General features: G+C 42.5%; 6 protein-coding genes, 1 long non-coding RNA gene and 1 other non-coding gene across 16 annotated transcripts; 3 read left to right on the top strand and 5 right to left on the bottom strand.

Annotated features, from left to right (window-relative positions):
• The first annotated feature begins 3,435 nt into the window (after positions 1-3,435).
• On the top strand, positions 3,436-17,240 carry LOC118631887 (early nodulin-75-like). The gene is made up of 2 exons (XM_036264480.1): positions 3,436-3,484; positions 16,426-17,240. The coding sequence occupies exons 1-2, from the start codon at positions 3,436-3,438 to the stop codon at positions 17,238-17,240; spliced, it is 864 nt and encodes a 287-aa protein (XP_036120373.1).
• Positions 17,241-54,037: 36,797 nt separating this feature from the next.
• On the bottom strand, positions 54,038-64,420 carry CUNH8orf89 (chromosome unknown C8orf89 homolog). Its single transcript, XM_036263633.1, has 4 exons — positions 64,258-64,420; positions 62,548-62,701; positions 59,396-59,451; positions 54,038-54,189 (listed from the first exon to the last, which is right to left on the bottom strand). Exons 1-4 carry the CDS (start codon positions 64,418-64,420, stop codon positions 54,038-54,040), a joined length of 525 nt encoding a protein of 174 aa, XP_036119526.1.
• A 19,888-nt stretch (positions 64,421-84,308) lies between these two features.
• On the bottom strand, positions 84,309-87,322 carry RPL7 (ribosomal protein L7). Its single transcript, XM_036264288.1, has 7 exons — positions 87,287-87,322; positions 86,423-86,573; positions 85,967-86,133; positions 85,300-85,437; positions 85,067-85,176; positions 84,662-84,871; positions 84,309-84,372 (listed from the first exon to the last, which is right to left on the bottom strand). Exons 1-6 carry the CDS (start codon positions 87,298-87,300, stop codon positions 84,663-84,665), a joined length of 789 nt encoding a protein of 262 aa, XP_036120181.1. The 5' UTR covers positions 87,301-87,322; the 3' UTR covers positions 84,309-84,372; position 84,662.
• Positions 87,323-88,725: 1,403 nt separating this feature from the next.
• On the top strand, positions 88,726-114,141 carry RDH10 (retinol dehydrogenase 10). The gene is made up of 6 exons (XM_036264366.1): positions 88,726-89,251; positions 90,871-91,106; positions 110,642-110,740; positions 112,085-112,230; positions 113,637-113,768; positions 113,862-114,141. The coding sequence occupies exons 1-6, from the start codon at positions 88,963-88,965 to the stop codon at positions 113,983-113,985; spliced, it is 1,026 nt and encodes a 341-aa protein (XP_036120259.1). The 5' UTR covers positions 88,726-88,962; the 3' UTR covers positions 113,986-114,141.
• Positions 114,142-200,508: 86,367 nt separating this feature from the next.
• On the bottom strand, positions 200,509-482,099 carry STAU2 (staufen double-stranded RNA binding protein 2). Of its 9 annotated transcripts, XM_036263709.1 has the most exons (14): positions 473,674-473,740; positions 470,912-471,064; positions 453,340-453,470; positions 443,521-443,680; positions 436,285-436,420; positions 387,341-387,500; positions 386,108-386,215; positions 383,193-383,405; positions 376,863-377,000; positions 368,269-368,400; positions 361,108-361,168; positions 330,219-330,526; positions 202,708-202,796; positions 200,509-201,614 (listed from the first exon to the last, which is right to left on the bottom strand). In XM_036263709.1, the coding sequence occupies exons 3-14, from the start codon at positions 453,451-453,453 to the stop codon at positions 201,521-201,523; spliced, it is 1,713 nt and encodes a 570-aa protein (XP_036119602.1). In that variant the 5' UTR covers positions 453,454-453,470; positions 470,912-471,064; positions 473,674-473,740; the 3' UTR covers positions 200,509-201,520. The 9 variants fall into 9 exon arrangements, with proteins under 9 accessions (XP_036119602.1, XP_036119605.1, XP_036119604.1 ...); XM_036263712.1 differs by lacking the exons at positions 453,340-453,470; positions 470,912-471,064 and adding an exon at positions 482,076-482,099 and having other exon boundaries at positions 473,674-473,738; XM_036263711.1 differs by lacking the exons at positions 453,340-453,470; positions 470,912-471,064 and adding an exon at positions 481,310-481,410 and having other exon boundaries at positions 473,674-473,738.
• Positions 418,243-421,196, bottom strand: LOC118631393. The gene is made up of 3 exons (XR_004959831.1): positions 421,180-421,196; positions 419,329-419,415; positions 418,243-418,560 (listed from the first exon to the last, which is right to left on the bottom strand). It is a non-coding gene; the product is annotated as an uncharacterized LOC118631393 (long non-coding RNA).
• A 30,720-nt stretch (positions 482,100-512,819) lies between the features above and the next one.
• On the bottom strand, positions 512,820-568,155 carry UBE2W (ubiquitin conjugating enzyme E2 W). The gene is made up of 6 exons (XM_036263809.1): positions 568,053-568,155; positions 547,169-547,260; positions 540,087-540,189; positions 529,066-529,221; positions 524,551-524,626; positions 512,820-513,978 (listed from the first exon to the last, which is right to left on the bottom strand). Exons 1-6 carry the CDS (start codon positions 568,152-568,154, stop codon positions 513,965-513,967), a joined length of 543 nt encoding a protein of 180 aa, XP_036119702.1. The 5' UTR covers position 568,155; the 3' UTR covers positions 512,820-513,964.
• LOC118631922 lies at positions 551,082-551,223 on the top strand. The gene has a single exon (XR_004959919.1). It is a non-coding gene; the product is annotated as a small nucleolar RNA SNORA48 (small nucleolar RNA).
• Positions 568,156-572,313: the final 4,158 nt, after the last annotated feature.

Consider the following 572,313-nt stretch of genomic DNA (forward strand, 5'->3'; position numbering starts at 1 on the left):
ATCGTAGCTGATGATAATAGTAGCTGCCAATCTGAGCACCCCGTGCTGGGCGCTGATCCCCATCCGCCTCTCCCTCATCTCTGCAGCAGTCCTGAGGGTAGGTCTCCCCAGCTCAGCCCCACACAGGGAGAAACTGACAGTTAGGAAACTACCGGGGCACATGGCCAGCCCCTCAGGAGGCCCCGCCAGGGTTCAGACCCCAGTTTCCACAGACCCTGCAACTATGCCTGTTATGATGAGACCGTTTCAAAGTGCACGGTGACACCAGAGCCACTCTGATCGGGAACACTTTGCCATGGAGAGAAAAGCATTAAGCTCTCAGCTGTGCTGTTTCACGCTATTTTTGTCTCTTCCAGAGGCTCAGAAATACCGTTGTTTTAGGTTTTATGAGGTGACACACACAAAGTGGTGGGAAGTCAGCCTGACCTCGGCTCTTGCTCTGACGTTGCTTCCCTCCCAGGTCACCCTTTCTTCTTCTGCATATCTAGCCAGGCGCCCTACCTTCCCAACTGCTCCTGGCTATTCTCTCTGCCCTCCTGGCACCTTGGACATGATTAGCCGGGTGCCGTGCCCTCGGCAAGCCTCTCATACATGTGAGCCGTGATTCCTGTTCCTCCTTTATTCCAGCCCATGTTGCTGTGTGAGGCTGTGCTGGTCACTTCTCTGTCTCCTCTGGGGACAAGGACCTCGTGTAGGCAGGGACTGTGTCTTCCTCATCTTTAAATCCAGCTCCCAGCACCTGGCTGACACTTGCTCACTAAATGTTTGTGGACAGACGACTCTGTTGGAAACTGGGCCCCGAGCACAAGGACTTGACGCAGGAGGCCTGGCTGGTGCTGTCATGTAGCACTTTTGCTTCTCTAGAGGGTTGGCACAGATCCTTCGAGGCCATAACTATAGAAACATCGGGGTTTGGCTACTTTGAGCATGGCGCTTTGCCACTGGTGCCAACAGAGACAGCGAGTCATGGTAGTTGTCAGAAGAGAAATGGACGGGCATACAGTTTTCTTTGCATTTTGACAAGCTTTTATTTTGTTAATTCTTAAAATTCAAAATAATAACCTGACAACAACTTAAAATGTTTACTGTTTCTGTATGTGCATGATAGGTATTATAATTTTATTATAACGTTTGTGCATGCTTATGTGTTATAATTTTGAAATAAAAGTGAATCTAAATAAAGAAGAGGAAAGGGAGAAGAGAAGAGAAAGAAGCAAGGTGTCATTCTAACCATAAGACACCTCATTGTTTCTAATGGAAGCGTATGGTTAGAACATTGAACCTGGAGGTAAAAAATAAACAAGTATGTCCTTGAGTCTGTAAGTAGGGTCTCTCTCTCTCTCCCCTTCTCTTTCTCTTTCTCTCTCTCCCTGGATTGATTCATACAGTGGAAAGTACAGAAAATGGTTTTTGTAATTCTTGGCTTGATAATCACCCTGGAAAATGATTTTGGAATGTTAGTGATTGTGAGAGATTGCTTATTCCAGGACTTTCACCCTGACCAAGCCCACGTCTATTTCTAAAGCATGTCTTATTTTTGGAGTTTATAAATCAAATGTATTGTAGGGATGGAATGCCTGATGAAATGCACCCACAACAAAAAGTCAGCCTTATCCAGCAGTCCCTACACAGCAGAAACCAAAGTGTAGCCACCAAGACTTTTCTGTACTCTGGACCCTTATAAATATATTTAACATGTGTTATTATTTTTATCAACTAGAAATCTACCTATAAAGAAAATTTGGTTATGTGAACAAATATACAGCAGGAGAGACAAAAACCAACACTTAATTGTTATTCCTTCCAACATTTGAGATCACAGGTTTTAAATATGTAAAGCCCACTGGAAATACACAAACGTTTAAAATGAGCATGCACGTGAGAATAAGCAGAAGAAAGCAGTTCATTAGCGTAGGATCGCCTGCATATCTACAAAGAGAGTGTGTGTGTGCCCTCGGTGAATTGCCTACCCTCTCTGTAACTCTGCAACAGCACAGCTGAGAGGCCCCTTCCTGCTCTCACATGTACACTTTCTTTTTCCCACTTCCAGGTCTGCTAACCGCCTCTTAAGTTGTCCGTATTTTACATACCGCTGACCCTGTAGCCATCTGGAGGGGTTTTGTTTTAGACATGAGCCCAGTGGGGATCTTTCTTTTATTGTTGTATTTTTCAATTACAGTTCGCATTCAACACTATTTTGTATTAGTTTCAGGTGTACAGCACAGTGGATAGATAGTCATATAGTTACACAGTGTTTCCCCCCAATAATTTCAGTACCCACCTGGCACCATACACAGTTATTACACCATTACTGACTATATTCCCTGTACATCCCCAGGACTATTCTGTAACCACCAATTTGTACTTCTTAATTCCTCCACCCTTTTCATCCAGTCCCCAACATCCCTCCCGCCTGGCCTCGGTCAGTTTGTTCTCTGTATCTATAAGTCGGTTTCAGTTTTGTTTGCTCATGCATTTTGTTCTTTAGATTCAAGCGATATCATGGTGGGGACCTTTAAGTTGGCGGCATAATGAAACCAGCTCCCGGGGAAGCCTCGCTGTTCAGAAGGGACCAGCTTGATCACCGATGATTGGACACCAGAAACATGATGGAAGGTCTTTCCCAGGTCTTTGCTGATGACATTCGAGGCCGAAAGATCCTTTGATCCTTGTCCCCCTCCCAGGGACCCCATCCACGGGAGACCTTCCACTGCCCATGGCCTTCCCACGTCCTCACCTTGACCCTTCGGCTGCTCACCACAGCAGATTTAGTCCCCTGCCCTGGTCACATCTCATTCAAATACCTTTAAACACATCGTGTGGCCTTCATGGGGGCCCTTGTGACTTTATTTCTTGGAAAGTTTTTAGGTCTGTTAGTTGACTGGTTGTTTGGAAATGACAGTGTCCAACAATAATCTCAGAACATCTGGTTTCTAAACATAGTCTTATTATTATGGGAAAAAACCCCAACAATTATGTGTTTCAGTTTGCCTTAATTTACTCATCTGGAAAAATGGGACATAGTCATAACTTTTGCTTCCTCACTCAGATATTCTAGGGTAGAATAAGATCAATGTGTAAGAGGTCTGAAAAGTTCTTGCTAGGTATGATATCAATGTAAAGTAAAATCCCACAATGGAATGAATGTTCGAACGATCTCCAAGAAATATATATTTCTTTTTATCTTCACCCGAGGACATTTTTTTCATTTTTTGTTCTGATAGAGTGGGAGGGAGAGAGAGAGAGAGAGAGTGAAACATCGATGCGAAAGGGACACATCGAGTGGTTGTCACCCGCACGACCAACCAGGGCCGGGGACAAACTGCAACCGAGGTACGTGCCCTTAACGGGAACCGAACCCGGGTCTCTCTGGTCCGCAGGCCGACGCTGAGCCAAACCGGCCAGGGCTCCAAGAAATATTTTTAAATGTGCGCGATGCCTCTTTGTGTCGAGTGCCGGATAACGCTGAGCTTTCAGATCGGAGGTGAACGGTGGGAAAGAACCCGTCCTCTCCTGCCTTTCCACCCCGGTCTCTCCTCGACCAAAACATCTGGCGACACTTTGTAGTTCTGGCTGACCTGATTTGGAATTCATTAGTAATAATTGACGTGCTCTCTGGAATTTGTTTAAACAGTTAATCGTGAGGTGAGCAGTTAGGCCGGAAAGGATTGTTCAATGGAACCTGCCACCCTGGTGGAGCTGAGGTTGGCGGGGACCCGTGCTTGGTGCCTGAGGCTTCCAAAGGCCCCCTCCAGCCCTGCCCCTCACCCCACGGGGGTGCCAGGGAGCCTGTCTGCCAGGGGGCAGCTTTGTTTCCTTGTCATGTTTGTTTTAAGAGCTCCCTTTTGGCAGAGTGGTGAGAACAACCAAAAATACTTGTGCTTAAATGACTACAGGTGATGGGGCCACATGACTACAGAGAGCTGGGAATTAGCATTTAAGAAATTTAAAATCTAGAAATCTGGTGGGGAAAGTTTCCACACAGGCAACTCTGAGCAAAGTGGTGAGGATTACTCTGAGGCAGCTCTGGACCGGGGCTCTTCACCGTTTTGGGGGACGTCTCCAAGACCCTGATGAAAGCCGTTGACAGATGTGACAGATGCATGCAACACATGTATGATATGTGTATGAATGTGTTCACGCGTGTCTGTATACCTGTGCACTTCCACTTGGCACACCATGCCAGGGGTCCACGGACCTCCTGAGATGCATCCAAGAACCCAGGTTAGGAAGCCCTGGCAACAGTGATGGTGAAATATTAAATTTCATGTCGCTTATGAATCTTGTTAAAAATAACAGAAACTCGTCTTTTTCATAAGCTTCATTTAAACTATTTGATTCCATGGTGCATAAAATTACTGTGTCAAATCATTATGAAAGTTTCGAAATGTGTATACTCTCAGCTTCTGGGCTCAACCTGTTAGGGATCCAGAAGGAACGCTCTGTGGGCTGGGTGGGGCCGTGGGTCACGGAGCAGTTAGCCCTGATTAGACCACGGCTCTTGCTGCCTGTTCAGGGACAGCACACCCACAATTTCCTTTCTCTCTCCTCAACCATCAGTTTTCCCCTCTCCACCAGGCGAGTATCATCAGTATTCAAACACACCACTAAGGAAGCTCAGTTCAGCCCTGGCCTGTGTGGCTCAGTGGTTAGACCCATGCACTGAAGGGTCTTGGGTTTGATTCCTGGTCAAGGGCATGTACCTGGGTTGCAAGTTTGATCCGGGCCCAGGTTGAGTGGGTGCAGGAGGCAACCAATCAAGGTATCTCTCTCACATTGATGTCTCCCCCCACTTTCACTCTCTCTAAGAAAAAATGTCCTCTGATGAGGATGAACAAAAAAACAAACAAACAAAAAAAGCTCAATCCAAACTGAATTCATCGCAAAGGGAATTAATTGATACTATGTCCACATAAAAACCTGTTCAAGCATTGAAAAGGCTATGTAGCCCTAAATAGTTTGACAACATAGATTACTTTAATGCAGCATTGCTCAATACTAGATAATTCGTATTCTGAACACCGCGTATACCTTTCTAAAAATTAAGCTCAGTCTTTTACATAACAACTATGTGAATGTCACACTTAGGAAAATGTAACGGTAATTCCTTAATATTGTCTAATATTCTCATTCCCCCAACCATCTCCTTGATGTTTCTTTACTGTTGGTTTTTTAATTTAGGATCCAAAACAGGTTCACACATTGCATTTGTGTGCTCTGGATTCTTACTTAGTCTCAGTGGTTTCCTCCCCATCAACACACACACACAGACACACACACACACACACACACCATTTTTACCCCATGCCATTGACTTGTTGAAAAGATGGGTCAGGTACACTGTAGAAGGTCCTACATTCTGGATTTCTCCACTGGCTTCCTCGTGGTCTATCTCTTGTATTTCCTATAAACTGGAAGTTAGGTCTAAGGGCTCGATTCAATTTGGGTTCATACTTTTTGGTAAGAACACTTGATCATGATGCAATGCGTTCAGAGCACATGATATCCAAGGCACCATGTGACGCAAAATGATGAATGGGTTCAGTTAGTGACAACTTCATCCCTCCCAGTAAAGATACACTTCCCCATGTATGACCAGCAAATCCTTCGTGGGTTGATACAAAGTGCCATCAACTATCAAACAAGGGCTCCCCCTGCTATGACTAATGTTTGACTTGATGTAACTTCTCATGTGGAATGTTATTTCTTTTTTTTTAATCTTCATCTGAGGATATTTTTCCATTGATTTTTAGATAGAGTGAGGGAGGGAGAGAGAGAAACATTGATGTGAGAGAGATATATCAATTGTTTGCCTTCCGCACAACCCTGACAGGGGCCGGGGATCAAACCTGCAACTGAGGTATGTGCTCTTGACCGGGAATAGAACCCGAGACTCTTTGGTCCATGGTGACACTCTAACCACTAATGAGCCAAACCGACCAGGGTGGAATGCCATTTCTTTTAACTTCCCTTGCCAAGCACATGCGATATTTCTGAATTGATTGGAGCCTCCAGCCCCTCCCCGCTCCCAGAAATATGATGGAGAGAAATTCCTGGAGGAGCCGGGCCAGCTTTCGCTTTGGTGAGAACCAGGTCTCCGCAGTGTGCAGCACAGGTTCCTAGAACTCCCCGTCCAGACCACAGAACCGGCCCTGGCTGGTTTGGCTCAGCGGTTAGAGTGTCGGCCTGCGGTCCACAGAGAGCCGGGTTCGGTTCCCGCTAAGGGCGTGTACCTTGGCTGCAGTTTGTCCCCGGCCCTGGTTGGGTCGTGTGGGTGGCGGCCACTCGATGTGTCCCTTTCACGTCGATGTTTCTCTCTCTTCCTCTCTCTCCTTCCTGCTCTGTCTGAGTAAAAAGTGGAAAAATGTCCTCGGGTGAGGGGAAAAAAAAGACCACAGAACTAGGAAAACCTTGCAGAGATTGGCAAGACTGGAGGTTTGCTTTTCGTTTTCCACAAAGCAATGTTCATTGTCAGAAGTCCAATAGTTTTCCTTTTTTCGTTGTATTTCATAGTTGTATTAGCTCTTTTTCATCTCTTTCTCTTTTCCTTGCTTGTGGAACTCCGGACCACTTCCTTTTCCTTTGGGCAACCAAGCATCATCACCAGGGAACCACGTGTTCTGGGGCTTACAGATTCATAACGGATACTGTGGAAAGATCTGAGAGGCCCGAGTGTAGATTATTTTAGGACACACCTTGGGTGGAGGCAGTTTCTATGTTGCTGGTATTTTAAGTAGTTAACTTCCTTTTGGAATTCCAAAAATGTACCCTTTTGATTTTGTGAAATAAGTTATGACAATGGTAAGAGTAATCAGAAATTATGATTTTCAACTGTGTTATTGAAAAAGAATTTAAGTAACTAAGAAAATTTAAAATAAAAATAACAGTGTTATTTATAAGCCTCTGACAAACAAATTTACTGTAAATCTAATCATCTCTGAAGCTTTCCAAATACAAAAGAATCGCGGAATAGCAGTTTCGAGGCATCTTCAAGTCATGGAGTCTAACCATCATCTTTCTTTCTCAGTTACAGTTGACACTCAGCATGATTCTGTAGTCGTGTCAGCTGTACAGCACGTGGTGAGACGCCTACTCTAACCATCCATCTTATCCACGGCTCCCACGTTCCACCGATAAAGGCTCCAGCAGTCCCCGCTCAGCCCTTCCAGGGCCGGAGCCTCCCTGTCTCAGGCTGTCCCTGCGCCCACACTGAGCGCCTGCAGTGTGCCAGCTGCTGTGCCAGGGGCCCGATGACTCTGAGAGACACCTTTATGGGTACAGAGAATAGGGGGACTGCAGAGATCCTTGAACAGCCCTGGCCGGTTTGGCTCAGCAGTTAGAGCATCGGCCTGTGGTCCAGAGAGATGTGGGTTCGGTTCCGGCTAAGGGCATGTACCTCGGTTGCAGTTTGTCCCCGGCCCTGGTTGGGTGATGCAGGTGGCAACCACTCGATGTGTCCCTTTCACGTCGATGTTTCTCTCTCTCTCTCTCTCTCTCTCTCTCTCTCTCTCTCCTTCACACTCTATCTGAACAAAAAATGGAAAAATGTCCTCGGGTGAGGATAAAAAACAAAAAGAGAGATTCATGAACAAAGCGAGATGATTCTTGATGCGAACAGTAGAAACAAAACACGCACCAACAGTTGTTACAGCATACTTACATGATCGGTCTCATTCTACGTTCTGAGAAACAGCATTTCACCATTCGGGTCATGTTACATCGACCCACATTCCCTGCGGAAAGGTGTCATGATCTAAATCTTATAGTGGTTAAGGTGACCCTGAAAAATATGGTCGTTTTCCCAGTTTCTGTTCTCTCGGCTCTCCATCTGGTCTTATAAACAATGATTCTGAGGACTTTGTGGGACTCCTGAGAGCCCGGTGATGGTCAGTGTGTCTGTGTCCTTTCCTGGCCCGAGTATAACCCTGAGCATGGGCCGTGGACGCCACAAGGCAACCTGCGGGCGTGGCTGTCTCAGATCCCGTCAGCCCGGGAGACAAGAGGGGGAGGGAGAGACGCCGGCTTGTCACTCAGGGCAGAGGAAGGACAAGGCAAGTGCTCCCCCGTGCTGACCATCTGGGGCAGCCCCCATTTCTCTCAGGATCAGGAAGATGTTGTCCCGGGAACGAGACTGCTGATCTTGTTCATTGACACGGAAGTTATGGCTCCCCTTGTCCTTCGGGGGCTAATTCCTTTCTGCCTTCTCTCTCCGTTCTTCCTTTCCTTACCCTCCCCTGCTTTCTGCTTCCTCCCCTCCTCTCTCTGTGTCTCTCCTGCTCTCTCTCTCATCCCTTCCCCACTTCCCCTGTGGATAGAAGAGCACCCTGGAATTGATCTGGGGGCCGAGATAAAAGTCTGCAGCAGCATGAGGAGGACAGAACTCGGGGCAAAGGCTCCGGACCCTGCACTGTCTTCCCAGCGTGGCCGTTAACCCCTGTGACAGACAGGATGAGAGGAACGCTGTGACTGCATTGAAATCGCCGAGTGCCACCGTCCACTCCTCCCCGCGGCCGCTCGAGGATGCCCACCACCGGTCACCGTGGTCATGCCTGGCGCTGGGTCAGACTCCGTTCAGCACATAGAACTATTCTGAGTTTTCGAAGTTCCACGTAGAGGAAGAAACCAGGAAGACTTTGTGTCATAACAGACATGCACACCAAGCTGGGTTTAAAATCAAGGTCAATGTTGTCATTCGAAATCCCTGTTCCATTGAGCTTCCTGCCAGGGGTCACTGCCACGCTGAGTGAGGGACCACTGAGCCAGCCCAGCCCACGGAAAGCATAACCAGCCCGGTGTCATATGTCTAATTACATTCTCGTATGCGCCACTACTGATCTTTCTGATACGGGCCCATCCCAGATACATGCGGCAGGGAGCAAAAGTGACTTTTACAAACCGCTGAGTGCGTGCTTGGGGTGCTCAGCGCTTCGCTAGGCCCATACGACCACGTCCTCTTTCCCTTCCAGAATTCTTCAGCTAACGATGCAAAGGACAGGCGAACACACAGAACAGGGCCCCCGCAGACGCCGAACCACCTGCTGGGTTCTGGGCTTCGAGGAGAGAAGCACAGGTTGTCCCCCTGTGACGCCCAGTCCAGTCGCATCAGCATCGCCTGGGAACTTGGTAGAAATGCCCCTTCTCAAGCCCACCCAAGACCTCCTGAGTCAGAAACCACTTAAACCCATCCTAGTCCCCATTCTGAGAAGCCAACTTTTCTCAGTTGGATTTTAGTGCCAACTCGGAGCTAGAGAGGGTAAATCAGCGCACAGGGTGTCAGGGTGTCAGAAACCTGGGACTTCTGATCCCTACTCCAGCTGGTGGGGTCCGGGTAAGTTATGGGAGTACAGCCAGACCAGGTGTTTGAAAAGAAGGGGGGGAATGTGAAACCAGCTAAGGGGTCGGGAGGAGGGGCAGTGATTTCATAAACGTTCTAAGCCACTGACAGAACGCACGTCCATGTGGAAAGTCCTTTTTGGGAAAAGTCGTATTTCTGCTTCTATAATGATGGGAACAAGGCTTTTTCATCCAGCCATTGGTAAGGTGTTTCATACAAAAAGGTGAGAGCCACCCCCCAGGGCCACCCAGAAAACACTGCAATGGGTTCAAAGGATGAGTCCCTCGGTGTCCGCCCGGGTCTGAAGCAGGCGGAGGCTGCGCGGGGCAACCCAGCGCTGGGCCAGTTTGGACCCGACAAACCCTTTGCCAACGCGAGTCCAGATCGGAGATGCCGGCTGGGAGCCCAGAGAGAACAGGGGACTTAGAGATCAGTGAAGGAGAAAAGGGACATTAGGAAAGGCAAACGGAAATGCTGATTCTCTCCTTAAAGCGGATTTTGTTATGTTTCTATTTAATTTAGGATCCAAACAGTGTTCTTTGCCGGGGAGCAGATGTTCAGTGGGAACTGGGAATTGTAAGTTCAAGCCAGGGGCCACTGGCTCTGCGTGGAGCAGAGAGGAACACACACAAAAGGCCTCGGAGAGCCCTCCCTGTGGCCACTCTCCAGGTGACAGAGGGAGCAGTCTCACACGCCCCGAGCGCGGGGTGGGCCTGGCGGGGCCCCAGGGCACTGAGCGATGCTGGGCTGGGAGCACCCACACGGCGGGGGGACACGGACACACTTCACTGGACCGTCACAGGCTGCTTTCACAAAATTGCGAGGCCTCTTTATAGGAAGCCTTTTATCAATAAACTAAATTCAAATGGGGATCCAACAGGCTCCAAAACTTATTTTTAAAAAGCATCCTACAGCCCTGGCCAGTTTGGCTCAGCGGTTAGAGCATCCGCCTGCAGTCCGGAGAGACCCGGGTTCGGTTCCCGCTAAGGGCATGTACCTCGGTTGGAGTTTGTCCCCGGCCCTGGTTGGTCGTGCGGGTGGCAGCCACTCGATGTGTCCCTTTCACGTCGATGTTTCCCTCTCTCTCTCTGTTCCTCTCTCTCCCTCCCACTCTGTCTGTACAAAAAATGGAAAAAATGTCCTCGGGTGAGGATTTAAAAAAAAAAAAAAGCATCCTACAACAAACAAGTCTATTTACCTCGTTTTTCCCGGGAACTCCAGGCAGCACACCTGGAGCATTCAGAGGAGAAACCGAGAGTGGCCCCCACCGTGTCTTCTGAGAAGCACCAAAAAGTGCCGAAAAGCACTCTCCTGTTGAAGTCAAAACGGGAGCCCGGGGCAGGCTCACCTAGAGCAAATCACCGCAACCCTCTGATGCTAGTCTCCTTATCATAAAATCTTTTGAAAATCAAATTGGATTAGGTCACTGATAAATCAGGAACAGTGAAGGGTCTGAGATTTTCCCTTACTTCATGGATTGTTGTTTTTTGTTTTTTTCTGGGATGGTTCTATAAGATAAATGCAAATTTTCTGGAATGTAAACTTTAATCTCAAAGCATGTAAAACAGTGAATTGTGTATTTAACCTATAGAATACATTTGCTTTAGGGACTGGAATTAGCTCACTTAAATTGTAAATTAACCATTAATCTGATTCATCAATATATAAATTGTGCAAAATTATTTGTTCATTACAGAAAATTATTCAGGTGCCTGGGTCTAGTTTTCCTCTTTGCCGATTTGGCAATGCATGATAAAAATAGGACAGGTCCGTAGCCACCTCAAACCAAACACAATGAGAAGCCCACCCCAAGAGCATATTACCCCTTCTTCAACTACACACTATTGTCATGGATTCAGGGTTCTCAAACATGCTGCCCAAGCTCTAGTCTTTATGGTCTCTGGACAGAAATTTCTTTCAAAATCTTACAGACTTCACTTATTTTTAAACATTTTTAATGTAAAAAATAATACAAATACCCTGAACTTTGCCATGCTTTGGATTTCCCAAACACTGGGAACAATTTGAAGCTGTTCCTCTATTATTTTTTCCATTTCACTGATATTTTCCCCTTTCCTCTTTAGGAAGAGATTAAGGTTATTTTCCATTTCGTGACTGGGCTGCTAGCAACAGGGCATTTAAGAACAGACACCAGCCCTGGCCTGTTTGGCTCAGCGGTTAGAGCATCAGCCTGCGGTCCAGAGAGACCCGGGTTCGGTTCCCGCTAAGGGCATGTACCTCGGTTGCAGTTTGTCCCTGGTCCTGGTTGGGTCGTGTGGGAGGCAGCCTCTCGATATGTCCCTTTCACGTCGATGTGTGTGTGTGTCTCTCTCTCTCTCTCTCTCTCTCTCTCTCTCTGTCTCTCCCTCCCACTCTATCTGAACAAAAAATGGAAAAATGTTCTCAGGTGAGGATTAAAAAAAAAAAGAACAGACACCAGAGAAAGGTTACGTACGGGGGGGGGAGGGGTGGTGGTGGTGGTAGAAAACACCCCAGAGCAAGTCCACATTCACTGTCTAATTACATCATTGTGTATCCAAAATGAAATCACCTTCTCTCCAAGAAGCAGGGGCCAGGTAAGAGCCCAGTTACTATGGGAACAGGTTAAAGGAGACACCTGAGTGCTAGTCTCGGAAACCTGTGCAAAGCAGGACTCTGATTCTTCCGGAGGTTCGAGAGGTGTGTGGCCCTGCTTGTCTGAGCCTTAGCGACCACCTGCAGCACCAGCAGGCCCAGGGCGTTGGGCAGGCTTCTTACTGTGTGTCTATAACCACTGGATGAGGCCAGTTACACAATGATGGGCTATTCAGTTGGAAGTGGCCTTAGGAAAAATAAACAAAGGCCAGCTGCCTCTCTGACATCTCAGCTCTTTTGTAGAAAGGAAGGGCTTCTCTCATCATTCTCCTCTCACATTAGTACACTTTAAAGATGTCTTTGATATATTTCTTGACTTCAGGCAGAAGAATAATGATACTATTAGCTGCAATTTCAGGGCACTTACTCTACGCTACACCCTCTACGTTTATTTTCTCAGTGAGTGTTACTGGTCCTCTTTAGCAGGAGGTAAGGTTACATGGCTAATAAATGGCAGACCCAGGACCTGAAGTCCCAATCCATCTGACTCCAAAGCCCTAGCCCTGACCACAGCTGGTGGCACTCGCCAGATGTTAAGCCAAGTAGAACATCTGCAGAAGGAGGAGGTGCATCGGCCTGGCCGGCCTTGGCACTAAGCCATCGCCACTGCACATTAAGGCTCCCGAATGCTGGCCACCAAGCCTGCAGCTCCACTCGCTGATGTTCACTTACTCAGTTGACACCTGCTTGCTCAAGGAAATTGCTTTATTTTTTATTTTTTTGGTATGTGCCCCTAGCGGGAACCGAACCCGAGACTCTCTGGTCCACAGGCTGACGCTCCAACCGCTGAGCCAAATAGGCCAGGGCTAGGAAATCGCTGTAAAAACAGAGGCGTACCATCTGTGTCCTCTGAGAAGCAGGAGGCCTGATGGGAGGAGAAGTGCAGAGACTTAGGGGGACACAGTCAGACCACAATGCCAGGATCTCCAGTGCGGCCGATGGGTCAGTGGGTGCCTTCAGCGCTCCCCAAACTCCTGCCAAAGCCTTTCCGACATGGTATCTGTTTGCTTACCTGGGTCTCTCTCCCAGAGGTCATGAGATCTTGTTTGTCTCTGTTTTCCCAGAACCTGAAATATGTCCCCTGACGGGCAACTGAGGGCAGTTTCAGTGAAGTGGCGGGGGGTGGGCCCCTGGATGAAATCCGTTGGGAAATGAATGGATGGGGAGGAATGTAAAATGGAGTTGAATCTCCATCATCCAAGCTGAGGGACCAGAACAGAAAGGTGGGTGTAACAGACAAAAAGAGGTAAGCCCAGAAAAGTTATATTTGACTTGGAATATACACGCCATAGAAAACCTGTATTCTATAATAGATCCAGGGGGCCCCTCCCCAGCCCTGGCCTTCTTCTGATGTGGCCTTACTGTCTACAGTCGAAACTCCCAGGAAAAGAAAAGACACAGTAAACACCCAAAGGGGATGAGTCCCTGCTCTGTGATTAAGTGAGAACTAATACGGAAGGAGCCTCGTAGAACGAAGCTTCGTGTAAGTAAAATTCTGCAGATAACAGATAATCATAAGGTGTATCACCCTTATTCTCGTGGTAAACAGAAGGTCTGAACATTTGCAAGCCAATAAAACATTTTCAAGCCTTGAAGATTAGTGTACTTGAAGATTTTGGATGAATGCCATTCGGAAAGTGTTCCCTTTATGAAGGTGTCATTATAATAATGAATGTTTTGCATTTGGGGGAGCGGTGTAATATTTGGAATGTTCTGCCAAAGGGAGAAAGATTAGTAGCTGGTTTTAATGACTTATGGAGAATATGAGAATTTTAGGTTTTTGAGTCTTCTTTTTTTTCACCCCAAAGTTAAATGAAGGGTTGAGTCAGGAAAATTGAAAACAGAACAAGTGAGCCGGCTTGACCATAATAATTACAAAAGTATTTCATGTACATATCAGTTTGTTTTTTAAAGTATGTCAACACACATGATCCAATTCGATGTATATTTATAAACAAAATAAATCATAATGAACTCAGGAAAGCTGTAATAATCCCCACGAGAGAGAGGAAGCTAAGAGTCAGGTAGAGCTTGATGCACAGCAGCAGCAACATCCTTCAGAGAAAACGCCCAAACAGTACTCCCTCCAGGCGTGCCATGACCCTCCCTCCCTCCCAGCGTGCCATGACCCTCCCTCCCTCCTGCTGTGCAATGACCCTTCCTCCCTCCTGGTGTGCAATGACCCTCCCTCCCTCCTGCTGTGCAATGACCCTCCCTCCCTCCTGGTGTGCAATGACCCTCCCTCCCTCCTGCTGTGCAATGACCCTCCCTCCCTCCTGCTGTGCAATGACCCTCCCTCCCTCCTGGTGTGCAATGACCCTCCCTCCCTCCCTCCTGTTGTGCAATGACCCTCCCTCCCTCCTGCTGTGCAGTGACCCTTCCTCCCTCCTGGTGTGCAATGACCCTCCCTCCCTCCTGCTGTGCCATGACCCTCCCTCCCTCCTGCTGTGCAGTGACCCTCCCTCCCTCCTGGTGTGCAATGACCCTCCCTCCCTCCTGCTGTGCAGTGACCCTCCCTCCCTCCTATTGTGCAATGACCCTCCCTCCCTCCTGCTGTGCCATGACCCTCCCTCCCTCCTGCTGTGCAGTGACCCTCCCTCCCTCCTGCTGTGCAGTGACCCTCCCTCCCTCCTGCTGTGCAATGACCCTCCCTCCCTCCTGGTGTGCAATGATCTTCCCTCCCTCCTGGTGTGCAATGACCCTCCCTCCCTTCTACTTTTTCTTCCTCCTTTCCTTCCTCTCTCCCTTCTTTCCTTCCTCCCTCCCTTCCCTTCTGCTTTTTCTTCTTCCTTCCCTTCTTTCTTCCTCCCTCTGTCTTTTCTTCCTTTCCTTATGATCAGAGGTTAGAACTTCCAGGGCCCCCTCCCCACCTCTAGGGTCTGAGTTAATCATGAGTGACCAGTGATTGACTCGATCATGCATGTGTATCGAAGCCTCCATAAAAGACCCTGACTGAAGGGGATGGGAGCGCTTTGGAGATGGTGACCCCATGGAGGAGCTGGGAGGGTGCTGCGCCTGGGGGCAGGGAAGCTCTGAGCTCCCTCGTGTCTTGCCCTGTAGTTGGTGTAGGAGTAACCCCATGTTAGGCATCAGAAGTAGTAGTGTTTTCTTGTCAGTGATGTACTATACAAGGCACTGAGTGAAATACATCTTATTATAACCTGTACTCTTCAAATAGACCTTCTTCCTGAGCCTCTGGATTCAGGAAGATGAGAGCATGCTCAGAGGCTTGGGGCATGGGCCCTGGGTTCACTTACAAGCTCACTACACCTATGTGCCTCGGTTTCCCCACTGGAAACCAATGCCTCCTTCAGAGGGTTAAGAGCATTGAGTGAGTTTGTATTTGTAAAGTCCCTACATGGCATGCAAGAAACATCATTTAAGTGTGTGTTTCATAAATACACGAGCTGGGTGAGCACAACATTTTTTGTGAGAGAAAAATTATTCTTGACTCCTGATTGCCCAGCACAATTACAACCGGTCTCCGAATCCATCCGGGGACACATGCGCCTTACTGCCTCTCTTCTTTGCACCGCCCAGGAGAAGTCCCAGAAACGAACGGGGAGCCTCTGAGAACCAAATCCATGTCAGCAGACAGCGCTCAGAGGGCTGGCTCCAGGCCTGCTTAAGGAAGAAAGGCCGCCTCCTTCCGAGGGGCACCCTTCATTCCGCCGGGGGCGTTCCGTGTCTGCATCTCAGAGGTTAATGATTTCCAGAGACCACTTCTGAAACGGCTGGACTGGTTTCATCAGTGTGTGCGCTCGGGGGTGGGTGGGAAGACTTCACAGCCTGCTACCAGCTCTTTGCAACTGCTCCAGACGAGGACTGTTCACTCAGGGTTGCCTCCACTGAGGTCGTGGGGTCGAGACATGATTTTTTTCTCCTGTCCTTACAAGGAAATCTTTAAAACTTTCTTGAGACAGGGAACCAAAAATAGTGACAAGGAGAAAGGGTTGCCAAAGATGTGTCCTTTCTCTCTCCCTTTATTTCATTTATAGTAAAATCTGAAGTCTGGGAGCGCGGCTTGGCGCTCATCTCGCCAGACGCTGTTTATTCCAAGCGAATCCGTCCTGCGTTCACCCGGCACTCAGCACGGTGTGCGTGTAAACCCCCCGCGACTGCGCTCCTCTCCATCCCTTTACACTCTTGAGCGTGTAAACCCCCCGCGACTGCGCTCCTCTCCATCCCTTTACACTCTTGAGCGTGTAAACCCCCCGCGACTGCGCTCCTCTCCATCCCTTTACACTCTTGAGCGTGTAAACCCCCCGCGACTGCGCTCCTCTCCATCCCTTTACACTCCTGAGCGTGTAAACCCCCGCGACTGCGCTCCTCTCCATCCCGTTACACTCCTGAGCGTGTAAACCCCCCGCGACTGCGCTCCTCTCCATCCCGTTACACTCCTGAGCGTGTAAATCCCCCCGCGACTGCGCTCCTCTCCATCCCGTTACACTCCTGAGCGTGTAAATCCCCGCGACTGCGCTCCTCTCCATCCCGTTACACTCCTGAGCGTGTGAACCCCCCGCGACTGCGCTCCTCTCCATCCCGTTATACTCCTGAGCGTGTGAACCCCCCGCGACTGCGCTCCTCTCCCTCCCGTTACACTCCTGAGCGTGTAAACCCCCCGCGACTGCGCTCCTCTCCATCCCTTTACACTCCTGAGCGTGTAAACCCCCCGCGACTGCGCTCCTCTCCCTCCCGTTACACTCCTGAGCGTGTAAACCCCCCGCGACTGCGCTCCTCTCCCTCCCGTTACACTCCTGAGCGTGTAAACCCCCCGCGACTGCGCTCCTCTCCCTCCCGTTACACTCCTGAGCGTGTAAACCCCCCGCGACTGCGCTCCTCTCCCTCCCGTTACACTCCTGAGCGTGTAAACCCCCCGCGACTGCGCTCCTCTCCATCCCGTTACACTCCTGAGCGTGTAAACCCCCCGCGATTGCGCTCCTCTCCATCCCGTTACACTCCTGAGCGTGTAAACCCCCCGCGACTGCGCTCCTCTCCATCCCGTTACACTCCTGAGCGTGTGAACCCCCCGCGACTGCGCTCCTCTCCATCCCGTTACACTCCTGAGCGTGTAAACCCCCCGCGACTGCGCTCCTCTCCATCCCTTTACACTCCTGAGCGTGTGAACCCCCCGCGACTGCGCTCCTCTCCATCCCGTTACACTCCTGAGCGTGTGAACCCCCCGCGACTGCGCTCCTCTCCATCCCGTTACACTCCTGAGCGTGTAAATCCCCCCGCGACTGCGCTCCTCTCCATCCCGTTACACTCCTGAGCGTGTGAACCCCCCGCGACTGCGCTCCTCTCCATCCCTTTACACTCCTGAGCGTGTGAACCCCCCGCGACTGCGCTCCTCTCCATCCCGTTACACTCCTGAGCGTATGAACCCCCCGCGACTGCGCTCCTCTCCATCCCGTTACACTCCTGAGCGTGTAAGCCCCCGCGACTGCGCTCCTCTCCATCCCGTTACACTCCTGAGCGTGTAAACCCCCCGCGACTGCGCTCCTCTCCATCCCGTTACACTCCTGAGCGTGTAAACCCCCCGCGACTGCGCTCCTCTCCATCCCTTTACACTCCTGAGCGTGTGAACCCCCCGCGACTGCGCTCCTCTCCATCCCGTTACACTCCTGAGCGTGTGAACCCCCCGCGACTGCGCTCCTCTCCATCCCGTTACACTCCTGAGCGTGTAAGCCCCCGCGACTGCGCTCCTCTCCATCCCGTTACACTCCTGAGCGTGTAAACCCCCCGCGACTGCGCTCCTCTCCATCCCGTTACACTCCTGAGCGTGTAAACCCCCCGCGACTGCGCTCCTCTCCATCCCTTTACACTCCTGAGCATGTGAACCCCCCGCGACTGCGCTCCTCTCCATCCCGTTACACTCCTGAGCGTGTGAACCCCCCGCGACTGCGCTCCTCTCCATCCCGTTACACTCCTGAGCGTGTAAGCCCCCGCGACTGCGCTCCTCTCCATCCCGTTACACTCCTGAGCGTGTAAGCCCCCGCGACTGCGTTCCTCTCCATCCCGTTACACTCCTGAGCGTGTAAATCCCCCCGCGACTGCGCTCCTCTCCATCCCGTTACACTCCTGAGCGTGTAAACCCCCCGCGACTGCGCTCCTCTCCATCCCGTTACACTCCTGAGCGTGTAAATCCCCCCGCGACTGCGCTCCTCTCCATCCCGTTACACTCCTGAGCGTGTAAATCCCCCCGCGACTGCGCTCCTCTCCATCCCGTTACACTCCTGAGCGTGTAAATCCCCCCGCGACTGCGCTGCTCTCCATCCCGTTACACTCGCCAGCAGCTTCTCGCCTCTCTGCTCAGCCGAACGTCACGGGATCTCTGTCGTCGTCGCTGAGAGGTAGCCGTCGGTACAGCACATGGGCTCTGGGGCTGGGAGGCCCGGGTTCAAGTTCTGACCCACCACGAGCCGTGAGCCTTGGGAAAGTCGTCCGCCCTATTTCCTCCCGTCTGAAATGTGGGTGACGGGACGGAAGGCCCCTTTTCCTTCCTCTGAGAGCTCTGGACGAGATTGGGTTACATTATTAAAAGTCAGTCACATGGATGCCTTCTGCATTTTTCCACCGTGTATATTTCACAATACATCAGGTTACAATCATCGAATCTGTCATTATCAACCATGACAGTGAAAAATAATTGTTACATTCGCAAAACAAAAGGTGCCTATTCAGATGTTAGTCAATACCCTATTTAAAACAATAAATAAACACAAGTATTTTATATTTTGTGTGTACAGTTTAGAGTACTTACACATCAGTCCTCTCATGAGGGCTCCAAGCTCCTGATCCAGCGTCTTGGAAGTAGTAGAGCCTCAGATTCAGGGCACAGACTGTGTTTTTCCCTCCAGGGTGACATTGTTGCACATTTCTTCCATTCATTTGGGTCACTGCTTTGCTTCTGAAGTGAATCGAAATAATGACGGGTGCAATCAAGTTTGTGCAGAGATTCTTAGGGGCCCATCGACAAAGCATCTCCTTCTTCCCTTTGGACTGACCTGAGCCCTGGCTTTGAGCAGGGCACCGAGACCCAGCCACAGGACGACACGGCCCAGATTTCCTTCCCGTTAGGGGGGGCCAGCTGACTAAGTTCTGGCCAATGAGATGTAAGCAGAAGTGCGGTGTGGGATTTCTAGAAAGTTCTGTAGGGGGGAGAAGTTGCACCCTCTCCCTTGCCTTCTTCCGTCTTGCCGTTTGGCAGGTGGCTGAGACAGCTGACATCAAAGCAGGCATCTTGGACACGAAGCTGCCACATCCAAGGGAGGGCGAAGGTGAGACGAGGGCTTTGTATCTCTGGTGCCAACGGAGCCGACCTACAATCTCTGGGCGGCATCGCTCTGGACTTCTCGTGTGTGCGAAAGGACTGACCACTATCTCATTTAAATGCCCCCTGAGTTCACAGCTGAATCTAATTGTAACTGAAAAATGTCACGACCCATCAATGTCAAAGGTGAGTTTCAATCTCTTACCTAAAGTAAGATACTGAGAGGCAAAATATATGGTCTGTCGGGATTACTTGGCAATTTAGTGATGGCTTTGGAATAAACCCTTCAACTCCCGATTCTCAGTCTCTGGCAAACAATGTGACTTCTACACAGATGGCAGCCAGATCAGGATGGATAGAGTGGCTTTTTGATAGTCTGAGGGAACAGTGAATTACACAGCAGGACACCTCAGAGTTGTGTGTCACTCACTCGCTCGTGGAAGCTGATCCGACAGAGCAGAGGCACATCCCGGCCACCGGTCTGCTGACGGTCAGGCGTCACGGGGAGGGAGGCGGTTGCAGTGCCTGCCTGTGACGTGCCCAGTACCAAGGAGAGCCAGCCAAACCGTGCTCACACTGTATTTGCAAAATGAGGAGCTGATTAGACACTCCATTAATATTTACTGGGCAACGCGGTATTTTTGCTCTGACAAAGTCGACAGTCCCTGTGGGAAGGCATCCGCAGCCACCCTGTCCTCAGTCACTCACTCAGTAAGTGTCCCTACCAAATGCCAGACCACACAGTCACACACCGGGCTATCTCTGCTGCCTCAGTTCCCCTTTCTGGAATAACATCTTTCTTCTCTCCTGGTCTAAGGCCAATGTTTCTCAGAGGCCCAGCTCCGGAAGGGTCCCCGACCACCACAGCCCTCAGCCTGGCTCCCTGCTCTGCTCTAAGCTCCCACCATGCTTTGCGTCTGCAAAACAAACCAGAGCCTTAGCCAGGGCTGCCTTGAACCTTTGTAATATCCGTTTGACTGCAGTGTGAGCGCCTTAGTTCAGAGACACACCATTGGTGCTTAATAAATGCTCCTGGAAGGTATCATGTTCGTTTAGCACTTTCCAGTTTCACCAGTCAGCATTAATTGAGCACCTCCTGCGTGCCTCACACTCTCTTAAGCACCAGTGGAGAGAAAAGATGAGTGAGACTCACAGGCCAGCTGGAGAGAGCAGAAGTGCAGACAAACATTCCAGTTCAGCATGATACACCCAGAAAGGAGCGTGCAGAGGGTGTGAGTGGGAGCTGCTGATTTGTCCTGGCAGGTTAACGGGGACCTCACAGGAGAGGAGCAGGCCCAGCCCCCAGGGGAGGAGGAAGGCCAGGTCGGGGAGGGGACCAGTCGCACACAAGCCATCCCCGGCTCTTCAAGACCTCTTGGGAGTTAAGCAGGGCACTTACTGACTTTCCACTTTACAGAAAGAAGTGGGAGCGAACCACGTTAGGGCCTTACCCAGGAGTCCTGGCTGCAAAGAGAAACGAAGTAGGCTCAGCCCCAGGCTCTGGCTCCGAATCCAGGGCTCCTTCTGCCGGCCTCTCGGCCTCCCTCGGTAAGCCGATGACCACGAGGTCGGCCCTGGAGGAGGTCAGGTGTTTCTTATTTTCTCAGTTAAAATGAGTCAAGCAACCCAATTCATTTAATTTATTGCGTTTTCCCCTTCCATTTTTCATAATTCTCTCGTTTATGAGGCCGGAGTTCTCCGTAATTCCCCTTCCAGGAATCTTCCCTAAGGAAATAATCAGAGGCAGACATAGATTTATGTACAAAAACTTTCCTTGTAGAGCTATTTATAATAACAGAAAATAGGAAATAACCTAAATTTCCAACAAAAACAGACCAGTGGTCAGGCCCTAAACTTCTCTCCATATATTTTAATGACATTTTTTAAATGCTTACAATCAATGTGTTTTTTTAAAAAAATAAAATAAAATAAAAAGCAGGATAAAGACTCATGATTCCAGTTTTGTTGGGTATACATGCCAATATGTGCATAGAAAAAAAACATAGAACTTTCAGCACATGCTTACAGTGGCCATCTTGGTACTATTTCTTTATTTTTTCTGTTTTCCACAGTGTAGATTTTATCATCAGGAAAAATAATCGTTTATTGAAATGCCAAAGTCATCAAGAGGGCAATAGAATAGAGACTGGATTTTTGTATTAGTTAGGGTTCTCCAGAGAAACAGAAGTGTGTGTGTGTGTGTGTGTGTGTGTGTGTGTGTGTGTGTGTAGGGGGGAGAGAGAGAGGGAGAATGAGAAATTGTTTTAAGGAATTGACCTGGGCAAATGTGCCAACTGAGGCTGGAACTCTGCAGGGTAAGCCAGCAAGTTGGAGACCCAGGACAGCACTGATATTGCAGTTCAAGCCCAATGGCAGTCTACTGGAAGAATTCTGCCTCATTTAGAGATCAGTCCTTTATCTATGAAGGCTGTCAACTGATTGGATGTGGCCCACCCCCATTCTGGATAGGAATCTGCTCTACTCAAAGTCTACCAATCTAAATGTTACTCTTATCTAAAAAATACCTTCACAGAAACATCTGAAATAACGTTTGACCCGATACCTGGATACTGTAGCCTAGCCAGTTGACAAAACTAATCATCTCAATTCCCCAAACACTTAGGATTTCTCACCAGTAGACTGAACACAGAGGCTCTGTCTCCTTCTCCTCATCTGTGTTGCAGAGCACAGGCCTGGCTCATGGTAGATGGTCATCAAGTGTCTGAATGAGTGTGCAGGTGAGGGAAGGAGTAAGGGAGTGGACTGCTAAGAGGCACGCAACAATGCTACCAAAGGTCACAGATTTACAGTCAAGGTCCCTTAGTCTGGGACCTAGCTAGTCACCTCAGAGGACATCATAATATAAGGGTCAGCTCTAGTCACCATTACCTCAAACCCTACACCACCCACCTGTCTAGACCTACTGAGCACTTGTCCTGAGCCCAGAGACCAGTGAGTACCTGCCGTCCACCCTGCCAAGAGCAACGGTCAGTGGGAGGCTAGAGTTCTTTAGGACCAGGGATGTGGACCCCGAGAAATTGCCTGAGCGTAGGGTCCCCACTGGCTGCCCCCATTGCCTCAGCCCAGGCAGGTGGCCGAGGGAGCAGCTCCTCGCTGTGAACACACCTGGACAGTGCCCTGCTGCCCAGCTCCTGACGAGAGGGCGCAGCTTCTCCACCGCCAGGCTCGCTCCTACCTTTCCACTGGGCTTCTGTCCCCGCTGGGGCTTTGTTTACTCAGAGCTCAGTCTTGCCTTGGGCTAGAATCTTCCCTGAAGCCCCAGAGCCCCAGATCCTCTGAGGTTCTACCTCCCTGGAGCCTCAGAGGGGCCAGGCGCTGGGTCCCCGTCAGTTCAGAACAGCCTGGATCACAAAAGACATTTCACCGGCTACACTCGCCAAAGTGCGAGCATCAGGAAGTGCGGGGAGCCTGTGAGGTCATTGGAATGAAGACATGAGGGGTAAGGTTGGTTTCCTTATACTGCAGATGACAAAACTTTCTATTCAATGTGGTGATCTTGTTCTACTAAGGGAAAAAGTATTGTTTGTTTTCAAAAACTTTGCCATGAGGAATTCGTTCTAAGATATACATATTTCACGGGGAAATTCGGACACAAGAGCCCTTATTGAGAGAAAGAGACTGTTTTCATTTAGGGATGGGGCTGGCAGCTGTGGTGGGTGGTTATCTGAGCAAGCCGTGCCCTGCCAGAGGCAGGTTTGAAGAGGGAGTGAGGGGTCTGGACAACCCCCCCCCCCCCCCCAGAGGAGCAGGCCTGTTGGGTGAGCTTGTCCCTTTCTCAGCACAATAGCCTTGGCAGGTGATCTGGATGGGAGGGTGTTAGCTCTGTGCACAGCAGGCGAGAAACAGGAGGGCAGAGTCCCAGAAAATCGACAGCCCGGGTCGTAGACGTTGTCTAATGAGATAACAGCACCGTGAATGCAGCACTGATCAACAGCCAGGCGCTGGTCCAAGGGCTCTGCGTAGATAACCGCATCGAATCCTCACAACGACCCTCTGAAGTTACCACGAAAATTCTCCCTCTTCATAACTGAGGATCTGAGACCTAGAGATGTGATGCGACGTGATTTGCCCACAGTGCACATCTGCTCAGGGGTGAAGCTGGGACCTGAGCCCTGCAGCACAAGCCCATCCCGGTGACTCAGATGGTATGCCACACACACACACACACACACACACACACACACGCCGATTTCTTGGAATGCTCAAGTCAGATGCCTTTTCTTTTCTTTTCTTTTCTTTTCTTTTCTTTTCTTTTCTTTTCTTACACAAGAATGGCTTACAAACTCACTTTTTTACCTTCCCAATCCTGGCCTGAAGCAATTTGCTGACCCCTTATCTCTGTTTCCCCTGACCCTGCCATTCTAGCTGCAAATCTAAACAGTCTTGTCCTTTTCTTCTTGTGTTCCCTGCTCTGACAGCTCTGGCCCCAGAAGTCACCACACACTGGGATGCACGGGCACCGCAAGCCCATCAGATGGCTGCTCCCGGACGCCTGTGTCTTTGGTCCGGGCAGAGGTAGAGCGGAGTGGAGGAGAAGCAGGGAGCCCTGGATCGGGTCGCAGGAGACCCCAGCTCTCCCTCCAGCCAACATGGCAGCCTCCGGGCACAGGCTTCTTATCTCTAAACTGGAAGGCTTGGTCTCAGCAACCCGGAAAACACCACCACGTGATGTCCAGGGATGCAAGACTGGTCATTCTTGTTGGAGCCCCCACGCTTCCCAGGGGGCTTGCTGGTCTGTCTTTGGGCAGGAATAAGGAGATTTATTCTAGGAAACTGGCCATTCACACACACATGCCCATGGTATTCTTTGGGGCATAAAGAAGAAGACCTGTATACTGACAGCAAATGTATTTCTGCCTAGTCTCGAAGAGGAGCTCTCTCAGTGATGGTTCAAATTCATGGCTCACTTTGGAAAAACTTCTTCCTCTCAATCTGGGATATTTGCAGAGGAGAATTCTAGGACTACTGGCAGTCATTCAATGGGCACAAAAAAGTTATGAGACTAAATCACTAATCTTTTTAAACCAGTAAGATTTTCCTGGGACCTAGCTTTGAGAAAGGTAAATATTTGCAGTCGTATCCATTCTGTGAAATAAACAGAGCGTTGGGAAAGCACCAAAGAACAAAAATAGCTTCTGGGAGGCAGGCAGGTGCCCAGAGGCGGAGAGAGCTGAGTTGGAGCCAAGGGGCATGCATAGTTAGGGGAGCCACCCTTCACAGGGCTGGGGACAGCTGGTCTTACTTTGATGAACCACCCTGGCCTTTTGAATCCTCTGAGCTTCCTTAGAACCACGGGATTCATGCATCTCATCTTCTTTCAGACTCTGCTGGGCCCACCCAAACCAAGAGAGAAAAGAACTATGGTCAGTGGCTTGGCAGCCAGTGAGGTGGGTGGGGTGCTGATATCCTGTCATTCCTGACCGGCAGGTTTCTCTCATTATGCAGCCCTTCTTCCCAGGGTAGAATTCCCCAAAACCACATTTCCCAGCTTCCTTTTCACCTAAAGTATAGGCATCAGCCAGGACCAGCTACATAATTTGTGGGACCTAATGAAAATTCGAAGTGTGGGGTCCCTAATTCAGAAAGCAGGGTGGAAATTGCAAGTTCAAGGTACTAAAATAGAATGCATTTTGCTTTTTACTTATTTTATTACTCATCAAATGTACTACGGGGTAATAGTGATATATTAATAACAACATAAATTTACACATTGCAAAAAAATTGGGGCCATAATTTTTTAAATCTTTATTATTGTATTAGGTCATAATTTTAAATAATAAATGAAATTGTGCCACAGTCCACTTTGGAGGACTAATATGTATGCTTAGAAAGTGTCTCTCCTGAGATTGTAATCATCATGTAAACTACTAAGGGTCATTTGAGTAAGAAACTCAGATAAAAAATGCAGAGCTGAGACACACTCCTCATAATGTTATTTGAGCCCCTGGATCTAGCCACTCCTGAAGCCTCATAAGTGAGCCAATAAATTCTTCTTTTTACCTATACTTCTTCAAGTTGCTTTTCTGTCTCTAAACTTTAAAGAAAAACACCTACAAAGATACTTCATATACAGAAGGGGCGGCAGACTTGAGTCACACTTCTTGCCTCTGTAACTGCTGGTGAAGACTTCTCCTCTGACCCAGCTAGCTCCTCCCAGGGATCCCCTCTCTCCCATGGCTTGTTTTCCATTTCTGTTCACAGTGGAGGCCGCGCTGAGCAGGAATTACCGTTACCGCCATCTACTGCACGCATCACGCTTGCATCCTCCTTTTCCATCACCCTCTCTCCCTGGCCGTGCTTGACTCTCAAGTAAGAGGCATTACCAACCCCTGTCAGACCGCGAGCGGTAGGAAGGAAGGGCTTCTCTGTCGTTTCTAGGCGCTCTCTGCAATTGCACCAGCGACAACATGAAATACTGCAGACGATGTGACCCATTAGAGATCATGTGGTTTGGTTAATACCGGTGTCTGGATTTCCTCAGAACTAAAAACTACAAGGTGCTAAAAGGAACTGGGGAGATAATCTCTTTCCCTGTCAGTCAAGTGTGGGTGGCCGTCACTGTTACACAAGAGACGATTTCGTAGGAACATGGATGTGGCAATAAATAACACCGAGTCAGAATGACATCAGTCTTTTCAGAATCTGCTCTACATACCAGAAATGGAAGGTTGGGCTATACAGTAACTGGCCAGAATTCTTCAAAAAATTCCAAAGTCATGAAATACAAAGAAAAGTTGAGAAATGTTCCAGATTAAATAAAACTAGAGGCATGTCCACTAAAGAGAGTACATCATCTGAACTGATTCTTGTATTGGGGGGAGGGGTGGATGCTATAAATGACACTGTCAGGTCAACTAACAAAGTTGAATTATAGCCTACAGATAAAGTACTGCATCACTGTCAAATTTCCTGACTATGACCATTATGCTATGGTTATAAAAGAGACTCTCCTTATTCTTAGGTGAGATATTCTGGGTTATTAAGGGCATGGGGTAAGCAACCTATTCAATGGTTCAGAAAAAAAAAATTGTAAATCTATATATAGAAAGAACAAATGATAAAGTAAATGAAACTAGTGACTCTGGATAAAAAGATAACTGAAGTTCTTTTGAACTGTTTTTACACATTCTCTGTAAGTTTGAAATTATATTTCCAAATAAAAACTTGTCTTACAAAAGAGTAAGCCAGTCTTTCAAGTTTCTTTCACTTTCATGATTAAAAGAGAAAGTATCGGTTTGGGGCTAATATATCTCGAACATTTTCCTAACACTTGCTAATCTCCCTTTTTAATAAAGAGAGAGCAAGCCTCAGGCGGGCGTTAGTGGGCAGCGGTTACTCGCTAGATTTTAATAACATTTTGTTTTCATTGTCCTTACTTTTGCTTTTCCTTTCTATTTATGGCAAGTAGGGCAGCTCTCCCTGTACGGTAAGATATAAAAGCAGCTTTTAAAGACATTTATGTAATTAAAACGGAGTTAATGTAAAGAAAAATATTACTATAAAAGTACACATGGGGTAGAGATGGGACGTTTAATCCCAAATCGCCTGACATTTAAAAAGCACTGGTCTATTCTAAGGCCTCGTTTTACAGAAAGGAGATTGGAACTCCGAACGCTGGGTGGCCTGTCTGAGATCATGGGTCCCTAGTGACGAGGACGGAGAGGAACACAGACAAGGGACCCATTGTCGTGTGACTCATGCCACAGGAGTGCCAAGAGCAAACGCTGCAGTAAGAAACACAGCTCAGAGTGGCACCCTCTATTACTTCCACACGCAGACCAGTTACCCATTTTGCAAACCAAGCAACTCTGGCAGAAGCCGCCCTCACTGCTGGCCGAGACCGTGGACGCTGAGTCAGCCTCGGTCCTTGTTTCCTTTCGCAAGTGGCCAATTGAGCCCAGCACGTGGTTCCTGCGCGGTGTATACACAAACTCGAACTATTCTTTTTAAAGGGTACTGATGTGAGCCTAGAGTCCTGGAAGCTTGGAAGAGCAACTAGCTCAATCCTGTACATCGTTTCAGAAATACTTGAGGAGCAGAGCCGGGCCTGCCCATGTCGAAGGCACCGGCCCTGGGTCCCAGCTCCCCCGCTGAAGTCCTGGAGATGACAGCCCAAACATGTTCCCTTTCTCTGGCGCTCTTATTCGGGCTCAACTGTTCGCTGGAAACCCGTGGGCGGTTTCACTCGGCCTCCAGGGAAGGACAGTTGCCAGTGAGCGCGCATGTGTAGGTCTGATGTGGTCTCTGCACTCGCATCGGGAAATTCAACAAACCGTCCGTTTGCTGACAAGGCACCAGAGCCTCAGCAGCGGCTCCTCGGACCCAGGCCTGGCTCTCGCCCTCGGCCGGCAGGACGGCCTACCCCAGCCACTGGAATCCACGTGACAACCAGTGAGTGCCTGCGTCCCTCCGTCCTTCCTCCGTGGAGAGCAAATGGCCTCCAGTCCCCAGAAATAATGTTTAATATTTTTTTTGTTTTTGTACCATGATTTAATAGTGCAAATACCTTCAGTAATAATACAGTCTGCATATCCCTCACTAGAGCCTTAGCTGACTTAGTGAAGTATTTAAACGTTGTGATGTGCCACATCCACACGAGTCCCCTCCCCACAGGGGGGTCCACGTCCTCGTGAAGCCATTGGTTGACTTGGTGTGAAGCCTCAGACTGGCTGAGAGCGTGGGACACCTTGCACTCACTGCCCTACACACGTGCTCTTTGAGGACTGGCGGCTTGGAGGGCATCGAGGGACCTCTATGCCGGGTGAAGGCATCCGTGTCCACATGTGGGCAGTGGCCGTGGGATGGTGGTACGGTTTCACTGCCTTCAAACGTGGCTGCAACCAACAGGGAAGCTGTTGCAAGCTCACAGGAGGGTGCTGGGAGTGAGGCCCTCTGGATCCCTCCAATGCCCTCTGTGAATAAGCAGATGAGATCCCAAAGTTGCTACAGATCCTGTGTTTAGAGGGAGTTGAAAGAACGAGGTGCTCTCTGACCCACAAAGACTTGTACTGCCTGGAAAACGAAATTTCCTGCCACTACAAATGAGTTTGAGCCTCCCACACCAACGCTCAGAAAGACAGTCTGGACCCCTCCCTTCTTCTCCCCTTTCTTATCAGCCTCCCCTTCCTGTCGTCCTGGCCTCTCCTCTCCTCTGGGCTAGCCACACGGCTCTTCCCTGGTGCTGAAAGTCAATGATCCTCATGTGTTCGAAGATGACTGCCAACCTCCCCCTCGCCGCCTCTCGCCAGAGTGAGCTCGCCCAGTTTCCCATCATCATGCGTAAACATCACTGCCCACATAGCCATCATCTCCGCGGCTCCCCCCGAGCCTTGGTGGTGTTTTTTCCTATCACTCTAGAGCTGTTGAGTCTACAACAGAGTACAGAGTACAGTATTTTGAGGGTGTGTGCAGTATGTGCAAAATGCCCAACAACCTTGGCTGGTATGGCCAGGTGGTCAGAGTGTCAGGCCCGTGCACCAAAGGGTCACGGGTTTGATTCCCAACCAAGGGCACGTACCTGGGTTGTAGGTTCAATGCCTGGCCCTGGTCGGGGTGCATACAGTAAGCAACCAATCAACCAATCGATGGCTCTCTCTCACATTGATCTCTCTCTCTCTCCCCCCATCCCTCACTCCCTTCCACTCTCTTTTAAAAATCAATGGAAAAAATATCCTCTCTCAGCTGGGGCAGATCTACTGCGGGGTCCTTGGAGTCCTAGACTTGCCTTTGGCTGTTCAGGTTCCATCCACACAACATTTAGGGATGAGGTGATGTAAGAAGGACCTCAGAGACACACCCTACAACTTTGTAAGTAAAAATCCAGTTTAGGGCTAGGTCATTCGGTGATCCTGAGGACCACAAAAGGGTGACCATGTCCTCAAGCTCCCCGGGAACCAAATTAGCTGTTATGGGAAATCAGGCATATCGGTCATTTGGGGACTTGTCCAACTCCTACCAGAGTAACCTGTTTATCTGAGGCTGCTACGTGGAATGATCGTAGGGTCACTGAAACCAGAGAGATGCCTCCTTCTCCGGCACTAGGAGAGAGATCCCACCCTTGCCCGACAATGTCAGTTGGTAATACGCGTGAGCTTTGTTTAGCAGCTCTGGGCAAGACTCTTGCTCTGCCCACTTCGAGGTAGTGGGAGAGTTCAATAACGGGGGGTGCTCGGAAATCTAGAAAAGCTGGAAGAGGACAGAGGGAGAGAGAGGGCAGAGGGTCCTAAGAGCAAGTTTTTATACAGTCCTGTGTCTGAGGCAGTCTCAGAACCGCCCCAACCCCTGATTGTCTCGGAACCGCCCCAACCCCTGACCGGCTGTCTCGGAACCGCCCCAACCCCTGGCTGTCTTGGAACCGCCCCAACCCCTGAGGCCAGTTCAGGGCGTGCACATCCCACCTGGCAGGTTTCAGGAGTCAGCCCCAAAGTTCCCCGATTCCCTCGGGGCTGGTGTGGGGGTGCTCATAAGATTGCATCTTGGACAATCTACCCAAACGGTGGGGAAATTATTCTCTAAACAGAGTTTTATGCTGATCGTTGGAAGCCAGTAAGTCTAGACTTCGTACTTTACACATAGGGAAACTGAGGCCCAGAGAGGGCACTGGTCTAAGATCAAGCAACAAGTAGTGGCAGAACCAGGACTAAAACTGACTTCTCTTTCTCACTCTTTGAAAATACTAGAGCATCAAACCAGTAAATGGGTAGTGGAGGAATTCCTCCGCCTCTCTCTGGAGCTTCTTGACAGATGGGGGCACGTCAACTGCATTTTCTGGTTCAGCTCAGACGGCAAGTGCCGGGTGGGGAAGTGGGAGGCCAGGTTGAACAGTGAGCATGTGTACATTTCAACTTCTTTCTTTGCATTTTGGTTCCATTTAACAATGTGTTACCTCTTCACAGAGTAGTTTATATCATTGCAGGATGCCAAGAATGACATCAACATCTATTAAAACCTAATGTTTCACATTCTCAACTGTAAACATTAACATTGCTTAGTTTCCAGATATAAACTCAAAGTCATTCTGAAGTTGAATGGTTTCTTTCCAAGAAAGTTGGTGTTACTGTAATGAAATTTACCTAATTAATCTCCTTAAGGACGGTTAATAAAGATCTCAACGTTCTTCTTGTAATCAGAGCAAGGCAATCTGTGGATTCATTTTGGGAGAGACCATAACTTTTCAAATAAATCTTAGTAAAGTTTTGCAGACAGGGCACTTGAGCTATTTCCCCACTTGGCTGGCTTGCTTTCAGATTTAACTAGCCCCGTGTAAACTTCTCTAGGGACTCGGGGTATATTTATATTCACCTGTGACCTTGGACCCCAATGCCCAAGGTCACTGTTCTTGATGTCAAGAACTTGTATAAAAGGTAGATTTGAACAAGACATTGATGGAAACTTGTGGTCTGCTGTATTTCAAAGCCGCTCCCTCCCCCGAGTATCCGCTGCACTCTGTGTACCCGGATCATCCTTAGGTAGTTGCACAACATTTTGGTTGCACCCAGCAGTGAGTACGAAGAAAAGAAGCAGACATCAGCTACCAGGGCTTCCCTGGCCTCTCAAAGGAGCACAGGGCTCACACCAGAGTAAAGGAAGCCACGCTGGGGAATTAGAGAAACATCCACCTGTTTCCAGCTCTGAGTTCGAGAGGGATGGAGAAGTGGCTCCCACAGGGAGTCTTCTGAGAGAGCGCCTTCTGTGGAGAAGTTGAGGAAGTGGTAGAGTTTGTTAACCCTCGAGCAGGGGATCCAACAGGTGTAAAGGGAGTCACTGGTTGGGAATCTTGAGACTGGGTCAGAGCAGTCTGGACGTGAGGGGTGGAAGACTTTGGAAGGTTAGAGAGAAAACTTCAGAATGTGGCAGGAATCCGTTTTCAAAACTGGGACAGTGGGTCATGGAAAGACAAAAAGCCAAGGTAACTTGAGCCTCAGCCTCTGAGTACAGAGCTGGATCTGATTAAGTCTTTACTGATTCAGGGCATCGTCGGACGGGGAAGCCAGGTAGGGCTGGGTTTGTAGGTGGCAGACGGGACAAAGAAAGTCAAGACAGGTAACATGCAAGGCCTAACACCATCTCAGCAAAGAAGGCCCTAGAATCCCAGGAGGCTGGTGACCTGGGCAGGATTTTCAAGAACAGAATCTCTCCACCACTCCCCACCCCATCCATGGAACATTTTTGTTTAGGCCTTGATGTGTAACATTCTAGATGAATTCATCCCTAATAGTTCAAGGTGGCCATCCTCCACTCGGGCAGCCTTCATTCCCCTTGGTGGGGGGCGGGGGATTAAATCTGGGGCTGGGCTCCACCTTTATTGTCATTGCTGGTTCATTATTTGTGTCCCACACTGGATTGTGAGCCCATGAGAGCAAAGAACAGGTCTATATCTATAGATCAGTGTCCAACACAATGCTGGCACTCAATAGATGTGTGATGAATGAATGAATAACTGTGGCAGAAAGTATGACTCTGCTCAAGTATTCGCTTCCTCCTTCCCTATAACACATTCCCCTGAGCTTAGCCAGGTGGCCTTTGTGGCCAGTGGAATACAAGCCGGCATGACATAGCCGTCGCTGGGTGGCAGGGAAATGGGACTGCACAGTGTGGCTCAGCCTCCTGTGATTCCGCTGCGTCCGCCACGCGGCTGCACGTTGCAGGTGGGGACAGCACCTGAGGCCTGAGGCCCAGAACGAGAGGATGGGAGGGGCTGACCCAGAGTCAGCCCACGGCCTGGAGAGAGCCATGGCCAATCCACACTCTCAGGTAGTGTTATGGAGAAATGAATGGTCGCTGGTGCAAGTCACTCAACTGGGAGTCCTTTGTTATCATGGCAAAGGCCGCAAGAGGGATGAGGTATCTCCTACTGCGTTTCACGCACGCGCCGGCCCAGCTGCCTCCTCTTCCTCCATCTCACTGAAGCCGGAGCAGACGGAACCGTTTGCCTTCCCCGCGCCATGGAGCAGACGGCCGCTCCCAGGGCCGCTCAGAAAAACACTCAGCGCTTCCTCCAGCCCAGAGCAGCCTACTGGTTAACTCTCAAGGGTGCTTCCAGGGAAGCGCAAGTTTACATATCATATTTTAAACATTTGCACTGTTTTAAAATAAACGCAAGCCTGAAGCTGGCTCCAGTCCCCTCCCTCTTCACCTGCCAGGGAAGCTCTCTTCAGTTCCTCAAAGAGCCAGACTGGGACTTGGGCGCTGGAGGGGCGGCGGCGAGAGCCTGCAGCCGGTCTGATGGGCTCCGGGTCGCCACCCTCCGCACGGGTGTCCGCTGATCTCGGGAATAGCCTGGACGGTGAGTGTGTGCACGGACCTCGGGCACAAGCCAAGGCAGACATAACAAACCTGGAGACTCAGTATTCTCTGCTCGTTCCGTCCTGACTCCCGAAAGCCGTCTGTCTATATGATATTTCAACTTTCGATGAAACGTGAAAAAAAATGCAGACGCATCCATGAGACACTTAAAGAGCCAAACATTTGGAAACAATGAATAGTTCATATTTTTATCAGAGTCTGTAATGACATCCGCCCTCAAGGTCTCGGCCTCTCTCCATGGACGGCTGATTCCAAATTCTGCATTTGCCGCCTTGACTTTGCTCACAAGGGCAGATCCTTGCAGCCACTTGATTGTCCGCAACACTTCAAACATCACATGTTTAAAATTAAACACTGCCTAATCCCTAGAGCACGGGCTCCTTTCCCTCCGTGCCCCTTACTGATCAATGGCACCCCGTCCACCGGGAGTGTCGCTGGATGCCCTCCTGTCCCTCAGCCTCTGCATTCATCTGACTAGCAAGCCCGCAGGGCAACCCCAGGCCCTTGGTGGAAGAGAGCTGGCTGTGAGTCACTGACGCCTCTGTACAGAAATCAAGGTTTCACTTGTGTATCTCAGACATCTTCCCAACACTCCTTGCCCCATCCCACCCAGCAGCCCCCCCTCATTGTCTCAGTTCCCCTCCACCCTGCAAGGACCTCCTAACCAGCCCTGTACCTTCTGCAGCTGCTGCCCACCGACCCCCAGGGGGTCCTTCAGACCCGAGTTGTCTTCCTAGAACACAGATCTGATGCCACCACTCCCTGTGGCTTTCCATCGACTGTAGAATAAAGCTCTGATTTTGACTGGCTCATGAGAACCTGGTGCGTGGCCTCCGGGAATTTTCCAGGCTCATCTCCCACAGGGTCCAAATTGAGTATTTTCGAACACTCTGTGTTCTTTTTCCCTGGGGACACAGTGCTTGGCGAGGGGATCCCTGCTCATCATTTCCTGACTCAGCCCCAGGATCCTGTCCTCTGTGGAGGCTGCCCTGACGCCCCGCCCTTCGTGGCCCAAAGTTCTGTTCTAGCCCCAACAGTTTTGCTTTTCATGGTGTGTTTACCTGTCTGTCTCCTCTATCAAATGGTGGGCAGTGTGAAGGCAGCAGCCCTGCCCAAGTTCTCTCTCTAACTACAGGACCGGACATGCTGCATATACTGTCAACGTCATTGAGTAAATGGAGGAATGAATATCCGAATGGGTTCTCTAGCCATAGCCTAAGGGTCCTTAAGTGGACAAATGACATATCATATTAATTTTCCTACCTGTAAGTGAAAACCAGAATGAGAATCCACGGGCATTCAAAGTGATGTTCTTCTGAACAGAAGGACAAAAAACTATGCTATCCCTGCATTGTTTCTGTAAGGCCAAGACATCGGCTATGAACTGGAGCGTGAGAATGCAGTATGCTGAGCTGTGGCAGGGACATTCCAATGCAGCGGTGTTAACGCGGGAGGTTAGGGAGGAAGGTGTTTGGAACCTCAGCTTTTCCCTTTGCAACGAGAAAGCATAAAAGCTTTTTTGCAGAGCTCCCTAGACTTCTTTTTGTCGACAGCATAGGCACGAGGAGCATGAACTTTGGAGCCAAAACTCAAGGTTCGAGTCTCAGCTCTAGCACTTACTAGCTCTGTGACTGTAGGCAAGTAACTTAACCTCTCTGTGCCTCAATTTCCCTGTCTGAAAAATTAGTATGTTAAGAGCACCTACCTCATAAATTATCATAAGGATTAACTGAATCAATGCAGATAAAGCACTTAAGACAATACCTGGCATAATGTAAGAGCTCCTTAAGTCTTATATGTCCCCCAAACTATTAGGATACATTTTCTACATATCCAAGATGGTTAGATCCACCTTAAGTGGCATTTCTCCTATACAATCAAGCATTCGTGTATTTCTGTTCCCTCTTCATTAATTATTGTCCAAAGTTTTACAAAAGCCACATCGTTTCCACAATGTGTACAATAAAGATTCAGAGAAGTGGATCCAAGATCTAGAGCTTTAGGAAGTGTGTTTCAAGCTTCCTGCCTTAACAGTCCTCCAGCTTTTGTTCGGGGACCACCCAGCCCAGAAGGGTGAGTGAGGAGACCCAGGCCCACGGAGTGTGTGCCCAATGTCACTGTGCCATCTAGTGGACACAGGGCTCAGCCACCCTCTGAAGCCTCTCAGGAGCTGGATTCCAGGGAAGGGTTGAGGGTAACTGTCCTGGTCCATCTGGCCGGCTCCCGGGCCATGTCATAAACACGCCCTTGCTGTGCGCACCAGCGGCTCTGACCACCTGGGTGCCGGGACTCCCTCTCACAAGCTGACAACCCTAGCGGTGAACTCAGCTCACCCAGCCTCCGTCCCGGTCACCTCTGCAGAAGCAGGCAGAGAGGAAAGGGGTGAAAGTGGGCGCGACAGTCTTTATAGAAGCGGGAGAGAAGCTAGCCAACATGCACCTGTGTTGTAATAAGAACACAGCAAACAAGCCAGCCAGCAAGACGTGCCAACGCTTCATAGCTTTCTGACCTCCGCTTCTGGCTGCAGCGCATCCTGGCCCGGGAGCCTGCGGCTGGCAGGGGCTGGGCCGACTGAGGGCCGAATCCCCTTCACTGCAGTGTTTTTAGGGGAGGCCAACCGCTCTTTGTAGGTGATTAAAAGCTTATCCCCAGAAGGCGAGTAAACACTTCCTCGCCAATAACTCAGTTCTGGCAAGCAGGGCGAGGGGTACCGAACACCATAACGGGGAGAATATCCACGTAAAACCCAATCAAAGGCAAGGTTTGCCTTGGAGGCCAATAATCCTCCTTGTCTTTATTTTCTATTCAAAGTTCTTGGCCACAGTGACCAGGCGGATCGATATTAAACTTGAAAGACAGTGGTTTGGAATCAACAACTAACTGAAATCACTTGCTTGGGCCTCAGTCCAACACAGTCTGGTAACAGACATTCAGCCATAAGATGGCAACGTGTCTAGCCACATCTTGTCCAAAATTTAGGTTCTTCAGGTGATCCATTTATTTCCTGGACCTTCAAAAATTTCATGCTGTTATCAGAAGGAGCAAAGTCCCTGGGACACTGTTTATCCCAGAACACTTAATTTTTGATGAAAAAAAGAATTCCAAATCAAAAAGTTTCAAGCCCTGGCCAGTTTTTCTCAGTGGTTAGAGTGTCAGCTGGCAGACCACTGAGTTGAGGGTTCGATTCCGATCAAGGGCACACACCTCTGTTGCAGTTTGTCCCCAGCCCTGGTTGGGGTCGTGCAGGAGGCAGCCACTCGATGTGGTCCTCTCACATCAATGTTTCTCTCTCTCTTTCTTTCTCTCCCTACCTCCCACTGTATCTGATGATAAATAAAAAAAATATCCTCAGGTGAGGATTAAAAAAAGAAGAAGAAGAAGAGGGTAAAGTAGAAAAGGCCTAAAAATGTTTTAAAATAAAAGTTAAAAAAGAAAAGGAGTAGGAGACTCACAGTTCGGGGAGAAAGTCTAGACATGCAGGCAGAATCACATTTATTTCTCTTTTGCTAGTCCCTAAATCAGTTCAAGGCTTATACTTTCTAAAGGTTGGTTAGAAAAAATACACTGAGTACTATTTCATTTAAAAGAAAAACCACTAAGGGAGAATCAGCTACAGAACCGTCCTGTTTATACCGCAGATGTTTGCAGGGGGGGACATCTCGTCCCATCTCTTCGGCCACCAGCTGTCCCGAGCCAGGAGCTCCGTTTACAACCATTGATGACCCTACACGGACACAGGTCCTGGAGAGTCTAGCGCTTGGAGAGCAGGCCTGCAGGCCACACATCTCCAACCTCTAATCCTTCACCCCGACCAACAACAATGAGGCCCCAGGGAGGTCATGGTCACTGGGCCAGTGAGGTGGACCTGGGGCTCAAGATTCTAAAGCTCATGTTCTTCATTTCATTGCTTCTGCAACTGGAACCCATTTTGGAGGAAATTTATTTATTCATTCACTTATTCTTTCACTTTATTAAAAAAATAACTGTTGAGCTCCCACAAAATGTGAAGATACCACAGTGAATAAAGTATAGCCCTGCCCCCACAAGTCTGTCATTCAGTGGAAAGAATAAACAAATACACCTGCGGTCACAAAGCCGCGCGATGAGTTCTCCAGGTGTGGTCAGATCCTACAGGTGCCTGGCAGAGGGCATCCAATCAGCGCTGGAGGGTAGAGGAAGCGTTCACTAAGAGATTTGACACTGAAGCCCAAAGGATCAGTAGGGATTCATAGAAGACAGAGACAGAGGGAAAGGTGTTCAAGAGAGGCCTCCAGACAGGAGAGAATGTGATCATTCACAGGGCTGCAAAACTTTGGTATGGTTAGAGCAAAGTGGTCCATATGCCCGTGTGTGTGTGTGTGTGTGTGTGTGTGTGTGTGTGTGTAGGGGAGGAGGGTGGAATGGAAGAGGTGAGACAGGTGCAGCCACTGGTCTTGAAAGCCATGCTGAGGAGTCACGATTTCAGACAGAAGGTGATGGGAAGCCTGAAAGATTTGATGTGGTGAGGGGGAAGGGGGTAAAATTCAGGATGGTTTAAAAAAGAAATAGCTTTTTTCCCCAACTAAAATCATTTCTGTGAACAGTGACTATTATTAGATGTCTGTTATGGGAAGAGGGAGAAACAATGTGAATGGAGCCAGCAAACCTTCCTGAGACCACGCACCCTCGGTGGTTCCAGAGGGTCATGCCATGGGCACCTGTTGGTGCCTGTGACCACAACTTAGGACCAGGGTGGCTCTGATCTGAGCCACCTATCCAGGACCTACAGTGTCACCTAGCATGTGGTTTGCAGCAAAACGCCCATCAGGAATGACATGGTAGATTAATCAAATCCTACTCGGAGGGATGTGAACAGGAGATGTAGAAAGAGGGATGAGCAGTGGCTGAGGAGCAGAAGTTGAAAAAATTGTTGATACAAAGAAAGAGGCTGTCCGGACGTGGTAACCGGGTGCTCGTGCCGCTGAGGGAGCACCCGGATAATCGAGACACTTTCCATCCCGAAGCTCACCCACCTGCGTGAGCCCCGTTCTTCACCGCTGCTCACAAACTGGGCCCTGTGGCAGGATGTCTTCCTCTGTCCTTGTGTCTGTGGTGGCCTGACAACACTACCCTGTAGATCAGGTTGGTGCCCTTCTGCCCCTGGTAACCAAGAAGGGTGACAAACACTGGTATCTAGGAAGCCAACCAAAGGTTGAGAGTAGCTGATGCAAACTCAGACTCGTCAGCATTTACTGACTGTTATTTAATCTCCCACCATGCATTTTCCTAGTCCCATCTCGGTGAAGAGAGTTACAGGGTCCATTAGCCTTCATCCTGGGGTGACAAGTCAGTGGAAGGTATCAGAGAAGTACCCCGAGCAGAGTCAGGAAAACTTGGAGCCCATTATAAGCATCATGGCGGCAAATTGTAGGTGCCAGAAATAATAGGCTCCCCCCCTGAGGCCGTGATGAGCCAAGCACACGGGCAGTGACCTCCTCCGAGGCCACTGGGCTGGGCCTGCATCTCCTCGGTGACAGTCTCCCCATCTTCCAGTTTCCCTGCACAAACCTCACTGGGAGTGTAGTGGGCGTAGATAGTACAGAGACGTCAAGGGGATGTTCTAACAGAGCTCGGGCCCCTTGGGGAGATGCTGCAGGCTCAGGAACCCCTGCCAACGCGCAGGTACGGACAGCACGTGTCGGGCACCCACGCTTTGCCAGGCCCCGCTCCAAGCACTGTGGACACCACCTCTAGCCCTAATCAAGCCCTATGGGGCTGGCATTATTGTACCATTTTACAACAAAGTACAGGATTCCGAGGCGTAAACAAATTTTTCCAGGGTCAGAAGCCAATGGGGAGCCATAGCAGATCCCCAGGAGAAGAGTAATGTAACAGCTGTGGCATTTGGGGGAGATTAGGAGATGGTATTCAGGGTGTTCTAAGTAGATGAAAGTACATGTTTTATACTAATCTATGCAGAATAGGAGGCAGGACTGTTTCGGGGATGAGAGGAGAAGGTTTGGAAAGAGATGAACAAGATTACCAGGAGCCAGAGAAAATTTCCAGTAAGAGCTGACCCAGTCTCGGGGCAGAAGAACGTTCATAATGACTGACTGCAGATACACAAGCACACATACATACACCCTATGCAAAGTCCCACGTCTTCTATCAGGTTGGGAAAAATAATTAAAAGAAAATACGCAAAGTTAACAAATTCCTGGTGACGGGTGGAGTGGCAGGTTTAACTGTTGGCCCCGCCCAGCCCTTACTCCTGCCCCCAACACCCGGAGCCTCTGCTGAAGACATAATTTGTACACGACCCTGTCTCCAACGTACACCTATTAGACAGGAATGGATCTGGTCCACTGGCCAGCAACCCGTCAACTCTCCCTCAAGACTCTCAAGTATTTCTGTTTCACTCATTCATTTTGCTTTTTCTAGTGGGAGCCGGGGCAGCTGGGCAGAGGTGAGCCTGTGGCCAGCACTTGGAAGGTTACAGTGAAGGTGAGCCGAGAAAGCAGAAATCCGGCCGCCCCGGGGCAAGATAAACGTGGGATGGTCGTGACTGGCCAGCGGAGGGAAGTGCCAAGGTCACAGCTCAGAGGCGACTTAGGAACACCTGGCCCGGCTGGAGGGAAAGCAGGAGTTAATTGTACTGTGACCAGTCTGAAGAGAGCAAGTGGCCACAGGCAGGCTGGGCAGGCCCGCCGAGCCCTGAAGGGGAGGAGAGTGGGAGTCGCAGGCGGTCTCAGCCCCCTCGTCCCATAGAGGGCACGGTCCTGACCTGACTGCTGGACATCAAGTGTGCCGACAGTCACACGCTTCGTGCTGGGCTCTGAGCTGCATCGGCCTCCACGACCTCATCACCCGTAAGGAGCACCACGATTTCATGTACTGCAAAGAACACGGCGATGTCACCCACACTGTAACACAAGGCTTTCTTACCGCTTCAACTTTCCATCTTTTAGATGATTGTCTACGTACTTACATATAGATTTTATTGTACATCAAGGCTGTGCACGCAGGAGAAGAAAACAGTAAGAGAAATAAATAACAAAAGTGATACCTAAAGGACGTCTTTGCATTTGGTGTCTTCACATCTGCTGAATCGCTTTCGACTTCGAGTCTTTGATGTTTGTGCTTTTTCCTGCACGTGTGTCATCCTCAACCTTCAATGCTGTTGTGATGCAGCATTTCTTTTTTTTTTTTTTTTTTATCCTCACCCGAGGACATTTTTCCATTTTTTGTTCAGATAGAGCGGGAGGGAGAGAGAGGAAGAGAGAGAGAGAGAAACATCGACGTGAAGGGACACATCGAGTGGCTGCCACCCGCACAACCGACCAGGGCCGGGGACAAACTGCAACCGAGGTACATGCCCTTAGCGGGAACCGAACCTGGGTCTCTCAGGACCACAGGCCAACGCTCTAACCGCTGAACCAAACTGGCCAGGGCTTTGCAGCATTTCTTAAAAAAAGAATAAAACTGATATATATACATATGAAATTTGAATATGGGCTGTGTATCAGACAATATTAGGATATCAATGTTAATTTCTTGAGTGTGATAATGTAGGTGATTTTATAGAAAAATGTCTTTGTTCTTAAAAAGTACATACCGATAGAGAATGAAGTCAATGATATTGCAATGAGTATGTATGGAACCAAATGAGTACTTGAATTATGGGAGGGTTGCTTTGTAAGTTATATAATTGTCTAATCAATATGTCGCACATCTGAAACTAACAAAATAATACCGACTGTCAATTGTAATTGAAAAATAAAATTAAAAAAATAAATAAATACAGCCCTGGCAAGTTTGACTCAACGGTTAGAGAGTCGGCCTGCGGTCCGGAGAGACCCGGGTTCGGTTCCCGCTAAGGGCACGTACTTCGGTTGCAGTTTGTCCCCGGCCCTGGTTGGTCGTGCGGGTGGCAGCCACTCGATGTGTCCCTTCACATCGATGTTTCTCTCTCTCCCTCCCACTCTATCTGTACAAAAAATGGAAAAATATCCTTGGGAGAGGATAACAAATAAATAAATAAATAAATACAAACTAATAAGGTACACTTTCTCTAGCTGAACTATGAAGGTATACTATTTTCTCCTAGAAGAGAATGCTATCAAAGCAAAACTAGTGAAAATTGTAATGCTAGATATATCAACATAATAAATGTCATTACTTAAAATCACACCTGAAATCTGTGGTGAGTCAGACAATGTTCTAACTGGAAAACAACACACTAAAGGGCCGGTGACCTGGACACCTGAGAGCCATGTCCTGGAGAGATTTTCATCTTTAGGCAATCACGTGTGTGGATTTTAAATCCATGTTGGTCTTTTCTTTACATTTGGAAACTAATTTTGTTATAAAGTAATTAGTCTTTGCTCTCCAGATCGCTGCACTTCTATGCTTTTTTAAAAGCATAGATTTTCTGTTTTGTCCTTGGTTGTAAAACTGTCAGGAGTCCCTCCTCCCTGGGATCACGTCTCTCCCAGGGACCTCTATTTTAACTTGCTACTTCTAAAGGGCTGTGGAATTAGACACCAGGTTGCCACATTAAATTCATTAGTGAGGCAAACAAACAAACAAAAGATACATGCTGAAATATTTAGAAGTGAAGTGTGATGCTATTCTCATATCACTTTCAAAATGATCCAGCAAAAAAATTAACAAACAAACAAAAACACCCACAAAAACATAAAGCGGGTGGTGAGGCAAATGTCTCAGAATGAAGCAAACAGAAAAATCTAGCTGAAGCATGTCTGAGTACTCACCAAACTATGTTTTTTAGTATAACTTTTTTTAAAATTATGTTTTTATTGATTTTTAGAGAGAGGAAGGGAGAGGGTGAGAGAGAGAGAAATATTGATGAGAGAGAAACATCAACATTGATCAGCTGCCTCCTGCACGCCCCCTACTGGGGATCAAGCCCGCAAACTGGGCATGTGCCCTGCGGGGAATTGAACCAGGGACCTTTCAGTCCATGGGACGCTGCTCAATCCACAGAGCCACACCATCCGGGCATGAACTATTTTGTTAAACAATTTTTAAGTAGAAAGGTATGAGGAAAATAAAGAGTGCTCTAATTAGAAATCCACTCAGATTTTCTTCCAACTGTTTCCCAAGCTGCCAACACCAACTCCCAGAGTTTAGATTCCAGTGTTTTCCTGATCTTACCAGGTGGAGGTCAACGAAGGTTTTCAGACAAGGATCATGATTCAGATTCCGTACCTCAAGGTCAGCTTTCCAGGCCCATCACAAGAAATAACCACAGGCAACGGCAGCCACGTCAGAGCTGCCGTGGGCTGACGTTAGCTGCAAAAGGAATCCCTGCGTCAGGCGTGTGCAAAGGTGAGGGGCAGGGCGTGCTGACGTCGGACAGTTGACACACACTTGCCACGCGGCAGTTACAGGTCTCACTGTGGACCAACAAGATGCAAACAGGTTTCTGTGCCAGTCTCTGAGCTCCGTGAGCAGCGGGTACTCCCTTGGCCTGGGCAGTTTCGGGAGTGGCCCCGTGAGCCTTGCTAAGGCGTCACCAGCGCGTGGGACCCTCCCGTCGGCATCTCGGTCTGTTGTCTCTGAGGGTGGTTGCCCTACGAGGACACCTGAGCTTCTCTGGCACCCAAGCATGACAGTGTCCGCGTTGCCTTCTCTCGTCTTCGCTGCATATTCAATTGCTGCTACACCTCGAGGGGTTATTGTGAACCACCCAAAAAAGTATGAAATACTATTATCATAAAAACAAAGGCCTTTGAAAGGACAGAGAGGAATGATGATCCCAAAACACCGAAGGAGAAAGGTTGAATTGCAACTGTCTTTCTCTTGTTCCGGAAACTTCTTCTTTGTCTGCGGACCCAGGACTGGACAGAAGTCATCCTCCCGGAGAGGCTCAGAGAACCAAACCTGAAATTAAAGCTCCGACTTGCTCACACTCCGTGAGGAGGTGCCGGGGTTCCAGGGCCTGCACTGTTTTTCTCCCCAGGAGTTTTCGGCCGCGTTAGCATTACCCCAGACTACGCCCACCATCAGTCTTTCTCACTGTAGTTCCTAACATGCCTAGTTGTCACCATTAATTGGGTGTCACCTATGAGTTATGAAATGTATGAAGTTCTTTCGGACATTTGAAGTTCATTATTATTATTTTTTTTTTTTTTAAGTAGCAGAGTAGTTTTTTTTTAATTCTTTTCTTTATTGATTTTTTAGAGAGAAAGAAAGAGAGATAGAAACATTGATGAGAGAGAACATCAACTGGCCGCCTCCTGCATGCCCCTCACTGGGGATCAGGCCCACAACCTGGGCATGTGTCCTGACTGGGAATTGAACCAGCGACCTCTTGGTGCGTGGGTCGATGCTCAACCACTGAGCCACACCAGCCTGACTGAAGTTATTATTAATGTCCATTTGAAGGCTTCCAATTATGAAATAGAGCAGCCTTGTCAATAGCTACAAATAATTTCCCAGGGGAGTCACTGCCCAGCACACACTTACCCATGGAAGTTACTTGGATGAAGAAATAAAAACTTCTGTGGATTTACTCTTTGTCCTATTTTACCTTGAAGTGTTTCTTTAACATTTCTTCCCCTGTAAGATCAAGAAAATATTCAAAATTCCCGTCGCCGTCTGCCAGAGCTCCCTCCTGGCCTCAGGAAGTGACCGCCGGTTTTGTCCCCTCTCATGAAGGACTCTCTCTGGAGTTCTACTCTATGGGAACTCACTGGCCCCAAATTAACCATGAGTCGAAGGAGTTATTTTGCTCTTGAATATTTGGAAACGTGAACCTTTCTCTAAAAGGAAAAATTATACTGCAATGCTTTCTTTCCACCTTTATTGTTAAAACACAGGCAGAGTTTGCTGCATGGCTTTGTCACAACCCTATTTCTGGGGCCCGACCGTCCCATCTCTCCACATACGACATCTCACGCTCCACTCAGAGTCCTCCCTTCTCGGCAGTAATGACACACACTCTCATACCTCCAAGCCATACTGTTCTCTGGACTTGAAATGACCTATTTTCTGTCTTCTGCGCATAGCAAACCTCCTCCAGATGCGGAGAATCGCCCAGAGGTCTCACGAGCAGCATCAGCCCTCTGACCTCTGTGCTCACACAGGACCTTCCCCCACTCCCATTTCTCACTGGGACCTCAGAATTAAGATGGTCTGCCTGTGGGTTTGGCTTCTCCTAAATAAAGAGCCAAAGGGATGCCCTGGCCAGTTTTTCAGTGGTTAGAGCATCAGTCCAAGGACCAATGAGTCTCAGGTTTGATTCCGGCCAAGAGCATGGACCTCGGTTGTGGTTTGTCCCCAGCCCTGGTCGGGTCATGCAGGAGGCAACCAGTCGATGAGTCTCTCTCATATCAATGTTTCTCTCTCTCACTCTCCCTCCCTCCCATTTTATCTGATGATAAGTGGAAAAATATTCTCAGGTGAGGATTTTTTTTTTTTTTGGTACGTGCCCCTAGCAGGAACCAAACCCTGGACTCTCTGGTCTGCAGGCCAACACTCCAACCTCTGAGCCAAACCAGCCAGGGCTCAGGTGAGGATTAAAAAAAAAAAAAAAAAAAGCCAAAGGGGCAAATCTCTAGGTTCTGTTTGTATCCCAGGTTCTGTCCTGTTATCTTCCTTTGCACAGCTCGTGCTAAATAATTCCTTGATGGGGATAAATTGGCAATAATTGGGGGACCCATCCTCCATCACACCCTGGGCCCGTGACTCTGCTGCCCCTGCAGAAAACTACTCTTCATTCGTTAAAAATATTGGGATTTGTTTGCAACATCTCACAAGCCAAACCAGTCCCTCATGCCCAGCGCGCCGTCCCAGGTCTCCTCCTCGCCTGGTGGTACTGCACGGGTTTCTCCTTTGGCTTACAGAGTAGATAACCGCAGCCCCACAGGATTACCTTCGCGGAGGGAAGCTAAGCCACATACTGGGATGCGAATCCTTCAGTGTGACTCTCCCTCACAGACAAAAGCAGATGCTACATATGATCTCTTCGGTAAAGAGACAGTGGAGCTACATTAAGGCGCAGCACTGAGATACAGTTACATACACTCCAGTTCATTCTGCACTGGAGGCTGCCCGGGAAGAGCAGCCTGCCCTCTATCACCCGCCGAGGGTCCCAGCTCAGAGGGAGTGCAGCTCAGAGGTTACGAGCGAGCATGGGCGTCAACGTGAGACAAACATGGGTTCAAATCTCATTTCTGCCATTATTGATGGGACCTCAACAAAGTTACCTGATTCCTCTGAGCCTCGTCAAAAAATGGGGATAATCAGGACAATACCTGACTCATTGGGCTGCTGCGAGGAATACATGCAACGGTGTTAGTGGAACACGCAGTACCTGGTGTGAATCAGGCAGCCGACAATGGCAGGGACTCATCTGTGCATCCTCTAAATGTCACCTGCTTTGAACCTGTCGGCATCTCACAGGTCTCCATGGAAACGTCACAATCAGTCCTGGCCACTAACAACCGTCAGGGCTTACTGGTCGCGGACTCCTGGTACTGCTTCGTCGACGACAGAAGTTGCCGTTCTCCTGGGGCTTTGAATAAAGGAATAAAACACTCAAAGGAAGCAGGAAACCACTGCGGGGCTGGCAGAGGGGGTGTGGGAGAGAGTCCTGGACTCTGTGCTGCTTTTCCCAACCCACACAATCAGTGCACGAGTTGGCTATTGATGTCCTTTGCTCGGAAAGTGCAGGGGAAGAAAAGGGCTTTAAGCTTATTTAAAGTTTATTTAGGAGAATAGCGATATTTAAACGCTGGTATGAGCATTTACTTATTATCTTTCAAAAGTGGAGCTAAGGACGTACTCGATTTTCCGAGTCAGAACTGTAAACTGCCACCAGTCTGATTTAAGACCCAGACCCGCCTCCCTGGTGGGACAGAGCTCGGAGGTGCTCAGAAAAGTCCTTCTGAACACACTCACACCGCCACCCCACCTGCACACCAGCAGTCAGGAAAGACTCCGCTGTGTCCCCGCGTCCCCGAGGGTACGCCTGTCTGTGGAGTGCCCCCGTGTGGCCCCTTCCCTGCAGGGTCTTCGGACGACCCAGAGGTGGTGCAGACACACAGCCGTGCCTCTGATGTCGCCAGGAGCTGGCAAGTCACCTTTCATCTTATTAAAATTAGGCCCTTTCTGCCAAGATCGAAAAGAAATGGAGGAACTGGTCCTGGTGTCCACTAACCTCTTCCACCCGGGGGGACAGCGGCCGATCGGCCCTTCTCGGGTGCAGTGCTGTCCGTGCAGGGCTCCTGCCTCCCACACCACCCGTTTTCCAAGGCCCATCCTGAAGGGTTCAGATAACAGAGTTCAGCGGCTTGTGGCAGGCACTTTCTCTTGCTTACCTCTCCTAACACCCCCAAGAAGCAGGTGTCATTATTTCTTTGGTTTTTGACATCTCCATTTTCCAGATGACACACGGAGAGGCACAGCGTGACTACGGTTACACAGCTGCGAGTTTCAGAGTGGGGGTTTGCCCCAGCAGCCTGGCGTCAGCGCGCAGGCGGTGAACCTGTCTTCTAACACGAACGCCATCCAGCCGGGTAGGACACTCCCACGGCGCTGGAAGGTCCCTGACACTCCACACCATCGACTGCTCTGAAAGTGGCAGATGTGGGGCTCAGAAACCAGCCAACCCTGTGGGCTCCATTCTGGACCCCAAGGTCACCTTCCGGACCCCTGGACTGGGCCTCGGGCCATACCCATCGGTCTTCCCAAGTTTATCACAGTCCAGCATGAACAAGCTGGATTTGTCCATGGATAAACTTGCCAAGAAATAGGATGGAGCAGATGAGTTCAGCTGTAGGGTTGGTGAATGTTCTCAGGAGACTTAGAAGACTGCAGGTGTGTGTGTTGAGTCTCCATGTCTGCATACGCCTAGGACTTTATCTGCTTTGAGCCTGTCCAGTCTATATGAACAATAAAAGAATCCCTACGTTTCCCCAAGAGCCTGCAATTCCTCCTCTAAGGCCAATTTGCATCAGTGGTGAAGTCACAGATCTACTCTTTTCCTGAACTGTGGGGTTGAGAAGGATGGATCTTTTGGTCCAACCACTCTTTCTAGCCACGTGGTGGGCACCAGTGTCCACCAGCCCCAAACGCCTGGGGTCCTAGGCCGACTCTCAGACTGGTATCAAGTGGGAGCTCGAGCCTCTGATCCTCGGGGTGCAGAGACCCTCTTTTGCTCCCCTCCCACCTGCTTGGATCAGAGTCCTCCGACACAGAAGAGCTTGTTCCTCAGCGCTTCTGCCACCGTAGAGTCTGAGGGCCCAACAGCTAGAGTCGGGTCATAGAAGGCTCCCAGTGCATAAAAAGATCTGTTTGGTCTCCCTAGTGTTAAGGATGAACTGACCTTTGAAACAAAGAAATTTTTCACTTCTTCCTGGGAAGTTAATACCTTCCCTCCTCCCCACTGCCCAGCCCTCCACCCCCACCCCAGCCCAGATGAGGGGCCCGTGCCATAGCAGTAGGACCAAACAGGAAGGCCTCAGCCTCTCTCCACTGAGGTTCCTGATAGATCTCCTACCCCGGGTGCCATGGGGATCACTCTTTTTTTTTTGTACAAAACTTCAGAATCTTTGCCTTTGTGTTGGGAGGGTAGAAGTCAAGCCAAGAACAGTGAAGTGGGAGACAAGGAAGCAACTCAGTCTGAAACAGAACAAGAGAACTCAAGATTGTTGACGAGAACGTACTTAATGCCGCAGAATTGTACAATTAAAAATGGTGAAGATAGTAAATTTTTTGTTATGTGTATGTTACCACACACACACACACAAAGATTGTACAAACAAGACCCTTGGTTGGGGGAAGGGACAGTTATCAGAAATTGTTTATTTCTTTTTTTTTTAAATACTAGGTTCTATCTATATCTATCTATCTATCTATCTATCTATCTATCTATCTATCTATCTATCTGGTACGTGCCCCTATCGGGAATTAAACCCAGGACTCTCTGGTCCACAGACCGACGCTTCAACCACTGAGCCAAACCGGCCAGGGTTCAGAAATTGTTTCAAGTGTATGTGCCAAAAATCCTCACATGTAAATCAACTTGTGACTATTTTTAATTTGCTAAAATACCTTTACATTAACTGAAATTGGCTTGTCATGAACCAGAACTGTCTTTTTTCTTTCTTATGGCCAAAACAACACTCTATAAACATAGATGTTCAGTGTGTCAGCGCCTTCAGAAATCGTCAGTTTTAGGACAAGGTCCCTGGTGGCATTATTTCACCAGATCCAATTTTTGGAAGATAGGTTTTTGGTCTCTCTTCATGTTCACATATCTCAGATTATGCTCATATTTGTAGAGTTGCAGAAAATTAGACTGATATCTCTTTAGTTTCAGATAAAAACATGGCATAAGCTAAACCCTCTGGCTGAATAAAAAGCATCCCTCTCTTCACATGTCCATTTTGTGTAGGTATCAGCTTGCATTCCAAGGTCAACTGTGCCCACAACTGTGAACTCACACATTTTCTGTGTTTAGCTGAATGCGTTGGTGGGATCACGAGGCCCTGGTGGCCGTTTCTACACTTCTTTAAACATGAGCATCAATCAGGCTACAGGCCGTGAGCATTTTGCAAAAGCCAGACATTAAGAGGCAAGAACTGCTCGAGGAATCACAAATATTTATTCTAAAGCAGGTCTTAGTTCAGCTTTCTTCTGATTCGGGCCTGGCTGCTGACATCAGTCATTTATTCAACACCCCAACCCTGTTCAAATAGGAGCCAGCTCTTCACAATTCCCGTGGCCAGTCCTCCCTTATTTTCAAGGGAGAAAAATCCAGATAGAAAAACCAAGTGTTGAGCCCTTGAAACCATATGGGTCTACAATGGACTTTGAGGAGGGATGGGGTGCTGTCTCTCAGTAACCATATGGCACCGCGGGGCCCTCTTGACGTGGGAACCCTCTGTTGTTTTCATCCATGAAATAAATCATCCATATGTGACATCTCTGTGTAACCGCATGTTCCAAGGCTCAAATGAAATCGTGTAAGGGGAAGAGCCTGGTAATCCGTCAATCACTTTATAAGATGTCAGTTACTATGAAAAATTTAAACTATTACTTAGGGTTCCATAATATTTCTATTTATTTCCTGAGGTGGTTACGCTAGACTTTTCCTCCCCTGAAGCTTCAGGCCCTAAGTGGGGTGAAATAGGAACTAATGGCAGTTGACTTTGTAGCCACAGCCCTGATCTACAGCCAACACAATGGTCCATCCATTAAATGCGGCTGATGGACCGGCCCGAGTGGGGCAAGCCAGGACCTGCTCACCCGCCAGAAACACAGAGGGCACTTCTCAAACAAGGAGGCCGTTAGCAATGGCACTGCACTGTGATGGAGAGCACAGGACCTGGGATTCAGGCAAGCCCAGGTTCGAATCGCAATTTCTTAGTCCATAAAGTGGGAAAATACCATGTGCGCTTTGCTGGTCATGGTGCGCGTTAGACATGCTGCCTGCAGAGCATTTGTTTGGATTCCCAGGGCCGCTGAAAGAATGACCACAGCAGGGTGGTTAAAACAACAGGGATGTATATTTTCACAGTTCCGGAGGCCAGAAGACAATGGAGGTGTCTGCCCAGCCGCCTTCCCTCCAAGGCCTCCAGGACAGCATCACTCCTGGCCTCCCCTGGCTTCTGGTGGCTTGTGGCTGCATCACTCCAGTCCCTGCTCCCATCTTCTTTCTCTTCACTATCTTCTCTGCTCTGTGTCACTCTGTGTGTCTGTTATAAGGACACCTGTCACTGGATTTAGGGCCGGCCTGGGGATAATCGAGGATGATCTCAACGTGAGATCCTTACATTAATGGCACCTACGAAGCACTTTTTTTCCAAATAAGGTCACCTTCACAGTTCCCAGGATTAGGGCCTGGCTATACCTTTGGGGACGGGGGACCGCCATCAGTATAGCATCTAATACGTACCTGGCATAGAGCAGCCACTCCGTATGAGCTACTGGAATAATCGTTTTTATTACTATTTCCAGCACGGAACGACAGGGTCGTCCATCTCCTGCCCCTTCCTTCCCGGCCTGGCTCCTGGTGCGAGGGGGCTCTGCCTGAAGGACGCAGCAGAGGGCGCTGCAGGGGGGGGGGGGTTACCCAGAGGGCTGTGCGCTTTGCAGGCGCTTTCTGTGCAGAACCCGCCAGACCCAGTCCGCCTCCACAAAGGACGGTTTACAAGCCGCCGTCTTCTCAACGAAAAATTCTCTGCCCCTTCACCTCCCACTCCCGGGAGAGAGCCTAGACAGGGATGGGGTGGAGTAGCCACAGGATGAAACACAGTGATCAAGGGAGGAGACAGGCATGCACGGATACCCTGTTCCCGCTGACGGGATGGGGAAAGGAACAAATATTTGCCACCAGCACTTGGACTCTGTGCGTGTTCATTATCAGATGCTGGTGACTTTAGGTGCTGAGTGGTGACTCACAGCCTTGCACCCTCCCCATCCAGTCCAGCTCCCTCCATTCCCCTTCCTACATCTCGCAGGTTTTTCCAGGCTGCACGGCACATTCAAGCTGCCCTCAAGTTTCAATGCGGCTGGAAGGCTATCTGGTCCTCCTTCTGACCCGGGGTTGGAGAGCTCATCGGCTTGGTGGGCTGGAGGCAAGTCAAACGGCCTGTGAATTCTGTGGGGTTTGGTGGATTTCTTGCTTTCTTGGGCTTCACATCACCCTCCAGTCCTTCCACCTGGGACCATTTGGCACCACCCTTGTTCAACGTGGCCCCTGTACCTTAGGTCTAAGCCTCACATCAGCGACCCACCCAAAACTCAGTCCCTCCCAGTAGAACAGTCTGGAAGGCAGGGCAGAGCAGCATCTCACTCTCTGCCCCAAGTTCTAACCCCTGGATGGGTTTTAACGTGTGCCCTTTGCTGGTGTCTCCATTAGCTTACACCAGATCCACCTGTTCCTCCTGCTCTGAGCCGAGAGGCCGGCCCCTGTGCAAGGCCCCCGCCAGGACCAGTTAGGAACCGACTTTGAACGAGGCCTGGCCGGCGCGGGGCACTGCGGGGAGGTGGACAATGGTGGTAAAAAGAGGTTGGACTACCCGTGCGGCTGTCGCACAGTGGTTAGAGCACCGTGCCCTGTGCTAGTGAGCATATAAAACATGTCGTTATTATTGTCATCCAGAGGAGGCATTTGCTTTTTGGTGACTATATTTACTCAGGAGTCTAAGTTACATGTCAAAAGGTTCCTTGCTTGATGCGCTCAGAATTAGAGAAAAGATTCTTAGGAAATTTCTTTGAAACTGTCACTGACTAATGACTTATCTGTCACTAAATTAACTATTCTGTGTAAAGAACTGTTTTCTCATTCTGAAATCAGGACTCAGTCTTGCCATCCTAAATATTTATCATATGGCACAGTTTCTCGAGATTATGATGGATATGGCTTACACAGGTGGAATTCCTCAATTACAGACACAAAAAGATCGTTTCTGGCAAGACTGTCTTCAACCCCAAACGTAAATTTAACATCCATGCAACATCAGAACTTGGCATTTCGTCCACATCTCTTAATCATGGGTTTATCTTCCTGGGGGGTGATTTGAGCCTTCTGTGTACTAAATACATGCTGGTTTTTTTTCTAAAAAGTTCGTGAGGAACAAAAAGAGTAAATGCTTTGTAAGGAAGTGGAGCCTGTGGGTTTAAAAAAAAAAGATTTAATGAAAAACATAAGTTAAATTCAACCCAAGGCTAAAAAGGTGATTAATTATCGTCAGCATATCCCATTTATTAAAAAGAAATAAACATTCCACTGCTTTCTCCAACTGACTTGGGTTGAACTGTTTCATGGGGGAAATGGGGGCAGGGGGCCCTTCAATTCTACTGGGTATAAATGCTCCAAGATGTGTTGGCGTCGTAAGTCAGGAACTCAACATTATATTTTCCTCTGTGCAAGAACTATCTTCCCACAAGTTTTAAGTCACTAAACCATGATGTTCCATCTAAGTTAGAGTTTTTAAAAAATTGTTATTCCATTGAGTTTATGTATATGGATTTTGGAGCTTAGTAGGTGAACATGTCGTTCTATTTTCTAACTTGAGAGCCAGCATAAAACAAAGACCCTTTGTTTACTTCATTTATAGACCAGGAATAACCTCACCTACCTACTTTTTAGGGTGTTCGTAAGGTTTACAAATAATATTAAATGTTTAGAGTGCATAGTAGGAGCTCACTAGATGAAACCCATTGAGCAATCAAAGGTATGGAGAACTACTCATCCAAAAGAGAAGTCATCAAATTTTTTGTTTGAGAGGAACTTTTCTCCTGTTTCCCATTTCTTAAATCATTGACCACACTTGGAATGGGTGACTAGAAGATAAAAAAGGTACAGTTAATATCTAAATCATTCTCAATCAAAATTCAGATGTCCACACAAAAATCTCCATGTGAGTTTGTGTAGTTATTCCGCAAGGACATAAAGCATTGTGATAATGCCTGCAAGCACGTACATATAGATAAATAGTGTATCTTATACATTAATATAAAGCATGCAAGAACATTAAATATGTTCATTCTCCTATATCTGTGATGCTTGCTTTTTTCCTTCTGTTTTTTGTCTTCTTCCTATTTCCTCCCAGCCCTTATGGATCTGGGCTCTCTTCTCTCTCTGCATTTTTAGCAAGAACACTCGGCCTTTGCGATGCATATGTTTTTCCAAGTTCTAACTCTACTCAAGGATCTTTTTCTGGAACTACACACCTGCTCTCTTCTACCTGCCTGGCATCTCTGGATGGATGTCCTGGTGGCACCTTAAACCGAATATACTCAAAGTTGCATTCATCCTGTTAGTCTTCAAAACTAGCCTCTCCTCCTGAGACTCTTATGTCTAAAATTAGAAATGAGCTGATTTTGATTCTTTGTTTTGATACCCTGAGTCCAACCAGTTGATCTTGGGTACATTGCCTTGATGTCCTGTTTCTCCCTTTCTACTAAGAGAATTTTCATAAACACCTGGTTTCCCTACCCCATCTCCTTCCATTGCAGTCTAGTCTAGTAATTATACCTGGATGAATCTTCTTAAATCACAAAAGCAATAATCTACTTTCATTCTCAAAATCTCCCACTGAGAAAGCGAGGAATGAACTCATGCTTGGAGCTGAGGCTCCCTACCAGGTATCCTCCGTTCTTCGACCCTCTAGTCCTTCGACCCCGAGGTTGCAGAAATGAATAGTCCCTCAAAGCCAGCCCTGGCTTGCACATGTAACTTCCTTTGGCCCACACAATGGCTTTATACATTTCTAATTAGTTGCTAACATTTATGTATTAGAAGGCTTCGCATGAAAGTCTGGAGTCTGGCTTCTCATGAAAAGTTGGACTATCTGACAACTTTGGGCTACATTCCCAGGTGACAAAGGGCAGACGCTGGGTGGTAAGTGCCCCAGTTCACCACAGCCTTCATCTCATCGGTGTCACTGAACGTGGCACTGGCCCTGGTGCCTGTAGGCATGTGAGTGCTGCCGCTTGCCCTGCGCTAGCCAGCGTTCCGCCGGCGTGCGTCGCTCCCACGTGTGGGTGTGCCTCTGCGATGTACTCCGTCGTCTAGAGACGCCCTCTCCCTCCATCTTTCCTGCCTGCAAGGCCCACTGCGAACTCTGCATCTCCCATCAGCGCTCCACTGGACGCTATCGCCCTGTTCTTGACCCTCTGACACCCTGTGGTTCTGCAGTGGCCTGTATCCCCTGTCACTGGACCTCACATACTGGTGTCCTGGACTTCTCTTGGTTCCTCAGGGAGGTGAACCGACGAGCACTTCTCCCTGCCCCCCAGGCTTTCTAGAGGAGTGGTCCTCCTGGTCTGTACCTTCCCCTCCTCCCTCAGAGGAGGAGCGAGTCTTCCACCGCCTCCCCTTCGGGGACCTGCCTGTCTCCACAGTGGAGAAGCCCTGTTCTACCCGCCACAAAGGCCCTGCCTCGGCAGGTGGCCCAAGCTGGTGGGCACCCCCCGGGTTTGTGCCCTGGCCCGATTCTGAAGTCCATTGTCAGGATTCAAGTCAGGATTTCCTTCCAGGTCTTATCAGCAAACAGAGCTAATGATTTGATCTTCATCTGCTTGAATGCTTATCTCACTGTTTCACACTCAGGCAGGGACAAAGAGGGTTTAATCCAGAGCTTTCGAACCCCAATAAGAGGAGCTCACTTTGTCGCAAATCTTCCACAGCTCCCGGCGAAGGTCATTGTACAGAGAGGCACTCAAAACATTTCTCAGGTTGCGTCAGAAACGTAATCAAAGTGCATAAAACTCATGCAATACAATTTTTTCTTATTGCTTCTGTCTGCATAAACCATAACTTCAATGTCTCTTTGCAAAGTTAACAAAACACAAACTATTCTCAATGTAACATAAAATATTTATTTCCTATTTACATTTCCATTGTTACATATATCATTGCATATCATATCACATATCAAAAAGGAAGGGAAAGAGAAAGAGAGGAAGAAGGTAGAAGCCTTAACCGGCGCGAAGGAAGTGTCGCGCGTGCGTCACCAGCAGTCTCGCAGCTCTTGCTTCTTACCCTTCCTGGACTTCCTGGCCGTCTCCTGACGCATGGTGTCGCACTCCAGCATGGCCATTTTGGAAAGTCTCTGTAAGTACTGAGATGGGGCTCCAGCGAGGGGATCGCTGAAGCCAGAACCTGTCAGGAAAAGAGATCAGCTGCGAACATTCGAATCATCCCACGTCAACAATAATCTCTAAAATACAGTGCAAGTAAAATGTCTGTTTCCCAAAGGCCCATCAGGCCTACGAGTTCTTTGAAGTAGAAACGTCACTACTTACTGTCTAAAGTGACTGTGATGTCATCTCAAAATACATTTCACTAAAGAAGCCTGTGATGCTTGCATTTCATTATATAAAACTAAATCTGTGTCTGTCACATGGGGTGGCTGTGGAATTTACTTTCTCTAAACAATTAGAAAAATGTATTCTCTAGAAAAATGTATATAAATAATTAGCTCATTTAATACTTTAGATGCTTCTCAAGTTATTTTCTCCAAACAAAACCATTCTTCATGAATACTAAATGAAGTAACATAATAAAGTGAAATGAGTCCTCCTCTCGCTGAACAGCATTGGCCAAGCCTGTTACTGCTGGTGGTATAATAGTAGGTTAACGCTTACTGAGTGATCTCGATCTGTCAATTACTCTTCGCCTATTTCATCCACAAAACACTGAAATAGGTGACTAGTACTGTCTTGGATTACAGATTTTAAAAAGATTTACTGAGACTTAAATTCTTGCCCAATGGCAAATACCTAGCAACTGTTAGTGGCAGGATTGGAACCTAGATCCATCAAATTTAAAGTTTCCATATAATCATGACATAATGCCCTAAATATGTAAATATGTATAAATACTTCTACTTAGAAACACACACGTGTTTGAAAATAATATATGAATCCATCTTGCTTGAAAATACTATTGTTTGACTTCAGTTTCAAGAGTCACAAAAGCTGTCTGCAGGTCTCCAAGGTGGCTGGTTTTTTGTCTGCTCTGTTTTCATGTGTGTGCAACACGAGTGAGAAGCTCAGAGGGCAGAGGCCAAGAACGTGACCAGCAGGCCTGTTCTCAGCACTGCAGGGGGCCTGATCGCGGACAGACCCTCTGGCTACACATTAACTAGACTCTAGGTATTAAGCAATGTTAAAAAAAAAAAAAAAAAAAGCCCTGGCCAGTTTGGCTCAGCGGTTAGAGCGTCGGCCTGCGGTCCTGAGAGACCCGGGTTCGGTTCCCGCTAAGGGCACGTACCTCGGTTGCAGTTTGTCCCCGGCCCTGGTTGGTCATGCAGGTGGCAGCCACTCGATGTGTCCCTTCATGTCAATGTTTCTCTCTCTCTCTCCCTTCCTCTCTCTCCCTCCCACTCTGTCTGTACAAAAAATGGAAAAATATCCTCGGGTGAGGATAAAAAAAAAAACTTCAAGGAGCCCTGGCCGATTTTGCTCGGTGGTTAGAGCATCAGCCTTCGGACCAAAGAATCGGGTTCGATTCTGGTCAAGGGCACATACCTGGGTTGCGAGTTTAATTCTTGGTCCCTGTCAGGGTCATGCAGGAGGCAACCAATCAGTCTCTCTCTCACATCGATGTTTCTCTCGCTCTCTTTTGCCCGCCCTCCCTTCTACTCTTCATAAAAATCAATGGAAAAATATCCTCAGGTGAGGATTAACAAAACAAAACAAAAACAGAAAACACTTCAAATAATTGTTATCTTACAGACCAATAAAATTAAGTTAAAGTTGTTAACAATAAATGTAAAAATTCTCAAATATTTAAAAATTTATATACACATTCTAAATTATGTATCAATCAAAAAAGAAATCATAATAAACATTTAAGTAGATAGTAAAAGACATTATAAAATGTATATGGTGAAGCAAAAGAGAAATATTAGGGCATAATCCTCTATAATTCAGGGTATAATTTTTTAAAATTCCTGTTAGAAAAGAAGACTGAAAATTCATAAGCTAGGTACAAAATATATATTAGGAAAAGAATAAACCCAAAGAACATGGGAGAAAAAAACCTAATACAGTAAAGAGGAGAAATCGGTGAAGTAGAAAACAAACTTACAATAAGAAATCTTTTTAAAAGACCGTTCTCCACTGAACAGACTATGACAAAGGAAAGCTTCGGGTGAGCTCAGCCAAGAAGGCCCGGCAGGAGGGACAAGGACCATTAGGAGCAGAGGAACAGAAATACAGATGGCGCACAGACTAAACTTTAGGCCAATAAATTTGAAAACTTAGACAAAATGGAAAAAATTTTAAAATATATAACTTACCAAGACTGATCGAAGAATTAGAATGCTTTAAGAGTCCTAAAATTAAAATGATTGAATCAACATTAAAAGACTCCTCCAAAGAAAACAAGTGACCCAAATAATTTACCTGCAAGGCTCTGGGTCACCTTAGGAGTGGTCAGAGAGATTTCAGTTTCTTCTGGCTGCAGTCATTTTAATCCGGCCACGGCTGGGTGGTGGCCAAGGCCTGAGGTGCCTTTGTAGTGTGTGGCCCTTCAGGAGTTTTAACCGAGAGCCTGGTGTTCACTAAGGGCTCTCCTGGGTAGGCCTGAACCTCCCGACTCTGTCTCCCCAGCAAATGCTAAGATTCTGAAACTTTTGCTCAGTTCTTTTACCTTCAAGAAGCTGTTTCCTGCTTGGGGTCCTGAAATGTGACCCCGACAAATATCTGGGGAAAAACTGCTCACAGAATTTGGGGCTCACTTCTCTGCCATTATTTCTCCAGTACCTCAAGTTCTCAAGTCCTGTTGGAAATGAGTGCTCTTGACACCGTAAAGCAGTTGCTTTTTAATATTTTTATAAAAATAACAAATATATTATATATTACCATTATTTACTTATTATAAAGTATATTTTATTGTATTTGTTATCATGAGCTCTTATGCTAACTCTTGGTGGTAATGTCGGCAGAGCCAGAGGTGTGAGTTCTACAGGCCCCTTGTTTATGAGGAGTAACTACTAAAGTAGATGACAGTTGCCAAATGGTCCTTTAAAAACCTAAATCGGATCACAGTGAGATCATGCTTTTGTTAAAATTGCTCAGTGGCACCTCATGTCAATCAGCGTTAGATACGGGGTCCGTTCCAGGGCCCTGCCGGGTCAGATGCCACCTCTCCTACCTGATCCCCACACTCTGAGATGAGCCACACTCCACTCCTGATTTCTTCCAACAGGTCGGCACCAGCCCAAGAGAAGAGCTCCAAGAGAAGAGCTGTTTCCCAGGGGTTTCACTCCCTCCCCTCTGTCAGGTCTTGGCTCAGACGTTACCCGCTCTGTCAACCCTGTTCTGACGCCAGATCTCCGGTCTCCCTTCCCTGTTCGACTTTGTTTCTGCTTTCACCTTCCGACATGCTAGGGAATGGTCTTCTTCATTATACTGAATGTTGGTCGGCGTATTCTCTCACTGCAGTGTAAGCTCACAAGGGCAGGGACCTTCCTTCTGTCGAGGGATGTGGCGGAGCCCGAGCACCTAGAACAAGGCCTGGCACACAGTAGATACTCAATGCCCATTCGGTGAATGAGCGAAGGAACTGCCCTCTTGCATGGCTGAAGGAAAATCAACAAATATTTACTGAGCACTCAACATGGTGCAGAAACTGGTGTAGCCCCTGCAGGCATCTGGCCCAAAAGAACCATAAACGTGGCCTGTTGGAAAATAGGCCGGCAAATGTTCATTCGGGCCAAGATGCAAAACAAATGCCTTTTGCTTAAATTAACATTTATGTTTTTATTTTATGCTGCCTGTTGAACACAGAAGTTGTTTATAATATATGGAAATTCAGAGAAAGGACATATTCATGGAGAAGTTCATGAACATTTAACCTCATGAACGTCCAGAGACTGAACTTGCAAAGCTCCTGACAAGCCAGTTCTAAGTGCTACCAACAATGTCGATAAAGGTCTCACTGAGTAATTTTGTGGGCTCTTTGGAGGTGCTCTATTAACTCTATTAGTTCATAAGTGCAAAATCGTGGAAGTGATGAACGTAACTCTGATTATCATAAAAATAAGTAAGGTTTAAGAAATCTTAAACTGGTAAAGAAATACTCGTTATACACAGGGAAAGGAGGACACACTAATAGTCTGAAGGACAAGTAGTAAATAACATGTAACTAATGTTGTACCTAATCCTGTGGCTCTCAGCTGGGAGTGAGTGTGTCGTCCTAATGACCTTTGGCAATATATGGACACCTTTCTGATGACCACACTCGGGGGTGCTAGTGGCACCTAGTGAGTAAAGGCCAGGGATGCTGCTAAACACCCTTCAGTGCACAGGACAGAGCCCCACAACAAAGAAATATCTGGTCCAAAATGTTAATACTGTCACTGTGGAAAAACCCTAGCTTACATAGTAATCGACCAAAGACAAGAAAGTGGAAAACTTTTGACTACATGGGTCAAGGATTTTCACCATTAACTTTGGGTAAAATTGCTTCAGGAAATGAGTAAGAATGTATTGGAGAACTTAAACATTAAATATATGCATGTCGCATGCCATATACGGTTCCCTTGATATAGGGCCCCAGGAATCGGTTAGACATGAAAGTTAGGGATGAGAGAGGAAGTCTAGATACCAGGGCTGCCAAGAAATTCTCTATAATGTTGTGGACATCATTAAAAGGGTAATTATCTGGCTCAACAGATTTTTTTAGTGTCTGTTTTTGAAAAACAAAATTCTGATTAAACAAATCAGAAATGTGGAGGTCAGAACACCTGATTTTTTTAGCTTCAAAGAACAAATTCATCTCCAAAATACACCCTGGTGCCATAAACCCTTAGTCACCAAGGACTTAGAAATAAGTCAATTTTAAGAGTAGTGGTTTGGAACCCAAACTGTTGGCACATAGGTAAGTTTTTGTAGTTGGATATTGTAGATAGACAGGATTCCAGAAAAAAAAAAGTAATTAGAAGACCCTAAAGTCAAGTTAGGGGAAGATGGTGAAGGGTTCACTGCCAAGCTAAGGAGTTCATGCTTTAGTCTGTGCGTAACGGGGAGGCATTGTTTTTGAAGGAGGGAGTGATATGATCATAGGCCAAGGCTTTAGGCTTTGGTGAAGTGTTGAAGGATTTCCAAGCCAGGCTTCTTTGCATGCAACTGCAAGGCCCACATGGAGATGAGGAGGGGGGACCCCAGGGTCCTGAGATAACAAAGGTACATTCTACCTTGAATGCAATATCTACTACATTTATAAAAGAAAGCTTCAAAGAAGCATTAACAAAACAAAGACAATTAAATCGGTGGAAAGAAAGGAAGTTTAAAAAGGAAGGTAAGTATTCAGCTGCCCAATGAGACCTGTGGGCGGAGACAAAGACGAACCCCCTTACCTTTTGCTCTCTCCTGAAGCGGTACCACAGTGCAGGGCTCCTTAGTCTTCTTTATCCTAAAATTATACATTATCATAAAATCACTTCTCTATAAATCCAGGGTACAATAATTTTTCAAAATGCAATAAGAGACTAGGAGCATGCTTTGGTGAAACTCACTTGTTGAAGGACAGCACATGGAAATTAAATAAACATTAAAGACGCAAAACTCCTTCTATCATAGCTAATGTAATCAGAAGCAGATATGAACCAACTTAATATCTTGCTTTTTGCTAATAAATTTTACCAGTGGATGAGTGGTATGTCTAACTTTTCCCATCTTCATCTCAATTTATTTTTACCTTAACTCCCACTAATCACGGTTCAAGGAATGCTGAGAGGTAGGGAATCAAGATTAGATTAATGGGGTACCTGGCTATGCAGCTAACCAATTCACTAATTTGTACACTTTTTACCTATTCATCACTACAATCTGAATTCTGACATAATTAACTTTTGTTCCTTCTGGAATACACCTAAATAATAAGTAGGTTACTAGAGGAAACACATGATTGAATCTGCTGTGGATGAAATGGTCTATAAGAATTCAAAATTTCTTGTATCTACATTAAACTTTAGCAGTCAGCCAGAACTTTTAAATATTCTTCACCTCCAAGATTACTATTATCAGCTATATTACCAGAGTGTGCCTTGAGTCACTGGAAATTTTTGATTAGCATTAAAGAAATTTTTTAAAAAATTAGTTTTATTGGCATTTTAAAATCAAATATTTACATATTGAGGAAGGAAGAAAGAAGGTAAAAGATGAATACTTCCCCGCTTTGCCAAGACTGTTCTTTCCCAGGGCGCTGGGCAATGCGCAGAGGAGAATAAAACACTTGGAGACAACTCGACATGTCCTCACCAGAATGGCTAAAATAAAGACACTCATTTCAAAGACAGGCAGGAGAGCTAACATATATGCTGGCCACTCACTTATCAGCGCTGTGGCATTGGCCCCACCTTTTCACTTTGTAGATGGAGAACACTTGTTGTAAAACAATTATAATGGATTCAGATTACCCTTCATTGACCTAAGTAAATTCACACTCAAGGTGATGTGAAATGTTGATGAATCATCTCAAAAACAGCCAAATTTCAAATAAAAATAAAGAAATAAACGGAAATAGAGTGAAAACGGGAGGAAGCAACATAAGACTGAAAATTTGGAGGCAGACCAGGCTAACCCAGGGGGTGCTCTCTGGGCCTCCAGTCTTTAAGGGGATCCCGCGCTCTGAACGAAGGGTAAGAAGGCTGGTCTGGAGAGTCCATGGCCACAGCAGCCCTCCGCACGACTGCCCTGCTCCCCACCAAGGGCTGTGACCCGGGACGTGAAGGAGCAAGCCGAGTCCCAGCAGGACAGCTATCTTGGTGATGGAAACACACCGTCCTTGGGTAGGTTTGAGGTTCAGGTTTCCAGTGGGCCCTCTTCTTCCTACAACCTGGCCATCCTGTCTCTGATTCTCACCATAGACTCTACTAGCAACTCACTCTCCTCCACCACCTCTGATTCTGCCTTATTGCACTGTAATCTCACTTCAGAAAAAGCAATTTTGCTTGGTATATTTTTAGAGCTTGGCAATCCACCCTCCGCTAAGATTTAAAATGAAGGGGAAAACTTTATGTGAGCTATTGCTCACTGCAGTGTTATTTACAAAAGTGAAAAAGTCAAGGTAACCTAGTGCAATGATAGGAAGTTTTAAATAAACTATGTTACTAAACACAATTAAACCATGGACCCATCAATAAAATATAATGTGGACAGTAACTGAAGATTATGTAGTGAGATAACTACGTGTGTGTGTGTGTGTGTGTGTGTGTGTGTGTAAAAGGCAGAATAAAACATTGTAAATACACTAAAATCACAACTAAAATTAAAATACATGAAAATGGCCCTGGCTGGTTTGGCTCAGCGGTTAGAGCATTGGCCCGTGGACCAGAGAGTTCTGGGTTTGGTTCCCGCTAAGGGCATGTACCTCGGTTGCAGTTTGTCCCCGGCCCTGGTTGGAGTCATGTGGGTGGCAACCAGTCCATGTGTCTCTCTCACATAGATGTTTCTCTCTGTCTCTTCCCCCCTCTCTATCTGAAGATAAATGCAAAAATGTCCTCAGGTGAGGATAAATTAAACAAACAAACAAACAAACAACATGAAAATGAAGAAGGCTAGAAGAGAACACCCAACAATAAAAATGGATATGTTAGGGTGGGTAAATTTTTTTTCCAAATTTTCTGCAGAGCTCTTGTTTATTTTCACAATTTAGCTATAGACTAACCATAACTTTTCATTTTTAGTATGTTCTGGTTTTCTATTTATATTACCAGGATTTATTTCAAGTACTTAGCAAGAATGATACTAGTAGAAAACTCAAGAAGTAGACTCTGAAATTCGAACACTTGTGCGCTATGGACAACTGGATGCCTTCAAAGCTCATTACATGAAAATATAAATTCTTCTCTAAAGAGAGCTACAGATCAGACTGCTATCAGTGCTTAGTCTTTTTTGTTTTTTGTTTTTTTAGGCTGGCCATTCAATAAATAAATAAACCAAAGCAGAAACCAAATAGAATAGAAGATTGCCTTACTCACTAATATACACATCCCTTTGAAGAAAGGGGTTTTCTTTTCATGGTATGTCAGTCTGATTTACAGTTGGAAAGATATTTATAATAATGTTTTTAAGTGCCAGGATTCTGGCAGACAGACTCCTTTCTGACAGTCCATGCAGGGTCTTCGCAGGCTGACGTCTCATTCAGACCCTCCCTTCTCACCACTTCCAACCAGAAGTGAAGCCCCAGGCTCTGCACGCAGGCTAAAGAAAACTGCTAATATTGCAGACTTCATTTATTCTTATTGCTAAAAATTCCGATATTCTCATGAGCAATCTACACGAGGGCAATAAAAGTTTTTAAAAGAAAGTCCTTATATCCTTTCTGGCAATGTCACTTGTCAAGCTGAATAAAATCACTCACTCAGACTTACAAAATTAAGTCCTTTATGGAAAAAACTTAGTAAGCAAGAAAGAATTGGATTTACGGGCCAGAAAGACCTCTGCAAGCACAAGTATTACTACAAATGAATATTCAACACCAGAGAGCGAAGTAGACGGGATCTACCTGACCGGAGGCATCTGGGCGTCAGCGCACCGCCGCCTGCTAGGAACCTGTGGTGGAGATGAACTCACACTCTTTGGGCAACTTTGCAGTCCTGGCAAATACGGCATTTTGACATGTTCTCTGAGCTCTTCTAGACCAAATGCTCTGGTGTATTCTAATTAAAAATAATATTGTAACCATTTTCATTATTTCTTCATTAAATGCATATAACTTTTCTTACACATTAAAACGCATAATAAAATACACTAAATCAGTCATTAAGTAAAGAAAATTAAGCTAGTATAGTTTACTTAGCATCTTTTCCAAGAGCAGAGCAGACCTGGAATTCCTAGTACAGGGACTGCAGGGAAGGGTGACTAGGGGCTGCTGAAGATTGGACAAGGAAGGGGGCAGCTTCACAGATCCCCAGTCTCCACTGTCCTCTGCCTTCAGGAGTTTCTGTAACTACAATTCTCAGAACATTAGGTACATTCACATTGAAAAGACTTGAAAAGCACCTTTGGGTCTTTTGTTACCTGCCAGTTTACATCTTTCGACTTTCCTTCCTGCTTTTATGTAAAAAATCAAGATGCGTAAATCTATGATCATCTGAGCTAGCAATGAGATAAACTAATTCTCTTTTCAGGCATTGATTTTAATTATCTCTCTGCAAAATTCCAAATCTATAAACAACAACATTGAAGCACCAAGATTTCTTCTTCTACTGACCTCACATATCATTGGACAAAGAGATTATTAAGTTATTGAAAAAATTTTTTTTCAAAATGAAAGCCATAAAAGGAAAAAACATTAAAAGATTAAAGGTCTGGGTGATCATTAAACTAAACATAGAGTTGTTTTTAAAGCTTTCTCGAATTAAGCAAGTCTAGCCCAGCAACAAAAAAAAGATATTTAATGGGACTGGAATTATATTAAATACTCAAAATGCTATTCTGTAACCTTTAATATTATTTCTTTCTTTCTTACAAAAAAAAAAAGTTTCTCTTAATCAAAAAAATATAGATTCTCTTTTCAGCAATTAAATTTGGGGGTATGGGTCAGATGAACTGGTTTCTGAGTACCTTTAGTGGGAATCTGATGGAAACGCTGAAAACTATAGCAACACCTTCAAAAGCAGGTGTGATGAAATGGTGAGGGAGTTCGGATTTGGCTATTTCAAGAATTACAATTCTGTCAATAAAGCTAACAACAGAATTCAGAATAAATAAAAAAATATGATTATACTTTGAAATTAAGGAGGGAAAGCTATGAATATACTCATTTCCGTGTCGAAAGTTTTCAAACTAATCTTTATTGAGCTACTATAGGATATAAAATACTTCCTACGGGAAAGGGAGACACATTCTGGTTAGAATTATTTATACAAAAAGGTGTTGTAATTTGGATTGCTTAAAATACAATAACCAACTTGAGGTATTTAAAAACAAACACTATTTATGAAAAGCAGTATGATCTAACAGAGAGAGCACTCTGCACTGATACTGAGAAGTGCTTCTTTACATTTGTTTCTACCATGAGTTACAGAATTACATTAAGTAAATTAATTTTATTTTGCTTCCATTTTTCTTTTCTGTAAGCTTAAGATGACATTCCTACTTAAATGTTACTAAAATTATAAAATGTCTCTTATTGCTTTAAAAATATACATGTAAATTCAAATTCAATATTTCTATATTTTCTTGAGTAAAAGAAGAGTAAAATTGAAGTTACCGTTCCTCAATTTTTCTGTTTCTAAAACTGCTTTCCTCCAACTATTCTCAAAAAGAAAATAACTGTCAAAGGAATTTCTGGTGACATTCGAAGTCTCACATTTGATCTCAGGAGATAGCGTCGGCATTTTTACTTCTTTCAACAATTCTGGTGACAGTGACATGCTGATCCAGATTCAGGACACACACACACACACAAAGAAGATATTTCAGAAATAAACATTTGTTTCCATTTTTTTCCATTATACAGATTAAATACTAACATAAACTTAAATAAAAAGTTTACTTATATTATGTATGTAAATACATATTTTTGGTATTTTAAAGCAAGAAGCCTTTAAGAATATAGCTAAAATATATAGTCAGATTTTTGTTTCTTTTATGTATTTAATGAATTCTTTTAAGTTCCAGGTTATAGATATTTGACAATATAAAAACAATTTAAGTCCCACAGCAAGTTATCATGTACAAGACAAGAAAATGCTTAGGATTTTCTCAAAAATATTACCATTATACACCATGACCAAGAGGGATTTATCTCTGGGATGCAAGGATGGCTCAACATTAAAAAATCAGTTAATGTGATATATCACATACAGAATGAAGGATAAAAATAACCACATGACCATCTCAACCTCTACAGAAAAAAACATTCGATAAAATTCAGTACCCTTTTCATGATAAAAAAAAAAAAAAATACTTTCAACAAAATAGAGAGAAATTATCTCAACATCATAAAAGCTATATAGGCCCAGTCCGAGTAGCTCAGTTGGTTGAGCATCATCCCATGAACCAAAAGGTCACAGGTTCAATTCCTGGTCAGGGCACATGGAACTGCCATTGATCCCCAATAGGGAGTGTGCAGGAGGCAGCCAATCAATGTTTCCCTCTCACATTGATGTTTCTCTCTCTCTCTCAAATCAATAAAAACACGATGATGATGATGATAATAATAATAATAATAAATAAAAGCTATATATGAAAAGCCCACAGCTAGCATCATACTCAATGGTAAAACATTAAAGCTCCTCCTCTAGAATCAAGAACAAGGCAGTGATGCCCACTCTTGCCTCTTCTATTCAACATGGTACCGCAAGTCCTAGATAGAGAAATCAGGAAAGAAAATGGAATAAAATGCATCCAGATTGGATAGGAAGAAATTTAAAAGTGTTCCTGTTTATAGAGGACATGATCTTATATACATAGAATGCCCTAAGACTCCACCAAAAAAAAAGAAAAGAAAATGCTAATCCTGGCCAGTGTGACTCAGTTGGTTGAGCACTGTCCTGTGCACAGAAAGATCATGAGTTCGATTCCCGGTCAGGGCATGTACCCAGGTTTCGAGTCTGATCCCCAGTTAGGATGCATAGGGGAAGCAACCAATCGATGTTTCTCTTTCACATCAATGTTTCTTTCTCTCTCTCTCTCCTTCTCCTTTCCTCTCTTTAAAATCAATAAAAACATTTTTAAAAAATAACAAAAACAGAAGTTGCTGAATCACCACCATGTTAAAAAGAAAAATGTTAGAAATAATAAAGGAATTCAGTAAAGATGCAGGATGCAAAATTAACAAACAAAAATCACTTGTATCTCTATACATTAACATACTATCTGAAAAGGAAGTTAGGAAAACAATCCAACTTACAATAGCATCATTTTAATAAAATACTTAGGAATAAACTTAACTAAGGGCGTAAAAGACTTGTACACTGAAAAACTACAAAACACTGATGAAATTAAAGAAGAAACAAACAAATGGAAAGACATTCCATGTCCATGGATTGAAAAACTTAATATTGTCAAAATATCCATACTACTCAAAATGATCTACAGATTCACTGTGATCTTTACCAAAATACCTGTGCTATATTTTAAAGAAATAGTAAAAACAATTTAAAAATTCATATGGAACCACAAAGGACCCCAGACATCCAAAGCAATCTTGAGAAAGAAGATAAGATCAAAGCTGGAGACAATGCAACAGTACTCAGGCCGGAAACAAATCCACACATATACAGTCAACTGATCTTTGACAAGGGTGCCAAGAATACACAACAGGGAGAGGATAGTCTTTTCAACAAACCGTGTTAGGAGAACTGGATCTGCACATGCAAAAGAATGAAACTGAACCCTTTTCTTACACCATACACAAAAATAAACTCAAAGTGTATTAAAGACTTAAACCGGAGACCTGAAACTATAAAACTCCTAGAAGTAAACATAGGGGAAAAGCTTCATGACATTGGTCTTGACAGTGATTTTATGACTATGACACCAAAAGCACAGAAAAGAGAAGCAAAAACAGACAAGTGGACTACATCAAACTAAAGGCTTTGCACTGCAAAGGAAACAAAGTAAAAAGGTGACCTACAGAATGGGAGAAAATGTTTGCAAATCATATATCTGGTAATATCCAAAATATATAAGGAGTTCCTACAACTCCCTATTAAAAAAACAAACAGACAAAAAAAAAAAAAAAGCTTAATAGCCCTATATTAAAAGTGGGCTAATGATTTGAAGAGAGATTTCTCCAAAGAATACATACAAATGGCCAAAGGGCATATGAAAAGATGTTCAATGTCACTAACAATCAAAGAAATGCAAATCAAAACCACAATATAGTATCACTTCACACCTTTTAAAATGGCCACTATAAAACAATTTTTTTAAAAGACAATAATGTTGCCCTGGCCGGTTTGGCTCAGCGGTTAGAGCGTCGGCCTGCGGTCCGGAGAGACCCGGGTTCGGTTCCCGGGTTCGGTTCCCACTAAGGGCACGTACTTCGGTTGCAGTTTGTCCCCGGCCCTGGTTGGTTGTGCGGTGGCAGCCACTCGATGTGTCCCTTTCACATCGATGTTTCTCTCTCTCTATCTCTTCCTCTCTCTCCCTCCCACTCTATCTGTACAAAAAATGGAAAAATGTCCTCGGGTGAGGATAAAAAAATAAAAGACAATAATGTTGGCGAGGCTGTAGAGAAATTGGAACCCTTGGGCACCATTGGTGGGAATGCAATATGGTGCAGCCTCTATGGAAAACAGTATGCAGGTTCTTCAAAAAATTAAAAGTAGAACTGCCATACCATCCAGCAATCCCACTTCTGGGTATTTATCCCAAAGAATTGAAATCAGTATCTCAAAGAGATGTTAGTACTTCCATGTTCATGCAGCACTGTTCACAATAGTCAAGATGTAGAGAAAACCTAAATCTTCATCAACAGTAGAAGGGATAAATAAAATGAGGTATAGCCTGGTTGGTGTGGCTCAGTGGCTGAGCGTCGACCTATGCACCAAGACGCCGCTGGTTTGATTCCAGGTCAGGGCACATGTCCAGGTTCTGGTCCCGATCCCCAGTGGGGGGCATGCAGGAGGCAGCCGATTGATGTTCTCTCTCATCGATGTTTCTCTCTCTCTTTCCCTCTTCCTTCCTCTCCCTCTAAAATCAATAAATAAAAAAGATTTTAAAAAATAAAATGAAATGAGATGTAGATATAAAATGAAATATTATTTAACCATAAAAAGAAGGAAATCCTGAAATATACAACACAAATGGACCTGAAGGACATCATGCTAAGTGAAATAAGATGGACACAGAAGAACAAATACTGCATGATTCCACTTAGACGAAGTATCTAAAATTGTCAAACTCATAAAAGCATAGACTGATGGTTGCCAGGGACTGGGGAGCTGGGGAGTTGCTAACTGGAGGGTATAAAGTTGCAGTGAAGCAAGATGAATAAGTTCTAGATGTCTGCCACTGTAAAATGCATTTGTGTCTGAACAAAATATCATTTCTCTGTGCCATGGAAAATGAACGTGTCCTCAAGACAGCCATTACCTTTATTCTGGACACAGAAGGATAACTAATCATGCATCCAGCTTATTTACTATATATTCAATGCAATCATAGATGCCAAGTGTCTGTTTTGTGCAAGGCGTTACTAAACTCTGAAGAGGGTACAACCATAAGCAAGGCACAACCCCTACTCAGGACAATGGCCACAAGCACCGCAGTTACAATTCATTGGATACCGTATCCTTCCAAGCTCCCTGCCCGGCATTTTATATTCATTATCTCCAGTCTTCACAACAAAAGGATGACAGGTATCCAGGTTCAGCTGTGCTCATTCATTTATACAAAATATTTACTGAGAGTTGTTTCTGTGCCAGGAATTACTCAAGACCTTGGAGAAACATGACAAACAGCACAAGCCCTGCCCTTGAGGAGCTCAGAGTCCAGTAAGCACAAGGGCACAGGTGGCACAGTGCAGAAAGTGCTGTGAGGGAAAACCGTACAGGGTCCTGGAAGAGGAAACACGTGAACAATTTGAAATGAGAAGTGTGACGTGTGTGCAACCCCAGACATGGGTGCACAGCAAGAAGCAAGGCAAAGAGGAGAATGTGGGAGGAGAGAGGGAAGGTGAGAGAAGAGGGAGGAGAAGGAGGAGGGAGAAGAGGAGAGAGGAGAGAAGGGGGGGACGCAAAGGTTGCCTTGGAGATGGGGGAGCGGTGAGAGGTTAGCATTTCCTGGGAAGGCCACACCTTGTTGAGCAGCTGTGTCAAATCCGGAGAGGTTACTTACTGGGACGTGAAAAATGGGATGAGAATAAAGGGGTAAAGGTCTGGACTTGGTGGTGAGATCTTGGGCTTCTTGGAAATGGCAGTGCTGGGGATACAGGTGAGGGTGGGAACCAGACCGTTATGGGCCACAGGAGGGGGTGAAGAGCATTAGGAAATGCAGAGACAGCAGAGGGAGAGGAGAGGCGCCTCGGCAGGGCACCTCCCACGGACCCGCCCAGTCTTCTCCATCAAGCCCCGCCCTCCCCGCAGCGCTCAGAGCCCCACACTGCTTCCCGGACTCTCCCGCGCCCTCCGCTCCTGGGGTTGTCCTCCCTCCCAGCTGCAGTGGAAGCAGAGGGGCTCATTCTCTGATGCTCTTGAACTCTCTCACGTTCACAGGCTTGAGGAAACAAGACAACCAGGGAAACACGATGATGAAAATGACAACAAATCTGAACTAAAATAGGGGGTGAATTAAATGTCCAATATCTTAAAAGACTACTAGAATCACAATCCAGACTCCATTCGAAGAGCTTGTTTTCCCTTTTCCTTGGAAAGGTGAAGGTGACCCGACCGCTTTGTTTCGGTTCCAAGGCAGACTCCCTTCTCCCTCTTAGACGCCTCCCTCCCAGGGCAGAAGAAACACTCGGAAACTAGCAATAAATGCCTCTTGGGGCATCGTATCCAACCAGGTCAAGAGAAAATTCTCTTAAAGTAACCTCTCAGGATTTGACACAGCTGCTCAATAAGGTGTGGCCTTCCTCGGAAATGGTAACCTCTCACCCTCCCCCATCTCCAAGGCAACCTTTGTGTCCCCCTCTCCTCTCCTCTCCCCTCTTCTCTCACCTTCCCTCTCTTCTCCCACATTTGCCTTGCTTCTTGCTGTGCACCCATGTCAGGGGTTGCACACACGTCACACTTCTCATTTCGAAGTTCTGAAAAGTTTACACAATAAATACATACATGAGGGGTCATTATCTCTACATTTTTGTGTATGTTTGAAATTTATCACAATAAAAAGTTGGAAGGTGGGGCCCACAGCTGCAAGAATGTACAAATTAAAGAATGTGCTAAAATAATAATAATAAAAACAATGTTTTTGGTCTGATGTTTTCTGAAAACATGGCCACCACCTTATTCTGGTGGAAAAAGAAAAATTAAGGATATTTTTATAGGATCTAAAAGGAGATTTTTTATTTTTTTAATGTTTTTATTGATTTTTCTAGAGAGAGAGGGAAAGATAGAAACATAGGTCGGCTGCCTCCTACACACCCCCTACTGGGGATCAAGTCCAAAATCCAGGCACGTGCCCTGATCTGGAATCGAACCGGGACCTCTCAGTCCATGGGACGAGGCTCAATCCACTGAGCCACACTAGCCAGGCAAGGAGACTGTTTTTAAAAAACACTTGCAGAAAGAGATAATAAAAAGAACAAAGTACCTATGCTATATTCTAGGGCAGGCCATGAGAAAAGTCACTGAAAACAAGTGCTTTCTCCAATTAACAATAAAGAGACTCTGGATTGAGATAAACTAATTGTTTAAAAGAAAGAGCTGTGAAATAAATACTACATTTTCAAAGACACCCCAAAATATGGGTGCATTTAAACATTTTTTGTATTAAAAATGTTCCAAATATTTCAAAATTAATATTATCTTTTTCCACCTAGTTTAGAACTAGAAAATGTTAATTAAATGTTCTCTATTCATCATTTACCCATCCATTCATTTATTCATTTAACAAAAATGTGTTGAATGACAATCATATGTCACACAATAAGGATGTAAGAATGAACCAAACTAGATGGGGTCCCTGTTCTCCCGAAACTTAGGTGAGAGAGACAGACATTAAGTAAACAAATAAATGACAGTTTATTTCAGATAAAATACGATGAAAGTAAAATCGATTCTCATTATTCTTGATAGTCACATTCCCTAAAGTTGATGTTAACAGTGAATTAGTGCCCTGGCCGGTTTGGCTCAGCGGTTAGAGCGTCGGCCTGCGGTCCCGAGAGACCCGGGTTTGGTTCCCGCTAAGGGCGTGTACCTCGGTTGCAGTTTGTCCCCGGCTCTGATCAGTCGTGCGGGTGGCAGCCACTCGATGTGTCCCTTCACATCGATGTTTCTCTCTCTCTCTGTTCCTCTCTCCCCCTCCTACTCTACCTGAACAAAAAATGGAAAAATGTCCTCGGGTGAGGATAAAATAAATAAATAAACTTGAGCCCTGGCCAGTTTGACTCAGCAGTTAGAGCGTCGACCTGTGGTCCAGAGAGACCCGGGTTCGGTCCTCGCTAAGGGCACGTACCTCGGTTGCAGTTTGTACCCGGCCCTGGTTGTGTCGTGCGGGAGGCAGCCACTCGATGTGTCCCTTTCATGTGGATGTTTCTCTCTCTCTCTCTCTCTCTCTCTCCCCCCTCTCTCTCCCTCCCAATCTATCTGAACAAAAAAATGGAAAAGTGTCCTCAAGTGAGGATAAAAAAAAAAAAAATCAACTTGATTTGAAACCTACTACATATAAGAATAAAATAATTTATCAAAATGAATGACAGGAAAGTTTTTCTTCATAGAGTATCCCAGATAATAAATGAAGAAATGATAGTATTAAAATATCACCATTTTGCAAACTTTAATTAAGGGGTCTTGGCAATTGTGATGGTTAATTTTACATGTCAACTTGGTTAGGCTCTTCAATTAGACACTAATCTGTGTTGCTGTGAAGGTGTTTTGTAGATGTAAAAAACATCTACTGTCAGCTGACTTTAAATAAAGGAGATTACCCTAAAAAATATGGTTGGGCCATATCTAATCAGTCAAATGGCCTTAAGAACAAAACTAAGTTTTCCCTGAGGAAGGAAATTCTACCTCAAAACTCTGGCACCAATTCCTTCCTAAAAGTTTCCAGCATGCTGGCCTGCCCTTCAAATTTGGATTTATGAGCCAGGCCCACAAAGGCATAACCCAATTCCTTGAAATAAATATATATACATATACTGGTTCTATTTCTCTGGAGAACTCTGATACAGCAATGATCATCAATGGCAGCTCAGATCAATGACACAATGTACCTCCTGATGGAGCAATGCCAATTTAGTACTCTTGCAAAAAAAATAAAACAGTCAAACCTGACTTTGATCAAGCATTTAGATCTAATTTCCGCTTTAGCAGACATTTGGGGACAAAGGAACATACTATATATCACAGGGATGTGATCAGCAAAATCAGACTGTGCAGCCCGAGCTGCCCTGTTCTTGACTTATGGTTTCTACACCTTCATCTCCTTGAATATTATAAATTTAATGTTTTTCCCATCATGTTCTATTATTTTTTAGTTTTGGGATACAAATCTCCCATTTGCTAAATCAGCCAAGTCTCCTTCCTTGTGGTTCATTTTCTTATATAATTTTTAATCTTTGACTGTGAGCTCACCTTTTGAGAGATTGCTAGCTACAGGAGTCCAGTGTTCCCTGAGCCACAGAAGCTTTGCTATACAGAGAGGTTTTCCATTCGCCTGGGCCTGGGTTTCAAAATTTCAGAGGTGCCAGACCAGACAATATGTCAATTTCTTAGCTTGTGGTTCCTTAACCAAAAAGTAATCTGAATTCAGACCTCAGACTTGAGCTGTGCAGGGTATGATGCGCTGTCTAGTAGCTGACTCTTCTTATTTCAAGTGGATGGCAAGCTTCCTTGCAGCCTCCTCAGACCAATGGAGGGTATTTTCCTAGTTATCATCTTTGTCAAGTTTCTTGTGGTGGTGGGTTGTATTCTCCAAGGAAGAATGCACTAATACATATCCATTCCCACATGTTCTTCCTTCGATGCAATGTCTGTCGACACTCCTCCTCTATGTGGTGAAGTCTGTGTTTCCCTCCCTGAAACTAACTTCCTCAGTCAATACAATCAGTAGAAGTACCTGTGTGATTTCCAAGGCGAGGTCATAAAACATGATACTTCCTCTGGCTCTCTCTCTCGGGATACTCACCTTTGAAACGCAACCACCATTTTGTGAGGAAGCCAGGTGGCAGGAAGAGGCCACTGTGTAAAGGTTCCACTGACAGCCACAGCCAGCATCCCCCCGACTTGGGAGTGAACGAGCCTGCAGGTGATTCCAGCCCCCAGACATGGTGAGGCCCGGCCAAGCTGTCCCTGCTGTGCATGATCCGAATTCCTGACCCACAGCATCCATGAGCACAATCAATGGTTGTCTTCCACCACTACGTTTTGGAGAAACTTGTGATGCAGTCATAGCAACAGGACAGTGCTCCTTTGTGACTCCCAGCTTTCGGCAGATGTTCAACAGTGGCTTCCTATGTGAACGTTCCTTCATCTCTGGCACCTGGGCAGTGCCTTCTCTTGGTACCTAGCTCAGCCACATATCCATAAATTACCTACTATATTCTGCCCACATTGGAAATATAATGAAGCAGTATGGAGTCCCTTTCACATCAGCTCACTCTGCCCAGAAGTTCCCAGAATAACTTTTCAAATGAAGACATAAAGAACTGATGAATTCAATTTCTTTTATGTACAGAGATACTTAAAAAATAAAAATAAACCCTATAAAGTATATTTATTAAAGAACATATAACTGCCCTGGCCGGTTTGGCTCAGCGGTTGGAGCATCAGCCTGTGGTCCAGAGAGACCCGGGTTCGGTTCCCGCTAGGGGCGCGTACCTCGGTTGCAGTTTGTCCCCGGCCCTGGTCGGTTGTGCGGGTGGCAGCCACTAGATGTGTTCCTTTCACATTGATGTTTCTCTCTCTCTCTCTGTTCCTCTCTCTCCCTCCCACTCTACCTGAACAAAAAATGGAAAAATATCCGGGTGAGGATAAAAAAAAAAAAAAAAAGAACAGATAACTTGTTACAGAAAAAAAACAAATGGTCAATAAATTTCATCCTCACTACTACAATAAAAGCAATATAATGAGCTGTGACTTTTGCCAAATAAATGGCAAGAATTTTTTCTTTACTACTGGTGTAAGACGGGGTTCAAGGAATTAAGCACTCTCATAGGGTTCCAGGAGTTTATCCTAAAGGAATAATCATTGATACATATACATATTTATCTTCAAGAATGTCAAATCCTGTATTTTTTTAATAAGAAAAAAAAAAAAGGCTGAAAATAACCCAAACATCAAACAGCAGGTGGTAAAATTATCTTGACTTTTAGCTTTGTTTAAAACAAAATAATTGAAACAAGAAAGACAAATATCACATGATCTCACTTATTGCTGGGATATAATGAACTCAACAAACTGATGAACAAAATAGACCCAGAGTCATAGAAGTAGGACACAGACTGACAATCCTCAGAAGAGGGGCAGGAGGGAATGAAAGGGATAAACCACAGAACTTATATGCATGTATCCACAAATGATGGACATAGACAACAAAGCTGGGGACAGGGTTGGGGGGGGGATGGGGAGGAGGGTGTCAATGGGGGAAAAACAAAAATGAATTAAAAAAAATGCATGAAACTGATTTTTTTAAAACTGATTTCTTTAAAAAAATAATTGTCAGGTGAACATCAAGAAAGACAAGTTGTAGACTCACTGAGAAAGCTAGTTATTTATTCGTCTGTCCACAATGCTGGTCATTGTGCTAGAAGCTGATATACAAAAATGATGAAGATGCAAAAGCCTACAGTGTATTGGGGGGAGCAAAGTAAATGACTCCAGTTCATTATGATAAATATTGATGACAAAGATGTGGTACAGCAGAACCTTTGCTAACCTAACCAAGTGGGCAAGCAGGCGAGTTTTGCTTTTGTTTCTGAACAAGGATGTGCACGCTCAGTCCTACGGGTTTTGATAAGTAGAAATGAACTGTGCACAGCAGAGCAAGCTGCATGTCCACCATAATTCCTGCTCCTCCAGAGAACAGAGCTAACCCTGGAAAGTGGCTGCCTCCCTGTAATTGGAATGCAAGGTAAACACTTTGTGTAGGAAGCTTTTACAAAGCTGGTCGGCTTTCTCCACAACTTCTCCTTCCCCTTCTGAGGACTGCAACTAGACAAGAGCAAAGTGCTAATAATAAATGGCAGGCTCTGGATCCTACTACCAATCAGAAGAAAGCTGCCTACTGACCAGGAATATCAGGTCCTCGAATGACGTCATTTTGTTTAAAGTCCTATTGCTATAACACAGATGAGTAAAATAAGAACCTCAATTCTGGCCAGGGCCACTGTCTGTGTGGGATTTGCATGTTCTCCCCGTCTGCGTGGGTTTCCTTCAGGTCCTCTAGGCTCCTCCCACATCCCAAAGATGTGCACGAGATGAATGAGGACACACTCTATATGTTAAATCACTAAAATGTTGAGGTCTGTCATTATAGCTAACAATATACTAATACATGCAATTTTTTATTCCCAAGTGAATGTATTAGCTCACCTACTCAAATATATTCATTAAGCATGTACTATGTGCACATCAATGTGTCATGTGCTTAACAAATACAAAGATGAACTAGAGATCCTGCCTTCACAGAATTTCTTGTCCCAAAGTAAAAACGGTAGCCACTCCTACAGCTACAACATAAAGCAAAGTGTGAAATCATATTAGAGGAGTTAAAAGAAGGAAGATAATACTTTCACAGGGAGGTTTAAGAAAGACTTGAGAGACACTAGAAAATGACATTTATATAAAATTCAAACAGGCAGAAATGTGGGTAGAGGCATTCCAGGACAGATACAGATGTGAGAAGATACCATGGAGAAAGAAGACAGTGGTTCAGGTAAGGGCATTGTGAGAAACAATGAAATGATAGACCAGGCGAGATCAAAGACACATCTGAATGCTGGCCAAAGCGGTTTGTGTTTTCTTCTTTGAGCAAGGGCAGGGCACTGAAGGGTTCTGCACAGAGGTACAGCAGAGGCTGGAGATAGGTCAATACAACCATCCAGGGTGCTTAAATTGGAGTAGAGCAGTGAAAATGCACAATTAACAACTGATTGAATTTAGGAGGTTCAGCAAAGAAAAAGGAGTCAAAGATGATGGAGGCTATGAACTCAGTTGACTAAGAGAATTATGGAACCATGAATTAAATTCAAAGAGAAAGAGCTGGCCTGTGAGGTGGACAACAAGGAGCTCAGTTTTAGATACCATGAGTCTAGAACATCCAGGTGGAGACATAACTTTGATCTAAGCTGTAGGAGTTGAAAACTATAGGTTTAGTTGGGAGATGAAATTTTTAAGAGTTATCTATTTACTGGTGAGAATTGAGGCCAGAGACTGGATTAAAGTTGCCAAAGGAGATTTAGGGGAGAGAGAAAACCAGATTCCCTTAAAATATACAAGACAGGAAGATAAAGAAAAGGCTGAGAAGTGACCAGAGAGGCAGAGGATCCAGAGAAGCCACAGTTGGACCATGTCCAATTCAACAGAAGTAGAGAAAAGAACTACCAGTAATTCTATAACACCAAATACACAATCCCATTTAATCCTCAAACAACCCAATGAAACAATTCCCAGTTACTGACCAGGAATTGAGGCCCAAAAAAGAACACAGGCATTGGAATAAAATGAACTTGATTTTTATTTCTAATCTTGACTCTGCCCTTCAATAGCTGCATAACCATAGGGTCATGAAGAAAACAGTGCCTGTGATTCTCCCTGGGTTAGTGAGGATTAATTTAAAATGCATGTGAAGTGCAGTGCTGGACTTGCACTAAACACTCAGTAAGTGGAAGCTACTGTTTGTTTTAATTGTTTTTTTTTATTGTTTTACTCCTCACCCGAGGACATTTTTTGCATTTATCTTCAGATAGAGCGGGAGGGATAGAGGGGGGAAGAAAATAGGGGGAAGGGAGAAAGAGAAACATGGATGTGAGAGAGACACATTGACTGGTTGCCACCCACACAACCCCAACTGGGGCCAGAGACAAACTGCAACCAAGGTACATGCCCTTAGCGGGAACCGAACACAGGACTCTCCCATCGCAGGCCGATGCTCTAACCGTTGAGCCAAACTGGCCAGGGCTGTTTTAATTGTTTTTAAATAATGATAAACACAGGCTTTTCTAAACACAGCCTGTTGATGGAAATGTCAACCAGTAAATATTTTTTGAAAGGCAAGATTCCACCAAAATTTTTTAATGTACATACACCTGACCCAGAGATTCTGCTTCAAGGAATTCATTTTGTAGAATTATTTGCATGTGTAAGAATGTTCATTGTTGCATTGTCTGTAATTAGGAAAGGTCAGAACCAATATTAATGCAAGATGGTTACATAAATTATGATACATCTATCCCATACGATCGCACACCTGTATGATATACGTCTATGAAATATTCAATGTAGATCTACTTAAACTGAAATGCTAGGTATTTGCCATAGTGAAAACGGCAATTTCTGAAATCCATACATGATTCCATTGATGATCAAAAAAACAAAACAAAAACAAAACCCACAAAATTTAAAAGGAATAGAAGGATAAACACTAAATTAACTCTTAAGAAGTGTTAGAAAGTAAATAATGGAAAGTAGCCCTGGTCGGTTTTGCTCAGCGGTTAATGCATCGTCTGTGGACCAAAGAGTTGCGGGTTTGATTCAGGTCAAGGGCAGGGACCTTGGATGTGGTTCGGTCATCGGCCCTGGTGGGGGTTGTGTGGGAGGCAGCCAATTGGTGTGTCTCTCTCACATCGGTGTCTCCCCCCCAATCTAAAGATAAATGAGAAAATATCCTGGGTGAGGATTATATATAAAAAAAAAAAAAGTAGAAAATAGAGAGGGCTGTCACCTCAAACTCGATATACTTTTGTGCTCTTTGAATGAGAAATTGATGTATTATAGTATAATTCCAAAAATGTGAGAACTGAAAATAGGAAATGTCAGAAGTATCTCCATTGTAACTGGAGATTTAACTCACCATTAGCAATGTGGATAAAAAGGCAGTACGATGAAGAGCAGGGATTTCCGTCCCTCAGAGGACAAGCAGAAAATGGTTGCAAAATTGCGTTTGTCTAGAGAGGCTCCAGTTTTCATATCTATGACCCCAAAAAGGTTGTAGGGGAAATGACCGGCACAGAACAGACGACGTGCATCACACAAATCTTTTCTAGTATTTTTAACCTCTCGTGAAAACAGTAATAAACACACAAATTACAGGTAAATCAGAAACGGTACAAAGCAAAATTGGCAATGAAAACGGGGCCAGAGCTATCCAATCAACACTCAGGGTCCCAAGCCTGCCCCATCCACAGGGCTGGGGCGGGGGAGGGCGCGAAGGGGACTAGACACTCTCCCTTGCGGGCTGTGTCCCCTGGAGGGCGGCTGGGGGTGCTGGCCTGCATCAGAAGGGGGAGTGCGCCAAGGTAGATCCGGGGGTGATCCTGCCCCGGTTTCACTCCCATCTCTGCTTCCCCTGACCCAGCCTGGTCGTGTCCTCAACCCCAGCCTCCCTGGTCTCCCTGCCAGTTAGCCTGGAAGAGAACACTTGGAAGTGACCCAGGTGTCTCTGCAGGCTAGTTTTCCCTTCCAAGGGAGGGGCCCCAACTTCCCTACAAGCCCTGCCCGGGCAAGGTCCCTGGGCCGGGCCCCTGGGGAGCTGTCCGCACTCACTGTCCCTGCAGCTCCGCCGTGGAGAGGGGCCTCCTCGGGTGCGGGGCCCCAGGCGGTGGCGCCCAGGTCTGAGCCCTAGGCAAACGATCAGCGGGGGCAGAGGGCTGCGCGGGAGCCAGCGTCGGCAGGGCACAGAGCCGAGGCCCAGGCCCAGGCTGGCTGCAGAACGGGGCCAGACGGGCCGCCGCGCGCTTGCTCTGGCGCCGCTCTGGTGAACATGCTCGAAGGCCGGCAGCCCGGTGACGCTCAGGAGCGCGGAGCACCTGGCCGGCTAGCCCGCCAGATGCCCCGATGCGCACCCGTTGCCAGGCGCCCGGCGCTTCCGGCTGCCTTCTGTGCTGCCCCGGTCTAGGGAAAAGGCGGAGTTAGGGAACCAAGGTTGGGCAGCTAGGAGGCAACTACCCATCTCTCCCCACCCTATCACAGCTACAGGTGTTGGAGGGCGGTGCCAAAACAAGGCTGGTGAACTGGAGTCAGTAATGACACAAGATCAGGGGGGCAGAAAAGGTGCGCCAAGCGACAGGGTGGATGGTGGGCAGCTGGACAAGGCTGGTGATGTGCAGTTCTGAAACTAACCAGGGTCTCCAGAGCACTGAGGAAGTCTGGACCTTTCAAATAGCTCAGTAATACCTGACTAGTCCAGTCTTAGGTGACAGAATCACCTCCGAATTCCCTCCCATGTCCACCGGAATTCCATGTTCCATGCTTCCTTTGTCTGGGTTCCTTGGTGAAGGCTTAGGTGCGTGTCATCTCCCTAGCTAGGAAGCCTAGCACTCTGGCTTGCACAGCAGGATCTTAGCCAAATGGTTCTAAACCCGCTGCCTTCATTTTAACTCTACAATAGGGCTGCAAGTTTAGACCTGGTAACATCGGGATTCCTGAAACTGCTCTCACGCCTTTTTCTGTTTCATTAAGCTTGATACTAACTTTTCCTAGTTCCTTTGGTTAAGAAAACCAACTCAAATTAGACCTGGAGCCTAATACTAGCCCCACCACTCAGTTGTGTGACCCTTGGGGAGGCAAGTTAACTCGTCTAGAAAATAGGGGTGATGGTATATTTACCTAGATAAATGGGTTGCACACTAAAATCACATGGAGAACTCAAAGGAAAAAAAGTCTGGGACCCATCCCAAAACCAATTAGGAATCCAGTTCTGGGGCTGCATTCAATAGTGGACAACCACAGACCTAGGATGTGGATTAAGTATACACTACACTCAATATGTGATCAAATGTTTATTAGCTGGTCTGCTTTTGAGTCTTGTTTCACACCCCCCACTGACAGCTCTGTCCCAACTCTATGCCTGGCTCCTGTTGTGTTATAACCAGGTAATCCAAAGCAGCAACTAGCATGCAATGAAATGAACCAGGTGTTGTTCTAAATACTATAACAGAGAATGCGATGACTCAAAGACAAGTGAATATAAAGTTATCAGATAGGAAGAGATGCTACCAAAAAAATAAAGGTTATATGAAGAGATGTATCAGAGACCTTTTTCCAGAATGAAAAAGCTGCCCAGCTGGTGTGGCTCAGTGGTGAGCATCCACCTCATGCACCAAGAGGTCACAGGTTCAATTCCCAGCCAGGGCACATGCCCCAGTTGTGGGCCAAATCCCCAGTGGGGGGCATGCAGGAGGCAGCCAATCAATGTTCTCGCTCATTGATTTTTCTATCTCTCCCTCTTTCTCTAAAAACAATAAAGAAAAAAAAAAAAAAAAAAAAAAAAAAGCCAATGCCCTGGCTGGTTTGACTCAGTGGTTATAGAGCCTGCCTGCAGAGTGAAAGGTCGTGGGTTCAATTCCCAACCAATCTGTCTCTCACATCAATGCTTCTCTCCCTCCCTCCCTCTCTATCTAAAAAAAAAATCAATCGAAAAATATCCTCAGGTGAGGATTAACAACAAAAAGCCAAGTACATAGACCTGAGGGCTGAGTGTTCCAGACACAATATTACAAGTACCAAGACCCTACATTAGAAGCTTCTAATTTTTGAGGAAGGAAAAAATATATAGCTGTGAGTCATATATTAAGGTTTGAAAAATGAATGACCTTCTAAATATTTCTCTGTCCTAATTCCTGGGACCTGAGAATATGCCACTTTATGTAGGGATTTGCAGATGTACCAAAATGAAGTAATTTGAGATGGGGAGATTACTGGGGTGGACCAATGTAATAACCAGGGTCCTTGCAGGAGGTTCATAGCCAGGGATGATGGAAGATAGGAGCAGAAATTGCACTTTGAAGATGAAGGGGTGAGTCAAGAAATGCAAGCAGCTTCTACAACAGGGAAAGCAATGGATTCTCCCCCCAGAGCCTTCAAAAGGCAGGCAGACAGGCCTACTGCTACCTTGATTTGGCCCAGTGAACCAGATTTTGGACTTCTGACTTTCAAAACTGTTAAGACAATTTAAGTCACTTAAGTTTGTGGTGATTTATTACCGCAGTAGTAGGAAACACTTAGTACCAATATGCATACCTCTACACTTGCGGGTTCGGTTCCAGACCACCGCAATCAGTTGTACACTTTTTGCTGGTGGGGAGTCTTGCCTTCAATTTGTAAACAAACAAGAACAAAAATGAAGCAAAATCCGACGTCTGTAAAGCATAATAAAATGAGGTATGCTGTGTATGTTACATGTCAGGTACTGGGTACGAAAAGGCTGGCAAGTTTTACTACCAAAGAGAAGGGAGGCATGTGTATCAGAACAATGTTTTGGCCAGTTTGATACCAAATCTGTGAAGGAAAATAGCAGGGGCAGAGAGTTGTTAATCTTCCCTTGGGGGTAGGTCCCTAAAGACCCTCAAGAACCTCTGTCACATCCTAGACGTCTTTCTATCACTTACCTCGGTATCTGTTCCATCCATCTTGCCCTTTACACTCACACATGAAAGCAGAAGCTTACATTCACTTGTACGCCCCTGGTTAAGTGCTCAAGTTTTACATTATAGTAAATAGTGTTTACTTAGCACCTTGAGCCAAGCACTGCTGTAAGCATTTTACTTGACCTGACACATTTAATCCTCATTAAAATCATATGAAATCAGGTAGGATTTTCCCCCCATTTTGCTGATAAGGAAACAGAGTAACTAACTTATTAGGCTATTAAAAACCCAAGCAGTTTGGCTCCAGAGCCAGCACTCTTGATCCAGCCTACCAGAGGAAGCTTCTAAGCAACCCAAGGTAGCATCAGTTGAAGGTCAGGGAGTCAAGATGACCCTTTCTGAAGACAGGGACAACTAGGGGGGACCCAATAAAGCTGGCACTTTGAAGGGCACAAATACACATTCATAAGGTGTTTGTCGAAGCAGCACCTACCGAGTGGCCCACTTTCAGAAAGGCTGGTTAGCCTTCTAGAGATTGTCCCTTGTAGAAGGGACTTTAAGGAGAGGTGGATTTTCTAAGTAAAATAAGGTATTAACCTGCATATAGATTTTAAAATATTTTCATATCCATTACTTTTAGTCTTCACAATCATGTGATGAAGGTAGACCCACGATTCCACTTTCTCACCAGGAAAACTGACAGCTGAAATTGCCACCTGGCAGCATGTTTTCTCTATCCCTCCTTCTGAAACTGCCTCAGTTCCTTACTTGTGAAGCAAGTACCTTCGAGATCTCCATGGTAATCCTAGTCTAGATGTCTGCAACTCCTCCCCACTCCCAAACTCTCATGTCCCCATTGTCTGGTCCGACTTGGGAAGTAATTTACATGAACAGAGTTGAGTTTCCAGGATCAAAAACAGGAAATGTGTTGCCCGGCCGGTGTGGCTCAGTGGTTGAGCATCAACCCATGCACCAAGAGGTCGCTGGTTCAATTCCTAGTCAGGGCACACGCCCAGGTAGCGGGCCCAATCCCCAGTTAGGGGCATGCGGGAGGTGGCTAACTGATGTTCTCTCTCATCAATGTTTCTATTTCTCTCTCCCTCTACAAATCAATAAAGAAACAAAAAACCAGGAATGTGTCTGCAAAGGTCAGATACAGCCCACAGTCCATTTCTTTATTCTAGATATTCCTGCAATTTCCCATCCCTCACTAGCTTCAAAAGCTATGCTAAATTTTGGGGGGATGCATCAACGTTCAAGGATCCTAACAAACTTACTGCTGACTATTGATTGTGGGAGAAATTGGGGATAGAGGCATATGAGAAGTCTTATACGGCAATACCCCCTTATCCACGGTTTTGCTTTCTGATTTCAGTTAACCAGGTCAACCATGGTCCAAAAATATATGAAAATCCCATAAACAAACATGTTTTAAATTGCACATAATTCTGAGTAGTGGTGAAATCCCATGTCCAGCCCGGTGGTGACAACCTCTTTGACAAGCATCTCCATGGTGTTCCCACTCCTGGCCCATTAGTCATTTAATAACTCTCAGTGATCAGACTGACTGTCCTGGTATTGCAGTCTTGTGTTCAAGTCACTCATATTTTACTGAATGCCACATTCATACAACTTACTACACTATACTGTTATAATCATTCTATTTTATTATTGCTGTTAACCTCTCATTGTGCCTAATTTGTAAATTAAAACTATCATAGACATGCACGTGTAAGAAAAAACAGTATATACAGGATTTGGTACTATCCCGTTCTAGACATTCACTGGGAGTCTTGGAACATACCACCCACGGATAAGGGGGACTACTTATCTCTAACCTCAAGTTTACTAAGAACCTGAAACTGTTCTAAAAAAATTGTAAAAAAAAAAACAAAAAACAAGCTGTTAAATGCCAACACCCATATACAGAGTACCACTTCTATTTATTACTATCCCAATTCCTACAACATTTAGTTTTCGCCACCTACCAATGCCTAGGCAGTTAGCAATAATGCCCCATCTGTACTTATTTCTTGAGTCACTTCTACCTTCCAGGATATTATGAGCAAAGGCTGGGGGGCTGGACTCTACCTACCTTAAAACAAAATAGCTAACCTCAAAATGCACTCTTACGCTCCACCTAAAGATTAATGAACATTAATTTTTTTGTACACTGACCCAGCTGTTTACTAAGACACTAAATTTCTTGCAAAACACTGGTACACTCAGACATGTAATACTGATTTTATAAATGAAAGGACTTTAATTTCTCTCTCTAAAATTCACTGACCCTAAACTCACTAGTCCAGAGAAAAGAGCTTCCAAGACCAAAGAATTTAAAGGAATTCTTAAGTGTATTGTTTAACAGCTTTCAAACACTAAAAATTATTCTGATGCACAAGCATCAAAAGAATGAACAGGGCATTTACATCATATCCTTGGTACATCAATGAGGACTACAAAAACTGCTACACTCTGCTTAAAACTTTCAGTTCACTAACGAAGGAAGATGATACATAAAACAGAGAGGAATGTTACTTATAAAATACCAAAACTTAACATTTAAAGTTTTTCTTCACTATTTTCATATAGGAATGCTGTAGGTACTCCAAAAGAAGTTGCATCAACAGGCACTAATTTCATTTTTTACTTCATTATATATAACATGTAATGGAAAACTTACTAAAATATGGACAGAAGATACAAAACAAGAAAAACATAAAGGAAAACACATTTACAAGGTACTTTATAGGAAAGCCAAAGCCAGAGAAAATGGAATTTCAGAAATAACTTATTTTTACATGTAAACTGCTTTTATTTTCTTACCTGTAAATCATGCACAAAGGTCTGTGAAATAGGCTTTCTTAGGACAGACCCATTTTGGCTAATTCAATGGCACAATTCAAAAGTAAAAAAAAATAAAGATTTCTCTTTTGTACAGAAAAGTCTTTACTAAACCTAAGAAACATTTTTCACAAGATACAAACTAAACCCTAGTTTTGGATGCAATGGCTACTGATTTGGCTTAACTTTATCACATACCAAGATTTGTCATAATAGTCAAGGGACACCAGAGGCCAGGTGGGCTAACAAAAAAAAGTCACCAAAACAACAATACATTTCAATTTAAAGCACTCACTGTTTATTAACTGACCAGATTATAAAAATAACCATGGTAGAAACCTGAAAGGGAAAAAAAACAACATATAAACCATTAGAGAAAATAATAACTAAGAACTAACAAATCAGCAGTTATAAGGAACTCAGTTTCCATTTTTAAGTAGGAAAAAAAACCAGGCCTTTTCTTCCCTCCACAAATGTCCTCAAAAGAAGTAACCACATTTACTGTAACCCCCACTAAATATATTGATTAGAACCCAACCAAACCCTTATCAATATTTAACGAAAAAAAACACTTCCAATTACACTTTTACTCTAGTATTAAATAAACTTCTTTCAAGCAGTTGCTCACCTTAATTCATTCTCCTAATAAGCCTGTTGATCTGGTCTTCCCTGTTACCAGCATCTCCACCTTCTACAAAATGGGTGGTCTTTTTCTTCATTCCACCTCGTGGAGAAGATAATTTGAAGGGCCACAGGAAGTTGTTAGCTTCTTTGAAGCGTTTTCCAACAGTATAAATCTCATGAATCAGATCCTCCATGCAGATGATGCCGTATTTACCTGAGTATTTTAAGGTTATTAGGAACGGTTAATTTTTTAAAGACTACTAAACTTTAATTCAACAAACACAATTATAGGCTGTAACATACAGTTAAAAGTAAATCAAGAGTAAAGAGAAAAATGCAGGGCCACAAGATGCTAGAAAATACCAATTTTGTTTAGTATCAAACCTTTTCCAAAATAGGCAGAACCTACCAAGAGAGCGAGCAATCAATGTGTTATCTGTTAGGGCAATTCGTTTTTTGTTGATTTTGCCATAACCACGCTTGTAGATCAATTCATTTACTGACTTCAGATTTGGGTACCTGAAATATGAAAACAGACATAAATGACCAAAGAATAAGGTTATTGTTGTCAAAAAACCTGAAAGTCCCCTTGCTAACATACCCAATTTACTAAACAGAACTCAAAGGAAAAGACAGGCTCACCCCCATGCAATATACGGTTCCACAATCCTCAGCATGTTAATCGAAGCCTTGTTGAGCTTAACAAAGGTGCCGTTGAAGATCTGGCGAAGGCGAAGAAGCTGCAGCACCTTTCGGACCTTTGGGCTCACACCATTGATACTGCGGCGATAAAAGACCAAAAATTTCACTTGGCTTTTTATCAGAATCTTTATTAATAAAGGAGAGGAAACCATTATAATTTTGGACAACACAAGTCCCACCTAAATAGACAGGAATCCTCTCATGTTATAAAGACCACCGGTGTTTTTTCTTTAGATACATTTTCCATCACCTCTCCCAATTTGCCTCCTCCCCAGATAAACTATCTTTGGACCATACCTATGACATTTAAACTGCCCCTGACCTGTCTACCACTTCCTAGTTTTGCACACACCTCTGTTCCAACGCTTAGGCTACATTTTAACTGTTTTTGAAGTTCATCACCAGGACACTGAAGTCCAGTGCTCAATTAGAGAATGGATAGGGGCTTTGGGCACAGATCTTACAACGAAACCATTAAATCACTCCCCTTGTTCAATCTACCCCCAAAATACTGTTATTCCAAAACCAAGGCCTCCAGAAGTAATGTTCAGTTTTGTTGGATTGCCGTTTTCCCTTCAAACCAGATTACAGTAAAATATAAACTTACCCTCTGATCCTGATGACAAATGCCAATTTGGGTTCTGCAGGTACATAGAAGTTGCCAGCTTTTCTTGCCATCCTAGCCATTCGAATCTCAGTTCTGTACATCTGCCTATATTCCTTGTGATAGTGCTTAGCTTTTTCATAGATGAGCTTCCTCCTCGCCTTTCGAAGCTGAAAAACAATGATCAGTTATTCATCTGATTTTTTAGCTCCCAGACACAATTAGCAATACCAGTACTTGAGAAGAAAACTAATCTTCCCTTGAAACTTATTTCTTGCCAGTTTGCATCAACACTCCTAAAAGCAGATGCCACCTTCACTTGAGATGCCACTTTGAGGAGCTAACCAAGCTCCCCGGTACAGCAGGTAAAGTAAACAAGTCTCGCTAAGGTACATGCCTCCTCTTTCAATCTCAAAGCCTCTTCTTACATGGTAAATGCCTCAAGGAAAGTTTACTTGCCATCTTTTCGGCAAACTTCTTTCTCAGGCGCTTGATCTTCAGCTCTGCGAAATTCCTTCGCTTCTTCTTAAGGGTTTCTGGCACAGCAGGAACCTTCTTCTGCTTTTTCTTAAGGGTTTCTGGCACCGCAGGAACCTTCTTCTTCTTCTCTCTGGCATCAGCAAACAAGGTTAATATACGGTTAAAGCTCACAGCCCCACACTACTCCCATTCTGTACTGAACACATAGCATTTAACAAAACTGTCACTGGCTATAACACTTGTACCTTTAGTTGCTTTAGCCTGCTATGGCACAAGAAACAGACTGTAGGGAATTTTTACGGTAAAAATCACCTTTAGCTCGGAAATTCACGTCTAATCCAAGTCCAGTCCCCGCACAATAAAAATATCCACAGCAAAGTTAACACAATGAGAAACTGCTGCAAGATACTGATCCCTAGACTCTCAACGAGGGATTAGGCTTCTCAACAAATAACTCAAGAAAACAAACGAATCCAACTACCACCCTGGTTGAGGCCTCAACCTCCACATGCTGAAAGCAAAGGCTTGACGGGACGCCTTCGCCAAGTACCAGACAAGGACAAACCCAATTCACAGGTTCTGTGCCTCCTTCAAGACAACCGGTCGATTCCGCATATATTCAGCTCTCACACCTCACCTCGTTCCAATAACTATAAAACCTCCGCCCCAAGGCCGCCTGCATCCCATGTTAGCCTGCGGCCACCGTCAATGTCACAAAACGTCATAAACAAAAAGATGAGTGGGCAAAGGTACAGGCTACAGCCTGACCAGAAGAAAGCGAGACAAAAGGTCTCTGGATTCGGGGATGGAAGAGGATTCTCGAGGGGACGAAAAGCAACTTACTCGGCACCCTCCATGGTTCCAGTTGGAAAAGAGGAAGCTGGCGCATGCGCACTGTTCACTTAAAGACGGCGCGTGAAGCCCCATGATTCATAGGTGCCCCAAGAAAAGCCAGAAAAGAACTCAGAATTGAGAACTCGACTTGCAGACGCAAAATTAAGAAATGCCTGATTCAGTCTCTTAGGATCAAGGGTTAGGATAAAATTTGTATGGCGGAAAACCATGTATTGATGAAATTCTTTTATCACTGTAAGAGCAAAGAGTGCTGACACCCTGAGTACTCGGGGTCCTAGTCCTTAGGCTGCGTTAACCCGGTACAGCTCGAATTCCACCCAGTAATGTATGCAAATGACACGCCGCAGAGTGCGAACTACAAATCCCAGCATGCATCAGTTTTATTGCCCACCCAGCGGGAGAGCACCGCTTGGCCGGGACTGCAGGCGGCCACCGTGGTGGTGATTCCAGCCAGGGAAGATGAGACTCTTTTGGCCCACGAGGCAAAGGGCTAGCTGAGATTCTAAGTCGCTCCCGAGATCCGGCTTAATTAAACCGCCTTTTCAGCTCTCTGTTAACCCCAGTCGCAGTCTCCGGCACCCCCTGTTGCCGCGCTGCCGAGGTCCTTTCGTTCCCCTAGCCTGAAGGGCTGTCTTCCGCAGCGCCTGATTGCAGGCAGAGCCGTCCAGAGTCCTCTGGTTAACCAAAGTGACGCGACAGGCACAGCGAGGATCGGACGTTCGGAGGAGGATGGCGGGGGCACTACCGACAGCCGAGCCTGGCAGGCGGAGGCCCGGACACCCCACGGCAGGGGGCGTGAGCCGCAAAGGGAGGTGCGATGAGGGCTGGAGGCTGCGGCCACGGCCATGTGAGAGGGGCTGCTCCACCGCGGTTCGGCGGACGGCGGGCGGGCGGGCGGGGGGCTGGGCCGGGGGCGGGGTGCGCCCGGGGGCGGGGTGGGCCGAGCGGAGGGAGGGCCGATGCCGCCTCTGGCTCTTCCCGGTTGCGGGTTATATAGCGCGGAGCGTGGATCCCGCTCAGAGGCGGCCGGGAGCGCTTCGACTTGCGAGTGGCGCTTCGCTGCGGACCCCGGTGGCCGAGTGACAGCCTCGGGGAGTGTAGGGCAGGGGGACACGAGACTGCGGGAGCAGCTGCAAGCGTCTGGGCAGCGTTCGCTTGCGCCGAGCGAGTCGCCCCTTTTCGGCGCTCCCGCTGCCCCGCACCCCACTCTCCCACCTTCTCGCAACTTGGGTCAAGTTGACAACTCCCGCGGCTGCCAGCCGGCCAGAGTAGTCTCTGCCGCGCGCCCCTTCCCCGGGGTGAGAGGGAGCCGCCGCGCCGGCGCTTGGCCATGAGGGCAGCGCGCGCCGCCTAACTCGCGGCTGTCACCGCCGCTGCAGCGGGACCGGCCGACCAGGCGGGCGCTCCGGGGCGAGCGGGCAGCGCCGGCAGGAGGCGCCGAGCCGGGCAGCCGCCGCAGCAGGCACAGCCCGGGGCCACCGCGTCGAGCCCGGGCAGGAGTGGCCCCGCGCGCTCCAGCAGGGCAGGCACCTCGGGGGCGGGCGCGGAGCGCAGCCTTCTAGTCCCGGCCGCTCTGACAAACGCCCCGGGGCGGGGAGCCGGACTGCCGGCGCGGGGCGGGCGCGGGCGCGGGCGCTGGGCTCGTGCGGCCCCCGGGCGTCGCGATGAACATCGTGGTGGAGTTCTTCGTGGTCACTTTCAAAGTGCTCTGGGCGTTCGTGCTGGCCGCGGCGCGCTGGCTGGTGCGGCCCAAGGAGAAGAGCGTGGCGGGCCAGGTGTGCCTGATCACCGGCGCCGGCAGCGGCCTGGGCCGCCTCTTCGCGCTTGAGTTTGCCCGGCGCCGCGCGCTGCTGGTGCTCTGGGACATCAACACCCAGAGCAACGAGGAGACGGCGGGCATGGTGCGCCACATCTACCGCGACCTGGAGGCGGCGGACGCCGCGGCGCTGCAAGGTAACTCGGACCTGCGCGCGAGCATTGTTGAGTCAAGCCCCTCCCCGCCCCCGCTCCCACCTGGGAGGGCCCCACAACCCCACTGTCATGGTCAGCCAGTCTCTCGAGGAAGAGAATCCACATACACACACACCCCGCCACAGCCTGTGAGTGTACCCCCCCATAAAGGAGCACGATCACCTCTGTTTTAGAAGGGGGAAGTGTGCCAAACCCTTGTCTTAACGGAGGTCCTGTCTCTTTGAGGACGACTGGGGGGTGGGGGGGTGGTTTAAAATCCTCTGAGGACAGGGAAGGTGGAGGGAACTCGTTCCACAAGTTTGAATCCTAAAGAAATGCCTCCATCGCCTTTGCGATGGGAAACTTGTCTGGGAAGTTGTACTCAGAGTAGACGGATGCATGCATGTACGTAGGTTGATGTGGTCTGAACCTCTTAGACGAGGGCAGCACTGATTTCACTATACTTGAATCACGAGAAAATAAGTACATTGTTTCACCAGAGAGAAGTAAGTACTTTAGTTACATACTTAGCCTGATTGAAAGATGCACTGCCTCTTAAGACAAAGTGCGTGAAGGATTTAAGCTTTTTTGTAAATTTATTTCATGTTTTTTGGTAATGTCAGGAAATATGCATTTTTGTTTATTTATCAACTGACCTGAATCTGAAACTTAAAAAAAAAAATCAAAGTGGAGATCATAACCAACCATAAGTATTGGTCCAGGAAATTTAATAATCATTCTTGCTTTTTGAGAAAAATTTTCATTTCCAGGGAAAACAGTGAACTATACAGAGATTAATTTGGGCACCACCCCTCCCCTATATTGATCATTTGTCACCAAAATTATTGGCACCTGCCAGTTAGGTCAGAAAATCAAAGGTTTAAAACGTCGTATTTTCAACCCTGGTGCGGAGGGCAGCAAATACAAATTTTTGTGCTCCCTGCCAAAACCTAAGAGATAAAGGTACTCATTTTCCAAGAAAGAGATTTCAGTTCTTAAATTGAATTCTTGTGTGATGAAATGGCACTTTTACGTGTGAACTTGATTTATGTAAGGGTGCAATGCCAGTTAGAACACACCAGTGCGACCTCCAATTTTCATGAGAAACTCTACATACATTTCCTGGCTTTGGATGAATTCAGATTATTAATTACAGTTTTGATTTGTGAGGCTTGAAGTGAGTTTCCATTTTGAGGATGCTCATACTGAAGAGTAAAAACCACTTCTAGCCACTGTTCCCTGAAAAAGAGGAGTGTATAGTTTGTGTATTTGGGGGGAGGAATGTTACTCTCTGGGCTGAGATCAGTGCTTTCCAGGTGTCTTTAGCCCCAGGAAGCTGATCCCATGAGGTCTGACTTGCATTGGGCTTGTCACAGTTACATGATTTTCCCCTCAGCAAAGTTTTCCAGCAAATTGCTGTAATTCCCCAAGACTTGTAGGAGAGGAAGGCAGCTGTAAGTTTGGTCACTGGCAAAGTCTCACAGTGTTAGAAATTTGAAGCTCACTGTAGTATTTTTGTTTTGTGTGATCTTTGTCCTACTGATTGCCATGTGACTCACGTTTTGCATCACCCTCCCTTCTCTGTTCCATTTTTTCCCCCTCATCTGGACTTCTGAGAACAGCTGGGAATGGTGAAGAAGAAATTCTACCCCACTGTAATCTGCAGGTTTTCACCTACACCTGTGATGTGGGGAAGAGGGAGAATGTCTACCTGACGGCCGAAAGGGTCCGCAAGGAGGTTGGCGAGGTCTCAGTCCTGGTCAATAATGCCGGCGTGGTCTCTGGGCATCACCTCCTGGAATGTCCTGATGAGCTCATTGAGAGAACCATGATGGTCAATTGCCACGCACACTTCTGGGTAAATATAAACATCCTTATTTTCATTTCTGGGCCCTCCTCAAGGAGAAGCTTGGGAAGGAGAGAAGCTTCAGTACCAGCCTGAACGCCACCTGTGCACTCTCACGACAAAGCTTCCTTCTAACTCACTATTCCCCATGGTGAATTACATCGTACACTATTAAATAGCTGTTTGCTTTTCCCCCAATTCAGTATTTCTTGAGAGGGTAAAGGACTGAACATTTTGAACTAGTTTGAAAGACTGCCATAAAAATAACAAGAGGAAGCATAAAATTCTGGATTTGTTTATTTTACTTTCTGTTGAGTTTGTAAAACATCGGTTGTTCTTATGAATTCCTAAAGTCAGAGTTTAGGCTTCCAAATCACTGCTCAGCCACATTTTGGGAAGTGCCAGAGATTCTGAGATCAGCATTTGTGGTCCATTGGGAGTGGTCAGGCCACCCTGGCAGCACTTAACATCCATGGACCATCGCAGGGTCTATGGCATTGTCCTTTTGAAGTAGTCTGAGCTTGAGGATGCCTTTCTGAGAACAGAAGTCACCATGATAGCACCACAGAGTCGCTATGGAGGGGCAGGAAGATTATGAGATCTGGTGGACCAGGGACCTAAGCCATAGCTTCTGGATGATGGTTAGAACATCATCTAAGGATGAGAGGGAGGGCTTTCTACTGCTCTGGGGGCAAAACGAACCCACTGTTTCAGCTTAACTGATTCAATAATGCTAGGTGTGAAGCCCTCCCTTATAACTGTTCATGACCCACTTTCTGCTTTTCCTCCTCCATAGTATTTCCCCTTTACTTTTGTAGACAGATGGGATCCAATAATGAAAGGATAAGGAGAAAGGGTGGTGTGTGTGTTTCCCATAGGCGGATTAGCCTTCTAATCGAACACAACAAAGAACTGTTTCTCCTAAATAGGTCACATTAAACCTCATTACTTTTTTAGCAACTGCTTAAAAACTTAATCTAGCTTTAGAAGTACTTATTTAAATGTTGCTTGAATAATGTTCCTTGAACATCAAACCATTTCTCTGATCCTAGAGGAAGCCTATGTTTCATTTTCAAACATGAGCTTTATTCACTTCATTTCCAAACCCTTAGAAATGAACGTATAAACGACACGCGTTAACTCCTGTCATGTTTTAAAGGAGGGAGGTGATTACCAGATACCGTTCGGGGGACTCAGGTGTGCTTGTGTGTGTGTGTAGGTGTGTGAGTGTGTGTTGTGTGCAGTGGGGGTGGGGAATAGGTGAAAGTCCTTGCTGCCACGGGGTCCACGAGAACAGGTGGCAAATGACATGAGTGGGTCAGACAAGTGAAGGCCAGTACAACCGAACAAAGTGGTCATTACAGGTTATCCAGAATTTTGTGTGTTTATAATTCTGAGTAAAGTAATCACAATTTGAAATAAAAGACATACATAAATTACAAGTAGACTATAGTTTTCAGACTTGAAGAATGGTAAGTGTGAAGCTGCCGTAGAAACTTGAGTTGATTTCAAGTAGCTTTCATCTTTAAACAGATACTCAGCCATCAGTAGGCTAGTTATGAACCACAGATATCAAAACTGGTTTTTTCCGATAACCTTTGACTGAGATGATGCTCAGCGTCCGAACTATAGACATTTACCTACACAAGATACTCTAAAGTTTAACCACCTTGCCTACTTTCTCTGCATGATTGTTTTGCTGAATTGTAAAAGTTCAAATGCAGTCAGGTTTTTAAAGAAATCCATATGATCTGCAGTTAAAAATACCTATAAGAGGAAAACAGCTCCTCTTCTGTAAATATCTTGTGAAATGAGAGCTAATTTAGTGTGTTAAGCACAGAAAATCCATAGCTTCAGCTTTGAAAATGCACATCAATTAATATTCTGTACCTTAAACATTAGGCTATTTTCTATCCTAAGGACAAAATTCAGTCAGATCTCCAATAGCAAAATTATTGTAGAGCTGAATCTAGACAGCAAGAAGAAACAAACCACCTTCCCAGAGGCCTTTGAGATGTTGCTTAAGTACACAATTTAGGGAGTTCTTGGAAGCCTTGACGGTAATGACGTCACTTCATATTAAAATATGGGAGGCTCCTGAATTCTCCAGCTGTTTTTCCCCAAGCATCTAAACTCAAGAATTATTTTCAATATTGAGTCAGAAAATTCATTTTTGAGTTGGAATTTTTAACCTCTTGCCGAGACTTCGAAACCTTTTTAAGAAGTTGAGATTTAGTAACTAAAATGTAAAAGAAGACTTGCTATAATTTTTATAGTGATTTGGGGAGGGGGGTGTTTATATGGCCTAAGGGCCACATGAATTCAGCTTCCCTGCCATAGTCATCTTCGGGGAAAAGGTTCATGGTAACTGTTCAGAGATGTCCAGTGTTGGCCTGTGCTGTTCCCCTTCCAGAAAATAACCAGTGTGTCCTTTGACTGTATCCGGGTCGGGAAAAGAAGTTGCCCCAGCTTGGCGGGTGTGGCTTAGTGGTTGAGCACCGACCCATGCACCAAGAGGTCGCTGGTTTGATTCCTGGTCAGGGCACATGCCCAGGTTGTGGGCCCAGTGAGGGGCATTCAGGGGCAGCCAGTTGATGTTCTCTCTCATTGATGTTTCTCTCTCCCTCTCCCTTCCTCTCTCTCTAAAATCAATAAAGAAAAAAAAATTAAAAAAAGAAGTTGCCCCAAACGTTTTAGAAAGTAGATCAGCTGAGCAAAGACTTGTTCAGTCATTTGAACAGATCATCTTGAGCCAGACTCATAAAATAATCAGTAGTATGCAGTCCTGACCCAGAGTTAAAGTCATATGCAGGCAAATAGAAAACCACGTGGGTCATGGGGGCGTCCACCAAAAAGCTGTGGATGCTGCTACTTCCAAACCATTCCTAACCCTGCCTGGAGGGCCCTCCCCAACTCCATCTACCTCTGAAGGCCTAGCTCAAGTTCTTTCTATAACCTTCCCTCCCTACTCCAGCCCTTTCCTGGAATTTTTGCATATTAGAGCTGCAAGGGTCCTTAGAGATTATCTTGTCCATTACAAAACCTCTTGTTTTGTAATAAAGCTGCAGTGAAATGACTTGACGAAGCCTTTTCACTTCTTGCCGCAGCCTGTCAACATTCCCATCCTTTGGTGCACAGTATGTGTTCCTTGGTGTAACATTTTATACTTTGCTCTGAAATCCCAAAATAGATGGCAAGCTGTCTGAAGGCAGTTTATTATATGCGTCTATTTATTTTTCCCCGCCTGGCACAGAACTCTACTCATAAGGCACTCAATAAATGTTTGATAATAAAGGCGAGGCTTCTGCTTAAATATTTAGAAGATCACCTATTCAGAGAACGCTCACATGGGTCTGTCTTCTGAAGTTTCAAAAGGTAAGCATTATGCTGGACTAATTCAAGCTGGGGAAGATTGATGAGATTTCCCAGTGGAGCTGGCTCACATTCGTTATTGTTTGTGTCTCCTTTTGTTTTCCGACACAATTTTTCCATTCTCCCTGCCCCACCTGTATGCTCATTTTTACTATAATGCATTAAGTCTGCTCAGTGGTGCGAGGCTAGCAACTTTGAGAAGGCTGGTGTGGATATACCAATGAGTCGAGCTTAAGTTGAATATCCGGCCACCATTCCTATTTCCCAATGACCAGGCCTGAAGGAGAGGACTTCTCTAACTTTCCTGCTTCTTACTATTTCCATGCACATTGGTGGTTTTCACAGTCCTTGGCACTATTCTGCCCAGCCCTCCAGTCTGCTGTGATCCTTCATCCTCCAGTATTCTTCCATCACCAGTCTCCTAGGGACCTTCTCTTGGTCACCAGTCAAGAAGCGATAGATTTGGGGCAGGTTCTAGTCAGCATGCTCCGTTGCGCACCATCCACAGTGAAGACAAGCCCATGGAGAATGTATGCAGTACAATACAATGCGTTTTGTCTGCCATAATCGCAGGTACCATCTTAGTTAGGCTTTATTTTGGTGAGAAGCAAAAGCTTGAAAATGCCTCCCTAGTCTACTTTGAAATATGGAAAGTTGGCCTCCATACAGGAACTGCAAACTCATGTTTTCCCCAAAACATTAACATGGCTTCGCTTGTTATTTTTTACGAGGAGTAGAAGAACCTCAGCTTACCATCTCTCAAAGGTAGTTTATCTGTAGGTCCTTCTGGACCAAAGACCTGCATCTGGCCTTTCTGCGTGAGCAGCACATTGATCCCTGATTAACCAAAAGGGGGAAGCAAAAGCATTTAACTGTAGGCCTTTTATGTTCTGGAGAAATTTTGCATCGCAAAGGACTCAATCTGTCAAATAGCTAGTCGGTAATTTACTTCTATTGATATGGTAGTCAGACAAGATAATTGGTAGTTAATTAATAGACCACTTAACTTAAAAGGTTTCACAGTTTTAAAATACTAATTACTGAATTAGGCATTTATCTATATCCAAATGTCTAAAGTCTATTTAGTTAAAATCCATCCAGGAAAAGTAAAAGCCCACCAGTAGATCTGAGTAATGTAGCACTTAAAGACATTAGTACCTAATATCTCATGAATGGTGCCTAATCATTAATGTTCAAGTTTTTTGTGATTTATTAGTTTTTAATCTCCAATACTGTAATCCTCTGTTCTCTGGTTGGAGAAACCTAGTTTTGTCCAGGCCTCTTAGATTTAGAGTTTTTAAAAATTATTTCTAAAGTATGTATATAAAACTATATAACCAATGTCTCCTACTCCAATCCATAATATTAAGAATTGTTAGACTATATATTTTATAGAGCATCGTTGTTTTCCTGTCTTAGGATAACTAAAAACTTACAAATCAAGGCCTCTTTTAAAGTCTGTACTAGTACTACTAACTGCCTTCTGTTAATAAATAAATATATGCATAAAAATAAAATATTTGAGCTTTAGAGATAAAAAGACTTTGTGTCTTGAACTGAACTATAAATTGACATGGAGTAAGCATATTTTTCTTATTAATTCTTGTGGTCACAGTTTAAAAACTGAGTGAAACACCTCTTTAAAATGTTTTTATTGATTTTTTTTTTTTTTTTTAGAGACAGAAAAAGAGAGAGAGGGAGAGAGAGAGAAACGTCGATGTGAGAGAAACATCCATCGGCTTCCACACGCCTCCATTGGCAATCAGGCCTCAACCCGGGTATGTGCCCTGACCAGGAATCAAACCAGGACCTCTCAGTCCATGGGATGGTGATGCTCAATCCACTGAGTCACACCAGCCAGGCTAAAACATCTCTTTGGATAGCAACTATTTGGGTACCTGGGACTGTGTACCTAACAAAGGCATTTCATAGCCTTCTTTCCTAACACAAAATAAGATCATATGCTCATTGAACTTTAAGTCTCTATATTTGATATATTACATGCTGAACCCATGCCTTTTGCTACTAGAAATCAACATCTATGACATCATAAAAGGTCGCTTTACATAACTGGTGTGAGAAGGGAACCATCCTATAAAAATCTTTCCTGCATCTTTGATACATGTTCTCATCTGTGTCTGGTTATCTCAGTTGGTTAGAAGATATTACCAAGAAAACCAGTGTCATAGGGAAAATAGCAGTGCCCCCCCTTAATTGCCAAATCCAATGTGTAGCTTGATCTTTCTGTAGAATGTGACCCTGTTGACCATCTCTTTGAAACTTCATACTTTAGCTTCCATGATAAGCCCTGTTTCTCCTGCTTCTCTTGTTGTCAATCCTCTTATCCTCCCTGCCTCTGAAATGTAATGACTCTTCAGTACTGCATGCTCAGACCTCTTGCTGTGCACTTCTAACTGGGTGATCTGTTCAGCAGCTTCAACTCTGATTTCTGTAGCAGTTTTCAAGTTCACACAACTGTCTTGTCTGTTCAACACATTTTCTAACATCCGCAAGTCTCAACATTGAACTACCTCCTTTTTGCCCCTTCTTGAATTCCCAGGCATGTCCAGTACCAGACGTGGAGACGCCAGCAGTATCTTTAATTGGCCGTGCCGCACACATGCACAGGTCACCCAGTCCTGACTGCTCTGTTGCTTCCATATGCTTTGATCTCTCCTTTCCACCTCTGTCTCTACCTTAGTGCTTCCATCGCCTCTTGCATTGGGAATAGTCTCCCAATGTCTTTTTCTGTTTCCAGCCATTGCTCTCCAACCTAGGGTTATCTAAGCCCACTTGAATTTGTGATATGCCTGCTTGAAGGTTATGCTGACTGGAACCTACCCCAAACCCTTGCGTGACCATTTTGTTCACAGCATGAAGGCCAGGTTCATTAGCACCACTGCTTAGACCTCCCCAAGCTGCCTTCTAGCTCATCCCTTATATATCCCCGGGTTTGCCCTAAACAGGTCCAGCGGGGCTGTTCCCCGAAAGAACCCTGGCCACTCAGCTGTTCTGCCATTTGAGTCCTGTCTTACTGGGAGACAAAGTTAAATAGTTCAGACAAAATGTATCCACTACTCCTGGGAAAGAAAAAACACAATCAAAACATTTTCATGTTGTCTAACTAGTATCTATATATTAAGGGGCAGTCCTTGTAGAATCATCTCAAATTTCTGGTTCAGGGAATGGCCCTCTCTTATTGGATTATGTGCTATTTATCTCATTTCTGAAAGCAAAGTTGGTATTTGTTTTTTCTCCCTGGTTATTTGTACATCCATGGCTTTAGTCATCATCTAACAAGGTAGAAAATTAATCTATGGAACGTGTCAAGTGGAAGCATTATTTGACCTGTGCTAATGTTAATAGTAATTGAATATCTTTTCCCAAAAGACTGAATGGACATTGCCCAGTGGAATCCTCGCCCACTCCCCGCAGGACCGGGTCCCTGGAGCCTGGAGAAGAGCTACAAACCCAACGGCTAAATGCTTAACTGCCCACATTCTCTCAGTTTATTCTCTTTTAATTTGTTTTAACCTTAATCGTTCTTCAGATTTGAATTGACTTTAGTAACTTGGCTGTTCTCTTAAGATGTGGCAATCAGAAAATTCCTGTCAAGGGATCTTAACCTCACTTGGGAGTTAGGGTGCATTTTTTAAATAGGAAACCCCTTTTTATTTAAGTTTGCCTTGAATTAAGAGAGATTAATAGCAGACTCATCTAAAATGTCTATCTTTCGGAAACTGCAATGTCACAAGTACCCAGTTTGCCTCTGACTAATCCAGGTAGCTGCCTATGTGGGCGGGTGTGCAGATGGTCTCGTGTGTTTGCTCGGCTTGGAATGCCCAGTGGGTAGTAAATGCAGGCACTCGTGACTAGGGTGCAGTTACCCCCCTGGACTTGGAAGAGCCTTTTCCAACCTGTGTTAAGTTCTCAATACCCAGGATGTTTGGGGACCCCCAAATTATACTATGCTGAAATTCCACTAGGGGGCGTACTGGCAGGGGGGATTTGTATCTTATTTCCTTCTACACACAACCAGTCATTTTCCCAATTAAAGGGGCCTTTTGTAGCTAATCTTTGAAGTATGACAAACTCTTATAGTCCTTAAGAAACGGGAAACTATTCTCTGCCTCCACTGAATGGGTTAAACCCAATGTTTTGAGCCTGTTACCCCAGGGATCAGATAAAAATGTGTTAAATCTCTCTTGGTTTAACTAGTGATTTCTATCTCAAGTTACTATCATAGTTAGCTAGTCAAAAAACAAACCCCTCTTATAGTTTCATTTCCATTAGCTGACCTGAAACTCCTTCCAGGCCCAGACACCTTGTGAGCATGACTGGAATAACTCAGAGGATGGGATCTTTTCATTCTTTCTTTGAGAATATCTATAGACAGTTGAAGCATAGGAGGGCAGCCTGAAGGGTCCTCCCTGTGTTGTGACCTGCGCTCTGCTAAGAGACCTCTGTTCAGAGTGGAGGTTGTCGTAACACAGCCTTAGCGTCCACCCTGACCGCCGGCAGCTCCGGTTGCCTGGATCTCGGGTTTACAAGGCTTGAGCTGTCTCGCCCTGGAGGAGATGCTTTCAACGCGGAATGCTAACACCTTTCACTTGATCTTACTCAGCACGGCCCATTCCTGAATTCCTTTTTCTTTTTCACTTTATTTGTCAATTCTCTTAAAACTCAAGTTCACACCTGTCAGAGACCATTTTCCTAAATGCTCTGAAAGTAAAATTAAGTGAACCAAGGGGAAAAATTCAGTACCCTCTCATAATGATCATAAAACTTTCAACACTTCAGCAAATGCTGCTAGAACATTTAACAAGTAAGGGCAATTACGGCGGCAACCTTGAGTGCTGTCAAATTAGCCCAACTGACAAGCCACTTACAACGACTTCACGTTTGGAGACAAAACATGACTTGGTCTGTGAGACTTTCAAAGATCACACAAAACTGCGACAGGCGGCACGGGTGTTAACACTGTGAACGTTGGCGATTTGGGGTTTGGGGACACCACAGTGCTTCTCATCTGCTGCTTGCATAAAATTTGAATTTCTTGCTTTTCCTTCAAATAGCTACACTGGAATTTTTAAATATTAACATGGTTCAGCTTCGTAGTGGTGGTGTAAACGGTGGAGCTCAAAGTACACTTCCCAAATCAGTGTAACTCGGAAAATATTTGTGGTATAATTTGTGTAAGCACATGGGTATTTTGAGAACAAATGAAACTCAAAATTCAAAGCCTGAATTTTCCCACCTGCAAATTGTAATTCACGTACTGCCCCCTACTGATTTTGCACGGATTTTTTTAAAGCAAGGTAGTTCTACAGTCTCTTGGGAAAGAGCAAACAGCAGGTATAAAAAGTAGTTCTGTACTAACTGTTAGTATTTTTACATTTGCTGGACACCTCTCTGTCAGGCGTTGTAATTTATATTTTAAAACAGTTGTTTTCTGGTTCTAGTAAAACAGGACTAAAGCAAAGGGCGTTATGGGAACATGCTTGGGTGTTTCCCAGCACCATCTAGGGTTCTGGAGCAAAAGGTGTCTAAACAAGGGCTCAGCCATGTGTTTTGAGGTTGCTTCTAGTGGTCAGGATGGGTTTTTGCCGGAAGTGTGGTCTGGCGCTGCCTGGACGGCAGGGAGGCCTGGAGCCATACATAGTAAGAACCAGGAGTTGTAGGAACTTGAAAAAACAACATAACCAAAAATAGATAGCACTTATAACCAAAATAGCCTATAAATAGATGCTTAATGAGCCTTGTGCGCACTTACTGTACTTTTATGTGGCACTTAAATTTTACAAAGCCTTTTCATGCACACTCTTCTGAATTAAGTAGAGCTTATCCCCATTTTTATGGAGGAGGAAACAAACCAAGACAGGTTATGGGACTTGCCTCAGGTCACCCCGGGGGAAAGAAGAAGCAAGGACCCAGACCCTAACCCTAGGGCTTTAGTTTGGGACCTGTACAAAGTGTAGCGAGTCCTTACCAATGTCAGTAGGGTCTGTGACTTTTAGCAAAACGACCTGTAATGAAACCAACTTTGCTACAGGCTAATAGATATAAACAAGAGTTAAGTTCCTAGGGCATCTCATCAATGTTAAGGAATCAACATTGAATGAATCAGCGTTATTCCAGGACCTGCGGTACTTACCTGGGCTACATGTTCAAAGCAACTGGATTTGCCTGTGAGTCACTCATGCTTTTGTCCCGTGGTATAATCTAAGAATCCACCTTCAAATGTTGATTTTCTTTTATTAGCATGGTGAGTTTAGCAATGGCTAATTAACTCCAGCTTAATGTCCCCAGAAAAAATTGCTCCATAAATTATAAAAGCATGCAAAAATTGTAGGCTAAAGAACAAATACCACACTCGAATTTTATTACCAAAGCCCAGTGTTTTTCTGTGCCTCTTCTGTACTTTTCATCAAGAGCAGGCTAGTGCATCTTCGCTCACCCAGCTTCCTTTTTCTTCCCCCACACGCGCGTCAGCGTTGACAAACTGAACACACAGAGCAGTAAATGAGCAGGCCCTTCTACAGGACTGGCTGAACCAAGTCCTATAAATACCTGGTACTGAAATGTCATTAACAGCCTGGTTTTAGCTTCATTTTACTTTTAAGCTTATTATCTCCTGAAAAATGTAAAACTTTTATGCTGTTACATAATAATCTTGTGGAATCAGAATTCCCGGTAACTCTAAGCTTTGCCTTTGAAATGCTAATTATGGTTTTCCAAAATTGTGCTGTTTTGGCCTACTGATGGTGTCCAAACTCACTGCATCTGATTGTTAATGGGGTCATTTCTTCTTAGGTAGGGTTTTCTCCCAGGCGTGCCCAAGCGTAACAGCTTCGGAAAGGTAAATGTGAACAATGACACAGAGAAACGCTGAGGCCAGAATGTTCTGGATTTCCCTTCTGGAAGGTTGGGCCTTGGAAGCCTCTGGATGACAGGAATGATGTTGAGAGAAGGTGGTGGGTAGTGGAGAAGGGGCTTTCCCCACCCCTGAAGCCCTGGTTCGAAGAACACAGGCGGGATAGAGAGCAGAGAAATCAGTCTGCCTGTTTGGCTAAATTTGTAGAAGTTGCTCTGAAGCCACGTGAGGTTTGGCGCAGACAGATTGTCTGGTTCACACTAGAACTCGGTGCTCAGATGGCCGCACGTTAGACCAGCAGACTCGGGCCCCTCCCTGACCTGGGCTAGAGTCTGTGATTGACTCAGGTGATCAGTGCACATCAGAGTTTGAGGAGGAACTGTTCTTGAATACTTATTCTCCTTCCCACTTTCTCAGTATTCTCCTCGCCCCTTTCCCCGAGTTAGTCGGCCCTTTAGGAATCTTGGTCCTAGGAAGATGGCAGGCTGTGCACTCTGGGGCCCCCCTCGTGGAGGTTCAATCCTTTGATTTGGGTTCGAGTCCAGCATCTAAAAGGAAAGAGTCCAGGAGCTTCCTTGTCGGTGCTCCCCTTGGTTGTGGTGCCCAGGATGGAGCTTCCAAAGCCAGAAGCATCATGGCACCAGCATGGCACAGAGCCAGGCCGTGCACTGGAGAGCTCCTGTCTCCCCCAGGACCAAGTGGCTGTCCGGAATAAGTTAATGGGGCGGCGGGGGGGAGGGACCTCACCATTGTGCACCCCTTCTCCACTCCTGGACCCTGACGTGTTGCTGGCACTATTGTCCTTCGAAGATATTTATTAATTTAGCAGCGGAGTGGTGGTTTGAAGATATTGACATAAAAATGAAAAGTGATGGGCTTTTGAGCCCAATTTTAAGTTGTGATATTTTTTAAGCCCAGACTGTCTTTCAAACCTAGAAAAATGTCGTAACAATGTGAGAATTAGAGCTGAGAAAAAGCACTGCTGGGCCATAAGGGACTGGACCTGCTACTGTGTGTGTTCCTCTTAGAGACGGGTCGGGGCTCTTCCCCCTTGGGCATTTGGCAACATCTAAAGACGTTTCTGCTGGTCAGCCCTGGTGGGGTGTCACTGATCCAGTGGGGGGAAGCCAGGGATGCTGCTCACATCCTGCAAGGCACAGGGCAGCTCCTCCATGACAGAGTCACCAGCCCAAGTGTCGGCGGTGCTGGGATTGAGATCCTCTTCTAGAAACACTGGTTCTCAGACTTGGCTCCCCCTTGGAATCACCCGGGACTCATGCCTGAGTCTCTCCCTGGTCTAAACAGCCTGGGCTGCAGCCCAGCCTCAGAAGTAAGACCTCCCTGACGTGATCCCATGTGTAGCAAAGTTTGAGAACTACTGATCTATAGAAAAGCTGGTTCCTACAATCCTTATATTTATTTAACATGTCTAGTACAATATAGGTACTTGATAGACCCTCATACATAGTGAGTATTTTCTGAGTTGTGATAATGCATGCTTGAGAATAAAATAAATTTTCAGGTGTAACCTTTTGATTATATTTTTTTTATTTAGGTTAAGATTTTAATTGTTTTAAAAGGACTTCACAGTAAGCAAACTAGAAAGCAGAGAAGAATTTGAGCTATGTCCACATATGAAACACAAGGGGGTGATGGAAGGTGATCATGGGGACATGATGGGCTGGCTGTTGGAGGGGGGGGGGTCCTGCACCTCGGCCGGCCTGAGCGGTGGCCGAGCCTGCTGACATGTCCATGCCTCATGGAAGTGGTTACAGTCATCAGAGCAGAACGGAGCCTCTGCCCTTTGGAAGATCTGTCTTTATTACAGTGTCTGAGATGTGATTCGAGTTTGGGCAAAGCAAGGGATTAATGACAACCTGTTGTTCAGCCAACGATTTGGCTGCAATTTTGTGGGTTATTCTCATTATTCTATAAAGAGTTATTAAATGGGGGTGAGGGCTGAGCTTGAGGGAGATCCTGGAACATTCCTTTGATCATCTAGGACTCAGTCAGGGGGAGGGTCAGGGAAAACAGCCTTTCAGAAACAGTGCTCAGCATTCATAGTTTCTCTTAACACACTGAGCGTCCATGGGCTGAAGGAAAATGCAGGAAAGTGGTTATTTTACAGATAATTTGTAATTTTTTAAATGCAGAAGAGGCATGAATTCGGGTTAGGTTATTTTAAGGCACAGGCGTGACCACATTGACATGTTTGATGAACAGATATTTTTCCTGCTCGCCAGATGCTGGAGCTAATGGAGGAGACCTCACTGAGTCATTTACAAGAGTCTACGCAAGTCATACCTCAGTGTTACAACTTGTATTTTAGAAGTGTGGTTGGATTCGAAGAAAGAATTATTGGATATAAGTCATCGTAACATATTTGAGCTAAGAAACTTGGAGATCTCCTTTGCATGTTACAAATGAGTTAAGTTGAGAGAGGTCGAGGTTAAGCAATAGGCAGTCGGGACCTCCTCTCTGGTTCTGCGGAGAAGCTCTAAAATGCCGGGGATGCTGCTGTCTGAGCCTCCGCCTCAGGCTAGGTGAGTTCCATGCCTCAACAGTGGGAAGGCGAGTTAATGAAGCACTTATTTTTGCTGAATGACTCGTGGTGTCATCGTCGAGGTGTTCATTTGAAAGGCCTCGCTCCTTTATTGGCTTCTTGGTTGCAGGGCAGCTGTAGGAGTGGGCTTGCGTGTGTGTGTTCAGGGTTAACTGCTGATGCCTGCCAATGGGGAGCTAACCCTGCAGCCTCGATTCAGTCATAAAAAGGACAGGAGATGGTATGAGTCGATGATTACAACATCTTGTTTCTCCTCTGTTGCTAAAGACAGGACATTTTGTGTCCATCTGAGATTGTGATGAACATTTTGTTGGGACATGGTAGTTCATGCTTCGGTCATACAGCCCTGTCAGCCCAGTCTTGGGGCTCTGTCGCACAGTTTGACCCTTTCTGTTTACAAACACACCGAAGTAGGAAAGAAAAGAAAAAAAAAGCCGGGCTCCAAATGCATGAACTTCAGAATGTGTGCTGTCGACTGCATCTAGGATTCTTCAAGTCAGGCCCTGGCCAGTTTGGCTCAGCTGGTAGAGCCTTGACCCGAGGACCGAAGAGTGTCAGGTTCGATTCCTGGTCAATGGCATGACCTTCGGTTGCAGGATTCCCCAGCCCTGGTTGGGGTCATGTGAGAGGGAACTAATCGATGTCTGTCTCTCACATTGATGTCTCTCTCTCTCTCTCTCTCTCTCTCTCTCTCCCCCCTTTCCTCCCTCCCACTCTATCTAAAAATCCTCGGGTGAGGATTAAAATAATAATAATAATTAAAATACTTCAGGTCAGTATATTAGTAGCAAACATAGATTAGGGTTTGACTTCCTAATTGAAGATAATTATGTAATGAAAATTTCCAAGTAGCATTTTTTGTGTCAAAGTGAAATGTCTAAAGTTTGTGGTCAGTATATTCATTAAGCAGATATCTGCAAGTCTACAGCACGAAGAGTATTTATTTAGCCAAATGCTCCTTTCCCAGGTTAGGTGGGAGGTCGGTCATCATTTTTTAGTCTCTGAGCACACTAATGACTTATTCTATTATCCTTTGTAACACAGTCCACTGTATTTTCAGCACCTTCAATAGTTTGTGCTGTTGAACCATAGTTTTCCAGGAGCAGGGCCTGAGTTTTCAGAGAAGAATGCCACCAGAGGTCATTTGAACCTTGTAAATAGCCGTGTGGTCCCTTGTGATCCTGACAAAGATCAGTTACTCCAGTAGCGACATAGACAGGAGAAGGAAGACCCCAGGGAGCGCTGTGGGACCCCTTGGAGGGGTGGACACCCTAAGGATGTCCCGTTAGATGGTCTGTGTTCAGTGGAGTCTTGATCGTATTATTTCTAGTTGTATATATTGCTGTTATTTGGAGATTCTGAAAACCCTTCAATGTACTTCAGAAAATATAAGTGCTGATGGTGTTAATCTTCCATCGTAATATGATTCATGGTCTCCGAAGTAAATGTACTCTGTTTCTTGGATATTCAAATGAGAGATAAACACTGCAAAACGATTCTTTTAAAACATGCCTTTTCTTGAACTGACCACAGAGTAGTTGTAAAAATGCACAGAAACCCAGAGTATGGCCTTTTCCTGCTGAGAGAAACTGACTGGTTCCCCCTTGCGCCCCTTAACTCGAATTCCTTACAAACAAGGAGAGCACACTCTGAGCGTTTCTCTGCACCTTTAAAACGTCATCGGTCTCGAAGTTCCAGAAGCCAGACTGCCGGATGCCACATTTCTTCACGTGCTCTTTGGTTTCACTTTGGGCGGATCTGTCCTGACAGTGCCGCCGCAGGCTTGGGCTGCAGTCTGTCATTAAAGGCACCAGGAATGGTCCCGGCGGCTGGAACTCTTGGAGGTTAATTTGGCGTAAACCTAACATTCAAAGATTTCTCGAGATATGACATGTCATGTCCATGTCCAGTCACACTTCTGTTCAAGAAGTTCTTGTTTACTTTATAAATATGGCCTTTACGGTTATCTTTCAAAGCGCCTGGTGCTTTGAAGAGGACCCCTGAGGAGCTGTAGAGATACTAGACTTGCTAAGTAGGTTCCGTAGGAATGTCAGTATCCATGTGAATGTCCCTTTTCCTTCTGTTTTCTTTTAAGTCGCATAGCAGCCCTGTCAGCTGGTGGCAGACTGTGGTTTTGGAGTCTTGTGGTGCATGTTAATCATGGGTAATCAGAGGTATATCTCCACACTTTTTAGCCAGGGGCCATTATTAGTTTTCTTTTTTGCAGGTAAGATAATCCCTAGGTCCATTCCACCTCTATATTCTCTCACTGAACAGACCAATTAGCGTACTTTGGTTGCTGACTTCGAGCCCCTCGAGATCAAGAGTAAACCCTGTTTTCCTGATGAGAAGCTGGGTATCCTTCTCTTTCTTAGACATTTGAGTGAGTAAGAAGACATAACGCTGGAGTGTACTTCTCTGACTTAGGTTAAGCGTCTAGCCAACCTTGCCAACCACCACTGGCACCAGCCAACTCTGTACTTCCTTTCGAGATCTCTTTACCTGGTGCTAGCTCCCAATGCAGGTAATTGTCCTCACAGTGGTGCTGAGTGAGCTGTCCAGGCCACCCCACTCAGATTCACCGATGGTGGCACAGCCGTGAATTTATACCTAAGCCATCTGGGTGTGCGCTTCAGATTTGTCCTTTCTGTTCTGCTAACGACTCTTTGAGACAAAGTGAAAGATCATGAACCTGAGCTTGAACTGACTGGTGTCATGGCAACTAGCACTTCACCTTTCACTGGTCCCCATCTCATACATGCTACAGTATTTGTGCACATTAATAATTCATTGCAAGTGCCAGATTTCTGTGTGCTGTCAGACAGTGTCAGGGACAGAACATGCTGTGCTATCTCAGATGTCATCTACCAGGCTGTTGAGGGCAAGAGTCATTAGAAAAGAAAGCTAGTCAGAGGGCTTGGGGAAATTCCTGAAAGTGGGGTGCATTCTAGCCACTGATTTATAGCATTTTTCTTGTAAAGTCAGGGATAGAATCCGTGCTGATCAAAGTTTATTTGGTAATGTGCTCCAGACGTAAGGCAGGAGCTTGGTTGTGGAAATAGCCCACGAGCAGTAATTGCTCGTCTCCATTCAAGGCAGCAAAGAAAATGATTAACAGCCTTGGTGCTCGGTCACGTGGGTCAGGCTCCCGCGTGAGCCCTGCAAACTCTGGGTTAGAAGAAACCCGAGTGGTCCCTCTGTGAAGGCTCTCGTCCCAGGCTGGCCTTGCCTGGCGCACAGTAGGAGCTGAGCGCTTGACACCAGCTCTGGAAGACGAGCAGTCTGGGCTCCGAGGCCCCACTTCCCTCAGTGCCTTGCTTTCCCCACGCTGTTTGTAGTCGTCGTGGTAATGATAGTATCAGACCTATAATTGGTAAGCCTTTCTAAATAAAAATACAGGCTCTTGTCTTAGAATGAGAAGTGCAAATAGCACATTGGGATTTCATTCATAAAGAAGCCAGCTCTGTCCCCGATTAGGCAAGAAAGCACACGTTTTAAACAAAACACTGATCTTACACTACTTTTTAAACTACCTTTCTCTCTCAAAAGAAAGTTTCAGATTAAAACACACCTGTGTCACACTTTACTAGCTACTTAAAGTGAAGGATATTTCCCTGAAAACTAGGTTTGTAATGCACAATTAATTGCAAAAAGAAATTGCCACTTAGCCATGTTTGGACACTTTTGTTTCTCTTTTTCTCTGTCCCTTTTTCCTTTAAATACAGCTTCAGTGTCTCTCCAATCTACTCTGCAGAGGGTATAGGGGAAGAAGCCGAAATGACGTGTGTGTGTGTGTGTGTGTGTGTGTGTGACTATGCAGCCATAAGACCCTGCTTTCTAGGTGGTGATCTGATTTTACACAGCTGGGTTCTGGTGAGTGTAAGTTCTGCACGGAGAACAGAAAGAGACCCACTGCCATTCATCCATCACTGAGCAGCTCAGAACACAGACCCCGCATGCAGTAGACATTCAAGAAACACTTGTTGAATCAGTCAGTGCCTCCAGACTAATTTCTGAGGAGGGGACATTCATCAGTTTCAGAAACTTGCAACAAATTAAACTTTAAAACTCACTAGGAATTTGTTAATCTTCTATCACCTACTTTTATGTGGTGCTGGGACCTGGATTAGTCATTTAACACCTGCAGGCAACAGTGGGGCACATGAACACGGGAAGTTGTTAGAGCCACCCCGCTCGGTGTCTGTGTGTTTCTAGTGGGGGCCAGCCACCAGCTAGAGTTAGAGGGGACCCTGGCCACTGATCACAGTCAGCGCTCCGACTTGTTGGGTCACCAAGTAGCATATTCTTACTGGGATTTTATACTGTGTAATTTCTTGGGATTTAACATTGAATTCTTATGCTTAAGAACTTAAAATAGCCCTGGCCAGTTTGGCTCGGCAGTTAAGAGCATCAGCCCGCAGACCAGAGAGTCCCGGGTTCGGTTCCCACTAGGGGCACGTACCTCGGTTGAGGTTTGTCCCCGGCCCTGGTAGGGTCGTGTGGGCGGCAGCCACTCGATGTGTCTCTCTCACATCGCTGTCTCTCTCTCTTCATCCCTCTCTCTCTCCCACTTTATCTGAAGATAAATGCAAAAAGTGTCCTCAGGTGAGGATAAAAAAAAAAAAAGAACTTAAAAATAGGGCCCCACATACTAAATCTATCCTTGTCTTTCAAGACTAAGCAAGTACTTAATACTTAAAAATGATTCCTGGATAACATCAAGAATAAATTTTATACTTTTAAACTAATCTGGAGACAGTTAATCATAACCAGATACTTAAAAGAACACTTATAAACTTGCTTATTTAAGGATAGGTTTTCTAGTTTAGATTGGCATACAGAAGCCTCTTTGTGATGTTACTTTACTGCAGTTCTGTGATATGATGGCTCTGTGTCAGCGACAGAGCCTCAAGGTGAGCCTGTAATGACCTTAAGTACCACAGCTTGCCTTTTTTGGCTATCAAGCAGACCATAATCATAATCACTATCATAATTATTCCCGCTCACTGCTACAAAGAAATAAAATCAAGCTGAGGTGTGTGTCTGCCCTACACCCAGCATTGCGGCAGGTCTGTGAGGTGTGAGAGGGTCCTGATCCCTTTCTCCCTCGATGCCTGTCGCGGCGTAGAAATCCTCCTCCACGGCTCAGGGCATCTTATCTTCCCGCTTAGTCTGGGGCAGGCGGACAGCTTAAAACAATCGAAATAGCATGAAACACATATATGTTATGGTGAATGGTACCAACTGTATGTCTTAGAGAAATATGGACAAGTGAGACAAATAATAATTAGATAAAGGCTTAACATTAACACCCTGACTGCTTCCGATGGAGCAGTATCGGGAAACTCCAGTGACACGGACACTCTGGAAGCATAAGGGTCTGTGTAAATCTGATGGATTTTACACTGAAGTACACTGGAGGGCCTTGGGGGTAGATTGTCGGAGAAGAGGTCATGGGTGAGACCTGACAGGTGAGAATAAGCGTGACGTAGGTGACAACAGTGAGGAGGCCCGGACAAATGGGGTCTGAGTTGGGGGGTGAGGGTGTCACATGCTGGTTTGGAGTCAGACCAGGGAAGACCTTCGGACATGTCACCAAGAGTCATCTATCTGGCAGTTGTAGGTATCATGGTTTGGAACATGGAAAAACTTCAAAATTGATGGAATGACTGCTTTTGATCTTGTACATGCAAAAGTTATCATAACAAATTATTTATGCAGAAATTCAGTGACCACTTAGCCAGGAAATCCTCTGAGAAGGGAATGTAGCTCTTCTTAAAGTCCATTGTGTGGCATTTGGGTTTTTTAACTTTATAAATCTTGGGAAGCTGTGTTGGCAGTGGGCTATAACTCACCAGCAGACAGATTGCTCTTTGCTGCTTTCTTTTAAGAAGCAGGTTATAAAACTGTTGGGAGCCTAGTAGAGTAGTTCATAGATCATCTTAAGCAATTTGAAGTAATTTTTAAAAAACACAGCCTTGCATCTTGAAGGCAATCAAGCTAGAGGGAGAAGGGGATTTAGTGAGTAAGAAATCAGTGCCGCCTGAGTCCACGGTCCTGGAATCTGCCACGTGTCCTGCTGCACCGGGTAGCCACTCACCTCCCCACACGGAAAAGTCACTTCCCAGCACACCCCACAGTGCAGTGCAGCCATTGAGAAGTTTTTGTCATTGCAGTTAGCATTGTGACCCAGTTTTCATTAAAATAATTCTGTGCTTTTACCTAGGTCTTGATACTTACTAAAGTACTTTCCCTCCTATTAGTACATGTTGGCAATAAAGGTTTGCATGCTGGAAGAAGATGCAGGGGCATCCCCTTCATTCATGAGTTTATCACTGTTGAGATGTATCTATTAGGTAAACATTAACACCAGGCATCTGTGTGTGAGAGGCTGGAGGCCCCTCACAGACCATGAGAGCTGCACTCAAGTGTCACGAGCAGACAGAGATCTGTGACCTGGGAGTCGTTTAGATTAGCAGATAACTATCACTTGAAAGGTGATAGAGAGCCTTATACTGATGGCTTTCTTTTCATCTGGACATTGTCCCCAAAGGTCTTGTGTTACAATCTTGTTGGCGATGGGTCATAGGCCCGCCACGCCAGCGACACAGTGCGAAGTGAACCAGACTCTGAGGATCCTCTTCGGTGAATGTAAAGCTTTGTTCTGTGATGCTGGGTTGAGTTTTAGATGCAACACCGTGTGTCGGTTCTGAAGGCTGCATCTCACCTTTCTTTCAGACCACAAAGGCTTTTCTTCCTACGATGCTGGAGATTAATCATGGCCATATTGTGACGGTTGCGAGTTCCTTGGGCTTGTTCAGTACTGCTGGAGTTGAGGTTTGTCAAATGTGCAGCATTTCCTGCATTTGAGTAATTGTTTTCTCTCGTGACAAGTACCCCCAAATCCTAAGCAGCATCCCTGCTGCCCGGACACTCCTGCAAGCCCTCCACCTGGGTGTCCCAGGCCCCCTCTTAAGATGGGACAGCAGCAGGAGAGAAGGCGCTGGGCCGGTCCTCAGTGGCCCTGTGCCCACCAGCAGTCTTATTTGATGGTGGGAGACACGGGGTCAGAATGAAGCGTGGAAGGCAGGGGCAGTGTTACAGGGAGCAGATAAATGAGGCCAAAGGTTGACCTTCTGCTTGGGTCAACTTGCCCAAAGTGAGCTGTCTAGTGTCAGCTCATCAGACGATGGTTATGGCAGATGTGGAACTGGCCTTAATCAAACGCTATTCTTCACCTGCTCAAATGTCACAGTCTGTGTGTGTCTGTTCTGCTGTCCCACGGGTGCCTGTGGCTTCACTGAATGCAGCACCCCGTGCAGATACGCGAAAGGACACAGGACAGGTGGCTTCCACACTTCACGTGGCCATTCCTAAATCTAAAGTTGGGTGATGGAGAACTTTTTTATTTTAATCCTCACCCAAGGACATTTTTGCATTTATCTTCAGATAGAGCAGGAGCGAGAAAGGGAGGAAGAGAGAGAGAGAAACATCGACGTGAGAGACACTTTGAGTGGCTGCCACCCACACAACCCCAATGGGGGCTGGGGACAAACTGCAACCGAGGTGCGTGCCCTTAGTGGGAACTGAACCCAGGACTCTCCGGTCTGCCAGCCGACGCTCTTAACCGCTGAGCCAAACCGGCCAGGGTAGAACTTTCTTTTTATACCATGTTTCCTTAGTTTACGTTCACAAGTTATAGTTATCATTTTTATTTGTATTTCACTCTAAAAAGAAAATCAGATCATAACAACTTAGAACCTAAGCTAGACGCACCTTTTTCTCCTAGCATTGATGTGCACTAACCGTTTTTTAGTTTCCTTTGTGGAAAAAGAGACCATTTGTAAACTTTCCAGACACTTCAGCGTGAACCTCTCTCCATGTTTAACTCCATCTCGCTGGCTTTCACAGTCCTTTGTGGTCACTTCCCCAAGTAAAATGATACTTCGTTGATGTGGCAAAAAGTGTTCATGTGTTTTTGCTGTTGCTTTGAAAGTGTTATTTCTGCACTGAACCACATCAGATATGTCTTTTAAAATGCTTTCCTTTTCTCTGCTTAGTCACCTGTAGCCTTTTGTAGCAAACATGTAACTAGAGTAACAGGCCAGGGAGAAGCCAGGGTTTGGTCCGGGATCTGTGCGTGTACTTAACACTGTTGTCCTCCTGTCTCCCTCCAACCAGGATTACTGTGCCAGCAAGTTTGGAGCCGTGGGTTTCCATGAATCCCTGAGCCACGAGTTAAAGGCTGCTGAAAAGGATGGAATTAAAACAACGCTGGTTTGCCCGTACCTGGTAGACACTGGCATGTTCAGAGGCTGCCGGATCAGGTCTGTGAAAACCTATCTTATTGCTGATAAAAAGCTGTTTTAGAAATCAATTTTGCATATCGGGAGAATACATGAAATTGGATCCTCAAACAGAGCTTTGCACTTGGACTGTCATTTGACAGTTAACCTGTAGTTTCCACTGGTCCAAGGCTTTGTAAAATTGAGGTAAGATTCAGGCAAGGATCTGGTAAGATCCACACTGGTGTCACCTTGCAGAAGTCAGTCTAGAAGCATCTGGCAGAATATGGCTTCCCCACACCTTCAAGGAGAAAACAAAGATCCCAGGATTTCCCTTGGAGGCCCCCTCTTTCGGAGGTGCTTTGTTCCTTACTACCAGGGGTGGAATATCAGTGTCAGAGGAGACACACTCCAGACTGGGGAGCTTCTTTTCTGCAGAGAGTGTATGTAGCTAGATTCACTACAGAAGGAGAAAAAATGACTCGGTTTACTAGAAGTGAAATGAAATACCCACCCACTTTGAAAGGAGGCCTATGGGAATATGAATGTCAAGTCACATCTGACTTGAGCTTAGCAGAATAAACACCTTCATGAGTCATTAAGAGGGTGCTGATGAAGACACGCTTACTCTGAGATCTTTGCTACGATAAGTTTGGGGGCAAAGGGAGATAACCTGAACCCGGCCAAGCAGTGAAGTAGGTGGAAGGTGCTGAGTCCCTGCAGTCTCTTTTTGCCGTGTGTGTGTGTGTGTGTGTGTGTGTGTGTGTGTGTGTGGTTTTCCCTCATACATGTTAGGAATCAGTTGCTTAGGGTCTGAGGAGATGTTTCCTATTTAGCATCACAGTAGGTGTCCAAAGCTGTGGTGAGACAAAAGTGAAAGGAATAAATTATATCATTAGGCGATTTCAACCTGTAACTTATTGAATTCAGCTGAAAGTAGATGTCTCAATGCACAGCAGGACAGGCAGGTCAGAGAGCCCAATGGAGATGCCCCAGCCCCCCTGCTCAGCCCCGGGGAAGTATGGAGCCCACGTACCTCCCTCCGGTGCTGTGCAGTGTTTACACCCCGCACTGTGAACTGCACTGAATACCAGAAGTTTGGCATTTTGTTTGGGGTTAGTGTTTGTTATGTCAAACACCCTTTCCTTTTTATGTTAAAAGAAAAAAATAGAAAAATAATTTGAAATACCTTTTAAGGCATTTTTAAAACTTGACTCACTTTTCAGAAAAGCAGACCAATTCTGCTTTAAAAAAAAAAACGAAGCTTGTTTTCCAGGCTATGCCTGTTTGTAATAGGAAAATTTAGAAAATATTTAAAAGTACAACGAAGTAAACAAAACGGACCCACAATCTTGCCACTCAAATAACAGCACTGTTAATGTTGTGATACATATGTTCGGCCTATTGTGTGTTCATTCTTAATTGCATTTTAATGATACAACTTTCAGGAAGGAGATCGAGCCTTTTCTGCCCCCTCTGAAGCCCGATTACTGCGTGCAGCAGGCCATGAGGGCCATCCTCACTGACCAGCCCATGATCTGCACCCCCCGCCTCATGTACATCGTGACTTTCATGAAGAGGTAACTGAGGGGTCCCTCCGGGCGCCGTCCTTCCAGCGCCCCCCTGACTTGGTGCTGGGTCCCGTTTGCTAACAGCTGTGCTTTCCCTCCCAGCATCCTCCCTTTCGAAGCCGTCGTGTGCATGTACCGGTTCCTCGGGGCGGACAAGTGTATGTACCCCTTTATTGCTCAAAGAAAACAAGCCACAAACAATAATGAAGCGAAAAACGGCATCTAAGAGTCTTTTGGTATGGAATGCCATTGCTCTCGGAAGACGATCGAGATGGTCCGGTTCATCCACATCAGCATTACTAACATCCTCGGGATTCTAGATTCGTGTGGACTTTTTTTTTTATTAATCAACTTTTTAAAAAATAATAAAATGTAAATTAACTGACTAGAGTACTTGGAAAACGCGATCAGCAAAAGTGAGGTCAAGTTGTCACCAGTGGGGGTAAGGGGGTCCTTTTTAGGCAGAACCCTAAAACCAATGAATTATTTCAGACAAGCACTGTGTGACGTCTCCAGGCTACCGGTATTTTTTTAATGAGCAGAAAGTCTAGAGATGATAACTACAGTGTGTTTCACGTGTGTGGTGTTTCTTCATTCCGGGGTTTTTAATTCTTGCCATTAAACTCTAGCCAGGTGACACCCTTGCACCTCAAGGACCAACAGCGCCACGTTTTCTTGCGTTTGCTGTTTCCGTTTTGCAAAGCCTGTGCAGCTCTGGTGTGATGTTTGTGTAGCTCTTTTTAAAGGAAATTCTGAAATCTCTGTCCGTTTGAAGTAAATGATGTTTGATTGTTACAGTAAGATAATCAGCTCTCTTTTTTTAAAGTCCCAACAACTCAAGTGTTAGCCAAATTTTTTAACTTTATCTCAGATCTCTCCTTAAGTATCTGTCACTCTGGGGACCTAGTTATCCAAGAGAGATCATGCGTTTCCTACCTGTGAATTCTGCCACACGCAGAGAGTGCCCTTTCCTCAGGAAGTTGCTGTGTTTTATTACTTTGGGTGGACTTTTATCTAGAAGACATAGCAGCTTGGCAAAGAAAGCGTTTCTAAAAATGGGAACTTCTAAATTTTAAAAAAATCTCCATTTTTGTGCCAACTAAGTAAGATGTGGGGGGGGGGATCTTATACTATGGAATACATATGGAAGGGTGTAAAGATTCTTTTGAAAGTTTTATTCACCTTGTACAACAGCAGATGACATTTTTACAGTATTTTTTTGTAAAGCAAACTATTTTGTGCCTTGAATTTGGTAAATGTGTATTAGTGAAACGTTGTAAAAGTGGACTTCTACCTCTATCTAAATGTATACCATCCACTTGTAAATGACTATAAACTATTATGTGATTGCTTTTTTTTTTTTTTTTAGAATGTCTTGTTTAAATAGCGACCAATGTTGAAGGCTATTAAAATAAGCCATCTTTTACTAATTAACTGGGAAGTTTTATAAAGGACTGATTAAATTTAAAGAATTAACTTACAACCGAGTGTGTGATTTATTAGTTACCAGCCACGTTGTAGGGGAAATCATCATGTTCCTTTTTTCTCTGCCATATCACGCCTGACAGAAAAGTGTTTGAATGGGGTAATGTTTGGGAACAGATGTAAACAGCTTAGGGTGCCATATACTCAAATTTCCACTGTTACCGTTTGCTTAGATTAGACTCTTTATCTGGGGCTTCTCGACACGAAAAGTGGGAAAATAGAAACCCATTACCGATGTGTCTGACTACGGCACAGATCAGACCTGCAGTCACACAGGGATGTCCTGGCCCGGGCTCCTGTCCCCGTTGCTGGTCTGTATAAGGAACAGCTTCATGTTCTGTTGGAAGTTGTCTTTCTCAGTGATAACCAAGGCCAAGGCAATTAAAACAATAGAGGCACTGGCTGCCTCTTCATTTTCCATTTTGAGTTTGAAGAAGTACTTTTGAGTAGTCTTATAACAGTGTGGGCGGAGACGTGTCAGAGGTGACTCAGGTCTGCCTGCGTCAGCCCTGAGCACACGCCAACCACCCTGGAGAAATCCGTGCTACTCGAACGGCCCATTTCTCCATCTCAAGACGAAGGAAACTTTCCCCTACATTTAAACTTATTCTCCTGTGTTGTAATTTAAACCTATTGCTATTTTTGTTTGTTGCTGCCTTTGTAAGGTTGTCCATCTCTGAGTTCAATAAACCTAATTCATTTAACTTTTTGTAGAAGTCTTCAATCCCCACGTCCCAGCCTAGTTTAATTACACCTGTGGCTCTCCTTTGAACGGCGTCCAAATTCTCTCGATGTGGAGTTGGAAGGAGATGCAGTGAATGCAAGGTTAGGACTGTAAGCCTCTGCCTCGTGGTTTCTGCCTCAGCATCACAGTGTCAGTCTAACGTTGCATCCGTGGTCATTGTTCTCCCAGGCCCGAGCTCTCCCGGTCAGGCCTGTGTACTGTGTGGCTCACTTAGGTAATCTCCAAGATTGCTGTTCCCGCTCATTATTCACCTATACCCCCACCCCCACCCCGCCTTGAACATCAGTGCTGACTTTGAATACGGTCTCTCTGCTGTCATCTGGCCCAGTTAGGCAAATGTTCAGGGCCACTGGGCTCAAGGCTGACCCCCTAGGAAGACCACCTCTCTCTCTCTCACCTTTCAACTGGTTTAATGATAATCACACTGAGTGGGACCCAGGAATCATGAAGCCGGCAAAAGATAAATTCCAACCATTGTTTCCCCCCTGATCTGCCAGGTCTTCTGGTCTGTCACAGGAGATTAGGTTAGCTTGACAGGATTCAACTGTGTGAAACCAGGCTGGGTTTTTTTTTTTTCTTTTCTTTCTTTTTTCCTTTCTTTTTTTTAAGTATCCTATTTCCTTGAAAGGCTATACCTTTCAAATTTTTCCCAAGTTGAAAAGAAAAAAAAAGTCAAATGTCTTTTTCAAAGTTTTCTTTTCCAACTGGCAGAAATACTTCCAAATTGGTGTTGACCTGAACCTTGGATATTTGCTTTTGCCTCCAATAAAATACAAAATCAGTGGGGGTTGGGGAAACAGGGTAGTTCTTTCTGTGCCAAACCTGCTGCCTGGGTCTGATTTAAAGAGAGGAGGAAAGCAGCAAGGCTGGCCAGGGAGCAGACCGCCAGCATTGGCCACAGGCAGCTCGCGAAGCCCACCAGGCATCTCCTAGGCCCCAGGGCCTACGGTGAACTCACAAGGTCACAAATGAAGCCTCAGAGTGGGCTGAGGTCTCAGCGAGGCGGGGAGGCAGGAGGTGAGGATGAGGACTAGAGCTGGGCCATGCCCAGGGGCGGTTACCTGGAAAGGCCCGGAGACTGAACAGGCTAGAGCACACAGTCTGTACCGCAAACAGGACGTGGGTAGAGCGTGCACTGTGTTCCCTGAGGAAGCCCCACCTGGAAAACAGCCTTCGTTCCCGGAGGAGGAGTGGGTGTGCATTTGACGGGAGAGAGACGCTCTGCCTGGGAAATGTTCTAGCAGCTACATGCACAGTGGTGAGGTTAACAGAATCAGTTCAGCAGCTATAAAAGCTGTGGAAGCCCGGATACCAGGTGGAGAGAAGCTAAGGCGGGAGCCCAGCAGGGAGGGGGCAAGGAGGAGGCTTGGAGACTGTGCAGGCCGTGGGCTTGGGAGGGGCTGCACAGGGCGGTTCATGTTTCTAAGGAGCACGCTCATCAGGGCCCATCAGCGGCACAGCCGACCGCGAATCTGACGTTAGGAACATTGCATTTGACGTGACAATAACGAACAGACAGGTGGACCTCTGGATCCTGCCCCCAGAAAAGAGGCTGGCGCTCGGATTCTGGAGTCCCCTGCAGAGAAGCTATGCAGTACATGAAACTGGGAGGGGGACACTCAGAATGAAAAGGTCCAGGGACCCAAACCTGGGGAACTTGAGGGAGCAGTTGGGGAAAAAGTCATGAAAGGTGACATTGGAACAAAGTTGGGAGGGCAACTTCCTCCTCCCACGGAGAAAGCAGACTAGAAACAATGGTCTCCTCTGCCTGGACCTCATGCCCAGTCCGAGCCACGCTGAGTCGGTGTGGCCAGGCCCCGGGCCACGGCCCGAGTGAAGGGCAGTGCTAACAGACCACACGGCGCTCTCACCACAGGCCTCGGGTTTCTAGTAACCGAATCCATTGCTCAAACGACCGGAGGAAAACTCCTTCCTACGTGAAACCTGTTATTCTTTGGCACCTCCGTCAGCTCGGCCTCAGGAGCACGCCTTGCTTAGATGTGCCGGCGATGGTCCATGAGAACCCCGGGGGAAAGCAAAACCCATTGCAGTGTCACCAGATGGATACATGTTAGTTCAAATGCACCGTCTCCGTGTGCCCAAAACAGGGGACACCACCAGCTATCAGTCCGCACCACAGGACAGGCTGCTGTCTGGGTCTCAAAGACTGAACTCACAGCACGCCAAGTCCTGCTCCGAGCAGGTCCCCGGTCAAGGTGGCCAGCACTGCTCCCCGGGGAAGTGTCAGGGCGGCGCGGGGGACCACAGTCCCGGCAGCCGTTATGCTGAGGCCGCAGCTCCGATGTTACAGTAGCTACTCCACCGCACCGAACACCCTCTCTTCGGGGAAGCAGGGAATGTGTCCTCGCTCGTCTGGACTCCTCACTGAGTAATTATTTCTCCTGTAACTTGCTCCACTTCTGTAGACAACTTACGATGCCTTCCAGGAGCTTCTCCCGAGCTTTTTAGTTGTAATTGTTGAAATCTTTCTAACCACCAGCCAAGAGCAAGAGAATCGATTAGCAAGAAAAACAAAGCATCTTCAGCTCTGTCTACGTTTGGGGTTTTCCTGTCAGGGTGATTTAAACCATGCTGGAAGGAGAGATGCGTGTTCGTAGCAGCCATGAAAAATGCCCCCTCGCCTTGCCCACACGTCCTGGGTGGTCCACCTGGACGCCACCCGGCAGCCCCTCCCCCACAGCGCAGAGCCGAGCCTGGCTCCTCCGCCTGGCCCTCTGCCCTCAGGTATGTGTCTCCCGGTCCCGCCCGGCTCCGTGCAGGGCCTGCGTTGTCCAGGAGGCCAGCGGGCAGGCAGGGGCCTGGCCCACACCCAGGCACAGCGTCCTGCAGCTGTAGGGTTCCCATTAAAGAGTTCAGTGTTGTGGGCTGAGTTGTGTCCCTCCAAAAGATAAAGTTGTCCTAACCCTCAGTTCCTGTGAATATGACCATTTTGCAAAAGTCTTTGCAGATGTAATTATGATGAGGTCTTATTAGATGCGGTGGGCCCTCAATCTAATCACTAGCATCCTTTTAAAAGACAAGACAGAGGCAGTACCCTCTGATGCCCCCCCCCCCAACAATCTGTCTCCTTTCAACAGTGTTTGAACGGCTCGGACCCAGGGATGCCCTTTCTTCCAGCCTCTGACCACCCTCCAAACCTCTTTCCAGTCAGCACCTACGGCGTGATCTCAGCCATCCTCGCCCTGAAACCAGCCAACACCATTTTTTGGAGCTTAACTCCTTATTGCTAAGCAACCGTGAGCTCTCAAATTCATCAGAATTATTCCACCGAGGTAGAGGTCCATCCACCTGGTCACCCTGCATCTGCGGGCCTCCTAAGCCTCCCTCTCTCTGGGTTTCTATTTCCACGGCAACCAGGTAGCCCTGGAGGGCAGGGGCCTCTCTTTCCAAGAGTGGGCCGAGAAGAATCGTGAGGGCTCCCAGGGCTCCTCCGTGTGGAGGCCGCACCCTCTTCCAGGATATGCTGACGCCTTCCCAAGGTGAGTGGGGTGAAACTCAGGACACCGTGGCAGCCGCCGTGGTCCTGGCGAACGTGACCCAGGCCCTTTTGGATCTGCATGCCCTGGGTTCTACCCACACGGACCCTCATCTCTGACTTTCTGGAGAACCAGGTCCTGGATGAGCAGGCGAAACTCACCAAGAAGATGGGCGACACCTGGCCGGCTCCCTGGCTGAGCTGGGCGAGTGTCTCCTGGACAGGGGCCCGTCCAGCACCACCAGGAGCCTGCGGAGCCCTGCCGCCTTTCAGGGGCCCCTCTCTGTCCTCCTGGTGTTTGACGTCTGCCTGAGCCTCTCCCTGCAACCACTAAGCAGCCTTTTAACCACCCTGGAGCCCTCTCCCATGCCTGGACCAAATGGAAACATCAAGATTTCTGCAGCAAAAATAAAAACAAAAGAGAGAGAGAGAGAGAGAGGACGCACGTGGTGACAGAGGCAGAGACTGGAGTGATGAGGCCGCAAGCCAAGGACCGCCGCAGGCCGCCTACGAGGACACAGCTCGGAAGAGGCGGGGCGCTCGCACTCGGAGCCTCCGATCAACACCTTGTCAGGTTTCTAGCCTCTAGAACGTGGAGATAATACATTTCTGTTGTTTCAGCCACTCAGTCTGTGATGCTATTTTCAACATCCCTGGGAAACCAGCACGTCCGGGTCACTGCCTGAGCTCAGATCCAGCCCTGCCCCTCGCTAGCCGTTGCCCAGGCCCTGTTCCTAACCATTAGTCTCCGTGTCCTTACGTGTAAGTGGGGAGTAACAGTATCTGTCCCGAGGGTATCACGAGGGATATATGAGAGGTGTGGACGAGAAGGGGCCACATACTAACCCTGACAAGCTCAGGGGAGGCCTGCATGGCGGGCCCTACAAACTCAGACCTCAAGCAACCACACAGGGTGGTCTAAACGTTAAAATTCCTAAATAAAGTGAGTCATTGCGGGAAGTCACGTCCTAGGCCTGTGGCTTCCTTGACAAAGGTCAATCTTTACCTTAAGTGAACCCTGTTCATTGTTCTTATGCTTCCAAATAGCATACCTTTGAAATGTCAGAGTAATCTCCAGATCCCTCAGGGCACAACCTCTGCAGAAAGCAGACACCAGAACCCTCACTGTTGTCTTGTTCCCCAGATACTACTTCTGTGTGCTGAGTGTGAATCAGTAACTATCCTGTACCCACCAGTGTGAAAAATGTATGTGTCTCTTCGTGTTAGGTTTTTATCCAATCCCAGAGATTTCCCACTGGGTTTTCTCCCGCCCCCTCACCCTACCACCAACGGATTTCCTGTACCCCCACCCCTCTTATTTCTCCTTTGATTCTGACGTATAAAATAAGCTGCAAAGCTGCCATTCTCTGCAGCATCTCCTCAATCCACTGAGAGTTCGCTTCTCGGCCGTTGCCATAAATTTGGCTCAAATAAACTCATAGAAACTCTGCACGTTTAGACGTTTCTTAGGTCGACAGCATCCCCTCCTCTCAGTGTCGTGTAAACGGAGCAGTGGTGTGGTCTCCAGGGTGCAGTGAGGGAAAGTGAGACTGACACAGTCTCAGGACGGGTCCATCCAGACTGTCCATGGTGAGCAGGTTGCCTTAGGTGACTCATAGGAACCTGCTGTTACTCGACTGGGTTCTTTAATTTTTTTATTATTGATTGATTTGAGAGAGAGAGAGAGAAAAAAAACAAACACATCAATTTATTGTTCCGCTTACTGATGCATTCATTCAGTGGCTGATTCTTGTATGTGCCATGACTGGGGAACGAACCTGCAACCTTGGTGTATCGGGATGACACCCTAGCCAACTGAGCTACCCAGCCAGGGCTCCTCTAGGGTTGACCTCCATAAAGGTCCTTTCACATGGTTCAGCCCAGCAGAACAGATCGCGGTGCTGGGGAGAGCGGCAACATCAGAGAACCCGTTTATAATACTGTAGGGGTTCACAAGAGTTCTCAGGTCTCTGGCACCAACCAGGTGTCCTACAGTGCCTTTCAGTCCTGACCCTGCGCAGACCCAGCAGTTAGGGCTCAGTCCCACCACACTACCCGCTTCCGACCCCGCTGCCTGTGAGGACTCCGAGCTGCCCACAATCTGCCCGGCTGACTACAAATTTGGGGGCTCCCACACCCCGCCCCAGCTTTGATAATTGACTAGAACCACTCTGAACTCAGGTACACAGTATACTTACAGGTTATTTGAAGGGATACAAATGAGAGGCTGGATGAAGAGGGACACAGGGCGGGGGTGGCGCCAGCGTCCAGCCCGCTCCAGACACACCACCTCCGGCACCACCATGCCTTCACCAACCCGAGGGTCTCCAAATCTCGAAGTTGAAGAGCTTTTACGGGAGTTTAATTATGTAGGCGTGATTAAGTAAATCACTGACCACAGGTGGTGACTGAGCACAGTCTCCAGCCCTTCTCCCTTCTCTGGAGGTTGGGAAGAGGGTGGTTGAAATTTTCAGTTCCCACAGATTCATAGACAGAGAAAAGGCCAACAGCTGGGGGGGGGGGGGGGCAGGGCTTGTGGGGTAGAGGTGGGGCCAATGGCTGGGGGGGTGCTGCTGGGGTAGAGGTGGGGGCTGCTGGTGGGGGGGGAGCGTTCAGCCAAAAAGAGAGAGAAAACTAATGGACACAGACAATAGTGTGGGGACTGCTGGGGTGGGGGGGAGTGGAGGTGGAGGAGAGGAGGGGTACAGGAGATGGAAGGGGACTGACTTGGGGAGGTGAACACACAGCACAGTGCACAGATGATGTGCTGTGGAACTGTGCACCTGAAACCTGGATAATTTTGTTAACTAGTGTCACCCCAATAAATTCAATTAAAAGGGAAAAAAAGTCAATCCTCTAAGAATGGCCAGCCCTTCCTCACAACTAAGTCTCCACCAGGGAAAGGGGCTCATTATGAATACAGAAGACACTTCCATCATCCCAGAAATCCCAGGGGTTTTGTGCCAGAAACTGGGGCCAAAACTAAATATATTATTATTGTTGTTGTTGTTATTATTATTATTATTATTATTATTACAATGACCTACTGTGATGCCCAGTCAGTGAGCATACGGAGGGGCAACTAAGGGATGTATCTCTCTCACATCGATGTTTTTCTTTCTCTCTCTTGCCCTCCTTTCCACTCTACCTAAAAATCAATGGAAAAAACATCCTCGGGTGAGGATTAGGCAAAACCAGAAAACAAACCAAGTTGGCCGCGCTGAGCTAGACAACATTGAGGCTGACACAAAACACTTTGATCTGACCCCGCTAACACTGTTTTCTTCTGGCGTCAAGTGACCATGGAAAGTTTACCCTCTCATGGGGAAGAAACTAAATCAATAGAAGTCTCTATTGTCCAGAAGCTGCCTGGTATTTTCTGCCCCTTAGCTCTGACTCTGGCAGTGTCCAAGTCTCCGGGATTTACTGCAGGACGCTCGGGGCCGCCGCACTATCCCTGGAAGCGGACCCGAGCCGTCGCTCTGACCGTGGCCTCCGGAGCCCAGTCCGGCCCTCGCGCTCCCCGGTGGACGGAGCGCTGGGAAAGGCAGAACCTGGCCGGGGAGTGGAGAAATGAACACGGCTGTCAGGGAAGAAACCAGAGCGAACGCTGCGGCCCCGGGGACATTCCCCGACCACAGTTCCTCCAGCTGCTCCGACTTCCTGTTCCACCACCAAGCGGGGTGTCCCCGAGGACCTTCCCAGGCCAGCTGACGGCCGGGAACCATTGCTGCTTACCTGCTGCAGATGCTGTCGGGAAGCGAGCACAGGGTGGAGGAGAGGTTTGGCCGGGTCTTCTCTCTGGGACAGAGCTTTGGGGACGGAGTTTCGTTCACGCCTCTAGGTTTTAGCTCAGGGAGCCCCGGAAGAAGAAGCTTGTGCAATTGGGGCATTTCTGGTCTGTTCCCAGGGAAGAAATGCCAGTTTGGTCCTTGTATCTTGGAAGGAAATATTTTTATCTTATTTATCACAGAAGTAATATTTTATGTACGGGGCGGGGAGATCAAGTAACTTCGAAGATCAGTGAGACGTCAGCTAAAGCGGAAAGGGTGAGGTTACGTGGATGAGAAGGAAACACACCAAGTCAGAGGCCTCCCTTTGCTCTCCCTGGCAGTCGAGGCCTGTGGGCTGAAGCAGAGTATTTTTAAAGAATAGTGTATTGATTTTTAGAGAGAGGAAGGGAAAGGGGGAGAGAGAGAACCATCGATGTGAGAGCACAACATCCATCGGCTGCCTCCTGCACACCCTCTACTGTACCAGGGACCAGACCCGTAACCCGGGCGTGTGCCCTTGCCCGGGAATCAGACGGGCAACCTTTCAGAGCTCAGGACGACGTCCAGCTCGCTGAGCCACACCAGCCAGGGCTGAAATCGATTTCTTTTTTTTTTTTTATCCTCATCCGAGGACATTTTCCCATTTTTTGTACAGACAGAGTGGGAGGGAGAGAGAAGAAGAGAGAGAGAGAGAGGGAAACATCGATGTGAAAGGGACACATCGAGTGGCTGCCACCCACACGACCAACCAGGGCGGGGGACAAACTGCAACCGAGGTACATGCCCTTAGCAGGAACCCAACCCGGGTCTCTCAGGACCGCAGGCTGACGCTCTAACCGCTGAGCCAAACCGGCCAGGGCTGAAATCGATTTCTTAACCAGCCTTAGGGTTTCTACTATCTTCGCATCTTATCACACCACTAAAATCAGATTCATCTGCATTCAAACCAGCTACTCACCGGAAAACGTGGAGGCAGGAAGGTGAAGACCGAAAGGAGAAGGAAAAGGTTCTCTGTTTTCAACTTCAAGAGAGATCTGTTTAGAGCCCACACTCCAGGGGTAGAAGAGCAGCTGTTTTAAAAACTTGATCTCTTGTGCACTGCTGTTGGGAGTATGAAATGGTTCAGCCACTAAGGAAGACAGTATGCTGGTCCCTAAAAAATTAAAAATTGAACTAGCGTATGAGCCAGCAATCCCACCTCTGGGTATATATCCAAAAGAATTAAAAGCAGGGTCTCCAGGAAATATTTGTTCCCAGCAGCACTACTCCCCATAGTTGAAAGGTGGAAGCAACCCAAGTGTCTGTTGACGAAAAAAATGGATAAATAGAATGCAGCATAAAAATACAATGGAATATTATTTAGCCTTGAAAAGGAAGGAAATCCTGTCACAAGCTACAACATGGATGAACCTTGAGGACATGATGCTGAGTGAAATTAAGCAGTCATAAAAGGACAAGGACTGCATGATCCCACTGTGTGGTGCCTGGCGCAGTCAAATTCATGGACGGAAAGTAGAATGGTGGTGGCCAGGGGCAGGGTGGGGAGGGGAGGAGTGAAGAACCGGTGTTCAATGGCTACAGAGTTTCAGTTTTGCCAGACAAAGAAGTTTGGAGATTGGATACACAACTATGTCAATGTACGTAACGCTATTGAACTGTACACTTACAAATGATCATGACTAAATTTTATGTGATGTGTCTTTTACCACAATTTAGAAAAATAACACTAGAATGGCCCAGCCTTTGAGGCCACTGTTGAGAAGGTGGTATTCCATCCATAACTAACGTAACACATGGTCTCCTTACCCAATGTCGCCCTTGCCTGTGACAAGAGGGGAAGAAACCACAGGACAAACAAATACTCTGTGCTGATGCCACATGTTGGACACTGTGTTACTGGGAAACACATCCTGTTCTCAGGGGACCAGCATCCAACATTTGGATGGACTCATTTCTCTACACACAATACAAATACTGTTGCCACACGTCCCTTCTGAGTGACCAGCAGAGCCTGGTCTGGGTACCACAGCCTCTCCAGCACCCAGGCTGTGCCCCACACACAATGTTGAGCGTGTACATGAGAAAATACGGCACTATTTCCCACGCGTGCCCCTTGGAACACTAGTCTCGTGAGATGCTACTAGAAAGTGCCCCTTGGCCTGAGACTATTCCCGCTAACACCATTAGCTGCTATTGACGCCTCACGGTGTCTTTGATCCTGGCTGGGTTGAACCTTGGCTTCTTCCTCCCCCCGGAGTGCGTGGCACCCAGCAGGCGTTAGGGCACACGGGCCACTGCATGGCACACGTGTCTTCCTGCCACAGCCGAGGCAAGAGTTTCCGCACTTGGGAACCAGTTCTCACTGGCCTGGGGCGGAAAGTAACGGAAGGGAGAAAGGCTTTTCCAAGGTCACCTACCACTGAGGTGTGAGGTGTGACGAGAAAGGTGAGGCTGAGGCCCTGGGGGGAACCGCAGCAGCCTGCAGTGTGCGCCGCGGCTCAGCCAGCCGAGTGCAGACCCGGGCAGGGAGCAGGCCACCCCTATTCCCAGGCCCTGCACACGGCCCAGTGCTGACACAGACGTCACCTAGTGGGAAACGGAACGCCTCTGGGCTCCAGGGCCTTCAGGCCACCTTTGCTCAGCCACATCCACGCACCTGAGTAATGGCGACCCAAACACAAACTGGTGCAACCCACAAACACACCGCTGCATCCAGACAGCTTTTTCCAGGTCCCCGCTGAGTTCCAGGCACATGGACAAAGTATTTGGGATCGGGGGGCTTAAGGAGAGTCAAGTGATCCACTCACCCTTACACCCTGAAAATCTCCCAGGGCTGGGGTTCCCACAGGAGAAGGATGGAGAGGAGACCACGGAAGAGAACACAGTTCTGTGGTGCTGGATAGAGAGCCCTGGCACTGTGCCATGCAAAGCCCTGGGGAGGTGGCAACAGCTGAGACATTTGGGGGGTTTGAGTGCAGAGGAGACCGTGCCCCCTCCCAGACACAGTGTCAGTCCACCCGCTGCCCTCGTGTGGCACGGAGGCGTCAGAGTGTTCAGGGTCCCCATCAGTCCCCAGCACGATGGTTGTGTCCTGAGCGCGGAGCTAGACAGATGCCGGCCGAGTGGCTTGTAATGGCCACAGGAGCGCTGGTCCTAACAGACGGGAGAACGCAGGGGCTGGAGGAATCTGAACGGCGTCGGGCAGTAAGTAAATGACACAACCTGACTGTGAGGAGTTACAGACTCAGGACAGATGAGAGACTCTGGTGAGGGGACACCTTGACCCCCGAGATTCCAACCCCCCTGCAGACCTGCATGGGTAATTCAATCTGTCTGTGAGGAGCCCCTGTCCGCAGTAAAATCTGTGTGCGGCCACCTCAGTCCACCGATGGGGAAGTGACAACTTGCTGATTGAACTTGACTGTGACTAAAGTGTCTTTTGACCTTGGAAAGGGTTCAAATAAAATATTAATATGTTTCTATTAGGTTTTGTAATAATGTGTGTGTATTGGGCCTCCTGAGTGTTTGTAATGTTTAAGAGCGGGCATGAAAGAATCTAACATGTCAGCCTCATGATTCCAATTTAAAGTGTGTAATTGGGTAATTGTTTAGATTTGTGATGTTACTGGGTTTGTAAACAGTACAGGAATGTTTATGAGAACTCAAGATGCGCTACGTTTTTGTTTCATTTATTATACTTATTAGAATTGTCTTAGTGTTTGGGAATGTTCTGATTGTTAGGTATTTGAAGTGCTTATAAATAAAACCAAACATGCTCAATGTATAAATCTGTTTAAAATATAGAAGGGAGTTTAACTAACAATATGTGAAAAAACCCTTTAAGAGTGATTGTTAAAATCAGCCAAATTTATAAATAAAATAATAAGTCGTTAGTTGAACTTAAATCTAAGCAAAATTAGGGGGGTTTCCAATGTATGACTTAATTAAATTGAGTATAATTTTTAAAATGTTACCACAAATAGTGTCTCTTCTGCACACAAAAATCCCCTCAAGGTCGTTACAAAAGTCAACTCACCTTACAGAAGTGGCAGAAGAGGTTAACAGGGAGGACCTACAGGGCCACCAGAATGTGCTGATGTCAAGGGCCGGGTGTGCCTGTCTCGAACCCCTGCCGCTGTGTGAGCTCCATGGAATTTCCCCCCACCTTTTTTATGATAAAAATTTTCAAACATACAAAAAGGTGAAAACCATATATTACGAAGACCACCCACACACTCACCACCTGGATTCAAGGTTCTAAACTTCTTGTCATCCTGGCTTTATTTACACCCATCTATCTAGCTACAGAGCTGTTGTGAAGCAATTTGCTGATATCAGAATACTTTATCTCAAAACACTTCAGTATAAACCTCCAAAAGCAAGACTGCTCCTGTCTTCTATTTTAAAAAAGGATTATGTTCTCTTCTGTAACCACATTATATCGCACCAGATGATGTCAACAAGGACTTCCTAATGCCATCTGAACCCCAGGCCAGAGTCAAATGCTCTCAAAGCTGTCCAAATAATTTTTTTCTTCTGAGTTTATTTTATTGATGCTATGTTTTTGAGATACATTTGTGTCATATGATGCAGTAGTATATTCTGCATAATATTTTATTAGATATATCTATTCAACTGGTTATATGCGTTATTGTCATTTCTGGGTTTTGTCTATCCAAGTGATTTTTTTTTTTAAGCTACATTCCAGCCCTGGCTGGGTGGTTTAGTTGGTTGAATATCACCCCATAGATCAAAAGGTTTGATTCCCAGTCAGGGCACATAGCTAGGTTGCAGGTTCCAACCCTAGTTGGGGTGAGTACGGGAGGCAGCTGATCGATGTTTCTCTCTCACATCAATGTCTCTTCTTCTTCTTCTTCTCTTTCTCCTCCGTCTCCTCTTCCTCCTCTAAAAATCTATAAAATCATATCCACCTGGCATCATACAGAGTTATCACAATATTATTGACTATATTTCCTATGCTGTACTTTACATCCATGACTATTTTGTAACTACCAATCTGTACTTCTTTTTCTAATTTTTTATTGCATTTATTGGAGTGACATTGGTTAATGACATTTTATAGGTTTTAGGGTACAGTTCTATACCACATCATCTGTATCTTGTATTGTTTGTTCACCACCTTAAATCTCCTTCCATCACCATGTATCGCGCCCCCGCCCCCCCCCTCCGCCCTTTACCCAATCTGTATATCTTAATCCCTTCACCTCTTTCACTCTTATTGGTCAGTCCTCCCCACCCCCCCAATTTTTTAAGAGTTTTTTATTTGCACCAAACTGATGACATATGTCAGGGAGCAAGAGCTCAACTGCCCCCTATTGGTCATTCTTGACAGACAGCATGAGCAGAGCCATGGCTAACGGGATGAACGATCACTCCTCTACACCGGTAAGTAGTTAGAGGTGAGGCCTGGTAGAGGAACTTGAATTTGAAGCTGTGGGAAACTTGGCTTTCCAGCCCCCACCCCCACCCAGATCTACCAAACTGGAGGCTGGGTGGCAGGCCCAGAAAGACCTGCAGCTCCAGCGGGGAGCCCAGGAATGTCCCGGACTACTCCGGAAGTGCCGGAGCCTTCTCGCCTTGGGCTCTCAGTCCCCGGGGAGGATTTCCACAGGTATCCTGGAATTCAGAGCATGGGCTGGACTCCTTTGGGCCAGTCATGGAAGAGTCCGATGAGCATTCTCCCGAAGCCGATCAGCCTGTGTGGCCCCGCATTAACCATGGAGTATCTTCCTCTAACCCCACTGCGCAGACAGGACACAGCTCCAAGAACGGAGCCCGGTTTGCACTGGAGTCCCTGCCGCAGGACAGGGTCATCCTTGCTGATGAAAGAAGCAGCCAAACTTGCAAGGCACTTTTATAAGAGTTTAATTGAGCCAAAACGGATGACGGTCGCAAGGAAGCAAGATCTCAAATGCTCCAGAAAATAAGTTTTGCAGTTCCTTTTTAGGAGGGAAGATGACGGAGGAGGGAGACAAGGCAGGGATTGGATTACAGGACAGTGAGCAAGAGCACGTGCTCTCCCGAGCGTGGTTCTTTCAAAGGTGTGTTCATCTAGATGCACAAGGACAATGGACAGGGCTTGTTAAGGCAAAGATCAACCTTTTCCCAAAAAGGTGTAGGGCATGGCTACTCACCATGACCTGCCCAGTTAGTTATTCATGATCAAATCACTCCCTGAGGTTACTTTCCACAGGGCCCCTTTCCATCCGCATCCCTCACTGGTCGACCTGTCCTGCCACGAGCATGATGGGCTCCTGCCGAGGACCGATGGGCCCTTGAAACCAGAGGCCCCTCACATGTCATTCAGCACCCGGCTTCCTCTCCCAGGCTGCAGTGTGCCCCACCATCCCAGTTTGTGCTCATTGGAGCAAGAAAAGGGGCTAGAAAATGGATCAAACAGACATTCAAAGTGACTTTCTCACTCCCAACGTAAGAGCTTTCCTGCCTGAGATCTTGTTGTTGTTGTTGTTGTTGTTGTTGTTGGAACATTTCAAGGCTTTATTTAGTTGTAAATGACATATACTAAAACTGACCACAAGTTATTCACCTGCCTGTAAAGACCAGTGTCTCGAGTGAGACTGGAGACTTGGAAACACTTCCTTCTCCTTCTTGACTCCACTTCCCTCTCCAGGCTTCTGCTGGGGCATCTGCTCTTTGCTGGGAGGCGAGGGACCCGTGTGAGCGCTCGGCTGGGGAGCCCAGGAGCAGGGAGCCCGCCCTCGCTCTGAGTTACTGTGCATGAGCCTCGGCCGTCTCCCTGCTTCCGCTTTGCCCAGCGTCGGTCTGTGCTCCACCCCGTCCAGCACCAAAAGCTCTGGAGGCTGCAAAGTCCAAGATCAAGTGCGACCAGGGTGGGTTTCATTGGAGGACTCATCCCTTGGCTTGGAGGGGCCCCCATCTTGCCGTGTGTTCACGTGACCTTTCCCTTGGGTGCACACCCATGAAGGGGGGATGTTTTTAAGTCCTGTCATGTGGGTGTGAGGGAAGCAAGGAAGTTTAAAGAACTGCCCATGTGGCGGGGGAGGCCGCTCTTAGCGGAGTTCGAGATGGATTTTCCTAGCAGGAATTTCCAGAGTGCTGGGGTTGGGTCGGCCAAGCCTCACGCCAGAGGGACGGGAGTTCACTGTGGCTCGGGGCAGGAGCCAGAGGCGGTGTAAGGAGGCCCGAGCTGGAAGGAGAAGCAGGTGCTTCTCTCTGTCCACAGTGACCAGGTAGCTGGGTCTGAGGGTCTCCCCGGGCCTTTCAGAGTCTACAGCTCCTGTTCTGTGTTCCCGGCCCTGCATCTGATAATCAGAGATGAAGTTTTTAAAGAGCTTCCTCAAAGTCTTGCTGAGACATGAGAGGAGGTATTCTTAGCTGAGACCACACTCCTTTTGCGTTAAGGACCGACGCACACGGACAACAGTAAGAGAGTGCACATGTAGTTCAAACAGAAGCCGGTGGATGGAGACCGAGGAGGCCGGGCTGCGCAGAACAAACCTGAGCTTGTCTCCCGTGTCCAGCTGAGGCCCAAACACAGAGGCGGAGGATTCGAAGAGCAGACCCTTAGTGCGCGCTTTTTCATATGTATTAACTCACCTCATCTTCAGGACAACCCCGTTGAGCCAGCTGCTATTATTAAACTCAGTTACACACAAGAAACAGAGGCACAGAGACACTGACTCATTTAGCCCAAGGTCATGTAGATGGTGTAAGAGCTGGGACTGGAACCCCCGTAATCTGGTTTCGGAGTCCACGCTCTCGGCTTCTCCCCTTTCTCCCCTGCCTTCACTCTGAGTCAGGGCCCACTGGCCCTGTATAACGGAGGAAGGTGGACTCCAATCCTCTAGCCCTGTGCAAATTAAACAGGCCAAGCCCACACCCTGGGGAGTCGAGGGGAGGAAGCACATTGTCCAGATGCCTTTTCCTGAGAAGTACAACCTCAGACAAGGCCGTAACACCTGGCCCTGCCTCTGGTTGACAATACACAGTGACTGAAAAGATGCTCAATGTCGTTAGTCATTAGGGAAATGCAAATCAAAACCACTTCACACTCAGCAGGATGGCTATAATCAAACCGGCAGAAATGAAGTGCTGGTGAGGATTAGAAGTCAGAACCCTCATGTGCTGCTGGTGGGAAGGGAACTTGGTGCAGCGGGGTTGAAAAAGTCTCGCAGTCCCTCAAAACGTGCCCACCAATACCACTCCCAGACCCATACCTCAAGGGATTGAAAACGGACTCAAACAGATAGTTGTGCAGGAATGTTCTATTCACGAGAACGAAAAGGTGGAAACAACCCAAATATCCAACAACAAATGGATAAACAAAATGTGGTATAACCTCACAATGGAATCATTCAGCATAATTTGAGCTGAATTGACCAGGGGGGAAACTGAGACAGACACAGTTCTGTAGGTTGCCACAGGTCCAGGGGCTCAGATGGTGAAGCTGGAATTTGGACCCAGGGAGTCTCAGACCAGAGCCAAGGGGCTTCCCACCGGACCACATTATTTTCATCACGGGTCCTGCCAGCATTAGACTCAGGACGTTAGAATGCCATCTCCTCTGCCCCGTAACTGACGCTGACCCTGCAGGAGGTGTGAGACCAGCCACCCTGCTTTTCCCGCAGCCCTTTACTCGAGTCAGGCTAAATCCTCAGAGCTTCCTTCCTGCCCTGCCCTCAGCCCATCGCCTGTTGCCAAACCCTGCCAGGCTGCCTCAAACCGTCTCCACACCCAGTGCCCCATCGACTCTTTCCTTCTCTGCGTTACAAACAGGGAATGCAAAGACAATCAGACGTGGCCCCACCCTCGAGGAGCTTACTGTCTAACAGAAACTAATGAGTAGACACATTTGTATATGGTGATTAAATTCGTGGGAAAGGAAGGCACAGGGTTATGCCCACGAATGGGGGAATGAGGGTGGACATCTAGGTAAGCTGAAGAAATCAGGGAAGGCTTCCTGGAAGAGGTGATACCTGCATTAGACTATGGACAGTGGGGACTATAGACACTAGCCAGCTCATTCAAAGCTCTCTGAGGTTCAGCCCTGTATACCAGTCATCTCTCCCCAGCCTCCAGCCCCCAACAACCCTGTGCTCTCTACCCTACAACTTTTGCATGAAGCAAACGTTGACAGATCTGGGTTCAGATTCCCGTTCTGACACAACCCAGCAGCCTTGCACTGGTTGTTTAACCTCACTGACCCTTCCTTTTCCCCGCTGTGAAACCGTGAGAATAATACCTGCCATGTGAAGCTGTTGGAAGAATGAGCAATAACGTGTCAACCTGGCACATGACACTTATTTAATCAGTGGTTGCTCTTAACATACTGTTTGTTCTGCCTGAAACACATTTCCCTCTCAAACCTTAATTGTTTAAGAAATCATCTGAGATCCAGGAGTTGACATGAGGTGTCCTCCTCCAGACCCATGTGGTTCCATGAATGTGCATCTCAGAGTGAGCCTTGCACCAGTGACATGCGGCATGTGTCTCCCCTACTCGGTGCTCAGCTCTGGACAGCAGCAATTGTCTTATTCATTGTTAACCCCTCAGCCCAGCTGTTTTTAAATTAAAATACGGACCAAGTCCTGTCCTGAGGAATGTCTGGGGCCACTGGGGGTGGGGGTGTCGTGCTGGCCACAGGCCACAGCAGAGACAGGCCAGGCTCCAGGACCCAGTGGTTGAATGTGCACTGGGGGTGGGGGCGCAACATAGGTCAGATCCAGAAAAGGGGGGAAATACAGGAAAGGGAAGGTGGACGTGAATAAGACTAGCATGCTGCAAATGGTCTGAACTTGTAAATTGGAGTCATTTTGCTTCACATTAAAAAATCTCCCACAAATAAACAATCCCCAAAAGAAGACATTTGAAGATACACTAACTATATAAAAAATTGGCCAAAGTCTCTACAACTCAAAATTAACGTTAAAATAAGACACAAGATCTCTGAATGGTAAAGACAAAAACAAGGGGTGTGCCCCACTGCCGGCAGGATGTGAATGGATCCGACCTTCCGATGTGCGTGTCCAAAATAGAGTAATAAAAATCAGAAAGAAAAAAAAAGACGTGCATGTCCTTTGGTTCTATGAACTTACTTCTAGGAACTTCTTTTAAGAAAGTTATCCAATAAATGCTTGACAACATTCAAAAATGTTTTATTACAGCGTCGCCTATAACAATAGCAAAAAGTGGCAAACAACTAGACTCCCGATGATAGGGTGCTATTAAATAAATTATGGCACAATACTATGTAGCCATAAAAATGAATGCAGTAAGTCTGTGTTTCTCAACATTAAAACATGTTCATGGTATGGTGAAAGTGAAAAGAAGCAGGTTACAAAATGACAACAATCCGATTTTTGTATTTGTGCGCATATATAAATACATAGAGAAGTTTAAGTCCGCAAGAATATCTCCTGTGTACAGTGATTACTTTCTAATTTTTCTGCAGTATAATAAAGTACAGTTTGTATTCCACGTGGGCTGTAAGTGGTGGGCCAGTCACACAGTCCCCGTCCGGGCGTGAGTCTAAGGCCAGCAGCGGAGAAACTTCCAGACCAGGTCAGAGGGCAAGGCCCGTTTTGCCTCTCTTGCATGTGAGAGCAGAGGAGGGCGTCTCGGTTCAGATGAACATGCTATGGGAACAGAGGGGAGGCTCTCCCTGCTCTGCTCTAGAAGTAGGGATCCCACACTCAGTGAGCAGCTGGGGCAGCCCGAGGTTTACTCCACTAAGTGGGAGTGGGCCACGGAGAAGGAAGAAATGTAAGACCCCTTCCCCTGGGAAGTCACCAAGTCAAGATCTGTCATGACCAGTCAGGTTTCCCCAAACTTAGATAAGAGAGGCCTGAGATCGGCTTTGGTATTAACTGATGTCAGCCAGTGTTAGGATTCCTCCCTGCCCTGGGCACATCTCTGAGCCCAGGAGGCCCCAGGGAGCCTGCTCCAGGCACTAGCATACTATATTTGAAGTACAGCTTTGGGCTGGAACTTGTTGGGGCTGCAGGAGAGCGGAAACCTCTCTGGATGAATGGAGAAGTAAAAAGAACGGAGTTTAGAGGGGAAGGCAGGAGACTGTCCCTAGAGAGAGGTCCTACTTCCTCTAAGAGTCCACCAGAACTTTCTCTTTTTCTTCTATTAATCGTTGACAGTGAACACCTCCCGCTTGCTACTATCACCTATTCCTGTATTTCCAGGCATTTCACAGATGCCTCCTTATTAGTTGACCATGTCCGCGGGGAAGGGCCAGTCTCACGGGCTTCCTTTCCTCACACCTTAAGTCCCAAGCACAGCGCCTTGTGCAATGATGTCATTCCCTCAAGGCGTGATTCGGGTGGGCCCACTGCGTGCAAGCATGGGTGGATGCTCTGAAGAGTCTGCAGTGAGCAGGGCAATTCTTAGTAAGAAAATTAAGAACTTTATTAAGGCAAACAGTTCCACCTGCCGTTGCACTCAGTGAGCCTGCCGGGACCAGTCGCCCCGGAGTTCCCTCCGAGCATCTCCTCAGGCAGTGTGCGGTCCTGGTGTTAATGTAGCTTTGCAGACAGCGTCACTCTTCAATAAAAGCCAGTTGCTGCCTCTGCTGTCTGACCGGAGGAAACAATGATCTGTCCCGACTTGTAGGGAAAGGGTTCTGTTGAACTTACTGAGACGGTGTGTGGCTTTTCAATGTGGCACCTGCCTGGGGGGGTTTCAGGGTCCTACTGGTCACACCTGAATCCCATGTACATGTGGGGGTTGGGACCTGACTCTGGACAGACTGACTCGCCTGCATGCCTGCTATCTGCTCACTATCCTCTGACTAGGTAGCTGACATCTGCTACTCAGTACCATTCCGATGAAGTCCCGCTAAGAGAGGAACCCAGAGAAAGACCACTCTCAAAGGACGAACAGCAGCTTAGATTTGTATGCTGTTTTACATCTACGAAGTATTTCGTAATGCCGAGCTAATGCTTTATCTGCCCAGCTTCTCTTCCCCTTCTCTGGGACTTGCACCTTTTTGCACCCAAAGTTTTAGGAACTGCTCTCCCCACACTACAACCCTGAGTGCTGAATGGGACATTACACCACTTCCGGCGCTGCCTCCCCCCACCCCTCATATGTAATTGGCTAAAGAGGGACCACCAGCCCCATACTGAGCCAATCACAGCATCTCATCCCGTCCCTATTGACAGTGCATGGACAAGTGCCCTGCTCAAGCCTGGTGGAAGTCCCAGTGTTTGTCCAACTGGATCTCAAACAAGAGATGCAGACATTTCGGGGACAGCTCTGAGGTCTGGGGTGTGCAGCAGTGGCCACCGTGCTACCCTGGCCGTGTGGAGGGGGGCAGCCTGAAGGAGTGTGTCCCCGTGGGAGCAGAGCTGAGCAAGCTGGAGAGACAGCCTCCCAGCACCAAGCGGTCCTGCCACACCGAGGAACCTCAGCGTGAGATTTCCTATCAATTCTTCTTTTTGTCTGAGCTTGTTCAAGATGGCTTTCGGTCACTTGCAACCAAAGTGTCTAAGATACTCTGTCTTGTCATTTGTTCCTCACTCTGAGGAAGGAGCTGGGAGAAGTTAAATGAGCTGACCAATGCCCTACTGCCACCAGAGAAAGCAGCAAGAATTGGACTCTGGTGCATGCACATCTGTGACCCTTAAAAGGTGGTCCCTTGCTTGGATCTCATCCTCTTTCACATGCATCTTGTACACTGGGATGGTCGTCTTTCTCACAATGCAAAGCCACCCATGTCGCATCCGTGTTCCAATCCTGCAGTGACACGTGGTCACCGCAGAGACTACTTGGCAGGGCTCCTGCCCACTTGTCCGGCCCACCACTCCCTCCTTCCCTACAGCTCCCTGAGTGAGCACACTACTCCCTCTGCCAGGAGCCCGGCCTGCCTGCTCACCTCGGAGATCTAGCAAGACCCGCCAGTACCCCTGCACCCAGGAGGCCTCCTGCCACCCACCACCCCAGGAGGAAACACTCTTCCTTTTTCCCTGCTCCTTCCTGGGTCTGCCTCTAACAAGGCACCGCTCTCCTGTTTCTAATCCTCCTCTGCCTTCTGGAATAGAGGTTCATGGGGACAGAGACAGGAATGTCATCTAACACAATGCCTGGCACATAGTAGGTACTCAATAAATGTTTGCTGAAGGCCGATTCAAATATCAAGCATTCATACTTCGTTCATAATCAGCATCAGGCTGGGGGTCGACTGAATGATGCTTTGAAGCCAGGGATAGCTGACCGGGCAAATCTGAAATACCTTTGCAGAGATTCATCACTTCATGTACCCAATTAACGCTGAGCCATTAGTCCTTTCTGAAGCTGCCAGGATCTATTAAGCCATTTAACTTCTCTGAAGGCATTTCAGAATCAGTCCCAAGGGCATTTTTTCAGGCCTGGGCAGCCAAAGCCTAAATGACTTAAGTGGTGAGCGGTCTATCACTCCCACCGGGAACCCATCCTCCGAGACAAAGCTTTAATGGATCTAAAACACCGTGGAACAAGAAGGCTCCTGATACTCAGACTAGAGTCAGCCTCAACCCTTAAAGAAACACTGGTCTGGGGTCTTTCCTAAGGGCTGACCTTCTGAGTAACTGGAACAGAAAACCACCTTCTGTGGGGTGATTGCAATGGTCCCAGGAAAGTCCCCAGGCTGATGGATGTCCTTCAGCAATTCACTACATGGCCTGAAATTCCCTCCATTAATCACTTAACAAATATTTATTGAGCACCTACTAAGAGCCTGGCACTTGGAGAGTCTGCCTTGAATCATTGGGGGTTTGTTCTGCTGAGCTAAATTAGGCTTTACGCTGAGCTCAAAAGCAAATGCCCCTTGGAGGGTAATCCGCTAAGCATTATCAGTCATTCATACCATCCTTCCAAGAAGACACCAAGGCAGAGCGCAGCTGCGTGGACGGCTAGGGGTGGAGGTTGCTGGAAAAAAGAGGTGTGAGCCTTACAGGATATAGCTCACTTTCTGCGCAATGAGTGGGCACCAGGGGTGAGCTTACCACTTCCAGGGCCCCACCCCTGCAGCCCGCTGGAGTTGCCAGATGGGCGCGTCCACTAGACCTTGTTTATTACGAGCCTGTATTCCACAGCCTGCTCCAACTTTCAGTTCTATCAACAGAGGCCCCAGATTTGCCCTGGGAATATGGAAGCAAATCTAGGCTTCCTGGTTTGGGCATTAGTTTAGCCTCTGGGAGGAACACATTTAGTAAAGGCCAGCTGGAAGCTGCAGCAATAATAATACCCCGACGACTACAGCTGTCACTTATCAAGTACCCAGTGGGTGGCAGGCCCCGTGCCAGATGCTCTGTATAGTCGTTTTCTCACAACAATGTCCAGGGAACGCATTCTTAAGAAGCCAAGGCTACTTGCTCACACTATTGGTCCATGGCTGAGATGGGGTCGCAGCACAGTCCCTGAGCAGCTCTGGAGCCTGGTGCTTTACTGCTGCTGGGCCACACGGATCGTGAGCAGGGTAAACTTTCAGTACCGTCCTTGTCTGGACCCTGATGGGGCAACATGAGTGACCCCATGAGAACTGGGAAGCGGAACTAGGTCCGCCCTCTGAGACCTGATTTGTAACAATGAAAGTCTCTCTGCAGAGACGGAAGAGCTCAGCCGTTACTGCAGTGAACGGACAGAGAGAGGAAGAGCGTTGTGTGGCCGGTGGGGGATCCTCCAACAGGCGACACACTGCGGGTGTACACTGTCTGTGCTCCCCTCTTAACTCCAAAAAGAGTCATGTGCAGCTGGCAGAGACCAGTGTACCAGGAAGTACCACAGCCAGACGAAAGCAGCACCACCGTCTTCTAGAATCTTCACCGCCTGGGGTTCGGTTCCCCACAACATGCGGCTCAGTGGCCACAGGAGCTGATCCTTGACGGCTGTAGCTCACTGTACAGGAACAACGGGAACTGTGATCGCTTGTGCCCTCTCGTGAACTTAGGCCTGGTGCCTCCTGCAGACCAGTAACAGGCCAGAGCCCGGACCACAGGGCCCACCCGTGAGTTCTGACCCGATCCTGGACTGGCTGGCCCCAGGCCTCCTTTAGAGGGTGCCAGGCCCTGCCAACCCTCCTTTCCTCCCTCCTTAGGAACCCAGTGCCTTGGAGCTGTGGCCCTGGTCCGTCCGACATCCTCTCAGAAAACCCGGGGATGATCTTCTGCTCCCAGGAGTGGGTGTGCCTCTCACCAGACTTCTCTCCCATCCCGTGGGGCTCCGTCCACTCAGGTTTCGTGCACCTTCACCAGACAAGCCAACCCTGTGCTACCCTTCCCAGGCACTGAACATATAAATAGTTTCTAAGGCATTAAAAAGCATCACAATTTTTATTTTTTTATTTTTATTTCTTTGTTGTTAATCCTCAGCTGAGGATACTTTTCCATTGATTTTAGATAGAGTGGAAGGGAGAGAGAGAAATATGGGCGTGAGAGAGACACATCAGTCGGTTGCCTCCTATACAACCCCAACCAGGGCTGTAACCCAGGTACACGTCCTTGACTGGGAATCAAACCCGTGACCCTTCCCTCCAGGGGCCCATGCTCTAACCGCTGAGCCACACCAGCCAGGGCCATTACGACTTTTAATTTCATAACATATACAGGGATGAGCAAAAGAAGGTTTCCAGTTATGAGTATTTATAATGCAGATTTTATTCTCGTATTATTATTATTTATTAATTATTGTATTATTTTTCATACCAACAACTGTAAACCTACTTTTGCCCACCCCTGTATATTGATACCTATATTATTAAATATAGTACTGTACATTATTTAGAGCTATATTATAAATATATCTAGTTATAATTAAATTCTAGAACTTTTCAACATATGAAAAAAACAGAAGGAAGCCCTGGCTATATGGCGCAGCAGTTAGAGCGTTGGGCCTTGGATCCAAGGGTCGAGGGTTTGATTCCCGTCAAGGGCAATACCTGGATTGCAGATTCGATCCCTGGCCCGGTCAGGGTTGTTCGGGCGGCAGCCAGTTGATGTGTCCCTCTCTTTCTCCCTCCCTCTCTTGTACTCTATCTAAAAATTAATGGTAAAATATCCTCAGGTGAGGATTAACTGCCCCACCCTGCAAAAAAAGAAACAAACAAACAAAAATACCAAAATAAGCCCTGGCCAGTTTGGTTCAGCGGTTAGAGCGTTGGCCTGCGGTCCAGGGGGACCCGAGTTCAGTTCCCGCTAAGGGCATGTACCTCGGTTGCAGTTTGTCCCCGGCCCTGGTTGGGTTGTGCGGGTGGCAGCCACTTGATGTGTCCCTTTCACGTCGATGTTTCTCTCTCTCTCTCTCCCTCCTTCCCACTCTATCTGAACAAAAAACAAAAAAAATGTCCTCAGGTGAGGGTAAAAAAATACAAAAATACCAAACTAAGAATATAACACACTCCCACATCTTCAACACCTAGTTTCTTCTTCTTCTTTTTTTAATCTTTATTGTTGAATGTATTACAGATGTTCCTCATTTTTCCCCCATTGACCCCCTCCTCCCAACTCCCACCCCCCTCCCGCCTGTTCCCACACTATTGTCTGTGTCCATTGGTTATGCATATAAGCTCTTTGGTTTATTTCTTCCTACCCCCCCCCAACCCCTTTCCCTTAGAGGTTTGTCAGTCTAGCAATGAATTTGTCCTTCTTAATCCCTTCACCTTTTTCACCCATTCCCCAACTCCCCTCCCAACTGGCAACCAACAAAATGTTCTCTGTATCTATGAGAATGTTTCTGTTCTGCCTGTTCATTTTGTTTGTAGATTCCATTGTCGATTGATATGTATTCATTGCCATTTGGTTTGTTCATATATTTTATCTTTTTCTTCAAAAAGACCCTTCATCATTTCATATAATAACGGTTTAGTGGTGATGAACTCCTTTAACTTTTTCTTGTCTGGGAAACTCTTTATGTGACTATCGATTCTAAATGACAGCTTTGCAGGTTAGAGTAATCTTGGTTGTAGGTTCTTGCTTTTCATCACTCTGAATATTTCTTGCCACTTCCTTCTGGCCTGCAAAGTTTCTTTTGAGAAATCAGCTGACAGCCTTATGGGAACTCCCTTGTAGGTAACTAACTGCTTTTCTCTTGCTGCTTTTCAGATTCTGTCTTTGTCTTGAACCTTTTGCATTTTGATGATGATGTGTCTTGGTGTGGGCCTCTTGGGCCTCTTGGGACTCTCTGTGACTCCTGGACTTGTATGTTTCCTTCACCAAGTTAGGGAAGTTTTCTGTCATTATTGTTTCAAACAGGTTTTCAATTTCTTGTTCGCTCTCTTCTCCTTCTGGCACCCCCAAGATGCAAATGTTGGCATGCTTAAAGTTGTCCCCGAGGCTCCTTACACTATCCTCATTTTTTTTGGATTCTTTTTTCTTTTTGCTGTTCTGATTGGGTGTTTTTTCTTCCTTATATTCCAAATCAATGGTTTGCTTCTTGGATTTACGTACTCTACTATTGAATCTGTGTAAATTATTCTTTATTTCAGTTAATGCCTCCTTCATTTCTGACTGTGCATCCATCATTTCTGACTGGTCCTTTTTGATGCTCTTGAGACCCTCACTACATTCATTGAGCGTCCTTATAAGCAGTATTTTGAACTCAGCATCTATCAGGTTGCTTATCTCCATTTCGCTTATTTCTTTTCCTGGGGTTTTATTCTGTTCTTTCATTTGGGACCTGTTTCTTTGTCTCCTCATTTTGGCTGCCTCCCTGTGTTTGTTTCTGTGTATTACTTAACGAGAGGGAGGTATGGGGCTAGCTGAGACCAGATGCTGCTTGTTTGAAAGACTTTAGGAAAACCTGAAGCAGGATCCAAGACAGGCCAATGCTATGGTTAAGCAAGTGGCAACAGCTTGGGTGGGCCTGAAAGTTGAGTGGGGCGGGGCCTCAGGGAGTCACCAGGGAGGGGTTACCAGTGTGAGCCAGGTTGCTGGAGTCCCAGATATGGCCACTGTCTGCTGCCCCAGGGAAGGGCTCACCAAAGGATCAAAGGCCTCTGACAGCACGCCTGTCCCGGAGAAAGCGTCCTCTCCAGCCCTCACTCCAGTGCCAAACAGCTCAGTTCTTCCCTGTATGTCTCTAGTGCCCCTCGAGCTGCCTCCCCTCTAAGCTTAGAGGGAGTGAGTCTAACAAGTCCGTGCGCGGGCCCTTTAAGGAGCTGCCTGGGGCTCCAGCTGCTTCAGCCTCCCTGAGCCTCAGTTCCCGCTGGTTTTCCCAGCCAGAAGTTATGGGGACTTCTCTTCCTGGCACTGGAACCCTGAGTGGGGCATCTGGTGTGGGATGGGGACCCCTCAGTCCTCAGGGAGGACCTTCCCAGCCGAGGTGTCCTCCTGATTTTTATCCACCACACGTGGGTGTGGGACCAGCCCATCCGCCTCCGCCCCTCCTACCTGTCTGGATGTGGCTGCTGCTTTAATTCCTTAGTTGTAGGACTTCCATTCAGCTTGATTTCAGGCCGTTTTGAATGATGGTTATTCTGTAGTTTAGTTGTAACTTTGATGTCCAGCACCTAGTTTCAACAGTAACCTTTTTTCCCTTCTTTTTCTTTTACTTTATTTTTTTCTCTTGTTTTTGTGTTAGTTTCAAAAATAATCAACACTTTGTCCATCTAATTTCCTCTATTTCCCACCCTTCTTTATTCAGAGCATTTTAAAAGCCAATGCCAGAGAACATATGATTTCACTCACATAAATTTGGGTGTGCATCTCTAACAGATAAGCACTTTGCTTTCTTTCTTTTTTTTATGTTTTTTCCTCTCTTTCTTTTTTTTTAATTGATATTTTTTAGAGCGAGAGAGGGAGATGGAGTGAGAGAGAGAGAGAAACATCAATGTATAAGAGAGAAACATCGATTGGTTGCCTCCGGTATACACCCTGACTGGGGACCGAACTTTCAACCTAGGTATGTGCCCTGACCAGGAATCGAACCTGCAACCTTTCAGTGTATGGGATGACACTCCAACCAACTGAGCCACACCAGCCCTGGTGGATAAGCACATTTTAAAAGACTGATTGATGTTTCTCTTTCACATCAATGTTTCTCTCTCTCTCCCTTACTCTCTCTCTAAAATCAATGAGTATATTCTCAGGTGAGGATTAAAAATAATAATAATCAAATAAAATAAAAGATATAACCATAATGCCAGTATTACCTTTAACAAAATAAACAATAAACACTAGTATGAGCTAATGCTCAATCCCAATGTTAAAATTTCCCAGGTTGTTTTTAAAAGGTTCATTGTAGCTGGGTTTTCAGGAAGTAAGCAAGGTTCATACACTGCACTTGGTTGTTATATCTGCTTTTATCTAAAACTGTCATTCCTCCCTATTTGTTCTAATACCATTTATTTGATCAGGAAAGTAAATAGATTATCTGGTAGAATTCCCCCACATTCTGGACTTGGCTGATTGTGTCCTCTTTGTGGGGTTAATTAGTTTCACTATTGCTGCTATTTTGTGTAAACTGCTAAGTAAGATTGAGAGCAATGATGTCCTGTGGAAATAATATGCAAGCCAGAGAGGTAGTTTTATATGTTCTATCTGCCACATTTACAAAGTTCAAAGAAATAGCCAGCAGTGTGGCTCAGTGGTTGAGTATTGACTCATGCACCAAGAGGTCACTGGTTAGATTACTGGTCAGGGCACACGCCCAGGTTGTGGGCCCAATTCCCAGTGTGGGGTATGCAGGAGGCGGCCAATCGATGTTCTCTCATTGATGTTTCTATCTCTCTCTCCTTCCTTCCTCTCTCTCTCAAATCAGAAAAGAAAAAAAAAATTTTAAACAAAAAATTCAAAGAAATAGATAAAATTCTTTTTAATAATATATTTTATTTAATATGAAACAGCCAAACAATTATCATTTCAGAATGTGATGAATATAAAAAGTAATAAGAGCAATGGGGACACCTATAACAGTGTCAACAATAAAAATAAAGGAAAGAAGTTATAAATGAGCTATTTTGTATTCCATCTTCTCCGACATCTTCAGAATCAGGTGTGTATTGTACACTTTCAGCACCTGTCAATTCAGAATGTCTGTCCCAGGTGTTCACGGGCCACACGTTTACATTCAGTTTCCAATGTTTGATGTGAAAAGAAGACTTCATGCGTGTTGCTGTAGGTTTCCTATTTTTGAAATTCCCTGTCAACCTTTCACCAGGTAGTTTTAGCCCCATTGACAATAATTTCTAAATCCACTATTTTATTAGGGTTGTGAACGTATGATGATCTAATTCTATTTTTCCTCTGCATTTATTAGGGAGTCTTCTTACATAAAGATGAGCTTGATCTCACCAGCTCTTTGGTTACTCTGAAATATAGGTCAAATGGGAAAAGTGGGATATGGGCTGCTTCTTCCTTCTGTCAGTTTTCAGAGAAATGAGTTGGTACCTGAACAACTTCTCATGGTGACTAATAAGAGGTCTTTTTAAAATTATTGTGAACACATGGTTTTCTGTATTTGCTACCTTTCAATACATTGCAGTCTTTATTACTTATGATGCTAACAATTTCCCACTTTGGGCCAGTGGGACTGTCCACCGGCAGCTGGGCTGGTGGCGGGCCCGGTCACAGAGGCTTGTTCACCTTGGGCATTTCCTGCCCTGACCAGAAGCTAGCTGTTTCTCCAAGGAGCCCTGGTTCCTACGTGTGCCAGGTTCCTTTAACGGATCCCCTTGGGATGAGAACATAACCTCGAAGTGAATAAAATTAGGAAGTTGAAAGCACCACGATGAGTCAACAAGACAAAGGTTTCCTTCTTTCTGGGTGCAGGGGGTGGGATAAGAGGGAAAAGTTAAATTTCAGAGGCCCCTGTACAACTCTACCTGCCCTGCCCCTCCCTTTTTCGGAATCTACTCTCCACACCGTCTACTCTCAGAACTAGAACCTTCTACTGCCATTAAGTGCAGGTGAAAGTTCAGCCAACTGGGAGCCCAGGGGTCCCCACCTGACCTCCCCTGGCGAGGAGCCCAGAGCTTTGTCCAAAGTTGCATCACTTCCCACCCAGCCCTTCCTGAGCCAACTCCCTGATGTCTCCCAGACAACACAGTCGGCATCACCCCAATGACATCAGGAAAACTCCTATTTCCAGCCGTTTCTCCTTCAGCTGCAAAAATGTGCAGTGGTAGACAGGGTGTGGGCTTCTGAAGTCTCTGCAGGAAGCGGAGTTGTTTTTTCAGCACCACATCCGAGCGCATCTTCTGTGGAGCTGTGGTTGCTCAGCAGGTGCGGGGCGCCCATCCCCTCGCTGTCCTGCCCCGCCCCGGACGGCCAGGCGGACCCCACACCACGTGGTGGGTGTTGAGGAAGTCAGAAGACCGGCACGGAGGAGCCCAAGTAACGGAGTCACCAAAGGTGAGGGGGGTGCCTGCCTTCTCTCGTGGTTTTCCTGGGTGTTCCTTGTTTCTCCCACCCACTGCTCAAAAAGGCAATACATATTGCAGTGAAACTACATCAGGTTAGCAGAGCTCCCGATGCCTGCCCCACCCCAGCAGTGTGGTCTTGAATCGAGAATGATCATTTCCCACCGTTCCCATCACTCCCTGCCGTTCCTCCGCTTTATGAAGTGGCTGTTACTATGTCCCCTGGTGCTCCTGGCCGGAAATACTATCGTCAGGGTTTTCTCACTACGCCCTAATCCCAGAAGACAGGGAAAGAAGAAGCCCCGCCTTACTAACACTCAGACACCTGCTCGCCTGGCCACAGCTCGGAGGACAGTCACATTGGCTGTGGGCCCACTGTGTGCCTGGGGCGCTTTCCCATAGTTCTGTTTGCTCCTGTCAGCAGTCCTGAAGACAGATATTGTGTCCCCATTGTGCAGCAGAAGAAGTTAGGGATCCCTAGAGGTTAGTCCTCAGCCCTAGATCACATTCAGGTCAGGTCCCAATGTCTCCGAGGCCCAGCTCTGAAGGTCGTGCTGGCCGCCATTGGGTATGGATAGCTGCCCTCAACTAGGCATTTGCGTTTATTATCATTTTGAAAAATAAATGTTTTTATTGATTTTTGGGAAAAGAGGAAGGGAGAGGGAAAGAGAGAGAAACATCGATGTGAGAGAGAAACATCAATTGGTTGCCCAAAACCTGGGCATGTGCCCTGACCGGGAGTCGAACTGGCAACCTTTTGGTACACGAGATGATCCTCAACTAACTGAGCCACCTGGGTAGGGCACGTTTATTATCATTTCAATCTCTGCTCCACTTTATAAAGTGGCTTTTATTATGCGCCCTTTACAAATGAAGAGCTTTGTCTAACCTCACTAAGATTTGTACCTAAGCCTGAGTCCAAAGGGCATGCATTTTCCAGTGAGCTGCCCTGACTTCCTTTCCTCCCAACCCCCAGTTTCTTGCCCTGTGGCACATTAAATGCACAGAGAGCGCAAAGACACACGGCAGTGCATTTTGCCTGAATGGCTTTGGCCTCTGTTAACTTTGGAGGAAATCCCATAGGAGGCTGGCGTCTGGGCTCCAGTGGGTGCAGTGTTTATCAGTGTGTCCCTGTTCAGGAGCCCCAAGCATTTTAGGTAACAGTCAACATTTTTTTATTTTAACATGCTTCAGAAAAAATGCAATTAACACCAAACCTATTACTGAAGATATTAATTAGAATGAAGCTATGTTTTAAAAAGTCATTAAAGCCCTAGCCAATGTGGCTCAGTTGGTTGAGCATCGTCCCATGCACTGAGCATCACAGGTTTGATTCCTGGTCAGGGCACATGCCCGGGGTTGGAGGTTCAATCCCTGGTTGGGGTGCATACTGGAGGCAACCAATTGATGTATCTCTTTCACATCAATATTCCTCTCTCTCTTTCTCCCTTCCATTCTCTCTGAAAAAAAAAAAAAATCAATAAGAACATATTTTTTAAAAAGGCATTAAAAATAATAAGGAAGGCCCAGCCGGTGTGGCTCAGTGGATTGAGCATCGGCCCGCAGACTGAGAGGTCCCGGTTCAGTTCCCGGTCAGGGCACACACTGGGGTTGCAGGCTGGATCCCCAACAGGGGACGTGCAGGAGGCAGCCAGTCCATGTTTCTCTCTCACATCAATGTTTCTCTCTCTCTCTCTCTAAAAATATCAATAAAAGCATATTTAAAAAATAATAATAGTAAGGAAGTGATGGTACAACTGGTTCACAGATGTGGCAAAAATCGAGACGGTAAAGGACAACTTTGAGAAATGTACATACTCCAGTATGTAACCAGCAAACAGTCTCCTGTCCTCTTCATGTCCCAACCAGGACACTGATTTTTTTTTTTTTACTGAGCTAACGATAACTATAAAACAATCCTGGGTTCTCTAGCTAGAATCATCTATTGCTGGCTTTTATCACTATCTAAAAATAAGAGTATGGTTTCCTTCTCTCTGGCATATTAAAGTCGAACAGAAAACCTAAAACAAAGAACATCTTTTTCCCTGTCTGTAGACATCTCACGAGACTTACTGGAAAAGTACCTTTAGTGCTAGGAGGGGTTATGGGAACAATAACCCACCCCAAGAATAAACACGGAAAGGAATGACAGTTTTCGAGGAAGTGCTGTGTGTGGCGGCGGCAGCAGCAGCCGTGGCCCAGAGGATTTCTGGCTGCTCCGGAGGGCCCAGAGCACTGTGAGTAAGAAAGCACTCATCCGGTGTCTCCGTGGGAGTGGGGGCGTGCCCTCAGTGAGGCAGGAGGGTGCCCGCTTATCTGGGGATTTCCTTTGGCATTACAGAAAATGATGCAGAGTGTCTCCATGCCCCGGAATGAGAGGTGAGAGGCCGGCGGCCAGGGCAGTGACTCTGGGGGCCGGACTCCCACCCCCGTGCTCATTGACGCCGGCTCAGGAACTCTAGCCAAGTGATTCATCCATTGCCCAGCTCTGCTGGGAGCCGGTAGAGCTGAGCCCGGGTGCCCGGGAGAATCGCACGCAGGGTGGTGCCCTCCTAAGAGAGAGCCACGGTGAGGAGGCACAGTGGTTCGTGGAATCTCTTTTAACAACAGGGCTGCTCTGTGTGCAGAACTGTTCGTTGTACTGCTATTGGAAACGGCGACTAGTTGGAGACGACGACCTTGTTCCTGAGTGGGAGGCTGGCTTAGTATATTATGGTATGTCTGGATTGTCCTCTGAAATACAATGAAACTCTGCACGAGACGACAGCAGATGCACGTGAATTGACAGTGAAAGACGTCCAGCATGTTTAAATGGGATAAGCCACAGAACCATGTAGAGAGTGATCCGATTTTTGTGTATAATGCATACCTATGTATGTCAATGCACAGAGAAAGCTCTGGGGGGAATTTGCCTGTGGGAGGTGGTCAGATTGCACCCTGAGGACCAGCCAGCCCAGGGTGAAACTGAAGAGGGTGGGGCCTGTTCCACCCTGTGATTAGAACCACTTCCTCCCCCAGCTCCACAGTTTCCAGGCCCCCCAAGCTGCACCTGAATTCCCCAGGGCTCACCTTTTGCCCTGGGCATTTTCCTGAACTCAAAGGCTTCCCTTTCCTTTATCCTGTAGCCCTATCAAGTCATCCCTCAAAGCCTTGCTCTCTGGGAGGGAACCTAGAAACAAATTCCAGGCAACATATGTGCATGTTAACTGGGATTTTCTGGGGAAAACTCCTTACCAGGAGCAAGTCCATTCATTCTTTCAACTTGCACTTTGGGAGTATCTACCCCAGGCCAGGTGCTGGGAATCACAGTGAGCCCTGCCTTGTCGGGGGCGCCTGCAAGGTCGGAGTCCTGCAGAGGCTGGCTGGTAGTGGGAATTTCAGGCAAGAGGGCAGCTGGTACAAAAGATGTTTGGGGAGAAGTGAGCTTCATCAGTGTGATCAAAGCAGACCAAGTAGGCACCTCCCCAGCATCTGTGCAATAACAGTTTGAGGAATGGGAAGCTGGGTCAAATCATGTCTCCACCACTTACACCCTGGATGACCTTGAGCAAATCAAGTCACTCTGACCCACAATTTCCTCATGAGAAAAATCAGGATTAAAACAGAACCTGTGTCCTAACCCATGGTATCTAGTCATACAAACTGACGTGTTAAATTTACTTACACATCACAACGTCCGAAATGAATGTTGTTACCGTGTCTACTGGCTCCTCTTGGAGGTGCCTATGGCCTTGTGGCTGGTGCTCCCTGCCATAGGGGCTGGCACGGTGACACAGCAACTCAGCACAGTGTCAGGTGCCAACTAATGGTGCCCAAGTAGCCAGGTGCACAGACTCTGAGGCCAGGCATCTGGGTCACACTCTGTGATTTGGGGCAGGTGACTTAACCTCTCAAGACCCCCGTTTTCTCATTTTAAAAGGAAGACAATAATACGACTCACTCCATAGACCTGTTGCGAGGATTAAATCCACGTAAAAGCAACATAGATGGTGAGCTCCGTGACATTGGTCTTGGCCATGATCTTTTTGGATTTGACACCAAAAGCACAGGAAACAAAAGCAAAAATAAACAAGTGGGATGACACCAAACTAATCAGCTGCCCAGCAGAAGGAAGCATCAGCAAAGGGAGAGCCTGTGCCGAGGGTCTGCAATGAGCTATCTCCTCACGCCTGTTAGAATGGCCATGCTGGGAAAGACAGGAGATAACAAGTGTGGGAGAGGCTGTGGAGAAAATCAAACCCTTGGGCACAGTTGGTGGGAATGTGAATTGGTGCTGCTGCTATGGAAACCAGTATGGGAATTCCTCAAATTTATTAAATAGAATTACCATATGATTCAGCAATTCCACTTTTGAGTATTTATCTGAAGGAAATAAAAACACTAATTCAAAAAGGCAGCTGCACCCACATGTTTCTTGCAGCATTGTTTATAATTGCCAAGACATGGAAACAACCTAAGTGTCCACTGATGAATGAATCGATGAATGGATTAAAAAATATATATGTGTGTGTATGTGTATATATATATGTGTGTGTGTGTGTGTGTATACATATATGTACACATACATATATTCAGTGTGATAGGGACTGTCACTCATGCATTGCTCTTACATGGTTCCCTTCTGCTAGGAAATGAAGCAGAATTCTCTAAAACCAGGGTGCTTGGATGGAAAAATTCAATCATGACATATGATGGAATATTATTCAGTCACAAAAAAGAAGGAAATACCGCCATTTATGACAACATGGATGCACCTTGAGGGTGTTATGCTCAAGGAAACAAGTCAGATGGAGAAAGACAAATACCATATGATCTCACTCATATGGAGAATATAAGAAACCAACAAAACAGAAACCCTGAGCTCACACAGGCAGAGAACAGACTGGTGGTTGCCAGCGGCAGGGGCGGGTGGGCGAAGTGAGTAAAGGGGCACAAGGTACAAGCCTCCAGTTTACAATAAGTCAGTCCTGGCTCTGCCCTCTGTCCCACTGCTTCGCTATAGATTTTCCTTTAAATTCTAAAAATTAATTACTTAAGTCCTGGGGATGTATTGTACAGCATGGTGACTAGAGTTATAATACTGTATTGTATATTTGAAAGTTGCTGCCCTGCTGGTTTGGCTCAGCGGTTAGAGCATCGGCCTGCGGTCCAGAGAGACCCGGGTTCGGTTCCCGCTAAGGGCACGTACCTTGGTTGCAGTTTGTCCCTGGCCCTGGTTGGGTCGTGGGGGGGCAGCCACTTGATGCGTCCCTTCACGTCGATGTTTCTCTCTCTCTCTCTCTCTCTCTCTCTCTTCCTCTCTTTCCCTCCCACTCTATCTGAACAAAACATGGAAAAATGTCCTTGGGTGAGAATAAAAAAAAAAAAAGTTGCTAAGGGAGTAAAAAATTCTCATCAGAAAAAAAAATTGTAACTATGTGTGCTGATGGATGTCAACTAGACGTATTATGTTGGTCATTTTGCAGTATATACAATTATCGAGTCGATATGTTGAACACCCGAAACTGATATAAGGTTATGTATCCGTTACATCTCAGTTTTTGAAAATCCATGTAAAGCAGGTGAACGGTGCCTGATCGGGTTGGTCCCGCGTGAGCTCTTGGCAGGGACCACTGAGGAAGGGCCATGCCCTCAATGAGGACGAAGCTGGGTTGGGGCGCTCAGAGCACCCAGGTGGTGAGAGAACTCAGCTTCATTTCCCACGGAAGGGAGCCACGTCGGAGCAATGCAAGACTGGCAGTTCCTAACACACTGATTCTCTGAGTGTAGCATTAGTTACAGATAAAAATGTGTCATATCCCAGGATATGTCATATGAGATTTCACTTTCTTTTTCTAAAACAAGAATGGGGTCTAAATAGTAAAACTAACAGTTGGCTATTTAAAAAGTGCAATGCTAGGGATGTCTATTTGTTTGGGGACAAATAAAAATCAATAAAAGACTATTCTAAAATGAATGAAAGCTATGAAACTGTTGAATTCTGAGAAACCGAGTGTCTGTCTGCCGACCTGGGGGAGGGGAGGTTCCAGGAACACCAGGGGCTTGTGGTGTCATCTGTGCCGGCAGTGCCCGTCCTGGACCCGGTGGGGGACCCAGGGAGGCCAGGCATTGCATCATCTCTTTCCCAGCATCGGCGAGGACGTGATGCCAAGTGATGGTGAGCAGAGCAGCAGGAGAGCCTTTGGGACTTCAGAGGAAGCCGTGAGTTTTGAGGCCTGGGATACGTAGGGAAGGACTCGACGAGGGGATGGCCCCTGAGTCACACGGGGGCGGTGAGAAAGGAGGCTTCCTCCTAGGGAAGACCTTTGGTACCAAAAAAAAAAAAGATCCATTTTAAGCCTCATTCAATTTGGTAAGAGATGGACTGGGAAGAAAAGAAAAGGGAAATTTTAGGGATTAGTACGGCAGAGAATCGGTGGGCAAGGGTCTCTTGGACAGATGCCAGGCCTCGGTTCACCATGTCCCTTAGCAAAAGGCACAAATTCTGACAAAGGGATATAGGCTTCAATGTACCTTCTGCACCAGGCCTCAGTCTATCTTATACACTTGGGGACAATTCAAAACGCTGAGCAAAACTTTGTGGGTGTGTAATGGATAGGTTAGCATTATATAGACTTGTGACAGCCCAAGGGGGTTCAGCTTTGCAGCTTTTTTTTTTTTTTCCTAGTTGGGAACTAAGTGAGGGTGTGTATTGATAACCCCCAAAGAAACCCTATCTAATAACAAAATGTAGGACCACTTGTGGTGGTACGGCCATGAATCTGGGAGGCAGAACCCAGTTCCCACAGAGGTCCCACCAGTAACCCTCCGTTCAAGATAGGCCTGGAGTTTAATAATCAAGTAACTGTTTTGTCAACTGTTGTTGTTGGGCTCAAACACACTGACCAGGGCAGCGCTGACCTATGGTTCATGGTGAATGTTCCCAAAAGATATGTTGTCCTGGAACCTGAGAAGGTGACCTCATTTGGAAGAAGAGTCTTCACAGACATAATTAAATTAAGAACCTTGAGATTATCCTGGGTTAGGGTGGGCCCTATACGATGACTAGTGTTCTTTCAAGAGAGGAGAGGGCCACGTGAGACGGAGGCAGAGGCTGGCGTGATGTATCCACGAGCCAAGGAACACCAGCAGCCACCAGAAGCTGAAAGTTGCAAAAAGGTTTTTTTTTTTTTTCTTTATTGATTTGAGAGAGGGGAAGGGACAGGGAGAGAGAGAAGTATTGATGAGAGAGAGCATTGATTGGCCATCTCCTGCATTCCCCCCACTGGGGATCGGGCCCACAACCTGGGCGTGTGCCCTGACCCGGAATCAAACCAGTGACCTCTTACTGCAGGGGTCGACACTCAACCTCTGAGCCACACCAGCTGGGCAACAAAGAGGTATTTTCCCCAGCCTATACCTTAACTTTGTACTCCTGGCCTCCAGAACTGTGAGACAATACATTCTATTGTTTTAAAACACCCAGATTTTTACCACCAGCCTTGGGAAACTAATAAAGAGACTTTGGATTTTCTTTCCATGGCCTCTTGCAGAAGATGTTCATTCAAAAGGGGTTATTTTATTTTTAAAGGATGCTTCCCTACCCCCATTAAAATTGGCCAAGTACCATTGTCCAGATCAGAGAGCACAGGGCTAAGGAGGGGAACAGAGAAGAAAGAGGTTGGCTCTGGCCGGTTTGGCTCAGCGGTTAGAGCGTCGGCCTGCGGACCAGAGAGTCCCGGGTTCGGTTTCCACTAGGGGCACGTACCAAAAAAGAAAAAAAGAAGAAAGAGGTTGGTGCTGGAGTCCAAGCCCCGGAAATGACTCCCAGTCTGTATCCCTAGAGGAGTGAAGTCACCTCTCTCCCTCATCTGCCCAGTGGGAATATTATGGAGAGTACGTAGCAAACTAGTAATCATGGGAACACACCATGTCAATGTAAAGGGTTGGCCGCCACCTCTACCATCTCTGTCACTTCGGGGCCCCTACTAGAAAGAGCCCTTTGTTGAAGCTATAGATCTGATACCTGCTCACCTACAGTCAGTGGAGAGGACACAGTGTGAGCTCTGCAGTCAGACTGTCCAGGGTCCACTTCTTACAGCTTTGGGACATGGGGCGAGTTCCTTCCCCAAGCTCAGCTCCTTCTCCATACAGCAAATATGATCCTAAGAATATATGGCCAGTAGCACTGATCACAGGATGGCTGTAAGGACTGAGGAACTTAATACATGGAAAGGCATTGATTAGCGTAAGGCTTGGCCCATAGTCAGCTCTCAAAACAGTTTCCTGTCCTCATCAGGACATCACCTGCTCTGTGACAAAAGCTCCAAGCACCGGGCCCAGTGCCATGAAGCCACCGCCTCCACCTCGGGCCTCCCCGGTCCCTTGCTTTCTCTTCACTCCACCCCCCATGACTGGCCTATTCTGAATACAAATGCCACCACCTTGATGAGGTCAAAGGAATAAACCGGGACTTAGGGCAGAGGCAGAGGAGAAGACTCATCACAGGGTCTCACTTGCCACAGCCAAAGTGAGAAACATGATCAATAAATCACCAGGAGACCAGCCTGGCCAGTTTGTCTCATCGGTTAGAGTGTCAGCCAGTGGACCAAAGAGTCATGGGTTCAAGTCCTGGTCAAGGACGTGTACCTCAGTTGCAGGTTTAATCCCCAGCCCTAGTCGGGTTGTGCAGGAGGCAACCAATCGGTGATTCTCTCACATCAACATTTCTCTCTCTCTCTCTCTCCCTCCTTTTTATTCTATTTAAAAATCAATGGAAAAATATCCTTGGGTGAGGATTAAAAAAAAAAATCATGGGGAGACTGACATTTTCATTGTTTTCACCGGTGAAGAGGAATTTTTTCAGTCGATACTTTTGTTGTGAAGAATCAGTTATCTCAAGTTTGGCAATAGCCTCATTTACTTTTTCTTCTGTTAAATTCAATAAAAATGGAATCTTTAACTTAGCACATCCATGTTTTGAATAACATCATTTTTATAAAATTTATCTATCTGACTGCATTTTTCTTCCCACAGTCGCAGAAGTCTCTATGCGTACAAAGGTGCCCGGGATGCTGCTCAGCAAATGTTGACAATGGTATGCAATGATGTAATTTTCCTTTGTGTTTCTTAAGCATGGATTTTTTTTTAAAAATGTATTATTTTAATAAAAACATCCAAGTTCTTTAAAAAAAAAAACTTGCCCTGGCCGGTTTGGCTCAGCAGCCCTCAGACCAAAGGGCATCAGGTTCGATTTCCGATCAAGGGCACGTACCTGGGTTGCGGGTTCAGCCCCCTGCCTCAGTCGAGGTCATACGGGAGGCAACCAGTTGATGTGTCTCTCTCACATCGATATTTCTCTCTCTCCCTCCCTCTCTGCCTTCCACTCTATCTAAAAGTCAATGGGAAAATGTCCCTGGAGAAGATTAACAAAAAGTAAAATAAAAATTTTTAAAAACCGTATCTGTTGGTACCTAGACTAGGTACATTTATAGAGACAGAAAGTGGACTAAAGCATACCAGGGGCTGGGTGAGGGAACAGGGAGTGAAGTGTTTCATGGGGACAGAGTTTTGGTTTGGGAAGATGAAAAAGTTCTGGAGACGGGCAGCGGCGATGGTGACATGACGTTGTTAATGTGCTTACTGCCACTGAGCTGTACATCTGACAATGGCTAAAATGGTAAGTTTTTTGTTTGTTTGTTTGTTTGTTTTTAATCCTCACCCGAGGACATTTTTCGATATTTTGTTCAGATAGAGTGAGAGAGAGAGAGAGAGAGAGAGAAACATCGACGTGAAAGCGACACATCGAGTGGCCGCCACCCACACGACCCAACCAGGGCCGGGGACAAACTGCAACCAAGGTACATGCCCTTAGCGGGAACCGAACCCGGGTCTCTCCGGACCGCAGGCCGACACTCTAACCGCTGAGCCAAACCGGCCAGGGCTAAAATGGTAAGTTTTATGATATAAATATGTATTATATTTAACACAATTTCAATACAAATCACAATTTCTTGTGATTCCCATCCCTGGGGACAGTAGGAGCCTAGGCAGCCCATGTGGCAGAGGAGCCTGACCAATGGGCTTGCTCCTCCAGTCAGTATTTGCATAAACAAAGCCTTAGTGATTTAACCCCAAGAAGAGACGAAGGTGGAGATTCAGGGTCTTAGGCAGGGCCTGGGGAAGACAGACCTGCTAAATAGCTTTGAGTGGAGGAAAGGGGTGCGGCTGAAGAGAATCTTTCCTATTGTCCTTGGCAGCCCAGCAGGTAGCTGGGGGCTTTCTTTTCCTTTTCCTTTGCAAAGCTGGCGGAGAAGTTCTTGGCTCTTGGATCTCTTTGCTCTGCATCCTTCCATTCAGCGGAGTGTCCCATGTTTGGCCCAGTGATCCAATAAGCAATTCCAAGTTTACGTCTCTTTGTCTGGCCCGTAGCCTCATCATCCAAGGAAGCAGAACTGTCTATGTGCTCTGCGTCTGAGGAAGACAGATGAATCAGCAAGTCGTGGGGGGAGACAGGAACTCAGGCCCCACCTCCAGCCTGTCAATTCCAAGATCTCTTAGAACCTCTGTTGTACATTGCTGTCATGGCAACTGCTGGGGAAAACACCTGGCCAGCGAGGGAGCCTGCCAAAGCCCCCTGTAGCAACAGCAAGGGACAAAGAGGGTATTTCCGGGACAGTCAGTGAGCAATTAGAGAAGAAGGGGCCAGATCTGAGCCAGACAGCCCGAACAGTCTGGAAGTGTTTGACCCAGAGTTTAAACCACAGAGGCTGAAAATATAATTTTAAAAAAAATCAGTATAATTACTTTTATAAGCGCTAAATGCTGAAGGACTGTAAGTCTTCTCTCATTCTTTATTCTGGGGCATGATGACCAATAAGAACGTTGGCCTCCATTCCTGGCCCTTCCCAGGGTTTGTAATTACAGCAGATCCGCAGAGAGCTCCCCAACCCCCTGGCCGGCCAGGCGGACACCAGCTGTTTGCACACAGACCCGGAGGACCGCGACGCCGGCACACAGCAAGCCGTGTTCTCCTATCAGCATCTTGCTCGCCGCGCTGCTCACCACCCTGTTAACACAAGTCACAGGAGGCAAAGTGGCTTCCCTGTGTGTGTTTCTCCTCTCCACTCCCTTAAAAAAAAAAAAAAAAGTAGAGTTTTAAATTTCACGTTCTGTGATCTAAGTTCCCATTTCCCACTCACAAACAAATGACATCTGGCCACTCTCAACAATAAACTTGGAAAGATGAGACATTTCCTGTTAGTTCTCCATGTAACCCCTGCTTAAACTTTCAAATTCCTGAAAGAATTGCCTTAAAAATAAATGGATCATTAAAAAGTGAGGGAAAGTGGGGGTTGGGGGTGGGAGGGGAACCTGCCACAGGAGCCCTTTGACAGTTAATGCTGATAAGTTTTTACCAGTATTTCAGCATTATATTATTATTATTATTTTACCATCTGAAAGATCGAAGCAGATTTGTTATCCTGCACAGCCCACCTTATGGAAATAACGATTGGAAAAAACTTCCACCGGGCTGCTGGCTCAAACCTCACAGCTCATTGCCCAATTCCTCTAAGTGGAGGCAGAAAATACTATCTTAAACTACTCATCTGTTTCTTAGTACTCTGCTTATCTATCCACTTAATTCCGAAGAAATCGCATATGGCTTCCAACCTGAACAGTTACACAATGCTTTTCACACCTTTAAGACCCGTATTTCCAAACATGGACTTTCTTCCTCATGTTCAGCTGTCAGCTGGGCATTTCTTCCCGGTGGCCTGGCCCTGACTCACATTCAGCAGTGCCGAGGACCACTTACTCCCTGCCGACCACCCAAAGCCAGCTCCCTCTCCCACACTTCCTCTTTCTCCAGGACCCGCCTGAAGCTGTGGCATCATCATGAGGGCCTGAGCTCTTGCCCCACTCTGCCCATAGATACTCAGCCCATCGTATCACGTGACACGTGATCCTAAAACCACCAACCTTCTCTGTGCGATTTTCATCTCATGCTTGACAAGTCCTAATGAGAACCCCCCAGGCACTTCCTGTCCCCACCCATCCACTCGAATCTATCATTTTCCTGCTCAAATCGTTCAATGTATTCTCAATGCTTACACGCTGCCTGGGCTTCATGGGTACCAGCGGGGCAGCCGCACAGGGCCCTGCACTCAGGAGGGCCCTGCACCGGGTTCCAGGCTCTGCCTCACTGTCTTGAAACTCTTCATTGTTTTGGAACAAGGGACACCACGTTTTTATTTTGCCTTGGGCCCTGCAAATTAGGTAAACACTCCTGCTTTTATGCTAAGTCCAGATTCCTCAGTTTGGCCTTTAGAACTATTGACATTTGGCTGGCTCCTCTCTCTAATGATTAGATCTTGACGTCCACCCTCCATGCCAGCTGTTGGCATGGATGGTCTGTTGTAACTGGAATACATTGTGCTCATTTCTGCCTCCACTTCTCTGTTCATCGAATTCCTCTCTCCTACGACTCTACCTTCTCTCCTCCTCTTCCTTCTCTCTCTCTCCCTCTCTCTCTCTCGCTCATTTCAATCCTACTTGTATTTCCATATCTCCTCCCTCATAATCTCTCCCTACACTCTATTCCTCTGGCAATGATGATCAGCCTCATCTAACTCTTATACGCTTCTTTTTCTTACCTTATGCTTTGACTTGCTGATCCTTGTCCTCCCAACCAGTCACTTAGGTTTGGGGAGCCTGTCTGATGTCACTGTCACCCCTACAATGCCTCAAGGGGTGCGCAGTCATAACCGATTGACGAGCTATGTCTCCCCTGTCTCTAGTGTGTTAGAATGTCTCTGTTTTATAAGCGAGTAACAGATGCAAAGTGGGTTAAAATTCACTCGAGCCAAGTGTAGAAAGCTGGAAACTGTTTTGGAATACCTCTGAATTTAATAAATATTTACTGAATGCCTACTTAGTACCAGGTCCTGTTCTGCTCTAACCTGTAGACAGGCGGCTGGCAGAGTGGTCGCTAGCTATGTGGGTGCCACAGACAGTCCCCATGGATGTTCTGCTAGTGGGCCCGCAGAGGCAGGCTGTCCCCTATTCAGTGCTGGCTTTAGGTTTATGGGGAACTTTCTTCACCTCCCAGGGAAGGTCGCAGCCGTCACAGCCATGTCTGCCCCAGGGTCTTGGTCCCCTAATAAGGCCAGGTCTCAGCTCTCATCTCTCCGGTTCTTCAAACACACCTGGGTTTCTGCAGTCAGCTCTCCACCTGGGCTGTTGTTTACAGGAATAATGGCAGAGGAAGGGTAGGCACTCACCCTTACCCTCCTTGCTTCCTCCTTTATTCCTCACTAACTCAGAAAATCTAATTCACAAGGATTTTGTCTAAAGCAATGGTTTCTGTTCTGAGTTCCCCCAAAACCTCACCTTTCCAATCCTTCATTCCCTTGGCAATGAACGCCTCTCCGTGGCTGCCTCTTTGGGGTGGAGCAGGGTTACGGGTAGAAGAAAATATTGGGGCACTCACAGGTTAATATTTTAAAATTAGATAGCATCACCCATTCTGCCATTTGATAAATAGGAATAGAGCACCTTCCACAGGAGGTGCTGTGCTGGGTTCCGGACCAACCACAGACCCAGAAGACGGGCAGCCCCGCCCCGTGGGTGGGCGCAGGTTGCCAAGCTTCCAGTCGAGGGGGGACTTACAGAGCCCTCCCACACTAAGGAAACTCTTAGCTCTTTTGAAAACTGCTGTCCCAAAGGAAAGTGACTTCTTAGACCCCGAACAAGAACTATTCGACATTTTCCTATGAATACAGATAAAAGGAGCACACAGCTCCTGTAGGAACAAAGGCACCCTGGCGGCTACACACTTACAAACACGCACACACAAATGTATGTTAAATAAAATACCATGATTTCTTTTATTTTTTTAATTTGTTTTTTGTTTTTCCTTTATCGATTTTAGAGAAAGAAGAAGGGAGAGGGAGAGAGAGATAGAAACATCGATGAGAGAGAACATTGACTGGCCGCCTCCAGCATGCCCCCCACTGGGGATCGGGCCCACAACCTGGGCATGTGCCCTGACCGGGAATCAAACCGGCGACCTATGGTGCATGGGTCGTCGCTCAACCACTGAGCCACACAGGCCGAACTTCCATGATTTCTTTGACCAACGACATTCTTTTTCCTTAAAGTCTCCTCCCTTAGAGTTCACTATGCGTCGAGCGTTGGAAAGGGATGTGGGTGCCTTTACTTCCCGTGTGCCCTTTTGGCAGTAAAGGGCCGGAGGACAGGGGTTCCCGGTGGCCTCTCCCAGGCAGGTGTGCTCTGCTCCCCAGGTGTCCGGTCCTGTGGGCAGCCGGGGGGGGGGGGGGGGGGGGGGGCTGGGTGTCAGCTCGGAGGAGAAGCAAACATTGAGCCAGAAGGGAAAGGGAGCCAAGTTCCGCAGCCTGGGGGTCAGGCCAGGAAGCTGCTCGGCGGTCAGTGGGAGCGGTGTCCACTCCCTTCCGCAGAGGGTGCTGAGGACGCGGCCCAGGGGGAGCGAAGGGAGCGAGGAGACGCACAGGGCCGCGGCACTGTGGGAAGAGCGGAAAAGCGGATTGCGAAACTCCCCGATGACCCAGGGCCGAAAAGAGGGATTTACTTTCCGAAGGCCACAGAAACGCCTCCGGAAAACACTAATTTTTTATTCAGATTTATTTATGATCGCAAAGGAAAGGCATGTTGATTTCTGGTTCTCTGGTGAAGTGTTTTTGATGATGGGATTTTTTATGAAAAGATAATATGTCATTTATTAAGCTGCTTGTAGGAAAATAAATATTTGGAGAAGACTGCATTTTTCTCAAGAACTTCTCACCAGACCAAACTCAGAGCCCGGTCACAGGGAAGGCAGAGGCACTGGTACAGCTGGTGCTTGCGGAGTGCCCTCGGGGTCCTGGGCGGGGCGGGGCCTGAGGGTAGACGCAGGCGACACCAGCCTGGGTCCCCAGGGCGGGAGACAAACACTCCGACCGGGAGAGGACAGAGGAAGGGGTGGTGGAATTCCTGCGATGGCTTACTGGATTTGAGCCTCTCAACTCTCCAGCGGCTCCCACTTTGCTCTGAATTGAAGCCAATTCTCTCAGAGGCCTTCAGGGCCCTACTGCATCTGGCCTGGCCCCTTTCCTCTGGTCCCCGCTCTCTGCTGTTCCTGCCTCCACACCAACCACCTCGTCTCTCCAGCTGCTGCGCTTTCCGCCGGAACAGCTCCCAGAGAGCTGCTCAGGGTGGCCTCCTCCACGGGCTCCGCTCACTTCTCACCGCTCCCAGAGAGCTGCTCAGGGTGGCCTCCTCCACGGGCTCCGCTCACTTCTCACCGCTCCCAGAGAGCTGCTCAGGGTGGCTCCTCCGCGGGCTCCACTCACTTCTCCCCGCTCCCAGAGAGCTGCTCAGGGTGGCCTCCTCCGCGGGCTCCGCTCACTTCTCCCCGCTCCCAGAGAGCTGCTCAGGGTGGCCTCCCGCCACGGGCTCCGCTCACTTCTCACCGCTCCCAGAGAGCTGCTCAGGGTGGCCTCCTCCGCGGGCTCCGCTCACTTCTCCCCGCTCCCAGAGAGCTGCTCAGGGTGGCTCCTCCGCGGGCTCCACTCACTTCTCACCGCTCCCAGAGAGCTGCTCAGGGTGGCCTCCTCCGCGGGCTCCACTCACTTCTCACCGCTCCCAGAGAGCTGCTCAGGGTGGCTCCTCCGCGGGCTCCGCTCACTTCTCCCCGCTCCCAGAGAGCTGCTCAGGGTGGCTCCTCCGCGGGCTCCGCTCACTTCTCCCCGCTCCCAGATAGCTGCTCAGGGTGGCCTCCTCCGCGGGCTCCGCTCACTTCTCACCGCTCCCAGAGAGCTGCTCAGGGTGGCTTCCTCCGCGGGCTCCACTCACTTCTCGTGGCTCCCAGATAGCTGCTCAGGGTGGCTCCTCCGCGGGCTCCACTCACTTCTCCCCGCTCCCAGATAGCTGCTCAGGGTGGCCTCCTCCGCGGGCTCCGCTCACTTCTCCCCGCTCCCAGAGAGCTGCTCAGGGTGGCTCCTCCGCGGGCTCCGCTCACTTCTCCCCGCTCCCAGATAGCTGCTCAGGGTGGCCTCCTCCGCGGGCTCCGCTCACTTCTCACCGGCTCTAGGGCTCCCCTCCGCCCCACACACTCCGTAGTCTTCCCTGCATCAGAAACTCCCCAAAGCACACGGGGAACCCTCAGCGGTCCAAGGGCCCCACTTTGAGAATGGCTGCATTCGGAATTCATGGGAGGCTCACGGTCATCCAGCTCCCCAGCCTGTGCCCTACAGATGCTGTGTTAGTGGATCTGGAGAAGACCCTAGAACGCTGCGTTTTAAAAAGCAGCTCCAGCCCTGGCCGGTTTGGCTCGGCGGTTAGAGCGTCAGCCCATGGACCGGAGATGCCCGGGCCCGGTTCTTGTTAAGGGCACGTACCTCGGTTGCAGTTTGTCCCCAGACCCGGTTGGGGTCGTGTGGGTGGCAGCCAGTGGATGTGTCTCTCTCACATTAATATTTCTCTCTCTCTCTCTCTCTCTCTCTCTCTCTCCCTTCAGCTCTATCTAAAGATAAATGTAAAAATGTCCTCAGGTGAGGATTAAAAAAATAAATAAATAAAATAAAAAGGAGCTCCATCATGTGGTCCAAGACCACCCTTTGCCAAAAAAACCAGAAGATTTTTGGCAAAGCCATTGGAAGATTTCAAATGGAGAGTGACAAGATGAGATGAGGCCCATAGGGAGGCCTGGGGGCCACAGTCCTAATTTCCAAGAGATGGTAGGTGTCTAAATTAAGGGTCAGCAGCTACATCCTGTGGGCAAAATCCTGCCCTCCACCTATTTTGTAAATAAAGTTTTATTGGAACACAGCCACACCCATGCTCTTACGTAATGGACTCTGGCTACGTCGGTGCTGGAGTGGCAGGGCTGCGTGGTTTCCACGGGACTGGCAAAGCAAAACCTATTTACTTTCTGACCCTTTTTAGAAAAAATTTGCCAACCCCTGGTCCAACGGAGAGCAGAGGGAAAAGGTGACCACTGTTTAGAAATAAGGTCAGGTGAGTGGATGGGGTGAGACAAGAGTGGGCAGGGAGGCGCTGAGCCCCAAGGCTGAGCCCTGGGTCTCGAGCTCAGCCACCAGGTGAAGGTGGTGCCACCCACTAAGGTACATGTTGCTGGAAGAAGCCCAGAGTTTACTCGAGGATAGTGACTCTATTTTTGGACTATGTATTCCATATAGTCTTCAGGCTTAAGTCACAGTTTTATTGAGATTTTCTGTAGTTTGTCCCCATCGGGTTGGTATTTTCCTTTCTGAAATGAGACTAGTGGCTTTATCAGAGGAACCCCAGGAATGAATCTAAAATGCTTTCTTTCACTGATTCCATGAATAGGAACAATTATTTCCACTTTACAGATCAGAAAAATGAGGCTTGCAGGTTAAAGAATGTGCCCAAGGACAATCTCTGATTCCAGAGTTCTTTTTTAAATTTTTTGTTTCCCATTCTTTATTCAGACAGAGCGGGAGGGAGAGAGAGAGAAACATCGACATGAAAGGGACACATTGAGTGGCTGCCACCCGCACGACCAACCAGGGCTGGGGACAAACTGCAACCGAGGTACATGCCCTTAGCAGGAACCAAACCCGGGTCTCTCCGGACCGCAGGCCGATGCTCTAACCGCCGAGCCAAACCGGCCAGGGCTGATTCCAGAGTTCTTAACATTGCTCTTTGCAAACTTGAGCTCTACTGCGTCTTTGTATGGTTTGCAAAAGTGGTTTTAAAAGACCACTCCTAGTGACAGGTAATGGAGGATCCCCTTCTCTGTGCGTCTTACCCAGAGCTTGTCTTACCCTTTGCTTCCTGTTTCTAAGTCAGTTTCTGATCCATAACAAAACATTACACTTAATCCCATCTACAGTAACCGAATATTTATTTGTATTACTGGTTGTTGTGGAGTCCGGCCAAGGTTTTTGGTGAGCTAAGTAAAATAAATTACATCCACGGGTAATTTGTTCACACTGATTGAAACTTTCACACCTGGAGTAGGCGACCCAAGGTGAATCCATGGTGCCTGCCTGTACCCTGGCAGAGGGGCCCAAGTGCCCCATGCTGGTGATGATCCCACTGACTTTGAGCACAAGCTCCACTATTGTCACATTAAAGTTTGACTTTATTTCATAGCCAAGAGGAGGGGAATGGAATCCTCATTCCCTGTCTCCCCCTCCCCCAAACCCCCAGCTCACAAGCACAGCAAAGCTGCTACCAGACAGTCACAAAGAAAGAGAACAGTTTATTTACCAGTTTTCTTCAAGAAAGACAATGCCATAATCTCTTGCTAACCTGGGATTACTTTCTTACAAAAGGTTGACAACGGAAAAGAAGGAGAGTGTAGCAGTGGGAAAAACAGTAAAATATATATATTTAAATATGATTTTATTGATTTTGTTTTTTTAGAGAACAAGGAAGGAAGAGAGAGATAGAAACATCAATGTGAGAGAGCAACATTGATCAGCTGCCTCCTGCATGCCCCCTCTGGGGATTGATCCCAAAACTCAGGCTTTTGCCCTGACCGGGAATCGAACCAGGACCCCTCAGTCCATGGGACAACACTCAATCCACTGAGCCACACCAGCCGGGCAACAGTAACACATTTTTATTTATTTATTTTTTAATCCTCACCCGAGGACATTTTTCCATTTTTTGTTCAGATAGAGCGGGACGGAGAGAGAGAGAGAGAGACATCGATGTGAAAGGGACACATCAAGTGGCTGCCACCCTCACGACCCAACCAGGGCCGGGGACAAACTGCAACCGAGGTACATGCCCTTAGTGGGAACCGAACCTGGATCTTTCTGGACCACAGGCCAATGCTCTAACTGCTGAGCCAAACCGGCCAGGACGTAAAACATTTCTGAAAATTCAAAAACACAGTGAATGGTTGTTCCAGAAAATATCCACTCTCAAATTTGTTACTGTTAACCTATTCCACTACATAGCTCTTCCCTCATCTCAACCTTCCCTGGCTTCTCACTGCAAGTAAAATAAAACTGAACTCCATACGGGACCGCAGTCCCCCAGTGATGTGGTCTCATCTCCATACTGGCTTCCGTGGGATCCTCAAGGCAACAGTCCTGTCCACCTGCAGGCCTTTGACCTCAGATGTCTCCCTGCTCCCCATCCTCCAGCTCTGGGCTCCATTTGGACTCAAAGAGGCTGCCCAGTCACTCTCTCCGCATCCTGGGCTCACCTCCTTACTGCCGCTATGATGACCAGCAGGACTCGTTGACACATTTGTTTAGCTGTCTGATTTTGTCTGCTAGACTGGAATGCAAATTCCATCTAGTTAGAAGCTGTGTTTGTTTTTTCAGTGATCTGTCTTCAATGCATAGAATAACACTGGGCATACAGTAGGCATTCAAAACCAGTAGTTAGCCCTGGCCAGCTTGGCTCAGCGGTAGAGCATTGGCCTGCAGTCCACAGAGACCCGGGTTAGGTTCCCGCTAAGGGCACATACCTCAGTTGCAGTTTGTCCTGGCCCCGGTTAGGGTCGTGCAGGAGGCAGCCACTCGATGTGTCCCTTTTACGTCAATTTTTTTATCTCTCTCTCTACCTCTCTCTCCCTCCCACTCTACCTGAACAAAAATGGAAAAATGTCCTCTGGTGAGGATAAAAAAACAAAACAAAACAAAAAACCAATAGTTAAATGAACAACTGGGCTTTTCTTCCCCACGTCTTCAAAATGTTACATAGCCTCTACAGCTTTCAAAGGTTTTTAGAACCAGCCCTTTCTACCTTGCAGTTTTACATCTTTGCACTTATGTGTTTATTTTGTCGCATTTTCACAAGTTTTTGGAAATGACTATGTAATATTCCCCAAATTAACCATAAATTTAAAGTAATTTTAATCAAAATCCCAACATGATTTTTTATAACACTTGACAAACTGATTGTAAAGTTCACACAGAGGAGTAAATGTTGAAGAATTACCCAGGTGCCCTGGCCAGGTACTTTAGTAGGTTAGAGCATCATCAGGATAGACCAAGGTTACAGGTTTCATTCCCATCAGGGCACATACAAGAATCAACCAATGAATACATAAATAAGTGGAACAACAAATTGATGTTTTTCTCTCTCTCTCTCTCAAATCAATCAATCTAAAAATTAAAAAAAAAATTATCAAGGTAATTTGAAAAAGTCCCAAAGGGAAGAGGAGTAAATAAAATCTGCTCCCTGAGAGATGGAGACATATTACACAACTAAGGTGATTAAAACAACCCCTCTTTGCTTCCCAGAGGTCAGGGGTAGGGCTGAAAGTTCCAACCCTTTAATCATTTGCTTGGTTTCCCTGGCAACCAGCCCTCATTCTTAGGTTACCTGGTGGCTTTTCAAAAGTCACCTTACTAACACAACAGACATCTTTATCATTCTCATTGCTTAGGAAATTTCAACGGTTTTAGCAGCTCTGTGCTAGAACCAAAAACAAGACCAAGCATGTACTTGTTACTATAGATCATAATATCACAGCAATGCTCAGAGTTCTTGGATGAATGTGTTCATCTACCTCATGTGAAATTAAAATTATTTAAAAACTTTTTGTTCTTGTTATTTAAGAAAATAAACTGGTTCTCATTGAGTTAGGTACAAAAATTGATAGTAAGCCATTAAAAAATTTGACATTGCCCAACATTCAAGCTCATGATTAGTGAGCTCACCTCAATAAAGAGGGTGTAGGCCAGTTGTTGACCTGAGTGAATGTTCTCCAGCTGGTGGCCGAGGGATTCCAAGTGAGAGAAAGATTCAAGATGTTGCTGATGTGAAGACAGAGGCAGCCACCTGAGAAAGAATGTGAGTGGCCTCACTCAGTTGGTGTGGCTCAGTGGTTGAGCATCGACCCAGGCACCAAGAGGTCACCAGTTTGATTCCTGGTCAGGGCACATGCCCAGGTTGTGGGCCCGATCCCCAGTGAGGGGCATGCAGGGGCAGCCGGTTGATGATCTCTCTCATTGATGTTTCTATCCCTCTCTCCCTCTAAAATCAATAAAGAGACAATCTGGGAGAAAGATGGCGGCAGGCAGGACTGGAGGGAGGGTGAGTGTGTGAGAGAGTGTGAGTGGATGTGAAGGTGGATGACCAAACCCGAGCAGTGCAAAGCCTTGGAGCAGAAAGTTCCTGTGCTGTGGACAGAGCAGCCAACTACCTCGGTAAGTGGCCCTTCAGGGCGCTTCTCCCTGCGCTGCAGGGAGGTCCCACCATTTTGGAAGGTCCCACCAGCATACCTGGCACCATTGGACCAATGGACACTCCGTGTCAACACAGACCAGTGCACAGTAGTGGAGCTGCCAAGGTGCCGGTACAGAAGCCGAAGACGGCTGGGAGCTCAGCACCATCCCCCATAGTAGCAGCCTGATCAGAGTCGATATATACCCCCAGCACCAGAGGCTGGGGAGCAGACATCCATCCCCAGGCAACAGAAGCACAGACCAGCAGCTGAGACCCATCCCCCAAAACTACAGCAAAGGCTGAGCAGGAGTTGAACCCCACTGGGCAGCAGCACTCCCCAGCCGCCAGCGGCAGGACCTGGGGCTCCACAGAGGCCTGTGCGACCCAGCAGCCCACAGGAGTGGTGGGAAGCTGGAGCCCGAGAGGGACTGGTGCAATCCAGCTGCCCGCCCGTGGGACCTGCGGGGTGTGAAGGCACCAGAGAAGCCTGTGCGACCCAGCAGCCCACAAGATAGGCGTAGAGCCAGGTCTCCAAAGGAAGTGTGTGATCCAGTTACCTGCGGGACCTGTGGGGTGCTGAGGCACCAGAGAGGACTGTGCGACCCAGCTGCACATAAGATAGGCGTAGAGCCAGGTCTCCAAAGGGACTGTGTGATCCAGCTGCTCACGGTATGGGCAGGGAGTGCGGTTCCAACAGGGCCTGAGCTATACAGCTACAGGTGGCACCAGCTACCAGCTGGGAACACAGCTCCAGAGGGGCCCACGTGATCCAGCAGCACCACCTACAGGACACACTACCAGCCCCCAGTAGTCAATCCGCCAGGATCCACAGCAGACAACAGATAATATGCAACAAAACAGTCTGGGAGGCACAGTAGCCTTATTTGATATACATTGAGCTGTATACACATCCAAACATCCCTCAGCAGATATAGAGCTAACAGACAGCTAAAATGGGGAGACAAAGAAACAATACCCAAAAGAAATAAAAAGAGGAATCACCAGAAAAGGAACTACAGGAAATGGAAGACAGCAACTTGTCAGATAAAGAATTCAAAGCAATGATTTTAAGGATGTTCAAACGATTTGGTGAGAACTACAAGCAACTTAGTAAGAATTATGAAGAGCTCACTGGGAACTACTTCAGCTTAAGAAAAAGAGGTAGAAGCTACACATAAAGAGGTAGAAGCTATGCATAAAAATCAAAAGGAAATAAAGAATGACATAGCTGTTATGAAAAATACCTTAGAAGGGTTTAATAGTAGATTAGAAGAAGCTGAAGACCGAATCAGCAACTTAGAAGACAAGGTAGAGAAAAACACTCAAACAGAGCAGCAAATAGAAAAAAAAAATTAAAAAGCAGGAGGAAAGTTTAAGGGAGCTGTGGGATAATACAAAATGTAACAACATTCACATTATAGGGATACTGGAAGGAGAAGAATCAGAGAAAGGAATAGAGAACCTGTTTGAAGAAATAATGACAGAAAAGTTCCCTAAACTGGTGAAGGAAAAAGCCACACAAGTCCAGGAAACACAGGGATTCCCAAGCAAGATGAACCCCAGAAGACCCACAGCTAGACACATCATAATAAAAATGGCAAACATTAAAGACAGAGAAAGAATATTAAAGGAAGCAAGAGAGAGACAGAAAGTTACCTACAAGGGAGTTCCCATTAGACTGTCAGCTGATTTCTCAATAGAAATGCTGCAGGCCAGAAGGGAGTGGAATGAAGTGTACAAGTAGTGCAAGGCAAGGGTCTGAATCCAAGACTACTCTATCCAGCAAGGCTATCATTCAAAATTGAAGGAAAAATAAAGAGCTTCACGGATTTAAAAAAAAAAAAAAAAAAGCTAAAGGAATTTACCACCACCAAATCAGCACTGCAAGAAATGCTGACGGGACTGTTGGAAGAAGAAGTAAGAGAGAGAGAGAGAGAAGGAGCACACACATAAAATTAAAATGGCAACTATTAACTATCTATCCATAATTACCTTAAATGTAAATAGCTTAACTGCTCCAATCAAAAGACATAGGGTAGATGATTGGATAAGAAAACATAACCCATATATATGCTGTCTACAAGAGACCCACCTCACAACAAAAGACTTACACAGGATGAAAGTAAAGGAATGGAAAAAATTTTCCAAGCAAATGGAAATGAAAAAAAAAAAAAGCTTGTATAGCAATACTCATATCTGACAAGACAGACTTCAAAACAAGGGCCATAATAAGAGACAGAGAAGGTCACTACATAATATTAAAAGGAGCAATCTTACAAGAGGATATAACCCTGGTAAGCATATACGCACCAAATACGGGAGCACCAAAATATATTTAAAAACTTCTGGAGGACTTCAAGGGAGAGATCAATAGCAACATGATCATAGTGGGTGACTTTAACACACCACTGACACCACTGGATAGATCTTCTAGACAGCCCTGGCCTGTTTGGCTCAGCGGTTAGAGTGTTAGCCTGCGGTCCAGAGAGACCTGGGTTCAGTTCCTGCTAAGGGCACGTACCTCAGTTGCAGTTTGTCCCCGGCCCTGATTGGGTTGTGTAGGTGGCAACCACTTGATGTGTCCCTTTCATGTCGATGTTTCTCTCTCTCTCTCTCCCTCCCACTCTATCTGAACAAAAAAATGGAAAAATGTCCTTGAGTGAGGATAAAGAAAAAAAAAGACACCTTCTAGACAAAAAATGAACAAGGACATAGAGTCCTTGCAAGACAAACTAGATCATTTGGACTTAATTGATATTTACAGGACATTTCACCCCAAAGCTGCAGAACATACATTCTTCTCAAGTGCACATGGGTCATTCTCAAAGATAGACCACATGGTAGGACACAAAGCAAGTCTCTACAAATTCAAGAAAATTCAAATCATATCAAGCATCTTCTCAGATCACAGTGGCATGAAACTAGAACTCAATTACAATAAAAGCGCACAAAAACATTCTAACACTTGAAGGCTCAATAGCATTATAATAAGCAATGAATGGGTTACTAACAAGATCAAGGAAGAAATTAAAAACTTCCTGGAAACCAATGAAACGAACACACAACAACACAAAATCTATGGGACACAGCGAAAGCAGTCCTGAGAGGGAAGTTCATAGCATTACAGGCCTACCTCAAGAAACAAGAAAAATTCCTAATTGACTTTCTAACCCTACAACTTAATGAACTAGAAAGTAAACAAAAAGAAAAACCCAGACCTATTAGGAGGAAGGAAATAGTAAAGGTCAGAGCAGAAATAAATGACATAGAGACTGAAAAAACAATTCAAAAGATCAATGAAACCAAAAGCTGGTTCTTTGAAATGATAAACAAGATCGATGGACCTTTAGCCATACTCACCAAGAAACAAAAAGAGAGAAACCAAATAAACAAAATCAGAAATGAAAGAGGAGAAGTAACAACTAACACCACAGAAATACAAAGGATCATTGAAACATACTATGAACACTTATACGCCAACAAATTGAACAATCTAGAAGAAATGGCAAATTTCTAGAAACACATAGCCTCCCAAAACTGAACTAGGAAGAGATAGAAAACTTGACAGACCAATAATAACAGAGGAAATTGAAGAGGTAATCAAAAAACTCCCAGCAAACAAATGCCCAGGACCAGATGGCTTCACGGGGGAGTTTTACCTAACATTTAAAGAAGATCTAATACCCATTCTCCTTAAACTATTCACAAAAATCCAAGATGATGGAACACTTCCAAACTCATTTTATGAGGCCAGCATAATCCTAATTCCAAAACCAGAAAAAGACACTACAAAGAAGGAAAACTACAGACCAATATCCCTGATGAACACAGATGCCAAAATCCTTAACAAAATATTAGCAAATTGGATCCAGCAATACATCAAAAAAAATTATTCATTATGACCAAGTGGGTTTCATCCCAGGCATGCAAGGATGGTACAATATTTGCAAATCAATCAATGTGATACACCACATAAACAAAAGGAAAGATAAAAACCATATGATCATATCAATAGATGCTGAAAAAGCATTCGACAAAATCCAGCACCCATTTTTGATTTAAAAAAAAGCTCAGCAATGTGGGAATAGAGGGATCATATCTCAACATAATAAAGGCCATATATGAAAAACTTACAGCCAACATCATACTCAATGGGCAAAAACTAAAAGCATTCCCCCTTAAGAATGGGAACAAGACAGGGATGCCCATTTTTGCCACTCTTATTTAACATAGTACTGGAAGTCTTAGCCACAGCAATTAGACATGAAGAAAAAATAAATGGGATCCAAATTGGAAAGGAGGAAGTGAAACCGTCATTATTTGCAAATGACATGATATTGTACATAGAAAACCCTAAAGACTCCATCAAATATCGACTAGACTTAATAAACGAATTTGGCAAAGTAGCAGGATACAAAATTAACATCAAGAAATTGACAGCATTCTTATACACCAATGATGAAAACACAGAAAGAGAAACTAAAAAGACAGCCCCATTTACCATTGCAGCAAAAAAATTAAGATACCTAGGAATAAACTTAACCAAAGAAGTAAAGGATCTCTTCACAGAAAACTACAGGTCATTGAAAAAAGAACTAGAGAAAAATATAAAAAAGTGGAAGCATATACCTTGTTCATGGATTGGAAGAATTACCATCATTAAAATGTCCATACTACACAAAGCAATCTGTAGATTCAATGCAATCCCCATTAAAATACCAACGACATACTTCACAGAATTAGAACAAATACTCCAAAAGTTTATATGGAACCAAAACAGACCCTGAATAGCCACAGAAATCTTGAAAAACAAGAACAAAGTAGGAGGGATCACATTACCAGATTTCGGGTTATATTACAAAGCCACTGTAATCAAAACAGCCTGATACTGGCACAAGAACAGGCAGATAGATCAATGGAACAGAATAGAACACCCAGAAATGGACCCAAGAAAATATGCTCAATTAATATCTGACAAAGGTGGCAACAGCATATAGTATAGTCAAGACAGTCTTTTCAATAAATGGTGTTGGGAAAATTGAACAGCTACCTCAAAAAATGAAGCTAGAATACGAACTTACACCATACACAAGAATAAACTCAAAATGGATAAAAGACTTAAAAATCCATAAAAATTCTAGAAGAAAATGTAGGCAACAAAATCTCAGACATCAGATGCAGCAGAATTTTTACTGATACACCTAAAGCAACAGAAACAAAGGGAAAAAATGAACACATGGGACTACTTCAAACTGAAAAGCTTCTGCACAGCTAAAGAAACAACCATCAAAAGGAAAAGGGATCGTAATATCTGGAAGACCAAAATCGCCGATGATGCATCAGATAAGGCTTAATTTCCAAAATATATAGAGTGCTCATACAACTCAACATAAGGAAGACAAAGAACCCAATTAAAAAATGAGCAGAGGACCTAAATAGACACCTCTACAAAAAGGACATACAAATGGCCAAGAGACATATGAAGAAATCCTCAACATCATTAATCATCTGAGAGATGCAAATTAAAACAACAATGAGGTATCACCTCACACCTGTCAGAATAGCCGCCATCAACAAATCATCAAACAACAAGTGTTGGTGAGGGTGTGGAGAAAAGGGGACTCTAGTACACTGCTGGTGGGAATGCAGTCTGGTGCAGCCACTGTGGAAAACACTATGGTGTTGCCTCAAAAATTTAAAAATTGAACTGCCATTTGACCCAGTGATCTCACTTCTAGGAATATACCCTAGAAGCCGGAAACACCAATCAGAAAGAATATATGTACCCCTATATTCATAGCAGCACTATTTACAATAGCTAAGATCTGGAAAGAGCCCAAGTGTCCATCAATAGATGAGTGGATGAAAAAGCTTTGGTACATGTACACAATGGAGTACTATGCAGCTGTAAGAAAGAAAGTTCTCTTATCCTTTGAGATGGCATGGAAGGACCTGGAGAGTATTATGCTAAGTGAAACAAGCCAAGCAAAGAAAGACAAATATCACATAATGGGGTACAGGTTGACAAGCCTCAGAAGAGAGGGGGTTGTGGGCGAAGAGATAAACCACAGAACTTACATGCATGTACGCATGACCAATGAACAAAGCTGGGGATGGGGGAGGGGGGAAGGGGAGGAGGGTGTCAATGGGGGAATATGAGAAACATCTGTAACAAAAACAAATTAATAAATAAAAAATAAAATGAAATAAAATCAGTAAAGAAAAAAGAATGTGAGTGGCCTCTCGAAGCTGAGAGCAGGTCCTGGCTGACCTCAAGCAAAAAAATGGGAACCTCAGTCTTACAACTACAAGGACCTGAATTCTGCCAATAACATGAAGAGGTACAGAAGCAAGTCTTTCCCTGAGCCTCAAGATAAGTCCTCCACATAAGACGTCTGGGTTTCAGGCTGGGGACACCCTGACCATAGACCTTCATGGAGCCCACCTGGCCTTCTGAGCTATAGAACTATGTGCTAATAAATGCGTGTAATTTGAAAAACAATAAAAACTTGGATCAGATGCCTGGGTCAAGGCAATGTTTTCCCAGAATGTGTCCTCTGCCCCTATATTGGGAAGGTGGTACCCACATATCCCCTCCTTCTTCTCTGTTGTTTGTTTGCTTGTTTAAGGCTGTGATTCTTAGCTGGGGTGTGTACACATGCATGCTACTTTCCCAGGGAACAGTTTAAAATGTTTGAAGGGAAAAAATTATCTGCAGGCATTTGAAATGATCACAATGACTAAGAGTCTCTCTTGCAATTTACCGTGAGCACTGAAAATTCTAAACACTAAACATTGTACAGTGCAGGCGCCTTGCTATTGAGAAATATTAGCCTTAGACCGAACTGAACCTCACGTATGTGAAAAGGCCCCAAATCTACTTATTTCGGGTAGGGGTCTACAAATTTAAAATGGATTGTTGAGGAATTTCTACACATTTCCATGTAGGCTGCTCTTCTGTGTAGACGGGATTTCACCATCATCTAATGAGACTCACTAATGTTTGAGCCAAGCTTGCATATCGATTGGAATCAACATGTAGGAGGAAGGGTGAGTGCCATTGGTAGCCAGTATCACACCCACATTCAGTCTTGTTGACTTGTGGGGTTGGTGCAAATTAATGAGAAGGCCACAGGCCAGGCATAAAACAATGAACTACTGCTCCTGGTGTCATAGATTTGCTGCTGGATGCATGTCATGGGGAATGGAAAATGGAGTTTGGAGAAGGCACCACAGTAGCCTGGGTGCAGGGCAGTGTGTGTTGGCAGCCTAAACTCGGCCCCACAATAACTCAGCCCTCACAGGCAGTCTGGCCAGAGAGATTTATGGACCCCAAGGAACGCGTGGGACCAAGGTTGCTCAAAGGAGGCCATACATTGTGAGATTGTGACTGTCAAATAACATGTTGGGGTTTCTTCACTGGTCCCAAGACTTAGAGATTACATCTTTAACACATCAATAACTTAGCCTCTGGTTAGCTGGGTTCACTGGGGCATGACTAATCAGCGGATGAAAGTGTCTTTGTGGGGATTAACTTTAATGAAAAGAAAAGGAATAGTTATTTGGGGAGTTCGAAATCTTTCATAAATCAAAGCAAACACTGACAAAGCAGGTTCATAAGGTAAGAATGAAGCCATTGTGGAGAAAATTAAGGAACGGCTACTTTTTATATAAATCACAGGTCCAGGCTGCATTGGTTTGAGGACTCCATGGGAACAGGACCTTTAACTTCTTCAGGTGTAAAGGAATGATATTTGGGGGATGCTCAACTCTCCTTAAGGGAAACCAGATGTCCCGTGTCCTTATTAACCCTTTCCTGCCATCTTGCAAAATGTCTGGCAATGGGCTTACTACACCTCTGAGGGCATGAGCTCCACTTATTCCAAATTCAACTTTCAAAGTACGGCCTGAACTCACCCGTCCCTTATCAAAGGGTCCTGTAATTCAAAATTTATCCAGAAAACCATGGGAAGGTCTCCACATAACCCACCAATCATGTAAAAAAGATGACTTTGTGTCCTGCTAAGAGCTCAGGTATTCGACTTGACTCAGAATGAGCCAGAAACAGACTCCACCAGGATCCAGTGATTGAAGTTTACTGCACGGGTCACAGGTAAAGTTGACATCACTCCCCTCTTGACGTGAAGCACTGAGAAGGACACAACATCACTAATGTCATGTTTCTACCAAAAATGTGCAACCTGAGTCTACTCACATGGAAACTACCAGATAAATCCAAGTTGAGGGAAATTTAACTAAACAACTGGCCTGTCCTCTTAAAAGAACAACAACAAAACAACTAATTTTGTAAAAGACAGAAGTTCTGAGGAACCATTCCAGATGAAGAGGAGACTAAAGAGGTATGGCAGCCCAATGCAATGTGCCATCCGGGACTAGATCCTCATCATAACCAAAGTGTTGCTATAAAACTGCATTGGAACAATTAGTGAAATGTGCATGTAACCTATTCTATTTTCATAACAATACCGTTTCAACATGAAATTTCCTGAATTTCATAATCGTATGTTTGTTGTGTGAGAGACTATCCCAGTTTCTAAGAGATACACATAGAAATATTTTGAGGTTGAAGTTCATGATGTCTGCAAATTACTTTCAAAGTGTTCAGGAAAAAAAAAAACTTCCCTGGCCAGTTTGGCTCAGCGGTTAGAGCGTCGGCCTGCGGTCCGGAGAGACCCGGGTTCGGTTCCCGCTAAGGGCACGTACTTTGGTTGCAGTTTGTCCCCGGCCCTGGTTGGTCGTGCGGGTGGCAGCCGCTCGATGTGTCCCTTTCACATCGATGTTTCGCTCTCTCTCTCCCTTTCTCTCTCTCTCTCCCACTCTATCTGTACAAAAAATGGAAGAATGTCCTCGGATGAGGATAAAAAAAAAAAACAAAAAAAAAAAAACTTACTGTTTGGTGGTGAAACAGATACCTTAACACTTATAGTAAATTATTAATTTCGGTAAGAGTCAGAAGAAAAGAATACTTAAAGACCTGAATGACATCACAAAGGAAAATTACCACGATCTCAGATGGTCGGGATTCTTGTGATATTAACCATGCTATAGATATAAGAAAAGAAAGAGGGGTATGTGTGTGGGGGGGGTTAATCCTTTTATCTTAGATTTAAAAAAAAATAAAATTCCGCCCTGGCTGGTTTGGCTCAGTGGTTGGAGCGTCCGCCTGCGGTCCGGAGAGACCCGGGTTCGGTTCCCGCTAAGGGCATGTACCTCGGTTGCAGTTTGTCCCCGGCCCTGGTTGGTCGTGCGGGTGGCAGCCACTCGATGTGTCCCTTTCACATCGATGTTTCCCTCTCTCTCTCTTCCTCTCTCTCCCTCCCTCCCATTCTATCTGTACAAAAAATGGAAAAGTGTCCTCGGGTGAGGATAAAAATAAATAAATAAATAAAATAAAATAAAATAAAATTCCTACATGTATTCACATTTCACAGAAGATTGTTTCTTTCAAATAAAAAGTTAAGTATTGGTTTTAGCCCTGACACCGGCTCCTCTGAGAAATCTTCCAACACAGAAACTCATTTCCCCTGTGCCTTAGATGTTATCCATCCAATCCCACTGGCCACCATTAATGGTTAAAGGGAGAGACTCCATAGGCTGAGTTATTAATGAATTAACATGTAAGACTTACTTCACGCCAGCCACTAAGTGCTTTACCTACATCACTCATTTTTGTAACTTTATGGTACAGAATGAGAACTGGGCTACAAAAGATTAAATAACTTACTCAAGGTCACAGATCCAGTAAGTGATAAGGATGGGACTCAAAAAAGTTGACCTGGCTTCCAAGTCCAGCTCATAACCATGGGACTATGGGGCCTCTGACTGTGAGCCTATAGTAATAGAAAAGGACCCTGAAACAGAGTAGGTTTCAGTCACATACTCTGTTGATCACTTAATTTATTGCTACAACCTCTTGTATCCAGTAGGTATGAAAGCAAAATCCAGGTTATTCATAAAACATTATGAGTCAAAGACATCACAAAGGAAATAGAAATTAGAAAATATTTTGAAACTGAACCAAATTGGAAAAACCCACCATATCAAAATGTTGGCAGCTGCGAAAGCATGCTGAGTGGGTAATTTATAGCTTAAACACTTACACTGAAAAGGAAGAAAATCTAAAATCAGTAGTTTAATCTTCCATCTAAAAAAACTAGAAAAAAAGACTGATTCAAACCCCAAATACAAGGTAGAAAATAATAAAGATCAAAGTGGATATTAACAAATAGAAAAGAGGAAAATAATAGAAGAGGTTGAGGAAACCAAAAGTTGGTTTTCCAGTAAGTCCAATGAAGTTGATAAACCTTTAATGGAACTGACCAAGTAAAGAAAAAAGAAATACAAAATACCCAAATCAGAAATAAAAGTGGTGTCATACCTGGAGACCCCAAGGAAATTAAAAGTCTTTTAAGGGAATATTCTGAAAATCTTTATGCAAACAAATTAGATGATTTAGATGAAGTAGTCAAATTTCTAGAATAACACAAATTACTAAAACAGATTCAAGAAGAAATTGAAAAAAATCTTAATAGAATCATAAAAAATAAAGAAATTGAATGAGCAGTTTTAAATCCTCCCACAAAGTAAAGCGTGTGCCCAAAGGGCCTTACTAGTAAACTTCATTGAACATTTGAAAAGAAATAATATCAGTCCTACAGAAAATCCTTCAGAAAACATAGCAAGAAGAAACAATTATTAACTAATTCATTGAAGACAGTATTAACTTGATACTAAAAGCAGATAAAGACATCAAAAAATAAAATTAAATAATAAAATAAAAATAACAGCTTCAGATCAATATCCTTTATGAATAGATATAAAAAATATTTAACATACTGACAGGTGTGAGGTGATACCTCATTGTTGTTTTAATTTGCATCTCTTTGATGATTAGTGATGTTGAGCATTATTTCATATGTCTCTTGGCCATTTTTATGTCCTGTTTGGGGAGGTGTCTCTTTAAGTCCTCTGACCATTTTTTTAAAAAAATATTGACACCGAATTATTATTTTTTTTATTCCTCACCCAAGGACATTTTTTTCTCCCTATTTATCTTCAGACAGAGCAGGAGAGAGAGAGAGAGAGAGAGAGAGAGAGAGAGAAACATCAATGTGAGAGAGACACATCTAGTGGTTGCCACCCACATGACCCCAACCAGGGCTGGGGACAAACTGCAACCAAGGTAACTGTCCTTAGTGGGAACCAAACCCGGGACTCTCTGGTCCACAGGTTGACATTCCAACTGCTGAGCAAAACCGGCCAGGGCCTCAGCCCATTATTAATTGGATTCTTTGTCTTCCTTCTGTTGAGTTGTGTGAGTACTCTATGTATTTTGGAAATTAACCCCGTATCTGATGTATCACTGGCAAGTATGCTCTCCCATACAGTGGGTTCCCTTTCCAGTTTGATGGTTGTTTCTTTTGCTGTGCAGAAGCTTTTTAGTTTGATGTCAGAATGGCTGCCATCAAAAAATCATCAAACAAGTGTTGGTGAGGGTGTGGAGAAAAGGGGACTCTAATACACTGCTGGTGGGAATGCAGACTGGTGCAGACACTATGGAAAACAATATGGTGTTACCTCAAAAAGTTAAAAATTGAACTGCCATTTGACCCAGTGATCTCAGTTCTAGGAATATACCCTAAGAAACAGGAAACACCAATCAGAAAGAATATATGTACCCCTATATTCATAGCAGCACTATTTACAATAGCTAAGATCTGGAAATAGCCCAAGTGTCCATCAATAGATGAGTGGATGAAAAAGCTTTGGTACATGTACACAATGGAGTACTATGCAGCTGTAAGAAAGAAAGCACTTTTGCCCTGGCTGGTTTGGCTCAGTGGTTATAGTGTCGGCCTGCGGACCAGAGAGACCCAGGTTCTGTTCCTGCTAAGGGTATGTACCTCGGTTGCAGTTTATCCCTGGCCCCAGTTGGGGTTGTGTGGGTGGCAACCAGTTGATGTGCGTCTCTCACATTGATGTTTCTCTCTCTCTCTTCCTCCCTCTCTCCCTCCCACTCTATCTAAAGATAAATGCAAAAATGGCCTCAGGTGAAGATTAAAAATAAAGAAAGATAGCACTCTTATCCTTTGAGACAACATGGAGGGACCTGGAGAGTATTATACTAAATGAACAAGCCAATCAGAGAAAGATAAATATCACATGATCTCATTTATTTGTGGAATATAATGAACAAAACAAGCTGATGAACAAAATAGACCCAGAGACATAGAGGTAGGGTACAGACTCAGCAGAGGGGGTCAGGGGGGACGGAAGAGATAAGCCACAGAACTTATGTGTGTGTATGCGTAACCATGGACATAGACAACAATGCTGGGGATGGGGCAGGGTGGGGGTGTTGGGAGGAGGGTGTCAATGGGGGAAAAAAAGAGAAACATCTGTAACAAAAATGAATTAATAAAAAATTTCTTTAAAAATATTTAACATAATATCAGCTAACTGAATCCAGAAACATATTTTAAAAATTATATACCATGAGCAGGTGGGATTTATCCCAGGAATACAAGATAGGTTTAACATCCCCAAATCTAATAATCAATTCACATAAATACATAATATAAGTAGAAAACAGGACAAAACCACTCAACAGGTTCAGAAAGAACATTTGGCAAAATCCAATGCTCATTTATGATTAAAACTTTCAAAAAACAGGTATAGAAAGGAATTTCCTCAACCTGATAAAGGACACTAACAGTTACTTTACATTTAGTGCCAAAAAAACTGAATGTTTCCCCCAACATTGAAATTAATGCAAGAATGTCTGCTTTCAACACGTTTTAAGAAAATATGTTTTTATTGACTTTTTTTTTAGAGAGAGAAGGAAGAGATAGAAACATCGATGTGAGAGAGAAACATTGACCAGCTGCCTCCTGCACACTCCCTACTGGGGATTGAGCCCGAAACCAGGGCATGTGCCCTGACCAGGAATTGAACCGGGATCTTTCAGTCCATTGAACGACGCTCATTATACTGAGCCACACTGGGCGGAAGTCTCACCACTTCTATTCAACTGAATGTTCTAGTCAGTGCAACAAGATATGACAAATAAATTAAACAAATAAAAACTGGAAGAGAAGGGATAAAGTTCTTCTTTGTTGGCAGACATTTATATGAAAATGTAAAGGTCCTAAAGCTGACAAAGTAAATTTGAAAATTTCAAAGCTTGAATTTAAACATCTGCACATCCTACTAACCAGCAATTCTACTCTTGCGCATATGCACAGTGACAAAAGAATGGCTAAGTGAGTTGCAGCATGGTCATGCAATGGACTATTATACATCCACGAATATGACTGAACTACAGCTACACTCAACACTGATGAAGCTTAAAAATATTTGGTAAAAAATAAATCCAGAAGACTACACAGCATGATATTGTTTTTCTAAAATCCCAAAAGGAAACAATATGCTGTGTAAGCATAGATACAAATATAATTATAATTATATATGTATACCTAATTATATATATACACGTAACTTTATGTCTGTATCTATATATCTATATATCTATATATTTATATATCTTTATATCTATATCTATATCTATATCTATATCTATATCTATATCTATCTCAGTGATAAACCCCCATATTCAGGATAAAAGTATCTCTGGGGAGGAGGCCTGGGCCTCCCAGTGGGGAAAGAAATTAGGCATATGAATTATTGGCAATGTTCTAGTTCTTTAGCTGGGTGAGGGGCTCACAGGTTTTCATTATACTATTAAACTTCATGGTATAAATATGCTATATAATGTATGTATTAAAATGAAAATTTTATGACACATTATTTATTTATGTATTTATTTTTAAATTTACAATAAATGGTTTTATTCTTTTTATTTATTTATTTTTCTTGTTATAGATGTTTCTCCTTTTTTACCTCATTGGCACCCCCCTCCCTACCCCACCTCTGCCCCGTCCCCAGCTTTGTTGTCCATGTTTATTGGTTATGTATACATGCATATAAGTTCTGTGGTTTATCTCTTCCCACCCCTCCCACCCCCTCTTCTGAGGGATGTCAGTCTGTGCCCTACTTCCATGTTTCTGGGTCTACCGTATTCCTCAGACTGTTATGTTCATTATATTCTGTATATAAGTGAGATCATGTGGTATTTGTCTTTTTATGCTTGGCTTATTTCACTTAGGATAATACTTTCCAGGTCCCTCCATGTCGTCTCAAAGGATAAGAGATCTTTCTTTCTTACAGCTGCATAGTACTCCATTGTGTAGATGTACCACTGCTTTTTTATCCATTTGTCTACTGATGGACACTTGGGCTGTTTCCAGATCTTAGCTATTGTAAATAGTGCTGCTATGAACACGGGGGTACATATATTCTTCCTGATTGGTGTTTCAGGCTTCTTAGGGTATATTCCTAGAAGCGGGATCACTGGGTCAAATGGCAGTTCAATTTTTAACTTTTTGAGGTAACACCATATTGTTTTTCATAGTGTCTGCACCAGTCTGCATTCCCACCAGCAGTGTATTAGAGTTCCCTTTTCTCCACACCCTCGCCAACACTTGGTGTTTGACGATTGGTTGATGGCGGCCATTCTGACAGGTGTGAGTGATACCTCATTGTTGTTTTAATTTGCATCTCTCTGATGATTAGTGATGTTGAGGATTTCTTCATATGTCTCTTGGCCATTTGTATGTCCTGTTTGAAGAAGTATCTATTCAGCTCCTCTGCCCATTTTTAAATTGGATTCTTTGTCTTCCTTTTGTTGAGTTGTATGAGTACTCTATATATATTGGAAATTAACCCCTTATCTGATATATCATTGGCAATGATGTTCTCCCATACAGTGGGTTGCCTTTCCATTGATGGTTGTTTCTTTTGCTGTGCAGAAGCTTTTTAGTTTGATGTAGTCCCATGTGTTCATTTTTTCCTTTGTTTCTGTTGCCTTTGGTGATGTATCAGTGAAAATTCTGCTCCGTATGATGTCCAAAATTTTGTTGCCTACATTTTCTTCTAGAATTTTTATGGATTCATTGGTCACATTTAAGTCTTTTATTCATTTTGAGTTTATTTTTGTGTATGGTGTAAGTTGATAGTCTAGTTTCTTTTTTTGCATGTAGCTGTCCAATTTTCCCAAAACCATTTATTAAAGAGGCTGTCTTTACTCCACTGTATGCTCTTGCCACCTTTGTCAAATATTAAATGAGCATATTGCCTTGGGTCCATTTCTGGATTTCAGTTCTATTCCACTGGTCTATATGCCTGTTCTTGTGCCAGTACCAGGCTGTTTTGATTACCGTCGCTTTTTAGTATAACCTGATATCTGGTATCATGATCCCACCTATGTTGTCCTTCTTTTTCAAAATTGCTGTGGTTATTCGGGGACTTTTTTGGTTCCATATGAACTTTTGAAGTATTTGTTCTAATTCTGTGAAATATGTCATTGGTATTTTGATGGGGATTGCATTGAATCTATAGATTGCTTTGGGTAGTATGGACATTTTAATGATGTTAATTCTTCCAATCCATGAATAAGGTATGTGCTTCCACTTTTTTATATCTTCCTCTATTTCTTTTTTCAATTACCTGTAGTTTTCTGCAAATAGGCCCTTTACTTCTTTATTTAAGTTTATTCCTAGGTATCTTAATCTTTTTTTTGCTGCGATAGTAAATGAGATTGTTTTTTCAGTTGCTCTTTCTGTTAGTTCATCATTGGTGTATAAGAATGCCATCGATTTCTGGACGTTAATTTTGTATCCTGCTACTTTTCCAAATTCGTTTATTAAGTCTAGTAGATATTTGATGGAGTCGTTAGGGTTTTCTATGTATAATATCATGTCATCTGCAAATAATGACAGTTTCACTTCCTCCTTTCCAATTTGGATCCCTTTTATTTTTTCTTCATGTCTGATTGCTGTGGCTAAGACTTCCAGTACTATAGTAAATAAAAGTGGCAAAAGTGGTCATCCCTGTCTAGTTCCTGTTTTTAATGGAAATATTTTTAGTTTCTGCCCATTGAGTATGAGGTTGGCTGTAGGTCTTTCATATATGGCCTTTATTATGTTGAGATATGATCCCTCTATTCCCACATTTCTGAGCGTTTTTATCAGAAATGGATGCTGGATTTTGTCGAATACTTTTTCAGCATCTATTGATATGATCATGTGGTTTTTATTCAGCATTTTGTTTATGTGGTGTATCACATTTATTGATTTGAGAATATTGTACCAGCCTTGAATCCCTGGAATGAATCCCACTTGGTCATGGTGAATAATTTTTTTGATGTATTGCTGGATTCCATTTGCTAATATTTTGTTCAGGATTTTGGCGTCTATGTTCATCAGGGATATTGGCCTGTAGTATTCTTTCTTTGTAGTGTCTTTTTTCTGGTTTTGGAATTAGAATTATGCTGGCCTCATAGAATGAGTTTGGAAGTCTCCTCCTTCTTGAATTTTTTGAAATAGTTTGTGGAGAATGGGTGTTAGTTCTTTTTTGAATGTTCGGTAAAACTCCCCCGTGAAGCCCTCTGGGCCTGGGCTTTTGTTTGCTGGGAGAGTCTTGATTACCTCTTCAATTTCCTTAGTTGTTATTGGTCTGTTCAAGTTTTCTATGTCTTCCTGGTCCAGTTTTGGGAGACTGTGTGTTTCTAGAAATTTGTCCATTTCACTTAGATTGTCGAATTTGTTGCCATATAGTTGTTCATAGTAGCTGTTAACAATCTTTTGTATTTCTGTGGTGTCGGTTGTTACTTCTCCTCTTTCATTTCTGATTTTGTGTATTTGGGTTCTCTCTCTTTGTTTCTTGGTGAGTCTAGCTAAGGGTTCATCAATCTTGTTTATCTTTTCGAAAAACCAGCTCTGTGTTTCATTGATCCTTTGAATTGTTTTTTTGGTCTCTATGTCATTTATTTCTGCTCTGATCTTTACTATTTCCTTTCTTCAACTTGCTCTGGCATTTTATTTTTGTTTGCTTTCTAATTCTTTAAGTTGTGAGGTTAGACAGTCAATTAGAAATTTTTCTTGTTTCTTGAGGTTGGCCTGTAGTGCTATGAACTTCCCTCTCAGAACTGCTTTTGCTGCATCCCATAGATTTTGTGTTGTTGTGTGTTCATTTTCATTGGTTTCCAGGAAGTTTTTAATTTCTTCCTTGATCTTGTTAGTAACCCATTCATTGTTTAGTAACATGCTATTTAGCCTCCATGTGTTAAAATGTCTTTGCATGTTTTTGTTGCAATTGATTTCTAGTTTCATGCCATTGCGATCTGAGAAGATGCTTGATATGATTTCAATCTTCTTGAACTTGTAGAGATTTAGTTTGTGTCCTATCAGGTGGTCTATCTTTGAGAATGTCCCATGTGCACTTGAGAAGAATGTGTATTCTGTAGTTTTGGGGTGTAATTCTCTGTAGATATCTATTAAATCCATTTGGTCTAGTGCTTCATTTAGAGTCTCTGTTTCCTTGCTAATTTTTTGTCTAGAAGATGTATCCAGTGGTGTCAACGGGGTGTTGAAGTCCCCTGCTATGATTGTATTGTTGTCGATTTCTCCTTGGAAGTCCTCTAGAAGATTTTTAATATATTTTGGTTCTTCTATATTGGGTGCATATATGTTTATCAAGGGTATATCTTCCTTTTGGATAGATCCTTTCAATATTATGTATTGGCCTTTTTTGTCTCTAGTTATGGCCTTCATTTTGAAATCTATTTTATCAGATATGAATATTGCTACCCCAGCTTTTTTTTGCTTTCCGTTTGCTTGGAAAATTTTTTTCCATCCATTCACTTTCAACCTGTGTGAGTCTTTTGTTGTGAGGTGGGTCTCTTGTTAACAACATATAGATGAGTCATGCTTTCTTATCCAATCAGCTACTCTGTGTCTTTTTATGGGAGCATTCAATCCATTTACATTTAAGGTGATTATTGATATGTATTTATTTATTGCCATATTTGTTTAGTGTGGTTCTATTTTTCTTCCCATTTCTCCTGCTAATTACAGCAGTCCTTTTAACATTTCTTGCAGTGCTGGTTTAGTGCTAATGTATTCCCTTAGCCTTTTTTTGTCTGGGAAGCTCTTTATTTGACCTCCTATTTTGAATGATAGCCTTGCTGGGTAGAGTAGTCTTGGATTCAGATCCTTGCTTTTTATGACCTTGATTACTTCATGCCATTCCCTTCTGGCCTGTAGTGTTTCTTGTGAGAAGTCAGCTGAGAGCCTTATGGGGTTTCCTTTGTAGGTAACCTGTTGCTTATCTCTTGCTGCTTTTAGGACTCTGTTTATCTTTAATTTTTGGCATTTTAATTACTATGTTTCTTGATGTGGGTCTGTTCGCGTTCTTCTTACTTGGGACTCTCTGTGCTTCTTGAACTTGAATGCCTTCTTCCTTCACCAAGTTAGGGAAGTTTTCTGTCACTATTTTTTTTTAAATATATTCTCTATCCCTTGCTCATTTTCTTCTTCTCTTGGGACTCCTATGATGCGAATATTATTACGTTTCCAGTTGTCCCACAGTTCTCTTAAGCTGTCTTCCTGTTTTTTAATCTTTTTTTTTTTTGGTTTTCTGATTGGTTGATTTTTTCTACCCTGTCTTCTAATTCACTGATCCAAACCTCAGCTTCCTCTACTCTGCTTTTTAGACCTTCCAATGTGTTTTTTATTTCTGATATGTCATTTTTTATCTCTTCTTGATGGTTTTTAATTTCCAATTGGCTTATTTTCAGCATCTCTATGTCCTTACTCATGTGTTGAGCTTCCTGAAGATCATGGTTCTGAATTCTAGCTCTGTTAACATGCCTAACTGCTCCACATTGATCTCATCTTCGGTGGAGGTGTCTTGCTCTTTCATTTGGCTTCTGTTTCTGTGTTTCACCATTTTGGCTATCACAGTGGGCTTTGGAGTCTGTCAAGTTTTCCCTGTGGGTGTTGGTGTTCTGCTGTTTGTGGCTCCCTCTCCTGTGTTTAGATGAGCGAGGGAGGCCCCACGTTAAACACCACTGTCAAGTCTTACTTTCCTGGTTAAAGTTGCTAGCCCAGGAAAGGTACTGTTATCCTCTAGCTTTTTGCCTGGAGGCTAGCAGTCGATGTTACTTGATGAGGTTTGGGTTGTCAGTTGATTGAAAAACTCCCTCAGGTGCTCAGCATAAGGGGATTTCATGAGGGTGGGGCAGATGCTGGTTGTTAATGAGCCTCAATTAGCACTTCAATGGCCCACAGGGTGGGGTTGGATCTCTGAGGGAGGGGCTGCTGCCTCTCCCCAGAGCCCTGGGAAGGAGCAATATGGCCACCGTCCTGCGTGGCTGCAGCTCAGCAAAAGCTCTGAGTGCCCTACAAATCCCGAGTGTCCCCACACAGTTCCAGTCCAGTCCGCCCTCCCTCTGCCGGAGCCCAAGGTGAGTGGCTGTGGCTGTTTCAGCCTCTGTCCGGCTCTGCGCTGTGGAGCCGCCTGGTAGTGTGACCCGAGGGCGCCGCTCCCAGCTAAGGCCGCTGCCGAGCTGCCGACCGTGCGCTCCCAGCCCCGTCTCGCGCCTTCGCAAGCCTACCGGGATGGAGTCAGTGTCTCTCGTTGTATGGTCCTCGCAAGCTGCTTTTCTGTTGCTTTTCCCCGTCGATTTGTCTGTGTTTTAGTTGTAATTCCAGTTTGGTCCTGGGAGACGGTCTGTGTAGCTCCGTTCACTCCGCCGCCATATTGGAATCCGGTTTTATTCTTGATTAGCTTCAGCCTTCAGAGTCTCACAGGGCAAGTCTTAACACCTCAATCGTGTGATTTGGTTGCAGTTTGTCCCCGGCCCTGGTTTGGTCATGAGGGTGGCAACCACTCGATGTGTCCCTCTCACGTGGATGTTTCTTTCTCTCTCTCTATGACACATTTTTAAACAAAGGAAAAATTCCATGATGCTATAATTTGTCCCTCCTTAAGGGATTGCCTTCTCTCTGTTGAACTGTAATTCATTTCTTAGAAATCATAGGGTTAACTGTGCGTGGCTCCTGAGTCCTGCAATTATACTGTGGGTTTGAAACCAATCAGGTTTTACCAGGCCAAGAGCCCGCCCTCTGGCACCTCTGGTGGCTCTTCTTGCTATTCATCCTACTCGGTTGCTATTTTTTCCCTTCTTATTCAGTGGCTTTGTAATATTCCAAAATTTTCCATGAAGATAATTTCCAGAAAAATAAGCTGCTGGGTTTGGAAAGTAAGCTCACGGGCTCACTCACTGTAGGACTAGCAGGGAACATCCTGACTGACATTGTCACTTAGGTGACCTACTCAGGCCCTGGGATCCCACCAACCATACTACCCAGAGTCTCTGTAAGGAAGGGAAGCCAGGAAAGCTGTCTCCAGCTCCATCATCTCCATCATCTCCAATCTCTCTATCCTCTCCATTTCCAGCATCTTCATCCTCTTCAGCCTCTCCATCATATCCATCTTCATCTCCTCTAGCTGGGTTTCAGTCCTCGCCACTTCCTAGCCTTGAACAACCGCACAGCAGGGTCTCCTGGGCTCTGGGAACAGTGCCTGAGGGTGAACAAGGATGAGTACTCAATGGAGGCCTGGCCCAGGCCAGCATCCTAGGCTGAACCTTACTCCAGAGCAGGGCCCTAGTCGCACGTCCAAACCCAACCCCCTATCTACATTTATAAATAAAGTTTTATTGGCACACAGCCACACTGATTCATTCATGCCAAAATGGCACTGTTGTTTGGTTTTGATAGACACTGTGTGGTCCACAGAGCTATTTACTATCTGCCCTTTACAGAGCATGTCCTCTCCCCTATCCCCAGTACCAGGGCTCTGTGTCTACCCCCTGAGGGCAAGGCCCCAGTATCAGACCTGTTAGCTGATGGGGAGGCAACATGGTCGGGAGAGGTCATTGCAAACACCCACCTCTGTTCTGCCTTCAGAAGACCTGGGTTTGGGTCCCTCGCCACCACTGCATTTCTCTCTGTCTCCTTCTGCGCATCTGGCAGACGGAAAAGACAGTGCCTGCCCCATCTACCTCTCCAGGCGAAGATCGGATGAGATACGTGATGTCTGAGCCTCTCAAACGAAAAAGCACAGAGTCCAGAGGAGCGAGCCTCAGACTTCAGCAGGCATCTGAATCACATGCAGGGCTTGTTGAAACACAGCCTGCTGGGTCTCACCCACAGAGCTTTTTATTTAATATGTCTGGGGTGGGACCTGAGAAAATTGTGTTTCTTACAGATTTCTAGATGGTTCTGCTGCTGCTAGTCTGGGTCCATGCTCTGCGAATGTCTGCCCTAGATTAGCAAGTGGTTCTCTCTCAGGTCTGCACATTAGAATCACCAGGAAGCTCTAAAAATCCAGATGCCCAGGTCACATCCCAAAACAACTAAGCCAGAATCTCTGGGGGATTAACTGGGAGGAATATTTTCTTGTTTGTTTGATGTTATGTCATTTACAACTTTCACAAAACAGATCAAATACAAATGCATTGCAGGTTAGACTGCAAAGTCTATGTGACTTTTCAAAGGCATTTTCTGTTTATTGCTTTGGGTTACATCCTGCTACCAAGGGAAGTCGTAATTTATATGAAAGTCTTGCATTTTGGAAGAAGTCAAGGTGGACCTGTATTATCACAGGTGACCCTTGTCTAAACCCCAAATTTGTATCTGATGCAGCCATTGATAGTTTTTCCAAGGCGGCCTCCTCCTGCAACCAGCTAGAAACTTACTTTGTCCAAAATGTACTTGGATCTATTTCTTTCCTCCACCTGCCAAGCCACCACCATGGTCTCCTAAGGACACATCTGGCTGCCTTCCCCTGCCTTCCTCACCAATAACAAGATCAGTTTTATAAAATGTAAATTTAATTGTGTCTCTCTTTTGCCTCAAACCTTCCATGGCTTCCCATTGCCCCCATAATAAAATTTACACTCTTTACTTAGTTGATAAGTCCCACCCACTTGCCCACCCCTCCAACCCCATCCTGTTCCTTCTCTTCCAAACAGCTCTGACACTAGGACTCTCTCAGCCCCTGAAATAACCCAGCATGTCTCCATTTAAGGTCTTTGCTCCACCCCAACAATCTGCCCTGAACCTCCTCTTCCTTGAGATCTTAGCTTAAAAACATTACTCCGAAACACCCTTCCCCACCCCTTATCTACAGCAGGTCATCCACCCCAAGTTAGCTCTTCAGTATCTCCTCTTTCATATTGTCTCTTTGTAACAATTATCACAGTTTGGAATTCTTTTCTTTTTATCTTTGCCCTTCCTTCCTTCCTTCCTTCCTTCCTTCCTTCCTTCCTTCCTTCCTTCCTTCCTTCCTCTCCCCCTCCCTCCTCCTCTTCCTCCTCTTCCTTCTTCTCTTCTTCTTCTTCTTCTTCTTCTTCTTCTTCTTCTTCTTCTTCTTCTTCTTCTGTCCATCTATCCACTAGAATCTAAGTTCCTTTAGAAAAGGGACTGAGTCACTTTGTTCTCCATGGTGTCCCCAACACCAAGCACAGTTGGTAGGTGCTCAGTAAATATGTAATGCATTAAGTTTAGTTTAGTGTTACTATTGGCCAACCTTGACTTCTCTCTCTTGTCCACACAAGTGACGTGACATGCCCATAGGGTGATCTGGGGACACGAGTGAATGAGGGCCAGGCCTCCAGAGTAAGGTGGGGGGATAGCTACCACTCATTTCTGCCAACTGTCACCATATTGCTGGATCTTTCAATGTTTCAAGAGGCAGACAATCCAGATCTTACATGATTTTAAAATCTTGGCAACTAAACTAAACTAAGCTTAAAAGAAAAGAAAAGAAGAAAAAAACCAACCCTCTGGGAGGCCAAACAAAACATGTAACACATGTGTGGGCTGGGTCCGGCCCGAGGGCTGCAGTTTGCAGCCTCTGCTGAGATCCAGATGGACGAAATCTATGGCTCTCCGGTCCACCAGCCCAGCTACCCTATCGGCAGGAGGAATGAGGTTAGATGTGGTTTGGCTTATCAGTGTTTCCTAAGAAAACATGAATTCCACTCTGGACTTGAAGGGCTATAGGCCTGGTGACAGAGCAAGCTCAGCCAGCCTGCCACTCACTGAGCATTCTTTCCTATCTGGTACGGGCCAAGGACTGGGCAGCCCTTTGGGCAGTGGCCAGAGATCAAAGCCTTAAGCCACGCTGCTCCGGGCCAGTCCCCAAGCTCACCCCGTCCTCACTCTGCCCTCCCTGCCCAGCCCCTTGGAAGGATTAGTGTCAACCTGCCCTTCTGCCCCTCCTCACCACCCCCCTCCAGGCTCCCTAGAAACCTGCTCACCTCAAGGATACCAGCTCCTCCCCTATAGCCCTTTCAGAGGTGTTCATCTCTTGCCCCGTCCCCGGCCCAGTAGTGTCAGCACTAAAGGTGAGTGCCGTGGTTTGGGTGGTGGCCAGCACCGGCTCTGGTGTTTTGTTATGCTTTATTTTACCGTGTTTTCTTCATCACATACCCATCCCTCCAGCCCTCTCCCCGTCCATCATAACACATCTTCTTTCTCATGCATTTCAAAGTAGGCTGCAGACATCAGTACACTTCCACTCTTCAAGGTGTGCGTTGCTAATACTCGGTATTTGTTAACGTGTTTTATTTTGAGACAAGAATGAAATACACAGATCTTAAGAATATAGTGAAATACACAGATCTTAAGAATATAGTTCTGAGGTTTGACCAATGCGTATACCTGGGCAACCCAAACCCTTATCGAGAGACAGACCATGACCATCACCCCAGAGAGTTCCCTCGGGCCCCATTTGCCAGTCAAACCCCACCAGGCCCTCAGAAGCAACCACCATAGACAAGTTTGCCTGTTCATGAACTTCGTATAAATGAAGTCAGGCAGCCTGGACTTTTTGTGCATTTGAGGTTCATCCCAACGATGAATTTGATCCATTGTGTGCTTATCTAATCTCTTGCTGACGGGCCTGCGGCCTGTTTACAGTTTGGGGCTGTTAGGAGTGAACCTGCTGTGAGCTTTCCCATCGTGACGTTCGTTTCTCGGGGGGAGTGGCTGGGCCACGGAGCAGAAGCACGTGTCACTGCTTTTGATCAGGGTTTCCGTTTGCTAAAAGGATATCAACCATCACGGCTGAGTTGCCCCTGTGGGCCAGACCTGCTGGATATATCCGGAAAACAACAGACAGACCTTGCTTTCAAAGAGCTTGCAGTCCAGCAAAGGGGACGGACATGAGGCTCGGCATCTGCCAGGGAGAGAATGAATGAGGCAGCCCAGGGTGTTTGGTGCCATGTGTTTGGACAGGCAGAGGCTGGAGCATCCAGGAGGGCTTCATGGAGGAGGTGGGACTTGAGCTGTACCTGACAAGGTAGGTAAGTAGGAAAGGGGCAGGGCATGCTAGGAGAATGTGAGGAAAATCTGGGAGCAGGACAGGGCCAGGCGTGTTCAGTAGGCTAAGGGAAGACGAGTCGGCCTGGCCTAGCTGGGCCTGGAGAGAGGGATAGCGTAGAATCCAGCTGCAGGGAGCTTGGGCTCAGATCATTCACTATCAGGCTACGGAGTTTCAGGTTTTGAAATGTTCTTCTCCTTCCTCTTCTGGGGCTCAGTGGGCTGGGTTATCAGTCATTTTAACCCCCAAACAATACTCTAAAAATCCAGACACACCTGTGGGATTGTAAAGTTACTTAGCATCCGGCTGCAGAAAGCTGGGCGTGTCATGCCAGCATCACTTCAGTGACACTCCAGTTCCGTATTAGTTTTCCACGGGAGCTGCACAGCAGGGAACCCCTTGTCCTGCGTCCACGTGGTCACGGTGACTGCTTCTTACATGCCCGTCTGTGACTCGGGGGCCCTGCTCTCTGATGAGCTGCCTATGGGTCTGGGGCGGGGACAGCGGGACATCTGCGAGGCTCGTGTTCTGGCCTCTGCCAAAGGTCCCTGAAGCCACGCTCCTCGTGGGCTCGCGGCAGCTCGGTGCTCCCACGTGACAAGCAAAAGTCCGTGCTTCCTGCGTGATGCATTCCTTCCTGGTAGGACAAGCCATCTCCTGACAAAAGCAAATGTCTCCACTCCTTAAAATCTGTGCATCTGTCCAGACTTAGCGAGGGCACTGCCCTGGACGAAGCTGAGGTCTCTGACTCAGAATCATACTCTCAGACAGCCTCTGGCAGGAGAAAATCTGCTGACCGGCTCCTGACGATTCACAACACGCTCGTGCGGCCAAGGCTCCGAACTGGACCCTGGTGAGACCACAGTACAACCACCCTGGGGAGGGCACCTCTGAGAAGCCGTGGAGAGCACAGTGGGGAAACCTGACTCCTGCGGGCCTGCACACACGGTCCTTCCTGCCATCATTTCCTTTTACTTATTTTTATTATTGATTTGTTTAGAGAGAGAGATAGAAACATCGATGTGAGAGAGAAGCATTGATCAGCTGCCCCATGGACACCCCCTCCTGGGGATCGAACCTGCAACCCGGGCATGTGCCCTGACCCCGAATCAACCCTGGACCTCAGTCCATGGGCGATGCTCAATCCACTGAGCCACATTGGCCAGGCATTTCTTCCTTCATTTCCTTCTCCCCTCCCCGCCCGCCATCATTAGGAGACAACGCTTGCTGAAAGGGCTCCAGTAGGGTCCAGGGTACATCATGCTGAGTGGTGGAGGGAACATTGCCGGGGAACCCACAAGCAGAAGGCAGCTTTCGGGGAACCGTGGGAACCTTCCAGATCTCCTTGTGTCTGCTCCTGCAGCATGAACCCTGGAGGGAAGGGGACCACCTGCTTAGTTCTGATCTTAGCTCACATCCCAGGAAAGCTGTGTCCTGGGCAAACCGAGACGGTCGGTCACCCTGTGAACAGCAGGGGGCCTGTGGGGCACTTTCCTCTGAGTAAGGTGTGTGTTTCCACGGTGCTGGGTCACAGAACTCCCGGAGGCGAGTGCTGACTGCTCCCAGACCAAATCCCCGCCGCCGCAGCACCCGCCGGGCTGGCCAGTGCAGCGCAGCACTGCGCCGTCCAGCCAGGCTGTCAGTGCGCTGCAGACCGGCCCGCAGGCCATCGGTGTGGCCGCTGGTCCCAGAAAAGGAGGCAAGGCCGTGGGCTTCCGCTGCAAAGGTGGTTTCTGCCGCAAAGATGGTTTCTGCACCAGCTTCCGCAGTCTTTGAAAAAGCACTAGCTCTTAGGTGGCGGTTTCATTTGCAAATTTTAGAGGGAGCCAGACGTATGCTCAGTGAGCTCGAGTCTCTGAGCTGGGGTTAGAGGTCAGGCCATTGTCAGGTTTTGGAGGTGTGGTCTGGGCTGGGTTGGGAGGACTTGTCACTTCTCCCACCTGGAAGGAAGAAGACACAGCTTTGGAGGGTGCTTTGCTGCACCCCGGCTATGTATGCAGTTTTTATTCTGGAAGTTCGTTCTCGCGTATGTCTGTTCTTCTCTACTAGATTTGGGGACCTGAGATTCTTGCTTCACAGAAGCCACTTTTGTCCTTCAAATGCCTGGGGGCTGCTCCTCCAAAGACCCCACGGAAGCCATTGCTCTGTGGTGGGGTTCTGCGTGCTGGTCTCTTGAGCCGTGTGTTTCTGAGACGCCACAGAAGTTCGGGGTGTCCCACTGTTGTACGGGTGTCTGACACAGAGCTCATAGTGTAAAAACGCTCGTGTCAGACTCCAGGTTCCAGGGCCTCCCTCCCGTCTCTGTCCACCCCGCACCCCACCCTCGGCCCTGACATTGCAGCAACGCACCGTTGACAGTATCACCAACTGGGCCTCGAGGACGTGAGGCTGAGCTCGGCGCTGATGGCTCCCAGACAGCTGTGGGCATCTGCCCTCCACCACCCATGCTCGCCAAGACACACAATGTGTTCCTCGTTACGGACTACCCAGGGGGTCCGAATTACAAGGAAATAATTCAATCTGGCCGACTGAGGTGAAATTGCCAACCAAAAGAACAATTTATGAGATCATCCCAACCTGGATGTGAAATTAATTCCATACACGATAACTCACCACAGACCACCTTGTTTAATTTTATTTTTTTCCCCTAGTAATAGGATCTTCCTGCTATCATTTATGTTCCAGACAAAATGAAAACAATACAACCATCATTCGAGAAGTTACGATGATTTAAATTTAAGTTATTTGAATCTGAACTACAAAGAGCTATAACAGTAGTAGGAGCTTTAAGTAAGTTTTGCCTGTTATATACATGAGCTCATTTCAATCAATAAATATGCTTATTAACAATGATCGCAGCCCAGGAAGAGAAGTGGGATTGTGCTGGACCAGACAGAACTTTCTAAGGCTCTCACGCTTCAGGCTCAAAGCCCTGGTCCGCGGGACCGCACTGGCCCATGAACTGGCATCGACTCTGGGTTCCCACGAGACAAAAAGGATTGCGCTTCAGGTTTTTGCCTTCCTTTCCGGACCTGCCTAGCAGGGTCTAGAATCCCAAACAGGTCGTGGCCTCTGCCCTCGAGGAGTCGACAACTGAGATTTGGATGAAAAGGTAAGACAGATGAAGCCACAGTGAAGAACTTCAGCCAGTGCATCCTGGTGCCCTAGCTTGATGCCAGCCAGAGGGTAGGAGCAGGCTGCCTGGCTGAGCCAGGCCCCCCGTGGATGGGGGCCTGGGAGACGGAATCGGTGATGCTGAATAAAGCCACAACCACGTAGTTATTGTGATCAAGTGTCATATCGTGTAACTGTAATTAGCCCTCAGGGCAAGAAAGAATGGGAACTTGGCCATCTAGGCCCACCCAGTCTTGGCGTCTGGCCCTCTCCGATGGAGACTGACTAGGAAAACATGGAATACCGTGTTCCGCCGCCTGTGCAAAGCCGGCCCCAGCCCCACGGGCTCTGCTCGCTCCTCGGGAGAAGGCCCTCGCCTCCAGCTGGATGTTCCCAGCCCCTTGTGCCTGTCCCCCAGGCCCAAGGCACTTCTGCACTACAAGGACACAGAGAGAGGCTGAGGAGAACACCAACTCTGTGCTGCTACTTGTAAAGAATTGTGGCGAGGATCCGAGCAGCAGGGATGGAGGCTAGGGGGTAATTTAAGGTTGCTTTTGCCAGTTCGCTCCAGCAATTGGGTTCAAGTCTCCGGAAAATATGAATGAAGGCTGTCCAGTTATCTGCTGCTTCACAACAAACCCTCCCCAAATGGAGTGACAGAAAACAGCCATTCTTGCATCATTTCTCACCATTCTGTGGGATGACTGGGCTCAGCCGGAGGGTACTCCTGCTCGACCTGATGGCAGCGGGGGCCGCGGTCGTCTGAGACAGGGGTTCAACCTTCCGACTGCCGCGACCCTTCAATACAGCTCCTCGTGTTGTGGTGACCCCCAACCATGAAATTATTTTTGTTGCTACTTTATAACTGTAATTTTGCTACTGTTATGAATCGCCATCGGAAATACGTGTTTTCCGATGGTCTTAGGCGACCCCTGTGAAAGGGGTCGCGACCCACAGGTTGAGAACCGCCGAGCGGCTTCACTGGGCTGAAACACCCAAGGTGGCCGGTTCACACGGCTGGCAGTCAGTGCTGCCTGTCAGTTTGGAGCTCAGCCGAGGCTGTTGACCGAAGAGCCCACGTGTGGTGTCTCCACATGGCTTGGGCTTCTCAAGGCACATGCTGGGTTCCAGGAGTGAGAGTCAGTAGAGGGAGTGGCCTTGCAGGGAGCACCCAGAAGGCTGGCCCAGAACTGGCTGAATGTCACTTCCACCAGATTCTGTTGCTTTAGCAATGACAGGGCCTGCTCAGATTCAAGAGGAGGGGAAATAAATCCCGCTCATCAGTGGCAAGAGAGACAATCTACAGCCACCTTTAATCCATCACTGAATCATAATTATAGCCTTTCCACGAAAGTCAACCTTTCTTAGTGTGTGCCTACACACGCCCCACTACCGCCTCGGTCCCTACAGCCCTTGCCAAGGACCTCCACACCAGGCTGACCTTGAGTAGAGTTAAATCTTCTGCTTCGTGGCTCTTTTCTTGAAGCAGAAGCCTTATCCTCAGAAAGCGAATAAAAGCAGGCAGAGCTGAGCCCACGAGCCCACCAGAACTAGGATCAACTGAGTGCCAAGGTGGGAAGCACATTTGTGGGGCAGCACCTACAGGCTGGCCGACCGAGGGCTACCTGCAGTTCCTCCATCTTCAGAAGCAGCCGACACTCTCCAGCCACAGGTCGTGGGAGCATGTGCTGATCTGAAGGAGACTCGCTGGTTAGGTCCCTCGGCACTAGTGCATGGACAGCCCCCAACAACCACCGTCCCGGTGAGGGTGTAGGCAGAGATTACCGAGACAGAATCCTTTCCTCACTAAATATTTGGGTGCACATTGTTCTCTAGAAAACTGCACAGTGCCTGCCCTTACACCTAGTATACTAGTGTATCAAGCGTCTAGAAGATGATGGAGTTAGTCTTGGCTTGAGGCGCCATCTAGACCCTCAAAAGGAGAGTCAGGCTTCCCTTCCTTGCATTCTCCTTCCTGAACAGAACTGTCCAAGTTCTTCCATGACCTCCTGATACCAGGCCTTGTGGGCTCTCTTCCTGTCTTTTCTTGCCCACTCACTTCCTCACTGTGACAACTGACACTCTTGAGCATCCCGTCCCCCCTTGGCCATCCTTTGCCCACCACGTCTGTCCCTTCTCCACATGCGCTCCTCGTCCTCGGCCTGTGCCTTCAGTGTTGGTGCTTCCCAAGGGTCAGTGAGGAGGGATCTAGTTCCTTCCCTGTGCTCAGATGATGAGGAAGGATCAGTGGCCAAACACCTTTCTGGAAAGTGACTACCCAAGTAGAAGATTTAGGGGGAGGTTGAAGAGTAAACACAAGATTTCGACTGCTCATTGAAAGACTTACCTGCAGGGAACACCGAGTCCTTCTCCACAAGCCCCCATGTCCTCATTCTTCTCTAATGCAGCGTGGCTTCCTCACCCACTTTGCTTTCGAATCCAAATTTTCAGAGTCTTTCTATTGTCTGCCTCCTCCTACCCACTTGAATAACCATGCCTCCTCCCTTCTCTGGGCTCCCTTGAAAACTTAGGAGTGAAGTTGGAAAGAAAATTAGACCAAGATTGCCTCCATCTCCATCTCCATCTCTCTCAGCTGTAAGAATCAAAAGTGTCCTTACAGTTAAATCCACTCAGGGTAACAAAAGCAGAGAGTGGCCCCCGGTCTTTGGTTCTAGAGAAATCAATGAGGATGGCTGGCCACTGTATGGCTGAAAGTTCTCATTATTTATGCTGAAGTAAAGGAAGCTTTTAACAGTATACTAATTTTGAAAGTGTTTATTTTTCTCCTAGGTAATTTTATGACTCATTCAGGATAGGTTTGTGGTTCATCAAACACTTGAAACTAAAGACTAAAAGGATTAAACCAAACTAAACAAAGCAGCACAGCCTTCACAAACCCAAGACCAATCCGTGACATTTGGGAGACTGTTACTCCATTATTTAAGCATCACTGTTTACACCGAAAATAAGAACTAGCACATGACTATAATGAGCCTTGCCCTCAGGAAGTACTTGAGGTAGACACCTATTGGGCTGTTTTCCAAAATAGTGATTCTCTCTTCTCTGGTGACTACTCTGTCCTGTTCCACAGGCGTAGAGCTGTGGCCACTATATTTGTACAATATGGGCCAGCAGTGAACACCTGGCCCAAGGTGGGCCAACCAAGGGTTGCTTTCTATGACTTTGGGAATGAAATCAAGACAGAGATTCATTGTTGCTTCCGGTGGCTACAAACTTGGGTTCTATTGGTGGCCATGTTGTCTGGCATGTGTACTTGCAAAGCAGGAGCTGGTGTGGAGAGAGAGAAATGATTCACATACTCTGAGGGAGGAGGGGAATTGAGAGGAAGGCAGAAAGGGAGCTTCCTGTTTTCCCCACAGCCCTGTACTTCCTGGCTCCTGAGTATTTCTGCATTTCTTCCCTTGGGTTCTGGGAAACACCCCTGCAGCTTTAGAACATTTCCCATTACTGGTTTGAATAGGTTTTCATAACTCTCAACCACAAGAATCCTAATTGATACAAGAGGTATTTTTCCTTGCAGGTATTTGATTTTTAAAATTTGCATATTTGAGACAAAATTTGAATACAGGAATACCTCCAGTAATAGTGGTACTAATGGTAATACTACACATTTGGAGCCGCAATGCTCTTAGAGGCCATTTTATAGACGTGGAAACTGAGGCCAGGAAGGTTAAATCTCCTGCCAAGGTCACATCTGTATCTGAACCAGGTCTCTAGACTTTTGAATCCTAAACCATGGCTCTTTCCTTAACACCCACTAACTTAGATTGAAATATTACATTTACTTTCACAACTTGTACCCTTTAAAAAATAGACCATATACTTCTGCATATTCCTTTATTTTATTTTTATCTTCACCCAAGGAGACATATTCATTGACTTTTAGAGAAGAGAAGAAGGGAGAGAGAAGTGGGAAAAGAAAGAGAGAGAGAGAGAGAGAGATAAGTTGCCTTCCATAGGCCCCCTGACCAGGGAATTGAACCCGAAACCTAGGTATGTGCCCTGACCGGGAATCAAACCCATGACCTTTCATTGTACTGGACAACTAATGATCCAACTGAGCCACACTGTCCAGGGCATGCATATTTTTATCCTTACTTTTTTGGGGGGTGAAAAGTTGAAATTTGAAGAATGTTAAATGACTTCAACAGGGCTACACATGAACAGAAGTAGACCTAGACGTTTATTGCCAGACAGGTGGCTCCATCCAATAGACCAGACTTCTCTGTCCATGCGCCCAGGTCACCAATGACCGGGTTAGATTGGCAAATCCATCATCCCGGGCTGTTTAGAGTCATTCATCTATTCAACAAACATTGACTGAGTACTTACCATTTGAAGGTGGGCACTGTTCCTGGGCCCGGAGATACAGTGAGGAATGCATTCACTTGATCAGCCCTGAGTGTAGGTAAGCTCAGAGGGCTTTGCCTAGGTATGCTGGGGCTGGGCGTGGGGGTTGGTCAGTGGACACTGGGGTGTGTGGAGGTAAGATAAGGTATTAGATTGGAAGCAGACGGTGGCTTCTTGACAGCGTCACCAGAATAGAGCACGGTGCCCACTGCATCGTGATGACGGGGAGGCGGGCAGGTGGACAAGCTTTCACGCAGTGGTTCTGAGAGCACACTGCTCAGGTCCCCACGCCCATTTCCTTGTCTGTCTTTCCCTCCAACTAGAATGTAGGCTCTTTAGGGGGAAGTTGTTTCATTTGTTTATTTATTTTCTGCATTCCCAGCATACATCAGAGTGTGCTGGGGATCCGGTCGAGAGAGCTTCTGGGAGGTGGTTAAAACAGGAGAGGAAGGCTCCCCAGCGAGGCAAGTGTGAGTGAGTCTTGCCAGGTGAGATGGAGCCTGGGCGGTGTCTGCCCGGAGTGCAGCCGGGCTTCACCGAGTCTAAGGAAGTCTGTGCTCTGAACCAGATCTTACCCCTCCTCCTGAAAACATGCATCTGTGCCTGTGGAAATAGGGGAATGTATCTGGGGGTGGGGATCAGCATAAAATGTGCTGCCTAGGGAAGGGGTATAAATGCAGGAACGGGAAGACGGGGGGCAGCATCGTGGATCTGCATGGGTCCAGAGTCCTCTGAAATTAGTTTTTTTGGGGGCTTGCCATGTTTCTGATTAAGAAACGCCAGTCCCCTGGGGTTAAAGTTACACCAGTAATGCTGTATATTATCATGAGTGGCTATCTCTGTGTCATGTGAGCAGTGAGATTTAAAATTTATGTCTTCCGTAGGTTTACCTATCCCTTTGATAGATCGTTCAGTTGTCCATTTATTCAATGTATCATTTATGCTTGTATCAGGTACCTCTGTCACGGTGGGGTAGGTCAGGGGAAGCCCAAAGACAAATGCACATATGATTTGCCTCTTCTCAGCTCCGTGTGCAGAACTGTTAGGTTCTATGCCATTCTTGGCCATATGATAACTAGTGGCTTTTGGAAATGAAAAGGTGCAGGACTCACACTGGGCAGGTGCAGTGATGACTCACCTGCAGAAGAATTCAAACACATGTCAATTGGTCTGGACCGCATTTCCCAAGTCACCGAGAGCCCTGAAAACCTCTGTATAATCATTTAAGCTTCTCATTAATCTGTTTATTTTATGGTGCAGGAAATTGGTTGAAGCTGTCAAAACAATAACAACAACAACACAAAAAAAACCTCCCCAAGCCCACTGTTGAGAATGTTTGCTGGGGAGAAGGACCAGGACAACTCCGAGAGGTCACCCCAGGAAAGGGGAGGGACGTCCTTGTCACAGCCTGATCCATGATGTCTCACCACTGATCTTTGGCAAGTGGTCCTGGAAAGGGTGGTCAGAGTTCCAAAGTGCAATATTATATTTCCAATTAAAATGTAAAAAACAAACCTGTTCCTTCAAACACATTGGCCTCAGCACTGGGAAGTGACTACAAAGCCCGGAGCTGATTGAGAAAAGCTGAAAGCAGACACTGTAATTGATAAAGGAGATAAGTCAATCTGTGTCCTTTAAAGAATAATGAGTCCCATTTTTCATCAAAAAGATCTCCCTGTGCCGAAGAAACATTCTTTCAATAAATCTACTTAATGGTTTCCCCTCTAATGATATATAACATGGCGCTTTGGAACGGAGCATCCCAGCAGGTCCCTGGGAGGGGCTGCAGGCCACCTGCCATTTGCATCGCTAATTCGACCTGGAGAGAACCCAGGGTCCCAGGAAGGGCGGCTGTTCTGGGGAAATATGGGAAGGCCTTCCTGGGCTCTTCAAGCAGGTAGATGGGATGGAATTTAAAATAAATATCCTGACCCCAAACTGGAGACCCTTTGCAAATTGACATTCCCTGCCCTCAGCCCCACCCCCAAACCCCCCAACCACGTTCAGGAATCCATCGGCTCTGAACATGACGCGCCGCGTCGCACAGCTCAAGAGTGAAATGCTTTGGATACTTGGGTTGTGAGAACTGATTAGCTCTGTTCGTTCCCTGCGTTCGTCATCTTCCCACAGCCTGGTTGGGCCGCCTTGGTGCCGTCTGGACTGTGGGCTGTGGGGAGGTGGCCTATGTTGATTGCTTTTGGTAAACTGAAGATCCATTAAACGATCCCGCCCAAAGTGATGTTGTCTACAGGCCTGTCCACCCCCTCCCCCACACACACCTGAGGGCCTAGGCAGAAGAAAGGGCCTGTCCCCCAAGGGAATGAATTAGGGCCCTCTGTGCCCTGGTGCTGGGCAGCAGGACAGCCTGTCCAACCTAGCTTACCTTCATGAACCCCAGCTTCACAAACGTGCTGTTATTTCCACAAGGCCCCAGCTTTATGTAACCAAACCTACTTCCTCCAAGGGCACCAGCCCTCCCCAAACTGGCGGACTTCCCCACATGGGAATCATTAAAAACAACCCTGGAGTTATTTCCTTATGTTGCTGTTTGTTTATTCTTCTGTCGCGTGTGAGTCAGCCAGATCATGATTTGTGGTGGTTTTGCTTGTGAAATCTTACATAATTATATTCCTATTGTCGTGTTGGGTCGAGCAGTTAGACCCTATAGTGTTTTCTTATTTCACAATGCCTGCAAATCAATAAGGAGAAAGCCTGAACAATGAGATGACGTGAGCTGGTCGGGAGCCCGGCTCCAAGTCACCCGGGAGGTGGCTCTGCAGTTTCGCAGATACATGCGGCTGGTGACAGGGGCGTCCTCTAATGCCACAGCCGAGCAGGGTGACTGGGCCGGGCGACGGCCGTCGGGATGAGTTTCACTGGGGTGATTCTTAAGACAGGAGAGCGAAGGAATGAAAGAACGACAGTAACCACACTTCACACAGAAACCGACCAAATTTTTACTGCATTTGCTACGCGCTGGAGTCCATCATGCTGGTCCCCAGCGTGCTGGCTACAAGCTTGCGCGACTTCCACGGCTCCTCCGACAGGCTCTCCCTTCCCCACCAGGGACATCATTGATGTCGGTCCTCCTCACTGTCCCAAGTCCAGAGGCAGTTATTAAAAACACTCTTGATGCAAACAGTGAGTGGCTACAAGACACGAATGGGGGTGGGTGCGATTTCCGCCACAGGACGCGGAACCCAGAGAAATGTTTGTGGAGGCAAGACGCCCCCTTGGTGGCTAAGAGTACTACGGAGCTCAAAACCCACGAGTGATTTGTGTTGTTTTTTTTTTTTTTGAATTCCTGGAGTATATTGAAACTAGTTGTTCCTAACATGATTTCATAGTTTTAATTAAATATCCGACCTGATTTAAACCATGTTCGTTTGCATACGTCTTTGAGTAGTGCGCCTTAAAGGTATTCATACGGATACAGGAGGAAGGTTACAAATATCTGCATAAAAAGAGAAACTGCAGGACTCTATATGAAGACAACGACCATCACATTCCACAGCACGTCATTGGTAAGTGTTTGAATCATCAAGCATTATTTAAAATGAGAGAGAATAGAACTGAACACAAGTGCCACGACAGAACAATCTGAACCAAACCCAGCTTCTCTATCGATCATGGAAAAACTTTACCTCTGTTTCTAACACGTTTCATTAATTGTTATTTTAAGCCCCAGTAGCAGGATCAGATTTCTGCTGCCTCTGGACAAATGAGTTATGATCTGATCTCAAGTTCCAAGGGAAATGCGCGGAGTTTTATTTTCCCCCAGTTGAACAAACAGTACTATGTATATTATCTCGTGTGTTAGAATAGTGTTGTCTTCACATAAGACTCAAATAATGGTATTAGTCATTCATTTCCTTGAACACAGACACCCTCATGCGTGCTGACAGGTTTATAAGGATGCGGTGGCAGCCATGGTTCTGGGAGTTGTTAGATGACGGACTTTGATTTCTTGCAGTCCTGAGCGATGGAGCCCGGGTGTGTCTGGTTATTGTCCGCCTTCTCTCCCAGATGCTGGCCTTGTCTGAAAGATTAATACATTAACAAGAGCTGAAGGGCCAGGGTTGCACATCTTCAGACATGTTTATTAGCAGATGGCACACAGGATTCAAAGGTCACCAGCAAAGTGACATTTTAAAGTGAAACAACAATATTTATGTTCAGATAGTCTACTGATGAGATCATGTGGAAATGGTTTTGATTAAATTAGCTTATAAATGGTTGCCAATCTATAGACAACTTTAAATGCCACGTCTGTTTACCAAATGTTTTCTTCTCACACTCTCACCTTTTAAATATTAATGACCAAAGGCTGGTTGGGCGTATGCTTCCTTAACTATAGGATCAGCATACCTGGTTTGTACGTTCTGGGTTATCTTTTTTTTTTTTTTTCCTTTTCTTTTTTTATTCTAAAAACGTTATCTCTTGTGTGTGTTCTGAAACCTCACCTGAGTTTGGAGTCTGCTCTGTAAATATAATTGTGTTCAATTTCTTTACTGTAAATTGGGTCTCTGGAGAGACCTAAAATTCAGTATCAGATAAAAACTTATGTTCAATATTTTTTAAAAAAAGCAATGAGCTAGATTTCAGAAATACTATAGCTGTATGTCTGCCTTGGGAGCCCCGACTCTGTGGCGACGTACGCCTGTGTCTCATACAACGTGAAAACCAAGGCTGCCGAGGGAGGGGGTCGCCTCTCAACTTTTTCTTTTTTCTCTGTTGTGCCCGAAACTTGGCAGGAATGTGAGTCAAAGTTTTTAACTCAGAAAATGGTTTAGCCAGAAAATGCTCAACAGTGTGACGTGAACACAGTTTTTGTTAGTTTTGCAAGTCCCTGCAGTTAACAGAACACACACTGTTCCCCACAAAGGCATTAAAATGCAGAAGTAATAATCAATTTGTAGGTTAAAACTGCCCCAGTCACACTGTAGGAAATGAATATGACTATATAGACTGTTTCTCATTTAGTTACATTTAATTGCGGTACTATGAATAATTCTGTAAGATACAGATGTTAGTGTCTTGAGTTTTTTCCCCCACCTTATTATGATCTATATTTTATTTTGTAGACAGTGACAAAATTATAAATGTAAGGAAGTGACAGAAGGTTTACTCACTTTTCAAGAGAATTTTTCTCAATATTCATCGTCCCTTCCATTGGATCCAGTCCTTGCTCAGAAAACTGTTTCAAGGCACTTAAAGCTGCCTAAAAAACGAAAACAAACACACACACTAACAACGAGATCCATTCACCGACTTCAATGGAACAAACAGGCAATTGTAAAGGAAAGCTGGGTTGTACGGTAAAGACGATCATTTTCATTAGTCTAAATAAATGGCCTGTTGCATCGCTTGGCAATATTACATTTGAAAGGCTGGCTTATCTCGGAGCAATGTATATACTATGAGAGCTTTTATTACTGGCGTGTGGCGGGGGAGGTGAACAGGGGAATCTCCACAAGTCTCGTGCCTCGTCCCTTATCCATAGTTGTGTAAAATCACAATGTTTTATCTGCAAATGTAGAAAAACCTCTATAAATATAACATACTTTGATGAGGACTTTGAATAATTTCTCCTCGCTTGACTGAAACTACCCATTCTCGTCCTTCAGATGTGAGACCATCAGACTTTTCCAACGTGGGTCCTCTTTCCAAAGTTAGTATAAAGTTATTGTTCAATTTTATAGACAGTGGGCCCCAACCAAGCCACCGAGTGTGAGCAGAGGAAGGAAGAAGTGCGTGCGTACCAAGGGGGTGGTATGATGGTCCCTGAATTTTCTCCCTCCTCCTGGGGCCCTGGGGAGGCAGCCTGGCCACGGCAGAAAGAACCTCCCAAGGTGTTGATATGCCTGAGATGCGTGGGAAGCTGAAGGGTGTTGACAGGCTGGTGGAGCCTCGCTGGATAGCTGGGAGGCACGAAAAATGCGATGCTGATAAGATCTACATAACTTGTTGACACTCTTGTGCATGTTCCAAACTGTTATTTCTTTGAATAAGAATTTGGTTCTTCTTCCCCTCCCCTGCACCCCACCACCTTCAAGCTCCATCAGAAGGGCTTTGTTGAGTCTGAGGTAGGTGTAAGCAGCCAGGGGTGTTTGGATCTTGGAGATCCTGCTGGGTCACACTTTGGTCATCTGTATCTTCTCAACTGCCTTTGAAACAGAATTAACTCTTGCAATGGCCCAGACTTTTATCTGCCAAGGGCCCCTTTGGGGTAGCTGACTATGGGCATGATCTCTTTTCTATTTCTTTACTAATAATATACTTTTGGGTTTTTAAGTTAATAGAACTTTATTTTTTGAGAGCAATTTTAGGTTTACAGGCAAATGGAGGAGGGAGTACAGATTTCCCATATACCCCTCCCCCACCCCAACACAGTGTCACCTATTATTACCATCCTGCATTAGCACAATGTGGATGTTACAAATGATGAGCCAACATTGATACATTATCATTAGCTAAAGCCCACAGTTGACATTACGTTTCTCTCTTTGTGTTGTACATTCTATGGGTTTTGTCAAATGCTAATGTCACGTGTCCACCACTATGGTGTCATACAGAATGGTTTCACTGCCTTAACAATGGCTGGTGTTCCACCTGTCCCTCCGTCTTCCTTAGCCCCCTGGATCCCTGGCAACCACTAATTTTTCAGTTTCTATACTTGCCTTTTCCAGAATGTCATACAGTTGGAATCACACCAAATTTTCTGATTAACTCTTTTCACTTAGCAATGTGCTTTTACAGTTCTTCCATGTCTTTTCATGGCTCAATACCTCATCTCTTTTTAATTGCCGAGTAATATTCCATTGTATGGATGTACTACAGTTTGTTTATCCACTCACCTATTGAGGGATGTTTTGGTTGCTTCCAAGTTTTCATTGATTATGAAGCTTCTGTAAAATACATGTGCAGATGTTTGTGTAATATTCATAATATGTTTTTTTTTTCCCCTTTCTCTTCTAGTCTTTCTATTTTTAAATCACAACTCTTATGTGGGACCCAAAGTAACAATGTGTCCTTTTCTTTTTCTTCTACTTTTCCTTTCTGGTCTTTGCACTGGTCTCCCTACTTCAGATGTGCTGATGCCACTCGGGTCTGCAGCCCTGGCCAGGACACATCGGGGCAGGGAGGGGCCATGCTCAAGCGCTGTTTCACCATTATCTATCTCTTTGAACCAGGAGTCCTCGGGGATGTCAGTGCCCCACCCCACTATTCCTGATCTTGGGCCAAGCTCATACTACACAGCAGCTGGCAAAGGTTGTGGTGGCAGGTGGGTACTAACCCCAGCTGGGTAGGAGCAGTGTGCCTATCTTATTAGGGCACTGTTACTGGTTGAATTGTGTCCTCCCCAAGTTTATATGGTGAAGCCCTAACCCTCAGTACCTCGGAATGAGCCTTATTTGGAAACAGGATCATTGCAGATGTAATCAATTAAGATGAAGTCATACGAGAGTAGGGTGGGCCCTGATCTAATATGACCAGTGTCCCCATAAAAAAGGGAAGTTTGGACACAGATGCACACACAGTGAGAACACTATGTGAAGAGGAAGGTGGAGACGGAAGTGATGTGGCAGAAGCCAAGGAATGCCAGGTCGCCAGCAAGCCACCCGGAGCTGGAGGAGGCATGAAAGAGAGTCTACTCTCAGGCTCAGAAGGAACCAACCCTGCCAACACCTTGACCTTGGACTTTCAGCCTCCAGAACTGTGAGACAATACATTTCTGTTAACGAAGCCACTCAGTCTGTGGTACTTTGTTATGGCAACTCTAACAAACTAATACAGGTACATCATAATTCCCCTTTAAGGATAATAGGACTGCTTTCTCTCTCTCTCTGATGTTTCATTGTATCAGTTTATTATAAAAATAGTTTTCACTACAGAAAAACATAATATGTAGACAAACAAAGTGAAAATATTCACAATCCCACCTGCCATTCACAACTTGGTGCCTGCCTCTCCATATCCTTTCTTATCCCCTCTCCATAGGGACATACTGCACCCTGGGTTGTACCAGAACACTGTGGGATACCTGCCCTTTCCAGAGAACATGAGTAGTTTCCCGTAGCAACGGAAACATCCAATCCCTACTGCTGGACCTTCAGGCCACTCCCAATTTTTAAACCGTTATTAATGGCACCAAGCTTCCTAGCGGTGAAATCACTGTGTACCATCTCAATACTGTCCTGATGACAAACTCCTAGACACTGAATTTCTGCGCCAAGAGCGTGCACATTGTCAAAGACCTGATATCTCCGCCCTCAGAGAGGCTGCGGTCACACCAGCAGCATGAGGGCATCTGCTTCTCTAGCTGCTTCTGGAATTACCCCTCAGAACCACTTTGGGGATCACTGGAGCAAATGCATGTTGTCATTCTAAGGCCCTGCCTTCTTTTGAATTTGTCCATCCTGCCCATTTATCTTATTCAGTAGACTTGGCTTTGAGTGAAGTTTGTCTCTTTCAGAAATTAATTTCACCCCCAAAAGACCTAGATTTGGACAACTCCCCTCCCCGAAAAAGAAATTTGCAGAGAGATTTGACTCTCATTTAGACCCGGTTAGCTGACTTCTGAGGTCCTTTCCAGTCCTGAAATGTGGAGGTGGCTGGGTGGCCTTCCCAGCAACTTTCCTGCAGGTGTGGACATTCTTGTGAGCTTATCATGTGACCCTGAGCTCTGGAATCTTGCCTCACACACATGTGGGGAGTGAAGAGCCAGGCCACTCAGGGCTGAGCTCCGAAGACCAAGCCACACCTGAACTTTCCCGAGAGCACACTCCGTGGCACAGGCTAATGGCCTTCGAGTTCTTTGTATATGCAACCGCATTGAACAAACGATGACTGTTTTGCTCTGATCCCTTAATATGGGAATTGTTGGCAGGAATGCAGATTTTTATCAGTTTCTTTCCAAATGGATTATTACGGAAGGCTCGTCAGTGCCTGGGAATTTAAATGAGCAGTGTGGTATTGCTGAATGAGACCCTTGAGTGCCCCGGGGCTTCCTGGCCCTGTTCTATTCCCACCAAGGCCCAAATGTCAACTGAAACCAAATTGTTGAATATTTGGTTCCCAGGGTTGCCTGAATCCCAGGAACCAAATTTCTTGCTTCACCGAGTCCACGACCCGGGAACACCTGCTCCTTCCACCCGAAAAGAGATGCACACATGAGATAAAGGCCAGGTCTCAGGTAGCAGGTTCAATGTTTTCAGATCTTGCAAAACCTACAGGATGATTCTATCAACATGTCAGGCAGGTCCCCAAGCGCTGTCAAAATGCCTGTCATCCCGCAAGGAATGTCCTTCAGGCTGGGACGGCGGCGTGCTCTTGCACTAGATGCCACGGACGGATTTTCAGAATCCCTGCACAGCTGCCTCCCTCCACAGGTATGCTCCAGGTTTCCAAATCGCGTCCTCTTATCTCCTTGATGACATAATTCAGCCCACATCTTATTGATAATTCTGACTACAATCGCTTATAAATATGAGAAGACTTCTTGTTAAATTATAAAAGGCAATGAAGTCCATTTATCTTCTCTGTAAACAGTAGGGAGCTACCAGTTCACGAGCATGACACTCCACCAGTCATGAGACCGGGCGCTTTACCTGATGACCTCAGATGTGAGCCCAGCCCAGCCAGATGGGTTAGCCTACCCCTCTGGAATTCAGCAACCTCCTCAAGGCCACACAGCTAGTAAGAGGCAGAGCAGAGCTTTGAACCCAGCCCACATTCTTGATCACACCACTGTGTTTCATCCAAACGGAGACACTGCTCACAGCCAGCCTGCCCGACTTCAGTGCAGCTCCCCCTTTCCATATCGCTTGCAAAGTCCCTCTTACTACACCTCTTCCGTGCTCACCCTATTCGGTAGTTCCCACAATGCCTCCTGGAGGCACACTCATGAAATTGTCTTCGTTTTCCAGAAAAGGGGTTTCTTATTTTGCGGGCCGATATGGTTAGTTGCCAGCCTCCAGCCTTCTTGCAGACCCTGGGTCGACTTCTGAGGCTCAGCCCAGCACTTCGGTAACACTTGCAGTCTGGGCTAAAACTAAATTGTAATTATTTTGTCACTTAGAATTTCCCAAGGACACAATTCTCCATTTCTTAATCTCCTGTGGGTACCCAGTCTCTCGCTCCCTTGACCTGCCTCCTCCCTATATTGTTCTAGGAAGAGTGTTCATTTCTCACGTCCTGGGTTGCGGCAGGAGGGAGAAACCAGCGTCAGGGTTCGGCTGGGGTTGTGGGAAGCAGGGGACACAGTGAGACGAAGTGCTGGATGTGCAAAGGTGACATGGACAGAGAGAGAGAATAAAGAGTTTGGCTGGGATTTATAGCGAGCAAGAGGCCCTGTGTTTAGGAATGGGAGCCGGGCAGGGGCTGCCCACCGGGTGCCTCCTGTCACAGGGAGGTCCTGACAGACTCCTCGCCCAGCTGCTGCTTCCCCCTTGTCACAGCTCCACGCCCACCCACAAGCCATCATCTACTACTTTCCCAGAAAAGACACCTTACAGGTTAAAAAATTCCATGGGGCCCTGGCCGGTTTGGCTCAGCGATTGGGGCGTTGGCCTGAGGACCAGAGAGTCCCAGGTTCGGTTCCCGCTAAGGGCGCATGCCAAAAAAAAAAAAATTCTATGGAATGAGCTGGGTTGCTTCCCTTACTACAGCAAGATGCCCACAGTAGGATTATGCAGCGACACTTGGAATAGCCCCCTTGCATGTAGCAAGACCCAGTACCAACCATTTCGAAGAGCAGTGTCCAGTGGAGGGGCTTTGAGAACAAACACTCAAGTCTAACAGTCCACAAAAATGCTTCGCTCTGTGCTTTCAAACCTATCCAGAAGATGGTAAAGTCAGCAAACCCCCGTGTTTAAATAAACTGCATGAACTGAATAAACTGTTACTTGCTGGAGGCCAGGTGCTTAAAAAAATTAAGAACATATTATAAACGTGCCACCTAATGTTAACCAAGGGCAGGTTGTGAGGAGAAAGTCGAACGGCCCCCCTTTGGGGAGACACTGGCAGAGCTGGTGAAGGGAGGAGCAGTTGCCCATCACTGGAGGGAAAACAGGTAACAGGCCCCGTCTGCAGCTCCCCCCGCAGCAGGGACAATTTGCTCTCTGATCATGCTAAACTAATCTTGGGGAGTCATGGAAAGGACGTAAATCTGGGTTCCTTTTTTTTAAATTTCCTTTTTTCTTTATTGATTTTAGAGAGAGAGAGGAAGGGAGAGGGAGAGAGAGATAGAAACATCGATGAGAGAGAACATGGATTGGCCAGCTACTGCATGCCGACTGGGGGTTTGGCCCACAACCTGGACATGTGCCCTGACCAGGAATCGAACCGGTGACCTCTTGGCGCATGGGTCGATGCTCAACCACTGAGCCACACTGGCCGGGCAAATCGGAATTCCTTAATGAGAAACATCCTAAATGATGCTTAAACCCAAGTGTGTAACTTCCCACACACTGTGCGTTCGAGAAGTTCAAAGATACACTAACACATGTGCCCAGAACCCTCCCTTTGGCTGTGGCCATAAACAGCTAATGATTTCATTCTAAGGTCAGAATATGTTTTCCTACCAAATCAAAACAAACTCATTCAGCATCCACTTGCATGTGACCACGGCCTACCAACTACATCATAAACTTCAGCTCCATGACAATTTACATGTTGTGGGATTTTTAAAAACAGGATATAGACAAAGCAACACACGTAGCTTCGTTTGAGAAGAGAAAAATGAACATCTTTTAAAGAAATGAATAGTTCCATTTTTTCTTCCTTCCTTTCAGCTCACACTGGTAGCTACGTGTGTGTGTGTGCATAGATACACAGAAATATTTTAGTCCCCAAAACATTTTACAACTGTTTTGTGAGTAAAGCCCCACAGGTTCTAGAACAGATGTCACCACCATTTCATGTGTCACTGTTTTGTGCGTAGTTATAGCAATGCCAGAAATATGACACCAGTAAGATACTTTCCATGCCTGTTAGTTGGTCTTGGTTAGCAAGTGTCCGTGTGTGTGTCTGTGTGTGTGTGTGTGTGTGCACAGAATAGAGGTGAGTCTCTCCAGCCATTTCTGTACTTTCTAACTTTCCTCAATTAGCAAATTGTGCTTCTTTTTTCAGGGCTGAGTATTGGGGATGGGGGTATAGCAGATTAGGCCATTCTCTGAGAGACAACAATGGTCTTCATTAGCAAAATGTGGATTTAAACTCACCCCCTGACTCACAGCTCTCTGTGGAGTCTTTGAACACAGTGCCTAATGGATCCTCTTATCTCCTGTCTTCCCATTTCACACTTTTCCCGCCGATTTCATTGCCTGAATCCCAGAAACAGACAGGCTGTTCCCGCTTCGGTCAGTGGTAACCACACGCCGGAACGTGGTCTTCGTTCCTAAGTACGTGACCAGGGTTTGCTGTGTGTTGCCGACGTGCTCCTGCAGAAGAGCGAGCGCCGGGTCCATTTCGGAATACACCAGTGATCAGAGGCGCAGCTCATTAAACCAGCCCGCTTCCCTGCGGGCATGACGGCTTCAGACGGCAAACGTCTTCACGCAGTTGAGGACTCTCCTACCTTTCATCCCAACAGTCTTTGAGACGGATTCTATATTTAATCATCTGAATGACTGGAAAACCAGAAGTTTCTTCGGTAAGCCTAAAGGTTTATTGCCCAAAGAATGTGAATTCTGATGTTTCCAAGTCTCCTTCCTTCCTTCCTTCCTTCCTTCCTTCCTTCCTTCCTTCCTTCCTTCCTTCCTTCCTTCCTTCCTTCCTTCCTCTCTTTCTCTCTTTCTCTCTTTCTCTCTTTCTCTCTTTCTTTCCTTTCATTAATCTTCACCTGAGGATATTTTCCCATTAATTTTTAGATAAAGTGGAAGGGAGGGATGGGGAGAGAGAGAGAGAGAGAAAAACTTCAATGTGAGAGAGACACAGTGATTGGCTGCTTCCCACACAACCCCAACCGAGCCCAGGGATTGAACCTGCAACCCAGTACAGGCCTTTGACCTGGAATCGAACCCTTGACCCTTTGGTTGGTGGGCCGACTCTCTAACTGCTCAGCCAGACCGGCCATCGTTTTCCTTGCTTTGAATGGCCTATAACAAAACACAAGTCTCTCTTTATATAAAATAAGAGAAAATTATATCTCTAAGTTTTCTCACGTTACAATGGGACCCTAAGTCACTACACGTCAGATGACCGCCAGGGTAGGACTTTGAAAATGAATGAAAGCAGGGTCACAGGCGCCTCACGAAGCCCCTGCTGCCAGCTCCCTAACGGCCCTTGCGGCCGCACCTTCCTGCACGCTCCGTGGTCTACCGGCCGGGTCGTTCCACGCGGCCGGTGCTTCACAACATGGTTTGCTGCTGGAGAGAGGGCTGCCTGCCCGCCAGGGTGACGGACACTCACTGTGCAAGAATGGCGGGGAGACGCAGGCTGTCGGCAGTCTGCTGAAGCAGAGAGAGGAACTTGATTCTGGAATGTGGGGAGTTCGGACACCACTGGCACCTCCACTACAGACTCAGCCGTCACCTTTATTTCTCGGGCCGGCTCTACGCTGGGCAGTCCAGGTAGCTGTCAAGCTCCACAACGACCCGAGTCTAACTGACGGCAGGATCGACTGTGCGAAGAAACGTTCCCAGGGCTCAGGACAAACTCACGCCGGCCCCACGCTGCCCTGTCCTCCTCCAACCGTGAGCTTTCTGTTCTACCAACACCTTTGCTTGTGAAATTCCTGTGCTGTGCTCTATTCAATTACTTTTGATTCAACACAAGTCCCCTTCGTAAAGGTGTTTACGACAGGGCGTTGATACAAAGCAAGCACACCCTGCAGCTGGCAGGGAGATGCCCCGGCGGTGCCCACACCCCCGGCCTCAGAACAGGCCACCCCGCGGGGTGGCGGCGGCCATGCACGCGGGACTGAGGTCTGAGCCTTGACATGGAGACATTACGCTGACCATCCGGGTGGGTTCAGTCCAATCGCACCTTAAAATCAGAGAAGCTTTCCTGGCTTTGGTCAGAAAAAATTGGGGGGAGGGCAGGGGCGGTTGGGCAAAGAAATGCCAAGATGTTGGTTTTGAAGATGGGGGAAGGGAAACATAAGCCATGGAATATAGGTGGCCTCTAGAAGCTGGGAAAGGCAAGAGCGATTTGTCCCTAGAGCCCCCACAAAGGAGCTGCTGACACCTTGTTTTTAGCCAGTGGGACCCCTCCTTGTCTGACTTCTGACCTGGAACTCTAAGACAATGATACATCAGTGTTGTGTTATAGCAGCAAGATGAAACTAATACGCTCTCCCTGTCATCTGATCAGGGAAGGGGAACGGGCATGGCATGCAGCGCGTGGTCCGGCCTAGATTAAAATGTCAGCTGGACTGCAGACCAGGGGCACGTCTTCATGCAAGTTCCTGCAACTCGCCAGCCTCTTTCCTGTCACCTGTAATCTGGAGACTACACCACTTGCTGCACTGGATTGTTCAAGGGGTTAATGCCTGGCTCAGAGTGGTGTTTAATACACGAGGGCTTTTATTACACATCTTTCTCTATTGAGCCCAACCTCCCATCACAACATTCTTTATACTCTATCCCCACATTAATTTATATCTAGGTACCTGTACTTTTTTTTTCTAGCACGTTGCGTGTCCATCTTTCTTCCTAAGAGAACCTTGTCATGATGCCTCCTCCGTGATCAAAAGTCAGTTATTCCCAGCCTCAGAATAACATTTCATACCCCAGGCTCGGCATTCAAGGCTCCCCATCGACTGGCTCCATTCTACTTCACAACCTCATTTACTGTGATTTCATTACAGCGTGATTCCCAGAGTATGGCCTGAAAAACACTGGTCACCAGCCTCAGGGACACCTAGCAGGTGTCAGCATCATCGGCGAGCGTCCTGGCCGCACACCAACGTTTCATAAGCCCTGCCCAATGGATCATCCATCCTGGGTTACCTCCTGTCTGCTGGAAGCACGCGAGTCTTCTCAACTTCCAGGGATAAACTCCCATGATTCCCAGCCTGTCCCCCACCCAGGAGCCTTGCCACTTGCCTTCCTGAACTGTGCATCGCCTTCGATGTGTTTACATCCTGTCTCCTAGGTCACAATGTGTCTACTAAATGTCTTCAAGGAATATTCCTTGATTGATTGATTATCCACCAGCTTCCATCTCAAGCAACCCCGAACAGACAAGTGCTAGGAGACACATTTCTTGTTTCTGTTTTCTCTCTGTTCTCCGAGTCATCACCCTGCGTTTGCTTAGTTTCCCCCTGCAGGATCGCCAGAGCTCCTCTCCACCCACAGGCTCTGTGGCCCATGTGCCACGGGATGAACAGGGCTGGGTTGTATGTGTCCACGTGAGACAAGGTTCTCCTGCCCCACATTTACCTCCAAGGATGACAGGTAAAAGCTACTGTCTTTGTGAAGCATCAATCACTTGGGCTTTGGTTTCTGCCACTTTTGAGGTTGGTCACCAATGTTTCGTCCTCCCTGAGTCAGCAGGAGGTGCCTGGGAAACCACCCTGGGAGGACCCCACAACACCCTGAAACAGAGGCCAGAGTGGGCTCTTCTGGCTGAGGAAAACCTGGCCCTGCAGGGCACTGGGCTGAATTCTGCCTCCGTAGCTCTTCCCTCTACTGCCCCAAGGGTTCATTTGTGATTTCTGGATCCTTTGATCCAAGAAGAATGAGAAGCCCTGGCTGGTTTGGCTCAGTGGTTAGAACTTCGGCCCGAGGACTGAAGATTTGTGGGTTTAATTCCGGTCAAGGGCATGTACCTCAGTTGCAGTTTGGTCCCGGCCCTGGTTGGGGTTGTGTGGGAGGCAACCAATCAACGTGTCTCTCTCACATCAATATTTCTCTCCCCCTCCCACTCTATCTGAAGATAAATGGAAAAATATCCTCAGGTGAGGATTGAAAAAAAAACAAACAAAAATCAAAGAGAATGAGAAGCATTCCCATTGAACCTGTGCACACACCACTCTGTCTACTCAGGCACTCCATCTGAGTTTGAGTGTGTGATTGGTAAAAACTTAGTTATTTCGTAATTTTTACTACATTTAATTATTCTTGGATTGCATGGGGAGAGGGTGGTTGGAAACGGGGGATGATGGTTAAACAATATAACCTATAATGTTCTGTTTAATTCTGAGCCTTTGCTTGTATTACAGAGTCCTGTGTGGTAAACGCAGGTGTCTGGAAGGTCTTGCTACTTCTCTCAGTGGCTGACACTCAGAAGCCTCATTTTCTTGGGGCATTTGGTGGCCATCCTCGTGGTCAGACTGCAGCAGGGAGAGAGCCAACGTAGACCTTCACCTCCCTCCCAAGTCACCTTAGCCTCTAACTGACACCTGATACGCACACACACTCACACGTATGCATGTATGTGTATATGTATGTATTTACTTTTTAAAATAAAAGTTCCAAACATTCACAAAAGTACAAAGAACAGTATACTGAACCACTCAGAGCATGAATTAGTATATTGCCAATCCTATTTCGTGAGTCTTTATGCTTTTTCCCAATCAAGTATCAGACCAAGATACACACCATGCCCTGGCCGGTTTGGCTCAGCGGTTAGAGCGTCGGCCCGCATTCCAGGGTTGTTCCCGCTAAGGGCACGTATCTCTGGTTGGGGTCGTGTGGCTGCAACCAGTCCATGTGTCTCTCTCACATCGATGTTTCTCTCTCTCTCTTTCTCCCTCTCTCCCTCCAGCTCTATCTGAAGATGAATGCAAAAAAAATGTCCTCGAGTGAGGATTAAAAAAAAAAAAGATACACACCATTATTACACTCAACAAAATTAATAACAAATCCTTTCTGTCATCTTAATACCCAGGTCATGTTACGATTTCCCTGATAGTCTCAGAGATACCTTTCAAAGTAGCTTTCACATCTGTATCCCATCAGTTCCCACCTGGTATTTGCTTGATCTTTTGAGATCTAAGAGCCCTTTGGCAGGAGGATCCCAAAGACATCCAACTCCTAATCCTTATTATCTGTGACTATGACTTTACGAGGGACTTTGTAGATGGGATTAGATTAAGGGCCTTCAGATAGGTCAATTAGCCTGTAGTCCAATCTAATCACAAGTTCCCGAAATTAGAGACCCCCCAGCTCTGGTCAGAGATGGAGACATGATGATGGAAGATGGGTCAGGGGATGTGCCTACTGGCTTTGAATATGGAGGGAGGGGCCGTGGACCAAGGAATGCGGGAAGCTCATAGACAGTGGAAGAGGCAAGGATCTCAGATTCTCCCCCAGAACCTCTAGAAAGGAACCCAGCCCTTCCAACGCCTTGATTTTAGCCCAGGGAGACTTCTCACTACAGCACTGCAGATAATACCTTTGTGTTCTTTTGAACCATTCCTTTAACAGGGGACTGACAACCACACCGAGGTGTAACTGTGTGATGCCAGATTCCTCCTGGAGACCAGGCTGGTGTGGGCCCGAGAATGAGCTGCAAGGCCAGCCTGAGAAGTCCGGAAAGAGAAGCCGGGGCCTGAGAAGATGTGGGGCCACCTTGCTGGGTGGCCTTTCAGATGCTGCGGGTGGCTCCCCGCAGGCCACATCGGGCAACAACAGAAGAGCTGCCACCCCTCTCAAAGCAGGCTTTACCCTAAGATCGAGCCCCTCATTGCATAAACACTCCACAGACTGCCCCTACCCCCGAGGACCTAGGCCCCTCTCCCCACCTCCCTCGTCACACTCGGTGCTGGGCTCCTTTCTGTACCTTGACCCGGACAAGCTCCTTCTCTCCTCAGAGTCATGCTGGCCGGTCCCTGTAGCCATCTCTGTCAGGTCTCCCTCAGGGTGGCCTCCCTCAGGTCTCCGCTCTGGGGAGGCCACCCTGATCACCCCATCTTACGTCACTGGGCACCTTTCTCAGCCTCTGCTGCTGGCTTTTCCTTCATCCTGACTTTGAATCCATCCTGGACATCTCATCTTCCCTAGCAATATTCTCTCCCTAGATGATTTCATTGAGGCCTACGGCTTAAATCCCTGACAAATCCTGATGCCCCCATTTCCATCTTCAGCCCAGTGGTCCGCCCTAGAGTTCACACCTGTGACTGGCTGCCTGGTAGATTTCTCCGTGTAGGTGTCTAATAAGCAAGTTAAACCTGCCCAAATCCTAAGTACTGATGACCACTTCCCAAGTCACTCCTCCCCAGGAAACAGAACTCCTGTTCGTTCCATCAGTTGCTCAGGCAAAAACCCCTGGGAATCAACCTCACTCACTTCTGTTCTCTCTCACCTCCCACATCAACCCATTAGTGAGTTGTGTTGTTTCTCCTTTGAAATGCAACAGAATCTAACTACAAACCACTTGCTCTGCCAACATCCTTGCCCAAGTTACGTTCATCTCTCAGCCAAGACTCACGCCACAGCTTCTTAACTCACAACCTGTGCCCGCCTCTGCCCACCTAGGGCCTCTCCTATGGAGACGTCCAGAGAGACGGGTGTGAAATGTCAAGGAGAACAGATCGTGACACTGCTCAAAACCCTCCAGTGGCTTCTTGTTGCTCGTAGAACAGGACCCCAATTTCTGATTTGGGCGCCAAAGCCCTTAGTGACCCCCTCCCATCTATAGCTCCAGTCTCATCATCTACCACCCCCCCCAAGCACACGGAGCTCCAGCCATATCAGCCTCTTTGCTCTTCGTAGACCCTGAGTTCATTTCTGTCTCAGGGACTTTTATATGCTTTTCCCTAGACTTGGGACTCTCCTCCAAGTCCTTCATGGACTGGCCCTCACTTCATCCCGGTCACTGTTCACACCTACTGGACGTAAAGAAGCTGCACCAGCCCTGGCCGGTTTGGCTCAGTGGCTGGAGCGTCAGCCTGCGGACCAGAGAGTCCTGGGTTCGGTTCCCACTAGGGGCACGGACCAAAAAAAAAGAAGCTGCACCATCCACTCTTGACCTGACATTGTCAAAGTTCCTCACACTTCCTAAGTTTTAGTGCTGTTATCCCTAAAATTTTATTATGTATTTACCTGTTTACAAGTTTATTGTCCATGTGCCCATCAGAATGTGAGTTCCATGAGATGCGTCTGTTTGTTGCTAAATGCTCAGCACCCAGAATAATACAGGCTCGATAAATACTTAATGGTTGAATGATTGAATGACTAAAAAAAATGAATGAATAGTTAAAAACAGTGACCATTTTCAAGAATATCTAGCCACCTCCTATATATAGTTTTATTAATACTCAGAAGTTCCCTATGGAAATTAGGGAGTAGATCATTTTCCCTGTTTACTGAAACCTGGAAGTAACCATTCGTTTGTTGTTTAAAGATAAATTATTCAGCTGGAGAAAGTTGCTGCTAAATGGTTTTTCAACCTAAGAAAGTTAAGTATCATGATAGGCTTCAATGTGGTTGTTCTCAGATGTCATAAACTTGTTTAATGCCAATTACAGTATTGCAACTTTGGAAGCAATTTTATTGGAATTATCTTTCATTTTTTTCTAGAAGTCTTAATATTTTCAAACTAACAGAAATGAAACGTCACTATGCAATTCAAAAAGTAAATTATATATAAAAAAAAAGTAAACTATCTTCTGCTCATTACAATGGAAAGAAAAACACATCACTAATAATATCACACTTCACTTGGTAATTTTTAAAAACTCCATTAAAATCTATAGTTAAATACCATTTAAAAAAAAAACAAAAAAACCCCAAACCCTAGTATCCTGATTTCTTAAGAACATCTTCATTAAGACAATATAATCAAAGAAAGATAATTATTTTGTTTAAATAATTATGATCACAACTGGTCCCCTTCTCCTACCTCCAGCCCCAAATCAGAAGAAATAAGAAATTTAGTATACTTTTGGGGATATGCTTCATGTCCGCCAAATACTTAAGTAAAAATTTCTCCTAAGTTGTTTCAAGAAACCGCTCATGTTCTAAGACAGTTAACATATTCTAACATATCCAAACACAGTCTTTTTTCTATCTTTTTTCTAATTGCTTGCCTGCAGATGAAGAGGGAAATTATAAGAATTCGCGGGACGACCAGTGACGGAATCCTAATCCATCTTAAGCTGTAATATGACAACTGGCAGTTCCCAACCTGTATTATGAGACAGAGAAATTTTTTTTTTGGCCTGAGGGTACATTCTCTTTCAAAAGCAGATTTTCTCCTTTTGCTTTCTAAAGATATCATGTTAAACTCTAGTCTTACTGGTTAATCTTTTAAGGGGCAAGATAGATAGGAGAGAGAATCTGTGATAGATTTATAAATTTGGGGCAAATTGCAACAGGAGGCATTCCAATATGCAACTTCAAATCAAAACCTGAACTTGGGAAAGGGGCATTATATCAACCAACAGCATTCTTCAGAAATGCCTGGCATTCAACTGGATTGAACTATATATTGAAATAGATGGCAGGCATATCGCGAATTTTTCCCTCTAGCATCTGGTGGTATCAAAGCCCAGGAGCAGAGTGGCTGACTGTGCCAGAATTTAGAGGCTGTCTTTTGGATAAATATGTGGAAAGGAGATGAATTAATTTATCAAAAGGCTAGAAGATTTGCTGAAGGAGGAGTATGTGCTAAAAGCAATGAGCTCTGCCCTGGCCGGTTTGGCTCAGCGGTTGGAGCGTCGGCCTGCGGACTTTGATAGCATGTCACTATAGTCCTTTGTATAGCTAGTATGTTTAGCCAAATAATGGTAACCAATATTTCAAAAGAGAAAAATTGATGAAAGAGTACATGCATAAAAAGTGAGAAGGCAATACCTTGATCTGTAAAGGTAGGTAGGATTTATATCATCTGAGATGCAGTGTAGGATGAGGGATATCAGGCACCTCCTCCATGAAGTCTTACTATATCTGGAAGGGAGTAGTGACTTGTGATTTCTGTGTGTTAGTCAAGGTAAGAGAACTGCTAAACAAATGCCTCAGAATCTCAATGCTCATGGAAAGCTCAACAGGGTGTTCCTGGGTAGTGGTCCCTCGTCAATCAGGGACCCAGACTCCTTCCATCTTGTGACTCTGCCCTCCTCTAGACCAGCATTATGGTCTTCTCCATTCGGGCAGTGGGTGAGAAAATAAAATAGAAGATAGTGTGTGGAAGGAGTTTATGAATGAGGACTGGAAGCCTTCATAGTCCATTGGCATGCCTACACCTAGTGACATCACTACACCTAACTCCATGACCCTGCCCCCCCAGCTCCAGCTGGGTAACCAAGTCTGACTGTGAGCTGAGAGGAAAGGAGGCAGGTGGGGGTGTCTCTGGCACAGGTGGCACCATGTGGTTACACTCACTGGCTGGGTGCACATCTGTCTCCTCACACGGAACTGTAAGTGCCCAGAACAGGGCAGAGCTGGACCTTGTTTGTATTGGTAGCTGTAGCGTCCATGCTGGCATGGACTTAACGTTCATTTTGTAACTGGGGGACGGGGGCTGCCTGGCTCACAGAGCCCAGCAGGGTGGCCCAATGATGTTCAGACTGGTTGTCTCTGCTCTAGTATTGCCAAGAAATGCCTGGATTTTTCTCCCTTCCTCGAGAGAGCCTCTCTGTACAGACATTTCTGCAAGGCACAGGGGCCACATGCCGACCATGGGAAGGGGAGCCTACTTTTGTAGTTCTCATTGTGTCTTTATGAAAGATGCCTTCACAGGACAGTCCTCATGCTCTTCACACTCTTGGGGAAGAGGGAGAGGTTGAGTTCCCAAAAGACAAAGGATGGGGTGAACCCCAACCTCAAGAATAAAAAAGGAACCAAAATATTTACCAAGGACAAACCCGACTTCCTTATATACTGAGAAAGAGGTCAGAAGTTACAGGGGAAGAAGCAGGACTCCAGAACTTACAAAGAACCTGGCACCTTGTGCTTTCTGTGCCCATCTGGTCTCACTCAAAGCGGGAAGTCTGTGTGAAGACTCAGTGACAACAAAGGCAGGGGTGTCTGTGGAGTCTGCACCCACCTTGGAGTCAGGCTGGGGTAAGCTGAATCCTCGGTAAGAAACTGAGGCAGTAAGCAGCCTTATTCTTTTGTTTTTTATTAAATTAAAATAAGCCTTTCGTTTTGTTAATGACCCAAAAAACAAGTTATAGACTGGGAGAAATATTTTCAGATCTCATATCTGATGGAGCACCAGCCCCTACACTACATGAAGAAACTCAAAACTCAACAGTAAAAAGCAAACACCCCAATAGGAGGCTGGGCAAAGGACATGTAGAGACAGTTCACTGACGAGGATTTACGGATGGCAAATAAACACATAAAAAGATGGTCAACAGCACTGGCCTTTAAGACCACAGTGTCACTACCAACCTAGCAAAACCGCTCAAATAAATAGTAGCAACACCATCAAGTGCTGGAGAAGATTCAGAGAAACTAGTTCTCACATACTTTTTTTTTTATGGGAATGTAAAATGTGGCAGCCACTCTGGAAAAAAGTTTGGCGGTTTCATAAAAAACTACAACATAAACTTTACAACCCAGCGATCACACTCTTGGTCATTTATCCCAGAAAAATAAAAATTGACGTTCACACTAAACCTGTATAGAAATGTCCATAGCAGTTTTATCTGTAATAAAAACTGGAAACAACCAAAATATCCCACAACAGCTGAACTGTTACAGCGTGGCAACATCCATACCAGGGCATCATGGAATACCCCTCGGCAATAAAAAGGAAGGACCTAGTGGTACACACACTTGGATGGACCTCAAGGATATTAGGCTGAGTGGAGAGAGCCAATCGCAAAAGGTCCCTCATTATATGATTCCATGTATATAACATTCTCAAAATAAGAACATGTAGAGATGGATGACAGATTAGTGGCTGCCCAGCGTGAGTGATAGGGACCGGTGGAAGAGCGGGAAGAGGTGAGACTATGAAGAAACAGCACCAGGGGAGATCTTTGTGGTGATGTTTGTTTGTTTGTTTTTTTAATGTGTTTTTGGTGCATGGGTCGATGCTCAACCACTGAGCCACACCGGCTGGGTATTTTTTTGTTTTTGTTTTTTTAATATGTTTTTATTGATTTTAGAGAGGAAGGGAGAAGGAGATATAGAAACATCAATGAGAGAAACATCGACCGGCTGCCTCCTGTACACACCCTACCAGGGATCGAGCCCACAACCTGGGCATGTGCCCTGATGAGGAATCAACCAGCGACCTCCTGGTGCATGGGAGGATGCCCAACCAACTGAGCCACACTGGCCTGGCTGGAACTGCTGTTTCTTGATGGCAGAGGTGACTACATGAATCTACACATGTGATAGGCTGACATAACACTACAATACACACATTGTCCCATTGGTGATGTCCTGGCTTGGATATTGTGGTATAGAGAAATACATGTGATCACTGGGAGGGAATGGGGACCGAGTACATCCGACCTTCCTGTTCTATTTTTGCATCTTCCTGTGAGTTTATAACTATTTCAAAATAAAAATTAGAAACAAAAACAAAACCAGAACTGTACTCTTTGGAAAATTAGTATTTTTCATTGTTAAATTCACAGTTCTCATTGTACAACTACTTCAGTGTTAGGGAAAAGTCCCCCACATCACCTCACCCTTCAATCAATTCCATTCCCACATCACAGAAAACAGTTTGTGGGCATTTTCCCAGGTGTTTTGTTATCTTTTTTTTTTTTTTTAACCCTCACCCGAGGACATTTTTGCATTCATCTTCAGATAGAGCTGGAGGGAGAAAGAGAGGAAGAGAGAGAGAGAAACATCAATGTGAAAGGAACACATCAAGTGGTTGCCACCCACATGACCCCAACCGGGGCCAGGGACAAACTGCAATTGAGGTACGTGCCCTTAGCAGGAACCGAACCTGGGACTCTCTGGACCGCAGGCTGACGCTCTAACTGCTGAGCCAAATGGCCAGGGCTTTGTTATATTATATATACATATATGTGGACTTTTTGTTTTTCCTCAAGTGGAATCACTATGCTTATTCTTCTGCAACTTGCTCTTCTAATGTATACCTTGGACATCTTTTCATGTCACCAAAAAACTCTGTCTCATTCTTTTTAATAGATGCACAGTATTCTATGTGTGGCTGTGCTGTAATTATTTAATCAGTCCCCTAGTAATAGACTATCTACATAGATCTTTGAAGATACATCTAAATACAGCCATAAGATAAATTTAAATTTTTGATATTGTCAAATTGCTTTCTGAAAAAGTTACAAGTTATGGGTAATGGCTATTTTAAGGAGAACAGGAAGGCAGGCTGAGTCCCAGGGCCTGGTGGGGGAGGAGGCTGCCTCCCCCTCCGCTCACGGGGAAGCCTTCCCTCTCACGACACACCCAACGTTCCCATGAACTTCAACATGGGTTAGGCTGTCCAGTGGTGGGATTTCCAACCAACACCTTTCAACTACTTTTTATCAAAATAAATATTAAAACTCCAATTCTTGCCCTGGCAGATTTGCCTCAATGGTTAGCATGTCAGCCTTTGGACCAAAGGGTTGCGGGTCTGACTACTGGTCAAGGGCATGTACTTGAGTTGCAGGTTTGATCCCCAGCCCCGGTCGGGGTTGTGCAGGAGGCAACCAATCGATGTGGCTCTCTCACATAGATGTTTCTCTCACTCTCTCTCCCTCCTCCCTTTCACTCTATCTAAATAATCAATGGAAAAATATCTTCGGGTGAGGATTAACAACAACAAAATCTAATTTATTTATTATTATTTTAAAATATATTTTTATTTATTTATTTATTTATTTATTTATTTATTTATTTATTTATTTTTAGAGAAAGCTAGAACATGGATGTGAGAGAGAAATATCCATCGGTTGCCTCCTGCACGCCCCCCATTGGGGATCAAGTCTAAAACCTGGGCCTGAGCCCTGACCAGGAATTGAACCAGGACCTCTCAATCCATGGGACAATGCTCAATCCACTGAGCCACACCAGCCAGGCCCAATTCTCTCTCTCCTGTTTTTTTTTATCCTCACCCAAGGACATTTTTCAATATTTTGTTCAGATAGAGTGGGAGGGGGGGGGGAGAGAGAGAGAGAGAGATCGATGTGAAAGGGACACATCAAGTGGTTGCCACCTACACAACCCAACCAGGGCCGGGACAAACTACAACCGAGGTACATGCCCTTATCGGGAACCGAACTCAGGTCTCTCTGGAGCGCAGGCTGACGCTCTAACCGCTGAGCCAAACCAACCAGGGCCCAATTCTCTTTTTAAAACCATTGGGCGTCTCAGAGAACGGTCCAGTTAAAACTGGTTTCAGGATTTAGAGAAATACGTTCGAGGAATTCATTGATGATATTAAATCTTCTCTTTAACAAAAGCCACACTTACAGAATGCTATGATCATCACAAAAGCTGGTTCAAACGTCATTTTTCCATTTCTGCTTTAAGTAAATACCCGGTCTTCTCATCCCTGCTCTCACAGGAGCCCCTCTGGGCTCTCCCTGTCACAGAACAGAGCCGAGCGAGCGCCACGTGGCACCCAGTGACTCCCATACCCACCCCCCCAGTTACACCTGCCACTCCCCGGCTCCCACTGTACTTCCTCTTTCAGCCTCCCCTTGCTGTTGTTACTCTCCATGCAAAATACTCTTTCTTTCCCTGCTTGGAAGCACATGGCCTCCCCCTTTCTTAACCTCGCTGACTCTGACTTTCAGGTCCCGCTTAGACATTCCTAGGAAGCTGGCCAAGGCTTTTACTTGGACCTAGTGTCTGCTCTGTGTGGACACCTAATACTAAGCGTATCTGTTTGCCTGTCTGCCCCAGTGGCCACGGAGCTCCACAAAGCTATAGGCCATGTCTTCTCACTTGTGTTTTTATACCCAGCACCCAGCAGAGCAGGAGCTTGTGTCTGTGCACCCCCACTGAGTCACCCCCACAATGTACACGAGTCTAAATTGAGTGCGAGTCACTAAAGATGCCGTCTGTCCCTCTTCGATCTGTCCCTCTTCAATACTGAGCATGGGCTGACTCTGGCTCTCTGCCAGCCCTGGCCTGTGCTAGCCCGGTCTCTGTTCTAGCATAAAGGGTGTTAGAAATGATATTTTTGTTGGTGAAGTAAGTGGCGCTCAAGGGAAGGGGTTTGCTTAAATCATACGGGACCACTTCCTTTGCATTAGTGAAGAAGAAGGACTGGCGAGCCTGGAGCCCGACACTTCACCGCAGACCTTGAGGTCTGAAGTGCTACTGTCCTGTGTCACCCACCTTCCCCAGGAACGGGGCCACCTGGAGCTCCAGACATGGAGGAATCTGTCCTGGTCTGAACCTGTCGGAGCATCTGAGGCCAGAGGTGGGTTTCTCTGAACTCACAAGAACAGGCTGTATAAGAAGTTCTGCATCTGTTTATTGAAAGAAGATTCTGTGTTTGGCGGAATTTAGTCTAATTGCTTTTATGTTAACATGCTACAGGATGGGATGGCTAACAAGAGAGAGCAAGTATAGCTGCCTCCATCCCTAGTTGCCAGAGGTGACACATATAGACCAAAGGACCCACTGGTTGACAACGTCCCTCCAAGAAGCCCGTGCGGTGCTGGGTCCGGCTCTCGGCCATTCCCCCTCTTCACTGCCCCGTCATAGACCACTCTCCAACCAATGCTAGTTTGACGTACATCAGACTAGCCCCAGTGCAAGTGCTGGGACCTTTCCAAGGACGACCCTAGGCAAAATTCTGAAATTGTGACCCTCAAACGGCTTGGTGACACTTTTGTCCTCACCCTCCCAGCTATAGGCATCACTGAGTTTTATTTATTTTTTTTATATCAATGAGTTTTAAATGAGAAAAAGTTTGGGTCGGCAAAATCATCTTGGCTTGTAAGAATTCAAGGATCAGGGAGAATTTGGGGGGAGGGATCCCATATAATTTTTTCTTTAACATTTGCTAACAGGAGACACAGGTTCTAACAGGGTTGAGAAACAAGGCCCTGGACCTGCGCCCACAGTTTGCTCAGGGACTTGCATCTCAGGAGGTCATGGACTCTTCCTCTAGGGTCACAGAGCTGGTAAATGGCCCGCCCTGGCCTTGAACCCAGGTTATCTGTTTCCCATGTTGGAGTTGGGCAGAAGGGACCGTCTGGCTGGAGAGGCGGCTACATGTATTTGTTCATCTGATACTTAAGGCCGAATGCCAGGACCTGTGCCAAGTGTGGGGCTCTGGGAACACAAAGACAAGGAGGGACAAGCCTCCCCCGAGGTGCCCCGGGCAAGGGGGCAGCACAGAGACGGCACGAGGGCACACGCAGGGCAGACCCGAAGGGTGCTGGGGGACTGGGATCTGAGCTTTGGTGAAGGACGAGCAGAGGTCGCCCCCGCCATGCGGGACAAAGGCCTGCAGGCCAGCGCTGCTGAGACGCCGGGTGCCCTGTGTGCCTGGAGTGGCGGGGGACCGGGGCTGTTCGCACAGGAAGCTGGGGAGTGAGGGGCAGCCCCAGGGGCCTGCACAGTGGATGACCACAGACGGGGGCTTAACCAACGGAAAAGTATTTGCTCACAGTCTGGAGGCTGGGAGCCCGAGAGCAGGGTGTCGCCTGGTTTCATTTCTTTGGAGGCTTCTCTCCTTGACTGTTCTCTGTGTGCACATCCCTGGTCTCGTCTCTGCGTCCTCTCTCCTATTCCGGGAGGACAGCAGTCACATTCATTTAGGGCCCACCTAGTGGCCTCATTTCAACTTAATCACCCCTTCAAAGGCCCAGTCTTTAAAGAAGGTCATGTTCTGAGTACTGAGGGGGGTGGGGGCTTCACCCCGAGGGTCCGGGGGAACACACGTCCCAACAAGGGCCTTCAAGGGCCTTCGTGTCATTTCAGAGGAACGACTCTGGCCGTGGGGGACTTGAACAAGGCAGCTGCTCACTCCGAGTTGCGTCTTCTGAGCTGTCTGCCCTCGGCCGGGCGGTGGCGGCGGCAGGGAGAATGGTCAGGAGGCAGCAGGATGGACGAGGCCTTTCCCCTCCCTGACCCCATCCTCCTCAGCTGACTCCCCTCCTGACGCACTGCTGTCGCCGGGCAGACGCCTCCACTGTCCTCGGCCTCCGAGGCCTGGCGGGGCTCACTGCTGAGGGTGCAGGGAGGCCTTTCCCGGCATCCCCCGCGGCCACCGCTGCTCGCGCCCTGGCCTGACCCGCTGGCACCTTCTCCAACGTCCCAGGAGCCACATCTTCCCAGCAGGGCTGCAGGGAGGGCCACAGGCTGGCAGAGGACAAGTCACTCAGAACAGGACAGTGGCCAAAGGACAGGCCGAGGCTCCCGGAGGCAAGGGGCTGCCGGGACACTCACGGCTGCCGGTTAGATGGGCATCTTTCCCAAGCCAGGGAGTTAACTGTGGGTCCGTGGATTTAGGGGCTCTAGGAACTGAGACAGGGAAGACATCACATTTCTTTTTATCCTCACCCGAGGACATTTTTCCATTTTTTGTTCAGGTAGAGTGGGAGGGAGAGAGAGGAACGGAGAGAGAGAGAAACATCGATGTGAAGGGACACATCGAGTGGCTGCCACCCACACAACCGACCAGGTCCGGGGACAAACTGCAACCAAGGTACGTGCCCTTAGCGGGAACCGAACCCGGGTCTCTCAGGACCGCAGGCCGATGCTTTAACCGCTGAGCCAAACCGGCCAGGGCTCACATTTCTTTATGTGTATTAATATCTAACAGAGACTTAGCACTTTGGCAAAATATTAGAAACATGGGAAGTAATTAGAAATACAGTAATTAGGCCATCTGCTATTGCTAGTCCATGTGCTACTAAACACATTTACTGTGCAGCACAAGCTAATTTTTAGAACATTTTGATAGTTGGTTTCAATATAACTTTTTGCAATCTGTATTTTATATAGTTTAAAATATCCTTCCGTGAAGAGGTCCAGAGGTTCCGCCAGATTGCCAAAAGGGTCTGTGGCTCAAAAAACATTAAGAGACCCTGCTACCGAAGACCATGGATGAGATTCATTAAAATGCAGGGAACTAAATACCCATTTACCCTCAAATAATAAGTCACCTGGGGGCTAGGACAGCAGAGAATTTCAGCTGCTCTAGAAACTATAATACGGATAGTCCGGCCGGTATGGCTCAGTGGTTGAGCGTCGACCCATGCACCAAGAGGTCGCAGGTTCGATTCCCAGTCAGGACACATGCCCAGGTTGTGGGCTGGATGCCTAGTGGGGGGCGTGCAGGAGGTGGCCAATCGATGTTTTCTCTTATCAATATTTCTCTCTCTCTCCCTCTCACTTCCTCTCTCTCTAAAAAAAAAATCGTGAAGGAAAAATATATATATGTGTATATATAATACAGATAAAAGTAACATATCCCTATTCCCCTGATGACAACTTTTCATGTTATTACCCTTTTCAACACCAGCCACAAGTCTGAAAACGCAGAGATCGCCTGTGTAATGCTGACTGGGCAAGGACCCCTCTGCCTCCGGTCTTGGATGTGTTTATTTAAAACCCACCAGTGTGTGCAAAGCCAGGAGAGCTCTGTGGCGGGACGGATGTTGCTAAAGTCACACAAGTAAGTGTGTGTTCTGTCTTTGCTCCAAGCAGACTGGATGCTTCTATTGTTATGTATGGAGACACCAGAGGGCGTGGTGGCCCCCCAGGACACTATCACCACCCCTGGAACAGATGGTGAGGCAAGAAGGTGACGGCATCTGCAGTTACCAACCATCCTCTGGCTCCGCAAACACGTTTGTGTGTTACACACCCAAATGCCAGCACACAAGGGTGTCATGAAACCATCCATGGAAACACCAGCAGGCCGATTTCCATGTGTGGGTCCCACGTGCTGCCAGACAAAGCCCGTGGCTGGCAGGCATCTCGCACACTTCTCTCCCGAAGCCGCACCTCGCTGCCAAAACGCTCGAAGAGGACGCTCTCCTTCCCGCAGCCCTTCCACAACTGCGTCCTTTCCACCGCCGCGCTGTTGTCTTGGCTCATCCCACACCAACCTACAGCCTCAGCTCCTTTAATCGGGGTGTCTATAAAGAACTGCCCTAAAATATGCTTTTGCAGTGCACTTAATGTCTTTGCAATTAAATCCAGATGTGCAGAGCTGAAGGAACAGTTCTCAGGACTGAACAAGATGACATAAATCTTGCAGCTGACAGAGATCCCACTGAGCTCGGTTGGGGAAACTCACAGAGAACTTGTTTGGGGCCAGAAAAGCGGCTGGGTATAAAGACAGATGTGTACACGCCGATTCAAAAAAACATGTTGAGAGGGAGAAAGCGCCATTCCAACACAGTGCCTGCAACAGGCGGGAGGCTCGGGCAGGTTGGTGCCGCCCCTCCCCCCTCGCAGCTAGATCAAAGGAGGTGATTGAGAAGCTTTGCTAGAAAACAGACCGACTCAGCGATGCTTCCCGGTTTCCTTAATTGCTCCTCTCAGGGAGAGGAAGGTGGGCACTCCTGACAGACCTTCGCTGGCCGAGAACAAGGGCTGTTTGTGCAGCTGAGGGTTTGCTTTTTATTTTTTTAATTATCAGGTTTTGTACACTTTCCAGAAAGTTCCTTTTAAAAATAGTATATTCTTCCTCCTCTTCTCCAGATGCTAGGAAGTGCAGGTTCAACCCAACCCGGGTCTATTTCAAAGGGACACAAAACCCCAGGGCTGGAGTTCAAGGAGTCTGGTGGCATGCTGCCCAAGGACTGAAGGCTTGGGTTTTCTCTTACCCTCCCAGTAATTTTGTTTTTAAAGCTTGGAAAACAAATTCCTCCGAAGGATCGGCTTCTGCAGGGTGCAGCACGGAGCTGGGTGCAGGGAGCGAGGCCAGACCGGAGGGGACGTGGTCGCCGACATATAGGCCACAGTAGACAAACAGCTCCCTGATGCTTCTAGAAGGTTCTCTTTCTAGAATTCCAGGTTCACAGAAGAGCAGTGTGGCTTTTTCCCCATAAGAGCCCCATCTCACCCAGCCTCCCGCCCCAGCATGGCAGAGAGGGGGGCTCTGCACTGGCCGCGGCAGCTCACCAGGGGCGCGCGGGGCTGCGCGGGGCCACGGGCCAGGCCCTTGTCCCCACCTCCGCTGAGACTTTTCGCTTTTTCCTGCCATGCATCCCACGGAAAGCCCTGATGAGAGTGCATTTCATTGACAATTTTATGACCCTGACCATTTCCCCCTGTAACAATATCTTAAAATGGCCCCTTGTCTTCAGGTGGGTGAGAGCAGAGCTGTGTTCTTCTTTCCACTTCCTGCTCTAAAAGGCTCTGCCTGAAACAATGGTACCAAAGTATTAGAAAGTGAGTTCTGGGTCACGGAACTGCACGCATAACTTTGACCACTTTTATTTTCCATCCTGAGATAAAAGCCAAAACATGTTTTTCAAATTTATGTTTTACATCTTTCAGTTGGGTATTACTTTTCTGAGTGAATTCTAAGTATTGTAAAGATGTCTTCAAAGATAGACAACTTTGGCTCGAGAGAAATGAATGCAAATTACAGTGTATCCCAGTGACATGGGGATTTATGGGCCGTAAAGGCCCAGTTCAAAGCTGCAAAGAGCCAGAAGGAAGTTGGTGGATTGATGGTTTGCAGTAAGAAAGGTTTAGAAACAATAAAATGTAACCAGCATCTTGGTTTGGAAATGAACTGAGGGGGTCCATTTGTTCCAAGTTACTGAGTTTTTAATTTAGATCTTCCATTAAAATCTAATGCATTTTGTATTTGCGGCTAGTAAATGACTCTAACTCGGTGTCGTTAAGGAACAATTGCAAAAGAGCAGGAATGATTCTCAAAGATGACTCAACACTGCAGGTTTTTTAGCAAAAATGTTATCTCTATATCTCACCTTTACAATGTGATGACAAAGCAGGAAAGTTAAAAAAAAAATGACACACCTGTGACATTTATTTTTAGAGGTTAGCAATTATTGTAAAAGGGAAAACATTTCCATAGAGGCAAAATTCACCTATAATGTAGCATATCAAGTATTGTATATTCATGAACAGTGCTGGTAACTGTTTATCCCAAACATATAACTCTGAGCAAGAATGCAGATGCTATCGCCAGAAGCACATACTCTCATCTCTTTGCTCCGGATCCGTGTCATTTACACTCGACAGCTACGCAGAAGGTGCAAATACATTCTGAAAATATAGTGTCTAGAGTCTAGTGCTGCCTGGGAGAAACTGAGAGGCACGTTGCCGTGCAAACCACGCTGATGAATATTGGCGCCGGCTCGTCACAACCTGGGTGCTCTGAGGCCCGAGTAGATAAACCAGTTTGAAAGGGGATAGCTCTTTTTAGAAATTGGAAGGAGAAACTTTTTTTTTTTTTCTTTTAAGAGGCAATGAAAGGTGGATTTTTTTTTTTAATTTTATACTAACAAAAAATTAAACTCTTGTTTGTTAACACAAAGAACAACATCTCCTAAAAGACACCCAAGCTATTGATTAGGCATGTAGCCTTTAAAAAAAAAAATGTTTGTTAAAGAAGGTAAATGTCCTAGGTGGGGGTCAAAGCAGCCAGGTGACTGTCGCTCTCGGGGAGGCCAGGCCCTGAATGGATGGCTTGCCGCAGCGGCCACTCCGTTCCAGACAGCAGCGCTTGTGCCTTCACTCGGGATGCGAAAACAAATGGGCACGGCCACTAAATGTCATCTCCCTTCTACGCAAACCTTCTGATTCTAAATACGTTTCTTAAGGAGAAAAAAAAAAGCCAAAATCTTAGACTATTGAAAAATGTGTTATCCTTAATAAATGTTATCCATAGAAGTTGTTAAATTTGTTTCTCAATTGAATAAGCTATAAAACAGGAATTCTGTTCACCAGTCCAAATGAGCAGCTACAAAGTCGGCACTTCTGGCTGTATGCTAGTTTAAAAATCATCACCCCTTCATAAAGTTGCATTTTACTGCACGTGCTCAAACCTTAAACAGTAACTGTGATGTAACACCCATTGGACACATTTAAAATGTGCAGAACCCTCAAGAATAGCATTTCGTCTTAGATTATCTGGCTGCCTATGTCATTTGCAGCGATGACCTAATTTAAAAAATGTTAAATGGGCCCTGGCCGGTTTGGCTCAGCGGTTAGAGCGTCGGCCTGCGGTCCGGAGAGACCCGGGTTCGGTTCCCGCTAAGGGCACGTACTTCGGTTGCAGTTTGTCCCCGACCCTGGTTGGTCGTGTGGGTGGCAGCCACTCGATGTGTCCCTTCACGTCGATGTTTCTCTCTCTCTCTCCCTTACCTCTCTCCCTCCCACTCTATCTGTACAGGAAATGGAAAAATATCCTCGGGTGAGGATAAAAAAAAAAAAAAAATGTTAAATGGATCTCCTCTTTAATTTACATATTTACTTATGCTTCTTTTTTTCTAACCCATTTCACCCCACTCCCATTCTCCCTCCTCCCCTGTTGCCTCTGGTAACCACCAATCTGTTCTCTATCTAAGAGTTCAGTTTTGGGTTTTTTGGTTTTTGTTTTTAGATTCTATACATAAGTAATATCATACAGTTTGTCTTTCTCTGTTTAACTTATTTCACTTGGTGTAATGCCTTCAAGGTCCATCTATGTTTTCACAAATGACAGGATTTCCTCTTTTTCAGGGCAGAATAATATTCCATTGTATATGTAATATACAGCATTTTCTTTACCTAGTCATCTGTGAATGGACACTTAGGTAATTTCCACAGTTTGGCTATTGTAATTAATGCTTCAGTAAGCATGGGATGCAGATATCTGTTCAAGATGTTGTTTTTTATTTCTTTAGATAAATACCCAGAAGTGGAGTTGCTGGATCACATGGTAGTTCTGTTCTTAATTTTTTGAGGAACCTCCACTGTTTACCACAGAGGCTGCACCAGTTTACATTCGCACTAACACAAGAGATCCCTTTTCTCCTTATGTTCCTTATGCTTCTTATTGATGGTTCTTGATAATATCACCATAAAAATGGAGTTAAAAAACTTCTTTATATAATTTTTGTTTGTACCTGTATGGAGGGATATTTTTCTAAACCCTAGCTCAGTTGTGGTAACAGAGAGGAAAAGTGGAGATTAGGATCCAAAGGAATGGGGTCCTGGGTCACCCTGCACCCCCAGTACATGCCGATCAAGGGTCCATCCACTCTCTTCTTCACAACATAACGACTACAACAACAGTCCATGGTGATCTTACATTTGAATGGCATTTCACATTTCTCTTTAAAGACAGAAGATTACGAGCACATGAGACAACGGAAAGGTGCGTGGAGGTTCTCCGCGTGCTGAGCTGCGGAGGTCCTGCCCATGCGGCCTGGCGATGTAGCTGAATACCCATAGAGCACCACCTCGGCGACTTCGCCGTAGAGCCGGCAGTGAGCCTGTGGTCTCCAGGACCACTGCCGAGCCCTGCGATCCTTAGTGCTGGCCGGCAGACTGAGATGGTTCGGGTGGTTCTTCCAAGCCAGTTCATGCTTAAAGATAGGACTTAGCCTCAACTGGAGATGGAAATATTTAGCCAGGTCATCCTACTCAGTGTTTGCTGCATGACACTGGAATTCTCCCACGTGCAAAGTCACCAAACGCATGCCTTGCTGCAGGCAAAGGGCCATCTGGGCCCATCTCCTGGATGGAAGGCGCAGGGCATGAAGCCTACTGCCTGCTCTGCCTGGGCAGAGGCTGACTCACTGCTCCTTAATGGTGGGCGAGCTTCCTCTTGTGAAGGTTCAGAAAGAAGAGGCATCTCAAATCGGAGAACAGCTTTGGTCTCTAGTCGAACCACTATTTCAGAGGTTGTGTGGCTAGAGTGGAGGGTTCAAGAGCTAGGACTACAGGTCAGGAGTCAAAGGCCAATGTGCCCAGGAGGCTCACTCTGGCCATATCAGACACTGACCTCTCTCATCAGATCTCCATCAACCTGGGAGGATGTGGGAAGTGTTCCCAGGGGGCTCTGGGACAGCCACGGCTCAGGGCAGGCCAGCACAGCCTAACCCAGGAAAGGGAGGTGGTCCTCACAGCCCCCAGAGACAGTCCCAGCAGTGCTCTGTGGCCTTGCTTAGTCTGGTCCCTCTGCCCAGAGGGCCCTTCCTGTCTGTCTCTGCCTAAAAAACAACAACACTCACAATATAAGATTCAGCTAAACTATCATTTCCTCCCTAGAATGCTCTCTGGACTCCCTGAAAGTGAGCTGTTGTCTTCTGTACGTCCACAATGCTTTGCCCATAGATCCATTATAGATTTTTATTGCAGTGATGATATGTGAGACTCCATGTCTCTATACCCCCTCAAGGCCACGAGCTACTCAAGGTCAAGGGGTGTGTTGTATTTATCTCTCTAGCCCCAACACAGAACCCAATACATAGTGACTGCTCAATACATATTAGATGGGTGGGTGGATGGATGGATAGATGGATGGATGGATGGATGAGAAGCTGAGTCTCCATATCAGAGTGTCACAATTCACTGGCTATTTTTAGCATCTAAGAATATGGTTTCAATGTCTAGGTCCAAGTCAGAAAGGATCAGGTTCAACAGTCAGACAAATACTCTTACAATGTTTAGATCTGCGAGCGGCTCATATTTCAGACTTATTGCCATGGGGCACAGTTGAATGAAGAGTTAGTAGGGCATCATAGCCGCATGAGATCAGGTACAAAGGGGCAATCTAAAATATAAGTGTGGTCTACTTAAAACACACCCCCACTGGCGGGATAGAGGGCTTTATGCAGGACCTATTTAAAACAGGTGATCCTACATTAACCCAGGGTGAGAAATGGAACCTCTCATCTTGCATTACACGGAGAAAGAATAACTGAAATCTGCCCAGAGTTATCAATCATTCATTCAGTCAGACATCTTCTGATAATCCTAAGTGCACAGCATCGTCTATGTATCGTGGAGGGTGTGCAGAAATAGGAAATGTATACACAGACGAGCAAAATTTTGTCAGGTCGGCGTGAGAGGAAACAGAGGCTCCTCAAGGCAGGCAGGGGAGGGGGCCAAACAGCCTACCTGAGGCAGGGTGAGCCGGGCCCACAGCTGGAGGTCTCAGGCAGCTGCCATTCCATTGCCTCTTATTCAATAATTATTCTCTTCCTATTACTCATATGTGGCTCACCTGGGCTAATCCCATTCTATATTTTTAGAGCCACTGACATTTTCTCTATGACAACACATTTTTCAAATAAGAAAAATTTCTACACAAATGCAACTGTGCTTCCATTCAAAAATAGAATTGACATTTGAGAAGTATTACAGAAAAATTGTATTTAGTAGTAAATCACACATAGTATACTGAATAACTCCATTTATCAAATGAGACCAAGGTCCTTTTCTGTTGCCAAATCTTTGCTTCTCTGATTTCATAAATGTATTGATACTTGAACTTGTTAACGACATTCTTTTAGCCCTGACAGCTTTCTTTAATTTTGTACTGGCCACTTTTTGAAATGCTACGATTTTTCCTCATGGGCAGGTTATATCCATGAGCTAAGATTTTTTTTTTTTCCATAATTCTCTCTGGGCACTGAAGGTCCAAATATGATTGCTGTGCCACCAGCTATCTGTTTTCCAGTGGAAAAGGCAAGAATATACAGACTTAATGGAGCTTAGAAATACACAGAAAGAAATCTCAACAATCTCCATTCCGATATTAGCGTCTAAAGGCCAGTCAATAATACAACAAGCTGTAGTAGGTGTCTGTGTCTGAGCACAGGCCCTGGGAGGCTGCAGGGCCCTCGCAGGGAACAGATTCTGAAGGGCCCCACAAGCCTGCACCAAGTGCTGGGTGGATCCAGGCAGCCCCCACCCCAGCTAGACCCTTCACAGGCAATTGAGTCTTCATCTCAAATGGCCCCGTCATGCTTAGGCACCCTCTCGTATTTCCATTTGTAATGCTGTCATAAAGGAATTTCATTTTATACTTTCCAGGCTAATGATTTGGTACAAAAAAAAAAAGATATACTGCCAGAGTAAGAGGATGGGGGAGGATGAGAATTCCCGCTGACATTTGTGAATCAGCAAAGCAGCGGGCTGAGTGACTGTCACGCTCTCCCACGTCCCCGTGACTCCAGGCTTTGTTCACGATTTGTTCAGTCTGGGTTTAAATAGCACGGGCACTGACCGAGCAGGGATGCCTTCCACCCTGGGGTGGGTGGGCTCTTAGACACCCCCTGTTGCCCTGGGTGTTGCCCCGTTAGTGGCTGGGTCTTGGGGAGACACGGGGGAAGTCTCAGAGCGGGCCTGGGAAGCCAGGGGATTGGCAGTGGCTACTGACCAACAGGTAGAACATAATGTCAACATTTTAACAACCAGTCTGGGCATACTAACCCCAATCTAATGAATATCAGCCCCATTAAGATCTATTCCTTGAATTTCATTCCTAAATTCAACTTGTAAATTTCCCTCCCAGGAACCTCAGAGGAAGAACTACTACGTAATTAAAATTCACAGCTTTCCTTCCATAAACTAAAATTGGCCCCAGGACTGACTTGAAAGTGCAGTTTTCACAATGAGTTTGGTTTTCCTCATCAGACAACTCAGCTTCATGATAATATATCTGAATCTCAGGGTTTCTACTCTGATCCCAATTCAACATGGCAAGATACTCAGGAATATTACTTTTACTCCTGCTTTCATTTTAATGTGCAAATACCTTTTTACTTTATCAGTTCTTTGGACTTGATCCTGTCTAGTGAGTTTATCGAAACAAGAAAGAGAAAGAGAAAAAAGAGCCTGTGGTTCCATGAACGGTTGCCAGACATTCTCTCCAAATACTTGTCAAGCAGAGCTCAAGGAGAACGATGAAAAAATTGAGAACAAAAAAATACCCCTAAAAAGTAGCCACAGAATGTTCTTTTTGAGAAACAAAATAAATAACACTTTACTAACTTGAATGCTACAGTTGTGAGTATGCAAAACAGTTTATTCTTGTGTTATTATTTATTAGTTACTATAGTTTCCATACGAACAACTGTAACACCGACTTGTGCCCTCCCCTCTGTCTCTGACTATAAAAAGGTTGGCTCATTCTGAACCCCTTTAAGGGAGATATAAGAACATTAGCTCATGTTGCAGGTACCTGACTTCTTTCATGTGTACTTTCGAGACAGGAAACCAGAATTTTATCCTGATGTATTCGGAACCAAAGTGGTGTAAACCAAGCTCTGAATACAGAAAGAACAGGAGGAAGCTGATGCGGGTCGGTGGGTGGATGGCATTGGAGAAGGGCAGTAACACTTGACATTAATTATACATCGTCCCACCCGGTCACTGCCAGGGTATTTGCCAAGTTCTTACATTCCTGTGGTGGGGGAACAGGGCCACGCTAGTTTCATGGAAAACAACAGTGCATTATAAAACATTTTAATCACCAGCTCTCTGCAATGGCTACATAACCCAACAACATTTTTCATTGAATGGAAGCCTACTTTTGTGAAAGCAATCAAATGTTGACGTTAGAGATTTTGAGTTTTGTTTTTTTTTTTAAATAAGTTTTCTATATTGATTTTTCTCTCATGACTAATGACTGCTTGTTTAATGTGAACTTGCCAAGGTTTTTATACTACAAAATAGATGCGGAGATCGATTTTGCCAAAGAAGAAAAAGAAAAACCGTATCAGGGATGCTCTTACTTTAAGAGCGTAGTCACCGGCCAGAGCTGAGTTCTTTCTCGCCTGGCATGAAAAAATTAATTCCCAGCAAATACAGGGAACACGAACCCTTTCAGATAGGCTTTGCTATTTTATTTGTACAAAAGGAGCCGTAATTTTCCAGTCCATAGAAATAGCTCGGAGAACACGTTTTCCATGTAGAAATCGGAAATCCCTAAATCCGTTCTGAGAGCCATGTGAATGTCCAGGCTTTTCTCAAGGGGCGACTTGAAATAGCTCTGAGGCCTCAGGTTTCTGGGGCGGCATCTGTCCCCTCTCCCTGCCAGGAAGCGGGGCCTCCTCTGGGCAGTCTGCGTGCATGGAGCCGACCCCCTCGGCGAGACCTCGGCGGCCCACGGTGCCCTGAGCTCCCTCTGAAATCCAAACCCATCCTCAGACTCACGTAGCTCGGCCCCAGATAGCCTGGCGACCCACACGGGCTGCTGTCTCATCACACCCACGCTGTTGTCACAACACCCGACGGGCTGTTACTAAGGGCCCTGGTATGCAGCCGAATATATGCATTAAAGAGGAATTTCAAAACATATTTCAGGAATACGTGTTCTTGGCTCCACACCTCCATTTGCTCAATGTGGCCACTGTCTGGGGGAGCACCTCCTCTGAGGCCTCGCTGCCTGGGGCTGCAGGTCTCCCGGTCCCAGCCCCATTGTGAGTATCAGGGGCTGTGGCCGGCAGAATCTCCTAGGACACCCTCCCTACTGGTCAGCGCCTCTCACTCACCCTCACTCTCCACTCGGCAGTGGCTGCCAGCCGAGCCAAATGCATTCTAGTTTCGTATCTTTATCTTCTTAAGAGTCTCAGCCTCCGAGCTGGAGGACCCCGACCACCTATTTGTCTGGCCATCATTCTGGCCACACCCTCCCTTGATGCATTTGGCATTGTCTCTGTACTGCACAGAGCAAGAACTCGAAGAAAATGGGCATTGTTGTTGTTGTTTTCATTAAGGTCGTTTGGGGAAGACATCTGTTCCAAGTCTGAAAAAATACATGATTTAATAGACAGCACAAGTGACTAAATCAACACTGGGGGCTGTTAATGCTTGTTGAACATGCATGCTAAATTACCACGGGGGCCGAGAGAAGCTCTGAACACGTTTAAACACGTGTGATGATAGTCAGCTTTGAAGCTCTTCACGTTCCTGGAAACGGACGGGAGTGTACCAGCAGAGGGAGAGGGTGGCTCAATGGTCACGACAGAGTGGGCTTTGGAAGGAAACGCTCACACCAGCGGGATGACTTCTGTCCTTGCTCTCAGTCCTCTCAGACCCATGGCCTTCCGGACATGGGGTGCCTCGTGGCATTCCCTAGCTGCCCCGGAGGTCTCAGCGTTGGTGACAACAGTCACTTCAATTGCTTCCAGAATGAGAGCCATGATTATGTAGTGCCAGACTCTGTCCATGGCTTCGCTTTCATATTCTTCACACTAATGTCACCAGGAGCTCTGAGATTGTCCTCACACACTCCGGACATGTTGGACACATTCCACAGATTCCCAATATGCTCTGAGAGCGATTCATTTCCGACGGTCTAGCTGATGACACTAGAATCAGCTTTGGATCAGGGGTCCAAGCAACAGCTCTGAGCTCTAGACTGGGGTGCACCTTCTCCCCTACTCTCCCCCCAATTCTTTTCCTTCTTTTACTTGAGTTCAACAAACATTGAGTAAATAACTGTGAGTGCCGGTTTCTTTGGTGTGTAGCAGGTGATTCTGTGGCCTATGGAGTCAGGGTGACCAGGCCTGGGGTCTGGCGGGGAGACTTCAGGGAAATTGCCTTAGTCTTAGAAACTGTCTTAGTCTCAGTTTCTTCAATGAGTATCTTCCAATGAAACAAAGCACACAACGTATTTAGCACCGCGCCTGGCTCGCGGGAGATGTGTAACTCACGACCGCGCTCACTATTTATCACACTGTGTGTGTGACCGCCCACAGTCAGCGCATGGGCAAGTGGACAAGGAGAAGGCTAACCAGGCCACTTCAAATCTTCTGGAAAGTGATGGTTTTAGGGAGGCATACTTATCCTAGCCTTAGGTGAAAGGCAATGCTCACATCCTCTCTTCAGCTTGGGAGAAAAATCAGAAACCTTATGGAATCATAACTAATTTGGCAACTAGGAGGTGACTTTGGAGACCACACACAACTTCTGTGTATTTGCAAAAATGCATCCCTATGCTAAGGAGAAGATGCCAGTGACATCATGTCATACTGTGGCAACCAAAGAGGTCACCAGATAAGGTAAGCATGGGCCAGTGGGAGGGCTCTGTGTGGGACGGAGAATGACGTGGGTGAAGCAGAAGTCAGGTAGGGACCCAGCGACAGGCTTTCACCCAGCTGTGGAGCACAGGGCGAGTCTTAAACTCGGAGCCTGCAGGGATGGAACTGGACCAGCTCCTGGAACTTCATGCCCAGGTCTCCACCCAGTCCTGGTGCCACACCCAGTGTCTCAGCTGGAATGTTCCCAGGATCTCTGCTCCCGCCCTTCGCCTTGGTCAATCCCCACTTCTGCATCTAGTTTCATCACCTAACCCACACCTGTCACATCACCTCCTCTGTGATCTTTTCAGCTACTACACCCCGTTCAGAATAATTTTTTTGGTCCACATCTACCAATAAATAACAAAAAAAATTAAACCTAAAATTATGTAAGTGATTTTCCTTATTTCTGCTGCATCTGTGATTTTCAGGTGTGACTTCCATTGTGTTATGCTAAAATGTAAATGATTTTAGTCAATTTAATGTCTTTATAATACTTAGCATTAAAAAATACACACCTTGCCCAGGCCAGTGTGGCTCAATTTGTTGGGCGTTGTCCTGTGCACTGAGGTCGCTGGTTCGATTCCCCATCAGGGCACATGCCTGGGTTGTGACTTGATCCCTGGTGGGGGTCAAGCAGGAGGCAGCAGATCGATGTTTTACTCTCACACTGATGTTTCTCTCTCTCTCCTTCTCTTTTCCTCTCTCTCTCTAAAAAAAAAAAATCAATAAACTATAAAAATTATGCACCTTACTTGAGTGCCTTTGGAATGTGTGCAATTGGACAAGCAATAAAGACTATGGGGTTCCAGCCCTGGCCGGTTTGGCTCAGCAGTTAGAGCGTCGGCCTGTGGTCCAGAGAGACCCGGGTTCGGTTCCCGCTAAGGGCACGTACCTTGGTTGCAGTTTGTCCCCAGCCCTGGTAGGTCGTACGGGAGGCAGCCACTCGATGTGTCCCTTTCACGTCGATGTTTCTCTGTCTCTCTCTCTTCCTCTCTCTCCTTCCCACTCTATCTGAACGAAAAACAAAAAAAAAAGTCCTCAGCTGAGGATAAAAAGAAATAAAAATAAAAAAAATCAAAACTATGGGGTTCCAGAGTATGTCGGTGAAGGAACTTCTCTAAAAACTGTTTGCACAACCGACAACGTGAAGGCAGTCATATAGGAGGCAACGAGAAGGTGCCTTTTCCTTCCTTCTGGTCTGCCTGTCTGCCTGCTGCCCTGCCTTCCTACCAACATTTTATGAGCCAACTGGAGAAGTGAGGTCTGACAGAAGGTCGAGACCTGGGTTCGACTCCTGACTGTGTGATCACGGACCAGGTCATTAGTCATTATGACACTTGCTAGAGAGTAATAAGACTAAGACTGTCTGGTTTTATCTCACTTTAAACCTCATCAAAGCAATATGCTGCCTTTGACAATGCGAGTGGCCCATGGATCTGCATGTGGCAATGAACACGTGCTGGATTTTACTGGCTCGTTTGTCCCTGCTTTGAACCGGTGAGATACAAGTTAAAAATGACCGTTATAACAACGTGGTCCAGAGAAACTGTATTCCTCGTACTTATTCCAGTTCTGAGGACGAAACATGCTTTAGGCATGAATTTCTGAGGACCTGATCGTAAAGGATGTGGCTCCCTAAGAAAGACTGAGGAAAACTATATCACGGTAACTATTCTGTAAGCTGATGACGCAAAACAAATGCTCGTGGTTCAGGCTTCCAAGTCTCTCAAGGTGGCCGAGGTCTGGGTCTGCTGGTCTTCCCACGACTTTGCTAAAAGTTTACTTATTGATGTGCAAGCCAAGACTCAGAACCCTCAGTTTTTTTTAAAAAAAAAATTGATTGATTGATTGATTTTAGAGAGAGAGAAACATTGATTTGTTGTTCCACGTATTGATGCAAGCATTTGTTGACTCTTGCATGTGCCCTGACTGGGGATGGAACTTGCAACCTTGGTATATCAGGACCACGCTACTATAATCAACTGAGCTACCAGCCAGGGCCTCAGAACCCTTTTTTTTTAATCCTCACCTGAGGATATTTTTTCCATTGCTTTTTTAGAGAGTGGAAGGGTTGCGGGGGGTGGGGGGAGACATCGATGTGAGAGAGACACACGGATTGGTTGCCTCCCAAATGCATTCCGACTGGGGCCAGGAATTAAACCTGCAATCCAGGTATGTGCCCTTGATCAGGAATCAAACCTGAGACCCTTAGGTGCACAGGCCAATGCTCTAACCACTGAGCCATGCCGGCCAAGGCAGAACCCTTACTTTTATGGGAAACACACTCAGGAAAGGAGCTGAGGTTTTGCTCCATTTGTGAAAGAGACTTTCAGGAAGGCAACTTCCTTTGGTTCTGGTATATCCCATTACCTGGGGTGAATAAAAGTCTGACTTTGGCAAAATGACTTCTGACCAGTGAGCAGCTGCAGGAACATCCGCGATCTGTAGGGTGCAGAATGAGATAAGAAAAGTCCCTCAGGTCACAGGGAACCAACTGAGTCCTTTTCACCTGAGCCTCCCAAGCTGCTCCTGACCTTGGATGTGCACTGAGGACCACGTGAAGGTGGCTGTCTAGGAGATCGAGACCTCAAACCTGCAGCGTGACCTCCGCTCTGAAGGCCAGGTTGGTTAGGAAACATCACCAATTTTTTCCTTTCAACAGAGTCAGGGTTTTTGAGATCACACTTCACAAGTTGCCTGAACATTTGTAGCAGTTTCTAGCTTTGGAAGGAAACTTTTCTGGCCTGTTCCTGGCAGAGGCTCTGGTCTGGTCTGGGTAGGTTTTCACACAAGAACAAGCTGCAGAGATGGAAGAAGAACCTGCTTCCAGAGGCTGCTCTCTCCTCTCAGCTCGCACTGAGCATAAAGCTGGTTCTCAGATGTCTCCGTTTCCTCTCTGAATCCCTTCTGAATGAAGGTTCTCGGGGCTGCTTGCTATTCTTTCGGAGGGTGGCACCTATTCCCTATTCTCCTTCACTTTCAATATCATTTTTCAAGCTTTCTGGGAAGCGCTGTTACACTTCTATGAAGAGCATCCAACTGCCAATCTTGAAATAGTCTTTGAAACCAGTAACACCAGGTGCTCTGTTCAAGGAGGAGAGGAGGCAGCTCCGTATAACATACAATACAATGCTTGTTTGTAGGCCACACTGGACACACACACACACACACACACACACACACTGCAGCCTAAACAACTCAATGTTTCTCTTGAAACGCTAAGGGTTTCAGGAAATGCAAGGAAACTTTCAAAAACAAAGCATTAAAGAAATAGAAAAAGAACCAAAGGAAACATTAGAAAAGGAATCCAAGTTGAACATGGCTGGATTCACATGCTTCGTGGCATGGAAGTTGGGAGGTTAGATGGAGTTATATCACCAATCTGCAAATAAGAATGATCTCTTTCAGGATCATAAAACATTTTAGAGGGGGTGGATTTGTTTGTATGATATCATTTTAGGAAGATACGGCTAACATGAGGTCATTGCCCATAGGAGGATATCACTATTTGCTCAGCATGATTTATGTATGGAACCGAAGTAAATGGGAGAATAAACATCAACATGAGGTTTTCTTCTCTGGCCAAGAAACTATTTCTTTTCCTTTAGAATTCTTATTCAGCCTTGCTCTTCAAAGAGCAGGAACCTGCACAGGAGGAGAGTCAGGTGGCAGAAAGATGACCTGGTCCCCAGCTGGTCTGGCCCGCCACGTCCCGGCTACTCAGGTCTTGTGGCCAAACAGTGCCCCGCTACCCCCAATGCTCAGCAGTTAAAGACACGATGAATACGTCAGATCTTTTTGGACGCATATTTTATGTTCTCCAGCGCATGTGATATTTCAGTAAGTGTTTAATGGCATTTTTAAAACCACAGTTCATTCCTGATATGTTAGAATACAGCCATCCTCCTTATTCTGAGTCTACATTTAGCGGGAATGTATTTTATTTATTTATTTTTTTACTAGAAAAACTGTTAGACCCATGTTCTTTGTTATTGGGAGGTGTTGGGGTGACTCATTTATTTTTTATTTCTTTTAAATGATCTCTTTTTAAACAAGCTTGGGTGGCTGCATATATTTTTTGAGGGCGGCGATTAACTTCCCTTTCTGCTTTCCCAGGACGATGTTTTGAAACTCTTCATCCTAACCTTTCCCAGGCACGGCCACTTTGGATTTCAATCAGTGTGACTGACACTGAACACTGATATTTCTGCGTGTCTGTCACGGTCTTGCTTAGCTGCGATCCTGTAAATGTGTATGTGCACACGTGCGTATGCCTGTCCCTATAGTGCCTACTTATTCCACAGCAGAGTCCCCTTCCCTTGCTGTGTCACTGTTGCTGCCTGTTTTCTCGCCGCTGCATTTAAAGGCAGCCCTGCTGCGGGAGCGCATGCCCCAACACTCCCATCGTCCTCTCTGGACAACCAGCCCTGGGGGAGCATTCCTGCACTTTCAAATAGCAGACCTGCAGGTCCTGCAAACCCCGCAAACCTGAATGGCAGCCTACAAATGACATTGCTTTACACCAAAACGCCATGGTGAAATCTTGTAACTGTTTTGCTGGGTTTCAGATTCATGAAATCATTTATTTATCTTTATTATTTTGTTAATCCTCACTCGCGGATATTTTTCCATTGATTTTTAGATAGAGTGGAAAGAAGGGAGAGAGAAACATCGATTGGTTGCCTCCTGCACAACCCTGACCGGGACTGAGGATCAAATCTGAGCCCAGGTATGTGCCCTTGACTGGGAATCGAACCTGCAACCCTTCGGTCCATGGGCCGACACTCTAACCACTGAGCTAATCAGTCAGGGTTCATGAAATTATTTACATTCACTCAATCATCTTTACCACTTGTATGTTCTATTCATTTTCCTGTGGCTAAAAATATGTGGATTCTTCCTCCTTTACACTGGTGTTCGGGGTCTTTAAAAAAATAATCTCACCAGCTATTAGATGCCTAGTCTTTGTAATAAAATTCCTCCTGAGCAGAGGTGAAAGGGCTTGAGCAACGCCTCTCTACCCTCTGGCTTGTTAGAGAGGATGAAGGCTTTCTGAGCATGATGAAAGAAATAATCCAGGAAGGAAGCCAGGAAGAAAAGGGGGTGGAGGGGAACTTCAGCCAGTGTCAAGAGGTTGGCGAATGGAAGAATGTGACACAGAAGAGAAAAAAAAAAAGGGAATCCACTCTGATAAATCTCACCATCTACCCCTGAAGGTTTGTGTCAAAGGCTTCTTCTCCACGGGCCGCCCTGCTTCCCCAGCCTCTCCCCTTCCCCTCCCCTGGAGTCCCAGCACGTTTTATCTGATCTTCCTGAGAGACCCCCATTCCTTCTGTGCATTGTAGGCGTTTGTGTGTCTCCTGTAAGCTCTCCACTCTTCCAGTGGTGTTGAGCACCTCGCTCGATGCCTGGATACAAAGATGATGGGGACATGATCCCTGTCCCCGAGACACATGCAGTCTCGGCCTAGCCTTTGCCTGTAACTCCGGGCCCAGTCTGCAGGCTGGTCTCTGGCTCCCGAGCGGCCGGCTGAGCTCCCGCCGCACGCACACCCTTCCCCTTGGGCACTCACCGTCCCCGAAACGTTCTGTTTACAAGTCTGTTTCCTCCAGTGGATTCGGGCGTGACCTTGCCCTTCTAATCTTAGCTTCTTCAAGCTCAGGCACTATGCCTGTGTCATGGTAGATACACCTTGCATGTTAGCTGAGTTAATCCTTGATTAGCTGTCCTCACAGTGCCTCTCTGAGGTGGGGAAGACATTTATCCCTTTTATAGGTAGGAAAACAAAGGGATGATGTTATGGGCGGAAGGCGCCCTCCCCCACCCCGCCTCACCACATCCAATTCACATGTCAAAGCCTGATCTCCAGCGCGATGATACTGGAGATGAGGCCATTTGGAGATCATTAGGTCATGAGGGTGGAGTCTTCACAAATGGGATTAGTGCCCGTATAGGGAGAGACGTGAGAGAGGCTCTCTCTCTCTGCCCAGTGGAGACAGAGCAAGAAGACAGCCATCTACAAACCAGGGCGAGGGCTCTCGCCGGAGACAACATGGACGCCCTGATCTTGGACTTCTGAGCCTCCAGAACTATCATAAATACATTTCTTTTTTTAAGCCACACAGTCTATGATATTTTGTGAAAGTAGCTCAAACTGACTAGGACAAGTGGAGAGGATAAATGATCTGACCCCCAATTTAAATGATGGTAGGGCTGGGCAAGCATCTCCTATCCACCCACCACACTGCACAGACTTGCTGTTAGGAAAAGGTAGACCTGTTCCCACTGTGTCATCCTAGGAAGAGTGTTCGTATGGGAAACTGAGGAGAAGGGTTGGGAGGTAATAGGTCAGGGGAACAGACACGGTAGAAGGTCTATTTGGCAAAATGGAAATGATAGAAATACAACCATTTTTGGTAGTCTCTAGAGAAAATAGGTTGCAGGTTATTGCTATTGCATGGATTCTATCCATGGTCAACTCAAGAAAGAAAAAAAATGTGGGTCAAAGGAAACAGGGTCAGATAAGTAGGTCAGCGAATGAATGCTTCTCCTGGGCAAGAACACACATGCAAAAATATGCAGGCAGAGGACACCTGGGAAGAATCCAATTTAAGCTAGACTTAAAGCAAAGCTGCTTGGAGAACAAAGCTGCAAATGAAAACAACAAAAAAGGGAAATAGCTGAACAGATTTACGAGTGAATTTCTAATTGATATGACTTTGAATTCAGAAGCCCTGATTTTAGGTCCTTCTTGAAACTTACAGGCTCTGACACTTTGGGCAGGTTACTTAGCTTCTCAGAATCTTCCTTTCTTCTTAAAATGACATATGTTATATTTTTATGGGGTTGTTGTGAGGATTGACTCTCCTTTTCAATAACTTCAGATTTGCCTTTCAGATGATTACATCAGGGCTGGATTAGGCCGCTGGTCAGTTCTCCCCAAAGCTTTTAGGCAGATACCCTCCCCGGCCTCACTGGCAAGGTTTTGGTTTTATGGCTGCTGCCCCCAGCTGAACGGAAGTCTGGGACAATGACTACCAGTTTTGCTTTTCTTTTTGTTTACAAAGGAAACGATTTAAGACAGAAGGGACTTAGGAAAGGCGTTTGGATCCGTCAACCTGAGCACAGCACTCAATCCCTAGTAGCAACAGCACATGCCCAGGTGAACGGAAGAAAGGGATCATGGGACTGACAAAACTGAGCAGTGGGCTGGGAGGAGGAATCTAAGCCAGGAGTAAATTACAGGTAACAGAGGGCGGGCATGGCTCATGAAGAGAGACCACTGAAGCGGGACCCCACTGGGTTCCAGGAGGGGTCCCCTCTTCCATTATCTGATGTCACCGTTTGCTTTTCACTTCTCCTCCATACTTGATGCTTTTTAGTTCCTCAACATCAGCATCCGAGGATGCCAGGATAGGATAGGCTCCATTTTCCAGGTTATTCTGTTTTCCTCTTTTCCCCAACAAGTCAACTGTCTTATGTTTAATTTCCAAGATTCCAATTTTTGGTTATTGCTTCTGTGATGAGAGATGGGGGTGGGGTGGATACAGAAAAAGGAAGAAATTCAAGCTAAGATGTAGGTGGTCTAGCCTTCTCTTATAATATTTATATTTTAATAGCAGCCAATACTGCCTTAATGCAAAGTACTAAAACAGATAATATAGGTGTATCTTGGGGCACTGTAGGATAAGACCAGTGGAAGAAAGATGTTCAGATTAGGGGAGCTCCCTACACTGGTTAAGCTAAAGGCTAACCCTGTTAGAATCTGGGGGAGCTGCAGGCAGGGAACACAGGGAGGGTCTGCCCTTAATCAGTGTGCTGTGTGATAGGACAGGGTGGCGGGACCCAAGGATTGGGTGGGGAAGGACAAATCTGTCAAAACATGCGGAAAAAAAACCCTGATGTGCTAAGAAGAGATGACGCTGAGTTTAAATAAAGCTTCATAAAAAGCTACACAGTTGGGTAACACCCAATCAAAATAGTGCTGCTAATCAGAGATTATTAGCATGGAGATATAACTGTGACTCATACATGGTAGCTGGGCAGAGGGTGGGCACAGGGAGGACAGAATGGGGGAGGGCATATTGAAGGTAAGTTGGTCTCACATTAAAACATACACTAGGCAAAATGAAAGAAGACGTATGCATTTTGCTTATTCTTTATAAAAGTATATTCTTTTTTGTCCTACATGTTTAGCTACACGTGTGTAATATTAGAAAACCACCAATCAAAGAATGTGTAGAGATAGAGTAGGGAATAATTGCTCACAATAGAAAATAATTACTGACTTGACAAAAAAGAATTCTCCTTAAGGTTTAAGTGCCACTTAAAATACTATTCAAGTTATCATTTTTAATGTACAGGACAAGCTTTTAAGAATTCTATTTCATAAGGTAAGGCCAGACCACGTAATAGAGAAAGGTTACAGTCAACATAGTTCAGCATAACAAAAAAATATTTTAAACAAAAAAAGAAACAAGAAACATACAGTTCTCACAAATAAAGGAGATAGAGAAAAAGACGACCCACCTCTCAGCTGTAATAAGGGGTCGTTGTAGGTGCAAGAAGAATTCATTAAGTAGAAAGTCAATAAAAATGAGCTTTATTAAAAAGAACTGATATAATTAAAGGTGTTGGTGAAAACTAGGTCAGTTATGAAGGGAAATGACTCAGCGGCACATTTAAGAAATGAGACAATATACTATGGAATCTTCTCCCAATTTACATTATTGTGGGGGGAAAAACACAAAAACCTGATGGCCGGCATCATTTGTAACAGCCGAGGTGAACGCCAGCACGGCAGAGGAAGTGCTGCCATAAAACTGTCACCTTCAAGTAGCAGTGAATCACAGTGTTGACAGCTGGCGGGGGGATCCCTTCGTGGGGACGGAAAGGGGCCACGCCTCTCGGGCTCGCGTGGCTTCGGGGGCAGCGGGGTGCCCTCGGGGCTGCGCTGTGCTACGCCCTCAAGGGGACAGTTCGGCACCTGCAGTCCGTCCTCGGCCGCCTGGGGAAAGCGGGTCTGAGACCCCGGGAGCCCCGATCAGATATTCTGCGGGGCAGGAATGTGTAGGCCGGTCCAAGGACGGGACGCCGCCACATCCAGGGGTAGCCCAGTGGTTTTTTAAAAGAATCATCCTATCCCAGCTTGTGGGTCTTAGTCACATGGTCCGAATATAGGGCAGAAATCCGTGCGTCTCGGGACCAAGCCAGTGCATGCTGGGCATTTCTGCGGGGCGCAGGCACGCGGACGCGAGAGGGGTCGGAGGGCCACCCGCAGCCGTTCCCCGCCCAGCACACAGCTCGGTGCTGTCTCCTGGTCCCCACACTGGCCCGCAGGACAGACAGCGGAGGCCTGGACTTGCCCGTGACGTCACATGACAAGCCACTGCCTAGTCTAACACCTTCTAATGTGACACCATCAGCAGGATTAAGTGCTTACTGGCTAAAAAGTCAAATAAAAAGGTGGGCCAGAAGATGCCCCAGACAGCTGAGTGCAGCCTTCTGCTGGCTGCCTCCCCATCATGCCCAGAGGGGAAATAAAGAAAAGTATTGTGAGAAGAGGGGAGATGGAAGAAGTCTGGGAATTTCCAGTTGCAAAAATAATAAATAACCCATAATAAGGTCAGTTACAAGTGGACAGCACTTTCCAAATCAGAGCATAACGTTCCTGTACCCTGATTCACGAAGCCTTGCCTGTCTACCTCGGAGAGTTCCTAAGACAATCAGATGAGCTATTGTCTGCAAAAATGATTTATGAACTATATAAATCACTTAATAATTTATTGTGGCATGTGGTCTAAATGGTTAAAAGAAGTCGAGGCGCGCATCATGTCCCTGGAGTCTGCTCCTCTCGAAATGTCTGCCCGCATATCTCGGAACTGCGGAGCTGGGGCAGTGAAAGGGGGGCTGTCTTATGAGGACTCAGTAAAAGTGGGGTGACCAAGCTTGGGGTGTATGTTATTTCATGATCAAATGACTGTCAGCTTAACCAGACATGCAGGGAGAAAACATTGTAAGAAGTTTTGGTGAATCTGGAACTTTACATTTACCTTACCTAAAGCTCTTTCTATCCACAAACTGCGCTCCATTAACGACAACAACAGAGCAAAAAGGAAAACCACCACTTACTATCGCTGAGTATTGTTTAAGATCAGGTAGCTCACAACTTTGCTCTGTCACTCCTTACGCGGAGAAGGTGTGTTCCCTTCATCGCCCATCTTAATGGATGTGTTTTTTTGGGGGCGGGGGGGAATAAGTAGTCTTGTTTAAACTAAAATGAACCCATGCCTTTTGATACTTATAAAGCTAATTTTTACCCAATTTTCTAACAGATGCACAATCTATATGCCAAAGGATCACAAAAGGCTGCATTTCAAAACAGATCAATCTTCCCAATAAAGTGAGTACATCTGTTCACCAAAAGATATAAAAGAATGTGCATGATATCATTAATAATAGCCCCAAACTGTAAAGGATCAATTATGGGATATTCCCATAGTGGAATATTATATAGCAACAACCTGTAACTACATTCAACACTATATACAAATATAATCTTGAATAAAAGAAACCACAAGAGTAGTTACAATAAGATTCCACTTATGCACTGTACATAAACACGTGCAACTAAATTATGTTGCTGGGCGCTGAGACAGTGGTAACCTTCTGGGCAGGGGTGTGACCGTAAGGGACATGGTGCAGGCTTCTGGGAGGCTGGTGTACTTCTTAATCAGGATACCTGTTACAGATGTGTTTATTTTGTGAAAATATACCAAGTGTACACCTTATATACTTTTTTGTGGTATATTTTACTTAATAAGAAGTTTTTACCTGAAACACCAATCAGAAAGAATATATGTATCCTCATGTTCATAGCAGCACTATTTACAATAGCTAAGATCTGGAAACAGCTCAAATGTCCATCAGTAAATGAATGGATAAAAAAGCTGTGGTACATATACACAATGGAGTAAGAAAGAAACTGTAAGAAAGAAAGATCTCTTATTCTTTGAGACGACATGGAGGGACCTGGAAAGTATTATCCTAAGTGAAACAAGCCAAACAGAGAAAGACAAGTATCACATGCTCTCACTTATTTGTGGAATATAATGAACATAACAGTCTGAGGAACGAGGTAGTCTCAGAGACGTGGAAGTGGGGTACAGACTGACAATCCCCTGAAAAGCAGGTGGGGGAGAGATAAACCACAGAACTTATATGCATGTATGTATGAACAATGGACATGGACAACAAAGCTGGGGACAGGGCAGGGAGGGAGGGGGAGGGGGAAATCAGTGGGGGGGGGAACATCTGTAACAAAAATAAATAAATTAATTTAAAAAAGAAAGAAAGCTTAATACCCACTAATGATATGCAAATTTCACCCACATAATAATATCCATGTAATAATGATAAAGGAGTGCTATTATATAATTTCTTGTTTCCAACTAAAGTTTTGTTCTTGAAAAATAAAATAAAAATAAAAAAGAAGTTTTTAAAAAGTGGACAGGTTGATTTACTCTGACTTGTGCTCTGATACCACCTGTTTTCAAACTTCTCAGTTCCCATGGATCAGGAGGCAAATGATCAACAGAAACTCAGTGGCATCTGAGGCTTAGAGCTGAGACAGAATACAGTCACGCACAGCTTAACGACGGGGACATATTCTGAGAAATGCATCGCTAGGCCAATTTGTCATTGTGTGAACATCATGGAGTGCACTCACACAAACCCAGACGGTTTAGCCTACTGCACAGCCAGGACGTGTGGGCTAGCCTACTGCTCCTGGGCTACAAGCCCGTCCAGCATGTCACCACACAAACAACACGAGATTACATCAACCACAAGAAAAAGTGCTGCCATCAAGAGACATAGCAAACAGGAGATGTATATGGCCACTGCCAGAGTAACAGGGCAAACTTTTTATAGCAATCCTTTTTTTAATAACTAGAAAGAACACACTCTAAAATAACAATAAAAAGTATAATCTAGTAAATCCATAAACCAGTAATGTAGTGGTTTATTACCATGGGCAAGTGTGATGCACTGTACACAACTGTAGGTGCTACACAGCACAGTAGGGTTGTTCTCACCAGCATCACCACAAACATGTAAGCAATGCATTGTGCTATATGCTGCTACACTGTCTCTAGGTGCAGGAATTCTTCAGCTCCACTATAATCTTATGGGACCAACGTCATAGACACTGTCCCATACACACTGTCATGGATCGAAACATTATATGGTGCATGACTATATGAAAATAAGTATTTTTACTCTTTGCTATAAACAATGAATTTAGTAAATGGAGTTGTTAATTCAATGGATTATGGATTAGCAAATTCACAAGATACTGTGGATTCAATGGATGATATTTTGGTTGTTTGGATTTTGTTCCTTTTTTGAGATATTTTAAAAATCTTGGAGATTCCTCATCCCCTATGTGAAAGAAATCCAGAAAACTAAGTAAAACTATTTATTAAAACTATTTATTACAATTGACAGAGGGTTTTCCCACTGATATATAATAATGCTAATTTAGAGTAAAAGAAGATTCCTTTGAAAATGATCATGCTGAGATTTTAAACTCCACATATTATAAATCAAAAACCTGAGACCCAAAGCGTTTAAATGATATGTCTATGGCCTTAACGATATTCTAAAGCAGAATACGAACTAGAATTCAGGTCCTCTTAACTACGAAATCAATTTGCTTTTGTTCTAGCTTTCTGGCTTCCGCTTTATTGTTGGTTCACAAAATTACAAACAACTAAAATGAAGTAACAATATGACAACATTGAAATTTTAATTTATTGTGAAATTCATACATCCTAAACAGCAGGGCCAAGAAATTATGTGTTCCTAAGCAATTCTTGATTTTTAAAAACTGGCTTATTATCAGTTTAGGAACTTAAGTTAATTGTATCTTTAAAAAAAATACTATCCTCTTATTTTGGAAATTATTATTGTTACCAATGAGAGTTGTGTGGGCTATTTTGTTTTTTATTCAAGAACATACATTATCAGAATAGCACTAAATGACCAGACCAACCGGAGTGGAATTTATTAGGCCCTTCTGCCTACATCTAAAGACATATGTCTGAGACAGATCTGATGTTATTATACAACTCCTCAGCTTGAGAACACTTGGGCTAATTTTACCTTACAATGGCCTTTCAAGAACTATTTACCTGCTGCGGGTCATTACTATTTATAAATAGTAATAATTGCCTGAAGTTGAAACTATTTACTGTGTCCATTCCATTCCCCAGGACTCACGTGGCTCTGACTCACTTAGCAAAGTAGATGCATTATTTTTCAAACGATTTACCTTCTGGCTTTGTATTCCGGGTAATGTACTGTGACTTGGAATTGTGACCCTTATTCAGATTAAAAACATAAGTTTCCTTGATCATGGCTGCGTAACATTTATAGTCTGATTCAGTATACTCCTAATAACAGGAATCGCTAGATTAAACGAGGCTGTAAAAGCAACCATCAAAGAAAATGAATTAACAACATGAAATACGGAGGCAGATGTAAAGATCTTACTGTGCTCTCATCTGACTCTCGGATGACTGGATGTGGTCTGCACTTTCCCCTCAAGCCTGAAGAAATGGCTACCCCCCCCCCCCACCCCCGTAGCTCTCATACCCATGAACGACCCACTGGTCATAGGCACCGCATAGAGCAAATGGCCAAAGAGCAGCCAACCCAAGAAGTGGATTTTAAGGACTGTAGAAACTCTAGCCCAGAGAATATACTGAGCCCATTCCTAAACAACCACAGCAGAGACATGAAGTGAAATGAATTCATTCAACATGTACTTATTGGGCACCAATTCTGACAAATGGCACTTAAAGGAGGTAATCCACAGTGACTTGTATATGACACACTTTATCAATATTACCAGGGTAACAGGAGGAAGTGACGTTGAAGCTAACACTGGAAGGACCTGAAGAATCAACAGGCAGATGGGGGTGGGGTAGGGAGAGAACAGTCAGAGGCCAAAGAGGGCAGCGTCACTCAAGGCCAGTCGTAGGCATTCAGAAGAGCTGGGGCATCAAGTGACAAGGGCAAGGGTTGAGGGTCCAGAGATGAGCAGATGGCAGAGCATGAAGAGCCCACCATCCTTGTTACAGATGCTGGGTTTTCATCCCAGGACAGTAAGAATCCTAAAAAGCAGAGCTTTCCACACCATAGGATCTCATCTGTTAGTCACTTTCGTGGATTTCAACCAGCATTACTTCTTCCATAAAAGAGATCAAAATAGAATAGGATAGAATGGAATAGAAAACCTGAAACTTGTTTACATATGTTTATGTGTCTATTGGGTCACAATATTAAATTTGTTTCTTATTGTTAATCACAGTCAAAAAGTTTGAAGGCCACGTCTGTGAAGTATTGAAGTGGAGGAATGATACACTTTGACATCATTGCACTTTGGAAGATCAGTTTGGCGGCTACGTAGAAAGGTCTGGATGGGGACAGGCCCTAGAACAGGACCAGCAGTTACAACAGTCAGGTCAGAGAGGACAGTGTTCACCTGAGGGTGGGGCTGCCAAGGACAGACAGAAGTGCTGCAGAGGGACACCAGCACATGGAGGAAGGCACAATTTAATGAGCAAAGTGTCAGAAATGTACCCTGTGGCGAGGAACATCGTGCAAAAGCAGTTTTGGAGGCAGAAGAAAATGATGAGGCCAGGACATGTTGGCATACAGGGTTAAAAATATGAAGAATAAGCATAATTTAGATAACTTTTTTCTGTAGGACATTTTCACCTACAAACCAATATTTATCCAGTGTCTAACTGTCTGATGCTAACAGCACTAAAATTTGGTACTATTGTTAGAAATATATATTCACACATTTTTTTAATAGTAAGGAAACTGAGTAGGTTCATAAGAGATTGGCAATTTGGGGGACAAGCTGGGAAAAAAGTCAACTTCTAAAGCAAATGCAAATAAGAATCATTATTAAAGGAATAAGCATAGCAAAGATTGCAGCCAATGTATATGAGCATCTAGCATATGCCTGACCTATAAGAGATGCACTGTAGGTGGTAGTTTTTCTTTCCCATCCCTTGTCAATAGGTCTCAAGATGCAGCAATATAAACCATTCACGTGAGTACATTTCCAGTCACCTGACAGCTGGATTTACCAGATGATGCTATGAGTCACAAGCTGGTGATGTTCTTAGTTTTACAAGGGCTGCCATGAAGTTAATGGGCAAACCCATGACGCACCTCTAGTCAAAGTATAGAAACTCATCGCATGCATTTTGTATATCTTACCTGTCTTATTCTAAAGCCTTTTCCTTATTCCTACACTTAAAAAAAAAAATCATTAAGACTTTTTTAAAGTCATCTAACACACAGATGCCGGCAGAGTTAGCTTTCTAAAACACAGATCCAACATTCATATCTTCCTTAAAAATGGTCCACTGTCAACCACTGTCTACAGAATCAAGCTCGATTTTCTTTTTTTTTTTATTATTATTATTTTTTATCCTCACCCAAGGACATTTTTTTTTTTTTTTGTATTCATCTTCAGATAGAGCAAGGAGAGAGGGAGAAAGAGAGAGAGAGACACACATCAACTGGTTGCCACCCACACAACCCCAACTGGGGCTGGGGACAAACTGCAACCAAGGTACGTGCCCTTAATGGGAACTGAACTCGGGTCTCTCTGGACCACAGGCCGATGCTGAGCCAAACCAGCCAGGGCTCAAGCTAAAGGTGGCAGCCAGGATCATCACAATATACTGAAACCTATGCTGTACCCAGCCCTCTCCCCCACCCCAACCCCTCCAGGCCCTGACTATGTTGGAAGAGCTCCACCCCCTGAACAGGTCTTCCTCATGCGTCTGTGGTTTTGTTCATGTTGTTCTCTGCCTAAAATACATTATTTCTTATTTATCCAACATATAATACATGCAATCTTGCAATGAAGAGATAAAGGTAAGGAATGAAGCATGATCTTTGCTCTCAAGGAGCTCATAACCTAATGGGAAACACAGAGAAGTAAATAAATCTCAACGGAAGTACGATCAGCACAGACATTAATATGCACTGGGTTTCGTGCTGACATTTTGCTATGGATATGTGACTATTAGTCAGCATTCAGAAATACAACAAGCAAAACACATGGAGAAAGGAGGGTCCAATCTTTCACTTAAGAACCCCCTAAATTAAATGTATAGATGAATACACAGCCATGGAACGGCTATATTCAAGAGTTCAATCTAAGAGCATTTACAGTCTATTACAGGTAATACTTATGACAGATTGTAATCACAAAAGCAAATATTAACTGGTTTACTTTAAGAAGTCTTTGTTACCAAATAAACACCAAACCTGTGGGAACCAAAGTCGAAGAGGGAGGTAGCAAAGGGAGGCCGAGCCTTTGGGCTTGCACAGGGAGACAAGCAATTGCTTACAACAAATTATGAAGCATACTCAACACGGGCTCATAAGAAGAAGTTCCATGTGCCACCGGAAAGGAAAGCCATCGTCATAAATTTAAGAGTATGTTAGAGCTCCTGCTACGTTCACTTTGATGCCATTTAAGGAATTAAACTATTTTTAAAGCTCTAGTCCTGAAAACTATCATACAAAGAGAGCACATATGTGATTTTATTTTTTCTTAAACCAACAACAGATGCCCATGTACCCACCACCCAAGTTGAGAAACAGAACATGACTAGTGTCTTGAAAGCCCTGGAACCTCCCACCCCGCTGCCTCCCATTCCCTTCCTCTAAGTGGTGACCACTACCATTTTTTTGTGATCATCATTCCTTTGATTTTCTCTGTAACTTTACCATCTACATTCTACCACCTAAACAACACTTGGGTTTAGTTGTAGAAAACAGCATAGCGAGCACACACCTAGCCATCTGAGGAAAGAGCATTGCTTCTGTTGCTGATGGAAGGGCCAGGAGAAGACTCAGCAGGGGCCCAGTCTCGCCACCTCTGGGCCACTGGCACAGCTGTAGTGCTGGCCAAGAACTGGACATGTGACAGGACTGTGGTCAAGTGAGGGTTGCTCTCTACGTTCTTTGTTCTTTACTGTGGCAAAATACACATGACATACAATTCACCATTTTAACATGTACAGCTCAGTGCACGAGGCACGTTCACACTGTTGTGCAACCATCACCAACGTTCATCTCCAGAACTTTTCATCTTCCGCAACCGGAAGTCGGTACCCCCAGCCCCTGGTAACCACCACTCTGTTCTGTCTTTATGAAGGTGCCTTCTTATAGGTGGAATCATACAGTATTTGTCTTTTTTTGTGATGGACTTATTTCACTTAGTATAATGTCCTCAAGGTTCATCCATGTTGTAGCATGTGTCAGAATGTCCTTCCTTTTAGAAGTAGAATCATATCCCATTATACGTACATACACATTTTGTTTAGCAGTTCACCTGTTGATGGACACTTGAGTTGCTTCCACATTCTGGTTATTGCTAATAGTGCTGCTATGAACCTGGGTGTCTAAATAACTCTATGAGACCCTGCTTTCAATTCTTTGGGGTGTATACCCAGAAGTGGAATTGCTAGATCAAGTGGAAATGCTATTTAATTTTTTTGTGGACCCTCCATACTGTTTTCCATTACAGCTATACCATTCATTTTACATTCCCACCAATGATGCACAAGGGTTCCAATTTTACCCCATCTTTGCCATCGCTTATGAGTTTCTGTATGTTTTATAATAGCCATCCTAATGAGTGTGAAATGGTATTGCACTGTAGTTTCTTCTTTTTAAGTTTAAGGTACATAGCATGATGGTTTGGTTTACATATATTGTAAAATGATTACCACAATAAGCCTAGTCAACATCCATCATCTCTTACAGATACAATAAAAAGAAAAGAATGTCTCTTTGTGATGAGAACTCTTACAAACTACTCTCTTAATAATTCATATATATCACATTAACTATAGTCCCTATAAAACTTATGTTCTTTACCACAATGAGGTTAAATTAAAATCAGCAACAGCCCTGGCTGGTATGGCTTAGAAGCTGAGTGTCGACCCATGGACCAAAGAGTCTTGGGTTCAATTCCCAGTCAGCGGCACATATCCTGGTTGCAGGTTCCATCCCTGGCCCTGGTCAGGGTCCTGTGAAAGGCAACCAATTGATGTGTCTCTCTCACATCTATGTTTTGCTCTCTTTCTCTCTCTCCCTCCTTCCCACTCTAACTGAAAATCAATAGAAAAAAATCCTTGGGTGAGGATTAAAAAATAAATAAAAATTGCCACACCCTTATAAAAGTAAAATAAAATCAATAACATAATGATATATAGAAAATCTCCAGTATTTAGAAGCTAAAGAGCACACATCTAAACAATGGATGGGGCAAAGAAGAAATTACAGGGAAAATTAAATCATATTTTGAACTGAATGAAAATGAAAATACAACTTGTTAAAATTTGTGAGCATAGCCAAAGCAGTATCATAGGGAAATTTATAGCACTAAATGATTATATTTGAGAAGAAGAAAGGTCTCAGATCAATGGCCTCAGCTTCCACCTCAGAGAAAGAATAAAGAAAATCAATAAAACCAAAACTGGGTCCTTTCAGACAGTAAAATTAATAAACCTGTAGCCAGACTAGAGGTCAGGACAAAAAGAACAAAGACACACATTTCCACTGTCAGGAATGAGAAGTAACATCACTGCAGATTCTACAAACATTGAAAGAATAATATTGAATATTATGGATAACTTTATGCCCTGCATTCAACAATTTATATGAAACACTAAGTAAAATAAATCAGACAGAGAAAGACAAATACCATATGATTTCACTTATAGGTGGAATCTAACAAACAAAACAAAGGAACAAGACAAGAATAAAACTCATAGATACAGAAAACAGATTGGTAGTTGGAGAGCGTAGGGAATTTGGAAGGTGGGCGAAATGGGTGAAGACAGGTCAAAAGGTGCAAACTTCCAGTTATAAAATAAATAAGGCGTGGGGATGTCACTATTTAAAGGGACTTGAATCCCTTTAAATGTATTGAGTCTTTTGTAACGGCCTAGGATAAGGTGAATGTTCCACATGCACTTGAAAAGGAAGTAAATGACATTTGGTGGGGAGTTCTATAAATGTCCATTGGGTCAAGTTTGTTGATAGTGTTCAAGTCTTCTCTATCCTTACTGATTTTCTTTCTATTCGTGCTCCCAAGTATTGAGCAAGGGGTGTTGAAATCTCTGACTATAATTGTGGATTTGTCTATTTCTCCTTGAACATCTATCAACATTTGCTTCGTATATTTTGAAGCTCTGTTAATAGGTGCATGCACATTTAGGATTATGTCCACTTGATGAACTCTTTGTCATTAGGAAATGATCTTCTTAATCCTTGGTAATATTCTTTGCTCTGAAATCTACTCTGTGCTATAGTAATAGAGCCCCTTTAGCTTTTTTTTTTTTCTTTAAATATCTTTGGATGCAAAGGACAGATAGCCATGGATATGGAACAATCATCTCTATAAAATATCTGACAGATATCATAATATTAATGCTTGGCACGCGCTGGGTGGTTGAAAAGATGCTCTCTAGAGCAGCGCAGCGTGACTCCCGGGACTGGCAGCCTCAGCCCCACTGGTTAGAAATGCACATTTTCAGGCTCCACTCCAGGCCTACTGAATGGGACCCAGAAATCTGTGTTCTAACACATGCACCTGGGAATTCTCAGGCATGCCAAAGTTTGAGAGTCCTGGCCTAGAGTTCCTTCTAGCTTCTAATGTTAGGAATATTTTGGATCAAAATATGCCAAAAAATACTTTTTTGGAGGATGAACCAAACTAAAACTTTCTCTAGCTAGAAGAGCATTTTTGCAACCCTGCATTTACATGTTGCTCAACCAAAGGCCCATGTTCATAAGTCAGTTATCTAATAATACTCCTGATTAAAGTGTACTAACAGATGAAATAACTAGACAAAGAACTAAAATTTGTTTTAAATTGACTTCTATGTCAGGAATATGAAAAAGCAGTCATTGCTTTGAGATTTGAGCTGTGATTTTTAAAGGTAGGAGATACTGCTTGTGGAAACATTATAATGAATTTTCACCGCATGTGACGACTGAGGCTGGGGGATGAATCAAAGTTGAGTCTGATTCAAAACTTCCCTCCTCTTAAAACAACTCCATAGGGCAGAGCTTTTGTTTTCTTTTAGGTTCAGTGCAGCAGGTGGGCCATTTTCTGAGCGAAGTCTTCCTACTGTGCAGTCAATTCGTGTATATATAGTCTTTTGAGCGCTATATCCCATGGGTAGAGTTCTTTCTCCTTTTACTTAAATGTACTTTTATACCCGGAGGGTTCTTTTTGCTGATGCTGCTCGTGAAACAGCGTATTCCATTTTTAAAGCTCCCCTCAGGTTTGCCGCTACACTCAGTTCTTCATACATATTATCTCATCTAATCCTCAGGATAACCCTGCCAAGCAGGTATTACACTCCTCATTACAGACAGGTAGAGCGACTGGCCTGTGGACACACAGGCAGGGAGTCGATGGATGAGCTGGCTGATTATTCCTTTTTTAAAAAAATTAATGATTTGGTTTTTTGTGGGGTTTTTTGAAGATTTTTTAAAATTGCTTTTTAGAGAGAAAGGAAGGGTGAGGAGAGAGAGAGAAACATGGATGTGAGAATGACACATCGAGTATGTGCCTCCTGCACGCCCCCTACCGGGGATCGATCCCACAAACCTAGGCATGTGCCCAGACCAGAAACAAACCTGCAACCTTTCAGCGCACTGGATAACACCCAGCCAACTGAGCTATGCTGGCCAGAGCTGGCTGATTACTCCTTGACTCCAAGTCCTGCATATTTCCCACGGGGGCCACCAGAGGTACTAGCTCTAACTTCAAAACATAAAGAACAAAGAACGAAAAAGACTCATGATCTTTAAAAAGCCTTTTTTTTTAGTTCAAAGATTAAATAGACCTTTGAACAGTAAACAAGTTGGCCGATTTCAGCACACGAAGAAGTTCTAGGCAGGAAGGGACTCCAAAGGAAGGAGGAGGAGAAGTCCTTGCCTTGGCTGGACTGCAGGCAAACACACACCCTCACCCGGACACCCTGAACCACAAACATGCTTTTAGGAAACAGCAACAGAAGTCATTTCAGTATCTTGCCTTTCGTTTACTATGAAAGAACTACATATTTGTATTAATTTTCTGTCTTTTATTTGGGTTACAAGCTATAAACATAACTTAAGAAAAATTTTCACAGTCAAAAAGATCAGGAATCACTAGTTGTGGTATAGAAATGTTATAGCAATAATTGGGAATTGCAATATTTTTATGTAGAGTTTACTAATTGATTTGAACCACTCCCTAAATAGAACTTAAGAACCTATTTTTGAGATCACATGAAGAAATTAGGTTCAAATTAAAGCATGGATGCTATTTGGCCAAGAGGGATGGCGTACTTGGTGGTTTTCTCCTCAAAGAATGGTAAACGGGGCTCCCATACCCCTTCTAATTACCTTGAATTAGAACCAAAAATAATACTTAACTTTTGCTTTGTACCTGACACAACAGAAAAAATGTTAAAGCCCCGCACATAGTGTAATCGGTGGTCAATAAAAGAATTTGAAAGTCTAAAGCAAGAGATACATTAGAGGGGAGAGTGGTTGGTCTTTCCTCTCTGGTCCCTATTTCTAGTAGCATAAAAATGAAGTTATAGAAAATGCATTTTCAACATGCTGATAAAAGATTAAAAATAATCACTTGGCTTGAAGGAATTTTAACAACATCACATTAAGGAGAGTGGAGGCTATAAAATAAAACCAAAAAGCATGTCCACAGAACTTAAAGAAATCTGGGAGGGTGGGGGGATGGCATGAGAAATCATTGACTTGGTTTGTTATAATTTCAAATTAACTCCTCTTAAAATATGTGGTTTGTATGTGACCATTTACATGGCTCTTATCTATGATTTCCAAGGTGATCAGTTCAAAACTTAATGAATTTTCTTGAGTCTGAGTTTTTAAACCTTTGAAATCTTATATTTCAGTAATGTACTGTTAACTTAACATTTAAGCAAAGCTGCCTAATCTAGGGAAAATTCAATCTCTTCTGATGATTACATTTCAGTAATTGAACATAAAAACATTTGGAACAAGAAGGGCGATATAAATGAACTGTCAGCATATATTACAATGTTGCTTAGGTAAGAAAATGCTCCTTGAAGAAGTTGGCACAATGAGCGGCCAATTGGAAAAACAGAGGAAGTCAGCTATCACTGAAATAATGAGGAGGAATCCCATTAAGGCTCCAGGCCAGGTATGTGAAGGAGGTGTGATTGATATGCAGGACTGAGAGATTAACTGTGCGGGACACTCGGAGGCCAGGCCTACATGCATCTAACCTGATGCTATATTTGGTATCGGACTGCCTGAGTGGTGTTTAACAGACATGGCTCTTACTTGCTCTTTTGTTTTCAATGCCTAAGAGTTTGTTTCAGCCATGGCGTCAGCAAGGGAGCATTTTCACGAGGAGAACCAAAATACAGCCATGCCCAGAGTTAGTCTCATATTAAGATGTGATTAGTGTTCACTTTTAGTGTCAAGAACAATTTAAAAAGCTACATTTCATACAAAGACAAGAATGACAATGACCATGAGCTCATCAAGTCCCGATGTTCCTATCAGTAGGTCCCTTTGGATGTTGCTAATAAATGGTAAGATTTTTAGAAGCCAGCGTAATGACATGATATAAAAACAATTTTAAAAATTTGACATTTATGAGGATGGGAGTATGGAAGAGGTCATTGTTTTGAAGCTATGTCTAGAATTGCTACAGAGCATTGGAATCTAATTCAAGTTAACATAACAGCCTTGAAATGCTCGAAGACAAGGGTACGTCCTAAATATACGGTTCTAATGTGAGTGATTACATAATGGAGAAAGTCAGTTGGATGTATTTGGATATTCCCAGTCTTTAAAACATTCTTTCTGGAATAGAAAGGAAGCCCTGGAGATCCAGGGCAGCAGAACCTTATTAATGGATGGCTTTTTTATTCACAGGAATTCCAATATAGTGAGGGTTAAATGATGTTTCGCTAAACCCATCTGTCACTTACAATGAGAGTGTGTCATTTGCAAGGTGGGCGTGAGTCCTGTTCAACCCCCGAGTTACAGAAGAGGGTCCCCTTTCCTGTTTATGGCTCCGGCTCCACATTAGATGGAATGACCAGCCTGGGATCCCATTCTGCTCCCAGCTCCCTGTATGACCCTGATAAATCGCTCAGCTGTCTATGGCAATTACAAGTTTAAAAACTGAGCACACTGGAGGTTAGTTTAAATTACCTACAAAGTTTTCTCTGATAAAATAAGGCTTGACAACTGGCCCTGACAGACATAAAAGAAATAGCCTTAAAGTCTTTGCTTTTTCCATACTTTATTTATTATTTAGTAATTTTATATCATAATTACTCTCATCCCTCCCCCAAGACCAAGCTCAGACGGACACATTCTAATCCGATGGGCCGCAGGCTGCCAGAACGGCCGGTGTCTGAGTTCACGATGCCACCATCAACACCAGCCACTGGTGTGACGGGCGATTGAGAAGATTCTAAAGCTCGCTCGTGCTTGTCGGTTTACACAACTCCATCCCTACACTTCTAAAGTAATCATTTTTTCTAGGATGATCAGTTAATACGATGTATAGTATTGACTATCTTCTAGGGACCCTTCTGTGTGCTTAACAGACAACACTGGGCCCTCCAAAGATTTACACCTCAATTACTACCAAGTGCGGCCACACGGGACGCGCCACGCGGGGAGCGCCACGCACGCGGAGTTCGGGAGGGGACAGCTGCACCCGCCCCGGGAATGAAACGCACGGCTCTGCATAAAGGTGACCTTAGCCATGGGATTTCAAGAACCAGCATCACTACGAAAGGAGCAGATCAGGAGACCGTCCAGAAGGAGGGAAACGCAAGAACCACCATCAGTAAAGCCCAAGGAAGATTAGCTGGTTTGGCCAGAGTCACAGACGGGGTGTGGCACAGTGGGGGAGAGGCTGAGGAAGAAGTTCGGGGTATACTGCCTAGGATCTTGGATTCTGCCCTGAAGGAGTCCAGACGGAGGGGAGGGCCAGGCCTCTCTGCGCAGACAGCCAAGCTGCAGCAGGGAAGCACGTGGCAGCCCGTGTTTGTCTCCTCGCTGCCTGGGCTCCCGCTGCGCAAACCCCCGCCTGCCATTCGCACACACTCACACCGTTATAAATAAATTAGTAAATGAATAAACGGCTAAATTGATTCATTAAAGGTAACTTGAAATTTTCAACTTTACGATTAGTGTATCTCTTCGTGCACATAAGTTCTTATGTGACTTATTTCAAATAACGGAGCACAAATAGCCTAATGGAGTTTTACTCCACATTACTTCCTTTTTCGGTTACTCAAAATATAAAGAGAAATATTAACATGTTTTATATGCAAGGAGTTGATGTCAACTAGAGACTGGTTTTCCCTAACATCAACTAGCTATCTGTATAAAAAGTAGTTATTTTACCAAGCACAGCATCTAATTTCAGAAACTCCTTTTTCTATCAGTTCTTCCTGGGAAATATGTATTCTTCATATCTGCTCTTTGCAAAGTTGTTTTAGCGCTGGCCAGTTTTGCTCAGTAGTTGGAGCGTTGGCCCTCAGACCAAAGAGCCTCGGGTTAGATTCTGCTCAAGGGTACCGTACCTTGGTTGGGTTCGGCCCCTGGCTTTGGTCGGGGTCGTGCTGGAGGCAACCAATCAATGTGTCCCTCTCACACTGATGTTTCTCTTTCTCTCCCTCCCACTCTCTCTGAAGATAAATGGAAAAATATCCTCAGGTGAAGATTTAAAAAAAAAAAAACCCAAAGGGTTGTTTTAATCTGGAAATATAAGAAAATCTCTTATCATGGCCACAGAAAACCATATCTAATCTTTCAGAATTTTTCTTTCTCATAGGCCATTGTACTCCTGTGGAGGTGGTTAAGTGCAATCAACTCTTATTATTAGTATCATTATTATTATTATTGATTTTGAGAGAGATTTGTTGTTCCACTTATTGATGCCATTCATTGGTTGATTCTTGTATGCGCCTTGACTGTAGGGATTGAACCTGAGACGTTGGCGTATTGGGACAGCGCTCTACCAACTGAGCTACCCAGCCAGGGCAAGTGCAATCAACTCTTGTTGCCTGCCTATGGCATCATTCAAGCGAGGAAGTCCTCTAACGGAGCCGTGACCTGAGAACGTGTCCATCAGGCTGCCAAGGCTACCTGCAGGTCAGTTAGGAAAATGATGCAAAGACCTTCATTTTGAAAGGATTGCTCCAGAAATTCCCTCTGGGAAGGACTTTGGGACCCGGTGCCTGATGAACTCTGGTGGGTGGTAGGAGAAGGCTGGTAAAGGTATCCTGACTTGTATGGAATAGGAATCTGGAGTTTCCCCCGCAAACTGACAACCTCTAATGGTCCCTGGGAATTAGTAAGGAGGTGAAGAGATGACTTGTGAATTTTCTGTAATAACAGAGGAGGCTCCCAACACAGCAGTGATTACGGGTGAAGCATTTACTTGTCTCCTCTTTCACATAAACATGCAGGAGTGCCCCTCTATTTGATGAAGAGGGTGACAGGGATGATCTGCTTGTTTGTCTGATGTCCGACTCTTGCCCAATCTTGCTGCTGTCGGCAGCTTGAAAAAGAACACTTTTCTCGAAAACTGCTCACTTTGCATCTTGGCACACCCTAAGAGTTTTAAATATATCTAGACAAAGCAATATTGTGGCACTAACATCAATGCTGAAAGAAGATTTAAATAATCTCGGAACAAATTAGCTTGATTCAAATTAACAACTGATACTGCAAAAGAAAACCAAAATTTGGGATCCGAGAAAGAAGAGGTTAAATGTCATTGAAAAACCAGAATGTAAATTTTCATTTGGTACCACTAAAGTTAGTTCATGTTTCATAATGAATCCTAACCTATATTAACTGATTGTGATAAAATATTTGGAAGAAGAGTAATTCTGAAAATATAAACTTTCTTTTTTTTTTTTTTATCCTCACCTGAGGACATTTTTCCATTTTTTGTTCAGGTAGAGTGGGAGGGAGAGAGAGGAACAGAGAGAGAGAGAGAAACATCGACGTGAAAGGGACACATCGAGTGGCTGCCACCCGCACGACCAACCAGGGCCGGAGACAAACTGCAACCGAGGCACATGCCCTTTGCGGGAACCGAACCCGGGTCTCTCTGGACCGCAGGCCGACACTCTAACCGCTGAGCCAAACCGGCCAGGGCTGAAAATATAAACTTTCTTAGATAATTTGTCTAGAAATTAATTAGTTTAGTATAAATAAAAAAAATTCTGTGTGGTACAAATATTTAACCCAGGCAAAACAGTTTTAGTTTTGGGACATACGGTTTGCAATCAGTAAATGTTAGGGAATATGTGTGAGTGAATAAAAAATTTGCCATGGGTACTTTTTGTCCCTGGAAAGCACAAGAGGGTAAAATATGTGTATTCTTCTAGAGAATAAACTTTTAAATTACCTTTATTTGTAACCATAGTTTCAAATTCCCCCAAAATAATGGGGCTAACATCAGAAACCAATAGATATCTTTTCTGCATTTTTACAGGGCTTCTGACATCCGGTTTGCATCCAGTTGTGAACATTCAAAGAGAAAAATATGTTCAAATTTTCTATTTAGAAGACCAAGTTCACCATAAAATAGCTTTGGATTACAGAGAACGCAGCATTTATGTCTCTGCTAGTCCAAAAAAATACAGCTGTAATAAAGGAAATAAAGCTGTAATAAAGGAAATAAAGCTGTAATAAATTGCCCCAAAGCAAAGGTAAAATGACCACCCAATTAAGCCGTAACTTTAAAAATCACATTGAGGTTAAACCGGGAAGAAATATGAGCAAAAGGGCAATTAAAGATGAGTCTTAAATTTGATGTCTCCTCATTGACAACGAAATATTCAGGTACTTAAACTGTTTTTTACTATTTCATTTATGAGTTGCTTTTAACAGTACTTCATCCCTCAACAGAGGAAACAAGCAATCCTCTTTTAAAAGAAAGAAAGAAAACAAAAGAAAAAAATCTATACCAGGCTATCAAAATCTTTGCTAAGAAAAATAAACTAATCAAGATCAATCTTCTGGGTTTCTCAGAAGCTCAACCAATTCCAAATATTCACCCAAGTTTCAGAAGGGAAGAAAACTCTAAAGCTTCTCTATGACAACACTTAGCAACTCGTTGCAGGGACAGGGGTTAATAATGCAGCATTTTGTGAAATGCATTGAACTATAATGAAAATAAATACTCATTTATTTTCTTTTCTGAACAAAATCTAAGTTTGTATTCCCCAGTACTGAGAAGCATGGGCCAATTTTGTCTAGCAATGCTTGAGGGATTTGCTAGCATAATTTTCAAGAAAAGATTGAATGTGCTCTTAGAAATACTTTTAGCAGAAGAGACTGTATTTTCAAAATTGTTAGTTAAAACAAAACAAAACAAAAAAACCCAGCAGCAATGTGACTAATAAATATGTCTACAGAGCAAATTCAAGCACACCAGCCAGTTATCCTTTCTCAAGTGGTCTGTGCTATTAGTTAATGACAGAGCAAATGAAAATGATAAAAAAATATATCAATCACACTAACTGAAAAAAGACTGGTTATTTCCCTTGTCTTAATATTCTCCTGCTGCTTCTTTTAAAGTCGCCAAAAGAGATAGTTTGCTATAAACGTCGCACACATGGGATGGATAACTAGTCGAGCACAACCAAAGGGGGCCTTAATCTAATGCACCCTTGTCTGTTAGCTAATCTCTCCTGGTTTAACAATCTGAGTTTAACGACTTCGTGATGAATGAGACAGGGTGCAAATGACCTGAGTGTTTCAGCCCATAAAACGGGCTTAGGGAAATAAACCTGCAAATTTGATCACCAGCCTTAGATTGGCCACCATCCGCAATATAGTTAGGGTTTTAACAGAGACGTGCAGCTTTAAAGGAATTGTCTGTTACATTAGGCAATGAAATGCTAATAATTTACATTTAAAGTACCATTTACCCTAAAGCAGCCTCGTATATGCAAAATTTGCCCTTACATAACTGAAATTCAGATAGCTCTGAGTTGAAAGGTGGCGAGCTAATTGTCAGAAGACCCTGGGAGGTTGAGAGTTTTATAGACTCAGTTTTGCAGAAAGTTTCTTGGGAGCATTAACAGGGAATCACATTAGGCAAAAAAGACTCCAGTTGTTAACAGCAGTAGGTCTATTGTTCAAGAAAGAAATTCATTTCATGAGCTTCATTATGAAAGGGAGGGGGGGAATCCTTTTTGGCATTCTGCATATAAAATCTCCTCAAAAAGACATCTGCAGCTTAAAACAATTCCACCCACTTTTACTACTATGAGCTTTGTTCATTTTCTCCAGTTCTCTGCTCTGACTTGAAAGTCATTTCCTTAAGAAAACAGATGACAGACAAGTTGAGTGACTGATGATATTGTGCCATCACTTTGTTTTTCTCAGAGGCCTTGCTTTAAGAGGATGGATGTTAGTGTAACTGACAGGAAGGGGAGCTTCGCATAAGATTTCACTTCTGTTCAAAGACAAGCTAATGCAACCTCACCGCGGTGCAATCAACTTGACAAATGGACACCGTGCAACCCTCTGCCTCCCACTGAAACCCGAGAGCCTGATTTACACAGTCTTCTCCTTGGCCACAGGAAAAAGACTTCATGCTGCTAGGCTGTAGAATGGGTTGATCTGATCATTCTCCGCAAGCAATGAAATTTGATAATATGCAGGTGAAATGCATCTCAGAGAATGAAGCAAGTTAATGAACTTATAAAACTACACTTAAGTCTTTTAAGCCCTGAATAAACAGAAAAAGGGGCTTTGCTCAAACCCTGTTGAGAAAAATGTAGCAGTTCTCATGTTGAACTCGGCAATCAAAGATGTATTGCTTTTATGGACAGTGAATAAAAAACCGGAGCTCGGAGGAGTGTGCGGCTCTGTTTGGACTCAATATGATCCCTGGACCTTGGAGTGCCTTATCGTTTCCATCAGATTCCTGCAGGCCTTCAGCTCTTTATGTCAAGAATTTCGCATTACCTTCTCTTGTTAAATTATTTCCACGGAAGTGGAATAGTTTTCCTTTTAAAGTGGGAAATTTCTTAAAGAATTTATAAATACCACCATGCCACATTAACTCATAGGTCAGCTGGAGATTAAATGTATACTAAAATGGCTATGAGCACAAAAGTCACCAAAATCAGGGCTTCGTAAGAAATATAAAACTCTGCTTTAAAGTGATAGTATCAATTCTTACCAATTTAAAGTATAAATGTTTGGATAAATTATTTTTAAAAGGAAGACACGGCACAGGTTTTGCAGGCTGATTTCAAATCCTCTGTGGTCAAACTGTCTACCAGCATGCATGCCTGCAAATAAGAACCACGGACGCAGGCTGCGCTCAGAAGCCGTTTTCACACATGTAAATGTTGAATGAGGTAGAATTTTAGTTTTCTGTTTACTTTGCTGTTGTCACAAATAAAAAAAGCACTTATGAAAACATTTCACGCTGAAGTGAATGGATTTCAACAGCTGCTGATTTGGTGACATGGAGGACCCCAGTGGAGACATCCTGCTGAATTAACGTTTTGGAAATGTTAAAAAGAAACTTCAAACAGACCTCGTTTAGCAGGCGGTCAAAGATTTTGCTCAGTGGGGATCATGTGAAGGCGAGCGGAGCAGTCACTCAGCCATGAATCAGGCTTGTCGATAGTTGCCTATTCTCTCAACAGGTGACAGAAAGGCACACGGGCCTTTCCCGGACGGTTCTGGTGGGCCCGCACCGAAAAAACTCTCCCAGCCTTCTGCCCTGCCTTACTTAGGAGGCCACACACCCACTCTGGGGGAAACAGTCGTTTAAGGGGTTTAAATATATATTGTTTAATTTGTACTTTTGCTTTTTTTCCAAACCAAAAAAAAGTTAGCTAAGCTATATTTCAAATCTACTTACTGATTTTTAAACACATTTTTTATCCTCAGTTAAAAATCTGGAACAGGTCAAAGAATTACAGACCAGCAAGGAATTCTGGACTACAGATAAGGAAACTGAGGCCCACAAACATTGAGTAGAGGTTTAAGGGATTCGCCAAAGATCACATATTTATTTATTGATGTGTCAGAACTAGACCATCCAGCTCCTGACCCCTCAGTTCAATATTCACTGTATTCATCCCTAAGAAATACATTCGAATTAGGCTTATTTAGCAATAGAAAGAAACCAGTAAGCTGGGCAAAATCTCATGGTTCAGTTTGGCATGTTTTTGTTTTCTTTAAACTTGCCTCAGAGAGATAGAGCTAATGGAAAATTCCTTCCCACATCACCAAGAAGTGGGGGTGGAGTGGGGGGTGTGAAATGAGGTCCAGTACCAAGCTTTGTTTTGGACTCTCAACATTTAAGAGTTTAGTACAAACATAGAGCACAAAAATAATAAAGCATTTCATTGTTACTGATTCAGATTGGCATTGCAAACTGTGCAGTACAAGCTACTATTATGTCAGAAAATTGCCAGGTATCCATTAAATGAGCCCAGATTATTTTCTATTGTTCAAGGATTTTCTCGTTGTTTTGCAAAGCCTCAGCACAGGGTTCAGGGAGAGTGCTCAGAGGTGACTCGCAGGCACAGCCGCGCAGCGGCTTCCTCGGCCTCACCTACTGCTCCCCTCCCAACGCTGCCATCTCCGGGATGCTCACGGGGACCCCAGGCTTCCCACACCCCTTCAGATGGGCAGGATGCTTCCCGGAGAAGTGCCATATTGACAATGCTTCCTACAGACTTCAGAGGAAAAAAGAGAATGAAACCTCAGTAAATGCCAATCCCCCCCCCCCACACACACACACACACACAACCATACACACAAACCTCTCAGGGCCCAAATTCTTATGAAAATTTAACGTTTAGTAGGTCAGCTCCTTGTGTGGCAAGAGGAAACGGGTCCCCTGATGTAAACGTTGATAGGAGAGTAAAAGACAGACTGGATCCATACGCCAAGATGAAAATGCCCTCATCTTTGACCCAGAATTCCCACATGCAGAAATTACCCTGAGGAGATAATTCAGCAAATGGGGCGCGATATACGGCAAGGATTTTCATGGCAGTGTTTTTTATGGTAGTACAAAGTTAGAAATTAAGTTAAAATTAAATGAAAAGTTGGCAAGAAAATAAAGGCACATACATACACGGGCATATATGCAGCTGTTAAAAACGGTCATTCCCTTCCTACAAAGCTATAATAAAGCTGTTAAGAAATCACCATTCACTTAATATAAAGCCACAGTAATATTAGCATAAAATTTGGCAAAGATAATGGAATAGAATAGAGAGCCCAGAAATAGACCCATACTTATTTGATCATTTGATTTTCAACAAAACACCAAAGGATTCCTAACTGAATACCAGGTATAAAAAGTGAACCAACCAACCTCGACTCTTTCCTCTCACCACACACAAAAATTAACTTTAGGTCTGTCTTTGGCCTAAATGTCAGAGCTAAAACTATGAAGCTTTTAGATGAAGGCAAAGAAGACTATGTTCACAAATTGGGAACAGGCAAAGGTTCCTTACAATAGAGATAATCACAAAATAAAAAACATAAATCAGACTACATCAAAATTAAAAACTTCTGCTCATGACAACACATTGATAAGATGAATAAGAAAGCCAGACTAAGAAAAACATAGTTGCAAAGCATGCATGACAAAGGATTGGTATCTAGGACACATACAGAACTCCTATAACTTAATCATAAAAAGACGACCTATTTTAACAATGGGCCAGAATTTGAACAGACTCTTCACAAAAAAAGATACATGAATGACCAATAAACACATGAAAAATATTAACATCATTAGTCATCAGGAAACAAGTTAAAACCATAATGAGTTATGATTACACACCCATCAGAATGGCTAACATTAAAAGGATAGAACTAAATGTTGGCAAGGAAGCACCGCAACTGTAACTCTCATACGTCATTAGTGGAAGTGTCAAGTGGTGTCTTATATATAAAAAAAATACACCTACCCCATGTGTGTGTGTGAGAGAGAGAGAGAAGGAGGGAGAGAAAGAGGGAGAAATGAATGAGTGATGTTCACAATGTCCTGCCCTCACCAGCCCTCTCAGCTCCTGTAGACTCAGCCAATGGCTTCTTTTAGAAAGTCAATCCACCTCATATTTGGCTTCCACTGTTCCCGCTGTCTTCTATTTTTCCCAGTATTGTTATCTTTGTCAAGCAACCAGCCTTCTCATGACGGGCCTAAAATAGGCCAGCTTCAGTTTTATCATTGTCTCCAGTGATGTCTCAGGCTTAATGTGCTCTGGGACCACCTGTTCATCTCTCCGGCACTCCAGGGTATCCACAGACCGTATTTCAAACGGATTAACTTTTTCCCGATCAACCATCTTCACTATCCAACTTTTTCATCCGTTCATAGGAACTGGGAATAAGAATCGGATGATCTTAGCTTGGTCTCTAAGGGCACGTCTGTGCTCTTGGGATCGTTCCTAGTCCTCCCGTGGCTGCCCGTCTGAGCCTCGGGCTTCTCGGGCCTTCTTGGTTGCAGTCTCCATTTGAATTGGTGAGTGAACCAAGGTAAGCAATCTTTAACAATTTCAATGTCTTTATTGTCTATGTTAAGGTTGTGTATTTCTTCTGTGGTCATGTTTTTTGTCTTCTTGATGTTCAGTGCAGGCCAGACACTTTCTCCTTTCTGCCGGTAAGATGGGGCTCATCTGCATCTCTTAAGTTATCGATAGTTCTTCCACCAATTTTCACTCTTTCCTCTGAGCCTAGCCCAGTTTTTCATAGGACACGTTCTCCATACAGATTGAACAGAGAGATAAAATGTATCCGGGTCTGACCCCTACAGGGACCATTCTGTCTCTCCATACTTGTCCGGACAGTAGCTTCCTGTCCACAATCCAAGCTGCGCATCAAGATCATCAAGTCCTGAGCACGCCCATCGCCTTCGGAGCAGCCCATGGCTTTTCATGATGGACGCGGGCAGAGGCTTTACTGCATCTATAAAACAGACCAGCCTTCTGAAATTCTCTGGGGCACTCCAGCATCCGGCGAAGCTCACAATTAGACCTGCGTGCCTCTCCCTGTGCTCCGGCCGGCTGGCAGCTCCGGCATTTCTGGCTCCAGGTGAGGGGGCCGCTCCCGCCGCATCACCTGGAGCATCGCTCCGCCTGCGTGGGAAATGACCTTGAGCATCGCTCCGCCTGCGTGGGAAATGACCTTGAGCATCGCTCCACCTGCGTGGGAAATGACCTTGAGCATCGCTCCGCCTGCGTGGGAAATGACCTTGAGCATCGCTCCGCCTGCGTGGGAAATGACCTTGAGCGTCGCTCCACCTGCGTGGGAAATGACCTTGAGCATCGCTCCGCCGGCCCTGCAGTGACTGCCCCCTCCTGATGTCCCCTCTCCAAGACTGGGACGTATGCTGACTGTTTCCAACCTGTAGGCCACTGTTTCATTTGCCAAACGTGTTGACACATTCTTGTTAGGATTTTGACAGACTCAGTCTCTGTGGCTTGAAGTAATTCTGTCAGTATCCCTGGTGAATCGTTTCTCCCCAATACTTGCAGGGAAGCTTTTTACTTCACTTTCTAGAATTACAGGCTCTTCCTCGTAGGAACCCCCTTCAAAGATACCTGCCACCGTCCTGTCCCCTGTGCAGAGGTTTTCAGTGCCTGCTTCCACCTTCCCTGGGTTTTCTCCTGCCTGATACTGTGCTTCCTTACTTGGAATTTCTCTTTTATTTCTTGAATCTTCTGGTAGAGATCTCTTTTTCCTTTTTGTTTCTGCTCTCTCCCAGCTCCCTACATTCACTAGTGCGGTCGTTCTTTGTATTTCTGCGGGGCCGTCGTTGAAAACCTGCATCCAGGATTCCAACGCGGCTTTGCCACCTTTTGCTCTCGCCTCCCGCCCGTCTTGAAGCATCTCTAGAGTTTCTGCTGCCAGCCATCTCGACTTCTCTTTCCTTTTTACTGTCTTTTCGCATCCCTCCCCAACATTTCTAGTCTCAGTCCACAGCTCTTCTGGTTCCCGGTCAATTAAGTTTAACAGTGCAAATCTGTTTTTCATGTGGTCTTTAACTCCGCGGGGAACGTTCTTTACGGTATGTTCGGCCCTGCGGCTCGCCCAGCGCTGGCGTTAACAGTTCATGGTCAGCACCAGTCTGCGGCCGGTCTTGCCTTGGCAGAGAGGACACCGCTTCTCCATCTCCTGCTTCCAATTATGTAGTCCGCTTGAGTTCTGTATTAGCCACCCACCTATGCCCCACAGTCCACGTGTAGGGATTGATCCCAGAGAAATGAAAGCGTGTTCACAAAAGACTTCGCAAGGATGTTCGCGGTCGTTGTCTTCATGGTGGTGAAACACTGGAAACATCTCAGGTGTCTATCCAAAAGAGGATACTCACACTGGCATATTCATACCATGAAATACTATTCAGCAATAAAAAAAAAGAAAGCTACGGACACACCCAGCAACGTGGACGAACCTCTAAAACATTTTGCTGCATAAAAGAAGTATTACAGAAAGAGTGTACGCTATGTGAAGTCGTTTATATGACGTTCTGGACTGGGAAAAAATAATATGTCCTGAAAAAATACCAGAACCGTGGTTGCCCATGAGGGTGGGGAAGGCTGGGATTTACTGAAAAGGGACATGAGGGGATTTCTGGTGGGGATGGTGATGGTTCACATCCTGACAGGGGTTTGAGTTGCCCAGGCACATGATCAGAACTTGTCAGCTGGCATACTTAATATCTGTGCATTTTACTGCATGTAAATTTTACCTCAAAAGGAAAAATGGAACAATAAACTAATATGGAACTCAAGCTAATGATATGTATGCTAAATGATTGGTGGGGGGCAGTGTTTTATAGATGATAATAGATATTTCTTTCATCTTTGTATCCAATGAAGTTTAACCACTTTTTTTTTTTTTTTTTTTTAATCCTCACCCGAGGACATTTTTCCATTTTTTGTTCAGATAGAATGGGAAGGAGAGAGAGAGAAACATCAATGTGAAAGGGACACATCGAGTGGCTGCGTCCCGCATGAACCAACCAGAGCTGGGGACAAACTGCAACCGAGGTACGTGCCCTTAGCGGGAACTGAACCCGGGTCTCTCTGGACCACAGGCCGATGCTCTAAATGCTGAGCCAAACCAGCCAGGGCTAACCACTTCTTAAAGATAAAATGATTGAATGATTTTCAAGTCCATCTACGGCAAATATCAAAAGGAGATATAAAGTAAAACTAGTTCAGTTTGATCAGTTGATCTGAATATCAAAGTTTGTCACATTTTTGAACAATATGAAAGTACAGCAGTTGTACCTTCTATTAAAAATCTGTGGCATGGCCCAGCCGATGTGGCTCACTGGTTGAGCATCACCCTGAGCACCGAGAGGTTGCGAGTTCAATTCCTGGTCAGGGCATATGCCGCGTTGTGAGACTGATCCCCAGTGGGGGGCATGCAGGAGGCAGTCAATCGATGTTCTCTCTCATCAATGTTTCTATTTCTCTCTCCCTCTCCCTTCCTCTCTGTCTAAAATCAACTAAGGAAAAAAAAAAATCTGTGGCATGGCTCAGAGCAAAGACTCTTTTTAAAATGATCTAGAACAATAAACTGTAACCCACTTGCACTGTAATTAGAATTATATAAATTATTAAGAAATAATGCTATCTTAAATTTAAAAACATTTTTTAAAGATTTTAAAATTGATTTTTAAAGAGAGAAGAAGAAGAGAGAGGGAGAGAGAGAAAAACATCAATTCAAGAGCGAAACAGTGATTGGCTGCCTCCTGACCCCGCCTTCCCTCCTCCCCCACAACCAGGGCATGTGCCCTGGAATCGAACCAGTAATCTTTCAGTGCAAGGGATGGACAGTGCCCAACCAACTAAGCCACACTGGCCAGGGCTCTATCTTAAATTTCAATGTAAAGTCTTAAGAAATAACATTTTGAATTTTGTAGTTTACTGATTTATATGAATGCAAAAGGAAAAATATTTTTCCACCTATTTTGAGTCAACAAAATGGAGATAAATAAATCACAAGATACTATAGAACCTTTCAGTGTCATGCATAATAAGAATATTTTATTATAATATCATAGTTTCTTTATCATATGTTCAGATAAAAAACTGTGTTCCTATTTCTAAATTAGTATATTCTATTGATAAAAGGAAGAGCTTATACTCTTATTTGCTGGGTATGACTTTTTATTTGTAATTGAAATAATAAATCTACTTTGTATTGCATCTGGGAAGGTTAGCTATGACCCAAAATACCATGCAAGGAAACTGATCTATTCAAATTAGAAGTGGATTGGTCTCTCTAGGTATTCTAAGCACCAAATATGTGACTATATATATAAGTTGATGGTATATATGGGAATATACTTATAGTACTCAATAATTTTCAGATATTAAATTAAATATGCTACTTATAAAAACCACATAAAAGACCTCAGAAGGATTTCTTTATTTTGCTGTGTAGTACAATGTGCTTTTTCCTCTTAGTTATACAAATGTTTACATCATATGTCAATAAAGTAAAAATATTCTGTCATTTAATTAATTTAAGAATTTTTAAAATGGTTAATGAGTATAAGAAATGGTCAGTTTAAAAATGTACATTTTTACATTTTTCTTCTAACAATTTATTTTTAAAAATACATATCACCTTACCAAATGATTTCATTCCTATATCTTCTCTAATGTAACATTATAGTCTTCCAGTCTTGAAATAAAATGCCAATAAAAAATCACATTTTTTTCAAATTTAATTTATCTACATTTAAAGATAGCGTTTCTTAAAATAAAGCGTATACTACTAGAGGGGGAAATTCACAAATTTCAGTATATTTGTGTATAGTTAACACTAATTATTGGGTTTACCTAAAGAATTTGATTATAAAAGAACAATAAAAATATCCCAAAAATTATGTATATAAATGAGTATTGTTAATATTCATGTAGGGAAGCAACAATGGGTTAATATAATTATAGAATTCCATTTTGGAACTGTCTTCACAAGACTGTCTACCTCAAGTGTGTGTGTTCTCTCCCCACCCTGCACTGTGTCTCACACACACACACACCACCCACAATACACACCCCACACAGAATTGCCGCCTTTTGTGACCACACTTTCAATTACCATAATATTACTCAGTCAACATAATATTACTCAGCCAAATAACTTGTAGTTATTTCTAAAAATCAAAGCCACAACAAAAAGTGATCAAGCTGCTACCAGAAGAATGTTGGGAAAATTCTGAAGATATTTCTGAAAGTGGAAATTTAAAGGCATCACTAAAATCAACACACATTACCTTGCAGGACACTGAGATGACCCCTTTGGAGGAACCAGCCCATGCTTAGATGTGCGTGCTCCGGAGCGTGTGTGTGTGCGCGCGCGTGTGTCCACGGCCACATTCGATGGGAATGTGCTCGGATGGAAAGAGCTGTGTCAGGTGTCAGGAGGCCTGGGCTTGAGCTGCATTCAGCTCTGCCGTTGACGAGCTGTGCGAGTGTGGGTAAGTTCCTTCACTTCTTTGGCTTTTCAGTGATCTCATCTTTAAAATAAAACCGTTTATCTAGACCATCACGATGCAATAGAAATATAATGTGGGCTATAGATGTCATTTTTATAACCACATTTAAAAAGTGAAAGGACCGCTTCTCGGCCTTTTGGCTAAGATCAAGTGTACAAAGTAAAAAGAAACAGATGAGATTAATTTTAATATATTTTATTTAACCCAACATATCCAAAATATTATCATTTCAACATTTACTCAATAAAAAATATTATTAATGAGATCTTATAAATTCTGGTGGTTTTTTTTTGTTTTTTTGGTTTGTTTTTGTGTTTGGTACTATATCTTTGAAATCCCTTGTGATGTAATTTTTTTTTTTTTTATTGAATGTAGAATGTAGAGAGAGTGCAAGGGAGAGGGAGAGATGGGAACATCAACAAGAGAGAATATCGATTAGCTGCCTCCTGCACACTCCCCACTGGAGATTGAGCCACAACCCAGGCATATTCACTGACGGAGAATCTAACCAGGACCTCTCAGTCCATGGGACGACATTCAATCCACTGAGCCACACCGGCCAGGTCTGTGTGGTGTAATTTATGCATCTAGCACGCACTCCAGTGTGGACCAGCCACACTGCAAATGCTCAAGAGCCACACAGGGCTGGTGGTCAATATATCTGATAGCACAGATCTAGATGGTTCCTAACAGTTCTTTCAGTTTTAAAAAGTCTATTATTACTTTATTGTCAGAATCAATATGTTAATAAAGTTAGTATAAAATTCAGCGCAAGTACATGAAAACCATAGAGTAAATGCATCCATGAAACACCCACTTTCATCAGGAAAGGTTCATTAATTCCCTGTCTCATCTGGCATTTTTGAACCCTGGACGGTTTTCGCTAACACTGAACAATCATTAAGAAGTAAAGAACAGGCGATTATCCTCTGAACTCAGCCCCACAGAGAATGGATTACTTAACCTATTAAATTGGCTGAAGCCCGTTAACTAACTGCCAAGTCCCCATTTCATATTACACGATGCAGATTTGGCCTTAATCTGAAGCTTAGAGCTTTATGTAATCATAAGAATTATTACTGAATTTCAAATGAATAAACATCCCAAATGACTACAATGATAAAACCTGTTTCATTTCTGCTGTTTCACTGAGTCCACATTATTAAGGCTATGAAAGCGTTTTATATTAGAGAACCACAGCACCAACAAACCAGTGTTCAATAATAGATGTCACTGTCAGTTAGCGGCAGCTTATTACTGGCAAAGGCCATGCTCATTAAAACAGGTGATGATATTCAGGTTCTAATTGAGAAAAATGCATAATTTAAAGACCTGCACAGAAGCTACTTGCATCACAGGACAAGTTTTCAATGATCAATTAGAACAGATCCTGCAAGGTGTTTATCTCCAGGACCCATCACACATCACCTCAATTAGCTATGAGTGTGTTACACCAAATTTCACAAAGATTATATAAATGTACTTTCTGACAGTACTATAATCTTTTGAACCTTCTCTTTCCCCCTCAAGTTTATAATAGTATAATTATAGCACGCTCCAGTGTTTCTGTATCATTATAAACCATTATATAAGAGAATTCTTAGTTTTTAAAAAAGAAGTTAATAAAACATCCCACATGCTTTGTCAAAACACAAAAGCTGTTTTTGCAAATCTCTCAAATTCACCTCAACATGATATACAGTGAAAGCTGATCGTATTAATTCACATTTATAGGTAGCAACTTCATTTGGGTGACATCGAAACTGGAGTCTTTCTCGTGCGTTCATTCATTATGTGCTCCATTCATTCGTCAAGAATTTATGTAACTGGTACTATGATAGGCGGGGGTGGTATACAAAGAGTAAGTATGTCATGAAGATAAACACACAGACCAAAAATGATTGCAAACAAAGGTATTGCTAACTGGGGAGATTAAGAAACTTGCCCAAGGTAACCCAGCCTGTGAGTAGAGAAACTAAGAGTCAAACCTCAATCTACATATCTTCCAACTATCCCATGAAACATGAGTCTTGAGCTGGGAAGAAAGCGTGATGCCTAATTTTATGTATCAACCTGGCTGGGTCGTGGTGCCCAGCTGCGTGGTCAAACACTAGTTCAGATGTTGCTGTGAAGATATTTTGTAGATACAATGAACATTTGTAATAAATTGACTTTAAGTAAAGGAGACTACCGTCAGTAGTGGGGGTGTACCTCATCTAATCACAGTTGAAGATCTTAAGAGCAAAACCAGGTTTCCCAGAGAAGAAGGGATTCTGCCTAAAGACGGTAAAACAGAAACCTCGTCTGCATTTCCGACCTGCTGGCCTGCCCTACACACTTCAGAGTCAAGATAGCAGCGTCAAGCAGCCTGGCTGCCAACCTGCTGACCTGCTGCACTACAGCTTTGGGACCTGCCAGCCCCTCAGTTCCATGAGCCAATTATTCAAATCTCTACATACACATCCAGCTGGATCTGTTTCTCTGGAGAAACCTTGCTCTTACAAGCACTGAAGGGGCCATCAGAAGACACGGAGTAGAAGGAAGAGATGAGCCGAGGCCACAGAGGGTCTGCGGAGGAGAGAAGTAAGCCCAGAGGTGGAGCAGGGTGCCGGCTGGGCCCGGGCCCTGGTGTCTGGCATCAGAACTGCGGCGACACGGGCAGCAACGTGGCGGTTGGGCTGGAGATCACACTGCGTTCACTGACTGTCTACAGAGAGTAAGAGGTGAGCACGTGGGAAGAGTTGGCCCTTGAGGAAAGGAAGAATGTCATGTAATAGCTCAAAAAGAAAGGCTAAGTGGGGGGGGAGGGGTTTAGAATGAGGGAGATGTTTGTAAGTTGAGGGAAAGAAGCCATTGGAGAAGATAAAGGCAGGTGATGACTGCTAGGAAACCAAGTCCCAGAAGGAGGAGAATATCCCCGAAGGTGGGCTCTAGACCACAGAGGTGGGGATAAGTCTGATGGGAAGCGATCACCTCCTCGTCTAAGGCCAGCGGTGTGGAGGCAAGACACTGGTGCTGTCGTGGACTGCTCTGTGGCTGGGGCTCCCTGCCCTGATTTTCTCCACCCTTCATTCTCCCAGGGAATTCAGAGGTGAGGTTATCACTGAGAGTCTTTATTAAATAATAGCTATGTGCCTAGTACTTTGAGGGATTCAAAAAAGCCTGGGTCCCATTCTCTGCTGGTCTACCTGTCCAGCTAATATGGCCTACTATGTATTTAGTCACTGAACAAACAATTCTAGCCATTCCTGGAGTTAAATTATTACTAGTATTGGGTTGCACAGTAAATTGTGGGGAACTTTTAGCCAAACAGACTCATTTCTGCCAGAGATTAGCAAAAAATAGTATTGGTCCACTGCTTTTCATCATTTGTACAAATTTTTTAATAGAAGCTTGAAAGCAAGATTTCCAGTATACGTGATTGTCTAAGCCAGTGATCTTCAGCCGGTACACCGCAAGAATTTTTAAAATATGTAATACCTGACGATTTAGTCAGGGGCTCTGGCTTCTTTTCCTTCAGAATGCCAAATTAAAAAATGACAACAGCGAACACAACAGTAGCCATCTGGTGTGAATGACTCAAAATTATAACTATTTTTTTGGTCAGATTAGCAAAAAACATATACTTTGGTGTGTGCAGAATTTTAGTAACTAACTTATGTGTGCCATCAGATGGAAAAGGTTGAAAGTCACTAGTCTAACCACTATGCCGCACACCTGAAACTATTAAAAAATAATATTGAATGTAAATTTTAACTGAAAAATAAAACTAAAAAGTCAAATACAGGTGGGGAAAAAAAAGATTACATTGAAAAAAAATACACGGTTTACTTGTAATTCCAATGATAAAAATAACTATATGATCGTAGTGGCCACAAGCTGAGACCACTATTACAACAGATGAGCATGATACAGTCACAGTGTATCTTAACCTTAAATTCAAATGTTCAGAACACTGAACTTGAGACTAGTGATGGGATCAGTCTTCTCTGTTTTCTTAGCTGTGAATATAACATGATGATACAAATAATATGTAAGAATTTATTCCTTAAAATGTAAAGCAATTTCCACAATTTCCTCACATCCCACTGAACTAGGAGATGGGTGGTTAGAGACTAAAATATTTAGGTTCTCCAGTGATGCATCAACTAAGCCGATAGGACAACTTAACTCATTTCAAAATGTTTTATTGTAACAGCAATCTTCCAAGGCAAACACAAAAGATTCTACTATGCTTAGATTTTAAAACATAAATAACCAATTTAATGCATCACTAATGATGCACAATAGATGTCTTCTTGTAGCACCAACTCAAATAAGAGACTGATGGAATCTGCCAGATACTTCAAAGTAACTAATTTGGTAATAAGAAAACACTTCTTTTGTGTAAACTCTGCTACTAAAAAAAAAAAAAAAAAAAAGTGCAAACCTTCTCAGTTGAATATTTACTAAATAAAAGCGTTGAACTCTCATTAAAATGTTATCTAATAAGATAAAGAGAACTAAGTACTTTAGATCTTAAAATTGTATCTTGAATAACACTGGGCTTTCAGATAGAAAGATCTCTCTATATAAAGAAAATAGATATCAATGGCCAAGTATGACCAATTTTAGAGTTGTGTATTTGTATTCAATGTATTTATATTTAATGTCTTAAAATTTAAATGTCTTGCATTTGTTGCTATTTTGTTATACATCCCTTAAACACTCTCTCCCCGTGCCCCATCTATGAAAGAAGTCCATTTCACTTCTCTATAATATTCCCCAGCAAGTGTAAGTAAAACATTTCCCAGACTCTAAACTTCTCAACGTAAAATGTTAGGTCAGCTCCCTAAGGATATTCTAATGTTTAAAATATTCTTCTGGGGAAAGAACCTTCGACTTCTCTCTGCCTCTGTTCTCCCTTACCTCTCCTGGAATCCACAATTCCAGCCTTAAAAGAAAAAAATAAAATAAAATTCAACAAGTATTTCGAAAAACATGTTTAATAAGATCATTGTTTTTTGACCAAGGCCGATTACAATTTGTCTTTTGGCCCACAAATATCAACCAAAATATACATGAAAATCAAGACATTTTCAATGATGTTCCTTCGCCAGGAGCAGCGAATCCTGGGAAAGTCCTATTATCGCACAAAGGGACAAGAAAGAGGCTTGCATTTCTATAGACACTTGAGGGGCGGGGTGTGTCCAGAAGAGGCACACAGAAATGGATTCTTGGGGTTCCTTCCAATGGTATTCAGAAGACAGGATCCAATCACCTAATTTTTAAAACACATTTTCTTAAAATTGTAATTTTTTATGGCTAATAATTGAGGGGCAGAACTAACACCCATGATGTTACAGCAGAATTATCCTTTACTCTGTATTATTGTAAGACGTACGTTCCCAATGTAATGATAAACTGTATCACCAATGGGGCAGCATTATGTTATTTATTATACCAAATTGTAGAACTAGGAAAAAGACATCCCTCGAATTAATTTGCCACATTATTGCTCATTTAATATAAATGTGTGTGCCCTATGCCAGGACATTAGTCCTACTTGCTTTGCATGTTTGCACATTTTCGTGGCTTCTCAAGACCCACTAGATGGAATCTAAATTTTTTATCCTGATCTGATAAAATCAGATCTCCAGCCTGATCTCTAGTTCTCATTCTAGGCCCTGTTCCCACTAATATCTAAAATGACCAACCAAAGGGTCTGTCCACTAAGGGACCCTCCCCACCCATTGCCCGGGTCACGCTGGCACGGCCGGACCAAACACCTTTTTTCAGAGGAAAACGTGGTTCATGCCTCTCTTATAGAGAAGGCCACCTTCTGCATAAAATCTTCTTAGTCAAAAGTCTCCCTGTGCCCTGGCCGGTTTGGCTCAGCGGTTAGAGCATCAGCCTGTGGTCTGGAGAGACCCGGGTTCGGTTCCCGCTAAGGGCACGTACCTTGGTTGCAGTTTGTCCCCAGCCCTGGTTGGGTCGTGTGGGTGGCAACCACTCGATGTGTCGCTTTCACATCGATGTTTCTCTCTCTCTCTCTCCCTCTCACTCTATCTGAACAAAATATCGAAAAATGTCCTCGGGTGAGGATAAAAAAAAAAAAAAAAAAAAAGTCTCCCTGTGCCCTAAACCCCTTAAACACTTTGCTCATATTTCTCACAGGCCAGTTATCTTCTGTCCCTGGTGACAGTCCTGCAGGCAGCATCCATCTGCCACTCACCATGAGATCCACATACTCTGTCCTCACCATGTCCTCACCCTGCCTTATATGCAGCAGGCATCCGGTAAAGGTTTATAGAGCAAATTAACTTTTATGTAACCATAATCTTCTATCCTGGATTTATTCTTATTTGAGCCATCACTGTAGCAAAAACTGTTACCGCCTGTAGTCTCCAAGAGCAAACAATAGAAATGATTAATCTCTCAATTATAAATTCGATTGGGGGTGAGACCAGAGATCAGCCTCATTCATAAAGCGAGACAGTAGAGCCCATAATATTGATGGCAGGGGCTAAGCAATAGGCCCTGAATGATAGGTTTCGTTATAACTCTGAAGAAGATATACTGCGCCTCAAAGCGTCTATGGGAGATGTCATTTGGCATAAGATAGAAATAAGGGTATGGTATGCTGAAGTGCTTTATAATCAAGTTTTGCTGAATAGATTCTTTACTACCCAGTTGAAGTGATCAAATTTTAAAACCTCCAAATCAATGAGGCTTAAAGTAATCTCGAGGCTCATTTCCTGGGATGACACTTGATTCCCTGCTCAGAGTTCTATCATCTACATAAACCCAGAAGCCTCTTATGGAGGAATTAATAAAACAGGGTTCCCTTTCATGGAAATGACCGAAAGAGTGAAAATTACTCATCTAAAACAACAAAACACCCAAGTACCTCTGTGGTTTACAAAGCAATAGCCTTTCTTTTTTTTTTTTAAGCACACAGAGATCCTGAATAAATATTTGTTGAATGGATGAATCAATGACTGGCCACTTTTTGATTAGAATAAGAACACTTTGACAAGAGATGCAATGTTAATATCTAAGCATGGACTTGGGGGGACCAATCAAACCTGTGCCTCTTGGCTGAGATTTGAAAAATGTTCCCCCAGCCCTATACTGTTTCTGGTTCATAGGACTAAACTCAGGGAAGGCCCTGCTCTCTAATGTTTGGGCCGGGCTCACAAACCTTAGGGAGGGAGTCTGTTTCTATTAGAATAAAAGCAATAGTCTGCTGCCTTTCCAAAGACATCTTGAGACTAAAGGACAAAGTAAAACATATATAAAAAGAAAGAAAAAACACTCCTAAGAGAAGGAAAATCACAACAAATGTTAATATGAAAAACAAAAGAGGGCCATTGTCTGGTGATCCTAATAAAGATCATCTCTGAGCAGCACACATTGAACATGCTATTCTTTTTTTTTTTTTTTTTTTTTTGGTACGTGCCCCTAGCTGGAACCGATCCCGGGACTCTCTGGTCCACAGGCTAATGCTCCAACTGCTGAGCCAAATCGGCCCGGACTGAACATGCTATTCTGTCTCAGGCTGTTCTGAAGCATAATCTGCATCCCAGGTAATTACTGAGACCTCCAGAAACCTTTTATACTTATGCAAGCCCAGTAAGGAAAGCAACCTAGAGCAAAAGATAATAGTCTAAAGAGGACTTCTGATGGCCTCTTATCAGCTACTATCAGAGAGAGTGGCTTATATCCAATAAAAGTGATCATTTAGCTCAGTGTTCTTCAATCGTCAGCACTTCTCAAGAACTCTTGGACAGAATTGTGAATGATCACAGTAAATTTCTCTTTAGTATTTTATGTAAATATGTTAGTATTTTATGTTGTGTCCCAAAACATTCAAAAGTGTTTGCTATCAAAAAATCAACACAAGGTATGTATCTTCACCCCTCCTTCCTCTATTTTACTGGAAACTTTAGGTATTAGATAAACTACATATTTCAAATGTATAGTGTTTGAATTTTTAAAATGACAGCTTAAGGACACGTCACTTAGAAGTGACCAGGGAGGGCAGAAGGTGATCTCTCTCCCACAGCTCGCTTCTGCCACCTAGTGGAGGAGGCAGTTGTATAGTTAGGTTTGTGTTTTGTATAAGGATTGTCTCCACCTATGAACAGTCAGCTTCTTACCAGATGATCAAACATCCTTTTCTTTCATACTGGGGATTTTCGTTTTTTTGGTAACCTTAAGTAATTTCTCCAAACTGGTCTGTTCCATATCTAATGGTTTTCTTTCAAGCAGTTAGTTTTTGTTACAATGATGAACCTAGAGAACTCAAGGTAAAATAAAACCTTCTTATATAAATGCATAATGTGTAACTCTGTAACACACACACACACACACCCTGACCTTTTCTTGGTTTCCAATCATCCTTTATCCCCTTACGTTGGATTTCCCAAGGTCTGTGTTTTGGCTCATCCCTGTTGTCAGATCTGTATCTTTACCCCTACTTTCTCATAGTGGTTCCAATCCCAAATCTTCAGTTATCTCCTGAATCCCATCGCTGGAACTGACAATCACTGTGTGAAACACCTAACTCAGCAATCTCCAGAAGAATCAAAGAACGGGCCCTCTGAGCCAGTGGGGCAGGCGGACTGAGCTGGAGTGCACTCTGGGGTTAAAATGGCAGAGAGATTTTTCTTAAATATGTGAAAAATAATGAAACAAGTTAAGCCAAGGGAACAATCAGAAGTCAGGATCAGTTTACTGGGCTGGGCAGGAGGAAACATGATGACCAGGAGCTGGGGTGGAGAGCAGTAATGATGAACAGGATCTGAGGTCAGGAACAGAGGAAATTTGAGGCAGGTCACAAAGCTAAGAAAAGTGGAAATAAAAGGCAAGAGAAGCTGGAGAAGAGTCTTTAGGCTTGAGGTGCACACAAGGATTAAGAGGCCTGAAGGCTAGCAGAGACACGGAAATCTGGGGCCTGGAAATGCAGGTACATCTAGTTTTCTACTCCACCTTTGTCCAAACGGTGAGCCCCCTCCCCCTCTAGTCCCCACAGGGTCTCCTGTGGAGTTTCCTGAGGTTCCTGACCCAAATCAATGACTGCTTACCAGAGTTTCCAAGATGGTGAATGGCCCATAATCCTCTCCATCTCTAAGAATTCGAAACCTATAAAGTTATTTTTAAAACCTTTATTGGGGTATAGTTTATATTCCATGAGGTTCATCTACTGTGAGTAGTTCTAGGATATTTAGGAAGTTGTACAAACATCGCCACCATTTCTCTGAGGACATTTCTATCAACACAAAAAATTTCCTTGTGCCCACTAGTCAGTCCCTGCTCCCATGCCCAAGGCCACCACAGACCTTCTTTCTGTCTGGATTATTTGCCTTTTCTGGAAATTTCATATAAATGGAAACATACAATAGGTGGTCTCTTGTATTTGGTGTCTTTCATATAGCACATTTTGATGTTCCCCTTCAATGTGAAGTGTATGAGTTCATTACTCTTCATTGCTAAATAGTACTCCGATGTTTGGTTTTATCATATTTTGTGTATTCTTTCACCAGCTGGTGGGCATTGGATTGTCTCCAGTATTTTTGGCTATTAATGAATAAAGCTGCTATGAATAGTCGCATACATGTCTTTATGTAAATGTGTTCATTTTCTGGGGTAGATGTAGGAGTGAAATTGCTTGAGGATATGGTAAATTTGTTTAACCTTTTAAGAAATTGCCAAGTTGTTTTCCAAAGTGGCTGAGCAAATTTACATTCCCACCAGCAATCCATGAAGGTCTCAGTTTCCCTATTACCCTTGCCAACATCTGTTAATGTCTGCCTTTTTTAGTATAATCATCTTCTAGGGTATAAGTGGTATCTCATTATGGTTTTACTTTGCATTTCCCTGATGGCGAATGACATTGAGCATCTTCTCGGGTATTTATTAGCCAACTGTGTATTTTCTTTGATGAACTGTCTATTCACATCATTTATCCATTTTAATTGAATTGCTTTCTTATTATTACATTAAAAGAGCTCTTTGTAAATCCTAGATACAAGTCATATTTCAAATAAATGATTGGTTAATATTTTTTAGTTGGAAACTTGCCTTTTCATTTTCTTAATGGTGTCTTTCAAAGCACAGAAGTTTTAAGTTTCGATAAAGTCCAATTTACCAATTTCTCCCTTTATGGATTGTGCTTTTGATGGTGAATTTAATAACTCATTACCTAACTCAAGGTCACAAAAATTTCTCCTATAATTCTTTTAGAAGTTTTACAGTTTTAAGTTTTACATTTAAATTTTTGTATATGGTTGAGGTAAGGGTCTAAATTCATATTTTTATATGGATGTTTAGTTTTCCCAGTACCATTTTTGAAAAGACTATCCTTCCACTGTTTAATTCCCTTGGCACTTCGGTTGAAAACTGATTGCACATAACATAAAGGTTCATTTCTGACGGTTCCATTTGATTCTGTTCCACTGACCTACATGCCTATCCTTATGCCACTAACTTGAACAATGTAGCTTTACAGTAAAATCTGACACTGATAACGATTGCCCTGAATCTCTAGGTCTACATGGGGGAAACTGCCAACTGAACAATAATGAGTCTTCTAATCCATGAACACTGAACACCTTTGATATATTTAGATCTTTGATTTCTGTTGACAATATTTTATTTAGTAATATTTTATAGACTTCAGTATACAAGTCTCAGCACCTCTTTGGTTATATTGCCTCCAAGTATTTTATTCTTCTTTATGCTAACATGAATGGAATATTCAATTTTCGTTTTGGATTGTTTCTAGCATATAGAAGTATAATTTAATTTTGTATATTGATTTGTATCCTGTAACTTTCTTGAACTTGTTTTTAAATCCTGATAGTTTTTATCTTAATAGGTTGTGTGCGCGCGCGTGTGTGTGTATGTGTGTGTGTGTGTGTTCTTTAGGATTTTCTACATACGGGATCATGTCATCTACAAATAAAAAGTTTATTTTTCTTTCCAAGCTGCATATCTTCTGTTTCTCTCTTTGTCCCTCCTTCCCACTCACCCCCAACCCCCTTAGTGCACCGGCTACACTCTAGTATAATGGTGAGTAGAAGTGATGAGAACAGACATCCTTGCTTTACTCCCAGTTAGGGGGAAAGCATTGTCTTTCACTATTAAGATGACATGAGCTGCAGGTATTTTTGTAGATGCCCTTTATCAAGCTGAGAAAGTTCCCTTTTATTCCTAGTTTGTTCAGTTTTTATTTTATCAGAAATGGGTGTTTGATCTTGTCAAATGTTTTTTCTTTGTCTGCTGAGACTATCATGTGGTTTTTCTCATTTATTAACATGATGTGAAAAGCAGCTGATTTTCAAATGTTAAGTCAACCCTGCCAATGGTGCTTCATCCTTGTTATATGTTATTTACTGTTGCCTCACAGTTTCTGAGGCCCTGTTCATTCTTTTTCTTTGTTATTCAGACTGAATAATTTCTTTGATCTATCTTAAATAAAGTCCATGGGTTCTTTCTTTTGCCATCTCAGATCTGTTATTGAATTCCTCTAGTGAGCTTTTTTCAGTAATTACTTTTCAACTCTAGAATTTCTATTAGGCCTTTAAATTTTTTATCTCTTTATTGAGATTCTCTATTTGTTGAGCCATTGTCATTATATTTTCCTTTGATTCTTTAAACAGTTTCCTTTACTTCTTGAACATATTTATTATAGCTGCTTTGAAGTCTTAGTCGGCTAAGTCCAACACCTAAGCCCAGTGCTTTTTTCCAATGAGTATTGGTTAACCTTTCCTTTTTTGCATATTTTATAATTCTTTGTTGAAAACTAGAAATTTAGATACTATTTTATAGTAAGTTTGGATTTTTATGTTCCTCCTCAGAATTATTGTTGTTGCTTTGGTTTGCTTGTTTATTATTACCTAGATTAAGTCTGTGGAATCCATCTCCCCCCTAGCATGTGGTGGCTTATGTCTGTTCTCTATTTTTCAAAAATTAAGTTTTGTTTTTATATTTAAACCTGGCTTACTACAGACTACCTTTCTGTCTATATAGTTTAGTGGTCAATAATTGGTCAGTGCTTGTTCCAACACCCTAATCCAGTAAATCTCCTGCTCTTTGCAATGGATTCTGTGTTTGGGTTGGAGGGTACATTCAAAGTTCAGGCCGTTCTCAAGTCTGCCTTGGCATTTCCTTCCTGCCAGTCCCCCTTGCATCCCTTCTGTGTATGTGCAGAATCTGACCATCAACCAGGGATATGTAAATAGCTTGGGCTCTCTCTGGTTTCTCCTGCATGTGTCTGAAGCCTTTTGGTCAGCCAGGAATATGTGTTGAGTTTATCAAGGCCCCTATCATTATATCATTTCCTGAATCTCCCTATACATTTCTGGACAGCCTGTTGGTCCATTGTTGACTACAACCAAGGCTCTAACCTTAGGATATCTAAGCTAGCTAGCCTTTCCTGTTTGCTTGCTATAAGATGTCTACCATTATTGACACTGCCACTGGGCATGGAGTATTTCACAGTCTACCTTAAATCAAGCAAGGCCACTCCTCCAGTGAAACTGCTGGTTTTACAGCTGTCCTTGCCCTATAGAACTACTGTGCTGGCTGAGCCTGAAGGAGGGGGATGGGGGCAGCTCCAGGCAGGAACACTATGGAATCCTATTTCTCTTACCTGAAGGTCAGTGGTTTTACTATAAATAAATGCTTCTTGTTTGATGAATGCCTTTGGTAAATTTCCAGAGTCCTAAAGTTGCTGTTTTGATCATTTCATCCAGTTCAATGGTTGCATTTAGGAAAGATTTGTCTTATTCTGCCACACTGGTAGTTGTCTTTAAAGATATTTTCAATTGCTTTGTTTCTCTCTACCAAATTCAGCGGGTCACCAAGGTTTGCTGATTCTCTCTCTATGTTGTCTCTCTGGGAGAAATGATGTTTTCCTTGCCATTTTTAGAAGCATGCCCATCAAGGTAGCCAGCACCCACTCATTCCTGAGTTCCTATGATAGAAGCCTGCCTTCCCATCATCAGTCAGTTCTGCATCTGGCTACCAGATGGATCTTACAGACACTAGCATAATCATACCCTTGCTCTTGACTGAAGAATGGTTGTTTGCTGCAAAGAACATAAAATTCATGCTGCTCAACCCAGCTGTCAAGAATGTACTCACCTGCCTTGATCTTAGGCAACATCATTTACTCCTGGAGCTCCCACCAAGCTGAGTTTTTCTTCTCCCACAGAGTCCTTGCCAACTTCCATGCTCCCCTTTTTTCTCACGTTGTTTCCCCCATATGGAAAGCCCTTATAATTCGTCTTACAGTTTATAGTCCATCAACTCCTAAAAGCAGCTTAATCAGGTGAATTCTTCTGCTCTTGATCATTTCTATATGCCACAGCCTTTCAACATTCATTCATTCATTCATTCATTTATTTAAACATTTCTGACACTGAATCATGTAGCTTTGCAATTGATCCTCAATTGTTTCTGTATGTTTTGTTGTTTCTCCAGCTTTTTTTTTATCCTTTTAAGTAGACTTCATTTTTTAGAACAGTCTAGATTCACAGTAAAATTGAGCAGAAAGTACAAAAAGGTACCCTGTCTCCAACTTTTAATTACACTGAATTTTCGGGCTTTCCTTATTTATAAAATAGAAAACACTTCTTACCATCTAGTACAGAGGTAGACATACAACTGGTACTGAATAAACAAAAATGCTTCTTGATTTCCTATGGACATTTTCAAAAATCTTTTAAGAAAAATTATCACGTTAGGATGGCTTTCCGTCCCTCCACTTGAAGAACTTAACTCTTACATGTACCTCTGAAAGCAGAGAAGACACTAAAGGTATTTCATAATTAGTGTGGAATAAACACCAACACCAATAAAAAGCAGGCAACAAACTCAGGTGACCCTCTGAGTTTGGTAAAGAGATTCCTGAAAACTGCTGCTGGCCCCCCAAAATGATACATATGAGTTCCTAGATTGGGGGGAGGTCTCAGGGGTCCTGGACATGAGGTCATGATCACAGGGAGTGAAGCATGGGCCATCAGCTATTTGCCAAGTGGTATGAAAGTATTTTGACAACAGGTACAATCATGTCAGAGGCATAGACTGAATATCAGTTCTGCCAACAAGTAACCTGATATTACCTGGACTTAATAATGACTGTAGAATATCATATCTATAAAATGGACTTCTGTCGATCATGAATAGTATTGGATTTGGAGAGCAATGAGTCTCTGAAATGCAAGTGCAGACAGGAACAGAAAACAAGTCAGATGCCAACATCCGGGGTCAGTTAGGCCATGCAAGATCAGAGAGAGTGAAAGTACTAGTAGGCAAGACAGACCAACAGGGAAGACCCCAGGTAAGTAACCAGCAGTCAGAGTTCAAGGTAAGGCAGTAGGATCAGCTAAGCAGACAGTAAGGAAGTGCTAGGTAAGGATCCCAGCAAACAGCTCTCAAGGAAGCAGAAATTTAGCAACAAGGAGACTGAAAACTCCCTCAGCTGAAAATTTTCTTATTATGCTTCTGACTATGGCAAGAAGCTACGTGAAGGCATGAACTCTCTGCGTGTAAGGAAGCTGAACCAGGAGGGAAACCAATCAGCATACGAGTCTTTCAGAGTGAGACCTTTAGGTGCGGGCCTCAGGAGACTGGCGACATCCTACCAAGTGGTACTAGGTTTGCTGGCAGCACGTCATGGTACCGCCGACGAAGGGGAAGAGAGACATTTTAAATCATCACATCAGCCTTTACTATTTAATTTCACATATGTCAGATATTTAGGGGCTTAAAAATGTCTTCAAAGTCCTTCCATCAGAGGATGCAAAAGAGAGACCAATGATCTGAAAAGGAATTAGCTACCAACTTAGAAACAGAGACAGCAGGCCAAATATCTATTAGCAATGAAAGAAAAAAATGGAAAATTCTGAAAAATCACCAGTAACTGGTTTGTCTAAAAAGGAATTTTGGAAATGGGGAGAGGCATGACTTCATTGAAGGTGTATTGCTGAGAGAGAGAACGTTACTGGTTTTTGGTTTTAAATAGAGCAATAAATCATACACAACACCGTAATGTGAGTTTACGAGGAAGGTAATACTCTTTAGGTTGTAAAAGTGACCTCCAGTGGGCCATAATGCTCTCAACTCTGTGGCCTAGGGAACTATATTCCATTGATCGTCACTTTTAAAAAGTCTATATAGGCAACAGTTTTCCACTATAACTTTCACATCCATTTAGCCAATTATATACATATGGTATTTACTGGTTTCATAATGTATCTGGTTGATTCATTAGTATGAACTGTTAACAGAAAGGTTTTTGGAATATTTCCCCAATGATCTTCTAATCAACATCAAATATATACACTTAGAGAATAGTAGGGATATTAAATTCCTACTTAAATAACTTGAAATTAGAATACTGAATTAAAAATTAAAAAACAACTAATATGGAGTATGCCTACATGTCCGAAATAGAACAAAACTTATTAGGGAGACAATCTAGAAAAGGCTTTCGGGTGCTATTGAAACTTTGTCTCCTGTCATATCATGAATGTGAAGTTATTTTCAGAGGATGATCTGTTGTGAAACACTGAGCTAGTAAGCTAAGGTACATTATCAAACGACAACACTGTGTAGTTGAGAAAAGTCACGTTTTTAAAAATTGAAATTTCACACTTTCTGTTGATTAAAATAGCTATTATTCATCACTTCAGGGCAAAAAAGCAGGAGAAAGAAAGCAAGAAGTTAAACTCGTGGGGTTTGACTATAGTCCAAAATTATTTTATAGGTCAAGTTAATAAGTCACCTGTGTGCACAGTATCACTGGGCATGCGCAGCCTCTCAGCAATGTGGCTGAGCTGTCCCCAACATAAATGAAATTATGACTCGGTTATAAAATACATACTATTCAATCTTCCCATTGCCTTCCCCTGTTGCATCTAGGAACAGCTTATACATTGAAGTGAAAGATCACTATGGAAACAACAGAATATTCCTTATTGCTAAAAAAAAAAAAGAAAAGAAAAGAAAGAGAGAAAGAGAGAAAGAGAGAAAGAGAGAAAGAGAGAAAGAGAGAAAGAAAGAAAGAGAGAAAGAAAGAAAGAAAGAAAGAAAGAAAGAAAGAAAGAAAGAAAGAAAGAAAGAAAGAAAGAAAGAAAGAAAGACCAGCTATAAAGTATTTCTAAGTGGGATTTCAGAAAGGAGACAAAAGTAACCTCTGCTATGGGCAAGCTTTCTTTCAATGCTCTGATGAATACTGATGAAGACAAACTTATTTATTATTCCCTTCGAGAGTAAAACTCGTTTCTATGGCAGAGTAAATACATCCAAAATTCACAAGTCTAACTGCGCCATCACACAGGCAGTATTTCCACAAAACTAGTTCCTTTCTGAAAGAGAATGAACTCTGAAGGACCACGTTTAAAATAACACGACACAAAATTTGGAAGGGGAATGCCTAGTGTTTCTTCCTTCTCGTCCAGGGATCAGAGCAGCAAACTCTTTCTAGAAAGGGGCAGAAAATAAACGCTTCAGGCTCCGCGGGCTATAAAGTCTCTGTCGTAACCACTGGTCCCTGCTATCTGGAGTGAAAGGCCACAGACAATCCCTCAACGAGTGGGCGTGGCTGGGTTCCACCAAAGCTACGTTTATGGCACCAGAATTTGAATTCCATATCATTTTCACATGTCACGAAATATTACCCTGTGATTTTTTAAAATCTAAAAACCATTCTTAAATTCAGGTGGTAGGCTGGATTTGGTCCGCAGGCCACACGGTACTCCTGTTCTAGTCCCTCGATGAGTAATAACTATCCAGTGGTAAGAATTTACTCACTGGTCACTTTTCCTGCTGAAATTATATGTATTTGAAGACATGACTGAATCTGAAACTATGTGAGGTGATGGGCATTAACTAAACTTGAGATAATCATTTCACAATATGTACATATATCAAGTCATGATGTTGTATACCTCAAACTAACACAACGTTCTATGTCAATGATATCTCAATTAAAAAAAAACCCTGATAAAACAAAAACACGATGTGAACGAACTACTGGGCTAATTACTAAAATATAAAATGTAAAGAAGAAAGATATGAATGGATTTCTGAAGTGTAAGATGTATTTGTGTAAAGGGAGATTTTATATATTAAAGTTAAATCAACAGAAGGAATAACTGCTGTGCTTTCGCAGTCTCTCTCGGCACCCTATTCCACAGAGAGGGAAGAAAAACCAGGTGACGTTTGGAACCGGGGGCGGCCTCGGGGCAGGGCCCTGGGCCGCCGCTCTCCACCCGCACTCACCCCGCACCCACCGCCGCGGCCTGAGTGCAGGGGCCGAACAGCTGAGGCTCGAACCCTCTACTGACCCTGGTGACACACAGGCCCAGAAGCCCGTCGCAGGCAGGTACCTCTAGGATGAGGACATGTGGTGTGTTATTATGGGATGTCACTGAAGTGTGTTCTTTATAATAATAAAGGCTTTATTTGCCTTGGGTACCTGTTGCTGAGAACCTATGTAGGCCGTGTCTCGTTAGACCCCGAGAACGCGCTCCCAAGCGACAGTGTTCACCGAAGACGGGCGGTCACACTGCCGGCCGGCCAGAGCCCGGAGGCCGCCCTGGACCCGCAGGCAGCAGTTCGGGACACTGAGGATGCAGCCCAGGCCTGCTAGGTTAGAAAATGAAAGCGCACTAACAGATCAGTAAAGGAATGAAGGGAGAGATCTGAGTCCTAATGATGGTTACATGTATTCAAAGTATGTAAATACTCTGAGGTCAACGTTTGGAAGTACCTGGGTGCTTTCACGAAAATGTCCCTCTACGGCCACCATCAGAGAAAGCACATTGAGCCAAATATTCAGTTTCCCGCACTAATTCTACCCAATGATTCTACTAAGTTCAAGTCCTTCTCACTTGCTAAGAAATGCAGTTCCATCCCACCCTATAAACACGTGTGGAGCACGTCCTGGGTGCCAGAGCGAGGACACGTGGCACCGCCCTGCACCTCACAGGGCACTGCCCAGGGGGATAAATCATCACCGAAAAAGGAAAACAGTAGGATGAATCTACAGCGAGTAATACAAAGCATAGGCTTGGGGAAGGCTTGTTGACTGGAGCGACATCTTGGCTGGATGTGACGGATCCAACAACGGAAGTTCCTCTTGTAAGCAAGGGGAGAGGGGCCCCCACAGAAGGAACTGAGCAGACAGATACGGGTGGAAGGGAGCATGAGATGCAGTGACTCAGCACCACCAGCACTCCAGTGTGGTGACTGTACTGAGGTACAGGGTGAGGGTGAAGGAGGGGATGGGAGACACAGGCAGGGCCCAATCTTGGTGCCCTTGGACGTCATCCTATAGACCGCGCTGTCTAAAACCCATGCAGACACTGAGCACTTGAAACGTGGCTAGTGCAAAATAAGAAGTATGAAAAAAATCTCTAATTTAAAAAGTCGATTACAAGTTAAAATGATCCTTCAAATATACTGGCTTAAATAAGATTGAACTGACCTTTTTTCCATGGGTCTACTAGAAAATGTTGAGCTATATCCATAGCACTTAACCCTCATGTCGTCCTTGTGGTTGTTTCTCAACAACCGTTTCACCCCAAGCATTTAAACTGGTAGTGACCTCATTTCTCTTGCCAGAAACTAGTTTAAAGATGGGCATGGGACCAACCTGATTGAGGCTGAGCTGAGAAGGAAGGGTGGCTGGAGGGGTTCCTGATCCACGCCTTTGCCCCTAAAAGAACACACAAGAGCAGGTCTCTTATTTTTCTTTTGGATGTGGCTACGTTGCCAGTGACACAGAGACTTCCTGTGCCCATCTTTCCATGGGCAGAGGATGGCAGAGCTAAGAAACGGAATAACCGGAGGGTCTGCTGACATCATTGAGCTGCTTTATTGAGCAACCCTGGTGTTCACCCTTCCTCTGAACTTCCAGTTATTATTTAAGCCAGTATGAGTCAAGCTTTCTGCTACTTGTCGCCAAAAGCACCTTTGCTGATACATTCTACGTTCCAATAGACTAAAATTACCTCAAGGGCAAGGGAGTATACAGAGTATTATCTAAGACCATCTCGCACTGCAAAGTTCTGTACATAGTCTACAATCAATCAGCATGTAATTGTTGTGATAGTATACACACAATATGTATGAAAGTTTTTTCTCTTTTAATTTTAAATTATCATACAACTGCAAGACATTATGAAATGATTCCTCAGGCAAAAAGACTTTTTATTAATTAGAAAAAAAAAAAAAATGATGAGCAACATTTAATTAATCAAAAGTAGAACATACATCTAGTTGGTGCCTGGGTTAGTGGTTGATTTCTTAGTTCATTCTTTTATTTATAGGAAGCAAATAAGTTCCAGAAATAACCTGAACAAAATAAGGGAGGCCATGACAAAACTATTAATTAGAAGTAAAACTGTAGCATTTTTACTAACCTACTCCTGCGTCCCAGGGTTTGTGAGATTGGTGGGGTTGACGATGAAGTTGGAAAGAAGATGAATAAAAAGAAAATATAAAGGCAGGAAAGCAAGATTATGACTTTGAGGATGTCACTAGAAGGTGACATGCAATGAAAAGAGACAGAGAGACCCTGGCCGGTTTGGCTCAGCGGTTAGAGCGTCAGCCTGCGGTCCAGAGAGACCCGGGTTCTGTTCCCGCTAAGGGCATGTACCTCGGTTGCAGTTTGTCCTCGGCCCTAGTTGGGTTGTGCGGGTGGCAGCCACTCGATGTGTCTCTTTCATGTCGATGTTTCTCTCTCTCCCTCTCACTCTAACTGAACAAAACAAAACAAAAAAAAAACCTCCTCAGGTGAGGATTAAAAAAAAAAATACTTTGCCCTGGCCAGTTTGGCTCAGCGGTTAGAGCGTCGGCCTGCGGTCCGGAGAGACCCGGGTTCGGTTCCCGCTAAGGGCATGTACTTCGGTTGCAGTTTGTCCCCGGCCCTGGTTGGTCGTGCGGGTGGCAGCCACTCGATGTGTCCCTTCATGTCGATGTTTCTCTCTCTCTCTCCCTTCCTCTCTCTCCCTCCCACTCTATCTGTACAAAAAATGGAAAAAAATATCCTCGGTTGAGGATAAAAAAATAAAAAAAAAAGAAAAGAGACAGAGAGGAAGGGGTACTGAGTAACATCTAAGAATGCTAAAGAAAGATGTGGAAAGGGTATCAGACCAGAAGGAGAGAGTCAAGAATAGTTAATGAGTTATACCAAGCTATAAGATTCCAAAAACCTTTCTGCTCTATTACAAAGGATTTTCGCTTTTAATAACATACACTAATATAATTTCCAAATAGTATATACTGAAAAAAGATTGAGCAAAGCCCTTACTAGCTCAAGTTTAACAAATAAATGTGTTTTTTTCTCTCAACTTATGCATTAACCTGTTAAACTGGGAATTCCCTTTTTACTGTATGCAACATTTGATGTATTTATACGTCCTGCTCCGTTAATAGGTTAAGGATGATGGTTCTTCATTGAAACCACCACGATCAGTTTCTAAGTTCACAAGACTGTTGACGGGGTGAGGACTCTGAGTTAGTTACCCGTCTTTCCCCGAGAACCGTTAGATATCTTGGTGAGCTCCAGCGTGTCCGCTGCCGTATTCCCCCAGAGGTGTGCAGTTAACAAGTGTTGGTTGAAAAATATCAGTATCTGGAACTTTAAACTATGTTTTTATTCTGGACAATTAAACACGCGAAACTAATGTGAATTTATAATGTAACATTTGCTGTGATGAGTAAGGAAAACACAGAGGACTTGCTCACCCACACACCAGAAGGACCTCCCGGCCGCCAGCAGCCTGCAGGACTGGCCAGCGCCCGGATGAGAATGCAGAGTTCCCATGGGAAACCCTGGCCCGAAGTCAGGCAGGGGGAGGCGGAGACCACTTTCTGGACAAGAATCTTTGTTGTGGGAGGTATGAAGCAGGCCTCAGCTAATCACTGGCATTCGGAAGAGCTCTAACCCGGGCAATCGGTTCAAGTGAGTGCATTTCCAAGGTGGATCCAACACACGCAGAGAATAAAGGAGAGGAATTTCCCAGGACTCAATACCACGTTTCTAATTGGTAAAAGGATGAATCTAGCATTTTATAAATTTAGGTTTGTTGAGGTAAAATTTACATACAGTAAAATGTACCCTTTTTAGTGCACATTCGATGAGTCTGACAAGTGCATATGGTTGGGTTTCTGCCACAACCACCAAGATACCACACATTTCCATCACCCCAAGAAATGCCCTCAGGACAACTTATGGCAGTCCCTCCCCAGCCCCGGGAGCCACGGGTCTGTTTTCCATCCCTACAGCTGGGCTTTTCCAGGATGTTACACAAGTCAGATCTACAGTGCAGAGCCTCTGCGTCTGGTTTCTTTCATCCATCGTGCGGTAACTGGCAATGGGCCAGTGAGACTGGGACACCGTGAGTGACAGGGACCGCGGAAGGAACTGAAATCGGAGAGCTGGAGGGGCAGGTCACACAGGGACTTGTACACCATAGCAGCAAACCTGACTTACAGGTGTGATGGGAAGCCACTGGAAGATTTTTTTTTTAATCCTCACCTGAAGATATTTTCCATTGATTTTTTTTTTTTAGACAGAGGTGGGGAGAGAGAGAGAAACATTGATGTGAGAGAGAACCTCTGCACGACCCCAACCGGGGCCAGGGATCAAACCCGAAACCAAAGTGCATGTCCTTGACCAGGAATCGAACTGGTGACTCTTTGGTCTGGGTGCTGACTCTGAGCCAAACAGGCCAGGGCACCATTGGAAGATTTTGAGCAGCTGAATGATGTGATCTGATTAACTTAAAAATATTTGGCTGCTACCGTGTGGAAGATGGGACATAGTGGAGCAAAAGGGAAAAAAGGAAGCTGTTTAGAGACCACTGCGATTGTCCGGGTCAAAAACAGAAGAGCAACAGTGGAGGTGGTCAGAGTTGTCAGATCAGAGATGTACTTTCGAGGAAGAGATGCTGGGACTGTACAGAGCATATGAGGAGAGAGGAGGCAAGGATGCTCCACAGTGCTAGGCTTGAAAAATGGGACAAGGTGCTGTTATCTATCAGGATGGATAACAGGGAGGAGCAGGTTTGAGATGGGGAGAAGAATTAAGGGTTCCATACATTTGGACAGCATTGTGTACAGATGATATGGAATCTCTCTGCTGACCCTGCTGCACATCTGCATTGACCTCTGATAGAGAGGGTTCACTTAACGATCCCTGTCCTGTGACTCTCAATACAGTGAGTGAAAGCACTGAATACATTCAGCAGCCTCCATGCCACTGGGTTCCCAGAGTTAAATTTTTAAAAATAAGGTAAGCTGTAAAGGTTCAAGCCTAGAGAGCTCTTCCATTTCTCACCCTCATTTCCTACACAGACAAGAACAACCCAAGTCTCATAAGAAGACTCTAAATTTTACATAGACTTTTCCTCAGAATGCTTATTCTGTTTGTTCCACTGCTTTGACTCAAATGAATTAAGAGCAGAAAACATTTTCAAATGATGGTAACTTCTCTTACTTTCAAATGTTTCCCGTTGACAAGTGAAAAAGCATTCAGTGGTTCGTTTTTTCCAGCTTACAAGATCAAGCTGGTGCTCAAGGGCGAAGGAGCACCTTGTGCTTAGACACTCAGGCCGAGGTCCGCATCGTGAGGGCAGCATACTGCAGAGAAGCCAGAGGGCATGGCGCACAGGTTCACCTCATGTCTGCTTTCCTCAGGGGGCCCAACCGTCTAAGTACAGAGAGCAGCACTGCCCACACCACCACCTGCACTTGGCACCTCAGAGGCCACCCAAGTATATAAAAATAATTTGATATACAAAATGATCATTCCTGTCATAGCACCATCCACCCATGCATCCATTCATCCATGCATCCATCTATGCATGCATCCATCCATGCTTCCATCCATACTTCGATCCATCCATGCTTTGATCCATCCATGCATCCATGCATCCATGCATCCATCCACCCATGCTTCCATCCATCCATCCATCCAGGCTTCCATCCACTTGACCATTATCAAGATTTCCTGAAAGTCTTCTTTTATCCTAAAATTTCATGCAAATTTGTCATCTATAATGCATTTGTATTTGCTTTACTATAAAAATGTCTTTGTTTACTTACCACTGAGTAAAGTGGACACTCCAGACAGATGCAGTATTAGACCATGTATAAGTGTATCTACTCCAACAATTTTCTGTTGGATAGCATTTAACTGCCTTGGGAAGAGGCATCTTTTTTTCTGAATATGTAATGGTGCTCGCAATAGCCCTGGACTTGGAGTAACTTTGGCACAAGACTGAAGCAGCCTCTATTTCACTCACGAAGAAGTCAAGTTCCAAGAGGTGAAAAGATGAGGCCCTACAGGCAGTTCAGGGCAAAGCTGGGTTTGCTCCGTTTCCATTCCCAGTGCTGTTTTATAAGCAGCATGCTACCTCTGCACACAGTGGCTGCTCTTCGCAGGTGTGGGGTTTCTAAGGCACTCTTGCATTTCCTTGCTCGGGCTAGAGAGAGACCTTTGCAGATGGTTATCTCATGCTGCTCTTGACATTTATTTCTGCCATGAATGATACAGACATAGTGGAGGTGGAGATGGAGAGAAAGAGATGGAGATGAAGATAGAGCTGAACACCACAAGACCTCGCCAAGAATCAATAAATGATGATTGGAAACTCCCAGTGTCAGAGACATCATGAACTAGAGAGCTGTGCCCTACAAAATGATTTCCCAGGTCTGATTTGAGTTGAACAATTAATCATGTTTTTGAGAAGATAAAACTTCAGGCAGGCCTATTAGAAGGCCCCACATTTACTGGGAAGTGAATATGAATGAGCTATGGTTGTTCTGTACGTAAATAATCATGTAGAAAGCACAGCTGGTTAGTTACACTATACACTGTGTATATCTATCTATTCTGACTCCAAAAGAATTAAGTTCTATTACCTAGAACACTGATTTAGTCTACTCTGATGACTATTTTTTTTGAAAATATGTATTACCATATAAACATAAAATATTTTCAAGCTGCTATCTAAAAATTTTTATTAATAATATACTTTTCAAATTGTTAGCTTGATTTCACAAATAAAATCTTAAAAATAATAATGAAAATTCATTTCAACAGTATCCCAAGTTATGGGAGTAAGTGATGGTTCCCAAAGTTCACATGGTTATTTTATATATTCTGAAAACTCTCTTCAACAGAACTGACCACAATAGAGCGAGAGCTCAGTGTTATCTACTTAGTTTTGCTGACACTTGTATCATTATTTCTTAATTGTTGCATTCTTTATCTGTATCACAACTGTAAACCTACTTTTGCCCACCCCTGTATTGGGAGAAGCAAAGCTGTAAGTGTGCCCAAAGCTTCCGTTTTGATGGTCTCTGATTTCTTTGCTGGGCCACAACACAGCAGAATGTCAGTGGCATACTCTACCTGGTCACGGCTGGCTTCCACGGAGCTCCCGCTGGCATGGAAAGCCAGGGCAGGCAGGTCACACACTCTCTGCCCCTTTGACTATCAGAGTAGAGAACTCATAACAGAGCACAGGCACCCGCTGAATGCCACCTGTAAGAGGGGCCAGGCCAGAAGCAACAGGTCCTTACAAAGGGTCTTGATTTAAAAAAAAATTCAAGTAAGTTAAGCAGCACATACTTCACATATTTACAACTTCACCAGGACCTTCCAGTATCTACTACAAATCTATTCATTGTACTTTCGGTAAGCTTTCCAAGTTCTAAGAGTTTAGGACTCTAGGGTAAGCTAAGTCAAAGTTCATTTGATTCTAATGGAACTTAGTCAACCTGAATTTTCTCTCATCTTTGACTCGATGTGTGTGTGTGATTGCCACTTAATTGGTAGTGACATTCTTCTATTTATATATTATAGTTCCTATAAAACCACAAATAAATAAATATATATATATATTACCTCATCATGTTCTGCTTGAAATTTTGACATTACAATCAAACTGGATTAAACTAAGATGATTTGTAATGTGCGGACCAAAATAAAGTTACCATAATATTTTTCTTTTAGTGAAATACAACCAAGCATCATTGAAAGCACATGTAAGACTCCCTGTCAGCAGGGTATGGGGTGGGGGCGGTGCGGAAGTGGGAGTCCATCTGCCCACAGGAAAACTCCCATTCTCCCATTTATCTGCTTTCAAAAAAGTTCATGCAGTATTTATTTTAATTCTAAGCTAATAAAGTAAAAATACCATCGCTTTTATGATAAATTGCCAACTCTATCATCAGAAAAGCTGCTTTTATTCACTATAACTTGCTCAATTTGTATACATTTAGGGTAAAAACTCAGGTGAAAATCTTGAATTTATGAGGAAAAAAATTAAAACATATACTACTTCCCTTTCTGAGGTCTAATTCTATTTGCTGCATAATATCCATATATCTTCATTACAGATTATGGTCCACAAATATTTTGTCATGTTTAATATAGATCTGACGGAAAATAACAACAATATGAATCCTGGTCTAATGGCGCAATAATTCAACTTTTTAAAACTAATAGGGTTGTTAAGACTGGCCATCAGTTTCCCCGAAGGTAGGGAAACCTCTTGGAGTTCAAATCAAGTCAATATATAAAGTCTTGTCTCCAAAGTACTTTAAAGATTTTATTATAAAGATATTTGTCCAAGTTAACTTTGGGAAAAAGATTTGACAGCAGTTCTAATTCACTGTGTTATATCCTTGAGCAAATTAAAAGGTCACTCAATGTATATGAGTTCAAGAACGTGGAAGTGTTGCCCTGGTCGGTGTGGTCCAGTGGTTAGAGTACTGGCCTGCACACAGAAGGGTCATGGGTTCGATCCCCGGCCCCAGTCAGGCACATATGGGAGGCAACCAATTAATGTGTCTCTCTCACATCAATGTTTCCCTCTCTCTCTGTCCTCCTCCCAACCTCCCTTCGACTCTCTAAAAATCAATGGAAAAATATCCTCAGGTGAGGGTTAACAAAAAAAAAAAAAAAAAGAATGTGGAGGTGTTGTTTACTATGCATCAGCTAACTGTGGGGAAATGAAACTTACCACATGGCACACGTACGCAAACGCCAATAAGCTGACACTGTAACAGCCACAGCTCACAGCCATTCATGATATAGTTAATGTTTTTGTCTCAGACAGTGCTATTATAAAACACACTTTAAAAAATCTTATCACCCTTTGACATCAATTTGTAAGTCCATGAGAAAGACATGGCACTCTCTTAAACACTCAATTGATAGTGAAAATGCTTATGTCAGCCAACTCCCTGCAGTTCTATTCTTTCCAGAGAAATAAAAACACCACAAAACTATTCCAGTTGAAAAAATAAGCTTCAAACTTCATTTCCATCAGTGGATTGGATACTGCTACTGAAAGATTTAACTTTTCTCCTAGCTGTTTATAATTCACCGTGAGTCTTCAACACCCTGTAAAATACCATGCGCCCCGCAGACATTCAACACTGGTGTATGCATATAACTCACATATAAAAAGAAAAACCAAAGGTACAGGTTCACACACAGCTCCAAAGGAAATGTACAGCACCCAGTCACTGTGACAGCGATTGCTAACGGTCCTCCACTATTTCTCCACAGAAGTTCTTAGCTGGACACTTGGATGCTCAGAATAAAGATCATAATTCCCTGGCTCCCTGGGGCTCCGATCAGCCATGCGACTGAGGAGAATGTGAACGAAAGAGTTCTGTGGCAGCTTCCTGGGGACTTCTGGAAGAGAATTCAGGTGTGCCTTTTGCTCTTCTTCTTTACCCATTTTGTCAACCTACTGTTTGGAATGCGGACACTGCCATCTTTGGCCATGAGAACAAAAATTGAAACTTAAGAGATGGAAGAGTGATGACTAGGAGGGAAGCTGTGTCCCTGAAGACTTCATGGAACAGAGCCATCACACTAGCCCTAGACTGCAAGCTTATGGCCCTTTACAGGAGAGAAGAATAAACATCTATGTTCTTTAAGTCACCAGGCTTTTGGTCACTCACAAAAGAACCTAATCCCAGTGGGATTTTCCTATTGCCCAGATCAACACCAGGACCAACACCAACAACAAAAGGAGCCCTAATGAGCAGCCAATATTTAGGCCTAGACCTCATTCCCTTCCCCTCCCCTTAATAAGAGTCGGCAGACTGGTCCAAACATAAAGAATTCTCAGAGGAACTCAGAGGACTCAGTGAATGGGAGACAACCAGCTTGACTGTCTGCCTTGAGGAATACTGTATTCCCAGCGAGTGGGGTGGCTCTGAGAAAACAGCTGATAGAAAGGGGGGGTGGGCTCCATGAAAAGACCAACATCACATCTCCAGCAACAGGCTTGCTGAGAACTAAACCTGTTGGAGTCTTTGCAAGAAACCTTGACTGAGTCTGATGTATGTCCCTAGCAGCTGAGAAGCAGATGAAAATATACAGACTGAGGGTGGAGATAGCTAAGAGGTTGCTGAAGGAGCCCTGGGCACATACTGTACCTAGGATGAAGGGAGACATGCTAACCCCTAAACTCCATGGTTCTTAGCAGGAAAGAGAATCTCAGCAGAAGTCTAGGGGCTACTCAGACCAACCAAAATGACATCTACCGCCCTGCCGGTTTGGCTCAGCGGTTAGAGCGTTGGCCTGCGGTACAGAGAGACCGTGTTCGGTTCCCGCTAAGGGCACGTACCTCGGTTGCAGTTTGTCCCCGGCTCTGGTTGGTCGTGCGGGTGGCAGCCACTCAATGTGTCCCTTCACATCGATGTTTCTCTCTCTCTCTCTTCCTCTCTCTCCCTCCCACTCTACCTGAACAAAAAAATGGAAAAATGTCCTCGGGTGAGGATAAAAAAAAAAAAAATGACATCTACCAACAGAGGGGGTCAGGAGCATGGACCACTTGTAAAGCCCAAAGCCAACACAGCGCCCTGCTGGGACAGAGGGAGTTGCCTTGAGAAAACCACAAACATCACCTCCATGGAAACCATCAGGGGGTGAAACTAGGCTAGAGTGCCGCCTTCCCTACACTAGTGCCTTGCAAGCCTCCAAACACCAGGGGGCAAGGCCACAAAACAGAGGAAGAGTATGGGGGAAAGACATCTCAGAACGAATTAAGCCCCCACCCCACAGACCACAAATAAAGGTCAAAGGTGATGAAGTGAAACAGAAAGAAAATCAATGTACACCCTCACTCTTCCAAGGGTCTTTTTTAGTCCTTCTTCTTTTTTAAAAAATTTTATTTATTTATTCCTCACTTGAGGACATTTTTCCATTGATTTTCAGATAGAGTAGAAGGGAGGAAGGGAGAGAGAAACATCAATGTGAGAGAGACACATCTATTGGTTTCCTCTTGCATGACCTTGACCAGGGCTGGGAATTGAACAGCAACCAATCGAACTGCCCTTGACCGGAATCAAACTCGAAACTCTTTGGTCCGAGGGCTGAGGCTCTACCCACTGAGCCAAACCAGCCAGGGCCAAGGGTCTTGAGTCAAAATGATGGGCTGGCAATAGGGGAATATGAAGTTGGAGTTTTACAGTAAACTGGACTGTATCTTCAAATAATAAAGGTCAGAAAAAAAGCTATGGAATTTGCCAAAGATTTCACAAAAGAACATGAATGGGAGTGTGCAGGAAAGAGATAACAAGAAATATAAAATTGCCCCATCTTTACATGCCTACTGCCCAAAAACCAGATAAAAAATATGTAAAAAATACAGGAAACTACTACTTAAGGATACAATAGTGAATTAAACAAAAAGTAATCATATGTAAATAAAAAAGCCTTAAGAACTTTGTCACACTTGACATACTTGTCAATCACTCATAAAGACAAGTTTGACATGGCTCTCCCTTCAGTTATGTATTTTCTTTTTGGACAAAAAAAAAACATCAGAGTTCATAAAATTATAAATTTTTTAAAAGGTGTGAATGACATTGAAAATCATCCTTCTAAATCAGTGGTTCTCAACCTTCCTAATGCCACCACCCTTTAATACAGTTCCTCATGTTGTGGTGACCCCTAACCATAAAATTATTTTCGTTGCTACTTCATAACTGTAATTTTGCTACTGTTATGTCTTAGGCGACCCCTGTGAAAGAGTCATTCAACCCCCAAAGGGGTTGCGACCCACAGGTTGAGAACCACTGGTTTAAAGGATCTTTGGGACAAAGAGAAGTGTAACAATATTCGCATCAGAGAGGTACCAGAAGGAGGAGAGAGTGAACAAGGGATCAAGAACTTATTTGAAGAAATAACATCTGAAAACCTCCCTAACCTAGTAAAGGAAAATGACGCACAAGTTCTGGAAGTGCAGAGAGTCCTGAACAGGATGAAACCAAAGAGGTCCATACCAAGACACATAATTAAAATGGCAAAGGTTTAAGACAAAGAGAGAATCATAAAAGTAGCAAAAGAAAGACAGATAGTAACCTACAAAGGAGCTCCCATAAGACTGTCAGCTGCTTTCTCAACAGAAACATTTCAGGGCAGAAAGGGCTGGCACGAAATATTCAAAGTGATGAAAAGCAACAGCCTACAATCAACACTACTTTATCCAGCAAGGCTATCATTTAAAACTGAAGGGGAAATAAAGAGCTTCCTGCCAAGATAAAGGTAAAGAAGTTCATCACCAGCAAACCTGTATAAGAAAAGGTTAAAGCATCTTCTTTAAGAAAAAGAAGGAACATAGTTTAAAAACAAACAAACAATAAATACATACCTATCAATACTCACTTTAAATGTACATGGCTAAAATACTCCAATCAAAACACACAGGATAGCTGGGTGGAAAAGAAAACAAGACCTATATATATGCTGTCTACAAAAGACCCACCTCAGAAAAAAAGATATTTCATGCAAATGGAAATGAGAAAAGCCTGAGATAGCAATATTTATATCTGACAAAATAGACTTTAAAACAAAGTCTAGCATAAGAGACAAAGAAGGACACTACATAATGATAAAGGATGCAATTCAGCAAGAGGATATAACCATTGAATACATTTATGCAACCAACGTAGGAGCACCTAAATATATAAAGAAAACTTTGATGAACATAAAGGAGGAAACAGACAGTATTACAGTTATGCAGGGGATTTTAAAACTCCACTGACATCAATAGATAGATCTTCCAGACAAAAAAATCAACAAGAAAACAGCGGCCTTAAATGACACACTAGATTAGATAGATTTAATTGATATCTTCAGAGCACTTAACCTCAAAGCAGTAGAATATACATTCTTTTCAAGTGCACATGGAACATTTTCTAGGACAGACCACATATTAGGACACAAAACAAGTCTCAATAAATTTAAGAAAACTGAAACCATATCAAGCATTTTCTCTGACCATAATGGTGTGAAGCTAGAAATCAATTAGAAGAAAAAAACTGAAAAACACACAAAGACATGGAGGTTAAATAGCATGTTACTAAACAATAAATGGGTTAGCAATGAGATCAAGAAAGTAATCAAATGATACCTTGAAATAAATGAAAATGAGAACACAACAAACCAAAATCTATGGGACACAGCAAAAGCAGTCCTAAGAGGGAAATAAATAGCTTTACAGGCCTACCTCAAAAAAACAAAACAAAACAAGAAAAATCTTAAATAAACAATTTAACTTTTCAATTAAAGGAACTAGAAAAAGAAGAACAAACAGAGCCCCAAGTGCATAGTAGAAAAGAAATAATAAAAATCTTAGTAGAAATAAACAAAATAGAATCTAATAAAACAATACCAAAAAACAAATCAATGAAACCAAGAGCTGGTTCTTTGAAAAGATAAACCAAGTTCACAAACTTTAACCAGACTCATCAAGAAAAAATGTGAGAGGACAAATAAAATCAGAAATGAAAGAGAAGTAGTAACAACTGACATCACAGAAAATCAAATGATTGTAAGAAAATATTATAAACAACTATATGCCAACAAATTGGACAATCTGGATGAAATGGATAAATTCCTAGAAACAAACAATCTTCTAAAACTGAAACAGGAAGAATAAAAAATGAAACTGAAACAGTAATCAAAAAATTCCCAACAAAAGTCCTGGACCAGATGGTTTCACAGGTAAATTTTATCAAAATTTCAAAAAAGAGCTACACCTATCCTTCTCAAACTATTCCAAAAAATTCTAGAGGAGGGAAGACTCCCAAGTGCATTTACAAGGTCAACATTACCCTAATTCCAAAACCAGATAAAGACACAACAACGAAAGAAAATTATAGGGCAACATCCCTGATGAATATAGATGCTAAAATCCTCAACAAAATATTAGCAAACCAGATCCAACAATACATTAAAAATATTATACACCATAATCGAGTGGGGTTTATTTCTGGGATTCAAGGTTGGTATAATATCCTAAAATCAATAAATGTGATATACCACATAAACAAAATAAAGGGAAAAAATCACATTGTCATATCAATAGATGCAGAAAAGGCATTTGATAAAATACAGCATACATTTATAATAAAACTCTCAGCAAAGTGGGAATAGAAAAAACACACCTCAACATAATAAAAGCAACCAATGACATGACAAACCCACAGCCAACATAATACACAATGGGGAAAAAACTAAAAGTATTCCCCTTAAGATCAGAAACAAAACAGGGATGTCCACTTTTATCACTCTTATTCAACATAGTACTGGAAGTCCTAGCAACATCAGTCAGACAAAAAATAAGAAATAAAAGGCATCTGAATTGGAAAGGGAGAGTAAAACTGCCATTATTTGCAGATGGCATAATACTGTATGTAGAGAACCCTAAAGATTCAACCAAAAAAGTGCTAGAACTAATAAATGAATTCAGTAAAGTAGCAGGATACAAAATAAACAGCTAGAAATCAGTGGCATTTTTATATACCAAAAATGAATGATCAGAAAGGCAAGCTAAGAAAACAATCCCATTTACAACTGCATAAAAAGATAAAATATAAACACCTAGAAATAAACTTAACCAAGGATGTAAAAGACCTGTACTCAAAAAATTATAAGGCACTGAAGAAAGAAAGTGAAGATACAAATATGTAAAGCATATACCATCTTCATAGATAGGAAGAATTAACATCATTAAAATGTCCCTACTACCCAAAGCAATCTACTGAGTCAATACAAATCCTACCAAGATACCAATGGCGTATTTCACAGAACTAGAATATTCCAAACATTTATATGGAATAACAAAAAAACAAACAAACAAAAAAACCCAATAGCCACAGAAACCTTGAGAAAGAAGAACAAAGTTGGAAGAATCACACTACCTGATATCATTTTATACTACAAGGCTCTAGTAAACAAAACAGCATGGTACTGGTATGAAAACAGACATATAGGTCAATGGAACAGAATAGGGAGCCCAGAAATAAACCCAAGACTTTACAGTCAATTAATATTTGACAAAGGAGGCAAAAATATACAATGTGATAGAGAGAGTCTATTCAATAAATGATGTTGGAAAAATTGGACAGATATATGCAAAAAAAAAATGAAACTAAACTACCTTCTTAAACCATACACAAGAATAAACTCAAAATGGATTAGAGACTGAAATATATAAGATTCAAAACCATAAAAAATCCTAGAAGAAAACACAGGCAGTAAAATATCAGACATTTTTCATAGCAATACTTTTTTCTGATATAGCTCCTCAGGCAAGGGAAACAGGAAAAAAAAAAATGGGACTACATAAAATTAAAAAGGTTTTGCATAGCAAAGAAAACCATCAACAAAATGAAAAGACAATCCACTGAATGGGAGGATATATTCGCAAATGATATATCTGATAAAGGGTTAATATCCAATGTTTATAAAGAACTTACACAACTCAACACCAAAAAAAAACAAAAACAAAAAAAAAGACACAAAAAATGGGCAAAGGACCTGAATAAACACTTCTCCAAAGAGAACATACAGATGGCCAATAGACATATAAAAAGATGCCCATACCAAGGAGATTAAGGAAGAAATTAAAAACTTCCTGGAAACCAATGAAAACAAACTCACAACAACACAAAATCTATGGGACACAGCAAAAGCAGTCCTAAGAGGGAAGTTCATAGCACTACAGGCCTTCCTCAAGAAACAAGAAAAACTCCTAATTGACTTTCTAACCCTACAACTTAAAGAACTAGAAAGTAAACAAAAAGAAAAAACCAGAGCAAGTAGAAGGAAAAAAACAGTAAAAGTCAGGGCAGAAATAAACAACATAGAAACTGAGAAAAAAAAACAATTCAAAAGATCAATGAAACAAAGAGTTGGTCCTTTGAAAAGATAAACAAGATTGATGGACCATTAGCCAGACTCAACAAGAAATAAAAAGAGAGGACCCAAATAAACAAAATCAGAAACGAAAGAGGAGAAGTAACAACTAACATCACAGAAATACAAAGGATCTTTAAAACATATTATCTGTAACAAAAATAAATTAATTAAAAAATGATAAAAAAACAAAACAAAACAAAAAAACAACAACATACTATGAACAATTATACACTAACAAATTGGACAATAGGAGAAATGGACAGATTTCTTGAAACACACAGTCTCCCAAAACTGAACCAGGAAGAGATAGAAAACTTGAACAAACCAATAACAACTAAGAAAATTGAAGATGTAATCAAGAAACTCTCCACAAACAAAAGCACATGCCAGGATGGCTTCACGGGGGAGTTTTACCGAACATTCAAAGATCTAACACCCATTCTCCTCAAACTATTCCAAGAAGACAAAAGACTTCCAAACTCATTTTATGAGGTCAGCATAATCCTAATTCCAAAACCGGATAAACACACTACAAAGAAAGAAAACTACAGGCTAATATCACTGATGAACACAGTGCCAAAATCCTTAACAAAATATTAGCAAATCAGATCCAGCAATACATAAAAAAATTATTCATCATGACCAAGTGGGATTCATTCCAGGGATGCGAGGATGGTCCAATATTTGCAAATCAATAAATGTGATACACCACATAAACAAAATGAAGAATAAAAACCATATAATCTTATCAATAAATGCTGAAAAAGCATTCCACAAAATCCATTTCTGATAAAAACGCTCAGCAATGTGGGAATAGAAGGATACCATCTCAACATAATAAAAGTCATATATGAAAAACCTACAGCCAACACCATACTCAATGGGTAGAAACTCAAAGCATGTCCCTTAAAAACAGGAACAAGACAGGGATGCCCACTTTTGCCACTCTTATTTAACACAGTACTGAAAGTCTTAGCCACAGCAATCAGACATAAAGAAAGAATAAAAGAGATTCAAATTGGAAAGGAGGAAGTGAAACTGTCATTATTTGCAGATGACATGATATTATACATAGAAAACCCTAAAGACTCCATCAAAAATCTACTAGACTTAATAAGTGAATTTGGCAAAGTAGCAGGATACAAAATTAATGTCAAGAAATCAATGGCATTCTTATACACCAATAATGAACTCAGAAAGAGAAACTAAAAAAAAATCCCATTTACCATTGTGGCAAAAAAATAGGATACCGAGGAATAAACTTAACCAAAGAAGTAAAGGACCTCTTTGCAGAAAACTATAGGTCACTAAAAAAAGAAATAGAGGAAGATATAAAAAAGTGGAAGCATATACCTTGTTCATAGATTGGAAGAATTAACATCATTAAAATGTCCATACTACCCAAAGCAATCCCCATCAAAATACCAATGATATATTTCACAGAACTAGAACAAATACTCCAAAAGTATGGAACAACAACAACAAAAAAACCCGAATAGCCATAGCCATCTTTTAAAAAAAGAACAAAATAGGAGGGATCACAATACTGGATACCAGGTTATACTACAAAGCCACTATAATCAAAACAGCCTGGTACTGGCACAAGAACAGGCGCGTAGATAAATGGAACAGAACAGAGAACCCAGAAATGGACCCAAGTCATTGTGCTCAATTAATATTTGGCAAAGGCGGCAAGAGCATACAATGGAGTAAAGACAGCTTCTTCAATAAATGGTGTTGGAAAAATTGGACAGCTGCATGCAAAAAAAAAAAAAAAAATGAAGCTAGGCCACCAAATTACACCATACACAAGAATAAACTCAAAATGAGTAAAAGGCTTAAATATGACTCATGAATCCATAAAAATCCTAGAAGAAAATGTAGGCAACAAAATTTCAGACATCACATGCAGCAGAATTTTCAATGATACAACACTTCAGGCAAGAGAAACAAAGAAAAAACAATAATGAGGTATCACCTCACACCTGTCAGAATGGCCGCCATCAACAAATCATCAAACAACAAGAGTTGGCGAGGGTGTGGAGAAAAGGGGACTCTAATACACTGCTGGTGGGAATGCAGACTGGTGCAGCCACTATGGAAAACAATATGGTGTTACCTCAAAAAGTTAAAAATTGAATTGCCATTTGACCCTGCTACTAGGAATATACCCTTAGAAGCCTGAAACACCAATCAGAAAGAATTATGTACCCCTATGTTCATACCAGCACTATTTACAATAGCTAAGATCAGGAAACAGCTCAAGTATCCATCAATAGACGAATGGATAAAAAAGCTGTGGTACATATACACAATGGAATACTGTGCAGCTGTAAGAAAAAAAGATCTCTTATCCTTTGAGACGACATGTGTGGGACCTGGAGAGTATTATCCTAAGTGAAACAAGCCAGTCAGAGAAAGACAAATACCACATGATCTCACTTATTTGTGGAATATAATGAACAAAACAAGCTGATAAACAAAATAGACCAAGAGACACAGAAGTAGGGTACAGACTGACAAACCTCAGAAGAGGGGTGGGGGGGAGGGACGAAATAAACCACAGAACTTATAGGCATGTATGTGTAACCATGGACATAGACAACAATGCTGGGGATGGGGCAGTGGGGGGTAGGGGGATCAAGGGGAGGGTGTCAATGGAAGAAAAAGGAGAAACATCTGTAACAAAAATAAATAAATAAATCAAAAATTTTAAAAATAAAAAGATGCTCAATGTCACTAATCATCAGAGAGATGCAAACTGAAATCACAATGAGATATCACCTGACGCTTGTCAGAATGGCTATCATCAATAAATCAACAAACAGTAAGTGCTGGGGAGGATATGCAGAAAAGAATGGAATTGCAACCACTGTCAAAAGTAGTATGGAGTTACCTCAAAAAATTAAAAATGGAACTGTCTTATAACTCAGCAATTCCACTTCTGGGACTATATCTGAAGAAAACTGAAAAACTAATTTGAAAGAATATATGCACCCCTGTGTTTGTTGCAGCATTATTTACAATAGCCCAGATTTGGAGGCAACTCAAGTGCCCATCAGTAGATGAGTGGATAGAAAAGCAGTGGTACATTTACACAAAGAAATACTACTGAGTCATAAAAAAGAAGAAATCTTACCTTTTATGACAGCATGGATGGACCTGGAGAGTATTAAACCACTGAGAGAAAGACAAATACCATATGATTTCACTTATATGTGGAATCTATGAACAAAATAAACTAACAAACAAAACAGAAACAGACTCATAGATACAGAGAACAGATTGACACCTGTCAGAGGAGAGTGGCTGGGGACTGGGTGAAGATGAGGAGATGAAGCAAACAGAAAACAAAATTCATGGAAAACACTATGGTGATTACCAGAGGGAAAGGGGGTCGGGGGAGGGATAAGAGAGGAAAGGGGGATGAATGATAATGGAAGGAGACCTGAATGTATTATAGAATTGGATACCTGAAACCTACATAATGTTATTAACCAATGTCAACCCAATAAATTCAATAAAAAATTTTTATTGTGATATAATTTTTTTAATTAATTTATTTTTGTTACAGATGTTTCTTTTTCCCCCACTGACTCCCCCCTCCCTCTCAATAGAATTTTTACATAAAAAGCTAGGTATGTGATTTTTTTCATGCCCATTTGAAAATATGAGGAGCCATCCAAATGAAAATTTAAATTCCCTACCTGCTACCCTCCAAAAAAATGTTGATCAAACTGTTTTCTGTAGGGCTGAAGTTCTTTGATGTTACAGGACAACTAAACATTTTACTAATCTTAGCAATGAACTGGTTAACTGCTCATGTGTCAGATGTTTTTACTTTTTAAATTTTTTAAAAATTTTTCTTTATTGATTTTAGAGAGAGGAAGAGAGAAAAAGACAGAAACATCGATGAGAGAGAACATCAACTGGCTGCCTCCTGTACGCCCCCCACTGGGGATCTGGCCCACAACCTGGGTATGTGTCCTGACTGGGAATTGAACCAGTGACCTCTTGGTGCATGGTTGACACTCAACCACTGAGCCACACCAGCCTGGCTGTCAGATGTTTTTAATGGTCACCTCCTGTGAGGTAAAGATGAAGAGGGTGTGAAAAAAGACCCAAGTTTAAAGAAAGTTGCTTATTAGGTCATTCACGAAAGATAAAGGCCAGTAAACTCATATGATATTCAACACTATCACTGTGTCAAGAAAACATGCTTGATTCGCACAACTCAGGTTCATTAACCTTGGGGTCTACTCCGCAGCAGTGCAGGGATCCCACTGTAGCTATGACAGGAAAGCCCTGCACAGAATACAGACAGCAAGAAGCTGAAAAGCATCAGTGTAGCCCTAGATCTTAGGATACTCAAAATGTGCTCAATTCTTGCAGAGTCTGCACACTAGCTGCACAAAAGACCTAAATCTTTACTAACACTCAAAACAGCATGGTTTTGGTCAAGCATAAAACACTATTGCTTAATAAATATTGCCCTAGTATGCAGATTGAGTTGGCATTAAACATTTCTCAACTACTCTTTTAGATCACTTGATGACATGATATATCATTTGGGTCAACTACAGTTGATATTACAAATCTACACTATTTCTATTTGAATATATATTAGCTAATAAATTGATTTATAATAATTAGTTTCTCCTTGAAAAACACTTAGAACAATGCCTGCTTTGTGCCTAGCATTAAAATAAATATTAGACACCCTGACCGGTTTGGCTCAGCAGTTAGAGCGTTGTCCTGCAGACCAAAGAGTCGTAGGTTCAATTCCAGTCAGGGGCACGTGCCTTGTTTGTGGTTTAGTCCCTGGCCCTGGTCAGGGTCATGCGGGAGGCAGCTAGTCAATGTGTCTCTCTCACATCAATGTTTCCCTCTCTTCCCCTCCCTCCCACTCTGTCTGAAGATGAAGAAATATCCTTGGGTGAGGATTATAAATAAATAAATAAATAATATTCCTATCATTATTATTTATAACAATGTAGCCCTGGCCGGTTTGGCTCAGCGGTTAGAGCGTCGGCCTGCGGTCCTGAGAGACCCGGGTTCGGTTCCCGCTAAGGGCACGTACCTCGGTTGCAGTGTGTCCCCGGCCCTGGTTGGTCGTGCGGGTGGCAGCCACTCGATGTGTTCCTTTCACATCGATGTTTCTCTCTCTCTCTCTGTTCCTCTCTCTCCCTCCCACTCTACCTGAACAAAAAATGGAAAAATGTCCTCTGGTGAGGATAAAAAAAAAAACCAAAAAAACAATGTAATAAAATAATAAAAGATGTGCCCTGGCTGGTTTGGCTCAACAGTAAAAGCATCGGCCCGCAGAACAAAGACTCATGAGTTCAATTCCAGTCAAGGGCACGTGCCTCAGTTGCAGTTTGGTCCCAGCCCTGGTTGGGGTCATGCAGGAGGCAACCAGTCGATGTGTCTCTCTGACACTGATGTCTCTGTGTATGTGTCTCTCTTTTCCTCCCTTCCTTCCTCCCTCCCTTCCACTCTATCTACATATAAATGGAAAAAATATCCTCGGGTGAGGATTAACAACATAAAAAGAGTAATATTACATTAGGATAATATCTGTCACCGACTTGTCCTAAAGCTTTTTCTCAATCCTTTTCATAACTAAAATCGACTCCTTTGTAACTAAAATGTAAACATATATTTAACAGGCTCAGTCACGTACCAGTGTTTTAGCTGTATGGTAATCTGCTTCACTCTGCATACGATATGTTTACCACTAATGCTTCCAAAGGGGTAAGTAAATGAATGAAATTATACAGACTTGCAATTATCTTTTCTTTTAGAATTCTTCACTTGGGATAAACTTCAAAAATTATGTGCCTATATTTGTTGTACAAAATCTAGCATTAATGCACAGAATTATTTCTAGTACAAGTCACAGAAAAAAAAACTGTCTAACAACTGCAACAACACATACTGCAAATATTGTTAAGGGAGATAATGCCTTCTGGCTTTAAGTGATGAGTATGTACACAACAAAAACGCTGGAATTCTGTTCTTTGCTTTTCAGTTTTCAGTGGCTATGCCATTGAAGGTCTAAGGAGGCAACTCATTAAGGTGTAAATTATATACACGCATCTATAGTTATTTTAGTTTTATATGTCCATCAGAAGAAAGCACTAAATGATTTTTAACATTTCATATCAACCAGAAAAGAAGCTTCCAGTTTTATATGTAAAAGAAGCTATATTAGAATCTACAGAGCTTTGCGAAGGAATAGCTCCTTAACAAGGAGAAATAATGCAAGGTCAAAGGAAAACTATGGTTCTAAAGGCAGTCAGTATGACACCGATGTTAATCTAATGCAGAATCTTCTGGAGAGGGCTGACCAACTCCAATACTTCTTATGTGTTAGAATTCTATTGCATTGAATAGCACTTCGAAGAATGAATATCAAAGTTAAGACTTTATCAATCCTCCCTTTACATACTGATTTAATTCATAATGGTATTTACTTACTTGATTAAACAAATATTGAAATATATTGCTTTCTACTCAGTAATTGTGGATTTTAGAATATACTATACTTAATATTTAAAATATAACTACATTCATGATAAAAAAAAAAAAAAAAGACCATTTCTTACTTATGCTTCCAGACAAGATGGAATAGATTTACTTTTACCCATTCTTCTGCTTAATATAAGTAACAGTCATGGATGGTATCTACAGAGTGAGGCAAAAGTAAGTTTACAATTGTTTATATGGAAAATACATTATTAATAAATACAATAATAAACACTGTTTCATGTACTCACAACTGTAAACCTACTTTTGCCCCACCCTATATAAAAAAATATAAGGGGACTCAGAAAAGTGGAGAGGAAAAAGACCAGCTAGGGATTTTAAGACCCAAGAAGTAACACAGCGATGAATTTCTGGGTTTTCTTTTATATATCCCAGATTGGGTGCTAGAGAAGCCAGCAACCTCGGAATATCAATGGGTATAGGGGAATAGCCCCAAGAAAGCCTGCTCTCTATAACCAAACATCAGAAAAAGAATAACTTAGCAAGACAAAAAACGATTAGACAAAAATGCCTTACTCTAGCCAAACACTATGAAAAAATGGCAGACCTACCCCTACCTCCACCAGCAAAGGCCACATGGGGAGCCTAGACTTCCACCCTTGTCAGACTAAAATGTAGGGACCCAATCCCTTACGGGGTGATGGCAGAGAAGGCTGGATTCCTAGGCTAATAATGAGGCGCCCTGCCCTTTCTCATTGGAGTGGTGTCGGGAGAGGCACAGAGGAGGGTCAGGGCTTGCAGCACCCTCCAGCTAGAACAACCCCCTCCCTCCAGCAGGGTGTCAAACGAGGCTAAGTGGACAAGTGAACGTCTACCCACATCTGGTAGTAACAACGCGGCACTCCATACCCTCCTAGCTGGGGCCGTAGCAGAAGGCTTACCACACCAAAGACTTAAATAAGATACAAAGACATAGTATACCCCAAATGTCAAGGATTCAATAAAAAAACACTTATTATACCAAGAACCAGGATAATCTCAACCTGAATGAGAAAAAAGACAATTTTAAGATGCCAACAAGGTAACAGAGATTTTATATTTATCGATGTTTTCTAAAGTAGCAATCATAAATATGCTTTAAAAGGCAATGAAACACACACTTGAAACAAAAAATATGTCAATAAAAATAGTATCATCTGAAGTTCAGAGAAAAAACTTCTTTTAACCGATAAAGCTTCAGGAACCTGTGACACACCCCTGGGAAACGCATGTACATGGAGATCCAGAAGGAGGCAGAGAGTGGGCAAAAAATTTATTTGAATAAAATATGGCCCAAAATTTCCCAAATTTGATGAAAGCAGTAAATATACCAATTTAAGTTATTAATAAATATATAGTGAGTTCAATATTGGCACCTAAAAATATGTCCAGATCCTAACCCCAGTAGTTTTGAATGTGATCTTACTTGGAAATAGGATCTTTGCAGATGTAATTAAGGATCTCAGGATAACATCATCCTAGGTTTACAGTGGGCCCTAAATCCAATGACAAGTGTCCTGATAGCTTTTCCCGTATTTTGAATTATTTTCTTATGACAGATGTCAAGATTACCGGTAATAAATTAATCGGTTAATTCAGTGGCATTCAAAAACAACTGGTAGAGTTGCAGCTTCGGGTAATGGGAGAATAAATTCACTGGACAAAGCTTCTTGCAGATGAAAAGATAAAATGCAGACAAAATGAAAGAAAAGTATCTGAAGACACTGGAATGCAGTCAAAAGCAGGCAGACAACAGGGTGCAGTTTTCCCAACTACATGGAATAAAAATTGTGAGTTTATGGCACTGTTTTTTTTTGCCTGAGGGCATTCTAAATTCCTATACTTCTACTGGTGGAAAACTGCAGTTTTACCAGCTGAAAGTGACAGAGGAAAGAGTTTAGTTGTGACAGATGAGCTGGACATTGAGGGGACAAACCCCAGAAGGTAGCTGCATAAGTGGTACAACGTGAAGTCTGCATATAATTCCTGACGGACTGTAACCTTCGCACGTACAGGAAGACCATGGAGGGCCCTATGTGAACGAGGGCAAGAAGAAGAGAGGAATCCATAAGACCTGAAAGTCTGCTATGTTGTTTTGTTTTTTTACCTCTTTACTGAATTTATTGGGGTGACATTGGTTAATAAAATTATATAGGTTTCAGGTGTACAATTCTATAATACGTCATCTGTATATTGTACTATGTGTGTTCACTTCTCCAAGTCAAGTCTCCTTCCACCACCATTGCTATGTTTTTTTGTTTGTTTTTGTTAATCCTCACCAGAGGATATATTTTTTCTCCATTGGTTTTTTTTATTTTTAGAGCGAGTGAAAGGGAAGGAGGGGGAGAGAGAGAGAGAGAAAGAAACAGATGTGAGAGAGACACATGGATTGGCTGCCTCCGGCACATGTCCCAACTGGGGCTGGGGATCGAACCTGAAACCAGGTATGTGCCCTTGAAGATGAATCAAACCTAAGACCCTTCGGTCCAAGGGCCAATGCTCTAACCATTGAGCAACACCAGCCTGGGCACGGCTGTTTTTAAGAGTGCAGTCCCTAAAGTGCACAAAACTTGAGTGCTGGAAAGCTAAAGCTATACTGGACGAAGTATCAGTAGGCAGGAGGCTGGCATATCAGTTTAAAATTCAGGAGGAAGGCGGAAACACTGGAAGCTAAGAAATGCAAAGCTGGTTTATAGAAAGGCCTGGGAAGATGCAGGAGAAAAAGCCACAGCTGGAAGCTGAAAGAACTAAGTGGGGATATCAGCTGAGGAATGTAATTATGGGTGGGGTCAAGGTCTGCATTTTTAGTTCAGACAACTTAACTGAGTACTTAACCAAATCTGCAAAAGAAAAGATGATAGAGTTGCTAGAACACATTATTCACAACATCCATTTTTCAAACAAAAATTAGATATGCAAAAAACAAACAAAAAAAACAGGAAAGGGTGAACCACATTTACACATAAGGCAGTCAATAGAAACAGACTTCTAATGGGCCCAGATATCGAATTTAGATGACAAAGACTACACAGCAGCTATTATAAATAATTAATAAATAATTATAAAATCATTAAAGGAAAATACAGTCTCAATGACTATAGAATGTCAAGAAAGAAAAAGATTAAAAAAGAACCAAAGAGAGCCCTGGCCGGTTTGGCTCAGCGGTTAGAGCGTCGGCCTGCGGTCCGGAGAGACCCGGGTTCGGTTCCCGCTAAGGGCTTGTACCTCGGTTGCAGTTTGTCCCCGGCCCTGGTTGGTCGTGCGGGTGGCAGCCACTTGATGTGTCCCTTTCACGTCGATGTTCTCTCTCTCTCTTCCTCTCTCTCCCTCCCACTCTATCTGTGCAAAAAATGGAAAAATGTCCTCGGGTGAGGATAAAAAAAAAGAACCAAAGGGAAATGTTAGATAAAAAATTATAATAATTAGGACTTCCGGTCAAGACAGCGGCGTAGGTAAACACGGTATCGCGTCCTCCCACAACCACATCAAAGTTACAACTAAACTACAGAAGAACCATCATTCAAAACCGCCTGAAATCAAGCTGAATGGAAGTCCTACAACTATGGAATTAAAGCAGCAGCCGCATCGAGACTGGTAGGAGGGGCGGCGGCAGCGCTAGGACGTGTGGCGGATAAAAATCAGGAGGACACCTCGGCTGGGAAGGTCCTTCCTGAGGACTGAGGGGTCCCTGTCCCACACCAGGTGCCTGCTTAGGGTTCCAGTGCCAGGAAGAGAATCCCCATAACTTCTGGCTGGAAAAACCAGCGGGAACTGAGGCTCAGGAAAGCTGACGCGGCTGGAGCCCCAGGCAGAACCTTAAAGGGCCCGCGCACAGACTTATCGGACTCTCTCCCTCTAAGCTTGGAGGGGAGGCAGCTCGAGGGGCACCAGAGACATACAGGGAAAACTGAGCTGTTTGGCACTAAAGTGAGGGCTGGAGAGGGGACTTTCTCCGGGACAAATGTGCTGTAAGAGGCCTCTGTTCCTTTGGTGAGCCCTTCCCTGGGGCGGCAGACAGCCGCCATATCTGGGACTCCAGCAACCTGGCTCACACTGGTAGCCCCGCCCTGTCCCGCCCCACCCAACTTTCAGGCCCACCCAAGCTGTTGCCACTTGCTTAACCATAGGATTGGCCTGTCTTGGATCCTGCTTCAGGTTTTTCCTAAATTCTTTCAAACAAGCAGCATCTGGTCTCAGCGAGCCCCATACCGCTCGTTAAGTAATACACTGAAACAAACACAGGGAGGCAGCCAAAATGAGGAGACAAAGAAACAGGTCCCAAATGAAAGAACAGAACAAAACCCCAAGAAAAGAACTAATCGAAATGGAGATAAGTAACCTAACAGATGCTGAGTTCAAAACACTGCTTATAAGGATGCTCAATGAACTTAGTGAGAACCTCAGTGAACTTAGTGAGGGCCTCAAGAGCATAAAAAAGGACCAGTCAGAAATCATGGATGCACAGTTAGAATTGAAGGAGGCATTAACTGAAATAAAGAATAATTTACACAGTTTCAATAATAGAGTATGTAAATCCAAGGAGCAAACCATCGATTTGGAATATAAGGAAGCAAAAAACGCCCAATCAGAACAGCAAAAAGAAAAAAGAATCCAAAAAAATAAGGATAGTGTAAGGAGCCTCTGGGACAACTTCAAGCGTGCCAACATTCACATCTTGGGCGTGCCAGGAGGAGAAGAGCAAGAACAAGAAATCAAAAACCTGTTTGAAACAATAATGGCAGAAAAATTTCCTAACTTGGTGAACGAAACAGACATACATGTCCAGGAAGCACAGAGAGTCCCAAACAAGATGAACCCCAAGAGGCCCACACCAAGACACATCATCATCAAAATGCAAAAGGTTCAAGACAAAGAGAGAATCTTAAAAGCAGCAAGAGAAAGGCAGATAGTTACCTACAAGGGAGTTCCCATAAGGCTGTCTGCTGATTTCTCAAAAGAAACTTTGTAGGCCAGAAGGGAGTGGCAAGAAATATTCAGAGTGATGAAAACCAAGAACCTACAACCAAGCTTACTCTATCTTGCAAAGCTGTCATTTAGAATCGATGGCCATATAAAGAGTTTCCCAGACAAGAAAAAGTTAAGAGTTCATCACCACCAAACCGATATTATATGAAATGATGAAGGGTCTTTTTGGAGAAAAAGATAAAATATATGAACAAACAAAATGGCAATGAATACATATCTATCGACAATGGAATCTACAAACAAAATGAACAGGTAGAACAGAAACATTCTCATAGATACAGAGAACATTTTATTGGTTGCCAGTTGGGAGGGGGGTTGGGGGAATGGGTGAAAAAGGTGAAGAGATTAAGAAGTACAAATTCATTGCTAGACTTACAAACCTCAAAGGGAATGGGGTTGGGGGGGTGGGAAGAAATAAACCATAGAACTTATATAACCAGTGGACACAGACAATAGTGTGGGAAAAGGCGGGAGTGGGGAGGAGGGGGTCAATAGGGGAAAAATGTGGAACATCTGTAATACATTTTACATTCAACAATAAAGATTAAAAAAAATAATAAATAAAAATAAATAAATGAATCAATATATGTTCCACCAAATGTAAATGGGACCAAGAGTTAATAAAATAATGCTTAAATGCTCAAGATAAAGCTGATAACCAATCCAGGATAAAAAGTTTGGGTTTTTAAAAAAGAAAAAAAAAAATTATAATAATTGAAATGAAAACTTTATTATATGGGCTCAACAGCAAATTGGAGAATATAGAGGGAAGAATCAGTAAATTTGAAAACAGATCACATAATCAAAAAAAAAAAAAAAAAAAAAGGAGAAAAAAATAAACAGTCCCAGAGACCTGTGAACAGTATCAACAGGCCCAAAATATGTGTAACTGGAGTTCTAAAAACGGGAGAAAGGGTAAATAATTTTTGGGAAAAAAATGACCAAATACTTTTCAAACCTAGTGAAAAACATTGTATTAGCATTCTAAGAAGCTAAATGAATCTGAAGCAGTATTTAAAATAATCCTATAGTGTAGTCAAATTGGCAAAACCAAAGATAAACTGAATATCTTTATAGTAGCTACAGTAAAACAACACATTACATCCATGTACAAAAACAGCTGGCCATCCTATGAAAAAATGAACTTCAACCATACACACACAAATTAACTTTAAGTGGATCTTAGCATTGAACATAAAAGCAAAACCATAAAAAGTCTAGAAAAAAAGTAAGAAAAAATGTTTGCAATCTTGGGTTAGTCAAAGATGTCTTAGATAAGACCAAAAAGACACAAACTATATGGCAAAATGAGCTTCATCAAAATTGAAAACTTCAACTTCTCAAAAGATGCCAATAAGATAATGAAAAAAAAGTTCCAGGAAGGGAGATAATATTTGTAATACAAAAACCTTGTATCCAGAATATATTTTTAAAAAATTGTTATAACTCCATAATAAGAAAAAATTCCAAATGAAAACTGGGTAAAAGATGTGAATATTTCACAAAGATATATAATTGACCAATAAACACAATGAAAAGCTGCTCATATTGTTGGTCATCACTAAACTACAAATTAAAATATAAATGAGATACCACTGTACCATTCATACAATAGGACTGACCCTCATACATTGCTGGCAGGAGTATAAAGATACAACACATTGAAAAAGAATCTGATCGTTTCTTATAAATTTCTATGTATACTTACATGTGACTCAGCAATTCCACACCAAGGTATTTTTCCAAGAGAAACAGAAACATATCTGTACAAAATCTTTTACATGGATATTCAAAACAGCTTTATTCATAATAGCCTCAAAGTGAAAACAACTCAAATGTCCATCAGTGGGGTAACCTGATCATTTATGGTATATATCCCAGTTAATAACTAGGGTATTAAACCTAGTTACTGCTAATTAACTAGTACTTAGCAATAAAAAGCAACAAACTGCTGATATTCATGACATGGATGAATCTCAAACACATTACATTGAGTCAAAGAAGCTAGACACAAAACTGCACGCTGTATGGTTCCATTTTTATGAGATTCCTGAAAAGGCAAAACTCATCTTTGGTGACAAGAGGATTCCCCAGTTGCCCGAAGCCACGGGGAGGGGAGGAAACCGGCTGCAAGAAGTGACGGAAATAGTCCCATCTTGGTGGTGGTGGTAGTTATATGGTTGTCTACATTTTTCAAAACTCACAGAAGTGTACCATTCAAATGGGTGTGTTTTATTATATGTAAATCATACCTCAATAAAGTCGATTAAAATATTTTAAAAGTGTAGTTATCTTTGGCACAATTGTGGAAGACACTAAGTCAATGCTCATACATCTCATAAGTAATCTTAATTCAACTCGCAATTAATTTCCAAGCAACTGTTATCTTGGGATATTAACACCATTTGAATTTATCATATGTGCTCAGACGTGACCATCTGCCCTTCCACCTGCCCAGAGCCCCAACTGTACATCCCATTCTCATGTTAGCTCCACGAGGGCAGAAACCTTCTCTGAATTGATGCTACATCCTCATGCCAACAAGTGTGCCTGGCCCATGGCCGGGGCTCAATATATTTTGGTTGAATTAATGAATAAATGAATCCCTTACATGTTAGTATGCACCTGGATGAATACTAACCAATCTCTCCTAGGCCTATGGCTTCAATTATAATGATACAGCAACGACTCTGTGTGTCTCGCCAGACCCATTTCAACTGTCTGTTGGACATCCATTTGGAAGTCCCACAGGCAACTCAAATTCCACGTGTCTAAATGGAACTTACAACTTCCTCTAAGTTTATTCATCTCCATCCTAAAAATAAAACCTTCTCTCAAAGATGTCATTCACATTACCTTCCTCTCAAATTCTTGACAGAACAGTCTATTTATCCTCACATAGTCTCCATTTACTCTTCAAAACGTTCCATTTCGTTTCCACCCTGACCAGGCCAGTAAAAGCATTCTCCTGGGAGTCAGCACCACAGAACATTTCCATTTCATTTTCCCAGTGAAATGATTCTCTCTTAGCAACTGTACTCTGGTCCCCGTCCTCTATGCCCACTGGCTCTGCCTTAATTCCACCTTGGATATTTCTCTCCTGGATTTGTGCAAAACCACTCAATTAGTCTTTCCACCACCAGTCTCTTTTTTGTCTAGTTCACCCTTCTCATTGCCTATAAAGTTATCTTTCTAAAATAAAAAAACCATGTCACTACCCTTTCAAAAATAAGTCAGTGATCTCTGCCTAACAGCTACAATTCAAACTACCAGCAACATACACGTTTCAGCCTCCCTGCCAGTCACTCCCACTTTGAACTCCAAGCGTTTTCTAAGACACCATGCCCTTCTGTCTGCAGAACTTAGCTGCTTCTGTCTGCAATTCCTTTTCTTCATGTCCACCTTACAATTCTGTGTGCTCTTTAAAACTCATTTCAGATGTCTCCTCTGCTATGAATTCTCCCCTAAGTCCTTCGGTCAGAGCTGTTCATTCCCATTTATGATTCTTGACATACGTAACCATACCTCGAGTGAGCACCTGTCAGGTTACACTCACTATGACACTTACTGTAAGGGGCAGGCATTACATACATTATTTCATGCAGCACACTAGAAATCTTTAATTCTTTTTATCAAACACTAACCCCTGCAGTCAGGACTAATTTGTGGTAGCAGTCGATCTTTGGCATATTGATTTTTTACCTGTGTCCAATTTGCCCATAACTATTCTGTGCCCAGTGCCCGGCATGCTACCTGTAGGTGCAGGTACTTATTAAGTATTTTTCCAGAGTGAATAAACAAATGTCCCATTTCCTATTCATCAACTAAATCAACTCCAGTATTCAATGAGATGACATCCAATAGTTAAATTAACTTCATATCCATGTAATTCTTTACATATACCTACTGAAATTACTGAAAACTATTCTTAATGTACTATCTACTATTTTTTCTCTTAATAAGAGTTTTTTAAGCTGTAAATTCCATATAATTTTCCAACAGTAGTCTTTGTTTTCTCAAATGTTCCATTTCAGGACTTGATTCTGGACTTTCGTGTACATTTTATTTTTGAAATGACAGTACTATAGATCAACACATTTCAAAACTTTTTCAACTATCCCTTATCTCTGACAGCTAAATCTGCTTTTTTTTTTTTTTTTTTGGTACGTACCCCTAGCGGGAACCGAACCCAGGACTCTCTGGTCCACAGGCCAACACTCTAACCGCTGAGCCAAACTGGCCAGGGCTAAATCTGCTTTTTGATGTGACCGTGTTAAGATGACCGAACTTTCCAGAACCTAAAACCAGTCAAGGATTAAAATTAATAAGTTCACATAAGGAAATGAGTGAACCAATTACTAATAGAGTGTTCTGCTTGGATAGTCCTTCAAATGTTTATTTGCATAATAAAATTTTATCTTGGAATCAAATCCAACGTTCCCACCAGATTAAAAGAGCTAGAATTTTTAAATGACTCCGACTCAGTTGTATATATAGTTGGGGGCCATAAATAAATGTATTAATGAAGTTAAGAAATTAACTTAAGAAAATTAAGAAAACCACTCACCACCACCACAGACTAGCCCTACCTACAAAGATCAGTCTTCAAAAACTGTACTATAGTTTGATTTATAATAAAGATTTGTTAGCAAAAATGTACCAGGCACTTCGGCTTGGTCACAAAATGATGTGTACAATGCCTGCTTCACTCTGCTTCAGGGCCTCGTCCACCACCCACCCACAAAGGGAGCGGCGCTGGAGCGGCACAGCAGTTCTTCAGCGCGCATCCCGCCGCGCTCCACGCACATCCTTGCTCAAGCGTTGTCCTGGGTGACAAGAGAACGGTCATGACATTTAAGCCATGTCATTCGTGAAAAACAAAAGTGAGACATAGCCAAATGCTGGAGAGAGGGAAAGAGATCATTTCAACACGACCTCAAACGAGCACAGGGGTATGAACACTAGCCTGACATGAAGGCTCCTATGGTCCTGCAGTCAATCCTGTATCACGAAGAAGTCACATCACTGCCAACCTTTTCTAGCAAAAGGAAATGGAATTCACCTGTAGATGAAAAATAATTTATTTTTCTTCAAAGACTTGATTTTCAAATAAATCCAACTAGAATTCTCATGTTGAGTAGAAATCTCTTCTACATAAACAGAACAGGCTGCGATGTTTCTGCTTCCTGCCCCGCAGTGCTTTGTTCCAGACCCACATCAAAGTCACTGTGGCAGAAACGGCTCTTTCCAGGTTTGAATATGACCTTTTCTTTGAAACATCTTAGGCATCTTGCTGTGTAGGTGCTGGGGCCCAGACTCAGGTGAGTGTCTTTGTCCTTCTGAGTTCCACCACAGCGTTCAGCAGTGATTTGGGTGGAGTTAGTCCTGAATAGTTTATGCAGTGACAAAGGGCTGTTAGCTCGGGCCTGTACCAGTATTTCTGTCACTCACTAAAGGATGCTTTCATGTGCATCAGGACTTCTTTTTTCAAAGGTAAGAGTTTTCTGTATAGAGTTGGAAATTTTAGCAAAATGAGTTGATCTGATGTAATTCCACTGGTTTTGATGGGAGTACGGTTACATGATTTGTAGTTTGCATCCCCTGGGGGTTTTGCAGCCTGTAACTATAAAATATACCTTCTATAATCATATTAAACTTCAAAAAAAGGAGACATATCAGTTGAAATGTATTCAGTTTGAATTATATTTGAAAAGAGAGTTTTCGAGTAGATGTTTCAAAGCTTTCTACTGCATCTTGCTGGAAATGGCACCGGCTTCTGAAACCCAACACAATGAAAAGGCCCTCTCTAAAACATTCCTTAAATATGTAAAACTAACTATGGCTTAGCTAAGTGCTTCTTTATCTTCTTTATGTGAGAAAAACATATCTAATTGATCACATTTTACTCTGAAGGGCTCAATAACAACACGGTTCCAAGGATGGTGGAAACTAGGAGCACAGAAGAGCAAACTGAAATTAAATCCATCTAGAAAGAATAATTTATTAAAATACAGTCAGCTCTCCATACCCACGGTTCCATGTCCACAGATTCAACCAACTCCAGATCATAAATACTCAGGAAAAGGCGACGTTGTTGCTGACAGGCTATGTACTGAGGCCTGTGCTGGCTGCATCTGTACTGAACACATACAGACTGTATTCTTGTTACTATTCTTGTCTTGTTACTACAGTGTAACAACTATTTATATGGCGTTTACATTACATTAGGTATTATAAGTAATCTAGAGATGATTTAAAGAATACGAGAGGATGTGTGAAGGTTACAGGCAAATACTATGACATTTTATGTGCGGGACCCGAGAGTCCGCAGACTTGGGTATGTGCAGGGGTCTTCTGCGAACCAGTCTTCTGCGGACGCCGAGGGACAACTATAATTCATTGTCGTTTTCAATCTAATCATTTTCTAATGACTAATTTAAACAAAAAAAAACCTGCTTATATATAATTAGACAAAGATATTTCTAATATATTTAGTAGGGGAAATCATATTAAAGATATAAAAACTTAGAATAATATAAATTAAAACACAACAAAAAAGTATTCTACTTCAGCTCAAATGTATAGCATTTCAAGAATGTCTCTCCCATAATAATTTCCTTTTAAAAAACCACATGATTTTGAAACATTTTGGCATTATAATGAAAGAGTATCAAATTACACAACAAAATGCCCTGAAACACTATGGTATGACTATAATTTCAAATGAACTTCTATGAAGTGCACAGAAGTTACAGAAGCATACTGACTGAAGCATAAAATCTGAGGTTCACAGAACTAATGACATAAAACTTTTTTCTTAAAAATAACAACACAATCATTAAAAACATTCAAGTTTTAAAAGAGGATAATTAGAATGCACTCAATGAAACTGCAAAAAGACACATTCACTTATGACAAAGATGCAAAAGCTTGCTTCTAAACGTGACTACAAACTCAGGTGAGCCCAAGCGAGAAGAAAAGAATTACCAAGAATGTGCAAGTGTTCAGTCACATTCTGATCCGTGAAGTCAGCTTTATTAATAACTTTAATTGCATAATAATTTAAATTATTTAATAGATTTAAGCAAAAGAATGTGAACTTAATACCTACATTCTGGTGAGCAAATAAGTGTTTTGTAATTTATAAATTTTAATTAAAGATGGGATTTTTAAAAATTAAGTTAAAACAACTTAGTTTCCAGTACACTAATATACTTTTACTTTGTAATACAATATAACTGTCACATCAAATTTCAGTGGGCAAAGAAGGCCAAGGAAGGGTTTATACAATATTCAAATAAGCAATATCTATTCAGTGTACAATAACAAAATAAAAAATACTAACCTAGAAACAGAGTAAATGAATTTATTGTTTTTAAATTCCAGAAATTAAAAAAACAGAATAGCATAACAACCCAGCCGTGTAATTTCTAAGCTACAGCCCAATTAAAACATCTAAGAAATAGAAACAATCTATGTGTTTTTCTACCAGGTAAATATACCTGAGAAAGTTACCTATAAAGAAATAGGCTTTAAAACTGTTAACCGCAAAGAACCTTCTACTGTGACATGAATGTACCTCACAGGACACTAAGCCATTTCCCACAGATTCCGTTCACTAGTCAGTGGCAGGTCGTGATTCTTCAGAGAGACTATATTTCATATCACACTGAGCTCATTTGGCCAAGGACTCCTGTTTATATTCATTAGTATGTCAAAGTCACAGTACACAAGTTTGGAAATGTTTAACTTGTTCATAAATAAGGAATATTATCTCTGTGTTAGCTTTAAAAAAGGTTTGAGCAGTCAGCCCAATAATGGAGAAAACACTACATTTTGACTAACGTAAAGATATGTTAAAATTATACTGTTTTCATTGCCAAGAATTAAATAAATACAAATAAAAAAATTGAGGCAGCAAATCTATCATCATAACATCTCCAAGCAAAAAATCAGTTAGAGCTTGAATGTACTTTGTGCTTCGTTTCTAACAAAAACTGCAGCGCTACTCAGACGTTTCTAAATGACCAGATTTGTAAAAAAGCAGTGAATTTCTTTTCATGACAATTTATTTCTAGTTCATCCTATGCAGGTTATACACAGAACTAAAAAGTACTTCGTTTTTTCCAGTACTTTAACTGTGTGAATCAAGGTCCTTTTATTTTGAACAGTAATTTGTCATTTTAAAAATAAACAAAACCAAATTCTAAAATTTTAACTTTAAGTGTTTAAAATTTCAGATGACAGAACCAATAACTGGCAAAAGCTTCTTTAATTTCTTATTAATAGTCTAATTAAAAACACTAATGACTACCTGGCAATAGATTTGAATGACTCCATTTCCTGTGGGGGGAGGAAACATGCAAAAAATCCCCCTCCCCCAAAACACCATCTTCGTTCTTATTTTGTATCTAAACTTGTAAAATTTGTATAAATACATGATCATTCTACATAATACAGATCTTCTAGAGCATTTCTAAAGAAAATTACAGTTTTTGGTCTTAAGGAGTAAGACTAAGACGGAAAAGGGGATGAACACAGTGCACTGAGGAAGACACTCCCACACACAAGCGCGCTGCAGTTCATTGGGTAAGTTAGCGGTTACAGGTCAGCACATGATTTTCAAGGCAACTAAGAAAACAGAACACAGGTGTTTCCTGTTCCTAGAGTTAACAATTCTTTTAAAAATTCTATCCATAAAGCATTGTTGGTGTGTTTTTTTTTTCCAAAGGGAACAAAAAATAAATAGGAAAAATGTTTCTATTCCCCAATTCATATACACAACCAATGGACTATAGCTAGTTTTAGACTGCCCGGTGAAACAAATATATGTTGTTATGCCTCAAACAACCAGAAAGCATTTCGTTATTGTTCTAATACCGTGTTTAATTAATCCCTAAGACAATCAACTTCTAGGATGTTGTACCTTAATGGTATACCTAAACCATTACTAGCAATAGAATGTTAAATTCAAAACTGCTATGAATGGAAAAATATCATTAGAAAAACTCAACTTTACTATAAAAGCAGGGAGAACTTAGAGCTCAATACTACTGCCAAATGTAGGAAGGCTGAAATTTTGTTTGTGGAAGACAGAGAAGAGATAGACGTACCCAATCAAGATCAACCAGAATACAGAATAGAGAATAAAAAATGTTAAAAAAAAAAAAAAAAAAAAAAAAGAAGAAGAAGGAAGAGGAAGGAGAAAAATGGAGGAGAGCCAGGCAGCAAAAGAATTACTGGAGAGAATGAAAATCAAAGACAACGAGGCACGTGCATATGGCCCTCTTCTCTCTGTCATATGTGTTCCTAACAATTTACCATGTAAGTGGTATATGGGTCACACTAGCAGGCAAGGATGAGCTTTCTAATGGATAGAGATGAAGGATTTGGAGCTAATGAATTGTTTTGTGTTCTTGGTTTTGTTTTTGCTTTTAATTCATACCTGGAAGCCTTGAATCCTTGCTAAATATTCCAGCTGTTTTGAAGGTTGTACTGCAGAACAAGGGGGAGTAGGAGAACTTCCTTTTAACCCTATGGCTTCTGCCGTAGGAGATGTTCCATTCATAAGAAGTTCCCTGGCAATTGTGGCTGAACTATTCGAGGTGGGAGATATACTGAAGAAAGAGCTGGAGGGTTGGTTCATATCTTTGGGTGACAAATAGCCTAGGGTAGTGCCAGAGATTACTTTGTGGCGGCTGGCTTCCATCTCTTGATAAACATCAGGAGACAAATGAAGAATTCCTTTTGGAGCTATAAATAAAATGAATGAACATTGTTATTACACTTTCAAATAACTGTAATAGAAACATGTTACAGCATTATTAACTCAATGATTTCCATTGGTGTGGTCATGAAACAAGAAGCACAGTCCATCAAGCATCTTCATATTTGCAGAAGCAACTGCAGTCTCCACTTAGAGGTGAATAATGCATGTTTCAATATTCCTAAAATCAGAAGTTTAAAAAGATGCAACAGCCCTGGCCAGTGTGGCTCAATTGCTTGAGCATTGTCCCATGTACCAAAAAAGTCACCAGTTCAATTCCTGGTCAGGGCACATGCCCAGGTTGCAGGCTCAATCCCCAGTAGGGGCCTGCAGGAGGCAGCTGATGGATGTTTCTCTCTCTCATAGCTGTTTCTCTCCCTTTCCCTTCCTCTCTCTCTAAAAATTAATAAAAACATATTTTAAAAAATCCAACAAAGTGATTTCAGTGAAATGTGTACATGGTAGGAAAACTGTGGTGAGACAAAGGTAAATAATGTGTGGACGTGCAATGGGAGATCACATTAGGAATATGCAGTGTTTTCCTCTGCAATCTAGTATTTTATGAGCTCATAACAGAAACACAAGACCCCTAACTTATACAGCAATTGAGACACAGCAGGTCAAATGAAGGCTGGGTCACTCCAAAGCTGAAGTGTCATCTCAGATATCTAATGGCCTCCTGGTGCTCTCCTCTTCACAGACAACTGTGACTCATGAACATGTCAAAAAGTGACAAGGCGTCTTCTTCCCCACACTGGCACTGTCGCCTGTAGTGGTTACCTCATCATGATACCACTATCTGCTCAGTTGCCCAACCTAGACCCCTGGCAGCCATCTTTGATTTACCCACAAACAAGTAGTTACCACATCCAGCCTAGAATGTGTCCCTTCATCATCATCAGTGTGTCACAGTTCAAGCCAGATCATGGAGAGGTTGTGATGCCAAAAGGAACGAGCTTGGGCTGTGCTATCAGTCGGTGGAGTGTAGATGTATAAAAGAAGCACTTTCCTTTGCCTACCTTGTGTCAGAGATGTTTCAAACCACATTTCACACTGCTTGTTCTAATGACTTTGGATCAGATAGTAACAACTCACAAATCATATTATTTCTCAAAATTATTGATAAATCACCCCTTTTGGAGAGTGTGCTCTGAGAGACACAACTTAATTCCCTCACTGCCCATCCCTCTCCTGCCATTAACCTTCTGATTCAAGACTTCAATGTTGCTTTTATTTATTTATTTTTTACTTATTTATTTTTATTTATTTATTTATTTTTATTTTATTTTTGTTACAGATGTTTCTCCTCTTCTACCCCATTGACACCCTCCTCCCCATCCCCCCCCACCCCGTCCCTGGCTTTGTTGTCCATGTCCATTGGTCATGCACACATGCATATAAGTTCTGTGGTTTATCTCTTACCACCCCCACCACCCCCTCTTCTAAGGGTTGTCAGTCTGTACCCTATTTCCACATCTCTGGGTCTACCCTATTCCTCAGACTGTTATGTTCATTATATTCCGTATATAAGTGAGATCATGTGGTATTTGTCTTTTTCTGCTTGACTTGTTTCACTTAGGATAATACTTTCCAGGTCCCTCCATGTCGCCTCAAAGGATAAGAGATCTTTCTTTCTTACAGCTGCATAGTACTCCATTGTGTATATGTACCACTGCTTTTTTATCCATTCATCTACTGATGGACACTTGGGCTGTTTCCAGATCTTAGCTATTGTAAATAGTGCTGCTACAAACATGGGGGTACATATATTCTTTCTGATTGGTGTTTCAGGCTTCTTAGGGTATATTCCTAGAAGTGGGATCACTGGGTCAAATGGAAGCTCAATTTTTAATTTTTTGAGGTAACACCATATTATTTTCCATAGTGGCTGCACCAGTCTGCATTCCCACCAGCAGTGCTCTAGAGTCCCCTTTTCTCCACACCCTTGCCAACTCTTGTTGTTTGATGATTTGTTGATGGCAGCCATTCTGACAGGTGTGAGTCAATGTTGCTTTTAAATAATTTTTTTATTTTTCAATTATAGTTGACATATAATATTATATTAGTTTAAGGTGTACAACATAGTGATTAGACATTTATATAACTTACAAAGCAATCACCCTGATAAGTCTAGTACCCATCTGAAACCACACATAGTTATTATAATATTGACTATATTCCCCATGCTGTACTTTATGTCTGCGACCATTTTTATAACTGGCAATTTGTACAATTCTTTCCCCTTTTTCACCCATCCCCAAATCCGCCTCCCCTCTGACAACCATCAAAATGTTCTCTGTATCTATGCATTTGTTTCCGTTTTGTTTATTTGTGTTTTAGATTCCACACAAAGTGAAATTATATGGTTCCTGTCTTTCCCTGACTGACTTATTTCACTTAGCATAATACCCTCTAGGTCCATCCATGCTGTCACTAAAGGTAAGATTTCATTCATTTTTGTGATCAAGTAGTATTCCATTGTATATATGTACCACAACTTTTCTTATCCAGTTGTTTACTGATGGACACTTAGGTTGCTTCCATGTCTTGGCTATTGTAAATAATGCTGCAATGAACGTAGGGGTGCATATATCTTTTCAAATTAGTGTTTGGGTTTCTTCAAATAAATACCCCAAAGTGGAATTGCTAGGTCATATGGAGGTTCTAATTTTAATTGAGGAACCTCCATACTGTTTTCCATACTGGCTGCATCAATTTACAACCCCACCCACACGGCACAAAGGTTCCCTTTTTTCCACATCCTCGTCAACACTTGTTTGTTGACTGATGATAGAAATGCTGACAGGTATGACGTAGTATCTCACTATGGTTTTAATTTTCATGTCTCTGATGATTAGTGATATCTATTGGCATCTGTATGTCCTCTTTGGAGAAATGTTTATTGAGGTTCTTCACCTATTTTTTAATTATATTGTTTTGTTCTTTGGTGTTAAATTGTATGAATTCCTTATATACTTTGGATACTAACCCCTTATCGGATATATCACTGGCAAATACCTCCTCCCATTCATTTGGTTATCTTTTTATTTTGTTGATAGTTTCCTTTACTGTGCAAAAACTCTTTAGTTTGATATTGTCCCATTTGTTTATTTTTCTTTTGTTTTCCTTGCCCAATGAGACAAATCCAAAAAAGTATTACTAAGAGTGATGTCAAAGAGTTTACTGCCTATGTTTTCTTCTGAGAGTTTTATGGTTTTGAGTCTTATATTTAAGTCTTTAATCCAGCGGTTCTCAACCTGTGGGTCGCGACCCCTTTGGGGGTTGAACTACCCTTTCACAGGGGTCATATAAGACATAACAGTAGCAAAATTACAGTTATAAAGTAGCAACAAAAATAATTTTATGGTTGGGGGTCACCACAACATGAGGAACTATATTAAAGGGTTGTGGGATTAGTAAGGTTGAAAACTACTGGTTTAATCAATTTTGAGTTTATTCTTGTATATGGTGTAAGAAAGTGATCCACTTTCACTCTTTTGCATATGTCTTTCCAGTTTTCCCAGCACCATTTATTGAAGAGACTGTGTTTACCCCATTGCATATTCTTGCCTCCTTTGTCATAAATTAAACAACCATATAAGCATGGGATGATTTCTGGGTTGTCTATTCAGTTCCATTGATCTATGCATCTCTTTTTATCCCAGTACCATGCTGTTTTAATTACTATAGCCTTGTAATATAGTTTGATATCAGTTAGTATGATATCTCCAATTTTGTTCTTCTTTTTCAAGAGTCCTTTCACTATTCAGGATTTTTTTTGTGGTTCCATATAAATTTTAGATTATTTTTCTAGTTCTGTAAAAAATGCCATTGGAATTTTGATAGGGATTGCACTGAATCTATAAATTGTTTTGGGTAGTATGGACATTTTAACTCTGTTAATTCTTCCTACTGATGAGCATGCTATATACTTCCATTTATTTGTATCTACAGGCTCCTTCACATCCTCGATTAAATTTATTCCAACATATTTAATTCCTATTGATGCAATTGTAAATGGAACTGTTTTCTTAAATTCTTTTTCTCATTTTGCTATTGGTGTATAAAAATACAACTGACCCATTTCTTCAGCTGCCAGTAAGGTGCTCCATCCTTCTGAGGAAGCTAAGGCTGTGTTGGGGTGAGGCCTTCACTTCATCCAGCAACTAGCACCATGCCCGGCAACGACTGCCCTGCACTCACCTGCACTCACCTGCACCATGACCTCCATCTCGGAGCTCACCTGCATCTACTCAGCCCTCACCCTGCATGATGATAAAATGACAGTAGCTAGTTTAAATGTTGAACCTTTCTGGCCAGGCTTGTTTGCAAAGGCTCTGGTGGATCTGCTCCAGCAGCTGGTGCTGCAATAGCAGGAGGTCCTGCCCCCTCCACCACTGCTGCCCCAGCTGAGAAGAGAGTGAAAGCAAAAAAAGAAGAAGAAGAAGAATCTGGTGATGACATGCACTTTGGTCTGATTTCTATTAAAAGAAAACCAATTTCTGAATATTAATTTTGTATCCTGCTACTTTATTGAATTCATTTATCAGTTTTAATAGTTTTTTTTATGAACTCTTTAGGGTTTTCTGTATATTATAAATAGTAGTAATGTCATCTGCAAACAATGAGTTTTACTTCTGTTCCAATTTGGATGGCTTTTTTTTCTTTTTCTTGTCTGATTGCTGTGGCTAGGACTTCCAGTACTATGTTGAATAAAAGTGGTGAAAATGGACATCCTCGTTTCTGATCTTAAGGAAAATGCTTTTAGGTTTTCCGCGTTGAGTATGACATTAGCTGTGGGTTTGGCACATATGGCCTTTATCATGTTGAGGTATGTTCCCTATATTCCCACTTTGCTGAGAGTTTTTAATCATAAATGGATGATGGATTGTGTCAAATGCTTTTTCTGCATCTATTGGTATGATCATATGCTCTTTATCTATCATTTTGCTTATGTTGTGTATCATGTTAAATGATTTACAGATAATGAACCAACCTCATCTCAGGAATAAAGCCCACTTGATCACAGTGTATGATCTTTTTAATGTATTGCTAAATTTGGTTTGCTAATCATTGAGAATTTTTGTATCTATGTTCACCAGAGATATTGTCTTTGGTTTTGGTACCACAGTAATGCTGTGCCCTGTAAAATTAGTTTGGGAGCCTTCCCTCCTCTACAATTTTCTGTAATAGTTTGAGAAGAACAGGTACTGATTCTTCTTTGAATGTTTGATAAAAATGCATCCGGGAAGCCATCTGGTCTAGGACTTTTGTTTTCCAGGAGATTTTATTACTGATAATAGTTTTGTAATCGGGATGTTCTGATTTTCTGTTTTTTTCTTGATTTAGTCTTGAAAGATTATTTCTAGGAATTTGTTGGCATATAATTGATCGCAGTATTTTCTTTCTTTTAAAAAAAATTTTTTCCCTTTATTGATTTTAGAGAGAGGAAGGGAGAAGGAAAGAGAGATAGAAACATCGATTGGCCACCTCCTACATGCCCCCCACTGGGGATCAGGCCCACAACCTGGGCATGTGCCCTGACCAGGGTTCACAGTATTTTCTTATAATCCTTTGTATTTCTGTGGTATTGGTTGTCACTTCTCTTTCATTTCTTTTTCTAGATGAGTCTCATTAGAGGTTTATCAATTTTGTTTATCTTTTCAAAGAACCAGCTTTTAATTTCAATTTCATTGATTTTTTAGATATGTTCTGACTTTATTTCATTTATCTTTGCTCTGATCTTTATTGTTTCCTTCCTTCCATGCACTTTAGGCTTTGTTTATTCTTTTTCTATTTCCTTTATGTGTAAGATAGATTGTTTAAAATTTTATTTTTGTTGTTTCTTGAGGTAGGCCTGCATTGCTATAAATTTCCCTCTTAGAACTGCTTTAGATATGTCCCATAGATTTGGGATTGGGGGGGATTATGTGTTTTCATTTTCATTTGTCTCAAGGTAGCTTTTGATTTTTCCTTTGCTATCATTGTTAACCCATTCATTGTTTTTTTGTCTCATATGCTTGTGTCCTTTTCTTCTTGTAATTGATTTCAAGGTTTTTTTTGTTTTTTTTTAAATCCTCACCCAAGGATATTTTTCTATTTATCTTCAGGTAGAGTGGGAGGGAAAGAGAAACATCAATGTGAAAGGGATACATCAACTGGTTGCCTCCCGCACAACCCCAACCAGGGCTGGGGACAAACCGAAACCGAGGTATATGCCCTTGGCCAGAATAGAACCTGCGACTCATTGGTCCATGGGCTGATGCTCTACTGCTGAGCCAAATCAGCCAGGGCGATTTCAAGTTTCTTACCATCGTGACTGAAGATGCCTGATATAATTTTAACCTTCTTAAATTTTTTAAGACTTATTATTTGGCCTAACATATGATCTATCCTGAAAAATGTTCCATATGCACTTGAAAAGAATGTACATTTTGCCACTCTGGGCTGAAATGTTCTAAAAATATCAATTAAATCCATCTGGTCTAATATCATTTAAGTCCACTGCTTCCTTGTTGATTTTCAAGCTGGATAATCTATCCATTCATGTAAATGGGATATTAAAGTCTCTAACTATGACAGAATTACTGCCAATCTCCCCCTCTGTGTTCATCAATCTTTGCTTTATATATTCAGGGGCTCCTTTGTTGGGTACACAGATGTTTCAAGAGTTGTATCCTCTTGTTGGATTGATCCCTTTATCACTATGAAATAACCTTCTTTGTCTCTTGTTATAGCCTTTGTTTTAAAGTCTATTTTGTCTGATGTAAAAATTGCTACCCTAGCTTTTCTGGTTATTTTGTTTCTATTTGCATAAAATATGTTTTTCCATCCCTTTCCTTTCAGTCTGTGCGTATCTTTTGATCTGAAGTAGCAAGAGCTCAATGTTTCTTGCTGGGGTACTTTAACAATCACTAACAGGTTTCACTGGTGCAAGTCTCCCCAGTGTCTGTTTCCCAAGATGTGTTCGTTAATTCACACAGCCCACAGAGGGTTCTATCATCAATAAATCTGGGAAATGCAAATTAAGTAATACTCACCTTTTGGAAGATTAAAAATGTACACTAGCATAGTAAAGATTCTGAAAAGTCCAGAAGAACAGAAATCTACTCAACTTTCATTAACCCAGTATTTTCCAAATTTATCTTATATCCAAGTTTTTTACATAACATTAATAACATCTAACACTTTGGGACGTGCTAAAGACCCTTCTTTTACTTACAAGTCTTTATTGACTCCCTGTCACTGACACTATGAAATCCAAACTCCTTAGGATGACATATGAAAACCTTAATGATCTGGCTCCTCCTCACTTCTCGGTACTCATCTACTAAATTCTTTGTGAAGACCCGATGCTGCATTAACACAGATAATTCACACTTCTAATACTCCGGCTATTGGATACCGGCATGCCTTTATTTCTACTATTCTGTTACTTACACACACACACACACACACACACACACACGCTTTATCTTCATGACATTAAAACATAAAAGAGTTATTGTTTCTTTAAATAATTTATATACCTGAAACTAATATATCAATCCTACTTTATGGATTTACATTATGCCTTTGTGTTAGTTTTATAATCAGGAAGACATTTCAATTAAAAAAAGTTTTTTGAAATCAGAAAACATTATGCACTGAAAAAAATACAGAGAAATCTCCCTAGCCAGAGGAAATAACTTTTAATATTTTGTTTTAAAGATATGCTTTTAGTCTTTTTCTTTCCTATGCACTTTTTTGTTAACTCAAAAAAGTAAGTTAAAATATATGATCCTGTTGTTACAAAACAATATACTCCTAGGACTAATTTAAAAGGAAGATATTCCAGTATATGAATCATTTCTTTAAACAATTCCATATTGTTGGACATCTCATTTGTCTCCAATTTTTGCAATTATAAACAGCAATGAACATTTTTGTAATTAAATCCTTGTTCACACAAAAATTCATTTCTTTACGTTAGAAGCAGAATTGCTAGTTCAACGAATATGCATTTTAGGTTTCTGACACTAACAAACTGCTCCAAATTGGTACAACTCCAAAAAAAAACAAACAGTTGTGCCAATTTCACATTTCCATATTAACATAGGAAAGGGCCTTTTCCCCTATTTTTCAGTTTTGGATTTTTTTTAACTTTGTCACTGTTCTCTGTTACTGCAGATAAGTGGCAAAGATGTTTTAATAATAATATCCAAACAGAAATAGAAACAAAGGGGCTTTCAGCCCCACCCCATGACTTCTGGGGGGATTCGAGGCAAATCCCGAGGCCAAAGATTTCATCAGTCGTACTATGTAATGGGGCCTCCATAAAAACCCCTAAACGAAGAAGTCTGGAAAGCTCCTGCATTTCTACCACATCCATGTGCTGGGGAGGGCAGTGCACCCCAACTGCACAGAACAGAAGGTTCTGTGCTCCCGACTCTCTGGATCTGACCCCACACAGTATCTCCTCATTTGACTGCTCATTTTATATCCTTCATAAACCAGTGACAGTAAGTATCTTCCTGAGTTCTGTAAGCCACTCTTCTAGCAAGTTAGCGAACCTGAGGAGGGGCTGTAAGAACCCCTGAACTGACAGCTGGCTGGTCAGAAGAACAGGTGGCAACATGAGACTTGTGACCGGCACCACTACCAGCACCGGGGCTGGGCAGTCCTGTGGGACCGAGCCCTGGAACTGTGGTGGCATCAGAATGTAACCGAACTGTAGGATCCCCACCTGGTGCTGGAAAATTAGAGAACTGGTTGGTAAGGGGAAATATTGCCACACATCTGGTGTCAGACATGCTGTGAGTAAAAACGGTTTATATGTCAAAATGGATCAAACAATACACATATGTGCAGTTTATTATACTGCAACTATATCTCAATAAAGTTAAAAAAATATTTGCCAATTTGGTAAGTAAAATGTCATATTATTATTGACTTTTTGTTTTTTACTAGCTGTATAAACACAATATGTAATTCTTTTTTTTTTTTTTGGTGGTACGTGTCCCTAGCGGGAACCGAACCCGGGACTCTCTGGTCCCCAGGCCGACGCTCAACCGCTGAGCCAAACTGGCCAGGGTCACAATATGTAACTCTTATTTAAAGAATAACTTAAATGTGCCCTAGCCAGTGTGGCTCAGTTGTTTGAGCATCATTCCACGCACCAAAGTATTGCTGGTTTGAGTCCCAGTCAGGGCACATGCCTGGGTTATGGGCTCGATTCCCAGTAGGGGGCGTGCAGGAGGCAGCTGATCAATGTTGCTCTCACATCAAAGCCTCTCTATCTCTCTCCCTCTCTCTAAAATTAATAAACACACACACACACACACACACACACACACAAATATTTTTATCCTCACCCGAGGACATTTTTCCATTTTTTGTTCAGATAGAGTGGGAGGGAGAGAGAGAAAGAGAGAGAGAGAAACATTGACGTGAAAGGGACACATCGAGTGGCTGCCACCCGCACGACCAACCAGGGCCGGGGACAAACTGCAACCGAGGTACACACCCTTAGTGGGAACTGAACCCGGGTCTCTCTGGACTACAGGCCGACGCTCTAATCGCTGAGCCAAACCAGCCAGGGCTAAAAACATATTTTTTTAAATAAGGGATAATCTAAATGTTATGATTCTAAATTCTACACTCAATTTAAGAAATCACAAAACTAAAAGCATTACTTCAGTATTGTTACTATTATACAGCAGTAGTGGGCTTGCCAATATTGCTATCACCAAGCAACAATCACGCTCTCTGGACACTGATGGAAGGCATTACATCACAGTATAAGAACACAGGCGGAGTTCAAGTGTCCACATCCTACAGCAAGACCTGAGTTAACGTTTCTTCATGAATAAGGAAGATTCCTTTCTAGAGAGCTCAACTAACACAACAGTCATTAAAAGAATGTAAAGATACACATGGATTCGGCAGCCAACTACTGAATGATTTTCAACTTGAATAACAGTAACAGAGTGCATGGGTAGGTCTCAATTCAGTTAGGTTCTTCCTGCTGTAAATTTAAGTTACCTTTCAATCGGGTAAAGACCTAAAAGCAGAGTCAGAAAGTAATTTAGGGTTTGCATATTTAATGACTTTTAACTTATTTTGCCATTAGGTCTCCTGAAAAAACTATACCAATTTTACTTTCATTAGCAGTGTAAACCTGTTTTACCACACTTCTGTTGAAACAGGTTTTAGTTATGCTAAATAATTACTGCCACGCTACACGATTTCACTGTTATATTCATTTCCATGTATCTGCTTACTACGCAGGATAAACTTTTCTTTTTTTCTTTTTTTTTTTTTTTATCCTCACCCGAGGACACTTCTGCATTCTTTGTTCAGATAGAGCAGGAGGGAGGGAGGGAGGGAGGGAGGGAGGGAGGGAGGGAGGGAGGGAGAGAGAGAGAGAGAGAGAGAGAGAGAGAGAGAGAAACATCGATGTGAAAGGGACACATCAAGTGGCTGCCACCCACACGACCAACCAGGGCTGGGGACAAACTGCAACCGAGGTACATGCCCTTAGCGGGAACCGAACCTGGGTCTCTCCAGACCTCAGGCCAACGCCCCAACCGCTGAGCCAAACTGGCCAGGGCCAGGATAAACGTTTTCTCACGTGACCCCCGTAGGCCTGTGCCTTCCTTCCTGCCGGCTTCGACCTCAAGTTTGCTCATGGACTTACTTCCAAGGTGTTCCACTGGCTCAGGCTTGTTACACTGATCACATCCATGCTCTGTCTCAAGGTGTCCTGAACCCATTCTGCCATCACATATCTTTCACCCCTAATTTTGCCTTTAATACTTCCATCTTGTACCGTCAGCTCTAACCACAGCACGGCACATACAACTCTGGGGCTTGTCTAGCACTTGACACGCCTTATCTCATGTAACCCCCATAACAACCATACGAAATGGGCATTCTCATTTCTTTTTTGTTAATCCTCACCAGAGGATATTTTTTCCATTGACATTTAGAGAGAGTGGAAGGAAGAGAGGGAGGGGAGAGAGAAAAACATCACTGTGAGAGAGACACATCGACTGGTTGCCTCCTGCACATGCCCTCACCAGGGACAGGGATTGAACCTGCAACCCAGGTACATGCCCTTGACTGGAATCAAACCTGTGACCATCTGGTGCAAGGCTGACGCTCTAACCATTGAGCCATGCCGGCTGGGGCCATTCTTATTTCTTTACATTAGACATGCAAAACTAAAGCCCAGAGAAGTCACAAAGTCAGCCAAGTTCATACAGAGAGTAAGCAGCAGTGCCAGAGTTCGACCCAGGTAGTCTCACTCTAGAGCCTGGACACATACCACTACATTAAATGGCCTCTTGAAAGAACAAGTAGAAAACTAAATGCCATGTCCAGCCAGCTCAAAACACCTAGGTTAAACCCAGGAAGTAAACCCCATGCCTGGGTTTAGCCCAGATGGCTCCAGGGTCGACCCCTGTCGTCATGGTTGGCACAGAGATGGCCTCACCAGAATCTCCCCTAAAGTACACGATGTTCACACAGGAATTTAAAAGCTCAAGCTCGCCAGGGACTGTGGCATCTTAGAAAATGAGGAATGCCAGGCCATGGTGCCCATTTTACATTTTCTTCCCATTGGGTCTGCGCTTCTATCACACGGGCATATGAACTTTCTGGCACATAGAGCCTCCTGGACATCTTCATGGAGCTCCAGCTCTTGCTGGAAGAGTTGTAGAGACCGTTTTGAAGTGCAGTCTCTTAAAAGGTATTATGACATGTAGAGATAACCAAACTTAGCAGAATTTTGCCCTTCGGTGTGCACTAATGTCATGACTCTTCCGGAGAGGCTGAAGAATGTAACTGATGATGAGGAATATTGGTATCAGGGTGTCAGAACTATAGGGCAAGCCAATGTAGCAAGAAAGATAATGTCACGACACTGTCCTTGTGGTTCATGCTAGTTTGTAAGGATTGCTCTCCAAGTCCAAGGAATGAGTGCATAGCCATTTCGTAAAAAATGAGTTTGTCATCCGGCCAGTGTGGCTCAGTGGTTGAGCATCGACACATGCACCAAGAGGTCACCGGTTCAATTCCCAGTCAGGGCACATGCCCAGGTTGTGGGCCAGATTCCCAGTAGGGGGATGCAGGAGGCGGCCATTCGATGTTCTGTCTCATCGATATTTCTCTGTTTCTCTGTTTCTCTGTTTCTCTCTCTCTCTCTCTCTCTCTCCCCCCCCCTTCCTCTCTCTCTAAGACCAATAAAGAAAAAAAAAATGAATATGTCACTTTCTATACCAAAGCTTTGAAAGAAAATCTTACTATATGTTTCCATAAATCAGCTTGATTTTGGGCCACAATAGTGTTGGACTAAATATTTAGTTTATAAATACACAAATACCCTCCAATACTCAGGCCTATTTCTGCCACAGTGAGTTTTTTATAACAAAGAATTATAATTTGCATGAAGGTAAAATACTTTGTAAATGAGAGAAAGGGCAAAATGGAAGGTTCTCCTGATAGACGTTTAGCACCTGTAGGTAGACTCGGCTACATAGATACCATCACAGATGATTCACCAAATTTAATAAGAAAGCCAATTATTTGTGCATGTTTTACAAGCTGATGCCACAGAACTTTATCCCTTCTTTGACCAGACAGAACATTTTATTTAGTGCTATCTCAGAAGGCAGAGTCCTGCTTCCTCATTGGCATCAATTTTCTTAGAACACTCCCACTTTTTCTGAAATGTGTGCCCACCATTATATGGTTTGTCTGTAAAGTTGCTTGACTACTACTGGCAGAACTGATTCTTGATGATTTTTTGTTTTTGTTTTTATAAGTCTTCTCTTCCAAAGTCTCCAGTGGCAGCCAGGTACAAACACATTATGTGGCTGATTTTCCTCTTGGAAAATGTGAAGTCCACCTTGTCTAGCATTTGCTACTCACTAAATTTCCCTGCCCTGCTGGTGGTAAAATTTCTTGTCATCATTCTAATGTTCAATAAACCTTACCTTTGGAGTTTCAAAAATATACCTGACTTTTAAAACTCTTAAAAACTGAAAAATGGACTATCGATCCAAAACAGGAAATTTGAGGAGGAACAACAATCGCATCATCGAATTATCTAATAGTACTTTAAAATTTTATTTATATGAAAATTCATGAAATCCAAGTAAGGTCTGCAGTCTAGTGCATGGTACGGTACCAGGGTCAAGTCCTTGACTTCGGCAAAGTGCCACAACTGTGGAAGACGGCACCCCTGGGAGAAGCTGCACGACGGATCCAGGCGGTCTCTCTGCCATTTTCACAACTTAAAAAGTGAACAAAACCCCGTGACATGAAAGCACTGCTGTGCTGCTCTGGACCCCCTGGGAACAGAGGCTCTGGAACCGGCAGTGCGGAGACATCGAGGGGGAAGGACAGCACCTCTGGTTCTAGACGGCCCTGAGGGCGAGCAGGGCCCGGCGGCAGGGCCTGCTCCGTGCAGTCTGCAGCTCTGACCACAGCCTCCCCTAACTGCAGCCCTGGCTCCCCAGGCTCCAGTGCCTGACCTTCAGCTCCTCCTCCTGGCAGCGTGGGCTTCATGACTGGGACTCTTCTTTCCCAGAGAAGCTTGAGGCCACTTATCAGGTAAGAGCACATGCGACCCAAGAAGGTGCCCACTAGACCACCATGGCCATCTGCCTGGAGTATAGGAATAGACCATCCATGGTTCCCCGTGACCTTCAGCTGCTAGGCTGACTGGGTCTCAGAACTCTCCCCTTCCCACCGCCCTGCCGTTGACACGCCCTGGAACAGGGGTACTCTCATGGGACACCACCTGCCTTCCCTACACAGTTCCTTGTCAACCTGGTCTTCCAGCCACAGCCCTTGAGTCCCTAGTTCTGCCCCATTTTTAAGCGAAATATCCACTCACATTATTTAAATGGAGACAAAAATCAACATTGCAAAATTTGAAGGAAGTTTCTAAAATTAAACAAAAACAGAAAAATGTTGGATTCCTAAATGGTGGCGGAGTGAACAGAAGCTACACAAACCGTCTCCCAGAACCAAACTGGAATTACAACTAAAACACAGAAAAGAAGCTTGCGAGGACCGTACAACGAGGGACACTGACTCGATCCTGGTGGGATTGCGAAGGCGCGAGAGTTGGGCTGGGAGCCCATGGTCGGCAGCTCGGCAGCAGCCTTAGCTGGGAGCGGCGCCCTCGGGTTACATTCCCAGGCGGCTCCACAGCGCAGAGCCAGACAGAGGATGAAACAGCCACAGCCACTCACCTTGGGCTCCGGCAGAGGGAGGGCAGACTGGACTGGAACTGTGCCGGGACACTCGGGGTTTGGAGGGCGCTCAGCCAAAATGGTGAAACACAGAAACAAAAGCCAAATGAAAGAACAAGAGACCTCCACCGAAGATGAGATCAATGTGGAGCAATTAGGTAAGTTAACAGAGCTAGAATTCAGAGCCATGATCTCGAGGAAGGTTAACAGCATGAGTAAGAACATAGAGATGCTGAAAATCAACCAACTGGAAATTAAAACCCACCAAGAAGAGATGAAAAATGACATATCAGAAATAAAGAAAACATTGGACGGTCTTAAAAGCAGAGTAGAGGAAGCTGAGGACCGATCAGTGAATTAGAAGACAGGATAGAAAAAATCAACCAATCAGAAAACCAAAAGAAAAAAACATTAAAAAACAGGAAAACAGCTTAAGAGAACTGTGGGACAATTGGAAACGTAATAATATTTGCATCATAGCACTCCCCGAGGAAGAAGAAAATGAGCAAGGGATAGAAAATATATTCAAAGAAATAGTGACAGAAAACTTCCCTAATTTGGTGAAGGAAGACAATATTCAAGTTCAAGAAGCACAGAGAGCCCCAAGTAAGAACCCAAACAGGCCCACACCAAGACACATAATAATTAAAATGCCAAAAATTAAAGACAAAGAGAGAATCCTAAAAGCAGCAACAGATAAGCAACAGGTTACCTACAAAGGGAACTCCATAAGGCTCTCAGTTGACTTCTCACAAGAAACACTACAGGCCAGAAGGGAATGGCATGAAGTAATCAAGGTCATGAAAAGCAAGGATCTGAATCCACGACTACTCTACCCAGCAAGGCTGTCATTCAAAATAGAAGGTCAAATAATGAGTTCCTAGACAAAAAAAGGCTAAGAGAATACATTAGCACTAAACCGCCACTGCAAAAATGTTAAAAGGACTGCTGTAATTAGTAGAAGAAATAGGAAGAAAAATATAACCAAACTAAACAAAAATGGCAATAAATAAGTACATATCAACAATCACCTTAAATGTAAATGGATTGAATGCTCCGATAAAAAGACACAGAGTAGCTGATTGGATAAGAAAGCATGACTCTTCGATATGTTGTTTAGAAGAGACCCACCTCACAGCAAAAGACTCACACAGGTTGAAAGTAAAGGGATGGAAAAAAATTTCCCGAGCAAACGGAAAGCAAAAAAAAGCTGGGGTAGCAATATTCATATCTGATAAAATAGATTTCAGAATGAAGGCCATAACTAGAGACAAAGAAGGTCACTACATAATATTGAAAGGATCTATCCAACAGGAAGATATAACCTTGATAAACATATATGCACCCAATATAGGAGCACCAAAATATATTAAAAATCTTCTGGAGGACTTCCAAGGAGAAATCTACAGCAATACAATCATAGCAGGGGACTTCAACGCCCCGTTGACACCACTGGATCCATCCTATAGACAAAAAATTAGCAAGGCAACAGAGACTCTAAATGTAGAACTAGACCAAATGGATTTAATAGATATCTACAGAGAATTACACCCCAAAACTACAGAATACACATTCTTCTCAAGTGCACATGGGACATTCTCAAAGATAGACCACATGATAGGACACAAACTAAATCTCTACAAGTTCAAGAAGATTGAAATCATATCAAGTATCTTCTCAGATCACAATGGCATGAAACTAGAAATCAACTGCAAAAGAACATGCAAAGACATTTCAACACATGGAGGCTAAATATCATGCTACTAAACAATGAATGGGTTACAGAGGAAATCAAGGAAAACTTCCTGGAAACCAATGAAAATGAACACACAACAACACAAAATCTATGGGATGCAGCAAAAGCCGTTCTGAGAGGGAATTTCATGGCACTACAGGCCAACCTCAAGAAACAAGAAAAAATTCGAATTGACTGTCTAACCTCACAACTTAAAGAATTAGAAAGCAAACAAAAAGAAAACCCCAGAGCAAGTAGAAGGAAGGAAATAGTAAAGCTCAGAGCAGAAATAAATGACATAGAGACCAAAAAAGCAATTCAAAGGATCAATGAAACACAGAGCTGGTTTTTCGAAAAGATAAACAAGATTGATGGACCCTTAGCTAGACTCATCAAGAAACAAGGAGAGAGGACCCAAATACACAAAATCAGAAATGAAAGAGGAAAAGTAACAACCGACACCACAGAAATATAAAAGATCATTAACAGCTACTATGAACAACTACATGGCAACAAATTCGACAATCTAAGCGAAATTTCTAGAAACACACAGTCTCCCAAAACTGAACTGAGAAGAAATAGAAAACTTGAACAGACCAATAACAACTAAGAAAATTGAAGAGGTAATCAAGACTCTCCCAGCAAACAAAAGCCCAGGCCCAGATGGCTCACGGGGGAATTTTACCGAACATTCAAAAAAGAACTAACACCCATTCTCCTCAAACTATTTCAAAAAATTCAAAAAGAAGAAAGACTTCCAAACTCATTCTATGAGGCCAGCATAATTCTAATTCCAAAACCAGAAAAAGACACTACAAAGAAAGAAAACCACAGGCCAATATCCCTGATGAATACAGATGCCAAAATCCTGAACAAAATACTAGCAAATCGGATCCAGCAATACATCAAAAAAATTATTCACCACGACCAAGTGGGATTCATCCCAGGGATGCAAGGCTGGTATAATATTTGCAAATCAATAAATGTGATACACCACATAAACAAAATGAAGAATAAAAACCACATGATCATATCAATAGATGCTAGAAAAGCATTTGACAAAATCCAGCATCCATTTCTGATAAAAATACTCAGCAATATGGGAATAGAGGGATCATATCTCAACATAATAAAGGCCATATATGAAAGACCTACAGCCAACATCATACTCAATGGGCAGAAACTAAAAACATTTCCCTTAAGAACAGGAACAAGACAGGGATGTCCACTTTTGCCACTTTTATTTAACATAGTACTAGAAGTCTTAGCCACAGCAATCAGACATGAAGGAAAAATAAAAGAGATCCAAATTGAAAAGGAGGAAGTAAAACTGTCATTATTTGCTGATGACATGATATTATTATACATAGAAAACACTAAAGAGTCCATCAAAAATCTACCAGACTTAATAAATGCATTTGGCAAAGTAGCAGGATACAAAATTAATGTCAAGAAATCAAAGGCATTCGTATACACCAATGATGAACTCACAGAAAGAGAAACTGAAAAAACAATCACATTTACCATCGAGGCAAAAAAATTAAGATACCTAGGAATAAACTTAACCAAAGAAGTAAAGGACCTATTTGCAGAAAACTAGAGTCATTGAAAAAAGAAATAAAAGAAGATATATAAAAGTAGAAGCACATACCTTCTTCATGGATTGGAAGAAATAACATCATTAAAATGTCCATTTTATAGATTCAATGCAATCCACATCAAAATACCAACGACATATTTCACAGAACTAGAACAAATACTTCAAAAGTTCATATGGAACCAAAAAAGTCCCCGAGTAGCCACAGCAATTTTGAAAAAGAAGTACAAAGTAGGTGGGATCACAATACCAGATATCAAGTTATACTACAAAGCCACTGTAATCAAAACAGCCTGGTACTGGCACAAGAACAGGCAGATAGACCAGTGGAACAGAACTGAAAACCCAGAAATGGACCCAAGGCAATACGCTCAATTAATATTTGACAAAGGTGGCAAGAGCATACAGTGGAGTAAAGACAGCCTCTTTAATAAATGGTGTTGGGAAAACTGGACAGCTACATGCAAAAAAATGAAACTAGACCATCAACTTACACCATACACAAAAATAAACTCAAAATGGATAAAAGACTTAAATGTGACCCGTGAATCCATAAAAATTCTAGAAGAAAATGTAAGCAACAAAATTTCAGACATCATACACAGCAGAATTTTCACTGATACATCACCTAAGGCAACAGAAACAAAGGAAAAAATGAATGCATGGGACTACATCAAACTAAAAAGCTTCTGCACAGCAAAAGAAACAATCATCAAAATGGAAAGGCAACCCACTGTATGGGAGAACATCATTGCCAATGATGTATCAGATAAGGGGTTAATTTCCAATATATATAGAGTGCTCATACAACTCAACAAAAGAAAGACAAAGAACCCAATTAAAAAATGGACAGAGGGTCTGAATAGGCACATCTCCAAACAGGACATACAAATGGCCAAGAGACATATGAAGAAATGCTCAACATCACTAATCATCAGAGAGATGCAAATTAAAACAACAATGAGGTATCATCTCACACCTGTCAGAATGGCTGCCATCAACAAATCATCAAACAACAAGTGTTGACAAGGGTGTGGAGAAAAGGGGACTCTAATACACTGCTGGTGGAAATGCAGACTGGTGCAGCCACTATGGAAAACAATATGGTGTTACCTCAAAAAATTAAAAATTGAACTGCCATTTGACCCAGTGATCCCACTTCTAGGAATATACCCTAAGATGCCTGAAACACCAATCAGGAAGAATATATGTACCCCCGTGTTCATAGCAGCACTATTTACAATAGCTAAGATCTGGAAACAGCCCAAGTGTCCATCAGTAGACGAACGGATAAAAAAGCTGTGGTACATATACACAATGGAGTACTATGCAGCGGTAAAAAAGAAAGATCTCTTATCCTTTGAGACGACATGGAGGGACCTGGAAAGTATTATCCTAAGTGAAATAAGCCAAGCAGAAAAAGACAAATACCACATGATCCCACTTATATACGGAATATAATGAACATAACAGTCTGAGGAATACGGTAGTCCCAGAAACATGGAAGTAGGGCACAGACTGACATCCCTCAGAAGAGGTGTTGGGGGGCGGATGGGAAGAGATAAACCATAGAACTTATATGCATGTATGCATGACCAATGGACATGGACAACTAAGCCAGGGATGGGGCGGAGGTGGGGTGGGAAGGGGGATGCCAATGGGGTAAAAAAGGAGAAATATCTGTAACAAAGAAATAAATAAAAAATTAAATAAAAATAAAAATAAATTTAAAAAAATTTTTTTTAAAGAACAGCAAATTTTAAAAGACTGACATTTGCCTTAGCACAAAACGTAACATGAAAAGACCACAATAATAGCAGAGCGCTGATGTACTGGACCGGAGCCCCGCCACCTGAGCTTGAGCTGCAGTGGCCGGTAGCCTCTTAACCCTGCTTTCCCCGTCCGTAAAACGAATTAGACAAGAAGAACTTGAAAATCTCCTGCAGCTCTAAAAGTCTATAAATCATCTTAACACCAAGCAGAAGGACTGGAATAAAACAGTACAGCTGAATAACATCATCCCAAAAGCTTACTGAGTGTTTTCTAAAAATGAGCTATTACTAAAGTTTTTTATGTCTTAAGAAAAATCATCTCATACAGATGGCTACTCCATTGTTAAACAAACATCTCACAAGCTTTTTCTGCCATTTTACTGTTTTTACATGATCCACCCAAATATCAAACTGGTATACCAAACAATCATTTTGACATTTTCTTTTTTTTTTTTTTTTTTATCCTCACCCGAGGATATTTTTCCATTTTTTTGTACAGATAGAGTGGGAGGGAGAGAGAGGAAGGGAGAGAGAGAGAGAAACATTGACGTGAAGGGACACATGGAGTGGCTGCCACCCGCACGACCAACCAGGGCCGGGGACAAACTGCAACCGAAGTACGTGCCCTTAGCGGGAACCGAACCCGGGTCTCTCCAGACCGCAGGCCGACGCTCTAACCGCTGAACCAAACTGGCCAGGGCTCATTTTGACATTTTCCATGTTATGAAATGTTCTTAAAAAATAATTCTGGTGCATGATATATAAAACATTCAAGAAAATACATACTTCGTTTTAGTGGAATTTTTTTCAAAATAGTATTCATTTTTTGCTTAGTTATCAACAAAGTGATAGACCTACAAATAAACATGTTGTCTACAGGGGCAAATGCAGTCCGTGGGGTCAGAAGACACCCGTTGAAGCCTTTGCCACCTCGAGCCCACTCGGTGTGATCAGGCACGTTAGAAAATGAGCCTCAATTCTCTGGTTTATAGAATGAGAGGCTGAACATTCTCCAACCTTTTCACACTTCTGACTTTGGGTTTGTTTTTCCTCTTCTATGCGTATCGAGTTTCGAGACTCAGTCTTTTAGACAGACTGTACTTATTTAGTAACAAGAAGTCATCTTCCTGTTTCTCCACCAAAGACTGCCAATCTAAGATATAAATTCAGATCCAGTTCTACCCCAAAGCAAGGACACCTAATAAGAATGAATGCACTATTTCCATTAGGTTGAAATACCAATAATAACATCTATTATGCTATTAAGTCCAGCAACAGCAAGCTGAGAGGTCTGTGATATCAAAGACCATTAAGATACTGGGGGGAAAGTGAAAACACTGTATTTTTTTCATTTGTTCAAATATTGAGCACTGGCAATGTCAGGCACTGTGCTATAAGATCTGTTTTTTAAAATAAAAAACTGATTTTTTTTTTGTCAAAGGACACTTGCTCCTTTTTTTCTAAGTTTTCCCTCCATTTTTTATTGGGTGGTGCTTAACCCTGTTTACCTTAGAGACTGACCAGCTTTTTAAGAGCACTTTCAACTTTAAAAAGCTCTATTAAAATCACCAAAAATAGTCCAATGCAGTCCATCGATAGTTTCTGAATAAATTAAGGAATGGACTCCACATCCATTCCACACAGAAGTTTCAGGGAGACTTGCTACCGCCTTCGTGGACCCCAGCTCCAACCACACGGTGTCAGGCGGCTGCTTCCGCCGATGCGTTCACCACCCTCACCATGTCAACGGGACTTTTATCTTTTCAATTACTTGTACTCCATGTAGTCAGGGCAGAAAGATCATGAACCAAGCACTTCTTCATTCACAACTGTTTTAAACAAATAAAACTTTGCATTCGTTTATGTTATAACACAATAAAGACACAATGATTGCCCTGGCCAGTTTGGCTCAGTGGTTAGAGCATCAGCCGGCGGCCCAGAGAGACCTGGGTTCAGTTCCTGCTAAGGGCACGTACCTCGGTTACAGTTTGTCCCTGGCCCCAATTGGGGTCATGTGGGTGGCAACCACTCAATGCGTCTCTCTCACATCGACGTTTCTCTCTCTCTCTCTCTTTGTCTCTCTCTCCCTCCCTCTCTAACTGAAGGTAAATGCAAAAATGTCCTCGGATGAGGATTAAAACAAAAAAAGACACAATGATTAAAGCTGATGCATGAATAAATAGATAAACAGAAGAGGAAAAGTCCAGAATAAAACCAAATACACAGAGAATCTTAGTATCCGGTAACAGCCAAGTCTTAATGAAGTGGGGAATAAACCTGGAGGAATGCTTTCAGTTTAAATCCCAGATGGATCACAGATTGAAAGACAAAAAGAATAAAATTATAAAAGTTCTAGAAGGTAACTTAAAAGAAGTTTTTATTAGGGGAAGGCATTATTACAATTACAAATGCTAAAAAGACTATAAAAGAAAAAGCATTCAAATACATTAAAAAGGAAACCAAACTTTAGAAGAAAATTCCATGATAAACAAAGAAAAGAAAAAATGTATTGGCAAGTCTTATCATGAAGACACACATACATACTCTTATCAAACAAGAAAAAAAGACCAACTAATTTTAAAATGAGCAATGGCTAGGCTTATTGTTGATGGAAATGACTCAAATGCACACACACAAAAAATACTCAGTCTCCTTCATAATAGGAGAAATGCACATTAAAACAGCATTGAATACCATATTTCAACTATCAGATTGGCAAAGATCCAGAAGTCGGATAGCACAGTGTTACTGAAGTTGGGGAAACGCAATCTCGTTGACTGCTGGTAGGAATGTAAATCGGTCAGTCTCCATTGAGTGGAATCTGGCAACAGCCATCAAAACCCTCAGTGCACATATTCTTTGACTCAGTAATTCCACTTGTAGGAAATGATCCAACAAACATACTAACATAAATGTAATATGATATATGTATGAGGCTTTACACTGTAGCATTATTTATAATAGAAATATACTGTAAACAATCTAAACGCCAATCAGTTAGAAACTGGTTAAATAATAATAAGGTCCTATACATATTAATATAGAAGGATCTTCAGGGTGTAGTGTAAGTGAAGAGAAAACGGGAACAGTGTGTCTGGAATGCTAGGGGATAACATATGTCTGAATTTGCTTGTATATGTATAAAAAATTCTGTAACAGTACCAAAGAAACTAGTCAACCACAAGTTACTTGTTTGGGAAACAGGGTAGAAAGTGTGCTAATGGGGACAAATGTGGGGGGAATCTTAACTTCTTTTGCATTTTTTATTTCTATTCATTCAAAAAACTAAATAAAATAGAAAAGAAAAATAAAGAAGATTGGTATAATGAAACCTGAGCAAAACTCATCACGGAAAAGGAGATCAAAGCACAAAAGTGATCTCAGAGTCGCCTCCTTCCAGCGGCAGAGCTAGGGGCTGACTGTCCTGAACAGCTCTCCAGCTCTCTCACTGCAAAGCAACTAGCACTTCTTGTAAATCTACATCCATACACTCTAGAATCCATAAACTCCACTCCTAGGTGTGTTCCCAGAAACTCTCAGGCATGTACACAGGAGATGTTCAAAATGTTCATAGTACTATTTTTGTAACAACAAAATCCTGAAACTATCCCAAATGTGGATCAATAGGAGAAGGGGCAAATCAATCATAGGATACTCACATAATAGATGAAATATACATGTAACAAAATAACCTTAAATCACAATGTTGAAATGGGGGAGAAGTTCAAGAAAATACACAATACGATGCCATTTTCCTGAAGTTTAAAAAAATAAGAAACCAAAACAAAACTACACAAATACTGTTAAGGACTCATACATATTTGATAAAACTATAAGAAATAAAGGGTGGGGTGACTACAAATAAAACGCAGAGAGAGTGGTTACCTTTGTTGGGGAGCACAGTGGGCCAAGGGGAGTCAAAGAGGAGGAGACAGGGGAAGGCTGATCATGTTCCAGTGCTTACTTGATCATCTTCATCACTTATATGCGTTAAATACATTATGTATCAAGCACTGACTGTATTTTTTCTTTAAAAATGGTAGCAAAGTTTAACCTTTCCTGACAAACTGTAATACTCGAGTTCTAAAACTCCGTCTTTCTAGACAAGCTAGTGAATAATTGTGAGCATTACCCTTATTTTCTCCTCAAACTTATAGTAATTTCTTTAATAAAGAAAATCAATTAAATAGTTCTTAACACCTTAGCTTTCCATCTCTGGGAGACTTCCACCGGTATCACTGCTATGCTCTGTTCCAGTTTTCAAAACACTGGTTTTAACTACCTTTCAATCCCCATAGAGCTCTGAGAATAAAGAGATTTATTCAGATTTATTCACATATTTCAGATTTCCAGAACAAATTTCAGAAATTGAAATTTCATTCTGACTTTAGAAAACTACACATTTCTCTTCTAGTTTTAAAAATATCATAGGTCCTGGCTAGGTAGCCCAGCTGGTTAGATAGAGCAGCCTCCTGAGACTCCAAGGTTGCGGGTTAGATCCCCAGTCAGGGCACATACTGGAATCAGCCAATGAATAGAACAACAAACTGATTTCTCTCTCTCCCTTCATTTCTCTCTCAAAAAATCAATAAAAAAAAAAATACTTTTAAAAAAATAATAAATTATCACAGAAGTAGATTTCAGTATAGAGCAACTGCTGCCCCAACTGTTTAACATGCATTTGTTTAAATGCAACCATATTGTGAATCAGGCCGAAGTTTGTGTATATGTGAGTGTTTTAAATATACTTTTATATTTAAAAATAGTATATGTCTACTAAAAAAAAATATTTCCTCGTTTGTCCCTCTCTTTCAGTCAAGCTCTAGGAAGAACAGGCTGCTGGGCATTCTTACTGCTGCAGAAAGGCAGAGCCAAGTCACAACCCTGGCAGCAGTGTGTCACCTGCTTCCCCAACAGGTGGAATTGTCGTCTTTAAAACCTCGCCAATTTCTATGGATCAGAAATGACAGAACATAGTTTTAATCGGCACTTTCCTGATTGCTGATCAATTTTTCCTTAGTTAACATCTGTTCTTTTTAAATGTCTCCTTAAGTGCGTTGGCCATTTTTCTATTGGGGTGTTTACTTTTATTAACCTGTATGTGCCCTTTGTGTACATTGAACCTGTTGCTATATGTTCTGCAACCTATGCTTTCTGTTTGTCATTTGCCTTTTTTATTTTCTTATGCTGCTCCCTGAATTGTTTTTAGTTTTTTAGGTACCTAAATCAATCTTTTTTTTTATTTCATCCTTTGCTCTTATGCTTAAAAACACTCTCATTCTGAGATCAATAAATGCATCCTTAAATTGTTCCTATGATTTCCTTTTTTCAGAAACATGTACCTGAGACCCTGGCCAGGTAGGTCAGTTGGTTAGAGTGCTGTCCCGATACACCAGGTTGTGGGTTCAACCCCATCAGGGCACATACAAGAATCAACCAGGGGTGCATAAATAAGTGGAACAACAAATCGATGTTTCTCTCTCAAATCAAGTTTTAAAAATGTACCTAAGCCCTGGCCAGTTTGGCTCAGCGGTTAGAGCGTCGGCCTGCGGTCCTGAGAGACCCGGGTTCGGTTCCCGCTAAGGGCACGTACTTCGGTTGCAGTTTGTCCCCGGCCCTGGTTGGTCGTGCGGGTGGCAGCCACTCGATGTGTCCCTTCACATTGATGTTTCTGTCTCTCTCTCCCTTCCTCTCTCTCCCTCCCACTCTATCTGTACAAAAAAATGGAAAAGTATCCTCGGGTGAGGATAAAAAAAAAAAAAATAAAAAAAAAATAAAAATGTACCTAAAATCGGTTTTATATAAAAATATGAGTAGAGAAAAATCTTTTAAAATCATGAAAATTTAAATTCTGTCCATCTTTCCTGAGAATATTTCAGAAAAATGTGCTACCTGTGTTCATCTGATTAATGATTCCCTTTCTGGTTTAAGATCCTTTCTCCTTCAATGCATGGGCCTCGAACTAAAAACTCCACGGGTGAACTAAAAACTCCACGGGTGTGACTACAATAGAAGCAAGCTTCATGCTGTCTCTCATCTCCCTCCGATCAGTGCGCAAGAAAAGCGAACCCTGGTCAAAGTAGAAACGGGCTAAGGCCTCTCAGCACTCAGGCAGGTGAAACAGCCACCAGCATAAAAGGGGAGAGCCCCTTTCTGAACACCGGCTCTGCCTCTGCTCAGGGAGGAACGGCACCCCCCACACGCACACACACTCTCTGCAGGTGCAGCAGCAGCAGTGATGAGGTATTCGTCCTCAGATAAACAGCCCTCTACTTACGGGCCAGACTTGGTTCAAAGGCCGACAGCCACGAGGGACTGGGATGGCTGAACAGAAGTAGCCTACCAATTCTTCTCAAATAGATGGCTACAATCAGCTATACTCTTAGATTTCCAACACAGAATGTCGAAATAAATAATTAAGTTGGATCGCTAAGCTTTATACTTAAGTCAAATTGGCTCCAACTAACTTAATTGTCTCATTACAGAGTAGTTTCTGTTATGGGAGCCCCAAAAGGAAATCGTTGAGAGAACTCTCTCAAAACACTTAAAGAATCTATTAATCTGTTATCTTAAAAGTACAACCCTTACCCAACAAGAACAGAATAAAAATGGTCAAGGTTCTAAATACTGTGCATAGAACCTAGGAATATGCATGTGATATGTGTAATGTCAGGTCACTGGGGCAGTTTGGCCTCTGGTGTCGGGATGGACAGTTTATTAACATACAGAGATGACACAAAAGTGACAAAAATGTTGGTAAGTCAACTACAGTACTAAAGAGGCCAGTAAGAACTCTCTTCCATCCCAAAAGTATTTGTCTTGGGTCATCTCTAATGAACCTAGAAGAGTCAGCATATTTCACAGGGGCTAAATAAAACTTTTTAAAAGGTTAACGGAAAAATATTTATGTGAAAAATGCCTCCAAATAATCTTTTAGTGGGTGGATTCGGCGCATACCAGTGAATACCTTTGAGCTTAGTCCAATTTTGAATTAAGCTAGAGTTCACCTTTGAGAAACAATGACCTGTTTTTAAGTAAAACTCTGTATTAATAAGAAACAGGGAATGTGAATACAAAAAAAAAAAGACATTATCAACTGAACTGTATCTAAATATTTTACAAAGTTTTCCATGAGCCGTCAGTAGATCTTTAAAATGCTTAATCTTTTTTAAAAAGTTGTTCGTCATTCATCTGTAAAAATCGAGCTTTTTATGTGTATGCCAAGCATCAAATTGCCCTGTGCTGAATTTAACACGAACCTCACGTTACAAAGTTACGTGCTCTTGCCCTTCAACATGCCTATGACAGGGATTCAGAAGGTAAAAACACACTTAGAACAGTCTACCTTCAACTGCAGTCGGGCCAACAGGCAGGCCTGGGAAGGATGCAGGAATGAGGTCCATGTTTTCAATCTGCAGGCAATCAAGCCAGGCTATGTAATCACAATCACTTGCAAAACCATTTAAACTATTTTTTAGTTGTAATTGTTCGCAGTTTCTTAGGACCGTAATCTTTAAAATAATATCTTCCACCAAAAAAAAAACAATAACTTCTCCCACTTCAAAAATTAAATGCACATGGACGTGAACTTTCTTTGTCAGCTTGTAGTTAGCTGCGAGCTATGCCAGGCTAAACCTCTCTTCTGTCCCCTTTCTAACTCTGCTTTCCTTTCTTTTAACTTTCGTACATTATGGTTCCAATTTAATCTCATATTTATCCAAATAATGGTTGGCTAAAAATTTTATCTAATTAACTATAATTTGTAAAGTAAGGTAGAGTTTCACAAAGAAAACCATGAAGAAGAGTCCCTTTATGATGACATTCTGGTTTTTATAAAGTAGTATGCTACCTTTTCAGCAGTTACTCAAGGAAGGCTATTTTACAGTGGTAACATAATTAAAGAGTCTCAGCGTTGACACTGGCATGCAGAACTCACAGCACACTGAGTAGGATGCACAATGAGTTACTCGAGGTCAGACGACAGGTCAGCGCAGCAGCAGCACTGACAATCTCGAATCTCTATCTCCCCCACACGTGCCATCCTGAGAGCCCTGCTCCGGCCTCGCTGCGAAACCCCAGCCCAGGTGTTCTTCACAGGACAGAAACCACACAGGGCAACATGTCAAACTCCGGGAACTGATTAAGTAGAAGAGAATGTAACCTACATGTTACCAAAATACATGAATTTAAACTAAATTTAGGTAGTGGATTTATCACTCCAGTGATCGGAAAAGAGACCAACTTTTCCTAGTGTTGTCTTTAAGTAGCTACGACTGACTCCACAGGACCCTGGGGTCCCAGTAGAGAGAAGCAGCCCATTCCAGAGCCGGGCTGCCCTCAGTCTGCATGGTGACCTGAGGCAGGGACAGTGCACACAGGGAAAGACCTGGGGTCAGCTTTCTCACCCCGACATTGGGAAGGTTGAGGGGTCGTCCTCCTTTCACATTCTCCGTGTAAACTACTGTGGACCAGAGCAAGTCCCAGAGCGTGTACAGTACAGTTACGTTTTAAGCTGGCTTCAAATAGCTTTATCATGTGTCGGATTAGGTCTTTTATGCATTCTTACACTGAACCTCACTGGCCTCTCTGATCCCTCTCTCCCCACTTGCAAAGGAATTCCCAGATCCAACAGCAAGTCAAAAATCAGCAAATACATAAAGCTAAGAGTCAAAATATCACTGTTTAATGATGGAGCTTGCAAGTTATTCATAACGTGATTTCATGTTTTAAAACTGTCAAGAACTGGTCTCCATATTCAAATAGATAATGTTTATATTCTTTGAAAAAAATGTCTAGTGCCAGAAGTAACTATTCAAGGATAAACTATACATTCTTCAGTCACCACGTGCATGCAAAAAAACCTCCAACAGATATGAAGCATGAGAACAGAATTTGGGGCCAGCCTACGCAGAATCATATGTGTTTAGTGAAGAAGAGGAGGGAGAAAGCACAGAAGGATAGCAACACCCATGACGTGCTCACTGGAAAACACGTGCTGTGCTAAGTACTTCATAGAACACTGCAATCAACTTAATGCTTCTACATTCCCTTACCAAGTAATTAGAAACCTATATATTCAAACATCAAAGGAATGCAACTCTCTGAGAATCCTGAACTGGTTCCATTTTTTCTTCGGGTTACATGTTAAGCTATCACATTCATCATCCTTATATATATAGATCAAAGGCTCAGAATCCTATTAAATTATTTCAATTATTCCCAGAAAGTAACTCATGAATACCATTACATCACTGAAATATTCTTTGCAAGAGACTAGTGTCGATGATCCAAAAATTCAGTTCCTGTAAGCATGCTTTGATATGAGTTTGTTACTAATTTCATTATACATCAAGAGATGAGCTGCTAATATCAAAGAGTAAATTATGACAATTCACACACTGACGTTTATTCGGAATCCAGAGGTTACAAGGAAGAAAACCAGGGCTGGAAATGAGATAGTCTGACTCCACTGGCCCTTCCCTTCAATAGGGTCTTCATCAGCCGGCTGTTTCGTTTCACTGATTTTTACTAAAATGGTCACTTCAGTGAGAGTAGATGCTCTTCTCCCAGCCAGTGTGGCTCAGTGGCTGAGCGTCGACCCATGCACCAAGAGGTCACCAGTTCAATTCCTGGTCAGGACACATGCCCAGGTTGTGGGCCCGATCCCCAGTGGGGGGCGTGCAGGAGGCAGCCAATCAATGTTCTCTCTTATCGATGTTTCTATCTCCCTTTCCCTTCCTCTCTCTCTAACATCAATAAAGAAAAAAAAAAAGAAAAATATAAAGAAAGAAAATAGATGCTTTTCAGGAGAGATGGGGAGGAAGATAAATGTTTATGCTTTCAATGCATAACAGCCTGATCACACACCTTTAAAAAATAATAGTAAACTGACATGGATTTTTAAGCATCTGATAATACTATAAATAAAATACAGTGTGAGCACTTTTATTCTTACATTTCTGATATTTCAATTAGTGACTTGACTCAAATATTAAAAATTCTAATGACTCAGCACAATGTGAAAAATGCCTATTGCAATATTACAAGAAAACAACACAGTACAAACTTTTGTCTGTGTTACAGACGAAATCTATCATCTGTATCAACTTCCCCACCAAGGATTAAGGACACTGTCATATATGATGCATAAGGAATATCTAAACAGAGACAGTGGTTGTGGCTGACTTACAACTGTGAGTGTTTAGGGCATCATTCTTTTCATTAAAGTAAGACAGAGGGACATTCTGAATTTTAAATAGTTTTAACAATTGCTCTTTAATTGTTAAAACAATTAGCAGTTCATTAAAATCCTGATGTATTTTCACAATAACAAGAGATAAGAGTCATTAAAACTATCTGATGTCGTGAAAATAAAGAAATCTTCACAGAGATCTAAGAAAAAAGTAAATTCTTCCATAAAAAGGCATAAAACTGTTGTACATTCATGATTACTAAGTTATCCTCAGTCTGTAAAACCATGGATAGCACAGCTCTCCGATCATTATAAGAACAAGAATACTTCTGAATGTTTGCAATCTGTATTTTGAACAAGAATCACACAGTGGCTTTTTTTTTTTTCTAGAGAGAGACAGAAACATTGATTGGCTGCCTCCTGCATGTCCCCTATGGGGGATTGAGCCCGAAACCCAGGCATGAGTCCTGACCGGGTTTTGAACCAGCACCTCTCAGTCTATGGGGCACCTCTCAGTCTATGGGACGACTCTCAGTCCACTGAGCCACACCAGCCAGGCCATACAGTGGCTTTTGCAATATTTTTTTTAGATTATGTGTGAACTTAATTTATTTTCATTAATAAAACTGAGTAATTTTTAATGCAAAAATTTATCATTGTGTAAAAATTTGTGATTACCTAAAAATAATTCTGTGAAAACAGCTGGTTTTAGAGTATAATGAGCTTGTAGATAATTGCTTTTCTTGTTTTATTCTTTCATACTATAATCATGCTGCAGTAAAAACAACTTAAAATATCATCACTATGTAAATTAAATGGTACACCATCTGCAATACTTAACCACGTTAGAATATGAGCACCTGTGGTCTCCCAGCAATTCCAGAAAAGCAAATGCCACGACTGCCATGCATCCCCTGCAACACTTAATAGGCATCTGGAGCCCAGACAGACCCAATAAAACCCAGTGACCTGCTAATCACTGAGACACTGATAACACCCAGCGTAGTTAAGATAAAAGTGAAAACTTACTGTTATTTGTTGGTTCAGGAAAACCAGCCTTTGGACCACTCCATCCTTTGTTTTCCCCTGTCTGAAAGATTAAATCAATTGTTAAAATGTGGAGAAACAGACTTATTCAAAAAGAAGAAAGTTAAGGGATCAATTAACAAGGGCAAAGGTCTTTCACACAGTTATTCTGCTTATTTTCTCCATCTCTGACCCAGGACCATAGACGTAAGAGTAGATAACTTGAACAGTATTATCTATCCCTTTTCTACATTTGAATCTGGTTCTTATGTCTCATTCTGCTTTTATCTTCATTTACACTTACAATTTAAGTCATCGAGAAAGTCCCATGTTCAGTATATTATATACAACAGCAGCTTTAATCTAGGTGGTTAAAAAGTAAACAATTATTCAAATAGTAAGCATCATCATCACAATTACTAAAGAGACTAAAGGAGCTTCTTTTTTTAAATTTGTTTTTAATTGATTTTTAGAGAGAAAGGAAGGGAGAGGGATAGAGAGACAGAAACATCGATGAGAGAGAACATCGATTGGCTGACTCTTGCATGTCCCCACTGGGGCCTAGGCCCACAACCTGGGCATGTGCCCTGACCAGGAATTGAACTGGTGACCTCTTGGTGCATGGGTCGACGCTCAACCACTGAGCCACACCGGCCGGGCTAAAAGAGTTTCTTTATCAACCTCCTGAGGTCAAATTAACATTAGAAATATTCCTATGTCTGCCTAGAACAGTCCTGTGATCGTGATCACCAAATACTGCTGACAAATACAAAAAATGGAAAACTAAGCCCTGATTTTAAGTAAAACTTGTAATATCCTGACTTTCACCAGATGATCTGATGTATGTGTGGTGCAAACTCGGAGAGTTTGAAGTAGTAAGTGTCTAATCAAATTAATCAGTGACATTAACTGATTATGTTCTCTTTTTGTGGAACTAATGTTACTGATACCAGGTACTCCAGGAAAGAAAAGGCACATTTCCCATTATAATCAGCATTTTATACTTGCTATCAGATGTCAAAGATAGAACGGATAAATTAAATCCAGATATAAATGAAAATACACTTCAAGCACATAGTTTGCCACTGTAAAAGGATGGAAGAGAAGTAATGTTGTAAACATGAGGGTATATGCTTGTGGTGGTGAGGCCGGGGAGACTCTTATGTCTATGTTCTCTGTGAGGTACAACACAAGATCACAGAATGAGAGGGAAGCTGACCGAGCAGGGTAATAAGTTGGAAGAAAGTGTGCACAGTAGGGAATAAGTCACTTTCAAGAGGGAAAGAACAGGCTAGTTAGAAGAATGCAGACTCCCAAGCATTTGAGGGGCAGGATAGCACTTCGTGCAACCTTTCTTTTTTTTTTAAATTGATCTCAGAGAGGGTGGAAGGGAGAGAGTGAGAGAGAAACATTGATATGAGAGAGAGACACTGATCGATCTGTTGCCTCCCATACATTCCCAGACCAGGGATCGAACCCACAGTTAGGTATGTGCCCTGAATGGAAATCAGACCCTTGACCTTCTGGGGCACAGGACAAGGCTCCAACCAAATGAGCCACCCAGCCAGGGCCATGCAATCTTTCTTAATGCCTCTCTGTCTACTATAACCAAGGTTATTCAAACATTAGATTATATTCCCTATGCCTAACTTTTCACCTTCAACTGAATCCCATGTCTACGGCTCTCTCATTTCTACCATAATACTCTAATGAAACTGTTTTTGAAAGGTTTAGACTTAAACATAACGGAGTGAACACAAGGGGGAATCTCCTCTCTCTCCCCAAATGTCTCAAAATCAATGATCCAATAACCCATAAATTCTCTCTCCCTCCCTTCTCCCCACCTTCTGCCCCAAGACTATGAAAGGAGTGAAGAGCAGAGGACACAGGTCAAGGTTTAGAACCTGGAAGGCAGATGAACAGGCTGTACCTAACGTAGCAGATGTCAGGAGGCTGAAGCTGAACCTGCAGAGGGAGGGGCCAGCAAAGAGCTCACAGGACACGGGTGTGTGTCCCGGGACCAGGAAGCCTCTGAAATTAAGAGCACACCTGTCACTTCTAACGATGACTTCCGGAAGGGCCTGGAAACAGAATGAATGTTTGGAAGTATTTCAAAGTGCTATGAAATCTCCAGGTCACCTTGTTGACCCCAAGCAGAAAGATTTCCTACCAGGTTTCTCTTAGGCTAAAACAGAGAGACTCTGGACACCACACATAGCTGAGGCTGAGATCGCCCCCCAATATGGTGAATAAGAAGATGGAGTCCGAGGTTACCCCCGGGAAGGTAACATCTCTAGCTCCTGTCCTCATTTGGGCCTCAGAAGACAGCAGCCAGGCTTCTAACCCAAAAGGAATGACAAAGACAACATAGGGAACAGACTAAAACTTCAAAAAAAGAGGTTAAGAAATCCTCAGAGACATAAAAAATTATTATACCCATTAAACAAGAGGAGGAGGCTATAAAAAGAAATATTCTGGAAATGAGGAAGAGCTCTGGGACATCAAAAATATAAGAGCCAAAGTAAAAAATTTCAAAAGGAGGACGGAAGACAAAATAATTGAAGTCTTCTAGAAAATAGAACAAAAAGAAAAAGATATAGAAATAGAAAAGAGAAGAAGAGGAAGGGAGGGAGGGAGAGAGAAAGAGGAAGAAGCAGAAGATCATCTATAAGACTAATAGAGATCACAGATGGAAATGATAGCAAAAGTGGAATGAAATAAATGATCAAATAAACAACATAAAAAATTTCCCAGTTAAAAGTATATGAATTTCTAGATTGAAACCCAAACACCTAAAACACTTCATCAAAGAAGACACACACCCATAAAGTTTCAGCACCCCTGGGAGAAGAAAAACCGGGAAAGCATCAGGAGGGAGAAGAAACGTCCAAGTGTCGCACACAGGCTGCAGAGGCGGAAGGCAGTGAGGTGCGTGAGGGATGCTGGGAGTAGGCCACTCTGGTGCAAACCCCAGAGAAAAAAATCATTTCCATTTTAGGATTATGTCTCGGAAAAACTGTAAACCAAGTATGTGGGAAATGTAAAGGTATTTCAGACCTACAAGACTTCCAAATATATATTCTATCAGAAAGTTACTAAACGTACATGCTCAGCCTAAACAAGGAAGTAAATCAAGACCAACGGAAACTGTCCAGAAAACGGGGAACTCAACAAGGGAGGAAGGCAAAAGGGAATTTCAGGATAATGAGGGAGAGACAAAAGTTCTTGACAGACACTTCAAAGAAGAGATATGAATGGTGAATAAACACATAAGATGCTCAACAATATGGGGAAATGCAAATTAAAATCCAGGGAGATAACATTATACACCTACTAATGTGATCAAAACCAATTAATACCAAGTACTGGAGAGGATGTGGGGTGATTGGAACTCTCCAAAATTGCTGGTAGAAATGCAAAATGGCACAGCCTCTCTGGAAAACAGCCTCACAGTTTCTTCCAAAGTTACACATGCACTTATTATGCAACTATGTACAGAAAGAAGATATTAGAAGAATATGTACATATAAAGACTTATACAGCCCAGCTGGTGTGGCTCAGTGGATTGAGCATCCTCCCATGGACTGGGAGGTCCTGGTTTTATTCCCAGTCAGAGCACATGTCCAGGGGTGTGCAGGAAGCAGCGCATCAATGTTTTTCTCTCACATCCATGTTTTTATCTCTCTCTACCTTCCTCTCTCTAAAAAATCAATAAAAACATTTTTAAAAAAACTTATACAGAAATCTTTCTAACCACTTTATTTATAATAGCCTCGAACTAGAAACAACCCAAATGTTCATAAAGAATAAAATAATAACAAATAAAATAATAGTAAATGCAACATCATAGGCAAATCTCAGCAACAAGAAGCCAGGCATAAAGGCTACACACTGTATGATTCACTTTATATGATATTCTGGAAAAGGCAAAATTGTAGAGACAGAAATTAGATCAGTGCTGGCCAGGGGCTGAGGACAGGGGAAGAGATTAAGTACAAATGGGCATTAAGAAGCTTTGTGGGATAACAGAAATGTTATAAATTTCTATTGTGGTGGTGGTTACTGAGTGTGTGTACACACATACATAAATATATCTGTCAAAATTGATTGAACTGCACCTCAATAAATCTGAGTGTTTTAAAAAGTAGAAGTATTTTACTGCATACACACAGACTTTCTCTGTGAGGATATTTATTTTATTTATGTTTATCAAATCCTCACACAGTATTCACTATATTTAAGAAACTATTCACAATATTTCAGACACTAAAAATTATGGGAGATGCCTTTAGGAAGACGGACTCAGGATCTAAGTGTCTCACACTAACATTTTTTTTTAACATGTGAGACTAACATTTATTTATAGTTCCGTTTTGTGCTATTTGAATTCTTTCAACAATGTACATATTTCGCTTATTTAAAAGAAGAAAAAAATCTCTTAAAAAAATTTTTTTTCCTTTATTGATTTTAGAGAAAAGAAGTGAGAGGGGGAGAGACAGATAGAAACATTGATGAGCGAGAACATCGACTGACTGGCTGCCTCCTGCATGCCCCCCACTGGGGATCGGGCCCACAACCTGGGCATGTGCTCTGACCGGAACTCGAACCGGTGACCTCTGGATGCATGGGTCAGCACTCAACCACTGAACCACACCAGCCGGACAGAAAATCTTTTAAAATAGTGCTTTTGAAGGTTTTTTAAATTCCCCACAGATCTTACTGACAAGTTAATGTACTCGGACCTCCCATTTGATCTCTGCCACCTCTTTCTTAATCTTCTACTCCTCCCTCTTCCCGTGTCCCCCAGGCACAGTACCTGCCACTGAAGGCGGACCACTGACACTTAGAAATATCCCTGAGGCCTCTCCCCTCCTCTCTACTACCACTGCCTTAGTCCAGACCCTCAGCATCTTTTACCTGAACAATTCTGCTACTCATTCTGCCCAAATCCAGAGACAATATACAGAGAGAGATTGTCATGGGGTGGGGAACCTATTTTCTATATGGATATTTATATCATCATTCAAGGGCCATACAAAATATCAACTTAAAAATTAGCCTGCTATGGTCAGCCAAATGGTCAGGCTAATTTGGTGAGGTGTGTGATGTTAGCTAGTACTGATTCCACGGCCTTATTCCACGGCTAATATTGATTAATAGGCCAGATGTCTCCCACCCCTGTTATAGGACTGCCTTTTGAAGACTACAAACCAGACCATGTTTTTCATGTTCCAATCTTAAATGAGTAATTCTCCAAGCTCTTTCCTTCGCATACAACAGTGATGTTGGCTATTCCTGACTTTCCAGACTCATCTTCCTGTTCTCTAGGTTCCAGGACACCGTGATCTTTGTTACATGATTGAAGCTCCTCACTCCTACGCTTACTGGTCAGTCCCCCGCGTGCAGGGCCCAAGTTCCAGTCACCTGGTCTTCAGGTGGAAGTATCTGGCACTTAGTGGGTGTAGCAGTCAATTCTATGCGTCCACTTGTCTGGGCTACGGTGCCCAGATATTTGGTCCATTATTCCAGGTGTTTCTGGGAGGGTGTTTTGGGGGAGACTTACATTTAAACAACTGAACTTTGAGGAAAGCAGACTGCTCTCCACCCTGTGGGGGAGCCTGATCAGTTAAAGGCCGACCGGAAGAAAGGCTGACCTCTGGGAAACAGGAGGGGACTCGCCGCAGACGGCCTCTGTGCCCCAACTGCAACCCTTCCTGAGTCTGCAGCTGAACCGGCCTCCCACCAGCCTTGTACTCGCCAAGCCTCCACCACGGCACACGTCCATTCCTTAAACAGGTCTCTGTGTGTGACGCACATCCCCATATATGTACATACACGTGTGCGGGTGCATACATGCATACACATACATGCACATGTCCTGTTGGCTCTGTTTCCCTGGAGAACCCTGACTAATAATACAGTGGGCTTAAAAAAAATGTTTTTTAAATTAATGACATTTATGCTGTTTTTTGTTCTGTTTTGTTTTTACTTAACTCCCAAATAAATGTCTGAGATTTATTTTGACATATTTTTATAAATCACTCACCAGGTTTAAGTCAATATAAATGTGTTAAGTTAAAACAACATATACACAACATAAGAACTATAGAAACTTGAACACATGTTAGGTTTCATGTTACAAATATTTTTAAAGGAAGAAAAAGCATTGACTACCCAGGTTATAAAAACAGAATTGAAATCTCTAGCGATACCACACAGACAAATAATTTTTTAATCACTCAAAATAATTGCCTACATATTCATAGTTGCCTTAAGAAGAAAAGTATACCTAAATGCTTTTTAATAGACGATTCTGTTTCTACTCTAGCCTTCAGAAATGTGTTCCTGCAGACACTGGAAATATCTCTGAAACTGAATCCTTATGTGAGAAAATGGCATGGAAAAAAGCATATTGTTTCGGATAGAACTCATTATTAAACCCGTTTTGTGAATTTTCATATAAATAAAATGTTAACAGTAATTTCTACATATGCATAGATAAAATGAAATTAAGCCAGTTCTTGCCAAGTTATCTGCCAAGTCCTGAATTCAGGGTTCCCTGCTTCCCCTGCAACAGAGGCAGGTGTTAATGATGTCATTAACTGTGCAGAAGAAATAGGGAACCATGAACACAAGTCTTGGCAGAAAATAAACACCCTCTGAGTTTACCTTTAAATTTAAAGTAAATAGAAAAACTAGTTTATAGAGTGTCTGTCCAATATAGTTCCTGCCCTAAAGGGAGAAGTCAGGATCTTTATTTCCAGTGTTTTCAGCTGCATTTCAGAAATAAAAGCCAACAACCTCTGTTCTTAAAAATTCAGCACAATTAAAACTGTCTACATGGCAAAACCCACCAGTCAATAAGCTAAAAAGTACTCAACTGGTATTATACAAAATACATACAGCCATACACAAATTTTAGTATTTGCTAACTGTAAGATTATAATGAACACTTCTTCATCTTGGCACAATAAACATGTTACTTCATAAGTGGCAAAGCTATCTTTCAAGTTCTAGAGTCTTGCCTTAGAAAAGTTAAAACCTGAGGTCTACTTCTATATCAGCTAAGATATTACGTAGTGTCAAGGAACACTGGCACGGAATTCACTCATCACTTTGACATCCTGACAGAATAGGACATGTACATGGAAACTTAGCTCTCACCTTGTCAAGTTGATCTTGAAGACTAGTGGATGCCTTATAACCGAGTTGTAACAGCATTGCTTCTGCGGCATTTTTTTTGGCTATCTTTTTATTCGGTCCTGTTCCAGTAGCAACTTCATTGCCTACTTTGACCTGATAAGATTAAAATAAGAAATCAATGAGTTGCTTTGATAAATAGGAATTCCTTAACACCATAAAGCAATGTGTTCTGCTCTCTAACATTCAAAAATATAAAGTTCAGTCTGTAACAAAAACAATAAAGGTAAGATCCCATTTATGTAATATTATATACACAAGTGAAAATATACATGGAGAAAAATGTGGTTCTCAAAATGTCAATGGAGGTTATCTTAGGATAAAAGAACCTCAGAAGAGTTTTATTTCCTTACATATTTCTGTATTATTTGATTCTTCTAAACAATAAACTTGTACTACTTATATAAGCAGAAAACTAAAATTCATATTGTAATAGACTATATGTTGATTCTAAGTATATTTAGTATTCTTTATTCAAATTAATAACCTGAAAGGGCTGAAATTCATGTTGGTGCCACTTAAAATAATGTCCACACTGTATACCAAGTTTACAAAGGTTTATATTAAATAATTCCTGAAGAATTAATATACAAGGGTTAGTAGAAACTTGTGGTTAAGAACAAAGACTTCCAAGTCAGATTTAGGTATATAATTCAATTCTACTACTTCCTAGCTATATGAATTCATTAAAATTATTTAACATCTCTAAGCCTGTTTTTTCATCAAAAAAGAGTAGTAGTACAACTACCTCATAATGTTGCTTTGAAAATTAAATAAGAAAATGTATGGTAACTGTGGTGTATAATTAACCATAATTGCTCAGTAAACTGTAGCTCTTCGTCATTAGAGCTATTCCACAGGTCTCTTTAGTGAATAAGTGATGCAGGCACATGAGTATGTAGTATACACATGTATTTCAATGTGCATCACTCATCTGACATCCACACATACATTTTCTGAGTTGGGTGATGCTCTTGTAGAGATGCATGTACCAAGAGATAATACAGATATATAAAATATATTTGAAAGAAAAAAAGAATAAAATTACAAGAAAAAATATAAAATACACAACTTATAGTGGGATTTGTTTTTATACATTGGTCTCAAAGAGTGATTGATGAAGCAGACAAGAAGGTAATCACAAGCTGGAAAATTAAACAATGTAATCTAAATATTCCATGGCAAAGGACAAAATCCTGGTGGAAATTATAAAATATTTTAAATAAATAATAATGCAAATACGATATACCAAAACTTGAAGGATGGAGCTAGAGAGGGTCTAAAAGAAAATACACAGTTATAAAATCTAGAGAGACAGAAAAGCAATGAGCTAAACATCCATATCAAGAAGTTATTAAGAGCAAAATAAATCCAAAGAAAAGAGAGAAATGAAGACAAATGCAGAAATTAAAGAAAAGAAAATGAAGTACAGAAGAGAAGTTCAAGAAGCCAAAAGCTGGTTCCCTGAAAAGAATGATAAAATGATAAACCAAAGGCAAGGCCAACTGGGAAGAAAAGACACAGATAATAATGAAAATGGAAGTTTATGATAGCTTCTGTAGCATTATTAAATAATAAAGAAAATTGAATACTTTGGCTAAAATTTTTTTTAAATTAAGATAAAATGGAAAAATTCCTAAAGAATGTAATTATAAAAACTGGCACAGAACAAACCAATAACTGTACAGGCCTATTACTACTAAAAAAATTAAAACTATAAATTTTTTTCTTTTTCAGATAAAGTGGGAAGGAGGGAGAGAGAGAGAGAGAAACATCAATGTGAAAAAGATACATTGATTGGTTGCCTCCCGTAAGACCCCGACCAGGGCCAGGGATCTAACTGCAACTGAGGTATATATATACCCTTGATCTGAATCGAATCCGCAACTCTTTGGTCCACGAGCTGACGCTCTAACTGCTGAGCCAAACCTGCCAGGCACCACAATATTTTTCTAAATCCACAAAGAAAACGGAGGGCTTCTCCAGCAAGTTCTATCCAACATTTAAGAAAAAGTAATGTTAATCTTACAAAAATTCATCCAAGATCGGAATAAGAAGAATCAGTCCTCAATTATTCAGTGAGTAATCACCCTGATTCCAAAATCTAACAAGAACAGTATAAGAAAGGAAATTTACAGACCAGTTTCACTCATAAACATAAATGCTAACGTTTAAAGCATATAATAATAAATTGAACAAAGCAATACATGCGAAGAAGAAGTTAGGTTTACTCCAGAAACACAAGTGAGTCTAACATCTGAAACTTCGACAAAATCAATGTAATCTGCTATATTGATGGGTTATGGAGACAAACCATGTAGTCATCCTAAATAAATGAAGCAAAAGATGACACTTAATGTACATTCATAACAAAAACTCTTAAAGAAGGGAACTTCCTTACTATGATAAAGGAAATTTTACAACAAACCTCAGCAAACATACTTAATGTTAAAATTTTGAAATTAGAACAAGACAAGGATACCCTCTATTTTTACTAGTATTTATCATTTTACTACAAATCCTAGACAGAGTAATCAAGGCAAGAAAAATAAAAGGTATATGAATTAGAAGCGTCAAAACAAACTCATTATTTGCTATATGATTTTATATAAGAAATCCAAGAAAACCTTACAAATAAATTATAATAATTTATGACAGTGTAATTTCTCTGTATAAAAGGAAGTATACAAAAGCCAATTGCATTTGTATATTCCATCTATAATCATGTACAAAATGAAAAATATTAAGACACTGTTTCATTAAGTGAAAATCAGATACCTATGATGTTTAAGACCTTTATATAAAGGAAGCTGATTCCAAAAGTCCATGGAAATGCAAAGTGCTAAATGCAGCCAAGGCCCTTTTAAGAAAGAACAAGGTGGGGCACTCATTCTAGATATCTGGACTTATTATAAAGTTAACAGAAGGGCAAAAACAGGTAAATCTGCATTAAAATTGATGACATAGGTGCTTCAAAAAGCATCGTTAAAAAGAAAAAAAAGAAAGTCACAAGACAAGAGAACATATTTGAAATGCCATGTAAATACAAAAAGCTTACATCATATAATATATAGTGAATTTCTGTAAATCAGTTTTTTTCTGAATTTTTTTTTTCTTTACTGACTTTTAGAGAGGAAGTAGGAGAGAGAGATAGAAATATCACTGAGAGAGTGGGATTGGGCTCACAACCTGGGCATGTACCCTAACTGGGAATCGAACCTGTGACCTTTTGGTACATAGGACGATGCTCAATCCACTGAGCCACACTGGCTGGGCTATAAGTCAATTCTTTTTAAGCCAGTAGAAAATGAGTTAGAGAAATGAATGGGCAATCTGTATTTGAAAATTTGGATTGTTTTATCAGATGTCACTGTGCTTTAAAAAAATTAGAAAGCTTAGCCCTGGCCAGTTTGGCTCAGCGGTTAGAGCGTCGGCCTGCGGTCTGGAGAGACCCGGGTTCGGTTCCCGCTAAGGGCACGTACTTCGGTTGCAGTTTGTCCCCGGCCCTGGTTGGTCGTGCGGGTGGCAGCCACTCGATGTGTCCCTTCATGTCGATGTTTCTCACTCTCTCTCCCTTCCTCTCTCTCTCTCCCATTCTATCTGTACAAAAAATGGAAAAATATCCTCGGGTGAGGATAAAAAAAAAAAAAAAAAAAAAAAAAATTAGAAAGCTTCAATAGCTTCATGCCATGCTAATAAAATTTCACAATGACAAAATACTAGGTGCTAGCAATGAGTGGCTATGTGTTACAATGAAGTCCAGTCTCCAGATTTAAAGCATGATACTTCTACCCGTTTTTCCTTTCTGGCTCTTGTGTGAAAGCATAGTACTGGTTATTTCCTTAGTCTCAGAACACACAGGTTCCCATCTGGTGTTCACTTGGGCACTGTTTGCCATTTATTCTTACATCATTATTCAGTTTTATTTGTGTTACTATTTCCATCATTACTTTTAAGCTTCAGTGAACCAACTACTTTTAAAGAACTAGGGATATACAATACAGAGGGGGCGGGGAACTTAAATGTGAACAATGTGCAAATATATGACAAAGAAGTTGTACTTTTTGAAACAGAATTTTAGTCAAGATGAGCTATAGTTCTTACAGTATATGAAACAATAAAAATATATTCATTACAGAATTTCTGTAACTATCACAATCTCATAGTTCAAATGTGTACAGTTTTTAAAATATTCATTGCTTTTTCTTCTGAAACCATCAACTACCACATTACGACAAATCAGCAGTAACCTATGGGCCCCACAGAAGCACTGGTCTCGGACTGTTCATGGCAGATCCTTGGAGCCGGGTCAGCACACACCACCTCTCACATCTGTGTTGGTGTGCACCTGACCTGAACACAGCAGGTCCCAGGTAATGTGCTCGAGCCCCAGGCTGGAGCCAGCCTCTGCCACCCAGTGTTTTTCCCAGTGCCTGGTTTGTTCCCTACTTCAACAGCCCCTGTGCTGTCGCTGGAATGCTTGCTAGCTACAAGATGAGGCCAGCTACGTCACAAGCTTTCTCTACTGCTCTGAGTGTCACAAGACTGGCCAAAGTAAGTGGAAGCAGATCACTGAGCAGCAAAAATGTTTCTTCACCTGTCTTCGCATGCTGTGTACACGTCCCTCACTCTGACTCGGTTCCTCTGCTGGCTGGCCCTGCACCTCACTTATCTACCCAGGCCCAGCCCTGGCCATTTTGGCTCAGCGGTTAGAGTGTCAGCCTGTGGACCAGAGAGTCCTGGGTTCAGTTCCCGCTAGGGGCACATACCAAAAAAAGAAAAAGATAAACAACCTCTACCCAGGCCCTGGTCTTGGACGTGCGGCCCCCTGCTCAGCACTTGCCTTGGGTCTATGTCTGCCAGCTTCCCGCTGGACCTATTCTGAGTCCTTCGAGACTTCCTTCTAGAACAGATGCTTCCAGAATCACTTTTCCCATTCGCCCACCCCTTGTCTCACACCAGTTCTTAGAGAGGCATGGTTAACTAGCTGGTGAGCAGTTACCATAAGGTATCTGTTAGTATTCAATAAGACTGCTATAAAAAATTTAATTTAAAGTATTATTAAATAAGACTGCTGTGCTGAAGGACTTTGAATCCCTGCTAACAACAGTCACTCAAAAAAATAATAATAATCATTTCTACATAAAAGTCAAGCAAGTGTCCGGCCGGTTTGGCTCAGCGGTTAGAGTGTCAGCCCGCAGACCAGAGTGTCCCGGTTCGCTTCCCGCTGAGGGCACGTGCCTCAGTTGCGGTTTGTCCCCGGCCCCAGTTGAGGTCGCATGGGTGGAGACCACTCGATGTTTCTCTCTCTCTCTTCCTCCCTCTCTCCCTCCTGCTCTGTCTGAAGATGGTTACAAAAATGTCCTCAGGTGAGGATAAAAAAATATTTTTTTTAATAAATAAAGTCAAGCAAGTATGTAATAAACTTCTTAAGTCATCTTCCTAGAAAGCTCACAAATTCTATAACTATTATAAATAAAATTTTATATTAAAATGTTACTTTTTCTGCAAAGAAGTTCAGTTTTGCTATGCAATAAATTTAAGACTGCAGATTATTTTTAGAAATAATTTAAATAAACCAAGTACTCAAAAATCTTACAAAATAGTTCTAAAATAGCATTTACCAAAAACTTAATTCATTATCTTTCACTGAGTCACAAATAAAATTGATAAAATTTGCTTTATATATATTTAAAAACCTAAAGATCTTAATCACAGGTAGAAAAATTAACATTACATGATATTAATGATACAATGTGCTGATATGCAATTTAGTTATCATTACTTTTCTCTAAAGAATTAAAATATCTTTGTCCAAAATTTTAAGAAACTTGCTCTGGAACTATAATATACAAACAATGTCATCAGAGATTTTCTTTTATCTAGCAATCAATACAAGTAATTGCATACATTTTATAATACACAAATTTACTTTTTTTGGTGATAAATATATATTAGCATATTATCTCTAGATATTTCATTTCCATGTTCAGTTTTAACAAATAATATTGTTTAAGTAGTTTATACAAAAGCCCTTACTTTGATAAAGTTGCTGCAGTACAGTAATGAATCCACCGGGGCTTCCAGAGGGGGAAAAACAATATGAATTCAGTGTGAAAACATGTAAAAGCACAGCCAAGTGTTCCCATTTGACTAGAATGTTTATGAAGACCCATAAAATGGAAGCTGGCATAAGGTACTCTAAATTCCGCTTTCAAAAGGGGTACTCAATATACTCCATAGAAAAGGAATTGTTTAATAAAGTCAAAGACAGTTTTTGTTCCTAATACAGGTCTAAAATTTACGTAATTTTTTTTTCTTTCAAGCTTTGGAGTTCAAAGAATACTTTCTAGAATTCTTCAAAGCTAAGAATGTGAAAAGCAAACACTGGTGCATATATTTCACCAAGTGAAGATACTAGAACAACACTGTTCTGGGTCCTAATGCCACCTAGACCATAATGGTTTACGAACCATAGATGAATTCCCCTCTGCAGATAGCTAGATTCCAATAGTGGTTTATCTGTGACTACATCATAAGTTTACATCTCCAACAAAAGTCAGATATACTAGTTCTCAATCAGGCAGACACGCAGCAAATACACATCAAGGTTTATTAAAGTCCTACTATATACAGATCGCTGTGCTGGATACTGTGAGATAAAGAACTATAAAGATTATAAATTAGGAAGGAAGGTATAATTTAGATATGCACAAAAGTTCATCAACATGAGAGACTATGCTTGAGTATCAAATTTCTCCCATATGGTCAGTACTTAATAAATATCTGTTCTTTTTTTTTATTTTTATTAATTTTTTAGAGAGAGACGAAGGGAGAGGGAGAGAGAGATAGAAACAACAATGAGAGAGAGAAGCATCAACATCGATAGGTCGCCTCCTGCATGCCCCCCACCAGGGATCAAGCCCACAACCTGGGCATGTGCCCTGACTGGGAATTGAACCAGTGACCCCTTGGTGCATAGGTCGATGCTCAACCACTGAGCCACACCAGCCGGGCTATCTGTTCATTTTAACTGGATTTTATTAAAGGTAAGATCCATGGGCTCAAGTGGGAAAAGTTTCTTTGACAAACCAATTATAACAAAAACAGTTTGGGGACAATAGGATACTTTAAATATAGATGGTTATTAGAGGATTCTAATAAATCATGCCTAATGTAAAAACAAAACTTACATTCTTTTTAGAGATACACACTAAATTTATAGGCTGAAATGACATATAATTAGAAATTAGCTTTGAAATTCTTCAGGAAAAGAAGGAAGGGAGGGGAAAGGAAAACTAACAGCTGAAGCAGGTGTGGTAAGAATCTGAACTGCCGTGTCTTTGTGATAGGCATATTCCCCAACACACCATCACTCTATTCTTCATCATATACCACTCACTATATCCCCGCCGGATGTGTCTGAACCTTCCAGAGTAAACAATGAAGTTTCTTCGGTACTGGGGCTTGAGCTGGCAAGGGCAGCAGCTCCGACGGGCTCCGCGAGGAGGAGGGCGTTTCGGGTAGCCCACCTCACTGCCCGTCCGCACACCTGCCGGTCCCCCAGCAACCAGCTCATTTTCTCCGCAGCACATCACCATGGTTACAACTCACAGCAATTCTGCCCGGGCAGGTTTGGCTCAGCAGTTAGAGCATCGGCCCACGGACCACAGAGACCTGGATTCGGTTCCCACTATGGGCACGCATCTCGGTTGCAGTTTGTCTCAGGCCCCAGTTGGGGTCGTGTGGGTGACAACCAGTCGATGTGTCTCTCTCACAGTGATGTTTCTCTCTCCCACTCTATCTGAAGATAAATGTAAAAATGTTCTCGGGTGAGCCCTGGCCAGTTTGGCTCAGCGGTTAGAGCGACGACCTGCGGTCCTGAGAGACCCGGGTTCGGTTCCCGCTGGGGGCGCGTACCTCGGTTGCAGTTTGTCCCCGGCCCTGGTTGGCCGTGCGGGTAGCAGCCACTCGATGTGTCCCTTCACATCGATGTTTCTTTCCTCTCTCTCCCTCCCGCTCTATCTGAACAAAAAAATGTTCTCGGGTGAGGATAAAAAAAACAAAAAAACTCTCAGCAATTCTGAGTCCCTCAATCCTCACAGTGGTTAGGGAGACAGCTAGTTCGCTTTCCCTAATTTTCCTGAAAACCTAAAGTTCACGTTCTTGGCCCTGTTCCATCTCCATCCATCCTCCTCAATTTTGTTTCTAATTCTGTCTCCTAGTCCCAGTAGTTAATGGACTCTGGCTGCACACTGTAGCACAGCAAGACAGAGACGAGCCTTCTGTTTCATACACTCTGGGCCAAATAACCTATGTGCACTCAGTCCCTTCAAAACTCTTCTGTCTATTCTAACATGTCCTCGACACTTGAACACCTCAACCGAGTTGGAAGGTCGGCCTGGAGGGAAGAAATGCTCTAGGGTAAACACTGCTGTTAATTAACAGTGCTATTTATTCCCAGTCAGCCTTTCCCTTGCAGCTCTATTCCAGCCTGAGGATGCCCAGATTTTTTTCAGTGGTTAAGAACACTCTTCTCATACAAAAGTTAGAAATACCTGCATCACAAACTCCCGACGTCGAGGCATTCCTCGCTCCGACAGCAGAACGTAGTCTGGCTCCTTTTCCTTTTTGGCCTGTTGAATTTGAGCCAGGCGGCTAATGGGGTTCATCCCTTGACCATACTCTGGTCCAGCCTAGAAAACAATGTAAGAGGAAATGTAAAAACATGCTTGTAAAACTTGTTATTGGATCCTTAAAGTGGTTCTCCTCTCCTCCCCTACACCCCAAAACCGTGACTGGAGAAGATAAATGAGAGTCATTTATGAAGATTTATGAAGGAAAAGCATAAAGTAGGTCTGAAACTAAGGCTTGTATAGGATTTAGGGCTCAGAGTCACTAATGATAAATTGGGTCAACTATTCTGCTTTTAAATTCTTCAGTATAGCTACCTCTCACTTCTGTTCATCAAAAAACACCACAAGAGCAGAAGACAGGCCATGAACTGGGAAGAGATATTTGTAATACATATAACTAAAAATGATAAATCTAGTATCCAAAATATATTTTTTAAAATTCTCAAAAAGGCCCTGGCCAGTTTGGCTCAGCGGTTAGAGCATTGGCCCGCGGACCAGAGAGACCCGGGTTCGGTTCCCGCTAAGGGCATGTACCTCGGTTGCAGTTTGTCCCGGGCCCTGGTTTCGGTGGCAACCACTTGATGTGTCTCTCTCACATCGATGTTTCTCTCTCTCTCTTCCTCTCTCTCTCCCTCCCACTCTATCTGAAGATAAATGCCAAAAAAAAAAAGTCCTCAAGGGAGGATAAAAAATAAAATAATGACCATTAAAAAAAAAAAAAAAAATTCTCAAAAAGTAGTAAGAAAAACATATTCTAAAAGAAAAGTGGACAACATAAACAAATATTCAATAGATGAAAAACATATGAAAAGATAATCAATTTTATTAGGATTCAGAAAATGCATAATAAAACCACAGTGATTCTATTTCACACCCATCAATTTAGCAAAAATTAAGAACCTGACAGCCCCAAATGGTGAGGACAGGGAGTAACAGAAACTTATACAGTGCTGACAGTAACAGAAAACAGTTGGGCAATGTCCAGTAAAGCCAAAGATGGTACCTATACTCCTTAGCAGAATAATCATCATCATTTCTAATACCTTAGAAAAATGTTACCCATATATGCTTGCTCAAATGTTCAGGGATATCAATAACAACATTATTTGAAATAGCAAAAAAAAAAAACAAAAAAACCCAACAACTGAAAACAACCTAAACATTCATCAAAAGAATAAGAGATAAATTATCTCATGTTCATACGATGGAATGGCATAGGTCAGTGAAAATGAACTCAGAAGAATGAATTTCAAGGGGGAAAAAAGATGAGAAAAACAAGCACAGAATACATATAGTATGGTATAATTTATGTTAAACCCACTAAAACTACAAACACTGCTGAAATTGAGTAAGACCTCAATAATGGACAGACATGCTCACAGGTCAGAACACTCAATATTGTTAAAATGTTAATTTTCCTCAAACCGATCCATCAAGTCATTGCATTCCCAATCAAAATCCCAGCAGGCCTTTTTTTTTTTTGGTAATAATTACTAAGCTAATGCTAAAATTCATATGGAAATGGAAAAGACAAATAACCAAAACAACTCTGAAAAAAAGAACAAAGTTGGAGGACTCAAACGATCTGATTTCAAGCTCATTAGAAAGCTATGATGATCAAGACAGTATGTGTACTATCAGACAAAGACCAATGAAATAGAACAGCATCCAGAAATACATCCATACATATATGGTCAACTGGTTTTCGACAAAGGTGTGAAAGCAATTCACTGTGTAAAAGGTAGTCTTTTCAACCAATGGTACTAGAACAAGTGGATATTCATATGCAAAAAAAAAAACTTTTTTGCAATCCATACTTCATGCTATTTTTTTAAAAGATTTTAATAGATACTTAGAAAGAGAAACACTAATGTGAAAGCAAAACATCGATCGGCCGAACACGCACAGCCCCCACTGGGAACAGAGCTCGAAACCTGGGCACATGCCCCAACTGGGAATCGAACTAGCAACCCCTTGGTGCATGGGACAATGCCCAACCAACTGAGCCACACTGGCCAGGTTTTCAAAATTTAACTTAAAATGGCTCATCAACTTATATGTAACATCTAAAATTGTAAAACTTCCAAAAGAAAATACAAGGAAAATTTTTGTGACATGGTTGAGTGACAATTTCTTAAGACACCACACTAAAAATCACATTCCATTAAAGTAGTAACAACAATGATAATAAATTGGGTTTCTTCAAAATTATTAACCTCTGTTCTTTGACAAAGAAAAGTCACAGGCTTGGAGAAAATATTTGTAAACTATGTATCTGATAAAGAACTTGTATCTAGACTATATGAAGACTTCTCGCCTGGCCAGTGTAGCTCAGTGGTTAAGCATTAACCCATGAACCAAAGAGGTCACTGGTTCAATTCCGGGTCAGGGCACATGCTCAGGTTGTGGGCCAGATCCCCAGTGGGGGGCATGCAGGAGGTGGCCAATCGATGTTCTCTCTCATCCATGTTTCCATCTCTCTCTCCCTCTCCCTTCCCCGTCTCTAAAATCAATAAAGAAAAAAAATTTTAAATAAAGACACCTCAAAATTCAACATTAAATTTATTATTTAAAATGGGCAACCAGGCCCTGGCCAATTAGCTCAGTTGGTTAAATGGTCATCCCATTACACCAAGGTTGTAGGTCTAATCCCCTATCAAAGTACATACGAGATAATCAACCAATGAATGCATAAATAAGTGGGACAACAAATGGATGTTTCTCTCTCTCTCTCTCTAAGATCAATTTTTAAAAAATGTTTAATGGACAATAAAAAATTTTTAGGTGGGCAAAAGATCTGAATAAGCCTCATGGTGCTACTAAACTCACGGAAACACAACAGTGTAGTGATGGGCGGGGATGGGAAGCAGTGGAGGAAGGTATGGGGGGATTAATGATGATGGATGGAGACTTGACCTGGGGCAGTGGACACACAATACAGCGTATAGATTATGTGTTGTAGAATTGTGCACCTGAAACCTGTATACTTTTGTTAACCTGTGTCACCCCAATAAATTCTATAAAAAGGAAAAAAAAAAAAGACAACACTTTTAAAAAGACCATTTGATGTCAAGAGCACCTGCACGAAGGCCAATTTCAAACCAACCGTAATAGTTCAGGTGAGAGATGATTCTGAGTTGGAATAAAGAGTAGCAGAGGAGAAATGGACCAACTTAAGAAATATTTAAGTGATGGAACCAACAGGACTTGATGACTGATTGGATGTAAGGGGTAAAAGTGAAGCAAGAAGTGATCCCAGGTGTCCGCTTCAGCAGCTGCGTGGTGGGGCCAGCAGCCACTGGGACAAGGAATGCTGGAGGAGAAGGCAAGTTAGAAGGGAACATGGCGAGTTTGGGACAGGGAGCTGAGGTGCCTGTGAGCTACTACGTGAAGATGTCCAATAGGCAGGGTAGAGAACAGAAGAGTATTTGAGAATCATCGCCATAAAGATTGAATAGAAGCCCAAAAAGTATGAAGTATGACACCGAGGGCAAGAGGGAGAGAGAATGAGAATGTCAATACTGCAACAGTTAGGGGAAGACAGAAAAAGGAAATTTTTAGTGTTTGATAAAATACTGGTTTCCTCTTCTATTTACATACCAAACAAAAAAGATTAAGTAAATTAAAAAGTAAAAAAAAGGACTGATTAGAAAAGACAGAAACAATAATTTATAAGGCTAAGACTGAATACCAATGAAAAGGTAATTTAAAGTCTGGCATTAGAAGAGGCACATCTAGTTATGAAGATGTTCAATTAACTACATTTCAACAGCACGCTCTCTCTCCTGCTTCATTTGCCTCTTTCATAAGAATGTCTTAAGTGCCAAAGGCATTGCTGTTGCCACAGATTCCAAAGACAAAGGACCAGATTCGTAACAGCAATCAGACAATAATGGAGTTCTGAGAACACTAAGAATGACTGGCTTCTTCCCTTGACTGAAATTAACTACTAGCACCCTTGACAATTAAGTTATTCCTTGGATATCAGCTCTCAGACTATCACCCTACAAACCACTCAGGACAGAAAATTTTATCAGAAAGCCTTCCTTGCTGTCTCATCTTATAGAAGAGAAGATTAGAAACAACATATAAACCCACAGACATCATTAGGGAGTCTTACATTTTAGTTCTATAAAGTAAATCCACTAGGAGTTCCCAAGCAACCAGCTTCAAATAAACATTCGAGTCACATGACCATATCTGAACCCTGACCCTGCTGTGTAATCTTGGGTAAGCTCCTGAAACACCAAGGACCTCATCTGTAAAACAGGGATAAATAGCTACGTCGCAGATGATTGAGATGATCCAATGAAATAATGTAACAGTTTTATTATTTTTTTTTAAAATCAAGATGCCCTGGCTGGTGTGGCTCAGGGGTTAGAGCGTTGACCCAAATACCAAAGGGTCTTGGATTTGATTCCTGGTCAAGGGCATGTATCTGGGTTACCGGTTCGATCCCCAGCCTGTTGGGGTGCATGCAGGAGGGAACCAGTCAGTGTGTCTCTCTCACATCAGTGTCTCTGTCTGTCTCTCTCTCTCTCTCTCTCTCTCTCTCTCTCCCTCCCTCCCTCTCTTTATCTCTCCTCCTCCAACTTTCCCTTCCACTCTCTAAAAATCAATGGAAAAAATATCCTTAGGTGAGCATTAACAAACAAAGAACTGTATACCCTAGATGTGTAAGACATAAAAGGAAGTGACAAAAATATGGAAAACCAAGATACTATTCCAAGCTGATCCATCTATTTATTACCCACTATAAGTTATGATCATACTTATAATTACTGAGATTCCAACTCATGGTAGGCATGCTGCTTTGTCAAAACAACCTTACATTTCAGAGGGTACCTACAGACTACTTTTACCTCAAACAGACATGGTACACATAATTCTAAGTGTAACGTATGTGAGGCAAAACGCAGGGGCTAACCTAATCCGGGAGTGGGGGGAAGTCAGGGAAGGCTTCCCGGAAGAAGTCAGGTTTAAGCTCAGATCCGAGTGGTGAGCAGGAAGAAAGCTCTGCAGTGATATGCTTATATATCGGAGTTAGTAGCAAAACATTCTGAGAATTCAAAATGTTTCTCCACGTTCTGGGAAATAGCATTCAAACAATAATTTTGCTTTTAATGGCTACAGTTAAATTAACAAGAGTTATATTTATATCCTATTATAAAAATGTATAGATCTGCCCAGCTGGTGTAGCTCAATGGTTGAGGCTGCTGGTTCAATTCCCAGTCAGGGCACATGCCCAGGTTGTGGGCCCGATCCCCAGTGAGGGGCATGCAGGAGGCAGCCAATCGATGTTCTCTCTCGTCGATGTTTCTATCTCTCTCCCCCCCCACTTCCTCCCTCTCTCCCCCTTCCTCTCTCTCTCAAATCAATAAAAAAATTAAAAAAAAAAATGTATAGATCTTTTCCGGCTTAATGGTTTACTATTCTTGATTTGTTAAGATTACATTTAGTGGAATAAATTAGGTAAAAGTTACTGTGCTGTCATTCTGAGTAGAGCACGGTCCTCCAATCACATGTAAGATTTTACACATAAAAAGATTTAAGGAAATAGAATGTGGACATAGTCACATACATATAAAATGTGACTAGACAGAATTAGACATAAAATAACAACACTTATATTTACTGGGGACTTATTATTTGTGTTGATAACAAACACCAAGTCCCATGCACTGAGTGCTCCCATTCCCGAGCTGCTGCTGTCCCAGGCCGGGCATCGCTGTCGGCACCCTGCATCCTAGAACCACCTGGGATACCCTACCAGACACCATAGAGCACGTGGTGCGCAGAGAGAACACTGGGTTAGAATCAGAGCGGTTCGGGTTACTCCACGCAACAGGTGAACAAAAGTGAACAAAAGCTTTGGATGGGTTACACAAAACCTCATCTGAAAACGAGGGGTACCGTCCTCTACCTGACAATTATACTAAAGGTGATCATGACTGGGAAAGTGTTTTATACTGAAGTATTCTATACTGAAGGTGCTCATGAACAAGAGAGTATTTTCTTAAGCCAAAAAAACTATAAGTATGTGAGGTATTATCTGATGAACAGACACAGGTATGCAACTGTCTAAAAAGCAAAACAGAACTGTTACTGATTTACAGTCACATGTCCAAGCCCGATTCTGGGACTGTACACAATCCACAGGTTTAGATGCCCGTCCTATGGAAAAACTTTTGTCTATAGTTACCATAATATTTATACAGTAAAACTGACTCATGTTCAGAAGCACACACTCACTTTGACTATTGTTTTGGGGCGTTTTTTAAAAAACAGTTTGGGCTTTTCAACCACAGGGAGAGGCGGGAGCTTCTTCAGCTCCTGCAGGACGGTGGTCGCAGCGCGCTTCTTGGAGAGTTTCTTGCTGTTGCCTTCTCCTTCTGCAGAGAACTCTCCCACAGACACCCGAGTCACAAAGCTCTTCATGTGTGGAGGTCCACTTTCTTTAATGACCTAGAAAATACAAATACAATATTAAGTAACATACAGGACCTTAAGATGTGTGTGTGTGTTTTTTTAAGAAAAAATATGTTTTTATTGATCTGAGACAGAGAGAGGAAGGGAAGGAGGGAGAGAGCGAGAAAAAACTTCGACTGGCTGCCTCCTGCACTCCTCCTACTGGGGATCAAGCCTGCAACCCAGCAGGGATTTGAACTAGTGACCTCTTGGTGCATGGGACGATGCTCAACAAACTGAGCCACACGAGCCCTGGCCGGTTTGGTTTGGCAGTTAAGAGCGTCAGCCTGTGGACCAGAGAGTCCCGGGTTCGGTTCCCACTAAGGGCAGTTTGTCCCAGGCCCTAGGTGGGGTCGGTGATGTTTCTCTCTCTCTCTTCCTCCTTCTCTCCCTCCCACCCTATCTGACGATAAATGCAAAAATGTCCTCGGGTGAGGATAAAAAAAAGATGTGTTCTCATAGCATGGTTCTTTCTTGATGTTCACATCATAATCAAAACTGAAATTAAGAATTATGCCAAAATTATGTATTTCTTTAATAAAGCCATTATAAAGGTATTATATAAGAACTGTTTAATTACAATTCTTACAGTGTCTGAGAAACTGAAGTTGGAAGAATAGAAATCTAAATAAACACATTCAATTCACACTCAAAATTGTTTTTTACCAGTTTAAAACAGGCAGTTCTAATTATGGTTACCCATTTTTCATGGAACAGAAAATTAAGAACATAAAACATGCCACATTAGCCCTGGACGGTTTGGCAAAGCGGTTAGGGCGTCAGCCTGTGGACCAATGAGTTGCAGGTTCGATTCCGGTCAAGGGCACGTACCTCGATTGCAGTTCATCCCCAGCCCTGGTCGGGTCATGCAGGAGGCAGCCACTCGATATGTCCCTCTCACGTCAATATTTCTCTCCTTCTCCCTCTCTCCCTCCCTCCTACTCTATCTGAAGATAAATGAAAAAATGTCCTTGAGTGAGGATTTAAAAAAAAAAGAAACATACCACATTAGATTAGGGACACAGGACATCGAGAATGCTAATTTGTACAGGTCTCATTTTCTCTGGAAGAGTGAGTCAGAGGATGGGGACCATGTCTTATTGGAGTTCTACAAGTCACCAAGCATCCTGCCTGGGAAAGCCACTCAAAAGTAGTTGATGGATAAAAAATAATCTATTTTTGACCCAGACCTCAAAGGCTTTTTCATAGAAAGGAATGTTTAGTCTCTGTGACATGATTTTTAAAAGGTAAGTAGATATGCCATAAAAATACCTCACTTTCTAGAGTAATGGATTATGAATCTGTCAGCTCCGAATGTCCCCAAACCCTGTATTAATGTGCTCTTTTAAACTAAGGCAACTTCCAAGGAAAGATGCCTTCCAAAACCTGAGTGCTCAAAACCATGGTTTCCTTCAAATTCTGATCCATAGAAGATACCTTATTGAGTTAAATAGTTACTATTTAACATTGTATTAAAAGTTTGCCTTTTAATATTAGATACCAATTAGGAAAAGAAAACAAGAAACACAATAGCTCAATAATTCAGCAATGCTAGGGATAAGGAATTTATGGTAAGCGTAGTTTCCAAGTAATTTAAGTTTACTAGTTGAAATACCAAAACTGTTTATTTTAACCACTTTGCTGGACATCCTCCTGAATTTAAAACAAAACAAAACAAAAAACCCTTATACTGTACTGACTTAATAGAGAAGACCAAATACTTAACCTTTTATTGCTGGCATTACGTCACCATTTGAACATCAAATATTCTATAATATATACTGATGCCGCCAAGGGCTTCTAAGACTCATAGACTGTTCCTATTCACTGCAGCATTCAAAGGCCCCAAATCCGATCGTTTTTTAGCAGATGCCATTACTTTGGTTTCCCGTACTGTCCTTATCACTTCTCGCTGGGCACAACGAGCCCTCCAGTGCATTCTGTCCCTGCCTTTAACCTACGCAGGCCAACAGTCAGATAACCCGGTTTGCTGGAATTGTGTCTAGAAAGAAAGTAAACACGTTCTCAGCCGAGGTCAGTTGATCCTGCTAGTGAGCTAAATGTAGGAGCTTTCCAGAAGGTGAACGCCACACAATTTGAAGGCGGCCATTTCAGCTTATTTCCTGGTTTTGCCCATTTTCTAAATATCTGAGTTGCAAAATTAGTAACCTCTTGATATAGGAGGTACTATAATCATTAAAAATTTTTTTCCTTTCAAATTTCACAAAATTTTATAAATATTTTTGTGACATATTTATCTAGTTGCAAAGTAGACAGCTGTTTACTTAGTGACTTAGTAAAATTTGAACGTATTTTGGCAAATACAGAGGAAACTGAATATTAATACATATGTGTCACTAAATATTGACTTGGATATCTTCAATTTGATCCTATTAAAAACACCAAACCCTCTAAAGGACCACAAATTAACTTACACTCGGAAAATAAATTTTATGATGGAAACTGAAATATCACATATACACATGGCTCAATTCAGAAAAGCCAAATCGACGAGCAGGACTCCGGGACACTCTGGTGAGTCCCCGTCCCCCGGGCCCTCTGTCACTCCTGGCAGAGCGTGGACGTAAGGACGTGCACAGGCTCTTCAGGACACTAGCACGCTGGTTTCCTTTCTTTAGCTGTTGGCTATTTACGTCGACGAGGAGCAGGGGCGGGGGGGAGGCCCGCCTGGCACCCACCTCAAAGCTGACGGGCATGCTCCTCTTCAGAGCGATCTCAAACACCAAGCTGATCTCGGATTTATTGGCGTCTTTGTCATCATCCACTTCTTTTCCGGACTCGCCATTCTAAATCACGAGAAAGAGGACCACACTGAGTCTTCACTTTGGAACCACCTCTGCCTACAGGCTGCCCTCAGGAGGCCTGTCTAGAATAAAATACAGGAAGACACAGAACCCGCAGCCTGGTCTTGTGGAAGCCTTGGAACCACAGCAGCAAGCGCTGCCCCGAGGCTGTTACGTGGTTTTTCGTTGTTTTCCCTCAGAGGGGAAGAATAAATGCTAAGCGTGAAAGTCTCCTACTCAACCATACACTCATTTGAGTTTACCCAGTTCTCTAGAAATCTCTACCCACCCCCAACACACACACACACACACACACACACACACACACACACGGTACCTCCCGCTGGATATTTTAATCTATGAAAACTAAGCTGTACACAGAGGTACGGGATGCAAACCAGGATTCTGGAGCTCTGGGTCTGGCCCTGGCACCAACTCACTCACTTATTTAGCACATACTTCTGGAGGGAGGACCCCAGATACGCTGGACGCAGTGTAAGTAACGGACGTATGATGTGGTGGGAAAACAGATAAACATCCTAACAAATGTGTACTGGAGAAAAATACCTCAGTCTGCCATTAACCAAGGTCAACCTCAGAGGAGGAGGAACAACAGCTTGGGGAACTGCAGAGGTGGGAATGTACGGGCTGAAGAAGAGGACTCAATAGACATGCCTGAGCTGGAGACACTATTCTGAAGTCAACAGAGAAGGCAGCTGAAGCCATGAGAGTGAGTGAAATTACTCAAGAATAGCTTCCATATCCTCATTTGTAAAAATTAAGCGGGACTGGAAAAATCCATAACCATCTCCTCCACTTTAAATTCCTCGATTCCAGATCAACACGACATAATCCACGCTCAACTCAAGGTAAGTGAAGGTTCCTCTCATCCTTGTGCACATTCCAAGGTCCCGAGCTGCCTGGGGAGTGTGCTCCGGAGGTGAACCGGAGTTCCTGAAGGCGAGGTCACCCTGGCAGGAGCACGTGTCTAAACCAGCAGACAGGTAACCTGAGAGGCAAATTAAAGGAGATCGCACTCTCGTCTCCCTTCCTACCAACGAGATTCCTCCTTCTACCTGTGCGGACGCATGCCCTGTCCTTGCAGCCATCCGATGGCCGGGCACACACCTGCGAGGACTTCTCGGGGATGGGCTCGTTCTGCAGCGCCTGGAGGGCCTTCATGGCGGCGTTGTGTCTAGCAGCTTGTCGAGTCTTCCCTTCCCCAAAAAACTCATTATTTCCTACAGTCAGCTGAACATAAAAGATCTTAGGCATTGGGCAATGGTACCTAAAATAAAAAAATAAAATATTAATGTTAGTTCCATAAAATCACTCTATCATCAGATTTGTTTTGTTTAAAATGATACCAACTACATAATGTAGTATGCCCTCTTATTAACCCTAATAAAGTTTTAACTTCAAGCTCTCAGGCGGATTCTGAGGGAAGTGAGCCATGAGCCAAACGGTCTGGTGCTGAAGGACGGGAGCCACCACAGGGGCTGGAGATGAGCAAGGCCGTCGAGGTGACAACACGCTGAACACTGCACTTTTAGAAGATCGTTATGATTAGAAACGGGAGGGCAGACAGATGGACTTACTCCTCCGATGTGATGATAAGTACTTTGCAAAGAAATAAGGAGATCAGATTCAACATAAAAAAAAATAGGGGGTCTAAACAAACTCTTAGGTAGAAAGCATAATAATAAAATGTATGGAAGGTAAAATTTTGGGCAGGTTTGTGAAGGAGAATGAGGTAGAGAAGGGCGGCTGGAGAGTCGTAGTGATGCACCACACAGGAGGGGATACAGAGTTTTAAGAAGAAAGAACACACTTAGAAAAGATCAAGAAGGAAAAAGGTGATAGACAATAAAATCCATTAACTCAATAATGATTTATGGAACACCATCTATTTGACAGGGGAATATGACAATGAACAAAAACACACATTGCAGTGGAGAATACAGACAACCAATAAGGTAAATATGGAGAACAGTGTGTACTAGAGACACCTGTTAAATAGTAAACCGGGCCAAGGTTCAGGAGGGTCAGGGAGGTAGGTGTTAGATGGGTTGGCTGGGGGCGGGGGGCATCTCACTGAGGGGATGACTGTGTAAAGATCTAAAATAAGTGAGGGAGGAGACCATGCAGGTCACCCGGGACAATGCAGCTGAAGTAGAGACCATGCCTAGTGCAGAGGCCCTGAGGCAGCAGCAGCAGTGCCATGCGTGTCCAGGTGATTCAGAGGATGCCCATCTTCCCACAGTTGAGAGAAAAGGAGAGCCAGGAGGTAAGAAGAGGTGGCCAGAGTCGCTTGGGGCCTTCCTCAGAAGTCACTGTAAGGATCTGACTTTCACCGAGTGAAAAGGCCAGCCACCAGAGCAGTGACATGCTGTGGCGTACATTTTTGAAGGATCACCTGACTGCTATGTGGAGAACAGACTGTAGAGGATGACGGTAGCAGCCGGGAGATCTATTCGGAAGCTAGCACCTAACGGAAAAGGCGACAGAGGCCTGAACAAAGGTGACAAAAGTAGTGGATTCTAGGTGAATTTCAAAAGCAGAGAGACAGGGTTTGCCCGAGGACAGGATATAGCATAGGAGAGCAGCGTCGAAGACAACTCCAGGGTTTCTGACCTAGAAGATGGGGCACCACAGACAGAGTTGGGGAAGACCACGAAAGAAAGGGGTTTGTTGGCGGGCGGGCAGCGGCTCTGGTGTGAAGATGCGAAATCATAGGCCTGTTAGACATCCACACGGAGGTGTCAAGTGGACAGCTGGATTTACGAGTCTGGACTCCAGGAAAGAGGTCCAAGGTGGAAATAAAATTTGGGACTCTTCGATACATCGACAGAATGTAAAGCCACAGACAGTGCGAGCTCTGTGGGAGGGGGCGATAGGAAATGAGGGCAGGAAGGGTACCCTTCCAGGAAGCCAAGTGGGAAGGTCACTCATGGAGGAGCGAGGGATCGACTGTGTCCAATGTTACTCACAGGTTAAGTCAATGAATTAGCAAAACTCACAGGGCTGTTTTGATGGAATGGTGCATTTATAATAATGCTATAAAATTATGTACACAATCACTCCAGTGCTGAAAAATATTTCTGAGCAAAAGGAAGTCCAATCGATGACCTACTGAGTTTTTAAATGACGAATGGACATCCAGGTAGCAATGACATCAACTGGACAGAGCCCATCCTGTAGGAATCGGCGGGCAGAGGGGACTCATCAGGGAAGGTTTACTGAGGTGAAGAACAAGGGTGTAGGTCGGCACTAACTGAAACCACGTGCGTGGATAAGCATCTGGAAACGGAACGCAAAAGGGAACCAGAAAGAGAGCTTGAGGCTGGGCTCTGATGAATGCCGGTGATCCAAAGGCAGGGGAAACAACAGACGGCAGAGAAGGAGATGAAAGCAGGTCAGAGTTGGAAAAGAAACAACACGGTGTCAGGGAGCGGACCGGCAGTGTCACAGGGAGTGGAGAAGGCCCGAGTCTGAAGAAGAGGAGAAAGTCGCTCTTTTTAATTCTTAGAGTCAATTTTCATGGCCCACAGTTTCCTATTAGTTTGTCTTAAGATAAAGTATTTTCAAATGGGTTTTATTATGTCATATGTTCTCATTTTTAATTGGCAAATCCAAAAAAGTTAATGGAAGAAAAAAGTCATTTGTAGTAACAGGCCACTTTTAACAGGCAAAGACAAAGAAGCATTAAAAAGCGCACTCTGTTTTGCTCTTTAATTTCAGGAGTTAGTGTGCTAAAGTGCAGGCTCCTGTTACCATTTCATTTCAGATTCCTTTAATGCAGAAACTTGGACAGACTAATAGGATGAATGCAGGTGATTTCTGTGTCCCACAAAATTCATCTTCCCCACCTCTGCAGAACTCCATGCATGTTTTAACTGGTTCCACTACGAAGCCTTTTAAAACAGACAACCTGGAATCAGAAATCAGCTCCTGAGATCTCACATGGCAAGCTTTCACCAGAGAGCGAATGTTTACAATTAATTACACACTTTTGAAAACAGAGGTCCACAGGGGGAAGGCAAACAGACCTTTAACCACAGGAGAGAGAATGGACGCCACCGTAATCACTCCGGCCTGCTGACAATCACAAAACTCATTTTGGTTTGCCACAGAGACAAACAACATTTCTGTTCATTATAACTTTACTGGAATATGATGTCATAACATATAACCATACTGAAACAATCTGCTGATTTTCTAACCAAAATATTAATTGTACACTAAAGAGCCCTTGGGGCCTCTTCCTCTTTGGCCATCAACTATGGCTCTATGGGCGTGCATGTGGATACATGTGTATATATAAATTATACCGCATAAGTATCAGAGGGAAAATTAGGTAGGTTGTGTTCTTAAACGTTCCAGGGCTAACAACAGGAAATACCAAAACCGGATGCCTGACTAGTTTCATTCCATTCTCACTCCATCCTCTTACTTAACAATGGTTCTTAATAGCCTACCCCACGTGGTCTGAGTACCTCACAGTTCACATCTCCTCATCTCATCACGACCAGTAGAGTCACCAGAGCACACTCATTAATGGCACCCAGACTGAATTATAGGACAGACGGTGCAGGATGGTTCTGTGTGTTACATCTGGTCTCTAAATATTTATTTCCTTCGGTAAAGAAACAATCCGAGCCCTGGCCGGTTTGGCTCAGCGGTTAGAGTGTCGGCCTGCGGTCCGGAGAGACCCGGGTTCGGTTCCCGCTAAGGGCACGTGCTTCGGTTGCCGTTTGTCCCCGGCCCTGGTTGGTCGTGCGGGTGGCAGCCACTCGATGTGTCCCTTCACGTCGATGTTTCTCACTCTCTCTCCCTTCCTCTCTCTCCCTCCCACTCTATCTGTACAAAAAATGGAAAAATGTCCTCGGGTGAGGATAAAAAAAAAAAAGAAACAATCCGAGCTTACTAACTTCAAAGGTGATGTACTAGTTAATGGATTCCTTTTTCTATTTTTATTTATTTCAAACTTTAAGCTCATTTTTTGTAAAACAGTTATGGTAAGTGATATACATATTTTGACAAATTAGTACTTATTTACCTAAGCTCACACTGCTGGTTCTCGAATGATTTTCTTAAATTAGAAATTTGTGGTCAATGCTTAGGTCCCCATAGTGATTACTGTGAAAAGATGAGCGAGGGAAACTCACCCATCCAAGCTACTCAAGTTTCAGGGTCAAATGGCTTCTACCCACAACCTCCAAAGTGTATTTTGCAAAGTGTGACTCCACTTTCATCCACATCTTTAGTGCCTTCTAGAAATGCAGATTCCCATGTTCGAACCCTACTCTGCCGAGTCAGTTCTCGGGGACAGGACAGAATCCTCACTCACGCTTCCCTGGTGAGTTGTTGTGATAAGAATCCAAGAGCCGCTGCCCCATGACAGCGCCACATCCTACAACTCAGCTCCTGTGACTTGGCAACTTTACTCCATGTAGCAAAGGGCCACACAGTCTTCCCGTAGAGCACCATGGTTAGGGGCCCTATATCTCCTCCTCCTTTCATCCTCACAGCAGCCTGCTGAGTCAGATGTCCCCGTGGTCACCTGGACAGGTAACAAATCTTCCCAACAGAGTTGCTGGGAGTCAACCTCAAGTCTGCCTAACTTCAGAGCTCAGAAAAACTCTTAAGAGGTTTTCTAGAGATTTGTTTTAGCCTCTCTATCTGTGTTCACATTTGTTAATTAAAGTGGCTGTGTCCTTGGCAGGCCACAAAACCTAAGGGTTCTTTTCAAACCTACAGTCAGTCCACCAATAGACTTCGGAAGGGTCTGACTGAATAGCTGCTGAAACAAACACCTCCATAATAAAACCCCAGGTTCTTACAGTAAGTACGTCAAGCCAACCAGGTTCAAAAATAGACCCAACTGAGTGACCCACTAGAGTGACAAGTCAGAATGATGGACACCACGTGACCCACCGCTTGGCAGTCTACATCTGACAGAGGCTGCTGGTCAAGCCTTTTTGTCCTCTGTCTGCCTGAAGTCTCACAAAAAATAAACAAAACTTTGAATAAAATAAAAGCTTCTTTTTTAAAAAACCCCAAAAAAGTCTTTAGATTTGGCTTATCTTCAATGTCACAAGTTGACACCAAAATAAAGAAACAAAGTACACTCGGTCGCTCTGAATTACTGCTTGACATTCCTTAAACAGTTTTGTTTTGTTATTTGAGCAAAGGGAAGGTGTTACATTCTTCTATAACTATTATTATAAGAATATAAGTATTCTTTGTTTTATATTTGACCATCGGTTATAACAATTTTCTGTACCACGACTCTGCCATCCTCTCTCCAGCTACCTCATTAATGCCCTTTCCACAGACGCATTCTGCATTATCTTTCTGAACTAAAATCTGCGTGTCCTCCCTCCCTTTCTGTGGCGGCCTTATTCTCCAACATCTCCACTTGCCTAAGTATCACTTTTACAAGGTGAGAAAGACATATGCCAAATAACACCAGAACTTTTAAAAACTGAAAAATAATTGCTTCATTTGATAGCATTATTCATAAATCTCAACACAGCTTAAGTGTTCATATCTCTTCTACAGGTTTATGTCTTAAAATATATGAATATGTTATCTTCTGATCTAATAAGGAGAGGCTTTGGATTTCTGTGTTTATTTCCAACGTTGACTGAAAACAGAAATGTCACTTAATCTTTCTATCTCAGTTTACTTATCTGCAAAATATTTGCAGAATCTATGTTTAAAGAACTCTAAATGCCAAAACTTAGAATTCAAATGACATGTTGATTATTTTGACTCTTTGTACACTTTTTTGGCACTGCTAAGCATTCTTTTTCTTGCTGTAGAAAAATAATAGGTTTTATCAGAAAGCTATAAAACAGTCCTTGGCATCCTTTCAAGCTTGTATGTATATAAAATGTCTAGATAGGAGAGGGTTATTTCTCTATTCACATCTATAAATTTTGAAAATATATCTTTTATGGGATCTGGATGTTAAGTCTCCAGGAATTTCAAAAATTAGGACCTATTAGATTTGCAGTGCAGCTGAAAATAAGCTCTCAGAGTTGTAAGGATCTTCTATTCTGTTTGTAGAATGATTGTAATTACGTTTAAAATGCCTCGGGGAGAATATAGGAAGATGTGCAGTAAAAGCTGGAACAGGGTGTTTTGAAGTGATGGAATTATAGATGATGTTTTCTTTCATAATTCCAAATTTTTAAAAAGAATATGATTGTACTACAGTAATAGCAGAAGAAAATGTTTAACTGAAGCAAGTCTAGTCCCTGTCCAAACAAATAGAGGAAAATCTGTGCCCAAATGTAAACTGGATAAGTGGCACGACTTGAGGAATCAAGGCTTGTGGAGCCTTGTGGAGCCACAGGAGTCAATACTCTACACTGTTGCTGACACAGTGCCACAACACCAGGGCCACGGAAAGCAGAGCACGCTATCAAAGGGCACATTCAGCAAATACACAATCACCACCCTCAATCCCACACTGGATGCAGCATAAACCTATTCTTGCCCCTTCCCTAAACAAGTATCTAGATAAATCATCATCATCAACCCCATGATTACAGCAAAAAACATACAAGGCACTCACTATATGCCGGGCACTATTCCAAGCACTTGACACACTAATCTCAGTCACTAGCTCAACCCCAGTCATTTCTCACACAAGAAAATGAGGAACAGAGATGCTCACTAAGCCGCCACAGCCACCCCACTACAGTCAGCCTTTGAACGCAGGCAGTCTCATCCAGAACCCAGGCTTTTAACCTCTGCCCTCTGCTGTCTCTAACGAACCGAGTGTGACCTACACAATGTAGAGCTACTCCCGCTCACTTTGGAGAAGTCACACCACACTTGGACCCCAAGGTATCTGAGTGAAACCATAAGTGATCTGACAGAAACTGAAGAGCTCTGTGGGTCACAGCTGTAACCAAGGAAAATACTGGGGGCCCTGTAAGTCCAGGAGACCTATTTGACTACAGTCCTAGCACTCTCTAGCTTAGTCTCCTCTCTTAACCCACCGTTCTTGTTTTGTTTTGTTTTGTTTAATGTTTTTATTGATTTTTTTCGAGAGAGGAAGGGAGTGAGATACAAACTTCGATTTGAGAGAGAAACATCCATCAGCTGCCTCCTGCACACCTACTGGGGATGGAGCCTGCAACCCAGGCATGTGCCCACACTGGGAATGGAACCAGGACCTCTCAGTCCATGAGACGATGCTCAATCCACTGAGCCACGCAGCCCAGGCTCTTAACCCACCCTTCTGAAGCCCACGCTTAAATGTTGATGTTCCCATTAGGGAAATGCAAATCAAAACCACGGTGAGATACCACTTCACATCACTAGGTTGGCCACAGTCGAACAAAAACAGAAAACAAGTGCTGGCAAGGATGAAGCAAAAACTAGAATGATCATTCATCCTGGTGGGAACGTAAATTGGTGCAGTCACTGTGGAAAACATCTTGGCAGTTCATCAAAGTTAAATAATTACCATTTGACCTAGCAATTCTACTCCCAGATATCTAAACTCAAGAGAAGTTAAAGCAGGTGTTGAAAAAAAAAAATGTATACACAAGTGTTCATAGCAGCACTAATCATAATAGCCCAAAAAATAAAAATAACCCAAAGGTCCATCAACTGATGAATCAATAAACAAAATGCAGTGTATCCATACATTGGAGTATTAGACAGCAATACCGATGAAGGAAGTACTGATACGTGCCACAATGTGGATGAACTCTGAAAACATGCTAAGTGAAAGCTAGGCACAGAGGGCTACATTTAAATGATTCCACACAGAAGGAATGTCCGGAACAGGCAAACCCACGGAGACAAAAAGCAGATTAGTGGTTGCCAGGGGCTGACAAGAGAAGGACTAGGACGCAAGGGGGACGGAGGTGATGAAATGTTCCGAAGTTGGATACTGGTGACGGCTGCACATTGAGAATGACATACAGCCACATAAAAGAACACTAAAATGGCTAAAACTGTGAATTTTGTTATGTTTTTACCTCAATAAATATATATTTTTAAATGTTGCTGCTCCCCAGGGTTCCGCCTTCTGTTTCTCAAAGACAAGACTGTCTTCCTAGGTGACCTCACCTCTTCCCACTGACATTCTTGGCACACTCCCAGAAACTAGCCTACCAAATTGGGGGAGCGGGGGTAAAAGCAACCCTCCCTTGTGCATGCTCAGAAATTAACGATCTGGTCTTCTTCTTCCTGTCCTTGATTGATTGCCTAGGGGAGTATGTGAATTCAATTATTAATTCAACAAATATTTATTAGGGGCCTAATTCCTACCTGGAAAAAGTGTTCCAAACAACTGTGACAGCAAGTGCAAAGGCCCTGGGGAGGTGACACACTGGTTGTTCCTTTGAGAAACAGCAAGTGTTCGTGTACCTGGAGCGCCGGGAGTCAAAGGCTGGGTGGTGGGAAACGAGGTCTGGGAAGCAGCCAGGCAGAACTTAAAGCACCTGCGACAGAGCGGCCGCAGGGAAGAGCCGTGCCCTGGCGGATGAGTCTCCCACTGCTGTCTGCCCAGAAAGAGGCCAGAAGAGAGCAGTCGGCACACCACTACAGTCACCTCTGGAAACAGGAGACTTGGTGGCTCGGAGAACACAGCGGACTGCAGGCAATGCTCCAAGTCCACTGAAGGACTTGGTCATTACTCCACGATGGACCCAGTCGGCACGGCTGTGTTCTTCTGTCGCTTCCTGGGAGCAAGTGCAGAGTCGGAGCAGCTGGATTTAACCAGTAACGATTCTGCCGACCGTCAGTGCCATTCAAGCTGAGAGGCACTAGAAAACACAGGAGCTAAGTGACAAGAGGACTGGTGGGAAATGAGCGGTCAACTCCAGCGAAACAGCCCCGAAGCTTGGCAGGGTGGGAGGCTGCAAGCGTCCTGGAGGTTCTGCTCAACGCCTTCCTGAAGCGCAGGTCCCAGAGGACAGCGCTCCTCCCTGCCCCGCCATGGACCATGGCAGCAGGAGCAGCACTGAGTGCCTCCCATGTGACCTGCAGGGCACTGCTGGAGGGCAGAGCAACCTGGAGGGCTCTCCTCCCAGCACATGCCACCACTGTCCCTCTGAGGCGTCTGCGACAGGGAAACGGCACTGCACACAGCGCTGTGGAAACTGGCAATGAGGGAGGGGCCATGGCATGGGAAGGTGAGTGGGTTCCTCAGGGCAGCTTTTCTCCAAGTGTGGCCCTACCCAGACACCATCCTGTTGGTGGGATAAAGGAACATCTGTCAAAATGCAGATTCAAGGCTGGTGGAATTGAATCTTTGGGTGGAGTCCAGGAATCTACTTGTTACTAAACAGCCTCGGTAATTTTTGTGCATGCTAAAGATTGAGGAGCACCTCCACACAGGGGTATTCTCCCTTTCCTCGCTTGTGAACACGAAGGCTTTGGAGTCCTGAATATTCACTTTGTACCTTGTTGCCTCTAGTAGGTCTTTAGTAGATTCTCTGCAATGTTCCAAACATATCTGATCTGCAAAAATGATAATTTTTCCTATTTATTTCCACACTTTATTCCTTTTCTTTTCACTAATTGTGTTGGTCCATGCCTCCAAAGGAATCCTAAATAATGGTTGATAATGAACATCTGGACTTGTTTCTTACTTCGATGGCAAGCTAGTAGGTCCTCATTAAGCACAATGCTGGCTATTGAGTTAGGGTGGGTTCAGTTGGGTTGGGTAGAGTTGAATTGGGTTACGTTGGGTTGGGTTGGGTTGGGATGGGATGTGGGGGCTGGAGGAGAAAATATATGTGCATATCTATAAGAGTATGTAGTTCACAACATTAAAGAAGTATTCAATTATTTGTAATCAATCGTTTTCAAAGTCATAAACAAATTTTTAAATGTCATCAGCATCTCTGTAGATAGTTAATAATTTTTACTTTTTATCTATTAATAAGGTAAATTTTATTAATATATTTTATAATAGTAAAACAAATTCATATTCGTAGGACATATCCTACTTGGTAACGATGGGTCTTCTTTGAATGTATTGTCAAAGTCTGTTTGCCAGTATTTCCATTAGGACTCCTCATCGGTATTCTAGGAATCATACTGACCTGAAGCTCTACACTTTCTTGTTTTTTTAAACTGGCATTGTTGAGCCAGTTTATTTTTTGATTGCCCAAAATATTTTTTCTGTTTTTCACAAGCTCAGTAAAATTTCTCTGTGAAATTATCCAAGCTGAGTGCTTTTCTTCAGGATGGTGGGGTGGTGGTAGCAAGCTGTATGGACACATACTTATCCTTTTCTATAGCACTCAAGGCTTACTTTTTCTTCTTTTGAGATCAGTTTTGGTCATCTGTATTTTCCTATGAAATCAGCCAGCTCGTCCAGGTTCTGAAATCATTTTCCATAAGCTGAACAAGGTCCTTTATGAGAAGTTTCATTTCCAGTGCCTCTGTTCTCCGCCTCCCCCACTATCAGACCATATTTTGCATATTTGTGCTTTAAAATCACATTTACCTTGATTAGAGTACACATTTACATGTTTTCTTGGTTCTTCCTAAGAACAAGATATTGGATTCTGCATGTTTTTTCCATTATTCTTCTGTTTTCTAATTAGTCTATTTATGCAATCATTTTCCTTCATAAAGACATACACTTTTGAGGAAGAAAAAAATGGCGGCAGAGTGAATGGAAGTTACACAGACGATCGCCCAGGACCAAACGGGAATTACAACTAAAAGAAAGACAAATCGTTGGAAAAAGGCAAAAGAAAAGCAGCGGGAAAGGCCCATATAACCAGGGACACTGGTAGGATCTGCAGAGGCACAAGACAGTGGTGGGCTGGGAGCCCACAGACAGCAGCAGCCTTAGCTGTGAGCAGCGCCTTCGGTGTTAAAATCCCAAGCACGCTCCACAGCACAGAGGGCCAAAATAGAGCACTAGAGTGGCTACGGCCACTCACCTTCGGCTCCAGCAGAGGGAGAGCGGACGGGACTGGAACTCTGTGGGGATACTTGGGATTTGGAGGGTACTCAGAGTTTTTGCTGAGTCGTGGCCACAAAGGGCGGTGGCCAGCTTGCTCCTTCCAAGAGCTGTGGGGAGAAGGAGCAGCCCCTCCCTCAAAGATTCAGCCCCCCTCCAGGTGAGCCCAAGAAATGCAAATTGAGATTCATTAGCAAACAGCATCTGTCCCACCCTCTGGAAATCCTCTTATGCAGAACACCAGAGGGCTACATTCCAAGGCCCTGAGTAACTGAGACTAATAGCCTCCAGGCAAAAAGCTACAGGATAACTGAACCTTTCCTGGGCTTGCAAATCTACCCAGGAAGTAAGACCTGACACTGGGGTTAAACGTGGGCGCTTCCACTCTCATCTAAACCCAGCAGAGGAAGCCACAAACAGCAGAACACCAACACCCACAGGGAAAATTTGGTAGGCTCCAAAACCCACTAAGACAGCCAAAATGGTGAAACAATGAAACAAATCCCAAATGAAAGAACAAGAGAACTCTACCGAAGATAAATGAAATGCAGTTAAGCAAGTTATCAGAGGTAGAGTTCAGAGCCATGATCTTGAGGAAGCTCAACAGCATGAGTAAGGACATCAACACCATGAGTAAAGATATAGAAACATTGAAAACTAACCAAGTGGAAATGAAGAATGACATAGGAGAAATAAAGAACACATTGGAAGGACTAACCAGCAGAGCAGAGAAGCTGAGGACCGGATCAGTGAATTAGAAGACAGGGTAGAAAAAAATCAACCAATCAAAAAACAAACAAACAAAAAAAACAACTGAAAAATAGGAAGACAGCTTAAGAGAACTGTGGGAAAACTGTAAACATAATAACATTCACATCATAGGAGGCCCCAAAGAAGAAGAAGAAAATGAGCAAGGGTTAGACAATATACTTGAAGAAATAGTGACAGAAAGCTTTCCTAACTTAGTGATGGAAGAAAGCATTCAAGTTTAAGAAGCACAGAGAGCCCCAAGTAAGAAGAACCCAAACAGGCCCACACCAAGACAAATAATAATTAAAATGCCAAAAATTAAAGACAAAAAGAGAATCCTAAAGGCAGCAACAGGTTACTAATGGGGGATTCTTTGTAGGTATCAGCTGACTTCTCAACAGAAACACTACAGGCCAGAAGGGAATGGCATGAAGTAATCAAGGTCATGAAAAACAAAGATCTGAATCAAAACTATGCTATCCAGCAAGGCTATCGTTCAAAATAGAAGGTCAAATAAAAAGCTTCCCAGACAAAAAAAAACTAAGGGAATACATTAGCACCAAACCAGCACTACAAGAAATGTTAAAAGGACTGCTGTGATTAGAAGAAGAAATAGGAAGAAAAACATAACCACACTAAACAAAAATGGCAATAAATAAGTGCATATCAATAATCACCTTAAATGTAAATGGATTGAATGCTCCGATAAAAAGACACAGACTAGCTGACTGAATAACAAAGTATGACTCACATATATGTTGTTTACAATAAACCCACCTCACAACAAAAGACTCACATAGGTTGAAAGTAAAGGGATGGAAAAAAATCTTTCAAGCAAATGGAAAGGAAAAAAAAAATTGGGGTAGCAATACTCATACAAAGTAGATTTCAAAATGAAGGGGCCATAACTAGACACATAGAAGGTCACTACATAATATTGAAAGGAAGGATCTACACAACAGAAAGATATAACCTTGGTAAACATACATGCAACCAATATAAGAGCACCAAAATATATTAAAAATCTTCTGGCGGACTTCAAAGGAGAAATCAACAGCAATACAATCATAGCAGGGGACGTCAACACCCCACTGACATCACTGGATAGATCATCTAGACAAAAAATTAACAAGGAAACAGAGACTCTAAGTGAAGCTCTAGGTCAAATGGATTTAATATCTAATATTTAATATTTAATATCTACAGATAATTACACCCCAAAACTGAATAATTCTAATTCTTCTCAAGTGCACATGGGACATTCTCAAAGACAGACCACATGTTAGGGCACAAACTTAGTCTCTACAAGTTCAAGAAGATTGAAATCATATCAAGCGTTTTCTCGGATCACAATAGCATGAAACTAGAAATCAATTGCAAAAAGAACATGCAAAACTTTGAAAACAAGAAGTCTAAACAGGATGCTATTGACCAATGAATGGGTTACCATGGAAATCAAGGAAGAAATTAAAAACTTCCTGGAAACAAATGAAAATGAACACACAACAACACAAAATCTATGGGATACAGCAAAAGCAGTTCTGAGAGGGAAGTTCATAGCACTACAGGTCCACCTCAAGAAACAAGAAAAATTTCTAATTGACTACCTAACCTCACAACTTTAAGAACTAAAAAGCAAACAAAAAGAAAACCCCAGAGCAAGTAGAAGGAAGGAAATAGTAAAGATCAGAGCAGAAATAAATGACATGGAGACCAAAAAACAATTCAAAGGATCAAGGAAACACAGAGCTGGTTTTTTGAAAAGATAAACAAGATTGATGGACTCTTAACTAGACTTACCAAGAAACAAAGAGAATCCAAATACACAAAATCAGAAATGAAAGAGGGGAAATAATAACTGACACCACAGAAATACAAAGGATTGTTAACAAATATTATGAACAATTATACGGCAACAAATTGGACAATCTAAGGCTTAGATAAAAAGCAAAATAGACAAAGTTCTAGAAACACATAGTCTCCCAAAACTGAACCGGAAAGAGATAGAAAACTTGAACAGACCAATAACAACAAAGGAAACTGAAGGTGTAATCAAGACACTCACAGCCAACAAAAGCCCAGGCCTGGATGGCTTCATGGGGGAGTTTTACTAAGCATTCAAAAAAGAACTAACACCCATTCTCCTCAAACTATTCCTAAAAATTCACGAAGAAGGAAGACTTCCAAACTCATTTTATGAGGCCAGCTTAATTCTAATTCCAAAACCAGAAAAAGACACTACAAAGAAAGAAAACTACAGGCCAATATCCCTGATGAACATAGATACCAAAATCCTGAACAAAATACTAGCAAATCAGATCCAGCAATACATCAAAAAAATTATTCACCATGACGAAGTGGGATTCATCCCAGGGATGCAAAGCTGGTACAATATTCTCAAATCAATAAATGTGATCACATAAACAAAATGAAAGATTAAAACCATATGATCATATCAATAGATGCTGGAAAAGCATTCGACAAAATCCAGCACCCATTTCTGATAAAAACGCTCAGCAATGTGGGAATAGAGGGATCATATCTTGACATAATAAAGGCCATATATGAAAGACCTACAGCCAACATCATACTCAATGGGCAAAAACTAAAAGCATGTCCCTTAAGAACAGGAACAAGACAGGGATGTCCACTTTCACGACTCTTATTTAACATAGTACTGGAAGTCTTAGCCACAGCAATCAGACATGATTAAAAAATAAAAGGGATCCAAATTGGAAAGGAGGAAGTAAAACTGTCATTATTCACAGATGACATGATATTATACATAGAAAACCCTAACGACTCCATCAAAAATATACTAGGCTTAATATAAATTTGGCAAAGTAGCAGGATACAAAATTAACATCAAGAATTCGATGGCATTCTTATACAACAATGATGAACTCACAGAAAGATAAACTGAAAAAACAATCTCATTTACCATTGCAGCAAAAAAAGATTAAGATACCTAGGAATAAACTTAACTAAAGAAGTAAAGGACCTATTTGCAGAAAAGTACAGGTAATTGAAAAAAGAAATAGAGGAAGATATAAAAAAGTGGAAGCACATGCCTTGTTCATGGATTGGAAGAATTAACATCATTAAAATGTTCATACTACCCAAAGCAATCTATAGATTCAATGCAATCCCCATCAAAATACCACCGACATACTTCACAGAACTAGAACAAATACTTCAAAAGTTCATATGGAACCAAAAAAGACCCTGAATAGACACGGCAATCTTGAAAAAGAAGGATAGAGTAGGCGGGATCACAATATCAGATATCAGGTTATACTGCAAAGTTACTGTAATCAAAACAGCCTGGTACTGGCACAAGAACAGGCACATAGATCAATGGAATAAAACAGAGAACCCAGAAACTGACCCAAAACATTATGCTCAATTAATATTCGACAAAGGCGGCAAGAGCATACAATGGAGTAAAGACCGCGTCTTTAATAAATGGTGTTGGGAAAATTGGACAGCTACATGCAAAAAAAATGAAACTAGACCATCAACTTACACCATACACAAGAATAAACTCAAAATGGATAAAAGACTTAAATGTGACTCGTGAATCCATAACAATCCTAGAAGAAAATGTAGGCAACAAAATTTCAGACATTATACACAGAAGAATTTTCACTGATACATCACTTAAGGCAACAGAAACAAAGGAAAAAATGAACACGTGGGACTACATCAAACTAAAAAGCTTCTGCACAGCAAAAGAAACAACCATTGAAATGGAAAGGCAACCCACTGTATGGGAGAGCATATTGCCAATGATATATCAGATAAGGGGTTAATTTCCAATATATATAGAGTGCCCATACAACTCAACAAAAGGAAGACAATAAACCCAATTAAAAAATGGGCACAGGTCCAGCCGGTGTGGCTCAGTGGTTGAGCATCGACCCATGAACCAATAGGTTGCCAGTTCGAGTCCCGGTGAGGGCACCTGCCAAGGTTGTGGGCCCAGCTCCAGTGGGGAGCATGCAGGAGGCGGCCAATCGATGTTCTCTGTCATCGATGTTTCTATCTCTCTCTCCTTCTCACTTCTTCTCTCTCTAAAATAAATAAAGGAAAGAATATTAAAAAAAAAAAAAAAAAGGGCAGAGGACCTAAATAAACACCTCTCCAAACAGGACATACAAATGGCCAACAGACATATGAAGAAATGCTCAACATCACTAATCATCAGAGAGATGCAAATTAAAACAACAATGAGATATCACCTCACACCTGTCAGAATGGCCACCATCAACAAGTGTTGGCGAGGAAGCGGAGAAAAGGGGACTCTAATACACTGGTGGTGGGAATGCCGACTGGTACAGTCACTATGGAAAACACTATGGTGTTACCTCAAAAAATTAAAAATTGAACTTCCGTTTGACCCAGTGATCCCACTTCTAGGAATATACCCTAAGAAGCCTGAAACACCAGTTAGAAAGAATATATGCACCTCTATGTTCATAGCAGCACTATTTACAATTGCTAAGATCTAGAAACATCCCAAGTGTCCATCAGTAGACGAGTGGATAAAAAAGCTGTGGTACATATACACAATAGAGTACTATGCAGTTGTAAGAAAGAAAGATCACTTATCCTTTGAGACTACATGGAGGGACCTGGAAAGTATTATCCTAATCAAAATAATCCAAGCAGAGAAAAACAAATATCATATGATCTCACTTATTTGTGGAATATAATGAACATAACGGTCTGAAAACCAGGGTAGTCCCAGAGACGTGGAAGTAGGGCACAGACTGACAATCCCCAGAAGAGGAGGTGGGGGGATATAAACCACAGAACTGATAAGCATGTACACATAACCAATAGACATGGACAACAAAGCTGGGGATGGGACGACGGTGTCAATGGGGGAAAAAGGAGAAACGTGTAACAAAAATAAATAAATTCTTTTTTTTTTTTTTAAAGATATACACTTTTAAGATTTTTGGGTTTTTTTATCCTCATCCGAGGACATTTTTCCATTTTTTGTTCAGATAGAGTGGGAGGGAGAGAGAGAGGAAGAGGGAGGGAGAGAGAGAGGAAGAGGAAGAGAGAGAGAGAGAAAGAAACATCAATGTGAAAGGGACACATTGAGTGGCTGCCACCCGCTAGACCCAACCAGGGTCAAGGTCAAACTGCCACTGAGGTACGTGCCCTTAGCGGGAACCGAACTCGGGTCTCTCTGGACCACAGGCCAACGCTCTAACCGCTGAGCCAAACCAGCCAGGGCACACTTTTAAGTTTTTAATATATATTTAATAAATATTGCATGCTAGTAGTCTATTAGCAGATTCCTAAGTTTAAGAAAATTATTTAAAAGATGGCTTATTATTTCCTTGAGTTGTAAGAAGATTCTCATTATTCAATTCCATGAACAGGTCATGTTTGTTTAAGGGTTGCCTGTGAAGGTTCTTTGAAAACCACTAAAATGCAAGAATCTCTCCTTTCCCTCAACTAAATGGTTCTGCGACTGGTTCTAGAAAATAGTTTAAATGCTTCTGTTTCCTCTTATCTTAAGCACAAAAGTATATGCTTTTGAGAAGTTTAAATTTTTAAAAAATACAAACGTATCAGATTATATTTTTAGAAGAGGTTTCACACCCTTTTTGGACAAATTAATTTTGTAATGTCTAAATAAAGAAAATCAAATGGATGATGTGTTTGCACTGAAATCTTCCAAAAGCTTTAAAAATTGTTTGCTTTGTTACAATGTCCAACCCAGACATCTACTCCAGGGCCTTTGCTGATCAGAATTAACTATCAACTTTGGACGCTTGCCCACTTCAAATGCTCCCAAAGGTAACATGGAGACATTACATCAGTGAGATTACAGGAAGATTAATGTGCTTTGTTTGGAGATGCAAACAGTAATTATACTTATTGTATATTTCTTGGTTTTGGTTGTTGTTGTTGTTTATCTGAATCTAAGTGAATCTAATTGTAATTTGCATATAGTTTAATGACAACAATCATGCATAGTTAACAGATATTCACAGGAATATAAAGATTTACTTGGCATTTTCCCAGCTAATTGTTTTTACAGCTTGCCGTCACTTATGCATTAGCTACATTCATAAAAAGGGTTACATAAAGCAAATATTTTCATACTAAATCCCATTTTCCCACTGTTGCCCAATATTAAATCTTGAGTTGTATTTCTATAGGAAAATGTTGGTGCCGACACATCATAAAAATTATAATTAAACATCTAAACATGTATGCCCAGGAATAGGCACATTTAATCAATTATTTTACAAACTATGTTTTATCCTCTCACCTGCAATAACAATTAATCAAATGGACAACCATTTTGTTTCATATTCCCACAATTATTAAAAGGACATGTATCTTTAAAAAATGCAATGTTTTGGGTGACTTCTTGGGCAATGAAACTAGAAATTTAATTCTTTAGCTGGATTGTCACGTGGAAGAGATATGTGGTCAGATTCAGAAAATGCAAGTATAGTCTCAGATTATTGATAATTATGTAAGGGTCTCAGAAATTTCTTCTATTGGTAATACACTCTTCGATCATAATCCACAGCAGATGAGTTCCTGGAATCACAGTTCCTTTGGAGCCAGTACCATCGTCTGACTCAGGCCACTTCTCAAAGAAATGGGAAAAAGGACTTGCTCAACCACCTGGATCCTTTCACACTATAAAAAGAGTACAAAGTACCTTTTTGCTAACACAGAAGAGTACCTGAAACTTTTAGAAAAGTCTCCTACTTTGAACTACAGATACTTTGAGGTAATGCTAAGCAATCTGAATTACTTTTTATTTTTCCAGCACAAATCCTCCGGGAATGCCACGTGGAACACAATAATCTACGCCGTCCTCTTCCTGTGTTGCTACCGGTAGCCCGGGGACACTTCCGTCAGGAAGTCAGTGTGAACTGTGTCTTATTCCAGGACGTGCACTAAACTGAGCACCTCCAAATCCTCTTACTCTTTGCCATGTCCCGAGGCAAAGGCATAGCGACAAATAAGGCAACACTGGAAAGATATGACAGTGACATTCAGTCTGACCACCACATATGCGAACAAACTGAGTCCTCCTTAGAGCGTGACGGCTAACAGGACTACCTCTGATTACGCTGGTTTATTCCTGTTCACAATATGGAGAAGAGATGGCATTTCTGTCACACTGCTGACTCTTTTCTGTGGGCAAAATAGCTTTTGAGGATATTCTTAAATCAGTCTGTTATGACAGCCTAATATTCCCAAAGAGCAGATGTTTATGAGTTGGTATAGCGTTGTAGAAAAAAACATGAGCTTTGAAGACACAGAATCCTGGGCTGGAGAGCCAGCTCAGCCCTTTACTGGCCACGTGACCCAGGGTAGTACACACTGTGCCGGGTCAGAGCAGGAAATCACAGCTGTTTGCCTTCTTTCTTCCTCGCCAACAAACCCACCATCCTTCTGAGACATTCCACAATGTTGCTAAGATTCTTCAAGCACCTCTCGTACTCTGTTGTTCCCTGTAAAAAACTGAGAGGCTTTGCCACCAGCTCCTCAAATCTAGGACCCTGCCGCTACTGCACAGTGTTACTTCTGCTTGGGGAGGTCCAGGACAGAGCTGCAGGCTTGCTGGCTGACCTCCAGCCTCCCACCTCACACAGGAAACCTGGCATTGGGTCCATCGGTCATTCAAGGATGCCAATGCACCTCAGTCTACTGGGCAGTGCTCCGAAGATACACTGGTAAGTTCAGACACTGTGAAAACCAACTAATAAATCAGAAGAATTTAATATAACCTAAGAAACAATGTTACTTTCAGCCCTGGCTGGGTGGCTCAGCTGGTTGGAACGTCATCCCATACACCAAAAGGTTGTGGGTTCCATCCCCAGTCAAGTGCACATGTCAGGTAACTGGTTGGTGCCCCCCCCCCCCACCCCTTCCTCTCTCTAAAATCAATAAACATATCCTTGAGAGAGGATTTTTTAAAAGTTTAAAAAAATAAAATTTTAGCCCTGGCCGGTTTGGTTCAGCGGTTAGAGCATCCGCCTGCGGTCCGGAGAGACCCGGGTTCGGTTCCCGCTAAGGGCATGTACCTCAGTTGCAGTTTGTCCCCGGCCCTGGTTGGTCGTGCGGGTGGCAGCCACTCGATGTGTCCCTTTCACATCGATGTTTCCCTCTCTCTCTCTCTTCCTCTCTCTCCCTCCCACTCTATCTGTGCAAAAAAATGGAAAAATGTCCTCGGGTGAGGATTAAAAAAAAAAAATTAAATAAATAAATAAATAAAATAAAATTTTAAAAATGTTACTTTTGACTATAATGTTGCTTTGTCTTAGGACTTAGAGGACATTTATTTACATAGTTGGGGTTACATTCCACCTATATAGACTGCTCTGTGACCTGTCAGTCAATCACAGTGTAGGAGTCTAGTAAGTCATTAATCTTTAAAGAAATGCATCTTGACCAGAGAATGTGAGAACGTCAACAAATAACAAGGAAATAAAGAAAGCCAGTGGATCAAGGTTCTGATGACTGAAGCCAGGAAAAAGCCTGGGAAATTAGTGAATGACAAGCTCCCAGGAAATGCAAACTGAGAAAAGGCAGTGCGCCTTGATGAGAACACCTTAGATAATTAAATATACAGTCCAAACATCACCGCCTGAGAGGGTAGCTGAAGAGCTGAAGTTGCTTGTGTTCATCTCAGTGAGGGAGAGAAGGGCCCAGGAAGAGAGAGAAGGCATGAAAGCAAACAAGGGTGAAAAATAACTTGCTGATATTATGGGTGATGTTAAGATTATTTTATTATATTACATTAGAAATACAAACTATTGAAACTAAACATAAAGAACTTATTTGGATTTAGGAACGATCAGAACATAAGACAGTTTTATTTTTGTTTTTAAATGAGATATGTAGACAACTAGTAAGTTCAATATGGAAAAAAAAAAAAAAAAACTCTTGCTGCCGTTACTGACTTGGAAAAAGCCTTCCCTATGTTCTTTAAAAGATAGGATGTCAAGTACAATCAATGAGTAATTCAAACCCAGTGTGTATACGGTTCCAGAAGGATTTGAGGAAGCAGCATAGAAAATTCCAAAAAAGTTGAGACCCACATGGGACTAAAGAAAGAATGTATCTGGAGTAAATTTTAATTATCCTTCTTGTTATTCTCCTGGAAAATTCACTTACGAGAACAAAAGAAAGGCTTCCGAAGAAGACTACTTACTTATCAGATCTCCTTTGCAGGGATGACACCGTCTGAGGTGGGTGGGACGGCAGTGTCCTGGGGGACGGAGGCTCCGAGGACAACGCCAGCACGGCAGACTGACCAAGACTGACCAAGACTGCCGGCGCACCACGGCGCTGCTCGGAGGCCCACGCACCCCGGACTCACCTAAGAAATTCTGCCCGGAAACTGAACACTTCCAAGCTGATGAACTATGACGAAGTCAACTAGATGAAGAGCTAAATCTATAATCTTAGTTGTCATTTGACTCTTGTTTTATCAAAATGTAATTCTAATAAAATCAAAACAGGTATATTCTTTTACTTCTCAAATTTAAGGACTGGACTCCAAGTGCTTGTGAACCTTGTATTGGACCATACAACTTCTTGGACAGAGTCAAAAGTTAATGATTCCCATACTATTCTGGGGGTGGTGTTCCAGGAAGGCTGTTTGGGACTAATTTCTGCTCAGACACAGGGGGAAGGGGAGTCTTATTCACTGCAGTCCTAGCATCTTGTATCTGGTGCGATCACCTAGCACTTAAAAGGAGTCCAATAAACATTGTTAACTGAGGGAGTGATCACAGTTAACCGTTACTGAGCAGTTTACCATACACCAGCATTGTACACACAGCTAATCCTCACAATGACCCCATGAGGTAAATACCATTGCTATTTCCACTTTACAGCCGAGGGGATGAACAGCTAAGGTTAAGTAACTTGACCTAAGGAAAGCCAGGTTTAAACAAAGGCAGACAGGCTCCACAGCATCCTTTGAACGGTGACATGGCACCCCTGCAGTCCCCTCAACATGAGGGCGAGTGATGGGGAGAGAGGACACTGGACCAGCAAGGGCCAGGCTCTGAGCCATGCGGGAGCAAAGCAGATCAAGCCCTCAGCAGGGCGAGTTCAGAATGAAAGGGTGCACGTGGGAGTGGGCTGGGCACATGCTGGGGGGTATGCACTCAGTTGTGACCATGGGCTCTCCAGGTACTCCTTCCCATTTGCCATGATCAACGACCTGGAGGCACCCGCATGATATACCGATGAGGTCAGGCTACATCTGTAATTTTTGTCCTTAGCTATAGGTAAAATCAACTCAAATCAGTAAGAAAAAGACAATTCAATCAACAGAAAAATAAGCAAAGGTTATAAAGTCACAATTCACAGAAAAGGAAATATAAATGATACACATATGAGAAGACACTCAACTTCATTCATAAATAAATGCACATTAAAATGCCAGAGGTATCATAGTTCAACTAATTATATCAGAAAATCCAAAAGATTCAATACTGCTTTGTCTCTAGTCTGGATTATTGTAATAACCTCCTAACTGTTCTCTTAGTCACCAAAGTGATCCTTTCAAAAGACATGTCAGTGTGTGTCAGTATTTTGCTCAAAACCCTACAATGGTTCTATGTTTCATTCCAAGTAAAGGCCGAAGTCCTTACAATGGCCCACGAGGCCCACACAAATGTGGCTCGCTGTCCTCTCTCTGACCCGCACTCACCGCTCCCCTCCAGCCACACTGGCCTCCTTCCTGCTCCTCACACCCCCACACAGGTTTCCACCTAAGGGCCTTTTCAATGGCTGATCTGTTTCTCCCCAGACACCCTCAAAGCTCACTCCCTCTCCCCTTAGATTCCCTGCTCAAATCTCCCCTTCTCAAAAAACGTCTCTATTTAGACCATAATCGTCATCACTTTACTCTGCTCAGTTTTCCATTTGTTCATAACACTTTCACTTCCGGATCATTATAAAACATATTTATTATCTTCATTTTTATTGTCTGTCTCCCCCAACTAGAATGTAAGCTTCATCAGGGTAGAAATTTATTTTAATTTTAATTTTATTTTATTAAATATTTATCTGTTATTTATTGATGTACCCAAAGTACCTATATGAATGTGTCCCGTGTGGCTAAAATGTAAGAACAAAGATACATACTACAACATGGTTACAGCAAAACATTCAAAATGGAGTGTCCGTGAATACAGAACTGGTTAAATAAATTACAGAACAATCACACCGTGGATACTAAACAGTGTAGTCCAGTTTCCGGTACCACCAAGTGAGCTCTGATTGGACCAACCCTCCTGCAGGGAACTATACACTCTGACAAAAAGTATTAACAAAAAATCATCTGTGCTAAGGAGTTAAGTAGACCCATATGGTGGTGATAGGTTTCTAAAATCTTCATACTAAAATTAGAAAAATGGCCCTGGTCAGTTTGGCTTAGCAGTTGAGTGTCGGCCTGAGGACCAGAGAGTCCCGGGTTCGGTTCCCACTAGGGGCACGTACCACCAAAAAAGAAAGAAGATAAAATTAGAAAAATGATGTCACCTTATATATCAACATGGAATGATCTTTAAGGTATATTCCAAATTTTTTTAAAGATTCAGATTATTGTTACAATATGATTTTTTTTAATCCTCACCTGAGGATATTTTTCATTTAGTTTCAGACAGAAAGGGAGGGAGAAAGAGAGAGAGAGAGAGAGAGAGAGGGAGAGAGAGACTGATGTGAGAGAGACACATCAAACTGGTTGCCTCCCACACCAGTGCCAGGGACCGAACTGCAACCGAGGTAAGTGCCTTTAACTGGAATCGAACCCGCGACTCTTTGGTCCCTGGGCCAACGCTCCAACTGCTGAGTGAAACCGGCCAGGGCAAGAATATTTTTTCAAAGTAAATATACACACACAGCCGGAGAGTATCCTGAAAGGACATACATGAAACTTGCAAGGGCAGACAGATGCTGGAATGCAGGGATTGCACGATGTTTATATTAATATAAACTTTAAGATTTTGTAATATATAAAATACAAAAATAAATAAAAAGATAAAATACACACAAAAATAAAAAAACAAAAGCTCTTGAGTTCTACCATAGAAAAATTTTAATTTCCCTAATTCAGCATTTCCTAAGACTATTGAACAATGGGAAACAGATGCTCCTCCTTTTTATTCAAATAACAGCTATTCTATCTCGAGAGACACTAGTATTGCAGGTACAGATTTTGTTTTAAATTCACTTTTTGATTAATTGAGGCAACTGAAAACAATAATACTACTACTCAGGTCATTTGAAATACTATTTCTTAAAAAGATTTAGTCCATCAGAGAAACTTCAAATCTAATTGTAACTCTACTGGCAGTTCAACAAAGCTGCATCCACCAAACTCTAGACTTAATATTTTCTAAGATATTCTTTTTTTTTTTAAATCCTCACCCGAGGACGTTTTTCCATTTTTTGTTCAGATAAGAGTGGGAGAAAGAAAGAGAGAGAGAGAAACATCGACGTGAAAGGGACACATCGAGTGGCTGCCTCCCACATGACTCAACCAGGGTCGGGGAATAACTGCAACCAAGGTACATGCCCTTAGTGGGAACCGAACCCAGAATTCTCTGGATCGCAGGCCAACGCTCTAACTGCTGAGCCAAACCAGCCAGGGCCAAGACATTCTTAAATGCAGTCATCATCCCATGACTTACTCTTCTCAGACTCTTCACTGGGTATCTCTGACATTCCGGCCACATTACATGAAATTAAGCATCTCTAAAAACTCCAACTATATGTTGAACATACAAATGGTTTCCATAAGAAAATGTCACAACATATACTTTTTTAATTTTTAAAAACTGATATGAATTATACCCATTATTTTGGTACAAAAACAAGTAGAATTCCAAACTTTTTACTTAGTTTAACTGATATTATTAGATTATATCCATCATGGTGTTATAGTTTAATACAGAATATCTTCCTATGTGAAGAGAGATGAATTTTACTAGCTCCTTTGGCATTTGAGTTCCTTTGAGTTTTAAATTCACTTGCCAATCTTTTTTAATGGTTTATTTTACTCAATTTATCTTTGTACCTACATTGACAAAGGAATAAGACCACGCTTTATGAAAACTCAGACTCTTAATCATGGAGATTGTGAAGCATGACCCTGCGTTCCTTGGGGGAGGAAATGCTGCTGCTTCATCGGTGCTGAGAGGAGAGTGTATTACGAGAACACTTGTGAGAGGAATGAGACGCTGATATGAAGGACACACAGGCCTCTCGTTCGGCTAGTTTCATCTCCATAAAACAAAGTGTTAGTACTGAGGCATTAGTTAGTAGTAAACCAAACTTGGTAGCTATTTTCTACAACCCTCTCAAGTAACTCAGGATGAAGATAAACGTCTGTATTACAACTGGAACTAAAAATTATTTGTTGGGCCCTGGCCGGTTTGGCTCAGCGGTTAGCGCATCCGCCTGCGGTCCGTAGAGACCCGGGTTCGGTTCCCGCTAAGGGCATGTACCTCGGTTGCAGTTTGTCCCCGGCCCTGGTTGGTCGTGCGGGTGGCAGCCACTCGATGTGTCCCTTTCGTGTCGTTGTTTCCCTCTCTCTCTCTTCCTCTCTCTCCCTCCCACTCTATCTGTACAAAAAGTGGAAAAATGTCCTCGGGTGAGGATAAAAAAAAAAAAAAAAATTATTTGTTGGAAAGGACATATTTAAACACCTTAGAAGTGTCAACATATTTCAAGCTGCTTCTTCAAAACTTCATATTTTAACTTTGAACAGGACACTATACATAATTCCATTATTCTTGCTCTGGTTTGTTATTGTTTTTATTTCTTTCAAACCATACAATTTACAAGAAGAAAGTCTTCTGCAAAGGTGTTCGTATATTTGGAAACAAAAATAAAATCACTCTCTTAAGAGCTGAGAAGACAGCTACCAAATAGAATACATAATGAAAACTTAAATTACATAAAAATTAAGCTGGTAGCAGCATTCAAATCGAAGAGGTGAAGTATTCTAAGAATTTCTACTCCAGTTACATAGGGGGGGGAATCAATTACTAATTCATTGGGCCAACTAAATCTAGTAAGAATACCATTCTGCCGCTTATATGATCATTTGAAATAATGATTTTTTTAAAAAAATTTGTTAATCCTCAACCAAGGATATTTTTCCACTGATTTTCAGAGAGAGTGGGAGGGAGGGTGGGAGTGGGGGAAACACATCAGTTGGTTGCCTCCCGCACAACCATGACCAGGGCCGGGGAATCAAACAGTAATCAAGATAGGTGCCCCTTGACTGGAATCAAACCCGAGACGCTTTGGTCCTCGGGCCAATGCTCTAACCACTAAGCCAAACTGACCAGGGTGAAATAATGATTTTTTTAAAAGACTCAGTCTAAGCTGTTGGAGTTGGGGAAAGGTTGTGGGCCGGGTTGTGGGGTAGAAGGATTAAGCGAAAAAGGAAAACCTCATGGCTATGGACAACAGTGTGGTGACTGCCCAGGGTGGGGGCAGGGGTGGAAGAGGGTACAGGGGAGATAAATGGTGATGGACGGAGACTTGACTTGGGGTGGTGAACACAATACAGTGTGCAAATGATGTGTTGTAAAATTGTGCACCTGAAACCAATATACTTTTGTTAACCAGTGTCACCCCAATAAATTCAGTAAAAGGGGAAAAAAATTACAAAACTTAGTCTCAAAGTTAATTTCAAATATAACAGTTTTCTTCATAAATAAAGTATATGAAAAAATATTAAATAATTCCAAATTTCTGTGTATTCTACAAATACTTTACAAGTCCAAGGGCTTCCTATGACAATATACGGCATTATATACTGTTCACTGGTCAACAGACAAAAAGAAATTAATTGAAGCTAAAATAAAACATATATCTTCTACCAGAAAAAAAAGGGAATTGAATCAGCAGGCACAAACAAATGGAAATTATTAGAAGACCTTTATTTAAAGATTGGTTACACATAAAACATAGTTCCCTATTTTTCATATACTTTGCCTTATAAAAGAATACCATAAACTCTATAGCTCATTAATCTAGATCAGGTGTCAGCCCACTTTTTCTGAAAAGAGCCAATAGTAGCAGCGCTGGCCGGTGTGGCTCAGTGGTTAGATCGTCAGCCCGCAGACCGAAGGGTCATGGATTCGATTCTGCTCAAGAGTACGTGCCTGGGTTGCAGATTTGATCCCTGGCCCTTCAGGGTCACGAGGGAGGCAACCAATCAATGTCTCTCTCTCACACTGATGTTCCTCTCTCTTTCCCTCCTGCCCTTCCACTCTATCTAAGAAAAAAAAATCGATGGAAGAATATCCTCAGGTGAGGATTAAAAAATACAAAGAGCCCACGGTAAACGGTTCAGGCCAGCGGGCCGGTGGCACGCACTGCACCACACACTGCCGCACTGTCAGCACAACACCACAGACGCCAGTGGATGGCGCTGTGCTCCAAGAGACCTGGATTACGGTCACTGAAATCTCAAGTCCATATAATTTTCACACATGGCAAACTAGTCTTCTTCTGTTGATTTCTTTCAGTAATTTGTGCAAGGACAACCTTGGACTGTGGGCCGTACAGAAACAGGCAGAGCTGGGCCCGGCCCACTGGCTACAGTTTGCCAACCCCTGATCTAGAAACACATGAAAAGTAGTGACTAGAAATACTCCCCAAATACTCTTTTTTATAATAGAATATAAATACTGCCTTTTTACTAGAACATTACTTTTCCAATAGATTAAGCTCTAAAACAGCATTACTTGCCAAAATAACAATTGAACCAAAACTAAGAAAGCTAACATGAAGTATTCTTAATATTTCAAAGCCACAAAAAAAGAGGTAATGAAACAGAAAAATGTTATTTTACTACACATTCCCAGGTCATAAGTTTCACATGGAATTAAATCTGTTCTACATAATATCTGCCCATTTAACTATAATGGATATATTAGTAATATTTATGCCAAATTGAGAATGTCATTCACACCACATATAAAATTGTATTAAAATGTGGCCACAAGAATTGTGGCATTTTCATAGTTAAAGCTGTTCCCTATGGTAATACCAAAATGTCTTGGAAGAATCGCAGGACACAGTCATGGAAACTGAATCAGAGCTGCAGTTTGCTTTAAACGAGTTAAGCTCACGAGCAAGTCACATAAGCCGGCATTTCCCCAAGTCTGTTCTGCATCCACACGTGATTCATTAACACACCAGGATCCATGGCCAAATGAGTATGAGAAATGCTACACACTATATACATTTCCAGAAGATTTATAATGCACATAAGCATAGCTCGGGTTCTGAGAAGTGCTGCCGTAAAGAAATCCTTTTGTATAACCTAGCACTCTCCAAACTCACTCAATTATTTTTTCTCTACAGTACTTATTAACATCTCCAAAAAACTAAAATTCCTTAAAACACACTTTAGAAAATTTTCTCATCAGTAGGGATCAGATAAATACTCCTTCAGGTCCTTAATTTAAAAATACTGTGAGACTATTTCTAAGTAATAACTTTGTGAAAGCTGTTCAAGTATTAAATTCAGGTTCACAAACCTGAACCCTGGATCAAAGGTACTTGTCTATGCTCACTCCGACCCTCCTCTCTCCGAACACTTATTTTTGGATTGAAATAATCTCTCTAACCTTCTAGATTCAACTCCTTAAATGGGAAATAGAATAATGCTCCATCATCCTTGTTTCTTCAACACCTAGCCGAGAACCTGGATCATTAAATGGTTTGGGGATTGTATTTTTTTGTTGTTGTTGCTTTTGCTATTGTTTTTATTCTAATCATCTCCTACCTGACTACCTATAACCACTCTTACCTTCTCCTACTGCCTCTCTATACAAATGTGATCGCATGTCCTGCTCCTCAAAACATCCATCTCCCACCGCCTGAGATGGAAACCAAATTTCTTCGGCTAGGCCTGAAGGATCTAACCTCTGCTCAGCCCCTCCAGCTTCATCTCATATCTCTCCACTTTCTACACCTGAACCACACAAAGCTGGCAGGGGACTGGGCATGCCAGGGTCGGGGACATGGGTGCAATTCTAAGTAGGTGGCCATGAGAGGCATGACTTAAAGGTTACAATAGACTTTGGCAAGTGAGAGGGAATAAAAAAAATAAGTACCCCTAACATATGAGCGTGGAGGACATGTTGGAAATGGTGGCCGAAGGGGCTCAAGGGCAACTGGCATGGTGGAGAACAGATGAGGCCAGGATGTAGTGCGGGCCTGGCAGAGCGAGGCCAGGGCTGGCACCCAGTGCAGTCAGCTCCCACGCACACCTCTCCAGCCCAGCCCGCCTCTCCAGCCCAGCCCGCCTCTCCAGCCCAGCCCGCCTCTCCAGCCTAGCCCGCCTCTCCAGCCTAGTTAGCCTCTCCAGCCTAGTTAGCCTCTCCAGCCCAGCCCGCCTCTCCAGCCTAGTTAGCCTCTCCAGCCTAGTTAGCCTCTCCAGCCCAGCCCGCCTCTCCAGCCTAGCCCGCCTCTCCAGCCTAGTTAGCCTCTCCAGCCTAGCCCGCCTCTCCAGCCTAGGTAGCCTCTCCAGCCTAGTTAGCCTCTCCAGCCTAGCCTGCCTCTCCAGCCTAGTTAGCCTCTCCAGCCTAGCCCGCCTCTCCAGCCTAGCCCACCTCTCCAGCCTAGGTAGCCTCTCCAGCCTAGGTAGCCTCTCCAGCCTAGGTCTCTCCCCTGAGGCCCAGTCTCCAATTCCAAACACACATTCAACTGTGCCTCTCGGATGTCCTACTGGCAGGTTTATCCTCAGGTCTTAATTCCCTCCACAAATCTGTTTCTCCTCCATTCTTCCCTCTCTCAGTAAACAGCAGTGACCTCTACACACTGGCAAAAGCCAGACACCGAAAGCTATCCCACTAAACAGAGAGCAGACATAAAATTCTAACAGAACATTCTCCACGCCAAGTTACTATGTCTTTTGATCAGCACAATGAATTTGGTGAAGAGCCTAGCCCTGTGTATGTAGTGCTGTACAGGTACTGCTACCCGCACATGTCACACCCAGGAAGGACATCACCCGCATCAGATCCCGAGTCGGGAAAGTAACATTCCCACGGGGGCATGGGTTGGGGAAGTGGGTCATTAAACCTGGGTATCCTCTGAAACGTCAAGTGTCCGTCTAAGACCACGCCCCTAACAGCAGCTTCAGGCTGGGCGGCAGCAGTCCTAGAGGAGGAGTCCTCCTTTGACGGTAAGTCTAAAAGGGAGAAGAGGCCCAGTGGAAGAGAAAACAAGAACTCCTATATTCAAAAGAAGGGGAAAATCATGCACAAACGAACCCTATCTTTCTCCTTAACGTATTCACCGTTACATATTTTATGTATATATATAAATTCACCAAACCTGTATTCAGCTAACTTGCAACTTCATTCTAACTAAAATGTAGAGTAAACTCAAAAGGTATGAAGGGAAAAAGACATTCTGAAGTAAAACAAATCCACAGACTACGTAAAGCACAAGAACTTCACACTTACAGGAGCACCTTCGTCCTAAGTCAGAGCCTCGTTACTCTTACTTTGCTCCCAATTCTAACTACAATATCTGTTTTCAAGACAGGAGCAGTTCAAGAACATTAAATTCAGGCGGTAGGGCAAGCGGTGCTATACAGAGGTACACTGACAGGCAACAAGAGATGAGCAGACAGCCTCACTGCCAAGGATGATGGGCAAGAACCACAGCAGACCTGGGGACGCAGGCCGACGTGCAGGAGAATCTGGGCTAACCTCGTGTGTGTCTTACAGGCTTAGAGAGATGGCTCTAAGGTTAACATTGAGCCAACATGGAAAATTCTACAGATTCATAATTGTGACATTTTTATTTATTTTTAATGAATTATTGGTTTGATACTGGTTAATAAAATTATATAGGTTTCAAGGATGCAATTCTATAATACATCACCTGTATATTGTATTGTGTGTTCACTATCCCAAGTCAAGTCTCCTTCCATCACCATTTATCCCATTACCTCTTCTACCTCCTCCATCACTGCTCCCTCTGGCAATCACCTCTGGCAAAGACTCATGGTGTCCATCCGTCTTTCTTTCTTTTTCTTTGCTTAATCCCTTTTTCATATGAAAAATGTATGCCCTAACTTTTAGAAAAATATCCACAATTACTGGAATAAGAGAAGCTTTCGTTTGCAAAGAAGGATAAATCCTCAGCAATTTGAAAAACTCGGCTATCAGAACTCTTGCTTCCCTGAGGACTATGGTTAGCTGTAATTTTTACCTTCTACTTGAATGCTTTCAAATGTTTTATCTCTGACTACTTAAATCAGCATATCATAAAATAACCCTTGATGTTAACAGAGGGTGAAGTGTGCCCAACACTGGACATTCACCTGGGGACTCTGTAAAATGCTGGTGCTCAAATTCCCCAACCAGCAGTTCAGATTTAATCAGCCTCGAGAGAGCCTGGCATCAGACCTGTTCAAGTGGTCCAGGAGAGTCTGATCTTCAGCCAGGGTTGGAACCACTTGGATAAACAGTTTTCTGCGTGACATTTTTAAGAATTGCTAAGGAATCTTTAAGAGGGATACAGTATGCAGCATTTCCCAAATTTGTCTTCAAATCTCTTTTTTCATAGAGCTTCTTAGACTCCTGACTTAATAATTCTTCAGCTGAAAATCAAGGTAAATGTTAAGTTTAAACATTAAGAATCAAACGATGCCACTTTCCAAAATTTATAAAAGCTCTAATAGGCTTAAGAGGTGGGGAGGTGAGAGAGGGGAGAAGGGGACTTACTTTTACGCTGCTACACATTTTTGTTACATTACAAAAATTCCAAATGAAACACTTTAATTTTTACTAAAAAACTCCACAGTTCATTGAAATGATGCTTATGTTAAACCTGTGACTTAAAAGCATTCATGCATTGTAAAAGCTAATTCCAAAAGTAAATTCATGCTGCCCTCTAATGGTTCAAAATAAATATTTTTACCTGTACTGCACCAGAAATACTGATGATGAATAATTTTATTATTTTATAAATGGGAAAATTACATTAGGTAACATAGAAGGAAAATACTTTTTGGGTGTCACTGAGTGCAAATGATTAATTAAAATTGCTATATTCACCCAGCCAATACGGCTTACTGGTTGAGCATCAACACATGTACCAAGAGGTTGCCGGTTCGATTCCCAGTCAGGCTACATGCCCAGGTTGTGGGCCAAATCCCCAGTGTGGGATATACAGGGGGCAGCCAGTCGATGTTCTCTCTCATCAATGTTTCTCTCTCTCTCTCCCTCCCCCTTACTCTCTCTCTCTAAAATCAATAAAGAAAAAAAAAGACTATATTCATGTTTAAAATTTTTTTTAATTAGCAAGCCATTTTCATCCAACTACTGTGTTTGCCTATGCATGTGAAAAGCAAAAGAAAAATACACACCACTTCTGTGCATTCTACAGCTGCTACCTCTCTTCAGCTTCTCTCCAAATGCCTATGGCAGTACTCTTCAAACATAATACGCAGACCCTGTCAAATAATTTTTTTTTTTTAAGTCTGCCTTGCCAAAGCAAGGCCACCAAAAATTTGGTTGCCTCCCACACGAAAAAAATGGGAGCGAGAGAGAACATAAAGAATTTTTTAAACTATGTATATGCTTGCACAATAATTACACTTAAAATTTTAATTAACATCAAAAATTTTTCATTAGAAGCTTAAATATTTCCAAAGGATGTAGTTTCTAGTTTACTGTAAGTACTGACATTTTAAAATAAAAATGTATGTCACTACTTTATATGTATCCAAAGGAATCTAAATATGGTAGCAAGATGACATCTCTCCTCATCTACTTCAAAAATACCTAAACTCTGTTAAAGATACCAGGAATTTTACATCATTGACTTTATGCTTTTTTTTTTTTTTTTTTTTTTTTTTTTAGTACATGCCCCTAGCGGGAACCAAACCCAGGACTCTCTGGTCCACAGGCCAAAGCTCCAACTGCTGAGCCAAACCAGCCAGGGCTAACTTTACTCTTGAACTTGCATTTTATTCCACTCTCTCCATAGAATTTTATCCCAATGTTATATTTTACACCAGAAAGTCTTTACTGCTCACTCTATCATTAGTCTATGTATCAAAAATATGGATATTAATTAAAAATTTCAGAAGTTTATATCTCCTGCGACCACAAGCATATGTTTTTTAAAATGTGGAATTATCCATTATTGCAATTATTAGCAGATAATTAATGGAACAACATAAATATAAATTTTGATAATTTTTAGTGGCATGCTTCCTAGTAAGATGAACAGAGCTTTTAAAATATGTATATTGTATCTACAAAATATTTCTTAGTGCTAAAATGAGATAGGTTCTCAATTTAATTCTTATTTCAGTTTTCTAGGTAGGTATAACCACTGAAAAACGTAATTCACGTTAAAAAGTAAATCAGCCCTGGCAGGTTTGGCTCAGTGGTTAGAGTGTCGGCTCTCGGACCAAAGAGTCGCAGATTTGATTTCAGTCAAGGGCATGTACCTCGGTTGCGGTTCATCCTCCCTGGCCCTGATTGGGGTCATGCAGGAGGCAACCAGTCAATGTGTCTCTCTCACATCGATGTTTCTCTCTCTCCCCCTCACACTCTATTTGAAGATAAATGGAAAAATATTCCCAGGTGAGGATTAAAATAAAGAAGCAGCCCTGGCCAGTTTGGCTCAGTGGTTAGAGCGTCGGCCTGCGGTCCAGAGAGACCCGGGTTCGGTTCCCGCTAAGGGCGCGTACCTCGGTTGCAGTTTGTCCCCGGCCCTGGTTGGTCGTGCGGGTGGCAGCCACTCGATGTGTCCCTTTCACGTCGATGTTTCTCTCTCTCTCTCTCGTCCCCTCTCTCCCTCCCACTCTGTCTGAACAAAAAATGGAAAAATGTCCTCAGGTGAGGATAAAAAAAAAAAAAGAAGCAAATCACCCCTGTGGTTTGTAAAAGCAAAGGTTTTTTCCTACGTCACAACTTAACAATGTGATCGATCTACCATCAGAAATTATTTTTAATGCTGAGGCCACTGACAACTTGATTAGGTCCTCTTGCAATTTGCTGAAAGCAAAGAACTCGAAACCACCTGACTTGCAACAGGATGTGTTACACATTGGTTACAATCATTCAGTTTCTCAATTTGTAGGAAGTAATCCGAAAAGGCATTCCTAAAACTTATCAAATGACTATTTATTACATTAGTTATTCTTACACTTCTTAAATATGGTATCCTCAGAAAGGGTAGAGAAATAAAAATATTAATTCAATACCTGACAGGTGATAACAGTGTTTGTCTTATAAAATGTTTTTATGTTGCCATGCATTTCAAATATATGTTCGCCATAACTTTGGAGCAGCAGATGGCCAACACCCAATAGCAAATCAGGCTCAGAAAAAGGCCTCACTTTGCTTCTCAAGTCAACTGTACATTGGGCTTAAAAGAAAGAAAAGATTTTTAATTTGTTTCATAAAGCGAGACCCAACTATAGGCTATATACGAGAGACATACTGAAAACAGAGAAAGGCTAAAGATAAAAGGATAAACAAAGGTATACTAGGCTAATGAAAACATGAATCTTATCCTGGTTCCAAAATAGAATTCCAGCTAAAATGCGTGAATGTCACAGGACACTTTTTAATGCTAAAAATCTGCTATTCTCAAATAACATGTAACAGTTACGAATACCTATGTGCCAACTAACACAGCAACCACCCTTATGAAGCGAAAGCTACAGGAGATGCGAGGAGCTAGAGAGAGGCACACCCACGATCGCCAAGACGTTTTGGCACACCTCTCTCAGTAAGACAGATCACGGGGGTTAGGGGGGTAAAGACACAGAAGACCTTAGCAACAAGCAGAAATTTTCCCACAAAACATAGAAATTATTTTGTTCCAGCAACTTCAAGTTGCACTAATTGTTAGATTCTACACCGCAGCTGTTAAGGCCCATCTTACCCGTGGCGCCTGGACCAAGGCACTGCCCCGCCACTCTCCCGCCTTCAGTGATCTTTCTGCGGCTTCTCCGTCCGCTCACTGAGCCCATTCGTGTCGACCCCTCCTGAAGCACACCCACAACATGTACGCTCTCCCGGGGCTGACTAAACTCGCTTCTATTAGTAAAAAATGTGAAATTAAAGCTGTGGAGGGAAAACCGTCCCTCTCCATCACCCCTGCTGGTGTCTGGAACCACCTCCCTTCGCTGCTCCTGAAAGGAGGCTCACTCCTCTAGAGCAGGTGGCACTGAGGAACACTGTCCCTTGGAAGCCAAAGTCAGAACTATTCACACGGTACGCTGTTGACGGTCATTAAAATGAGCTTTTATGAGCAGTCTTCAAAACTGCCACCATTTACCAAAATCTTTCTATGAGAAAATACTCAGCGTTCTAAGTTTCCAGTAACCAACATAAAAACAAACTTTGGAACATGGCCTGTTTTGGTGATCACCCAAAATCCTGCCCAGAACTTATTAGACACAATATTCCATTTCCAAGAAATGCTGTTATTGCAGAAGCTTCTATAAACATGTAACATAAACACTCATTATTAATAGTCACAGCACTTGCATTAAGAACCATACTCAAATTTCTTTCTAAGTCCAATTAACATTAAAAACTTCAGAAAGCTTTCACTAAAAATCAAGAGCTCAAGAAAATACATAAACAGTGACTGAATATTAAGGAAAAACACCTGGTGTATAATATTGTTTTTCTATTCAGAGAGGAACTCTCCAAACCAGAGGGAAAAATACAAAATTTAGAATTTTTCAAATTTCTCAGAGCTAATACTAGCAACTTGTATAAAATTTTCTTCACACAACTCTAAAAGCAGAACGCCCACTCATCCACGTCCCACGCCACATTAAAAAGCATTTCATAAACTGAACTGTCACTCACCCTGGTTTTTTAAACACAAGTCAATAAGCACTGCTGGAGCAACAGTTTGCTCAACTGAACAAAAAGGCATCTGTGAGATAATGCTGCTCAACCACAAGTAAAGTCAACCAAACATTATGCTAGTTTTTCACAGCTTTAAACAATGGGTTAATAAAATTAGTCTCAATTAAAACAATAGAAGATGCTGCTTATTTTCCCTAATCCAGGATAAAAATTGTTGAAATTTTAAAACAAATTTAGGACTGGAACGATAGGTCACCTCTTGCTACACAAACAAACATACAAATAAAAATGATGAATTTAGCATTTACCACATTAGGTTATGGCTGCATTTTCCTAAAGAATCGTGACACACCTGGCTGGGAGGAGAATTTACAATAATTATTTTCCTGGTGCTACTTTCCTTTTCTTCACCTTTATGGAGAATAATTTCTTAAACTTTGAACATAGAGAACGCAAAAAAAGATCTCAAAAGCATTCTTAAAATTTGGCAAATAAAATACGTCACCCTGGACAGTCTAGCTCAGTGGTTAGAGTGTTGGCCTGCTGACCTAAGGGTCTCAGGTCTGATTCCTAGTCAAGGGCACGTACGTGGGTTGCAGGTTCAATTCCCAGCCCCGGTTGGAGTCATGCAGGAGGAAACTAATTGATGTGTCTCTCTCACATCAATGTTTCTCTCTCTCTCCCTCTCTCCTCTCTCCCTTTCTCTCTATCTAAAAATCAACGGGAAAATATTCTTGGGTGAGGATTAACAAAAAAATAAGACAGTCAACCTAAAATTATAAAAAGTCATATGCTTTTTATTTAAGAATTGGCTTTGTGCCCTGGCCGGTTTGGATCAGCAGTTAGAGTGGTGGCCCGTGGACCAGAGTCCTGGGTTAGGTTCCCACTAAGGGCACGTACCTCGGTTGCAGTTTGTTCCCAGCCGCGGTTGAGGTCGTGTAGGCGGCAACCAGTCAGTGTCTCTATCTCTCCCATCGCTGTTTCTCTCTTCCTCCCTCTCTCCCTCCCACTCTATCTGAAGATGAATGCAAAAGTGTCCTCGGATGAGAATTAAAAAATAATAATAATTGGTTTTGTTTACTTCTGTGTTTGTTTCTGTTTTAGGGAAATATGAAAAATGTTAAATTTGTATGAGATAAAAAAAAGTTTTTTATTTAATAAACACACCAAGTGTTTTAAACAGTCTCTAACCCAAATTAAGTGGTGAGGGTTGGTACTCCTGACTGCCTGTCAGAGCAGAACAAGAGTAAGGAGCCTGAATCCAAACTCAGCAGCAAAAAAAACAGACTAGCCATACCCTGGGGGTGGAAGCAAAAAAGGTGAAGGACTGAAAGTGAAATGAATGGCTACCAGGCTTTGACAGGTAGAAGAGATGTGTGTATAAAACGCTGCAATTACATAACAGGCACACATTTTCTGAGGCTCGTGTTTAAATTTCAAGTTAATAACTGTTGATGTGTACAGTACTTTTCCAAGGGAGAAAATGACTCTCTGGGCTGCGATGTCAGAATTGTTCCAGGATCAACTGAAGTCCAACAAAAGGCCAAAGCATACATATTTGTATTACAGAATCAACCAATCCTTCTATAAAGCATATACTCAGAAATTACAATAGTCTCATGGCCTGGTTTTTTTTGTTTTTGTTTTTAATTGGCTGGAAGTCAAGGTCCCAGTGCAAATACATTGATATTTAAATTCTTTTTTAAGGAACTAAAACCACTATGGTAAAGTAAGGAAATAGGCCATGTGTGGTCACAAAATTGTTATATTTAATCCTGAAAACACCACTATGAGGAAGCATAACTTACTCTCCCCACCTCACAGATGTTAACTGCTCAAATCTACACAGCTACCATTCTAATTCCAGAGTCTATAACTAGACTATATGGCCTGCACTATAATAAAGACTAACAATCAAATAACATGTACTGAGCAAAGCAGTAGCTAAGCAATTTACAGACACATGATTTCATCCTCAAACACTAAGAGATAAACATTTTAGCCCCTAGTAAGACATTTATGATGGTTTTGGCCAAATGCTTAAAAGGCAAAAATCTGATGCTCTCTTAGAAACAGTTTTAGCTTCAAATAAAATTTAATATTACAAAATGTATTTTTAAGTCAACTTAATTTATTTACATATAATGAAATGGACCTGATTTAAGCTCTTGGTTAATGAGTTTTGACATACACCCATATAGTGGCATCCACCTATATCAATGGTTCATTTTCATCTTCATTTAGCTCAAAATATTTTTCTAATATCATGATTTCTCCTTTGATCTCTGCATTTCAAAATTTGTTTAATTTCCAAGTATTCATGAAATTTTCCAAATATTTTTTATGATATTTATTTCTAATTTAATCGCTTTATGGTCAGAAACATAATTTATATTATTTAAACTCTCTTAATTTTATTGAGAATTGTCTTACAAAACACCATATCATCTCTCTTGATGACTGTCCCATGCACTGTTGAAAGAATGTATATTCTACTATTATTGGATGGAGCGTTCCCTAACCGTGATTGACAGTGTTGTTGAATTCTATACTGTCTTAGGTTGAGGTGCCATAACAAAATACCATAGACTGGGTGGCTTAAACAACATTAATTTGTTGTTTCACAGTTCTGGACACTAGAAGTCCAAGATCAAGATGCTCGCATAGTCAGCGTCCAGGGAGAGCTCTCTTCCTAGCTTGTAGATGGCAGACTTAAGGCGGCTGGGGGAAGGGGAGGTAGAATACAGAGCTAGCTGTCTGGTATCTATTCTTATAAGGCACTACTCGCATCATAAAGGTCTTACCCTCTTGGCCTTTCTAAACCTAATTACTTCCCAAAAGGCCCATACATGGGGAGTTATGGCTTCAGCATATCAACTGGGTGGGGGTGTGGGGAGAATACAATCCACTCTATAGCAGCGGCAGTAGTCATATTGCTTTTCTGTCTACTTATTCTAAGGCCTATTAGCAGGTGCATGTATATTTGGAATTGTTAGGTCTAGGTCTTCTTGCTGTTTAGAACATTTACATTTAATATAATTATCAGTATGGTTGGGTTTAAATCTACCATCTGGTTGTTTGTTTTCTATTTCTCCCATGTGTTCTTTACTCCTCTTTTCTGCCTTCTTTTAGATTACAATTTTTTATAATTCCATTTTATCTCCCCATTGCATTCTTAACTACTTTTTGCTCTGTATCAATATACATCTTTAACTTACCACAACTTCCTTTCACACATATTGTATCAGTTCATATACAATGTAAGAACCTCACCTAAGTTTTCTAGATGCTCGTGATTGTAGGATATATCTGGTTCCAGTTACTCTAACATAGCCAGAAGCATAAGCCCCCAAAATGCTTTTTCAAATAATCTGACTTTTATCTAATACTTGGAGAATCAGATGTTGGGGGAACCTTCTTCATATTTCACTTCAAATGGTTGTGTTACTATTTCATAAAATAAAGAGTGCTACATCTGGTTTACTAAGCAATGAGGTTTTATTTTAAAGAGTTATAATGTCCTACTCTTAATTTTAAACATAGCCTGCCTACGATTTCTCCCAGAAAATAGTGCTGGCAGAGGCCACTGTTCCTTTACTGAGCAGCCACCACCACCACCACCACCAAGAGCCTACAGGCAGGCGCCATATCTGAGTCTCCATCAACTTGGCTCACACTCTTGGCCCTGGTGATACTCTGAGACCCTACCCCACCCAACTTGCAGGCTCATCCAAGCTGTTTCCAGTGGCTTTTCCATATGAATGGCCTGTCTTGGCTCATGCTTCACACTTTCTTAAAATCTCTCAAAGTAGCAGCAACTGGCCTCAGCGTGTCCTATACCTCTCGCTAAGCGGCCCTAGGCCTGGCACTAGCAGCTGCCTGCCTTGGTTCACAGCTTGGTCTCTCCTGGGCACCTCCAAGCCCAACACAAGTAGCAGCCATATGCAGATTGCTCTGTAGCTTGTGCCAGGTGGCCCCAGGAAGGGCACAGGCAGTGGCTGACTTTGCAACACCCGGGAGGCCACAGAACCAGTGCACCGGTGGTCAGCTCCAGACCACACCAGATTACAACCCTACCACCTACATGAGCAACACACTCAAGGGGAGTTCTCAGTGAGCACCAAAGCCCCACTGAAGCAAGACCTGCTCCATAGGGCTAACTCCTACGCAGCAGCTCTTCAGCTGTCACAGCTGGTCCTCACAACTGATTGGCCTGGAGGTCAATCACTCCCAGTGATGCCAACAACAATCAAGTCTCATCTACAACAGGACACTGCACAAAGTCCACACAGGAGTGCACCTGGAGTGCCCAGCTCAGGTGACTGGGGAGGCTAAGCCACTGGGCCCTGCAGGAAACTTGTTACACAAGGCCACTCTACCAAGTCCAGGAGACATAGCACTTTTACCTAATACACAGAAACAAACACAGGGAAGCCACCAAAAAGCAGATACAAAGAAACATGTCACACATGAAAGAACAGGAGAAATTTCCAGAAAAAGAACTAAATTAAATGGAAGCAAACTATCAGATACAGAGCTCAAAACAATGATTATAAGGATGCTCAAGAAACTTAGTGAGAACATCAACAACATAAAAAAGGACCAGTCAGAAATAAAGGATGCACTAACTGAAATGAAGACTAATTCACAGGGAATCAACAGTAGAGTAGAGGACACTGAGAACCAAATCAAAGATTTGGAATATGAGGAAACAAAAAACACCCAAACAGAACATCAAAAAGATAAAAGAATCCAAAAATATGAAGATAGTGTAAGGAGACTGTGGAACAACTTCAAGCATACCAACATTCTCATCATGGAGGTGCCATGAAGGAGACGAGAGGGAGCAATAAATTGAAAATCTATTTGAAAAAATAATAACAGAAAACTTCCCTTACTTGATGAAAGAAATAGACATACAAGTCCAGGAAACCCAGAGAGTCCCAAACAAGATGAATCCAAAGAAGCTCACACCAAGACACATCGTAATTAAAATGCCAAAGGTTAAAGACAAAGAGAGAATCTTAAAAGCAGCAAGAGAAAAGCAGTTAGTTGCCTACAAGGGAGCACCCATAAGACTGTCAGCTGATTTCTCAACAGAAACCTTGCAGGCCAGAAGAGAGTGGCAAGAAATATTCAAAGTGATGAAAAGCAGAGACCTACAACCAAGATTACTCTACCCAGCAAAGCTATAATTTAGAAATGAAAGTCAGATAGAGAGCTTCCCAGAAAACAAAAACCTAAAAGAGTTTATCACCACAAAACCAGTGTTATATGAAATGTTAAAATATCTTCTTTAAGAAGAAGGAAAACAGCTCTGGCTGGTTTGGCTCAGCAGTTAGAGTGTGAGCCTGCACACTGAAGGGTTTCAGGTTCAATTCCCAGTCAAGGGCATGTACCTGGGTTCGAGGTTCAATCCCCAGCCCTGGCCTTGTGGAAGGCAACCAATCAATATGTCTCTCTCACATTGATGTTCCTCTCTCTCTCTCTCTCTCTCTCTCTTTCTCTCCCTCCCTCCCTTCTACTCTATTTAAAATCAATAGAAAAATATCCTCAGATTAATAGAAAAGGGGGGGAGGGAGAAGAAGGAGGAGGAGAAGAAAGAAGAAGAAATATGAACAAAAAAATAGCAACAAATAAATATCAATAATTGAATCTTAAAATCAAAATTAACAAGCAGAACAGAAACAGACTCATAGATACAGAGAACTTTGGATGGTAGCCAGATGGGACGGGGGTTGGGATATCGGTGAAAATGTGAAGGGATTTAGAAGTACAAATTAGTAGTTACAGTGCAGTCATGGGGATGTAAAATACAGCATAGGGAATACAGTCAATAATATTCTAATAACCATGCATGGTGTCAGATGGGTATGAGATATTTGAGGATGAGCACTTAATAAATTTTATAATGTCTAATCACTGGGGTGTACACCTGCAACTAATATAATATTGTATGTCAACTGTAACTGAAAAGTAAAAAATTACTTTTATAAAAAGTGAAAAAACAAAAAACCAAACATAGCCTGCCTGAGAGTGCTGACCCAGAATCATCCTCCGTTTACCTTGAAATCGCCTCCCTGGCTCTCCAGCTCCCTCACTGCATATCCAGTTCACTCTCCCTCCTATTCACATTCTCTTCTCTGGCATATGGGTTTTAAAAGATAATGTATGTTTACTGTTTATTATGGATTTAGATTTATTTCTCCTAAATAAAAAATATTCTTGATTTATTTACTCCATGTAAAAATATGAGAAAATATTTAAATTTTGTCTTGTAACCTCCTATCTTTCAGTTCTACATCTATTCTATAAAGTGATATCCTCATAAAGAAATAGCATTTTAAAAAGAAATATCACTTTGAAAAGTTATGACATACATGCCAGGTAAAAGCATATGATAAAAATATATATAAATATATTCCCCAAACCAAGGGATATAATTCACAAAAGACAAATTTACATATAACTATTAGAATGAATTCCTATTTTTCAACACCTCACATCTATTTCATTTATCCAACAAGCTTTAAAGTTGCGTATTTGGCTGACTTTTTCCAATTATGTTGAACCATATGAAGCTGACATATTCATAGGTTAAAACACAGTCAAATATTGGCGATTTCATATGGTTTCAACTCTCATTTATCATTTCATCGCCAGCCTTGGAGTACTAACCAAAGTGAATGGACCCAGACTGTATACTGTTTTATCAGTATACAAGCACCATCTGGTGGCAGAAATCAAAACTGTAGGTTTACACCTGCTTATACCACTACAAACATATTCAAAGTTTCTCAACTGTTCTACTTTCTTTCAATATGCTTTTTAAAGGAGCATCAAACACTAGTGAAGAATATTTATACTGACAGTTTGAATAAGCTTAAAATAAACAGCACACCTAACATTAATTAGCAGCTAGTCATCAGCCTATATAACATAAACTTTGAAATATAATAAATATGCTATTTCATAAACTAAAATCTTAGTTATTTCTAGTTTTACTGATAATTAACATAATGACATAAAATCAGTACAGACACTTCAAAAAACTTGTTTCACCCTATCAAATTTCCACTCTGTAAAGTTCTTTTCAAGTCTCAGGTTAAACTGGGGGTGGGGGATGGGGCCATGAAGCCCAAGTAGGTACCTAGCTCTGCCCATAGGAACAAGTAACTTTTGGGAAAAATAGGTCAAATTCTTTCCTTATTTAACTTCCTAAGACTCATACCACACATTAGGAGAAAGCAAGTTTACTAGCCTAGGTACAAGTTGGTCCGGGACCTGGATACACTAAAGGCAACCAAATACTGTCCTGACACAAAATATACCAACCACACCTGAGGACAGGTGCCTGGCATGGGTGGAAGCTGTGAAATTGTTCCAAAATAAATGATGACAAAGCAATATAACCAAACCCTTTTGGGAAGGAAGTATAAATCCTAGACGAACAAAGAATACATGGATCACTCAAACTTGAGGTGTACCCTAAACAATGCCATTGTCTGCAAGATACATTACACAGGCTATTCCAGAAGCTCTAGACCCTGAAGTTCCTCTTCCCACTGTTACTTCCAACCAAAACTCAGAGCCAGTGATTATCCTCACATACCCTTCACTGAGGCTTTAAAGAGTGATTAAATGACTCTTCCCAACTATCTCATAGGTAATATAAACGTGGTCAAAACTGAGTTCTTCCTTTTTTCAAAGACCTGCTCCAACTCCTCCCATTGTCCAGAGATGTGAAAGTTACCCTTAATGCTCCCCATCCAATCAATCTCCAAGTGCGATCAAGTCTACCTTCTAAATACCTAGACACTAGCCCCTCCTCTCCATCTTCACTGTCCCTGGCTCTCATCAAGTTAAGCCTGAATTACAACATCCTTGTAATTCATCTTTCTCTCTTGAATTTTAAGCCTATCCAAACTATTTTCCATATACTGTCAAAGCAATATTCCTAAAATAAAAAAGATATCCAGCTATTTTCTCCCTCAGTTTACTATCCTTTGACGGTTCTCAATCACCTTCAGGATAAACTCTAAACCTCTTGGCGTACCACCTGAGGACATCCAGGTCTGAGCCCTGCCTGAACTTCAGCTTGTCATCCCAGACACACCCATTTGATTGCAAGTCCAGGAATTAACTAAACTTCTCAAAATTCTCTGCTCTTGTTCCCAAAATCTAGGTTGTGTTTCCTAACCTTCTTCACCTGGCTAACACTTGGTTGACCTTGAAGATTCAGTTTAAGTGTCAATTCCTTCTGGAGTCTTCAGATCCCGTCTGCAGGGGGCACTTGTTCTCATTGTTACCGTTGCACCACATGGACACATCTGTCATTGTAACTGTTTCTTTTCATCCTCTTCCTCTTCTAGGAGACTCAGAATGCTCCAGCCGGTCTTCCAGCAAAGTGTCTACTCTAACACCACATGTGGCATAGAGTAGCAGGAATCCAAAGTTTGCTGAATTGATGAGACCTCACAAAAGTCCTTTCATTTGGCATTATCTCCATGTAGAAAATGAAGAAAGGGAGGTCCAGGGCCATGCCCAAAACCACACAGCTAAAAGCATAGGACCTGGGATTGGAACTGAATGTTCTGACTGTAATGGAAATGACTTTCTCTCAGAATCTGTGCCTTTGGGGAACCATTCTATAAAATAATTGTGCTCTTTATAGCCATTTGGATGGGACTAAACCCTGTTTATCCAGGCTGGGCACAAACCCAAACTTAGCCAATTACAGCCCCACCCCCACCCCAAATCCAGTCTGAATGACAAATTCTGGGATGAACAATTTACTCAGAGTTTTGTTTTTGTTGTTGTTGTTTTTCTAACAATAATCCAAAACCAAAACCACGTTCTCCTTCTCCAGACTACAAAATTGGAGGTCCTGGTAGCCCATCAGGTATAGCAAACGGAAGTGAGTTTCTTTGAAAATAAAGTCAAGCAGAAGACAAATGACACAAGGGCTGAAAGAGAAATGGAAAATGAGGGAAAACAATACTAAAGCCCGACATCCAACCATGCCTGCAGATCTCCCCGAGCCCTCCAGCTCCACAGGGCAGAATCCCCCACTTCTACGTGAGCGATTCTGAGACGTGGCCCTTTGACAACAACCTGCCGTCAACAGACCAGGGGCCCTCTGGCCATTAGCCAAGCAATCATGCTCTTTTTTCCACCCGTGAATATACAAAATCAACAAATTATAGAAGGCCTGATTTTAACCATTCTGTTCCTCTAGATAATGTATATAATTTTTTGTAAAAAAAAAAAACAAAAAAACTGGGAGAACAAAAGCATAAAATGTTCTCCAGTCTTTATAGCTTGTACTTTGTCAAATAAATTTGTGCATGCTTTCACATTTAGTGATATATCTGCTAGTGAACAGGACCCCAAATGAGAAAAGGAAAATAAAAATTTTAAAAAAAGATGTAACTGGATGTATTCATTTTCAAATATCTTGGGTGTGACCAAGGGAGACAGCACTTCAGAATCGGCTGCAATAACAGCTCCTTTTCTCCAGCTGTGGGCAGTCGGGTCAGGGAGGGAAAGGTCTTTGTATGAGTTCCTCCTCAGGCCTCTGAATGAGTGCAAGTGAAAGAACCTCATCAGGAAAGAACAGGCTGAAAAAACAGCATGGGTAATATCTAATTACTTAATATTACTTTAGGTAGAAAGGAACAGAACTTTCAAAAGTCCCGGTAAGTGATATCTGCTTCTCAAACCTCTCGACCTTCCATTCCCGCCTCACTAAGAAGCTACTGACTCCTCTGGAATCTGACAAGGAGAAGAGTCTCCTTGAATCTCTGGTTCCAAAGTCCCCGACACATTCAGATGCCGTCATCTGCATATTAAGGTCATATGCGATGTCCTAACTTTAACAGGGCAATGCTGAGCTCTGCCCTGTGACGAGCAGAGAGCTTTGTGAAACATGTACGGGGCCTCCCTACTTTCTCTTTCCCTTTTGTGTGACCTACAGAAAATTCTCAAGACTCTCCAAAACCCTGAAGAAAAAGTCTACTTTTCCATTATGGAAACAGCCTAAGGCACAATCCTCTGGAGACAGCAAATACAATTCCTCGGCCTTCACCCCCGGCCAGTCTGGCTCGGTTGGCTGAGAGTCGTCCGTGCACCAAAAGGTCACTGGTTCGATTCCCAGTCAGGGCATATGCCCGGGTTACAGGCTAGATCCCCAGTAGGGGGCATGCAGGAGGCCAATCGATGATTCTCTCTCATCGATGTTTCTAACTCTCTTCCTCTCCCTTCCTCTCTCTCTAAAATCAATAAACATATTTTTAAAAAAATATATTTGCACCTTCATGACAACCACGGAATCAGATTGTGAAATTAGGAATTGCCAACAAAGGAAAAATGTCAGTATTCTTAACAGAAGACCTAAAGCACAAGAAATGAAAGCAAAGCAAATCACCTGACCCATCATATCCTCATATTCCGACACCCCTGCCGTTGGTTTACTCTGGTCCAGCCACTTGGCCTCCCAGGGAACACTCTCTACTGCAGGGCCTTTGCACGCCCAGTTTCTGCTGCCTGGAATGCTCCCCACTCTCATGCCATTCATACTGCTTACTCCCTCTCTTCCTCCTCCTTCAGATCTTTATTAACAGTTACCTTCTCGGTGAGTAACCGCCTCTTACTGACTAACTGCCTCCCCCACTACAACATGAGCTCAGTAAGAACAGAGATTAATGTCAGATTTCTCACTGCTTTAGCTCCAGATTTCTTTCATTCAAAGTAATAAATCATAATGTTATATATCAACTATATCATAACAGAAAAATAAAAAATAGGTAATAAATTCACTAATCAAGACTCTAGCAAAATTTCAATACAGGACTATAGATAGCAAAATCAATAAACATTTTAATATAATATCCTCATGAGTCTACTTATTATAGCACATTAACTATCTTGCAAATATAAAATAGACAAGGTTCCTAACTCAGGTGGCCAAAGAGATCTACTGTGCTCCAGCAAGCAAACTGTTTTATTTATGCTGGGTGAGCTCAGGCTGACAAGAAAGGTAATGGGTATGTTATACAGAGAAGGAGAAAGTGAAGCAACTATAAGACAAATGTTCTGTCCCTCGTGCCTCCTCTGCAGTGCAGAGACCAAGTCGAGAGCTGACCGGCCTGCACAGGACGGTCCATGGTGAGAAGAGGGCACAGAGAGGATGGAGCGGCATCCCGGGGAGCTGAGAGCTAGAGGTGTAGGCCAAGGCATCCAGGAAAGATGGCAGAGACTCTCGAAGATTATGAGGAGGAAATAACATCTCACGATCACTAAGTGCAGATTTCAGCAGGGCAGGCAAGAGAGGTGTCAGCTACCCGGTGGACGAGGGACATCACCACAAACACCAGAGGAGCAAGAGCACAACATAGGCCACCCACAAAGAGGCGAGGGCCTCTCCATTCCCACCAGGACAATACAGTCAATTCCCCAGACACACCTGGGAGGAAAGGGGAGGGGCAGAAGTCTAAGAGATTGTTTTGTTTTTCTCAGAGAACCTGAGCAATATTTAAATGAGTTACTTACAATTTGAATGGGACTAATTTTAAATGGCAATTTTTCTATTACTAAGAAAGACACTAAAAGTATCAGATTATGGACAGACTGAATAAATATCTTCTCCCCAATCTGAGTTGTAATGTCAGTAAATACACGAAAGGATTTTAAAAGCATCAGCATCCCACCCCTAGACAAAATGATAATTATGTGATATGACAGTGTACTATTAGCTAACACTACAATGGCAATCATATTGCAATATAAATGTATCAAATCAATGTCAAATACCTTAAACTCACACAATATTATACATCAATTATATCTCAATAAAAAAATGTCAAAGCATCAGCAAATATCTGATCATGTGAGAATTTCTTAGACATAAAAGCAGTGAAAGAAATAACAAAAAAATAATAATTAGCCCGGCCCATGCACCAAGAGATCCCCTGTTCGATTCCTGGTCAGGGCACATGCCCAGGTTGTGGGCCCAATCCCCAGTGGGGGCATGCAGGAGGTAACTAATTGATGTGTCTCTCACATCGATGTTTCTCTCTCTCCTCTCTCTCCCTCCCTTTCAGTCATCTATCCATCAATGGAAAAATATCTTCAGGCGAGGATTAACAAAAACAAAAAAACAAGCAAATTCTCTGTGAGTCTATTTATATGAAGTTCAATGACGGACAAAACTAATCTATAGTGACAGGACAGTGGTTACTTCTGGGAGGAGGTAGGAGGGAATGCCCAGGGGTGATGGAAACGTTCCTGATCTGGGTGGTGACACATGAAAATTCACGTAGGTAGAAAGTCATCAAAAAGCCCGGCCTGTGTGGCTCAGTGGTTGAGCGTCAACCTATGCACCAAGAGGTTGCCGGTTCAATTCCCGGTCAGGGCACATGCTCAGTTTCTGGGCCTGATCCCCAGTGTGGGGCATGCAGGAGGCAGCCAATTGATGTTCTCTCTCAACAATGTTTCTATCTCTCTCTCCCTTCCTCTCTCTCTCTAACATCAATAAAGAAAAAAAATTTTTAATTAAAAAAAAAGGCATCAAATAAACTGTAGGTGCAAATACATGAATGAGATAATCAGTCATCAAGATGTACAGTTAAAATGTGTGCATTTCATCATTCATAAGTTATGTACTTCCAAAAAGTATAGGAATTGCATATAATGGATAACTTCAATTTGGTTAAATATATTCATATGTAAAGTATAAAATGAATATAAAGTACACCAAAATATCAAAGGTGGTTAATTCTGGGATTGCAAATTATTTGTAATTTCTTTTTAACTTTCTGCATTTTCCACATCCTCTACAACGAGTTAAATTACTTTTATAAATTATCAGAAAATAAATTATAAACTTTAAAAAAAAATTCTGCCACGCTTTTAAAAGAAAATTCTGTTATACTTGTAACTATCACAAAATTCCATAATGTGCAGAAAGACATAGTAAATCCTCCCAACAAATTTTTTATAAAGTATAAAAACTCTTATAGGAGAAAATCTAAGTAAGCTCTTACTCCTGTCTTCACAGTACTCCTATAATTTCATGTTTCTTCACAATAAAAAATTGTCTTTAAAAAATTATAAACACTCACATTTGCAATGTATTCACACAAACTAAGAAAAACACTAATAAGCTAAGCATCTGCTTGTTGAGTAAATGAGCAAGTCAACTGGGCAGTCAGCGCTGCACTGTGCAATGACTTTAAAACATGGTCCTGCCTGCAACAAATATAGGGGTCTCAGGACTCAATAAAAACTAGTTCTTGAAAACCAGTTTGTTTGTTTTTTAAGTTATTACTGTAAAGATTCCGTGAGTCTGATTTATCTAAACCCCATGCAAAAAGGCCAAAGTCAGTGATCTTTATAATGAAAACACTCTTTGAGTTTCAGAAATGTTTACAATTTACATAAAATAATAAATAAGAACAAAACCAAAAAGACATACACACCTCTGATTGTACATGCCCCGGAAGTTGTAGTTAGCTCTATAATTTGGGAAAGGCTTTGGATCTAACGGCCTGTAGATGGCAGGCTCTCCCCTCTTCATGGCAAGCCCATTCAGTTCCACAGTGGGAGTTATACTACCTGTTTCGGAAACACATCAAAGGCACACAAGTGAAATATTTCCATAATGAATCGTTCAAGGTCCATCTACATTACATATAATTACCATGGAAGAAGGTATGATTTCCCAAGGGAGTACATAAACAAACTATATAAATAGGAAAATCATTCCAAATGAAATCTATTTGGAGTTTTTGCAACATTTCCGGTACATCAATGACCAAAAATTCAACTTTATAGTGATACTATTTCAAAACAAGGCAAACACAAGTGTCATAGATTGCTTTATTTTGGTATTATAAAAAAAAGTATTGAACTTCACCATTACTTACCCCAGAAAGCTTACAATGATCTAATCATTAAAAACATTATCACCTGTGAATATTTTTATTTGTGTTTTGGTAATCAAGCAACTAAAATTAGCAAGGAATACAGAGTCATCAGTTATTCTTGGATTTATCTAATAAAAATTAATTTCAAATTTTTTCTATAACCAACAACAGGACAAAGTAATACAAGTAATGCTTTCTGTAGATCACCTTTATAGATACATACTGAAGCATGTACAGATGAAGTGATGTATCTGAGATTAGTTTCAAAAGAACTCAGAGGAGCTTTTTGGGCGTTCTGAGCAGCACTGTGCTGGTGGGCAAGAACAGGCGCCTTACAGAAGGTAGCAAAAAGGGAGCCCATAGGAAAGAGGTTGGTCCATTTTCCAAGAAAGATTGGTATGATGTGAAAGCACCAGCTATGTTCAATACAAGAAATATTATAAAAACACTAGTTCAGAGAACTCAAGGAACCAAAATCACATCTGATGGTCTCAAGGGTCATGTTTCTGAAGTGAGCCTAGCTGCTCTGCAGAATAATGAAGTTGCATTTAGAAAATTCAAGTTCATTACTGAGGATGTTCAGGGTAAAAACCGCCTGACTAATTTCGTGGCATGGATCTTACCCCTGACAAGATGTGCTCCATGGTCAAAAAATGGCAGACCCTGACTGAAGCTCCTGCTGATGTCAAGACTACGGATGTTATTTGCTTCATCTATTCTGTGCTGGTTTTACTAAAAAACGCAAGTCAGATTAGGAAGACGTCTTATGCTCAGCACCAACAGGCCCGCCAAATCTGGAAGAAGATGATGGAAATCATGACCTGAAGGTGCAGACAAATGACTTGAAAGAAGTAGTCAATACACTGGTTCCCGATAGCATTGGAAAAGACAGAGAAACAGCTTTCCAATCTATTTATCCGCTGTGATGTCTTTGTTAGAAAAGTCAAAACGCTAAAGAAGCCAAATTTGAATTGAGAAAACTCTTAGAGCTTCACAGTGAAAGTAACAGTTCTAGAAAAGCCGCTAGGGATGAGACCGGTGCTAAGGTGGAACGAGCTGATGGGTATGAGCCTCCAGGCCAAGAATCTGTTTAAAATTCAGACATTTAATGGTGATAAATAATAAAAAATCCTTTTTGTGATATTTTAAAAAATAATAACTCCGAAGGGAGAGAGATAAGAAACAAGCCTGGCCATCACGTGTGGGTAATTGCTAAAGCTGGGGATGGGTAGAGACGCCCGCTGTCTTAGTCTAACTTAGTACAAGTTTGAATAATTCCATAATGAATAACACACGATGTAAAAATCATGTCAAGTTATTTTAAGTACCAAAAGAGGTTAATAAAACATATGCTCAGTACCATTACTTTCAGCATGTGCAGGTCGGACCCAGGTTACATAAAGACAATCATTACCCAGGAACCCTCATGTATGATATGGCTATAAACAACACTCTAAACACATGCTCAGTTTTCAGAGGTTTTTAGACACATTAAAGTAAATTGCCTAGCCAATGTGGCTCCGTGTTTGAGCATCGACCCATGACCAAGAGGTTACTGGTTGGATTCCCGGTCAGGGCACATGCCTGGGTTGTGGGCTCCATCCTCAGTAGGGAATGTGCAGGAGGCCGCCAATGATGTTTCATTCTCACATCAATGTGTCTGTCTCTCTCTCTCTCTCTGCCCCCCTCCTCTCACTCTGAAAATTAATAAAATATATTTTTTAATGTCACCATCATAAAAGACAAGAAGGACTGAGAAACCATTCCAGAGTGAAGTAGAAAGAAAAGAAACCCTGGACCTCCGAGGACATTCCCGGGCAATCAATGAAATCTGAATGAAGTCTGTGGACTACATGGCAATACTGGGTTAATGCTCATGTCCGGAGAGGAGAGTGTCCCTGCACTTAGGAAATACACACTTAAGTATGACAGGGTAAAGGACATTGTGTCCACCACGTATTCTCAAATGGTTCATAAATGTTAGCCACTGAGAAATCTGGGTGAAGGGTCCATGGGACCTCTATGTACTCTTTCTACAAATTCTATATAAATCTGAAATTATTCCACCCCCAAAAAAATCCAAAAAAATAAAAGGAGAGAGAAAGCAAAATAGTTCTATGATATATTCTTAACTAGCAGAATATCCATACTGTAAATGAATTTAGCTCCTCTCTGGGATGTAACTAGTATTAAGACCCCTCTACATCCTGTGAAGTCTGAACCCTCCTCTGCAGTGCAATGGGTCGCACTGTCTTTGCAATAAATGGGACTGAGTTTATTGAATGTCTCTATATTAAAAAGAAAAAAATCTTGAACCTCACATCATATGTAAACCTTAATTCCTGACAGACAAAATAATATAGCTTCTAAAAGTATTGAGGTCATCTTCATAACTTCATGGGAGACAAAGATGTCTTAGCACACACAAAGCACTAATCATATGGGAAAAGACTAATAATATTTTTTTTATCCCTCACCCGAGGATATTTTTCTATTTATCATTACATAGACTAGAAGGAAGGGAGAGAGAGAGAGAGACACAAAAAGAAACATTGATATGATAGAGCCACATTGACTGGTTGTCTCCCACACAACCCAACCAGGGCCAGGGACGAACTGCAACCGAGGTATGTGCCCTTGACCAGAATCAAACCCGCGACTCACTGGTCCATGGGCCGACGCTCTAACCACTGTGCAAAACCAGCCAGGGCAGGAAAAGACTAATAAATTAGACTTCATTCAAATCAAAAAGTTCCGTTCATCAAAATGCACCTTTAGGAGGATGGAAGGATATTTGCAATAGACAAAACTGACAAAGGCTATGATTCCAGAATATGTAAGAACCCTACAAGTTAAAATAAATAAATAAAACAGAAAAATTTAAAAAAAACAGACAGTGCAGTTTTCAGTGGAAACAAAATATTTCAACTGGCACTTTACAACAGGCATATGAAAAGGGGCTCTGCTCCATTTGTTAAGAAATAAAAATTAAAACCAAAATGAATTGCTGCTATACCCCTACAGAACTGCTCAAGATTTTGGAAGCTGAAGATACCATATGTTGGCAAGGAAGAAAAAATGATCTTTGACATGGTGTGTGCATTAACTGTGTATGCATTTTTTGTAAGCATGAACTTGGAAAGGGGCAAACACTCATGCGCTAACTCACTCAGGAGAACAGGTTCCCTCAGTCAGGGAGGGGCAAAGAAGACAGGTCTCCCTTCGCGCTCAGCCTGGAGTGTAAGGTCTATTCAGAAACGCCATCCCACTCCTGGTCGGCAAGGGAGTTTTGACCCACTCTGTTTCTGACCTGGGCTGGTTCACCCCTCCTTAGGCAATCTGGTGACCCCCACTCCCAGGAGGTCACTACATTTATCCAGACCAATACAGGGCACTACAGCCCAGAACTCCTGGGCTCAAGAAATCCTCCTGCCTCAGCCTTCCGAGGTGCTCGGACCTCTGGATCGCACCACCTGTAGGCATTATGCATTTTTTGTCATCCTGATCATTGTTTGTTGATTAAAAAATAAAAGATACTTAAATTCAATGAACATATAGGGGAAAACAGAATAAAAATGGAAAGTTGAATTAAGCGGTGAGCTGAATGAATGTTGGGGTCTCCAAACTGGGTAACCCAGAACTGCTTAAAATGGATACGTTCAGTTAACAGCGCGTGGCTCACAGGTGAGAGAACGGTCAGAGCTGTTCCTGCTGAACTTCCAGGGAAATGCTCTCAAGAACCTCCTGTCATTGTCGCTGCAGTTTACTATTCGATTTGGCCAAAACTGTGTTGGTTTCTTTATTGCGTCTAACTGATGCTTGAATAGCTTTATTTTTCCCAACGGATGTTGAAATAGAAGTTTGTGATGCAAGAACAGCAGCTAAGACACCTGTCTTTTTGTGACATTCATTGACTTCTGACCTTAACTCATCTTCTGATTTGATTTAAGCATGAACACATACTTAACCTATGACCCCTATGACCCCACCATTCCAATCCTAGGTACACCTCCAATAGAGATGTATACATACAAGAATGATCACAGCAGTATTATTTCTAACTAATAGCCCCAAACTGGAAAGAACCCAACTGTTCATCAGTAGTGCAATGACTGAGTAAATTGTGGGATAGTCATGCAACGGAATACTATAGAGCAATGAAATACTATACTGCTGAATACAACATGGATAAATCTCGCAAACTAACATTGAGAAAAACAAGCTATCCAGTGGGGGCTCCAGTGATCAGGCACAACGAATGTAAGGCGTCAGAAAGCAGAACAGTGTTGCCTTTGCAGTTGTGTAACCACTAGAAAGGGCTGAGGCTCCGGTCAAGCCTGTGGAACTGGTAAAGCAATAAAAGGGCAAAAATCCATTAGGGCTCTACAACCGGATCTGTGCCCTTGCCGGTACATACTACTATACCCTACTTTTAAAGTTGACCCCAAAGTCTACTCATTCTCTCAGCTCACTGCAACTTGCAACGGTGGAAACGCATCTCCACTGGCCCTCCAGATTTGGTCCTGTTTCCTCCCTCTGGCTCCTGGCTGGGGTGCCTCCTGCAACAACCCTCCAAAGGTGGACCTGACCCAGAGCTCGGAACACGCGGCTCTTGCTGCACTCCCGCACCTGCCCTGGAGAGCACTGCACTCACGTGGCTGCAACCACTGGCTCAGGGACACCTGCCCTGCTCCGTTCCAACAGCCACTCCCAACCACCTGCAGGGTAGGAGCAGAAAGTACTCGATGAACATGAGTTTCTTGTCGTCTTTTTTCACCCATAAACGATGGCAGTAGTTTCCATTCACATGTCAAATTGAACTTCCTAAAATGCTGTTTTAAACTTATTATCCACCAACTCATAACATTTTTTTCAACTCCTCACCCAAGGATATTTTTCCATTTATCTTCAGATAGAGTGGGAAGGAGGGAGGAAGGAAGGGAGGGTAAGGGAGAGAGAGAAACATTGATGTGAGAGAGACACATCGACTGGTTGCCTCCCACATGACCCCGACCACAGCCAGGGACTGAACCACAACCACGGTACGTGTCCTTGACCAGAATCGAACCCAAGACTCTTTGTTCCGCAGGCCAATGCTCTAACTGCTAAGCCAAACCAGCCAGGGCCAGCTCATAAATATTAATCCACCAAACTACACACGTCCTCATTTAATATCGTCAATAGATTGTGACTTTAAGCTAAACAGAAACCTGTAGAAGGAAAACAATTTCCCACGGGCTGAGATACACAGGGGCTAAGGTCCTACAGCACCCAATGAAACAACGTTCTCCGAGGACCTGCTATATAGATACAACTTCATCTCCCAAAGCTGGCCTTCCAATCCGCCACAATCCACTCCTTAACTCGTCTTCAGTCTTCTCTCTTAATGGCCACTTACCTGCTATAACTAAAAACCATCTACAATTTTTTTTAACTAAACCCATTGTCCAGATTCCAATTCCACTGCCTTTTCTTGGAGTAGAGTCTTCTTTCCTCTCCTCCGTGCCAGCCCACTCTCTAGTCAAGGCCCAAATCTTCCCTCAACTACCTCAGTCCGTGTTACCATTACCTGTAATACTACTGGCTGCTATTATTCACTCAGTACTTAACCTTTACCACTGAGTTATGTGATTAATTTATATGACTGTACAATGTTTATATTATACTTCTTAGATCTACATATAAAAGTAAGTTCTTAATAAACAGAGGTAGTGGTGGGGTCAACCAGTTATCTAAAGAGAGTTTAAAAAATTAAGTGGGTAGCCTCTTACCAACTTCAAACTGAATAGAATAGGTTTTTTTCTTTACTGTAATAACAGTTTGGCTTTAAAAATACTAGAATCAGTGGACCAGAAACAAAAGAACTAGTGACAGGAAATCATAGAGTTCTGGAAAGAGCAGTCCTTGCAGGAGGAGACGGTGTCTACCTGGCAGGTGCCTCGTGAGCAAGAAGTGTCTGACTTGATTACGAGCATAAGCATGTGAACTGTAATTAAACAGATTATAGAGTCACTGTCGGTAGGCAAAATGTCTTTTTGCACTCCATCACAAAAATACCTAAAGCCATACAGGTCAGAAGGTAATCACTTGAATTAATAAGTTAATGAATAAATAAATGGATGTAGGGCTGGTAGTAAACATTAAACTTTACTAATGTGATGTTGTAAGTTCATGCGCTATGGTTTGTGTCTTCCCAAAGACTACTGGACATATAATGTTGTTGGGATTATATGCAATCAGAACAACTTTTTAAAATTATTACTAGGAGCTTAACATGAGAACATTCATTTACTGAGCATTATATTACACACAGGTGCGGTTTGTTTATTTGTGAGTTTCTTACTAAATTTCATGTCAATGTCCTAAACTGAATATCAATCATTTCTACACCAAAAAACAGAGTAAAAACATGCTTAGACTAATATTATAATTTTTATTAAACTAAAAGTAGAATAACTATTTTAATTATTAAATTTTATATTATATATTTAAAAAAGGAAAACTGACTATTTCTATCTTTACTTTAGGAAAAAAAGGAAATCTTATTTTCAGTTCTTTGTATCCAAATTTCACCAAAATTGAAGAAGTCAGTAATGCACTATTATAGTATCCACTAAAGCAAATTTTTAAGTAATTACAATGACCTTCTTCATTCTCTCACATTCAGCTATCCTTCACCTGTCTGTTTCGTATGTACTATTAACATACCTGCGGACTACACAACTGGCCCGCTACAGCAAACACAGAGAACACCACACAAAGAACACACAGCACGACAGAGGAACGTACCTGGGTTATTGTTAACATTACTTTTCGGCGGTTTCTGAACTGGTTTGGGAAGCGTAGATTCAGTCAAAGCTTTATTAGCAACAGCTTGTTGGGCCTTCTTGATACTGCTCCCTTCCGATTCCCATGTCTGCTCACCAAGACTCAGTTGCACTGAGAACATCTTAGAAAGACAAAGAGAAAGAAAAATTAAAAGTTTTCAGGAAATCAAACGTGCTATCTGAGAGAAAAAGATACACCATTGAATCAACACTTTAGAGCTAGAAGTGACCTTACAAATCATTTGCAACAAAAATCTTATTCTACCTTGTGAAAGAATTTTAAGAGATTGTGCCAAATTCTGTTTTGTTCTATCCAAAGGCTTAAAGGCATACATGTACACATTTTATAAAATCAAATTCCTTAAACTTCATACTTAGCATGACTGAGTCGATGAGTCAGGCAATCCCATCAAATATTATGTCATCAAACATTTAACCAGTCACTAATTCTGTCCATTTTAACCTCATAAATATTTCTCAAACCTCTCTTTTCTGTCTGCCAGTGATGCTGTGCTGGAGTCAGACTTCCATCATCTTATCTCAGACACAATCATCTCCCAGCTGAGTGCTGATAAAACTATCTTCCTGAAACTTAAATCCAATTGCATCACCCCAACAAAGGGCAGGTTAAAACTTTTTGTTGTTCCTACTGTGGCCCAAAGGCTCCCCCTATCCATCTTCATTTCACCCCCTACCCTTCCAGTCACGCCTTATTTCCATATGAGCCCCAAATCTATTGTTCACCTCGAATATTTAGAATCAAGTTACAGGATACGCACACAATCCACTATTTTACTTCACATATAGCTTAGTACTCTCTAGGACTACAAAGTATTAACCCCAAAATACTTATTATAAAGAAACAAATGGTTCTTTGCATGAAGGAGATCAGGTAGAAATTACCTTAACCAAGTGATTCAAGTTAAACCATCAATAATCACAAACTGACACGAACATCCTGATATGACCCAGTGAGAAGTTGGAATATCCTTGATCAAAAACACTGAACCTGAATCTAATCTCAGGGAAACCATCAGACAGATCTAAGTGATGGTATATTCTATGAGACAACTGGACTCAGCTCTTCAAGACTGACAGTCATGAAAGGAAGCAACAAACAAAAGAATAATAGCTATTATATATAGATTAAAGGATGATCAAGAAACATGAAACCACATGATAAAGTACAATGTATGACTCCTGATCAGATTTGTACTTGCAAGACAAAAAAGTAGAAAAGACATTTAGAGAACAACTCCGGAAATTTGACTATGGACTATATATGTATCAAATAATATGCTCAGTCAAGGTCAAATTTCTTGAGTGAAGATACAGTATTGTGGTTATGTAGAAGAATGTCTTTGGTCTTTTACAGGATAGACACATAAGAATATAAGAATGAAATGTCATGCTGCTTAAAATCTATTTTCAAGTATTTCAAGAAAAAAGTGTATGTCTATATAGAAGGAGCAAGCAATAAAATAAGTGTAGTAAATAAATTAAGGATTAGTAAATCTGAAAGATATACGTATCCACTGTACCACCCCTTCCATTTTTTTTTAATCCTCACTCAAGGATACTTTTCCATTCATCTTCAAGCACAATAGAGGGGGAGAGAGAGAGAAACATGGATGTGAGAGAGACACATCAACTGGTTGCCTCCCACACGACCCCAACCAGGGCTGGGTATCAAACTGCAACCGAGGTACATGCCCTTGACCCAAATCGAACCTGAGACTCTTTGGTCCGAAGGCTGATGCTCCAACCCCTGAGTCAAACTGGCCAGAGCTACTCTTTCAATTTTTCATGTAGGTGTTCAATTCTTCAAAATACAGAGTTGGAAAATATTTACAATCATTTGAAATTCAAAATATGTGAGCATCTGTTAAAAGTGAATTAATTTTTCTGTTATTCCGAATCAGTGTAAAATTTATACCTAAATCATACCTTTAATATATTTACCTAATTTCAAAACATTTTATCAATGACTAGCTCTTTTTCCCCCCCAAATTATAGTATTTAACAAAGAACTCAACCACAAAAGTCTCTCCTCCTTTCTCCTCCAAATCAGTTCAATCCAGAAGGTTGCATACATTATTCTTCCATTAATTCAGATTCAAAACCTCAATAGCTTCTTTGTTTACCCTCACCTTCCTAAGACTTATTTAATAACATCTCAAAACTTCCTTGCAATCTCTTTTGTCACCACCAAGTCTCAGGCCCCTATAAACTCAGACTCAGAATACTTCCTTCACCTCCTGCCTCTTGTCTTCCATGTCACCCTGTCCAAGTCTCACAGGCCAGACACCTTTGAGTGGCCTTCCTTGTCTCCTGATTCTCTCTCCATTCTCTCCTACATCCAATAATCAAACTATTGATTCAACTTCAAAACTGTTTTCAGACTCGGCGTCCTTTCTTTGTACTCCTTGCCAATGTCTTAGTAAAGAATATCAGTATCTTTCCCCTAAATTAATGAAAGACTTCCTAACATCATTCTCTTAACATAATCCTTTCCCATTCAAACTATCCTTCTTACCACCATCAACATGAACATTCTATAAAACACAAATGTGCCCTGGCTAGTTTTGCTCAGCAGTTAGAGCATCGGCCTGCGGTCCAGAGAGACCCAGGTTCGGTTCCCGCTAAGGGCGCGTACCTCAGTTGCAGTTTGTCCCCGGCCCTGGTTGGGTTGTGTGGGTGGCAGCCACTCGATGTGTCCCTTTCACGTGGATGTTTCTCTCTCTCTCTCTCTCTCTCTTTCTATCTCTCCCTCCCATTCTATCTGAACAAAAGATAGAAGAAATGTCCTCGGGTAAAGAAAAAAAAAAAACACAAATGTTTCCCAGTCTATCCTCTGCTTTTCTGAAACCTCTCTTAAGGATCCCACTACAGCCCTGGCCGGTTTGGCTCAGCGGTTAGAGCGTCAGCCTGCGGTCCACAGAGACCCGGGTTCGGTTCCCGCTAAGGGCATGTACCTTGGCTGCAGTTTGTCCCCGGCCCTGGTTGGGTCGTGTGGGTGGCGGCCACTCGATGTGTCCCTTTCACATCGATGTTTCTCTCTCTTCCTCTCTCTCCTTCCCGCTCTATCTGAGTAAAAAATGGAAATATGTCCTTGGGTGAGGATAAAAAAATAAAAAATAAAAAATAAATAAAAAAGAATCCCACTACAGTCCGGCTGGTGTGGCTCAGTGGTTGAGCATTGACCAATGCAGCAAGAGGTTGCCAGTTCAATTCCCAGTTAGGACACATGCCCAGGTTTTGGGCCCGATCCCCAGTGGGGGGCATGCAGGAGGCAACCAATAGATATCCTCTCTCATTGACATTTCTCTCTCTCTCTCTCCCTTCCTCTCTCTGAAATCAATAAAGGGAAAAAAAATTTTTTAAAAAAAGAATCCCACTACATTGTACATCTAAAACCAATACAATATTACATGTCAATTATATCTCAATTAAACTGGAGGAGGAAAAAAGAACCCTATTACAATAAAAATTTTATAATCTCGAGTAGGAATCCTGAAACACACTAGCATTTATGAGTTTAAGTCATAGCTCCAGCATTTACTACGTGCAACATTAGGGAAGTTACTTATTCTTTCTCTGTATTCTTTAGTAAAATGGGGTAATAAAAACACAAAGGATGATTGTGAAAATTAAAACAAAATAGTGTAAATGACCCCATTTGAAAAGTATAGATTGTCAAACTGGATTAAATATATATATATATATAGGCCCAGTGGTTGAGCATCAACCCGTGCACCAGGAGGTCACAGTTCAATTCCTAATCAGGGCACATGCCCCGGTTGCAGGCTCGATACCCAGTAGTGGGTGTGCAGGAAGCAGACAATTGATGTTTCTCTCACTGATGTTTCTATCTGTCTCTCTCCCTCTTCCTCCCTTCCTCTCTCTCTAAAAATCAATGAAAACATATTTTTTTAAAAAACAGCAAAATCCAACTACTGCTACCTATAAGTAATGGACTTTAAACATAAAGACACATATAGATTAAAAGTAATGGGATAGAAAAAAAGACGTGCTAACATAAATAGATGAAAAATCAGAATAGCTACATTAATATCAAAGTAGATTTCAGAGCAAAGACTACTAACAGTGATAACAAATGTCATTTAATAAGAATAAAGGGGCCAAATAACCAAGACATAATAATATTTAGGCAACTAAAGACACAGCTTCAAAAGCCATGAAGCAAAAGCTCTTCCCTTTTGCGGCCATCACAGAAGCACCAGGGGCCAAAATGAAGCTCAATCCCTTTGTGACTTCTGACTGGAGCAAGAACCAAGAAAGGCATTTCAGTGCACCTCCCCACATCTGCAGGAAGATCACGTCCTCTTTCCAAACAGATGAAGTTCAGGTTGTGCGAGCACACTACAAAGGGCGGCAATGGGCAAGTGGTCCAGGTTTACGGGAAGAAGCGCGCCATCTCCACTGATGGAGTGCAGCAGGAGAGAGCTAACAGATTCATGGGGCACGCGCCCCATTCAGGTGCTATCGCTAGACTGCAGCTGGACAAAGACCACAAAAAGATCCTTGATTGTAAAGCCATATCTTGCCAAGTAGGAGAGGAAAAGGGCAAATACTAGGAAGAAACGATCGAGAAGATGCAGGAATAAAGTAATCTTATACACAGCTTTCACTAAAAACTGGTAAAATAAAATTTAAAAATCTACGAAGGAAAAATAGAACTGTATAAACAGAAAACCCACAATTAAAGTCAGAGTCAACATCCTCTCTCAATAACTGATCTAAAATTACCAAGCAGACAAGCTCGGAGAATGTAGTAAGACTTGAACTATACTCAGTGAATATAACCTGAATGACATTTTTAGCACACTCTACCCCAAAAGAACAAAATACATATGAGTTTTCAATTCCTCATAAAACATTTACCAATTTCCAGCACTAAATGCTTACACTAGAAAGGAAGTTATCAAATAAGTTAATGCCAGCTTCCATCTTAAGAAACTGGAAAAAGAGCCCTGGCTGATTTGCTCAGCGGTTAGAACGTTGGCCCATGGACCAAGGGTCGTGGGTTTGATTCTGGTCAAGGGCATGTACCTCAGTTACGGTTTGATCCCAGGCCCTGGTTAGGCTCGTGCAGGAGGCAACCAATCAATGTGTCTCCCTCACATCGATGTTTCTCTCTCTCTCTCTGTCTCCCCCTCCCTCCTTCCTTCCCTCCCTTCAACTCCATCAAAAGAAAAAAACTTAAAAACAAAATAAATTGGAAAAAGAAGAGCAAATTAAATCTAAAGTAAACAAACAAGAAATTAATAAAGATAAAAGCATACATTAACAAAACAGAAAAACAATAGAGAAAAAAAATCAACAAACCAAAAGTTGTTTTTTTACAAAGATCAGTGAAATTGGTAAAACTCTAGCCAGACTAATCATGAAAAAAAAAAAGAGAAGACACAAATTACCAAAATCAGGAATAAGAGAGATGACATCACTACAGATTCTTAAAGTTTTAAAAAGATAACAAGGGAAGATTTTCTAACAACTTTATGCCAATAAGCTCAACAACCTAAGTTCCTTGAAAGACAAAATACTAAAGCTCATTCAAGAAGATATAAGGAGCCCTGGCCGGTTTGGCTCAGCGGTTGGAGCGTCAGCCCGTGGACCAGAGAGTCCGGGTTTGGTTCCTGCTAGGGGCATGTACCTCGGTTGCAGTTTGTCCCCAGGGGTCATGTGGGTGGCAACCAGTCAATGTGTCTCTCTCACATCGATGTTTCTCTCTCTCTCTTCCCCCATCTCTCCCTCCTGCTCTATCTGAAGATAAATGCAAGACTGTCCTCAGGTGAGGACAAAAAAAAGAAGAAGATATAGGGAACCCCAATAGACCTATATATGTTAAAGAAAATAAATATGTAGTTAAATCTTTTTCCACAAAGGAAACTCCAGACCCAGATGGTTTCAGTGATAAATTCCACCAAATACTTAAGGAAGAAATAATACCTATTTACACAAACTCTTCTAAAAATTGAACACTCCCCAACTTATTCTATGAAGCTAACATTACCTTGATACCAAAACCCAGAGTATACTACTACTACAGAAAACAAAATAAAACTATAGACCAGTATCTCTCAGAGAGATAAAAATAAAAATCTATAACAAAATATTAGCAAATGGAATCCATCAATACAGAACCGAGACAATACATTTTAACCAAGTGTTTTATTCTAGGAATGCAAGGGTGGTTTCTACATTTGCGAATCAATGCAATTCACAACATCAAAAGAAGAGAAACAGAAAACCATATGACAATTCCAATCAGCGTGGAACTATATGACAAAAATCAACATCTATTCAGGTTTAAAAACTCACAAGAAATTATAAATATAAAAGAATACCTTCAATCTGTTTAAAGGCATCTACAAAAATAAGCTACATCTGCCGGGCTGGTGTGACTCAGTGGTTGAGCATCGACCCATGCACCAAGAGGTCGCAGGTTAGGTTCCCGGTCAGAGCACATGCCCAGGTTGTGGGTCCGATCCCCAGTGGGGGGCATGCAGGAGGTGGCCAATCAATGTTCTCTCTCATTGATGTTTCTATCTCTCTCTCCCTCTCCCTTCTTCTCTCTTCTAAATCAATAAAGAAAAAAAAAAGCTACATCTAACATCACAATTAATGGGGGAAATTTTTAAATGACTGCTCCTAAGATCAGGAACGAGTTAGAGACATTGGCTCTCATGACTTCTACTCAACACTGCATTGTGTGTTCTAGCTAATACAATTAAGGAAGAACAAATAAAGAACATTCAGATTGGAAAGTTAGGTTTTAAATTGTCTTTATTCACAAGTGGCACATGGAACACCCAAGAGAATCTTTTTTTAAAAAGCTACTAGAACTGATATGTGAGTTTAACAAGATTGTAGGATACTCGATCAGTACAGAAAAATCAGTGTATTTCTACAGAGCAACAATGATGAATAAAAACAAATAGAAACTAAAATATAAAAAATAATACCACTTACAATAGCATCAAAAATATGAAATATTTAGGATAAACTTAAAAATGTGAAATACCTGTTCAATGAAAACTATAAAACATTGTCAAGATAAAGTAGAGAGTAAATAAATGAGAGATATACTTTGTTTATAGATTGAAAAACTCAATTTTTCTAACATGTTAATTTTCACCAAATTGAGCTATAGATTCGTGGCAATTCGATTCAAAGTCCCAGCAGGATGTTTTCCAGAATGGGAAAGCTGACTTTAAAATTCACATAAAAATGCAAAGGATGTAAAATAGCCAAAACAATTCTGAAAAGGGACAAAATCAGAGAGCTAATACTATGAGCTTTCAAAAACTATAAAGCCACAGTAATCAAAACAGCATAAAGATAGGAAAATAGATTAAGAGAACAGAGTCTAGAAATAAACAAACACATATACTGACAGCTGATTTTTGACAAAGGGACAAAGGCAATGCAGTGGAGAAAGAATCATCTCTTCAACAACTAGACATCTGTATGAAAAACACACACACACAATAAACCTTGTTCCCTCTCTCACATCACATATAAAAATTAACTAGCCCATTAGAAAGGGAAGTTGATGACACAGAAGAAAGGGAGCGAAGGGGAGGGGAAGCTGGAGAATCGGCCTGGAATAGGGAGAGAGTGGGACCCAGCACAGAAACAGTGGGGTTGGCTGCTCCATTGGCAGTTCATCCCACTTCAGAAGAGAAGGCCAGTTCCGGTCTGGGTCGGGATTCTGCCAAGCAAGTACTAAACAAGAGGGGCAAGGCATGTGGAATTTAAGCTGGATAAGGAACCAGGTGAGGGCTTCCGGAAGTGAGAAATGGTAAACAAGGTGGGCCTGTGGTGCGGAAGAACTACCGGAGCCAATCTACGAGAGGGGATGGACTAGAAGGTTAAGAAGTGTCAGAGAGACAGGAATGCTGGGAAGTCTCACAGTTATTGGTAATGACAAGGTCAAAGATGTGACACAGGAACAAGTGGAAGACAAGATAACTGGAGAAGTGCAAAAAGTGGTAAGCATGTTGGAACAATCATCAAATCACCAAAAATTAAACAGGATGAGTGTTAGAAGAGAGTGAAAGTGAGCCATGAGAAATGTGATGGCAATCACCCAGAGGTTAATGACTACCATGAGGGGACATGGCGGTCAGTCTGTTATGAAATTTAAAGTAGAAGGGGAGGGGCCTCCAGGAAGAGTACCTGGAAAGCAATGAGGAGCAATGAGGACATATAGTAGAGGGACCATAAAATACAGAAAATAAATCTTTATTACCTCTAAATAAGCTCAAGTCTAGTACAACAGTAATGAACACAAATGAGAAAGCTGTAGGGCCCTGGTGGAAGCCCATTGAGGGAATCAGACAAGTTTCACAGAAGTTTGGAAAATGTGATATGTGAGCTGGCTATTTAAAAATAAGTAAGAGCAGCCTGGCTGGTACAGCTCAGTGGACTGAGCATCATCCCATGTGCTAGGACATGCCAGGGTTGCGGGATCGATCCACAGGAGGCAGCTGATGGATCAGTGTTTCTCTCTCACATTGATGTCTCTCTCTCTCCCTATCCCCCTCTCTCTTTCTCTCTCTCTCTCTTTCTCTCTCTCTCTCTTTCTCTCTCTCTTTCTCTCTCTCTCTCCCCCCCCCTCCCTTCCTCTCTCTTAAAAAAAAAATGAGTAAGAGCAAAAGGCCCTTGCTGGTAGAGAGACACTACTACATAGGCAAAGTCAGAAAGATGTGAAAAATACATGAAACATTCTAAGACATGCAAACAGTTCACGGAGATTAAGGGCAGACAGAGAACGAGTATGAAATGGGTATGAATTAACGGGTATGAAAGAGGATACATGACTAGACAGGTAGACCAAGGCCATAACCGTTTTCTCTGCACAAAAGATACTATGTAAATTGTTGCCCAGAAGTCTTTCATAAAAGCCTCTAATTGAAAACAAAATTAAGATTTTAATTTTATCTGATTTTCCTTCTTTAAAGGAGATGCTAGAAAACAATAACCCAACAGCTAGTCACTTTACTAAGATTAACTTTTACAGAATCAATTGCTTCCACATTATATACAAAAATTGATGATCATTATCATAATCTCCAATATCCAGTATTACAAAGGTACCAAGAAAATGTATGCACAACTGAGACTTTTTAAAACAGATTAAGTAAGTTCAAACACAAATGCATTAGTTACAGATTTCTTTGTAACATGTATATATGTAAACATATATGTATAAGGCTATATATAAACATAAGTGGCTTTTCCACTTAAAAGAACAATATTACAAGTGAATGCACAGATAGTAACAATACTGCTTATACAACTTTTATAAATGGTGAATCTTGGAACTGAACAATGGAAAAGATGTCTCATAGGTAAACCATGGCTATACTCAAATGTGCACCATAGTAGGTATGATTCAATAGAAAGAGCACTATACATGGGAGCCAAAGAACACATATTCCAATGTTGGCAGGGACATTTATGAACTATTAAGCAAGTCACTTAACTTTTCCGTGCCTGAGTTCCTTAATTTACAAAAAGAAAAGAAAATATCCATACCTCATGTGATTTTGTGAAGTACTATATCTTAAGTTTTGTAAACTAGTAAGCTATAAAATTATTAGTTGCAGACTTTAAAATGTTTTTAATATACAACTAAGAGCCTTCAGGCCATCAGCTGCCCCTCCCCCAAAATGAAGCACAGTGAAACCTGGGATGACAAATCTGATAGACTTTGATAAGCATGTCTCACCGCCTCCCTTCATAACCTTACCTTCGAATGAGCGGGCCCTCTTTCTTTCAGAAGTTTATACTGGGGTTGGACTCTATTGAAACGGGCTAACTCATTTACCAGACACATTGGAGTTTTCTCTTTGGGTTTTGCCATTTTATCTTGGAGAGAAGCTGTAAATAAAAAGGCTGTGAAGTTTTTGTCACTCTTGACTTTATACAATGGAAGAAAAGCTAATTTTGATTCTTTTAGCTTGAAGTCAGATGTATATTTGGATTAAATTATTTTCATGAATTTTATATTAAAATTTCAAATCATCTAATGTCTTCCATTACATGCAACAGAAATATGTATCACATTTTAAACAATAAATTAAGGTAACTTGTTCCTAAGTATCTAAGTTGCTCTCTATACATACACATGACAGACAACAGCATGCTTAAAGATTTGAAAATAATACAGGATTATAACAATTTCTAACCTATCTTGTAACTTTTCTTTCTTCTTAAAGAATTTTGGCATAAACACATAACCCTCCTGATTCGTATTACTATAAAACTCAGTATCTTCCCATTTTGAGGCAGCATATTAATTAAGAAGCTCTAGACTTGGGAATCAAGTCCTAAATTTAAGTACTAGTTCTTTCCACTACAATTTTATAATAACTTTTTTCTTTTTTTAAACAAATTTTGAAAGTATGAGTAGAAAAATAATTTAACATGCCCACATCCTTAGCATCCAGAACTGAAATTAACATTTTCCATGTTTTCTTTAAGTGTTTTTTTAAAACAACAGTACTACCTCCAGTTAAGTTCCCTTTACCTAGAAATCACAATTATATTAATTTAGAATATATCCGTCTGGGATATTTTAAAGACATTAATATGCATGCATGTATATCCATGAAAAAATACAGTCTCAATATATGTGATTCTATAGCCACATAAATAGTAATATAATAAATATATCATTTTCACAACTTTCTTCAATCTTAATTATGTTTTTGAGATTGTAACTTATATAGATTCAGTGCCTTACTTTTAACAGCTGTCTAATTTCCATCATAATATCGTATCCATTTCTTAATCCACTCCCCTACTGGTAGACACTTAGACTGCTTCAAATTCTTCACTCTCACAGGTAAAAATACGCTGACAAGTGTCACCAAGAATGACTGCACCAATTACCTTCCCTGGCAGCCGAGGATTACCATCTCCCTCAACCCTGAAGACACACAGTGTGGTCAGGTATTTTAATTTTCATAATCTGGTGTTTGACAAATTATATCCCGCTATTGTTTTTGTTTTCTCCACTATTTTAATTTATTTTTTTAATATTTTTATTCATTTTTTTAGAGAGAGAGGAAGGGAGACAGAGATAGAAATATTGATTTGAGAGAGATATAGACCTCCTACTGGGGATGGAGCCTCCAACCTGGGCACATGCCCTGACCAGGAATCGAACCAGGACCTCTCAGTCCATGGGACAATGCTAAATCCACTGAGCCACACCAGCTGAGCATGTTTTCCCACTACTTTAATTTACATCCACAGATTATAAGTGAGGCTACTCATCTTCTCATGCTACTGATCATTTGGGTTTCCTTTTCTGGGAATTGTTTCTGTCCTTCTTTCTATTGATTATTTTATATATTTATCAATATTTTCCTAATACAATGTTAAATTATGTTATCCTATGTTTTTCCCTCATCTCATTTACAGATACATTCAATTACTTTGTAGTTTTTCTTTCATCTTCCATGAATCAGTGTTACAACATGCAAGTGGATTATTTCCTGCTCAGTTAAACTGGAGTCACAATGCATGAGAACACACTAACTGAAGGGAAATAGCAGTTTTAGGAACTTCACCTTTAAACACTCCACGGCAAGGTTTTATGTAGAAAATAGTATTCTTTTACTTTTTAATACTCTATACACCAATAATTGCATACAATAACTTGATTACAATCATTATAATTAAGAAATTATAAGAAAACTACATAAATACCAAATAGGGCATAAGTAAAAGGACAGAGAACCTAAGCAACCAACTATAGGACCAACACAGATGACAACTGATTTTAATGGTTTAATAACCATTCTAAGTGGTTTGGGGGAAAAACTAGTGATCATTATTGTCTGGAACAACACAAAAAAGACAAGAGTAAGTCAAGAGAGTTTTGAGGAAACCTGCATTTTACTTATCCCATTGTGTAGGATTCAAATACAGATTTCATAAACGGTACCAGTCAGTCATTATATCACATACAAAGTGGCCTGGGGCTGTAATCAACTTGCGTACCATGCCATTAAAACTCAAGTACAATAGACAACACAGCTACCTGAATATCAAAAAAAGCAAAATACGAAATTTATTAAACATGGAAAACACTGCAGTCTGGTAAGAGTCGGTGAGAGCTGCTGACACTGAAGGGCGCTCGTGCTGCACAGCTGCCTGCCCAGCGATGCTGCACACTCATCTGTCACACAGCAACTTCCGGGAACACCGCACGCACGTATGACAGTTCCACAGTTGTAACAGCACAGGTTTTAAATATATTAAATATATGAAAGGAAAGTGCTAGCCAATAACATGGTATTAAACTTACATTCTATTCATTTTGACTTTCTGCTTCATAAAAATAACATGAATCCAATCAAACATTGGAAGACGTGACTGAAGTTTTGGTGGGAAAGGCATGCAAACCACATGCAAGATCTCACTTTGATAAAACTTTACAGCTAAAATCCAGTTGTTTCAAGTTGGTAAATTTAAAAATAACTAGTCCTGGTTGAAACTGTTTTACAAAATGATCGAAACTTTAAATAGCTGCGCCTCTATTTAATCAGAAATGTTATTACTATTAACTACTTGACAGAGCTCAGTTGACAGAGCAGTAATTCAAAAATTAAAACAAAATTCTGATAAAGCATCTACAAAATTATAAAATAGACTGGTCTATAAAAATTGAGATCTATAAACTTAATTTATATATCACTTTTTAGAAAAGTTAACAGTTCAAAAAATGAGAAACATACATACAGTTGCTAAGAATGTCTTCAATGAAGCTATTCTGAAATAGGCTTCAAGTCAGTTTGGTGGCTGGAATAGTAGACACCTACTCAGAAGTAAATAAAGTTAATGGTAATGGATTTCACAATATAAGATTCTGCTTTTGAGAGAGCAAATGCCACATGATGGTAACAGCCTGCTTTGGATTTCTCTGCATTTATTGATATCTATGGGATCTTGGGAAAGTACTTAAGTCTTGTCTTTCTGAACAGTAAAATAGAAATAATACTTATTTTTATATCACTGGATGATGGTACTGGTTAAATGAGATAATGTAAGACACTGATAACAAAGGTAAGAATGCATTATTATTCTGATCATAAACAATTCGTTAAAATACTATCATCAAATATGAAAACAGTGATATGGTTTCACAAACTTTTCATGGCTAAGCTAAAATAATCTGAGTCATAATATTCTGCTAAAATAAGCTGATTTTATTCAAATACTCTTTTTTGATATTCTATATAAAACATGTATTTGTTATTATTTTTCAACTGACTCATTATAACATGAAAACGTTGGTTTTCCAATGAAAAATTCCCACATGTGATATAAATTACATTAAGATTTCTCATCTTTGTTGCTATGAAGTTTTTTTACACTTAACTCTCCGTAACTTTGATAAAGTAACATTGGTAAAATAGCTATTTATAATAACAACAGTATCTGCACACTCAACAAAACATAGATTTACTCTATTTTTTTTAGATAGACTCTATTTATATATCTTTATAAAATGTCCTGTACTCTCTGGGATTTGAATCTCCAAACTACACCAAAATCATGCAGCTCACAGTTTTCAATCAACAGGTAAACCCTTGTCCCAAAGAAGCTCACAGTCCAGTACAAGAAAATACACAAACAATAAACCAATACATAAACTACAATATGGTAAATGCCATAATAAGGCTGTTATGGGATGCAGTAAGTCAAGGGAGAGTAGAAAGGTAGGTTTCAAGAGGGGGTAATTAGATCAGTTAAAGAAAGCAGGAAGTCACCAAGTTAGCAAGGGGATAAGAGAGACCATGCAGGCTTGTCCAGAGCACACATGCAAGAGAAAGCAACTAAAACTATCGCGTTCCAGCAAACGAAAGTAGGTCGTTAGCAGACTACAGAATCCACAGGAGGAAGAAGCAGAAAAAACTAAGACCAAAATCCACCAAACACCAGAAGTCTCCTAAGCCACAACAGAGAGGGGCTATGTTTTCAAAGTAATTAAATGACAGCAGAGCTGTTGTCACCGCCACCTCACCTACCACAGAAGAGTCCGCTTCCATCCCTGGTCTGAAATGACCAGGACACAGCTTCTGTGTCTCTTCAGTGGCTTCCCTTTCCCTATGCCCTGCTACTGGAAGAGACTCATCCTAATTCCCCAGTAAAATAAAAAGAAAGAAACAGAGTCAAAAAAGAAAAGGAATTTACCTCCCACGGGTCCTTGCCTTCTAGAAGGAATGTGACTGCCTGTCCATACCTATAACCAAAACAAACCTTGTAACTTCAAATTACAGTATAACCTGAGGTTGGCCTTGAAAAATCATTAACCAAGGACCAAACTGCTCTATTACAACTGCATATCAGTTAAAAAAAAATTTAAGTGTCTATCTCTTAGAAACACAAAAATAAATTCCAGAAGTATTAAAATACAAAATAAAAAATATGACAAAAGCACAATAAAACCTGGGTAAATATTCATCATAATCCTATAACACAGAAGGCTCATCTGTAAAATAAGAGACCTAAAAGCCATATGGGATAAACTGACAGATTTAACAACACAAAAATATAAAACTTCTCTACAGCAAAACACACCAAGAATGACACTAAAAAAGTCTACAAACTGGAGGAGAAATACAACAGGTGAAGAAAGTTTGTTAGCATCCATAAAATATGAAGATGATACAAGTCAAAGTTTTTAAATCCAATAGAAAAAAGGGGAAATATAGGCACAATCAACTCATGATATAATTTATTGAGTAAACACATCTACTTAAAGTTTAGCCCTGGCCAGTTTGGCTCAGCGGTTGGAGCATTGGCCTGCGGACCAGAGAGTCCCAGGTTAGGTTCCCACTAGGGGCACGTATCAAAAAAAAAAGTTTAGCCCTGGCTGGTCTGGCTTAATAGTTAGAGCGTTGGCCCTCAGACTAAAGGGTTGTGGGTTCAATTCAGGTCAAGGGCATGAGCCTGGGTTGCAGGTTAAATCCCCAGCCCTGGTCAGGGTCATGCAGGAAGCAACCAGTCATGTGTCTCTCACACATTGATGACTCTGTCTCTCCCTTTCTCCCTTTATCCCTCCCTCCCTCCCTCCCATCCACTCTCTCTGAAATTCAAAGGAAAAATATCCTTGGGTGAGGATTAACAGAAAAAGAAAAAAAAAGGAATGTTCAAATAAATGAAAATCTGAATTCCAGTGAAATATAATTTACCCCATTAGACTGATAAAGATGAAAAATGATCACATAAGTATTGGCAAGGATGTGGGGAAATGGGTAAAAATTCTATTGATAACAACAGAACGGGAACAATAGAATAGAATTATAACAATAGGAACTTTTTGGTGGGCAATCTGGCAATACTGATTCAAATTTCAATTACATCTACCTTAAAAACAGCAATTCCACATCTAAGTATTCATGCTACAGGAAGATTCACATAAGATCTATACATGCCGATCTGTAATAGAAAGACTAACAGCAAGGCCCTGGCCGGTTGCTCAGTGGTTAGAACGTCGGCCCACAGACCAGAGAGGCCCGGGTTCGGTTTCCGCTAAGGGCATGTACCTCGGTTGCAGTTTGTCCCCGGCCCCATTTGGGGTCGTGTGGGTGGCAACCACTCGATGTGTCTCTCTCATGTCAATGTTTCCCTCTCTTCCTCCCTCTCTCCCTCCAGCTCTATCTCAAGATAAATGAAAAAAAAAAAAAAGTCCTAGGGTAAGGATAAAAAAAAAGACTAATAGCAATAACTATAAACAAGCTGAATACTTATCTGTCAACAATTGTTTGGTTAAATAAACCACCATGAACTGTGCAGCTCTGCAAAGAGTGAGATGCAGTGCTTCTGGGCTAGCAAAGAACATTACAAATGTTGAATGAGAAACAGTTACAACAGCTTACTGTCTGATCTTTGTATTTCCTTTGAATCAAACTTGTGCATGTATTAAAGGAGATGTGGGACTGGCCCCGGGCGTCTTCACTTTCTACTTTGAAGTACTGCAATGTTTTATTTTCTTACAATGAATATGTATAACTTTTATCATTTAAAAATTATTTTCTAGAACCATACCCAAAGTAGGGAATAGTGTCTAGCGTAGATTCTAATTGCTACTGAACTTTCTAGTCTTTCTAGTGCCATCAGTTTCTGAAAAACAGATAGTGTTCGAGGACCTGATTCAAAGCACTTCGTAAGTCAGTTATAAAACAGTCACAGGTTGCAAAGTACAGCACAGGGAATATAGTCAGTACTATTATAACAACTCTGTATGGTGTCAAGACAGGTACCAGACTTGTAGGGGAATCATTTTCTAAGTTATATAACTATCTAATCGCTATGCTGTACACCTGAAACTAATATAATATTATATGTCAACTGTAACTTGTGGGGGGGAAGGTAAGTGTAAAGCCTACAATTTCTGACTTTTCAAATGAAGCCACCTTTGGATTTAAACAGTGTGGACTTGCAAACATTTGGTGGGGTCAGTCTTCTTAACTTCAGCCATTCTAACAGGTGTATTCTCTCTCGTTGTGGATTTAATTGGCATTTCTCTAATGATTAATGATGTTGAGTATATTTTTATTCATTTATGACTGCCTGCCCATACCTATATATATCCTGTAATGAAGCATCTATCTGAATATTTTATCCATTTTCATTGGATTCTTTTTCTTTTTTTAATCTTTATTGTTGAATGTAAAATGTATTACAGGCGCCCCCCTCCCGCCTTTTCCCACACTATTGTCTGTGTCCATTGGTTATGCATATAAGTTCTTTGGTTTATTTCTTCCCACCCACCCCCAACCCCTTTCCCTTTGAGGTTTGTCAGTCTAGCAATGAATTTGTACTTCTTAATCTCTTCACCTTTTTCACCCATTCCCCCAACCCCCCTCCCATCTGGCAACCAACAAAATGTTCTCTGTATCTATGAGAATGTTTCTGTTCCACCTGTTCATTTTGTTTGTAGATTCCATTGTCGACAGATATGTATTCATTGCCATTTGGTTTCTTCATATATTTTACCTTTTTCTTCAAAAAGACCCTTCATCATTTCATATAATATCGGTTTGGTGGTGATGAACTCCTTTAACTTTTTTTTGTCTGGGAAAGTTTTTATATGGCCATCAATTCTAAATGACAGCTTTGCAGGATAGAGTAATCTTGGTTGTAGGTTCTTGCTTTTCATCACTCTGAATATTTCTTGCCACTCCATTCTGGCCTGCAAAGTTTCTTTTGAGAAATCAGCTGACAGCCTTATGGGAACTCCCTTGTAGGTAACTAGCTGCCTTTCTCTTGCTGCTTTTAAGATTCTCTCTTTGGCCCTGGCCAGTTTGGCTCAGCGGTTAGAGCGTCGGCCTGCGGCCCGGAGAGACCGGGGTTCGGTTCCCGCTAAGGGCACGTACTTCGGTTGCAGTTTGTCCCCAGTTTGTCCCCGGCCCTGGTTGGTCGTGCGGGTGGCAGCCACTCGATGTGTCTCTTCACGTCGATGTTTCTCTCTCTCTCTCCCTCCCACTCTATCTGTACAAAAAATGGAAAAATATCCTCGGGTGAGGATAAAAAAAAAAAAAAAAAAAGATTCTCTCTTTGTCTTGAACCTTTTGCATTTTGATGATGATGTGTCTTGGTGTGGGCCTCTTGGGGTTCATCTTGTTTGGGACTCTCTGTGCTTCCTGGACTTGCATGTCTGTTTCCTTCACCAAGTTAGGGAAGTTTCCTGCCATTATTGTTTCAAACAGGTTTTCAATTTCTTGTTCTCGCTCTTCTTCTGGCACCCCAAAGATGCAAATGTTGGCACGCTTGAAGTTGTCCCAGAGGCTCCTTACACTATCCTCATTTTTTTGGATTCTTTTTTCTTTTTGCTGTTCTGATTGGGTATTTTTTGCTTCCTTATATTCCAAATCGATGGTTTGCTTCTTGGATTTACGTACTCTATTATTGAAGCTGTGTAAATTATTCTTTATTTCAGTTAATGCCTCCTTCAATTCTGACTGAGCATCCATCATTTCTGACTGGTCCTTTTTTATGCTCTTGAGGCCCTTACTAAGTTCATTGAGCATCCTTATAAGCAGTATTTTGAACTCAGCATCTGTTAGGTTGCTTATCTCCATTTCGCTTAGTTCTTTTTTTGGCGTTTTGTTCTGTTCTTTCATTTGGGACCTGTTTCTTTGTCTCCTCATTTTGGCTGCCTCCCTGTGTTTGTTTCAGTGTATTACTTAACGAGAGGTATAGGGCTAGCTGAGACCAGATGCTGCTTGTTTGAAAGAATTTAGGAAAAACCTGAAGCAGGATCCAAGACAGGCCAATCCTATGGTTAAGCATGTGGCAACAGCTTGAGTGGGCCTGATAGTTGGGCGGGGCGGGGCCGAGGGGAGTCAGCAGGGCGGGGCTACCAGTGTGAGCCAGGTTGCTGGAGTCCCAGATCTGGCGACTGTCTGCTGCCCCCGGGAAGGGCTCACCAAAGGAACAAAGGCCTCTGACAGCACGTTTGTCTCGGAGAAAGCCCCCTCTCCAGCCCTTGCTCCAGTGCCAAACAGCTCAGTTCTTCCCTGTGTGTCTCTGGTGCCCTCGAGCTGCCTCCCCTCCAAGCTTAGAGGGAGAGAGTCCAGTAAGTCCGTGTGTGGGCCCTTAAAGGAGCTGCCTGGCGATCCAGCCGCCTCAGCCTCTGAGCTTCAGTTCCTGCTGGTTTTTCCAGCCAGAAGTTATGGGGATTCTCTTCCTGGCACTGGAACCGAGCGGGGCGTCTGGTGTGGGACAGGGACCCCTCAGTCCTCAGGGAGGACCTTCCCAGCCGAGGTGTCCTCCTGATTTTTATCCGCCACACGTGGGTGTGGGACCAGCCCCTCTCGCCACCGGCCCTCCTACCAGTCTGGATGTGGCTGCTGCTTTAATTCCGTAGTTGTAGGACTTCCATTCCAGATGATTTCAGGTGGTTTTGAATGATGGTTGTTCTGTAGTTTAGTTGCAACTTTGATGTGGTTGTGGGAGGACGCGATACCGCGTTTACCTACGCCGCCATCTTGACCGGAAGTCCCCTGGATTATTTTTCTTATTGTTTTGTTTGAAGTTCTTATATATTCTAAGTATAAGTAGTGTTAATAGGGATATGTTCAGCAAAGAGTTTTCTCTCGGCATATGGTCTCTTCTCATCCTCTTCATAGTGTCTTTTGAAGAACAGACTTTAATTTTAATAATGTCTAATTAATCAATTTGTTCATATATAGATTGTGCTTTGGGTGTTTCATCTAAGAAATATTTACCTTATTAAGGTCTCAAAAATGTTCCCCTGTGTTTTCTTCTAGAAGCTTTACAGTTTGAGGTTGCACATTTAGGTCTCTGAGCCATTTTGAATTAATATTTGTATAAAGTGCAAGGTATAGATTCAATTTCATTTTTTGTATACTGATAACCAACGTTTAAGCACTATTTGTGGAAAAGGCTATTTTTTTTCCCCTGTATTGCTTTTATTGCTTGTCAAAATCAATTATCTATTTATAAATGGGTTTATTTCTAGACTACCAACCTACTGTTTCATTAATCTATTTGTCATTATTATGCCAATAATTTTATAGTAATTCTTGAAATTAAGTAGTTTTATCCCCTCCTTCCCAAAATTGTTCTTTTTCATAGTTGTTGCTATTCTGAGTTCCTGCATTTCAACATAAATTTTATTTTAGGCAAAAATGCCTGCAAGGATTAGAGTAAAATTTCCTTTGATCTGTACATTAATTTGGTAAAAATCAACATTTTAACAAAGTTGGCTGTTCTATCTGATGTACAGGATATACAGTCAATTTTCAACATTGAAATAATGGTATCTCAATCAGTTATACACCATAACATCTAGAACCATTGCTTCTAGAGGAAATACAAGGTCAGTTCCCTACAAACCTCTGATCATAACATTTTTAACAGTTCACCAACACATAACCTTGTTTTATGTGTGTTTCTGATTCACCTTACTTAATACATGTTGTTGGTTTATTAACACTGAACTCACAGCCAACCAGCATTGTAACTCTTGACTAAAAGGAATGTTTCTAAATACATCTATCTTCCCCATAAGGCACATCGCAACATTCTTGTGCTTAGGAACACTACACAGCACTTTAAACAGCTATATCCCCAACAAAAAAGAAAAAGAAAAATGTAAAAAACATGGCACTAAACAGACCAAGAAAAGGACCGGCATGTCATCCAAGAGCCGAACCAAGAGAGCGAGTGTCACCCCGTTTAGCTTCCGTTCACACTGCACAAGTTAGGGGACTCATTTTCCACCACTCTGCATGCCCAGCCAATGACCACAAAAGCATTGCAAGTATTGATTTGGGGATTACAAATAAAGTTTAGCAAACAACCAATTCACAAACACAGAATCCATGAATAATGAGGCTCAACGGTATCAATTTATTTAGGTAACTTTTCCTTTCAGCAGTATTCTGTAGATCTCAATTTTCTTTCACATATTTTGTTAGATTTATCTATAACTATTTCATATTTTTCATACTGTATTGTTGTATAGTCATATTGTATCCTTCAACCTCACCACATTCATTCATTAGTTCTTGTAGGATTCTTTTTTTTTCCGTGTCACATTTTCTACATGAACAATCAGGTCATCTGCTAATAAAGACAGTTTTGGTCCTTCCATCCCAATCTCAGTACCATTTATTTTATTTTCTTGCACTAGCTAGATGTCCAGGAGAACTCTGAATAAGACTAAAGTGCTTATATCATTTATGCTTAATGTAATTATAAAAATTGTTAGACTTAAATCTATATATATATATTTTTTTTTTTCCTTTATTGATTTTAAAGAGAGAGGAAGAGAAAGGGATAGAGAAACATCAATGAGAGAACATCGATTGGTCGCCTCCTGCACGTCCCGCACTGGGGCCAGCACTCAATCACTGAGCCACACCGGCCGGACTGAATCTGTTTGTTTTGATTCTTTTTTTGTAGACCATAAAGCATAGTTTTATTTATTTTATAAAATGTATACAATTTTTTCATCAAGACAAAAAGTAAAAATAGCCACAGCCACAACAGGGCAAGCATTTAGAGACCAGAGACATTATCTAACACTGCCCACCCCTTTGGCTACCCAAACATCCACACAGACCCTCCCACTCATAATCAAACACCACTCAAGAACATCGTGCTTAATCCTAACAGGACCAACAGCTCTCCAAAATGAGACCCACTAATCCCCACCAGTCAGGAACATCACCCTGGAGATGCTGGATTCTCTTCTCATTCCACCTCTAACCCTACAGATCACAGGCATACCTCAATATACTGTCATATATAGATTAAAATATCAATTTAACCATCACCCACATTCCTTATATGCAATACATTCACATACATGAGAAGCAGAAAAGAAAATACTCATTGCTGCTACAGCCTTCATTTCTGTAATTAATATTTATAATTTCTCTTTTTTCCACCAATCACTCTATGTTCTTTTTGCTCTCAGCCAGGACTTCACGGTTGTGGTATTTTACTGGTAAAATGACTGGACTGGGGCAGCTGTAGTCTTCCATTAATCTCTTACTATTGGGTGTGGAAATACAACAGGGCACCTAGAAAACCCTCCAGTTCCCATACAGTCTCCACGCCACCAATGCAGCAGCAACCTGACTTACCCTCAGTGATCAGGACCAGTCATGCCAACCAGGAGAGTAACCTACTTCTTTGCCTGTAGTTGCAATGGTAGAAGCTCAAAATGACTGAGTGGCAGTATAATCTCTAAGTCCAAAGTGTCAGGGATGGAAAGCAACATTTTTGTGACTGGGTTATTTTGTGCAACAGTGAAAGTAGTCCCTTTTATTTCCACCTCAGCATTGCTGGATCCATGGGAGAAACAGCACCATGATTGTACAAAGTATATACTGCATCCTGTAGACAGCACCCCAACACTGCAGTGTCTCCCAGCTGGCCCTATAAGGGAGTCTTCAGTAGGCCATCTCAGTGTTCTGTAAGTCCAGCTGCTTCTAGATAGCAGAGTGAATGGTAGACCGGAAAACTCCATAGGCATAATCACACTGCTGCATTTCTTTTGCTGTAACATCAACTCTGGTCGAAAGCAGTGTTGTATGGAATACCAAGACTGGAACCAAGGTGTTCGTGGATGTGGTGGTCAAAGACGGCAAATCCATACACAGAATATAACAATTGCTGCTCCCTCATGATGGAAGAAGTCCATGTAATCAACTTGCCACTAGGTGGCTAGTTCCTATGGGGAATGGTGCCACATCTGGAATTCTCTGCAAGCTGGGCCTTCAATGGTGGTTTTAGCTAAGTCAGTCTTGATGGGAGGAAGTCCATGTTGTTGTGTCCACTGATAACCTCTAGCTCAATTCCATGGCCATTTTCTATGTGAGCTTGTTGCGAGCAATGATTGCGTTGCTGGGGAAAGGAAATGACTGCTAGGAATGTAACCTAAGAATCCTGAAACACCAATCTGAAAGAATATTTGCACTCCTATGTTCATAGCAGTGCTATTTACAATACCTAAGATCTAGAAACAGCCCAAGTGCCCATCAGTAGATGAGTGGATAAAAAAGCTGTGGTATATTTACACAGTGGAATACTATACAGCTGTAAGAAAGAAAGATCTGTTACCCTTTGAGACTACATGGAGGGACCTGGATAGTATTATGCTAAGTGAAATAAGCCAATCAGAGAAAAACAAGTATCACATGATCTCACTTATTTATGGAATATAAAGAACAAAATAAGCTGACGATCAAAATAGATCCAGAGACATAGGAGTACAGACTGACAAACCTCAGAGGGAAGGGGGATGGGAGATAAAACAAAGAATTTATATGCATATATGTATAACCAATGGACACAGACAATAATAGTTTGGGGAAGGCAGGAGTGGGGTGAAAGCAGGGAGGAGGGGGTCAATGGTAGAAAAAAGGGGGGACATGTGTAATATTTTCAACAATAAAGATTTAAAAAAATAGCCCTGGTCGGTTTGGCTTAGCGGTTGGAGCATCGGCCTGCGGACCAGAGAGTCCTGGGTTCGGTTCCCGCTAGGGGCACGTACCAAAAAAATAATAATAATAATAAAAATAATTTTAAAAAATAAAGGGAATGGCTGACATCTACAGAGGGAGATTTTTCTATTACTGATTCAATGTTTATATTTTCTATTTCTTCTTGAGTCAGTTTTGATAAGTATTTCTAGGAATTTGCCCATTTCTTGTAGGTTAGATAATTCTTTCCTATATTTATTTATAGTATTCCCTTATCTTTTTTATTTCTTTAAGGTCAGTGCTTATATCCTCATTTTCATTTCTGATTTTAGTTCTATGCATTTTTTTTTTTAAATCCTTACCCAAGGATATTTTTTCATTTATCTTCAGATAGAGTGGGAGGGAGGGGAGAGAGAGAGAAACATCAATGTGAGAGAAACACATCGATTGACTGCCTCCCTCACAACCCTGACCAAGGCTGGGGATCAAACCTGCAACCCAGGTACTTGCTCTTGACCAGGAATTAAACCTTCATCCCTTTGGTCTGAGGGCCAATGCCCTAACTGCTGAGCAAACTGGTCAGGGCCTGTTTGTCAATTTTGTTGACCTTTCAAAGAACCAACTTTTGGTTTTGCTGATTCTCCATATTGTTTCCTATTCTCTATTTTATCTCCACAGTAATCTTTATTATCCCTTCTCTTTGTTAGTGTGAGATTTAATTTGCTCCTCTTTTCTCGTTTCCTTAAGGTTGTTTTAGATCTTTCTTCTTCCTTTATGTCAGCGATTTTCAACTGTATGCCACAAGAATTTTTAAAACATGCAATACCTCTTTAGTCAGTGGCACTGACCTCTTTTCCCTTAGATTGTCAAATAAAAAAATGACAACAGTCAACACAACAATAGCCATCTGGTGTGAATGACCTCTCTTGAACTACAAATATATAGGTCATGTAATAGAGTTGCATCTTATTGGTCATGTCAGATAATGAGGTTGCATCTTGGTACCAGAAATCTTTATACAAAAATATAGGCACCTGATTATTTTAAAAGCCACTTTGGTGCAAAAAGTGCAGGTAAGTATTTTTTTTGTAAATCAATCAAAATTATACAAAGTATATGTTTTGGTGTGCTGCAGAATTTTAGCAATTAGTTTGTGTGTGCCATGAGATGAAAGAGGTTGAAAATCACTGCTTTGTGTAAGTCTTTACTGCTAAAAATTTCCCACCACTTTCACTGCATCTCACAAGTTATGGCATAGTATTTTCATTTTCATTCATCTCTTAATTATTTTCTAATTTTACCTGTGATTTCTTCTTTGAACTGCTGGTCATTTAAGACTGTGTTGTTTAATTTCCACATATTTGTGAACTTTCCAGTATTCTTTCTGTTGTTATTGATTTCTAGATTCATTCCACTTTGACCAGAGAAGCTACTTTGTATGACTTCAGTCTTTTAAAATGTATTGGAACTTTTGCCTGGCTGGTATGGCCCAGTGGACTGAGCGTTGTCCCATGGACTGGGAGGTCCTGCTTTGATTCCCGATCAGGGCACAGGCCCAGGGTGCGGGTTTGATCCCCAATAGGGGGCATGCAGGAGGCAGTCAATCCATGTTTGTCTCTCACATTGATGTTTCTCTCTCCCTTCTTCTCTCTCTAAAAAAAATCAATTAAAAAACATATTTTTAAAAATGTACTGGAACTTGTTTGTAGCTTAACATATGGTCTATTCCTGAAGAAAGTCTCATGTGCACTCTAGAAGAATGTGCATTCTGCTTTGCTGGGTGTTTTGTATATATCTGTTATGTCTAATTGGTTTATATTTTTGTTCAAGTCTTCTGTTTCCTTACTGATCTGTCTAGATGTTCCATCCCTTATTACAGCTGAGGCAAGCATCTTAGTTTTTGATTAGATGACAAAAACCGTGGACTTTACATTGTTGAGTTCTGAACTGTGCTGTGTCAAATTTGTTTTTGTGCACAATTAAGTTACTTAGGATCACTTGCAGCCTTCTGAGACTTCCCAATGCCCCATGTATTACAAGATCCGTATACTCTGGACAGTGGAGACACAGACCATGCCCAGCATTCTGCGAGCTCTGGAAATTTTCTTACTGTTTTCCAATAGTTCTTTCACTGGCTTTGAGTAGGTCCTGTCACCATCTACAGATCAAAACTCAGCCAAAGACTGAAGGGGAACCCTCTACAGATCTCCAGAATGCATACATGTGTGCGTGCACTCCTTGACTGAAATATACACTCAATATGCCTGCCCACTACAGTCCCTTCTCTCTGGTACTCTGCCCTACGACTCTCACCCCTTGGTCTTCACAAACTCTGATCTGTGTTCCTGTCTCAGCAAGCCTGGGCTGTCTGCTCTGGTGCCTCCTCCTTGCACTGCAGCCTGTGAACAACCACTAGGCTCTCCTGTAAAAGCTGCAACAGAAGGGCTTGTCCCATTTGTTTCTGTTCTCAGGGATCAGTCTGCTGCCACCTGTCATCCAATATCTAAAAACCACTATTTACATATTCTGTAATATGTTCTCATGTTGTTTATAAAGGAAGGGTATATGGTATTGCTGCATAACAAATCACCCCTAACAGCTTCTGAGGTTCAGCAATCACGCTGAAGCTTAGTTGGGTGGTTCTGGCTCAAGATCTCTCGCGAGGCTGCCATCGCGGTGTCGGTGGGCCAGCAGTCTAGGGCTGGAAGGAAGCCGGAGATCTGTTTCCAGGAAGGCTGTCACACACTGACGGAGGCTGGCAGCCTCGTTTCCTCGCCACACAGGCCTCTCCAGGGCTATTCCCGACGTGGCGGCTAACACTCTGAGTAGTTCAGAATTTTCACCCCCTAACTGCAGACTGCATCCTGTGGCTTCCAGAGAGGTGGACAGGTTGTAGTTCTTACCCCACAACTAGACTTGGAGAAAAAGTGACTAACAGTAAGTATAGCAGGTTTTAAGAGAAAACAATAAAGTTCCTGGTGCCTGTGCAGGAAAGAGGAGTGTGCAGGTAGCTCACCTGGTCTCCAGAGAGGTTCAAGTGCTCCACTCCCCCAAATAGACCAACCTGCATGCCCGCCCTTCTCATCTCTATAACCAGACAGTAATAGCCACAGTGACATACACACTAATACTAATCGCAGCAACAGTCCCAGGACCAACACGAAGCATTTCGCCTTCAGTTACTCCTCACAAGTCTGTGAGACAGGAATCATTACCCCTTCAGGTCCAGGCCTCTGCTACTCGAGGCTCATAAGGGCATCTACTCTTGACAGTGTATCTTGGTGCCCTGGATTCTTTAAGGATGACACCTGGCTCCCGCTGGCCCGGCCCGGCCTCCCATTCCACCTGAGTCATGCCTGAAGGCTTCCTCTTGGCGCCACGTTCCCAGCCTCCACTACCAAACCTTTTAAAATGAAACTATCTAGACCTCTTTTATTTATTTTTTTAACTTTTAGTATTTTTGAAAAACCAAACCTCTTTTAATCCCCTACTCTGGGCTTTCCCGATGCTACAGCTGCCTAATATAGACTCCCCAATCCCTTAGGACACACAGCCCGGTCAAGTGTGCCTCACCCACTAATCCCCAAAAATTTGCCACACGTCAGCAACTCACTTGAACCTATTATTTCACCACACATGCGCCTTCTTAACTTCTATTTGCTGCAGCTTTGTGTTAAAATGGGTTTCCTCTCCCCAGGGGCTTATGATTAATCATCAGGGAGAAAGGTCAAAACTATACCCAACTCCTGCATAGGTTTCCATTAGTTATTTATTGAATAATAAATGAAAATTATACAAAGCAATGATTATAAATACTAGCTCAGAAAATTCTCCAGGGGGTATAATCAAAAGAATTTTATTGACAAAGAAAAAGATACCAGTGGACACATAAGCAGTTCACAAAACACAAAACCAAAAAAACCAAGACAAGCAAATCGTAGGAATGCAAATTAAAATAACAATTTTTGTCAGACAGATTGCCAACATGGAAAATTTGTTAAGGACATAAGCATATAGGTATTCTAATGAACTTCTAATAAACATAATTTTGTAGTTTTGGTTTTATGCATTAAATTAGATCTTTAAAATCTACATACCCCTTTGACTAGTATTTCTCCTTACAATAATTACTTACAAGAAAATAATGGACACAGGAAAACAGACGCATATGAAAAAAACTCATGGTGGCTGGCACTAACTATAATATAAAATCTGTCCAACAAAAAAGGTTTCACTAAATAAATTTTAGTACTTCCAAACTATGATTATTAAGTCACTTCAGAACATTAAGGGTTATATACGCTCTGTTTTTTAAAATAACATATATTCACACAAAAACCATACCTGAGTAGAAAAATATCTAGAGGTATACACCCCAAAATATTAGCAGTGATTATCTCTGTAAAAGAGTAGTGGATTATTTGTGATTCTTTTCTTTTTGCTTATTTGTACCATCTAACTTTTCGGCATGAGTTGCTCATGGATAACAACACACTCCTAAAAGACAAAAGTAAAATCAAGGAGCACAGTTTAAAGGTAGAAGTGTTATTATTCTAACAGAACATGATCATTCCCAAGTTACCTAATAATAATAATGTCAGGCAGTGTTAATATAAACAAAAGTCAAATTATTTAGTATGTAACAGCCTAGGCTGTAATCAGTGCTGGGAATACACAGGGAAGAATTTAGCAGTGCTACTCAGGCCCTTTAAAACCAAATGACCTCCCAAAAGAGTATGTAGTATGAATCCGAGACAGTGTTCTAGAAAGCACAGAGTAAAAACCTCAGCTGCCTTCATTACATTTATCTCGGGAGCCCTCCCTCAGGGAGAGCAGTCACCACGAAAATGAGCAAACATAACATCACTCAGAAGTGGAAGAATCCGCCCTGGCCGGTTTAGCTCAGTAGTTGGAGCGTTGGCCTGCGGTCCAGAGAGACCAGGGTTCAGTTCCCGCTAAGGGCGCGTACCTCAGTTGCAGTCTGTCCCCGACCCTGGTTGGGTCGTGCGGGTGGCAACCACTCAATGTGTCCCTTTCACGTCGATGTTTCTCTCTCTCTCTCTTCCTCTCTCTCCCTCCCACTCTATCTGAACAAAAAGTGAAAAAATGTCCTCGGATAAGGATAAAAGAAAAAAAAAAGAAGTGGAAGAATCCAAAGGGACTTTAGTTTGACTGAAGAGAAAGTCTTCTCTGTAATGTCTATAATCCAAATTACTTTAACTCTTCCCCTCAGACTTGAACCTTTTGGGGACAACACTTAGTCAATAACAAGAGAGGGTCCTGAAGTGAGTCTGCAAATATGTGTCCATTACAACAAAGCACATATATATGCAGGCACTGTGGACAAGTTCTAGCCAAAGCCCAGGGGCCCACTTGTGGCCATGCATGGCTCGCGATGCCTGATTCAGCATGACCAGCAGTTATCAAATCCTGAGTAGGACTCATCTATGAACATAAAATGATCATTTCCATCTGTGTGCAGTAGAATATAAAAAAAGTATTCTAATTGGACCCATATCATTAATGGCAGCTGTCCACACAGTCATTTGGAGGCAACCTCACATGGACAGCACAGTTTGCAAGTCATGTCTCAAAAGCTCTGTGAATGCATCCAATGGGAATTCACAGCCACTGTGAAGGTACAGGAAGCACTAAGCACAGTGCAGCTTTGAGACACCTTTACACCGATTATTAGTGGTGTCCTTGATGAAAGCACTATTTGTTGCACAAGAAAGTTTTCTAGTGCAAGGAGAAAATCAAAAAACAACTTTGCATAAGGGAGAGATTTTACACCAATAGCATTTGTGTAAAGCAAGCATCATGCAGTACCAAAACTGACAACACAATTATGTGGTTATTGTTGAAAAGAATGCGGATGCCCTTGCGTTCATGACAACCCTTGCACCATTCATCCACTCATGCAGCAAACCATATACAAGTACTATTCTAGGACCTGGGTATAAGAGTAAACAAGCAAGGCCCCTGTGCCTTCGTGGAGCATTCAGCGTACAGTAGAAAGAAACACACATATAATAAACAGACATTAAACAATTACATATTTAAATATCATGGAAATGTCAGGATTTCATTCAATAAAAGGGCAGGCAGAGTGCTATGGGAGCAAATACTAGGCCTGTCAAGTGAGCTGAGCACAGGGGAAGTGGGGAGAAGTCAAGCAGAGGTACTCCGCGCAGAACCCCCAAAGCCGCAATGACCTTGCCCAGTGGAGGAACTGAAAGTGTCTGGTGTAACTGTAACAGCTAGATTGTTTCCTGGGCACATGTTAAATCTGAGATATATAAAGACATCCATGCTGAGAGATCAGGTCGGTAACTGTGACGCGACTCTGGAGCTCAGAGCAGAGGTCTAGACCAGTTGTAAACTTGGAAGTCATCAGAGATGGTGTGTGATGCATAGGAACCAGACTTCTTAGGTAAACTGGATGAGGAGTGGGAGGGGGGAGACGTGCATTATAAAAAATTACTTCTTGCAATCAAATTTTGCAATCTTGATCTGCAAATGGGAAATAAAATAGTATTTCTAATATTATAGTTACGATACAATGCCTGATTTATTCAGAAAGGATAAGATTAAGTGTATGAAGTTCTTGAAAAAATGCCAAGGCCTAAGAAAAATATTTCTTTCAGTGAGTCTAAGACATTCTGAGCTATAATTTATTTAGCAAAGCACTTCCATCTAGCCTTTTCCAGCACCCTAGGAAAAAAACTTTTTTTAACACACTGATTCAACTACTTTACAAGATTTGTCACTAAAAGTGCTTTCAGTCCGCAGAACTGCCACCGACTGAAGACAGATTACGATTGTAAGCATTCTGAACACAGCAACAAGTCCTGGAGGGATGTGACATCAAAAAGAACCAACAAACCTGCTGTGCCGCTCAACACTCCTGAAAGTTATCACCACTCAGGATTATCGCTATAATCCTTAAACAACCTGCCCTGCACAGCTGCCTATAAAGAATGATAGCATGTAACTGCTCTATAAAGCAGTGGTCAGGCTACGGTTACAGAAAAGCTGAGTAAAAACGTCCCACAATTTATGGCCCAAGCAGCGCATTAGTATGACAGGCCTCAACACAAACTCACCTGATTGATTTGAAGCATGTTAAAACAATATTGACCGAACTGCTGTATCCCTCACGGCTCCAAAACTGGAAAATGGAAATGAAGAAATAAAGTTCAACTTAGTTGGTGATTTCAATGATTAGCACTTGAAACATATGTCCTTGATCAAAATCAAATATAAAATGGAACAGACCTAGATCAGCATGGAACTTTCTAACGACCATCACCCTATTCTATGCCTGTGCTGTCCACTCCAGGAGCCACTAGCCACATACAGGTCCAGAGCACTTGAAATGTGGCTAATGCAACCAAAAAAGCACATTTTTAATTTTCTTTAATATTAATTGAAATTTAAATAAGCACATGTGGCTAGTGGCTACCATGCTGGACAGAGCAGATCTAGGCTGAACAAAGTCCCCCCTGGTTCTAGAGTTCTAAGACAATTCCAGCAAAGTGAAACTTAAAACGTTCTGAAAGTTTATATTTAATATATGCTCCCCCATATTTACTATATACTGATTAACATTTAGCATATACTACCCTTGCTCCAATAAGGTTTTAAAAGGCTTTGTTCCTATTCCCTAAAGCAGTGGTTCTCAACCTTCCTAATGCCACGACCCTTTAAAACAGCTCCTCATGTTGTGGTGACCCCCAATCATAAAATTATTTTCATTGCTACTTCATAACTGTAATTTTGCTACTGTTATGTCGTAGGCGACCCCTGTGAAAGGGTCGTTCGACCCCCAAAGGGGTCATGGCCCGTAGGTTGAGAACCACTGCCCTAAAGATAAATTAGGCCTAAAGATGCAATACACATGTGTTCTCCTAGGTGTTACAACAAAAAGTATACAGTATGATTACCTACCTGGATTTTTTTGGTTGTGCTATTGTTTATTATCACCATTATAAAAATACCACACATGTTAAAATTTCACATAAATTTTTCAAAAGGAAAATCACCATCATGACACATCCCAGAGTTACATTTGAATGTTTCCTTCTGGGTCTGACCTCACCATGGTTGTATTTCTTTTCGTGTGGCAAATCTCTTGCACACTTTATATACAAATAGATACCAGCCCTGGGTGGGTAGCTCAGTGGGTTAGAGCTTTGTCCCAACATGCCAAGGTTACGGGTTCGATCCCCAGTCAGGACATATACAAGAATCAACCAATGAGCCCTGGCTGGTATGGCTCAATCAGTTAAGTGTTGTCCCGTGCACCGAGAAGTTGCTGGTCAGAGCGCATGCCCGGGTTTCAGGCTCGATCCCCAGTAGGGGACATGCAAGAGGCGGCCAATCAATGTTACTCTCTCTCTCCCCTCCTCTCTTCCACCCTCTCTAAAGTCACTTAAAAATTTTTTTTACATCAACCAATGAATGCATAAATGGAACAACAAATTGATGTTTTTCTTTCTAAAATCAATAAGTAACAAATAAATAAAAACAGATACCAAAGAAGAGCAGGAAGACCCAAATTTATAAACAAATATATAATAGAATCTTGTAATGGGAAAAGTTTACATAAAAAATAAATTATGTACACAGCCCCCCAAAAAATTATCTAAAAGGGAAAAATAGTCTTTACATATAGCAATCTTCATAAAATACACTTTACATATTGAACTTTTCCTCAGAAGCAAAGATTCTTGAGAAACATATATACACACAGCTACACCATATACACAAATAGACATACATCCACACATATATGCCTATTATGCAAAAGTGTGTGTGTGTGTGTGTGTGTGTGTGTTGGGCTACCATTTTTTCAAGATGACAAACTAGAGTCAATTCTAAATGACTTTGAAAGTTTTTAATAGTCAGCATCTGTATCAAATTTGGTATTTTCCAAGAGAACTGTATGTTATAGAAATAGCACAAGGCCTGAGTACCGGTGAATTTGAGATTTAGTCCAAGCTCTTCAGGAAGTTACCTTCTGAGCCTTGGTAAATTACTAATTACTTTGTATATCTTTGGGTTCTTTTTCTTTCACATTTTCTTTTTTCTAAATCTTTACAAAGCAAACTAAAGTCTTTGAGAGCTTGTTTGGAGGTTCTGGCAGGGGAGCACAGCCACTCGTATATCCTTGACCGAAGACGGGTCCTCTCCTCTGGGGGAAGGCCGTCCTCTGCGACCACGCGCGCAGCTTCGGAGGGACGCACATGGATCGGTTGAGGGAGGAGGGGGACACCCGCCTAGCCAGCCAGATCAGCGGAATCAACCCTGGCGATCAATGGGGTGACAGATGTCGCAGCCAGATCACCCTCACATCCCAAACTAAAGTCTTTGTAGTTGGCCGGTTTGGCTCAGCAGTTAGAGCGTCAGCCTGTGGACCAATGAGTCCCGAATTCAATTACAGTCAGGGCACAGGCCCAGGTGGTGGGCCCAATCCCCGGTGGGGGGCATGCAGGAGGCAGCCAATCGATGTTCTTTCTCATCAATGTTTCTATCTCCCTCTCCTTTCCTCTATAAAATCAATAAAAAATAATAAGTAATATATAAAGTCCTTGTAGTTGGCAGCCTCTAACAAATAGTAAACAGCAGAAATAATGAGATACCACTTTCAAGATTGGGTTATGAAATGACCAGGTCACCTGCTCTGCTTCTCTCACCTGTCTGTCCTGAGGGGAGCCAGCGGTCATACTGGACAGGCCCATGGCAAAGGACTGAGGGAGGCCTCCAGTCCAGTATCCCCCGGGGGCTAAATCCTGCCAAGAGCCACATGAACAAGTGTGGAAGCAGATCTTCCCCCAGTCAAGCTCTCAGATGAGACTAAGTGCCCTGATGACAGCTTACCTCCAACCTCATAAGACACCTGAGCCACCGGCACCCAGATAAGCTACACCCAGATTTCTGAGAAAATAAACTGAGATAATAAATGTTTGTTGGCCTAGGCCCATTTGGCTCAGTGGTTAGAGCATCGGCCCTCAGATCGAAGAGTCTCGGGTTTGATTCCCAGTCAAGAGTACAAACCTCAGTTGCAGGTTTGATCCCTGGCCTCAGTTGGGATTGTACAGGAATCCCACAATTGATCTCTCTCTCACATCGATGTTTCTCTCTCTCTCTCGCTCTTACTCCCCCACCCTCCCTCCCACACGATCTAAAAAAAAAAAAAGTCAATGGAAAAATATCCTCCAGTGAAGATTAAAATAAATAAATAAATAATAAATGTTTGTTAGTTTAAACGTTTAATTTCCGGGCAAGTTTGTTATGCAACAATAAATAAGACAGTTCAGTTCAATTCTAAAATTCTATGGTGATTCAGGTATAACTAACATATTTAGGTAGGCCAAAAAAGAATTCATTCCCTATTCAACGTGAGCAAATGAGTACCATTAGAATTATAAAGTGGTAAATTACAAAACTTACACATTTGTATTTTATGCAAAAGGTGAAATCATCAAAATGTGTAGATCAGTCAGATGTAATTAAAATATACTAGCTATAACTAAAAATACAAACCCATCTGATTTTCATTTTTTAATTGGAAATAATTCATTTGGAAGTTAAAATATAAATAAACTACCAAAAGTATCTCAGGGATTTAGTGTCCCTTACGTTCTGGAATTTAACAGTATTTAGTAAGCACTCGCCAAAGCTGAGAAATCTTTTGTTTCCATTTAATGTAAACCTCTAAAAGTTACAAATGTTTATTTCTAGACCTGTATGTGTTTCTTCAGTATCCAGTCAGTAACACTGGTAACTGATTCTAGGAAATAGGCACAGTAAGATACAGGGGTACATTTTATAAAGTTCTAATCTTCCACTATAAAAAAAGATAGTTTTTATGAAGAAACAAACGTAAAAGCACTTATTTGCTTAAAATTGACCATATAATTTTAAATATTCTGTAATCCTTTCCTTCACAATTATAAAAATGTGTATACATTAAAACATGGAACTAAGATCTATCACAGCATCCTGTGAGTTAAGTGGACAACATTCTGAACATATTCTTTTTCACAAACAAGTTCTCTTAGATTTAAATCAATATAAAATCTCTAATTCACAACTATACCAGGGACAAATCAAAATGCCCACAGTTGCACAGCTTTAACAGTTCATTTCTTCTTGAAAGATATGCCTGGTCTACTGTCCAATATTCAAAACAATCTGATAAAATATCAAGGTTTATCAATAAAATGAAGAGCAATTTTACACTGCCTACAGCTTCATAAAATCCACCTCTCCTCTCCCTCCTCTGGCAAAATGTTTTCATGCCCTGGCCAGTGTTGCTCAGTGGTTAAAGTGTAGGCCTACACACCAAAGGGTCTCAGGTTTGATTCCTGGTTCAAGGGCAGGTACTTGGGTAGCAAGTTTGATCCCCAGGCCCAGTTGGGGCATAGGCAGGAGGCAACCAATCGATGTCTCTCTCTGTCACATGGATGTCTCTCTCTGTCTCCCTCCTCCCTCCCTCCCTTCCTTCCAATCTCTCAAAATCAGTGGAAAAATATCTTCAGGTGAGGATTTTTTTTAAAGTTTTTTTTAAATTTTCATTTCTTCTTAAAAGTAGTCATCCCCCCCAAAAATGCTTTTATGTTAAAAATATCAACAACAGTGGCCAGTATGGTTCAGTTGGTTGAGTGTCCTCCCATGCACCAAAAGGTTGGGGATCGATGTTTCTCTCTCTCCCTTCCTCTTTCTAAAAATATTAATAAAAACATTTTTAATTATATAATTTTTTTAATTTTAGTATGAATTTTAATACCCTAAGAACCTATGTAAGATTCTATGTATATAGATGATATAGATGTCTCGCTCCCTGAAAGGAAATCTCACATGCCACCAGCCAAGAAGAAAGGAAACTAACATTTATCAGACACCAGTTTTACATGCCAGGTGCCATATTTTGCCATTTTTACATTAACTCAGTCTTCATCACCTTGGATGTAGGTGTTATCCCCATTTTTCTAGAAGTTGGGTTTCTTTCTGATAGTCCATTGCTAGGATTAAAACCCAATATGGTCTGGTTCAAAGTCCTCTTTTCTTCATTATACATTTAATTATAAATAAAGACTAAACATCTTAAAATTTTTCCTGTCACAAAGGGCAAGAGCTCTAGGACAACATAATGTCGAGGCTCCTCTATAGAATTTCAGGGATTTATTCAAAATCAAATTACACATATATAAATTATGATTATTATGGATTCTAGACACTCATCTAACATTTTCTTTAGTACTGAGAGGAAAAAATATATTTATATGATTTGATCATACTATGCTTATCTCTATACAGTCTAATATTAACCAATTCAATTTTACAATATCTAGATTTTTCCCTCTCTTTATGACCTGTACACATAAATAATCAGATACCAAGCACAAAAGGAGACAGAGTAATAGGAGTAAAGTGATTAGCTACAAAACAAACAAAAAATACTGGCCAATATATCTTCCAGAACCTGATCCTAAAACAGGAAAACCACTCATCCCCACTTTCTGTGTTGTTTATACACTAAAAAGTTTGATGACCACCTTTCTGTATTGTTTATACACTAAAAAGTTTGATGACCACCTTTCTGTATTGTTTATACACTAAAAAGTTTGATGACCACCTTAGATATTTTTGAAATCCTCATCTTTGCTGAAAACCAGACCAAGTCATTCTTTCCTAGAATTTCATTCCAGGCAAGGTAAATAAGCTAACATGTACAAGCTATATGGTTTTCCATGCTGTGTATTTAGGGATAAAGAGCTATGATGTATGATACCCTCATGGTCCAGGAAAAAGATAGTATGTGTCATAGTGAGATCAAGTGATAAACAGGTAAAATAGTAACAAGTGAATCTGAGCAAAGGTTACATAAGTGTTCTTTGTATTATTCTCATTTTTGCCACTTTTCTGTAAACTTGAAATTATTTCCAAATAAAAAAGTTAAAAATTAAAAACTACATGGCATTCTAGCTGAAGTTAACAATAAATATTTGGATTATTCAGCAACATTTTTACAAATACAAAATGAGTTTTTAAGGAAAAAAGGAATGATTTTTGAGAAAATATGCACCAAATCCTACCAACCAATGATCACTTAGGAATAAATTTCAAACAACACTGCCACGTAATGAAAGGTGGCAATGGGGACTTGAGTTGAAACCATCGAAAAAAGCATACACACCCCACAGTTTGGCCTAAGTGCTTCAAAATTTTAATACGGGCCTGCTGCAAAATGCAGCAAATCTACAATTCAAGTGATATGGTGATATCTCTAGTCTGCAGAAAATATAGACAAACTGAAAAATAAAAAACTTGTCAGATCACAAAACAATCGAGATGCAGAATGTCTTGGTTTTGATGGCTTTATTAAATATTAAATATGCTTTTTTTACTCCCCACTGCAGCTCAATTAACAGTATAGTTGAACCATTTTAAGAGCAAGGACGGGGAAGAAATAATCTCCAGGAGAAATGTTGCAATCTTTTCTCCCACAAGGTTACTATCATCCTGCCTACCCATCACAATTTTGATTTCAACTGTTTACCATGGTTTCTTAAAACGTAAGGATGCATCAGAAAAGTAATATATTTTGCTTGGCAAAGGAGCACCAAAATTGTGAAAGCAAACATTAAAAATGAAGGTTTTCAGCTAACAGTGAAATACCTTTAGGGATCATCTCTCTCCTTTCCGCAGGAACCACCCACTTTAAAATCCTTTAGCACATTCTCCTAATTGAATGGTCCTTCTCTACCCAAGCAGTTCATAACCCTTGCGGGGGTAAAGCCTTTCCAAAAAAATTATTCACAAATGCAAAATTCTGCACGTATTTGCAGGTACTTCCAGAACCCCGAGGGCATTATCCCCGCCCCCCTCCCTAAGAATCGCAGCTCAGCGTCTCCCCGATTGCCTCTGCAGAACCCCCCCACCCCAACCTCGGCTCTCCCGGGAGGGACTGGCGGCGCTGCCCACACACGGAGGATTCTGTAACTGATCTTTGTCTCTTCGCCCAACTCCCTTCACCCCGGCAAGGTCACTAACTGCCAACTACCCCTTTAAGCTAAGCCATCACCACGGAGGTGGTTCGTAGGAGCCCCAGCAGAACTTGCCCGTCATAGGATCTATTTTGTCCCCTCGGCCCCACCTACCCTCCCCATTTCGGCGCCTTACGTCTCTACCACTTGCCCATTATACAGAAATAGCCACCCCCATCCCCGGGCGCCCCTGCCCTGCCGCTCCCCCGGCCCACTCCCCGCAGACCCTCCCCTCCCTTCCCCCACCTCCCCTCCCCTCCCCTCCGCTCTCCTCCCTCTTCCACTCAGCCGCCGCACCCACCGCCCCTCTTCCCGCCGTTCCCACCACCCCACCTTCCAGCGCCCTCCCTGGGGTTCCTGCCCCCCACGCCCCCCAACCCTGGCACCCCACTTGTGCTGGCCTCCCAGCCTCCTCCCGGCTCCTCCCCTCCCGACACCTGTACCGTCCCACCCCCTCCACGAGCCCCCCCAATTCATTCGCCCCCTCCCCCGCTCCCTGCCCCCACCGGCTTCCTCCCCTCCCCCTCCCAACAGGGGGGAGGCGCGGGGAGAGGAGGCCGCGAAGGGGGCCGGCTCCCCAGGGTTCGCCGCGCGCGGCGGAGCCGCAGGGCTCCCCAGCGCCCTCTGTCTCCTCCGCCGGCGGGGCGGAAGTCGGGGCCTCCCGGGCGCCCCCCAGCCGGGTCTTTACCTTCTGGCCAGGGACACTTGGCGGACGGCTCCAACATTGGCAAACACTCCCGAGAACTGACCCCGCTCGGCCGCCGCCGCCGCCGGCTTCCACCCCTCGAGCTCCCCGCCCCCAGCCTCCGCCCGCCTCCCCAGCGCTCCCGCCGCGCCCTCCCGGGCACGCGCCGCGCGCCCCCGGCCCGTGCGCGCTCCCGGTCCGCCCTTCCCTCTCCCCGCCCGCCGGCGCCGCCATTGTTCGCGGCGCCGCTCCCGCCCCCTGGCGGCCATCCGGGCACCTCAGCGGCGGCCGCCCCGGGGGCTGCGGTGCTGGCGCCAGCAGGCTGGGCCCCGGCGCGAAGGCCGTTCCCCGGGGTGTTGGGAAGCAGGGCGCGCGGGTGCACGGGGAGTGTACCACGTCCGCAGTCTCCTGGTCCCTGGCCCGGCTCCCCGCACCCTCGGCTGCAAAGGATGGGCCTGGGGCAGCCGCTTCCACACCTGCCGGCAGCTGCCTCCCCCGCCCGGTGGACCTTCTGCTTTCTCTAGACGGCGGTCTGCGCCCGGATTCCCTGCCCGTACCTTCCCCAGGCTCTCCGGCTGCCCGTCTCTGTCCCGCTGGGGACGCGCGACCATCCCGCGTCTGCTCCGGCCGCGCTGTGCGATGCACGGTTTAGCGGATCCTGCACCTTCCCAGGCAGCGGGGAGGAGGGGGCGGGGAGCAGGGGAGGGGGGCAGTGCCCCTGTCTCGCCTAGAAAACACCAGTGATCAAACACCAGGGATCAGTAATCACCTGCTCTCCAAGATCGTCAACGTGGCCACACATCCTCCTTGACCAAAAAAAAGAAAAAAATCGTATTTGGTCACATGAAAAAAAAATCCTTGGAACGAAAAATGAGGACCATTTTACTACAGTGCCCTAGATCCTAGATTGTTGAAGCAAGAGTGCCAGAAAACTCGAATTACTTCCTGGTTCGTCCTGGTTTTGATGTGGGTTACTGGTGCCCAGATAAGTTAACCCCAGTTCAGCCCAACGAAATTCTACACTTCATTTAGTAAATGGCACCGAAAATAGTCTGACAATAAAGTCTAGAAATAGAAATATTTCGAGTTTTCACAAACATACCCATTTGCATTACTCCCAGGGTTCCTTCTCAATATCAGTTCACCTGAGAAATGTCTACCAGGCCTGTGATCTCAGCCATCACTAAAAACCAGTGGTGGTCTTATCTGCAACAGGAAGACAGTATAGCCTGTGATTAAAAGCAAGGGCACCAGAAGTAGATAACCAAGCCTGGTTATCCATTTGCATGCTATTTACTCAATGAGTCAGTTATTCTTTTGTTCAGCAGATTACACGTGATAATGTGTTTAAATGTGACATATAAAGCCCTTTAAGGGCCTGGCATTTGGTATGTCTGGTGTGGTGAGATATGAGCTACCGCTAGGTTTCCTTCTAGAACTAACCCTCTGCACCTTTGCCAAGTCCCTCAAACTTACCATGTGACATCCTCCCCAAATCTGCACTAGTTCTTGATCAATGACTTCTAGCTATCAAGCCTGGCATCTAGTCAACATTCAAATGCATACTTGTTGCATGTTTGGAATTAATACATGCCCTTTACACCAGTGGTACCAAGGGACAAGCCTCCACCTGTGTGCCTTTCCATAAAGGTTATTCTCTTGCTCTGCAGTCCATCTTCCCCTCCCTGATAAACAAATCATCCTTCAGATCATTCCAACATCCCCACTTTGAGAGGCACTAACGCCTCTGAGCAGGCCAGTGTTCTCCTGACTCTCTTCTCTGACACTACAGGTATATTAGTTTGTTTCTGAGCTTATCTCCACCACCAGACAGTGCACTAAGGGCAGGCTCTGTGTCTCAATTATAATTGCAACTGAGTGGAGGTAACTGTTTTGGGAATAAATGGATGAGTTTATGTTTTTGGAAACGATTCGGAAGTGGTCAGAAATTTTATTCCCTTTGATTTGGATCATTAAAGTTAATTGAAAACTTTATCTCTGCTGTAACTTTTTCTTATAACTGATTTTAAGTCTTTGGTTATACAGTTACTAACTAGGAGACCATGGACATTTAAATCCCAAATAGAATAAATTCTTAGTAGCCATAATTATCAGAGAGAACGTTGGTTTTAAGCTAGAATCAGCACCTTCAATTGCTCAAGGTATATAGATAGTACATGAAATCACCTGAGTGCATGGTAATCTGCACATAAGTCTATGACCTTAAGATTTTACTCTAAAATGAAATATTCACATAGGAGTTTAAAACAATGGATAAAGAGGAGTGGTCCTATTGGCAGCTGATTAAAACATAGCAACCAACTTACCCATGCATCTTTAACATGTACCATTGTAATCAAATATCCAACCATCAGGAAAAAATAGTACTTTCAAATTCATTATGGTCAGAGTTAACCAATTTGAATGGGGCAAACCACAATTTCTCTTCCCCCTATGTCCTTTATTTTCTTATTACATCCTTTTCTTGACATCTATTTTTATGTAAAATTCATTTAGCCCCCAGCACCCACCGCATTTTACTCTCCCTTATATGCTCATATCTGAACATATTTTTATCACTACACAATATTTTTTTCTTCTAGTATACCTTTAGCTCTTTGAAGACAAGAACAATGACTTCCTTGTTTGCTTATCCAGCATCTAGCACAGTGCCTATGGTGATCAATAAATGCTAGTTGAATAAATGAACTAATGATTTTGACAAACATTTATTGAGCACTGTTGGGAAGAAAAAAATTTTCCTCTACCCTTCTTTTGGCTGGTCTAATAATTAAATTAACATGAGACAGATAACAGGAGAAAAACCAATTTGATTGCTTACATAAGGGAGCCCCATGTAAACATAAAACCCAAGGGCAAAGCAGGTAATTGAGGTTTATATGCCATCCTGAGTTAAGGAATGGGATAAGGGCCTGAAGCTTCAAAAGGGAGTAGGGTAATTCACAGGACAATAAGAAGAGCAAATGTTTGGTAATTAGATGTTTGCCCTGCCATACAGGTAAGTCATTCAGATAAAAGTTATCTCTGGTAATAGCTGTCTTTCTGGAACAGACCTTCCATCTAAATTCTTTTAGGTAGTTAAGGCAGATGTAAGGATCTTCCTTGAGTCTACTGAATCTTGATTGCCTTCAGTTCAAAATAATCCACATGCCAAAGTGGAATACTTGGTGGGTCACATATTCTGCTCCTCGTCAGTACCTACTATATGCCAAGGACTATTCATGGCCCAGGGAAATACAGCAATGGAAAAAATCTGCAAAGTCTTTGTCCTCATGGAATTTACAGGGAACTGAATGAATGAATGAATGTGTGGAATAAATTCTTGCAAATCTTTTACCTCTTTAGAATACCATTCTGGGTATTCCTAATGTATTTGTGTGTTCACTAATAAATTGATTGTTTGGAACTAAATGATTATTTCCATAGCAATGATATTTTTTCCAAAACATCAGCTGTCTACACACTGTACTAAAAAACAGCAGACATAAATTACATTACAAATATTATCATTGAGAATAAGGAAACAACATTGTATTTACTTACAGACCTGTACAGCCCTGGCCAGTTTTGCTCAGTGGTTAGAGCATCGGCCCACAGACCAAAGAGTTGAGGGTTCAATACCAGCCAAGGGCAGGTACCTCGGCTGCGTTCATCCCTGGTCCAGGTGGTGCAGGAGGCAACCAGTCGATGTGTCTCTCTTTCCCTCCCTGCCTGCCTCCCTCTCTGTCTGAAGATAAAGAAAAAATATCCTTGGGTGAGGATTTAAAAATAAATAAATAAAACTGTACAAAGGTTCTTTTAAGTTTTATGAAACCCAGTGTTCAACAAATATTTTTGAATTGAAAACAGTAGAAACCAATTATATTTATTTAGACTTTTTCTTCACATCTATCATCTTCTTTCTAAGTATCTCAATTTGCAAGGGTGGGGGGAGGGAATACATCTACACTTTCCGCCATGCTAGAAATTTGATTCATCTATATTCAGATGTCTTGGTTCTAATTTATTTTTTAAATTTCTAATGGCATTAAGTTTCAATTTCAATCTTAATTAAAATACAAGATGAGATAGCTTTACAATCTGCTTTTTCATCTCAGTCTGTGTTTTATCATCTGTAAATTGGATTCTTTTATTGAATGTGTACTGTAGGGGTTCAGAATGAGTGCCCACAATGTGCTTCCATGGTATGCAGATTATTTTGAGCTAAAGGCAACAGAGACCCTTTGGGCTCAAGAGAAATTTGCCCACAATAAGAGCTATCACCAGAAATAACTTTGTATAAGCTATCTACATGGCAGAGCAACTACTAATTACTGAATATCTCTTCTCCCCCTCCTGCAGGGACCCTCTGAAGCCCAAGGCACCTGACCTCATCCTTCGCTCCCAATGCCAGATATACCTCGTTTTAACTTTCTGTCCCTCAACATGTCATGTAGGTGGGGCCTTTTACTGGCCCATGTATGTGGGGTTCCCATGTATACATATGTATTCAATTTGATTACTTTCTTCTTGTTAATCTGTCTCGTGTAGATTTTGTTACTAGAGCAGCAGAAAGAAACTTGAAGATAGAGGAAAGTTTCTTCTCCCCCACAGTACTTACTTACACTGCATTTATCTATAGCACAAAGCACTCACAGAAAGTGTTCAATGCGTTATTTTTCTTCTAGCCTGGGTTCTTCCTTGGTCTTTTGAATGCAATGATCCATTTCATTGTTGTTGTTGTTGTTATTATTATTACTATTATTGTTATTGCTATAATGATTAACATAATTTTAGCATAATTTATTTTCAGTTAACTCATGCTTAATTAGGAAGTTCTCTCCAGATCTTGGATTACCTTAGCTTTGCTCAGTAGAGCTTCTGAGGGAAAAATAAAATTGTTTTATTTCAGGCATTTCACTAGTTTTTAGGGGTAAAAGAGTGTGATATTGTGATATAATAAGATATATTTATTTTGGTATTTGTCCAGGGATCCTGTTATAGAGTTCCTAAAACCCTTGTCATTTCCTAAGTGATAAGTTAGGATCATTGTTTATTATAATATTTGGGTTTTGTTCCAAGCTCCTGAAATAGCCACAGAATATGAAAGGTGAAAGTGTTTTGCCCTGGCCCGTGTGGCTCAGTTTGCTGAGTGTCATCCTGTGCACAAAAAGGTCGCCAGTTCCATCTGGTCAGGGTGCACACTGGAGGCAAGTGATCGATGTGTCTTTCTTTCTCTCTCTCTCTCCTTCTCCCTTCCTCTCTAAAAACTCAATAAAAACATATTTTTTAAAAAGATTGCAACTTGCAATACCTCTCCTTATGTTTTTATTTATTTTTTTTAGAGAGAGAGGAAGGGAGAGAGATATATCAATGTGAGAAACATCAATCAGCTCTGGCCGGTTTGGCTCAGCGGTTAGAGCGTCGGCCTGCGGTTCAGAGAGACCCAGGTTCGGTTCCTGCTAAGGGCATGTACCACGGTTGCAATTTGTCCCCGGCCCTGGTTGGTCGTGCCAGTGGCGACCACTCGATGTGTCCCTTTCATGTCGATGTTTCTCTCTCTCTCTCTCTCTCTCTCTCTCCCCCTCCCTCCCACTTGGAAAAATGTCCTCGAATGAGGATTAAAAAAAAAAGAAACATTGATCAGATCCGCTGCCTCTTGCACGCCCCATCCAGTCTGCAACCCAGGCATGTGCCCTGACCAGGAATTGAACCAGGACCTCTCAGTCCATGGGGCGCTGCTCAATCCACTGACCCATACCTCTCCTTACTCTCCTTATGGAAAAAGAAAGGTGAAAGTATTTTGTTAAAAGTATTTTGTTATTCATAACAAATTTCTTTCAACCGCACCTGAATTTATGTTAACAAGGTAAATTTTAGAAAACTCCTAGGGATGGGAGTTCTGGTTGCCAAGGAAACCAACAAGGTGATTAAAGGGTTGGAAGTTTTAGCCTCACCCCTTGACCTCCAGGGAGGAGAGGAGGAGAGGAGGAGAGGATCTGGAGATCACCAATGGCCAATGATTTAATCAGCCTACATAATGAAACCTCCTTAAAAAACCCTAACCAGCCCTGACCAGTTTTGCTCAGCGGTTAGAGCATCAGCCCACGGACCAGAGAGGCCCGGGTTCAGTTCCCGCTAAGGGCACGTACCTCGGTAGCAGTTTGTCCCCACCCTGGTTGGGGTCATGTGTGTGGCAACCACTCGATGTGTCTCTCTCACATCGATGTTTCTCTCTCTCTTCCCTGCTTCTCTCCTGCTCTATCTGAAGATAAATGCAAAAGTGTCCTCTGGTAAGGATAAAAAATAAATAAATAAATAATAATAATAATAATAAAAACCCTAACCAAAGAGGGAGCTTCCAGGTGTGAAGCACATTAAGGTGAGAGGAGGGTGGAATTCCTGGAAGTAGCTCTTCAATATGGCTGCACTGAGTTGTGCTTTTTTTCTTTTTTAATCATCACCTGAGGATATTTTTTCCATTTATCTTCAGACAGAGTGGGAGGGAGGGGAAGAAAGAGAAACATTGATGTGAGAGAGACACATCGACTGGTTGCCTCCTGCCACACCCCAACCAGGGCTGGGGACCAAACCATAACCAAGGTACGTGCCCTTGACTGGAATCGAACCCGCGACTCTTTGGTCTGGGCCAACGCTCTAACCACTGAGCAAAACCGGCCAGGGCTGAGTTGTACCTTTTCTTTTTTTTTTTTATCCTCACCCGAGGACACTTTTGCATATGTTGTTCAGATAGAGTGGGAGGGGGAGAGAGAGAGAGAGAGAGAGAGAGAGAGAGAGAGAGAGAGAAACATCGACGTGAAAGGGACACATCAAGTGGTTGCCACCCGCACAACCCAACCAGGGCCGGGGACAAACCGCAACCAAGGTACTCTCCCCTAGTGGGAACCGAACCCTGGTCTCTATGGACCGCAGGCCGACGCTCCAACCGCTGAGCCAAACCGGCCAGGGCCAAGTTGTACCTTTTTATGATAAACCTGTATGTCAGTTCTGTGAGCCACTCTAGCAAATCACTGAACCTGAGGAAAGGGAGGTGGAAACCCTAGATTTATACCCAGCTGGTCAGAAGCACAGGTGACAACCTGGACTTGCAATTGACATCTGCAGTGGGGGAGTGGACAGTGCTGTAGGATTGAGCTCTTACTTAACCAGCAGGGTCTGCACTCCCCCCAAGCTGTCAATGTCAGGCTGGTTGGTGTGAAACATCCATTTCTCTGGTGACAGGTGTTAGTAAAGAAATACTGTGCTTTTTCCCCATGTAGTTGGAGTCCAGAAAATCAGAGAATTGGTTGGTGGTGTGGAAAAACATTCCAGAGAGCAAATCTATAATTGGTTTTATTCCACCACCTTCACCCTAAATTCATAATACTTTTCTTTGAACCATATATAATAATATATATGACAAAGCCTAGAAACGTGCCTTGTTTATCATTATTTATGTTTCCTTGCAATGGAAATAAATTTGTAACACTTATTTTTAATTTTTATTTATTGATTGAGAGAGAGAGGGAGAGACACCGACCTGTTGCTCCACCTAGTTATGCATCCATTGGTTGATTCTCGTATGTACCTGACCTGGGATCAAACTCACAACCTTGGTATATTGGGAAGATGTTCTGACCAACTGACCTACGGGGCCAGGGCTAAATATGTAACATTTCTAAACAGGGTGGGAGGCAAGGCAAGTGTTCCTTCTTAAGTAAGATCAATAACTCCTTCAGACACCTTTTATTTTATTTTTATTTTTTATCCTCACCAGAGGACATTTTTCCATTTTTTGTTCAGGTAGAGTGGGAGGGAGAGAGAGGAACAGAGAGAGAGAGAGAAACATCGATGTGAAAGGAACACATCGAGTGGCTGCCACCCGCACAACCGACCAGGGCCGGGGACAAACTGCAACTGAGGTACGCGCCCTTAGCGGGAACCGAACCCGGGTCTCTCAGGACCGCAGGCCGACGCTCTAACCGCTGAGCCAAACCAGCCAGGGCCAGACACCTTTTAATTGTTACTATTTTGAGAAGCATCCTCTTAGCAATCACCTCTCAATCTTTCGTTATTGTCCTCTCCTTTTCAAAGGACTTCATGATTCATCCAACATTCTCCCTTCTAGTTTATAAAGGAGGGAAAAAAATTGAACCTTGCAGCTACTGACACCTCACTCTTTCCTCTCTTTGGTAGTCGTCAATGGCATTCTCAGAAAGATGCTGGAGTGTAATAAACCACCCAGGATTTAGTGGTTTACAACAACAGAAATGTATTTAGTTCAGGCAGTTTGGACAAGGCTCAGCAGCTTGTCCCTGCTTTGTCCAGTGTCACCGAGGCCAGCTCACAGGCTGGGAGGCCAAACCGTAAAAGGGTGCACTGGGATTTGTGGCTGATGCCGGCGGTCCGCGGGGACCTCGGCAGGGGAGTGGTTATCAGCCAGAACATCTACCTGTGGCCTCTCTGTAGCTGCTTGGCTTCCTCACAGCTTAGTGGCTGGATTCCAAGAGACAGGAAGTCAGTGTTTCCAGGCCTGAGCCCAGGAGCTAGCACAGATAAGCTGCGAATTATGCCATTTTGGTCAAGTCACCACAGGGTCCAAGTTCAAAGGGCAGAGAGACCTGACCCAGACTTTCCACTGGAGGCACGTCAAAGAATTTTAGGGTCACATTTAAAACACCACAGATTCTCTGAAATGTATCACCTTGTCTTACTGGGTTAAGAAAAAGGTGACACTGAAAATGTCCTTCTGATAGGGGGAAGGGCACATAATAAGAACAGAACCACGGTTGTTTAAAGATTCTTCACCGTACTAACTACAGATAAGAGGTTTTCCTACAGACCCTGGGGAACTGGCGGATGTGCCCCAAGAAGAAAAACAGGGCTGTAAAAAGATAAGATGCCTTGGAGCCCAGATGGGTCCATTACTCAGAAAAGAAATACATTTTGAGAACAGACCAAGAACAGGACATGCTTTGACTTGGTTGCTGTGCTGGCCCCTGACCCCTTCCTGGAGTTTGCCTCAGAAATGCTGACCATCCTCCGGTCCCAGGAACAGCTGAGCTGTTTGTAACATTATAGAACATTGGCCACCTTGCTGTAAGACTTCGAGCTCCTGGAGGCCAGACTGAAGACCCTCCCCTCCCCTTTTCCCATTACCCTTAGCTTTCTCCCTCACCTGTATACAATCAGCCAACTGGCAAGGGGGGTCAGAGCCAAATTTCCAGGGTGACCTGCTGCTCTCCCCCATACTGCTGGCATTATTGGAATAAATGCTCATATATGATTCAACCCAGTCTCTGCTTAATTTGGCTCAAGTAGTAACAGGTGGCCTCGGACCCATGTAGTGTCCGGTATCACCTCCATGGATACCTGGGTCTGCACGAATCATGGCCGCTGACTCTACTCATCCGCCACCTTCCTTCCCCACTGAAGACAGCTGCACACCTGAATTCTGCAGGTTACAGAAACCGGGTTCAAGAGGAAGAGGCAGAATCTGCTTTCCCAGTCCACCCTCCTCCCAGGGCGAGGCTCTGGGCAAGTGAAGGCAGGGAGCTGTGGCAGCAACAGCAGAGATGAGGGGTGAGTGGGAACCGGGGGCACTCCCAGGAGGTGCTGGGAATGGTAAACTTAATCACGCTGTGTTTCTGGGACATTCTGCAGTGGGAAGTGGGCCACAATGCCAACGAGAAGGGGAGATGTGAACTAGGGAAGGAGCAGCAGACAAGGTCAGGCCGACTGGCAGCATCAAAAGTGCCCATCACCCAGAGCAGAGGTTGTTCCTTCCTGTACCGGCCCACCTGAGCGTTACCTGCAGGCTCGACACTGAGACGGGGTCCAGAACATGCTCCCCCAAAATATGGCACCTTGGCAAATTGTTTATTGAAAACTGAAGGAATTTGGCAGGCAGGACTTTCTACCCTACCCCTGAAACAGGTCATAAAATCCTCCTGTGAAAGGTGCCCTCTCTATACCCGGGGAAAGTAACATTCTTATCTCCAAAGACGAAGGGACACAGAGGGGAATGCGCTGGAACAGGCCTTGATGAGTTTCCCCCAGTTCACCACACTTACCTCCTTACTTGTCTCTTCACCAAACCTAGCATAAAAGCATGCAGGTTTAATCATTCCTTCAGGTCTTCATTTCCTTAGTAAGGCTCCTGCGTCACGTGTCACTTGTATTAAATAAATCTGTACGCTTTCCTCCTGTGAATGTCTTTTGTCATAGAGTCCTGGTGGGGAACTTAGAAGCCTAGAGGAAACAGAGTTTCTTCCTCACCTCCACCTGCCAGTCACAGGGGCCTGCAGGCTCATTCCGAAGTCATCGGGGCCTCTCTGTGCCCATGTCTCTGGCTCTATTTTGATCATCAGCTTATTCTGTTCATTATGTTCCGTAAATAAGTGAGATCATGTGATACTTGTCTTTTTTCTGACTGGCTTATTCGGTTTGGCAAAATACTCTCCAGGTCCCTCCATGTTGTCTCAAAGGGTAAGAGTTCTCTCTTTCTTACAGCTGCATAGTACTCCACTGTGTACATGTACCACCGCTTTTTCATCCACTCATCTACTGATGGACGCTTGGGCTGCTTCCAGATTTTAGTGATTGTAAATAGTGCTGCTATGAACATAGGGGTACATATATTCTTTCTGATTGGTGTTTCAAGCTTCTTAGGATATATTCCTAGAAGTGGCATCACTGGGTCAAATGGCAGTTTGATTTTTAATTTTTTGAGGAAACACCATATTGTTTTCCATAGTGGCTGCACCAGTCTGCGTTCCCACCAGCAGTGTACTAGAGTCCCCTTTTCTCCACACCCTCGCCATCTCTTGTTGTTTGATGATGTGTTGATGGCGGCCATTCTGGCAGGACACACACCATTTCTTAAGGCCTGACACACAACTTCCTGTGTAGGCCCCTCTGCCTGGGCTACACCCACCTGGGCTCCCTCCCCTCCCGGGAGACAGGAGACTGTCCCGAAGGGCTGTCCCAGACAGCCACACAGAACAAACCACTGCTGCCAAAGCCAGGCTGTGGACCCTCTGGTTCTTCCCTCCCCCGCCCCAACCCCCACACATCTCCCCGGAACTCTGCCAACCATATGGTACCTGCATTCCTAGCTCCTCATTTGCTGGAAACAGCAGGAAGGCGTGTACCCCTGACCTTTCCGAGGCCCACGGCGAGATGCTCACTGGGCTAACCTGAGCCGAATGCGAAGGGAGCACAGCACGCGCCTGATCAAACGCTTCAGTCTTCCCCGTCCGTCCGGTCAGCGCTTACGTGTCTGCGTTCTCGCCACCCAGCGGGGCCCAGGAGGAGGCTCACCACGCACACCCTGCCTGCTGCCCCTGCATGCTTGCAGGTCAGGTCCGGCATCCTAGTCTGTGCTTTCGGGCTCTTAAACTTTCTCCACATTGGGGTAAGCAGAGCTGACTTGTTAGGGGCCCTTTAATGTTGGGGGGCCAGCAGGGGACCTGGTTGGCCTTCCCAGCCTTCGGTAGTGAAGTAGTAGACCTTTGTTTTAACCCCACCAATGCCAGTTTTATTCAACCCATGTTTGATGAGGCTCTCGACTGCCGCCCAGCTCTGCAGCACTGAGGTTATGTGAGGTGCCCATGCACAGAAGGGCCCTAAACTCGGCACTTACTCCCCTCAGGCGCCGGGTGTACTCGGTGGGTGGACATCCTGATGGTCAGGAAGCCCGTCCTGCCGGCCGGCCGGCACACAGAGCACGTCAAGGGCTCTGCCGGGGTGTCCACGGGCATTTCTACAGGGATCTGGGCAGTCTCCTTCCCAGGGCAGCAGGTGTGACAGCGCTGTCCCCTCAGGAACAGCCTGCTTTGTGTCTGGGTGACGGAGGGCCACCTGTCATTGTTCGGTAGGAAGTCCTGCGTCCTGTATGCACCCAAACGTGCTCCTCCACCTGTAGCATTCAAACCAAAGGCCCTGCCCTGAATTACCCTCACGGCCCATGTTAGTAAAGGTTCTTCAAGAAGCTGATGATAGCGATCCCGGAAAATCCCTCGGAGACGCGGCGCTCTGCTCTCAGTAGCTTCTTGGTTTTGCCCTCCTGCCTACCTCCAGAGGTGGTGGTGACCAGAGGCCTTAGGGGCATTCTCTGTTGTCCCCACATAAGAGTTCTCTTCATGGGGCCTTTGAGGCCAGTGGCCTAAACTCAGGGCAATGGAAATCGGAGCCTGGTCTAGCCTCAGGGTCGACCCAGCGCCCTCTTTGAATGTCACTTTGGTTAGTACAGGTCACCATGACTCAGGGATTGCACATCGCACCTCTGCTTACTGGTTTGCATTTCCTTGCGCATCCCTGCACCCCAGGAGAGGCTCCATCTCTGAATTCCACTGGTAACTTTTACCTTCGGTAACTGAAGCTGCTCCATCGTGGGACCACGTGGCCACCCAGACCAAAGGCTCCTCATCCCCACCCTGTCATCCTTCCTCTTCCCAAACCATCTGCTTCCTTGAGCCAGGGCTGTTTGAGCACATCCCACTTTCCTTTTCTTTTCTTTCCTTTTCTTTTTCTTTTTTTTTTAAAAAAACATGTTTTATTGATTATTTAGGAAGAGAGGAAGGGAAAGATAGAAACATCAATGTGAGAGAGAAACATCGATCAGCTGACTCCTGTACACCCCCTCCTGGGGATCGAGCCCAAAACCCAGGCATGTGCCCTGACCGGGAATCAAACCGGTCCATGGGATGACGCTCAATCCACTGAGCCACACTGGCCGGGCCACATCCCACTTTTCTGACGCCAACTGAAGATAAACCTTTTCTTTTCACAACCCCTCTAATACCAAATCTGTGAGGTTTTCTCCCTGCACTAACGCATTCTCCAGCTCCTTGGACACCGACTGGGTGTCCTACAATTCAATTCCATTTTGACAGTAGCTACCAGTAGTTCACACAGACCCCACAGGTCAAGGGCTCAGCCCCCCAGAAAGCCTCCACTTCAGACACCCACCACAAGTCCCAGGCCTCTAGCACTTCTGACCAACGTGGCTACAAATAGAGGGTTCCCATAACTCAGGTCACCAAACTCAGAGGAACACTATGTTTACCAATTTATCACACAGGATACAGATGAGCCGGCAGATGAAGAGATACACAAGGCCAGATCATGAAAGGGTACTGAACATAGCAGTTTCTGCCCCCTTAGAGTTGGGGTGCCACCCTCCCAGCATGTGGGTGAGCTCTTGTTCACCAACCCAGAAGCTCTCGGAACCTCATTATTTAAGGGTTTTATGGGGGCTTCATTATGTAAGCATGATTACTCAAATCATTGCCCACTGGTGATTACGTCAACCTCTGGCCCCTTTCCTTCCCAGGGCTGGGGGGGGAGGGGGGGTAGCAGTATGAGGCTGAGAGCTCCAATCCTCAGGCCATGTCTTGGTTTTTCTGAAGCTATGTAGGGGCCCCAGCTATCAGCCATCTCCTTAGCCTCCCAAGGGACACTCATGGCTCTGGAAAGTCTAAGGATCTTAGAAGCTCTTGTGTCAATATTAGAACAAAAGATGCTGCTCTCTGCTCTATCACTCAGAAAACTACAAGGATTTGGGGAGCTCTGTGTCAGGACCTGGAGGCAGAGACCAAATACATATTTCTTACCTATGTCACAAATGCATTTATGAAAAAATGTTAAATGTAGCCGTCTGGGTGGACACAGCTCCATGACACACGTCTGTGCGCTGGAGAAAGGAGTGGGCAGGAGAGGTCCTGGGCTCCCAGGACGCCGAGCCTCTCAGCGGGCGCTTCCGCGAGCCCCACACAGTGAGCACAGCCTCTGGACGCGGGGCTCAGTCAGTTCCCGGTGGTCTAGCAGCTGCTTTCCCAGTGCCCTCCAGTGGACAGGTGTCTGTCCCCTCACAGAACAAGAGGACTTAAAACGCTCACCACTGCATCCTGACAGGTCCCACTTTCCCACCACTTCCTTCAGGCAGGGTCAGTGAACACTGTCAGAATGACCCTAGGATCCCCTAAATTCAGAATACAAAGCCAGAACCCGCATGAAACAGGATCACCAGTATTGGAAACTTTTACCAATGGTTTCTCAAATTCCAGACCCGAAATAGAACTGATTCAGAATATCATGTGCTCTAATCCCACGGAATTATCTCAACAGACACTAATAGATGTTATGGGAGGAATGGATTGTTTGATTAAATACAGTTAATTTGATTAAAGACGGTTAATTTTATGAGTTCCACAAAGTTAAGGTTTCTTTATGGCAGAATTACTCGGAGCCTTTTCTTCTGCCAATATAGAGAGTGAGTCTCCAAGAAGGGGCAGGGTACCCTCTGTTTCCCAAACTCACTTGTCCACAGGAACCTTTGGCAGGCAGCACATCCACAGAGAACATTTTGGGAAACATTAAGGTACAATGAGGGATCAAGCAGAGGGACTCTGCCTGTAGATGGAGCTCAAGGCTGATTGATCCCCAGCGAGGAATTGGAAAATAAGAATGGTCATTACATTGCTGATTTCCACCTATATCTTTTTGTTGTTGTTGTTTGGTATGTGCCCCCAGCGGGAACCGAACCCGGGACTCTCTGGTTCGCAGGCTGACACTCCAACCGCTGAGCCAAACCGGCCAGGGCTCCACCTATATCTTGACTCATCACCTGATCATTCCTTAAAATAGATTTTTGTTGTTGTTGTTGTTAATCCTCACCCGAGGATATTTTTCCATTGTTTTTTTTTTAGAGTGGAATGGAGGGAGGGAAGAAGGGAGGGAGTGAGAGAGAAACATCAGTGTGAGAGTGTGAGAGAGAGACATCAATTGGTTGCCTATCGAACAACAGGATCAAACCTGCAGTCCAGGTATGTGCCCTTGACTGGGAATCAGACCCACGACCCTTTGGTTTTCAGGCTGATGATCTAACAGCTAAGCCAAACCAACAAGGGCTAGACTTTATTTTTTAGGCTAGTTTTAGGCAGCAAAATTGAATGAAAGGTACAGCGATTTCTTGTATACCCTCTGCCTCCACACAGGCACATTCTCCCCATTATCAACATCCCCCGTCAGAGTGGCACATTTGTGACAACTGGTAAACTTCCAGTGGCAACTGACACAGTAGGGCTCACTGTTAAGTATTGTACTTTCTATGGTTTTGGCCAAAAGTATAACATACATTTGTTACCAACTGATCACATTTTTATAGTTCTTGATCTCATTCTCTAATAGCTCTATTTCATTATTCCTAAGATCTAAAATGTCATCTTGAAAGGACCACTGATGGCCCAGTGTCTACAAAGATAGATTTCAATGCTTTAAAGCAGAATTAGCAAACTACAGCCTGTGGGTCAAAAACAACCTGCTGCCTGTTTTGTGAATAAAGTGCATTTTGAATGCAGCCACGCCCTTTCATTACATGCCGTTATGACTGCTTTTATGCAGCTGCAGGGTTGAGACTGTGGGGCCCCCAAATCTGGCTTTTTATAGAAATAGTTTGCTGGTCATGATTTAAAAGAGAAATGAAAGGTAACATATAGTTCTCAACATTCTCTCTCTCTCTCTCTCTCTCTCTCTATATATATATATATATATATATATATATTTAAAGTAATATTTCAATGAATTTTGCTAATTTAAGTTTGAAGCAATGCGCCCTGGCCAGTTTGGCTCAGCAGTTAGAGCGTTGGCCCGCTGACCAGAGTCCCGGGTTCAGTTTCCGCTAAGGGCACGTACCTCCGTTGCGGTTTGTCCCCAGCCCCGGTAGGGGTTGTGTGGGTGGCAACCAGTCGATCTCTCTTACATGGATGTTTCTCTCTCTCTCTTCCTCCTTCTCTCCCTCCAGCTTTATCTGAAGATAAATGCAAAAATGTCCTTGGGTGAGGATGAAAAAAAAAATTTTTTTTAAAGTTTGAAACAATGCGATTAATTGTATTTCGTGCCCTTTAAACACCTCTGTGTACAGGCATACCTTGTTTTATTACACTTTATTTCGCTGCACATATATTGCATTTTTAAAATTTAATTTATTTTTGTTACAGATGTTTCTCCTTTCCCCCCCCACTGATACTATATTACTTTTTTTTTTTTTTTTAATTAAGAGTTTGTGGCAACCCTGCATTGAGCAAGTCCATTGGCACCATTTTTCCAACTCAATTTGCTTACTTTGCATCTCTGTGTCACAGTTTGGAAACTCCTGGCGATATGTCAAACTCTTTCATTATTATTATAATACTCTTTCAAGTATTATTATACTTGCCTGACACCCAGGCAAGAAACTGAAGATTTTTCTGGAGAACCTGGTAACCTGGTAGTCTGCAAGAGAAACAATTCACAGATCCTATTGGAGGCACGCGACAACAGCAACAACAGTCAGGCTCCAAGATGACACTGCAGTAAATCATACCCATGGGGAAGCCATGTCCAGGATGACACTGCAGTAAATCATACCCATGGGGAAGCGACGCCCACGCGCAGAGACCAAGTCAGCTTCCAGAGCCTCCCAGACACAGGAGGAAGCATCTGACATAGAAGACAGAGACCAAAAATGTTTGTACGTCATCCATAACTTAAAAATAAAATTTAAAAGACCAAAAATGAAAGAAAGAAAAAAAAAAGCAATAGAAAGAAGAAGAGAAAGAGTGGCCCATCCAGTGTGGCTCAGTGTTTGAGCATCAACCCATGTTTCTATCTCTCCCTCTCCCTTCCTCTCTCTCTCTCTCTCTCTCTCTCTCTCTCTCTCTCTCTCGCTTTAAAAATCAATAAAGAAAAGAAGAAGAAGAAGAAGAAGAAGAAGACGAAGACGAAGACGAAGACGAAGACGAAGACGAAGACGAAGAAGAAGAAGAAGAAGAAGAAGAGAGTGCCCAGACCAAGCAACAGTCTGCTCTGAGACGCCTATCCAAACACTGAAGTTGCTAGGCTGGGAAACTAGAGCTGTCAGGGACCCATTTGGAGAGAATCTGCATGTAAAATAAAGCCAAGCACAGCTGGAGGGGGAGGTAGGCCCCCGACTACCCTTTGAGCTCTGTCTCCGGCGATTCTGAAACCAGCACCAACCCTGACTCTCCGGATTTCATAAAACAACAGATCCCTTCAGCATCAGATAGTTTATTTGCAAAACAAAAATAACCATAATACAAGAGCCAGGGCCAGCGTGCAATGTGCAGAAACGAGAAAGATGTTTACGAACATCAAAACTACTCTAATCTGGGGTTAAAAAACAAAACAAAACAAAAACACCCTCTAATCTGAAATTTCTTGATGACTGAGAAGATTTGACACCGGTCCTAAAACAATTCTCTCAGCTAAAACCAGGTGTTTATTCTAAACAGAAATGTATTTCCTCTTAATTTTTAGTTAGCAGTGTACATTATTTCTCCTTTCTGCAGGAGAATTAAATTTTGTACATTTTGCTCTAGTTCTCTGGCTGTATTCTCCCCTCCACTTATACTCTTGATACTGAGGTGCAGCTGAAAATTACTTTGACTTCCATCCTGGATTAATGTGTGAAAGAGACGCCACACTGCATGTGGGGACCTAGGAAACTTGGAAGTGAAGGAAAACAGTCATCCTTGAAGCTGGCTTTGTGTCAAAATCATCTGGGGGAGCATTACTCCCCTAAAACATGATTCTGGCTCCATTCCAAATCGTCCTGGAAGGAGTCTGAGTTGAATTAACACTCAGCAATGCTATACGGAGCAGTAATTTTTTTCTTGACGAGACAGGATATAAAGCATTATCTCTTTATTTTCTGTTACTGGCAGGCTTAAAGCTCATGAGAGTCTCTTCATCTTTGTTAACAGAGGGAATGCTTCGGCCACGTCCAAGTTTGCATAGAAGATGCAATTTCAAGGATATCAAATGAGAACGATAGGAAATTCTTTTTGAAAAGTTCAGAACTTTTGTTGTTCATTTAACATTTATTGAATTCCTGATTTACAGCAGGTAATATGCAAGCAACTGGTATAAAGAAGTAAAAATACATTATGTTTTACTTCAAGCTCAAAGTCAAGTAAATTTCCATGGCTTAAGTCAAGTTTTCAAGGGTACTGTTATTTTAATTTCTGTTAAATTGTATGTGTTGATAGTCAATTCTTATGTACTACAGAAGGCAATGTTCTCCAAAAATTCTCTTTTGGTACAGTATAGAAACTACATTTAGATCTAGGAACCATCACTAAAGAACTTTAATATCACTTCAAGAAGAATTAATGTCTTCTTCCAGTCTAAACCCATAAGAGATTGCCTTGAGTCTATTTGGATTCATGAACGGGATTTCAGGGTTAGTTATCCCTGTCAAGGTGGCCTTCTTGCCATCTGTCCCTCTGCACAATGAATCCAAAGTGCTAAGACAGTAGCTATAGCATGGAGTTATATATAACAGATACAGTCAAACCTCGGTTATTGAATGTCTCCCATCTTGAACAAGTCGGTTCTCGACCAAACTGTTCACTGAAATGTCTTGGTTGTTGAACCAAACTTTGGTTCTCGACCTTACAACCCTTTCTAACAGATATAGCACCATGACCAAAAGCATCTCTCAGGCCACAAACAAAGGAGAGAATGCGCCAGTATGAGTCAGTTTACCACTAAATCTTGCTTGTTAAAATCTCAGGAAATTGTGCTGTGAATATTTTTGAGGATTTTTTTTTTTTTTTTGCTTTTGTTGCAGGTAAAATGGTTGATTGGCACAATTGTAAAACATAAAGAGGCCATGGAGAGTGCTAATGTTACCAACGGTGTGAAAGAAACAATGATCACAGGCAATTGAAGAGGTAGGAAAACGGTCATTGATTTGGATAAACCAAAAGCAGTTAGCAGGTGACAGCATTTCAGAGGCAGTGATAAGTGTTTTGTTGTTGTTGTTGTTGTTGTTGTTTAACCCTCACCCGAGGACATTTTTCCATTTTTTATTCAGATAGAGCAGGAGGGAGAGAGAGGAAGTGAGAGAGAGAGAAACATTGATGTGAAAGGGACACATCGAGTGGCTGCCACCCGCACGACCCAACCAGGGCCTGGGACAAACTGCAACTGAAGTACATGCCCTTAGCGGGAACCGAACCCGGTCTCTCTGGACCACAGGCCAACGCTCTAACCACTGAGCAAAACCGGCCAGGGCAAGAGGCAGTGATATGTGAAAAAGTGAAGAAACAGAATACTGACCTCCTGAAAGCACCCCTGGAATGAGAGCTGAAAGTGATTAATTTAAGGCTCGTTGAGGGGTGGTTCCATAAATTTAAGAAAAGAAGTGTTTGTTTATAAACAGTACATTAGAGCCTGGCTGGTGTGGCTCAGTGGATTAAGAAAGGTTAACATGGAATCGTTTATGGGTCTGGAACGGATTAATTCAATTTACATTATTTCTTTTTTCTCTTTGCCAGCAATATATTTATTTATTAAAAATTTTTTTTTCCCTTTACTGATTTAGAGAGAGAGGAAGTGAGGGAAAGATAGAAACATTGATACGAGAGAACATCAATTGGCCGCCTCCTGCACGCCCCGCACTGGGGATCTTGGGATTGGCCCACAACTGGGCATGTGCCCTGACCGGAATTGAACCGCCAACCTCTTGGTGCATGGGTCAACGCTCAACCACTGAGCCACGCCGGCCAGACGATTTATTTAATTTTCTAATTGTTTAAAAACAATTTTTTTTTCTTTATTGATTTTAGAGAGAGAGGAAAGGAGAAGAAGATGGAAACAGCGATGAGAGAACATCGACTGGCTGCCTCCTGCATGCCCCCTGCTGGCGACTTGGCCCACAACCTGAGCATGTGCCCTGACGGAATCGAACCAGCGATCTCTTGGTGCATGGGTGGATGGTCAGATAGTGATGTTAGCTGATCGACTCTACTGGCAGAAAAGGGAAACCGACACCCAGAATAAGTGGTATTCTGGTGAGAACAAATTGCTTACCCTTTGTATTAGTTTGGTAGTAAAAAGTATCATCACATGAATAGTAACTAGACTTTTGAAGGTGATCACTTTGTAGTATATACAGATGTTATAATATAAACCTGAAACTTATATAATAAAACATTTAATATATTTTAAAAAATCATAACGAAAGGTGCGGGGAATGGGGAGTTAGTGTCTGATGGGTACAATGTTTCAGTTTGGGAAGATGAATGGTGGTAATGGTTGCACAAAACTATAAATGTACTTAATACCACTGAATTGTATAATTAAAAATGGTTAAAATGGTAAATTTTATGTATATTTTACCACAATTAAAAAATTTACCCCAATAAAAGAGCCATCAGAAACTGGGAAGCTTAAACAACAGAAATTTATTCTCACAGTTCAGGAACTAAAAGTCTGCGGTCGGGTGTCAGCAGGACCATGTTCTCCAGAGGCTCTGGGGAAGAACCCTTCCTTCCTCAACTCCTGCAGTCCTTGGTGTTCCTTGGCTTGCAGACACGTCACTCCTTGTTCCATACCATCTGGGTCTTCTCCAGTTCTCAGGACACCACTCACATTGGATTAGGGCCACCCTACTCCAGGATGACCTCACTTTACCTAACCACATCTTCAATGACCCTGTTTCCAAATAGGATCACATTCTGAGGTCTTGGGAGTCAGGACCTCAACACATCTTGGTATGGGGCACAAGTCAATCCATGACAGATAGTGTGGAGGCAGATTTCAGTTAGGAAGAAATAACTTCCTAGTAATAAAATTTATTCAAAAGTGCAATAATTTTCTGAGTTAGGTTAATTCCTATCAGCGAAGGCGGTCAGGGGTGACCGCTTCAAAGATGTTGAGAAATGATTAAGTCAATGGTTAGGTTAGTGGACTAGAAAATATTACATCCCCTTCCAGCTGTTAGTCAATAGGTAATAAATTCATGAACTAAGTAAAAGCACATCACACAGTACATGTTTCATTGTCATTGCCACCTAAAAACGTCAGCTCACATCTCCACTTGCTAAATGATTACACAAGCTGCTATACTTGGTGCAATGGGGAATACAAACATATCTTCTCCCCAACTCTGCTTCTCCTTTTGTGAAAGTCACCACTCTTCACTCAGTTGTCCAAATCATAACTATGAGGTCCTTCCAAATATAAGCATATTATAGACTGAGAGCATGGATTTTGGAGTGAGTCAAACTCAGGCTTCAAATCCACCTCCATCAATTTTAAGCTGTGATTACTTTTAAGTAAGTTTGTTCACTTTCTCATATTCCACTTCAGGTCATCATTATCCTTTTTTTAATCACTGAAAGCCTTCTAATTCTGTTCAAAGAAGGCATATGCTCAATTAATTACAGCTATTTAAAGTGTGCAATTTAATGATTTCATATATATATATATATATATTTGTATGTGTGAAACCAAGATAATCAAGATAAAGAGCATATCCATCAAGTTAATTCATGCCCCTTCCCACCACCCCATATCCTCACACAAACACTTATCTAATTTTTGTCACTAGAACTGTTTGCATTTTCTAGTATTTTATGTAAATAAAACCACACAGTATATACTTTTTCAACGTTGCATGAATCAATAGCTTATTCCTTTTTTATTGTTGAGTACCACTCCATTGTATGGATATACCAAAGGGTGGCAACCCAATCACCTATTGATAGACAAATATTTAAGTTTCTAGTTGGGACATTTTATAGAACTTGAGAACACGTTTGTGAGTAAGTTTTTATGTGGAGCTATGCTTTCTTTTCTCTCGGGTAAAAAATACCCAGGAGTGAAATGGCTGATTTGTATAGCAGGTACATGTTTTACTTTTAGAGAAGCTGCCAAACTGTTTTCCAAAGTGGTTGTACAAGTCTATGTTCCCATCAGTAGTGTAGCAAAGTTCCCATTGCTCCACATCCTTGCCAAAACTTGCTGTGATATCTCATAGTGTTAATTCGTATTCCCCTAATAACTAATGATGTAGAGTAGCTTTTCATGTACTTACTTGCCAATCTTGTATTTTCTTAAGTAGCAGTTCGAGTCAAAAGATCCATAAAATTTGCCCACTTTTAAATTGGGTTTTGCTTCGTTATTAAATTTGAACTTTTACAAAATATTCTAAGTCCTTTATCAGACATATATTTCACAAATATATTGTCTTGCCTTTTCAGTCTAAGTGTCTTTTGAAAAGTCTAAGTTTTAAATTTTGATGAGTCCAATTAATCAACTGTTTTTGTGTCACAACTAGGGACCTTTGCCAAATCCAAGAGCTCAGATCTTCTTGTTGTCTTTAAGTTTTAGTTTTTACTCTTGATCAGGTCAATGATTCACTTTGGGTTAATTTTTGTACATGGTGTGAGGTAAGATTTCATTTATTTCTGCAGATGGCTTTCCAAATGCTCTGGTACCATTTGTTGAAGATTCTTCTTTTCCTGTAAAAGTGCCTTGGAATCTTTTTTGAAAATCAGTTGACCCTATTTTTCGACTCTCCTTTCTGTTCCATTGGTGTACATGACTATCTTTATGCTAATACATTATAATAAATTCAAGTCATCGTCATCATTGTCTGGACCACCAAAAGCCTGTCTCCACCCCTGTAAGCCCCACCAGTTGTGACCCTTTTGACACTCTTTTTTTTTTTTTTTATCCTCACCCGAGGACATTTTTTCATTTTTTGTTCAGGTAGAGTGGGGTGGGGAGAGAGAGGAACAGAGAGAGAGAAACATCGATGTGAAAGGGACACATCAAGTGGCTGCCACCCGCACAACCGACCAGGGCCGGGGACAAACTGCAACCGAGGTACATGCCCTTAGCGGGAACCGAACCCGGGTCTCTCAGGACCGCAGGCCGATGCTCTAACCGCTGAGCCAAACCGGCCAGGGCCCTTTTGACACTCTTAAGACCATAGCCAAAGTAATCTTTCTTAGTGAAAATCCATCAGTCCCTACCGCACGTGATAAAGTCAAAACTCTATAACCTGGTCTTTCTTTCATATTCTAGCTCTAGTCTTATTTTTGACTTAAAAAAATTTTTTTTCTGTATTGATTTTAGAGAGAGAGGGAGATAGAAATATCGATGAGAGAGAACATGGATTGGCCACCTCCTGCATGCCCCCCACTGGGGATTTGGCCCACACCCTGGGCATGTATCCTGACCAGGGATCGAACCAGCGACCTCTTGGTCCATGGGTCAACACTCAACCACTGAGCCACACTGGCCAGGCTTATCTTTTGACTTTTCACCACTCCCACATCAAAATTCAATGCTACCCAGTTCTTCCTCACCCAGGGGTTTTGAACACTGTGTGCGCCTCATCTTCAGCCTGTCACTTCCCCTGGAATTCTTTCCTGGACCCTTTTGGATGGTTCCTGCCTTCATGCTCACTCAGCACTCTGACTACCCCTTCAACCAAGTGTCACACTGTTACCCATCTGTCTTCCTTGCCAGGCCTTAAGATCCTTGGGACCCAGCTGGCCCCCAGTGTTTGTGTATCAACCAGACTCCAGTTCTTCTGAAGCTCCCGACAGTGTGGGCGCAGAGCAGTGAGCTACATCAGACCGTGTCCCTCCCCACCCCACACCTCCGTGCTTTCTAGGCCTGCTGTTCCTTTGTCACGGTGTCGTTTCCTTACATTGTGATAACCGCTGTGTATTGGTCACTGTATTGAGATAAATCACTTGAAGAGATCATTTGAGGCCTAGAAGAAAATAGCTTCCTTCAGAAAGTACTTTCATTTGCTTCTGGTCACCTCCTGAGGACAGTGCCAGTCAAGGACCTCACCTTCATCCAAGTCCAAAGTTTGATATCCCGGAACCCCTCCAGGGCGCACGTCTGAACGAGGGCCGCTTCCTCAGGGGTACCCGCCTGGAGTCCGTTGGCGCTGATGTGCGGGCTGGTGTCGAGGCCGACTCAACTTGGAGCCTATCCTGGGCCTTGTTTCATGGGCAACCTTCCCTGTGGTATTGCCCACACAGAGGCTGTTTCCTAGTTTCCTCCCTATGGATAAATGTCCCAAGGACAAGAGGGACTTTGACTGCCAGGTCACCTGCTGAGTGGAAACTGCAAGCCCAATTTCAACCTTACCCTGCCTCACAAGCCCCCCATCAACTGACCTTGGCTTCTGCCCCTCCACTGGCTCACTCTGAACCAGCACCATCCCCCAGGGCTGACCTTCACACACACCTGCCCCACAGCCTTTGTACTTGCCAAACACACATCTACCAAGTTTAATTTTTGAGCCATGATGGTACCTTTTACAAACAATCCATTTCTCTGATGAGAAACTGTCCTTTATCTGCATCTCTTAGGGCTCATCACTTGCTACATTGTTATTTCTCATCTCCCTATTTCAAAGACACTCTTAAGACATAGTTTCTCCTGTCTGCCACCTTTCTTCACATAGAAGAGGTACATACAGGTGTTCCCTGACTTACGATGGGGTTATATCCCCATAAAAACCTAGTTAGTTGAGCCCTGGCCGGTTTGGCTCAGCGGTTAGAGCGTCCGCCTGCGGTCCAGAGAGGCCCGGGTTCGGTTCCCGCTAAGGGCATGTACCTCGGTTGCAGTTTGTCCCCGGCCCTGGTTGGTCGTGCGGGTGGCAGCCACTCAATGTGTCCCTTTCACATCGATGTTTCTCTCTCTCTCTCTTCCTCTTTCTCCCTCCCACTCTGTACAAAAAATGGAAAAATGTCCTCGGATGAGGATTAAAAAAACAAACAAAAAAACACCTAGTTAGTTGAAAATCTCCTAGAAATGCATTTAGTACACCTAAGGTGGTCTCCTAGAAGTGCATTTAGTACACCTAAGGTGGGCTAGCCTACCTCACACATGCTCAGAACATGTACATTAGCCTACAGTTGGACAAGACCATCTTGCTGCTGCTCCCAGCATCACAGGAGAGTATCATACTGCATACTGCTAGTCTGGGAATAGATAAAAAGTCAAAGCTTGTTTTTTACTGAGTGAGTTATCGCTTCCACACCATTAAGCGGAAAAACTGTAAATTGAGGACTGTACCTGTTTAATGTCTATTTTTAACCTTAATGTGTGGTTTACCTTTATGATCTCAGAGCTCCTCAGATGTACTTAGTTTAAAAAAATTAAGTTCTTAATTTATGAATAAAGATAAGCAATTTATCTGAGAGATAAAACAAGGATATAAGAAACACCTTTTGAAATAAAAGAAAGCGAACCCAGTGAATTTAATTAAGAATAATGATTTCGCCCTGGCCAGTTTGGCTCAGCGGTTAGAGTGTGGGCCTGCGGTCCAGAGAGACCCAGGTTTGGTTCCGGCTAAGGGCATGTACTTCGGTTGCGGTTTGTCCCCGGCCCTGGTTGGGTCGTGTGGGTGGCGACCACTCGATGTGTCCCTTTCACGTCGATGTTTCTCTCTCTCTCTCTCCCTCCCACTCTATCTGAACAAAATATCAAAAAATGTCCTCGGGTGAGGATAAAAAAAAAAAAAAAAAAAAAAGAATAATGATTTCCTCAAGAGTAATTTTTCTAACTCTGGGACAGGCAGGGTAGTGTGTTCTGCTAAAACATTTCACAGAGATGGTGCTTGAATGGACCTTTCAAAATTGCTGGGCCTGAGTAAGTTTCTTGGAACAAGCTAGGATAAAAAGACAAGTACAACCAAATTAATTTAAAAACATTTATTAAAAGCTTGTGTGTTATGTGCTGGGGACACAAACACAACTGGGACATTGTTCCTACTGTTGAAGGGTTCAGGATAGAAGACAGGTGGGGGTGGAGAGGGAAGGAGGACAGAGATAACCTTGTAACTCCATTTGAACTGGGTCCTCCAGGTAGGAAAGCAGATGATGCACACTAGTCTAGGGACAGGGAAGAACCTCAGCAGGGTGCAGGTACTCATGTGTCTGTTACTACTTAAGGAACAAGGTGTGTAGACAGAAGGGCAGTCTAGGAATACTAGGACCAAGTAGTGTAAGGCCAAAGGGACTGGAGAAAAGGGAGAAATTTCAGAGATGTTTTCAAGACGGGCTCAACAGGAGTCAATGATGTCAGAGAGAACTAAATTCTGCCGGGCCAGTGTGGCTCAGTGGTTGAGTGTTGACCCATGCACCAAGAGGTCGCTGGTTCAATTCCTGGTCAGGGCACATGCCTAGGTTGTGGAGCTGATCCCCAGTGGGGGGCATGCAGGAGGTGGCTAATCGGTGTTCTCTCTCATTGATATTTCTCTCCCTCTCTCTCTAAAATCAATAAAGAAAAAAAAAGTTAAATTCCCCATTTGCATAACTAGGTTTGACAGAATGCAATTTTAACAAGAAAGATAAATGTTTTGGGGTGCAAGTGGGGATAAAAAATTTTAATGTTAAGTTGGATACCTTTTCTACAGGACATAGCCATCCATATTAGGTTCTTGCCTGATAATATATATCTACCCATATTAGGTCCTTGAAGGCCAAGAATATAAGAGAAGATATTTTCTACCTTAGTTTCTTATTTCAACTTTCCTACTAAATATTTTCATACTCCACTGGACTGGAAAGGGCACACAGGTACTCCCACTTACACATTTTGCCTTAAGTAAACATTAAAAAAAAAAATCTCATAAGCAATTTAAAAGAGTTATTGACAGGGACTACCAACAGGACAGATATAGAACCCCAGTGGATTTGGGCCATATTATCCAAGCACACAAAGCCCTTAGCTGAGTCATCTGACTCTTCAATTCAGTTCCTGTTTGATTTTGCTCTGTGTCAGTGTGACAAGTACTAAAGAATACAGGAAGGGCTTCAATAGAACCACTCACCCACAGCAGCTTACACTAGTGGAGAGAAGTCATACGATCTATGACAGGTAGAAAGTATTTTGAGGATTGTAACAAACGAAGAGAGTGGCATCCAAGTACAAAGGAAGATGGATCTTGCATTTACCTTACCAGCTACTTGCTCCTCTAGCAGCTTAGGGCTGCAGAAATAGCTAGCCGAGATAAGACAGTGTACTGGCAGGAAGGAGTGAGGTGCTTCAGGGGCAACAGGTCCCCTGTGAAAAGAACACTCAAGACTCCCAGCAGAGCACACTGCACTTCCTCCTGCTAGAAACAGCTGGTTCGGACACACTGCTGCTTCTGCTTACTTCCTGCTCTCCTCTCCCGCTTCCAGGGCCCATAGTTTAAGTTAAGTTAGTTGATGGGTATACTCAGGGAAGCACCCAGAAGTTCTTTACAGTATGTCCTTATTAATCGTACAATTTAAAGTTCAACACCACCAAACTCCTGGTAATTCTAAGCAAGTGCCGGGTCTCTATTTCCATCTTTTCTGAAAACGCCCAGTCTTTAACCAGGACTTCATTAAAGCACGAAGAAGCACTAAGATACACCAGGCTACACTGCCAGGTAAAGGTGATCTGTGACAGAAACAAACAAGCCACTTCAGTGTCTCTCTTCACTCTGTTGCCCTCATTCTGGAAATGAATATGTTATTGTTTCTGTAATCTTTTAAAGATCAGTCTTTTGCCCTGGCCAGTTTGGCTCAGCGGTTGGAGCATCGGCCTGCGGACCAGAGTCCCCAGTTCGGTTCCAGCTAGGGGTACGTACCAAAAAAAAAAAAAAAATCAGTCTTTTATAAAGAGGATTATATAAATACATTTTTACATAATTATCTATAAACAGGTTTAATATCTCTCCAATTTAGTATTCAAGTCTACAGGAAAAAAAAAAAAACAATGACAACTGCTTTATTATTACAAGTTACTGAATTCCATGAAGCACACAATGTAACTTATATTCAACTAACAAAAGTTTGATACATGTTTTTAAAAATATATAATATATAGATAAGTTTTATCTGTCTTTTAACATTTATATTCTATTTAAAAAGCAACAGCTATACACATTTTACAACTTGAATTTATAAAATATATACATCCACCCTATTCAAATCTTCAAGCACAAGCTCCATTCCTGTTAATAAAATGTACAATCTGTATTTCTGAATATTGAGAGGAAAATGATACCAAATATAAACAACCAATCTGTTTTGACTTAAACATGCACTCAATTCTTGGCTACTAGATAATTAATTTAATAATCTGTTCAAATAAATATTTTACCTCAAGTGTGAAAATCTGTTGCATTTATGTAAACAATCTGTGGTTAACTATGAAGAGACTTGTATTTTCATGGTATCTGACACAATGTACCAAACTGCTTACTCGTCTTGCTTCAGGCTTTATCATGAGAGAGGCAGGATTATTTCATCTTTCCATGTACCAGGAAATCTGACAAGTGATGTCACATTGAATGAGCCAAAGCTCAGTGTGTTTGAAGCCATGCTTTTGTCTTTGAGAAAACAGCTTAGAAGTATTGTAGTAACAAACTTTTCTCAAAAACCTGACAGTGTATGTGCCAAGGATCAGAACAAGAACTGTGTTCCTTTGCCCACTCACTGCACTCAACTTGCAAAACTGAATTTCTTTAGGTGTCTTAGACATGCCAGCTTCTGTTACGGCATTCTTCCACACATCCAAGATGACTTCGGATGCTACATTTTTATCAACAAAATATTTTTCATAAAAAATATATTCTTGTAAACATTCTGAATATTCATCCCCAAATATATGTTCAAATACTAACATTTCAGAATTAAAATCACAACCAGTACCATAGAATCAGAACTTCAACTTAAGGGGGAAGATCTAGCTTGAAGGGCATGTTTAAATTCATTCTATGGGCTTCTAATGATAAATGAATAAGGTTTATGCTAAGAAAGCAAAATTATTATTAAAAAAAAAAAAAAAGAGTTCCAAACCTCAAAGTGACTTAGAATCTTAAAGGGAAATACACCTTTACCAAAACATGTAATGCAAAGGAAAGGAGATTTAAAGGAAAGGAGAAAAGGAGAGAAGGAAGAAAGGAAGGGAGGGAGGGAAGGAGGGAGGAATAGAAGGCAGAGAGAAACTGCTGAAGATCAACACACTATACATCTGTGAGGAGACAGGAAGGAATAAATAAAAGAGGAATAAAAAAAAAAAAAATTAACTGACCATGAAGAGGACCAGTGCCAGTTGGTGAACATGAAACATGCCTCTTCACAAATTTTACTCATGCAAAGGTATTAGCCCAACACAGAACATCAGAGCGGCTGATTCTGATAATAATGAATCCTAAGAGAGACATATGGTTAAGCCTGAGTTCTTCATAAAAACCAACTTATATACACAATTATAAATCTAAAACACTCGGCTATAATATGTATAAAAAACTAAATTAAAGTGAGATCGAGAAATATAAGCAGCAGTAACCATAAAGCCTTAAGAACTAGTGACACTCAATTCTTTATTTAAAAAAAAGTTAACACACAGTACCTCCTCTTCTCTTCTATTTTTAGGAAGAAGCTTTAACAAGTTTTAAATATCTCAATTCTCAAAAACAATAGGCTTTTTAAAAAATAAGACTTGATTAGCAGAAACAAGTAATATGTGGTTACATACCATTTTCACATCACTACTCATTTCCATTATTTGTCAATTCATCTCTGATGCAACCTGGGAAAAATCAAGCAGCCACTAGATACCTGTTTCAGAATCTGAAAAAATTATTATCCACCACAGGAATCTAATGATACATAATATTGCATATATTTAAAATTTCAGAAGGGAAAAAGTAATAAACTATTCTAGTTACTTTATACCAAATATTTGTATACCTAGTCAAAACAATAAGAATTAAGATCTTTCTCCAGGTGAACTATATAGAAAATGCTATTTTTAGCATTTTCCCCTGGGGATGGAAAAAAAAAAAGCTTTATTTCCCTGCTAGCTAAAAGGAAGAATTTACACAAGGAAAGTCCTTTAGAGGTGAATATCAAATTCCTTAAGAGAACATCCATAAAATTTGTTTAAAAATTTATCTTAAAAAACTGAAAACCATTTCTCTCTTTAAATTCTACAGCATTAACACCTACTTGACATAATAGTTTTTTGTTTGGAAAGGGCACCAAGTTCCTGATCTAAGCATGCAAAAGAAGGAATTGAATGTATCACTGTCTTAACAGAATTTGGCAAACCAGAAGAATGGCCTTAAAATAAATAAATAAATAAATAAAAGAAGCAAGCACACATTGTCTGAGCATGAAGGTAGGATTCTGTAGGCCTCCGCAGCAGACAGTGCCCCACAGAGGGAAGTCACATGTTCCTATGTACATTTTCTTGGCATCCTGGTTGTCCTTCAACAACATATCAGAGAGAAATATTCATTTTATTATAACAAAGCCATTAATTGCGCTCTACAGAGCAATGACTCAGGTAAACATCTTATGTCTCTCAATAATGTAACTTACATTTAAAATTAACTCGTTAAGTCTAAGTGCAAAGGACTTTTCAATGATTCCTAAGTTCAAGGAAGAAAGTGTTATCTGATTGCAAATTTTGAATGGTTGGTGTTTCTATATTTTAGGATTTTTCATCTTAATTTTTTCTCTTTAAACCATAAAATGTACTGAAATTATTTGGTTTTCCTTTACTTCATTTTAATTTGTATTCTCCATGTAGAGAGAGAGAGAGAGAGAGAGGTATGTTAAAATACTGTTATTCATATTTTAAAATTTTAACTGAGGCTATATATGACCTATTAATCTATAGTACAGCACTGTTAATCTTTGACCTGGTATATTGATTCCTTTGGTGAATAAATGTCACAGGTCATTTTTTTATAAAAGGATTTTAGTAAGAGGACCAGCAAAATGAAGAGAAATTCCCCCACCCTTACCCCAGAAAATGATCAAGTCAATCAGTTTAGAGCAGTTATGTAAAATATGAAAAATACATAATTTACAGCCGCACTTTTCATATTAAAAAGCAGTTAAAAACTAAGAATAGTTCAAAGCATTCCAAAAAACATTTTCTGTCTTGGTTAAATAGGCCATCTAATAAGATTGATAGAGACTACTGTGAAAACATATGTTATGCCTAGTCAAGATAGAACAAAAATGTTTTTAATTTTAAAAAGTGGTAGTTGCTAACTAGCAGTATAAACAGTGTCCACAATTTGGTGGCTGGCTATAGTTTTAATATTTTTTCAAGTTATTTATTTCTAAAGCAGACATATTTTTGAAGTCTACCCACCCCTGAGTTCGGCAATTATACTTTAGAGTGTAAAATTATATGCCCTTAATTAACATGTACAAAGCTACAAAATGTTGTCTATACAGAGATTAAAAACAAATTTTAAAATATTCTTTGCCAATTACTGATTGGACGGTTTTGCTGGGGTATTTCAAGCCTTTCAGCCAACTGGCTTTTATTTTGAAGCCCAAATTGATTCATAAATTCACTGCAGGATATGTCAAAAGAGTGCAACAATATGCTTTAGTAAAAATAACATTGTAGTAGAAACAGATTTTGCATATGTGAAAAGGTAATTTATAAAATACATTAATCACTTTTTAAAAAGAGAACCTAGTTGCAGTATCGTTAACTTATATGGTACTGAGAATTGGACCTTTCAGCAATTTTTTTCTATAGAAAAACTTTATCTAGCTATAAGCAGTCTTTTAAACTGGAAAACAAATCTCTCCAGGAATAACCGTATAGTTGTATGAGACAAATAAACATACCATTCTATAGTGTTCTCCCTAAATTTTAAAATAAAAATGTCCACACTCTTTTGTTAAAACATTGAGCCTCTGTCAAAAATGTATTTCTCATTTTAGGGTACAGGATTGAAGGACAAGATGATACTTACAAGTAAAGAAAATTTACAAGAAAAAACTTGACAAAAGTTTTTCAATTAAAGTATTGTAACATTCAAACTTGACTTAAAACATAACAAAAAAAAACAAAATTGCAAACAAAAATGTTTTTGGGTTTTTCAAACATAAATAAATGAAATAGTGTTTAGGCAGTAGGGCTCATGCTGATGGCTAGCAGGAAGAAACAGAGTGTACTCTACTTGGAAAAATCATTAATGTACAAACAAGCCCAAATTATGGACTGCAGCAGTTTCATCATCACTGCCATTTTTCTTCCAAAATAAAGCCTTGATTAAACCATTCATACCCTATATTACTCATACCTTTGCTTCAGAGATTAAGGAACTATATACAACAAATGAATTTATTTTCACCATAGGGATAACATATTGTACCTCTCTGCCAATGTTACTTGAAAACCTTCCATGTCAAAACAATTTGACAGCAGATATAAACAATTCAATAAATACGCAATGATCTTTCATTACAGTCCTTTGAAGATGCATGTTACTTCATGCTGTTAACCTTAGGATCACAGTGCATAGAATCCAAATAGAAACAAGTTGGGGTGACTTTCAAAGTAATGCTGGATCCCTCACTTTATTTATAATCCCACTAGAACCGTTAAGTTCATTTCATAGGCCCTATCATGCATTAATCACTGGGTGGCAGGGGTTAATGAAAATTTTTCCTGTTATGACGTCCATTGCCGGCAATGAACGTCCCAAAACCGTCAAGGAAGTCATTGTTATTGCACAATACATGAGGACCTGGAACTTTTCCAAAAGCTTAAAAAAATAAAAATAAAAAATGGAATTATATTTGACATTTCCTGACACCTGCATTAATACTGTATGACTAATAAAAGCATGTCAGTAGCCTGGACTGAACCAGCGATCAACATGCGCCCAGAATGCACACGAGTAAAAATGCAGTAAAAGGAAGTAGTCTTCATTGCCTATAGGTCACTTCCAGTCAAAGGTTAAAGTTCAAAGACTGAATGATCAAAGTGCTCATTTTCTCAGTAGGACTATCTTCTGCTAGGAGGATGATATCAGTGGCATCAACAAGTATCATCTTGAAGAAAAGGAGAAAAAATATATAATTAAAGTCAGGTACATATTAGTAACATCTGTAAATTATTCTAACATAAAAATAATTTCAAGTAGCAAGAACAATATGGTTTACATGTCGGACTTGCTTCCCCTAATCCCTGCAAATAAAAAGTCAAATTTGTGTTCAATAACATAGTGAGACAAACAAGTCCTATCTTTTTAAGGAAATGGTAGTTCACACAAATCTTAAAAGGATGTACTATTAGTATGTTAGTTCTAGTTAAAATAATAAATTAATATATGTTAGCACATATTCAGGATTTATCAGTCTTAAGAGAATTCTTTTATGGGCAGCAATTTAAATGGTAATGATATAGGAAATACACTCCTGAGCAATACTGTCATGATATTTAACAAAGAACAAACAAGACATGTCTTCAGTCTACTGAAGAAATAACTTCACCAATGAGGTACAATCTTCAAATCAATCAAATAATGTTATAAATTTCTCTTTAGAAAATGTTTTTCAGCAAGCATAGATACATATGAAAAGGAGGTCATTAAAAAAACCCACAGAATTATTTAGTAATGCCTTCTGGTAGCCTCAATACATTCTTTTTGTTTGTTTGTTTGTTAATCCTCACCTGAGGATATTTTTCCATTGATTTTTAGATACGATGAAAGGGAGGGAGGAAGGGAGAGAGAGAGACATCGATATGAGAGACACACATTGATTGGTTGTCTCCCACATGACCCAGACTGGAGCTGGAGATTGAACTTGCAACCCAGGTACAGGCCCTGTACCCAGGTACAGGAATCAAACATGTGACCCTTCAGTCCTCTGGCTGATGCTCTAATGGCTGAACTAAACTGGTCAGTAAAACACATTATATTTCTGTAACATGCAGTACTATCTTCTGGGTTCATGACTTATTTTACAAAATTTTTTTCTCAAAATGTATATGAAGGATTTATTTTGAGGACTAGTTATTCTTCAGAAAGAAGCTAGACTAGTGGCAACTATTGGAGTTGTTGAAATAGATTAGATTAAAAAAAATATATCATATCTAAATCATTAGAATCCTTTAATAAATATCAAATCTTTAAGAAAACAAGTAGTTTAGAGCCTCTAAGTGTCACATGAAACTGTTTCTTAAATTACTGTGGAAATGTGAAATGTGAATGTAGAACAAACTTTAGAATATGAGTAAGTCCCCTAAAATATCTCTTCTCCAGTAGTATATTTCATATAAACTAGGAATCCTTGAGATTAATACTAAAATTAATCACACTTAAATCCCTAAGCTAAGAGATGGCACTAAACTCTACCTAATGTCAAACTAATGAGGACAAACTTTAGCATCATGTCATGTGACAAAGTATACACTAAGCGACAGATAAAATTAAACTCAAACATAAAGTTACCCAGCAATAAGCTTTTATCTCTAAAGACATATCATCTCTGCCCTGGCCAGTTTGGCTCAGCGGTTGGAGTGTCAGCCTGCGGACCAGAGAGTCCCAGGTTTGGTTCCCGCTAGGGGCACATACCAAAAAAACCAATAAAGACATATCATCTCTGATAGATGGTGCCATAAATGTATCTTTATCAGGCTGTTCATTCTGGAAGTTTTCCAGGGCATTAGGCCATTGTAGAATGTGCTATTAACATCAAAATAATTGGGAGATCCATGTGAAGCTATTCTTCCTATCGTGATTCCCATGTTGGGTGAGATGTTAAAAGAAATGTAAAACTAAACCACCACCACATGCCTTGAATACGGTATCCTTGGAGAAATAGACTTACTAAATAAATTCTGAAGGTAGAGTTCAATCAAACATTAAAAATCCATGATGGCTGTATGGAATCAAAGGTCTCTGAGCAAACACTTAAGTACAGAGACAGGTATGAGCCAGAGCCATGGCCACCTCTTCCTCAACAAAAAAACAAAACAAGGCCGCCACTAAGAAGCAAAAAACTCACTGTTAGCAGAAGGAACAGTGTCTTGATTCAATGAAAGAATAAAAGAATTACTGCATACCAGAACTGGCTTACCATAAAAAAATTTAAAAAAAGTTACAGTAAGCCCATTTTTAATCAAGACAAATACAGGTCTACAAAAGGTACTAAAGAACAGAATGCATTTAACCTCCTAGCTAAAGTATTTATGGCAAGATGATGGTCCAAAAACCAAAAATCCATTAACCGTTTAAATTTTTCTAGAACTGCAGAAGCCCCTACTAAAAGTATACCCTCAAATAAAATATACAAATGACCAGATCCAAACAGGTGACACCTACCATGGCTAACATCACTGGGTTCTGGGAAACGTGAATGAGAGAGAACTATATTAGAAGGTCATTTAATTTTCCCCCGAGTACAGAAACCATCATATTATATTGGAAACCATCTCCCTGGATATGCCCAGGGACAGAAGACTAGAAGAAAAGGAACACAGTATAAGGTCAGTTAGATATGAAGTGGGATGATACCTCCAAGAAAGAAAAAAACCATCTTTACAGTTAGATTTGCCTCTCAACAGTTTAGGGAATTAAAATTTTCCTTTGATGAACCGATTCAAGAAAGATTTCAGCACAGACAACAGAATTGTTAAAAAGTTCGGGAAAAAAACTGTTCAACCGAGTATGAAAGATTGGATTCCATGAATTTAGAAAGTGGTTTTGTAATCCTAAAAGGTAGCACAAATAGAAAGGTTCACAACTAATGCAGATAAATCTATGAATTTATAAGGCAAGGAGAAAAATAATTTGTTAATACTAGTTTGAGATTAATTTTATGTTCCTATCCCTTTATAATCCTACAGGAAATGTTTCAGCTGAATGGAACCAGAATGCAACCTACTGTTTTGCAAAAGATATCCTCTACTCCTCCAAAATCACAAACTCATCAGTTTATTGAAATAACATCTAATCATTACGCCAATTTATTTCCTATACGGCTAGTTTTCTGGAGCTAATACTCAAGAGCAGTCTTAAGCTATATTGTTCAATAATCTATAACCTAAAAAAAAAAAAAAGCTTCGCCCTGACCGGTTTGGCTCAGCAGTTAGAGCGTCGGCCTGTGGTCCAGAGAGACCTGGGCTCAGTTCCTGCTAAGGGCATGTACCTCGGTTGCAGTGTCCCCAGCCCTGGCTGGGTCATGTGGGTGGCAGCCACTCGATGTGTCCCTTTCACGTCAATGTTTCTCTCTCTCTCTCTCTCCCTCCCACTCTATCTGAACAAAAAAAATGGAAAAACGTCCTCTGGTGAGGATAAAAAAAAAATGCTTCAGTAACCACATTATCTGTACTTCCATTTGTAGAAAGCAGTAATTTCTGAAACTAAGCTGTACTGTTTAATATTAGTCCCAGAAAACAGATGGATATTATTAATAAATTCTACTTGGCTGCTATCTCATTGAAATAGTTTTGTAACCTCATAAGAAGATTCTTTATTATCTTTTTAAAGAATAATTATGTCTGCTCCGTAATATAGAGCATTGAAGCTCAATCACCCATTGAGTGATTGATATACTCAAAACAGATTGAATCACTCGATCACTGTTTTCTAAGGAAGATTCTAGCTCTGAACCACAGACCCTCAGTATGCTGAGATAAATAGTACATTCAAATATCTATTTTAATTAGGTACCTTAATTTTTTATAACCCTATTCCCTCAACTCAATTGATTTTTCAAAACATATGAACCCGCTTTAACTGGCAACACAGAATATTTATATCCCCAAACAGATATAACCTTAGTCAACTTCAAGTAAGCAACAATAAAGAATATGTATTCACATATTAATGACTTTCACAATACACACCTAGGCCATTTGGTATAGCCTACTGCTCCTGGGCTGTTACAGACTATACTGAATACTGTAGGCAAATGTAACACAATGGTAAGTACCTAAACATATCTAAATATAGAAAAGGTACAGTAAAAATATGGTATTGAAGACTATGAGATTATAATCTTATAGGAACATTGTTGACTGAAACATTGTTACGTGGCCCAGACTATATAAGATATAATGTATACAAAGACAATTAACAGTAGGGTAGCAGTGACTGGGCTAATTTCAAAGTATAATAATAATGTGGAAGATCACAAACTTAAGTTGAGAGAGGCTTTTTTTCCCAAAAACCCAACACTGGTTTGCATCTGGCAGCTCAACTTTGATGTGTCGGCTAAGTCCTCTTCTAAACTATGAGATGAACTAAATTTCAGATTTGTTGTTTTTCACTAATAGTGCCTCTATCCGCCCTGGCCGGTTTGGCTCAGCAGTTAGAGCGTCGGCCTGCGGTTCTGAGAGACCCGGGTTCAGTTCCCGCTAAGGGCATATCTCGGTTGCAGTTTGTCCTCGGCTCTGGTCAGTCATGCGGGTGGCAGCCACTCGATGTGTTCCTTTCACATCGATGTTTCTCTCTCCCTCTCTCTGTTCTTCTCTCTCCCTCCCACTCTACCTAAAAAAAAATGGAAAAATGTCCTCAGGTGAGGATAAAAAAATAAATAAAAAAAAATAGTGCCTCCATCCTGCATCAAGAACCTATGTGAAGTACACACAAATCACCAGTCTAAACAAACCCAAAACTTCTCCTGCTTCTTTGATTACACTTGACAAACACTCTGACCCATACTGATCCACAGATGTTGGGCTGTGGAGCTTGATACTCAAGGCCCACAATTCTGCATGTTTCTAGAAACTGAAATGGTGTTTCAGGGAGTTCATCCAATTCCCAGTAAGTCTCTGATCTTTTTGTTTAACTTTGCAGGTCACACCTTGTAACCCTTTCAGAATTAGATGCTGCTAAGAAATAACAAAAGACCATATTTCTGTAGCACTGGCCAGTTTGGCTTAGCGGTTAGACCACTGGCCTGTGGACCAGAGTCCCAGGTTCAGATTCCGGTAAGGGCACGTCCCTCAGTTGTAGTTTGTCCCTGGCCCCGATTGGGGTTGTGTGGGTGGCAACCAGTCAATGTGTCTCTCTCATATCAATATTTCTCTCTCTTGCTTCCCCCCCCGCCCCACTCTATCTAAAGATAAATGTAAAAATGTCTTCTGGTGAGGATTAAAAAGAAAAAGACCATATTTCTTGGTAACTTGGTGTTATAAAGAGAATATGATCAATGAAGATCTTTTGGAACTAAAGCAGCTAAGCAGAAAAACAAATGTCTGCAAAATTCTAAAACCTGATGTGTTCCACTTTATGAGTAATTATGATTACCTTTTGAATAAGATTTTGCAAATTCAACTACAATGTCAGGGTAGGCTATTTTTCACATTGCCCATAACTGTTATTCTAACATGTAAAAAGAAGACACTATATCTACACAGCTGAAATACTTTAGCTTCTTAAAAATGAAGAAAAAGTTCAAAGAAGATTCTCTGCATGCACTCACCCACATCTATGACAGGGCAGTTATTCTATCATCTCAAAGTATATACTAATATTACCCTTCCTTGATTTCACATCAAGCTTACCCATGGAACAAAATTGCTGATTTAAGGGTGAATGTGGGAAGGGAGTGATTTAAGCATGCAGGGTTCAAGCAGGAGCAGAAAACTTATTGAGGTAAGAATGGTCATTGTGCCCAGCCAGTGTGGCTCAGTGGTTCAGCATCAACCCATGCACTAAGAGTTGCCGGTTCGATTCCCAGTCAGGGCGCATGCCCAGGTTGTGGGCTTGATCCCCAGTGGGGGGCATGCAGAAGGTAGCCAATCGATATTCTCTCTCATCGATTTTTCTCTCTCTCCCTTCCTCTCTCACTCTAATATCAATAAAGAAAAAAATATTAAAAAAAAAAGAACAGTCATTGTAAGTTAATGAACTGAGAATACTGAAAAGAGAATTACCTATGGAAAAAAAAACATACCAACCATCTGTTCCTGGGGCTAGAATACCATCTCAGAACTGAAAAAGGACTAGGATAGTCATGATTTAGTTGAATTAGAATCCAGTGCCTTTAAAAAAGGACTAATTTGTATTTCAGTAGAAAGGAGAGGAAGAGAGAATGTTTTCAATCTGTTTATTGAGAAAATTAATTCCTATACAAACCCTGGACTATTTTACATTAAATAAGAGGGAAATTCCGCTTAAAAAGTCTCTCTTTTCTTGGCACTTTTTGACTACGTAGAGATGATCCATCCTCAAACTATAGAAAGATTTTTCTAGTTTAGTTATGAAAGTATGGCTTCCTCAGTAACAGATAAAAACCATTAACTATTGAAACAACTTCTACTATGAAGTATATTTTATTTTAAAGAATTAATTTTTATATTTCTAGTATCACTATGTGACTTTTCTCCATTTCTTATTCAAAAGCAGAAAAGAAGAAGTGCTGGAAGTATTCTTAGATAAAGGACTTCTCATAAGTCCTTACAACTATATAAGGCAGCATTAGAGAGCTTCAAAGATGATTATTATTATTATTATTTTTTTTTATCCTCATCGGAGGACATTTTTCCATTTTTTGTTCAGGTAGAGTGGGAGGGAGAGAGAGGAACAGAGAGCGAGAGAGAGAAATATCGACGTGAAAGGAACACATCGAGTGGCTGCCACCCGCACAACCGACCAGGGCTGGGGACAAACTGCAACCGAGGTACGCGCCCTTAGTGGGAACTGAACCCGGGTCTCTCAGGACTGCAGGCCGACGCTCTAACCGCTGAGCCAAACCGGCCAGGGCCAAAGATGATTATTTTTTATAAATTTCCCTATGAGGGAGTAAGGAAGGGAATAACAGAAATACACCATCTAACACTGAGGTGGGATATAGTGGTGCAGAGGATTATTACTTTCTTTATTTTAAATCCTCACCCAAAAATATGTTTAGAGAGAGGAAAGGAGACAAAGAGAGAGGAATTTCAATATGAGAGAGAAACATTGATCGGCTGCCTCTGTACATGCCCCAACCAAGGATATGTGCCCTGACTGGGCAAACTTTTGGTGCACAGGACAACACTCAACCAACTGAACCACCACAGCTGGGCAAGAGAGGGTTATATTTCAAAATTCACCACTCTAAGATAATTTCCTCTCAAATTTTAACACTTGTTTAAAAACACTACAAAAGACAATGGAATTTTTCTGTTATTAGTGAGGTTGCGTCTGAAATAAAATGATCAGTATCTTAGGAACACTTTAGAGGCACAGAACAAAGAGGCAGCATAATGTTTGGTCCCAGAAGGTGAGTGGATGTAAAAGAATGAGAAGCCAGCAATGTAAATTGAAGTAAAGGGTCATTTAATTAAAGTGGGTTCTTATGATGCCCTGGGTGGTGTTGTACAGTGGTTAGAGCATCAGCCCAAACAATGAAGGGTAACAGGTTTGATTCTCAGTCAAGGGCACATACCTGGGTTGCAGGTTCAATCCCCAGCCCGTCAGGGCACGTATGGAAGGCAACCAATCGATGTGGCTCTCCACATCAATGTTTCTCTCTCTCCCCCCCGCTTCTCTTCCACTCTATCTAAAAATCAATGGAAAAATATCTTCAAGTGAGAATTAACAACAAAAAAGTAGGGTCTCGTTAAAAGTTTTGGTGGCACTTCAGTGCTCAGAAAGAACTCCTGAAGTCTGATTATCAATGCATCTTATTTGGAAAGCTATCCTTTTATAGCTAAGAATCCCTGAAACAGAAGTTCTCAAGTGACCCATATGTATCAGAATGATCTGGGGATATCTCAAAAACTAAAACAAAACCAGTAGTCTAGGCACAGTAAAAAAGTTTATTAGATTCCTTAAAAGAGGGAGTAACCAACAAGGCTTTGGTAAAGGAATTCCCAAGGAGAGAGGGTGTGTGTGGAAGGAGTCATTCCAGGCAAATAGCATATGGAGAGGCAACAACATGGAGAATAAGGAATTGAGTGTATATTATAAACAATGTTCCACTGACCATTTCATGCATAAAATGTTTCTTGTGTTAAAGACGATTTTCTTAGGACGAATTCTCAGAAGTTTAGTAACTAAGACAAAAATGTTGATCTTCAACTTCAAGCTTATTAAATATTGCTGAACTGCTTTCTTAAAGGACTACATTAAGTTGCTATCCAATCAGCAAGAAACACTATTTTATTCTACCTATTACTTTATTCCAGCACTGCACTCATTTATAAAATTCTGCTAATTCAATAAATTTTAAAATATTAAATTTGTAATTATTATTATTTTTTTTTTATCCTCACCCGAGGGCATTTTTTCATTTTTTGTTCAGATAGAGTGGGAGGGAGACACAGGAAGAGAGAGAGAGAAACACTGACATGAAAGGGACACATCGAGTGGCTGCCACCCACACAACCCAACCAGGGCCAGAGACAAACTGCTGCAACTGAGGTACGTGCCCTTAGCGGGAACCAAACCCGGGTCTCTCTGGACCGCTGGCCAACGCTCTAACCGCTGAGCCAAACAGGCCAGGGCAAAATTTGTAATTATTTTGTGTGTTAAGTTTTTTTGCCTATACTTTTAATTAATTGTATTTATGTTTAAGAAACTTTCATAAATGGTCTTTATTTTTAATAAGTTACTTTAAAAAAGTTTAACTTTTGCCCTGGCCGGTTTGGCTCAGCGGTTAGAGCGTCCGCCTGCAGTCCGGAGAGACCCGGGTTCGGTTCCCGCTAAGGGCATGTACCTCGGTTGCAGTGTGTCCCCGGCCCTGGTTGGTCGTGCGGGTGGCAGCCACTCGATGTGTCCCTTTCACATCGATGTTTCCCTCTCTCTCTCTTCCTCTCTCTCCCTCCCACTCTGTCTGTACAAAAAATGGAAAAATGTCCTCGAATGAGGATAAAAAAAAAAAAAAAAAGTTTAACTTTTTTAAAACCATGTTTACAATTTTTTTTAACTTTATAGTGACAGTGATTTGAAGGTTTTTGGTACTTTTATAAAGGGTTTACATTTTCATAAAACTAAAATGTTTAATTTCTTGCCCTGGCCGGTATGGCTCAGTGATTAAAGTGTTGGTCTGTGGAGTGAAGAGTCACGGGTTTGATTTCTAGCCAAGGGCATGTTACCTGGGTTGCAGTTCAATTCCCATCCCCAGTAAGGGTCATGTGGGGGGCAACCGATCAATGTGTCTCTCTCACATCCATGTTTCTCTCTTTCTCTCCCTCCCTTCCACTCTGTGATTCCCTTTAATTTCAGAAATGCTTCCTTCCTCCAGAGATGATACCCAACTTAAAAAAACAAAACAACTTTTCTACTGTTGCATTTAAAAAATTACTTAATTCAACCCACAGGAAATATTTTATATATAAATTAAAAATGTAAACTCTTCTTTCCCAAAATGATTACCAATTTTCTAACAAAATTATTTACTAAGTAACTTTTTCCCTTCTCACTGATTTGTGACAAATTTTATATACAAAAAGACCTAGAAGAGAGTAATTGTATTTCAGTGTCTATTCTTGCAGCAATATGTTTTGATGTCTGGTGGATTAATTTTCCTTCTTTACTTTTTAGTTCAAAATTCAAAATGATTTCTTTTTACCAGTCATTTTCCCCCAAACTTTTAAAACACCCACTCCATCATTCCATTGGATTTTTACTGACTTACATTAAACCTATAATTTGTCAAGAATACACATTTTAAAAAATAATACTGGTTTCTCATCAAAGTATTTTTTTCACAGCTCTTAAAAGTGCTGGTATTTCTTCTTCTAGGTCATCTGTATTTCTCATTAACATTATCCCAAATATTCCAATTTTGTGGCTCTTCTTTCACTGTACTTAAACCTGTAACTGCTGGAATAGTGTATTAACTCCAGTCATCTTTTATTTCAACACCTAAAGAATTCCTATAATTTAAAAAAGTTTTTAAGTGACTCAAATTAACTGAGGTAGCAGGTTTCATAATGGATAGAAAGGAAAGGAGGAATGGCTCCATTCCTACTCATTAGTTTTATCAGTTCTATTAGGTAACACTAAAAACAAAGGAAACATTCTTATGTATATAAAGTCACAGGAGGTGGGTTTTGCTCACTTGCTTCAAAAAGTACATTGAAAATATAAACTTTAAAAAATTTTAAATATCTCTTTGGTGAAGCAGTAAGGTCAGTTTAGAAAAGATGCTAGCGGCTTTCAATTATAAAAGCTACTGTCACCCTCCCCACAAAGAACAGAAATTTAAAATTATTGAGAGTATTACATACATAAAGGTACAATTAGCAGAACCTCAAATTTTTTGAGGAATAACTATTAGAATAGAAGTACTTTCTTTAATTTAATGGGTCAGCTCTAACAATGTGGTTCCCCCTCCCCAAGAACAGTATCAGAACTAAAGGAGTACACAGGCATCAAAACTTCTATTTCAAACAGCAGATTTCCCAATAACTAGCTCTAATTTGGTCTAAAGATGATTAAGGACTTTTTTTGTAATAAAATGGTAGTTTCAAGATGTTAAAGCCATTTCAGATTTTACTTGTATGATGCCCCATTAAGAAGCTAGTCTAACTTACTCATAAAAGATCTTAAAGTATTTTAAAGAATTTTCTCCATATTACAAAAATTCAACAATTATGTTCCCTTCTTTTTTTCAAGCAAATAGATATATAATCTTTCAAACCAAAATGCTAAAAAGTTATTCTAAAATAAAACTGCTTACCATGATACCACCATTTTGTTTTCTTTGGATTCTTGTTACATGTTCGAACATAAAAAGAATTATCTGGTGGTCGTCTCTGAAACCGAAAAGAGTTTAAATAGGTAAGAAGTTGTAAAACAGGAATACATAAGGGAGAGATAGTTTTAATAAAAGCTTTAGCAAAATTATTATAAAATGCATAAAGAAATATAACTTATGATGGCATAACTGAAAAAAATCCTAGGGAATATAGACTCTTTGACACAGAAATTGCTTTTTAAAAACTAGGGGTGTGCAGTGTGGTTTGGGTTAGGTTCCAGTGGGATTACTAAAGATGACTATCAACCAAAAGTGGGAGCATTAGGTTGTAAAAAAGTTTGATTTCATTTCTCTTATCTTCCTAGAAATAATTTAATTAATTACTTTTGTGAGCTCATTAAAACCAAAAAAGTCTACCTAATTAGATTTGTCTGAGAAACTAATGCAATTTATATACCTCCACAAAGGATTACTGCTTTTCTATAAGATCACTAAGGACAGATCAAATGATTCAGTTTCCAGATAATATAACAGGAAAAAAGGGGAAAAGACATATTGGCATTTCTGCTGTACATGTGCCCTGACTATTACATTACAGACATATGGTAGCTCTACAAGGGATTAGAAACAGTGATGCCAACACCGAAGATAGATTATAGAAGAGAATTGTCCTGGAAACTATTGTGTATTAATCAGACACAAGAAATACGTGACACTAAAGATTTGGAAACATGTCAAATCTCTACTAAAGTCACTGAGGGCAGGTGTGTAGATAATAGGATAGGTTCAACAAAAGGCAACAAAGAGCAGGATTACCTAGATAGCAGGAAGGAAAACAGGCGGTTGGCACCTCTAAAACTCACATACATGACTCTGATCTTAGCTGAGCCTTATAATGCCCCTATGAGTTAATATTAACTTAACAAAAGGGAACAGTAGAGCATAAGACATCTAACAACTATCCTAAGATTACCCTGTTAAAACAATTTGAGGAAATTCCTGAAAAATTAATACAGTCGGCCCTCTTTATCGCAGTTAATCAGTTCCAGATTCTACCACGATAAATTAATTTCCACGAAGTAGGGTTCTTTATATAGTCGGCCCTCGCCACTTTGAGCTTCGACTTTCGCAGCTTCACTCTTGTGGTTTTTCAAATATAGTATAAAACCAAGACAGAGTGAAGCTGTGCAAGTCGAAGCGCGAAGTGGTGAGGGACGACTGTATTATGAAATTAGATGCCTGACTACTTCAAAGAATAGATGATCTGCAGTTGTTTGTTCTGCAAAGTCATAACCAGTATTCATGTGGAATGAATTGTTACTACTGTGGCAAATAATTCATAAACTACTTCTATGTGTATATTTATTAGAACCCAATTAAAAAAATATTTAAGAAGGAAAAAAACAACTCATTTTATTTGCTTAAGTCAAGAATACAACCAAACTGGTGAGTGATCAGGGAGACTGGGTTCTTAGAAAAAAATAAACTATATAAAAAGATGATTACCAAAGTTGTTTTAGAAATGGAATATATGCTGGGAAGTTTGGTCTATCTATATTATAAGAGCACTGAGAATAAAGGGTAGATTACTGAAAAACTCCTAGCCTCAATGTCAGAAACTATCTTTACTAAAACCTACTGACATAACAGATTTAAATGCCTTCAGTTTAGGAAACCGTTCTTAACTATGAAAAGGGAAACTGGAATGAAAGAATTATGACTAAATCAAAGTTCTCAAATGCCTATAGTAAAAATTAAAATTTGTACTAAAAGAGTAGAGTAGTAAAGTGAAACTCATACAAACATGTCTACCACAGAATAGAATTTACCTGTTTTACTAGAAGAGTTTTTGGTTGAATATTTAAAAGACTTTTTAAAGCTTATTTAAGGCTAGATCCCTGTAATGAAAAGTAAGTTTCCTCTTTGTCTTTGTAACCTACTACTCAGCACAGTAAAAGTAACATATAGTAGGTACCTAATAAATTTCTGCTGAATTTCATCATATTTCACGGAACTAATGCTGCCTGAATTCTGATTTCCAGAGTATCATCTTGGTTGAATATATTACATAGTACAGTTTATCAATAATTTAGATGGAATGATTAGTCTTATATACTAAGTGTGCAAGAAACAGTAGCAAACAACTAGAGTGTGAGGGATGGTAAGGCTCAGAAAAAGATGGAGGCAGCAGAGAATAATGCTTTTCTAGTTTTTAATAGTAAATTATTACATTTAAATGTAAACAAAAGTTAATATGAGGCGTATGTAAAAGCTATATGCAGATATCACTATTTATCTCTTAACTTTTCTTATTCAATCCTATGTTATTGCCTCACCTTTCTATAGACACTAAACATTAGCAGGTACATAGAAGTCCTTGTCATTGCAAACTGCTCCGCTCTACTCTTAAAAGCTTAAAACTGGTCCAGCCGGTGTGCTCAGTGATTGAGCGTCAACCTGTGCACCAAGAGGTTGCTGGTTCGATTCCCGGTCAGGACACATGCCCAGGTTGTGGGGCATGCAGGAGGCAGCTAATTGATGTTCTCTCTCATTGATGTTTCTATCTCTCTCTCCCTCTCACTTCCTCTCTCTCAAATCAATAAAGGGGGGGAAAAAAGCTTCAAATTGGTATGTGTGCTGGACGTGGAGTTGGGGGAAGAGAAAATATGAAAGTAGTAAATGAGTAAGATTTGTTTCCAAAGACAATGAAGTTAACAAAAGCTCAAGTGTAGCCTTAAAATGCCTCTTAGAAAAGCCAACAGCAAAGAGGAAACTAATGTCAAAAAGTAATACTAACATTAAAGAATAAGTACCCTATTTCATCTCTTCTGAGATGTACGTTTTTCCTGCACATTTTAATATTTCTGAATGGAGATACATGTTTTAACTAATGGTGTGTCACAAGTTCAACTTCCTGCCCTGGCCAGAGAGGCTGAGTTGGTTGAGCATCGTCCAGTGCACCAAAAGGTTACCAGTTCAATTCCCAGTCAGGGCACATATCCAGGTTGTGGGTTCGATCCCTGGTTGGGGTGCATGTAGGAAGCAATGAATCAATCGATGTATCTCTCACACACAGATGTTTCTCTCCCTCCCCACTTCCTCTCTCTGAAAAAAAATAATCAATGAAAACATATTTAAAAAATAAAATAAAATAAAAAGTTTAAGTGCCCAAATTAATTTCCTTTCTCAGATGGTATATAAAATTTCATAGTAAAGGCTCTTAAAGCTATAATTTAAAAAATACAAATTAACCCATTATTTCCCATGCCTAGTTGCACAAAACCTCCCCCTGCTCCCCTTTTAAATCTAACACCAAGAAACTTGTTATGGCCCTGGCCAGTTTGGCTCAGTGGTTAGAGCGTCCGCCTGCGGTCCTGAGAGACCCGGGTTCGGTTCCCGCTAAGGGCACGTACCTCGGTTGCAGTTTGTCCCCGGCCCTGGTCGGTCGTGTGGGTGGCAGTCACTCGATGTGTCCCTTTCACGTCGATGTTTCCCTCTCTCCCTCTCTCTACCTATCTCTCCCTCCCACTCTGTCTGTACAAAAAATGGAAAAATGTCCTCGGATGAGGATAAAAAAAAAAAAAAAAGAAAGAAACTTGTTATGGAACTAACATCCCAAGAAACTTAACTTTGCAAACAGTGGCTTAAAGTGTTTGAATCTAGGTAACATACTGTTTAAAAATAAAGTACTATCTTGAAAGTTTTCTAAATATTGATTTAATAAAAATGACAGTTCAATTTGGAAAACACAGAAAAACAACCTCTCAGCTCTCTAATCTCGAAGGTAAGTTTGTTTCTTCTGTAAACAGAACACAAAGGAAACCCCCATGGGAAAGTAAGGCTTTAAAAACTAGAACTCCATGAACATTGTGCTGCACTAACCCTCAAGTAGGAGTGACAAGAGGACCAGAGTGCAGAGAATTTGGGGACTTTAAAAGGATATCCTAAATTTAACTCATGTGACTTTTTGGTCTTTTTCTCTTCTCCATCAGACAAAGAATCTGTGGATCTGTAAAGGAGAGTAAGAGGAAAAGTCCTAAAAATTCCACTGGTAATCTAGTCCTCCTTCTTCAACCTAATCATTATGATAGCAAAGCTCTGGTTCTGGAAAATGTTCTAAAAGAGGCTGACAGGGTGAGAGCCAGCAGAGGGGGAAGCAGCTCCCTATGCTTATTCCTGGGCTTTGCCACTGTGAAATCTTGAAATAATAATTTCTTGTACACTTTTGCCCTGTGCATGTTTACAGAAATAAAATTCAGATTGTTTAGAACATCTGCAGGTATTTCCTATTTAGGAAACATAAAACAATGTCTAACTTCTAGTTGGGAAACTATGTTGATAATCTTTCATTCCAATCTATTATTAAACATAACATTCCCTATAACTTTATAATAAAAAGCATTAACTCTTTCCTTCCAATAAAATGCACATTAAAATAGTTTCTCTACCTAAACTGACAGAAGAGATATGACCTGGAATAATTCTGAAAAGTCCTACCTTTTCTTTGCAGCTGGAAAGCATGCTAATAATGCTAAGACAAACTGATTGGACTGAGAGCGCTGGGGACCAGTCTTCTGTTAGAATGGATAAACAGATATGACCATTGCTATAAACATGAGGATGAACGGGAATATTTTCACCAGTAAACATGACCTAAGAAAGAATAAAATTCCATTAACACTCAAATATCCTGTATTATAAAAAAAAAAAAAAATACTCTCCATATAACATTTTAAAAGCCAAATTTTAAAAACAAAACAAGTAAAATCAGTGCCAGAAATAAGATAAACAACTGCTTGTTTATTCTCATCAATTCAGTAAGTACTGGTTTCAATGTATGAATGCCCTTGTCATAACGGAAAAAACCCAAATCACCTATTTTATATTTTGGCTCTTTTTCATAAACCCCCTATAAAAATGTCCAAATTAACATGTATTTTTAGACTAGTGAAAGACAATTCTCCATTTATAAGACTGATTTTTCATACTTTATTCATTGCTCTCTGCATACAGAAATCAAATACAATAAAATTCCAAACAGAAAGTATTCCATTTTGAGACAATATGAGTTATAGCTGAGAAGAACACTCCTCCCACCTGTAACAATGCTATCTATAACCTCAGGTGTACATGCAAAAGGAAATGACTGCTACATATTCCACCTCCTCACACATCCATTGTGATGGGCACAAATGACTACTTACTGATCAACAAATAACTATGTACTTACACCAAAAAAGTGTGTGTGAGGGGTGTTGAATGAGCCTCCCAATTCTTGTTTTTGTTCTGCCTTTTCTTTTACACAATTCTTCTAACAGTTTTTCCTTTCTCAATCTTGCTTCAGCTATTTTGAAAGGTAATAAATCTATTATTTCCTTCCTTTGCCCTAACAATCCAACGAATATCTTGATAGGTAGTGTTTTTATATGTATCTACCTAAGCATCTAAACAGGCAGGAGAATAAATTCATGTATCCTGAGGAATCTTAAGCATAGCCCAAAATATGTCAAAGAAAGCCCAAAGTATGTCAAAGAAAGTAGAAGTCTTACTATTTAAGAATGTTTATGTATGTTACTTCATAATAAATTATTTTTGATATAAAAATCAATTCACCATTCTTTAACAGAATTTTATAGTGCAATAAGATGTACCATTTTTATTCTGTTTAATATTAATTCCTAACCCCTGACCTGGCCTTTAAAAGAAATCACCTGAAAGTCTGGATCCCACTTACACAGATTCTGAATCAACATGTATAGTGGAATTTTTGTAAAGCTTTTGAAATATAAACCCTAGTTCCCAAACAAGACTTAAGAGTATTTTTCTCAGTCCTGCAAACTGCCTCACATTTGAAAATAGCAGAATCTTAGTACGGAGAAACTTTACCTTAAGTTCTGACAGAAATTAACGAAACAGATGCTCTAGGCATACTCGCCTACTTATAGAGAAGAGAGCCAGTGAAGTAACTGTGGCCAGAGTAAGGTATGCCATAGTTTAATATGGGACACGTTATGGGAAATTATTTTAAGCTAGACTTTTGCTTTTATTTTTAAACAGCTAGCTACAAATCTAACTTTATTACAATCTTACAAATATTTACATTTTAACAAAGCACTCTTTCATACAAGTAGGAATCCTCTACTACTTCATACACACTAACATCTGGAATTCATTTCCTTGGCTGAAGCTAATATAAGACAGCAAAAGGATTCTTTTCTCAAGGTAATGACTTTACAACATTATTTTTTCCCTTTAAATTCTGGCTATCCACCCTCCATCAACACCAAAGAGAGCTAAAATAAAAGCAAAGTCTCAAAATAGAGACATCAAGTTATTTTCCCTGCCCAATTGTAGAAAACTCCCTGAAAGACTGGCACAGCTGTGTTATAAGTATATCATGTATCTCAATTATATCTACCAGTGCTAATGCCCCTTTCATCACTTTTTGCTAAAAAAAGTACTGCTCTGCAAAAAAGAAATGACTGCTTACATGGTCTTGCAATTCCACACTTTGAGTTTATCCACAATTATTTTTTAAATTAAATTTTATTTTTTATCAATATGAACTATAGCTTATTATCACATTCATCTGACATTGTAGATTGTCTACAGTGGGCGTTAATCTCACAGAATATGCAACTGCTTCAGGTTATTCACTTTGCTAGAAAATGCCATTTGACCAGTAGGACATATTTATTAAGAATGCAAGCAATGCCTAAGAGCTTATTCCCTGACCCCAATGATTTTTTAAAGGCTATTTCTTTTCCAGTAACATCTATTTTTAGGAAGTCAAATACAATAGTGCTTTCAAAGTGCCAAAAAATGAAGAACCATCAAGTCATCTTTTTTGGCAAAAAAGAATCAATGTATCAGTAAACAATAAGGGAAATACAGGCCAAATACAAAGGTCACCACAGCATGCTCTGACTAGCCAATTCACAGAGCAGAAGGAAAGCAGTATTCTTGGACAGAAATGATGGTAAATTAAATCACTTGGCTTGGGAGCCAAGAAGTAAACGTGGACCAAAAGGAAACGAGGAGAATGGAAAGGGGTGAATAGGAGCAGACACCTGCAGCAGAAGCAGCACAGTCTGTAAGCAGAGAAGAGCCAGAAATCAACAGAGCAGCTCTGAAGTATGAGGGGACTGAAATAAAAAATCTGATCTCAGTAACCCTAAAATTAAAAAATAAAAAGCAGGGGGCTTTTTAACATGCTACATACAGGCAAATGCAGCCAGTCTGAAACTTTTAGCAAGCAAAAATACAGGGGAATGAATTAGTTGTACATAGTATAGGTAACCCCTAAGGCCTAACCTGTCAGATATGGAATTTTAGAACTTTGTATAAACATGGAAAGGCTAAGTTTACAGAACAGAGATGCATTCCTGAAATAAAAGAAAAAACTTTTCAACAGTTTGTTCATGTAAAAGGCTGGTAAGTTGTTTCCACAGGCCATTTTAATGTAATCTTTGCTATTCTGGTTCTCTGCATGTGGTGGGAAAAGAAATTTCTTCAAGATCACTCTCTTAATCATCATTCACTTAATATGCAATAGAGGCCAAAAGAGGAAATGCACATTTCAATTATTTGAATGCAGCCAAGTAGGTTCTGAAAACTTAAAAGACGATTAAGCTATTTTCAGAGTTCAAAACTTTTTATTTGGAGTCCCAAGTAGCTGATAAAACTATCTAAAACAAATCTGACAAGACAACAACTGAATACAATAAACTTGAAACCAAAAGAAATAAATAAGAATGTTGCTAATTTATTTTAAAAATAATTTATTCAGATACAGACTAGTCATGCAGATTAAAGTTAGCCACAGGAGGCTGCACACATTCCCCACAGCATAAACCAAACTGATGAAAATGAAATCACAGAAGTTTAAGAAAAAGCTATTTGATGGAAATAAAAGTCACGATTTTAGCCCTGGCTGGTTTGACTCAGTGGTTAGGGCATCGGACCTTGGATCAAAGGGTCATGTGTTCGATTCCTGGTCGAGGGCACGTACCTGGGTTGCAGGTTAAATTCCTGGGCCTGGTCAGGGTCGTGCGGGAGGCAACCAATCAATGTGTCTCTCTCACCAATGTTTCTTTCTCTTTCTCTCCCCACCCCAACTAAAAATCAGTGGAAAAAATACCCTCAGATGAGGATTAACAAAACAAATAAAAAATGGTCACAATTTTAGAAAAGAATCTTAGATCTAATGCATGTGAACCACCACTGAAGTTCTCAGTCTGCATTAGAAGCAGTCCTCACGGTCTAAATTTCCAACCATCACCCTATCCGTGTGGCTCATTTTCAAGAGCAGGTGAGATCTAAAAGAACTATGCTCAGGATCCGTATAATTTTTTAAGTATGCAGATTCCACATACAACCTGAAATTTTAAGCAAGCCAACCTCTGGGTAACTTTTGGGTACAGAATGTACTATCATAAAACTACTAAAATCTAAACTGAAAGCCATCAGTAGTGACAAAAAGGATGGTTTAACTGTTTCTAATATGAAATTAATGGTACTCATATACAAGATTTCCAAGCATCAAGCTCAACCTCACAATACTGAGGTCTTACCACAATGAAGGCATACTACTGTACTGTGTTCAGACTGGTGCTCTACAAGTAATTCTAAAGTCAGACATCTAATCTGGTGTCAGGCTAGACCAAAACACAGCATACACAGAACGAGTAGCAGAAAATAGGCTATAATTATAATAGCCAATCAATAATATGGATACCAAGATTTCTCTAGGAACAATGTTAGAATATGCTTTTTATCCTGATGAAAATTGTAGGTAGATGAAATACTTAATGTGTATCTATAAAACTGAACATACAAGCAGAGAGTTTACTGCAATAAACTAAATCAGGTATCTAATTATGAATATATGATGTAGATTAGTCTAGTGTAAATGAAGACTTTCTGACAAAGGTTATAGCTTTCAATTCAATTCTTCCCTTTGCTCATCTAATATGTATCAGCAACATTAGCATTAACAGTGTTCCCAGTCTTTCATAATTACCATGACTATACAGCTATACGTTGTACTGCAAAGACAAAATTTCTGGATACAGTGAAACTAAACTTGGGTTCCTTTGGATGGTAACCATTCTCTCCTTTATGCCCTGTGTTCCTCTAGCCTACCAGTCTTCTCCTTTATCTTCTCTTCGATTTACCTCCAAGGCTTCAATGAATAGGGTTCACTCACTTTCTCCTTGTCAGGTGTTAGACAACGTAAGGCAATAGAAACTGTTATTAAGACTTTGGAAAGCTGAACCGCCATCACATGACAGAGCTGGGAGAATAAGAGCACAGGTAACAGTATTAGGACACTAACGAAGACAAGTTCGGGATCTCGGCAGTGAGGGAGTTCTGAGAACCAAACAAAAGGTCTATGTTAGGGGCATGCAGAGGAGGGAAATAAGGATGAGGGAGAAATGACTACTCTTTTGCCCCAATGTTTCTAAAGCTTTGTAGTCAAGGCAAGTATATTTTCAGGACTACTCTTAGCATCATCTCTATGGTTTCAAAACTAAAGAGACAGTGTCTTCTTCCTCCTAAAAGAAATATTTCCCCTACTATTTATCAAATATCTAAAATTTCAACAAAAATTAGTTGAAAGCTTAGCCCGGCCAGTGTGGCTCAGTGGTTGAGCATCAACCCATTCACCAAGAGGTCACTGGTTCGATTCCCAGGTTGTGGGCCAAATCCCCAGTGGGGGACATGCAGAAGTGGCCAATCGATGTTCTCGCTCATCAATGTTTCTGTCTCTCCCTCTCCTTGTCCCTTCCTCTCTCTAAAATTAACAAAGGAAAAAAAATTAGTTGAAAGCTTAAAAGCAAGTATAACTGGGACATTTACAAGATAATATACATGTGTTTCAGATCTGTTTCATTTAAATAGGATGTTCTGATAGAGGAAGGGAGTTTAGGTGAACATCTGCAGGAAGGAAGAACTGGGAATGTGAAGGAGGAGGCAGAAAGGAAAAGAAGCAAAACAGTAAAGATACTAAGCTTGATCACTTCATAGTTTTGATGAAGACTGACCATTTCCCAATTCCTTTGAGATAAATTTCCAACTCCTTCAAATGACCATTTTGACAGGCCCTCAAATACCACTTTCATCCTCTATTGTAGCCCTCCATGATCTACACACAAAACTAAAACATGCTCACAGATCTCAGAAGAGACTATGTCTTCTCATGCTTTGCTCCACCTTTGACATAAACTCTTCTTGTTCCTTAAGTACCAGCGCAAACAGGTTTTTCTTTGCCCCCTCATTCTACTCGAATCGGTCACTGCTTCCTCTTTTGCTCCCAAGCATACAATTATACTTCCCACTGCACAGCCCAAAACTTGTGGAGTCTTTCTTGACACCTTTCCTTCATTCACGTTCCACATTGATCCTTCACAAGTCCTGTATGCTCAATGTTAAAAACAGGTACAAAATACGGCACCTTCCATGACCTCCACTGCTACCCTTCCTGGATTACTTCAATAGCTTATCTGGTCTCCTTGCACTTGTGTCCCTAACAGTCAATTTGCTACATAGCAATCAGCTTTTACCTTTTGATTTTAAGTAGGATCATACCATTCCTCTGTTCAAAATCTTCAAAGGTTTCCTTTCATTCAGAGTAAAAATTAAAATTCTTACCATGGGCTATAAATGTCCTATACAACCTGTGATGAATACTCCATCCAGATTACTTCTGCCCTATGCCCTCTACCCTACACTCCCCCTCTTATTCATATACCACCACTCCAGTGACTACTACATGAGCACCAGAGTGAGTCTTTGCATTTGTTTTCACCTGCTCTTCCCCTCGCCCCTATCACATGGCTCACTCACTCAGCTCTTTCAGATCTCTGCTCCAATGCCACTTTTCAGTGAAATCTTCACTAATCACTCTTTCCAAAGCTACAATACCCTCATTCCTCTTTTCTACTTCCTCCCCCCACAATATATGTATTTCACTTATTGTTTATCTCTTTCTACAAGAATGCAAACTTGCCCTGGCTGGTTTGGGTCAGAGGGTAGGGCATCGACCCACGGACCAGAGAGCCCTGGGTTCAATTCCCGCTAAGAGCACGTACCTCAACTGATGATTTTTCCCCCGCCCCGGTTGGGGTTGTATGGGTGGCAACCAGTCTATGTGTCTCTCTAACATCCATGTTTCTCTCTCTCTCTTCCTCCCTCTCTCCCTCCTGCTCTATCTAAAGATAAATGCAAAAATGTCCTCAGGTGAGAATAAAATAAAAACAAAAAGAAACAAAAAAAGAATGCACACTACACAAACGCAGGATTTTTTGTTTTTGCAGTTTGGTTCACCACTGAATCTCCAATGCCTAGTACAGGATCTGTCCTATGCTATGTGCTCTATAAATACTTACAAAATGAATGAGGAAATGTCTACCTATCCAAATACTGAACAGATTATAAGGTAGGACCAATGCTTTTTCATTTCTGTCTGGTCCATGGGCCAATGCTCTAACCACTGAACAAACTGGCCAGGGCTCTTTTTCATTTCTGTATACTCTTCCATTCGAAGAGTATTTGGAACCCAATTCATGCTAAATACATGTTAAATTAAACATTACCTGTGTCCTAGCATAGAAAAGTAGTATATAAAAAATATTTTACTTTCTGCATGGCTGGTTGTTAAGTGTGCAGTAGTAGAAATCAGTGATGAAAAACTGTCTCATATTGGCTTCCATATTAACTGAAAAAGTTTTTTGTTGTTGTTCTTGATTCATTTAAAGCAAATGGCTGGGCCAAACACCATAATTTAGATAGGTTTCTTTTTCACTATAAAGTGAAATAATGTGAGAAATTAATTATACCTAGCAGCGGAAGAAACAGCAAACTATACAGTTTATGGTCTTACAGATACAAAAGTAATAATTTCACAATGAGGCAGGTCTATTCTAGGGACATTTCCCCAAATTCTATTCTTTTCTTTTAATGTATTTAAAAAAAAAGTTTTCATTGAAATTTTTTTTAGAGAAAGAGGAAGGGAGAGATAGAAACATCGATGTGAGAGACAGACATCAATTGGCTGCCTCCTGCACACCCTCCACTGGAGATCCCACCCACAACCTAAGCATGTGCCCTGACCAGGAATCGAACCAGGACCTCTCAGTCCATGGGACAGTGCTCAATCCACTGAGCCACAATGGCCGGACCCCAAATTCTACTCTTGTCAACAGTCGTAAATTTAGTACTGCTCACTGCACAGGAGAGTGAAAGACTACCTAATTAGTGCCAGTGCTGCCAGGTCTCATCAAACACAAGTTTTGCTGAATGGACAGTTTGCTGCCCCAGAGCGGCCCCAATCACTGCCCCAGGGCAATGGACCTCTGTAAAGTTTGTTACTGCCAAAATCTTGAAAAATATATGCATATTGAACATTTATTGTTAGACCCATTATAATTACATTATAACCATAAAGATGATGTGATTGAGAAACAATTTCAAAGTATGACTGGACTCAGAGTAGCTCTGTCATGTTCTCAATCATGGACATTAGAACATGCAACTTCTATGACATGGAAGAAACTATAAAATTAATTGATGTTAAAAATGGAATCCTTGTATTCCAAAGATTAGGAACAAGTTCCCTGGAGCTTCAAAGGTATCATTTTACATATGGTCTTTCTCTTCCAGAGATGACATTACTTAATTGATAATAAAGGCATTTTCCCCCACACTGGTACTCACTCCTAATTGGCAGTATAAAAGAGAAATAACGTGAGTTTGAGTTGTGACTGTTCTACTAGCTAGCATTTAAACCATGAACAAGACATTGTACTTGTGTAAGCTTCAATTTCTTCACTTAAAAAATGAGGATGAGGCCTGCCGGTATTGCTCAGTGGTTGAGTGTCGATCCATGCACCAAGAGGTCACCTGTTCAATTTCTGGTCAGGGCACATGCTCATGTTGTGGCCCAAATCCCCAGTTGGAGGTGTCAATTAATGTTCTCTATTTTTTTTTAGTCCTCACCCGAGGACATTTTTTGATATTTTGTTCAGATAGAGTGGGAGGGGGAGAGAGAGAGAAACATCGACGTGAAAGGGACACATCGAGTGGCTGCCACCCACACGACCCAACCAGGGCCGGGGACAAACTGCAACCGAGGTACATGCCCTTAGCGGGAACCGAACCCAGGTCTCTCCGGACTGCAGCCCGATGCTCCAACCGCTGAGCCAAACTGGCCAGGGCAATTAATGTTCTCTCATATTAATGTTTCTCTCTCTCTCTCCCTCTCTCTAAAATCAATAAAGAAAATAAATAAATAAAATAAAACAAAACGAAGATGAACCCATCTCCACCTAAGCTCTTCATTAAGAGCTTATCCACCCTGATTTTATCTTGTGCACACGATAAAATCAGGATGGATAATACATTATAAAGTATAATATAAATATTATTATTTATTAGAATGGATGGAGTTGACATGTGGCTAAAATGATAAAATTCAGACTTGAGCATCAAGGGACCTAAATGACAAGCTAAAGAGTTTTTATTTATTTATTTAAAATATGTTTTTATTGATTTCAGAGATAGAGGGAGGGAGAGGGAGAGAGAGAGAAACATCAATGAGAGAGAAACACATCCACTGGCTGCCTCCTACAGGCCCCCTACTTGGGATCGAGCCCACAATCCGGGCATGTGCTCTGATGGGGAACCGAACTGGCAACCTCTTGGTGCGTGGGCCTCAACCAACTGAGCCACAGTGGTCCAGGGCAAGAGTTTTTAGACTTGACAGGAAATAATGAATCATTAGAGGTTTTTACTGAGGAAGGTAGGGATGGTGGTTCTGTGTGAATGTTTAAAAACCAATAAAGTAATTGCAACTTCAAAGAAATTTAATGGCACTGTAAAGGGATGGATAGGGGTGAGAAGAACTAGGACTACAGCACTGACAGTATGGTAAGAGCGGAGTGACTACAAAAGGACCTGAAAACTGCATCTAAGAGTGTGGGAAAAGGAAGAATTTCAACACGAGCAGTTAGGTAGATAGTAACCCAAGAAAAAAAAAATTCTTATTTTGTAACTGGAAAAGACTGAGTTTAGATGTGTTAAATTTGAGATGTTTGGACTTATTCAAGTAGGGATGTACAAGAAGGTAGTGAAATTAAACTTCAGAAAGAAGAGGTTGTACATAGAGCTGTAGACCTGGGAGTCAGCTGCTTAAGATGGTTAAACAAGTCAGAGAAGAGTAGGGGAGAGCTGAATAAAAAACTTGGAGAACTCCAAAATCAGAAGGGTGGGCAGAAGTACAACCACAGAAAAAGAATAAAAAGAATAGGAGATAAGATGATAGGGGGAATTTATTACAAATGCCCATATAGTAAAGATGAAATTCAAAAGATGCTTAAGTTTGATCTCTGATTTAGAAATAAATACTAAGGACTAGAGGACACTTTTGACTTAGTTTCATGTTTACAGAAACCAGCATTTTCCTGATGAAAATGTGTGAGCTCTCACAATAAGCCTCTAGTATCTCCCTAGTCAAAAACTTCCAAGTTAGTTAGCTGCATTCTTCCTTCATATACTTGAGACCCTGTTGCCTTTAAGCATTAACAGTCAGAGTGATGCTGATAAGCCAAAAGGCAACAAGAGAAAGTGAAGATCATTTTCTGGAGACAAGAAAGACATTTGCTTTGGTTTTTTTTTATAGTCTAATTCTATTAGAGTATGGTATATATAGTCTATTTAAAGTGGCAATGAGATATGATTTTCCCTTTAAAAATAGCATATCTTAGCACCCATGTTGAATTTTAGGTATTTGGGAAATTTCATCATCCAAAACACCTCATTAACCTAGTAACACTAGACAGAGTTGGCATTAAGTCTTATCATTCTGCCACTAAGAGTAATTTATTTACCCTTACAAAGACAGAAATCTGAAGTCATGTTAGAGTCTCCCTTTCTCTAACCATTTACGATTAACCATTCACCTCGGTTAAACAGCTCTCAAATATGTCAAAGTATTAAGCCATTAACTAAACTGATAGTGCCTCAAATTATAATGATCAGATTTGGGGTTCATGTCTAGATGTTTAACATCTTGTAATATATTCTGCTCTTGCAGTACTCAAAGCTACAAAGACAGCATGTCAATGCAAAAATCAAAGAAGTGCTCCTTTGAACAAAGCACTTGCCTCTTTACAATGTCATTCTATCATCTTATCTAGGAACAAGTACCTAGTTATTCGAGAATGCTAAATTCTCCTACAATCCATGGAACTGAGTCAGATTTTCATGCCCGTTTTTACTAACATCAATGGATAAGAAAGTCTTAAGTTCTTGGAAGTACAAAAGCAGCAAAGCCCTAATCTCAATAATGTACAATGTTTATAAGGTCCTGATTCTATTACAGTAAGATAAAGGAAGAACTCTATTTACATAATTATAATAAATTCCTTTTACAAAGTTTTTCTTAGTAAAAAATCACTAGTTAGCATTTTGCTATAATAAAAAAATACAATGAAATTTTTAAAAAGCAAGGCAGTTACCTGAGGAGAGTCAAAAGGATATCGACTACTAAACTTAAATAGAAGTTGAAATTTTTCCCCTTCATATAAGGTACCTGGTGCACCTTCCATGTCTACAATCCACCTAGAATAGAGAAAAACAAATTAGAAACTTCAGATAAAAGCAACTGGGGTGAGAAGGAGAAAAGGGAACACTAAGAGCTTCCTCTATGCCAGGTACTGGGATAGGAGTCATTTGAATGTAATAGCACACTTCATTCCCCCAATAATTATAAAAGTAGGCATTCACACTCCTGGACCTATTACCTTCTCTGCCATTTGAGGGTTAAATAACTAGATCTAGATCAGACAGCTAGCAAAGGACAGAGCCAAATTTTATCTCAGGTCTAAAAACAAACAAACAATAAATAATGAATGAATACATGTAAAACAAAATAAAAACTCAACAAGGATGATAATAGCACAAGTCCATGCTCTTCCTACTCAATTTATACTATCTTAATTTTTCAAGACTATTTCTACAATGACTAAAACAATTTTATAAATAATACCAAACTAATCACTGTCATTCTAGTATCAATTATTTTAGAAGTATGGGAGAAGTGGCAATGACTACAGAGAACTGCAGTTGTCAGACCGACTTTCTCATCAGTTTCGAAAGACTAAACAGGAAAAAGAAGCTAAGTTGACATTGGTCTACTTACTCTGATAGGTATTCAAAGTTCTATATGGCCTTTCCTTTGTCTCTCAATTGTTTAATAAGGCCCAGAATAGATTTCTATGATATCTATGCAAGCTTACTTTGTTTCCATATATTAAAACCATAAATATAAAATAAAGATATAGCCCTGGCTGGTTTTGCTCAGTGGTTACAGCGTCGGCCTGCGGTCCAGAGAGACCTGGGTTCGGTTCCTGCTAAGGGCATGTACCTTGGTTGCAGTTTGTCCCAGGCCCTGGTTGGGTCGTGCAGGTGGCAGCCACTCGAAGTGTCCCTTTCATGTCGATGTTTCTTTCTCTCTCTCTCCCTCCCACTATATCTGAACAAAAAATGGAAAAACATCCTCGGGTGAGGATAAAAAAATTTAAAAATAAAATAAAGGTATAATTAGGAACTCATTCTTATGACTTTGGTCTACTTTGCTTCTTAATACTGCCCCATCATCTTCGCCATCAAAATCTCCTTTTCTCTATCTCCCCCTTCCCCATTTTTTAAAAAGAAAAGAACAAGAGGTAGTGTACAGAATATACTTATATCTCTGCCACTTACAGTAATTATTGTACACCTTGCCAATTCCTTTAATATTATGCTTTTCAGATATAAAATTTTATTATTTTAAATACAGGGAAAGAAAAGGAAGTAAGCTTGAGAAGTTTTGGGATTCTATTTATCACCCCTATTCTCTCAGAGCAACCAACAAACACAAACAGACTCTTAAGAGCATGGCTAGTCATGTTCAGAATGCATGCTGAATACCATACATAATAAAAAAGATGACAACAGACCCAAGAGGCAATATTTTACAAAGAAATTAGATAGATCTGCCCCTTAACTAGCCGTGTGGCCGTGAGTAAGATGTTTTACCTCTCCAATTTTAATTATTTCAATTGTAAAACAGATACTTAAAAAAAAAGATAAGCACTTCAAAGTGTTGTTGGAAAGATACATAACATTACATATGTACAAAAAACCTAGCACAATCCTGGCATCAGAGCCAGAACACAGTAAAATCCCCTTTTACCCCTCTCCCCCAACTCCACCCAACTTGGATACCCACTGCAGAGCAATATTCTGAGGAAAACTCAGAACTTCCTGATGCTTTTTCATTCTGTTTATACAGTAACTTTTAGGACACACAATCAATGTACCATACATTTATATGCAATCTACCCAAACACAGTTTTTGTTTTGATCGATCCTTACCTGAGGATCATTTTTCCATTGATTTTTTTTTTTAGAGTGAAAGGGAGGGAGGAAAGGGAAGGAAGGGGGAGAGGGGAAAGAGGAAAAAGCATCTACGTGAGAGAGACATCCATTGGTTGCCTCGCGCACATGTCTTCAGGATCAAACCTGCAACCTAGGTACGTGCCCTAGATTGGGAATCTAACCCATGACCCTTCAGTGAACTGGCCAACAGTCTAACCACTGAGCAACACTGGCCAGGGCAGCACAACTTTAAAAGAAAAAAAAAAATCCTCACCCGAAGATGTTTTTAATGATTTTTTTTTTTGACCGAGGGAGGGAGGGGGAGAAGGAGGGGGAAGAGAGAGAAACACTGATGGGTTGTGGTTGTATCCCTTACATACCCTGACTGGAGATTAAATCAAAACCCAGGTATTTGCCCTGGCCAGGAATCAATTGAACCTGCAACCTTTTGGTGTATGAGATGATGTTTCAACCAAATGAAACACCCAGGCAGGGCTACAGCTTTTAAATAGCTAAGCAAATACCTCAGTAATTCCTCTAATAGGTATGCGAGAGACAGGTTAAAAAAAAAAAAAGCATAATTTTCAATTGCATAGTATAATTTAAAATAACATTTTACTAAGTAAAATATGTTCACTGTAGAAAATTTAGGAAATGTATAAATAAAACAAAAATCACCCACAGATAACTACTGTTAAAGTTTTTTGGGTACATTTCATTCTAGTCATTTTGCACTGCAGTTTCTATTATTTATGGCATTGAAGGCTAGTAGAGCTGTATTATGTGCACATTAATTTTTTTTAAATATGTTTTTATTGACTTTTTATAGAGAGAGGAAGGGAAAGATAGATGGAAACATCGATGTGAGAGAGAAACATCAACCTACTGCCTCCTGCATGCCCTCTACCGGGGATTGAGCCCACAACCTGGACATATGCCCTGACTGGGAATCGAATCAGAACCTCAGTCCATGGGACTACGCTCAGTCCACTGACCCATGTACTAAGAGGTCACCAGTTCGATTCCCAATCAGGGCACATGCCCAGGCTGTGGGCCAAACCCCCAGTGGGTGGCATACAGGAGGCAGCTAATCAATGTTCCCTCTCAGCAATGTTTCTCTCTCCCTCTTCCTTCCTCTCGCTAAAAATAAAGAAAAAATAAATAAATAAATTACATAAATTCAAATCAGCAGTGTTTATGATTCCAATCACCAGCACACGCCCCAGAGTAAGGATGAAATGGGAGGTTTCAGTTAACTTTTTGTGAGTAGCTACAGCTCTATGATTCTAATGTTTAAATAGGCATTCATGGCTCCAAATCAAAAGAAACAGCCATTTCTATTACTCTGAGGGAAAAACTAGCTTAGTTGGGTATATTAAGACAGGATAAATACCAACATGGCCTGAGGGATTTTCAAAAATATTTATGACTCTACAAAATTTGTGCCTTACATGCTAACTATAGATGAAAACTAAAAAAAATGTCATTTTATCATACTACCTTAAGAATCCATTTCCCTATTATTAACATTTAAATTGCTTCCAAACTGTCCTTAGAAATAATGCTGAAATGAGTACACAGTTGGCCCTGGAACAACATGGGTTTGAACTGCGCAGGTCCATTTATACATGAATATTTTTTCAATAAATATGTACAGTACTGTATATGTATGTTCTTTCCCTTGTGATTTCAATAATATTTTCCTTTCTCTAGCTTACTTTAGTGGAAGAATACAGTATATAATACATATAACATACAAAATATGTGCTAATCTATTATTTATGTTATTAGTAAGTCTTCTGGTCAACAGGCTATCAGAAGTTAAGTTTTTGGTGGGTCATAAGTTATATGTGGATTTCTGACTACATGGGTGTTGGTGCTCCTAATTCCTGCATTGTTCAAGGTTCAACTGTGGTTCATTCTAAAGTCAACCTTTTCTTCCTTAAGACAGCATAGAGGTTATTAGGTCAAAGGATATGATACTCATGTTTTTAAAGGTCTTACTATCTGCCACCATGTCTTCTGGAAAGCTTAATGTGCTTTCATCATCTTTCTTATCCATATCCATATGCCATATAATTCCACTTAACTGATATTTATAAGATGATATTTATAAGACTATTTTTATATCCAAGATGATGTACCAAAGATAATAACTTTTGTGATTCATTTACAATATGTTATTTTAAAAGAAAAATTACTGCTGTTTTCAAAAGAAAATGTCAACAAAATGGACCAATCAAATGGGAAAAGATATTTGCAAACAATACCTCCAACAAGGGGTTAATATTCAAAAGATATAAAGAACCCATAACACCTCAACAAGAGAACAAACAATCCAATTAAAAAATAGGCAGAGGACACTTTCCCCAAGATGTGCAGATGACCAACAGATATATGGAAAGATGTTCAACTTCACTAGCTATAAGAGAAATGCAAATCAAAACCACAATGATATACCATCTCACACCTGTCAGAATGGCTAGTATCTGTAAGACAAAAAATAACAACTGTTGGAGAGTATGTGGAGGAAAAAGAACTGGCCCAGCTCGTGTGGCTCAGGGGTTGAGCACAGACCCAGGGATCAAGAGGCAGCCAGCTAGATTCCTGGTCAGGGCAAAGGCCTGGGTTGTGGGCTTCATCCCTAGCAGGGGGCATTCAGGAGGTGGCCAATCAATGTTTCTCTCGTCGATGTTTTTTCTCCCCCCCCTTCCTCTCTCTCTCTAAAAATCAATGAAAACATACTTTTTATAATACTTGCTGCATCAATAAAAACATTTAAAAATAAATAAATAAAAGGAATTTCCATTTCTCTATTAAAAAAAGAAAAAGGAACTGTCATACACTGCTGGTGGGAATGTAAACTGGAGTAGCCTCTATGGAAAACAGTATGGCAGTTCCTCAAAAAATTAAGACTAGAGCTACCATATGACCCAGCAATTCCTCTTCTGGATATCTACCCATAATATCTGTAAAGATATATGCACCCCTATGTCCACTGCAGCATTATTCACAGTGGCCAAGACATGAAAACAACCTATGTCCTTTGACTAATGATTAGATAAAGGAGATGTTACATGTACATACAATGAACTACTATCCAGCTACAAAAAAAGATGAAATATTGCTATTTGAGATAACACAGATGGATCTTGAGAGCATCATGCTAAGTAAAATAAGTCAGATGGAAAAGGACAAGGATAATCATTTCACTCATATGTGGGCTATAAAACAAAAATCAACAAAAGAACAAAATAAACTCATCGATACAGACGTGAGCTACCAAATGGGAAGAGGGAGGAGGAAGAGGGTAAAGGGGGTCAAATATTTGGTGATGGAGAGAGACTAGATTTTGGGTGGTAAGTACACAATGAAACATACAGATGCTGTATTATAAAGTTGTACAACTGAAAAGCATGTTATTAAGCAATGTTACCCCAATAAAACTAATTTTTTAAAAAGAGTATTGCTGTTTTGAGAGTCATACTTGTAGTACACTATCATTTGTGAAAATGTGAAACATTTTTTTAACTTTTTATAAATCATTGTGTTGTGTAGTTCCCCTCTACCTCCCAAAAAAGTTGAAAGAGAAAGCAATAGACTAAAACCAATTTCCTGCCCAGCTGGTGTGGCTTAGTGGTTGAGCCTCAACCCATGCATCAAGATCGCCATTTTGATTCCCGGACATGGCACGTGCCCAGATTGTGGGCCAGAACCCCAGTGGGGGCATGCAGGAGGCGGCCAATCAATGGTCTCTCTTATTGATTTTTTTTTCTCTCTCCCCCTCTCCCTTCCTCTCTCTCTAAAAGCAATAAAGAAAAACAAACAACAAAAACCCAGCCCTGGCCGTTTTTGCTCAGTGGTTAGAGCGTCAGCCTGAGGACAGTCATGGGTTCAATTTCGGTCAAGAGCATGTGCCTTGGTTGCAGTTCGTCCTCAGCTCTGGTGGGGGTCATGCGGGAGGCAACCAATCAACCGATGTCTCCCTCTCACATCGATGTTTCTCTCTCTCTCCCTCCCACTCTGTCTGAAAATAAATGGAAAAATAGCCTCTGGTGAGGATTAAAAAAAAACACAATTTCCTTAGAAACTATAGTCTAGCTGTTACAGGATATTCTGAGGTAGGCTAACAAAGGGAGAACAAAAAAGGATGAAAATAGAATATAATCCATCTGTTTAATCCTATAGAAGAAAAAAAGGTCACTTGTTTAATTACACAGAACAAGTGCCACACACACCAAATGTGTGCTCCATTTTCAAATTCTGATAGAAATGAAAAATAAGAGCCACAAAAACACAAGGAAGAATCTTAAATGCATATTTCTAAGTGTAGCACTCTGGTGGGGGTTGTCGATGATAGGGAGGTCGTGCATATGTGGGAGCAGAGGATATATGGGAAATCTTTACCTTCTGCTCAATTTTGCAGTGAACCTAAAATGTTCAAGAACTGAGCAATGTTTAAAGAGATTGTTCTAGAACTAGAGATGTGTATTACATTTTCAAACATCAATATGTCCATCCAAACATCAACATATTCATTTTCCATATTCCTGTTCTTAAAGCTTGACTCCTGTCTTAATGACTCTAATGTCAAAGTGAAAGATTTCTTCTGAAAGGATGACTATGTCCCCCTCCCCATCCCCACTATGTGAATTTTGGTCACTTTTGCTCTCTGGACCTAGATTTTTATCTTGTTGGTTCCTATCCTTTTTATGTTTCTGGAGATTTTTTAAAGCAGAGGATCAATTATTTTAAATTTCCCCTTATTTCAGAACATTTACCCTTATCTAACAGAATTATCAAATCAATAGTAGTAACAGACCATTCCGGGTTGTGAAATCTTAGAATGATGCCCTTGAAAACATTTCAAACTAATTCAAATTTGTTTTTAAGAGAGACCTGTTCCTGTCTACTCTTCTTTGTATCATATCTGGGAAGATACTTCTGCTCCATGCCCGAAGGAGGAGGTGAGTTAAAAGAGAATACTTGTGTTCCCTTCCACTCTTCACTTTTTCATGCAGAGAATAAGGTCTGTTAACTGTATTTACCACTTAGTAAAAGAGAGTGTGATGAAATATGAAACTAATTCTGTATTTAAAAAAATAAGTATACATCATACATTACATTGATAATAAAAGAAATAAATTAAAATTGAGTACTTTAAAAATTAAATACTTACTGTGTAATTGAATTTTGAACACTCTTTTCATTTAAAGTCATCCCAGGAGGTGGGTCATTTTGCAAAGCCAGCAGTTCTTTCTGCAGTCGTTTCTAGAAAAAAATATCAGTAATAATTTGTACTTTTTTTTTTGTTATAATATCCTTCTAATTATAAAGTCTGAAAACCTTGATTAAATTTCCTCCAAATGCTCAGACCTTTTCCTATATAAACACCTTATATCTTCTATATATCCTATATAAGCCTAATAACATTAAAATTTTCAATTGCCTGTCCTTTAATCCACAACTCAAGAATTAGAACTTTTCCTAAGATCTTACAATATCATAATTTCAAGTAACAATGAAAGTAAGGTAGCAGCCCTGGCCGGTTTGGCTTAGCAGTTAGAGCATCAGCCCTTGGACCAAAGGGTTGAGGGTTTGATTCCCAGTCAAGGTCATGTGCCTGGGTTGTGGGTTCAATCCCCAGTCCTGGTCAGGGTCATGCAGGAAACAACCAATCCATGTCTCTCCCTCCCTCCTTTCCACTCTACCTAAAAAAAAGAAAAAAATCAATGGAGCCCGGCCAGTGTGGCTCAGTGGTTGAGCGCTGACCCATGCACCAAGAGAGTCTCTGGTTTGATCCCCAGTCGGGGCACATGCCCAAGTTGTGGGCAAAATCTCCAGTGGGGGGCATGCTGGAGGCAGCCAGTTGATGTTCTCTCTCATTGATGTTTCTCTCTCTCGCTCTTCCTTCCTCTCCCTCTAAAAATCAATAAAGGGGAAAAAAATAAATAAATCAATCAATGGAAAAATATCCTCGGGTGAGGATTAACCAAAAAAGGAAAATAAAGTATAAACTATTTGCAATCACCTCCCTGCCCTAATTCTGACCCCACCCTGCAAAAGGGTTTATTTATTTTAGTGAACATATCACATTATTTTGGTGAAACAAACCCCATCGCATCTTCAGTGCTGGCATTATATTAGCTAACGTTTAGTGCTTCATGTGCTCTTCTTTTTAAAATTTTTTTTCCTTTATTGATTTTAGAGAGAGGAAGGGAGAGAGAGAAATAGAAACATCGATGAGAGAGAACATCGACTGGCTGCCTCCTACATGTCCCCAACTGGGGATTTGGCCCACAACCTGGGCATGTGCCCTGACCGGGAATCGAACTGGCGACCTCTCAGGGCATGGGTCGATACTCAACCACTGAGCCATACCGGCCAGGTCTAAAATTTTTATTTATTGATTCGAGAGGGAGAGAAACATCAATTTGCTGTTCTCCTTATTTATGTATTCATTTGTTGATTCTGGTATGTGACCTAACCAGGGAGCAAACCTGCAACCTTGGTATATTGATGAAACTCTAACCATGACAATATATAAAGGGACTAACTGACAAGATTTCTGGACCTATAAAGCTTAAATTGTAGTAGGGGAAGAGATGGCTAATAGATAATAACAAAACAATAAAGTATATGATATATTAAAATGTGATGAGAAATGGAGCAACTTAAGAAGGAGTTAGGCCTTGCATCTTGTGAAGTTTTATCTCAGAGTGACAGTTTCAGACACCATTCTAAAAGACAGAAATCCTTGTTTAGTATAGGAAGAAATAGAAATGAGGAGGAAAAATATTAAAAATGTAGAGCTAGCCCTAGCCAGTTCGGCTCAGCAGTTAGAGCGCTGGCCCTCGGACCAAAGAGTTGCAGTTTGATTCTGGTCAAAGGCACACACCTCAGTTGCAGTCCAGTACCTGGTCCTGGTTGGAGTCGTGAGGGAGGCAACCAGTCGATGCATCTCTCTCACGTTGATATTTCTCTTTCTCACTAGTCAATGTGTCTCTCTCTCACATTGACTTCTCTCTCTCTCTCTTTCTCCCCTCCTTTCCTCCCTCCCACTCTATATGAAGATAAATGGGAAGAAAAATATCCTCGGGTGAGGATTAAGAAAAAAGTAAGAGTTATATCTATAACAATGGTTGCTAATGTAGCAGTACATACAATGGTCAACAATGTTTTCTCCAATTTCATCTAAAAATAAACAAAAAGTGAAAGGATAACAATAGAGGAGCATAAGAGGAAAAAAAAAATTGGTACACATTAACATCATGACAATCGCAACCACTACTTCCCCCCAATAATATTAAGAAACAAGTATAACAGTAGCCAGTTATTTCTGGGTGAGATGCTAAGCAATAAAATTTACTTTAAAATACTGATTCATGCATATTAAGAAAACATTTTCTTTCCAACTAAACTTCTAGAGACCTTAACTCCTAACAGGAACTTAGTGAAACTTTTTCCCGCTTAGGAAATTCAAAGCCTTCAATAAATGGAAGTACTGCCCTAGCCTATTTTGCTCAGTGGTTAGAGCTTTTGACTCCTGGTCAAAGGCACACACCTTGGTTGCAGGTTCAATTCTCGGCCCTGGTAGGGGTTGATGTTTGTTTCTCTTTCTCTCTCCCCCCCCTCTTCTACTCTATCTAAAAATCAATGGAAAAGTATCCTCAGGTAAGGATTAACAAAAAAATTAAATAAATAAGTAAATGGAGGTACTAATTCTTATTTTAAACTGACATCTTCAAAAATCAGATTGGGATGCAAAAAGTGACAAGACTAAATGATTCCTGTTTTCAAAGAGCCCATAGCTAAAATGAGAGACAAATGCATAAATTTGTTCTCCATGCTTTCAGGGTAGAGCAGCGTCCAAGAGAGTGGTCAACAAAGGAGAAAAACCAGAACTGTGGTCTACTGAAAGCCAAAGACTATGTTTCAAAGACTAAATAGAATTTCATTTTCAGCACAATGGAAACTCTAAATAATTCTATCAAAAACAAAGTGAATGCAGGAACTCTGACATTTTGCCCTGGGGGTTTCTACCAAACCAAAAGGGTGGGGGTGGGGGGGCAAAACCAAAAAGTGAGGTGGGGGGTCGGGATGGGGAGGATGTTGTCGGGGGGGGGGGGGGACATCTGTAACAAAAATAAATAAAAATTGCAGGGGAAAAACACACAAAAAGTGAGGAATCTAACACAAGACCTATATAAAACTGTGACCCCCTCAGTGTAAAGATGAACAAGGTAAAGGGTGCAGCAGACAGCAATAAAATATGACTGTTTTGAACTCAGCAATGGATAGAGTAAAAAAATTCTTCCATGAAATGTCATAACCTAAGCAGACATCTACAGGAGTTTGCAGTCTGAATTCCTGCTACCCGAGAACCTAGGTAGGATTTTAATAAAAAATGCTCCATTAAGTAACACCCCAAGCCACTGACAGAGCAAACAGAAATCCTGGAGAAATAGAAGTTAACCTTTTGAGGTAACAATTTCACTTTTCAGAATCTAGAAAGACACATAAAAAAATTATTAAGGACTGCCTGGCTGGTGTGGCTCAGTGGTTGAACATGAACCCATGCACCAAGAGGTCGCCAGTCTGATTCCTGGTCAGGGCACATGCCCAGGTTGTGGACTGAATCCCCAGTGGGGGGCAGGCGGGAGGCAGCCAATTGATGTTCTCTTTCACTGATGTTTCTATCTCTCTCTCCTTCTCCCTTCCTCTCTCTCTAAAATCAATAAAGAAAAATAAATAAATAAATAAGGACCAAATGAGAAATTATTCAGAAAACAAGAGCATGCAACACCTGATGTGATAAAAATCTATTTTCTCTACCTGGAAAACCATTAGATCCCCAATTAATTTATGTTCTTGTAGCATTTATATAACTGTGAGCAACTCTAAGGCAGAGATTATGCCTTACTATTTATCTTTGTATTCCTAGCATTCAAAACTATGCCTGGCATATATTGTTGTTTTTTGCCTCAGTAAATTATTTTAAAAAATTAATGAAGATGTTGACTGGTTCACTGTTTGTAAGAGAAAAACCCAGAAACAATATATGTGCCTATCAACACATAAGTTATATAAATTGCCCTGGCATTGGGCAAGGAGATACCTGGTTGGTGGTTTTGCTCTTATATCAATCAGGGGCAAAGCAGATGTAGTTATTAGTTCATCCTAGCTTGATGCCTATACTGGTGGCCAGAGCTATTTCATGCCTGAGGCACATTAAAAAAAAAAGTTATACAAATTATGACATATGAAAACAAGACTATTGCAACCATTAAGAATTATGCAGACCTGCCCTGGCCAGTTTGGCTCAGCGGTTAGAGCGTCAGCCTGCGGTCCGGAGAGACCCGGGTTCGGTTCCCGCTAAGGGCACGTACTTCGGTTGCAGTTTGTCCCCGGCCCTGGTTGGTCGTGCGGGTGGCAGCCACTCGATGTGTCCCTTCACATCGATGTTTCTCTCTCTCTCTCCCTCCCACTCTATCTGTACAAAAAATGGAAAAATATCCTCGGGTGAGGATAAAAAAATAAAAAAATTAAAAAAAAAGAATTATGCAGACCCGTGTTCACTAACAACAAAAGAACTGGCAAAACATTAAAATACAGAAAAAGCAAGCCTCAAAAACACATATCATCTCTTTATTTTAAAACAAAAGAGATTTATTTACACAAACGTTATATAATGCATACGAACAAGATCAGTAAGTGAGTTCAGAAAGAAGCACATCCAACTATTTTATAGTAGTTCCCTTCTAGCAGTGGAAATGGAAAAAGAAGACATCCTTATTTGCACCATATACTTTTATATTAGGACTCTTTTACAAGAAAGTAGAAAGGTATTTCTTGTACAATTAGAAAACAGATTTAAGGACCTAAACATATCCACATAAAAACATGGACACAAATGTTCATAGCAACATTATTCATAATAGCCAAAATGTAGAAGCAATACAAATATCCATTAACTGATGAATGGAGTAAATAAGATGTGTTGTATCTAGAAAATAGAATATTTGTCCATAAAAAGAATGAAGTACTAATACATAATGCAATGTGGATGAACCTCAAAAACATTATGCTAAGTGAAAGAAGTCAGTCACAAAAGACCATATATATGATGATACCAATTATGTGAAATGTCCAGAACAAACAAATCTATACATACAGAAAGTAGATTGGTATCTGCCATGGGCTGGGGGGAAACAAGTGGAATGAAGAAGAATGCATGCTTATCGGTACAAAGTTTCTTTTGGGAGTGATGAAAATATTCTAATATTAGATTATGGGGGTGGTTGCTCCCCTGATTGTATACTTTATATGGCTGAATTTTATGGCATTTAAATCACATCTAAATAAAACCTAAAAAAAAAACCAACCCTCAATGATAAACAGCAGATTAAACACAGGTAAAGAGAGAATTAGTACTTAGGAGGATGATCAGAAGAATTTATCCAGAATGTAACAGAGAAACAGAGATGAAAATATGACACAAAGGAAACAAAAAAGAGAATGGGAAGTAACATTTAAAGAGATAATGCCTGTCCGGCTGGTGTGGCTCAGTGGCTGAGCATCAACCCATGCACCAAAAAGATGCCAGTTTGATTCCCAGTCAGGGCACATGCCTAGGTTGTGGGCCTGATCCCCAGTGCAGGGCATGCAGGAGGCGATCAATCGATGTTCTCTCTCATCGTTGTTTCTATTCCTCTTTCCCTCTCCCTCTAAAAATTAATAAAGAAAAAAAATTTTTTAAATAAATGCCTGAGAATTTTCCAGAATTGTTGAAGACATCAACCCTCAATTCGAAGGCCCAATGAATTCTAAAAAAAATTAAAAAGAATTCCAAACTCACACATCATACACATCAGTGTGAAAGCACAGAACACCAACTAAAATAGAGCTAATTCTAAAACCAGAGAGAAAACATAGATTACTTACAAAGATGTAAAAATCTGAGTGATGGTTATCGTTTTTTAAAAAACATTTCAATTATAGTTGACATACAATATATTAGTTTCAGGTGTACAACATAGTAGATATTTATATAACTTATAATCACCTTGGTTTGTATAATACCCATCTGACACCATACAGAGTTGTTAAAATATTACTGACCATATTCCCTATGCTGTACTGAACATCCCCATGACTGTTCTGTTACCTGTAATTTGTATATCCTAATACCTTCACCCTTTTTACTCAATCCCCCTCCCATTTGGCAATCATCATTTTGTCTTCTGTGTTGATGAGTTTGTTTTGTTTGTTCGTTTATTTATTTTAGATTCCTAAAATCAATAAAAATAAAATTTTAGATTCCATATATAAATGAAATATGGTATTTGTCTTTCTCTGTCTGACTTATGTCACTTAGCATAATACACTCTAGGTCCATTCATGTTGTCGCAAACAGCAAGATTTCATTCTTTTTTTTTTTTAGATGTCTGAGTAATGATCCATTGAATACATGTACCATATGTTCTTTATTTAAAAGCTGTAACTATGTTTAAGGGTAAAAAGGCTATCAGAATCCAGTCTGCATTGCATAGACATCAACAGATATTCTGTCCTCTGCAATATCTGAAAAAACAAATCACAAAATCCCTATACCAAAACACCCCTAACCCCACACAACCTCATATTTCCTCTTTCCACAAACATACAGACAGACCTATTCCCAGACACGTCCTAAGAATAAACATTTGGAAAAGGAACACAACACCAGGAATGAGAAGTATCCTGAGACACAACATTTTTGTGTTTAGGGAAAAAACAATCACATCAATTTTTTTATCAATAAAGCAAGATCTGTCCAGCCGGTGTGGCTCAGTGGATTGAGCATTGTCCCATAGACTGAGAGGTCTCAGTTCAATTCCCAGTCAGGGTACATGCCTAGGTTGTGGGCTCAACTCCCAGTAGGGGGCATACAGGAGGCAGCTTATCGATGTTTCTCTCTTATTTCGATGTTTCTATCTCTCTCTGTAAAAAAAAAGAAAAAGAAAAATCAGCCCTGGCCAGTTTGGCTCAGTGGTTGAGCGTCGGCCTGCAGACCAGAGTCCTGGGTTCGGTTTCCGCTAGGGGCACGTACTACCAAAAAATATATATATATAAAAAATTAAAATAATAAAATAAAGCAAGATCTAAGATTATTTGCTGTTAAGGTTTTAAGAGTTGTGAACTAGAAGATTTAGAGAGGAAAAAAAAAATCTACCATGAGAAAAAAATAGAATTTCACTGAGGCATCTACAAAGTGAAAGAATCACCAAATATTAATCTAGTTGAAAGACATGCACACAATTAACAGATATTTTACAGTGATTTAAAAATATTATATACTTTTTCCTATTTAACAAAATTGTTTAGTTTCTTTAATTGGGCCAGGGAAGAAGATGAAGTGAAAGGAATAAAAGATAGGGCAAGAAAGCAATGTTTGTATATTGCTTATGACCTATTTTGGAGGGGAAAAAAAAGTATTTACTTGAGCCTCTATTTACTTAGTCAGAAAACAGCTGAGTACTTACCACCAGTAGAGCATTGCCCTCAGTGAGTTAAAATTCAAATAAAGAAAGCCCTAGCCAGTGTAGCTCAGTTGGTCAGGTGCCATTCCATGCATAGCAAGGTTGCTGGTTCAATTCCTGGTCAGGGCACATGTCCAGGTTGCAGGCTTAATCCCCAGTAGGGGGTGTGTATGAGGAAGCAGATTGATGTTCCCCCCCCCCCCCCCTTCTGCTCTCTCTAAAAATTAATTTGGTTTTAGAGAAAGGGAAAGGGAGAGAGAGAAACAACGATGAGCGAGAATATCGAATGACTGCCTCCTGCATGCCCTCCACTGGGTATTGGGCCAACAACCTGGGCATGTGCCCTGACTGGGAATCAAACTGGCAACCTCTTGGTGCATGGGTCAACACTTAACCACTAAGCCACACTGCCCGGGCTAAAGATTAATTTTAAAAAATCTAATAAATATAAAGTACCTCTAATATTGAGTGTAAGGCAAAAATTAAAAATACCATGAAAGCAGTAAAATGCACTATGAGAGCACACAAGGTAAGAGAATGTGTACTGAGGCTAAGTCTGGTGGGTTCACGATGTCAGGTATAAAGCTGTAAAGAACTAAAGTAGATTTTGAATAAAATATGAATTTAGAAAAACAGTACGAAGAGTGGAAGGGCTAACTAAATAACCTGCTAGACAAATTACCCCCCCCTCCCCTGGGAACAATGAAAAGACAAGAAGGGGAGCTACTGAACTAGCCAGAATCAAAATGGAATTTCAATATAAAAAGTGACTGATGGGGGGGGGGGGGCAGGGAGGAAGCTACGTGGATGGCGGCGGGGGTGGGTGGGGGACATCTGTAATACTTTCAGTGATAAAGATATGTAAAAATGTATATTTAAAAAAGTGAGTAAAAAGTGTGCTTCTTAGTATCCCTAGCAAGTAAAGGAGAATAACAATGTACACATTGCAGTAATATCCACTTCAACCTAGGGATAAGGGAAGACAGACCTCCAGGACAGAGAATAAAAACAACCTATCTCTCAGGGATTTTAATGGACTGAAAAAAAGAGTTCAGCATAGGCTTTAGAAAAGGGATGCAAGGGCTAGCAACAATGGCTGAATAAAGGACCAACAGACTTAAAAGGACTATTCACATTTTAATACAGGGCTCCTAAGGTTATTTAAAACAATAAAAATTTGAGGTGGTAATTATTCAACTCCAAAGATTCATGATATAAAAGTTCTAAGTTTGTATAGGTACACAACTGGTATAGAAGAATCACTTTACAACTGAGTCTAGAGGACCACCCAGCAGCCATATCTTAAAGACTTGGTTCAATAATCCTCCTCCACAAGGAACTTCCATGGCAGATACTTTGTTTCTTTGAATAAAATAGCTACTAAACAAGATTTTACTAAAATTTTAAGGCAGTCAACATTAGTTCAGGAAATGAATGTTTTTTTGATAGAAATGGGATTATGTAGACAACCAGAAACATATATGAACATTTTTCAGTCTCAAATTTGATTCTTAAAAATCTCTCCAATGTATCAACTTTCACATGTCTACCATCTCCTGAACTTTAAATCTGGTTCAGGTGTAGTACATATCATCCAATTTACAAAATTTGCACACTTAAATCCTCCCATTTTAGTGAAGATGAGCTCTAAACTTAGGTTGCACATCAACTGAGAAAAATTCCAATACCCAAGATGCACACCAGACCAAATAAATTAATCTCTGGGGATAGTTTTGTTCTGTTGTTGTTTTTTAAAGGTTCCCAGGTGAGTTACAGTATAAAGCCAAAATTGAAAACCACTAACTTGAGTTGTGTGGGTAACTCAAGGAAAAAAACTGGGGGAAGGTACTGATCTACAAAAGAAAATGGAAAAGCAAAGAGGAATCTTAATGTAGCAACATTACTTTTTACCAGTTTTAACCAGGCTTCAATACATTTCAAAGTAAAGGTAGAAACAGGTAATTTAACCCAAAATACAGTCAATTCCTATCAAAACAAAGTTTACCTAACACATACAGTCTTCTTGCAATTAGGAATAGGCAGCACTTCAGTCTTCCACCTGAGGGCCATTTTAAACACAAAAATGTGAAAAACAAATAAAAAACTGCACTAAATAGACTGAGAAAAGGACTTGTTTACAGTATGACAGCTGAAACAAGGCAGAGCATTATCTTGTTTGGCCTCGGCTGGGAATATGAACTTCTAGCAGCTCTCTCTTTTTTTTTCTTTTTCTAATCTTTGTGTAAATCATCACAAAAGCACCAAAAATACCCATTTTTAGGGTTACAAATTTTACTGAGTAGGCAGATTCACAATACAGAATCTAGGAATGAGGATGGACTGTAGCAGTATCAAAACAAGGTAGTTCAAACTAAATGTTATAAAGACACAAATTCTATGAGGTTTCTACCAAAGAATATCAAGGGTAAAGATGGCACTAACATTCCCACTATGTAATTTTCTCCACCGAAATCCTTAAATTGATTTTCCTAAGAATGTAACAGTTTTTCTCATATCAAAGTCTATATACTAAAAAAAAAAAATCCATATACCCAATTTGCTCACTATATCTTCCTTTCATGTAATAATAAAGTAAACATTATATTTTACAACTACCTCTAATCACAACATCCAGCAATGATTTTAGAAAAAGGGTGTGATAGTAGAACTACCTGAGCTCCAAAATGCCCTATGGCTCAAAGTCTAAAAATTAAAGTTGGTGTGCCTATTTTAATTGCAATAAAAGTCAATACATGAACATAAATATTTTCAGTAGTAATTATGAGGATTACAATCACATTGTTTAGTAACTAGGGCTGCAATATACATTCCCCAAAACAGCTAACAGCTCCACTCACCTAGAGAAATAATGAATCCAGAAGAATACTATCAAACCCAGCAGACTCTCAGCTTGGACCTATACAACTTCTAAAAGAAAATAAGCTGCCATATTAATGCTATAAAACTAAATGTGCCTCACACCATAAAACAAAAGTTAACTCAAAATGAATTCAAGACCTAAACATTGATGTTTCTCTCTCATCGATGTTCCCCCTTCCTCTCTCTAAAATCAATAAAAAAAAAATACATAAAAATAAAAGTGTATTAAAAAAATACACTGAACATCAAAATTTAGAAATTTTGTGCTTCAAAGAACACCACTGAGAGAATGTGCTAACAGCCCTACCCAGTTTTGCTCAGTGGTTAGCACATCTGCCCTCGGACCAGAGAGACCCAGGTTTGGTTCCCGCTAAGGGCATGTACCTCAGTTGCAGTTTGTCCCGGCCCCAGTTGGGTCTGTGTGGGTGGCAACCACTTGATGTCTGTCTCTCTCTCTCTCTGTCTCTCTCTCTTCCTCCCTCTCCCCCTCCCACTCTATCTGAAGATAAATGCAAAAATGTCCTCAGGTGAGGATAAATAAATAAACAAACAAATAAAAAAAATATTACAAAAAAGGATGTGCTAACACAGCTCACAGAATAGGAGAAAGTATTTGCAAATCACTCCAAGCAGAGGAAATAATGAAGGCAAATGCAGAAATAGCAAAGAGGTCAATAAGGCTATAGAGAAGCAAGGGGTGGAGTAGGGGGAAAGGACAAGAGATAGATGACCTAAGGCTTTCTAGGCCATGACAAAGATTTTGTATTATATTCTGAGTAAAACAGGGAAGCCACAGAAGGGAAGAGAGGGAAGTGATTATTTGACTTTTGTTTTTGAAAGAACTGAAGTAATGGGTTGAGAAAAGACAGTAAAGGAACAAGAGCAGAAGTAGGGAAACCAGTTATGAAGCTGCTGATATAATCCAGATGGAAGGTGATAATAATTTACATCAAGGAGTGATTCAGAGAAATGGACAAACACTTGGATTCTGGATGTATTTTGAAGGTAGAGCTGGAGAGAATTTGCTGCTAGTTTGACTATGGGATGGGATGAAACCAAGGTCTCTGGTTGAACAAATGAAGAAAGAAGTTGCCATGTACCAACATGGTGAATACTATAAAAAGAACAGATATGGAGAAGGAAATTTTAATTATTTTTTCCTCACTGATTTTAGAGAGAGGAAGGGAGAAGGAGAGATAGAAACATCGACTGGCTGCCTCCTACATGCCCCCCCCCCCAATGGGGATTGGGCCCACAATCTGGGCCTGTGTCCTGACCAGGAATCAAACTGGCAACCTCTTGGTGCATGGGTTGATGCTCAACTACTGAGCCACACTGGCTGGGCTGGAGAAGGAAATTTTAGAAAGTTCTATACAAGTATACCTCTCTGTTAATCTACTTTTGTCTTAACCATCACACTACACACTGATTTTCAGGCAACATAGCTGTTAAGTAGTGAAACAGAACCTGAATCTAGGTCTTTTGATTTCAGATGCTATGCTTTTTTTTTTTTCCTAATGAAGTTTTTACTAAAGAATAAAATTAAGAGTTTTTTTCTCACAATAAAATAATTCAAAGGCAGGCACCATTTGTTGGTGATCCAAAAACTGCATTCAGAAATAAAAGCTATCAAATGAAGAAAATTTTAAAAACCTGAAAAACATGAACAAGTGATCTGTAGGTAAAAAAATAATATAGCAGAAAGCAATTATACAAAGATGCAATAATATTCATCTAATAAATGTTCCATTTAGATAAACACTATGCAGAAGTATATTTTAAAAAAGATGCCAAGTCACCCTACTTTTAAAACTGTCCTTGATAATAAAGATTATATGGAACAGTAAAGATTCACCATTATAATTTTACTCAGGGCACAGGTATGTGCATAAAGAATCTCTTAAAAATTTGATGCATAAAATAACTTTATATTATAAAGTATAAGAAATATTTTCCTCTCATTTTCTTAGCTATATTAAGTTATATTATTTTAGTAAGTGCTTATTTTTGACTGAAAAGTTAAATAATTATCCCAATGATTTCTCTATGTGCCAAACTTGTTAATATGCTCATTACCTACAACTTCACAGTGTCAGTGGATTTCAGAGATTGGTTTCTAATCATCGCTTCACTACTCAGTTGCTATGTAGTTTTGGGTAAGTCACTTTCCAAATAAATGACTACTTACTAAGTCACTGTCTCCATTACAATAAAGTTATCTGAATTTCCATTTTACAAGGTTGGAATAAGAATCCAAAGAGAAAGAATATGAAAATACATGGAAAAACATTAAAGTTATGGCAAACACATAAATCAAGAAAAGAAGTCAACTTTGGGTAGAATATACATATATAGAAACATGACTTTTAAATTATTCCTTTATAGGTTTCTTAACCTTACTATTATAGAATTGTTTAATAGACTTCTCTAAAACAGAATTAAATTGATGCAGATTTTGCTATTTAGAAATGGTTTTTGAATTGTCAAGTGATGGACAAACATTTACTGTAATAACTCTAAGTACATATAAGGGTCAAAGACAAAGCATGTTGAAAAGAGACCACGGATTCTGTTTGGAGCTACCTTTGAGCTCGCTTAGACACCATAATAAGCAAAGCTCACCCTCCCGAGTTAAAAAATTTATGGACCAGAAGTTATCGTTGAAATTAAATGGTGGCAGACACGCCCAAGAAATATTGCAGAGATTTGATCGCTTTAAGAATCTTGTGATGATAGCCCAGCCAGTGTGGCTCAGTGGGTGAGCGTCGACCCATGCACCAAGAGGTCGCTGGTTAGATTCCCCGTCAGGGTCAGGGCACATGCCCAGGTTGTGGGCCCGATTCCCAGCGGGGGGGCATGAAGGAGGCGGCCAGTCGGTGTTCTCTCTCATTGATGTTTCTATCTCTTCCTCTCCCTTACCCTCGCTCTAAAATCAATCAATCAATAAAAAGAATCTTGTGAGAGATGAATGTGTGGAGATGGCAAATACAGTCGGCCCTTGTTTATCGTAGTTAATCAGTTCCAGACTCTACCATGATAAATGAATTTCTGTTAAGTAGGATTCTTTGTTTATCCAGTTGTCCCTCACCACTTCGTGCTTCGACTTTTGTAGCTTCACTCCTATCATGGTTTTTTCAAATACCATACTATGGGCAACAGAACAATACTGAAATGGTGGCCATAGTGGTGTGACTACTGAGTAAGAATTTTTGATGTCTACAAGACCCAGACTTTGAATCCCTCTTTGCCCAGCACAGAATAAACCCAGTAAGTGGTAATGCGAGGAAATAGCATCATCATAATGGTAATTATGGTAATAGCATCATCATAATGTTAGAAGCCTAGGAACGAGTATAAAGAATGGCTGTATTCACCAGAGAAATCAACTGCTTCCACATGTTCCCTCTCCACAGCACCTGTTTTACTACAATCTAAATATCGAGTCATGTCCGTTTTCACATTGAACTTTTGTTAAATAAACTTTTGTATTGGTCAACCAAAAAAATAAAAAAGAAAGAAAGAGAGAGAGAGAGAGAGAGAGAGAGAGAGCATGTTTCCTATTTTCATGGAATCTATGGCCTAGGGGAATGGAAGAGTTAAATAAAAGACCCAAACAGCCCTGGCCTGCGATGTTCAGTTGGTTGAACTTCTTCCCATGTACAGAGAGGTCAGCAAATTCCCCATCAGGGTACAGGATTGTGGGCTCAATCCCCAGTAGAGAGAGTAGAGTGTGCAGGAGGCAGCACATCCAAGTTTCTCTTTCTCTCTGTCTCAAATCAATAAAAATAAATAAGTAAAAGAAAGATGCAAACACCATAGCTTTAAGCTTTTGTTCACCTACAGGTGGCTCTACTATCTACTGATGTTTGTCATTCAAAAAGAACATCTTCAATTCTTTTGTATGCTGTTCCCCCTTTCCCTGGGCACTTGCTCCCACAGCTCTTTAACAGCCCTATTCCAAGCCAGAATACCCGGCCAAACTTTTCAAATACTATAATTCTAACTATATTCCCCAAGTTCCCAGCATTCAGTAAGCCTCAGTATCCTAGATGACAGTCAATTTTCGAATTTTTATCATGCTATAACCCTTCATAATGAGATCAACAAATAGTCATATGGAATCTAATTGTCAAGCAACATGACTACAATAGTAATATTGGTAAGAGTCCATATTCCACCTCTCTCAATCACTACAGCCAATTACATGAGTAAAGAGCAATGTAGTTGTGAATAATCCAAAATAATTTATTTCTAAGTCACCTGAAAATAAGCACACATTCATAATCCATCTTTTGTTACTAATACAAATCCCCTTCCATCTAGCCAAATCAACAGTCAATAGAAAAACACGGTATCATGTCCTCCCACAACCACATCAAAGTTACAACTAAACTACAGAACAACCATCATTCAAAACTGCCTGACATCGAGCTGAATGGAAGTCCTACAACTACAGAATTAAAGAATCAGCTACACTGAGACTGGTAGGAGGGGCGGAGGCACAACAGGCTGGTCCCACACCCACATGTGGTGGATAAAAATCAGGGGGACACCTCGGCTGGGAAGGTCCCCCCTGAGGACTGAGGGGTCCCCGTCCCACACCAGGCACCCTGCTCAGGGTTCCAGTGCCAGGAAGAGAATCCCCATAACTTCTGGCTGGAATAACCAGTGGGAAATGAGGCTCAGGGAGGCTGAGGCGGCTGGAGCCTCAGGCAGCAACTCTTAAAGGGCCCGTACATGGAATTATCGGACTCACTCCCTCTAAGCTTGGAGGGGAGGCAGCTCGAGGGGCGCCAGAGACATACAGGGAAGAACTCAGCTGTTTGGCACTGGAGCGAGGGCTGGAGAGGGGGCTTTCTCCGGGACAAATGTGCTGTCAGAGGCCTTTGTTCCTTTGGTGAGCCCTTCCCTGGGATGGCAGACAGTCGCCATATCTGGGTCTCCAGCAACCTGGCTCACACTGTTAGCCCCGCACTGGTGACTCCCTGAGGCCCCTCCCCACCCAACTTTCAGGCCCACCCAAGCTGTTGCCAGTTGCTTAACCATAGGATTGGCCTGTCTTAGATCCTGCTTCAGGTTTCCTAAATTCTTTCAAACAAGCAGCATCTGGTCTCAGTGAGCCCCATACTACTTGTTAAGTAATACACAGAAACAAACACAGGGGGGCAGCCAAAATGAGGAGACCAAGAAACAGGTCCCAAATGAACGAACAGAACAAAACACCAGGAAAAGAACTAAGTGAAATGGAGATAAGCAACCTAACATGCTGAGTTCAAAATACTGCTTATAAGGATGTTCAATGAACTTAGTGAAAACCTCAACGAACTTAGTGAGGGCCTCAAGAGCATAAAAAAGGATCAGTCAGAAATGAAGGAGGCACTAACTGAAATAAAGAATAATTTACACAGATTCAATAGTAGAGTAGGTAAAGCCAAGAAGAAAACCATTGATTTGGAATATAAGGAAGCAAAAAATGCCCAATCAGAACAGCAAAAAGAAAAAAGAATTTAAAAAAATGAGGATAGTGTAAGGAGGCTCTGCGACAACTTCAAGCGTGCCAACATTCGCATCTTGTGGGTGCCAGAAGGAGAAGAGAGAGAACAAGAAATTGAAAACCTATTTGAAACAATAATGGCAGAAAACTTCCCTAACTTGGTGAAGGAAACAGACATACACGTCCAGGAAGCACAGAGTCCCAAACAAGAGGAACCCCAAGAGGCCCACACCGAGACACATCATCATCAAAATGCAAAAGGTTCAAGACAGAGAGAATCTTAAAAGCAGCAAGAGAAAAGCAGTTAGTTACTTACAAGGGAGTTCCCATTAGACTGTCAGCTGATTTCTCAAAAGAAACTTTGCAGGCCAGAACGGAGTGGCAAGAAATATTCAGAGTGATGAAAAGCAAGAACCTACAACCAAGATTACTCTATCCTGCAAAGCTGTCATTTAGAATCGATGGCCATATAAAGAGTTTCCCAGACAAGAAAAAGCTAAAGGAGTTCATCACTACCAAACCATTATTATATGAAATGCTGAAGGGTCTTCTTGAAGAAGAAAAAAAATGAACAAACAAAATGGCAATGAATATATAGCTATCAAGAATTGAATTTACAAACAAAATGAACAAGCAGAACAGAAACATTCTCATAGATACAGAGAACATTTTGTTGGTTGCCAGATGGGAGGGGGGAGGGGGAAATGGGTGAAAAAGGTGAAGGGATTAAGAAGTACAAACTGGTTGCTAGACTGACAAACCTCAAAGGGAAGAGGGGTGGGAAGAAATAAACCAAAGAATTTATATGCATATATGCATAACCAATGGACACAGACAATAGTGTGGGAAAAGGCAGGAGGGGGGCGGGAGTGGGGAGGAGGGGGAAAAATGAGAAATATCTGTAATATATTCAACAATGAAGATTAAAAAAAGAAAAAAAGAGAAAAATCTATGCATAGTCACATTATATTTAAGTATAACATACATAAAGTGTATTAAGCAAAAAATTGGGCCAGGTGAGTACTTAAAATATTGGGAGGACCACTCTGTAAAGTACATGATTGTCTAACCACTATGCTGTACATCTGAGACTAAAACAGAAATAATATTGAATGTCAAAAACAAAAAACAAAGCAAAACAAAAAAACAAGTTAATAGTCTAAGATCCAATTAGGTAAGAGGAAGAAAATGCAAAAAATCCACAAGAGTAATTCAAATGACCATTTCTCTCAATTATAACACTGTTTTTGGATTTAACAAATATCGATTATTTTGCTCTGACTTCCTAAGATCTTAGACACACCTGAAGTTAATAAAAAAATCTAGATGTAAATTAGAGAAGTATACCAAGTATACCGAAAAACTCCCAATGTAAGAGAAATCTAAATGAAACAGCTGTATTCTAAAAATCAGGAAATATATTCAGGAGGCCAAGTTAGTTAAATATTTCATAATACATATTTATGAATGAAATGAGCCAACAGGGAAAGGGAAAAAAAAGATTAAATACAAAATGAAACTGAAACATAACACAAAATACAATTTTATGATTTAGCTAAAAACAGAATACCTCAATATTACTACACTTTTAGGAATGCTTAGAATCACATAAAAATTCACTTCAGCAGTGTTTTTATAGTTTGGGAATATAAAAGTTGTACCAAAAAAATCAAAATCCCTAAAACACTAAATCTAAAAATTTGCTACAAAGAACTTTCCTTTAATATTTTGATTTCTAGAATTAACAAAATTAAACATAGCCTACCAATTTTAAGTACTGCCATGAGCCCACCATTCTCAAAGAATAATTTCTTAAAACATAATCTGGCCCTGGCTGGGTAGCTCAGTTGGTTAGAGGGTTGTCCGGATACACCAAGGTTGTGGGTTCGATCGCTGGTCAGAGCACATACAAGAATCAACCAATGACTGCATAAATAAGTGGAACAACAAATGGATATTTCTCTTAAAAAAAAACAAAAAACATAAAAAATTTAAAAACCATCAACATAATTTAACCACAAACTTCTTGGTGATTTGTGACATTTGTTCCAAAAAGAAAAAAATTGGGAAACCATGTCCCAAAGGGCTTATATGAGTTTGAAAACCACAGTCTTAAAGTATATATTAAAGAACAACTCTAGCAATATGATAGAGCTGAGCTTCCCTAGCATTACAGGTGTGCCAGAACACTGATCCTCATCCCCAACATTTCACAAAGATCTGCCTAGCTAGGTTCTTTCAACCTCCAACAACCTTATGCGTCTTAGCATGAGATTCAAAAATTACTCTTTCCATGTGCCAGCACCTGAAAAAAAGGTTGGGAGGCACTGATGAGAGTACAGTAAAGCAGTTACAACCTCAATTTTTAAATATATACTCTTCAAGGAAAAATTCAAAGTCTACCCTTAGTTAGTGATCTTAAAGACTATTTCATTTTTATCAATTCAAGTAATCAAATCCTATGTTACATTTGTATAATATGCAAAATACAGTTCCTCTTACTGCTTAAGTAACCTCTTCAGCAGCAGTAATATCCTGGTGTGGGTAATATAAAGAAATCTGAAAACTTTTTAGGTAACGACTTGGTCAGAACACAGCACTGTGCTTTTTCCTAAGCACTCTAACTGAAATCCCCAAAATATCAATTTTCAAATCTCCTTCCATGCCTTTTCTCCACACTATCACCTTCTAATATGATACACAATTAACTTATTTTGTTCTTACCTGTCTCCCCCAACTAGATTTTTTATATTAAAAAAGGCAGAAATCTTGTCTGCCTTTGCTCATTGCTGTATCCCCAACACCTAGATGAGTGCCTGACACATAATGGGCCCTCAAAAAATAACTGATGAGTGAATGAACAAATTTTATAATTTGGTTGCAGTTTTACATGTAATTTAATTGTTCTGAAAAACTCCCAATGTTTTTGAAAACAGTTAAGCTTTGCTATTAAGATGGTCAAGAAAAAAATGTGTTTACCAAAGACACAGAAAGTCATGTTGTGCTTGAAAAACCTCAATTTATCTATATTAAAATATTTGTCAAGATACTATCAGAAAATCTGCATGAGATGTTTTAAAAATACAAATAAAAAGAAAGACTTAGTTCTAATTAAAATAAGGAACATCAGTTTTCCATTCCTCTCATCAGAAGACACAAAGTAGAATAAAGGGTGATACGACAGTCAAAGGTAGTACTTGGGGCACAGAAAAATTCAGTATTACACTGGCAAGTATTTTTTTTCCACTGCTTATGTTGCCATGTAAAATTCATAATTATCAATATTAAGTTCCACACTGACTCATTTCTCTCTTAAAAACAAACCTGCCTTTTCCAGACACTTGCAGCCTAACTCTAACCAGCAAATTAGTTATTCCCACAATTCTCTTGTGAAATATAATCACAAATACTGTGGATTTTAATCTTAATTTTCTGTCTTAAAACAAATACATTTAATCTTAATACAAATAATCTTAAATTGGTTATATAGCCCAGCTACTGTTCATCTGGTGTTCCAGTTCCTTTTGGGTCCTCAAATGACGGAACTTCTCTAATGTCTGTGGGGAGATTAGTGTAAAGTATAATGTTTCCTGAAATTGTTCTTGTTTTTCCCTGCACCATTTCATGACATCTTTTCAACCAGGAATGTTATAATGTTATATATATACATATAGATAGATAGATAGGTAGATAGATAGATAGATAGATAGATAGATAGATAGATATTTTTCCCCCCCTATTCTGCAAGAAAGTCCAGAGGGAGAAGCAAAAGTAAAAAGAATACCGTATGAAAAACATGTTGAAAGGGGATAACACAAAAAGCACAGAAATAAATGTGAACCAAGTATGTGCACAAAAGAGGAAGATGATGAAAAAAGGAGAAGAGATAAAAGAAAACCAGTGTTCTGGCCTAGAAAGGAGAAAAATCCAGAAGGGGGTAAGGAGACTTGCTTATTATTCAAGAAACAAAAGCACATAATCCTTCTAAGAAAAACGTGGTCTCTTTCTTTACTTGAGGTGTCCTTGTGAAAATCTAAAAAGCGCTCAGCTGACATTCAAACGAGAGTTCTACCTTCTCTTCCTATGTGTTTTGATACAGGTAGTCTTCACCGGTAAAATAAATGCAGGCTACAGAAGATGCGGAGTCAATCAATACAAAACTCCGATTGTGGTTGCCATCTTTGCCAGAAAAACAAAACAAAACAAAACAGAACAGAACAAAACACCAAACTCCTTGGATTCGGGAAAAGGGGGTTATAGTAAGTTGGAAAGCCAGAAAACCACGCATTGCCAAGTCGGGTAGATGTAACACGGGTTAACAAACACCTCCTACCAAACTAAGGTTTCACTAAAGATCAGGGGAAGAGAAAGGGCAAAGGGCTATAGCCTGACCGCGACTACAAGGGTGGGGCGCCGTAGGGGGAGGAAAAAATTGAAGCCGAGCTGTCCAGGGAGGTCTAAGGGGGCTGGTGATTTGGCTCCCGGGACACCGCAATTAGGCGGCAAGTGAGGTCGAGGAACTAAGAGCAGCTTCAGGGAGAGGGAGAAAGAAAGCAGGGTGCTGTTCGCTGGGAGTGCGGAGGCTGATAAAGGTACCCAAGAGGCAAAAAATTATGGGGCAAAGAGAGAGCCGAGAAGCCGAGCAGTCAGGGAAGCCGGCGTGGGAGGCCTGGGCAGAGGCCGCCAGGCGCCCTTCCCGGGAACGCCTTTTCAGCTCCCCCACACTCAGCCCCTCTCGGGGCCGCTCCAGCCTCGGCGGCCAGAGCAGCTGTTTCCGCCGGGCCGGGGACCGCGGAGGAAAAGGCATCCCTGGGGCGGCCAGACAGGCCGGCAGCGGCCGACAGTGCGAGCGGGACACGACTCCGAGACGACTGCCGCAGAGCCAACGCCAAACTTCGCCTTTCCTCCTTTCGCCTTCTTTATCCCCCAACTTCCCGGCCGGCTGGTGTCCGCTTCGACCGACCGAGCCCGACCCCCCCACCCCCCACCGCCCTTCTTTTCGCCGCCTCTCACTCCTCCCCAACGCCCGAAGACTGGGGAAGGGCTGGCCGCCAGGGCCGCTCCCGAGCCCGCCCGGTACCCGAGAGTCCCAGACGCCGCCCCCGACGAAACACTCGCATCCTCTCGGAGGCTCCCTCGCCCTCCCAGATGCTGCAAACTCCTCTCACCTGCATTGACGCCATGATGGAACCATCCCCCCAAGGCCGGCGAGGCCAGAGACGCAGGGGGCGGAGCCGCCGTGCTCGCGTCACGCCGCGGGGGCCCAGCATCCCGGGCGTGGGGGGCGGGGCCTCCGAGGGAAGGGAATGGCGCCAGGGGATTGGCTGGCGCGCTGGGCGCCCGCGGGGAGTGGTGAGCAGGGGTGCGGTAAACGGCGCTGTCAGTATCTCCTCGGCCTCCTGCAGCTGTCCGGCGTTCGCGGCGAGCCCACCCGCTGTCCGGGTCGCTCGGGGAATGCGGTTCCGGTTCTGACCTGGACACGGTCGTTATTTTTCTGTCTGTACCCCGAGATCCACAGGTGTACCGCTTACAGATTTTCCCTTTCGGATGTCTTTCCCCCCTCCTCCGTGCCCACTTTCACACCCTTGGGGCGGGAGAAAACTTTCCGCGGGGCTGCTTTTTGGTCTTTCGAACCTGGGAAGCTTCTCACATCCCTAATTTGGGGAAGAGAGACACAGATTTCCTTGCACAACGGCATGAGAATTGAAAGCACAACACCACTTTGCTTTAAAGGCAAGGGTACATTTTATAGAGCTGGAACTTGCCCAGAAGGGCAGGGGAAATTTTGAAGTTTCTTTGGTCTGGGTGCGATTTCCTCCCCTTCACTTCAGCCCCTCAGTTTAAAACTTCACGTGTATCGGAACTAGTTATGGTTGTTACGGCATTAACATTTGATTAGACTTTTGACCCTAGACATGAATTTCTTCTTTTTTAAAAAAATTGTATCAGTGTCACGTTATAATGTACACATATCTTCTACCATATCCAGACTTCTCTTAAACCTGTTTTGTGGTGGACAGTTATGTGGTCATTCTGCGTAGGGATGTATTTAAATAGGGAATGCTGAGCATACAGAATTTATTCTGGGAATGCACCAGTTCTGCCAGAATTTATCAGAAGCCACGTTTTAAAAAGCTATTCCAGAACTGAAGATGTCCTTGGTTTATAAGAGGAAAATGGAAGCCAAAGGCTAGTGCCTCGTGTTCTCTAACAAATTAAAGTGGCTGGTATATTGAGTTGAAGGCTTTTACTTTACCAGAATCAAAACTTAAAATCTGTCATAACAGAAATTTCTTTAAGAAATTTCTACAAGAACAATGTAGGATATCATCTCCACTCTTAAAAATAAAGTATTATATTATCTGGGAAATTCCTTAATGTAAAATGTGCTCAAAATGAAAAAGATCTTTAAAATGCACTAATTAATCTATGGTATAACAATAAAAATACTATTCTTCATCACTAGAGAGGAAATTATATTGGCATACTTTTTTCGTTGCTCTCAGACTTCCACCCTAATTGCTAGAAATGGGCTTGTTTTGCCTTTGTTGTGCAAAATGACTGTGTCCTTAAGGAATATTTGGACGCTCTTGGCAACCAAGAACAATCCAGACACACATCAGGTGTTAGCCCAGTGTGTTGTCCACATTTCAACTGTGAGTAAAACCCACATATACTAATGAAAGAGGAGAGCTTTTCCAGATTTTCTTCTGGAGATCTTTTATCCCTATGATCTCAGGAAATGTCTCCAGGAGATCACATTTTGCCATCTAAGGTTCAGGTCGTTTAAAAGCTGATTCTCCCTGCCTGCCTGGTGTGGCTCAGTGGCTGAGTGTGGACCCGTGCACCAAGAGGTCTCCAGTTCAATTCCCAGTCAGGGCACATGCCCAGTTTGTGGGCCTGATCCCCAGTGGTGGGCGTGCAGAAGGCAGCCAATTGATGTTCTCTCTCTTCGATGTTTCTCTCTCTCCCTCTCCCTTCCTCTCTCTCTAAAATCTATAAAGAAAAAATAAATTATTAATAAAAGCTGATTCTCCATCAAGTGTGACACCAGATGACCCCACAAACAAAGCATTATGACATCATCAGAGCCAACAACCTAACCTGCTATGACAAATACTAATAAAGGGTTATAGGAATCTTGACATGCCTCAAAGTAAAATCAATATGTATTTGGTCCCTTGGGTTTTATATGTGTTAAAAAGGATCTTCATAGGAGAGAAAGTCAGTACCAGTCATATCTTTCTTAGGAAATCTTAAATAGTATATATTTACCTCACTATCTTCTTCATTCTTAATGTATAATAGATCCTGATGTACTCAGGACCTAAAACAGTGACTTTCAGATGGGGTAGTGGTATATAATTATCTACCGGGAGCATTAAGTTTTATACATAAAACACTTTGTTATACAAGGTTTGAAGACTAGGCTCACCTTTCTTTACATATTAAGGCTTATTATCAGATAGGCAAAAGGTGAAATGCCTGACAATCCCAAAAGTAGGACAGGAAGTGGAACTCTCATAAACTCTATAGGAGTGGAATTAGTACAATCACTTTGCAAACAGTCCAGAAACAGTGAATTTAAACTTTCCCATACTCTTACAGAATCTTTTTAATAGTCCTGGCCAGGGAGCTCAGTTGGTTAGAATGTCATCCCAATAGGCTAAGGTTGTGGGTTTGATCTCCGGTCAGGGTTCATACAATAGGCAATGAATGCATGAATATGTGGAACAACAAATTGATGTTTCTCTCTCTCTAAAAAAAAAAATTTTGCTCTGGCCAGTGTGGCTCCATTTGTTGGAGTGTCGTCCTGTACAAGGAAAGGTCGCAGGTTCAATTCTAAGTCAGGACACATACCCAGGTTGCAGGTCCATCCCCATTTAGGGCACATACAGGAGGCAACTGATCGATATTTCACTCTCACAACAATGTTTCTCTCTCGTATCAATAAAAGCATGTCCTTGGGTGAGAATTAAATTTTAAAAATATATCTTTTTAATAGCGTAAGTTGCAATAAAACATGCTTAAGAGACATAGTAAACAAATGTTAACCTTGTTTGGGTCCTGATTCCAACACACAAATGTAAAAAAGATATTTTTGAGACAACTGGAGAAATTTAAAAATAAAATGGATATTAGATGATATAAAGGAATACTTATTTTTGTTAGATTTGATAATGATATTCATTTTTTAAATATCCACCATAATTTGAAATGACCATCAGGTTCAAGGAAGTCATTCTTACCTCACAAATTACCCACACCTCCACCTCCCTGAAAGAAAAACTAAAAAACCAGAACAGACACAAGCTATGCATGTGCCTGAGGTCTTCCTTTCCAAGGAAAAAGCAGAGCACGTGACAGGACTAAAAGCAACTGGACTCTCTGGCAGAACAGGGAAGGAAATATGGGAAACCAAATAGCCTATAACTTGAAAGATCCACAAAGGGATCCACTGAGCAAATGCTGCACTATTGATAATGTGATTTAGGAATGCTTGAGTTTTACTAATTCGCTATACTGGAGAGTTAGGAGCGGTCGTATGGGGATGTGCTTGTAGAAGCAAGAAGAGACAGCATTGATGGGTCCTTGCTTTAGTCTGTGACTCCATAGAATGCTTTATTCTTGGTCTCCTGCTGACTGATCTCATCAAAGAAACTGAGGCAATTCAGCAGCCAACAGCTTATTTATGGGGTGTTGGAAAAGGCACCAAGCTAGGAATCCAAGGCTTGTATTCTTGTCCTAGCTCTGTCATTATCAAGCTGGGACAAGGCTTGTAATCTCTCTGGGTTTATTATCAATAAAATGAGCAAGTCAGACCTCATAATCTTCAAGGTTTCTTCCAGATTTCAAATTCCATGCACTTATTATAGAATCAAAATTGTAAATGATTTGTCTAAAACACCAGGTTAAAAAGTCTTCCTATAAAATGCAATGGCACTGATGCACTATTTTGAAGTAAAAAAAAAAATCTTTTATAAAATATAATAAGGGATGAATTTGGCTTTATTATAAATGGATATTGAAATGCTCGGGGAGGGGGCTTTAGTTAACAATTAAAAAAAAATGTTTTTTCCTTTATTGATTTTAAAGAGGGAGGAAGGGAGAGGGAGAGATAGAAACATCAATGAGAGAGAGAACATTGACTGGCTGCCCCCTGCATGATCCCCACTGGGGATCAGGCCCACAACCTGGGCATGTGCCCTGACTGGGAATGAAACTGGCAACCTCTTGGTGGATGGGTTGATGCTCAACCAATGAGACACACCAGCTGGAGTAAAAGGCTAATGTAACCCAATTGAGCTATAAATGGAATTTCAAAAAGTAGCAAAAACTTCAAATTCACAATTTAGAGTGCTACTTTAAGAAAAGTGTATCTGAAAGGTGGGGGCATCTGTAATACTTTCAACAATAAAAATTTTTTTA

This window comes from Molossus molossus, unplaced genomic scaffold (genome assembly GCF_014108415.1).
Source record: "Molossus molossus isolate mMolMol1 unplaced genomic scaffold, mMolMol1.p scaffold_m16_p_16, whole genome shotgun sequence".
Lineage (NCBI taxonomy): Eukaryota > Metazoa > Chordata > Mammalia > Chiroptera > Molossidae > Molossus > Molossus molossus.

Coding starts and splice junctions, on each gene's coding strand:
- RDH10 (XM_036264366.1), top strand. CDS start 88,963: ATGAACATCGTGGTGGAGTTCTTCGTGGTCACTTTCAAAGTGCTCTGG. Junction 89,252..90,870: donor GGACGCCGCGGCGCTGCAAG/GTAACTCGGACC, acceptor TTCTGAGAACAG/CTGGGAATGGTGAAGAAGAA. Junction 112,231..113,636: donor TTCAGAGGCTGCCGGATCAG/GTCTGTGAAAAC, acceptor TACAACTTTCAG/GAAGGAGATCGAGCCTTTTC.
- CUNH8orf89 (XM_036263633.1), bottom strand. CDS start 64,420: ATGTCACTGTCACCAGAATTGTTGAAAGAAGTAAAAATGCCGACGCTA. Junction 62,702..64,257: donor AACAGAAAAATTGAGGAACG/GTAACTTCAATT, acceptor ATTTTTAATTAG/AATACACCAGAGCATTTGGT. Junction 59,452..62,547: donor GCCCAGATGCCTCCGGTCAG/GTAGATCCCGTC, acceptor GTATAATTTTAG/GATAAAGAAGACTAAGGAGC.
- RPL7 (XM_036264288.1), bottom strand. Junction 85,438..85,966: donor TTTGTCATCAGGATCAGAGG/GTAAGTTTATAT, acceptor TTATCGCCGCAG/TATCAATGGTGTGAGCCCAA. Junction 84,872..85,066: donor ATTGATTGCTCGCTCTCTTG/GTAGGTTCTGCC, acceptor TAAAATACTCAG/GTAAATACGGCATCATCTGC.
- LOC118631887 (XM_036264480.1), top strand. CDS start 3,436: ATGCCTCTTTGTGTCGAGTGCCGGATAACGCTGAGCTTTCAGATCGGA. Junction 3,485..16,425: donor GCTGAGCTTTCAGATCGGAG/GTGAACGGTGGG, acceptor TACACTCCTGAG/CGTGTAAATCCCCGCGACTG.
- UBE2W (XM_036263809.1), bottom strand. CDS start 568,154: ATGCTGGGCCCCCGCGGCGTGACGCGAGCACGGCGGCTCCGCCCCCTG. Junction 547,261..568,052: donor CCATCATGGCGTCAATGCAG/GTGAGAGGAGTT, acceptor ATTTTTTTCTAG/AAACGACTGCAGAAAGAACT. Junction 524,627..529,065: donor TTTCCAGCTGCAAAGAAAAG/GTAGGACTTTTC, acceptor TTTCGGTTTCAG/AGACGACCACCAGATAATTC.
- STAU2 (XM_036263709.1), bottom strand. CDS start 453,453: ATGGCAAAACCCAAAGAGAAAACTCCAATGTGTCTGGTAAATGAGTTA. Junction 386,216..387,340: donor TCCCCGAGAAGTCCTCGCAG/GTGTGTGCCCGG, acceptor CTCGTGATTTAG/AATGGCGAGTCCGGAAAAGA. Junction 377,001..383,192: donor GCCCCAAAACAATAGTCAAA/GTGAGTGTGTGC, acceptor ATTGTTTTCTAG/GCTGGACCAGAGTATGGTCA.